Source organism: Homo sapiens, chromosome 15 (genome assembly GCF_000001405.40).
Source record: "Homo sapiens chromosome 15, GRCh38.p14 Primary Assembly".
NCBI lineage: Eukaryota > Metazoa > Chordata > Mammalia > Primates > Hominidae > Homo > Homo sapiens.
Genome location: NC_000015.10, coordinates 32,747,572 through 33,276,874, shown reverse-complemented (window position 1 = coordinate 33,276,874; position 529,303 = coordinate 32,747,572). Strand labels below are relative to the sequence as shown.

Here is a 529,303-nt window from a genome sequence, read left to right as displayed (position 1 = left end):
CAATTATGAGCAAGAAAAGCAAAGCTAGAAGTGTCACACATCCTAATTTCAAAATATCTTACAAAGCTACGGTAATCAAAACAGTATAGTACTGATGTGAAAGCAGACATATAGACCAATGGAACAGAATAGAAAGCCCAGAAATAAACTCACATATATGTGGTTAGTTAATCTTTGACATGGGTGTTAAGAATACCCAATGAGTAAAGGATAGTCTCTTCAATAAATGGTACTGGAAAACTGGATATCCCAAAGCAAAAGAATAAAATTTGAGAGAGAGGTGGAGCAAGATGGCAGAATAGAAGTTTCCACCGATTATTGCCCCCTCAAGGACACCAATTTAACAACTATATAGAAAAAAAACACCTGTATAAGAATGAAAAATCAGTGAACAATCATAGTACTTGGTTTTAACTTCATATTGCTGAAAGACTCACTGAAAAGATAGAAAAAAACAGTCCTGAATTGCCAACAAAACTCCTCCCCACCCCCTGCAGTGGCAGAATGGTGTGAAGAACAGAGAATGTCTGGGCACTGGGGGAGGGAGAACACAGTAATTGTGAGGCATTGAACTCAGTACTGTCCTGTTAGAGCAGAAAGGAAAACTGGACTGAACTCAGCTGATGCCTGCCCACCAAAGGAGCATTTACACCAGCACTAGCCAGGGGAAATCGCCAATCCCAGCAGTCTGAACTTGAGTTCCTGCAAACCTCGCCACTGTGTGCTACAGAGCTCTGTATCGCTAAATGAACTTAAAATGCAGTCTAAGCCATAACGACTGCAACTCTTAGGTGAATCCTAGTGCTGAACTAGGCACAGAAACAGTGGCCTGGGAGGGGACATGTACCATACTGAGACACCAGCCAGGGCGGCTAAGGGTGTGCTGGCATCATCCCTCCCTTAACTCCAAGCTGCACAGCTTCTGGCTCCAAAAGAGACCTCCTTCTTCCACTTGAAGAGAGGAGAGGGAAGAGTGGCAAGGACTTTGTCTTGCATCTTGGATACCAGCTTAACTACAGCAGAATAAAACACTGGCCAGAGTCATGAGGCCCCCATTCCAGGCCCTAGCTTCCAGATGACATTTCTAGACACACCCTAAGTCAGAGGGTAACTGCTACCCTTCCATCCACCTGGGGAGAGGAGAGGAGAAGGAAGAGTGGAAAGGACTTTGTCTTGCATCTCAGATATCAGTTCAGCCACAACAGGATAGGGCATGGGTGAGAAGCTTAAGGCCCCCTTTTCAGTCCTAGCTCATGGACAGTTCTAGGCACATCCTAGGCCAAAAGGGAACCTGCTCCCTTGAAGGGAAGAACCCCGTCCTGGCGGCATTCATCACCTTTTAACCAAAGAGCTCTTAGGTTCTGTATAACCAGCAGCAATACCTAGCTAATAAGTCAAGGACCTTGGGCAAGATACTGAGCCTTGCTGGCTTCAGGTGAGACTCAGCACATTCCCAGATGTGGTGGCTTTGGTCAAGGCTCCTTCCATTTGAGAAAAGCAGAGGGAAAAGTAAAGGGGACTTTGTCTTGCATCTTAAGTACCAGCTCAGCCATAGGAATGTAGAGCACAAAATGGGCTCTTGGCATCCTCAGTTCTAGGACTCGGCTCTTGGACAGCATTCTTGGACCTGCCCTGGGTCAGAGGGGAGCCTGCTGGAAGGGTGAGTCCCAGGTCAGGCAGCATTCAGCACAAGCTGATTGAAAAGTCCTTGGCCTTAAGGGAACATCAGCAGTAATCTCACAGTATTTCCTGTGGGCCTGTGGTGGCAGTGGCCATGGGTAAGGCTCCTCTACTTTTGGAAAGTGGAGGAAAGAGTGGATTGTGTCTTGTGGTTTGAGTGACAACTCAGCCACAGTACAGTAGAACACCAGGTGGACTTCTAGTGGTTTTGACTGTAGTCCCTGGCTGCTGGACAGCATCTACTGACCTACCCAGGGCCCAGGGGAACTCACCACCCTGAAGGGAAAGACCCGGCTCTGGCTGGCTTTGCTACCTGTTGATCATAAAACCCCAGGGCCTTGAATGAACATAAGCAGTAGCCAGGGAGTGGTTACAGCAGGACTTGGGCAAGACCCAGTGCTGTGCTGCCTTCCAGTATGATGCAGCACAGTCAGAGTAGTGGTGGCCACAGGGGTGCTTGTGTCACTTCATCCCTAGCTTCGGGTGGCTCAGGACACAGAGGGAGACTTTGTTTGGAAGAAAGTAAGGGAAGAGAGCAAGAGCCTCTGCCTGGTAATCCAGAGAATTCTCCTGGATCATGTCCAAGACCATCAAGGTGGTACCTCTATGAGTCTGGAAGAATCACAGCACTAGCGAGCTTGGGGTTCCCCCTAAAACAGCTACAGCTTAGAACACAACAGTCAAGTCCCTTCAAACACCTGGAAGACCTTTCCAAGAAGGACGGGCACAAACAAGTCCAGACTGTGAAGACCAAAATAAATAACTAATTCTTCAATGTCCAGATGCTGAAGAACATCTACAAGTATCAACACAATCCAGGAAAACATGACCTCACCAAATGAACTAAATAAGGCACCAGGGACCAATCCTGGAGAAACAGAGATGTGTGATCTTTCAGAAAGATAATTCAAAATAGCTGTATTGAGGAAACTCAAAGAAATTCAAGATAACACAAAGAAGGAATTCAGAAGACAAATTTAACAAGGAGATTAAAATAATTAAAAAGAATCAAGGGGAAAATCTGGAGCTGAAAAACTCAATTGGCATACTGAAGAATGCATCAGAGTCCTTTAGTGGCAGAATTGATCAAGCAGAAGAAAGAAGTAGTGAGCTTGAAGGCAGCCTATTTGAAAATACAGTCAGAGGAGACATAAGAAAGAATAAAAAACCATGAATCACACCTACAGTATCTAGAAAATAGCCTCAAAAGGCAAATCTAAGAGTTATTGGCCTTAAAGAGGAGGTAGATAAAGAGGTAGGATTAGAAAGTTTATTCAAAGGGAAAATAACTGGCCAGGCATGGTGGCTTACGCCTGCAATCCTAGCACTTTGGGAGGCCAAGGCATTTGGATCACTTGAGGTCAGGAGTTCAAGACCAGCCTGGCCAACATGGTGAAACCCCATCTCTACTAAAAATACAAAAATTAGCTTAGCGTGGTGGCGTGTTTCCATAATCCCAGCTACTTGGGAGGCTGAGGCATGAGAATCGCTTGACCCCAGGAGGAGGAAGTTGCAGAGAGCTGAGATTGCACCACTGCACTCCAGCCTGGGCAACAGAGCAAGACTCCATCAAAACAAATAAACAAACAAACAAAACAAAGGGAAAATAACAGAGAATATACCAAACCTAGAGAAACATATCAATATCCAAGTACAGGAAGGTTATGGAACACATCTTAAACCAAGAAGATTTAACCCAAGAAAGACTACTTCAAGGAATTTAATTAGTAAACTCCAAAAGGTCAAAGATAAAGAAATGAGCCTAAAAGTAGCAAGAGAAAAGAAACAAATCACATACAATGGAGCTCCAATACATCTGGCAGCAGAGTTTTCAGTGGAAACTTTATGGGCCTGGAAAGAGTGGTATGACATATTTAATATGCTGAAGGAGAAAAAACACTTTTAATCTAGAATAGTATGTCCAGTGAAAATATCTTTCAAACATGAAGGAGAATAAAGACTTTCCCAAATGAACAAAGGCTGAGGGATTTCATCAGTACCATACCTGTCCTACAAGAAATGCTAAAGGGAATACTTCAGTCAGCAAGAAAAGAACATTACCGAGCAATAAAAAATCACTGGAAGTTACAAAACACACTGGCAATAGTAAGTACACAGAAAAACACAGAGTATTATAACACTGTAACTGTGGTGTATAAACTATTCTTACCCTAAGTAGAAAGACTAAATAATGAACCAGTCAAAAATAATGACTACAACAACTTTTCAAGACATAATCAGTACAATAAGATATAAATAGAAACAACAAAAAGTTAAAAAGTGGGGGGGATGAAGTTAAGGCATATAGTTATTAGTTTTCTTTTTGCTGGTTTGTGTGCTTATGCAAATAATGCTAAGTTGTTATCACATTAAGACAACAGGTTATAAGATAATCTTTGCAAGCCTCATGGTAACATCAAAGCAAAAAGCATATAAGGGATGCACAAAAAATAAAAAGCAAGAAACTAAATCACATCACCAGAGAAAATCACCTTCACTAGAGGAAGACAGGAGGGAAAGAAAAAAGGAAGAAAAGACCACAAAACAACTAGAAAACAAAGAATAAAATGACAGGAGTAAGTCCTTACTTATCAATAATAACATTGAATGCAAATGGACCAAACTCTGCAATCAAAACACGCAGACCAACTAAATGGATGAAAAAACAAGACCCATTGATTTGTTGCCTGCAAGACACACTTCACCTATGAAGACACACACAGACTGAAAAGAAAGGGATGGAAAAAGATATTCCATGCCAATGGCAACCAAAAAAGAGCAGGAGTCACTATACTTATATCAGACAAAATAGATTTCAAGATAAAAACAACAAGAAGAGACAAAGGTCACTCTATAATGATAAGGGAGTCAATTCAGGAAGAGGGTATAATAATTTTAAATACACATGCACCCGGTCAGGCACAGTGGCTCACACCTTTGTGAGGCACACACTTTGGGAGGCTGAGGTGGGCAAATCACCTGAGGTCAGGAGATCGAGACCAGCCTGGCCAACATGGTGAAAACCCCTCTCTACCAAAAATACAAAAATTAGCTGGGTGTGGTGGCATGTGCCTGTAATCCCAGCTACTTGGGAGGCTGAGAAAGGAGAATCACTTGAACCCAGGAGGTGGAGGTTGCAGTGAGCCAAGATTGCACCACTGCACTCTAGCCTAGGTGACAGAGCAAGACTCCAACTAAAAAAAAAAAAAAATATATATATATATACACACACACACACACACACACACACACATACACACACACACACACATACACACACACACCCAATACTGGAGCACCTGGATATGTAAAGGAACTATTATCAGAGCCAAAAAGAGAGATAGGTCCCAATACAATAATAGCTGGATACTTCAACATCCCCCTTTCAGCATTGGGTAGATTTTCCAGACAGAAAATCAACAAAGAAACATCAGACTTAATCTGCACTATAGACTAAATGGATCTAATAGATATTTACAGAGCATTTCATGTAAGAGCTGCAGAATACATATTCTTTTCCTCAACACATGGATCATTCTCAAGTATAGACCATTTGCGAGGTCACAAGACAGTCTTAAAACATTCAAAAAATTGAAGTAATATCAAGCTTCTTCTCTAGAAAAACTAGAAATCAATGACAAGAGGAATCTTGGAAACTATAAAAAAGAAACATGGAAATTAAGCAATATACTCCTGAATGACCAGTCAATAAAGAAATCAAGAAGGAAATTTAAAAATTTCATGAAACAAATGATAATGGAAGCACAACATACCAAAACTTACGGGATACAGCAGTTCTAAGAGGGAATTTTATCGTTATAAGTGCCTACATCCAAAAAGAGAAAACTTCAAACAAACAACCTAACAATGCATATTAAAAACAAGAAAATCAAGAGCAAACTAAACCCAAAATTAGAAGAAAAGAAATAATAAAGATCAGAGCAGAAGTAAATGAAATTAAAATGAAAAAACAATACAAAAATCAATGAAACAAAAAGTTGGTTTCTTGAAAAGTTAAACAAAATTGACAAACCTTTAGCCAGACTAAGAAAAAAAGAGAGAAGATCCAAATAAATAAAATCAGAAATGAAAAAGGAGACATTACACTGATATTGCAGAAATTCAAATGATTATTAGTGGCTATGATGAGCAACTATATGCCTATAAATTGGAAAATCTAAAAGAAATGAACAAATTCCTAGATACACACAACCTAACCGAGATTTAACCAGGAAGAAATTCAAGCCTAATGAGATCAATAACAGTAACAAGATTGAGGCTTTAATAAAAAGTCTCCCAGTAAAGAAAAGCCTGGGACCTGACAGCTTCACTGCTGAATTCTACCAAGCATTTAAAGAAGAACTAATACCAATCCTATTCAAACTGTTTCAAAAAATAGAGGAGAGGGAAATACTTCCAAACTCATTCTGTGAGACCAGAGTTACCCTGATACCAAAATCAAAGACACATTAAAAATAAATAAATAAAACTAAAGGCCAAGATTTCCGATGAATATTGATACAAAAATCCTCAACAAAATTACTAGCAAACTGAATTCAACAATACATTAAAAAGATCATTTTATCAGGACGAAGTGGGATTTATCCCTGGTATGCAAGGATGCAAGGATGGTCAACATACACAGATCAATCAGTGTGATACATCATATCAACAGAATGAAGGATAAAAACCATATGATCATTTCAATTGATGCTGAAAAAGCATTTGATAAAATTCAAAATCTTTTCATGATAAAACCCCTCAAAAAACTGCAGATAGAAAAAACATACCTCAAAAGCCATATATGACATATGTGGCTATTACGGGAAATTATATACCTATAAATTGGAAAATCTAAAAGAAATGAACAAATTCCCCCATTCAGTATGATACTAGCTGTGGGTCTGTCATATATGGCTTAATATGACAGACCCACAGCTAGTATCATACTGAATGGGGAAAAATGGAAAACCATTCCTCTAAGATCTTGTACACACCAAGGATGCACACCGTCACCACGATTATTCATCATAATACTGAAAGTTCTAGCTAGAGCAATCAGACAAAAGAAAGATATAAAGGGCATCCAAATTGGAAAGGAAGAAGTCAAATTATCCTGGTTTGAAGATGATATGATCTTTTATTTGGAAAAACCTAAAGATTCCACAAGAAAACTATTAGAACTGATAAACAAATTCAGTAAAGTCGCAGGATATAAAATCAACATACAAAAATCAGTAGCATTTCTACAGGCCAACAGTGAACAATGTGAAAAAGAAATTTAAAAAGTAATCCCATTTACAGTAGCCACACATAAAACTAAATACCTAGCAATTAACCAAAGAATTATTAAGTTAATTAGTAAAAGATCTCTCTATAAAGAAAACTATAAAATACTGAAAAGAATACCAAAAAAAAAGGAAAAATATTCCATATTCATGGATTGGAAGAATCAATGTTGTTAAAATGCCTATACTACCCAAAGCAACCTACAGATTCAATGCAATGCCTATCAAAATACCAATAACATTCTTCACAGAAATAAAAAAAAGAATCCTAAAATTTATATGGAACCTCGAAAGACTCAGAATAGCCAAAGCTATCCTAAGTCAAAAGAACAAACTGGAGGAATCACATTACCTGACTTCAAATGATACTAAAGAGCTATAGTTATCAAAATAGCATTGTATTAGTGTAAAAACAGAAATGAGGCCGGGAACAGTGGCTCATGCCTGTAATCCCAGCACTTTGAGAAGCTGAGACGGGCAGTTCACTTGAGATTAGTAGTTCGAGACCAGACTGCCCAACATGGTAAAACCCTATCTCTACCAAAAATAAAAAAAATTAGCCAGGCATGGTGGTACATTCCTGTAGTCCCAGCTACTTGGGAAGCTGGGGCAGGAGGATCACTTGAACCCGGGAGGCAGAGGTTGCAGTGAGCTGAGATCATACCACTGTACTCCAGCCTGGGGAACAGAGCGAGATTCCATAAAAAAAAAAAAAAAAAAAAAAGAACAGCATAGAGAACCCAGAAGCTAATCTACATTCCTACAATGAATTCATTTCAACAAAAGTGCCAAGAACATACACTGGGGAAAAGACAATTTCTTCAATAAATGGTGCTGGAAAAACTGGATATCTCTATGCAGAAAAATGAAACTTAGACCTCTATCTCTCTCTATATATAAAAATAGAATCAAATCAAATGGATTAATGACTTAAATATAAGACCTCAAACTATGAAACTACTACAAGAAAACTTTTGGGAAAATCTCCAGGACATTGATCTGGGCAAACATTTATTGACCAATAGCCCACAAACACAGGCAACCAAAGCAGAAATGGACAAATGCGATCACATCAAGTTAAAAAGCTTCTGCACAGCAAATGATACAACCAACAAAGTGAAGAGATAACCCACAGGATGGGAGAAAACATTTGCAAACTACCCATCCGACAAGGGATTAATAACCAGAATATATAAGGAGCTCGACTCTATAGGAAAACAAATCTAATAATTCTATCAAAAGATGGGCAAAGATTTGAATAGACATTTCTCAAAAGAAGACATATACACTTTGGGAGGCCAGGGTGGGTAAATTACTTGAGATCAGTAGTTCAAAACCAGCCTGGCCAACATGGTGAAACCCTGTCTCCACTAAAAACCTAAAAATTAGCCGGGTGTGGTGGCGCTCACCTGTAATCCCGGCTACTTGGGAGGCTGAGGCAGGAGAATCGCTTGAACCCGGGAGGCAGAGGTTGCAGTGAGCCGAGATCGCAACACTGTACTCCAGGCCTGGGTGACAGAGCAAAACTCCATCTTAAAAAAAATATATATATATATATACGAATGGCAAACAGGGGTATGAAAAAGTGCTCAACATCACTGATCATCAGAGAAATGCAAATCAAAACTACAATGAATATCATCTCACACTAGTTAAAATGGCTTATATCCAAAACACAGGCAATAACAAATGCTGGCAAGGATGTGGAGAAAAGGGAACCCTTGTAAATTGTTGCTGGGAATATAAATTATTAGTACAACCACTTTGGAGAACAGTTTGGAGTTTCCTCAAAAAACTAAAAATTGAGCTACCATATGATCCAGCAATCCCACTGCTGGGTACAGCCCCAAAAGAAAGCAACTCAGTATATTGAAGAGATATCTGCACTTCTGTTTGTTACAACACTGTATACAATAGCTAAGATTTGGGAGCAGCCTAAGTATCCATCAACAGATAAATGAATAAATAAAATGTGATACTTACACACAGCCATAAAAAAGAACGAGATCCTTGCTGGGCGCAGTGGATCATGCCTGTAATCCCAGCACTTTGAAAGGCTAAGGCAGGTGGATCACCTGAGGTCAGGAGTCCAAGATCAGCCTGGCCAACATGGTGAAACCCTGTCTCTACTAAAAATACAAAAATTAGCTGGATGTGGTGGCGGGTGCCTGTAATCCCAGTTATTCAGGAGGCTAAGGCAGGAGAATCGCTTGAACCTGGGAGAAAGAGGTTTGTAGTGAGCGGAGATCATGCCATTGCACTCCAGCCTGGGCAACAGAGTGAGAATCTGTCTCAAAAAAAATAATAAAAAAATAAAAGAATGAGATCCAGTCATTTGCAACAACATGGATGGAACTGGAGATCATTATGTTAAGTGAAATAAGCCAGGCACAGAAAGGCAAACATCGTGTGTTCTCACTTATTTGTGGGATCTAAAAATCAAAACAATTGAACTCATGGACATAGAGAGTAGAAGGATGGTTAAAAGAGGCTAAGAATGGTAGTGCGGGCCTGGCAGGGAGGTGGGGATGGTTAATGGGTACCAAAAAAAAAAATAGAAAGAATGAATAAGACCTACCATTTCACAGCACAATAGGGTGACTATAGCCAATAATAACTTAATTGCACATTTTAAAATAACTTGAAGGATGTAATTGGATTCTTTGTAACATAAAGGATAAATGCTTGAGGGGAGGATAAATTCTTTGTAACATAAAGGATAACTGCGTACCCCAATCTCCATGATGTGCTTATTTCACATTGCATGCCTGTATCAAAACATCTCATATACCCCATAAATATACATACTTACTATGTACCTACAAAAATTAAAAATTAAAAAATTAAAAAGAATGAAATTTGATCCTTATCTTACACTCTACAGAAAAAATAATTCAAAATTCATTAAGGACTTAAGCATTAGACCTAAAACCATACAACTCCTAGAAGAAAACACAGGGAAAAACTCCATGATATTGGCTTTGGCAATGATTTCTTGGAAATGATACCAAAAGCACAGACAACAAAAGCCAAAACAGACAATAGAATTGCATCAAACTAAAAACAATGAACAAACTAAAAAGGCAACCAAAAGAATTGGAGAAAATATTTACAAACCATATATATGATAAAGGGTTAATATACAGTATAGATAAGGAACTCCTACCACTCAATAGTAAAAACAATAAAAAATAAAAAACGTGACTAAAAAATGGACAAAGGAACTGAATAGAAATTTCTCCAAAGAAGACATACCAGTGGCTAATAGGTATAGAGAAAGGTGCTCAAAATCACTAATCATCAAGAAAATACAAAACCACAATGAGGTATCATCTCACCCTAGTTAGGATAGCTATTATAAAAACAAAAACAAAAGAAATAAAAGATAACAAATGCTGGTGAGGAAGTGGAGAAATAGAAACCTTTGTACACTGTTGGTAGGAACATAAATTGGTGCAGCCTCTATGAAAAACAGTATGGAGGTTCCTCAAAAAATTAAAAATTGAACTACCATATGATCCTGCAATCCTACTTCTGGTTGTATATCCAAAGGAATTAAAATCAAGATCTAGAAGAGATACTTGCACTCCTATGTTCACTTCAGCATTATTCACAATAGCCAAGACTTGGAAGTAACCTAAATGTCAATCAACATGAATGGATAAAGAAAATGTGGTATAAACATACAATGGAATTTTTGTTTTTGTTTTGTTTTGTTTTGTTTTTGAGATGGAGTCTCGCTCTGTCACCCAGGCTGGAGTACAGTAGTGCAATCTCAGCTCACTGCAACCTCCGCCTCCTGGGTTCAAGTGATTCTCTTGCTTCAGCCTCCCAAGTAGCTGCGATTACAGGCATGCACCACCACACCCAGCTAATTTTTGTATTTTCAGTAGAGACGGGGTTTCACTGTGTTGGCCAGGCTGGTCTCGAACTCCTGACCTCAGATGATCAGCCCTCCTCGGCCTCCCAAAGTGCTGGGATTACAGGCTTGAGCCACCACGTCTGGCCACAGTGGAATATTATTCAGCCTTATAAAAATGAAGAAATTCTGCTGTTTGCAACAACATGGGTACCTAGAGGACATTATGTTAATTAAAATAATCCAGACAGAGAAGGACAAATGCTACACAAAACCATTTTTATGAGGAATCTAAAATAGACTCATAGAAGCAGAGAATCATAGAAGCAGAGAACTGAATGGTGGTTACCAGCGGCTGTGGGGGCAGGGGATATAGGAAGGTATAAGTCAAAGAGTACAAGGTTTCAATTATGCAAGATGAAATAAGTCCTATAGTTCTACTGCGTGCATTGTAACCATAAACAACAATCCTGTGTTGTACACTTAAAAATTCACTAAGAGAGTAGATCTTATGCTAAGTATTGTTGTCACACACAAACACACATACACATACAATGAGGATCATCATAACAATGAATAAAGAGGGTGGGAGGAAACTTTTGGAGATAATGGATATGTTTATGGCATAGATTGCAGTGATGATTTCACAGTGTATATTTATCATCTCTAAATTTATCAAGTTGTATATATTAAATATGCACAACTTTTTGTATGTCAATCATACCTCAATAAAGTGGGTTTTAAAAGGAAAAAATTTCCCCATGAATTGCCCCCAGTCAGATGAGAGAAAGATAAAAATTATTGCTAGTACTTATAGAGCATTGACCCTGTACCAATCACTGTTGCAATAGTTCTTGAGTGCCTATTTTGTTCCAAGTACTCTTCTACACACAGAAGATATAGAGGTTAAAAAAAAAAAAATACTGACCAGACAAGGTGGCTCACGCCTGTAGTCCCAGAACTTTGGGATGCCGAGGTGGGCGGATCCATCACTTGAGTCCAGGAGCTTGAGACCAGCTTCCGCAACATGGCGAAACCCTGTCTCTGCAAGAATAAATAAATATATAAATAACAATAATTTTAAAAAATACTCGATTTCATGAAACTTCCATTCTCATGTGGGGGCAGTTTTTAAACAAGTAAAATTAATAGTCTATTAGATGGTGATAAATGCTATGGAGAATATGAGGTAGGAAAGGGGAACCAGCTAGAGAGTAGGGTTTTAAACACCACGGTTAGAAAGGCCTTATGGGACTAAAATGACATTTAATAAGCACCATAGGCAATCAGGGCATGAGCCACATGGCAATCTGGAAAAGGGGCAATCTGAGCAGAGAAAGCAGCCAGTGTCAAGGCTCTGAGCAGCCAGAATGGCTGGACTGGAGTGTGGCTATGAGTAAGGAAGAGAATAGAGGAGATGAGGTCAGAAGTTAATGGGTGAAGGGAAGGACCAGTCTGTGTCCGTCCTGGTTTATAAACAAGCTCAACTCAAACAACTTAAGCTTTTATTCTAAAGTCAAATGGGAAACCCCTGGGTGTGGGAAGTAGAAGCGTGACATATTCCTATTTCTTTTCAATAAGATCCCTCTGACTACCGGGTTGAGTGCAGACTGGGGGCCTAAGGTAGATGGAATCCTCTTGTGACACTCCAGGTGAAACGTGATGGTGGCTTGAACCAAGGCAGTAGTGATGGAAGTCATGAGAAGTGACTGGCAAGTTTGAATCTGTTTTGAAAGTAAAGCTCTCAGGACTGCTAACAGATTGGAAGTGACGTTCACAGTTAAGAGGGGCGTCATGGCTGGCCAAACAACTAAAGGATACAGTTACCATTTCCCAGGTTGAGGAAAACTTCAGGGAGAAGCAGGTTGTGGGAAGAAGATCAGGTGTCCAGTTTGGACATTATAAGTTTGAGATGCCTGTTTGATAGAAAAGTGGAGATAACTGTTGGACAGACATGTGTTTGAAAATTGCAGCTGGGCACGGTGGCTCACGCCTGTAATCCCAGCACTTTGGGAGGCCGAGGCGGGCGGATCACGAGGTCAGGAGATCGAGACCATCCTGGCTAACACAGTGAAACCCCGTCTCTACTACAAATACAAAAAAATTAGCGGGGCGTGGTGGCAGGCGCCTGTAGTCCCAGCTACTCAGGAGGCTGAGGCAGGAGAATGGCGTGAACCCGGGAGGCGGAGCTTGCAGTGAGCCGAGATCACGCCACTGCACTCCAGCCTGCGTGACAGAGAGAGACTCCGTCTCAAAAAAAAAAAAAGAAAGAAAATTGCCAGCATGTGAAGTGGAAGAAGATCACCCAGGGAGAGAGGAGTAGGCAGACACAAAAAGAGATCTAAAGATTATCCCCGGGCCACTCTATTATTTAGAGATATGCAGAAGAAGAAAAGCCAGGATATGAAACTGAACATGAGAACCCAGTAAGGTGAAAGGAAAACTAGGAGTGGGAAGTCAAAGTGAAGGAGAAGAGAATGGTTAACCGTGTCAAATGCTGCAGATAGGCCAAGGGTGAGCAGATGCGTTTGGTATTGTGGAAATTATTAATGGCCTCAAGAGTGGCAGTGTTGGTGGAGTGACGGGGATGAAAGCTTGATGGGAATGGTTTCAAGATTGTGAGGGAAGAAGAGAAGTTGGAAATAGAACAGACAATTCTTTCTGCAAGTTGTTCTCTTAAAGGGAAAGAGATAAATGGAGTGGTAGCCAGAGGTGGAATGAGAGTCAAGAGAGGGCATTTTTGTTTTCATTTTTTCCTAATAGGAAGAATTGGAGTTTATATGCTGATGGGAATGATCCATTCGAAAGGGGAAAATGATGAAACAGGAAAGAGAGAAACACTCCTGGTGAGGGGTGCTCATGTAGAAGAAAGGGTAAGGGGCCTAGTGCATGAGTGGAGAGGTGGGCCTTAGGCGGACACATGGACATACATGGTGGCAGGAGGGGGAGCAGAGTACACGGGCACAGACACTCATCACTGAGTTGAGGTGGTGGTGGGAATTTGTGGAAATATGTGTTCTCAGTCAAATATGAAGCAAATCATCATCTGAGAGTGAGGATGGGGCAGGAGGGGTGGGAGGTTTAAAGAAAGAGAAGCACTTGGAGGAGAAAGGAAGATGAATAGGGTAAAGAAATTCAGCCTTGCTCTAAGTGCTTTACACTAATTAATTCACTAATCCTTATGACACCCCTGTGCAGTAGAAACTACTCTCCCAATGTACAAACAAGGAAACAAGCAGATGAAATAAGGATGCCTAGTAAAGCAAGACCTGGGGAGAGGTAGATTCCATCAACCAAGAGTGAAAGCAAAGACTGCATGGTCTATAGACTTGTCTCGAATCCTGAAGACCTTCAAGAGCTGGCTCTTATTTATCCCTATAATTTGCTTTATTTTTCTTAACTCGTTGACTGCATCTCCATTCTATGTAATAAAAAGAGTCTAACTAACACTGTCTCATAAATAAAATTTGAAAATTGGCCCAGCCCTTCCTCTGCTGCTCAGAGGAGATAGCAAGAGGCAGGAGTTCCATCTGCAACTAACAGATCACTTCTGAGCCTGTCTGCCTCTTGGTCTGAATCCAGTTAGATTTCCCACAAGCTGACATACTTCTGGTTCTAGCTCTAGAACTGTTGTATTCCTTAGCATCATGGCACAAAAACGTTGCATAAGAATGACAAGTATGATTTCTTAAAGACTGAGCCCTTTCCTAAGGAATGAAAATGGCTATTTTAATCAAACTAAAGCAAATTGGGATATTTAGCTTGTTGGTTCTTCAAAGTGATCAGGTTTGCATGAACCACTTTTCTGACTCTTAATTTGGGAGACAGTTTCTATGTATAACTAAATTTGCTAATTGATAAAAGTATTTTCTTTATTGCTACTACTTATTATCTTCCTTGGTGCCAGAATTACCATTTTACCTTAGTGTGTTAATATAAATGGTGACAATTAGTGTTGACATTCAGTCTGGTTCCAAATACTTTAATCAAAAATATGTATAACAGTGCACATCTGCCAAGTATTTACTTTATGTACTTATTTATTTATTTATTTATTTATTTATTTACTTATTTATTTTTCTTTTTGAGACAGAGTCTTGCTCTGTTTCCCAGGCTGGAGTGGAATGGCACGATCTCGGCTTACTGCAACCTCCATCTCCCGGGTTCAAGTGATTCTCCTGCCTCAGCCTCCTGAGTAGCTGGGATTACAGGCGCCTGCCACCATGGCCAGCTAATTTTTGTATTTTTAGCAGAGACAGGGTTTCACCATGTTGTTCAGGCTGGGCTCGAATTCCTGACCTCAGGCAATCCACCCACCTCAGCCTCCCAAAGTGTTGGGATTACAGGTGTGAGCCACTGTGCCCAGCCACCAAACATTTATTAAGATAATCTTTCTACCACCTTCCCCATTTCAATCAGCAATTATGACTCTGGCATAAGTCCCTATCAGAAAAGGAAATGTCTAGTTTTCTGTTTTTAGAGGAATATATGAGGAAAGATGGTAGTTTATGGCTTAGTCTAATTAAAAATTGACAGTAAGAGCCGATTCTAGTTTTGAGAGGTTGACTCAAGTCAATCTGAATTTGGTTGGAAAAGCTTTTTCTGTCTCACTTTTGACTAGAGATACAAAATCAGAAGTTTTATAAATAAGACGTGTGTATTAGTCCATTCTCACAATGCTGTAAAGAAGTACCTGAGACTGGGTAATTGATAAAGAAAAGAGGTTAGAAGTTTAATTCGTTCATGGTTCCACAGGCTGTATAGGAAGCATGATGCTGGCAGCTGCTCAGCTTCTGGGAAGGCCTCAGGAAAACTTACAGTCATGACGGAAGGCAAAGGGGAAGCAGGCTCGTCTTACATAGCTGAAACAAGAGCAAGAGAGAGAGGGGGAGGTGCCACACACCTTTAAACAACCAGATCTCGTGAGAACTCCATCACAAGAACAGCACCAAAGGGAGAAATCCACTGCCATGATCCAGTCACCTCCCACCAGGCTCCACCTCCAACATTAGGGTTTATAATTTGAGCTGAGATTTGGGCAGACACACAGATCCAAACCATATCAGCATGCAGACTTGAACTGATATTCCCTTGGAGAAGAATGTTCTTTTGCATGAACTGAAAACCCACATCATTTCTCTTAATTACCGTCTATTTTCTGGATCCCAAGCTAAACTGAAAATAAGGAAATAATATCTCAGAGTTTTACCTGATCCTATTTAGACATAACTGCTCTGAAAGAACACATTTTTCAAATTATAGAGATCCCAGTTACTGATTTTTTTTAAAAGGCCACATTCAAATCAGTTGATCTATATAATGATGTGAAGATACAACCAAAAAACATTGTTATACCAGTAGTCTTATTATATGACATTTATCATGAACAGCAAGATAGATTAAGTACCCACAATTAAAACACTCAATTACTTTACTTTAGAGGTTTAGCTAAAGGGAACTCTGACCATCTTTTTTTCACAAATATTTATTGAATGCCTACTATGTGTCAGTCACTGTACAAATAACTGAGAACTCAAAATTCGGGAGAATGCATGATTGGGGAATATATAGTGCACTTAGAGAAATATGCTGTGTTTGGGGAAAATTCGGTAAGAAATGTCTGTAAGAAATTCTGTAAGAAAAAAAATGCTTACCTGGTAGACTCATTCTGAACGCCAGAATTTTTATTGCATTTGCAATGTTTGGACAGGTTGAATTGATTCTGATAGCTGTCTGTGATAATACTTGAGAGGTTATTTCTAAATTTTGTAAAGTTAATTAAAGGATTGAGAATGCCTGGGCTCACACTGATAACAAGAACAATAACAATAGTTTACCATTCAATTAACTTAAGTATAGCTAAATGATATATTGGTAGAGGTAGATGGAAGTAGAATAAGTAAAAATGCTGTATCATGGTGTTTGGAGATTAACTTCCAATCCTTCTTACTCTTAATTCATGCATTGTTTCTCTTCTGCTCTAGACTCATTTATTCTCTCTCAGGTTCTACTAAGCCTTCCCTGTTACTCCTCCTCCATACTGGTCTGGTCTTAAATAGCTACTTTCTTGTAACAAGGCACCTGTTGCTGAATTCAGAGAATTCTGTTTTTTTTTTCCTTTGCAAATTTACAGATTCAGGTGTTATATAACAGGGCCCCCATCAACTTTATTTCTTAGAAGAATTGCTAAGTAAGTGCGGTGAAATACTTGCCAACATATACTCGTTAACTGGGAATATTTTCTTGATATGCATATTGCTAATGCTTTCTATCTGTCTCTATTCTGAATGTTCCTGAAGCCTCTGTAGCAAGAATAACATATGGGCTGCATCTGAACTGAAAAAGAATTTTCCTATTGCACAAAATTTACAGGTGTCACAATTCTTTTATGACTCGTTAACGTTTAAGCTCACTTGTTTTGGCACCATCAAAATTCTAGGAGTTTATGTCTCAGCGAGTGGTTATACCTTTATAATGGAGGCAAGCCTAAAATGCTGTGAGATTAAAGAAGATGGAGTAATTAATTGCTTGGGGCTGGGAGTTCATGGAAGTCTTCATAGAGGAGGTGAGATATACGCTAAATCTTGATAAGGAGGAATAAACTATCATTAAATTTTATTCAGAAGTTATCTTTAAGTAGTTATAAGTAGTATTTCAAAAGATCCAAGTAGCATTTCCAAAGATCCAAGATAAAACTGTAATAACTGATACAGTACTGTTTCCATGAATACTAATATTTCAACAGGTTGATCCTAAATGCAAAAGTATTTACTGCTAATTAATGCATCTCTATTTGGGGACATTTTGTAGATTGATGGGGATGTATTTTGGCACATTAACTTTAATGTTTATTATTACAGAATGAAGAGAACTTTGTGAAATATTATGCCCTCTTTGAGTAATCTCACACTAATGTAGTTTTTTCTCAAGTTGTCTCTTAGCTAAGATAGTCTTCATTCCATTTGCCCCTTATAATCAAGATTATATTTTTTCCAAATCCTTGACAAACTAATTTCACCAAAAGCTGGAATATCCTTTTGAGTCTTAATTTATCTTAAAATAGAAATGGCAATTTTAAAAAAAAAAAAAGCATAGAGAAGCATTTTAACCTATTTAGGTTAACAAGATTGCATTAAAAGAGTATTTTTCTTTTATACTGAGGCTTAGAAATGGTAATTTACCTAACTTCTTTTATTTTTATGAAAAGTCTTTCATCACTGTTCTGGTTTCCCTCCTAGTCAGTAGAAATGTAGAGGAAATACATTAATTAAATTCTCTAATAAGATTCTGTAGCTATTGGCCCTAAACTCTAGGGAAACCATAAGTCCCTAATTACAACATATCAGTTTCAATTAACTCTTCAAATTATTCCCGAGGTGTACCTGAGAAAATGAAAGAGTTGCTAATAAATTTTAGAAAAGATTGACAGCTCTTTCTATGGCTGTCAGGGGGCCTCTGTGGACCTATGGGAGAAAACCCTAACCTACATTTGGGAAATTTCTCATATGGTAGCTTTTATTTTCCTGGGACAGTTTCTGGACTTAGGTTTTTTGTGTACTGACTTTTGTGGAGTTGGATTGATCTTGGGCATGATGGCTGTGACTGCTTTTGTTGATTTTAGGTCTGTATCAGAGAAGTTCCTGCTGAATGTTTCACATTTTCAAGCCCCAGTTTCAACTAGCTAGAGTTAGGCACTCAGGTTGAGAGCACAGCAGGGCTGGAAGACTGTCACTACAAGTGAGAGAAGCAAGACCAAGACGAGATGTCATCTTCAGTGTGAAGGACTAGCATGGAGGGCAGGAGGTTGAAGGACTCGTCCAGCAAAGCTCTCTAGCCAGTGCTTTGGGCCTGGGATGACAGTCAGGCTTTTTAAGATAGGACCTTTTAGGCATGGCTGCTGTTTCTTGCTTATGAGGTCCAGGAGATGTAAAGAGTCCTGTCTAACTTATTCTGGTCAGGTTCCTTCACTGTACAGTTGTAGTAACTTCAAACTGGAAACTCTTTTTTTTTTTTTTGAGACGGAGTCTCGCTCTGTCGTCCAGGCTGGAGTGCAGTGGCGCCATCTCGGCTCACTGCAAGCTCCGCCTCCCGGGTTCATGCCATTCTCGTGCCTCAGCCTCCCCAGCAGCTGGGACTACAGACGCCCGCCACCATGCCTGGCTAATTTTTGTATTTTTAGTAGAGACGGCGTTTCACCATGTTAGCCAGGATGGTCTCGATCTCCTGACTTTGTGATCCGCCCACCTTGGCCTCCCAAAGTGCTGGGATTACAGGCGTGAGCCACCACGCCCAGCCTGGGAACTCTTTTTAAAAGAAAAAAAAATCTGAAAGAATTTTGAACACTTTGCTCCTGGTTCCTTGCCTCTTCCGCATGTGACACTTAAGGGTTAGGCAGCCTGCTGCTTATCTGCAAGCTATATAACAACAAACCACACGCAAAACTTAGAGGCTTAAACCAAGTACAAACTTTTTCTCCCCACAAACCTACAATTTGGGATGGCTTTGTGGGAACAACTACTATTTTGCTTATAAAGTATTAGCTGGAGCTCTTAGACTGGAGGACCTACCTTCAAGATTTCTCACTCACATAGCTGGGAAGTTGGTACTGGCTATTGCCAGAATGCTTTTTCAGACCCAAGTCTTGATTCCTTTCCATGAGCTACTTGGGCACCCTCAAAGCATGAGTTCCAAGAGAACCAGGCCTCCTTGTATCTGGACACTGGAAGCAAAAGGGCCACATTTTGTGCCACTCACAGAATCTACAAAGCCCTCTCTTCTCCAGAATGCTAACCATTATGAATTTTGTGATAATTATGCCCTTTCTTTTTTTTTGTAAGTTTATCACCTACAAAACTACCCTAAAACAAGGGTTCCTAGCCCCTGGCTGCAGACCAGTGCAGGTCCATAGCCTGTTAGGAACCAGGCTGCACAGCAGGAGGTGAGCGGCTGGAGCGAGCTTTACCGCTTAAGCGAGCTTTACCGCTTGAGCTCCGGCTCCTGTCAGATCAGCGGTGGCATTAGATTCTCATAAGAGTGCAAACCCTACTGTGAACTGCGCATGCGAGGGATCTAGGTTGCACCCTCCTTATTAGAATCTAATGCATGATGATCTGAGGTAGAGCAGTTTCCTCCTGAAACCATTCCCCCACCCTTGCACCCCGTGGAAAAATTGTCTTCCATGAAACCGGTCCCTGGTGCCAAAAAGGTTGGGGACCACTGCACTAAAACATTTTGTTTACTCTATTTTGTACTTTGTATGTCTTGAATTAGAATATGTACATTCTTCTGTGATCTACCTCTTTTGATCAACATTATGATTGAGAGATTCCTGTATGTTATTGACTACGATTATAAATTATTTCTTCTATTGTGTGTCTGTTATTTCTCCATTCTACTGTTTATGGACATTTGGGTTGCTTCCCGTGTTTTGCTATTACTAACAATGCAGAGCAAAAATTATTGTACACTCTCTTCTGGGGTATAAGTGCAAGAGTATTTTCAGGGTACTTTGTATAGAGAGATTGATGTCTTGTAGGACAGGTACAAGTTCTATTTTGCTATTTACAAATTTACAAAAGTGCTTTTGCAAAGTGGTTGTTTTCTCCAAATCGTTTTCCTTGGTTATCATGCCAATTTACATCCCATAGATAGTGTATTAAGATTTCCTGTAGCTTCACATGAATTATGACCTAACATTGTCCACTGAAATTTTCATTTTTTCGAATGAGTCCAACAGATATAAAAGGCAGGACACAGCTAAGTTTTCATTAACACACTCCATTATAGGTAGCATTACAGAGGAAAAATCAGATTTCACAGTTTTCAAAAATTCTGTTATCATTATTTTGATCTTGAACGATCCCATTGTCCTAATAATAATTCTAGAATTCTTATAGATCCCTCCCAGATATTAAGACTACCATGAGAAAAATTGTTTGTCATGATGGGTTAGAAGGATATTTTTCTTTTTTGGTATGAAACCATTCATTATATTTTGATCTTTGATCACAAATTTTACAATTCAACTATTACCTTGTGAACAATGCTCTCTTAATGATATTTTATTATCATATAATTTTATTCCATTAGTTTTGATTGACAACTTAGTCTTAATGTTGTGAAAAGTTATACAACATACAAAATAACTGGATCTCTTTTAAATCTCAAAAGATTTAATTTTTCACATATTTGCATATAAAATAAGGAATGCAAGATCTTTTGAAACACATATTCAATCTACATTTTTATCTTCTTCCAGGTACGCAATCCAGTGATTGAAAATTAATTCACCTTAGTCAGAAGACAGTTAATTCCTGACGCTGCAACAATTTGTCTTGTCAAGATGTGATATTTGCAGAGAACTAGAATAGCATGACAACAAAAACCCTTCTGACTTGTGGGATTTCAAACAAAAAGGTTAAAATTGCATTCTGCAGCTATACAAATTAGCGTAGACCTTCACTACAGCCTCAGGTACTGGAACAAAACTGGAGCAGTTCTCAATAAAATTAAGCTGTTGAGAATAAAAAAGAACTTGAAACAGTAAGTAGGAGTCTTCAATTCTGTTTCTTAAGCTGCTGAAGTTTACAGCTCCCTGCTGCATTATTACAAAGACAAACTGCTAGGTGAAGGAAAAGCTATAGGAAGTCCAAAGGGCTGATTATTTTTATGTATTTGTTTATGTATTTATTGATTGATTTTTTTCTTTATTTTTTTATCTTTTTTTTTTTTTTTTTTTTTTTTTTGGAGACAGAGTCTCTCTCTGTCGCCAAGGCTGGAGTGCAGTGGCATGATCTTGGCTCACTGCAACCTCCTCCTTTGGGGTTCAAGCAATTCTTGTGCCTCAGCCTCCTGAGTAGCTGGGATTACAGGGACCCGCCACCATGCCCAGCTAATTTTTTGTATTTTCAGTAGAGACGGGGATTTCACCATGTTGGCCAGGCTGTTCTGGAACTCCTGAGCTCAGGCAATTCACCCTCCTCAGCCTCCCAAAGGGCTGGGATTACAGGTGTGAGCCACTGCACCTGGCCGGTCTGATCATTTTTAGACTCATCTAAAAGGTCTTTGATACAGATAATATTTTTCTTTTTTCTTTTTTTTTTTTTTTGAGACAGAGTTTCACTCTTGTAGCCCAGGCTGGAGTGCAGTGGCACTGTCTTGGCTCACTGCAACGCCCGCCTCCCAGGTTCAAGTGATTCTTTTGCCTCAGCCTCCCAAGTAGCTGGGACTACAAGAGCACACCACCATGCCTGGCTAATTTTTTTGTTGTTGTTTACTTTTTTTTTTTTTTTTTTGAGACAGAGTCTTGCTCTGTCGCCAAAGCTGGAGTGCAGTGGCATGATCTTGGATCACCGCAACCTCCACCTCCCAGGTTCAAGCAATTATCCTGCCTCAGTCTCCTGAGTAGCTGGGATCACAGGTGTGCACTATGAAGCCCAGCTAATTTTTTTTTTTTAATTTTAGTAGACACAGGGTTTCACCATGTTGGCCAGGCTTGTCTTGAACTCCTGACCTCAGGTGATCTGCCCACCTCGGCCTCCCAAATTGCTGGGATTACAGGCATGAGCCATCGCACCCTGCCGATACCATTCTTTCTATTTGCTAGGATGGCATGAATGAAACTATTTATCAAGAAAGCAGGTGAGCATCTGTGTTTGTATTCACCAGCAAGTGGTTCATATTCATGGATTTTATACTGTATAGAAATGAACTAAGGAAAAAGGACATACTGTCCATACTCTTAAAAGCTTTTATGTATGTAGACCCAGGCTTCAAAATATGTTATATGGCATAGAAAGATCCAGAGTTTACTAACTAGTCATGCATCTGTCCTAGCTTGAGGGCTACTAAAGTTACTTAGGAATTCAAGTATAATTAATCACACATTTATATTCTGCCTATGCCATGGAAAAGGAAAAAAATCCAGTTATGACAGCATTTGCCTATGAATATGAAAACAAAATGCTGTATCACTACAACTGGATCTAATCAGCTGAAACTGTTAAAAGAGAATCATTTGGCTAACTGGCTTTTGACAAAAGTGCAAACCAATTCAGTGAAAGAAGGATAGCCTTTTCAACAACTGGTCCTGCAGCAATTGGACAACCACAGGAAAAAAAAAAAAAAAAAACACTCTACATAAACCTCAAATCTTCCAGAAAAATGAACCCAAAATGGATCATAGATTTAAATGTAAAACAGAAAACTATAAAACTTTTAGAATAAAACATAGGAGAAAATCCTAGGGACCCAGAGCTTTGTGAAGAGACCTAGATATGACACCAAATCCATAAAAGAAAAAAAAAATCTATAAATTGGGCATGAATTATTTTTTAAATTTGCTTTGTGAAAACTCTCTTTGGCACTGAAAAGACAAGCTACAGACTGGAAGAAAATATTTACAAGTCGCACACATGATAAAGTATTCATAGATAGAATGCATAAAGAATTCCCTAAACTCAATAGTATAAAAGCAAACAATACAATTAGAAAATGGGCAAGATACATGAGGAAACTTTCACCAAAAAGGATACACAGATGGCAAATAAGTACATGAAAAGATTAAATTCATTAGATTTTAGGGAAATGCAAATTAAGACCATGATCTGCTATTACTGCAAACCTACTAGAATAGCTAAAATAAAAAATGATGAAACCAAACGCTAGTAAGGATGCAAAGAAATTGGATCCCTTGTACATTTATCTGTGGGTGTGTAAGATGCTACAGCCACTCCAGAAAGTAGTTTGGCAGTTTTGTAAACAATTAAACATATATTTATGATACAACCCAGTAATCACACTCCTGGGCATTTATCCCAGAGACGTGAAAATTTACATCCACACAAAAACTTGTACACAATATTCACAGCGGGTTTATTTGTAATAGCCAAACCTAGAAGCTAGCAAAATGTCCTTCAACAGGTGAATAAACAAACTGTGTTATATCCATACCATAGAATGTTACTCAGCAATAAAAAGGAATAAACTATTGATACATGAAACAACTTGGATGGATTTCAGGGATAAAAAGAGTGGAACAAAAAGCCAATCTCAAAAGATCACACACCATATGATTCCATTTATAGAACATTCTGTAAGTAATAAAATTATAGATATGGGAAATACATTAGTGGCTGCTAGTGTTTAAGGATAGTGGAGGAGAAGAAAGTGAATGTGCCTATAAGGAGGTAGTATGAGGATGATCTCTGTGGTGGTGAAAGAGTTCCGAATCTTCATTGTGGTGGTTGCACAATCTACACTTGTGATAAAATGTCATAGAGGTATCTACACACATTGCACCAATCTCAATTTCCTGGTTTTGATATTGTACTATGGAAATGAAAGGTATTTGAGGAAAACTGTGTAATGAGTACATGGGGCCCCTTGGTGCTATGTTTTCCTATAAACATGTCTAAATAAAAAGTTTAAAAGAGAAAGAGAGGGAGACTATCATCTTTGAGCAATTCACTCTACAAAGATGACAAATGACTAAGACCTTTAAGAGATCCCAGTATGCCAGAGCCCTACTGGATCAAAGTGAAAACACTTTCTTGGCCAGTGAACAAAGACATTTGCCTTAATCTACCTAGTACAAACATGTGAATTCATTTATCCCTATCCAGAGTGCAAACTTTCCATTTTTAATTAGCATAACCCATCCAAATATTTGTTTCTAGCAGTAAACTCCCCCAACTTTTCTCTCTCAGTCAACTACTTAGTAAATTTGTTTACTGGTCCATGTATTTACTGGCAATTAAATCAACTCAAAGCTCACTATGTTGACCACTTAGTGGTCATAGCATATTTGTATCATGACAAAAGATTTGCAGCTTCAGACAGCCTTCATGCCCTATCTAAACATACAGGATTTACAGTTCCAAGTGCTAGGCTGGGTAAACAGTTGGGGAGTATGATTTATAGGTGACAGAGTGAAACTAAGGAAGAGCCCAAGGATGGTGTCCAGGGCAAAAACCAGAATATCTGAAGTAGAGGTGACTGATATGGTTTGGCTGTGTCCCCAACCAGATCTCATTTTGAATTCCCATGTGTTGTTTGAGGGACCTGGTGAGAGATAATTGAATCGTGGGGGGAAGTCTCTTCCATGCTGTTCTCACGATAGTGAATAAGTCTCACAAGATCTGATCATTCTATAAAGAGGAGTTCCCCTGCATGAATTCTCTCTCTTTTTGCCTGCCACCATCCATGTAAGACGTGACTTGCTCCTCCTTGCCTTCCTTCATGATTGTGAGGCCTGCCCAGCCGTGTGGAACTGTAAGTCCAATAAACCTCTTTCTTTTGTAAATTGCCCAGTCTCTGCTATGTCTTTTATCAGCAGTGTGAAAATGGACTAATACAGCGACAGCAAAAAAGTGAGGCCAAGAGGGCTGGACAGAGAAGCAGAAGCCAAAGAAGGATGTGGCAAAGGAAGGAACTACAGCTAGTCAGAACAGAGCGAGAATGATTGACAGAGACATAGCCTGGAGGAATGCCCTGAGGTGATGGATGAAGAGGGACTATTAATGATGCTGAACCAGTTTAGATACCGTTAATATAATAATGATGCCAGCCTGGGCAACATAGTGAGTCTCCATCTCTACAAAAAATACAAAAATGAGCTGGTCATGGTGGCACATGCCTGTAGTCCTGGCTACTTGGGAGGTTGAGGTGGGAGGTTCACTTGTGCCCAGGAGGTCCAAGGTGCAGTGAGTCATGATTGCACCACTGCACTCTATCCTGGGCAACAGGGCAGGACCCTATCTCAAAATAATCATCATCATGATCATCATTTATTGAACATTTATTTTGTGTCAGGCTTTGTGATAAGTCCTTTCTTCAACCTCAAGATAATTGTACGAAGTAGGCACACATCATTTCCATTTTATAAATTGGAAAACCAAGGCTCAAAAGGATTAAATAACTTATCCAAGACTTTACATATGTGAAGTGGTTGAGCCAGTATTCAAAGTCAGTTTGGTCTGATCCCCAATGTGCTTATTCATTACGCTCAACCTCACTCCCCCATCTCATATCTATATCTACAACTATGTCTATACTATGTCTATGTCTAGCTATATCTGGATCTATATTTAACACAAAATAGTGAAAAAATCAGGATCAGGCCAGGTGTGGTGGCTCACACCTATAATCCTAGCACTTTGGGAGGCTGAGGCAGGCAGATTGCTTGAGCTCAGGAGTCTGAGACCAGCCTGGGAAACATGGCAAAACTCCATTTCTACAAGAATTAGCCAGGCATGGTAGTGCACACCTGTGGGCCCAGCTACTCAGGAGGCTGAGGTGGGAGGATGGCTTGAGCCCAGCAGTTGGAGGTTGCAGTGAGCTGAGATCGCACTACTGCACCCCAGCCTGGGCAACAGAGCCAGACTTTGTGTAAAAATAATAATAATAATAATAATAATCATCATCATCATCATCAGGATTCTGCGAATATGAATAAAGTGTGAGGATGGGACTATACACCATGATGTTCAGTACAATCATAAAAATTTGGGGCTTCAAATGTGGCTTTGACTTCTTGGTTGTAAAGTAAGAAAGGGAAATGTGGTCACTTTCAAAGTGCACACTATCTACTTGGAGCAATAAGGTAAGAAGGGTTTATTTTGGGAAGTTTCATCGAAAGGGTGAATTTGTGCAGTGTCTTTAAGAAAAGGAAAATGCAGTTTAGTGGAGGGAAAATGTTCCTCATTAGTGTTTTTCAACCAGAGGTGTCTACTGCTCTGGGACATTTTACAAAGGCTTTCAAATTACATTCGTGTTGACTGTGGATAGGTGTCCTGGGGAACATGGCCCTCTGTTGGGAATGCTGCCATGGTACAATGTGTTGCTGAGAGTGTACTAATGGGAGAGTACAGGTTAGAGTCTCTCAGTTGTGTTGAAAGAAGAAAAGGGTGAAGAATACCTGTTTTAGACAAAAGGAGAAGAACAAGCCATTTGTTAATTCATTTATTCTAAAAATAGCATATGCCATGTGCAGAAGAAAGATGAGATAAAAAAAATAAAACACGTACCATATTAGGGAGAATTAGATGCCGCTCACTGTATGTCAGCCATGGTGTTAGGAGCTTAACATATGTGATTTCATCTAATCAATCACCGCAACTTTGTAAAGTAGAAGTAGTGCTCATTTCACGAGTCAGGAGACTTGTGCTTGGAGAGAGTTTAAGTAATTTGCCCAAGGTCCCTTCTTGAACAATTTCAGGAGTCACCATTCCTGTTGAATTTCCTGTGAACAGTGCCCCTGTAGCCCAACTGAGGAGATACATAAAAATGGTTTTGATTAACACACGCACTTTCAAAGGGTTTGTGGCCTAATTGTGGGATGAAGACCAGTATGCTCATATTCCTAAAAACTATATAAAAATCCCCAAAGAGGCAAAAAGAGGTTAGAGGGAATCATTCTGCCAGGATTGGGGCTGGCATCCAGGAAGCTGTACAAGGTGTCACCAGTGGCAAATCCATATGGGTCTGCAGTAACATCACTTCTTGCCTCCTCAGAAGAAAGAATTCAACCGAGAAGCCATAGGCAGAAGGAGAGGCCGGGGCAAGTTTTAGAGAAGGAAGGGAAGTTTATTAAAAACCTTTACGGGAGGCTGAGGCAGGAGAATGGCGTGAACCCGGGAGGCGGAGCTTGAAGTGAGTCGAGATCTCACCACTGCACTCCAGCCTGGGCGACAGAGCGCGACTCCATCTCTTAAAAATTTAAAAAATTTAAAAACAAAAAGCTTTAGAGGGGAGTTGTGGAGTGTGAAAGAGAAACAAAAAGCTTTAGGGCAGAAATGAAACAAAGTAAAGTACACTCGGAAGAGGGCCAAGCGTGCAACTTGAGAGATCAAGTGCACGGTTTGACCTTTGACTTGAGGTTTCACATGTTGCCATATTTCTGGGGTCTTGCGTCCTGTCTCCGATTTTTCCCTTGGAGTAGGCTGTCCGCATGCGCAGTGGCCTGCTAGCACTTGGGAGGTGAGGTGCGCAGTGTGTTTCCTAGAGTTGTTCATGTGCTCATTCGAGGCATTCTTCCCTTACCAGTCAAATGTTCCTAGGAAGTCATATACCAGTTAAACTCTCCCATTTTGCTTCTTAATGTACATGCTTGAGCCCCCTTGCCCAGCTCCTGAGATCTTACCAGAAAGCGGCTGATCACCAACTTCAGGTGTTTGTATTTATTGGGAGACGGCCTTTCCCTGGCACCGGCTGCAACCAATTATTATTTTAGAGAGGCACTGTAACAACAGCCTGACCATCACCTGATGGTCGCCTCACATTTCTGATTCCTGGTGTGTGTGTGGTGTGTGTGTGTGTGTGTGTGTGTGTGTGTGTGTGTGTGTGTGTGGCAGGAAAGCCCTTTCCGGCTCTGCTCATGTCTTACCAGCTACCTACTGAAACAGAAGCAGCATTTCAGCTAACTGAAAAGGATGGATAAGATTATGGGAGATATTACTGCACGGGAGAGATGTTTTGGGAGAAACAGTAGTGTGTCTTATAAGGACTTTTCAGCAACTTGAGATTGGTACAATTTATCTGGAAAAGGTTAGACTTAAATCATAGAAGAATTCTCTCATTTTGAGCTAAAAAAAAAAGAAAGAAAGAAACAGAAAAGATCATAGGGGAGCAAATTGCGTATACAGGACAGAAATGGACAGACTTGAAGTCCAAGCACACACCTTTATTGATATCTCTTCAATTCTGTATCCTGCCTCATCTTCTTAGTCAACACAGAGAAGAATCCAGGAATGGTTAGTAGAGTGACACTGACGTGTAAAATGCCATCTACTGTTCCGGCAATTTAAGACTTCAAAAAGCGAAGAGGGAATTCCAAAGGAGTAGGCAGTAAAATGGAATCTCTGGACCCTACGCTCCTCTTCCTTCCTGTTCCACCTCCACACACTCCTTCCACCTTTGAAACGTCAGATCCTTTTTTCCCAATGATGGCATTGCCAGTTAAGGGAAAATAAAGAGGCTTGTTTTGCAACTCCAAGAATCTGATTGGGTGAGAATGAGGGCTTGCTTAGCTATTAGATAAGTCTTCTCTCAGGTCCTTCCTGGCTTGCTCTCTGACATCCCTACCTTATAGCTCCTGGATGCATTCAATATAGATGCACACTTTGGATTTGGGGACAGCAATTTGTACACATGCCACACAGAGATCATGGAAGAGAAATGAAAGTGATCACAGGTACCATTAGGCCTAGAGATTTGGAAAAATGAAATATGTTCTATAAAACTGATTACTGCTTTGGAAGAGATTTAAACTGTACCTAGAAATCTGTTTCATAGATCTTATTGCTGCTACAGAAGAGATCTAGACCGTCCTAAAGGGCTGAACTCTGCTCCCACTGTGCCCACAGTGATGCCACAGATGGATTGTTGCTGCCCCACCCGCCCCCCTGCTTACCCTCACCCACCCAACCCACTATGACACACTGGCCGGCCCAGCCAGAGATTATATAATAGGTCCAGCTATGCGTGCTTACTATCAGTAAGGCATTGCCCTTTCTGATAGTTCTGACGTTCAGTTGGAAATCTCTGTTGGGATCAGAAGAAATCTCAACTGGGAAGAGAAGGGTGAGCTCAGAGGGCATCATCATCACACCACATTGCTATGTGTAAAGACCATAGAAAGAAAAGTAAAATCCAGGGAGAGTGGGAAAAAAAAAAAAAAAAGGAGGAGACAGGAGAAGAAATTGAAAAGGAGATTAAAACAAAAGAGCTTAAACAGGAAGGGAAAAGAAGAGAAGATGCAATGTGAAAGGAGAATACAGATTTTGTTCTCTACTTTTCTTAGGTTGGATTTGGTCCTGAACTTGTGTAGTGCGATGATTAGGATATGCTGTGTCTGAGAGCCTGACATGTGTTTCTTCCTTTCAGTAGTTGTATCCTGTTGCCCATGCTGCTGTTTCTGCTGTTGTTTTAGGGTTAACTCCACTTATAATAGAGATTTTTTGAAAGTAGGATGGTAATAAGCTAATAGAAATCAGTCAGCCAACTTTTTGGTACCCTCTAACTCTTCTACTATTTTTTAAAGTTTCTCTGAAGGTTTGGTTAAAAACAAACACTCAGTATATTTGTCAATAGACATACATGAGTACTCTTAGTAACTTGTGACGGGACAAATGTAGGTGAGAAAAGGAAAGTGGAGCCAAAGTGTGGAAAATTTTGAAAACAAAAAGATTCCTGTGCTCCAGTGGGTTTCATTTATGAGATTTTTAAATTAAAATATGATCTGGTTTACTGAAATTTAGCTTGTAAAAAATACTGCAATTGATCATGGGAAGCATGAGAGTGTAGGAGGCTTACGTTTCTTCTTGGCTCTGTGTGGCCTGAACGCAAGGTCTACCTTTTACCTGCTCATTCCTGGGGCAATTACTGCATTGGCTGTTAGGGGCTTTTCCATAACGGATGTTTGTGTTCACATTTTAGGGACGCTATGATGGAAGACGTTGGACAGAATCCACTGGATGATGTGTAAGTATGGGAATAATAAAAGAGTTCAGTAGAGGAAGCTCCACGGGAAGAGTCTCCAGCAATCCAGTAAGGAAGAACTCCACTGTGTGAGAATTTATCTCCTCAAGTCTGAGGAGGCTTCCTAGGGATAAGAAACTTTGGCTTCAGTTCTCTGTTCTTCATCAGAATAATGATGGGATTTTCAAAGATCTCTAGTGTCTCAAACAGCTAATCAGTCTGGCAGGAAAAAGATTCATCACCCTTTTGGCCTCTACTCAGCCCATGTCCCTGCCTGACTAGGTTAGAAGATAGCAAAAGGAGAAGCCTTTCCCTTGCAGGTCTCTAAATGCTTTAGAGGTATCACTTGGATTCTGCATACTTCATCTAAGATATTTTAAAACAAGTGTGTTAAAGTATTCATAGAAAAAATATTTTTTTTGCTTCATGAAAGCTTTGTTTCAGTGGGTTCCATTTATAGTATTTAAAATTAAAATGTGGCTCCACTCCAGGAATTTACTTTATGCAAAATAGTGTAGAAATCAATTTATCATGGAAAACAAAATAAGGCTGGTTAAGCTTATTAACAACAGAAGATAAGAGAATGAGTGAAACTATAGGGGAACGTCTTCTTAGGGCTCCTATGTTTTCCTGTCCTGAGGTTGGTGATAAAGATGATTTTCTGTAGGTAGCAGACGATATAATTACCAGCATTAGAAGCTGTAAAACAGAACCTTGACTGCCTGAATTCAGACCTTGAAAAGGACCTGCAGAAACTGGATATGGAGAATCAGGTTCTCCTTAGAAAGATTAAAGAGAAAGAAGAAACTATTTCAAGGTAAGGCTTTGTGGTTGGTGGGGGAAGGGCCTCCCCGCCCCTGCAGGTCCTTTGGGATACAGGTGGAAGAAAGTTTCACTTATTTGATGGTGAATCTTGACGTTTTATTTAAATCCTAAAGTATGAACTACAGTGCCCTCAAAATACTTCAGGTATAGATTTTTGCATTAAATTTTCACATTAGGTTGACATTTTATCGCCATTGCATTTGGTAGTTACTCTGACTTCCTGAGACTTCGAAAGTAGCTTCTCAAATTGGGGCCCTGGCAGCTTTCTTAGGGGCTGAGCCACACCTGGGTGACTTTATATTTCTCAGCCTGGAAAGAAAGCTGGCCTTGTCACTAGAAGAAGCCAAAGAGGAGGAGGAGTTGAACTATGTCATAGATGAACAGGAGGAATCCCTGAGGGAGCTGGAATTAGAGACAGCAAAGCTGGTAAGGAGGTGTCTAGAAAAGGACCATTGGATGCATTTTGTTTGCATTCTGCTGCTCTCCTTCCCAGGAATTCATCCCATGTTCATTGCTTCTGTGTCTCAAATCATGGCTGTTTAAGAGAGTGTTCTGGGAATGAAGCACTGGGCATGGGGGCCGAAGAGGCTTTTTTCCCAGATCTGCTGTGTGAGCCAGAGTGCACTTTTCCGACTTGATAGACTAATCCCCAGATATTATTCCAGTGGCCTGATGAAGGGGGAGAGATGACGGCAGAGCAACTTTCTTCCCTTGACTTTCTTTTTCCCCACAGGAGAAAAGTAACGCAATCCTAAGCAGGAATGTGGTGGAGGTTCAGAAAAAGGTAAGGGGAGCCCTGGGTTTTTTAGGGTCCCCGAGTCCCTAAGAACATTGTGTCTTCACAAGAGAAAGGCTGGTGGGCTGGGCTGGGAGTATGCAGGAGGGGTCCTAGGCACATTCAGAATGAGAAAAGATATACATAAACGTTAACGGAAAGGCTGTTCTCCACATAGCAAAGCATGCCCTGGAAACAAGCCTCGTTTCTTAGGAATCTTATCAATAAGAGTTATCTTCCAGAACTCTGTAATCACAGAGACTGGAGAAGAAGGAGCAACTGGCAAAGTTTGCATGCTCCCTCTGCACTGCTGCTGCCAATTGTTCTCTGGGCATTACAGATTGTGGTGAGAGGGCTAAAGGGCTTTAGAGGGGGAAAAGACTTATCCCTCCTCCCACTCTGCCCCATTCTCTCTTCCCTTTCTCATTGTCCTCCCCTCCTCACTGTGCACTTTCTTCCATGGGCTGTGGGAACAGAAAAGTCTGTCTAGCCCACATGGAGTCAGGCAGCCTCCACAGAGAGAAGGAGATGCTTTTCTTCCAAGCTTCTATCCAGGGCCCGAATTAGTAACCACCATCTGCAGCCTGGGACCCCAGTCTGCCACTGGCCCAGGTTTTCATGTCTGTGTGCCTTACTTAGTTCATGATTTTTTGAATGGTATTTTAGATTTCAGGGTTATTTACAAATATTGGCCTTGAAGAAGAAACCACAAAGCAGATCCTGGAGGAAATGAAGGTGAGTAGAAAAAACAAACAGATTTTTCTGGGAGATGTGTCAATTCTAGGTCCTGTGAGAAATTGCTCTCAAGGACTACCCTAGGGTATGTACTGGTTATGTCTGTGTACTTATCAGAGATGAGTCACTGTCCTTTATTCTCTGCATGTAATCCCATGGCCTGTGGGGGCATTTATGACATCACTAGTCACACTAGGAGCAGAGATGACTGCAGTGGATCAAAGTGGAGGGAACTGCTCCAGAGTCCCCATCTTCCATCAGTCGATAAAACACATGTTCTGAATGCCCATTGGGACCTGCCCTCCAGAAGCTTATTATTTAAGTGAGGACACACAAATAAGATATTCAATAGGAAGAAAATATTGACTCCCATAGTCATACAGGGATGTGTCATGATCTTCTGATTTCCAACCCATGGCTCAAAGGCCAAAGAAGTTTTTTTAAAATTTATTTTGTTATCTTTTTCCTCTGCTAGAAGATAAACTCATTGAGAACATGAATTGTTGCCTATGTTGTTCATTTGTTTCCCCAGGGCCTAGAACTATGTGCCTGGCACATAGTAGATGCCCAATAAATATATATTGAATGAATGACTACACTGGACACCCAATAGTGGGGAAAACCCCTATTAGGAAGCTCTCTGCATACTTATGTGGTGAGTGTGGCAATTTAACTGAGCCCACTATACAAGAGCTCCACTGTCTTATGTATTTCTCAGAAAAAGAGAAACCAGGTTTCTCTCTCTCTTTTTTTTTTTTTTTTTTTTTTGAGATGGAGTCTCTCTCCATCACCCAGGCTGGAGTGCAGTGGTAAGATCTCGGCTCACTGCAACCTCTGCTTCCCGGGAGTTAAAGCAGTTCTCCTGCCTCAGCCTCCTGAGTAGCTGGGACTACAGGCACACGCCACGATACCTGGCTAATTTTTGTATTTTCAGTAGAGATGGGGTTTTACCACATTGGCCAGAGTTCACCATGTTGGCCAGGGTGGTCTTGAATTCCTGACCTCAAGCAATCTGCCTGCCTTGGTCTCCCAAAGTGCTGGGATTACAGGCGTGAGTCACTACGCCTGGCCCAGGTTTCTCTTTTATTTTCTGTGTGATTCAGGGGACATGCCAGTGCACCCTATGAAATATGAGTGGGAGGAAGAGGCTTGTGAGCTTTGGTCAGTAGGCCTGGAGGAAGGAGGATGGCTGGGTTCACTGAATGGGCACTGGCCTACTGAGGCGTAAATGTCAGCTCTGCCACTTTAAACTTTAACAAGTTACATACTCAACTTCTCTGCGCCTTTGTTTCCTCATTTGTAAAATGGAGAGGGGAGGGGGTAATAACAAGTGCCCACCCTAAATTGTTATCAGATGTCTTCAACATGATAGCCATTAGTGTCATGCCCTCTGCTGGTCTGGATATGGTAATTACCCACTTCCCTTCCATAAAAGAATGCTAGTAACTTTCTGCCGTCACTCATTGTCTTCCACAGGCAAGACTACAGAAGTCAACAGAGTCCTGTGCAAAGCAAGAGGAGGAACTGGCCAAGGCAGAGGCAATGTCTCTTCCACTGAGGGTCTGCCCGGGATAGAATGGGAGAGAATCCCAAGGGTCTTAGAAACAGATCTGCTTGAGGCATAGGAGGGGGAGGTACAAAAACATCTTGCAAATGAATTTCTGATTCTTATGCATTCTTATGCAGCTGAAGGGAAAGAAAACTTCTATTAAAAATACTGCTTTTACCATTTCTTACATCTCTGTGTCAAATACCATTGTTGAATTCCAAACCAAAGTGCCTTGACACGTCCCCTGGTATTTCACATGAGAGGCAGATGACAACTTGGGCAAAATATTTCCTTTGCTTAAAACCAGACCCTGTGCCTAATGATGAGATCACCTCTTTGTGATGTGACTGTTTTTCCTTCAAGTCAGGAGTTGCTAGGTAACCAGCCAAGTGCCAGTGCACCAGGTAGGGCCCCAGGGAGGAGACTGGGCTTGGTTCTGATTTAACTCATGAGGTTTGTTAATTTTCTTTCTTTTTAGATAGAGAGTGACTACCAATCTGTGTCTGACCTCTGTAAGGACCAGGTCTACTACATAAAGGTGCAACCCATGTGGAGGAAAAGTCCGAGTAGAGGCAGAATATCTCCAAGGCCATGGGTTCCTTGGTTTTTCATTAGGCTAGAATGTGTCACTAGGGAAAATGCTCTGTATACAACAGCAACAAGAAGACGGATGTATGTTAAGGATTTACTTTGTGCCAAGTACTGTGCTAAGCACTCAGCCTATAGTATTTTTCTCAATCAATTTGTTCAATAATTCTATGAGCGTGACAGTTATGATCAAGGGGACAATGAGGTTTCAGGAAGTTAGAATGCAGCTAGTAACAGGGAACACAGCTAGTAAACGTCAGAGCTGGGATTTGAATACAAGCAGGGACCTGAATGGGAGGGAGCTCTTTTTGTTCATACACATCCATTCCGGTCACTAATATCTTTGAATTTTTTATTAGAACCCCTCCCCCACTGGTGTGTGCATACTGATGAGTATATTGTTTGGAAAATAATTAGCAGAATGTTTTTATCAATGACATCATGATGAGATATGGAAATTTTCCATTTATGACTTTGTTTATTTTTTAACTTCATGGAAAGAAATACCAGGAAGTTCTGAGGAAGATGAAAGAGGAAAAGGAGACGCTGCTTCTTGAAAAACAAATGTAAGCTTAGAAAAATGGCCTCCCTGACAGACTGCAGTAGCAGTCCGGCAGTCCAGGCGGCCTTTGAAGGGCGGGGTGCTTCTCAGCACAGTGTGTGTCACTGTGTAAATGGCCTCCAACAAGTCATCTCTTTCAGCCTCCGCTCCATGGTTCAGACTGGAAAACCAACAGCATTCAGGCTTTCCTCTTGCCTTCCTCAGCAACTGGTGTTTTAAAAGCCTCTTTTTGGCCAGGCGCGGTGGCTCATGCCTATAATCCCAGCACTTTGAGAGGCCGAGGCGGGTGGATCACCTGAGGTCAGGAGATCGAGACCATCCTGGCCAACATGGTGAAACCCCGTCTCTACTAAAAAAAAACAAAAATGAGCAAGGCATGGTGGCGGCCGCCTGTAATCCTAGCTACTTGGGAGGCTGAGGCATGAGAATCCCTTGAACCCAGGAGGTGGAAGTTGCAGTGAGCCAAGATCAGGCCACTGCACTCCAGCCTAGGCAACAGAGTGAGATTTTGTCTCAAAAAAAAAAAATCTCTTTTTAATGTTCTTCTCTTTGTTGTTGTTATTGTTGTTGTTTGTTTGAGACAGAGTTTCACTCTTGTCGCCCAGGCTGGAGTAGAATGGTCTGATCTCAGTTAACTGCAACCTCCACCTCCCAGGTTCAAGCGATCCTCCTGCCTCAGCCTCCCAAGTAGCTGGGATTACAGGCATGTGCCACTGCGCCCAGCTAATTTTTGTATTTTTAGTAGAGACAGGTTTTCACCATGTTAGCCAGGCTGGTCTCGAACTCCTGATCTCAGGTGATCCACCCGCCTCAGACTCCCAAAGTGCTGGGATTACAGGCGTGAGCCACCGTGCCCGGCCCTAATGTTCTTTTCACATGTCCTCAGAGGCATGCAGTTCCTGAAAATTATCTGGAGCTATGTTCAGAGAGGAAGAAACGTAGTAAAAAGAGGACTAGGGGCCCAGAAATATTCCTTTATGTGTGTGTGCTGTCCCCTTTCCCAGGATGCAGTGGGTCCACCAGACTGACCAGAGGCCCCAGTGATGCCCTTTTATACTTTCTTTCCATAGACTGTATGTCTCAGGACTTGTCACACTTTCCTTTTGATTATTTATACTTTTCAATTGCATTATATAATGTACATAGAGTGCACAAATTTTATATAGCTTGGTGAATTTTTATACATGATAACACCACTGAGATCAAGCTGTGGAACATTCTGAGTTCCCGAAAACCTCCCTGTCCCCTCCTCCCAGTCAATACTCCTGGAAAAGTAACCATTAGCCTGACTTGCATCTCTTTCTTTTTAAAGCATTCTTGAACTTTATATAAATTTAGTATGTTCTTGATTGTGTCTGGCTTTCACTAAGACTCACTCGCATTGCTGCATGATTTGTTCTTTTTCATGGCTGTTATATTCTATTATAGAAATATGGCACAATTTATCTATGCTACTCTTAAGGAACATGTTGCTTATTTCCAGTTTGGAAATTTATAATAAAGCTGCTACAAGTATTCTTGTGCATGTCTTTTGATGGATGTATCCTCTCATTTTTCTTGGGTTAGATACCAAGGAATAGAATTTCTAGGTCACAGAGTATATACATCTTTGGTTTACTAGATAAGCTGAACAATTTTCCAAAGTGCCTGTACCAATATCCCCTCCCATAAAAAATGTACAAGAGTTCTAGCTATTCCTCATCCTTACTTTCACTCAGTATTTATAGCCTTTATGATTTTAGCTATTCTGGCAGAAGGGTGTAGTGATGTATACAATTTTGATTTAAAAAACATTTTATTACTCAATAATGATATTTTATGTGCATTTTATTGCTGATTAATAATGATGTCTTACAGCTTTTCACACAGTTTGGAAATTTGAATGTCCTCTTTTGTGACATGTCTTTCGCCTGCATCTGTGAGATGGTTAGTCTTTTTCTAATTGATTTGTAGGAGTTCCTTATTTTTTTCATAAGATCCTTTGTCAAATGTGTGTATTATAGTCTATTCTGAGGCTTTCCTTTTTTACTTTCTTAATGACATTTTGGATAAACAATAGTTATTAATTTAGAAAAAAATCTAATCTGTGAAATGTGTCAATCCATTCTTTTTTGCTTTCTGCCTTTTAGAGGTCATAAAACTACTCTCTGTGGTTTCCCCTAGAATTTTTTATCATTTACCTTTTACTCAGGTTTACATTCTTTTGGAATTTATTTTCTTTTCTGTGGTGTGAGGTAGAGATTAAAATTTGTGGGGTTTTTTTTCCATATGGATATCCAATTGATCCAGCACAATTTATTGAAGATACTATTCATTTGCAGTGGTGTCTTATTTTATGTCTGGTGACCATATATGTGTGAGTGTTTCTGGATGCTTTATTCTGTACAATTAGTCTCTGTTCCTATCCTTGTGCCAAAACTACACTAATTATTATAGCTTTATAATTAGTATTGATATGGTAGCTTAAATTCTGCACGATTATCTTGGCTTTCTTGGCCCCTTGAATTTCTATATAAATTTTAAAATCGGTTTTTCAACTTCTACCAAAACAAAAACAAAAAACCTTGCTGAGATGTTGATTGGAGTTACATGGAATCTATAGATAAAGTGAGAGGATAATTAGTATCTAAACAATAATTTTCCATGGCCAGGTGCTGTGGCTCATGCCTGTAATGTCAGTGTTTTGGGAGACTGTGGGGCGGGGGAGGTTCTATTGAGGCCAGGAGATCGAGACTAGCCTGGGCAACATAGCAAGACTCTATCTCTACAAAAAATAAAACAAATTATCTGGGCATGGTTGTGTGTGCCTATAGTCCTAGCTACTCAGGAGGCTGAGGCAGGAGGATGGTTTGAGCCCAGGAGGTTGAGGTAAAAGTGAGATATATTGCACCACTGTATTCCAGCCTGGACCACCGAGTGAGATGCTATCTCAAAAAGAATAATAAAAATAAACAATAGTTTCACACACCATGATATCTTTATCCCTTCGTTTATTTAGATATTTAATTTCTCAAAATAACGTTTTACAGTTTTCTGTGTGGTGTTCTTATACACTTTCCATCAGATTTATTCCTAGGTATTTAATATTTTTAATGCAACTGTGAATGCTGTGTTAATTTGATTTTCTTTTTTTATTAATATTAAAAATAAAATAGAGACGGTGGCCAGGTGTGGTGGCTCATGCCTGGAATCCCAGCACTTTGGGAAGCTGAGGCAGGTGGATTACCTGAGGTCAGGAGTTCGAGACCAGCCTGACTAACATGGTGAAACTCTGTCTCTACTAAAAATAAAAAAATAAAAAAAATAAAAAAGCCAGGTGTGGTGGCACATGCCTGTAGTCCCAGCTACTTGGGAGGCTGAGGCAGGAGAATTGCTTGAACCCGGGAGGAGGAGGTTATGCCACTGTACTCCAGCCTGGGTGACAGAGCGAAACTCCATCTCAAAAAATAAAAATAAAATAATAAAATAAAATAGAGACAGGGTCCCACTATGTTGCCCAGGCTGGTCTCAAACTCCTGGGCTTAAGCGATCCTCCCACCTTGGCCTCCCAAAGTGCTAGGATTGCAGGTGTGAGCCAACATGCCAGCCTTGATTTTTTAATTGATTACTGTTAGTGCATAGAAATACAATTGGTTTCTATATATTGAACTTGTATCATTAATCTCACTAAATTCACCTATTCTAAAAATTTCTTTTAGCTTCTCAACTATAAATAATAACAATTGTACTTTTTCCTTTTCAGTCTTTATCTTTTTATTTCTTTTTCTTGCTTTATTGAATTATTTGCAAGCATTTGCAGGCATTATTTGCTGGTATTATTTACAGGCATTTCCATTAATGGACTCAATCCTATTGCATAAAATGAAACTTAGGATAACAAAACAAAATAAAACAAATGAACAAACAATGAACAGAAGGTATTGGCGAGTGAATAAAAGCAAGCAGATTCTGGAAGGGATCTGGCACTTGGAAAAAGAGAATGATGGGCATTATTTCCCCTATTTTTATAGTTTCTAGCCTGAAGAAAGACCAAACTGGGTGTGTAAGATGCACCAGCAGAGAAAACCTATAGTCTTTTTGGACTAACAAAATAGAGAATAAAGAGTTTGAGGCAGCCAAAGATACTGGGGAAAAAGTAGAGAGTCAGACATGGGGAGTTCCTAAATCTGTGTCTAAACTATACCTGAATCTCTGACTGGACTTCCAAACCATGCATGCTCAGGGCAATGTGTGAGCAGCCCAGCTGAGGACATAAGACCACAACTGAAACTTGAGCTGCCACCAAGACACAAACTGCAGTTTGAATCCAACATCAGGGTTATATCCAGCTTAGTTTTCATTGATTGTCTTCTTTTAAAAATGAATCACATTTTCCTGGTTCTTTATAAGTTTAGCAATTATGGATTTTAAATGTTGAGCATTGTGAATGTTAGTAAGAGTCTAGGATATGAATCGTAGATACCGCGTAACTTAGGAAAGCACCTTTCATCAGCCTCTCAGATTATGTTACCTAATTCTTGGCTCTGATCTCTTACCTAGATCCAAAGCCCAGGATGACTCCTCTCAAACAGTGAAACCGGGATCAATTTTGGCAGACACCACCCAAAGAAACATGGCCAGTTTTTCCTATTCCAAACCTGGGTTTTCCTCTATCCCTTCCCTCTCCTAGCTTCTCTCTCTCTCTCTCTCTCTCTCTCTCTCTCTCTCTCTCTCTCTCTCTCCCTCCTCTTTAATAATCCTATAATTAGGAAATAATGAGGTTTAGTTCCTACCCCACACCATGGAAGCTAGGAGGTGGCAGAGCCAGAATTCAAACCCAGGCATCCTGACTCCAGGGTCTCTGCTATTCTGCCTCTCTGTGAACACACGAAAAGCCATAGCTGTGATTTTTCATTGCTTCCCACAGGAGAGGACCACCATTAAGAAACAGGAGAGAAGGTGTTGGTACAAGTAAGCGGAAGAATCTTGCTTTTACCTAGCCTAGACCACATTTCACTCTACACATTACCTGATAAGGGCCAAAAGAACAAGAATAAACACATCATCCACTGATCAGAATACATAAGGCAGCCCCAAATTTCTCCCAACCATTCTTACTTTTCTCAATGCAGAATTATAACACCAGAGTTAAACAGCAGCTATAAATAGCTGGAGAAATGTGTGGCTATTTCTGAGAAATTTGGGATAAAGATGTAGGTTGCATTTAACTTTTAATTTTCATTCTTATGATCCTAGGTATAGCACCTTTCCATTTTTTCAAGTCCTGAGCTTGATTACCTCTGTGATATTCCTTGTTGGGAAAAAAGTTCAGAGTGCATTAATTTTCTTAGTTATCTTCATGCTTAGAAATTTTAGAAAAAAGATCCTTAAACTCTCTGTGCCTTTGCTTTTTTAATTTTTGAAACAAGAATATTGACCCTGAAGAGCTTCAAGTGGCACTTTAATAAAAAGCCCCATTCCCTACTTTCCCCTATCAACTTTGCCTGAAGAAAGCAATTCACCAGCCATTTATGACTGTGAGGTTTGCCTTTCACTGCTTGACCTCGGGCTGTCTTTTTTCTCATGCAAATAATGAACATCTCTTTGCAGGTATTTCCAGTATCTCACCTTCATGGTCTTAGTCTTTATTAGGTTGCTGGCTTATGTGATTTTCCACCTGCAGTACATAAACCCAGATCTTCTCGTGGATGTCCTGCCCCTGGTGCTGAGCAGGGGCACCTTGGAGAGTCTGAGGAAGGTCTCACATCCCTTCCTCACTCTAGCAGTGGAAGAAGCACTACCACACTAGTCTGGGGTGACCTGGGGGCATCACCCCACACCTGAGTGGAGGTGACCGTGGCTGTGGCCCCATGTTGGGGATGGCCAGGAAGGATGTGGAAGCCTTTGACTCAGAGCCGCTACTTGACATCTGAGTTTTTCATTTCATTCTTTCCCTGCTTTCCCTCTGGAATGTCTCTCTTTCAAATAAAGAATATGTTTGACGAGAGTCCACAGTGTTGGTCTGTGAATTTAGTCTGTGAGTCCTGGGACCCCTCACTAGGTATTCACAAGTTCCACCTTTTGCTGTTGAGAAAAGCTGCACTTAAGGCGAGATAACAAAAACTCCCCTCAGGACTTCCATTCTCTGCTCTATATTTTTAAAAACTTAAACCATCGTATACTTACCCTACCTGGGTGTGGTGGCACGCACCTGTAATCCCAGCTACTCGGGAGGCTGAGGAGGGAGTATTGCTTGAACTGGGGAGGCAGAGGTTGCAGTGAGCCGAGATTGCGCCACTGCACTCCAGCCTGGGTGACAGAGTGAGACGTCTCAATAATAATAATAATAATAATAATAATGATAATAGTAATAATAATAATAATGTGTTCATTTGTTAGATTCTCCAGTCTCTTTGTGGTGTACATAAGGGCACTTAAATTAGGAACCACTGGGGTGGATAGAAAGCTTTTCCTCTTCTACTGTTTTAACAACACATTATCTCCCCTACAAGCTTATTTTATTTTATATCATGCTATGTCTTATAAGATTAAGATGTGGAAAAAAACTGATCTTTTTCATTTAAACGGGTGGTTACTCATTCTTAAATGAGAAGAAAAGTATCCTAAAATTCAGGTGCAATTAAAAGCAGCGTATAAAACCAGAAAGTGCTTGAGATACAGCCAAACACAAATGTGTACCTACCTATCCTTCAATCCCAGTTCAAATGTCCTCACTCCCATATGGCTGCCTCTGCCCCCTTCTCACTGAAGACAGCCTCTTTTGCCTTCCAGAAGCTCCTGAAACCTTCTCTGGGCATCCCATACTGCCCTGTCCACTTCTGCCTCACAGTGTCATCACTGGGTGCCTTGACCTTGGGGCTGATGGCCCCTTTATTTCTGTATCATCCCACATGTTCCCTTCACACAGTATGTTCACAAAGTAGGATTTAGCAAAAGAGGGAATGATTCCTTGAGTAATCTGTATTTCTTTCCCTGAGCACTTGGAGGGTCACAATTGGAACCGTGAGCCTAGACCCTGTATTGTGAAAGCTCACACTTTTGCAGGGACAGCCACACGGAGCCTGGATGGTGCAGAGGGAAGGGAAGTAGAAGAATGTGGCACAAAACCCGAGGTCATCTAGCCGGCTGGTGGCATCTCCATGGTTACCAAAGTGGTGGAGATGCCTTTCTTTGCCTGTTTCTTCTGCCTACACATTCCCTACACTCTTACTTTCTAGTGACCTTCTCTCCTTTAGAAACCTTTATTGATGTAGGTTTTAATTGAATTTCACTTGGACAGCATCCGGGCAGAAGAAACACACTGTATGTTTACTTTGGCTGTAGACATGGCCCTGTCTCAGGTTTTCTTTCTGAGGTCTGGGGAAGAAGAGAGTGAATGATCTCAGAACAAGGTATCTATAAAATGAAAAACTGGCCAATATCACCCTCTCGTGGCCAACTGAAAGCCTTTTGCATTTCAAGTGGCTTCACCCAAAGGAGTGATTAACAAATTGAAGCAAGAAAGAGGGATCGGATGTCACCATTGGATAATTTTCTCTATGTGTTCTAATAAGTCCAATTAGTCTTCATTCATCTATTAATTCATTCATTCAACGAATACTTACTGAGCATCTTCCTTGGGCTAGGCAGTGTTCTAAGTGCTGGGATATAGCAATGAACACAACAGACAAAAATCTCTGCTCACATTCTAGTGGATAGAGGCAGACAATAAACACATAATTAAATATGCAAATATTGGATGATGTTAAGTGATATAACAAAGTTCAGCGGGGAAGAGGGAGTGCTGAGGAGAAGCAGTCACAATGTTCATTGAGAGAGTGGCATTATAACAAAGACCAGAATGAGATGAAGGATTCAGCCGGTGGTAGATGAAGAGACAGCAAAGACATGGTCTTGAGGTTGGAGGGTGCCCGTGATGCTGAGGTTCCTTTGCAGATTCCCTGCTCACACTTCTGTAATGGTCCCTTCATTAAAGTCTCTTCATCGGAATCCTCCAAGTTGAATTCTGGTTCTGCTAGGACAGGACCCTGGCTGATACATTGTCCACTGGCCAGAACGTGTCCTAGGCCACAGGGCTTCAGTGGTTGGGTGACTCTAAGACTACAGGTCTATGTGAGAAGAATGGCTGTGGCTGGCCTAGAGAAGTATCCCATTCCCATCCCGTCACACAATTCCTCATCAACTCGTAGAACACTCAGGCTCTCCTCTACCACCTAGCCCTCCCTGCAGACACAACCCTAGACAAACATGGGCCTATCCCAACGTCTAAACCTGGCTAGAAAGCAGCAGCTTGGGCTAATATGGACTAGGTAGCCCCTTACAGTCAGCCATCTAGTGGGGATTTGAAACCTTGAAACTGCTAGAAATTCATGTTGCTGACACACAGTTGCTTTTGCTGCCCCCAGAGAGCCTGCCTCCAATAGGAAGCTGGCTTCAGAAGGGCCTGAATGGCATTCTTAAATCTTGGAAGCAGAAGAGTGATGGCTGCTTCTTTAAAAAATAATAATTTTTTTTTTTTGAGACAAAGCCTTGCTCTGTCACCCAGGCTAAAGTATAGTGGCGTGACCACAGCTCACTGCATCCTCAACCTCCCAGGCCCAAGCAATGCTCCCACCTCAGCCCCCTGTGCTGGGAAGATTGCTTAAGCCCAGGAGTTTGAGACCAGTCTGGGCAACGTAACGGAAACCTGTCTCTATTTTATTTTATTTTATTTTATTTATTTTTGAGATGGAGTCTCACTCTGTTGCCCAGGCTGGAATGCAGTGGCGTGATCTCAGCTCAATGCAACCTCCACCCGCCGAGGGTTCAAGCGATTCTCTTGCCTCAGCCTCCCGAGTAACTGGGACCACAGGCACGTGCCACCATGCCCAGCTAATTCTTTCTGTTTTTTGTAGAGACGGGTCTTCCTGCTGCCCAGGCAGGTCTTGAACTCCTGGCCTTAAATGATCCTCCCACCTCAGCCTCCCAAACTACTGGGATTACAGTCGTGAGCCACCACGCCTGGCCGCCACTGCTTTAACTGAGCAGTGCTGAGCTAGGGATCTGATTTCCAGTCACAGGGAGCTCACCACTCCCAAACTATCCATCTGTTTCTGAAAGGTTTTAACAAAATAATATAAAGCACGTAGCACAAGCAGCATGTAGTGCTATTCAACCAACACAAGCTTTCTTTTCCTTTGCTTTTATCTACTAATTAATCTTAGTGTTATTTTATAAAGTGACACAGAAAAATGACTGCCTCCTTCATATTTTAGTCACTAAAATTGAACAGCCTTCTGTTCTCCAAAATGAACATTCCCAAGTCCTTTCAGTTCATATGGCATAACTTTTAGATTGTGTGTTATCTTATTTATCCTTCCCTGGAACCCTACAGAGCTAAACGGAATACAGTACTATAGATGATGTCTGCCTGGTGAAGTACGGTAGCCCTATTCTCCTTTTATTCTGAACATTATGCCTTTATTAATGCTTTCTAAGATTTTGCTAGCGATTTTGGCAGCTGTTTCACACAAAGATATGGGCTTGGAGTCCACCAAGATTCCTAACCCTTTTGAACATAAATTCTTCTTACTCTACATCTCCTCTGTTTTGTATTTGTAAAGATTTTTAAAACTATGCTACGCACAGGACTTTCCACTTGCTGAGTTAAATTTCATTTTGTTGGTTTGGGTGCTTCATTTTATTTTGTTGCAATGCTTCAAAACCCAGATTCTATGAAGGAATTCATCAGCTCACTTAGTGACCTGGTAGAGTGGAAATTGCTCAAGTTTGGATGCAGAGAGGCTTGGCTGTGACATCTCCTTTGGCCTTGTACTAATTGTTGACCTCAGGCAGCTAGTTAACTCTTCCCTTAAAGTAGTTAATAATATAATACTCTCCCCCAGGGAGAGTGTTACAACAGGGCAATTCTTTCAGTATTCTGAAATGGAATTTCTTTGGGTGTGAAGGCTCAAATTCAATTAAATGAATTAGGCTTCTCTATCTTATTACCTATCTTAAAACGTAATTACCTGTTAACTGTTTTGGACTATCCTTTTTATCATGCTGGAGATCAATTTCCTTAACAGAGAAGGCTGATGTGAAATAGGACTCTTATCTGTCAACATTATAGCCTTTGCTCTAGGAATTGGCCTATCCCTTTCACTTCTTATTCCAAAGTACCTTTTTAAAAAATTCCACTCAATATCTCTTGGCAAGTTCCAGTGTTGTCTGGAAAAAAGCACTGAACAGGAGTCAAGCCTTAGACTCTAGTTTTAGCAATTTTGTTATTTATTTGATTTTATACAAGCCATATACCCTCTCTGGGCCTGGGGTTGACTTCCAGGTGATTTCTAAAATCATTCATGCTGACATTGATTCTATGAACCAGTTCATTTAGGTCCTTGGGTGAGTAAGAACCAACCTCTTCCTAATGTTCTCTAAGACCCCCAGGTTTCAGCCTTCCCAGCAATCTTAGCCTCTTTCCCAGAGGATTCCTCTGGAAGCCTGGAATTGCTTATGCCACTTTTTCTTGTCAAGAGTCTCAGCAGTAGTGTTTCTTAAGAATGAGTTAAGGCCGTGCGTGGTGGCTCACGCCTGTAATCCCAGCACTTTGGGAGACCAAGGCAGGTGGATCACTTGAGGCCAGGAGTTCAAGACCAGCCTGGCCAACATGGTGAAACCCTGTCTCTACTAAAAGTACAAAAATTAGCCAGGATGGTGGTGCATGCCTATAATCCCAGCTACTTGGGAGGCTGAGGCAGGAGAATCGCTTGAACCAGGAGGCAGAGGTTGCAGTGAGCCAAGATCAATCATGCCACTGCACTCCAGCCTGGGCAACAGAATGAGACTCCATCCCCCCTGCCCCCCGAAAAAAAGAGTGAGTTAAGACCTTCCATATAAAGGCTTAGTTTAGTAAATATTTATGGAGTTTCTACTATGTACCAGACACTGCAACGCATGAATGCAGTGCAGTGAAGGGGTGGGGGGGGGGGGGTGGGGAAGAGCAGTTTAAGAATGAGTAAGGAATCATGCCCTCAAAACCTCTTCATTTTGTGGCAGATCCCAGCTCTCAATATCAAGGTTAGAGGTAACTCTGAAGCTTCTCTGAGGTATAAATGCTGACTTAGTAGGGGCCCAGAACTATTGATGCCCACACTTCTTGGTCATCTACTGTATTGCAGACATTGTGTTAGATAGGTCATACGATCTCCATTTCACAGTTAGGAGAGTAGCCTAAAATTATCAATCTGGTAAGCAGCAGAGACAGGACTCATGGGCCACCTCTGGCCTCCCCCAGAACATTTGCCTTTCGTACTCAGGTGTAATAAAGACCTTTGAAGTCAGCAGTATTAACCTACTACTCAGAACCATTGAATCAGTAAGTGTAGTCAGTTATTTTCCATCACTTATTTTCCTGTCTCCTCTGTAATTTGTTCAAAGATAGTATAGGGACCCAAAATCCTTCTATTCATTGTCGTAAATTTTACTTTGGAGCCCAATTATTCTTCTAGTTTAATAATTCCCATTAAAGATTTTAAAAAGCTTTGGATAAATGCTTTATTAAAGCATCACAGGCCATTTATACCTTAGTATGAGTAAAAAATGGAAGGGCTGGGTTCCATAGGGGATCGGGGGGACTTAAAGGAATTATTAGGCCATTGTCTTTTTTATTTTTTGGAGACAGTCTTGCTCTGTCACCTATGCTGGACAGCGGTGATGCAATCTTGGCTCACTACAACCTCCACCTTCTGGGTTCAAGCAATTCTCCTGCCTCAGCCTCCTTAGCAGGTGGGATTACATGGATGTGCCACTACCACAGCTAGCTTTTTTTTTTTTTTAGTGGAGACGGCATTTCAACATGTTGGCCAGGCTGGTCTCTAACTCCTCACCTCAAGTGATCTGCCCGCCTCAGCCTCCAAAAGTGCTGGGATTACAGGCATGAGCCACTGCGCCCAGCCGTCAACTGAAGAAGAGTGAGGGCATTGAATTCAGGGCTAACCAGGAAGCTAAAGTAATCCTTTGAAAGATGACTCCACCAAGAGCAGCCTTGTCTGAGTTGGCTGTCGGGGTAGGCATGTAAGGCTTTATTTCTCACACATAACCATGACCTTCTCAGGCAATAATTTTTAGTATAAAATAACTGGACTTGGGGAATCCCAACCCACTCCAGGGGTGACATTATTCCCTGCAGGTTGCTCTCTTGTAAGGCCCATTTGAAATGTTCATGGTTGATCTTTATCCCACACAACATACATATTTACTGGTTAGGTTTTCATCAGCTCCTTTGAAATCCTTGTCTTTACACTAAGGTCATCACCCTTTGTGTGTGAGTGTCAGCTTAAAAGACCATCAGTTGCCCCCTGAATAAACTGAATGTTTGTGTCTCCCCAAAATTCACATGCTGAGATTAAAATCCCCAATGTGATGGTATCTGGAGGTGGGGCCTTTGGGAGGTAATTGGGTGATGGGGGCAGAAGGATTAGTGCCATTACAAAAGGGACCTCAGGGAGCTCCCTTGCTCCTTCTGCCATGTGAGTACAAAGCAAGAAAATGGTCATCCATGAACCAGAAAGCAGGAAAATCAGAAATCAAATCTTCTGGTACCTTGGTCTTGGACTTTCCAACCTCCAGAACTATGAGAAATTAATTTCTGTTGTTTATAAGCTGCCCAGTCTATGATACTTTGTTATATAGCAGGCCAAACAGATGAAGATATCCCCTCTTGGGGTTCAATGAGTTTGAATCCTGAAGGGTCTGTGGTCTCCAAACTCAAGAGCTTCCAGCTCTGTGGCAGGGCCCATGAACAGGCAGGTCCTTCTCCATTTTCTTGGGCTGTAAAAGCCTTCCTTTCCAGGCTGCTATCCCATGGCTCTCAGCTGGCAAATCTGCCCCAGTGTGGGGTCATCTATCCTTAGCCAGCAGAGGGATGATTTTCCAGTAGTGTAAATAGGGTGATCCCCTGCTTGGAGGTTGGGATTTATTTTTCTTTTGGAGGGTTTTTCAGTAGATTGGTGAAGTCTGAATCTAACTTAAGGATTTTCAGATCCTGAATTTATCAGCCCCACTGAGCAGACACAGAAGAGTGGAGAGAGCTATAGCAGTGTCTTTCAGCAGTTCTTAGGAGTTCAGGGGTGGAAAGATGGGGCGAGGGCGAGGGCTAGGGCCGTGTGGTGGATGGGGAAAGTCTAAGAGAGTCTGATGGGCAAGGAAATAGATTTCCTGGATATGAATCCTTGCCTTTGCTAGAATTTCTCTGCTGAAAATGTAGGTGGTTAGGAGATTTCCTACCTTCCAGGTCAGCTAAACCTGGAACTACATTTACAGTCAACTTTAAACAAAACCCCCTGACAGTTTACACCCTACACAGTCCACAGTCAGTACTGTAGTCTGGAAATAAGAGATGAATCTAAGGTTTGGATGCTGAAAGATTCACCTGTCTCTCCAGGCATGGTCTGAGTATTTCTAATCTAGAGAATTTATAAGTCAACAATGGGCCTGAAATATAGTCTTCCAGTGACTTCTCATGTAATGGAAAACTCATCTTCTCCCCAAGGTTTTATCCTACTGGGAAGATCACCAGTGATCAATCTTAAAAGAGAAAATGTCCATTAGGAATTTTTATGTCCCTTCACCTGCATTACTTTGCTAGGAAAAATAGGCATGAGAGGATTGTATATTTTATTATATAATCCTACTTCAAAAGAGTTTATATTCTATTCACAAGGAAAAAGGAAAGTACTAACAAATGCAAAGAAGCATGAGGGAAGTGTCATCAAGATAATACAAAAAGGCTCAAAGGAAAAAGATGAACAAAAAGGAGCTAATGGGAGAGGTGTCATTTGATACAGGAATTGACCAAGAGATATGATTTCAACTCATGGAGATGGAGGAGGAAGGGCCTTCTAACTGAGGAAAGGTAAAAGACGGAAATTAAAATGTGCCCTCAGGCTTTAAATATCTTAATTGCCTGGGGGAGAGGCTAGAGGTAAATTGATCCTTCGATTATTTGGAGTTCATTATCCCAGCAGAGAAAGTCTTACAGCAGCTTACTTGATTACTAGTTGTTCAAGAAACTTTATTTATTATCCACTTATATCTGGTATGCAAGAAAGAGTTTAAAAGAATCAATAAACTTTGGTCTCCAGTGGATTAGGTATTGACACGACTGCGGAAGAAGAGAAAGTACAAGATAGTCCTGAGGGCTCCCCAAGGGTAAACCTTCTAAATGTTTAAACCTTCAAAACCATTGATTCCCAGAAATACTCAGAACAAAGTGAAGTATTTGCAAGAGAGAGAGAGAGAAAATTTTGTGGGCCTCCGGAAGAGGAATCCTGTTACTTCCTTTATAGCTGATTCTCAACCCTAGTAACACATCAGAATCACCCAGGGACAGTTTAAAATATTCATGCCTGGGCCCCAACTCCAGATATCTTGATTTTATTTAGGGGTATTGGTATCTTTGAAAAGCTCCTCCAGGTGATTCCATCACTAGATAGAACGTCTTGACTGTGAGTTTTCCAGGTTCTTGGCGTATTGAACAAAGAATTGAACAAAATGCACAAACAAAGCAACAAAAGAAGCAACAAAAGACAAAATAAAAGAGTAGAGTAATAAAGGCATAAATTTATTGAAGATGCAAAAGTACGATTAACAGAGTGGGAGCAGACTTGAGCAAGTGGCTCAAGAGCCTCCCTATTGCAATGCTCCCCAGGGTATTTATAAAGCCAAAAGAACTTGGCAATACCCCTAGGTGCCCTCTAGAGGCCTCCAACTGGTGGCAGTCTATGAAAAATTGACCTGAGGCCAATCAGAGTCTGAAGTGGAAACTTCTGTCTTGTTATCACAGGAAGGAGGATGTGGCTTGTATGCTGCCCAATCTTGGCTAGAACTGCCTGCACCTGCTGTTCTTTTGCTTATGCCTTAATCTTTGGTTACCCTAATTCCCTTTTCTCCTGCCTTAATTCCAATGTACAGCCAAGGCTGCAAACCACTGCTCTGAAAGCACTTTTGGTAACCTCCAGACTCCTTATATAAAGACAAGAGAGAACTGGGGAGAGTTATTTCCAAATTGGGAAAATTCCTTCTATGTAGGAAGAAAAAGTGGACCTTAATATGAAGCCACCCTTCCTGATTATTTTTTCATATTTGTAGCTGCTTTGGCATCTTCAGCCTTGAATTCCAACTGGGTCTGTATTTGCTCCTACCTACCTTACATTGATTATAACAGTCTCTTTAATATATTGGGTTCTTCCCACTACGTGGAGAGAATATAGAAATCAGGGTAAAGCTACAAATTGCCCCTTTCCCGACATGGTAGGCTGAATAACAGCCCCCCCAAAGATGTTGTCAGCCCAGGCAGCCATAATAAAATACCATAAACTATCAAATATTTATTTTTCACGGTTCTGGAGATTGGAAATACAAGATCAGGGTGCCAGCAGGGTTGAGTTAAGGTGAGAGCCCTCTTCTGGGTTGCAGGCTGCTAACTTGTATCCTCACACAGAGGAAAGAGCTGGCTGGCTCTCTGGCCTGTTCTTATAAGGGCACTAATCCTCAAGGGCTCTGCCTTCATGAACTAATTACCTCCCCAAAGCCCCACACACAAATACCATCACAGTGAGATTAGAGTCTTAACATAGGAATTTTAGAGGGAACACATTCAGTCCATTGCAAATGTGACAACATAGAATCCAGAACATGTGAATATGTTCCCTCCTGTGGGCCTCTGCAGAGGTGATTAATGATTTTAAGATGGTGAGAGTCCCTTGAATTTTCCAGGTGAGCCCAGTGTGATCACAAAGGGGAAAGGAGAATCGGAGTTTAAGAAGGTATGACAACAGAAGCAGAGATTTGAGTGATACAAGTGCTGGCTTTGAAGAAAGAAGCCAGCCTCTTGGCCATGGACCAAGAAAGGCAGACAGCCTTGAGAAGCTGCTAAATATCTTACACACATTATCTTACTTAATCTTTGCAATGACCCTATTCCCCAGGTCCCTTCATTACCCTCATTTCATGGAGGAAGAGCCAGAGACTCAGAGTTAAGAATTGTTTTCCTGGCCAGGTGCAGTGGCTCACACCTGTAATCCCAGCACTTTGGGAGGCTGAGGTGGGTAGATCACTTGAGGTCAGGAGTTCGAGACAAGCCTGGCCAATATGGTGAAACCCCGTCTCTACCAAAAAATACAAAAATTAGCCAGGCGTGGTGGCGTGTGCCTGTAGTCCCAGCTACTCAGGAGACTGAGGCAGGAGAATCACTTGAACCTGGGAGTTGGAGGTTACAGTGAGCTGAGATCATACCACTGCATTCCAGCCTGGGCAACAAAGTGAGACTCCGTCTCAAAAAAAAAAAAAAAAAAAGTGTGTTTCTAGAAGCTAAAATGCCACTAAGTATAAAATGCAACATTATATGTGCCACTAAGAAAAATGACTGCTAATTAAACTATGATATGTCATCAACAAACATAACACATGCCATTTCTCATTTAAAAACTATAAAATAAATGAAATCCATTTTTCCATGTGATGACTTATATTGCACGGTAGGAAAATCAAATATCAAATTCTTTCAGCCAGGCGCAGTGGCTCACGCCTATAATCCCAGCACTTTGGGAGGCCGAGATGGGCAGATCACCTGAGGTCAGGAGTTTGAGACCAGCCTGGCTAACATGGTGAAACCCTGTCTCTACTAAAATTACAAAAATTATCTGGGTGTGGTGGCTGACGCCTGTAATCCCAGCTACTCAGGAGGCTGAGACAGGAGAATCATTTGAACCCAGCAGGCAGAGTTTGCAGTGAGCCAAGATGATACCACTGTGCTCCAGCCTGGGTGACAGAGTGAGACTCTGCTTCAAACACACACACACACGCACACACACACACACACACACACACACAAATTATTTTAAAAATTGTATTTATTGTAGGTTCACAGGGTACATGTCCAGGTATGTTTCATGGGAATATTGTACAATGGTGGGGTTTAGGCTTCTGTTGAAACCATCATCCAAATAGTGAATATGGTACACAATAGGTAGTTTTTTTTAACTATCGCCCCACTTGCTCCCTCACTCCTTTTGGAGTCTCCAGCATCTATTGTTTTCATCTTTATGTCCATGTGTACCCATTGTTGAGCTCCCACTTAAGAATGCGGCGTTTGATTTTCTGTTTCTACGTTATTCCACTTAGGATAGTGGACTTCATGGACTCAGCTACATCCATGTTGCTGCAAAGAACATGAATTCATTCCTTCCCCCCGCCCTCCCCGCCCCTTGAGATAGGGTATCCCCCTGTTGTTCAGGCTGGAGTGCCGTGGTGCCATCATAGCTCACTGCAATCTCCAACTCCTATGCTCAAGTGATCCTCCCACCTTAGCTTCCCAAGTAGCTGGGACTACAGATGAATGCCTATTTTGTTGTTGTTGTTGTTTGTTTGTTGTTGTTGTTTTAGTAGAGGTGAGGTTTCACCATGTTACCCAGGCTGGTCTTGAACTTCCAGGCTCAAGCAATTCTCCCGATTTGACCTCCCGAAGTGCTTGGATTATAGGTATGAGCCCCCATGCTTAGCCAGAATTCGTTCTTTTTTTTTTTTTTTTTTTTCTTTTTGAGACGGAGTCTTGTTCTGTCACCCAGGCTGAAATACAGTGGCAAGATCTCGGCTCACTGTAACCTCCACCTACCGCATTTAAGTGATTCTCCTGCCTCAGCCTCCCAAGTAGCTGGTATTACAGGTGTTGACCACCTTGCCTGGCTAATTTTTTGTATTTTTAGTAGAGACAGGGTTTTGCCATGTTGCCCAGGCTGGTCTCGAACTCCTGAACTCAGGTCATCTGCCCACCTCAGCCTCCCATAGTGCTGGAATTACAGGCTGACCCACCGTGCCCAGCCCAGAATTCATTATTTTTAATGGCTGCATAGTATTTCATGGTGTGTGTATATGTGTGTATATATATACCAAATTTTCTTTATCCAATCCACCATTGATGGACACTTAGGTTGATTCCATGACTTTGCTATTGTGAACAGTGCCCTGATAAACATATGCATGCAGGCATCTTTTTTGATAAAATGATTTATTTTCCTTTGTGAAGATACCCAGTAGTGGGATTACTGAGTCAAATGGTAGTTCTATTCTTAGTTCTTTGAGAAATCTCCACACTGTTTTCCATGGGGGTTGAACTAATTTACATTCCCACCAACAGTGTACAAGTGTTCTCTTTTCTCTGCATTCTCACCAACATGTGTTAGTTTTTTGACTTTTCAATAATAGTCACTCTGACTGGTGTGAGATGGTAGGTATCTCACTGTGGTTTTATTTTGTATTTCTCTGATGATTAGCTATGTTGAACATTTTTTTGTATGTTTGTTGGACACTTTTTGAGAAGTGTCTGTTCATGTCCTTTACCCACTTTTTAACGGGATTGGTTTTTGCTTTTTGATTTAAGTTTCTTACAGATTCCGGATATTAGTCTTTTGTTAGATGTATAGTTTGCAAGTATTTTCTCCCATTCTGTAGGTTGTCTGTTTACTCTGTTGATAGTTTATTTGCTGTGCAGAAGATCTTTATTGTAACTAAATCCCATTTGCCCATTTATTGTTTTTGTTGCATTTGCCTTTGAGGTCTTAGTCATAAATTCTTTGCCTAGGCCAATGTCCAGAAGAGTTTTTTTCAGATTTCTTCTAGGATTTTTATAGTTTGAGGTCTTACATTTAAGTCTTTAGTCCATTTGGGTTAATTTTTGTATATGCTCACCATATAGGTAGGGGTCCAGTTTTATTCTTCTGCATATGGCTAGTCAGTTTTCCCAGCACTATTTATTGAATAAAGTGTTCTTTCTCCACTGTTCATTTTTGTTGATTGTGAGTTTGTCAAAGATGGCTCTTATTATTTTGAGGTATGTTATTTCAATACCTAGTGTCTTGAGGCTTTTTATCATGAAGGGAAGTTGAATTTTATCAAAAGCTTTTCCTATATCTATTGAGATGATCATATGGTTTTTGTCTTAACTCTGTATATGTGGTGAATCACATTTACTGGTTTGTATATGTTGAACCAGATTTGTGTTCCAGCAATAAAGCCTGCGTGATTATGGTATATTAACTTGTTGATATGCTGCTGGATTCAGTTTGCTGTTATTATTTTGAGGATTTTTGCATCTATGTTCATCAAGGATATTGACCTGTAGTTCCATTTTACATCGTGTCTTTGCTAGATTTTGGGATCAGGATGATACTACTTTCATAGAATGAGTTAGGGAGGAATTCCTCCTCCTTGATTTTTTGGAATAATTTCAGTAAATTGGTACCAGCTTTTCTTTCTGTGTCTGATAGAATGTGGCTGTGAATCCATCTGTCCAGGGCTTTTTTTTTTTTGACTAGTAGATTTTTTTTTTATTACTGATTCAATCTCCCTCCCTTTCTCTCTCTCTCTCTCTCTCTCTCTCTCTCTCTCTCTCTCTCTCTCTCTCTCTCTTTCGTCTTTTTTTGAGACAGGGTCTTACTCTGTTACCCAGGCTGGAGAGCAGTGACACAATCTTGGCTCACTGCAGCCTCAACCTCCTGGGCTCAAGCAATCCTCCCACCTCAGTCAGCCTCCCAAGTAGCTGGGACCGCAGGTGTGCATCACCATGCCTGGCTAATTTTTGCATTTTTTGTAGAGATGGAGTTTCACATGTTGCCCAGGATGGTCTCAAACTCCTGAACTCAAGTAATCCTCCTACCTCGGACTCCCAAAGTGCTGGGATTACAGGGGTGAGCCACTGTGCCTGGACTCTGATTCAATTTTATACCTTGTTTTTGGTCTGTTCAGGATTTCAAGTTTCTTCCTGGTTCAGTGTGAGGTTATGTGTTTCCAGAAATTTACACATTTCCTCTAGATTTTCTAGTTGGTGTGCAAAGAGATGTTCATAGTAGTCTTTGAGGATCTTTTTTATTTTTTTGTCTTACTTTCATTTAGTTCTGTTATGATCTTTGTTTTTTCATTTCTTCTGCTACCTTTGGGTTTGGTTTATTCTTGTTTTTCTAGTTCTTTTAGGTGTGGCATTAGGTTGTTAATTTGGACATTTATATCTTTTTGATGTAGGGATTTAGCACCATAAACTTTCCTCTTAACACTGCTTTCACTGTATCCCAGAGAATCCCAGAGGTATGTTGTGTCTCTCTTTTCACTTACTTCAAACTTTTTTCTTTTTTTTAAATTATTATTATACATTAAGTTCTAGGGTACATGTGTACAATGTGTAGGTTTGTTACATATGTATACATGTGCTATGTTGGTGTGCTACACCCATTAACTCATCATTTACATTAGGTATATCTCCTAATGCTATCCCTACCCCCTACCCCCACCCCACAACAGGCCCTGGTGTGTGATGTTCCCCTTCCTGTGTCCACGTGTTCTCATTATTCAATTCCCACCTATGAGTGAGAGCATGCGGTGTTTGGTTTTCTGTCCTTGTGACAGTTTGCTCAGAATGGTTTCCAGCTTCATCCATGTCCCTACAAAGGACATGAACTCATCCTTTTTTATGGCTGCATAGTATTCCATGGTGTGTATGTGCCACATTTGCTTAATCCAGTCTATCATTGATGGACATTTGGGTTGGTTCCAAGTCTTTGCTATCGTGAATAGTGCCACAATAAACATATATGTGCATGTGTCTTTATAGCAGCATGATTTATAATCCTTTGGGTATATACCCAGTAATGGGATGGCTGGGTCAAATGGTATTTCTAGTTCTAGATCCTTGAGGAATCGCCACACTGTCTTCCACAATGGTTGAAGTAGTTTACGGTCCCTCCAACAGTGTAAAAGTGTTCCTATTTCTTCACATCCTCTCCAGCACCTGTTGTTTCCTGACTTTTTAATGATCGCCATTCTAACTGGCATGAGATGGTATCTCATTGTGGTTTTGATTTGCATTTCTCTGATGGCCAGTGATGATGAGCATTTTTTCATGTGTCTGTTGGCTGCATAAATGTCTTCTTTTGAGAAGTGTCTGTTCATCTCCTTTGCCCACTTTTTGATGGGGTAGTTTGATTTTTTCTTGTAAATTTGTTTAAGTTCTTTGTAGATTCTGGATATTAGCCCTTTGTCAGATGGGTAGATTGCAAAAATTTTCTCCCATTCTGTAGGTTGCCTGTTCACTCTGATGGTAGTTTCTTTTGCTGTGCAGAAGCTCTTTAGCTTAACTAGATCCCATTTGTCTATTTTGGCTTTTGTTGCCATTGCTTTTGGTGTTTTAGCCATGAAGTCCTTGCCCATGCCTATGTCCTGAATGGTATTGCCTAGGTTTTCTTCTGGGGTTTTTATGGTTTTAGGTCTGACATTTAAGTCTTTAATCCATCTTGAATTAATTTCTGTATAAAATTTCTGCCTTAATTTTTTTGTTTACCCAAAAGTTATTCAGAAGCAAGTTGTTTAGTTTCCATGTACTTGAGTGGTCTGAGAGTTCCTTTTTTTGTTTGTTTGTTTTTCAGACGGAGTTTCGCTCTTGTTGCCCAGGCTGGAGTGCAATGGCGCGATCTCAGCTCACCACAATCTCCGCCTCCCGGGTTCCAGTGATTCTCCTGTCTCAGCCTTCCAGGTAGCTGGGATTACAGGCATGCACCACCATGCCTGGCTAATGTTTGGATTTTTCATAGAGACGGATTTCTCCAGCTTGGTCAGACTGGTTTCAAACTCCCGACCTCAGGTGATCCGCCTGCCTCGGCCTCCCAAAGTGCTGGGATTACAGGTGTGAGCCACCACACCCAGCCGAGAGTTCCTCTTATTGATTTCCAATTTTATACCACTGTGGTCTGAGAAGATGCTTGACATGATTTTGGTTGTTTTTAATTTATTGAGATTTGCTTTATGACTCAGCATGTGGTCAATTTTAGAGAATGTTCCACGTGCAAATGAGAAAAATGTGCATTCTGTGGTTATTGAGTGTAGTATTCTGTAGATGTCTATTAAGTCCATTTGGTCAGGAGCCCAATTTAAGTCCAGAATTTCTTTGTTAGTTTTTTGCCTCAATGATCTGTCTACTGCTGTCAGTGGTGTGTTACAGTCCTCCACTACTATTGCATGACCGTCTATCCCCTTTCTTAGGTCTAGTAGTATTTGTTTTATAAATTTGACTGCTCTGATGTTGGGTGCAATTTTTTTTTTTTTTTTTTTGAGACAGAGTCTCGCTCTGTAGCCCAGGCTGGAGTACAGTGGGGTGATCTCAGCTAACTGCAACCTCCGCCTCCCAGGTTCAAGCAATTCTCCTGCCTCAGGCCTCCCAAGTAGATGGGACTACAGGTGCACACAATCACGCCCAACTAATTTTTGTATTTTTAGTAGAGATGAGGTTTCACCATGTTGGCCAGGCTGGTCTTGAACTCCTGACCTCAAGTGATCTACCTGCCTTGGCCTCTAAAAGTGCTGGGATTACAGGCATGAGTCACTGCACCCAGCCGGGTGCATTCATATTTAGGATAGTTAAATTTATTGTTGAATTGAACCATTTATCATTATAAGATGGCCTTCTTTGTCTGTTTTTTTTTTTTTTTTTTTTTTTGAGATGGAGTCTTGCTCTGTCACCCAGGCTGGAGTGCAGTGGCACGATCTTGGCTCACTGCAAGCTCTGCCTCTTGGGTTCATGACATTCTCCTGCCTCAGCCTCCTGAGTAGCTGGGACTACAGGCACCTGCCACCACGGCCGGCTAATATTTTTGTATTTTTAGTAGAGACGGGGTTTCACTGTGTTAGCCAGGATGGCCTCAATCTCCTGACCTCGTGATCCGCCCGCCTTGGCCTCCCAAAGTGCTGGGATTACAGGCGTGAGCCACCGTGCCTGGCCTCTTTGTCTTTTTTTACTGTTGTTTGTTTAAAGTCTAATTTATCTGATACAAGAATAGCAAAGCTGGTCTTTTTTGTTTTCCATTTGCATAACAGATTCTTTTTTTCTATCCTTTTACTTTTAGACTTTGGGTGTCAATGCATGTGAGGCAAGTATCTTGAATGCAGCAGAAGTTTGGGTCTTATTTTTTTTTTAATCCAATTTGCCATTCTATGTCTTTTAAGTGGAGCATTTAGGCTATTTATATTCAAGGTTAATATTGACATGTGATGTTTTGTTCCTGTGATAGTGTTGTTAGCTAGTTGCTTTGTAGTCTCAATTGTGTAATTGCTTTATAGAATCAGTTAACTTTGTATTTACATGTGCTTTTATGGTAGCAAATATTATTCTTTTGTTTCCGTGTTTGGAACTCCTTTAAGCATTTTTTGTAGGTCCCGTCTGCTGGTGATAAATTCCCTTAGCATTTGCTTTTCTAAGAGACTTTATATCCCCTTCATTAAATGAAGTTTAGTTTGGCAGGATCAAATCTCAAATTATTCAAAATACTTCTATTTAATACATGATCTCTTTGTTTGAAGCCCTTAAGGCTGTTCTGTTCTGTACAGTAGCCAATAACAACATGTGGCTAGACCAAAATGAGAAGTGTAGTAGGTATAAAAGCATCAGATTTCAAAGACTTATTGTGATATAAAAGAATGTTAAATATCTCGCTAGGAATTTTCTTTTTAGTTTTGTTCTCCCATTGGGTCAAACACTAATAATTTTTCATTCACTATATGCTGAAGTGTTAATATTTGAGATATGTTAGGTTAAATAATATATACAATCAAAATTAACCTTACTTGTTTTTATTTTTCTGTTTATCTTTTTAATGCAGTTTCTAAGGAATTTAGAGCTACATATGAAGCTTATATTTCTTTTCTTTTTTTTTTTGAGAGACAGAGTCTTGCTCTTTTGCCCAGGCTGGAATGCAGTGGTGTGATCTTGGCTCACTGCAACCTCCGCCTCCCGGATTCAAGCGATTCTCCTGCCTCAGCTTCCCAAGTAGCTGGGACTACAGGTGTGTGCCACTACGCCCAGCTAATTTTTGTATTTTTAGTAGAGACCAGGTTTCACTATATGTTGGCCAGGCTGGTCTTGAACTCCTGACCTCAGATGATCCGCCCACCTCGGCCTCCCAAAGTGCTGGGATTACAGGCATGAGCCACTGTGCCTGGCCGTGTAGCTTATATTTCTGTTGGACACTGCTACCTTAAATCATGTAGGTAATCCACCTATTGGGTAAAACAGTACAATTCTGGACTTACGGAACTATTTTGTGCCTTTCTTCCCAGAGATAAAAGGATGATACTCAAAAATCTACAAACTTATAAGATTTGCCATCTTAACCATTTGAAAGTGTACAATTCAGTGGCATTAAGTACTTTCACAATGTTGTGCAACAATTACCACTATCCATTTCCAGAACTTTTTCATCTTTCCAAACTGAAACTCTGCACCCTTTAAACAATAATTCTTCATTCACCTGTCCACCTCATCTCTACCCAGTCCCTGATAACCACTATTCTATTATCGGTGTCTATGAATTTGAGTATTCTAGGTACCTCACATAAGTGGATTCATACCATATGTGTCCTTTTGAGTCTGGCTTATTTCACTTGGTGTAATGTTTTCAAAGTTCATGTTGTAGTATGGATCAAACTTTTATTCTTTTTTAAGACTAAATGCTATTTCATTGTATAGTTGCCACACTTTGTTTATTCATTCATCTGTAATGAATGGAATGTGTCACTTTGTACTTACTGTGTTGCTTGTAATTGTTTTATTTTTGATGAAAGGATTTAGATTTTACCTATCTCATATTCTTTTATGGTTTGTATTGGAAGGTTTATGGCATAGGACTCTCAATAGATTCTTTTTAGTGAGTTGTGATTCTCAAAGCTATTTACAAGTTGCACCATTTTTAGAAGATCCAGGAGCACCAATTCTCTGCCATAATGTCAATTGATTTTGACAAGGTCAAAGAAACTATGTTTGCAAATGATCTGGCACCAGGTCAAGCATGCAAGACAGTCCTATTGAAATATTGAATTCTCATAATAGAATTTAAGACTAGAAATCCATTGTTATTCTGCTATAATACTTATCTAGTGCCTCCTGCCTATAGTCTTGAGGTAAATAGACATGCTATGTAATTACCTGGCTTTAGTGAGTCTGTGAGTAGCAGGCTAGGAACTGGGAAGTAAAACTCTTTCCTCAGGCAATGTCTCTCTAGTGCCCTCTATTGACAAGGTTTAACAGTCAACCAGCTGTCTTCTTGTCTCTAAAGACAAGAATTTAGATGGTTTATTAAAGATTTAAAATATACATATACATATATATAGATATAGATATAGATATAGATATAGATATATATAGCTAAGATCTTCCCACACAGTGCCACACAGTGTGCTGTGCTGTGCTGTGCTGTGCTGTGTGCTTCGAGGGATTATAAGATTTAGGAGACACTGGCTCTCCCAACCAGCACTCACCCTTTTCCACCCTGCTCTCTCCAGACCTGGAGGTTGGCTTGTATGAAGTGGATAAACAGGGCCCCCTGCTGTCAGTTGAGTTTATCCATGGTGGAGCACAAACACCAGGTAAGAGGGAGGAAGGAGAGTGAGATCAGGGCATTTCTTCTCACGGCCGCTCCCTGCAAGGTTACCACTAGCTGGTTATGTCCCTCAACCTGGGTAGCTCAACCCAGTTCTGCTCCTCTACACCTTTAACCTTTCCCTCCCTTCATCCTTATGACTTAGGTGTGTGGAGAAGAAAGAGATCCACTGGACTGGGTAGTTAGGAGATCTTGGTTGAGTTTTTCCAGGGTGCTTCTGTGGTACAAAGTGTGGGAAGCCTGGTAGAGCAGTGAGTGGACAGTGAAGAGGTGGGGAGGAGTAATCTTGGCTGTGAAAAGGGAAGAATTGAGGAAAGAGTTCCAAAGGGAGTAGTCTGGAGAAAAGGTTTCTATTTTCAGGCTAGGAGTCTTGAGAATGTTTCTATGCTGAGGAGAATTCAAGCATAAGCTGAATGAAAATGAACAGGCAGAGAGTAGATCAAAAGCATGGGGTTGAGGGGGACATTTGATTTGAACAGCTTGGGTTCTTAAGGAAGGGGGTCCTGGTGGGGAAGGGGGACATAGATACACCTTTAAGGGCTGTGTGAATGGGAGTTGATGGAGTTATTTCCTGGGAATCTCGATGCTTTCTGTGAAATACAACACTGGAGCCAAGGAGTTAGAGAAGATAGTGAAGTTTAAGCATCTGAGATGAGTGAGAGGAAGAACTGCCCAAGGACAAGCAAAAGAAAATCATAAATGGTTTAAGGGCTCAGCTGAGTCTGGATATTGTGGATTTCAGTGACCACACATAACAGGACTACTCTCAACAGTGTAGGTGTGGAGAAGTTTCACTGGGATTGGATCATCTTTGTGGGTTTTACCTGGTGTTTGCAGGGGAAGCATATGGAGTTCAGGGTGCTGATAAGAGAACTGACAATGGGACCCAGACTTAGTAATGAAGGAAAGTATCATCAGTAGAGTATTGACAACTTTGGACAAGTGGAAGATAAGGGTCTCGCGAGGGCTTTGTGAGAATTAGTTGTGATGATCAGTGTATAAATTTTGATCAGGAACTGTGGAGGCGTTCCTGCAATTGTATCCTACTTAGAAGCTAACAAGTTAGCCTGCCACAGGATACCAGCAGAAGACATGAGACTTCTGGGGCAGAAACAAAGGACTTTATTACTTGCAGCCAGGGCTTCATGTTCATTTGCACTGGTTCTCTGTCTGCTAAGTCCTAAGGAGGCAACACGAGGCCTGTGATAGATGCTTGCACACACAGTGGGTTGAGTTACAGCAGAGGGACACTAAGCTTGAGGAGTCACTATTTTATGGTAAGTACTGCGTAGTCAGGACAAAAGCCTCCTTCTTCTCCAAGAGCAGCCACTACCTCATCCCTCAAGGTTACTTACTACAGACACAACCTTGAGAAAAGGCCTGGCTTGAGAGTGGTCAGAGCTCAGCATTCATAGCAAGAACATACAGGGATGCTCAGGGCCCATGGCAGATTCTCGCATCCAGTAAGCATAGTATCTGGCAGACAGTTGGTTTCTAACACATATTTGCCATAATTAATGTCATGATGATATTCACGATTATATTGAGTCCTCGTTCAAATTCAAGGGAGATATAGGAAGAAGCCACAGATCCACAGTCAGGAGTATACATATTTTACTAGTGATCAGAGTTTAATGTTAAGCTCCAGCAAAATGAAAACTACACAGTGGTTGATTTATTTGGAGATAAAAGGCAAAGAAAATAAGAACAGGAAGTCTTTGAGTAAATTTGTTATAGAAATTTACTCCTGTTGTTACTGTGTATGTATGAAACCTTAAAATAGAACACGGGATAAGAGGTCTAAAGTGAATCAGTGTAATCATATCTCTATAAACATAATGGATAAATGTGAGGTGCAGAGAAAGAAACATAAATGTGGCTGAGAAGGTTAATCTTACATCATATACCATTCGCCTAAAAATGGAAACAGGGACAACTGGATATAGAAAACTGGAAGAAATATCCGGAATGGGTCCGAAGTCAAGGGAATGAACTACATTATCTTCCCAGACAACTAAAGTAAGATATTTTATGACTTAATTTGAAGGTAAAAATAAAAATACATGAAAACCCAACTTCCAGCTCTTTTCCTTAGATTTTCTGTCCCACACAAAGATGACAGGAATCTTATACATACTATTCTTATAAGCTTGTTTTGTCTGTACTTCTTGTCCTTTACTCTCTAATGTCAAAATCTTTGTGAGATTGAGAAGGTATTTCCAGCCAGAGAAAAGGAGTTTGGCTTATAATTGAATATTTAATGAAACCATTATTCTTTATGTGCTCTGATATTAATCTTAATTGAGAGGCTATTTTCTCAGGCTCTCTGGATGAGAACACTGCTTCTGGAGGGTCCTAGGAAATGCCCCCCCCCTTTTTTTTTTTTGAGACAGAATCTCGCTCTGTCACCCAGGCTGGAGTGCAGTGGCACAATCTCTGCTCACTGCAACTTCCACCTCCGGGGTTCAAGCAATTCTTCTGCCTCAGCCTCCTGAGTAGCTGGGATTACAGGCATGCGCTGCCATGCCTGGCTAATTTTTGCATTTTTAGTAGAGATGGGGTTTTGCTATGTTGCCCAGGCTGGTCTGGAACTCCTGACCTCAGATGATCCGCCTGCCTCTGCCTTCCAAAGTGCTGGAATTACAGGTGTGAGCCACTGCACCCGGCTGCTTTTTTTTTTTTTTTTAACACAATAAGATTATTCCCCCTATATTGCCCACCCCATCCCAAAGAAATATTCAGTGTCTAAGCCCTAGTGCAATCCGTAATTACTGACCTACAGTTCCTGGGTTTTTGGTTTTTCTTTTTCTTTCTTTCTTTCTTTTTGAGACAGAGTTTCGCTCTTGTTGCCCAGACTAGAGTGCAATGGCGCAATCTCGGCTCACAGAAACCTCCACCTCCCGGGTTCAAGCGATTCTCCTGCCTCAGTCTCTCAAGTAGCTGGGATTACAGGCATGTGCCACCACGCCCAGCTAATTTTGTATTTTTAGTAGAAATGCGGTTTCACCATGTTGGTCAGGCTGATGTCGAACTCCTGACCTCAGGTGATCTGCACACCTAGGCTTCCCGAAGTGCTGGGATTACAGGCGTGAGTGAGCCAGCATGCCTGGCCTTTTTTTCTTTCTAGCTAAATTTGAAAAATCATTAAAAATAAAAAAAAAATATTAAGTACAAAAGGAGAAAAGGATTAAGACTAGTTCTACCCAATTGAATTGAATGGTGGCACATCTGTCCTCTTAGGCTTATAATTCTGGGTAGCTGGTTTTTGCTCAAGTGATTTTATTTCAAATTAGTCAGGTGGGTCCATTTTCAGAATTTGGTTTGTGAAGGATTTGGGGCAGCTGAATTAAATTCCAACTGGATTTGCTATAGCTCAGCTGGGCCACTGATTCTTGGTGGTATTGAATCCTCAAGGCCAAGAAGAAAGTTTCACCAGGGTTATTTCCAGGCAGATCCCAGGTTCCTGAAAACCCAAAGATCAGACGCAGAAATTGTCCATGTGTGTGTATATATATATATATATATTTTTTTTTTTTTTTTGAGACGGAGTTTCACTCTTGTTGCCCAAGCTAGAGTGCAATGGTGCGATCTCGGCTCACTGCAACCTCCGCCTCCCAGGTTCAAGCAATTCTCCTGCCTCAGCCTCCCGAGTAGCTGGGATTACAGGCATGCACCACCACGCCCTGCTAATTTTGTATTTTTAGTAGAGACGGGGTTTCTCCATGTTGAGGCTGGTCTCGAACTCCTGACCTCAGGTGATCTGCCCGCCTTGGCTTCCCAAAGTGCTGGGACTACAGGCGTGAGCCACCGCACTTGGCCGTCCTTATATGTTAATATGAGGATGAAGGGAAAGGAAGGAGGGGTGATTTAGATTGTATCAATATAATATTTGCCTAGCAGTAAAAATTTAATAGTGTGACTTTCTAATCTTCCACATACACAGTATAAAAGAGATTCATTTTTAAGAAGTTTCCATGTACTATTACTTTATGTAAATTTGTTTAAGTGATGGCTTTTGAAAATTTATAAACCTCCCCAGCCATTTCGTCTAAGAACTCAATCAGATGGCAAGAAGTTTTGTTAACTAGCTTAATCTCTTTAATTTGCCAAAGATAAGCCAACTGGCTTATGGAGGGAAATTATCGAAAAAGACAAAACAAAAGAAGGCGCCTCCTCTCCATCCCTCATATTTTCCTATATATTTCATACAGTCAAGATAAAATGTCTTAAGTTTCTATCCTTGTTTTGTAGTTTAAATAATCAAGATGAATTAAGTGTAAAATGCTGCCCTAAATCAATGATATGCAAATCTCTGAAATAAAATTTGAAAGTACAGAATTCTAAGGGTGAAGACTAACTTTCTATCAATTCTTCTCCTCTCCCTCTTTCATATTCTAGACTTGTTTAAGATATGGGTATTCAAGTCACACGACCTCTGGCAAGGAGCCAATGAGTCTCTGCCCAGCATGTGAGCCAGATGGCTGAACTAGGGAAGATGATAAATTCAGATGACTTGCAGAGACATCTGGTAACCTCAGGCCCAGCTCCACTCCAGGGGTGAATCTGGCCTTTTAAAGAAAGTCCTTTGAGACATACTATTTAAGCGCTGATGGTACACAATGAATTGTATTTTTGTGAATGATAACACTAGTAATAACAGCTGGCCTGTCAATATTGTGGGAGCAAACACACTCTCCTTTCACTGTAACAGAAAACTAAACCACCTGCTGGCTTGGAGGGGGCAGTACCCTGTAACAAGTGTGGATGGAAGGAAAGATCAGATCTCTGTTAAGTGTGTCTCGTTCTTGCTCCTGTTTTCCCTTATCCACAGGGAATCATAATTCCCTGCTCAGTAGTTAACATTGTCTTCTTCCTGGTTAGGAGCATCCTTATATCTTACATGACTCTAGTATTCAGGCATTAGATGCTTCTGTGTAACTGAGAAGAAAAACAAACAACAACAACAACAAAAACAAGCTGAACATCTTGTCCTAAAGAAGACCTATTGTGAAACCCATCCAAAAATCCAATAAGTAGGAGTGATATCTGCTGGTGAGTGAATTGAGTTATCTGAGGTGAGGCTGAGCTACTAAAGCAGTAAGTACAATAAAAAAGACAGCAGCCTGGAAGGGCTTAATGTGTGTTCTGGTCTTTAAGACGCAGTATTGGCACTGCAGAAAAAAATCAGAAGAACTTTGGCCGAGTAGCCTTTTAGCACTTGTTTGGGGGCAGCTCTGGTGTGGTGGATAAAACTCTGGCCTCAGAAATAAAAGACCTTTGCTCTAGTCTAGGTTCTGTAGCCTTATCTTGAATTTTGTCTCTGAACTTTATAAAGAGTTGGTGTAAGATTAAATGGTACAATAATTTAAAGCCACTCATGATTTTGACCCCACAGGATTATCTGACAATGTCTGGAGACATTTTTGGTCTTCAGTTTGGGTGATGAAAGGTGCTCCTGACATCTAGTGCATAGAAGCCAGAAATGCTGTTACACATTCTACATGCACAGGACCGTGACCCAAAACAATGACTTATTTGGCCTCAAATGTCAATAGTGTTGAGATTTAGAAATCCCAATTTCATCTTCTTGCTTCTGCTTGACTATGAAAGGGAGTCTGATAAATTGGAATGTCTTAGTCCATTTTCTGTTGCTGTAATTAAATACCACAGGCCAGTCCTCAAAGCCAAGAGGAAAGTTTCAGCAGGTTTATCTCCAGGCACATCTGAGGTTCTTAAGAAACCAGAGAATAGTAATTTGTAAAGAATAGAGGTTTATATTGCTCACAGTTGTGAGGCTGAAAAGTCCAAGGTCAGCTGGCTGTGGCATCTGGTGAGGTCTTCTGGCTGCATCACAGTATAGCAGAGTGCATCACATGGTGAGAGGGCAACAACATGTCAGCTCATGTCCCCCTTCCTCTTTTCATCAATCCCCCAGTCCCATCATGGGGACCTGATATAGTCTGGCTCTGTTTCCCCATCTAAATCATCTCTAATTGTAATCCCCTTGTGTCAGGAGGGGACTGGTGGGAGGTGAATGAATCATGGAGGCAGACTTCCCCCTTGCTGTTCTTGTGATAGTAAGTGAGTTCTCACGAGATCTGGTTGTCTGAAAGTGTGTAGCACTTCCCCCTTCTCTCTTCCTGTCTCTCCTGCCACCATTAGAAGAAGGTGCTTCCTTCCCCTTCACCTTCCACCATGACTGTAAGTTTCCTGAGGCTTCCCAGTCATGTTTCCTGTTAAGCCTGAAGAACTGTGAGTCAACTAAACCTCTTTTCTTCATAAGTAACCCATTCTCAGGTAGTTCTTTATAGCAGTTTGTTCTTACACTGCTATACAGAACCCCACCCTGATGACCTTATATGATCCTAATTACCTCCCAAAAGTCCCAAAAGGGTGAGCTTTCTGGGTAGATAGCTGTTTGGAGGAGGAACAGGTAGATAAGGTTGGGGAGCGCAGCTTCAGGTCTTAATCTGGGTCCCTTGTGGTTCTATATGGGCCTGGTTATCAGTTTTTTCTGGCCACAGCTACCAAGTTGGTAGGTGAATAGAATGAGAGGTTATTGTTGTAAAATTTACATAAATACTTGGTACTTACGTCAAAAGACCCCTCTGAATCTCTGGGTTATAGCCATAGCGTTAGATAGTGTAATACATTGGAGTCTTATCCATTTGTTGGATTTACACAGACTCTTTCAGCTTTTTTTTTTTTTGAGACGGAGTCTCGCTCTGTCACCCAGGCTGGAGTGTGGTGGCGCGATCTCAGCTCACTGCAAACTCCACCCCCTGGGTTCATGCCATTCTCCTGCCTCAGCCTCCCGAGTAGCAGGGACTACAGGCATCCACCACCACGCCTGGCTAATTTTTTTGTATTTTTAGTAGAGACAGCGTTTCACCGTGTTGGCCAGGATGGTCTCGATCTCCTGACCTCGTGATCCGCCCGCCTCGGCCTCCCAAAGTGCTGGGATTACAGGCGTGAGCCACTGCGCCCAGCCTTTCAGCTTATTTAAGTAAAGAATTGCTACTTCTTAAAAGCTACGTTTAAATTTAAGATACAAGTTCTTGTCTTGGTTCTGCCACTAGAACTTTGAAAAAACCAATTATCTTTTTTTGGGAACTCATCATCTACATATGATTCCAGATTATGACTTTTATGCATGTACTTAGATGCAATAAAATGAGAAGCAAAGGGACGAAATTATTCAGAAGACTGCCAGTGACAGAACTGAAGAGCTTAATATGGCAAAGAAAGCAGAAATGGAGAGATCAGCAGCCCTTTATGTAGGCATATAATCTTTATATGTCTAATGCTGGGATCACAGAGAGTGTCTGTGGACTATATATGCACTGGCCTTTCATCCTCAATAAATCTCACTTTACCAGCTAGACACACTCACTCACTCACACTCACACACACAGACCATAACCAGTTCTGGTTTTAAAATGGATATATAGGTGTCTTATTATCCAGGATAACAGTGTACCTGATTGGCTATGTGTGAGTGGCATTTTAAAATTATTATTCGAATCATTTAAAATATACCACTACAGCTCCTTAATTTATGGTAATTCTTAATTATTTTTGAATCATAGAATTCTTTGAGAACCTAATAAAAAGCTATGGGTGCCAGGCATGGTGGCTCACATTTGTTATCCCAGTACTTTGGGAGGCTGAGGCAGGTGGATTGCTTGAACCCAGGAGTTCGAGACCAGCCTGGACAACATGGCAAAACCTCATCTCTACAGAAAATACAAAGATTAGCCAGGCATGGTGGCATGAGCCTGTATTCCCAGCTACTTGGGAGGCTGAGGTGGACGGATGGCTTGAGCTTAAGAGGTTGAGGCCTCAGTGAGCCATGATTGCACCACTGCACTCCAGCCTAAGGACACAGGCATAATATTCTACATTATAATTTCAGGAAATTTATAGACATTGCTGAGGGAGAACCTTAAAGGCTCCAAGTCAAAAATTGCTGGAAAATGTACTGTGGGGTGAATACTTTTATCAGGTGAGTAATCCCATAATCAATCCTCTGACATAAGTATGTTTACAGGGGTTGAAACTCAAATGTCTATGGGGTTCAGGTGGGAAATCTAAATGAGTGGCTCAGAAAGGACATAAGGCAATATAACAGGAAGTGGAGGGACTATGGAAACCTGGTGAGCTCATGCTGCTTGCAAAGGTAGCTGCTGCTTAGCTACAACTATCCATTGGCATGTCGACTCAGTATCGCCAGAATTTAGATTTTTTATAGAAAGATAAAAATCTAGGCAGTGGCTCGTGTCTGTAATTCCAGCACTTGGGGAGGCTGAGGTGGGTGGATCACCTGAGGTCAGGAGTTCAAGACCAGCTTGGCCAACATGGCGAAATCCTGTCTGTACTAAAAAATACAAAAATTAGCTGGGCATGGTGGTAGGCACCTGTGATCCTATCTACTTGGGAGGCTGAGGCAGGAGAATCGCTTGAACCTGGGAGGTGGAAGTTGCAGTGACCCAAGATCGTGCTACTGAACTCCAGCCTGGGTGACAGAGCAAGACTCTGTCTCAAAAAAAAAGAGATAAAAATCTAGATTTTATTACATTTCCTGATTTTTAGTAGACCCTGTAAGCAAATAATACATGACTGGCTACCGTTCCCCCTACAATATTTTATTATAAAAATTTTCAAATGTACAGAAAAGAAGAAAAAATATACAATGAGTACCCGTGTCCTTACTACCTACTTTCTGTAGAAAATATTTAGCTATGTTTTCTCTATCAAATATCTATCCATCCCTGTGCCCATCCATCAGTCCATCCTAATTTTTTCAATGTGAGATGTAGACATCAGAACACTTCTGAAGCAGTTCTGGCTGTCAATTTTTGTTCTCCTTTGACACCTATTTTCATTTATCTGTGCATTTGTGTGTGCATGCACGCACTCATGTATATGTTTTAAATGAAGCTGATGTTCAGATTTACACATTGTGGGGTGTGAACTGGTTAGCCAGTAACACTGCTGTGGATAGGACTGATCCCTGATGGTGTTATATAAAAATTGTCATGGGATGCCAGTGAAGTGGATAACAGTGAGAATGCCTTAAGAATTCAGTATCCAGCTGGATGCGGTGACTCACGCCTATAATCCCAGCACTTTGGGAGGCCGAGGCGGGCGGATCACGAGGTCAGGAGTTCGAGACAAGCCTGGCCAATATGGTGAAACCCCGTCTCTACTGAAAACACAAATATTAGCTGGATGTGGTGGTACGTGCCTGTAGTCCCAGCTACTCAGGAGGCTGAGGCAGAAGAATCGCTTGAACCTGGGAGGCGGAGCTTGCAGTGAGCCGAGATCATGCCACTGCACAACAACCTGGGTGACAGAGTGAGACTCCACCTTGGAAAAAAAAAAGAATTCAGAATCCATTTTTAGCCTAGATTCAAATCAGGGAGTTATTCTTTCTGTCTAAGGTTGCAGAATAAAAGCCCTCTCATGGCCACAAAAACAATGCAGAACACTGAATGAAAGGAACACAAAGGGGAAGAACTCAGTAGTCACTGATCAGATAACAGTGTGCAGATTAAGGAGATAGAGAGGGATGCGGGTCTGAAGGGCCACACAATCAGACGAACTGTTATCATGGTAATTAGTGTCAAATATTTCACTGACCATGTTGGAGGAGAGCAAAGTCTCCACTAAATAGCACAATAAATGCACAAAATAAAAGTAAAATTTATATAATCATATGCTAATAGTCTCTTCACGTATTGTGCCAAGCAGATGCTAAGTGCTTTGCCACATTTTGATTTTTTTTTTTTTCTCGACACAGAGTTTCGCTTTTGTTGTCCAGGCTGGAGTGCAGTGGTGCAATCTCGGCTCACTGCAATCTCCACCTCCTGGGTTCAAGCAATTCTCCTGGCTCAGCCTCCTGAGTAGCTGGGATAACACGCGCCCGCCACCACGCCTGGCTAACTTTTTGTATTTTTAGTAGAGACGGGGTTTCACCATGTTGGCCAGGCTGGTCTCGGACTCCTGACCTCAGGTGATCCACTCCCCTTGGCCTCCCAAAATGCTGGGATTACAGGCATGAGCCACCATGCCTGGCCTGAATATTTTCTTTTTTCTTTTCTTTTCTTTTTTTTTTTTCTGAGATGGAGTCTTGCTCTGTCACCCAGGCTGGAGTGCAATGGCGTGATCATGGCTCACTGCAACCTCTGCCTCCCAGGTTCAAGCAATTCTCCCGCCTCAACCTCCCAAGTAGCTGGGATTACAGGCAGCTTTCACCATGCCCGGCTAATTTTTTTGTATTTTTAGTGGAGACAGGGTTTCACCATGTTGGCCAGGCTGGTCTGGAACTCCTGACCTCATGATCTGCCTGCCTCAGCCTCCCAAAGTGCTGCGATTACAGGCATGAGCCACTGTGTCTGACCGGCCTGAATATTTTCTAAAAAAAGAAAATTCAAATTATGAGTTAGGCACAAGTGAGGAAATTGAGGTTTAGAGAGATCTTGTATCTCAAAACTTACACTGTTAGGATGTGGCAGAAGTTAAGACATAAACCCTGGTTTCAAACATATTCTCCTTACCACACAATTATACTGTGAATATTCTAGGACTTTTTAATATTGGAAACAAGAGCCTTGGTAACAAGATAGGACTACGACCAACTACAAAATTTGTGGGTCCTGGTATAAAATGAAAGCGTGAGGCCCCTTGCTCAAAAAAAATTTCAAGATGGCAACATTAAACAAAGTGTGGAGCCCTTCTATGCTCGGGGCCCGTGTGACTGCACAGGTTGCATGCCCCTGAAGCTGGACTTGGATATGCCATTACAACATGGAACTGAGACCCACAGAAGGTCATCTACAGAACATGAGCAGGACAAAAGGGGAGGCCTCTGCGAAGACCACAATAAAGAACATGTGATAGCTCTGCCCGCCTCTTTAGTGAGCTGGACCTGGAAATTTACATAGGAAATATACTGTATGTGTGGTTTGTGGCATACAGATTAGATAGTAAAATGAATGTCAAACTCAATGCTGGTGTGCTTTGTGCTTTCAGTCTTTCTCGACATCATTTCATCAAGTTCTCAAGCTAAATAAACAACTACTTCAGTGGTGTTGCAGCAAGTTCTCTGGGCTGAATCCCTTCTGACCATTGTTGTGAAGATTCTGGTGTCCCAGTGCCTGAAAATAGGTAAACCTCCCTGCCCCACTTCCACACCTCCCCAATGCTCCTCACAGATGCAGCTTTTGCCAGCCTTCTTGTGTGATTTCAGTCCCAGGGGATGTCATTTATACCACATAGGACTTATGCATAAATCTTTGCAACCTGCACACACCCTCAATCACAGTCCTGATTTCTGGTGATCAAAAACCCATTTGTGCATAAGGGACTTAAGGATAGATGGGAGGCCAGTGAGTCTTTCCACCTGATGCATGCAAAGGTACAGAGCTCTGGCTAGGCATAATGTTGAGGCTGTCAAACCTCAGTCCACCTCTCTGCTGCCTCACCTTCCCAATAGTTGCCCCTTTTCCCTTGACATGAAGCCTCCTCATAGGTCCCTAGTTTGGGTCCCACCACTCATTACCTCCTTCATATTGATCCATTTCCTGTCAAGCCCAGATCTGACCCTTTTCTCTCATCTCAAACAGTCTTAGCAGACTTTTCTCTTTCCCTCAGCACTGTACTATGTGATTTGCCAGGAGGAAATGAATCTCATGCATTAATTTGAATTAAGGCTAATGGCTGACACTAATTTGATGAATTGCTCACATATTTTAATGCCTTCATTTAGGGATGAGTAATAAGGGACCATTACATACCTAGGCTGAGCCTTTGCAAGAGATGTTTCCAACAGTGGGACTATTCCACTCACATGAGCAATATTGTACTTATTTCACTGATAAGAAAACTCCTGCTTTCTCTGTGAAGCAAGTGAGAAAACAATGGGTGATAAATATTTGTTCACTGTTAAATGGAAACTTAAATGATACACTTTTTGCTTATCAAATGTTTAATTTATGTGGGCTGGGTGGAGGGGCTTACGCCTGTAATCCCAGCACTTTGAGAGGCCGAGGTGGGCTGACCACCTGAGGTCAGGAGTTTGAGACCAGCCTGGCTAACATGGTGAAACCCCGTCTCTACTAAAAATAACAAAAATTAGCCAGGCATGGTGGTGGGCGCCTGTAATCCCAGCCACTTGGGAGGCTGAGGCAGGAGAATCAGTTGAACCCGGGAGTTGGAGGTTGCAGTGAGCCAAGATTGTCCCATTGTACTCCAGCCTGGGTGACAGAGCAAGACTCCATCTCAAAACAAACAAACAAACCTGCAAGTGTTTAATTTAAAAAAAGATAATGAGTGCTACTGGAAGTGAAGTGAAAGTGACATTCTTATATAGTGCAAGAGTATAAACTGGCACATACTAGAGGAAAATTTGGCAGTTTGATGGCAATGTTAAACTATAATACATGCACATACAGACATGTATACACATATATACATATATGGTATGTATACACATTTATACACATACACATATGCTCATATATACACATAAGTAAAATATCTGGGGCCAGACACAGTGATTCACACCTGTAATCCCAGCTCTTTGGGAGGCCAAGGCAGGAGGCTTACTTCAGGCCAGGAGTTTGAGACCAGCCCGCACAACATAGTGAGACCCTGTCTCAACAAAAAACTAAAAACTTAGTTGGGCGTGGCAGCTGGTAGTTCCCAGCTACATGGGAGGCTGAAACAGGAGGATCACTTGAGCTCAGTTTGAGTGAACTGTGATCGCACCATTGCACTCCAGCCTGGGTGACAGAGTGAGACCTTATCTTTAAAATAAATAAATAAAATATCTGAAGTACAAAGGACATCGATGAAGGCTGACAGTGCCTTTTAAAGATGGTCTGCTCCTGTCTACCTCTCCAGGCTTATGTCTTCTTTCCTTCCAGCTCTTGTTAGTCTATTCACACTGGATTCTCTCAGTTCTTCAACACACCTCATGCTCCCTCCTTCCAGGGAGCTTCTGCATGATAGTCTTTCTACCTGGGTGGCTCTTCAACTCGCTTCTGACTAATTCCTCAGATGTCAGTTTAGGGTTACCTCCTCAGGAAGCCTTCTCAGACTGCTACTCCCTTCTCCCGATCCCCTGAGTCTGGCTAGATTCCTTTAATTTTAATTTTATTTATTTTTTGAGACGGAGTCTCGCTCTGTTGCCCAGGCTGGAGTGCAGTGGCACGATATCAGCTCACTGCACCCTCCGCATCCTGGGTTCAAGCGATTCTCCCTGCCTCAGCCTCCTGAGTAGCTGGCATTACAGGCACCCGCCACCATGCCTGGCTAATTTTTGTATTTTTAGTAGAGGCAGGGTTTCACCATGTTGGCCAGGCTAGTCTCGAACTCCTGACCTAAGATGATCCACCTGCCTCAGCCTCCCAAAGTGCTGGAATTACAGGCGTGAGCCACCGGGCCTAGACTAGATTCCTTTATAATCTGCTTTTAGAGACACATTACCTTCCCTGTGGTGTTTAGCCGAGGAAATGGTGATCCTCTCCTTTGTGAGATTGTATTATCTGCCTCCTTTCATGACTATAAGTTCAAAGAGAGCAGGTTTGTGCTTATCTCTCCATCCCCAGTGCCTTGAAAAGGGCCTGGTAATAATTAGAAGGGGCTCCAGAAATACTTGCTGATTACATAAATGAATAATCAATTTTTATTTTCTCCTTTGTGCTTTCCAGTATTTTTTCAAATTATAATGCTCATGTGATACTTGTATAATTTGTAGAATTGTTTAAAATTTTACTTGTATAATTTGTATAATTGTTTAAAAAGATGTTCAAAAAAAAAAGAAAGGAAAGCTTTTCCTTTCTGTTGGAGGCTGCAGCTGTTCTCTGCAGAGCCTGCTACCTTTGGCTCGGATTCCTCTGACTGCTACGGTTCCAGCTAGTTCATGCTATGGAACATGATTGTGCTGCACTGTCTCAAATTCTGCCCCCTCTGGGGAGATTCTTCCTCAGCATTACCTTTGGGTTGTTCACAAAGCAGGTGACTCAGAAGCCTGCTGTTCTTTGTTTCCTGCCCTCAGGGATGCAGCCTGGTGGCTTTTGTGACTCAGCAAATGACCCGTGGACAAAGCGGCACACCAAGCCCGTCTTGCCAGCTAGTGACAAGTCAGTAGCATTGTACTGAGTACAAGTCCTGCTGCAGTGTCTGAGAATATATCTCTCGGCATGAACCCCTCACATTCTTCTCCTCTCTACTCCCCAATATTCAAGAGAACTATAATCATTATGACTTTTCCTGTTGAGTCAAATCTAAGCCTTTTCAGAAAATCTGAGTGATTTCAAGTTTCAGTTTCAGATTCAAGTTCTTGCTTTCTTTGTACAAAACGACAGCATAAAGGCAATTATGGTTGTAGCTAAGTGAGAGTAATTTCTCCATATGGTGCTTCAGGTGGCATTTAAGATATTTTTAAGACTTCTGTAGGCAAGTTAAAAAAATCCTGTTAGTCTGCAAACATTTCATCAGCCTCCACAACGTTCACCTACGTGTTGCAATGTTTCAAAGATAATTTGTCATTTCAAATCCTTTTTGGAATGAGCTGGGAAATAAATAAGTATGGATGATGCATCAGAGAGAATGAGTCCCTCAATCTGAAGAGGTATTATTCTGGCGGTATGAGGATTTTAATTGCTATTTAAGTTCTGACTTTTCCACGGACTGATCTACCTTTCCCCAGGTTATGAACCCATGTTGAGTGACAATGTAGCAGCATCAAACACTTGTTTTTCTGTATCTGAGATCCCTGGATCTGTTGCAGAGATCGCCATTTTGATGCCATTAAGTATTTTTCAGGGAATTTGGGGGTGAGTAGTAGCTATTCATCGATAGAATATCATCCATATTAGGACAAATGTGGCAGCCGGCAAGTTGCACTTATCCGGGCGTTGAGAGGAAAAGCTGATTACATAGCCCAGGGCAAATGGGGTGGAAACATCTTGGAGATTAGGTTTACTCCCTGTGTCCTACATTTCAGAGGGATGTAATCATTGGTTTCATGTTTAACGTTTTCCACGGATGGCCCTTCCCTCTCATAGATTGTCTTGGGGTTGAAATAAATGCAAAATCTATTTTAGAGAATGTTACATGTGTAAATTTAGCTCAGAGCAAAGAACATTAACATCAGTGGTCCTGTGACTGGTGCTTTGGGATAACTTCATCATTCCCCTTCAGTGACAGAAGGAGAAACTGAGGTCTAGATTGGTTAAGGTGATTTGGGTTGCGCCACATAATTAGTAGGTGGGATTTTGAAATGTTGAGCTCTTTCTAGAAGTGTTTGTTATGCCCTCATTCCTGTGAGAGCAAGGTCTGTCTCTGTGAGGGGGCAAAGTCCATTTCCCTGGGATTGCTCTCTGGAATGCTGTTCATATCACTGCCCCTTTTATCCTCCCACTATTCACTCCTGGTATCGAATCCCATTTTCACTCCGGCTTTTAGCTAGTCTCTCTGACATCCACACGCCAGTTCTAACAAATTCCCTTTCCTTGACATCAGCTCTTAAGTAAAAGAAACTCCTTGCTTCTGACTGGTCACATAATGGGAAGGTGAAACCCTAAAGCCACAGATGATGTCACCTGCCACATCTCATGTCTTTTCTTCGCCCCAGCTTGGAGTCCTTTCAAATGGAGCCGCCAGAATGTATTCTTTCTCTGCATCTTGTTTCTCTGCTTCTTTTTTGATCACTTCTTCTGATTTTCTAGGTCACACACTGAAGTCATCCACCCACCATAGGGAGGGACAGTGATTTAACTAAACAAAGTAGATCACTCCTTATATGCAAGGTATTAGGGGGAATGAAAAGGTAAACCTCAGACAATTCTTTCCTTCAAGTTGCTTTGAATCCAGGGTAGAAAGCAAATATGTCTGCAGCCCTTTATGGGGGCAATGGGGTAAGAGAAGTACAAACAACATGCTACAGAAGCACAGAACTGGAAATGAACTGAAAGGGAATGAGGGAAGGCTTCACGGAGGAAGTGGCATTTGACTTGCAGTTTAATGCTGGAAAGACCTATACATCTTGTTCTTTAAAAGGAAGCACTTACTGGTTGAACTATGACCTCTGGGGCTTTCATTGACTGTAGGTCATAGCAGCAGGACTGGGAAGCTTCAGCTATATTATAGGATACATCTAGGGCAAAGCCTGGCTTAAGCCTCTCTTTCTCCTCTTCTGGTAGTAAAGGGATGGTTTAATCTTTTGAGAGAAGTTACAGTTAGTAATCTGTGGGCAGTAATACTTCTTGCTGTTGGAGGTAATGCTCCTATGTGTGAATATGTGTATTGCAGATGTCCCCATCCCCTCTGCCCGCCTCCTGCTCCTGTCTCTTCTGCCTCTTCTCCACTCCTGTGCAGTCCAGGGTCGGAAGCAAGCCTCTTTGGGCAGAAAGCTGCTGGAGTTATTAAATGCATTTCTCCCAGGTTAAACAGCCCTCAAACTTTAGTGCCTAGGAATCGCTTAGGGGTAGTTTATTAAAATGCAGTTTGAATTCAGGACGTCTGGGGTGAACCTGAGATTTTGCATTTCCAATAAGCAAGTGAGCTCAATTCTGCTGGTCTTCCCACCATACTTGGGTGTGATCTTCACTAACTAATTTTACTAAACATGAACTAAGGGGCAAAGAAAACAGCGTAGGGATTGCTTTGGGAAAAACTCTCTCAACCCACCTTTTTCCTCTGCTCTCACATCATCACAACGAACATCAACACAGAAGCCTTCTGTGACCAAAGGTGTGGGGGTTTTTCTCCCCGACATGAAGCAGTATACACCAGCTGGGTGTCCTCCAATTCAGTTCTGACACTATGTACCTGGAGACAGAGTCAGAGTCCCCAGGTTGAGGACTCAGTCCCACAAGACCACCCTCTCCATGACCCACCAGTTGTAAGTCGGGTTTCCTCCGGAACTTCTGACCAACCAGCTTCAAGCTGGGGTTCCCACGACTCCCTCTCTGGGTTTGATTAATTTGCTAGAGCAGCTCACAGAACTCAGAAACACACTTACCGGTTTATTAAGAAGGATATTTTAAAGAATACAAATAAACAGCCAGATGAAGAAATATATAGGGTGTGGGTCTGCAAGGGTCCCAAGCGTAGGAGCTTCTGTCCCCAGGAGTTGAGCGGTGCCATCCGCCCAGCACATGCGAGTTCTTCTTCACCTTCCTGTCAGCCTCCACAGGTTCAGCTCTCCAAAACCCATCCTCTTGGGTTTTTATGGAAGCTTCATGATGTCACCATTCCTTCCCCCAGTGTATAGGGTGGGATTCTCTGTGGGGAGGTTCTTAAGACCCACAATCAGAAAGGTGGAGAAGATTAGAGTCCTGCCTTGGGGCAGATAAGGAGAGGGCAGGAGAGAGATTCTGTTTCCTGAGGCCTGGCCCTGAGGCCTAACACACACAGCATTATAAAAAAACACCAACAATGGCTACGGGAGTTATGAGCCAGGAACACTGAATGAAAATTATATGTATTAATATACATTAAAATTAATTATATATGTATTATATATATTAAAATATATGTATATAATAACACAGGAATGAATGGGGAATCCCATGAAATCCTATTTACCCCTGGGGACTTCAAACGAGAATGTGTAAATAGTACCTTAAGCCCCAGGTAGGCAAGGACCATTATTTCCGTTTTCTTGGTTCCCTTTGATAAGCAAATTGACCAAATTTAGTAATTTCGAATTCATAGGCATTGTATCATCTACTTCACATGTTCCACAGAGGAATGCATTTCGGTAAGGATTATCAGAGACAGCTTTTTCTCTTAGGCAGGCAGTATGGTATATTGTGAAAATGTGGGCCTTGGCCGGGCTTGGTGGCTCATGCCTGTAATCCCAGCACTTTGGGAGGCTGAGGCGGGCAGATCACTGGGTCAGGAGTTTGAGACCAGCCTGGCCAACATGGTGAAATCCCATCTCTACTAAAAACACAAAAAATTAGCTGGGTAGGGCACCTGTAATCCCAGCTACTCAGGAGGCTGAGGCAGGAGAATCGCTTGAACCCAGGAGGCGGAGGTTGCAGTGAGCCGAGACTGCGCCACTGCACTCCAGCCTGGACAACAGAGACTCCGTCAAAAAAAAAAAAAAAAAAAAGGAAAGAAAGAAAATGTGGGCCTCCAGGTCAGAATGATTTGGGGTCAAGACTTTTTCTTAAACTTGCAACCTCAAGTGAGTCACTATCCTCTCTAGTCCGAGTTTCCTCAGCCTTGAGGTGGTGATAACACCTACCCTGCTGGGTGGTTGTGAAGATTAGTAATTTTGTTGATAAAGTGATCTCTTCAGGTATGGTCCAGATTGAGTGTTCTCAGCTAGGCTGTGCATTTCCATTAGGAAATGGGCTTTATTGAACTGGATATCCCTAGAGTCTAGTACAATAACATATATTAGGCACTTAGTAGCTGTTTATTTTTTCATTTTTTATTTTTTATTTTGAGACAGGATCTAGCTCTGTCACCCAGGCTGCAGTGCGAGGGCTTAAGTGATCCTCCTGCCTCGGCCTCTCGAGTACCTGGGACTACAGGCATGCACCACCACACCCAGCTAATTTTTTAACATTTATTTTTTGTAGAGATAGGGTCTCACTGTGTTGCCCAGTCTGGTCTCAAACTCCTGGGTCCATGCAATCCTCTCGGCCAGTAACTGTTTATTAAGCAAGGATCACATAAATACTCCACTAACAAGCTGGGCATGGTGGCTCACGCCTGTAATCCCAGCACTTTGGGAGGCCGAGGCGGGCAGATTGCTTGAGGTCAGGAGTTCGAGACCAGCCTGGACGACATGGTGAAACCCCATCTCTATTAAAAACACAAAAAATAGCCAGGCATGGTAGTGTATGCCTGTAGTCCCAGCTACTCAGGAGGCTGAGGCAGGAGAATCACTTGAACCTGAGAGACAGAGGTTGTAGTGAGCCGAGATTACACCAGTGTACTCCAGCCTGGGTGACAGAGTGAAATTGTCTCAAACAAAACAAAACAAAACAAAACAAAACAAAACAAAACAAAACTCCACTAACTTGTTAATTAGTGTATACCTTTGTATTGATCTATAACCTTTAACTTATTTATATTTTGTCTTTATTAATAGCCTCTTTGGGAAAATATTTTTCTTCTCCTTTCTCTTTAAAACACCTCCTACTCCCTCCCCCTACCAAGCTTAGAGCAAGTACATATTTCCAGGTTTGATTAAAGGCCAGAGTAGGATTTAGGAATTTCTTCAGAACACTGTTGAAACAATGCTGGAATATGACTTTGGATTAACATCCTTTTACCTTTCTAGGACTCAGCTCACACGACCATGATATTATTTTGTGGGTGGACTTTAAAAGATTTCTACATCAATTAAAACCTAGTTTGACTTAAGCCCTGCAAAATTTTACTTCCTTCCCAACAATAGGAAATCACAGCTCCCTTCTATGAGCAAAGTTGACTTGCAATTGCTCCTAACACATGTCAGAGGTGACACTTCACTCTTAAAGGTGCTTCTGAGGCTGCGGTTTCAAGAAGTCAGTAGTGTGAAAACTGGATCCCTATATGACAATTTTCAGGTAAAAAGAAAAAAGCATCAAGGAATTAAGAGTCGTACTGAGGGCTTCTTATTCTTCTAACTGATGATGATGATTTTTAGACAGGAGATATACGGACCTCGTATTGACTCTACTCCTAACTACGAACATGACCCAAGGACAATTACTTGAACTTTGGGAACCTCAGTTTTCTTATCTATAAGTGGAATTTACAAGGGGAAGATATGAGGATTGAAGGAGATAATGTATATGAAGTGCCTATGGAGCCGGGCACAGCACTTCACAACTGTAATCTCGGCATTTTGGGAGGCTGAGAAGGGAAGATCGCTTGAGCTTAGGAGTTTGAGACCAGCTTGGGCAATATGGTGAAACCCTGTCCCTACAAATAAAAAATTAAAAAATTAGCTGGACATGGTGGTGCCCGCCTGTAGTCCCAGGTACTTTGGAGGCTGAGTTGGGAGGATGGCTTTAGCCCACGGGGTTGAGGCTGCAGTGAGCCAAGATCGCACCACTGCACCCCAGCCTGGGTGACAGAGTGAGACCGTGTGTTAAAAAAACAAATAAATAAAGGGCCTATCAGTGTTTGGCTAATATTGTGATTAAGAATAAATCAGAGTTCCAATAAACTATTATTTCTAGAAAAAAAATAGTGAAAAAAATCACCTTAAAAATACCTTCCAAATTTTTTTCCCATTTACTTATTTGAAAACAGAATCTATTCAGGACAAAATTCTATCTTCAAGTACCAAATGGGTGATACAGTTCGCATTTATCCAAAAGCAGATTAAAGACAATGCCTTTTCTTGCCTACCTACTTGGAAAAGATCTCAGTGTCACTCAAATCACATTCCAAATCTCAACGACATTAAGGCCTCAAATCCTCTTAGGAAAGGTTTGAAGGTAGTTCATTTCAGTAATGATTAGACACTTGGGGACAAAACAGTACCTTGGCATCAAGGTCTGTACTGATTCACCAGCACAGAAATAGCAGTAACAAGATCTTCAACTCTGAGGTGTTCAAATAAGCAGACAAACTCCCTCGTGAGGCCCAGGCCTCTTGACATCCGGACTCAGTCTTTCTTTCTCAGATCGCCAAGGGTCTGGCCCATTTCTCAGCCTAAACCTATTTTGCGTTTAATTCAAACCAGTCAAAGTAACTTAACCGCCAGCAGTTAAAAAGCTACTAGGAGGAAGCGTAGGCAGGAGATGGGAGAGGAAAAGGCTCCTGTCAGGGTTTGGGCTTATGTGTGGATTCTTGAATTCTCCTTCTTTGTTCCTTTTAGCACTTACGATCAAGAACGGCTAGGCTGAGGGGGCAGGGGGGCCAGGCCACTGGAGCGAAACGGCCTCTCCGGATCTGGAGGCGTGGGAACCTCGGGAATAGTGGGGAGTTCCAGACCAGTTCCCTTCCCCCATCTGAACAAGTCCAGAGCGTGCGCCTTGAGAGGCGCTCGGAAACAGGGAAGCTGGGGACACGTAGCGAGAGACTGGTTGTCGCCCTGGCTGTCCGTCTTAGACCTAGCTTAGCGACCACCGCCTTCAATCCCTCAGCCCGGATCAGACGGTGCCAAAAGACAGCACTGCTTCCCAGCCTGGCCCAACGGCTCGGCTGCTGATTGGGCACCGCCGCCTCCCGCCCCGCCTCCCCTGCCACCTCGGGCGCCGCTGCACGTTTCCACTGGTCTTCAGCCCTGCCGATCAGTTTACTGCTCACCTCCCCCAAACAGCTCGTCAGGCCGGCGCGTGCTAGGAAGGCGGGGCCTGTGGCCTGTGGGGCGGAGCCTCGGTGGAGGTCGGCGCAGCTGCCCCTTTGGGCTTTGGCTCTGGACTGGAGCGCAGCATCCTTCGAGGCTGCAGCCGCCACGGCTGTTGCCGTAAGCAATCCTCCTGCCTCAGCCTCCCGAGTAGCTGGGACTCGGGACCAGCCTCCCGAGTATTGGTCAGGTAAAGAGAGTCTTGTCTGTTCTGCTGGCCATCTGCCCGTCTCTTCTTCCCGACCAAAGGCTGCCTGCTCCGCCTTCCCCCGTGGCTTTCAGGGTTCTTGGAATGAGGCATCAAGTCTATTTACCCCGCCAGCTTATCTTCCTCCCCTTCTGTGTCGGTTCCTCCAGCTCCCCCACCAAGCTGCTCCCAAGTACGTTGGTGGGCCCTCCGGGTCATCCCAACGCTCCTCACTACAGAACTCCTGTCGTTGACTCTCAGGTCCCAGCCCCCTTGACCCGCCAGTGCAGTCTCATTCCCAGCTTGGCACAGGAAAGGTGGAGGGCGGGAGGGCGGGAGGGCGGGGGACGGAGAGATGCAGAGCTTTTTTTTTTTTTTTTTTTTTTTTTTGAAGCTGGATGTGTTTAGCGCAGAGGGGGAGCACCACAATGGGATTGCATTGGGAACAGAAGCAGCTTCATGACTATGGTTGGCAATGACTAGAAAGGTATCTGTTGCTGCTTTTTGCTTGTGTTTATAGATGACATTTACCATCACCGTTTTCTTCTTCTTTCATCATCATCATCATCACCATTGCCACTACCACCACCTCCAAGGCCACTACCACCACAGCATCTCTGTTCCTCCATCAGAGCTCTTCAAGTTCTGTAAAGGCAGATTCTCTAAAGGCATGTAAGTGCTGACGGATCCCCCAACCCCCTCCCCCACCACCAAATAACGAACAGTGCTCTTGCCCCCTGAGGCCAGAGCCAAGCCCTCATTTAACTCAAGAACAAGTAGCTGGGAGCAGAGTGTGAGCTGGGAGGATTTTCCTTATCCTCATTTGCAATTGAGATTGCCAAAGAAAACCCTTTATTTTAATCATCCACATTTCTGCTTGCTGTCTCCTGGAGAGTTCCATGTTAGCACTCACACACTCCGAATGGGCTGAATGCAGAGCCTGAACCTGTGATATATATGGGGAGTGGCAGTCACTGAGAGGTGAATGTCCAGACCCAATCCTTTAAGAAGACCAGGTGGAGTAGCAGACAACCTGACTTTCTGCTACAGTAGCTCCAGCTGTACTAAAGCATGTTTACTATTCATGTTTGCATATGGGACATGTGCCATCATCTGCTATGCCCCCTTGCGTGTGTATTGGCAGGGGGGCGGAGGGGCGCATCTAAATTCCTAGGAGAGAGAATTATATTCTGTTCTCTACACCAGGTAGCATCTTATAGGCACACCAATGGGATTCAACAGCCGTTGCTTAGCTGTTTCTAGGGCTTACTGCAAATCTCTTGGATCACAGACTTATTAACCCTTTTTTGGGAGGGAAAACAGTATAGCTGAGAATTGCATACCAGATTAACTGTCGTTGTGGAAGATGTTGCTTCCACAATGAATCAATGAGGTCTCGGGTCTTCTTGATCAGATATCTAAACACTAGTCTCCTTTCTCTCAACTGTGTTACAGTCCAGGAGCAGGACCAATGAATAGTTAGACATATTGCAGGAACAAAGAAGCAATGGCCTCAATGGAGGGAAACAATGGAGAAGAGTAGTGAGACAGTATATTGTAATGGCTAAACTCATAAACCTGTCAGACATAGGTTCAAATCCTGGACCAGCCACTGACTAGCTCAGTGATTTTTGCAAGTTGCTTGCCTCTTTAATTTTAATTTCTCGTCTGTAAAATAGGGATAATACTACCTGTCTCTTAGGAGAAGGTGTGAGGATTAAACGAGATAATATAGGTAAAATACTCAGTAGTTTCTGGCACATAAGTGGGGAATTTATAGTAACTGCTATTAATAATACTAGTCAAGAAGGATAATAAAGGCCAGTCTCGTTCCTAAAAATTATGCATTTTTTTCCATTGTCTTTATCCTTTTTAGGTGTCAGAGCTGATGCAAATGGGGTATGGTAGTCTTCAGGTTCCTTATAGCACTACATCTTAGAGGGGTGCCACTATTGAAGCCACCTGTGTTTGGACAGGCATTTCTCTCACCAGCCTTCACAAGTACTTAGCCGATTCTTAGTTGAGATACGTTAAAGATGCAGCTTTAGAGAAGATTTCCAGGCCTCTGGCCCTATTCTAGACTGCTTCTTTCTCACTGAGTGTTCAATGCATTGACTGTGATTGATGAAGCCTTTGTCACAGGCTTAACCCTGCCTAGACCAAATGCTTTGGCCAAGGGAATGGGGTCCCATAGGACCTATGATTGTCTAAGGGTAGGTCTCATATCCTGGTCATCCTCCCTTTCCAGACATAAAATTGGTGGAGCTGTTCCCAGAGGAAGAGGAATGGGGACAGACTGGAACTTGATGTGATGATGGTAAATATCCTTGATAGAAAATTGAGAAATGCTTCTCTCCTATCTCATATACCATGCCTCAAAGTCTAGTTTTACGTTAAAGTTTTGGATTCATGCACACCATCCCAAGCTGTGGTGTGCTTTAGATGATCTTGCCTTTAATGGTTTTCTTATTAAAACTTTATTCGTATCAGTGTAAAAGTTCATAATGGATATTTCATATCTTGCAGTGATGCTACTGGTTGGTAGTATGACCACGTTTAGGGGCTATTCATAATCTCTTTTTGGGACCTGGTTTTAAGAGTAGCTATTATTTTTAGATGTACATAGTCTCTGTCTTAAATATCAGCTTAATTCTCAACAGGTCCCAGCCTGTGTTGACAGAATTACAGCTGTTAATCTGATTTGCCTGATCTTGCAGAGACGCTAAACCATGGGAATTGTATTCTCCTGCAGCAAATATAAGCTTGCACCAACAGGCTGGCACTGTGAAGGAACTGAAGCATCTCTGTATTTAGTGTCTGTGCTGAAGTGCTGACAAAGCATCAACCCCATGCTCTGCAAAATAGTAATTACTAAAGCGGGGAGATGTAAAGAAGGAAACAAACCTCTTTACCTTGTCAGCGCATAAAAGCAAGGGTCTGAGAAATGGAGCATTCCCTCTCACTTATGTTTCTCAAGTTCCCTGGCTAAAAGTAAACAATCTCCCAGAGTAACCTGGATTTCTGTGCTTATCTACGCTTTCAGCAAATACTGCCTTAGTGCATGTTTGAGGATGAGGGAGAGAGAAGAGAGTTGGTCCTCCTTGTGGACATCCTTACCTCCCCACTGGCCTGAAATGACCATGATCTCTGTAATGCATCTCTCTAGGAAGCAGACTACTAGTTAAGTTTTTTTTTCTTTAACCAACACACCTCCTATTTCCTTAACTTGATACTGACTTGTTTTATGTTCCATCTTATTCGAACTATGCCTATCTCTTCCTTCTAAAGTGTCATAGGTCACTGCTAATGATGAACACCTTTCAAATGAAACGCTTTTTTACTGTGGTCTTCCACGTGACAGGCTATTGGGCAAAATATTTTGGAGGTAGCCAGGACTTTTTTTTTTTTTTTGAGATGGAGTCTCGCTCTGTTGCCCAGGCTGGAGTGCAGTGGCACGGTCTCAACACACTGCAAGCTCCGCCTCCCGGGTTCACGCCATTCTCCTGCTTCAGCCTCCTGAATAGCTGGGTCTACAGGTGCCCACCACCACGCCTGGCTAATTTTTTGTATTTTTAGTAGAGATGGGGTTTCACCGTGTTAGCCAGGATGGTCTTGATCTCCTGACCTTGTGATCTGCCTGCCTCGGCCTTCCAAAGTGCTGGGATTACAGGCGTGAGTTACCACGTCCGGCCAGCCAGGACTTTTTAACGTTCATGTTTGTCATCAGGATCTGGGCATTAATGGAGAAGTAGCAGGGACCGCCAGAATGCTGACTGGGAGGATAGACAAGGCTGTAAAAGTGGGGCAGGAGACACCTTTATGATGCTGCTGCCAGGATACTAGTACTCACACCCCTGCCACAGGCCTTCCAGTATGAGTGCTCTAGTTCATGTTTTTGTTAAAGAAGCTCAGAGAACATGATACGATCTGAAGACTAGTAGTCTAGAAATGCGTCAGACAGCAGTGCTTGTTGTTAAACACTCCTTTAGCCATAGTTGCCCTGTTTTTCCATTTTTCCCCCACGTGAGTATCTATCCACATTCATCTAGGCCTAGGTGCTTTCTCCAATGATGTCCTCCGTGAAACATAAGGAAAAATATGGACCTCTCAAAGAGAAAGAGAACTGTCTACTTATTAGGAGAAGCCCTCCCTGGTGATTCACTCACCATAGTAATTTTGGGAAACCTCATGGTTTCCAAAACCTTAATATTTGCACAAATGAAATTCAAATGAAATTGAATGAATGCCATCTTTTGAGCAGCACACAGGTGACTGTAGCACTGTCTCATGTTCTCTAAAATCTCTTCTTTAGAGTTTCAAGAACTCTTTTCAGTCTCTTCTCAGTAGAGAAGATAATACTTCTAAGTATTAAAGAGCAGGTTTTTTGCTCTTTGCTATTGTAAGGATTGCTGAGCCAGAATGGAGAAAGTATTTGGGAAGAATTGCTGCCACAGTGTTTAATGGTCTTCCTCCTCTGTGAGAATTACAACTGAGCAAACATTGTTATGTTTAAATGTGTTCAGTCCCCAAGAGGCAGTGAGTAAAATCTTTGTTACCATTTTCAAAGTGTGCATTGCTGCTTTGATCTCTTCACTGACCGAAAGCACATCCCTATGGTCTCAGCCCTGTGCGTCCTAATAAAGCTGATTTCTCACCGTTACACCAGGGAGTCCATGTAGTTTGTTGATGCTCTATTCTGAGAAAAATGTCCTCAAAGTCTATTCCAAGGGCAAGACTCAAGTGAGCATGAGTTGTATGTTTTCTCTGTGTCCATCCTTGGCTTAATACAGAAGACTTAAATTCCTTTCTTTGGTTATGTAATCTGCTGGTTCCTCTGTGAAGTAGGTAAATGATGCTGTACCTCTCCTACAGATGAGGAAATCAAGGATCATAGAGATTAATGTGTTTGCTTACGGGGCCGGCTCTCAATGGAATCTGGATAGTATGTACCTGCTAGGCTTGCATTCTATTTTCTATCTGTGCTCTAGTAAGCCTAAGCCACAGAGAACGTTCCTGGCTTTATCATGTTTTAAACTTACAAAGCAGGATAAACCATAAATAAAGTTCAGTATGCTGGGTATGAATATAGTGAAAAGCAAGAGTTGCTTTTTTAGGCATTAGAATTATTCTCCTTTCTCTTTTTAGATGAAGGCAGCCACTTCAGAAAATTTTCTAAGCCTAGCTCATATTTGGAGAGCTTTGCAAATAATTTTTTAAAAGCCCACAGTTCTGCAGAAAATGGATTTCATCTACAGAATTGGCATCAGTCCTGTCCTTGTTTGCCAATGTCCCCATCTCTCTTTATTTCTATTTCTATTGTAGCATCCTCTACCTTCTACTTACAGGAGACTAGCCGGGCTTTCCCTCTTTCCTACCCATCCAACCCCAAGTAAATATGAATAAAACATATCACACATAATGGAGGTACTGGCCTTGTGTTAAGATCACCCTCTGATTTATTTTCAACTGGTCCTAATTTTAACCTCCGAAAACAATTTAATTCTAATTTTCACGATATTTGAAGAACTGAAACTCCATGATACCACACCATCTTAAGGAAGACTGTGGTAGGTTGAAACAAAAAAACCTTAAAGTTTTTTCAAGCAGCAAGCAACAGTAACTCTTATGCCCAAATTTTCTCTTGTTAAGTGACAAGATATTTTTCTAGTTATACAGTGGAGAAAACTGAGATGGGAGATTAAAAGTGACTTGCCCAAGGTCACACACGGTCAGTGGCACAGCCAAGAATAGATCCAGGTCACCTGACTCCCTGGGCTTTGTTCATTACATCACTCAACTTCTCTTTAGGAAGTAACAGCCCTGCAGCCTACGAAAATGAAGGCAGTCAACTCTCAGACTCAGTTTCTAGGTCTTGACTTTTTTTTTTTCTTCATCTTTTGTTAAAATGTATCAATAGCTGCCACATTGCAGCACCATTAGCTAAATTCAGGAACTTAACAGAATTTATTAAGAAAAACAAAATTCTGATATCATAGTCACAAACTTGGCAAATGATAAAGCAAAAGGGAGACACAGCTGAAGACTCCAAAGTAGTTGTGCAGGGACCTTCTGCCTGAACCACATCTAAGAAGGAAGAAACACACAGAAGAGAGGAAAGGGAGATATAGTCTAAGACTATGTATAGAAAGGTATGACATGGACCCAGGGCAACAGCTTCAGGAACACTAAGGTCATGAATAACAAGAGGATTTGAAAAAAATGCTAACTCGACTTTTTTTTTGAGACAAAGTCTCCCTCTGTCGCCCAGGCTGGAGTGCAGCAGCATGATCTTGGCTCAACGCAACCTCTGCCTCCTGGGTTCAAGCAATTCTCCTGCCTCAGCTTCCTGAGTAGCTGGGATCACAGGCGTGCGCCACCACACCTGGCTGATTTTTTTTTTTTGCATTTTTAGTAGAGACAGGGTTTCACCATCTTGGCCAGGCTGGTCTCGAACTCCTGACCTTGTGATCTGCCCGCCTCGGCCTCCCAAAGTGCTGGGATTACAGGCATGAGCCACCGTGCCCGGCCAAAGTTGACTTTTTAAAAAGAGGGCTTTTAGCATTTCAATCAGTGCATGATGTACAAATCCAGCTGCTTGAAAAAGATGGGCCAAATTCACAGAGAGCAAGGAAGCAGAACTACTCAATTTTCATTTTACTCCTGTCATTTTCATTCAAGCCTTGCAGATAAGAGTCTCCATCTACAAAGACAGGTATATGAAAATTATCTCTTTATTTTTTAGAAACCATGTTCATTTCTATTTCAAGCCTTTTCTTTCTGGAAAAGTGGAAAACTTAACCTCAGTCCTTCTCAGTATTATACCACCCCCCAGAGTTGTGTCAAGGCTCCAGGGGACTGACAGTGCCACGGCATGGGAAGAGGGACCTTCTGGTCATTGAGGCATCAGAATGCATGGGTTACTCTGTAGCACCCAGTAATTCTGCTCTCCCAGCTCTCTCAGTTGTAGTCATCTGTGGCTGTGTCCCATTGGAGCTTGACCCACAGAATTCTTTTGTTGACATTTCCTATGGTTCCTACTTACCTAGATATAGCACGCAGGGCTCTAGGGTCTTGTGACCTCTCTGGGGACACTGCCAGGAAGTAGGGCCTGGGTGTCCTTCCTCCAGCATCCACAAGCCTCTTGCCTTCCTTTCCCAACAGCCCTGGGGAGATAATTCTTTTTTCAGGGTTCTTCAGGACTCTTTGTGTTGATAAATCTCACTCCTTTTTACATGCTTCAAGAAATTCCCTGTGTTCTAAGAGTTTAGAATTTTGAGAAACACAATCTAGGAATAATCACAGGCTATTTATCTTTTTCTCCTTACCACATACCTCTCCTGATGCAATGAATTCCAATTCTAATACCTGCCTTAGTGGGGGTTAAGCAAAGGGGAAAATACAAGGAGAAATAAAAGTAAACATAGATTAATATCAATGTTTCTGAATATTACTTTTTTTAGAAGTACAGCAATTGGGGATGTCTGCCTTGTTCATATCTACTTTCTTTTCTCTGGGAATGACCCCAATATATAGGTGTGGGGTCCCTGTAGACATGACTCTGTTCCTGGGCAGGACTAGTTAAACCAGGGATCTGGAAATCTGATCCAAGGTGGGCCAGATGGAATGTCTTCCCAAAACTGGAGTTTTGGGTTGAAGGACTGCATTGACTAAGAGTCACTGGAGTTAAGTCGCAGTAAGAGAAGTGCTCCAGGGAGATACCTGTGAGCCTGATGCAGGAGGCCACTGGAAGCCTCTGCTTTCTCTTCTTCCAACTCTTGGCCTTTCTACTCTTTCTCTGATTTTATGAAACTGCCCATGAATTTCATGAGATTCAATATGCTTCTCTTTTTGCTTAAGGTAGCCAAAATCAGTTTCATTTGCTCGCAACCAAGAGAAACTTAAGAATGGTCTTCAAATTTGCAAAGAAAGAAAAACATGATGAAGAGGAAACTGAAACTTAAGATAGGTGAAGAGATAGTAAGATAGAATCTGGCTATTTAAGATGTGTTTTTCTAATAATTTAAAGTGACAGTTGCAAGAACTGTATTTGTGATCCTGGCAAAACTTTCACTTTTATTTATTTTTTTTTTTGAGGAACATTTAAAACTGTCAGCACTGTTTTGTAGCAGGGTCACTGATAAACTAGAGAACAGTCAGAAATATGTAGGATTTTCGAGGCTAAACACTTTTCTATTTGAGGGCTTGCTGAAGGGCCTGGGATGGTTTACTCAGCATGAGAAAGTGTCTCAGGAAACATGATTGGTGGTCAGGTGTTTAAAGGGCCATTGGGCAGGAAAGGAGTTGGATATACTCACTGCAGCTCTGGAAGTGAGAAAAAAGCACCAATGAAAATAAATGAATGGAAATAGATTTTGACTTAGAAAAGGAGAGGTTTTTTTTTTTTTTTACATTTAGAGCTGTCTGGAAGGCCATGAGGCTTCCTTTTGGGGCACAGAACTCTTTGCAATAGAAGAGCTCAAGGTGAGACTGGAGAACCATTCACAAAGGTTGCATTGAAGGAGAGGGCCCAGCCTTGGGAAGGAGGTGGGATGAGATGAATAATGTCTAAGTTTTCTTTAAATCTAAGATTCCATCATTTTCCCTATGACTATTATTAACTTGTAGACTAGAAATTCCAACCTGCATTTTTATAGAATTCAATAGGCATGAAAGCATTTCATGAATATAATTTATAAAAAACTTCTTCCTGACTAGGCACAGGGGCTCATGCCTATAATCCCAGCTCTTTGGGAGGCCGAGGTGAGAGGATCACCTGAGGTCAGGAGTTCGAGACCAGCCTGGCCAACATGGTGAAACCCTGTCTCTACTAAAAATACAAAATTAGCTGGGTGTGGTGGCACGTGCCTGTAATCCCAGCTAACTGGGAGGCTGAGGCAGGAGAATCGCTTGAACCTGGAAGGCAGAGGTTGCAGTGAGCCAAGATCATGCCACTGCACTCCAGCCTGGGCAACAAGAGTGAAACTCTGTGTAAAAAAAAAAAAAAAAAAAAAATTCTTACTTTATTAAAAAAAAATTACTACAAATTTTCATTGAAATAAGACTTCTCTAAAAAGTAAAGGAAACAAAAATTTACTTTCTATTCTCTAAATTGGAATTAACGGTAATTAAAATTTTCACAGGCAGTGTTTTACTCAAATAGAAAACACCTTCTATAATATTAATATAATAATACAAAACCCAGAGAATACTGAATTTCTACAGGAAACAATAGATTCCTTGAATTATTTTAAGGAACCAATAGGACTACCAACTTTTCTCCCAAACTTTTCCCAAATAAATGAAAAAAGATATTGCCATGGCACCTAAACAGGTGGCTCAGGTATTTTATTGACAACCTCCAAAACATTACGACTATGCAACTGTTGTGTATTTTAAATTATTATTCTTAACTTGGGGTTGAGAACTGGATTACTCTAGTTTGTCACTTACCACAGCAAGCAGATGCTAACCTTCAATAATCATGCTTTAAACAAGAAGGACAAGGAAATCCACTTAGTTTGAAAATCCTGAACTTAATGACCCCATTAGACATAGTCTGGTATCGTGAAGCTTTTCATAATCTCTCTTCATGTAAAAACCTTTAACAATATAAGCACACATATAACGTAGCATATTCATCAGCTCTTCATTTACTTAAGTGGATTACATTTATAAAGAGCATTCAAAAGAATACAGTCTTTTCCGCTTTGTAAACTGGATTCTCAAGTAATTTTAAGGATACGATTTGCAACATAAGTAAAAAAAGGTCTAAATTATAGCTGGGCGCGGTGGTTCTTACCTGTAATCCCAGCATTTTGGGAGGCCGAGGTGGGCAGATCACTTGAGGTCAGGAGTTTGAGACCAGCCTGGCCAACATGGCGTAAACCCATCTCTACTAAAAATATGAAAATTAGCTGAGTGTGGTGGCGCCCGCCTGTAATCCCAGCTGCTTGAGAGGCTGAGGCACAAGAATTGCTTGAACCCGGGAGGCGGAGGTTGCAGTGAGCTGAGACTGTGCCACTGCATTTCAGCCTGGGTGAAGAAGGAGTGCGATTCTGTCTCAGGGAAAAAAAAAAAAGAAAAAAAAAAGATCTAAATTAAAAGGGAAGAAATTTACTTATGGATGTACAGTCTGATATAAATTTTTTAAAATCATTTTTGAAATGTGGAAAAGAAGAAAATAACAATGATCTATATTCCTACCAGGAAGAATTAACTATATCTTGCCATATTTTTTCTTTAGAAAGAGTAGGAAATACTTTTTTAAAAAATGATGTATGTTGGTTTCAAGAATTCATATAAGGCATTACGTTACAAAGATAAATTTTAAAAATCTCAAATACTATCATTCCAATTGTTAACCTTAGGTAATATCATTTCAGACAGCTGTCTGTCTGTCTCTCTATGAATCTACCTGCATGGATGTTTAGGTAGAAATGCTTTTATAAAAATGAATAGAGATGCTGTTTATAACGAAAACAATACATTAGTTTTTCTTGAATTTCAAGCAATAAAAAGAAACTGAATTGAAACTAAAAGAATGGTGAAACCAATAAGTTTACCTTATTTCAAGATATATCCTTGAGATACATATATTTTTTAAAAGTTTCTCTGGCCAAAAAAAAATCATGAAGTTAAAGTCATTGTGATTATATTGCTGTTTTTATAAATTAGTGTCTTCTTTAGACAGTATCAGTTGACTTTCTTTCTTGAAAGAGTAACACTTTTGAAACATCCTCCCCACCCTTTCTCCCCACCTCCTGAGTATTAGATGTGTTATTATTTCTATATTATTCAGGTTATAACATTCCATTTTGTCCTGAGAATATTTTGAAAGTTATTTAGTAGTAACTCTATGCTTAAATGAATTTAGTGCATACAACCTCTGGGTATGCTATTTTTGTACTTTGCTTTCAATTCTTCCTACTGTTTGATAAATGTCAACCCACCAATTTGAAACAGTCATTCATAATCCCCACTACTTTGGGTGTATGAAATTATGTAACCCATTATTACTAATTCACTGAAATGTTATTGAGTGTCTACTCGGTGCTAGGCATGATTAAACTATAGAAATTCGATGTTGAGTAACACACAGTCTCTGTCCTCAAGAAGTAAGAGCAATCAACATATATTAAATTTCTCATGTGTTAGCTCCATGAGAGACATTTTGGTATTTCTCTATCCTCAGTGTCCATCGTAAGGACTGGCATTCCACAGGCCCTCAAATAATACTTGTTTAATTGAATGAGCATTTATGTGCCACTTACTGTGGTAAGTGCATTAAAAGTTCTATCTAATTTTATCTTGACAACAACCTATTAGGTAGGCATTTGTTTTCTCCATTTTATAAATGAGGAAGCTGAGTCTCAGTAAGTAATATCCTAAAGTTATACAACAGGGTTTGATTGTAAGTCATTCTCTTTTCATGACAGCAGGCCTTGGTCATTTATGGTGGAAGTAATAGAGGAAAGAGGCACGTGAGCTGCTGATTATAACACAGTGGTGTAAGTCATAGGACAGTGTATTTAAGGTCTAGAGGGGAAGAGGCTGCTTGGTATTGAATCTTCATTCTATCATTTATTAGTTTTCTGACACTGAGCAAGCCCCTTCGCTGCTCTAAGCCCCAGTTTCCTGTCTGTAAAAAGTGGTTAACAATGGGGAAATTAAATGAAATAATTCAGGCAAAATGTTTATCATAATCCCTGCCACAAGTGCTCAAGTAATAGTAGCTGTTAATGCTATTTTTACAGAGTGCTTTAGATGCTCAAAAAAAGGAATAAATTTTTTTCCTCCTGGATTTCCAGGGTGGGTGACATTTGTGGTTGGGCTCTGTTGAACACATAGGAATTCATCCAGTGAGAGGTAGATGGCGCCTGGGCAGAAAGAGAAGCATGAAACCTGGAAGGAGAGATCCCGCTGAGATGCATGGTATCTGCATCACCCTATGTAACTCCTAACACTTCCTTCCTTCACTTGTATACTTCGAGGGTGTCCAAACAGGAGTATCTGTGTTTAGAGAGGCTGACTTGAAAATAGACCATTTTATCTGACTGGACCATCTTCCCACTGAGTAGGTGAATTAGTCAGTGTCTGTACAGAGCTGAAGAAATGTGAGGTGATAGGGCAGGTTGAGGGCGATTAGTCAAGGAGGCCAGGGGCCATTCCAGGCCAGCTTAAGAGCAATGGATGGCCCTAAAAATGAGCCTACAGCCTGCCTGAGATTCTAGAACAGTGTTTCTCAAACATTTTTTTCATTATCCCTGCTTTATGCATGAGAAGAGTAAGATTTTCACCCATTTCTAAGAACCCACTTGAATGAGCCAGACTTCAGAGGACCTCTCAGGTAAGTTGCTTTCTTAGCTGACCCTAGACTTGAAGGCTCCTGCTGCTGTTACAAAAAGCCACTTTTTATTATGCTTTCAGTTGTACTTCCAATGATTCCAGCTAGAAAAATAATCTTGCCTACTACACTAACCTCCCGACTGGCTTCTCTCTGCTTCCAGATGTACCCTTTCACAATCTATTTTCCATAGAGCAGTCTGAGTGACCTTTTAAGAATATAATCACGGGCCGGGTATGGTGGCTTATGCCTGTAATCCCAGCACTTTGGGAGGCCGAGGCAGGTAGATCACCTGAGGTCAGGAGTTCGAGAGCAGCCTGGCTAACATGGTGAAACCCTGTCTCTACTAAAAATACAAAAAATTAGCCAGGCATGGTGGCAGGCATCTGTAATCCCAGCTACTCAGGAGGCTGAGGAAGGAGAATCGCTTTAACCTGAGAGGCAGAGGTTGCAGTGAGCTGAGATCACGCCATTGCACTCCAGCCTGAGCAACGAGAGGGAAACTCCATCTCAAAAAAAAAAAAAAAAAAGAAAGAAAAAAGAAAAGAAAAGAATATAATCAGATCTTGTCTCTCCGCAATGCAAAACTCTCCAATAACTTTCCATTGAACTTAGAATAAAATTTGGACTCTATATCACAGCCCCGAAAGCCTCCCTGATCTGACTCCTACCTGTTGCTCTAATCTCATCTGATACCATCCTGTGTGCTGGGGAAGGTGCTTCCACGTGCAGTAAGAAAGCCATCGGGCAGAAAGTCACAGGTGTTTGCAGCGAGCAGCTTTTGTGTGTGGAGGTCATGTCAAGAGTATATGGTGGGCGCCAACAGCAGTGGCTGCAGCTCCCAAAGGGCATGGAAGAGGATTTGTCTGCTCGGAAGAGGCAGGAGAGACATCTCAGAAAAAGTGACAGTTATGGAGCTACTATATGAAAACAGTTTAGGAGTAAAATGATCTGAAAAATTTTTAGAAGTAAAACTATGTGAAAGAGAGATGGGTATCATATTCCATGCAGGAGGAACATCATGCAAGGAACCCTTATAGCAGAAGGGAGTGGCCTCATGTGAGCCCCCAAAAGGAAACTGGCTGTGATGTGATGCAAAAATTAAGCTGGAAAAATCAACAGGGGCCTGACCACACGGAGCCTTTCAGGCCATGATAAGGGCTAAAATCTGCCTTAAGAGCAGGAGAGGCCGGGCATGGTGGCTCATGCCTGTAATCCCAGCACTTTGGGAGGCCAAGGGTGATGGATCACTTGAGGTCAGGAGTTCAAGACAAGCCTGGACAACATGGTGAAGCCCCCTCTTTACTAAAAGTACCAAAATTAGCTGAGCGTGGTAGCACTTGGCCTGTAATCCCAGCTACTCAGGAGGCTGAGGCCGATGAATGGCTGAAACCCTGGAGGGGGAGGTTGCAGTGAGCCGTGATCATACCACTGCACTTCAGTCTGGGCAACCAGAGTGAGACTCTGTCTTAAAAAAAAAAAAAAAAAAAAAAGGCAGCAGGAGAGCCTCTGAAGGGATCTGGCTGTGTGTGACTAGCTGAGGCACGATGTGGCCAGATTTGTTTTAAATGATTGTTCTCATTGCAGTGTGAACACTAAGTAGATGAGCATACGCAGGCTTACAAGGATACAGGATGGCCAACTGGTACTGGCTTGCCTGCAACTTTGCTGGTTTCAGCACTGAAATGTCTGAATCCTGGAAACTCTTCAATCATAAGCAACCCAGCATGGTTGGTTACCCTATGCTAGGCAGTAGTTTAGGTGGGAGATTAGGGTTATCTCACGGAAGAGGCAGGATCGTCTGTTCCCTAGACTTACTCCAGAAGACCTTAAAGGGTCAGCATTGTGATCCCCAATTTCTGAAAGCCCCTTCAAATTAGCCACCTAATATATATAAGAAACACAGTAACACATACACACCTAATGTGCAAATTACTTCAGGTGAGCCTTGATTTTTTTTTTTTTTTTTACACAGGCCTGGTGGCATCACGTTTTTCACATCTCCGCATCTGGACCCTGCCCAAGCGAAGGCTGATCTAGGTAAGAAGGTGGACTAAATCATGGCAGCAGCTTCTGTTCACTGACACGCTGTGCTCTGGCCCTGGGCTCCTGTGCAATGTTTTCACCCACAGGGTTCTGATTCCTGCCTTGTTTTTCCTCCCACATTGTTATGTTAATTCCACTAAAGCTGCTCTTTGCCCATGCTGTACTACAGAGCAGATTAGTAAATTCCAGTTGTCCCCTAAATAAAGTAAGTATTTACGCTCCTGATTTCAAAGCTGCCTCCCAGCTCCTTACTTATCTAAGGCTTCCTACTTTTTTCTAGTCACTCAAGGCAGAAGACTTTTCTTACCAATCAATCAAAAAGAAGCAAGGAAGGAATGCTACTATTTCTATTCCTATTAAAAATAGCTAACTGGGCCCATTATGTGCCAGGCACTATTTTAAACACTTTCCATATATATTTGTTAATATTTGTATTAATAAGTGATTCACTCAATGGACAGATTTTTATTGATCACCCATGATTTTCTAGTTAATCTCTGAAACATAGGACATGGCAGTGAACAAAACTCTTTTCATGACAGTTACATTCTATAGTTGTAGGGGAGACAGAATGTAACCAATAGAAATATAATGTGGCAGATGACAAGTTCCATGGAGACAGATGCCTCAGGGAAAGGGACTCAACAGTGACGGTGGCCGTAGGCACTATTTTAAATTGGGTGACCAAGGAAGCCTTTCTAATGAGGCATCATTTGAGCAGATATCTAAAGGTACCCCCAGATTGAGTCATAAAGATTCTGGGGCAGTTCAGGCAAAAGGAAGAGCAAAAATATATTTTTTTCAGTTTATGTTAGAATCCTGAAATCATACCTTTCATTTTTCTATCAGGGATGGATCAACATTTCATAGATCCATTTTTTTCCCTTGTTTAGTCTCTGAGAGCATTAAAAAATTTTTTCTTTACTTTTCACATTTCCTACTGCCATTTAAATTTGATTTTTAATGGAAAGTTTGGTATCAATTTATTCTGTTATTCTCCTATTGAATTTTTATACTTTTCATATTTTTCTCTCCTTGATATATGTTCTAATGGTGGAAAGCCAATTTTGTTCCTAATTATGATTTTATTGTCTACTTTAATTGTTGTGTTTATTGGAAAGTAAAGATCAAGCTGTCATTAATCATTATTGCTGGCTACAAATAATAATATGCTTGGATTTTCAGGCAGAGACGCAGGTTGGATTTGTATCTTTAGATAATTACATTTTAATCCACTATTTACTGAATATGTGTCATGTTTTATGTACTGAAGGGAATACAAAGATGGTGACAATGACAGTCTTCCCTTTAGAGAGGCTTTAATCAAATAGGAACAATACATTGCAAAAGGTTCATTGCCAATAGAAGGCAGGGTGTATTGGGATTCTATTCTTGAATAATGAGGATCTGAAGCACATAATAGTAGCAATTACTTATATAGTACTTACTATGTACCAGTCACTGTATTCTGAATGCCAGTGTATCTATCAGGTATTGACTAACTTTAGGGATTAGAAATTAAGGCTCACAAAGATTACTTAACTATGTAATGTGCTAAGTGGAAGAGCTGGGATTTTAACCGAGGCAGTATAGTCCTAAAGCTGTGCTAGGGGTTAAGGAGGGAGGGAAACCCTTGCCTTCAAGACTATGAGGAATAGGCCTCAAGGAAACCAAAAGTGTAAGTTCATGGGCATGGTTAGGATTGGACAAAACAATCTAACAGAGGTAGCTAAACAGACTTGAGACCGAGAGCAGGATATGGAGACATCATAAACCATTGAGACTGGCAGATAAAAGCCCAAGACAGTCTCAAGTTGAAAATTTTTGCCTTTATACACAGGCCAGGAGGGAGTGATTAAAGGCACCTCCTCAGATGGTACATGTTAAGTGCAAATAGCGTTTGGATCAAAGCAGAAAGAAAAACCTTGGAAGTGCTGGAGTGAAGCGGTGACTGTGTCCTGGGTCTCATTTAAGCTAACAGTGAATGTTCTTCTAGAATAGAAGTGGAAATAACATGCATTGATTAGTTCATTCATTTTTCATTCATTTAAATTTTTTTACATTCAGTGCTGTTACTTATTTTTGACACTTCATTTGCTTTTTTTCTAGTTTTCATATTCCTGATGAAGGATTGGCTTCTTCCTGCCCGTACCCGCCTCATATTTACATTTCTTTTCTTTTTTGAGACAGAGTTTCGCTCTCGTTGCCCACGCTGGAGTCCAATGGCAAAATCTCGGCTCACTGTAACCTCTGCCTCCTGGGTTCAAGCAATTCTCCTGCCTCAGCCTCCCAAGTAGCTGGGATTACAGGCATGCACCACCATGCCTGGCTAATTTTTTTTGTATTTTTAATAGAGACAGGGTTTCACCATGTTGGTCTGGCTGGTCTCGAACTCCTGACCTCATGTGATCCATGCGCTTCAGCCTCCCAGAGTGCTGGGATTACAGGCATGAACCACTGCACCCAGCCTTCTCATATCTAAATTTCTTACACCATTTCCTTTGCCTGTTTTCACCCCTTACTGTCTTGTGGTATCTCTTTTGGCTCTGGAAATCTGGGTTCTGATCCTATTTGTGCGCTGAATTTACTGTCTACCTAGAAAAGTAATTTGGTGAGTGGGTTTCATTTCTTTGCAGGGGGGACTATGGAATTGCACTGTAAGTAGGGAGAACAAAAGGCCTTTTTACAGATGAGGACACTGAGGTGCAATGAGGTTAAGTGACTTGCACAAGAGTACTGTTAGTAATTGGCAAAGCTGGACTTGAGTCCAAGCCTTCTGACACTGCTTTTTTCTTAGTTTGCCCTGCCCTGGTAGAAACCATCTCAGGTGAAGACTGATCAGTCTTAGACCAGTTGTACATGGTGTGAGTGCTCCATATTCTATGACCTAAAGAAGAGGAATTAGTAAATGAGTAGGCCTGTTTTCTGAATAAGACCTATTGTCCCCAATCAGTCCTGTAAGGAATTTCAAGAGCCAGGGCTCTGGGTCAAAGCACCTGGGTTCAAATTGCAGCTCAGCAGCTTACTAGCTGTGTGACCCTGGACAAGTTACCCTCCTGTGCCTCAGCTTCTTCCTTGTAAATGGAGATAATAATAGTACCTACTTCACAGGCTTTTCTGTAAAAATCAATGTGTTAAAACAGGTAAAGCCCTTGGAAGAGTGGCCAGTACGTGGTGAGTGATCACTAAGCAGCAGTAATTATCTTAATTATTTAAAGGCATAGACTGTTCCTTCATCTTTTGCTTGAGAACCAAAGCATAGAAACACTCTTGATGTTCTTAAGCAGTGTCTTAGCTGCAGGTAGAAGCATTAGGACTTTGCCATCTGCGAAGACCCCTGACCATATTAATACTTCTATTTAAGTGAAGCTGGATTCCTTTAATTGACTTCACAACCTATCATTCTCCACCGACAGGGTGACCCTGAAAATGATAATCTTCCTGTGAAGGCTAACATATATAGTCAAGAATGAAATGATTTATATCTAGTCATATTTTTAGAGTGAATTGAGTGAATTTTTATAGGGACAGGAAAGAGAAAGTATTACAAGTGAGAAGAAAGGAAATATAAAGAGGCTGGTTAGAGGTGCTTAAAGACAAATTATCCATGTGAAATAGTGTGGAGGAAAATGTCTGACAAGTAGTGGGAACTCCAGGAATGATTTTTTTTTTTTTTTTTTTTTTTGGAGACAGGGTCTCACTCTGTCGCCCAGGCTGGAGTGCAGTGGCGTGATCTTGTCTCACTGCAACCTTTGCCTCCCGGGTTCAAGCAATTCTCCTGTCTCAGCCTCCCAAGTAGCTGGGACTATAGGTGCCTGCCAACAAGCCTGGCTAATTTTTGCATTTTTAGTAGAGACAGGGTTTTACTATCTTGGCCAGGCTGGTCTCGAACTCCTGACCTTGTGATCTGCCTGCCTTGGCCTCCCAAAGTGCTGGAATTACAGGCATGTGCTACTATGCCCAGCTAACTTTTGTATTTTTAGAAGAGACAGGGTTTCACCATGTTGGCCAGGCTGGTCTTGAACTCCTGACCTCTTGATCCACCCTCCTCGGCCTCCCAAAGTGCTGGGATTATAGGCATGAGACACTGCACCTAGGGGGCCTCAGGAATGATTTTTAAAAGGAAAATGTACCATTTGCTTTGGGGCCCTCTAACCGACTATTTCTCTCAAACTTTCTTCAGCAAAATTCACATGTCTCACGTCTTTACATATTGATCTTGCTACAATATTCGGATAAATTGCTTATTTAAATAAAATTATGTATGTGAGGTTCCTTAAGAAAGTATGAGGCATTATGGAATTTTGAGGCATTGTAGCCTCAGTTCAACTTTGACAATAATAAAAAATATTTGACTGGGGCAGAACCCTTTATTTGAAGGGAACAATATATGGGTGAGAATTTCTTGGATGATTTTGGCATCCATGTGAAAAGTTCTTCTAAGTGTGTGTGTGGGATGGGAAGAGTGCTGTTTTTCAGTTTTCTCTGCTTTAATGGGCACTAAATTTTGACTTCACTGAGGCCATACCTAGCAGTTGTCAGGCCAGAAAATATATAGCCCACACTGTGTAAAGTGTTCTAAGCTTAGTTTTTGAAGATTCATTTCTTTATTTAAAAGCAAAGGAAATGGGAAGAGATATAGAGAAATAGGGGCTCCCTACCTTCTTGAATTTCTTTCAAAATAGAGGTAGTGAAAGAAGAAAATAGATGGTAAAACTTAGAAGAGTGAGGAGGTTTTCTTCCAGAATGTCAATTCTTTCCCTTGAAATAACCTAGGAAGTCTCCATAATTGAAATCCTAGCTCTTAAAGAATAATTCCTTCAGGTTGGGCATGGTGGCTTACGCCTGTAATCCTAGCACTTTGGGAGGCCAAGGCAGGCGGGTCACTTGAGCCTAGGAATTTGACCCCAGCCTGGGCAACATGGCAAAACCCTGGCTGTAAAAAACAAGAACAAAAACAAACAAACAAAAACAACCAACCAACCAAACAAAAAACAAATCAGCTGAGCATTGTGGTATGCCCCTGTAGTCCCAGCTACTTGGGAGCCTGAGGTGGGAGGATTGCTTGAGCCTCGGATGTCAAGGCTGCAGTGAGCCATAATCATGCCACTGCACTCCACCTTCCAGCCTGGGTGAGACCCTGTCTAAAAAAAAAAAAATCGTTTCCTCCTCTGAAAGGAAACTAGTTTTACTATTTAAAGCAGATGTGATAAGAAAAATTCTTTCTAAAAGTTCTCAGTGTAACAAATTCCCTATCTAGCCCTGTGGGTTGGCACCCAGATTTGAAAAAGAAATCCTGATGTAATTGAAGAATTGCACTTGGCTTGTTGGAAACACTAAAGTGTGAAATGCGGAAAGATTTCTGATTGTCCCGCTATTCTATAAGTCTAAATATGGGTTACACAGGGATCTTGTCGTTGGTAATATTCACAGTATGGGAGCTGGCAACATGGAAAACTACATCATATATGCTGAATATGATCCTATGCTCTCAAGAATATAATGGCTAGTATTGGGGCTAGAAACACTTGATTGATCCCTTAAGTATCAGTGGATCAAATTATGTGTGCTAAGGAATTGTCTAATTAACTGAATCAAAAAAATGTTGATGATTGGGGTCTACTTTGTATTTGAAACGAAAAATTTATGATTTGGAGTATTATGGAATACAGCTTAAGAGAGCAAACATTCTTTGCCTTTTCAAGAAGATTGTATAACATAATGTACACAAAATACTGGCTCAGAATGGAAGCGGTTCTGAAGGCCAACTCATCCAAGCATATGCTCTTTCACACAGAAGTAAAATCAATCGGATCTAGTAATGGATTGGAATCTGAGAGGGGGAGGTATTAAGAAGGACTTACAGGTCTGTGGAAACAGAATTTCCTTAGAATTTCTGTCAATTAGTCATCAACATGCACTTGAAAATGTTCAATGATAGCAAACCTTCCAAAGAAACCCATTTCATTTGGATGTTTTTGCTTTTCTTTTCTTTTCTTTGGGAAAAGAAAATGATATTTTTCATTGAGCTTCTTCTTTTTTATATCCTTTTCTGTGTCACTTACTCCTTCTTCATCCTCTATAAGCTTAATAACCCAGAAATTGTTGTTTATAGGTTCCAGTGAGGCCACATTAATAATAATAATACATATTATATTGAACCTTAGTTCTTTCCTGTTTACATAGGATTTAATTGACCTCTTAAAAGCTCCTTCGGTTATTTCCTGAAGTTTCTTTCTTTCTTTCTTTCTTTTTTAATTTTTTATTTGAGACAGAGGCTTGCTGCCCAGGCTGGAGTGCAGTGGCGCAATTTCGGCTCACTGCAACCTCCACCTCCTGGGTTCAAGCGATTCTCCTGCCTCAGCCTCCCAAGTAGTTGGGATAACAGGCACCTGCCACCACGCCTGGCTAATTTTTGTATTTTTAGTAGAGACAGGGTTTCACCATGTTGTCCAGGCTGATCTGGAACTCCTGACCTCAGGTGATCCGCCCGCCTTGGCCTCCCAATGTGCTGGGATTACAGGCGTGAGCCACCGTGCCCGGCCTATTTCCTGAAGTTTCATTTGTGCTCACCAATTGGACCAATCATATTTTCCTCTATCCTCCTCCTCACAGCATCTTGTTCTGGCCTCTGGTGCCCTGCATTAAAATGGTGCTATGCTGGTTACAGCAGACTTTTCCAATGACCATTTTGAGTTCTTAGGGAATGAAGTAGATGGGGCATGGGGGAGAATGGTCCCTTCTCTAACACCAAGCATGCTTTCTCACCTGGGCCCTGAAGCAGCACTGCTTGGTTTCGTGGTCTCATAAAGTTTTTTACAAACACTAAGAAAAAGAAACTTCTACCTTCTTTCTTCTGTCTGAGCCAGATACTGTTTTTCTTCATTGTCTTTATCTTTCTCTCTCACCTCATCCACCTTACTGACAACTTTCCCTCTTTCCCCAGGTTCTTGTAACCAATTATGTCCTCCTCCTTGTACTTCCAATCTCAAAACTGTCTCCCTGCCTATCTAGTTGTGTAATAAACCTATAAAGGATTCCTTATTCATCAGTTTCACAAAGAAGTAGACTGGATATCTCAGATTGGGGTCAGGCACAGGGGTCACCATGATATACAACAACTTTATTATGAGGTTCTTCAGCTGCTCCGTCATTGTTCTGTGGGTTATATGGTATTGCCCTTGTATTAGAAAACCTCTGGCAAGATCAATCTTGTGCTTACTGCATGCTTTCTAACAGTTGCCTCCCTCTCACTCCCTTCCCTATTCTCTTCTTCCTAAAGTCACATTCTTTGATTCATTATCCTTCATATTTTCTGCAACATTACTGAAATCCTGTGCTTTCTCTTTTCTTTTTTTCTATTTTTAAAAACACTTTCTGATAAGCTAGAATATTGACAGTCTTTAATCTCTACTCAGTGTGCTATACTTAGAGGACTATTGACTTTGGGACTACATTGACCTTGTGTTGAAGCCCAACTCTGCCACTTCCTTCTCGTGAACCTCTTGTGAATCCATTTATGATCCATAAAGTGAAGGTAACAACCTTATGAGGCAGAAGTTACATTGCCGGGGTTAAAGGAGCTGAAAAATAAAGAATTTCCAACTCTGTGTCAAACCACATAACCAGTGTCAGTATCCTACACTTCTTCCCCTTTCTGTCCCATCCCTTGGTGATTAAGTTGCTCCTCCCTGTGCAGATGGCTGTACCCATCACTCATGAAGAGCCACATAACACTCTCACCGCATGTGTGGTACCTTTTTTCGTCTTGCTATTCCTCCTCCAGATAACTGAGTATACCAATGGTCTCTGCTTAACTTTATCATGGAACCTCCATTTAGTATGTGGGTTGATCATTGAAACAAAAGTCCACCCATTCCACCTCTTAGTACTTTAGTAATTACATCAAATTTTCATTAATACCATAAAATCCATAAGTGTCTTAAATAGAAAACACATTTCTTTCTTTTCTTTTTTTTTTTTTGAGACGGAGTCTCGCTCTGCCACCCAGTCTGGAGTGCAGTGGCGCGATCTCGGCTCACTGCAAGCTCCGCCTTCCAGGTTCACGCCATTGTCCTGCCTCAGCCTCCGGAGTAGCTGGGACCACAGGCGCCCGCCACCACGCCCGGCTAATTTTTGTATTTTTAGTAGAGACGGGGTTTCACCGTGTCAGCCAGGATGATCTCAATCTCCTGACCTCGTGATCCACCCGCCTTGGCCTCCCAAAGTGCTGGGATTACAGGCGTGAGCCACCGCGCCCGGCCAAAAACACATTTCTTTAATTCGAATCATTGTGTTTGAAATACTATTCATGGCTGTACATTATAATGGCGTTTAGTGATATGTACACACAGTTGTATAAGTGATCACATTTCTAATTGCATTTGTGAATAGCATTTTACATATTTTCTTTGAAACATCTTAGATTGAGCAAGAACTAACTGTAGCTGCAGTAATGAGATTTTGGGTCTGGGAAGGAAATTAAGACTGAAGAAAAGAAATAGGGAAATGTTGTATCCTACCTCCCAACATTAAGATTTAAAAAAAAACCCATAGTTCATTTTTCCTCCATTAATAATTAAATTCCAAGAACCATTGCTGGAATTAAATTTCCATGCCCTGAAGTTACTTATATTATAAATGTTGGCATTTCCTGAAACATTTAATGTTCCAAAACAAGTTTTTTTAATCGACATATAATATTTGTACTTATTTATAGGATACATGGTGACATTTTGTTACATACATAGAATGTGTAATGATTAAGTCAGGATATTTATGACAGCTGTCTCCTTGAGCAATTACCATTTCTACATGCTGGGAACATTTCAGATCTTCTCTTCTAGCTATTTGGAATATACAATATGTTGCTGTTAACTATAGTTACTCTACTGTCGCCCATCAGAACTTGTTTCTTCTATTTGTATGTTTGTACCCATTAACCTACCCCTTTTCATTCCCCTCTCTCCACATCCCCTTCTCAGTCTCTGGAAACTATAATTCTGCTCTCTACTTACATGATATCAATTTTTTAGCTCCCACATATGACTGAAAACATGCGATACTTGTCTTTCTGTGCCTGGCTTATTTAATGACCTCCAGTTCTATCCATGTTGTTGCAAATGACATGATTTCATTATTTTTATGGCCAGATAGTATTTCATTGTGTATATACCACATTTTCTTTATCCACTCATCCGTTTATACACACAGGTTGATTCCATATCTTTTGCTATGCAGTAAACATGAGGGTGCAGGTATCCCTTTTTTATACTGATTTTCTTTATATTGGTTTCCTTTCCTTTGGATAAATACCTAGTAGTGGGATTGGAATTGCTAGATCATATGGTAGTTTCTTTTTTTGAGATATCTTCATCCATAATGACTATACTAATTTGCATTTCCACCAACAGTGTATGAGTTCCCTTTTCTCTGCATTCTCAGTAGCATCTGTTATTTTTTTGTCTGCTATTAGCCATTATAACTGAGTTAAAATGATATCTCATTGTGGTTTTGATTTGCATTTCCCTGATTAGTGACATCAAACATTTTTTCATATACCTGTTGGGCGTTTGTATGTCTTTTGAGAAATATTCTTGTCCTTTGCCCATTTTTCAACGGGTTTTTTTTTTTTTTATTGTTGAGTTGTTTGAGTTCCCTGTATATTCTGTATGTTTGTTTCTTGTCAGATGAAAAGTTTACAAATATTTCTCCCATTCAACAGGCTGTGTCTTCACTCTGCTTTGCTGTGCAGAAGCTTCCTAGTTTAACATAGTCCCATTTGTCTATTTTTGGTTTTGTTGCCTGTGCTTTTGAGGTCTTAGCCATAAAATCTTTGCCTAGTCCATAGTTCTGAAGTGTTTCCCTTATGTTTTCCACTACTAGTTTCATGTCTTACGTTTAATTCTTTAATCCATCTTGAGTTGATTTTTTGTTTATGTCAAGAGATATAGCAAGTCTAGTTTATTTCTTCTACAGATGGATGTCCAGTTTTCCCAGCACTGTATATTGAAGGGGGTGTCCTTTCCCTGATGTATGTTCTTGGTGCCCTTGTCAAAAATCAGTTGATTGTAAATATATGAATTTATTTCTGGGTTCTCCATTCAGTTCTATTGGTCCACAAAACATGGTTTTTAGAAGAAAGACTTGATATAAATTTATTTGGCTTAAATAAATGCAGCTAAATGCGTCTTTCTTCTGATGGTATTGGGCTTTTTGAGAAGGATATTCTTGGTAATCCTGACCTCTTAATCTCTGCAGAATCATCCAACTGGAAAAGTGATTTGTTATGCAAGTATGTATCTACTTTAGAAAATATTACTTAATCTGATGACAAAAGAATAAATAATATGCTCAATAGTGGCCTCATCTGGTTCACAGATTTATTTTGCAATTTATGCTGACTGCAACTTTTTGGAAAAGGCTATTACCAAAAAAAAAAAAAAAAAAAAGGAAAAGAAAAAAAAAAGGCTTTTTATAAAAAGCTGGATCTCCGGGCCCAGCGCCTTCTCATTACAGACCTATTTGCTATACTTATTATATATTTGCTTTTATTTCAAAGTGTCTTTGAAATTTGCCGTAAACAATGTAAAATCTTCCTGATGTTAGAACTGTGTTCAGAGTTCTTTAATTCCCAGAAATTCCCTGGTATTTTTGGAAGAGGAAGAAACTTACCCTTCTTCCCATTAGGAATCTCAACAGTAGCCATTTGTCTCAAAATTCCGTTTGAATTTTTTTATTGCGTATATTTATTCCTTCAATCAAATTTGAAGTTTTAGCAATGTCAAATTCAGAAATTGTTTTTATTAAACTGTTTTATGTTTTCAAAGGATTTTTATTTATGTGTTTTGAGGATGTGTTTTGAATCCTAGGAGCATAGTAGATTTCTAGAAGCAGCGTGAGGCCGCTATAGCAAGTTATCTAGGGCAACAAAGCTTTGGCTTTTTTATTAGTTTCATAAATGTATATTTATATTCCCCTTTATTCTTTTCAAGCCAGTCATTCTAATAAGTAATGTCCTTTTTATGTTTTTGCCTTTCTATTGAGCTCAATTAACAGACTGTTGAGAATGAATTTGTGGAATCATCTGGAAATGCTTCTAAACTTGTATGTAAATGGTGTGAAAGAACTATCGTGACATCTCCAACTGCAGGAATTGTGGATATGAGATTTTTGTATAAAGTATCGAAATTGTGAGTGGCAATCAAATGGGGAGTTCCCAGAGCAGCTCAGTTTATTAAGAGGAAGCTGTGTATTGTTCATCCCAAGGCGGCACCACTTTTTATGCTAAGCCCTTTGGGTCAGACTGTGGCTGCTGTGACCTAGAGGATCTCGTCTTAGCACTTGTGACTGAGACTTTAATTATTTTAAATTCCAATATCAAGGAATAGCGGCTAGTTAGATCTGGTTTAGATATTACCTTTAGAACCTGCAGCCTTGTGCCAAAGTTGGGGTTGGTTTAAATGCTTGAGCAGATACCAACTGTCCACAGCCACAGCCAACCTCCTAATCACAAAGAGGACCACGTCAAACTTTGACACTTTGACCCTTTTTAGTATATCCCCTGTGGCAGAAACTGAAATTCAGTCACAATTCTTTTACTTGACTTGAGGCAAACTTAATGGTGATGTCCAGTTTTAACCTTTGTCACTCTCTCTGGGGTATTGTGGGACAAGTTCTTCTCTAGGCTCTGACAGAAACCTTAAACCATGAGCACTAACATACTTTCAGGACAAAGAGGAATTCCTAACAGGAATTTTGCAAACATTATGTGTTTTTTGTCCTTGCTTCTAGATGGATTAATTTATATTCTGATCAAGGGGCACATAGATCATAGTGTTAATTGCTTAATAAACACAATCTGTTAACCATATTTTTCTGAAGAGAAGCAAAATAATCCTTATATTAGAGGCCCCCTGATGGCCTCCCATAACAGATTCATTATTTCTCCCTGAAGTTTTAAGAAATGCAGTATTTTGTCACTTTTACTCAGAGAGACTTTTAAAATAGTCCTGGATTCAAGTTCCAATTCTGTGACTGAATAACTCTGTGACTTCGGACAAGTTACTTAACCTCCCTAAGCTTACATGATTTCTCATGGGTAAAATGGAAGAATTATTAGTACCCACTCATAGGACTATGAGAATTACAGTTGGCCCATGAATAACACGGGTTTGATCTTAGTGGATCCATTTTTACGTGAATTTTTTTCAATAAAAGTTATACCAAGTGTGCCTGTCTCTCCTCCCTCCCTTCTCCTTCACTTCTTCTGCCTCTGTCGTCCCTGAGACAGCAAGACCCCTCCTCTTCCTTCTCCTCCTCAGCCTACTGAATGTGAAGACAATAAGGATAAAGACCTTTAGGATTATCCACTTCCACTTAATAAAGAATAAATATGTTTTCCCTTCCTTGTGATTTTCTTAATGACATCTTCTTTTCTCTAGCTTACTTTATTAGAAGAATACAGCATCTAATACATATAACATACAAATATGTGTTAATCAACTGTTTATGTTATCAGTAAGACTTATGGTCAACAGTAGGCTATTAACAGTAAAGCTTTTGGGGAACCAAAAGTTATACATACATTTTTGACTGTGCAGGCAGGGAGTCAGCACCCCAACCCCTGCTTTGGTCAAAGGTCAACTGTAAATGAATGAGGCATGGTGTACATTTAGCCAAAGGCCTAGCACTGGTTAAGACCTCATGAAATGTTGGCTGTATTAGTCTGTTGTCATACTGCTAATAAATACATACCCCAGGCTGGGTAATTTATAAGGGAAAAAAGTTTAATGGACTCACAGTTCCACACGGCTGGGGAGGCTTCACAATCATGGTGAAGGCAAAGGAGAAGTAAAGGCACATCTTACATGGTAGCAGGCAACAGACCTTGTACAGGGGAACTTCCATTTATAAAACCATCAGATCTCATGAGACTTACTCATTACCATGAGAACAGTATTGGGAAAACCGCCACCATGATTCAGTTATCCCCACCTGGCCTGCCCATGACACGTGGGGATTATTACAATTCAAGGTGAGATTTGGGTGGGGACACAGCCAAACCATATCATTGGCTAATGTCATCTCTCTCCTCTCCTCTTTCTTTCTCCTTCTTAACCAAGTATGAATCTACTCATTTCATTACCTCACCTAAATATTTAATTTTTACTAGATTTTTACTGCTTGTCCACAAATTGCTATCTTCCTGCCCCTTGATTAGTCTACTAAGAAACACATGAGCTTGGCATACAGCAGTGGTGAGTCCAGTTGCCCTTGTTGGATTGGGATACATGCCTCCAACTCATGGCCCAGTGCTTCCCTTGCTGGGTTACACAGCCCTTTCTACCCTGGGTAGATCTTTCTGTTTAAGCAGTCTATATATATGGTCACTGGTATTTTACGAAGTGCATTTCAAAATAACTAACTCTTAGGATGGATTTCGTGAAATAACGCTGGATTAAGATGAAGAGGGCCTTCCTTGATCCTCATGGTAAACAGAAGAGTTTGTAAAACTCTAATACCAGTATCTCTCCCTGAACAACAGCAACAAAGCAAAAAGGAAGCAAACACACCTGTGAAACTGTTGCCTATATGATCTCTTGTAGGATTCTGAGTATTTGATGGGATATGAATTTTTTCTTAGAAGGTATCTACTTCAAGATTTAATAAAATTATATTTAAATGAGAAATCTTTACAAAGTAGTGGCTTTGAGTCCACTTGCTTCACTGCATATAGTACTATATTGTATTTTAAGTCCTATCCAGCAATACATTTTTAAAATCCTATCCCGCAATACATTTTTAAATTTTGGGCTTTTTAAAAATGGCACTTTGTTTCATTGGTCTTTCTTTAAAAAAAAAAAAAGAAAAAGAAAAAGTGAGTGCCAGTGGTACTAGGGTAGTGGAAACAGCAGCATACGGAGAGTCCAGAAACCTGGATTTGAGTCCAGTTCCATTGCTCACTAGTTGTTTGACCAGGGGCAAGTCGCTTTGAAATTTCTTGTCTCCTTTAGCCTCCTTGGGTATACAGTGACAATAACCGCATCTGCTATGTCTGCCTCACATGATGGTGGTTTGGCTCAAATGGAAGTTCAAACCAAAGAACTTCTTTTGTGGACGTTTTAAACAGATGTCATATTACTGTGATTTATAAAAAGATTTCCAGTATTTTATAAAATCGAAACACACATAATGTGAGATAATTAAAATAGGTTTTCCTTCCATGTTACTAGGTTTATAAATGAACAGACATTTTAACAACAACAACCAAAAAATAGGTTTTCTGTCAACAGATGTGGCTATCAGGGAAGTGGGAGAGATGGCAGATCAGCTTTGTCTTGGAGAGCCCCCATGGTCCCCACCTTCCTCCTTGAGAGCTGTACTGTGTGGCAGACCTTTAAAAATGAGAGTACCATCAAAGCACCCTGCCTGCATCCTCAATCCTCTATAAAATGGGGTTACAATCGTCTCTTTGCAGTTGCCTGTTAAAAAGAAAAACCGGCCAGGTGCGGTGGCTCACACCTGTAATCCCAGCACTTTGGGAGGCCGAGGCAGGCGGATCATCAGGTAAGAAGATTGAGACCATCCTGGCTAACACAGTGAAACCCCGTCTCTACTAAAAATACAAAAAAATTAGCCGGGCGTGGTGGCGGGCGCCTGTATTCCCAGCTACTCGGGAGGCTGAGGCAAGAGAATGGCGTGAACCCGGGAGGCGGAGCTTGCAGTGAGCCGAGATCGCGCCACTGCACTCCAGCCTGGGTGACAGAGCGAGACTCCGTCTCAAAAAAAAGAAAGAAAAACCTACTTAAACCCCTTGTGCTCTCTAATTGGAAAGCCATTGTTCAAGAGCAGCTTCCTTAATCAGAAAATGCAAATTTGATGTAACATATGCAACCATTGTTCCTGATATAAAGTTCTCATAAAAGCAAACTCCACAGAATGTGTTCACATATCTAAAAAAGATACTCCCGATATTTGAAAAGGAAGCTCTCTTTGTCTTACTAACTACAAAGTAAAATGTACTAAGCCCACCTTTAGCGAGATGCTGTGCTGTCACCATTGTTGGTAAAGCCTTAAATGTTCAACGAGTAGGAATCTCCTATCTACAGATTCTTTTTTTAAATCAGGCGGTGGGTACAAAAACATAGTTAGATAGAATTCATAAGAACTAGTATTTGATTGTACAACAGGGTGATTACAGTCAACAATAATTTGTTGTACATTTAAAAATAACTAAAACAGTATAGCTGGAATGTTTGTAATGCAAAGAAATGATAAATGTTTGAGGTGATGGATACCCCATTTACCCTGATGTGATTATTATGCACTATATGCCTGTATCAGAATATTTCATGTACCCCATAAGTATATATACCTACTATGTACCCATAAAAATTAAAAATTAAATCAGGGGGAAAGGGCTTATTTCCTAAGCATACTCATACATCTCCTGTAGATGATGATGTTAGCCAGATAGTGATGTAAAACCAGTGATGTGTTGAGGATCTCAATATCTAATTTTCATGGAAATCATGTGGAAAGCTAATACTCATTTTTCTTTATGTAATTAAGCTTTGAAAAGGTAAGGGAGAGGCAAAGAAAGAATTCCTCGACGTCTTTGAGAGAATCTTCAATGCGCACACCTTGTTAACATATCTGGGTATCTGTGTGGGTTGGTTTGTAGGTCAAAAAATGAACAGCAATGAAAAAACGTACACAAAAAGGAGCCCTTTTTTTCCCTTTAATAACCAGCTGTGACTTTGGCCAGAAACTCGTCCTCTAAAATAGTTATATTGGCTGAAATTTGTCCTCTACATTTTTGTAGAGATTTGCCCATATGTTAAAATAAGACATAGCTTATGCTGGTGGTCTCACAGTCAAATCATAGTTTCACAGGAAAGAATTTTGCCTCCGAAACTCTAGTTTAGTGCTTTCCTTCTTGTGACATTGTTAGAATGCAAAGAAAATCATAAATTTACAGACTTTTTGAAGAAAACAAAAATCATTGAGAAAATAAGTAAACTCTCTCAATTTCAGTGCTATCTCATAATAATCTTTTTTCCTTAGTCTTTGAGTAGGAAACCATCCTCCTTCTTGTCAAGGCTGATTCCTCCCCATGTGTCCTTGAGCCCATGTCTTCTTCCTCTGGTGCCTTTTTTCCCATGTTTCATACCATTTTTCACTGTATCATCAATATCTCCTTCCTTGCTACTTCCTTCTTTTCAAACTGAAAACATACTTCTGTTTTCCATGTCTCAAAAAAAACAAAAACAGGCCAGGCGCAGTGGCTTACGCCTGTAATCCCAGCAATTTGGGAGGCTGAGGTGGGAGGATCACCTGAGGTCAGGAGTTCGAGACCAGCCTGGACAACATGAGGAAACCCCATCTCTACCAAAAATACAAAAATTTGTTGAGCATGATGGCGGCTGCCTGTAATCCCAGCTACTTGGGAGGCTGAGGCAGGAGAATCACTTGAACCCAGGAGGTGGAGGTTGCAGTGAGCCAAGATCTCACCACTGTACTCCAGCCTCGGCAACAAGAGTGAAACTCCGTCTCAAAAACAAAACAAAACAAAACAAAACAAAACAAAACAAAACAGCCAGGCATGGTAGCTCACGCCTGTAATCCCAGCACTTTGGGAGGCCGAGATGAGCAGATCACCTGAGGTCAGGAGTTCAAGACTAGCCTGACCAACATGGAGAAACCCCCTCTCTACTAAAAATACAAAATTAGCCGGGCATGGTGGTGCGTGCCTGTAATCCCAGCTACTCGGGAGGCTGAGGCAGGAGAATCGCTTGAATCCAGAAGGCAGAGGTTGCGGTGAGCCGAGATTGTGCCATTGCGCTCCAGCCTGGGCAACGAGAGCGAAACTCAGTCTCAAAAAAAAAAAAAGAAAAGACAAGACAAGAAACCAAAATAGCAAATACCGGTACAGGTTATTACTCATATTTTTCTTGTCTTAACCACTAGCATTCTCACTTACTCTTTGTAATATAATTAGTTTGGTGTTCTCTCACTCTACTAAAGTTGCTACCTAAAACTGTCTGTAACATATCTTTTTTTTGAAGCAGTGTCTCACTCTGTCACCCAGGCTGGAGTGGAGTACAGTGGCGTGATCTCGGCTCACTGCAACCTCCACCTCCCGGGTTCAAGCGATTCTCCCACCTTAGTTTCCTAGGTAGCTGGTACTACAGGTGCCAGCTAATTAGCCACACCAAGCTAGTTTTTGTATTTTTAGTAGGGATGGGGTTTCACTATGTTGACCAGGCTGGTCTCAATCTCCTGACCTCAGGTGATCTGCCTGCCTTGGCCTCCCAAAGTGCTGGGATTACAGGCGTGAGCCACCACGCCCGGCCTGTAACACTTTAATTTGTTTCTTTCTTGACCTCTTTGCAGAATTTGATGTTGTCCCCAGCTCCTCATTCTTGACTCCCTGTCTGTTCTCTTTCTACTCCAATCTGTTCTGACATTACTTTTGACTTAATCTTTAAGAGTAGTGCTGAACATACTGCTTCCCTGGTCAAAAATCATCCATGGCTTCATGAGTCATTTGTCTATGAAGATAGCGTTAATATCCTACCAACCTGATTAAAATCCTTGTTTTCTCAGTCCTGTATTACGTTTCTTCCTCTTGGAAGTTCATTTTCTTAATCTCTACCTGTCCAAGGCCCATATTTTAATGAGGGGCTATTTTAAAATGCTTTCTTCTGCCTGAAGTGTTATTCTGATTCTACAAACATGATGTTGACTCTCCTTTTTTTTTTTAACTCCTCTGATTTGTTCTTTGATACCTTATAGGTCTCTTTCTGCTGTGTATTGTAGTAATTTTGTTATTATTCCTACGTTCTTACTCCTACAGTGTGGAGGTTGTTTAAAGAAAAACCCCTCAGTGGCTCACCCCTGTAATCCCAGCACTTTGGGAGGCTAAGGTGGGCAGATCACTTGAGCTCGGGAGTTTGAGACCAGGCTGCACAACATGGCAAAACCCTGTCTCTACAAAATATACAAAAATTATCTGGGCATGATGGCATGTACCTGTTTTCCCAGCTACTTGGAGGAGCTGAGGTAGGAGAATTGCCTGGGCCCAGAAGCTGGAGGTTGCAGTGAGCTGAGATCACGCCACTGCACTGCAGCGTGGGTGACAGAGCGAGACCCTATCTCAGAAAGAAGAAAAACAAAAAGGAAAGCAAAGAGAAGAAAAACTCCATGGAAAGAAGAAGAGCCATTAACCTATTGCAGAACTTCCTTTTTTTTTTTTTCTTTTTTGTTTTTTGAGACGGAGTCTTGCTCTGTCACCCAGGCTGGAGTGCAGTGGCACGATCTCGTCTCATTGCAAGCTCCACCTCCCGGGTTCACGCCATTCTCCTGCCTCAGCCTCCTGAGTAGCTGGGACTACAGGTGCTCGCCACCACACCTGGCTAATATTTTGTATTTTTAGTGGAGACGGGGTTTCACCGTGTTGGCCAGGGTGGTCTCGATCTCCTGACCTTGTGATCCGCCCGCCTCAGCCTCCCAAAGTGCTGGGATTACAGGCGTGAGCCACTGCGCCCAGCCTTCCTTTGTTTTTTTAATCTACTCTTTGAAAAAGCTGCACTCCATCCCAGGGTGGATGGAAAGGAGAAAGGCAGGCAATAACTTGTCCAAAATCACACAGGAGAGGCAGAATTCAAAGCCATCTAGGACTAAATGAGCAAGGGGAGGGGGCAGTAATGGTACTCAGAGAAAGCAGCTGCAGCTGGAGGAGAACTACCCCAGAGGAGCGTGGTCTTCATTAGAGGGCACGCCTACTACCAAACTATAGCCCAGGAGATAGGGAGTCAGGGGATAAAGGTCCCGAGCCCTCTTCCATCTGCCCTCCAATCTGTTACTGTTTCCCAATGGCTAAATCTAGTAGAAGCCACAGGGCAAGGAAACTTGTTGATTGAGTTCATAAAAGTCAGTCTCTTGGTCTTAGGAGGGTGTGAAAGGTAGAGTGTGAATTTGACTGAACTAATAAAAATTTTCCAGTTTAGAAATGGAATACAGGTAATCTGTCTTAGCCGTGTTGGGCTCAGATGGAGTCACAGGGAAAGACTGTGCCAATGACTAGGCAAAGAAAGCTTTGCATTGGCCTTTTAAGGCCAAAATCAATTAGGATGTCTGCCGTCAGCAGACAGAATGACGACAACTAATTCTTGAATCTTATTTTTAGCATTGGTGAAATATGCTATGAACAATAGATAGCATCTACTAAAAGGCAATCATTTCTCATTAGGATGAGGCAGAACAGATATTTCCATTTGGGGTAGAGTGAGGTAATCTACTTGTTTATTGGAAAAAGAATCAAGGGAGAAATCACTGCTGCAATGTTGTCATAGACAGAATGCCAGCCTGGAGCCTGTCAGAGGAAATAGAAGACACGAAGACTCCCTGGGAAGCAAAGTGCTTTTACCTTGAACATAACCAGAGCAGGTCACTTCACAGGCCAAATTAAGATGTATAATTTAGTGTGTGCCTCTGCAGAGCCGCTGCATTTGAGTCCAAGTAGAATGAGGCAATGCTGTTTGAAATAGTCCTGTGAACTCAGCATGGAATTGCAATGCCAGTGTATTTAACCCCAATGCACAGTGATTTCCTGTCCTTTTGCTTTTTTTCTCTTAGGACTTACTGCTCTTTTTCCTCTGGTTTCTTGGATGAAAAATATGTGTGATGATTCCATACTGCATTCTGACTTTCTAATGGGTTGTCACAGAGAAGAGTTTGCCCTGGTCTAAAGCCTTCTTCTGACATGGAACACTCTAGAGGGTTGAGGTTGAAGTTCATTTGCTCAGGGAAGATCCTTTTTTGTTGAAACAACCAGCTAGTCAACCTGGTTTGGCTCAGTCCTCCAGTTCCAATGAGCCTCCTGTGGGTTGTGGTTTTCATGTCAGTTCCATTTTCAAAGCTTTTGCAGTGTTCCATCCCATGTATGTGCCACCCAGTGGCCAGCCTAGGCCCTGGGAAGTTGTCTTATCTCTTCATTTTTTTTCAAAGCCCTTCGTATGGTGTTTAAGTTCAGATCCACAATCCACAGGCTGGGGTTAATTCAGGTATCCATGAACAACTTTATGGGTCACTTTCTAAGATCCTTCTCCATAATCTTTCCCATACTTCTGGGCTCTCTGAGGCTCTGATTTCAGTCCTCTAACTAGAAATCTAGGACTACTAACCCTCCAACTCTTTGGCTGCAAACTTCCTGCAACTCTGCCCACACCCGAAATCAACGAGAGGCAGAACAGAGTGAGAGAAAAAGAAATAGGGTTTTCCCCCATACATCTTGGGACTACAGTTCCTCTAATCATAGAGAAATGTTCTCCTCCCTCAGAGTTTTAGGTGCCAACAAGAAAACTTCTTTCTATTCTTGATTCTGAATTACAGGACTCCTCCTATATCTTCCTCTGTTTGTGCTGATATTCACTGCCATGTTTCAGGCACATTTGAGTCCAGGCTTAGGGGCTACTGAAGGACAAAGTTGAGAAAGTTAGCTGCTTTACAGTTGGTTGATACTTCAAAGCCTGGTCTTCCTCATCAACCTGCTTGTTACCATTTACTTTTAGAGTGTTCAAATAGCTGCTCCATGCATTTTATATTGGTGTTTTTTTTCTGTTACATTCAGTGGGAGAGCTAGGATAGAGTGCACTTACTTTATCTTACATGGAATTGAAACACCTTATATACTGTATGATTCCTTCTAAATGTGTTAACTTTAGCCTAAATCTCATTCTCTATCCCTTTGCATCTAGCAGTGTTGTGGACATATTTGTTTGATTATTCCCCGATACATCAAATTCAATATTTCCACAACTGAATTCATCTTCTTCCCCTGAAGCCTATTCCTCTTCGTGCATTTATCTTTGTGAATGGCACCACAATCTACCCAGTCACCTACATCTGAAATCATGAAACCAAATTCTTTCCTGTCACGCATATCCAATTAACCACCAGACCCTTTCAATTCTATCTTTTTATTTAATTTTTACTTATTTATTTAGAGACAGAGTCTCACTCTTTCACCCACGCTGGAGTGCAGTGGCACAATCTCGGCTCACTGCAGCCTAGATCTCCTGGGTTGAAGCAATTCTTATGCCTTAGCCACCCAAATAACTGGGATTACGGGCATGTGCCACCATGCCTGTCTAATTTTTTCTGTATTTTTAGTAGAGATGGGGTTTTACCATGTTGGTCAGGCTGGTCTTGAACTCAAGTGATCCACCCACCTCAGGCTCCCAAAGTGCTGGGATTATAGTCATGAGGCACCATGCCTGGCCTGAAATCTATCTTTTAAAATTGACCATCTCTTCTCCATCACATTGCTACTGCTTTGGTTTTGGCTATCGCTTCTTTCTGGAATACTGAAAGACCTTTCTAAGTGATTTATACCACTAGTCTTACCCCCTACTTGTCTACTCTCTACTTTACTTCTGAAGTAATCTTTTTATAACAAGTATAAGTAAGTAGCTTAGGATTCTTCATTGGCTCCTATGGATCCTGGGATAGTGAAACTCCTTAGTCTAGTTCAGTACAAAGTTTCTTACAACATACTGCTTCCCAGGGCCCAGAACAAAGGAACTGTAGTCCCAAGATCATGAGACAAACTCCCATTTCTTTTTTCTTCCTCTGTTCTGCTCCTCTTTGGTTCCGGACATGTGCACCACAAGTGTGGTAAGAGCATTCTGTATGGAAGTTTCTGGGTGGATGAGGCAATAGTGTAAAGTTCTTTTTTTTTTTCTTTTTTTTTATAATAGTAGCTTTATGCCTTGCATTGTGGCTTTATTGCTATAAAATCCAATGTTATAATTTTCTAAACCTTGACTTGAGTTTCCCAACTGTGACTAACATATAGAGTTCTAACCATGACATTTTCTCCATTTACATAACCAAGACTTATAAAGACCAGGGGAAAAAAGTACTTAATCCTGTAAACAGGCACTACATGTCTGTAATTCTCATAAAGGATATAGCCTTTATGTCAGTCCTTCTCTTCTTTTATTTCTAAATTAGAATCTTCATTGAGTTTTTACTGCCTATACCAGCTGTAGTGAACTCCTGGTGCCCTTTTTCTAGATTTTATTGTTTAAGGGATGACCTTAGGGAGCAGCACTTTACCTGATCAGACATGTTGAAGCTCTCCAATGAGTGTGGTTTTTGTTTCTTTCTTTTTCTTTTTTTTTTTTTTTTTGAAAGACAGGGTCTTGCTCTGTCACTTAGGCTGGAGTACAGTGGTGCAGTGGCGCAATCTCAGTCCACTGCAGCTTCAACCTCCCAGGCAATCCCCTTGCCTCAGCCTCACTAGCAGCTGGGAGTACAGGCTTGCACCACATTCCCAGCTAATTTTCTCTTTTTTTGTGGAAACAAGCTTTCACTATGTTCCCCAGACTGGTCTCAAATTCCTGAGCTCAAGCAACCTCCCGCCTTGGCCTCCCAACGTGCTGGGATTACAGGGGTGAGCTGCTGCGCCTGGCCTCCGTGAGCGTTAAAATAGCAAGATGTGAGACATTGTTAAGAAATTATGTAACACCAAGTTAACAAAAAAACAAAAAACAGAAAACAACAAAAAAAACTCCTCTATTCAAATTAGATGGAAAACCAGTTTGTTAGTAGAAGGCAGTAGGTGAAGAGCAACATGACCTATGAAGCAATGTAGTGAGAGAGATCTGGGTTTGAAACTTGCATATTCTGAGCCATATTCCCTTAGACAAATTCCTTTATCTCTGAATTTCAGTTTCCTCATCTGTAAAATGGAGATGTACTGATTCCATGAGATAACAAAATGAAAATATAAGTGTATATGTGCTCAGTATATACAAATTCCCTCTCTTAGGGAATAGAATACGCAGTCATATTCCTATTTGAAATTACAGCATAAACTGTGACTTTGAACAGATTCTGAATTTTTTTTTTTTTTTTTTGAGATGGAGTCTCACTCTGTCACCAGGCTGGAGTGCAGTGGCGCGATGTCAGCTCACTGCAACCTTGGCCTCCTGGGTTCAAGGGATTCTCGTGCCTCGGCCTCCTGAGTAGCTAGGATTATAGGCATGCACCACCACACACAGCTAATTTTTGTATTTTTAGTAGAGACGGGGTTTACCATGTTGGCCAGGCTGGTGTCGATCTCCTGACCTGGTGATCTGCCCACCTCGGCCTCCCAAAGTGCTGGGATTACAGGCGTGAGCCACCATACCCAGCCAATTCTGAAAATTTTTAACACTCCTCCCCCAACATCACACACTACTCCTAATCCATGGGAATTGAGGAGATGAGAACAGCTAGAGGAAAATGATGCTTGAAGAGAGAGGAGAGCATTCTATTTTTCCAAAACTCAGCATAGCTCATCTGCTGCTTCCCTTCAGTTTGTCTGAGAATTCATTAATTGAACTCCTAATGCTTAGTGCTCAGCGGATATTGACAGCTTTGCAATTGCTTTTATTACTGATTATTATAAATTACACAATAAGAGACTACCTCCTAAGTGAGTTCTTGGACACATGCAGCGAGTTTTTACCAATAATTATTAAGTATCCCTACACATGTGCATCTTTAGAAAATGCTAGCAATAAGCATTTTAGAAAAGTTTTAAAAATACGGCCGGGAGCAGTGGCTCACACCTATAATCCCAGCACTCTGAGAAGCTGAAGTGGGAGGATCGCTTGAGTCCAAGATTTCCAGACCACCCTGGGAAACATGGCAAAAGGCTGTTTCTACAAAAAAAAAAAATACAAAAAAACTAGCTGGGTGGTGGTGGCACGTGCCTGTAGTCCCACCTATTCGGGAGGCTGAGGCAGGAGGATCACTTGAGCCTAGGATGTTGAGACGGCAGTGAGCCATGTTTGCACCACTGTACTCCAGCCTAAGCGACAGAGCAAGAACCCATCTAAAAAAAAAAAAAAAAAAAAAAAAAACTACTTGAGTGAGAACAGCCCCATATACAATTGTGAAAGAGGCAAGGCCTCTCCTGGTCTCCTGGCATTCTGGTTTGACCAGATATCTGCAATTTTCATAACTGTCATTTTATCACTCTCTTCCTCAAGGAGTTACTTTTACCAGACTCTTCCTCCTTTCTCTCTTCCTTCACTCAAAATATACTTTTATGTAGCTTTTTTGCTATTTAGAAGCAGTTAGAAAAAACCTGAGGAAAATAATTCACTAAAGATATCAAGGGCTAATGAATAGTTATTGTGTTATCATTCCCAGGGTGTGGGCGGTGCTTGTTTTAAGCAAGGAAGGCTTGAAGACTGGGCAATAGCTTAAGAAACTAGAAATATAGAGTTTGTGTGTGGGGATGGTAGCCACAGAGACATTTCTGAGGTCCCTCATATCACACAAGGAAGCAGCCACCTTCACTAATTATGTGACATTTCAGCCGTTTCTGTGGTGACATCATTGAAAAATCTGTACAGGGCCAGCCGTTCCTTATAGATTTTTTGCTGTTCCTCTGTCATTCCATTTGGCTTCGAATAGACAACAGGAAGGAAAAAAGAAGGCAATACAACAACAAAAAATAAATAAAAAAGAAAACAGCAAAACTTGATTAAGACTTGAGTTATTTAAATTTTAAACTTTTACATTGAAATTTTTACTGTTGACACCAAATTTGGGGCCTAAGATCTTTCCTCACATTGTGTTTTAAGTTGAATCGATAATTTGAGCTCAGATCTTGAAGGTGGTTTTTAGAGGGTAAAAAGGCTTGATCGATCTACCTTTGCAAAGTAATATTCCAAATATGAGTTATGAAAATGGCTGTGTTTTCTAAGGATCTCAAAGCCCCCTAGATAAGGACTTCTGGGAGTTATGATAGCTCTATTTTACAGAAGAACATAAACCAAGGTCTAGAGAAGTTGAGAGACCTGATCCAGGCTGCACAGTGAGTCCCCATGTAGGGAAAGGGAACTTTTGTCCTGGGGGTGAAATGAGAGGACTTTCCCATCTCTCAGTTATACAAAAGTTCTACTGATCAGGAGTAGGGTGGGAGTGAGGAAGAGATTGAAATCTGGCTGTTGTCTGATTCCTTGAGTTGTTGAGGTCAGCCACAGAGGAAGGATAAGTCATGGTTATGCTTTGATTTTATGTTGGTGTGTGATTTATGCACTCTGTTAGACAAGCTGCTTTCTTCCCCTGTTCCTCTAACAGGCAGTCTCATTGCTGGAGATGACTGTCAGCTGCTTTCTCTGCATAGCCACCATCACATGCCTCACCACTGGAGCCTGGGAAGCCTGACCACAAACCGGCATCTCCAAGGCATGAATAATTAGGTAGGCATAATGGAAGGCACTCATTGTACCCTCCAATTGCATAAGCCCATTACGGAACTCTGCTACATCAGCTTCTGTCTTCCAAAGGGGGAAGTCAGAGGATTTTCATACAAGGGCACTGTAACTCTAGACAGATCCAATAAAGGTTTTCATAACTGCTACCAAGTCAGGGAGGAGTCAGACATCATCAGCCTCAGCCAGGAGCCGGACGAACATCCAGGCGACATATTTTTCAAGCAGACTCCCACGAAAGACATTCTAACTGAGCTGTACAAACTCACAACAGAGAGGGAGAGACTGCTAACCAATCTCCTGAGCTCAGACCACATCCTGGGGATCACGATGGGGAACCAGGAGGGGAAGCTGCAAGAGCTGTCCGTGAGCCTGGCCCCCGAGGATGACTGTTTCCAGAGTGCTGGTGACTGGCAGGGAGAGCTCCCCGTGGGCCCTCTCAATAAGAGGAGCACCCACGGGAACAAAAAGCCTCGGAGGTCTAGTGGAAGGAGAGAGAGCTTTGGGGCCCTTCCACAGAAGAGGACCAAAAGAAAAGGGCGTGGAGGCCGAGAATCAGCTCCTCTGATGGGCAAGGACAAGATCTGTTCCAGCCACTCCCTTCCTCTTTCTAGAACAAGGCCTAACCTTTGGGTACTAGAGGAGAAAGGAAATCTGCTCCCGAATGGGGCACTTGCCTGCTCCCTGCAGAGGAGAGAGAGCTGCCCCCCAGATATTCCCAAGACGCCAGACACAGACCTTGGCTTTGGGAGCTTTGAGACGGCTTTCAAGGACACTGGGCTTGGAAGAGAAGTGCTGCCCCCTGACTGCAGCTCCACAGAGGCAGGAGGGGATGGCATTCGGAGGCCGCCGAGCGGGCTGGAGCATCAGCAAACAGGTTTGTCTGAAAGTCACCAGGACCCTGAGAAGCATCCAGAGGCAGAAAAGGATGAGATGGAGAAGCCGGCTAAGCGGACTTGCAAGCAGAAACCTGTCTCCAAAGTGGTGGCCAAAGTTCAGGACCTGTCCTCCCAGGTACAAAGAGTAGTTAAAACGCATTCTAAGGGTAAGGAGACGATTGCCATTCGCCCAGCAGCCCACGCTGAGTTTGTACCCAAAGCCGACTTGCTCACCCTCCCGGGAGCTGAGGCTGGGGCTCATGGCTCCAGGCGGCAGGGCAAGGAGCGGCAAGGGGATAGGTCATCGCAGTCGCCAGCCGGGGAAACAGCCTCCATTTCTAGTGTGTCGGCCAGTGCCGAGGGGGCCGTGAACAAGGTCCCCCTGAAGGTGATAGAGAGTGAGAAGTTAGATGAAGCCCCTGAGGGGAAAAGACTGGGCTTCCCTGTCCACACGAGTGTCCCTCACACTCGCCCAGAAACGAGAAACAAGAGGAGAGCCGGGTTGCCCCTTGGTGGCCACAAGTCCTTGTTTCTGGATCTGCCCCACAAAGTAGGTCCTGACTCCTCACAACCCAGAGGTGATAAGAAGAAGCCATCCCCACCAGCACCGGCAGCTCTTGGCAAGGTGTTTAATAATTCAGCCTCGCAGTCCAGCACACACAAACAGACGTCACCTGTTCCCTCGCCTCTGTCTCCAAGGCTCCCCAGCCCTCAGCAGCATCACAGGATCCTCCGGCTCCCTGCATTGCCTGGTGAGAGGGAAGCTGCTCTTAATGACTCTCCTTGTAGAAAGAGCCGTGTCTTCTCTGGGTGCGTCTCTGCTGACACCTTGGAGCCACCATCCTCTGCAAAGGTCACGGAGACCAAAGGAGCCAGCCCGGCCTTCCTCAGAGCAGGCCAACCTCGGTTGGTGCCTGGGGAAACTTTGGAAAAGAGCTTGGGGCCAGGGAAGACCACAGCTGAGCCCCAGCACCAGTCACCTCCAGGTTAGTCTCTGTTTAAGATGCTTTGAATCTATTCTTGGCTGATTGGGGAACTATCAGTCTGCCTGTGCTACTTAGAAACTGACTGATTAACAATGGACCAAAATTCCTAGGCCTATTACTTCACTTTGTAGCAAGAAAACGGGGAGTGGAACAGCGGGGTGTGGAGATGATTAGGATGGTTTTGACCTAGTGGTTCAGAGGTATAGTTGCTTCCAGGACTTTGTGAATGTCTTTTATTTCTTTCTTTTTTTTTTTTTTTGGCATCCTCTAAAGTTACTTCTGTGGTTGCGTAACAGTGACTCTCAAAGGAAAACAGGAACAGGCAGAGAGAAGTGGTAACTTGTCCCTGCCTTTGATGGTAACACTGGGTAATTGGCCTCTTGACCTAAATTCTGCCATTCATGCTGCTGGAGTCATTCTAGGGATTCTCTAAGCAGAAGTGCAAAAGTACGCTGTGTCTTCACTTATGTCTGTAGTTAGAGGTTTTTGTTTGTTTGTTTTTAGTAATCATCTCGATAAGTGCTATTATTTTATGACAAAAACTTTTGTGTTTTAACAGAACAGGAAGGAATTCAGTCTAATTTGAAGAAACTTGGTTCAAAGTTTTCTTTTTTTACAGTTTTTAAATTTCCCAAATAAGCACAAATTGACTTTATTCCGTAGGTATCTTTTACTTATGGGTTGTTACTGTTACTGGTATAGCATCATTTCTTATGTAAAAGGTGCTAAAGAGCTCATTTGACTTACATACTTAATGTGATTTAAAATGTTACATGAAAATAATTTTGTGGATTCAATAGGACCAAAAAAGACTGTGTAAAAGAAGCACTGCTCTGGTATTCATTACATTTTCTAGGCTGTTGTGGCCAGAATCTCAGGGTTTTATATGCCATTGTGCAGGTTATGTGTTCTTTTTCAGAGCTCCTCTAACAGCATGTGGGCAATGCTTTTTCTAGGGAATAGCTCCTAATATGATAGACAGTCTCTTACAGGTTAGAGCAAACATCAAGTGCAATTTTTGAGATAAAAAATATCTATCTAGGGAAGAGGAGCTTCAAAGCTTTTTGGTCATTTTGAACTTGTGAAATTTTATAAATCTCTCTAGATCATTGATCCAGGGGGTAGAGCTTTAAAAATGTGGTAAATGCTTTTCATCTTGTTTTTTGCAATAAATCTTGTTTTGATAAGATTTTCTACTTTCATAACCAATATGCTTCACCAGGAAAGTCACAGAATCGTAGATTTTATATCATGTATTGCAGAACCCTAGTGATGAAAATTCTTTCTCCTGTCGGATGCTGAGGACTTAGAAACACTTGACAAGGAAACTCTCTGAGATTATTAAGAGAGAGATTTCTGGAGGCAAGAGTGTAGAATATCTTAGCTGCCTTAACTCCAAAAACTGCAGAAACTGTGCATTAAATACATTGCTCTTTAGTAAATCCTCTTTTTCCTCAATGTAGGATTATCTTATTATTTTGCCCTTTTTCTATTTGAAAAATATCATAAAAGCTCCAGTGTATCTGGATCAAGGCAGGCACACAGAGCACATTCAGTTTCTGTTGGAGACTGACCGTGAGCCCACTGAGTGACAAGGTGAATGGATGATCACATGTTCCTTTGGCCTCTCCGTGCAATCACTCAACATTCCCTTTACTTTGGCCTCAGCCTTCCATTGGGATCTTCAGCAGCACTTTCAGGAACCAGTCATAAGAACTGTAAGCATCTCCTGTGCTTCTAACCTTATAAAAGAAGAAGCTGGAAAAGGGAAGGAGAGTAGAAGTGGGTAAGAGCTTTTTTTGATATGGGTAACTTCTCTACTGTGGAGACTTCCTATAGGGCCTCCAGCCATTACCTCCTATTGGCCCTACTTTGAAAGGCATGAGGGAGGGAGTTCCCCAGATAGTACCTTTGATTTGTATCCTCTGTCTAGTTCCCTTTTCTCTCTTGATTTTCCCTTTCCTGTCGCTGTGAGTCCTCTTTATATTCTGAACCCTTCAGTGACTCCCTGCAGCTGGGAAGCCCATACAGGGAGAAGTTTCCTGCTTCCAGCTACCTTTGTCTTTCACTTCATTTCTCTTCCCACCTAAACCCAGAAGAGGGCTCAGAGAGTTGCCAGCAGTCCAGAAAGAGGGGTGAATAATTCATTTACCATCACACTACAGTGTCCCTTTATCTGAACCCAACTCCCACCTTTCTCCCAGGTTAGCTATTAACCAGATTAAGTTTATGGTCTGTGGACATTTATTTCCTGTGGAAATAACATCTAGGTATTTTTATTGAAGTGATGTCATTAAGATTATTGAAAGCTCTCATTAACTGCTTAAGAAAGAGATTAAGTCTGGCAAAAGTAATCAGATCTGTTTCCAGTTGGAAGACTCTTCAATGTTAGAGGCAAGTAGTAATTCCCAGGAACCAGTGAAACCCGCTTATCCTTGTTACAAGACTAAGCAGTTAAAGCTGACATTACCATTCATGCAGGATGTAGCATAAGGATGTCACAGAGGCCAGCGATGCACCTTCTGTTGGGTTTGTAATTTCTTAACTTCTCATTTCAAGGATGATGCATGGGAATCTCCATTATCACCACATAGTGGTGATAAAATAGAGAATATACTAACAAGAACTGGTAGTCAGGTTTTTCTTCTCCTGCCTCCTCCCACCACCAACCTGGAGATTGGTTTTATAGTATTTTATTTGGCGGGTGGAGACTGATGTGGAATGTTCCCAAGCCTTTGTGGAGTATGGTCTTCCCCCAAACCTTGAGGAACTCTAGTTGTGCTAGCCTGCAAAGCAGTGTCCTTGGAGCTTGGTGCTAGGATTCCTTTCTGTTTTGCTTGCTTTCATTTACCTTTGATTCAAAGTAAACCCTTTTAGTGCCAGAAGAATCACAGGGAGCTTGGCTCACCATACTTGGGAAATGCCCAATCTTTAGTATGCTCTTGAGTAATCCTGTGGTTGTTTTCCTTTGACTGAAGTCACTGATGTGGTGATGGAAGCATATGCTCCAGGCATAGTTCTTCCTGATATTGAGAACTGAGAATCTCTTGATCAATTCTTGTGCCCATGAAAATATGTAATTAATGTCAACTTATTAAGAGTTAAGAGGCATACATGAAATAAATTTTATTTACATGTGTAAACCCCTAATACTACTGTCAAAGCTTTGATTGTCTCTGTGGATATACATTATGGGAAGTAAATATAAACTCTTCCCATATTAATATTAAGGTTTGATGCAATTCCAATAAAATTGTAAAGAAGCGTCACGACATTAATAGACATATGCAGCCATTTAAGGTTACTACAGAAAGTATGTAGTACAAAGAAAATTATCTAAAATTAATGGAGGGAAAATAGGACTCAAAAATTGCATCAGCCATATTCTACCCATATAAAACAAATACAGGAATTAAGTTGACATAAAGTATGTTGCTATGCACTTTTGAGAAAGTAATAGGATCCCAATTAAAACTCTGTGTAACTATGACCTGGCAATCCCACTTTTAGGAATTTAGCTTACATAAATATATGTACCAATAAGAAATTAGGCATAAGGATGTTTATTGCAGCATTGTCTGTAGTGGCAAAAAATAGCTAGAAAAAATTTGAATGTTCATCATTAGAGAAATGGTTAAATAAATGATTGTGCATTTATGCTCTGTAATATTATGAGGCTGTTCAGAGTACTGATCTAGATTTGTATCTATTTGAGTTATAAAATAATACATAAAATGCTCTCAGGTTTTGTAAAACAACTATCACCCCTCCCAATATATAAATATATATGTTTGGTACAGGTTCGAATATCATGGAGATGAGTGTGGAAGAACACTGGCCAGGCTGTTAACATTCCTTATTGAGGGTCAAGGCAGTGGAGGTGGGGAATGAAGTGAAAGAGAAAGATGCGGAAAAATTGGAGAAAGGCATTAATTTTATTTCTCTTTACATATTTTTATATTGTTTCTCTGGTTGTAGTGAATATGTTACTTTTATGATTCTTCAAGAGTGATTTAACTACTTTTATTTTTTAAGAAAAAAACAAATTCACCACCTAGAGTGCTTGTGTGTGGGGTCGGGGGTGGGGAGTACAATTATAGCTAAAGTACACTTTTCTATGTTTTCCCCATGTCCTTTGAGGCAAGAATTTTAGCATTGAGAATATATCATTGTTACAAGGGGAAATGTAGGTTGTTAGAGACCTGTAAAAGCCATGCTCAAAAAGCACTAGTCCAGGAGGTAGGGATAGGATGAGGATAGAGCATAATCCAGAAACCAACGGAAGAAAGCAATTCAGAGAGGCCCCTGGATTACTCACAGTCCTGAGAGGAAACAGATACCTGCAAGGCTGAAGGCGCAAGGGAAGGCGTGCGTGGTCACTGGAGCCCAGACAGGGGAGATTAATGGAGGGGACCCTCTGTCAGGAACAGTGGTTTCTGGTAGAGACACCCAGCGGAGAGGAAGCTGTGGGGATAAATATCCTGGCCTCACCCTCCTCTGGACCACTTCCTGTAAACCTCCTCTAACTGAACCAACCAGAAAGCAGAGTGTAAAGGAGCCAAGCCAGGGGCTGTGGTCTACGGGGTCAGCCTTCCAGGGCCAAGAGCAGGTTGAGAAAAATGGGGAGTGGATCTGGAGGAGCCAATGGGAGTCTGGATGAGGGGGATGAATTATGCCATAAAGAACAGGAAAATACTGTTGCTTCTAACCCTCTTTGAGGGAGTTACTTCGGTAGAATGACGTCTATGAGTAGATTATAAGAGGCTGAAGGTAGGTGATAAGGAAGTGGAAGTAGTGGCTACAGTTTTTTCCCTCCGATTTATTAGTGAATGGATGTGAAAGATGGGATGGAATTTTAAATGAGCAACAGGGGAAAGAAGAATGTGTGTTTATGTGGTATATGGGTATATGTTTTGTTATAGAACAGTGGTAATCTTAATACTTAAATGATTATTACAGTGTTTTATTTCTTTCTCATGTGACCTTTCTCCTCTAAATTTGATTAGGTTGACCATCTTTTTATTGTTAAAAGTTCATACAAAGAGAAAGTGAATTAGAAGTCCTGGTAATATGATTTTTAGTCCATGGATTCAGAAACAATATTTTTTTTTTCAAAAAACAACACACAAAGCTCTTAAAATTTAACAGTGTTTGAGATCCCATTGTGCCTGCTTGCTTTTTGTGTAAAGCATAAAGAGAATTTTAAAGAGTGCCTTTTCCAATGATCTCAAATAAGAATAGCTCATTGGCATGTGAAATACGAAATAAATGTTCTACTAATGAACAATTTGTATTTTAAGGTCAGTTTCTGTATAAAATAAATGAGTATTTTTCTCATTTGTTTTGCTTTTTAAAGGGGAATGTGATTTAAAGGCCAGGACCATGGCCAGAATCTGATGTTTTAAAATCTCAAGCCAGCTCTATGCCTGTGCATTTTTCCCCAGATTAAGATTGAATTATGCTTTGAGGATAACACCTTCCACTGGATTGCTTTTCACTTGTCTCTATTTTTGGATTCAGAGTACAAGATATAAAGCAAGGGTGGCAGTCTGTGGCCTTTGGCTATATGCACAGCCTTCCGAAATAATTCCAAAGATGTGTAGAAATAGCAGAATAACACCATGATTAAAAGTAACAGCCACTGATAAATGTAAAAGAGAAAACTATTTTTAAAATAAATAGATATTAAATTTTAGAGAATAATTCATTGGATATATTTGTTAACTCAACACTCTGCCTCATGTCATTATTGGTTGGGACATGAGAAAAAGACAACCTTTTCGGGTTGTAATTGGATTACAAGTATTATATCAAACTGATAAAGCAGAGTACTGAATATTGAAAGCGTATGTTTTGTTTTATTTCTTTTTTTTTTTTTTTTTGAGACGGAGTCTCGCTCTTGTTTCCCAGGCTAGAGTACAGTGGCGTGATCTTGGCTCACTGCAACCTCCGCCTCCCAGGTTCAAGGAATTCTCCTTCCTCAGCCTCCCAGCTAGCTGGGATTACAGGTGTGCATCTGGCTAGTTTTTGTATTTTTAGTAGGGATGGGATTTCACCACGTTGGCCAGGCTCGTCTTGAACTCCTGACCTCGTGATCTGCCCGCCTCGACCTTCCAAAGTTCTGGGATTACAGGGGTGAGCCACGGCCTGTTTTGTTTTATTTCTTAGGGAATCCTGAGAAAGCACTTTTTGAAAACAGCAGATACCACTGCGGCCCCACCCCCTTCCTCTTGATAGCTGTGAGCAGATAAATGACTGTGGTGCCGATCTCACTGTATTTGCTTTCTGATCACTTACAGGGATAGTGACTTCTGTTAGATAATTTTGAAATTGGAATCAGACCATATCTAATGTATCTTTGTGGCCCCTGGGCTGTGATATTAGGTCATACCATCCCCTTGGAGTTCCTCTGTGTGCCCCGGCAGCTCAGCCTCCTATCATGGCATGTTCTGGAGTTTCTTCCCTCTCATAGAAGGTTCTAGGAATTTTTTTTTCACAGTCATGGATTGTTCCAGTACATTGAAACAAGGCTCAGAGCCTTATAGGAAAGAACTTGAAATCAGGTCAGAATTGGAATTCAGAGATGTATGGGATACAGACGGATTTGAGGGGTCCTGGAACGATGTTGGATAATAGGGAGGAACAACAAACTACTGAAGGAAAAGTACCAAGAGAGAACACTTCTGGGCCAGAATGTCTTGGACAAACATTTCCTCATCCTCCTGGGAGGGCCCCTACACTTGAGGAAGAAGGAGCTTTGGCAAAAAGAAATGAAAGAACTTTATCATCAGAAGCCCAACAGTTTTGCAGTATTGAAGAGCTGTTCAAGAGAGGTAGGGACTTCCTCTCTTGAGGACTGGGTTTCACGCTAAGCAAGTGAGTGAGGACTTCAAACGCTGAGATTCAGATTTTTGTATTAGTAATTCATGGTATAGTCCCAGTTACTCGGGAGGCTGAAGCCCGAGAATCTCTTGATCCCGGGAGAAGTATGTTACAGTGAGCCGAGATTGCACCACTGAACTCCAGCCTGGGTGACAAAGAGAGACTCCATTTCAAAAAAAAAAAAAAAATTCATGGTAATACGGTTTTATTCACAATAAAGTCACAAATCAGTTCATTCAGATTTCACGTATTTTTTCTAAAACGTTCAAGTCTTTAGTTTCAGTTTTGTGTTTAGAGGGAGAACTCAGAAGTGCTCCTGTGACTGAGTAAAGCTGTTGGTTTCCAGGTGAGCCCAGAGGAATTGTGGAGAGTAAATAAGGTGTGCAGCTTGGGCCTCAGCTATGTTCTCCCTAGGATTCAGACTTGTCTGGGCATGTCTGGATAATTTGACAGTCATGCCCGTCCAGAGTCTTCTGCTTGAGGGCTGGGATGATCATCACAGGACAAAGCTCATCTTAAGGAAAGCAAGAATTTGAGCCACATCCGAGGGTAGCGGCTACCACGGGGAGGGACAACACTGAAAATAGCATGACGTATGTTCTCCAGATTTTCTGTTGCGCCAGCCCCATGGATTCATGCCTGGAGATAGGGAGAGAGGACTGCCATAAAAAAAGCAGTGTGAAAATTTAAAGAGTAATGTTACTAAAATTTCTTTAGGACATTGAAAGCAAATTCTGCATAACAGGATGTACAGACTTGGGGAAGCAGTGTCCCTATTGGAGGTGCTATGGAAGCACGGTGTGAAAGGGCATAATGAACTAGATTTTATCCAGTGTGGTTTTATTGATGGTAGAATGAATGAGATTTTGTCTTATCCCAAGGAGAAGCGGGAGAGGTAGGCAGTTGTGCCTTGGGCAACACATCTGGCACCTTTGACTACAGCAGCCCTGGTGCCCATTTTGGAAGCATCAAGAGGCACCTTGTGCAGCCGAAGCAAGAGATGAAAGCAGTGATGAGGAGGAAGGATTACATCCACGAGCACACATGATTTCTAGAATGATTCAGGGGAAATTGGTGTGGGGGAGAGGGAAGCACCAAAATCGGTAGAGTCAGTGAAATACCGATTTTTTAGCTTGTTATTACTCCCCTGATTGCAGTTGCTGGAAGGAATTATGTCAAATTTCATAGCGGTTTTTTGAGAATCAAATGAAATAATATCAATGAAAATAGTTCATAAAGCACTTTTTAAAATTAGCTTTATTATAATTACACATCATTGCTGGTTCATAGGGGCAGAAAGGATTTTAAAATCCCACTCCTTTTGGTATTTTCCAATGATGAAATGATGCTACAAAGAATAGCTCACAATGAGTTGTTTATTCGATGTGGATTTGCTGATTTGTTCTTGATTAAAGCTGCTACATTTGCTGCTTGTTTTTTAAGGCACTTACTTATATAGCATCTTTATCGATATTTTATTGTTTTGTGTAGGTTAATATTGGATTTCTCTTTTTTTTTTTTTTTTTTTCAGACGGAGTCTAGCTCTGTCGCCCAGGCTGGAGTGCAGTGGCGCAATCTCGGCTCACTGCAAGTTCCGCCTCCCGGGTTCATGCCATTCTCCTGCCTCAGCCTCCCGAGTAGCCTGGGACTACAGGCACCTGCCACCACGCCCGGCTAATTTTTTGTATTTTTACTGGAGATGGGGGTTTCACCGTGTTAGCCAGGATGGTCTTGATCTCCTGACCTCATGATCCGCCCACCTCGGCCTCCCAAAGTGCTGGGATTACAGGAGTGAGCCACCATGCCCGGCCTAATATTGGATTTCTACCTAATTTGCATTAATAAAAAAACTTGAGGGCAGAGATCGTATAGGATACCTCTGAGGTACTCCCCACAGTGTCTAGCTTCAAACTGGCTCACTCGGTAGCCTTTGAATTAAATCAGGGTTTTAAAATTTTCTAAATTAAATCAAGTCAGAAAGGAATTGGAATGGTATGTCTGACTACTAATGTCATTTCAGTGTGAAATCTTAAAGGATGAAAGAGCAAAAGAAAAGAAAAACAAAGGTCCCCTTTCTTCCTCCCAATCATTTCTGAATCACGTGAAGTCACATTTTCTCTCTTCAAAGTGTTCTCAATTTCTGCATCTAATAGTAATTTTGTCCCTACTGATTTCCATATCATATTTCTATCAAGGCGATAGGTTTTGGACCTCAAGACATATTATCTGCCTCTCATCTGTATTTTTATAATATTAACTCAGCGATTCTTCTGTGATAAAGAACTTAATCTTTAGCTCTTATCAAGCTTTTGAATGTAGGACCTTATCTTTTACTTTGGATGCATGCTTTGCAGTTTCATAAACAGTAAATTAATAGGTACTGATTCTTTTAAGAAAATTATGATTGTTGACTTTAATTAAAAACAACCTTCCAACTTACAGTGATAAGGCAGTGGCTGCAAGCGACAAATTGTCCTTAGGAGTAATCAGACAGGATGATTGGGAATTCCTGCAGCTGACATGCCACCCAGCAGAGTAAAATGGGTTTGCCTTGCTTTGTTCTTGGTGTCCCATCTTCATTTGGAACCTGTTTCTGCTAGTGATAGAACACTTCAAAATGGAAACAGATGTCTCTTTATTTTTGGTTTTTAAAAAAATCTCTCCTCAAAGATAGCAATGGTATCACATTCATCATTGTATACCTGGGTCAGTTACTGAAACTGACCAATGACATATACTCAGTAAGTGTTCTATTGAATGAATGAATAAATGGATGGATTAATGATGAGATAACTTAGTCTGAAAACTGGTAACAGGGACACATTTTTCACATTTTTCCTATGTTAAACAATGAAACTGGTTTCATGTCATATCATGTGATTATTATCAATGTTAGATGCTGTTACCCTATTTTGCTAGAAAATGCTTTTTTTATTTTTAACTAACCTTGAAACTATTCATCTCTGCATGGGTTTGGGAATCTAAATGTACTCAGAGATGTGAGTAGAATTAAATGGAACTTGGGTACTCAAAGTCAAACCTTTGGGGAACAAAGAAACTGATCTTTTAAATGGAATAACTTTACAACATATGATTGGCTTTACCAGAACAGACAGCTTTACATTTTTAAATGAGATTTAACTTCATTGTAAAATCCAGTTACTGAGGGGCAGTCAAGTGATCAAACTTGAAACAGAAACCAGAGGCGGTTTAATGTTTCATGTACTTCACTGGTCACAGATTAACCATGTTGCATTATCCATGATCAAAGGACAGCACGTCTGAACCAAGGTACATTTTATAGCCCAACACATTGGTGAACTAGAAGGCCAGGCAGGGACCTGTAACTCTTGTAGGCTGTGATTCAGGGAGTTCTGCAAGGCTCACCAGCTGGGTGCCTAATGCCCACCATGGAAGTTTCCCTTCTGTGTAAGCACTGTTGCTAGAAAACTTGTGTATAATGCAAATGTAAGTTGAGGTCATGTGATTGGTTTCCAAAAGCTATGTACAAAACTCACTGTAAGTCATTATATTAATATGCTGAAAAAATTCCTGCTATTAATATTACCTAGCAGAGCAAGATCTTTACAGATGGGTTATGGGATGGGTTTCTGAGAGTGGAAGTAGAAGTCAGGGTATCATTGGCATGCCACAAGCCTCATCGCTGCTCTCTGCCCTCATGGGATTTTCTTTTTAAAAGCTTTTTGGCATCCTGTATCAAATTTAGAGAAAAATTGAAACAGCGAGAGGTGTTAGGTGACAGAATCACAGCTTGTTAAATTTTCCTAAGTTAAATGGAACAAGATTAAACTCAAGAGGATAATGGAAAAATCCTGCATTGAGATTAAACTATCCACTTACAGGTAAAGGACATCAGGGACCTCAGTTTCTGTTTTAGCTGACAGCATATTGATTTTGAGCCAGTTGGGTAATGTATAGCTGTTGAGAACAAAAAGTCAGGCTACATTAGAAATAGATATTCATATCAAGGGAGAAAATGTGCTTCTGTACTTTATAGAGTCTGATGAATCTGGAGTTGTTGGTATAGTTATAGGTACATATTTGAAGGGCATTATTGACAGATTAGATTACGTGTTGGTGACCAGAATGGAAACATATCTGAAAATTATTTCATGGGGAAAAGAGTTATACTAAACAGCGTAGCCCATGTATCACAATGTCAAAGTGATACATGAGCAAGTTGGTATAGTGTATGCTGTGTGCGCCACCCAGATCCCCCTTGCAAGACTAACACCCTGTTCTCTCCGCTGCTGGGAGCATTGCCAGCCAAAGGCTTACAGCTGAGTGCCTCCCCAGGAACTGCCCTCTCCAAATGGGAGCTACCTCTGCCATTTTGAGGTTCCATCTGAAGTGTCATTTGCAGAGGGCAGTTCCTGGGGAGGTACTCAGCTGCAAGGGGGGAGGTACTCCCAAGATTACACCTTCTTCTCAAGCGCAGGCCTGACCAATGACTTATCTGTGTGTGAGAGTACGGAAGCTCAGCACCATTGCCTTTTGTAGGGCAGTTCTGAAGGGCCATCCCAGTCTCCATGCTCCCTACATTATCACCTGAGGCCTCTGTCAAAATTGCATCTTCTCCAATCCTGCTTCCCTCACTTTCCCATAGGTATTGCTCCAAAGAGCACTCTCCACTAAACCTTCTGCATGGAATCTCTTTTCAGGGTCTATTTTCCAGGGGATCCTACCCGTGATGGGTGACGTTATGTTACCCATAACAGCTCCCATTATTTGTAATGGGAGAGGATAAATTATTTGATGAATGATGCTAGGACAATTAGTTATCCCTATGGGGAAAAAAAACAGTTGGATGTACCTTATGCCATGCACAAAAATCTATTTCAGGTGGATTTTGAACTGAAATGTGAAAAGGAAAACTTAACAGCTTTTAGAAGAAAATATGGAAGGATTAGGAAAGGGTTTCTTAAAGGCACAAAACATAATGAAGATTACTGGTGAATTTGTCTATATTTAAATAATATAAAATTAAAATTAAAGGAAAAGCATTTGACTATGACAGATGATATCATTTAACAAAGTAAGAAGAAAAGCTGGGAGGAGATATTTGTAGCTATTATGACTGATAATTAGCATCCAACATTTGTAAAGAAATCATATCAATTAATAAAAGAAAGGCAAACTACCCAGGAGGAAAAAAATGAGCAAAGGAGATAGTCAATTCACTTATAAGAAAGTTTGAATGATGAATTCAGTATATAAGAATATACTTAGCCTCACAAGTAATTAGGAATATGACAATTAAAATAAGATCCTAGTTTATACATATTAGATTGGAAAATATTTTTTCAAATTTATATTCTACCTTTCTTTTCTTCCCCTTCCTTTTGCTTCCTTCCTTTACTTCTGTGCCTTTGCACATGCTGTTTCCACGATAAACTTCTCATCTGTCAAGACCTAGCACACATGTCATTTTTTCCATAAAGCTCTCCAACTTCTCTGGTTAGAGTTAAGCATTTCGTTTTTTATATTCCAGATATTGCTTTGTGCTTCTTCCATCTTAAAGCACTTTACATTGTTGTAATTATTTGTTTACATGTGAGTCTGACACTAGATCACCAGCTCCTGGGTGGCAGGAATCATATGTTTCTCTGTGTGCACGTGGCCTTGATCGTAGTGTCTGATACCTGAGTCGTGAATCAACATCGGATGGGGGAATCTGTCGTTCCTTGCCCCAGTGGCTCTTCCATTAGAGCAGACCCCTTCAAAACAGGATCTGAACTTCAGATGCTCTGTAATGGTTGCTTTGTTTTCTTTTTTGATGTACCACTAAAATTAGTTCAAGGGTAACTTTATTTTTGAAGAGTTCTTAATTGTTCATCACCTGCAGTGCAGCATATGGTTGAATGTGTTTCCCGCTCTCAATTTAATTAAAGGGGATAAACGGATAAGCTGTGTGTGTGTGTGTGTGTGTGTGTGTGTGTGTGTGTGTGTGTTTAACCATAGGTGGAAAGTTGCATAGGGACAAAATAAATTTTATTTGTCTTTGTTGTTAATTGCTTTTCTTTCAGGGATATTGCTGCTTAGTGGCATCATCAGGATTTATTTTTAATCCTAAAAAAGTGAAATAAATATACTTTGCCTAGAGAGAGAAAATATGTTAATATATTTTAAAAAATAAAATATCTCTCCCTCAGGAAATTTAAATTTTTGGAAACATACACCCTAAAGACATTTGAAATTTTTCATATCTTTTTTAAAAAAGTCAGTGGCAGTTCTACACACTCCACATAGGAGTATATGATTTAGTTGGTATTTGTCGCCTCTTAAAATGATAATTAAATAGTAAAGATGAAAAGGATCCCTTGGCTCTGTGTCTTCATGTTATAGATGATTAAAATGAGGTTCCATCTGAAGTACTGTAACTGTCTATTGGTGGAATATGCCGGATCTTCTGACTTGAATTTTGATGCTCTCCTTTCTTCCACATTCTGTTCCTACTACCAATTTAAAGGGAACACGAAGCTTATTTGGATCTTTAGTGACATTGAGTTTCAATAACAACAGCTACTTAGGTATTTATTTGTTTATTTATTTAGAGACAGAAGTCTCGCTCTGTCGCCCTGGCTGGAGTGCAGTGGCGTGATCTCAGCTCACTGCAACCTCCACCTCCCGGATTCAAGTGATTCTCCTGCCTCAGCCTCCTGAGTAGTTGGGATTATAGGTGTGTCTACACCGGCTAATTTTTTGTATTTTTAGTAGAGACGGGGTTTCACTGTGTTAGCCTGGATAGTCTGGATCTCCTGACCTTGTGATCCGCCCGCCTCGGCCTCCCAAAGTGCTGAGATTACAGGCGTGCGCCACCGTGCCCGGCCAACAACAGCTATTTAGGTATTTATTTTGGAACCCTTGAAACTTCCTCAATAAGCAATTGCCTGGTGGCTTCATAAACTTTATAATAGATTTTCATTAGCACCTGAATTCAAGGGGATACACAACTCCATTTCAGTGCAATGTAATTATTAGACTCATAGTCAATATGGATTAAGAGGTGAAGTTCTCGAAAATACATTAAACGTCTACTTTTTCATTAATTAAGTTATGATAGTCTGTTACGTGTCATAATCTTACATAATTATTAAAATATCATTAGTAATATCCCCAGACTGGAAAATTGTGGGCTTGGTATGGCCAGTGTGCCTCTCATCCTCTCCTAGTCCTCCATTCACCAGAAGAGATTAGACGAACCTACTCATCATTACTTCATGAAGAACTTCTCCAGGGTCTTGAAATACAAGGAGATTTTGAGGTTAGGTCAGAGATAGTGAAGGGCCAGAGCAGACTTTGGAAGGATGCTGCTCCTAGCCTCTGCCCTGAACCCTTTGTTTTCCTCTCCCACTACTATGGCCACCATCTCTTCATGCTGGGAGGGACATAGCATGATGATGTGAACCGATATCTGAGCCAGATTGGAGCCCTAAATCATAGCTCTCATACTTAGAAGAACCCTGTGTTTTAGAATAATCAGAGCTTTGTTTCAAAGCTGTGTACCTGGTTTAATGAAGACAGCAATAGTATCCTCACTTCCAGGAGGAGTCAGGTTATCTAGTAACCCATGAAAATACAAAGTTTGCTAGGATAATTCAAGCCTCTGTATGCCCACATTGAGAGGTTAGACAAGAGGAAGGTGGCAGTATCTCGCTGGGAACGTTGAGGGACGTGCCAGACTGTCCTTGGGGAGAGATGTCAGAGGAGGAGATGATGGGAATATAGGGACACCTGCATAGGCCACATTGCATTAGCAAAAGGGAAGAAAAATGAAACTGAATGAAGCTAGTGAGGATAAGGAGCAACAGCTGCAGAGCCCAGGAGCCAAGAGTCGGTGATACATTTCACCTACTCATCTTTAGGTTACTCGATAGAAATCTGATTCCCTCAAGTACAGGCAGTCAATGATAGTGTTCCTGCTGACAGAGCATTTCCTGGAGGCCTTTTCCAATGTTTATTTTATCTGCTCATGTGCCTTCATCACTTTCGTTGTCCTGTGTCATAGCAGGCAGTTGTGCTTATGGATACTGGTTAACAAATAGCAGTAACAGCAACAGCAGTCCTTTATTCTTGTGTACCAGATACTGACTTGGACAGTTGACAAATATTGTATTGAAGCCAAACCATAATCTACACAATAGTTATTATTATCTCCATCTTACAGAGGAAGCAATGGAAAGTCAGAGAAGTGAAGTACGTGGCCCATGTCACCCAGCTAATAAGAGGCAGAACCCAGAGTCACACCAGGTCTGGCCGACTGCAGCTGCAGTCCCTCATCTCTTCATGACTGTGCCTTGTAACAGGGGATGAGTTGAAAACCTGGAACACAGCAGAAGGGCAATTTGTTGGGCAAGCTGTATGGTGGTGGGTTCTTTAAGAAACCGCAGTACCTGATGCTCCCCTCTTAGCTCTGATGTCTGTAATCATGTAGAGAAGCCATACCCCAGTGTAAAGAAATGTGCAAGCATTTTACATAGTATGTTGAAAGGAAATACATTGTCCGGTGGTGGTAGGAAAAGTAATTTCTTGTATGGAATCTGAATAAAAATCAGAATCCTCTCCTGGGAAGAAATGTGGACACTTCTTTGGTGATATCATTAAACATTATCCTCTGAGCTCATTAATCTGGGGCTCTACTGATCAGTCATGTCTTACTCTTTGGGATTAGTTTGGAATCATACAGATTTCCTTTTTCCTCTTAGAAATATATATAGCTACCCTTCTCATTCAAGGTAGGCAGAGGGAACTCTGGAATGCTTCTAAAACTCCTACCCTGGCCTCTTAAGTAGAAGAGGCAAATGTAGAAGAGGTGCTTTGCTACTGAGTGCAGGCAACAGTGAAGGTCCCATGGCAACAGGGAATGGGGAAAGGCAAGGGTGGCATGGGCTGAAAGCCAGCTGTGAATAAGAACCACCAATTTCAGTGACATCTGTGGGTACACACTTCATTGCTTACCCAGAACTTTTACATACATTGTTATCAGATTCTCTTAAAAATCCCTGTTTGGGGAGGGTATGTTTTTCTGTCTTTTTTTTTTTTTTTTTTTTTTTTTTTGAGACGGGGTCTTGCTCTGTCGCCCAGGCTGGAGTGCAGTGTTGTGATTTTGGCTCACTGCAACCTCTGCCTCCCGGGTTCAAGCGATTCTTCTGCTTCAGCCTCCCAGGTAGCTGGGACTACAGGCTCCCGCCACCACGCCTGGCTAACTTTTGTATTTTTAGTAGAGACAGGGTTTCACCATGTTGGCCAGGCTGGTTTCGAACTCCTGATCTCAGGTGATCTGCCTGCGTTGGCCTCCCAAAGTGCTGGGATTACAGGCGTGAGCCACCATGCCTGGCATGTTTCTGTCTACTTTAAAAAATTATTTATTTGGTTATGTTCTACCTCATTCCAGAAATCATTTAAGGGACTTGCATTCAATATAGCAGATAAAAATACCTTTAAAACAGGTGATAGAAATTAAAGAGAAAACATTGTTTTTAGGGTTATATTGACCAGCACAAATTTATCTTGACTGATGACACATTTCAGAGCCAAACCCTGTAGAGCCATTACCACGATCCTTGCTTCTGTTTTTAGGAGGAAATAACTAAAACATGGTTCATCAAAAAAAACCACTTGCTTAGACATTTTCACCCTGAAATCTGTTATAAAATTAGGAAGTGGGAGTTTAAGAACTATTCCATAGTCCTATTTGAAGCTCTTCCCAAACACGTCTGTCTCTGTGTTTATGGTTATACGTCTTTCTTGTCTACGTGGGTAGACTGTATATATGCATAAAAATGTGTGTTTTTCATATTCTCCCATGAAATTTAAACCTCTCCAAGACATATACTTTTGTGCAATTTTTAACAGTCCTGTCCCTGAAGCAGATAATGACATCTCTCTTTGAGTGAGGATGGAGCTAAGACTCAGAGAGGGTACCTTGCTAAGTAAACAGCAGAGGGACAACATTGATGTTAAATCCTGTGTCCTCCCTTTGTACCACATTGTGATGTCATGGGGATAATTTCAGTGGCCATGAAGCCATCTGCTCTGAACTTAAGTAGTGAACACAGCTCCATCATTCTGATTATTTATATTTATATCTACAAAAGCATTCAAAACATTTTTTATTCAACAAATATTTATTGAATCCCTATCATATATTCATCATTGTTCTAAGTATAGTAGACAGAGCAGTAGGCAAAACAGAAAAAAGCAAAGCTAATTCCTGTCCTCATGGAGCTCACACTCATTCTAGAAGGGTGAAGACCAAAACATAATCAGCCAATTGTATACTCTATGTACAGCAGGGCATGTGGGTGATGGGAAAAGACATTCCATGGTTTTTTTGGTTCATAGAATAGAACAGTTAGTATTGGTACGCAATGCACGATAAGAATTCTATCCAGTGTTAAGTAGTATATTTTAAGAACATTGCATAACCTTGGGGAAGTAACCTAACTGATTCCACTAGCATTCCAACAGAGAGAGTCCCATCTTACACAGTCCTTGCCAGCCAAGCTCTCGGTTTCTCCAGCTTCACTAACCTCTGGCACGAGGCCTCCTTGTTCCTGAGGGAACTGCTTTTCTCATATTTCAGAAGGACAGTGCATACTTGTGTCAAGCTGAAAGGGATCTTTCCTACTTGATGCCAGCGAGAAGCAGTGCCAGGGAAGACAGACTGACAGAGCAGACATTCTCCTCCCTAACTGGGTTATTCTGTGCTGTGCTGTGCAGTGGCTTATCTTATTTTGAGATCTTCCTGCTGTTGTCCAGTTTGTACCAACATTGCAAAATCAATATTCTCTTTATTTCTAAGGGCACATTTTTACAAAACAGGACTTCAGAAAAAGGGTGAGATGATAAAGACTCTCAAAAGGTTACACTGGCCTTTTGAAAAAATAATTTATGTAGAGAACCTTCTAGCGCAAGATCCTCAAATAGTTGTATATTTAACATCTAAAGTGCAAGTCAAACATTTTGTGTGAATTTTGACACTTAAAAAACATTCCTTGGGAGACCAAAAAAAGCGGGGCTTTGGAAGATAATATGAAGGGAGAAACTCAAAAAGCAAAATATTTCCCATGTATAGGCTACCTTTATTTTAGCTGTGAAACATTGTAACTCAAAATGTTTTCCTACTTATTTATTTATTTTTGAGACGGAGTCTCACTCTGTCACCCAGGCTGGAGTGCAGTGGCACGATCTTGGCTCACTGCAACCTCCACCTTCCAGGTTCAAGCGATTCTCCTGCTTCAGCCTCTTGAGTAGCTGGGATTACAGGCATAAGCCACCACGCCTGGCTAAATTTTGTACTTTTAGTAGAGATGGGGTTTTGCCATGTTCGCCAGGCTGGTCTTGAACATCTGACCTCAGGTAATCTGCCCACCTTGGCCTCCCAAAGTGCTGGGATTATAGGCGTGAGCCACCGCACCTGGCCTTCCATTTTTAAATTTTTCAGAAAAAGTGAGATAGCTGAATGTCAGAGAGCTTAAGCAACTTGTAGGATCATAGTTCTTTTCTTTCTTCTCCTTTCGGTGCTCTCCACTTGACTTTGTGGCCCACAGCCCAAACGTTGGTTGTGAGGCTACCCCAATCGACTACTGTTTCCCCTAATGTCTAGCGGATCTAGAACTCCCATAGTGCAGCAGCCAGGTGCAAGGTGAGGTGATGAGGCAGCTAGAGAACTTGTTTTGAAACTGCATTTACATGCCAAACACACACTTTTTATTTAGATGGTTGTTCACTGGGTAATTTGGGGTGAGGTGAGGTGGAACTGTTACCTCAGCATCCTCCCCCACAACTGCCTCCTGAGACATCCCTGGGCCATCCAGTGGCATCCTTGCCACAGTTTTGTCTCTTTATTTAATTGTTATGTTATTTTCTATAATCCCACTTAAAATTGTAAATTGGCTGGGTGTAGTGGCTCACACTTGTAATCCCAGCTCTTTAAGAGGCCGAGACAGGAAGATCACTTGAGCCCAGGAGTTTGAGACCAGCCCGACCAGCATGGCAAAACCCTATCTCTACAGAAAATACAAAAAATTAGCTGGGCATGTGTTGTGTGCCTGTAGTCCCAGCTACTTGGGAGACTGAGGTGGGAGATCACCTGAGGGAGTTCAAGGCTGCAGTGAGCGATGACTGTGCCACTGCACTCCAGCCTGGGAGAGTGAGACCTTTCCTCAAAATAAATAAATAAAAAATAAAATGAGATGTAGAATTAATTATCTAATTTTGTAATTTATTAGGTCTACTTATCATTTTATAGATGGCTGGCATGGCTTATAAAAGCTTTGTGGTTTGATCTTAGTATCCTGGACTAATGTTTCATCTATAGCACAGGTTGGAAGTCGGCACACCTAATTGTGCTTTTCTGAACTCTGAGCAAATAGTTTGATATATTTGCCCTTAGTTACATTTATTATAAAACGGGTAGAAACGTTAATGTTCCTTCCATTGTCCCAAAGATGTATCAACATGCCCCTGTGGCTTTAGGATCCTTTGAAGAAAGCATTCATACTTACAGTTATCATTAGCCACAATTACAGAAACTGTGGGGTTGAGAAGGTCATCTAGCCTCATCTCTATTTCTAAGCCAGAGTTCCAGAGAGTGACTTTCCTTAGGTCAAGTAGCTAATGGGCACCAGAGCCAGAATTAGGAAACAGGTCTCTAGCACTCCAGTTAATGCTCTTTCTTCTACAGTTTCTATGGCCCTGTTCGTACTCTTTGGCCCAGCCATTTACAGAGAACCATAGATCTGTGTTCATATTGTGAGAGGTTCCTTAGAGACCAGAAGACTGATCTCTGAGAAGCTCAGGGACTGTGTCTTGCTCAGAGTCGCAGAGGCTGTAGGTGCTGGAACTGGGACTAGAGACCAAGTCCCTGACTCCCAGCGCACTGTTCTTTCAACCACACACTCTCCTTCTTTGTTGATGGCTGTGCCTTGGGAGGGTTCTAACTCATAACCTAAAGATCCCCATGAACTCAGTTGCATAATCCCCTCTTCCTTGTGAGTTAACTGTTGAGGGACACACAGTTCTATGTAGTGATGGTGCCTGATGTGGGAGGCAAAGAGATGCAGTGCTTGGCCCCCTATCCCTGTTATAAGTCTGTGACTTGGGGCACTTCTGTAGGCCTGGGTTTTACAAAGCGAGGGCAGTTAATTAGGCATTCCTTTCTGTTCCAGAATTCTGTGGTCCTTTCCCAGGCATGTATGTTTCTTCATGTTTTGTCCAGTAGAGGGGGGTGTGTGCTCACAGACTAACAACCCCTCTGGACTTCTCCAGGTTGGATTATTGTGGAGACATCTTGAAGATGTGGTCAAAGAGGTACAGGTCCAGGCAGGCATGTGCATGGGAGGAGCTAGAGACAGTGATGGAAGAGTTCAAGTGGCTGTGCTGTCTGAAATTACAAAAGGAAATTAAAGGTGTTCCTAGGAAACAAATCACCAAGGCCCCCGAAGTTCTTTTAGGTTTATGTCTCACCAAGAAGAATAATAGGCTGGAAAGCTGCAGGTTTGGATGTTCCTGTTGCAATTCTTCCCTCCGCTCTTAGGTGTGGTGAGTATCCTGGGTATAATACATGCATATAATATTAATACTGCAAACGACCTGGCACTTTTCTGTGACTTACAGAGCTCTAAATCAGCTCTGGTCTGAGGCTCCTTTTCCAAATGACATGATGTGGGCTACATTGGAAAGAAATATAGTATTCCTTACAGGAGCCAGTTGCACACAGGCAGCTTCTTTATGCCTGAAGCCTACGTGCTGAGTTCTGAGAAAGACTAGCTGATTCTTTCATCTTGAAAGTGATAGACTACAGTAGTACAAGAGAGCGGGAATGAGAAGTGTGGTTATAGAGAAGCTGAAGCTGTTGAGTAGTTTTGGAGAAGTGCTGATTTATTGAAAATATTCAGCTGCTTATATTTGGTATTATTAGAATTGAGACAAGCATATTACAGCCAGGAAAGAAGGAAGAGGGGGAAGGGGAGACAAGCTGAGGACTTAGAGAGTGAGTAATGGGAATAAAGAAAGGAGGGAAAAGAAAATTCTTGACTTTCTTCCAAGCCAGCTGTGGAAGATGTTATTTTAGATCCTTTGCCTAACTGGTCTGAATGATTGCCCCAGGTGGAAAGGAAGGCAAAGGTCATTTCGGGGCACTTCCTGGGACTTGACTGCCTTTATCTTGTTCTTGTTCTCTCCTTCTTGTAGAGAGGGTCAAAGCAGGTGTGGAAAAATAATGATCCGTGCTATTCAGACTAGTATCTTTCTTTGGGGATCTTAAAATGCTTTTATCACATCTACTTAAACAGCATTTAATAGCATGGTAGAGATGTTTCACTCACTTGAGGCTGCATTGCCCTCAGAGGCCACTTACCTAGTAAGTGTTGACTACACCTTTGTACTGCACTTTTCCAGGGCTCAGACCTCCCCTCCCCATCAGTTTCCTGATGGCCTATCCTCATGGCTGCTCGGGCTGGTTGCTTTGAGGAGGTGGCCTACAGTGATATTATCTCTCTGCATGAAACTCACAGTGGGGTAGTTGTATTTTTGAAGGATATTTCCTGCAGCAAGCACTTGGTGTTGCATATTATTACGTTCACAGTTTGTGAGAGATCATGAAGAATATGCAGTGGTCTGGGCCACACTGACACACAGTGAGAAAGTATATCAATGACTAGTTATGATTAGAGATCGTTTTCAACACTTGTTTCCATCTTCAGCTGACATTTACTTGTTCAGAAAGAGAGCCATAAAAGTCAATAAAAATAATAACCATGCACATCTGCACATCCTGATTTTAATACAGCTTTTTTTTTTTTTTTTTTTTTGAGATGGAGTCTCACTCTGTCACCCAGGCTGGAGTGCAGTGGAGCGATCTCAGCTCACTGCAGCCTCTGCCTCCTGGGTTCAAGTGATTCTTCCGCCTCAGCCTCCCGAGTAGCTGGGATTACAGGTGTCCACCACCACACCTAGCTAATTTTTTGTATTTGTATTTTTTGTAATTTTTTGTATTTGGCCAGGCTGGTCTCAAATTCCTGACCTCAGGTGATCCACCTGCCTCGGCCCCCCAAAGTGCTGGGATTACAGGCATGAGCCACCGCACCCGGCCTAATACAGCTTTTTACAGTTTACAGTGCTCTTTCATAGACATTATTCTATCTGATTCTCCTACCAACTCTATGACAACCATCACAAGTATTGTTTGCTCTACAGATGTAGAAACTGAAGCCTAGAATTGAAGTAACCTTGGCTAAAGAAACACAGCTAGTAAGAAATAGAACCAAATCTCCCATCTAGTTTTTCTCAGTACAAGTTTTAAAAATTATAACAGCCCAAAAATAAAATAAATAAAATTAAATCAAAACATCTTAATAGACAAGCAAATGTAAGTGTTTTGACTCTGAAACGAATACAGACTCTAATAATATTCAGTGTGGTATTACATACATACTGGAGACTCAAATTATTTTTAAAACTAATACATAAAAACTGCTCCAAACCCTAAAACTCTGAAATTATCACTTAATGATTTGGGCTTTTGAAAATGCATATACCTATTAACAAAATTGCCTTATATCACAGCATTTTCTTGTCATCAAAATTGCTTAAAATTAATTTTAATGTTTGCACATACTCCAGTGGATGAAATCACCTTAATTTTTTAAACCTCCTTATCTCATTCTTAGGTTGCTGATCTTTGCTATAATAAACTACAGTGCAGCCCACAACTTGTCTCAATCTCTGTTGATATTTCTACATTGTTTCATAAAACTGATTCTTAACCTTAAGCATTTGAAAAATTGTCTATATATTTAGTTTTGAAGTGTGTATATTTATGTATATACATGTAGGGCAATATTTTGAGTTCTGTACAGTCTTCTGAACACAACGAATTTCTCCTCAATGACATAAATAGTTATAATAAATAATGAAAATAGAAAGAAAATGCTAGCAGGGCAATCTTAACTGGCATAAGAGGAAGGTTTTCTGAATTTGCAGGAACTTGGATCAAGAATGAAAAAATAGGCTGGGTGCTGTGGCTCATGCCTATAATCCCAGTACTTTGGAAGGCCAAGGCAGGTGGATCACGAGGTCAGGTGGATCACGAGGTGGATCACCAAGGCAGGTGGATCACGATGGATGAGACCATCCTGGCCAACATGGTGAAACCCCGTCTCTACTAAAGTACAAAAAAAATTGGCTGGGCATGTTGGCGTGTGCCTGTAGTCCCAGCTACTTGGGAGGCTGAGGTAGGGGAATGGCTTGAACCTGGGAGGTGGAGGTTGCAGTGAGCCGAGATTGTGCCACTGCACTCCAGCCTGGGCGACAGAACGAGACTCTGTCTCAAAAAAAAAAAAAAAAAAAAAAATTGCTAGTCAACTCTTTTCTGGTCAGAGGTGTGAGCCATGGAGGCAGTCTGGTTATCTTACAAAATGTCTCAGACTTGGAGTAAAGCCCTGGGTCCATATCTTGGCTCTGCCAGTGATCAGCTGTGTGACCTGAGCCACCCTCAGATTCAGTCTCCTCATCTGTAGGATTGGGGTGACACCCACGACAGTGGATGGTTGTGAGACTCATAAGGTCATGCTTATGGAGGTGTCTGGGATGGCATGCATGCCAGGAAGTGGGCATCAGCATATACCAGTTTAACCTGTCAGTTGAAAGGTATGTTAGAAATAGAAGTATTTCAACTTACCCATGTGCAGGTACTGAGAAAGCTCTCAAAGATACCCAGATTTCAACAGTGTTTTGGTAATCTTACCACGGTTATTTATACACATTGCTACACCAGCCTCAGATTTATTTCAGCTCAGTTAAGTTTAGTGATTTACCTCATTTGGAAAAGAAGTATGGCATACTATATTATTTATATTTAAAGCACATATTTATAATCTGAAATTTCTAGATTTCACTGAGTGGTTTCAATTCCTGTCCCCAAATTCTGGTAGCTAACTGCATTGTGGTATTACTTAATTGCTGTTTTCTCCGAGTTACATTGAGCTTTAAAATATTGAGAGGTGAAGCCAGCTGGGCTTCTGGGTTTTGTGGGGACTTGGAGAACTTTTCTGCCTAGCTAGAGGATTGTAAATGCACCAATCAGTGCTCTGTGTCTAGCTAGAGGATTGTAAATGCACCAATCAGCATTCTGTAAAAATGGACCAATCAGCACTCTGTAAAATGGACCAATCAGCACTCTGTAAAATGGACCAATCAGCACTCTGTAAAATGGACCAATAAGCAGGGCATGGGTGGGGCCAAATAAGGGAATAAAAGCTGGCCACGCACGCAGGCCTCTGCAGTCTGCTCCGGTTGTCTTCCGCATTGCGGAGGCTTTGTTATTTTGCTCGTGACAGTAAATCTTGCTGCTGCTCACCGTTTGGGTCCATACCACTTTTAAGGGCTTTAAAATTCACCACATCACCTTTAAGAGCTGTCACACTTACCGTGAGGGTCCGCGGGTTTATTCGTGAAGTCAGTGAGACTACAAACTCACCGGAGCATCCGGACGCACCGTCTTTAAGAGCTGTAACACTTGCCGCAAAGGTCCGCGGGTATGTTTGTGAAGTTAGACCACGAACGCATCGGAAGCAAGAAACTCCGGACTCGGTATGTGTTTACTTAACATATCACGCTGTTTCATTCTCAGTGTAATGACTCTGAGAACTTGCATGAGGCTTTTTATAAATGGACCTTGCAATGTCATAGGAATAAAAATTCTTTTAGGAGGTAGAAAGAATGATTTTGTTGATGAACAAATGGCGGGCAGTTGGAGTTCGGAGAGAGGCTGGTGAATCCTTGAGATCGTCAAGGATCAGGCCCGGAATCAGACCCCGTTGATGGTCGGGCCTAGTCAGCAGCCATGTTCAAATTCCCAACTGTTGCGCTTCTAATTATTGCTCTCTGAGGGTGTTGGAAATTATGGTCTTTGGTTGCTCGTAAGTCTGCTTTTTGCTTTTTTTCCCGGGAGCAATTTGTTTGCTTGCTTTATTTCTCCATCCTACTTCTGTTACACTCTCTACTGCTCCCATCACCATGGTGTCTCCTCTCCCTTCTTCTGGCCTCATTCTTGGTTTTCTTCTCCCATCTTTTTTGTCCTTTCTGTCACCTGACCTGTGTCGTGTCTGGGCATTCTGCTATGATTTGTCTATTTTCCCCTTCCCCCGTTGCCCTTCTGTTACCTTCCTTTCCCCTTTCTTTCCTTTCTCCTGTCCTGTTGCTGCCTCTTCTTCTATTTCCATCTGTCTCCATTTGTTGTAGAATAAAGAGAGGCATAAGATTCCTCGGAAACAGCACTGTCTCACTTCTCTCTTACCAACAGAATTTTTCAGGGAGACTGAGGAATGAGATCTTGGATGTGTGGCAAGATGTAGTTCTCTACAGACACTGCAAGTGGATGTGGCATTGGTTTCCCCTATCATTACAATATAACCTGCCTGAAACCACAGGTTCAGCATAGCTTACGTCCAAAGAGGGTTTCACAGCCCCAAGTGGAAGCTTCAGTTGGAATGGTGCTGAGTTTGATTGGAAAATACTTGTGTTTTAACTTCTGTCTTGGTTGACTAGCTTTAGGATGCTTACAGACTGGTTTCTGTTTTAAAAGGTTCACTGTTTAAAAACTTTATTCAGGTTGAGTTTAATGGAAAGTTACACTTGGGTTTCATTTAGTAAGTAATAGTTACCTATTTTTAGTGTTTTATTTACAGTTAGATGTAGGTTCACTCATTAACTCAAGGAAATAGTTGTTCTGGTCCATCCTTTGAGACTGGTAAAGTGGGTGGTCTGTGTATGAACAGAGTCAAGTTATTTAGAGGGATTTAGGGTCCAGGTTGAATGTGGAGGAGCATTAACCATGACGTTACTTATTTGACGGATTCTTGTTGTGAAGAATAAGGAGGGAGATCTGTGGTTAGGTAGTGATGATCCGACCAGTTGATTTTTCTTGAGATTATATTTTTGAGGAGAAACAGATCTGGCCTGACCTCCTCTCTGTTTGAGAGAATGTAACATGGGAAGTCTGCTACTGCTTGTTAACAGGATGCTATCTCGTTCATCACTCCCCCAACCAGCTCCTGATACAGTGCCTGGAAAACAGCAGAAAGCTTAATATGTCTTTTTGCAACATGCATCTTGCAGTTTTCTCAAACTCCCACATGTAGTCATGACAGCATCTTGCAAGCCTCTCCACAGAGTCAGCCAACCACAGTTCTTTGTCAGGAGTCACCTTACGTTTAATCAAGATGAAACGTTTATCCCACTTTGCAGTTATACAGCCACAGTTATTTATGGGTATCAGTTTTCCTTCCCAAAGTTTCAGAGCCAGAAGACTCGCCAGGAAGGCGGATCGAAAAGAGTTCGGGTTTCATGGCCCTGCAAACTGGCTGTTCCAGTAATCTGTCTTCCCTCCTTTCCCGAGTTTCTGCTCCAGCCTGCCTGTAGCGTAGATTGCTCTTTTATTGCCTTCGCTTCCTGTCTGCTGAGTTGGTCCCATTCTGGGCATGCTGCCAGGATTTGCAACTTAACACTTCCGCCCATTTCCTGCTGCTTCCTTTCTTCTTTCTGGTCTATTGAAGAATGGGCAGAAGTGCTAAGAACTTCAGCTAAATCTATGGAGTTTTTCAGTGAGTTTTGGAGGTACTCAGCGAATAAGAGGAGTAGATGTAGAGTTGGTCTGTCTTGAAAAAATTTTGGACGTTATGGGATCCACTCTGCCCTCTGCACCCACCTTCTCCTCTCACCCTCCAGAAGCTCTGGGCCTCCAGGCTCCTTTTGGTGCACACTGCGTGCTGCTCTGCTGGACTGCCTGCCCACAGTGACCTTCTGCCTCCTCTCTATTAGACTGTTGCCCATCCATGAGGGCCTGGTGCCGTACCTGCCTCACAGTGGTGTTTCCTTGATCTTTCCACCCATCTTCCTTCTCTGAAGTCTAGGAAAACTCTCTGTCTTTAGGTGGTGCTTAATAACACACCATGTCTCTAATGAGGATGTATGCTCCTCATGACCGGGGATAAACTCATTTAGTCAGCAGCTGTGGCAGCCACAGCTGCAAAAGCGTAACATTTACACAGTGCTTTATCACCTGCAAAGCCCTTTCATCCACCTTATCTGTTTTTCACAACTGCACTGTGAGTTTGGTATTACTGTTATCTCATGTGTAGATTTAGAAGCCACTTTCCTAACTTAGTGACTTACTGCACAAAAAAGCCTTCAACCGTGAATTGTTAGAGATGGTTTTTAGAAAGAAATTTGGCACTTTTCAATAGGCTATAGCCAATCAGTCATGCTTGAGAAGTTAAACATTTAGAGATTTAGTATTACTGATGAAGCACATTCTTGATGAACTACATGAAAATAGGAAGGGCTCAGTCACTAAAACAGTGGGAGTTTTTACCAAAATTTCACCATACAAAGTTGGCCATTTAACAGACTTCATTCTTAATTTTTTTTTTTTTTTGAGACACCTGACTAATTTTTGTATTTTAGTAGAGACGAGGTTTCACCATGTTGACCAGGCTAGTCTTGAATTCCTGACCTCAAGTGATCTGCCCGCCTTGGCCTTCCGAAGTGCTGGGATTACAGGTGTGAGACACCATGCCCCACCTATTCTGAATTTTTTTAAGCTGTAATTTAGATATCCAAATTTGAGAAGGGTTCATTTGAAGACCAGACATAACTAATTTGTATAACCCCATTAGATATTTCCTTTAAATAATCTTCTACACATATTGTCTTAGTGCACTGGTACATCTAGGAAGAGTCTACCTTTCTTCAACTAGAACTAACCTTCAAGACTGAATTTTAAAAGGAAACTATTTTCCTAAATGATGATTGCTAACATTTCTTGACGGCTTACTATGCATCAGAAGCTTTCTATGTATTATCTCTAAACTTTACAAGAGTCTTTGAGAGAGGTTATTTCCTCCATTTTATGGAAGACAAAAATTAGGTGACCTTCTTAAGCTGAGTAAGTGATTCACAGTAAGTGATGGATCAGGGATTCAAACTCTGCATTCTACCGCATCATTTGGCCTCCCTAGATGTAATGTTCTAAGGCATTATGTTATTTCACAGAGAGGGGCTGGTGGAAAAACTCAGTCGCTTTAAATTGTTTAAGCATTCCATGATAGAGTAGACATGGATGCGAGAAGGGATTTTATACATTCCAGGAATATAACTTCATTTGAATTGCCTCTGATTTCAAAGAAATCAAAACCTCAGTGGAGGGGAGTGGCACATAGTATCTTTAACATTTGCCCTTGTGCCAAACAAGGCTCTATGATTTGTTTCCCGTTCCAAATTAAAAAAAAAAATGCAGAAAAATGAAAAGCATTTTTTTCATCTAGTATTGAATTGATCCCATGCAAAAAAGAAAACAAAATCCAAAATTAAGGAGCACAAAGGAGTGCTATTTAGTGTCTGATTTGTGAGATTTCCTCCCTCTCCTTCCAGACTTTGTGGATCAGTTTCTGAAAATGAAAGGAATAATCTCAGATATTTTTATTGAAAAGAACACAGATTATTAGATACCAAATACATTCTAGAAGATTAATGCAATATTTGTATATGCTGATGGTGAAGACCAAGGGCTTTCCTACTCCGATGACTCAACCCTGGCTACACATTAGGATCACTTTGGGAGAGCTTTAAAGCAATCCCAATGCTCAGTCCCAAGCAGTAATTTAAGAAGGTCATGCAGCTGCCGCCTCTGCTGAATGGCAGGGCCATGGGAAGCTTTACTGATAAAGGCACAAAATGGCAAGGGGGGTGAAATGTACAGAGGGTCCTACTCATTGATCAGAAGTAGCCCGGAGAGGCTATAACAGCACAGCAAGACGCTGACCAGACCCCCTTCTCACTTTTATGTCTCAGAACTTTTCTACAGTGAATGTCAATGTGTTTTTTTCCTCCACATAACATCTGTTTCCTTTTTGTCTTTAACATCACCTCACTTTTCTTTTGAAAAGCCACGTCTCACCCTTTGCACTCTGCATGGTTAGGATGAAGCTGATCTATTGGATCTAGAGATGATCCTCAACCCAGGACTGAATGATAATTCACGTCACCTGGTCACTGTGATCTGTTTATGGACGGGCACATTTTCTAAGTTATACTCTAGAGAGTAGTTCCCCAGTCCTTTGCTGGAATAGTTGGGACACTGTCTTAGTAGCTATGGTTACTGAGCTGGAAGAATCTAATTGTGAAGTTGTAATGATTATCTTTGATACCATGAGGGGAGAACAGAATCGAGAGATGTAGAGAGATTCCTTATATCATTTGAGCTCCATGCCTGTAATCCTGGACTTTTTGGTTATATGAACAAATTCTATTCTGCCTAAGCCAGTTTAGTTGGATTTCTGCCACTTGTAATACAAGAAGTTCTAACTAAGAAACTTTACGTAGTGGAGCCAAAAGGCCAAATGGAGGAAGCAATGTGCTGATGTTGGAGTGAGGAATTCATGGAAGGGACGTTCATGTCTTGGAAAACTTAATCTGTGTTAAAACATGCATTCTATAAAATAGCTAGCTGTTTGATCAACAACCCTCACTATATAACCTGTACCCCCATACCATATGTTAGACTTAATTTTTCCTCAATATTCTTGGTTTTAGGGTGAAATAGATTCTAGGCCTTGTATTTATCTTTTGAGGACATATTTATTACTTAATATGCTATGATACTACTTTGGGGAACTATTGCCACAGATAGTGAGTCTTAGCTTAGTGCCATGTATTCATTCAACAAACATTGTTTGAACCAAGTCTGTATACTATATAGTGCAGTAGGCTTTGAATGCCAGATTCAGGAGTATTTACCTAATTCAGTAGATGGTGAAAAGCTATGGAAGGCCTTTGAGCAAAGGAGTGACATGACCCCAGTTTTGATTTGGAAAGATTAAGCAGCAGAGTGGACAGAAATAAGTTAGAAAAAGGAAGGCCAGTTGGTGATCCCCAGTTGATGGGGACTTGAATTGGGCCTGGAAATAAGTGGATGGATGTGAAAACATTGCGCAAATAGATCCACAAGGCTTGACGATATGACGTTGAAAGAAAGGCATTCTAGATGATTCTACAATTTGGGCTTTAGTTATAAGGATGTGGAGATGCTGTAAACCTATTTAGTTGTGTGAACATGGTCAGATTACTTAACCTCTCTCGGCCTGTCTTTTTATTTGTGACATTAATTACCTAGCAGGATATTGTTAGGCCATGTATATATAAAGCATTTAGCTCACTGCCTGGCACATAGTACATGCTGCATAGATGTTGGTTTGCTTTATCAAGATTGGATAGCCTATACTATGTCAATCTCTTTCTATTCCTATATATAAGAAATATTCCAGTTCCCTCTTCTTTCAGATTATGTAACAGAATAATGGCAGCAATCTGTTGCCGTGGTCAATCTTTGTTGACACACATCATTAGCTTTTTGAAGGAGCAAACCTGGAGTAGGATAGGCCAGCATGTGCCAATTTAGTGTTCCTAGATTTGACACAAACTCCAAGTTTTCTCTCTCACATTGTACCTGTCACTAGTGGCCATTAGATTTTATTACTGCTGCATTAGCTAGTGGTACTGTTTAGAAGGTGATGTCAGAATATTGGCCTGGTTGTTTATCCTGTTGCATTTTAAATACTTGGGACATCTAGAAGGTATACATGAAATGTACTGTGGGCTGAGCAGTAAAAGGATGAGCCAATGTGTACTGTCTAAAGCCAATACTAATTTTATAAAACCTACTCTGACCTACCTTACTTTCCCACCAGGCATGTACTTTTTGGGAGAAAATTGTTTAATACATGCCTGGGTTAAAAAATTTTCTTCTTTTAAAGCACAATTACATGGTTACTTGAATTTGCGGAACACAACAACGTTTTACGGAGTAGAAACACAAAATTGGAATATGACAAGAATAAATAAGACTTAGCTTATTCACTTTTTTTGGTGACTATAGGTCAGAGTTTTCAATCTTTTAGGTTTCACCTAAGAACATTGCACTTAATTCCGTGGACAAGGGATAATTTGTTTCACTGTGTAGTTAACTGTAAAAGTTCCCAGGCCCTTTCCTGCACTTCCAGAGTAGTATTCTTTATTTGTCTGTTCTTTGTCTATTGGCCTGACTGTATTGTGCTCCTTGAAAGTAGAGATCGTGTCCTCTTCATATTGTTTGCTTGCAGTACACTTTTGGTAAATGAATAAATGAATTAATTGGTAACACAATGAGAGAGACCTAATTAAGTTCTAGATTTTTCTTATTGTGGCTCTAAGTCTACTGCTTTCTTTTTGTTTTCAAATTCCTAAAATTCAAACAAACAGAAAAACAAAAATTTGGCCGGGTGTGGTGGCTCACGCCTATAATCCTAGCACTTTGGGAGGCTGAGGCAGGCGGATCACTTGAGGGGTCAGGAGATTGAGACCATCCTGGCCAACATGGTGAAATCTTGTCTCTACTAAACATACAAAAAGAAGCTGGGCATGGTGGCTGACACCTGTAATCCCAGCTACTCAGGAGGCTGAGGCACGAGAATCAGTTGAACCCGGGAGGTGGAGGTTGCAGTGAGCCAAGATTGCGCCACTGCACTCTACCCTGGCGACAGAGCAAGACTATCTAAAAAACAAAACAAACAAAACAAAACCAACTTGTCAACTATGTACTTTACTGGGAAATGGTGTAATAGACAAATGATTTCTACCTTTGTATCATATAGAACTACATGTAATACTGGAAATGAGGGAATGAGTTTCTCCCTTTGTGCTCTCAATTTATAGACAGTCCAGAACATTGTAAACAATATTGACACTGGCATTGAATGTGACCCTGAATCCGCCATGTGGTCTGAGGGAGCAGAGGTACAAAGTAATTGGTCATTGTGGTATTGAAACTCAGAATCAGGCATATGATGAAGTTTTATTTGCAGAATACTTTTTGTTTCAAGACACAGGACCCACTGCTCTATTGATAAAAGGCAAGAGTTTAATTTTTTGTTGTTGTTGATCTAAGTCCTTGGAGAAAGTAGACTGTAAATCATAGATGGGGTATTGTATACTCTTGTTACAACATCATCTAGCCAACCTTTCATCTGTCCCATGTGGAAGGTTCTCCAGTTTACATTTTTGGGTTATATGAATGAAGGCAGAGTACTATCCTATAATTAAGACTAAAACCTCTATCAAGAAGCAATGGGAGGAAAAGAGGTGAATTTACTTTGCATCCAAGATGATGGGCTTACTGTACTATAAGTAGTTCAGTGTATAGTGCAACAGGTATATTTTCAGAAGAAAGAGTCCTGGAGAGCTTGTAAAAAAATGGAAAGTAGATTCAAAAGAAATACTTTTAAAAATACATAAACATGCAAGAATGTTCATAGGATTAAAAAAACCAAATGTGCAGTAAAAGGGTAATAGGTAGAATAAATTTTTCCATATCTTATATATATGTCTGTAAAATGGGTATGTAGTCACTTAAAAGAATGATGTAGATATATATGAACTGACACACCAATGATCCAGGAATACCAGAACACGAAAAGACAACAAAAGCTGCCGAACAGTATCTTGGTATCACTACGTGTGTGTTCGTATATCCCCACATAAAAAAATAGTAATCTCTGGGGTTGGCGACATGAGGTTTTCTCATTTTTTGGATTATACAATTCCTTGTTGCTGGAATGTCCACCAATAAACATGCACTAGATGGCTAACTTTGAACATGTCTTCCCTGCCGGTGTGTAGGAAAAGTGCAGTAGCTAACCACTCTGTAAACACTATGGGCACAACTGGTAACCTAATCCATTGACCTGGAAGATGATGATGGCCCTTGGAAAGGGTCAGCAAGGAGAATAAAGTGACTGGAGTTAGCACATCTGCTATCTTTAGCAGGGTGTGCCAAGTTTTGTAAACAAATTATTTTGTAATTGCCTTATGTTTAATGTTCTTCAAAGCCGTAGAGCAAAAGAACAGATTATTTCTGAGAAGTGAAAAACAATTTTCATTTCACTATGCTGCTCTCCATTGGTCACTTGGGTATGTCCTTGGAAATAGATGTCAGAGTCCTGAATCAAACTGTGCCTTTAACTAACATTGTAACCTCAAATTGAGTCATTTAATTGCTAATCTCTTAGTTTCCCCACCTGTTAAAATTGATAATAATAATCCTTACCATCGCATTCCTGAATGAGGTGTTGTGACGCTTAATAAGATCATGTTTGCAAAACGCTTTGAGCTCTTTAGATAGAAGACACAATATAAACACAAAGTCTCATTAAGATAATTATACAGTGATTTTTCATAGTTTACATGCAAGGCTAAACCTAGTGATGGGGAGGTCATTTTATGAGAGCAAAGAAGAAGACTGGCTTTCAAAATCTGAAAATGAAATTCCTAACACATTTTAAAGACGAATATAGTACAAACAGTTTTTAGAATATGAGAGCTTAGTTTTGAGAGATGATTCAAAAAAATGAAAAAATTTTTGGAAGTTTTGTGTTTAACTGAAAACATCTTTTGTAAAACAGAGTGATCACTTCTATCCCTTGAAAGAGAAAGAAAATAAAAGCAAGCTCTTCAAGAATAGTGCTGGTTTTTTACAGAAAGTTTTATCATTAATAGGGCTATAAAGTGGCGAAACCTGTCTGGCCCACTGAGCGTACGGACGGTGGACTCATTAATGCTTGGCAGAGTCTCCTCCTGGGTGGCACTGTAGCAGTTGCTCTTGCGATGGAGCAGGGGAGGCACATCCCCCACATTCTCCTTCCTCCCAGGCTGTCCTGAGAATCTATCATGTTTACCACAGGCTCCCCACCCTTTGGCACCATGGGTGCCTGCTACCACTGTAGCCCAAGATATGGACAGTCCATTTCAGTTCCCAGGATTTGGAAGTGCCGGCACAGGAGGTCGGTAACCCCAGAGGAAGGTAAGCTTGAAAACAGAAGCCTGTTCTCTGGGTTGCAGGTGGAGAGAGAAGGGTGTTCATTGAACATAGAGATGAATCTAACTAGATCATCAGAATAGAAGTTTCTCTCTACTTAGTGTTTTTAGCTTTCTAGTTTTTATGGGCTGAACTATGAAGAATTCTAGCTGAAAAGTCATTGTTTTGTCGCATAAGTTGATTCAGATGTCCTCCAGTTGATACCTGCAGGGGTGCTGATCTCCAATTTTTTAAATTATACCATCTGAATATTAGCATTTTCATTCAATTATGTTGAACAAAACTAAGAATTTATGTGTCTAATTTTTTTTTTTTTTGTAAAGGAAGGTTTACGGCCAATCTTTTTTTATAGACATTATTTTCTTCATAAAGACTTTGGAGTATGAATGTGACTAGAAATTGTTTGAAATTTAAAGATTTTATACCATTCTTTAAAGATAGGTTGATGTAATAAAATGCTGTATCAATATCAAGAAATACTTAATCTAGATTATTTAACCAAAATAGGTGAAAATATTTGTATCTAATATTTCATATGGAAATTGTTTAAATCATGCTTTTTGTATTTAATATTTAATATGAGCATTATTAGGATGTGAGAGGAAGAGATTTTCTGATTTCTTGTTTCCTACAGGAACTGTCCCTCATTCCTGTCAAACAAGTTTCACTTGATTCTTATCAACAAGTTTATACTGAAATTAGAAAAATTACCTAGGAAAAATAAATTATGTAAAGGTAATTAATTTCAGCATTAAGGGAGAAATTGACATTTTTTACTTTCCTATTTCTCTGTTTGCTGGTGCTTATTTGAAGCCATGATCTCCATTTTTCTGGTTTGTTCTAATCATTTAGATGGACTTCTTAGTATGCCCCTGAGAATTTTTGTGTTTGGACAATCATCAACTGTTCCAAGGGTACCAAATGGACTGGATGTTAAACTATAAGGAAAGTTATTAATATAACAAATGAGAAAATCTCTTACGATATAATTGCTTGGTTGGAACTAGCAACTAAAACAGAAAAAGCTAGTTTCCCATGGAGGATGTTAGGCAGTGAATTATATAAGTTTAGGTTTGCAAACTACATTTTGTGGTGTATTGGCATTCCATAGAGATACATGCACATGTATTTACATTTTCTCAGAATTCATGTGATTTCTTCTTGTGGAAAGTCAGAAGCAGTTTTAGAAAATTTTTGCAAATTCACAACACACTATATCATTATTTTGATGCAAAAGTCTTTGCAAATTAACAACAATTTTCTTTCTAGGAACACGAAAAACAGTATTATTTCTCTTCCGTACTGCCACTCCATCACCCATAACCTAAACTAGATGAAGAACAGGCATTTGAATGCGAGGTCAATCTGAACTTTATTCTTAGTTCAAACACTAATTTGCTACATGGTCCTGAGTATGCTTCATAACCATTGTTTGCTCTAGTGGTTCTTCCTTTGAGGCAATATTAATCTTTGTGTTCCTTCTGTCTCATCAAGAGAGTACAAATGTTGTTTGCTAGATAATAGTTAATCTCTAGTAAATGTGGGTGAAGCACAGTTCAGAAATTAATGTTTATTTATTGGAATCACTGCAAAACATTTGTTAAATATCTCATTCCACGTATCTATAAATTTTGATCCCTGAAGTGGACTCCGTAAGTTTATTGAGGTGCAAGGAGCAAACATTCAGCTTAATCCGTAGTTCAGATTTTCCAAAAGCATATTAAGGTTAAATTACTTGTGTGGGGAAAAAGATGTTCAAGAGCATATGCCAGTTAAATAAGAAAACGCCGAGAAATGAATGCTACCTTGTCAATCTCTCAGCCCCTGTGTATTTCTCAGAATGCCAGTAATCAAAATGCAGCTATGGTTTCGATGCTTTCAAGATTTTAGATTACTCTTAAGGAGATGTGGAATTTCTGCATTGTCTTCTTTATGGCAGGACATTACAAATACTTTCGTTGTTATTGCCAGAATCTGAGGGCGTATAACTTCCAGCAGTGGCACCCTGGATTTGTTTTCTCTCTCTCTCTTTTGGAGTAGGGGTTGGGGACTCCGTGAGAGTTGTTAGAGGGGAGTAATTTCTCCAAACTAGATCCTCCATTGTTCTTAAGCTCTCACTATGTAAGTGATTTACCTGGATCTGAGGCTAACTTTATTTCAAATAGGATATTTCTCAGTCTCTGCAGGATCGTCCATAGCTCCTCTGAAATTTGGGTCAGTGCCACACTTAATTGGTTGTGGTAATGATAGGAATAGTGGTAGTGTTGTATTGGTGGAAACAATAGTAATAATAAGCATTTATTGAGTGCTGTAAAACGTGTTTCAAGTACTTCGTTTTCTTTAATCCTCAACAAACTTTCGAAAGATCTCTGTTATTTCCATTTTCTCTATGAAGGACCTGCCCAAAGTCAGATGGATAGTAACCTTCCTGAATTCAAGGCCTATACTTTGTCGACTATTTCTCATGAGGGAAAAAAAAGCCATATCTAGTATTATTTGTTTTCGCATCTTATAATCATGTTTGGGCTTCAATATGAATTTCCTCTCTACAACTGCTTTATCACAGGCAGTTTTGCTGGAAGAGGCTGGAATGGAGTGCCAAATAATGAGCAGAAATAATTTAAGCCTGGGAGGTGTTAAAAAATTAAAAAAAAAACTTTCGACAAACTAAATTTAACAGAATTTAATTGAGCAAAGAACGATTCTTGAATCAGCCCCCAGAACAAGAATAGGCTTAGAATGACTTCAGGGCTGCCGCATGGTCGGATAACATTTATAGACAGAAAACGGAAATGAGGCATAGAAACAGCTGGATTGGCTACAGCTGGGCGTTTGCCTTATTTGAACACGGTTTGAACAGTTGGCTGCCTCGGATTTGTTGCAACTTGGCTGCTGTGATTTTCCAAAGCTTGTCCTTGGATGAAGCACAGATTAATGTGAACCAAGGATACTTTAAAAGAGTTTTATAAACAGGTATAAAGGAAAGTAGAACATTATGCTTCCTAGACTAGGTCAATCCCAGTGAAAAAGTTAGTCTACGTTTACATCTTTTTTCTGTATAAATGGGGATTTAAGTAACTACTAATAAGGCTAAGGAAAACCATAGTACTATCCAAATGCCAGGGACATAGCTAAAACTCAGGAATGTCTTTTTATAGTTGGATCTCTATAGTCTTTCTGGATATACCTTTAAGGTGAGTGATTACAGTCCCCATTCACCCTAAGAAAATTCTTTAATTCAGCCCAGCCCAAAGCTACCTGAGAAACTTACTATTATTGCAAGCAGGTGTGTGAGAGAATCTAGTTGAAATGAATAATGATGCAAATGGATTTGCTGGTTGGAGTAAAGGTGGTGGAGAATTCCTCTCATTGGAAGCTGCTAAGGTTAATAAAATCTCATGACCACAAAGAGTTAAGAGTCAAGCCATAAGGTGGAAAGGGAACTTCTAAGTGGTAACTGAAAGTCTGGCCAGAAATAGCAACATGGGAGCGGAGCATAGGTTTAGGGATATGAGAGGCAGGAAGGGTGAGGAAGAACAGGTTTAGAGGAAACAGGCAAGAATTTCCAGACAATTACCTGATGCAGGTGCTGTGCACAGCTGGATTTCAGGTGCTCAGTGTATTGTGGTTGTGGAAGAATTATTTGAATGTAAAAGATAGGAGAGGTGGGGGAGGGTGTATGTGAGGGAGGCTGGCAAGACAGCAAGTTTGTGTGTGTGCGTGTGTGTGTGGGGGGGGGGGGCTTAAGGATGAAATCCAGTTTCCTTAGCAAGGCTGTACACAAGGACCTCAACCTGAGCCTTGCCTACCTCTTTCATAAGCAACCCACATACCAGTCCGTTGAAAATATGCCATCTTCTTACACATACATTCTTTTATGTGTACATGTTTCTTCTGATTTGACTCGTTAGATTTTATTCATCCTTCAAGTATTATTTCCCATGAGAAGTGTCCCATTGTGACTCCTAGCCTCCCACCCTCCTTATAGGACAGCCTTAGGCAACTCTGCTCTTTATTTCTTAAGTACTCTCCTTTTAACACTTAAATTCTAAGAATTTATTTAGTTCTTCATTTTCCCCATGGGAGACTGGACTCCTTGAAGGCAAGGGCCTTGTCTTAGTTATCTTTGTATCATATGATTCCGTGCCTGGCATAGTGGGTGCTTAATCAGCATTTTGACTGATTGATAGATGAAGTCTTGAGGACTCTATAAAATCAATACATGGATCATATATTGAATGAAGGATCAGTGCAGGTCAGTTTATCTTCTGAGGCCTGCCCAGCCACCAGACCCCTAAACTTTTCAGTTAGCTGGCTGGACAGTAACGTAGAGATGCTTGCATCTTTTCAAACATGGATAGGCAAAATAAGGGAGGGGAAAAAAGTTAATTTCCAGAAGTCAAAGATCTTAAATTTTATCAGCTAAAGTAGGATTATTTCTATTCCTTTAATGATAGTTCTGTAGTTGTTTTGGGGCATTTGGGTCATGCTACCTGTCAGGTGATGAGAAATATGGAGTTTATAGTTTAGGAGACATTACAGCAGTTGTGACTATTTACCCACAGGCTCTCTCCAAAAGAAGGTGCATTGTTGGTCATGTGGCAGGGGAAGGAAATCCTAAGTGCTTTTGTCATGAGACGAGGAGAGACTCGCGTTTGCGTGGTGTTCTTGGGTACACAAACAAGCGACTGGATGATTCAAATGATTGGATCGACAATGACTTGTTTCTGAAACGGAACAGATGTGACAGACAGGCTTCCGGAATCCACTGGCCACACATTCCATGTTCAACACTTATGCAGATTCTTTGCAAAATATTCATATTTTTATCATTTCTGCATATATTTATGTTTAGGTCTAAATGTTCAGGCAGCCAGAGGCCAATTATTTCTTCTTATGTCACTGTCCAGAAGTTAGGCTTTTAGGATGCTATACTTTAGAGTCCTGAGCTGCTTCATTCCTCGTCCTTGGACAAGCAAGGACTTGTAGAAATAATAACCCATAGGCCTGGCCTAGGAGGCCATGTGGTGCCTCCTGTCCAATCTTGCAGCACATTGAGATATAAAGGGCAGGCACTAGCAGTAGTGTCCTATAGGACCTTGACGGCAGAACAGGCTCAGAGGGAAACCGGGCTGACAATTCTGAACAGAGCTGCTCCAAGAGAAGGTGTTGGGTAGGAAACCAGCTTACAAGATCTTGGAGAACTGCCAAGGGGAGGAGGCTTGACTTGGACCTTAGATAACTGAGCCTAGAGCAATTCCTGAGCTAAGGAGCAGGTAGGTGGCTAAGGATCTGGTTTCCCACACTTGTGGGTGAAAACATCGTTAAGGCTAATTAAAGGAACAGTAGAAGCAGTTTCCAGTCAGGGTTTCATTGTTAAAGAAGGCTCTGTTTTGAAGTGTGCTGGTACCTCAGGGGCCTCAGCTGTAAGACCGTCTGGAAGGAGTCACAGATGAAAGAACTGACGTGGCCATGGAAGCTGGCTCTGAGGTGGAGCACCAGGAATCCAATGCACAGTGTTCAACGTGGGGCCCCTGTCTAGAAGGGGGAGAAGTAACAGAAGGTGGGTGGTGGTACTATTTAAATTGGGGTATGAGGTGGGCTGTAGAGGAAGGTGCCTCCGTATACTGACACTGGATGATTTTTGTGTTTTCTGTAGGAGCGCAGGTATTGACTAAAGATGGGGGAGCAGGGTCGTACTTCATGGAGGAGCAAACTGTTGTTGGAAAAAAGAGGCTGCATAATTGTCTATATCGTACCCTATGTTCACATCTATGTTACATAAACAGTATAAGACAACAACAAAAATTTTGTAAAGAAAGAAAGGCTGGAATGAAATCACTGAACTATTAATTGAAAAAAATAAGCTTATATAGTTTAAAACAATAGATAATTCAAATTTTGTAGTGGACCTACGTTACAAATACATGGCAACACTCATCCTGTTTAATTACTTCACTGAAGTTGTTTGAATTCATGTCAAGGAGCCCACTGACCTTTAGGTAAGAATATGTCAGAAAGTGAGCAACCCCCTAACAAATGATCACACAGTACACAGGTCAAGCTTTGGCCACAAAGCATCCAAATTACACCAATAAATGCAGATATTTGAAACAGCATATTGAGAGGTAGATATGCCTTGGGGGTGTTAAACACTTTGGTTGTACTTTAGATATAAGTATTTTGTTCTTTTGTTCCGCCACACTGAGGCATTGTGAAGAAAATAGAGAAGACACTGTTGTCAAAGCACCTAACAGCGAAGGTTCTCTTAGACTTTCCCTGCCTTCCCCTTTGTCCCAGTACACCAGGACTGCCTAGGGCAGCTGTAACCTGGAGGCTTAACCTTTCTGACGATATAAACCCAGTAGCTGTGTAGGCCTTGACATTTGGATAACTCTGCTGCAAATGCCCTTCATTTCTTGCCATTTACCCACACCACTTCCTAGCAACCCACATTTCCCATGTGATCTCTAGCAGAACAGGGAAAATATCCTAAAATTCTGTTGATTGGGCAGCCGTGACTGTTATCACGTACTCAACAAGTAGTGGTGAAAAAATACACCAGATGTACAAGTAGAATATAGGCCAGTCAGTTGATGAGCTGGAATTTTTGTAACCACCTTCTTGCCTCTAATATCTTTGGAGTGTTTTTATGATAGGGGTTAAACTAAGCACTAGTGCCTGAAATTCTTTGCTGCAGGTACCGAATGCTCTTAGGTTCGGCATCTCTAGGGAACCTTTTAATTTCATTGCATAGTTGTGCTTAGTACTTGTTTAATGGAGCAATAACAGTTCCTCTTTTCTTAATTAAAAGAATTATGTAAGAAAACTAGTACAGAACAACAAAATCTTCTATAATCCAACCACCTCAACTCTTCATAGAGATAGGTGTTTTTAAATAACAAAGGTCATGGAAACAAAATTATATAAAAATATTTTGTTTTATGCACTGCCACCTAACATTATTTCAAACTTCTAATGTTTATATACCATCTCTTTAATTATACCTTTATAATTTTAAGGGGTAACATTTTATCATGTAGATGACTATGGTACTAAATCCATTATTAGACATTTAAATTGTTTCCAAGTTGAAACCAATAAAAATGCTGTGGTTAAAATCTTTATTTATATAGCTTTTTGTTTTCATAGACATGAAATTGTAAAAAGATACAAAAACTTTGTTAACACTACAGTTCTTTCCAAAAAATTACAGTAAAATGTGATACAACCAATTCATATAAAATGGTAACTTGAGTCTTTTTAAAAACAGCTTTATTAAGATATAATACACATGCCATATAATTCACTCATTTAAAATGTACAATTCAGTGGTTTCTAATATATTCAGTTGTACAACCATCATCAAAATCAACTTTATAACATTTTCATCACCTCCCCCAAAACCCCCATACCATCAGAAGTCACTCACCATTTTCCCACAACCCCGTCCAGCCCAAGTTATCACTGAGCTTCTTTCTGCCTCCGTAGATTTGCCTGTTCTGGAAATTTCATGTAAGTGGTATCATGCAATATTGTGGTCTTTGTGACTGGCCACATCTACTTAGCATGTTTTTGAGATTTTTTTATAGGCAAAAGATACTCCTTCATATGGATATAGCACATTTTGTTTATCCATTCATAAGTAGACAAACATTTGAGTTATTTCCACCTTTTGGCTATTATGCGTAATGCTACGAACATTTGTGTACAAGTTTTTGTGTGGACATGTGCTTTTATATTTCTTGGATTTATTTCTAGGAGTGAAATTGCTGAGTTGTATTCTAATTCTTGATTTAACCTTTTGAGGAAATGCCAAGACTGTTTTCTGGAGCTGCTGTACCATTTTAGGCTCCCACCAGCAATCTTGTGAGAGTCCCAACTTCTTCACAGCCTCATGAACACTTGTTGTTATCTGCCTTTTTAATTATAGCCATCCCAGTGAAGTGGTATCCTACTGAGGTTTCGATTTGCATTTCAAAGGATCCTTTAAGTTTTTTTATTTTTTAAATTAACTTGTGTAGGGTTGAAAGCATTTTACAATGTACATTTTAAAAATCAGTGTGATTTATAGAGGGCATGTGCAAAGCACCATGGAAAACACACAAATGAATCATCTCATAGATTGTGAGGGAAATGGAAATATGCCATGAGAAATGAATGTAAGGTCAGGAATAGCATACCATAAAAATGTAAAACTAACATTTGAATGGCAGTTTATAATTCCATAGCACTTTTTCACATGTGTTAACTCATTTACTCGGAATAATTATCATAATTGCTGTACAAAGGCATCTTGAAAAATGTAAAGGAGTTGTTTTTAGAACTTCTTTAAGGTTAGTAAAAATATACTGCATGCCAAGACATTAAAAATTGTTTTAATGTGGGAAAATTTTAATGGACTAAAAATACTGACAAGTTGTTCTTATTTTTGTTTTAATAACAGAGAAAATGGCTAAAGGAATAGCAAAATAGTTTTAATTGGGATTTAATATTGCATTTTTAAATAAAAGACTGTTAGTCATCAAAATGCTTTAATGATCTGTGTTTATATAAATTTAATCTGAATATAATCAAATATTAAAAAGAAAAAGAAGCGTCAATGTGAGGGGCGGGGGGACGTGTTTTACTGATATTATTTGAGATGCATGACAGAATAGCTATTCTCAAAAAATGCTCTCCTTGGTTAATACAGAATTTTACCTTTTTGTTACAAAACTATTATATGGCCATTATAGAAAAATATAGAAGATTCATAAGGATACGAAAAAAACCTTCCATTATCACCACCCATAGAAAAATTACTGCTAAAATTTACATTTATTTCCAGTCTTTTTACTGTACTTTAAAAAATTTCCTGAACTTGATACATAACCTTTTGGTTCCACATGTTATAAGCATTTCCTGTGTTTTTTAACTTTTCATAAATATTGTTTCAGTTATTGTGAACAATTCTGCAAAGAGAATAGACCATCTATGTATTATTTACCTAATTCTGGACACTTTACTTGCTTATGGTTTTTTAGTGTCCTAATAATCTGACAGGTATTTTTGCATAGAATGTTTGCATTTTAGAGAATTTGTTTATGGTAGATTCCTAGGAGAAGCGTTATATTGTCAAAAGTATGACAATTATCAGTTATTTTAATATTTATTACCAAATTGTTTCTCCAAATTTTATTCAATATACTTTTTGCCTGAAGAGTATTCGTGCACTTACCCATTTATGTATTCAATAAATATTTAATGGGAACTTGCTGTGTCCAGTTGCTAGGTGAAGTGCTGGTGCTAACTTAAACATCCATGGGCACTGTCTTACTTTTTTAGGTTTTTAAGGTTTTAGACTTCCTGATTTACAGTGAAATGTTCTTTGAGCTTGCATTTTTTTTTTTTAACTTTCATTTTAGATTTGGGGATACATGTAAAGATTTGTTACATAGGTAAACGTGTCATGGGGGGTTGTTGTACATATTATTTCATCACCCAGGTATTAGGCCCAGTATCGAATATTGTTTCTGTTTCTCTCCCTCCTCTCATGCTCCCCCATTAAGTATGCCCCAGTATTTGTTTCCTTCTTTGTGTTCATAAGTTCTTACCATGTAGCTCTTGCTTATAAGTGAGAACACGCAGTATTTGATTTTCTGTTCCTGCCTTAGTTTGCTAAGGATAGTAGCCTCCAGCTCCATCCATGTTCCCACAAAAGACATGATTTCATTCTTTTTTATGGCTGTGTAGTATTCCATGGTGTTATATATACCACATTTTCTTTATCCAATCTGTCATCGATTGACATTAGGTTGATTCCCTGTCTTTGCTATTGTGAATAGTGCTCGCATTTCATTTGGCTTGCAATTCTTTTAGCTATTACTAATGGTGTTTAAAATTTCCCCATACTCATTGGTTGTTTATTTTTATTTTCCCTTTGGCCATTTATCTATTAATGTTTTGACAAAAGTAAGGAAACTATAGTGGATTTCTATGTTGTTTTTGTACAGGAACCTCAAAAACCTTACTTGCATTTTAGAACAAAGACATTCGTTAATTTAATAAAATATTTTAGTTTGTTACTAAACCAAGTATCCATCTTTGTCTTGAATAGAGTCTAGCACACTCTAGACCAAGTATGTTTTATGCCTTCCTTGCTTTTGGGAGAAGAAATAGGTTATAAATGGTAAAGTTATGACAAGTTTGCTAGGTTGTTTAGTTTATTCTTGGGTTAATTGTAGGCATGGGGACATTTTTAGTATTAGACTGGATAACTCCTTCTCTGTCCTGGTAACTGATTGATTGTCTGAAGGATTCATATTGGGAGGCAGAGTGGTAATCAATATTGTAGGCTGAGGTCACTGACAGAGGCCAAAGACAACAATGTGTGAAATTTAGGATGAATTGCTTTTTGGGTTTTATCTGGATTTACTAAGACAGGGGAGTTGTTTGGGCAAATGTTGCCTCTTGAAGGTCTCTTTGAAGTGACCATCTAATGAATCAAGGAAAAGGCAATTAAATCCCTCTTGGTGAGAACATCAAAAGAGGAATAGGATATAGTTACACATCAGGAGCCAAGGGCTATCAGTTGACCTTTCTTAAGAGTGGGGAGAGGAATTTGAATGATTGGGTAGTTTTCATTATATAGTAGCCTTTTAAAAAATCCTTTAACTTTCTTCTTTTTTTCTCTTTAAGTTCAGTTTCTCCAGGCCTCTTGTTGTTTAATAGCAGAGTTAGAGAATTATGTTATCTACCTTGCAATCTAATAACTTAAGCTGTTTTTTCTTGGAGGGCAAGGAGAGTAAAATAATACTATTTTGAATGTATTTTCTCTTCTTATGTGCCATTATCTCCTTTCCCTACTCATGGGAGTAAGAGACATGTAGATAGAAGATTCACACCCACTGATTGTTGCAGCATGTCCTTTAGCTTTATGTTTTTCCCCCTCCATCAAAACTTTTACCAAAGCAGTGTTTAGTTGTCTGATTGAGTTTCATATCTTTTCTTTTTTCTAGTTAAGCCAATGAAGATGCCAGTAAGAACTGCCAAAAAATGAGTAGGCAAGAAAACAGAGAGGGCTTAGTCAAAGGATGGTAAAAACATGACACACACACACCCCACCACCATCCATCCTGTGCCAGGGAAGGCATTGCTCTCCCAGAGAAATCACGAGACTCTTTCTTACTGGAGCTGAACCTGGCACAGAATTCTTGCCAGTGTTGAATTCTAGTCCCTCACTCCCAATAACACGGCATCCAAACTGAAACCTTTGTTATTTTCATGATAGAAGATCTGCAAACACACCTCTGTGGCTTCCAGAGTTAACTGTAATAAATAAGGGGCCAGCATGAAAAATAAAAAATATACTAGCATTTACATTTTATTTAAATGTCTTCAAAGAGGGATCATCATAGTACCACCTATATACAGAAGAAAACCAGATCTGATATCTTGCATTGCTAGAGTTGATTTTGAGACTCATTCATTATTTAGTTTCAGGTAATGATAAGTACGATGGGTAAAATACTAGAGAGCTTGTTGGCAAAAAGGCAGTGACAAGAAAGCCTTTCTGCTCGAAGGATATTTGAGCATGAACTTGAACTTGAGTGATGTGAAGAAATCAGCCATTTAACAGCCTGGGGAACATCTTAGCCAAGAAAACACCAGTGTAAATGCCAAAGGCAGGAATGAGGTTGGTGTCATTACAAAACAGCAAGAAGGTGAGGGTGGCTGGAATGAAGTAAGGGAGAGGTTAGGAGATGGGGAGAAAGTGATAGGCGGGGATCAAGTCCAGTGATGTTCTTTAAGGCCAGGGATTTGCATTTTATTTTAACTATGATGGGAAGCCACTGGAGGATTTTGATCTGAGGAATGGTGTGACATTTTTAAAAGATCGTTGGCATGCTTTGTGGAGAGTATTGTGTCTAGGCACGAGTGGAAGAAGGAAGAAGAGCTGGGAGATTTTTTCCACTTGCCCAGATGAGAGAGGTAGTGGCGTAGACTGAGGTGGTAATGATGTGTGAAGTGATCAGATTTGGGATACTGTTTGGTGGTAGAGCAAACAGGTCTTGCTTATAAAATTTAGGCAGAATGTGAGGGAAAGAGAGGACTCAAGGATGAAGCAGGTTTTAATCTTAGAAACTGAGAGCTATTTAATTAGGTGGGAAAGACTGGGGGAAGAACAAAGTTAGAAGGAAAATAAAGAGTTTGGAATGAGTATTAGCCAAGCAATGAGTAGAGTACTTGGGTGCCTGTATGAGATAGGGCGAGAGCTTATGGCCAGATACATTAATTTGGAAGTCACTAGAGCTGAGATGATATTTAAAACTGAGACTGAATGAGATGACAGATGGAGTGAATGAAGACAGAGAAGATTCTGCACATATCTTTGGGGTGCTGAAACATTTAGAGCAGTGCTTCTCAACTAGGGGCGATTTCAGAGATTTTAGTTGGCCAAGGGATTGGGGAGGGGATGCTACTATTAACTAGTGAGTAGAGGTCAAGGGATGCTGCTGAACATCCTATTGTACAGTGCAAAGGTCATCCTCCCACAGAAAACAGTTATCTGGCCCAAAATTTCAATGGTGCTGAGATTTAGAACACTGATTTAGAAGGATGAGGAGCCAGCAAGGCAACTGAAGAGTGAACAGTGAACTCAGGAGAACTTGGATGGAAAGAGTGTTTTCTGAAAAGGAACTTCAAGAAAAAGTATGCATTCAACCCTGCTGGATGCTCCTGAGAAGTTCCATGAGATGATGAAAATTTGGGGATATATCAGAATGACTCAAAATTCCTCTAAAAGCTAATAGATTTAAATGATGTTTATACACTTTTGTAGAATCATGTACACATTGAAGAAAGCTGACTTTAAAAAAAAGGCCACAGAGACAATGCCAAATGAAATTTTGGCATTCTCGTTGCTTAGCGTTTTGTGTCTGTGTGTGTGTGCGTGCGTGTGTGTGTGTGTGTGTGTGGATTCTGGTTAGCTGTAATCAAAATAGGAATTTATTTACAGAACATTATGGTATGTTAAGAAGCAAGGAAAAATTGAATAGTAATATTGGGCCAGGTGGCAACCAGGAAGTACTGAGAATCCCATAAGCAAAAGTTCCTGGATATTTTCTGCCATTTATAAGATTCAGATCCAGCGACTCCAGATCAGGTTGAGACATGGCTGCTCAGAGCCTCCCCTTATGTACTGGGAGCAGTTCCGAGAGAAGGCAGAACAATCATGGGATGGACAGCCATTCTAAGGGGTACTTTCCAGCTTTCACCCCTTCATGCTACACATCAAAGAGCAGCAGACTCAGCTCTACCAGGCATAACTGCAAACCCTTTCTCACTAATAGGAGACAGTACAAGCTCAGACAGTAATGAGATCTGGAGTGATGCCATAGGCACCCTGTTCTTTGAGTCGTTGCTGAGAAGTTTTTTTTTTCTTGTCCTATTACAACATTTTATAACCTTATGAATCAATGGATACTTTTATTGTAAATAATATATCCCAGTAGTGAGACCAAAAAAAAGTGAAGAAAAGGAAAAGTAGATATTTATTGAAAGAGAAAACAGGAAGTAATTAATCTTTAGATATCCAAACAGTACATAAGAAAATACAGTTTTAGTCAAGATTCCCTATTTTTCCGCCTGATCTCAAAGCCATATAGTCTGTAAACCTTTCCCCAGTCATTACCCATTTCAAGTCAGCCTTGCCTTTAGGCAGCATTTCAGCTGGTCTGGATTCTTTGGTGAAGACAACCGTTTATTTCTGAGAAGTCTGAACCATTGACAGTCCATCTAGATAATATTATGGGAGTCTTCTGCTAAATTATCCTCTAGATTCCTCTGATACCCCACCAAATCCCCTACAATCCTATTTTTAATAGGGTAAATTATGCTAGCTATTAATTGCAACCCCTACCCTTTTATTGTCCGTTTTATTTTTTTCTTGACAGGAGGATCTCAAAGTGGCCCAAGGAAAGTCTTTGTTTCTAATTCTGAGGGATGACCCCTGCTCCCCAGTTCTGACCAGTGGGGACATAGCTCCATTTAGTAATGAAACATCCAGAGCACAGAGAGCACCTGTCTTAGAATCATTACAGCCAGGGGAAAAAAATGTTTAATATTAACCCTTTGGTTGCTCATTCCCTCTTTGAAGACAGTGAGAGAGATTGTGTCAGACCAGAGCATGTACTATGTAGTGAGATAGCTCCCCAGCTTGCAAAGTGCCACATCCCAGGGCATCTCCACCACCTCTCAGAGCTCTTGGAGAGGGAGAGGGTCATTCTATCTTTTGCTTATTGCTTATCACAGAAATCACCACCAATTAGATTCAGCTTTTTGCTCTTTCTTTGGATGGTGCAAATATTAAGACTGAAATTAGCATTGTTTTTAACATAGAAATGATATATTTTAATTTCTGCAAAGCAAGTAGTGTCAAATCCCTTTAGTAAAGTAATACCTTTACAAATTTATATCAAATTATCTCATTTTTCCTTTACTCTTTTTTCTTTTTCAGTTAATTCACACAATCCTTGGCTCCATGGAAAATCACAAAACTATTTGAGAATTACATTAGGTGGAAAACATTGCTTCAGGAATACATACGTATTACTAGCTTCCCTAGTAATTTTATTTTCATTTCCTTTAGCTGATTGAGTTCTCAGTGACTGGCGCTATCTTAGGTTCATCTCATGTTTCAGTTGTGCTGAGTGAGTCCTCTGTTGTATCATTTTCCCCAACCACATACCAGGGTGGTTGTGGCTTTCAAACTTCCTGCATCTCTATCAGTAATACATATAATTGTCATTTCAAATAAAAAGAAAATAAATTATTTGGTGCTTCTATTCCTTAGCAACAAGTCACTGTTGTGACTCATTTTAAATTGTAAATCGTGAAAATTTGGCAAGAAAGTCCACTTACATATTTATAAGTAAAATTTAAGCCCAAAGTAAAAACATGACTCCTGAAATACTTGTCAGCACCATACAGTTCAGTCTAATGCTCTTTGTTGTTTTGAAGCCATTATTGACAAATTTGTGCATCTTATCATTTCTTACCAATGTGAGTCTCAAAAGTTTCTATTTTATCATTTGGTGAAGTCGTTTTAGGGAATGTTTATCATGCACTTGACTGTATTGATAAAAGTTTTTTTCAGCTGACAAATATATGATGAACTCAATTTTATTCTTAGTACAGATTTTGTTAACTTTAAGGATCAGTTCCTTCCTGAAAATTTTGCCGATGAAGTTAATTTTCTTTTAGTAAATTGATTTTTCTTCTGACTTGCATTTTAAATTGGAGCTGTATTTTCTGGTAGGATTATGCCCCCAAGGCATGGTAAAATAACATTTGAAATTACCTCAGGGGGAAGAAAAGGGCAATTTTCAGATAGTGATAAGATGCTAAAAACAGGTTCCTAAATTAAAGATGATTTGGGTTAATTTTAAGCTTGACCAAATAAATTCAAGGTGTAATAGAATAGAAACCATGATAACTTTGCTGAACAAAACATTCTGAAAAGACCCTGGCACCTTAAATACTCTTCTACATAACAAAATGAAGCTCATTTTGGTGGATTAGGGTTTTTGTTTTTCTCCTTTGGTATATTTTAGTTTGAAGGGAGGATGAGAAACAACATTTCAAATATTTCACAATGGATAAAATTAGAGAACACATTTGTTGAACCATTCATTGGAACTCGAAAGTGAATCCTTTGGAGAAATGGAGCTCTGTCTCATTCTACCTTTTTGCCCTCTACAGGGTCTAATTCAGCACTGAGCAGAGAGTAATAATTCTAACAGCCAGTGTTTATGTACTATAGGTGCCAGGCACTGCTCTGAGTCCATTGTATAATATTAACTCTTTAATCTTTATAGTAACTCCAGAAGGTGAGAACCATTATTTCCCCCTTTCACAGAGGAGACTGGGACATAGAGAGGTTAAACAAATTGCCAAGGTCTCTTGGCTAGTAAGAGGTTGGAGCTGAGATTTAAACCAAAACTGTTCTGCTACAGAGTCTATGCTAAGCTCAATAGTAAGTGTTCATTAGGACTGATAAAAAAGAGTAGATCTTATCACCTGAAAAACCTGGATGTTCTGAACATAAAACTGTTCATGTAATGTATATTCAACAATTATTGTATTCAACAGATATTATTATATATCTACTAAACACAGGCACTGTGTCAGATGCTGGAGTGCCTGGTACTGGAGAAGGCAAGTAAGGTTCTGCCCCATTAAGCCTTTTCCTGCATCCTAAAGACAAATAAAAAATAAATTAAAGACATTCTATGGAGGAAAAATCAGATTGCCATGAAAATAACCACTGGAGACATCTATTTTAAACAGGAATATCAGAGAAGGCCTAATTAGTTCCATGGTTTGAAAATTTGCTAAAAGTACATTTCTTTACACTGAATACCCATATGAGAAAGTTTTATTATAAATTTTCATCTTGTGGAAATGAAATAAAACCAATGTCAGTCAATGTTTCCATAATCTGTCTCCCAACTTTAGGAGGTTTATGAAAGGATTAAAAAGCAGAAAGACATCATTTCCTTTGTGTTTGCTCATGAGTCATATATAACCCACGAGGCAAACTCCATGGGCTTTTCCTGCCATTGTGGTCTCCATAATACCCAATATCATTTAAATTTATGGTGGAATCTTTGCTTGTCAAGAAGAAAGAGAAGACAGGGAGAAGGAGGGAGAGAGGAAAAGAAGAAAGAATGAGGAAGGATGGAGAGAAGAAATCTGGTCATTTAGGGGTGACTTAAGACTGGGTTCACCTTCTACCTGATGGAACACTAGCTTCCATTTACTTAAATTTAGTTTTATGAGAATAGTCTAGCTTTGGAGTTTGAAAGAAAACTTTTATCTTTCTGCTCCCCAATGTTTTACTCCTCTATTTACATCCCTCCCTAGCACATCTTCTCATTTCAACAATAGCTCCTTCTTTCATTGAAAATTAAGGGGGAAATTATGTCTTTGAATTTGAGTATGAATGCTTCTGGAACTTGCTCAGTAATACTTACAAAGACACAGGTCCTGATATAGGGGAAAACCTCTGAAGACTCAGCTTTATGGTAAAGCAGATACACATAAAATAAATTAGCACATAACGGAGCGTCACATGCTGTAGTATCATACATGTACAGAGTACACCCAAAAGAATAGAAAAGGGGAGATAAACTTAGTTTGGAAGACACAAGTAAACTTGGTAGAGGAATTGAAATTTAAGGAGGGTGCTGAAGGATGGGTAGCACTTGTCTTTCAGATACTGGTATACAGTCAGTCCAAATAAAGTGAATAGACAAGGAAGTGTATTATGAGGAATGGAAAGCAGCCCAGTACAGCTGGAAGCCGGGATACCTATGTGGGGTTATAGATGGGGATTCAGAAGAATATGTGAAAGCCAAGCATAAATGGTCTCCCTATCCAACCAAAGAATTTGGGTTCTATTCTGTATGCAACAAGAAGTTGTTGAAGGTCTATGAGAAGGGAAATGTCATAATCATAGGACCGATGGGATAGGATTTAAAACAATGACATAAAGTCTCTTGTTGTTAGATCTCATGCTGCCAAAGAATGGCAGGTAAAAATAGCTGTATTTTTGGTTTAAAATAGAATTTATTTTGTGCTTCAGACTGGGATTTGAGTTAGGGGGCAGGGATTACCATGAAGAATTACAGCAAGCTTGTCCAACTCCTATCCCAGGGCAGCTTTGAATGTGACCCAATACAAATTCATAAACTTTGCTTAAAACATTTTTTGTGATTTTTTTTTTTCTTAAGCTCATCAGCTATTGTTAGTGTTAGTGTATCTTACATGTGGCTAAAGACAATTTTTCTTCCAATGTGGCCCAGGGAAGCCAAAAGATTAGACACCCCTAGATTACAGGATTATGTAGGTAAGTATAGTTTGAAATTAGAATACCATTAACTGAATTTACCAAATCGCCAACCTCCTCCAGTATACTCAACTTGCACATCTTGAAATAATACATCATTGGCAGATAGTCAGTGCCAGATTTGGCTCGACATGCAGCTTCAATTTACAGATGATTTTCAGTGTCTTACCATCCTTTGGTGGTTAAGGCTTGTTCAAATCCATTTTCTACCTTTTTACTTATTTTTATTGTTTTCTGATTATAAAATTAATAGTTGCTTCATTTTCTAAATGAAATTTAGAAAGTCCATTGAAAAAACGGTAGAAAGTACAGAAAAATATAAAGAAGAAACTTGTTGCTAACATTTTGATCTCTTTTATGTGTTTAAAATCAGGGTAAGAATTGTATTTCATACTTGATGTCATATTGTGAACATTTTCTTATGTATTACATATTCTTTGGAAACATGATTTTAAATAATTATATAATATTCCACAGTAATGACTATATCACAATCGATGGTGTTTTGTTTCCCACTTTTTTCTGTCATAGATTATATTTTGGTGGATACCTTGTATATTTGTAATAGATCTCAAATAACAACGATGATGATTCTTTATGATTAGCTTCCATTTACTTAAATTCACAGAAGGATAGATTCACACAAGTGGATTTTTATTGGTTAAAGGATATGAATATGTTTAATATTTTAGAACAGGGGTTTGAAAACTTCTTCTGTAAAACCAAATAGTAAATATTTTTGACTTTGTGGGCCGTAAGACCTCTGTTGCTGCAACTGCTTCTCTTCCTCTTTTTCCCTCTCCCCATCTTGACCCCTCCCCTCCTCCTCCCTTTCCTCCTTTAAAAATGTAAAAATGTACAAAACAGGCAGTAGGCTGTATTTGGCCTTCGGGCATAGGTGTCAACCCCCGTTTCAGATATTGCCAAATATCTTTTCAAAGTTGTAGACCAATTTACTCCTTTACCAGAAACCTTTGAGTGTATTTGTTTCACAATAGCTTCCCTGTGTTATCTTAATATTGATATGAGGACATTCATTTATTGAGGCATTCATATACTATATTATTTTTCCAAATGTGCAGTTTTATATTTCCTACCTTTTTTTTTTTTTTTTTTTACTGTGAAAGTTTAAGACTCTAGGCTCAGTTCAAAATATTCTATTCTACCAAAAAGATTCATTTCGTTAGGCACTAAAACTAAATAAATGTGTCTCTAATGTATAAGAAACTAAAATGGCCAAGAAGCACTCTCAGCTTCCTGTTGAGTGGAATGATGGCTAAGTTCCCTACTGGAAGCATTCCTCTTTTGGACACGAAGACCTCCAAACCCACCAAGCCCAAAGTTGCAATGACAGGAAGCAAAAGTTATGCAAATGATTTATTAGGTATAATAGTAAAAAGGGCCAGTCTCACCTCCTCTTTTGAGTCCCACAGCTGTGTATTCTGGGAGAAAGACATGTGCTGGAGAAATTGCAGAGATTTATGCTACCTCAAAGCTTGGAAAAATGCAGAAATGGTAACTCATACCATATTCCCACTTAAATTCCTTTTTGTTTAGTGAGAAAACTAGATGACTTTTAGAGAATGACTGGATTATTGGAAACATAAATGGGGATGCCAATTGCAGGTGCTGTTTCAGATATGGTATCCCTACCAAATATATCAACACAGCTCCTTAAATCTAATATGCATTTATTGATTTACAAATGCTTTATTTTCATATCAATTCATCCTGGAAAGAACGGCACTGTACCATCACTGTCTTCTTTTAGGGTTATGACAATTTTCCTATTCTCTTTCATGATACATTCTGAAAGGAGTTTGCTGATCTTGATAGCTCTCAAAAGATTATACTGGCACATCACATTGCTGCTATTATTCTAATTGAGCATGGTGAGCATCATGTAGCAATCACCCTAGATGCCTTAGTGATACATACAGAAGTGCTAGAAGGTAGGAAATAAACATGATTCCTGATGCCAATTATTGTGTCAGTCAGAGTCCTGACACACAGTACACTCGAAAGAGTTTATTGATAGATTGACTTATTTGAGACAGGGTCTCAGTCTGCCACCCAGGTTGAAGTGCAATGGCACGATCTTGCCTCACTGCAGCCTCAACCTTCCAGGCTCAAGCAGTCCTCCCACCTCAGCCTCCAGAGTAGCTGAGACTACAGGTGCGCGCCACCCCACCTGGCTAACTTTTTGTAGATTGGGTCTTTTTTTTGTAGATGGAGTTTTGTAGATGGGGTTTCACCATGTTGCCCAGGCTGGTCTTGAACTCCTGGGCTCAAGCAGTCCACCAGCCTCAGCTTCCCAAAGTGTTAGGATTACAGGCATGAGCCACCACGCCTGGGCTATTCAAGAGAGTTTAAAATGAAAATAACTGAAGAGATTGTGTGGAGATTGAAGGGCCCCAGAAAACAAGCATGGGCTTGTGAGCTTCCGAGGAACTAGCAACAGTAGAAAGCCCTTACCAACCTTAGGCCTGAAGGGGAAAGGGAGGAGAGAGTATTACAGGAACCTGGCAAGAACTAGAGGCAGGGAAAAGGGCCACGTAGTAAGAGCTGTGGTGGTAGAAGAAAGTAGCCATCTCCAAAATCTTGATTCAGCAGGTATGCAGTGACACAACCTCATCCTCCTGTTACTCTTTTACCTGCTCTTTATGTTAGAAATTCTCCTCCGCTGTCTCATAATCATTGGTTGTCTACCTGCGTGAGGTGTGGGTACTAAAAAGCTAACTGAAAGCCCTGAGTGCCTGTGTAAGAATACTGGATTTGAACATCACTGTAGGGTGATCAGGCCTGGCTGTTGATTGAGGAACCTCCTGTGTCATTGTCTCCCAGTTCTTTCTCTTGAGCTGGTCATGTTTCTCTCAGAATAATGTTGTAGTGTGTGCCTAGTTTTAGAGAAGACAAGTGTTCTGGAAGCCTAGAGAGGGGGAGGTGGGAGCTCAGGCCTCAGCATTCAGCATTCAGGAAGCATGTGGTCACTGAATCCACTTTGCTATGAGTTAATCATGCATCAGTTATGCCTGACATCTCCCCCAGTCCGGAGGAGAAATGCCATCAGCCCTATTGGGGGAGGACAGTCACTCAGCATGAAGTAAGGCTATCAGTTTCTCTCTGATTATTGAATTAGCTGTGTTCCAAATATTTTCTAATTTCCTTTGTGATTCTTCTTTGACCTATGAGTTATTTTGAAGTGTATGGTCTCATTTCCAAGTTTTTGGGATTTTCCGAATAATTTTCTGTTATCAGTACCTAATTTAATTCCATTGTAGCCAATGAATATATTTCATATGATTTTGATCCTTTTAAATTCATTGAGACTTGTTTTGTGGCCCAGTGTGCGGTCTATTTTGATAAATTCCATATGTACTTGCAAAAATACATATTCTACAGTTACTGTGAATGGAGTGTGTTATAAATGTGAGGTAAAATTGATGGGTAATGTTTAGTTTTTCTATATCTGTACTGATTTTCTGTCAAGCTGTTGTAATTACTAAGAAAGGAATATTGACATCTCCAAATATGTGTCTATTTATGTAATTATTTCAGTTCTGATAGTTTTGCTTCATGTATTTTGAAGTTCTGTTATTAATGCGAGGTACAAATAATGAAAATGTAGGCATGTTATGTCTTTTTGATGAAGTGACTCTTTTATCATTATGGAAGTTCTCTGTTTATCTCTCTGTCTGCCCTCCTCCCCACTATTTTTCCCTAAGGTGGTTTCGACACTTTAAAGTTCTCTTTCCACTGTCTTTTGGGCTGCATGTTCTGAGAAGTCTAGTGATTCTTTAGTTTTCTATACATAATATTTTTTCCTTGTCCACTTTTATAATTGTCTTTTTATCACTGATTTTCCAGTTTATTTATTGTAGTTTTCTTTGTATTTATCCTGCTGGGGAGTCATTGAGCTACTGTGATCTGTGGGTTAATAATTTTCTTCAAATTTGGAAAATTGAAGCCAATACTTCTTTAAGTATTTTTCTGCTCCTTTTAGCCCATCTCTCTCTCTCTCTCTTTTTTTTTTTTTTAAGACAGGGTCTCACTCTGTCATCCAGGCTGTAGTGCAGTGGTGTGATCTTGGCTCACTGCAGCCTCAACCTCCCAGGCTCAAGTAACAAGTGATCCTCCCACCTCAGCCTCCCAAGTAGCTGGCACCACAGGCGCAGGCCACCAGGCTTGGCTGATTTTTGTATTTTTTTTAGTAGAGATGGGGTTTTGCCATGTCACCAAGGCTGGTCTTGAACTCGTGAGCTTAAGTGATCCACCCACCTCGGCCTCCCAAAGTGCTGGGATTACAGGCATGAGCCGCTGTGCCCGGCTACCTATGCTTTCTACTGAGGTGATTTCTGGACTGAAAAAAATTACCAGAGCCCCAGTGACCTATGGGACATTATCAACCAGTCTGAAGTATGTGTAAATAAAAATGGGGCAGCGAGGCGAGTTGGTGCATGCCTGTAATCCCAGCACTTTGGAAAGCCAAGGCTGGCGGATTGCTTTAGCCTAGGGGTTCGATACTAGCCTGGGCAAAATGGTAAAACCAAAATCCAAAGATACAAAAATAAATAGCTGGGCATGGTGGTGCATGTGGTCCCAGCTACTTGGGAGGCTGAGGTGGGAAGATCACTTGTCACCTGAGCCCGGGAGGTCAAGGCTGCAGTGATCCAGGATCGCACCACAGCACTCCAGCCTAGATGATATAGTGAGACCCTGTCTAAGAAAAAAAAAAAAGTAGATTTGTTGGGAGAGAAAGTGATAAATCCGGTGCTGGAGTAAAGTACAGGACTCCTTCTCAGTACTAATGACTGGTGGAGGAAGGGAGATAGGAAAACTCTGGTGCCTAAGACACTCAGGCAAAAGGTGGCGATTTACGAATCTGGATGTGTTATAGAGGCCATTTCTTAGCAGCTCTGATGAAGAGTTCATCACTTTAATTCCAGATCATTGGGCAATCAAGGTAATATCCAGACTTTTCTGGTTAGAAGGGCAAAGGTTATTGACAGACGACTAGACCAGCCTTATTGGCTCTAGTGCTGGCAACAATATTGTGTAAAGATAATTGTTAGACCAAACACCTGGGATGGAGCTAAGGCAAAGGTGGGAACTAAGATTATACAGCTGTTTTTCTCAGAATTTTATATCACAAAAACTTCTGTCAGCCATCAGGGATCAGCTTGTTTCTTCCTTTTGATGATAGGAATGAAATAAAGAATGTCCTTTCATTCTCACTATGTTGCAAGGACACTCAGAGCCATATTGTATTTTCAGTCTCTTAATTGTATTGTGTATGCTCAATCACATTTAATAGTAAATGTGCCTTCTTTTTTTTTTTTTGGTATTTACCTTGTTACGTATATTCCTTTTTGTGAGTTTGCTAGGATCATTTCTTTTTGGAAAGGAAGTTTTTAAAAAAATCATTTATTATATATTTCATAATCCAGGGCTTAGTATTTTGTAATTTTTTCTCTACTTTACTTCCTTAGCTATTAAGACAACCAGTAATTACATCATATGTCTTCAAGAGTTGGATTTCCCACTGGTGCAACCATCCTCATAATAATTGGAATAATGTGACATAAAAGGGAAAATGTTATTCAAATTTACTTGTAATGAATGCCATATGACTTTTTTTTGCATTCTTATTCTTCAATAATATTTTTGGGGCCAGGCACAATGACTTATGCCTGTAATCGCAACACTTTGAGAGGCCAAGGTGGTAGGATCACTTGAGGCAACACAGCAAGAGTCTATCTCTACAAAAAAAAATTAAAAACTAGCCTTGTGTGGTGGTGCACACCTGTTGTCCCAGCTACTTGGGAGGCCGAGGCAGGAGGATTGCTGAGCACAGGAGGCCAAGGCTACAGTGAGTTGTAATCATACCACTGCACTCCAGCCTGGGTGACACAGTGAGACTCCATCTCAAAAATATATATACATGTTTTTTGTTAACAAGCAAGTATATTCTTTCTTTTTTCTTTTTGTTTTTTTTGAGACAGTCTTACTCTGTTGCCCAGGCTGGAGTGCAGTGGCACAATCTCGGCTCACTGCAACCTCTGCCTCCCGGGTTCAAGCAATTCTTGTGCCTCAGCCTTCCAAGTAGCTGGGATTACAGGCACCACCCACCACACCCAGTTACTTTTTGTATTTTCAGTAGAGATGGGGTTTTGCCATGTTGGCCAGGCTGGTCTCAAACTCCTGACCTCTAGTGATCTGCCCACCTCAGCTTCCCAAAGTGCTGGAATTACAGGGGTGGGCCACTGCACCCGGTCATATTCTTTATAACCAAACATACTAAAATTTTTTGATCACTTAAGTATTTGAAGTACTAACATCTAATGTTTTGAGCATTTATTATCTGGGAGTAGACGGAGGCTTTTAATGTCTCAGTGAATCCTACAATCTCCTAAATTTGTTCTTTCCTTGATCTTTTCTGCATCAGGACTTACCTAGGTGCTCTATCCATTGTTAGCATCATCTGTGCCCCTGTTTTTCAAGTGTTAAAATATCCAGTGTAACTATGGCCACACATAAGTTTCCTAGTCTGAGTAATACACATCCCTCAACTAGTATTCTTCACAGGAGAAAACCGTGGAAGGAGGTTAATAAAATAATCAAAGAGATATTTATATACTTCCTTAAAATGCTATTTCATTTAAAGGCATGACTATAAATAGTTCCATTCATGGCTCTAGGCTCCTATGTTTGACTTTCTGGGAAGGAGTATCATAGGGTATCTATGAACGACCCTGAGGAGCTGTTGTTTCCAGAGATGATCAGCCACTTACTTGGAGCTGTTGCATTTGATGACGTGAATTCTATTTTTGGAACATGAACAGATTTAGGATCTGCTGCACTGCAGTGCAACTGAATTCTTATAAGCTTTATTGTTATTCTCCTTATCTTCTCTGACAAAAGAAAAATAGCCTTTCACATGACTGTGTGATGTTGGATATGCCCTCATTGTATATAGAGTTCTTTACTTAAAACAGGAAATTACTTGCTTCTCCCATCAAATCTATCTATCCCCCAGCCCAGGAAAAGTCTTCTGAAAGAAAATAATTGTGAGCCTAGTTCAATATCAGACATATTCTTATTATCTTCATTTTATTGATGAGGGAAAAAGACTCAGGGAGTTTTGGTAACTTCACCAAGGTCAAATAATTAGTAAAGGTCACAGCCAGGAATTTAGCCCACATGTTAAAGCCCTGTACCCACGCTCTTAACTTGTTCACGTCTGCTTCTCTCTTAGCCCTCAATATTCTCATCTGGAGACTGGCAATAATATCTTTCTCTAAATAGCATAAAGAACTTAGATTTTAGTTCTGCCTTTGCTGCTAGCTGGGCATGTTGGAAATACTGCAATCTTCATGGGTTTTGGTTCTCTCAACTATAAAATGAGCATGTAGGTGGGGAGATATACAAGATTCTTTCCAACTGTAAATTTGTTTTATTTTATTTGAATTTAAGCATGATTTTAGAAATGCAAACTACATTGCAGTTGCCTGATGGCTATGGATGCTTTCCTCATCAATGTTCAGACTTACAGAGCTTGCTCCCCACTCTCTGCTACTTTTTGATTTGCCATCAGCCTTTCTCTGCCTGGCCACACCTTCCGCCTGTCCATCTTTGCTCATTCATCATTTCTCTCCCCACATACTTCCCAGTGAGGAGTTAGAGGCTGGGGTGGATAGATACCACACCTTCTCAGAATTGTATCTACCTAGGTGGTTTGGTGACATTGTGTCATTTAACACTGCTGAGAATGAAAATGGGGGCAGTTGCATTAGTGAGCATTGATCTCTAATTGACAGATACCAGCCATGAGACTATACTTTTGCCACAGCTCTGTCTTCTTAGATACAGACATGAGTGATTACACACACAGCCACACATCCACTCCACAAGCACTTAGCAGTGTCACTTTCCATTAGCTGTACATCTAGATTGCTGTCTTTCTTGCTGGTAAGTACACGTTTGAATAACATAATGGAAGATATGTCTACCTGTACATATCAGTTCTGATATTCACGGCTGAGAAAACTTTACCTCTTAGGGTTTATTTTATGTAGTGCCTTGGGCACTACAACACAGGAGCTAAAACTGAGGAGAGTTTTAAGCTTAGGGTTTTTGTTTTTTCTCTCCTCTTTCTGGATGCATAACCACTTCGTCATTGCTGTCAAGTGAGGGCTTGGTATGATGGGAGAATTAGAGGAAACAGCTTAAAAGGCACTGTAATTTTGTCCCTTAGGGACTTTTGTCCAGATCTGCTGGTTATATAGTATGTTCACAGACTTCCTTTAGGAAATTGGTATATTTTTATATGTATATTCTTAGACGATTAAAGACAATATCTGGTAAATAACTTTTTAATAAAATGTAGTTTGTGCATGAATCTTGGTATGAATGAGTAAATGGGTGTGCCATGAGTTTTTCACTTGATTTTTCAGATCCTTGCAGTGCATTGAATAATTTTTTTCAGTACAAGTTACAAAACAAAAACACTGTTGTGTTTAAGCCCTCAGCTGAAAAGGTTTAATGTCTTTAATAATTACAGTGCTTCTAGTGGGAGCAGACATGATAGTGTATGAGGCAACTATTTCAACAAATAGGCCTCAAATCTCAGTGGCTTATAATAAATATGTATTGTTTTTACGTACTGGCCTGGGAGTTGGCTAAGGTTCACTCGATTGGGCCTGGGTTTGACTGAGCTTGGCTCCAGGCTTGCAGGACTGTGCCTGGGACAGATGTTCCACGTCTCATTCGAAGCTCCCGAGGACCATGTTCGTCTCATGGTGAGGGCAGAAGCACAGGGCGGGGCATGAAAACACACCGTGCGTCTTACAGCCTTAATTGGCACACTGTCACATTGTTTACATTCAGATGGCCAAAGGAAGTCACGTGGCAGGGGAAATAGACCAGAAAAGGCCGTGGGTGCGTGATCATATTGCAGGGAGGGAGTGAAACAGTGGGAACAATAATCCAATGTACCCCTGCTAGACAGACTGATTCTATTTTGGAAAGATGAGCTGTGGACACTGCCTCCTGTTTTAAATGGCATATTATTACCTTTGCATTCTGTCTGCTTCTGTTGTTTTGATAATTGACAGCAAAACCTCAGTCTGATGTTGTAGGTTAGCATCAGGAAGTGCAGCTCATCATGTGAATGGCTTTGAAAAGCACAGACTTTCAAAGTGGTTCCAAGGTAAGTCACCCTACCTTTACTGTGACTGTGCTGTACGTTGTATTAACCGTGGTCAGCTGTACAGATAACCTGTGTGTGTATGTGTGATCGATCAAACTGTTGAAATGTCTTTGAGGAACAAAATAACTAATACTGAGTACAAAACAGGTTTGTAGTATGCACATGAAAAGGAAAGACATGTTTAAACTGATAAGACTGATTCAGTTTTTCACAAAATATTCTCTAAAGATCTAACACCCCCAAATCTATTTGTGTCGGAAAATTAAATGACAGTTGACTGTTTTGACAGAATATATTTATCTAATTTCAGATGATTTTTTTCTCTTTTTATTAAATTTATTCAGCTGGAGAGACTAGCTTGGGTATTACCCATTTTAATAAATACAGACGTGCTTTATTTTTGACTGAAAAAAAGTTGTTTGTATTACTAAAACTCTCCATTCCCAAATTATTTTATAAATACATTGTGGTCGTCAGAATGTTGACTTTGTCATTTGTCCTAACCTACTTTGTCAGACTTTTGAGAATAATGGTTTTATGTTACTTATTTCAGTTTTATGTTACTTATGGTCCTTTTCTGTCCAAATGATTCTTGCCAAAATTATTATGCATCATGGTTTTACCTTGCATGTTTCCTTCATAGGGATATTGTCTGGTTAAACCTTAGGTATCAGAAATTAACTCTTTAAAACTAAAACCATTTCCAGAAAGAAGATAACTTTCACCTTGACATTGTTTTTGCTCTGCGTAGAGAGTGAATTGGATTGCACACCTCACCTCATTAATGCAGTATTGGATAGCCACTGCAGGTGTGTGAGGGGTTTGCATGTGTGTTTGCATAAATATGCATGCATGTGTGTTTCAAGGACCCCAAATCCTTGTTGTTATGGGAATGTTTCACTCTCTTGTACCTAAATGATGAACTTACACTCACCAGACAATGTGCCTCTGATGATACAAATGTCTTACCTCAGGTGTTGTACATTGTGTTTTGTGATACATATTATATATGTTATGTTTTATATTGTTTTATTATTCTGTGCAAACTTTACCCAAAGCCAGCAGCTACTTCAAAAGAAAAATGAAAGGTGGAGGGATTTAAAATGAGGGATGTGATTAGTAACCAAAACATCTTGGAAGATGAGGTAGTACAGTGAGAGTATACTGTAAATTTTAAAAAATTTATGCCAAAGGTGAATAGAAATAGTCCAGGAGGAGGATGAGCCATATAAATAGAAGTCAAAGGAGGTCTGAGCTTTAATTTCTTCATCTGTTAAAATATAAGCAGTACTATCTTCCTCAGAGTCAACATGAGCATAAAGCAAAGGTGCTAAGCAGAGTGCCTTCTCCCTGAGGTTCCTTTAGGCATTAGTTCATTCCTATGTCTTGAGACTAGAAGTGGGTCACTCTAAAGCATGTGAGACCCTAAATGAAAGGCCAGAAGACTGTCTGTAGACAGTGGGTAGCAAGGGGATTGAGTGGAAAGGCACTTTGTTCTAAGGGATCTGACCGAGATGAAGGAAGAGCCTGGGTATACTCTTCTAGACAACTGTGTCTGCAGGGGGAACATAGACTGGGGAAGCCCTGGACTCTCATTTTTCTCAGTGGTTGCAGAAAGGTGTTTTGTGGACAGCCTGCTAGAGGGCAACTATAGACACACTGTGACCTGCATCATTCTGAAGTGTGATTGAAAACTAATAAACCAAACAGGCAAACAACAGCCAAACCTTAGCTGTTTTCAAATTTTCTTCCTTCTAAAATGCTACTCTAATATAAGCATGCTATCTCGCAGTTCCTTTCTGAGCTGACTTTTACTCTCAGCTCTAGTTTCGTGTAAGTCAGGTTTCAGCATGGTAGAAGCCATTGGTTGGCTTTGGGTGACTGCCAAATAGACTCTTACAGGGATTATGTGTAATAAACACTCTGTCGTATATTCAACAGTGATCTCTATTGCAAAATACACTGAGCCTAAACCTTTAACTTCTGCCTAGTGGCTTAAAATTTTGCCAAGGTTGCTTACCAGGAATTAAAAGAGGACTAGGAACTTGAGTGCTGTATGAAACATTAGAAGTGTCCAGTACAACATTAAGTGGCTTGCGACATGTTTAGCAGATGTCCCTTTAAATGGATTCTGTGGTCAAATAAGTTTGGAAAACCCTATTATATAGAATTAGGTTTTCTGTACTAAAGGGCATCCCAAGGTCTTTAATATGCTAACATGAATCATGATTCTTTAAGAGATACAGTATGTAGCTTTTCTCACACTTACTTGACCGTAAAATCCTTTTGTTATAGAACACATATTGCCATCTTAAGAATAGAATGTCAGGCAGAGGCCATAGTGTGGTCATTAAAAGCACGGCCCTCTATTGTTTAACTGCCTGGGTTCAAGTCCTAGCTTAACCATTTACTGATTTTATGATTTTGAGCAAATTGCTTAACTTCTTTGTACTTCAGTTTCCCCATTTAAAATGAGAACACTAATGATACCTAACTATATGTTGTCATAAAAATTGAACAGAACTAAAAACAGTGTCTGGCACATAGTTAATGATTATCATCCTATGGCAAACCTAAACTTGCCTATAGTTTAGGTTAGAATAAGCTAGACTAATACCTTTGATTCTAGAGATGACAAAAGCGAATCCAAAATGGGTTTCTCATGCACTACTCACTCGTTCAACAAACTGTCCAAGTCCGGTATGCACCATGCATAATGATTCTGTTCCCAGAAATGAAGATGAACAAGGCACAGTTCCTGCCCTGGAGAACACACACATTAGTGACTTGGCTCAGATGACGCTGTTTAGGAACTGTAGGAAAGCCAGCAGGCCAGACCTCCTGACTTCTGTCCCCTAGCTCCTCTGATTTCATGCTGAGATAGAATGACCCATGCAACCTGTAAGCAAGAATATGGGGCATAGAGTACAGCCAATAGACTTGGGGGATGAGGGCGTATGTTGTAAATTTTTGTTGGTGTGATCTAGAAATTGTCGGGAGAAATACTTTTAAAGGAAAGCAGTCTCTTAAAAATATAACTTAGAAAGCAAAGTAAGAGCTAGCATAGAGAAGTCTATGTAGGAGTTCCCCAAATATGGCTTTATTTATTTATTTATTTGGCTGCCATGTCACTGATGGCCTTCTCTGTGTTTGTTTAGGTATCTCCTCTGAGGGCTTTCCCTGGGACGGCTTCAATGAGCAGACACCTAAAGACCTTCCCAACAGAGATGGAGGCGCGTGGGTTCTGGGCTACAGAGCGGGACCAGCCTGTCCATTTTTGCTTCATGAGGAAAGGGAGAAGTCAAACAGGAGCGAATTGTACTTGGATCTCCATGTAAGTAGAAATCTTGGTGATTGTGCTGTGGTTCTTTGTGGTCAACAGAGGCTCATTTAATATGTATTTAATGTAAATTGTGTATATAAAGCTGCATTTAATGTATGGATCATTGTTTAAAAAAAATCAGTGGGCTGCAGAAAATGAAGATGCATCTTGGTGATCTGAAATTTGTACACTAGAAAGTAACTAGCAACTTGTCTGGAAGTGACTGTGTTTGTCATTTAACCTGAGTGTTCTCAGAGCGCTCTGTTCATTAGCTTTGCAGCCTAGATCTCTCATTGTGGGAGTACCCACTGGTTGCTAGTCACTTCTTAATATCCTTTTACTAAAAATTTGTCAATAACATATGTAAAGCCAACTGATATGCTCTGGATTCTCAAGTGAAATCCGAATACCCTGCCTTCCTTCCATATTCATGAACCTTTCTCTCCAGCTGCTCAAATAACAGGTGACTAGGTTGGCAGAAAATCTGCAGAATATAGGATAATGCATTTAAAAAACATAACCACCTCCCTTCTCTTTTTTAAAGTTTTTGTTCACTTTTAATAACCTCTGCAGTTTTTTTTAAATTTTTTAAATTTTTTTAATTTCAATAGGTTTTTGGCGAACAGGTGGTGTTTGGTTACATGAATAAGTTCTTTAGTGGGGATTACTGAGATTTTGGTGCACCCATCATGTAAGCAGTGTACACTGTACCCAGTGTGTAGTCTTTATCCTTCGCTTCCCCCAACCCTTTCCCTCAAGTCCCCAAAGTCCATTGTATCATTCTGATGCCTTTGCGTCCTCATAGCTTAGCTCCCACTTATGAGTGAGAACATAGAATGTTTGGTTTTCCATTCCTGAGTTACTTTACTTAGAATAATAGTCTCCGATTTTACCCAGTTTGCTGCAAATGGCGTTATTTCATTCCTTTCTATGGCTTAGTATTCCATGGTATATGTATATATGTGTGTGTATGTATATGTATATATGTATATATATGTGTATATGTATATATGTAAATATATACCACATTTTATTTATCCACTCATTGTGATTGATGGGGATTTGGGCTGGTTCTATAGTTTTGCAATTGCAAATTGTGCTAATAAACATGCATGTGCAAGTATCTTTTTCGTATAATGACTTCTTTTCCTCTGGGTAGATACCCAGTAGTTGGATTGCTGCATCAAATGATGGATCTACTTTTAGTTCAGAAAAACATAGCCTTCCCTGTTTTCTTTTTGTTGTTGTTGTTGTTCTGTTTTTTTGAGATGGAGTCTTGCTCTGTTGCTCAGGCTGGAGTGCAGTGGCACGATCTTGGCTCATTGCAACCTCTGCCTCCCGGGTTCAAGCGGTCCTCCCACCTCAGCCTCCTGAGAAGCTGGGCTTACAGGCGTGAGCTACCACACCCAGCTAATTTTTGTATTTTTAGTAGAGATGGGGTTTCACCATGTTGGCCAGGCTGTTCTCGAACTCTTGACCTCAAAAATGTTCCCTGCCTCAGCCTCCCAAAGTGCTGGATTACAGGCGTGAGCCACCACATCCAGCTACCTTCTCCTTTCTTATTCATTCTTGTTTTCATTGACACAGAAGTATTGACTCCTCCTTAGAAAGCACTGGGCTGGGGTTCACCTACTTCCACATTTAGATGGCCTGGTAGGATTGACCAGATTATTGTGATTCTCTGCAATCCCTCTTTACCCATCCAGTTTCCTGTCACAGATGAGGTGAGCACCACAAATCTAAGGAGCACTTTTTCTTTTTTTAGCCATTAACTTTAATGCCTGTTGACAACCTTGTGTTCTCCGGCTCATTACTTTCAGACCTGGAACCATGTTTTTGACGAGTGTGGGTTAAGTCTGTGATGTTCACATGGGTGGCAATCAAAGAGCAGGAGAACCCTGTATTTTTCATAACCATAAAACCATGGTCACTGTATGTCATTTTAGAACAGCATTCAACATTCCAGATATTACAAAAGGAGGTTTAGAAATGAAGCTGAAAGATGAGAAAGCTGCAGTCCTGCAGGAGATGACATGAGAATTAGTAAAGTTTTTGGTTTTGTTCCCATATATAAAGTTGTGCGTCTTTAGAGATGCTTAAAGTAGGAAGTGTAACAGTGACATCTGTTGGTCAATTACTTTAAGTTGCATTTGCCGCAAACAGCAGGCCTACAGTGTAAAAGTGCTGAAGTAGATTTTGAAAAGCTACTTTCTTTTTCTTCTGTGTTTTTAAAAAATACTGTGTTTATGTGTTTTTTAAAATTGGCTAAACTGTGTATTTCTGGTTTTCCTTTTCCTCTGTAAATTAAATGATTACTTAATTTTTTACAATTATAAAAATCCTACACAATCCTTATAGAAAATTTGAAATACATAGTTACAGTGAAAAAAAAACCTCATAATCTTAGCAGCTGAGACGACTGTACAATTTGATAAATTTTTTTTTGTATTTTTTCACTAAGTATGGTTTGTTTTTCAATGAGAGATTTTTTTTAAACATAAAAGCATGCCAGATTTTATAACCTCGTCTTGTTTTTGCTTTTTTTTTTTTTTTTTAATTTGAGATGGAGTCTTGCTCTGTCGCTCAGGCTGGAGCGCAGTGGCATAATCTTGGCTCACTGCAACCTCCGCCTCCTGGGTTTAAGCGATTCTCCTGCCTCAGCCTCCTGAGTAGCTGGGACTACAGGCGCATGCCACCACGCCCAGCTAATTTTTTGTATTTTCAGTAGAAACGGGGTTTCACTGTGTTAGCCAGGATGGTCTGGATCTCCTGGCCTCATGATCCGCCTGCCTCAGCCTCTCAAAGTGCTGGGATTACAGGCGTGAGCCACCGCACCTGGTCTCCTCCTCTCTCTTTCAAACAATTACTCTTAAACTGCTTATCCAGGCTGTTGCAAGCTCGTTACAGATGTGTTTTAAGTGATGAATATTCCATGAAATGATATGCCAAAATTTATTTAATTATTTCTCTGTTATTGGATATTGAAGTTGTTTCCAGTTTTGGAATAGGACCACTATTTAGAAATAAAATAGCGTGACTACAAATACAATTTTTCCTATACCCTTTCCCCCCATTATTTAGGACTATTTCCTTATGATAAAATTCTAGGAGGTGGATTCTTTTCTATAAGTATTTTTAGGTTTTTTGATATTTATCACTAGATGAAAAATGTCTATTTCCTGAACTAGCCTTTTATGGGCTTTATATATTTATATATTACATATATGATATATAAATTATGCATATGTATATATGTATAATTTTAATATATGTATAAATACATGTGATATATATATTTGTATATATAAATACTGTGTAATTAAACAGTATATATTAGTATGTTGCTTAGTTTTTCATTAATCAGAATTATAAAACTAAAATAGTTTTTTTAGATTATTTTCTGAATCAACAGTTTTTATAGTTTGGGCCCTGTGTTTCCTTCCTCACCTCAAGCCCTTCTCCCCTCTTTGGACAGTGTGATTTGACTCCTATATGTTTAAATATTGATATTCTAGGTAAGGTTTCTATCTGAAAGGATTCTACTTATTTAGAACAAATGTGTATCCTATAAAAGACTACAAATTGGGGCAGTGTATACTGCTTGGGTGATGGGTGCAAATCTCATAAATCACCACTAAAGAACTTAACTCATGTAACCAAACAGCACCTGTTTCCCAATAGCTTACAGAAATCAAAAAGTAAAAAAAGAAGAAAAAAATAGCCTGCTGTTAATGACTAGCAGCTCACAAAAACCCCTTTCCTCTGGTGGGCTTTGGACTCTAAGCAATATATTGATCAGCCTGAGACATTGGACCAGCACTGCCGTGCTTCCAGTTTTAAACCTGACTTGCAGCGTCACAATCAGGATGTTAACTTTCTTAAGCCTTTTTCTGTGGCTACACTGACTCTCATTAGTACGTGATGAAAGGTAAAACATCTCATACTTGAAATAATTGGTGGGAGTTGGCATCCGTGAGTCAGGATGGACACTGGTGTTAAGGCTACAGCTGTTACTAAGTCCCCTCATTTAGCTGGGCATTCATCTTTTAGTTACTAAACTATGAGAAGACTCAGGGGTTCCTTGGGGAATGGCAGGAGGTGGGGTTGGTGTAGGACAAGCACTAGGAAGACTCTGGGGGCATCTATTTAACAAACTAAATGAAAACAAACAAACAAACAAAACCTCCTTTACCTTCACAACACTTCTGACATTCTGAGACCCAAGTGTACGTGTTTTTCATAACAAGCAATTCCCCAATTGCCTGTAGACACCAACTAGATGTCCCACAATTCAATTGACACGATCTACTTGGAACTGTAGCCACATCCCACAAGTTAAGGATTCGGTCCCACAAAACTGCCACACCTCAGATGCCAGTCACAAGTAGTGGGTTCCCAGGTTACCCATAACTTCTGTCCAACTTGGATACAAATAGGTTCCTATGACCCCCTCTTCGGGTTCAGTAATTTGCTAGGATAACTTGTACAACCCAAGGAAACAATTTACTGACTATTACTGTTACCAGATAGGGGTCTTGATCCAGACCCCAAGAAAGGGTTCTTGGACCTTACACAAGAGAGAATTTGGGGCAAGTCCATAAAGTAAAAGCAGGTTTACTAAGAAAGTAAAGGAATAAAAGAATAGCTACTCCATAGGCAGAGCACAGTGGTGTGGGCTGCTTGACTGAATATACCTGTAGTTATTTCTTAATTGTATGCTAAATAAGGGGTGAATTATTCATGAGTTTTCCAGGAAAGGGGCAGGGATTTCCTGGAATTGAGGGTCCCTCCCCTTTTTAGACCATATAAGCAAACTTCCCAACATGACCATGGCATTTGCAAACTGTCATGGCACTGTTGGGAGTGTCTTTTAGCATGCTGATGCGTTATAATTAGCATGTAATGAGCCGTGAGGATGACCAGAGGTCACTTTTGTAGCCATCTTGGTTTTGGTGGGTTTTGGCTGGCTTCTTTATGACATCCTGTATCAGCAGGGTCTTTGTGACCTGTATCTTGTGGTAACCTTCTTTTTTATCCTGTGACTAAGAATGCCTAATCTACTAGGAATGCAGCCCAGCAGGTCTCAGCCTTATTTTACCCATCCCCTATTCAAGATGAAGTCGCTGTGGTTCAAACGTCTCTGACATTACCAATTTATTACAAAGGATATTTTTAAAGGATACAAATGAATAGCCAGATCAAGAGATACATAGGGTGAGGTCTGGAAGGGTCCAGAGCACAAGAGCGTCTGTCCCTGTGGAGACAGAACTTCTTTGGGTAGGGTTTTTATGCAGATTTCATTACATTGGTGATTAGCTCAACCTTTAGCCTCTCTACCCTCCTGGAGGTGAGTTGTTGGGACGCAAAATGCCAACCCTAATCACAAGGTTCCCTTGGCAACCAGCCTCCCATCCTCTAAAAGTCACCTCATTAACATAAGTTCAAGTGTAGTTGAAAGGGGCTTGTTCTGAATAACAAAAGATGCCCCTTTCACCAATATTGTTTCTGAGCTGTTTCAGAAGCTGAGGACAAAAAACAAATATTACAACTTCTATATATATTTGAATATATTTGAGTATATCCAAATATTATTACTACTTCTATGGCTCTTATCACTTAAGAAGTTACGAGGGTTTTAGAAGTTCTGTCCAGGACCCAGATGAAGACGAAATATACAGTGTATTTCTCATTATATCAGTATATCACACAACTGGTACTTTGGTGTAGATGCTAGACTGCTGTGTAGGGAAGCTCTGTTTGGGTAATTATCCTGCAAATCCTGGTCAAGCAAATTCTGTAGACTATTATGGGCAAACTACAAAGCTCTGGAAAGACTGAACCCAAAGCTCTGTCAGCTCCACTTTTGGGCCATGAAGTTTCCAAATATTGTATGGGACATGCCTATATTACAAAATTTTTTGGTTTTTTTTAATCTAAAATTCATATTTAACTGGGTATCCTATATTTTATTAACTAACTCTATCACTCCTAGATATTACTTTTGAAACAAGATCCAAATGTGTGAATTGCCCTTGGGTAGCATCTATCAGTCACCCCGGAGCGCCCATTTAGGACATGAATATTAAGAAGTTAGCCTGAAGAGTCAGTTTTTTATGTTCCACTGAACTAGGAGCTACCATTAGCCATGCATCTCAGGTCCTAGGGCACTTTCAACCAGATTTATCAAAGGCAACTGAATATAGTCAGAGACTAGAGAAGCACTGGGGCCTAAATTCTTATAACAAGTGCAGTTTCCTGAAGATACCATTGGAGAGGAATGCTCACCATGGAGAATAGTTTGTAATGTGTCTATAAACAAAGACATGGGTGGGTAGAAAAGACCCTAAAAAGAGGTATGGCCTGAAATTGAAAACAAAGATATGAAAAGCAGGAAACAGGTAAGTAGTCATTAGGATTATATCCTGGTGGCAGTACTCTCTGGAAATAAGATTTTGCATGCCAGCTTTTAAAACACTTTGGGAGGCCGAGGCAGGTGGATCACCTGAGGTCGGGAGTTGGAGACCAGCCTGACCAACATGATGAAACCCCGTCTCTACTGAAAACACAAAAATTAGCCGACCGTGGCGGTGGGCGCCTGTAATCCCAGATGCTCGGGAGGCTGAGGCAGAAGAATCGCTTGAACTGGGAGGCAGAGGTGACAGAGCGAGACTCTGTCTTACACACACACACACACACACACACACACACACACACACATTGTTTTCCAGCCTGGGTGACAAAGCGAGACTCCGTCTTACACACACACACACACACACACACACACACACACCCCTGAACTCTTCTTGTTGATTCTGGTTTCCAAGGCTCATCACAATCCCCTTCTCACCTGTGAGGCCCTGCATACTTTTTACTGAATTAGCTTAATTGTCTGGGGAAGACAAAGCATCCCGTTCCAAGTAATTGTATCTTATGAACCTGGATGTAATTACCAAGGCTCCTCCCAAGCTTGACTGTCTAAACGGTAATAAGAACCTCCATGTCTTACCGATCACTTCCTAAAGGCCAGACCCTGCCCTTAGAGGTGTTAGTATACATACTGTACAAATCAGCAAGGGCACGGGCAGGATTTAAACCCAGATCTGAGTCTAGACTCAAGTACTTAAATGTTAAGTCCTTCTACCGCTCCACTACTTCTGGACTTGTTTTCTTTTGTTTTTAGTTTAAGAACAAAAGACATTCATTTAATGGATGGGGATTAGCTCCTATAATCAGTGAGAAGGATTGGGATCCAGGCTCAGAATTAGACAGCTAGAACTACAACCAGAATTACAACACAGAACTCATCCAGTAAAAATTCTGCAGCTACTAATATGGGACACTAGATTCCTCAGGCATGCACCAGGTATCCTGGGTCTTTCAAATTAATGGTGATTGAGGTGATGGATATCCTAATTACTTTTAATTATTACATATTGTATTCAAGTATCAAAATATCACACGTACCCCAAAATACGTATATCAATTTTTTAACATTTAAAAAATAATGGTGAAATATTGTTGGAAATGTTACAAATGCAGGTTCAACCGTTTGCTGCCTGCCAAACCAGTTAGCAAGGTGGGGGTATGGTAGAAGAGTGACTGTACTGTAAACCAAAGCTAGCCGTGGAGAAAACGGTCCAGGCTCTTGTCTTAATGGAACCACTTCAAGTTTCCAAGCGAAATGCAAGGGTTTAAGAAGCGGAAGTTTTGCCGTGGAGTACCCTCCGTGCAGGGGGTGAGGCAGTGTACATCTGTGTGACTTGTCCGAGTGGCTTGAGTTATTGCCACATCTGGTAAATGGGCCTGCATCATCTCATCATCTTGGGCTCAACTGCAGCCTTGAAGCAAGCTCCGGGTGGGGGAGATTTCCACAGGTCCTTGTATTGTTTCAAGATTTAGTCTCTGGAATTTTTTTTTTTTTTTGAGACGGAGTTTTGCTTTTGTTGCCCAGGCTGGAGTGCAATGGCGCGATCTCAGCTCACCGCAACCTCCGCCTCTTGGGTTCAATCTATTCTCATGCCTCAGCTTCCCGAGTAGCTGGGATTACAGGCATGCGCCACCATGCCCGGCTAATTTTAGTATTACTAGTAGAGACGGGGTTTCACCATGTTGGTCAGGCTGGTCTTGAACTCCCAACCTCAGGTGATCCGCCCACCTCAGCCTCCCAAAGTGCTGGGATTACAGGCACCCGCCATTATGCCCGGCTAATTTTTGTATTTTTGTAGAGATGGAGTTTCACTACATTGGCCAGGCTGGTCTTGAACTCCTGACGTCAGGTGATCCGTCCGCCTTGGCCTCACAAAGTTCTGGGATTACAGGCATTAGCCACTGCACCTGGCCAGTCTCTGGAACTTTTAAGCAGACATATAATTAAATGCACTAGCAGTGTGAGGGGGTGTCTAGTGGTTAACACAAAGAAAAAGAAAAAAAGAATAAAACCTTTAAAATGTAGGCACTCAGTTACGGGAACACCAGCAGATTTCAGTCCTTCCACCTTCCTTCACTCCTAAATAACAAACTCCACAGCGTAAATTAGATTCAACATCAGTAAATGCACAGATTGCTCTCTGTTGTGTCTTTGCTTACATGGAGAGGGCCGCATTTTTGTATTGTTTCCATGGAAGCCAATGAAAGAGTCTACCCCTTAAAGCTACAGGCCATAGGAATGGCTTAACCAAATCATTAGGATATTCGTGACAATGTGACTTGTTCTTGCAAGTGGAGTGAATTTAGAAATATCAGAGTAGCTTGTTTCCTGATGGAGGGTGTTCATTTGTGTATGTTGTGAGTACATGTCAGTGTGTATGTGTAAGAGAAAAAGAATGAGAGACAGATCATGTGTCTGTTGCTTATAAGTGATCAAGAAATTATCCAGATGAAAAGAACAATTCAAAGGGATGAACTGATCAATTTGGAAAAATCATTGTTTTTTACAAATTCCTCATCGCTTTAAGTCATGATAAAGCAGTTGAAAAAAAAAGTAATCTGATTTACTTCCTAATTCACATGCAAGTTAACCAGTTATCTCTCAAATTAGTACAAATCTGGAAATTGATGTGAAGGATGGTTATCATGTTTAAATAGAATTTCTATTTTCTGCTGATCACAAATTCTTAAAGCAGTTCTCACACTTCTCTACAAATTGAAAGATAATGGCAAATCTGCTAACAGCTCAGCTTTCTTTTTTTGAGACGGAGTCTCGCTCTGTCACCGAGGCTGGAGTGCAGTGGCATGATCTCAGCTCACTCCAACCTCTGCCTCCCAGGTTCAAGTGATTCTCCTGCCTCAGCCTCCCAAGTAGCTGGGATTACAGGCAGGTGCCACCATGCCCAGCTGGTTTTTGTATTTTCAGTAGAGACAGGGTTTCACCATGTTGGCCAGGTTGGTGTTGAACTCCTGATCTCAGGTGATCCTCCCTCCCTCAGCCTTCCTGCGTGCTGGGATTATAGGCATGAGCCACTGTGCCCAGCCTCAGCTTTCTTTATAAAATAAAAAGAATAAAAAGCTTGGCTAAATTATTGCATCACCTTAATGCTTAATGGAACTGTGAAATTTGCTTTTCTTTGATCTTGATAACACACATTCTTATTTCTTCGTCTCCTATTCTGATGAGAAATACATAGCTGTTCATATACAATTTGGACTTTTGAGGGTATATACAGAGAAAACTCTGTATTATACTTCCAAAGCCAGAGAGATCACAGAATAGAACTGAATTTTATATAAAATGATGAGGAATTTTTCTAGGAATTGTATATAAGTGAATTGAAATATTGCCACTAAAATACTTTATTTTCTCTAAAATTCACATGATTGTTTTTGGCCCCCTTTGGATGTGTTCCAATTTCTTACCCTCATTTTTCTGTCTCAAAAGCTTAAGGTTCTGTCTGCATTCACTAAACTTAGAGTGCTGTGAGCCTCACATGGTATCTTCCAACCCTGGTCTCTTGCTACGTACGTCATTTATACTCCATGTGTGTCTTTCAAAAAAGCATTTTTTTCCTCTCTCTCTCCAGGATGAAGGTGGGAATTTGTGGTTAAAATTACAACCCATATGAGCTATTTAGAATTTGAAATGCAGTAGCCTTTGCATACTGACTGTTTGTGAACACTCCTATGTTAACATAAAGTTCTGGTTTTTATGGCCCAGTTGTTTTTTTTTTTTTGTTGCCTTTTGGATTTTACAGATTTTAGTTAAGCAATTCCAATTTATTAGTATCATTATTTCTAAATTGCATTAAGGATTGCAGCTACAAGTGTCTCACATAGGAACATCATAAACTTCCTTCTCCAGCTATAGAAAGTATGTGACTTTGATTCTAGGAACTGTTACAGCATTTCTTCAGAATATTTCATGAGGCTTTTTAAAGTATTGAACATGACAGTAGTCCTATATATACTTGTTTTATTTAAATATCCAATTAAAATGATGTACCACATGGAGGCAATAGTGAATACATTTCAAAACCATGGAAAAATGGTTCCTCCCCACCACCTGCACATGCTCCATAATAATGATGGTCACATTTATTTAGCTCCTGTGGGGAATCAAGCAAGCACTTGGTTAAGAATATTAGCACATTTAATTCTTGAACTATTCTATGAGTTAAGTATTATTTTTCCCATTTTACGCGTGGATGCTATCTTAGAGACGTTAAAGAACCTGCCTCAAGTGACAAAAAGCTAGTGTGTGACTAGTAATATCTCATGCTAAACCCCAATATGTCCCTTTTCAAAGACATAGCCTTATTGCCTCTACTTTTTCTCTGCTCTCTGTTTAAGAATTGGTGTTCCTATTTCTCCACATCCTCTCCAGCACCTGTTGTTTCCTAACTTTTTAATGATCGCCATTCTAACTGGTGTGAGATGGTATCTCATTGTGGTTTAGATTTGCATTTTTCTGATGGCCAGTGATGATGAGCATTTTTTCATGTGTCTTTTGGCTGCATAAATATCTTCTTTTGAGAAGTGTCTGTTCATATCCTTTGCCCACTTTTTGATGTTTTTTTTTTTTTTTGTAAATTTGTTTGAGTTCTTTGTAGATTCTGGATATTAGCCCTTTGTCAGATGAGTAGGTTGCAAAAATTTTCTCCCATGCAGCCATAAAAAATGATGAATTCATGGCCTTTGTAGAGACATGGATGAAGCTGGAAACCATCATTCTCAGCAAACTGTTGCAAGGAGAAAAAAACCAAACACTGCATGTTCCCACTCATGGATGGGAATTGAACAGTGAGAACACATGGACATAGGAAGGGGAACATCACACACCGGGGCCTGTTGTGGAGTCAGGGGAAGGGGGAGGGATAGCATTATGAGATATACCTAAGGTAAATGACGAGTTATTGGGTACAGCACACCAACGTGGCACATGTATACATATGTAACAAACCTGCATGTTGTGCACATGTTCCCTAGAACTTAAAGTATAATAAAAAAAATATATATATATATATTAAAAAAAAAAAAAAGGATGGGCCGGGCGCAGTGGCTCACACTTGTAATCCCAGTGCTTTAGGAGGCCAAGGCAGGTGGATCGCTTGAGCCCAGGAGTTTGAAACCAGCCTGAGCAACATAGAGAAACCCTATCTCTAGAAAACAAAACAAAACAAAAATTAGCCAGGCATGGTGGCATGCACGTGTGGTCCCAGCTACTCGGGGCTGAGGCAGGAAGATGGCTTGCGCCCTGGGAGGCAGATGTTGTGGTGAACTGAGATTGCCCCCACTGCACTCCAGCCTAGGCGACAGAGCAAGACTCTGTCTCAAAAAAATTGGATCATAGCTGTGGCAATGCCTGACTTACCTTCTCCTTTGCAATTTTAGTGCATTGACATTTGTTTCAACAGTTTTCTTTTTAAATGTCTGAATTAATCATGTGGGTATTAGGATCAAAGAATCATTGCTGATTCAGGATTCATTTGTGACCTTTCTACCCTCTGTAAACCTCTAATTTCAGTAGCCATTTGGTTCTGAGTAACCAGCAGATCTATTTTGCCTCCCTTCCTATGTTTAGTAGGAAAGAAAACTGTTATAAAATACCGTAGTTTTTTTTATTTATTGTCATGAAAAGAAACATTTAGAATCAGATGGATCCAGTGCAAATGCTGGCTTTATTGCAGAAAGTTTCATTGGACAGTAATAATCTGTCAAATGCAATTAATGACATCTTTCTCATAGAGTTATGGAGAGGGTGAGGCTGCAAGAAAACTTGCATAAAGAACCGAGCATGGTGCCTACTTGGAACAGCATGCATGCTCCTCCCATCCATCTTCATTTTCTTTTGGGTAAATCCCCACCTTCCCTAGATTTTCTTTTGTCCCCTTTAAAAATATTTTGAAATGATACCTGGATCTTTGGAGTTCGAACTAATATTCTCAAGATAACTTTTACTTTAAAAAAATTAAGGAAAAGAAAAAGTTATAGCAGTAGCCATGAAGTGCCTCGCTTTACTGCATGAGAAGAAGGGAATATAGGCAACAGGCATAAGTAGTCTAATAAATTCCAGGTCTTCATCTTTTATCAGGAGCAACTTAGTCACAATGAAATGCTTTCACCATAGACTCCATGCCTTCTGCTGTCATTAGCCATATGGAACAGCAATATTATGCCTTCACTTTGGGAAAGCTCAAAGCTCTTCTGAAACACATCCCAGGAAATTCTGTACTTTAAAGACTGCTACCCACCAACCCTCATCCCCCTGCCCCCCAGCTTCAGAAGTCACAGCCTTTCTCTCCCCTTTTACATTATTTTACTTTGTCATCAATATTAAATCCATTTCTAGAGGACCTTTGACACTGGTTGGTGGAACAACCCAGTCTTAGAAATATTTGAGAGTAGGATTCTAGCCAGTAATGTAATAACTATTTCAAAGTTGATTTTCATGTCTGTAATCTTTTATTTCATTTGTAATGAAGCAGCACTTTTGAAGTCTAATGAATTGACCCCAAACCAAAAATAAATGAATAAATAAAATGGCTGGTGCTCTGCTATGGAGGACCCAGGCTTGCTCATTGTCTCAGAAGAGTCCTTCCCCAAAGAAGGGAAAATGTCAGTGCTAAGGCACCTAGTCTCATTTTCAGCATGCTTTTTCTCATGAGAAAAGGATGGAAGAAACCCCAAATTCATGGATTTTTTTTTTCTCTCAAATAACTGAGTTGGTTTAAAAATCATGTTGGAGCTTGGGAAACAAAATAAAGAACAGGGCAAACTTTGTCACCTTATGCAGTGGCCACTTGAGAAAACTTTATTCTCTTCTCAAGTGACACAGATGGAAGAATCCAATCCAGAAAACACTGGCCCTGCAACACCCAAAGGGATCCCTTGGAAGAATTTTCTTTGGAGCTCAGTTTCCTTGTGGCATGGTTGCGGCTGGGGCATGCGGAGGTGTGTTGTATGTAGTCCTTCTGCCCAAGTGCATATATCAGAGGGAGTTGGGAGAAGAAAACTTCCTGCTTGGGCTGTTAGTTCATCAGTAAATACTTGTTTTATAATGAGAATGCTAAAAACATCTGTTAGATGATGGTTGGTGTCCCTAAGGAAGCTGTTCCTTTCCTGGGAAAACATATCCTACTTACTGCAGGTTATTAATGAGGGCCAAACACATAATAGTGTATGCCGCGTAACAATTCATGAAGTGTAGGTACTGTTCTTACCAGTTTCCAGGTGAGGGAGCTGCAGCACAGGGAGCTTATATATAACTTGCCCCAGGGTAAGTCTCTTGTAGGAGTGGAGCATGGTGTGAGCCCAGGACTCAAGGTCTGTTCTTTTTTTTTTTTTTTTTTTTTTTTTTTGAGATGGAATCTTGCTCAGTTGCCCAGGCTGGAGTGCAGTAGTGCCATCTCGGCTCACTGCAACCTCCACCTCCCAGGTTCAAGCGATTCTCCTGCCTCAGCCTCCCGAGTAGCTGGGACTACAGGCGCACACCACCACCACGCCTGGCTAATTTTTTTGAATTTTTAGTAGAGACGGAGTTCCACCATCTTGACCAGGCTGGTCTTGAACTCTTGGCCTCAAGTGATCCGCCTGCCTCAGCCTCCCAAAGTGCTAGGATTACAGGCGTGAGCCACTGCACCCGGCTGAGGTCCTGTTCTTAACTATGCACACTGCCCGTGTTCCTTGGTCATCACAAGATTACATACCCACTGCTGTCTTCCTTTGTTCAAGCTTCACAAGATGTCCCAGCCTTTCTCCTTTCCTTTTAGATTCTTCTAGTTTGTTATCTATATTCAATCCATTTCTACAGAAGCTTTGATACTGCCCAGTGGAACCAGTCTTATAAATATTTTACTCTTAAGACTTTTCAACAGAGAAAAAAGCCCTTAATCACAGTCCTTGCAAGAGGCAGGTGCTGCCTGTTTTCTTTTTAACCAATTAGTGAAAACAGCTGCAGGCTTTTGATGGGATGACCCAGAGAGGCTGTTGTAAGCGTTGCATTGGCAGAGGAACGCCACAGCATGAAGGCAGGGAAAGTGCTACAAAACTAGATGTGTAAGGGTATCTCTGGCTTTTTCTTTTGTTTGGCTTTATATTCCTGTGAATTAGGTAGAAGCAAGGTGTTGTCTCCATTTCAAAGATGTGGAAAATGAGTATAACGAAGATGCTGATCAGGAAGAAGGTAAGATCCCACAGCATAGCAGCAGGGTGATGTGATGTGGGTGAACAGGAGATGGGATGCCTTTTTCCCCATCTGGGTGCTGCACTTGAGCAGTATGAACTGGTGCCAGTTGTTCCGCTTCCCTTGACCTCAAATGCCTTCATCTTTAAAACAAAAGGTCAAGCCAGGCCGGAGGCAGTGGCTCATGCCTGTAGCCCCAGTACACTGGGGGGCCGAGGTGGGCAGATTACTTGAAGCCAGGAGTTTGAGACCAGCCTGGGTAACATGGTGAAACCCCGTCTCTAGAAAAAATACAAAAATTAGTCGGTCGTGGTGACACGCAACTATAATCCCAGGTGCTCAGGAGGCTGAGGTGGGAGAATCATTTGAGCAAGGGGAGGTGAAGGCTGCCTGAGCAGTGATTGTGCCACTGTACTTCAGCCTGGGTAACGCAGTGAGACCCTGTCTCAAAAAAAAAAAAAAAACAAGCTAGGTAAATTTCTACTATTTCTAAGGTCCCATTCAACCTTACAACAACTGGATTCTACCCAAATTATTCCATAATCTTGTACTCCTTTTATATGACCCCTCATTTTACAGACATTTTTTTGACTCCTTATGATGTTATAATTTCCTCAGCTCTCCCCTCTTGTTCAAGATGCCGTTTGTTGAATTAAAACACGCTTCCTGAACCAAGAAACCAGGATTTCACCCATTAACCTACCCATATCTTTATTCAGAACTTACTTATTTTTCCCAGTACATTGCTCTTAACTTTTTTTCACCTGCAGAAATAGTTTCCTCACTCTTATTTACCCTTACTAAGTTTAACTACACTTTCTACTTTTTGTTTCAAACGGTTTTCGCATGAAGCTATTTGAACTACTTTGGGAAGCTAGAAGCAATTTGTCATTAAAATCAGGCCCAGAACTTGAAATAAGTTGGACAAGGAGAATCATGACAAGTAGCCTAACAGTGAGATGCGATCCTGTTTGCTTTACTTTCACGTTGCCTTTCTGAAGTCTGATGAGAATGTGGGGGTGAATTATCCAAACTGAGTAATAGCGAGAAGTGCTACAAAGAGTAAGGGGGCCCTTAGAGAAGTTTCTTTCAGTGTCCAGTTTTCGCAAAACGATATTTAAAAATTTTTATTGCTGATCTCCTAATATTAGGAAAGTCAAGGAGCTAGGCTCTACTGCCTATAGGAGATAATGTGCCTTTTATTGCAATTGTTCTTATCTCACTAGGTATACACTTACTAGACTGATGTTCTGTTTTTGTTTTTTTTTTTTTTTGAGATGGAGTCTTGTTCTGTTGCCCAGGCTGGAGTGCAGGGGGTGCATCTCGGCTCACTGCAGCCTCCACCTCATGGGTTCAAGTGATTCTCCTCCCTCAGCCTCCCAAGTAGATGGGATTACAGGTGCCCACCACCATGCCTGGCTAATTTTTATATTTTTAGTAGAGACAGGATTTCGCCATGTTGGCCAGGCTAGTCTTGAACTCCTGACCTCAGGTAATCCACCTGCCTTGGCTTCCCAAAGTGCTGGGATTACAGGCGTGAGCTACTGTGCCCAGCCTAGACTGATGTTCTTTTTGCCATGGGGTACAATTGGCTCCACCTTCAATCTGTGTACAGCTGAGAGGACAGTGAGATGGGAGAAATGAAGAATTCACTGCTAGTAAATTCTCCACAAATACTATGCTCACATTTTTAAGTAGCTAGGTACTGATTGTTTTTAACAGAGTTATAACAGAATATCACGTAGGTCAAATGCTACCTATTTCTCATGTATCCTTTGACTTAGAGTTGTCCCTCCATCTACTTGGAAGATTGATCACCCATATACCCAAATCCTCTCATACCCAAGTCCCACAGGAGGCTCTGGGAATCCACTTACAGGAAAAGTTGAAAAGTCAACCCTTCATATGTGCAGGTTTCACATCTCATGAAGACTGCATTTTCCATCTTCTTTTGGTTGAAAACATATTGTATAGGTGAACCCATACAGTTCAAACGTGGGTTGTCTGAGGTGGATCATTTTTAATCTGGCACAGATTATTTTTTGTAGATTTTTCCCCAAGTTACTCAAAAGAAAAGAATGGTCATCCTCAGTATAAGGTTGTTTTTTTGTTTGTTTGTTTGTTTTGGTGAAGATCATTTTTGCACAGATGTGGCAGTTAGAGAGTTTGTCTTGAGGTTAAGACAAGACAAAAGAGAATCAGTTGAGGTAGGTTGTAAAGGATGAAAGCCTTCGCTTCTGCTGGTTTTGTGTAATAGGTGCTTATTTCAGCACATAGATACTGAGATAATGTCCAAGAGAAGTGATTACTATCCTCCCTGAAAATGTTAAAGCTTTAAAGAGATTCATTTTTCAAGACCAATTTAGATTGAATTTGTAGGTTGCTTATTTGAATATTACAATCTGAAACACTCTCATTCCCTGAGTGACCAGCAGTGGTAACATTTTTTATGGTCATGAGAACCAGTGGCTTGAAAGAGTCCGTGTTAAAAGATCTCTTTGAATCTTACTCGTGCTCCTGTTACTCGTGTTCATATTTAAATGGTCACTGCTGGCTTTCATTCAAAATTGTTTCAGGTCTAGCTATTACTATTAGACTGAACCTGGGGGATAAAGTCCTTGGTTACAGTCTGTAAACAAGAGTCTCCTCTTTCTAAATAGAGATCTCCAACTAAACTACACATTTCATGGAGGTGGAAGGCAGGGCTATCTTCATTCTTATGTCCTCACAGCCTCATTCATTGTTGGTGCTCATTTATGACATTGGATGAAGAAGTCTTCTTAATAGAAGTCATGCTTCATAAATGAAGGAGAATGGTAGGGGCAAACTGGAAAACCTTGATGTGTTTGAGCCCAGAGGATTCCGTGTCTCTTCTGTGTTAGATAGATAGGCCAGCTAGGTTTACTGGAATTTTTGCTTGATTTTTCTTTCCTCTCTCTCCATTTTTTCCTAAGAAAACTTGTAGATTTTTCCCCAAGTTATGCAAAAGAAAAGAACAGTCATCCTCAGTATAAGGTTGTTGTTTTTTGTTTGTTTGTTTGTTTTTGGTGATGTTTGTCTTCTGTGTCATTTAAGAGGATAAAGTATACTTCACATCCCAGTTAAAGACCACCAATGAACTGGGCTGAAACCTTTGCACCTCGCTGTGTGTGGTCTTCTATTCGGGAAGGAAGTGGAGCCTCTGGGCTTTCGAAGAGTGGTTGAGAGTGTGGATGCTGGAGCCTGCCTGCATGGATTCACATTATACTTCCACCATCCACTGTTTCTGTGGACTGGCAAGACTTTTAATCTTCTGTGCCTCGGTTCTCTAGCAGGAAAAAGAGAATAATAATAATAACAACTCATAATATGGTTGTTATCTGTATTAAGTGAGTTAATATGTGTGGAGCACCTAAAATTGTGCTTGGCACATGGTCAACCCTCAAATCTTAGATGATGTTATTCCCCACTTACTAGCTGTGTTAAGTTTGGCAAGTTACCTTCTCTCAGCTATGGTTGCTTACCTTTAAAAATGGGCCTAATAATACCTTACTTACCTAGAGCCAAGGGGATGAAATCAGATAATCTCCTGGGACCAAAGACTTGACCCACTTCCCATGAAATTGTGTTGGCATCTATGAGTATTGAGGGGATACTGAAACCTTATAATTCTGCTCCATGCCATGGTGCAGAAGGGCCAGTAGCCCCTTCCAGCATCTGTTCCATTTTGCCCAAATCTATAGAGGGGCCTGGAAGCTTATTCCAGAAATCAATAATTAGTTATGTCTGAGAAATTGAGTCTTTTCAGTTCATAAAAAAAAAAAAAAAAAAGACCAAATACGTGCCCTCTCCCACTGCCCCCTGCCATATTAGAATTGGATGATCTGCATTGCTCGTAAGAAGACTGATCTTAGGCCGGGCGCGGTGGCTCATGCCTGTAATCCTAGCACTTTGGGAGGCCGAGGCGGGCGGATCACCTGAGGCCACGAGTTCGAGACCAGCCTGACCAACATGGAGAAACCTTGTCTCTACTAAAAATACAAAATTAGCCGGGTGTGCTAGCGCATTCCTGTAATTCCAGCTACTCAGGAGGCCGAGGCAGAAGAATCACTTGAACCCGGGAGGCGGGGGTTGTGGTGAGCGGAGATTGCACCATTCCACTCCAGCCTGGGCAAGAAGAGCGAAACTCGGTCTCAAAAAAAAAAAAAAAAAAAAAAAAAAAAAGAGAAAGACTGATCTTATGATCTGTTGTGATCATTTCTTCTTTCTACAATCTTGAAGAAGCAGATGTCTGATTTTAATCAATGGGTATTTCCTCTAGACAAGAATCTTGTTCTTAGACTTAAAAGACACCATTGAATTTTTCTGCAGTGTCCTGGTGGCTTTTTGATTAAGTGCCTCAGTTAATAATTCCCAAAAATACTATGATCAGGAGCAAACAGAGAAGTACCTGTTTAAAACACAAGATCAAATCAAGATTTAGAAAGTGTTTTACTTACCCTTAGTGGTTGATGGGATGCAATGATGCGTTTTTATTTGTGTGAGCGTTCCTTTTGAATACATTGCTAGAAATGTATTTTTGCAATCAGAATTTCTCAGTATTGATGCTTAGATTGTTTTTAGTACTGAAGAACATGGCTCAAGTTATCAATGTGTGACATGCAGCCACCCACTCCTGCAGATAAAGCAAGACTGTCATTTTCCTTATGGCTACCATTTCCATTTTGCAGAAGGAATTACTGTTTGTGTTTAACACTTGACCACAATCTTCTTGGACCTTTGCTCAAACAGAGATGGCAATTACTGTTCAGCCAGTTTGACTTGCCTCTCCAACCAGAACAGTGTCCTGTCCATCCCAGGCACTCACTGCATGCCTGCTTAGTGGGACTGGATTTGGAAAACACTTGAGGCCTTCAGGTAGATAGGGAGCTGTCCCAAGAGGCAGCTATGCAGCTAGGAAACAGGGCTGCAATTTTTACCCCCATCCTTTGTTGCCAGTTTCCCAGCATATAAATAGAGTGGTAGAAACTACACTGGGCTGATGTTTGGAGGTTGTTTTGTCTGTCCTGTTTTTGTTGAGGCAAATTGGGTCTGTGATAGAGATCTGACTGATAGAGACTTTTCAGATGTTTTGCCCTTTAGGAGAACGTGGATCCTTGGGGATCTTCAAATTGTTTTGTCTAATAGGGCAGGTTGTGTGTTACACTGTGTCATGCCAGGTTTCATTTAGTTGGCTGGGACACCAAAGGGGGAGAGGCGTGTCCTGCTGCTGCCAGGATTTCTAAGGCAGCCAGGAAGTCACAGCTGCTGAGCAGAAAGAAGCCTGCGGTTGGCACAGGGAGTGTAGAGGGTAATCATTCCTGCGGAGCCTGGGCTGTTTACTCTGCCACCCTGTTGCTGGTGGACACTGGGTGTGGTGGGTGTGCTTGCCTAATACCTGTTTGTAGAGCACTGAGACAGCTAGGGCAGAGCTAAAACAGCAGTCATCTGAAACCAGTCGTGTGGGTTATCCCTCACGGGCTTTAGGAGCTAAAATCTGCATTCCAGATGAAACCTGCAGGGAAGCGGAAGAAAGCACTTAAAAAAAGCTTCAAGGGCAGTAAATTAACTGCTTTGAGAGTTCTAGGCACTTTTGAGATGATCTATTGCTTTCTTTAATTTGTTTCCTTGATTGCGGCTTCGTAAGTGGCTGCTGATCTGGGTGTACTGCTAGTTTTTTGGCCTGGATGCCCCAGGCCTCTCTGATCATAATCCAGATGAAAAAGAAGGCCTGTGTCAGAAGTATTTCAGTTGTTTTCTGCTGATTTACTTCTGATTCCCTTAGGCTGCTCTGGGCAGTGGCTAAGTGCCCTCAGTATCAGCTTGCCGGCTCAGCACTTTCAGAAGCCTTCACTTGCTCACCAATGAGGAAGTTGAATGCCACCAGGAGAACCGCCGGCCTGGGGCGGAGCTCCTCGTGAAGTCCTGGGTTGGGATTACAGGGCAGGCTGACTTTCCCTATGACAAAAAGGCTTTTGTCCCCGGGAATAAATACGGAAGTTTCAGAAGAGCAGCCTCCCTGGTCCGTGTGTAGTAAGGTGCGCAGCCTCGGCTGCTTCTGGGCATAGACTCCACAGATTTTTCACAGTTGCCCTGGAACACATCATCGCACAAACCGGAAGGAGGGCACTGTGACCCGAAAGAGACCAAGTGTGTTTGCTGTGCGGCTGACAGCCTGACTCCCGGGTCCTGTTGCTCTCTGTCCTGTAAATTAAGAGCAGATGGAGTGGATAAACTGAGAGCGCAGGAGAAGGTAACACAAGTCAGAACTTCCACCAAGGGCATTACTGAGACATGGAGAACGTTGATAATTCTCTGGATGGCAGTGATGTGTCAGAACCAGCAAAACCAGAAGCCGGACTTGAAGTGGCTCAGTCGATCCTGAGTAAGTTCTCTATGAAATCCCTATTTGGGTTTACGAGTAAATTAGAATCTGTGAATCCAGAAGAGGAAGATGCTGTGCTGAAAGCATTCCATAGTTTAGACGTGAATCCCACATCTCAGCAGGATGATTCCAGCAATGGCTTGGATCCACAGGAAGCAGGGTCTCGGGTTTCACCTGACCTCGGAAATGATGAGAAAATTGCAAGCGTGGAGACAGAATCAGAGGGAAGTCAGAGAAAAGAAGCAGGGACATCTCTCCTTGCTCAAGAGCTGCTTCCACTGTCTACTTTGAAAGGGACAAAAGACGATGTCATTTGTGTTCGTGGGACCCTGGTGCACACCACCAGTGATTCTGACTCTGATGATGGTGGCCAGGAGCCAGAGGAGGGAAGCAGCACCAATGGCCCAAAGTCCCCTAGTGGTGTTTTATCTGAGCCATCTCAGGAGTCCAAAGAAAACCCAGGAGGTTTCAGGGAAAATACTGTCACTGGGGAAATGAATGGTGCAGAGCTCTGTGCAGAAGATCCTCAAAGGATTCCACCTGAGATGAGCAGCAAACTGGAAGCTGGCAACGGTGGTCTTCAGACAGAGCGTCGCCCCAGCCAGGACCAGGTGGGAGAAGAAGGGTCCCAAGACCTACCTGCAGTAACAAACCAGAATTCGAGTGTTGGTATCACTGAGAGTGCCTCTTCTAAAAAAGAAGTCTCTGGAGAGAAGTCATTCCAACTTCCAGCTTTTTTCAGTGGGCTTCGTGTGCTGAAGAAGGGGGCTACCGCTGAGGGAGGAGAGACCATCACGGAAATTAAACCAAAGGATGGGGACTTAGCTTTGCTCAAATTGACGCAGCCTGTGCAGAAGTCCTTAGTGCAGGCAGGGCTGCAGACAGTGAAGAGTGAGAAGAAAGCAACTGATCCGAAGGCCACTCCCACTCTCCTGGAGCAGCTCTCTCTGCTGCTCAACATTGACATGCCCAAAACTGAACCGAAGGGAGCAGACCCTGAGTCGCCCAGGAGAGAAGAGATGGGCTGCAATGCTGACCAAGAGAGCCAGAGCGGCCCTGGAGTACCACAAACCCAGGGTGGTGAGGTCAAGCCAAAGTCGCCAGAGACAGCCCTGGAGGCTTTTAAAGCCCTATTCATCCGGCCCCCCAGAAAGGGGACCACAGCTGACACCTCTGAGCTGGAAGCTCTCAAGCGCAAGATGAGACATGAGAAGGAGTCGCTAAGAGCTGTGTTTGAACGGTCCAATTCTAAGCCAGCGGATGGCCCCTCTGATTCCAAAAGTGTATGTAGAATTGGGTTTTGCATTTTAACATAAAATATGGTGCTGCTGTATTTCTTTCCAGGTTTCCTCCCAAAGTGAATCCTAGTTGCCTGTTAGTGATTCTTTTAGTTGAAAAAGGATTATAGTCAAATTATATTGTCCTGTAAGGAGTATGGAGTTAACCAGAAGTGCTTTTCATGCGTCCTGATTTTTATCTGGAATATTGCAAGAGGGATATACACAAAGATGTGCAGGTAGGAAAGGGTAACTGTCACCGTGAATTTAAACGTTGATGGTAAACGCACTTATAAAACTAGGTAGCATGAGGAAATGATGCAAGATGGCAGTATAGCCCAGGTTTACAGGGTTTCCTCACCCCTTAATTATACCTCCGCAGAAAGTCTATCGTTCCTTTGAAAGTCTGCCATTTGACAAAATATGTGTTTGTGGTGTGATTAGAGTGTTCCACATTGGTTGGAAGGCTTCCAGATTTAGAGCACTGGATTTAGAATGAGACCTGGGTTTTTATTCTAATTCTGCCATTTACTGGCTGGGTAACCTTGATAATCTCCAAGCCTCAATCTCCTCATGTGCAAAATGAGGAAAATAAAATGGTTATATGGTTGTTATGAGAATTAAACAAAGGCAGTGCATGGGAAGCATCTAATTAATAGATGCTGTTATTACTCAAAGAAAACTAACTCAGGTAATTTATAAAGATGAGCAAGTACCTGTCCAGTAGATCTTAAACGATCAGAAGAACAATAAATAGAATTTCTTGCTTAATATCAATTCAGTGTATGACTATCATTCCTCCTATATATTTAAAATATTCAGTTAAAATGTTAAAAATGAAAGTCTTTGGCAGAATTTCTCAGACTGCAGTTAAAAAACCAAGCACAATATAACATTCTCCTAGTTGTAAAAATCAACACATATAAAAATGACTGGAATATGAAGGCAAATCTCATTCATTCGTTTATAGGAATAAAAGGAAATTAGCAGTGTGGAATGTTTGAAAAAGGGTGTCTTGGTCTACCACTGATGTTCTTGAAATTAGTCTTTGTGTTAAATAATCCTGGAGTCCCGGGATACATTGGTAAACATTCCCATAAATGCACATCAGTGTAGTACATTTATGTCTGTACCTTCAGGTCAAAGTATATTTGTGCTTTTTCAAATAATTATATAATAAAAATAATCTTTTAAGGGTTGTGTGATATATACTTAGCCTTGAGGTTTTTTTGTTGTTGTAGTTTTAAATTTTCACCTCAACTGATCACGTTACACTTCTGGAAAAGGGTCACACTATAGTGAGATATCTGAATTATAGTGAATGAGAGCAATGTGCAACTAGCCATTAAAATTAACTTCAGAATTAGGTTTAGCATGTCATTTTTCAGGAATTAATCGGCTCTGACTACATTCCACTTACTATTTGCCTGCTCTTTCAACAGCCTGACCACAGCCTGACTGAGCAGGATGACAGGACTCCTGGCAGACTTCAAGCTGTCTGGCCACCCCCAAAGACAAAAGACACAGAAGAAAAAGTGGGACTGAAGTACACTGAAGCAGGTAATGTGAAAGGAAGCTAGGGACCCGGGAATGAATCTCTTCCTGCAATGGCTTTTAGTTCTAGCTTAGTTGACTCTCAGAATTTGGGGTTTTATTTCATTATAAAATGTAATGCTGAAGGGTTTCTTTTTGGTTTTGCTGTTAAAGTGAACCTTTGCACACTTATTGTTAACGAGCCTCTGAAAGATGAAAGATGAATGCAGTGGAATGAATGAAAGGGGGAATGTGTGTGAAGTAGGAGAACCTTGGGGGACCTGATGGAGAAGGTAGATTGCAAATCCCTCAGGAAGCCGGTGGTTGGTCCTCATACAATTTTGTGAGCTGGCAGTGTTGCTAGAAGAGGCAGAGTATGGTTCTCTAGAGCTGTAATCTGATTTGTTGTTTGTCTTCGAGTAATGCTTTTGAGATAAAGGAACCTTGTGCAGAGTGAATGTACAGATACCGTATCAGTTACTCGTTCACTTTTGTGAGACAAAGCTTTATTTAATGCATGGCCAACTTTAAAGCAACCTAACTCTCTGGAAACCTGCCTAGGAACTTTACTTGAATTTATTTAAATGAAATGGGAATCTAGATATGGTTACTATTTAAGTGGAAGTTTCACGTGAACTGTAAAATGACACCAAAGCATTAGAGGATGGGTATGTAAGATATTAAGAATTGCATGTGTGTGTATATATCCATGAAACCTCTCTGCCTTCTTCCTGATATTTGGAGATTACCTATACGTGGCTTATATTTGTTGTTTTTATTAGGTGTATGTGTGCATTGAGGTCTATCTATCTATCTGGTTATAGAAAAATAACTTCTTTCCATTCCTGTTCATTGATAGACATGAACAGATCAAAGTTGGGTGGTTCAGTAGGTTTTTCCATAATATCAAATTACTCCAGTGATTGAGAACACACTGGCAGTTGAATCTTGAGATGATTTCTAGCTTTCATTTACACAGTTTCTGCAGGGCATTGGTTACTTCATAGCATTTTCTTTCTGTGGTGTTTGACTTACAGGATGAAAACTCATATCCTTAATGAAAATATGTATAGCAATTTAAGTCTTCTTTCCCACATTTGATTTTCCAAAAATCATAATTGTGTAAGAATGAACAGCATAAGGGTGGAAAATGATTGTTTCATCTGAGCAGAGCAATTCAGACACAGCAGTAAAGAAAGCATAAGGATGTTCTAGGTAATTGAAGCATAGAAGTAGCATAGGGCTAAACTTCTGTTTAACCCAAACTTGAATGGAAAATTTCCTAAACCACATTAGATCACTTTTTTCCTTTTGCTTTGTTTAGTCCAAACGCACTTAACTTTATTTTCTCTAGGGTAATTACATATATGACTGTATCAATGAGGGTCGTACTAATCAGGAATCAGGTGGCACTCAAATGGAGTGATTTGAGGAGAGTTTATTAGAGACCTTTCACAGAGGTACAGACGGGGTTTAGAAAAAGCAGTAAGAGAGCGCTACTCTGGGGCCAGTACCAAGGAGAAGCTTTTACCACACCCAAGCCTGAAGGGGCAAGAGTAGAAGTCGCTATCGAAAACTAGAACTTAAGAGGGAGGCTGAGTGGTGTGGAGGCAGCTGCTGGGCAGGACCCGCAGCCCTCAGCAGGGAGGTGCCGCCGGTCCATAGTGACATGCCAGGCTGGGAACTGAGGGCACACAACCTGATCTCTTCTCATCCCACTCTCTGGTCCCTCATCGTCATTCCCATTGGCCAAACCCAAAGAGAAGTCAGCAGACTGGGAGCCACTTGAGGCTATCATTTCAGGCCTGTCACCGGGGCCCAGAAAGGGCACAGACCTGGAGAAGCACGTAGAAGATCCCCTGCACAGTTATGGTACCACCATGGGCGCCCAGCAGGCCCTGGGCAGAGAGACTTCTAAAGCCCTCCTGGAGAAGAATCTGCACAGACATGCTGGTGTTGTCATACCACACGACACGGGAGTTTAGTACAAGGGCACAAAGACAAGCTTCTGTTATTATCATCCTGTGGGAGGGTTATATTTTCTAGTATAATCAGTTCATAGAAAATATACAGCTATTATTCGAGGCTTGCTCTGTAGAAAACTACTTCATTTTAATGTGAGGGATTTGTTTACTGATCTCAGAAAATCTCTCATAAGGTTTTAAATGTTCCCCAAATAAAGTAAAATTTGAAGATATCCAGAAAAATCATGAAGCAAAAGAAACTTTCTATGATTCTATTTCAGAGAAACTGTTGTCACTTTTGAAACTAGGCCTATGAATTTAATGTGGAAAAATAAAAATAGAATTTGAATCATTATAGACTACTGTTCTTTTCCGATTATTATTATTACTATTTTTTTGAGATGGAGTCTCACTCTGTCGCCCAGGCTGGAGTGCAGTGGCACCATCTTGGCTCACTGCAAGCTCCACCTCCCAGGTTCACGCCATTCTCCTGCCTCAGCCTCCCGAGTAGCTGGGACTACAGGCGCCCGCCACCATGCCCGACTATTTTTTTTGCATTTTTAGTAGAGACGGGGTTTCACCGTGTTGGCCAGGATGGTCTCGATCTCTTGACCTCGTGATCCCCCCGCCTCGACCTCCCAAAGTGCTGGGATTACAGGTGTGAGCCACCGTGCCTGGCCTACTGTTATTTAAACTCTTTAAATGAGTTTTACTAATTATAAAAATTTGAGTTATACATGATGTATTATAAATAACTACTGTAAGTCTTTGTCTATAAGTATTTTATCTTAGGATAAATGCTTATAGGTAGAATTGCTATACATAAGAGTATATGCCTTTTTAAGGTTTCTGATGTATATTACCATATTGCCATAGTTGTTTTTTCTTACTAAATACCTATCCCTAAAAATTACCATTTTTGAAACTGTTATTTTACTTTTTATCATTTGTTTTTAATTTTACTGTGTTGTCTGATGTGTGGAAGTTTTAAATATTTACATAATCAAATCTGTCCTTTCATTATATAATTTCTGATAATTCTTTTAGCTTAAAAGACTTTCTCTGATCTAAGTTTACCAATGTTTTCACGTTTCTTAAAGGGTTTCTTTCTACTTTTTTTCTCTCTTTCTGTCACTCCATTTCATATGAAAAATTTAATTTGGTATACAGTCAGAGGTAGAGATCGAAGACAACTTTTTTTTCTAAATTGCTAATTAATTCCATACCAGACTTTTGGAATAATTATTTCCTCTATATTGTTTAGGACTGTTGGGGGCCTTCTATTGTCTTTGATATGTTTGTATATTATACTATATCTTATTGTAGCATTACAATACATCTCAGAATCTGGCGGTTCCATTTCTTTTGCATACTTTTAAAAATGTTTTTGGATTTCCTTATATATTCATTCTTCTAGAAAAACTTAAAATTTTTATTGGAATTGTATTAGTTTATAAATCAATGTGAGGTAGGAATGATAATGTTTAGTAACTTCACGAGGAGCGTGTCTTATAAAACTATTCAAAGTTTCTTGACATTCAGCAAATTAAATGTATGGTATTTATTTACATATAAATATATATTTGTATATATGTATATATCTTGTATTTTTTCCTAAATATCTTCCCTGGCATATGTTTTAAAAGATAAATACATGATATGGATTTGCTTCTTGTGATTTATTTTTCTTAGAAATCTAATGTGCTCCTAAGCCTCTAGTGACTCGAGCATGCTAGCTTTATTGCAGGTGATTTTCTCCCCAGGGACAGGGCTTGACTGGGTGAAGGACACATTTGGACTGACCTGTGGTACCTTCCCTCAGTTTTACTGTGGTTAGTGATTCTTCATATTTTTAGATTCCTTTAAAATCTAGCAATGATAGAAAGCACAGAAGAAAACATGACACCGAATTTAACATGTATTTTAGGTCCTCTACCCCACCCCACAGCCATCTGTGGGCACTTGGAAGTTCAGAGGGAGAACCTGTTCCGAACACTCAACCGAAAGCTGGGCTTCGTTTCGCCTCCATCTCCTATGTTGTATTATGAAGGGCTACCTGAAATTTCTCATTATTAAGACATTTAAAAAATACATTGTCATGATGTACATCTCAAAATCCTCAGGGGAAGTGAGGTTAATGTTTTCGGAATTAAAATGATAACATTTAGGGAACTGTCAGTGACTGAATTACTCACAGAATGAGAAAGAAAAAAGTTTGAAGAAAAACACTCGTGCTTTCTGAGTTGAATTGTGCATATGTGGTTTCTCTCTCAATGTGCATCTGGAAAAGCTTTTCTCTCTACCTGAAGCATCTCAGAGCTGGCCTGGGGCTGGGGAATGGCAGATGTACTGCCCTGCTGAGTGTGAGGACCATAGCTTTTGTAGAGAAGAGAACTTAGCATAATACATTGTAGTTATTGAAAGTAAGCAAATTGTCAAGACATGTGGCCTCTCCAGCAGACACATCTTTCCTCAGAACCTAGGAGCAATTTAGAAACATCCCTATTTAGAGTATTTTAAATTAAATAGAGAAATAAACCATTCCTCAATTTAATAAAGATCCACCTATTTTCTGGTTTGTTTCTCATTTTAATTTACGTCATTATAAAATGAGAGCTATTTGCCACCCTTCCTGATAAGTCAGGTATCCTTGCTTTATCAGTCAAAGAGAGTTATAAACACCTTGTACTACTTTATTGGCCTACTATAATTTGAGTTTTAATTTCTGCATTCATAGCTAACAGGCTGCGTTAGTCAGCAATGGATTTTCCTTTAAAGTTATGTGTCCAGACAAATTATCTTAATTTTCTCTTTCACCGTCTGGGGAATGGGTTTGTGCATTGTACTATCTTTCATAGACCCCTGTAGCCTGCTATCATCACTTGCATGGAGTTGATTGGATTGTGATAGCCTAGAAATTGGAAGCTGTACAGACTAAAGACCAGAAAAGTCTTGCAGTTTGTGGGTGCAGAAAAAGGTTTACTGGGAAACTAGAGGTGAAGTGTATTGTGCTAAGCTTCCACTTAGTATATGTACACAGCTGGGAGCTCTAGAGGAGACTGACTCTCCCAACATAAATGGGAACTAAAGCTTGGCTTTTAGGAGAGGAATCAAAAGTGCGGACTGGAGACTCAAGAATCACATATTGTGTTCAAGGAGATACTAGTAAAGATCTTTGGCTCAGGAGAGTAGAAGCAAGAGATTAAAATATAGAGTCTCAGTTTTTAGAATATAAAAACTGAGAGCTGCAAACATCTTAGGTCATTTAGTTTAACTTACTCATTTTACAGATGACAGTAGTGAGATTATGAATTGCTGAAAGATACACATAACTTATTAATACTCTGTTGATAAATTATGTGTAATAATTATGAGTTGGAATTATAATTTGGAGATAAAGATAGTCTAAAATTGAAGAGTGATGGATTAAAATTTTTTTAAATCTTTTTGCCAATGTACCAGTATCTAAAGATCCAACAAGGAAAATACATGGGATCAGAAGCATTTTTTGTGGGAACGTAAATTAGTACGGCCATTATGGAAAATTATATGGAAGTTCCTGAAAAAACTAAAAATAGAACTACAAAATGACCGAGTAATCACACTTCTGGGCATATATCCAAAGGAACTGAAACCAATATGTAAAAGATAGAACTGCACTCCCATGTTCATTGTAGAACTATTCACAATAGCCAAGACATTAAATCAGTGTAAGTATTCATCAGTGGGTGAATGGATAAATAAACTATGTTATATATATACAATGGAATACCAATCAGCCTTAAAAGGGTGGGGGGAATTCTCTCAGTTGTGCCAATGTGGATGTATCAGGAGGACCTTATGCTATGTGAAATAAGCCAGGCACAAGAAAGACAAATGTTGCATGCTCTTACTTATATGTGGAATCTAATAAAGTTGAACTCATGGAAGTAGAGAATAAAATGATGGTTATCAGAGGCTGGGGATGTGAGACGGAGGGAATGGAGAGTTGTTGATCAAAGGGCACAACATTTTAGATAAACAGGAGAAATAGATTTTGTGATCTGTTGCACAGCAGTGTGATTATAGTAAAAAATAATGTATTCTGTATTTCAAAATAAGAATAAATTTCAAATGTCTCACCATAACAAATGATACGCAAGAAAGGTGATGCATGTGTTAATTAGCTTAATTTAATCATACCACATGGTATGCCTGTATCAAAACACCGCATCATCTACCCCGTAAAGGTATACAACTATGATTTGTCAATAAAAAATTATGCAGGTTATTACAAATTACGGGATCTGAAGTGAGTGGACCTGAACAATAAAGTAGAGCATATGAGGCCATCCTGGCTCACTGGACTCATCTGCAAAAACTCACTTGGTTGTTTCACGCTGTTCTTTTGATTCCTCAAATAGGAATCAAAGAAGGGAGTGAATGGTATTTTTTACGCTATGAAGCATAAGCAATTTCAAGCAAATAAAAATGCTTCTAGGCTGTGGATTCTTGGAAAGTTAAGGTGAGGTTCATTCAACTACCGTTCATTGAGCCACAGTTTGTGTAGTAAAATGCATGGTGTACATGTAAATGGTTTTGGGAGGTACATGAGCAAACATTTTTATTTTAACAGTTGTTATTTCAGTGGTTTTACTGGGTTTTAGAGAAAATAAAACCAGTGCATTCAGTCTACTTTGAGTCCTCTTTTGGGAAGATTAGAATGAGGTCGATACTCCATATTCCACACCACATTTTTACAAACATTTTTCAGTCGTCGTCTTTCTCATAATTTCTATCCAGGTGGCTTCATTTTTCTTCTGTTCTGCAAATCTCCATCTATTGCCAGCCACCAAGTGTTCTTTCTCCAGATCATCCACCAAGCGACCTCTCCACCATCCTGGCTTCAGCCTCCTCCACCAGCAGCCCCGCCGCACCTTTCCACCAGCACCCCCATCACACCTTTCCACCACCAGCCCCACCACACCTTTCCACCACCAGCCCGCCACGCCTTTCCACTACCAGCCCCGCCACGCCTTTCCACCACCAGCCCCATCATACTTTTCACTTGCAGTTTAGTTCCTTCCGCTCAGTCTGCTTTCATGTGCTTATAGCCATCAACTAGCTCAGCAAATAGAGCACACTCTTTCAGATCCCCTCTCCATAGAAACCAGATGGGAAATTGTAAATAACAATTTTTTCTTCTTTTGTAGAACAAATTATTTCTGAGAAATAACTAAACCCAAAGTTGCAATAGGTAAACTCGGAAGCACTTTTCCCCCCAAGATAAAGGGAAGCACTTGATGAAGGGGTGAGAACATGAGATGAGAAAGGTAGAAAATGATTTCAGAGGGAAAGGAAAGTAGGACCGGGAAAGTCCTGAAGAAATAATTAAGTTTGACATTACTTTTACTGCAGGGGTTCATGGGTTTGAGCATCAACTAAACTTGAGTTCGAAGCTTGGCTCTGTCATGTGCCAGCTGTGACATGTGGCAAGATAATTTACTTGTTTGGATTTTCATCCTTGTCTCTAAAAAGGAGGGTAATGATAATTTTAAACAATTATTGTAGAGATAAGACAATATATATGAAGTTCAACTGCAGCACCACTGACTTTCTTTTTTTAAACCAGTTTTTATAGAAGAATAACAAAAATAGAGAAAAGTACACAAGAGTATATAGCTCTGAGTTATAGCAAAGTGAACACACCCAGGTAACCACTATGTAGATCAATAAATAGTACATCTTTAGCACAACAGAAGGTTCCTTCTTGCCCCCTTCCAATTGCTACAATTTCCCTTTCCGTCAAAGAAAACCACTATCCTAACTTCTAATACTATAGGTTAGTTTTATCTGCTTTTCTTAAGATGGAGTCTCGCTCTGTCACCCAGGCTGGAGTACAGTGGTGCCATCTCAGCTCACTGCAACCACTGCTTCTGTGTTCAACCCATTCTTCTGCCTCAGCCTCCCGAGTAGCTGAGATTACAAGTGTGTGCCACCGTGCCTGGCTAATTTATTTGTATTTCTAGTAGAGATGGGGTTTTGCCATGTTGGCCAGGCTGGTCTTGAATTCCTGACCTCCAGTGATCGCCTGCCTCAGCCTCCCAAAGCGCTGGGATTACAGGTGTGAGCCACTGTGCCCGGCCTAGTTTCATCTGCTTTTGAACTTAATATAAATTAACTCATTTTGTGTCTGGCTTCTTTCTGTTAACGTTATGCTTGTGAGAATCATATATGTTGCTACATGTACCTGTAGTTCATTTATTTTCATTCCCCTATAGTATTCCATTGTATGAATATATTGCAACATATTTATCCAGTTCTAATGCTGGTGGACACTGATGTTGTTCAAAGTTTGTGGCTGTTACAGTGCTAAATCAAGTTAAGCCTAAGGCTGCCTCTTTATGTATTTTAAGTTCAACCTTAAGGTTTCTATGTACATAGTGAACTGTAACCCAAATGGAGGTGTAAACAGACTGTAGCCTACTCTTGTGGCAGTCACTGAGTTTTGGCCAATCAAAGGGGGCCTACTGTTCAAACTGTGTTTAAAATAAGGGAAACACTGAGCTGTAACCAATCTGGCTGTTTCTGTACCTCACTTTGGTTTTCTGTATGTCATTTTCCTTTTTCTGACTATAAATCTTCTGTGCCACATGGCTGCACTGGGGTCTCTCAGCCTGCTTTGGCCCAGGAGACTGCCTGATTCTCGAATTGTCCTTTGCTCAATTAAACTTTGTTAAACTTAATTTGGCTAAGGTTTTTCTTTTAATGGCAAACATTACTCTGAACACCCTTGGACATGCCTTTTGGTAAATACAGGGAGACATTTCTTTTGGGTGTATACCTGGAAATAGAATTGCTGGTAATAGGGCATATCTGGATTCTATGTCAGCAGATGATGCTAAACAGTGTTTCAAAGGGATTTTTATCAGTTTATACATCCACCAGCAGCATATGACAGTGCTGGTTACTCCGCATTCTTGTCATTTGGTGTGTTTGGTTTTTCTAATTTGAGCTCATTCTGGTTTTAATTGGTGTTTCCTTGATCACCAGCCAGGCTGAGCACTTTTTCATGGCCATTGCATATCCTCGTGGGTGCCTGTCTGAGTCACTTAATTTTAATGAATTGTCTCTCTTTCTCATATTAATTTGTAGAGAAGTTATTTTTATATGCTGGATTTGAGCTCTTTGGTTAAGTGTGTTGCAAGTGTTTTTTCTCTCTCTTAATAGTGGTTTTTGATTAGGATAAATTCTCAGTTTTACTCTAATGAATCTGGTTTTATTGGTTAGGGCATTTTGAGCCTTCTTATTTTTCTAAGCCAATCATGAAAATACATATATTTTAATTATCTTTAAAAATTATTAGTGCTCTTCATTTGTCATTTAGACCTGCAATATTCTGGGCGTTGATTTTTTTGTTTGTTTTTTTTTGTCTATGAGTTGAAGTACAGTCAAATTTGTTTTTCTGTCCAAATTACCCAGAATTGTTTATTGAAAAGCCTACCTTCACCTTCTGGGCTGTATTCTGTTCCACTGTTCTGTAGCTTTGTCTAGCCTTGTACCAGTTTCACACTGTCTTAATGACTGTGTAAACACAAAACCTGACAACATGTACCCACGGTGATCAGGGTACAGCTTGCTTTTATACATTTGAGGGAGATGTAATACATTAATCGATAGATGTAAGGTTTTCATTGGTTCAATCTGGAAGGGTAGGACAACTCGAAGGGGTGGGGGGACTTCCAGGTCATAGGTAGGTTTAAACATATTTTGATTGGCAATTGGTTGAAAGAGTTACTATTATCAGTAGAGAGGAGTGTCTGGGTTAAGATAAGGGGTTGTGGAGACCAAGGTTTTATCATGCAGTTGAAGCCTCCAGATAGCAGGCTTCAGAGAGAATAGATTATAGATGTTTATCAGACTTAAGGTCTATATTGATATTAATGCTGCAGGGGTATAATGAGGCATTGTCCAATCCCCACTTCCCATCATGGCCTGAACTAGTTGTTCAGGTTAAATTTTTGAGTGCTGTGGCTGAGGAGAGAGTCCATTCAGATGGTTGCAGGGGTTGGAGGGCTTCAAATTTTATTTTTGGTTTACAACTATAACTCTGTAATCAGTTATGATACCCTGCTAGAATGTGTCCTTGTTCCTTGGTTACTCTCAGCTCTTTGTATTTCCATGTAAGATACAAGTAGCTAGAACTGATCTATGAATAATTAGGCAATATAGAGTTTTAAATAACTGAGACATAAAAGCTTTCACCAAAAACTGTTGGAAAGAATTTCAGCCTGCATTTTCCGGAAGCTGTGATTGGCTTTATGTCTGCCTCATGGTGGGATCCCTCATTTCTTCAACTCCTTTTTGATGTTTGCAAAGTGTTTAGTTTTCTTTCTCTCTACCTAATCTATTGCGACCATTTCATGTAGAAGAGGAGGGAAAGGGTAATTGGGTTTGATAAACAGATTGCTCTTGCTTCTCAGTATGAAATAGTATAGATGGATGCAACATTGTTAAGATCATGCCTTTCTTTTCTTACAGGAACCAGTTTTTACATCCTGAAAGTTTTTTTGCGGAAGGGCACCTTTACTTGATCCAAACCCATGTAAAAATGAAATGATGCCATAGTCATAGTTGAGGACTTAATAAATATAAGAATATTTAGATGAAAAAAATCTAACCTTTTAATTTACAGGATTGTAGAAATACTCTTAAAGAACATCTTGGTGAGATGGTGGAGTGTAAGCAGAAATGTATATTTAGTTGTACAGTAGGAAATATATTTTTGGTCTTTGTCTCTATTTCCAGGCACAGATCTCCTAAAACCCTTTGAATTTCCTGAGAAATAGGAGTAATATGTGGATTTTTTATTATTCAATGAGCCCATTTCAACTGTACTTGAGTTTATGCAAATGAGATGACTCCTGGTAAGGCCCCTAGAAAGTTTCAGGATGGGGGTTGGACACCGGAAGGTTCACATCTTCGTTAGAGGGTTGGATTTTTTAGCACCTCCTCAACTCTCAGGGAGAGGAGAGGCACTGGAGATTGAGTTCATTCACCAGTGTCCAGTGATTTACTTACTCAATCATGCCTACGTAGTGAAATCTACATTAAAAACTCCGAAAGAAAGAAAAGAAAAGGAAAAAAGAAAACAAAGAAAGGAAAGAACGCTAAACCATAGCATCTGGAGAGTTTCTGAGTTAACGAACACATCCTCACGTTGGAAAAGTAGCATGCCTCAGCTCCACAGGGGCAGAGACTCCCTTTACTGGAGACCCTTCTGGACTTCACCTATACCTCTCCATTTGGCAGCTCATTTGTATTCTTTATAATACATTATAACAATACAGACAGCATTTTTTTTTTAGGTCTGTGAGTCTTTTCCAGGAAATTATCAAACTTGAGATGGGGAGTATTGTGGGAACACCGAAGTTTGTAGCCAAGTTAGTCAGATGTATGGATATTCTGAGGACCCAGTACTTGCTATTGGCCTCCAAAATGAGGGCAGTCTTGTTGAAGCAGGATTCTTCTTGGCCCCTTTCCCGAACTTGCAGCAGGGGCACCCCGTCTACTCGGCATGCTGCACTCAGCCCCTTGTGGGAGTGAGCACATGAGTGAACGAGTGCAGGGTTTGGCTGGCAGCTCCAAGTGCCAACATAGGAGCAACTTCTGTGCAGTGCCCATTGCCAGACCAGGCATGTTACCTCAAGGGGAATGTGGCAATGCCCAGGCAGGGGTGCCTGCGACCCCAAAGCCCCAGAGGGAATGTTAGTGTGCTAATTAGTTTTTTTAGTTCTGCTGTCTGCAGCCGGGTGGATGGTGGTGTGTTAGCAGCCCAGTCAGCAGTTGGCTGGCGTCCACCAGTGAGGGCAAAGGCCTAGTTCTACAGCCTTTCAGAGTACCTGCACTCAGTGGGTCCCAAGCTCTTGTCCAGCGTTCAAGAAGAATGAGGTCACACTGACGATTGAAGGGTGATGAGAGTGGAGGATTTTATTGAACAATGGAACAACTTTCAGCAGAGAAGGGACTGTGGGGAGTGGGGGATGATCCCACACCCCCACAGTCAGGTGGTTTCTCTGCCTGTGGTTGGGTCTGGGGCATTTTATGGACTCACAATGGGTAGTGCATGCTGATTGGTTTGTGAATATGCAAAAAAGGTTAAAGTAAAGACACCACTCAAAGGTGGGCATGACAGTGTAGAAAACCAATTAGAAAAGGGTAGGTGTATATAAAATAGGGGAAGGGTGGGGATCAATCAGAGGAAAACGCATCAAATGGGAAGATAAGTTCTCAGTCTGGTCCAAGGATTTAACTTACAGCTTGGCTTTCAGGCTTTAAACTGTCTTTAGCTTTGAGGTGGGGTTTCACCAGGGATCCACCCTTATCTGCCTAGGTATTTGGCTGCCTCCTGTCACTATCATTGTGGGGCTGAGCCTGTAAACCTGGAGTCTGATGCTAACTCTGGTGTCAGAATTGAATTGAATTGAATTGAATTGTAGGACACCCAGTTGACATCAGAGAATTGGTGTTGCTATTGGAGAATTGGTTGGTGTCAGAAAAAGACATCAGACAGGTGAAGTAACTGTTTTCCTTTTTGTGTATTTGTTTAAGTCTTTGATTCCATGCACGTGTATTTGCATGGTTGTGTCCATGCTGAACCCAGCATTTTTATCGAGTTCCTTTTTATCCTATCAATGTTTTCCATGTTTTTTCTGTAGTCTTCCTAGTAACCATTTTTAGTGGCTACATGCTGATGATAATTTTAATAAAATATTTTAAATCAAGTATTTTCAGACATTTCAGTTGGGAAACTAGAATCTCAAGGCTAAGACACCAGCATAGTTATGTATAGTATTCATGTGTTCTTTGAACTGGAAGGAACCTTGGAGAATATCAGGTTTAGCTCTCTCCTTATTACAGAGAAATAGATGTCCAGAAAGGTTATCACATTTGCTAATTAGTGATAGTGTTAGCATCGGCCTCAATTCTTTCCTCCTCAGAAGAAAGAATTTGACCAAGGGACATAAGGCAGCAGAGTGAGAGACGAAGGCAAGTTTTAGAGCAGGAGTGAAAGTTGATTAAAAAACTTTAGAGCTGGAACAAAAGGAAGTAAAATACACTTAGAACAGGGCCAAGTGGGTTACTTGAGAGATCAAGTGCAGTGTTTGACCTTTGACTTGGGGTTTTATATGTTGGTATGCTTCCGGGGTCTTGCGTCCTTCTCCCCGGATTCCTCCCTTGGAGTGGGCTATCAGCATGTGCAGTGGCCTGCCAGCACTTGGGAGGGGCTGCATGTACAGTGTGTTTATTGGAGTTGTACACGTGCTCACTTGAGGCATTTTTCCCTAACCAGTCAAGCGTTTCTAGAGGAAGGTCATATACCAGCTAAAAACTCTGCTGTTTTGCCTCTTCATGCCCATGCTTGAGCCCACTCACCCAACTCCTGAGATCTTACTAGGAAGCTGCTGATCACCAGTTTCAGGTGTTTATATCTATTGGGAGACTGCCTTTCTCTGGCACCAGGTGTGACCAATTATTAGAGCGGCACTGTCACAACCACCTATCACCTGATGGTTGCCCGACATCCTGGTGGTGGCAGGGGACCCTCTCCTGCCCTGCTCATGTCTGACTAGCTACCTACTGTAACAACAGAACCAGGACTAGAAAGTTGGTCTTCTGACTTCCAGTTTAGTTTTTTCTTTCCATTTTTAATGTGGCCCCCATTTCTTTCAGCCCAGCCATAATTCACCTTAACCTTTCCCAGACTGTTTTATTCAATTCTGATTAAAGAGGACACATCTGATTCTCAGGAAGGATAGAAGGAAGCAGTGTAAAAAATCCAAGGAACATACCCTGGAATGATCATACCTAATTCAGAGAATGGTATATATATAGAGGAAAAAGCAAAAATCATCCTTCACTCTATATCCCCCGATCCCTCTGCCTTCTTAAAGGGGGGGTCCTTGTGAACAGTTACTTACATTGCTTCTCACACACTTGTATATGCACTCATGAATACGTATACACTGAGTGGCACATCACAAAATATTTCCACACAAGTGGGGTCATACTATAAAATCTGTTCTAAGATGAGCTGCTTTTTACCATATACTGAAACCTTTCTATGTCAGTGCATACAGGGCACTCTCCCTCTTCCTCATTATTTTAATGGCTGCATAGTATTCCATACAGTAGTAATTTATAGACCTATGCCTGTAGTAATGAACCTTTTGATTGCTCAGAATCTTTCACTGTTTGCAAATAATGCTGTCATTAAATTCTTGTATATTTGGTTTATGCATACCTGTGAGTACCTTGATAGGACTGAAGTGGAATTGTTGTGTCCTGGCCCATTACTTGGTAGATACTACACAGTTGGCCTCTCAGAATATTAAACCAAAGAAAGAATGCCCATTACTCATACTTCACCAGCATTTATTTAATTTATGCCTATGTAATGGGTTAAAAATCACACACTGTTTTTTAAATTTGTATTTTTCTGATATAAGTGGTGTTGGACATCTTTTCATTTATTGACCAGTTGGATTTCTTATGAGCTTCCTGGTGTTCTTGGTCCTTTTGAAAATGAGGTTCTTAGTCATTTTTCTTACTGATTTGAAGAAGCTTTCTATGTATTAAAAAAAAAATCCTTTTATCATTGTATGTATTGGAATCTTAGGCTCTAACTTGCCATGACTCTTCTTTCATGGTGTCTTTCATTATACAAAAGTTTTATGTAGTGAAATCTGGTCTAAAGGAAGCATTTTCCAACCTAAAGTTTAACAATATGTATACAGATGCTTCTTGACTTACAATAGGGTTATGTTCTGATAAACATAAGTTGAGAATATTGTAAGTCAAAATACACGTTATACGCCTAACCTACTGAACATCACCTTAGCCAAGCCTACCTTAAATATGCTCAGAACACACTTTAGCCAACAGTTGGGCAGAATCATTGAACACAAAGCCTATTTTGTAATAAAGTGTTGAATATCTAATATAATTTGTTGAATACTGTACCAGAAGTGAAAAATAGAATGGTTATATTGGTTGTGTTAAAAGAAAAAACTTCAGCTGAATTAAATTTAAAGGAGTTTAATTGAACAATAAACAATTCGTGAATTGAGCAGCCCCTAGAATCATGGCAGAATCAGGGAGACTCCAGTGCAGCCATGTGGTGGAACAACAATTATAGACAGCAAAAGGAAAGTGACGTACAGAAAACATAAGTGAAGTACAGAAGCAACGGGATTAATTAGAGCTTAGTGTTTGCCTTATTTGAACACGATTTGGACAGTTGGCTACATTTTATTGGCTAAAACTCAGTGATTGGCACAGGTGTTGGCTGAGGTCAGTTTACATCTCCACTTGTTATAGTTCACGATGTATAGAAAAACCTGTAGGCTGAACTTAAATATGTAAGAAGGTAGCTTTAGACTAAACTTGATTTAACAATTCCCCTCTTTTGGTCATTTTCTCAATTTTGAGAGATTGACCAAAACTTTAGTCATTACTATCACTATCACCATCATAAATTACTAATTTGGTCTTGAAACCCCCTGGAAACAGAACTGTGAGTTTTGCAAAGGTAGGAACAAGGACTTGAGTAGAGGGTATCCCCTTATGTTGGAACATCTTGTTTTTAGGAGAACAAACCTGGTCTGTTCTGGTCTAGGAGCTATGTGTTTCCTTAAAGTCTCAGTTTGATAATGTCACATTTACCACAAGTGACTTCATTTTTGTTTGGTTTTGTCTGTTGGGGCCTAATGCATGAGCTAAGTCCAAAACAAGGGCCTCCCATAATTTTGTTTAAAAAAAATTCCCCCTTTCTGGTTAGGTTCTCACTTAGGTTACAATGTGACCAAAACTTAGGGCCTTAGCACCAAGTTTTGACACACAAAATGATGGTAACTGGCCAATAGGTTCACACAGAGAATTTTTTACAAGATTAATTTTTCACAAACCTTCCACAACTTGTTGAAACCTTTAGCTTTATCTTACCTAATTTAAAACAATCCTTTAACCGTCTAAATTTAGGAAAGAAAATCCACATTTTGATGACTTCTTTTAATCTTTTACTAAAAGCACCTTTTACTTTCCTGATACAGTTTGGCTGTGTCCTCACCCAAATCTTATCTTGAATTCCCATGTGTTGTGGGAGGGACCTGGTGGGAGATAGTTGAATCATGGGGGCAGGTCCTTCCCATGCTCTTCTCATAATAGTAAGTCTCATGAAATCTGATGGTTTTATAAGTGGAAGTTTCCCTGCACAAACTCTCTCTTTGCCTGCCGCCATCCATGTGAGATGTGACTTGCTCCTCCTTGCCTTTTGTCATGATTGTGAGGCCTTCTCAGCCATGTGGAACTGTAAGTCCATTAAACTGTTGGTTTTTTTTTTTTTTTTTTGGTAAATTGCCCAGTCTCGAGTGTATCTTTATCAGCAGCATGAAAACAGACTAATGTATTTCTTTACGCACCTTGCATGTAAAACTTTTTTTTTAGTAGTCTCAATTACATGATATAATGGTAACTGTTAGAAACTTTTACTTTTAGTGCATAAATATCCTTTCATGAATCCTTTCACAACTTACAAAGACCATCTACAACATGCCTGGACTTTCTGAATTGTCCTAAACATCAGTCTTATTAAATAACCAGTTATTTTACTTTAGGACAAGATTTTACCATACAAGATTCTTTCTTATATATAATCTCATTTCTTTATAACTTCTTTGCATAGCTAAGGGATATGGCTAATTCCACATGTCCCCAGGCCTTATGTAGAATCTTATGCTCCAAAATAGGTTAACTGAACAATTTTCAAAAGCTGAAGAAGCAGTTTATGACCTTAAAGCATTTAACAAACCTAATATCTGACCTGCATAATTTAGACCACGTTTACATTTTGAAGACATTTTTATTTTACCCATAATCTTTAAAACTTTTTATTTCCCAAAGATTACCAAAGCTACAGGAACTAAAAGGCATTACAGTTTTTAATTTTTTCAAAATATTTGATTTAAGCACTTATTTTTCTTTAAGCAAATTAGAGCTCTTTTATGTAAAGATTACACACGCGCACATATATATATAACTACTCAGACAGAAGAAGATCCAATAGTTGTAAGATTTTTCATTTACTAGTTTCTAAGTTTTTTTTTAATTGGATTACTTGCTTTAGGATGGAGTCCTTGGAGGAATAGGGCCAGGAAAGTATGCAGTTTCTACAGCCTAATATAATAAGCAGGCACAGCTGGAAGGCAAAACAGATCTTCAGAAATTAAGGGTCCCATCTTTATACCAGAACCTGCATTTCAAAAAGAGGGAGTCAGCCCATCTCCCATGGGAGTCTTCAAAGTCATTTCCTGATACCCTTGATAACTCAAAATCATCAGCTAACACCATGCAAAACCGAAGAAAACCTTAGATTTCGAGAGGGATCTATTTGCTTTTAATTTCTGAGGCTTTATGAGGAAAACAGAGGTTTTTCCCAAAACAGGGTCTGTGGTGCTTCCTCTGCTTTTCCCAAGGTGTCCCAGGCTGTTAGAACTTGAGTATTTGCTTTAATTAAGCTGACTTTTAAATATAGCACTGTTTATAAAAGTTTTTTTAAATATCTTATTACTCAACTTTAGGCACACAAAGTGGCCAATATTTCTCGCTTTTAAACTTTGCCAAAAGTAACCTCACAGGTGAAAACAAGAAGCCTGAACTAAGGTTATGACTTAACCACAAGTCTATGAGGTACTTTCAAAGAGGTGGCAAACAGTTTTTATAAAATCTAGAATCTTCAAAGGTAACTAAGAGAAAGGAAGATATAAGAAGGGAAGCTAGAAGATGCTCATGGTGGGGGAAAAGAATCAGCAAATGGTAAAGGCCACACAGACATTAACCAGAAAGTACTCATTTCCTAAGCCAGACCGCCATTGTAAAATGTCAGAGACCAAAAGAAAATACTGCCATGTGGTTACAAGATCAAGTTCCCAAGGACATAAAACAAAATGGAGATCTCATCCAGTTTTTTGCTTGTTTCAGGGAACTGCAGCAAAGTTTGTTACTGACCAGTTTGCCAGACTGGCTTGAACAGCGGGTTTATGAGGTTCTAAGCCCATGTTTTATCCTACGGTATTCTTCCTTATGATAGAACCGTGCAGAAAGACACACAAACCACACCAGATTGGCTACAGCTTGACTAGCCTCAGAAATCATTTTTTCCATTAATCAAAAGTTTACAGGGGATAAACAGTGATTTTTACCATTCATTCAACCAGTTTGCACAGAGAGAGAGACCAGAAGTCTGACTTGTAAGAAATTCTTATCGTTTTTGCCAGTATGTCAGGTTTCTGGGTTCTCTTTCCCTAAGAGAGCCCAGCAACCCTGTTTGCCATACCATAGCTCTGGGGTCCATCCTGCATCACAAAGAAAAATTATGAAACCACAGGCAAGCAACATCCTCAATTTTGCAAGTTGCTGACCAAGGGGTTGCATAGAGTAACCAAATTAGCATTTTTCTTTCTGGCCAGAGCAAAATACTTGTGACAAAACATAGACATTAGCCATTCTGCTTAGCACGCAGTATCAAACTGGCAAGTGTCAAACTTCTCCCCAGATGGGTCCTGTCATTTCTAAATCTTTTTAGAAGCTTCTGCATATTAATAGGCATCCCTAGATGAGACTAATTTGGGAACCCTCATTTTCAAATGCACTTCAGTGCATTGTTCATTCAGAACATTGCACTGTGAGTTATCTTTATTAACATTTTGCCATTTCTGTAAGACTCGCTGCTTCCCAGGCCTAATGTGTAAGCTGGAAGGAACTCAGTTTTCCAGATATTAAGGATCCCAATTTTCTTTTTTTGACATGAGGACATTTTTATTCGAATGATTTCTCTAGAGATTGATATTTTCACAAGTATAGAACTAATATATATTTATATGTGATATAATATACATTTTATATAACAGTAATAATAAATTAAAATCTTAGCTAATACCATTTCAGCAAGGCAAGAACAATATCCATGAATCTTTTATTATTTCATAATTAAATGCCAGATCAAGAAAATCAGTGAAAAATGAGCCTTAAGCCTGATGGCTCACGCCTGTAATCCCAGCACTTTGGGATGCCAAGGCAGGCAGAAGGGATCCCGTTTTTATTTGAAATATTGGCTTTGTTTTCAGGTTCCCTTGATTAATTTAGCCAATGATTTTTTTTCCTACCTACATGTGCACGAAAAATGAAACAAAGGGTTAGAACACAAAAATCCCTGTGAATTTTCAAAAGCCAAACTTTTCAACCCCTGCAGTATTACCATTTACTACCAGTTTCTTTCTGACCCAGTGAGTTGTACAGGGCCTCTAACTGGATCCAAGCCAGTTAATTACCAGATCAGATTCAATCCTGGACCCAGTCCAGTTTCTGTCACGGCTTCCAAATCCAGTTTGGAACAGAAATTTGCATGAAGAAACTTGGATAGCTCAAAACATAAGTCCATGGAGCTCTGAAATCCAAGAGGCAACTTACTGCAATCCCCAGCCCCTCTGAGAGATCAAAGGAGACAAGTGGGTCCAGCAGATACAATTACAGGATTTTTGGGATATTTCTTAACAGCCAGAAACCTCTGTGGCCAGGGGTGCTTTTGCCTGAGTTTTGCTCTGGACTGCAGGTCCCACTCAGCCTGGCAGGCTGCCCTCGGGAGGTGCTACTGGCCTGGACTCCATGCCTACCAAGGGCAAGTGGAGTGGCATAGGGTGTGTAAACAAGTGAGCATGGGGTCCAGCCACTGCCCACAGCCAGGCATGCTGGCTGCAGCGGGATGGGCAGCTCCAGGTGCGAGCATGGGTGCTGACTCCCTGCGAGGCTATGGCTGGACTATGTACCACAAGCAGCTTCCACGGCTGGCATCAGGGAATGCGGTGGCACCTGGAATCTTGGGAGAAGCCAGAAACTGCAGAGCCCCAAAGCAGGTGTCACAGCCCTGGCTTGGGGAGCTCCTAGGTCTGGGCTCCCTGAAGGGTGGCAGCTCTTTTCTCTCCTCCTTGTCACCCACAATGTGGCAAGCAAGGGGCATGTTTCAGCCCTGTTTGTGTTACAGCTCTTTCAGCCCTGCCATTTGGCAGGTCCCAAGTTCTTGTCTCACAACAGGAAGAATGAGGTATATGGACAAGTGGAGGGGGGAGCAAGGTGTAGAGGAGCTTTATTGAACAATAGAGCAGCTCAGAGGAGACCTACAGTGGGTAGCTCCTCTGTACAGCTGGTCATCCTGTCGTCTTTTCAGCTCTCAGCAGAGAGAAGACCCTTGGGTGTGTAGCTCCTGCAGCTGGTCATCTCATCATCCCCTTTCAGCTCTCAGTAGAGAGGTGACCCTGGGGTGGGTAGCTCCTCTCTGCAGCTGGTCATCCTCTCATCCCTTTTCAGCTCTCAGCAGAGAGGAGATCCTGGGGTGAGTAGTTCCTCTCCGCAGGCAGGTCATCCTGTCATCTTCTCAGCTCTCACAGAGAGGAGACCCTTTGGTGGGTAGTTTCTCTCCACAGATGGTTGTCCTGTTGTCCCTTTTTGAGTCTGGCTGAGTCTGGGATTTTATGGGCTTCGGAGGAGAGGAAATACATGCTGATTGGTCCATGGGTGGCCATAGGTGGGCCTGGAAAAAGCATCATAAGTTCCCACTGTGCTCTGTGGGACTGGCAGCCCAACCTCCAGGCTTCAGACCTTCCCCAGCTTGAAGGTGGGGCCTCACTAGGGACCTACCCCTTTTCACCCAGGAACCTGTCTGCCTCTTGCCACTGTTCATGGAACCTAGAGTGTTTGTGCCAAGGGGCACCTGCAGGCCAATGCTAAGCTGCCCTCAGCCCCTCCTCAGCCTCCATCCCATGCTCATTGGTGCCCAAAGTCTTGAGGGCACCAAGGCCCCAGGGGGCTGGCATGTCAGCACTGCCCTGAATGTGTAGATACCCAACTAGGTTATGACAATGCCTGGGCTTGGTCTCAACTGTGCACTGAGATTAGAGCAGGTGCCAGAATAGGGGAGAGGCTGGGCAGTGGGAGCAGGCACCTTTGAGCCTGTAGGGAAAGGGGGACTTCCTGGGTCCCTGAGAGTGCAGAGATGCCCAGGTCCACAGCCATGGCTTGGGCAGCTGCAGCTGCACCCAGGAGGGCGGGGCTTTTGTCTGCTTCTGGCCCTCAAGAGCATGGGGATGCCTGGTTCCACAGCCATGGCTGGGCAGCTGCAGCTGTGCCCTGCCAACTTAGAAGGGGTGGGGCTTCTGCCTGTTCCTGGCTCCCACTGGCTGCATGGAGCATGTAGCCCTGGCCATGCCTCCCCAACTGCAGCCAGCATCATGGCAGTGGCCGCTCCATATAGGCCGCCGCTGCCATCAGTACCTTGCTTGTTTACACAGTACTCCTGGGTGCCACTTTTTATCCCACTTCTGACACCATCTGTTAAAAAAACTTCAGCCAAATTAAAGTTAAAGGAGTTTAATTGAGCAATGAACAATTCGTGAATCAGGGAGTCCCCAGAATCACAGCAGATTTAGAGAGATTCTTGCGCAGCCACATGGTGGAACAAGAGTTATAGACGGCAAAAGGCAAGTGATGTACAGGAAATGGAAGTGAGACACAGGAACAACTGGGTTGGTTACAGCTCGGCATTTGTCTTATTTGAACACAGAACAGTTGGCTACATTTGACTGGCCAAAATTCAGTGATTGGCACAGGTGTGGGCTACAGTCGGTTTACACCTCCATTTGTTATAGTTCATGATGTATAGAAAAACATTTAAGACATGAAAACGTAAGGAGGAGGCAGCTTTAGGCTAAAGTTGATTTAACAGTTGTTGACTTTCGTGATCCTGTGATTGGGCACCATGGCTCGCTGCTCAGCTTCTCAAAAGGGTATTGTACTACATAGCGCTAACCAGGGAAGAGATCAAAATTCAAAGTACAGTTTCTACCAATGCCTACCATTTTCGCACCATTGTAAACCTGAAAAATCATCATAAGTCAAACCATTTTGAGTCAGGGACTGTCTGTATTTAAATATACACGCATATGTTTAGATTTCGCTTCCATTATTTGTTTTTGTGTTATGGATAAGGATATGTTAAGGGGTAGCAGTGTGTTATAATGATTGGGGAGCTGGGGCTATGGAATCCCATGACATGGAATCAAATTTTAGGCTTCAGCAGCTACTGGCTGTGTGACTCTGGGCAAATTAATTCCCTTTTGTGCCTCAGGGATGTGTTTTGTTTAAAAAAAAAAAGTTGGGGGGTTCTTTTCTGTATTTAATGATATAGTTCTGGCTCCTTGTGAAACCAAAGTAATGTAAGCTGTTATTATCAGTTTTGTTTTTCCCAAATTGTTCACCAGTTGCCCCAACACCATTTACTAAATCCTTCACTCTTGCTCTGAGACTGTGTAGTACCAACACTCTTGTTTATAAATCACTTTTATATGCTGATCTGTGTATAGACCTTTTATCATTTTTGGCTGATGTATTTCTCTAAACATTGTGCCAAATCTGTGTTTTTGTAATTAATGTAGTTTTAAAGTTATTTAAATATCTGATCATTCAGATTACCTCAATTTGTTTTTTTCCTCTAAATTTTGTTTGGATGCTTAGGCACTTACACTCTTGTATATGAGCTTTAAGGTCATTTTCTCAAGAGCTATGAAATGATCCTATTGTAATTTTTACTGGAATTCTATTAAATTTATAGATCAATATAAGGAAACCTTATAATGCTGTCTTCCCATCCAGGAGCATAACTTGCCTCTGCAAGATTTCTTTTATGACCTTCAGTAAACTTGTACCATTTTCTTCTTATAGCTTTTGCACACTTAGATTTATTTCTGGATATTTGATTGTAAATGGGATTTTTCTCATTATTTTTTCTCATTGGTTTTATTTATATACCAAAGCAATTGATTTTTATGTTTCTATTAATTCTGACTTTATGCTCTTATTAGTTCTAGCTTTTCAATGGAGAGCATTGGATTTTTTTTAGGTAGACATCATGACAATTTATGTTTTATTTTTTAATTTTTATTGTGGTAAAATATACATAACATGAAGTTTACTATCTTAATGATTTAAAATTTATTTTTAGCTGTGGTGAAAAAAAACACTGTGAAATTTACTATCTTTCCCATTTTTAATTGCATAGTTCAGTAGTGTATGTTCATATTGTTGTACAATGGTTCTCCAGAATTTTTCATTTTGCAAAACTGACACTATGTGCATTAAACAACTGCCACTTCCATCTTCCCTCATTTATATTTCTGCCAATCATGCACAAGGGTTCTAATTTTTTCATATCCTTGACAACACTTATTTACCGTTTTTTTTTAATAGCCGTTTTAATGGGTATGAGATGATGTGGTTTTGATTTTCATTCCTCTAATGATTAGTAAGGTTGAGCATCTTTTCATTTGCTTATTAGCCATTTGTATGTCTTCTTGGAAGAAAGGTCTATTGAAGTCCTTTGCCTATTTTTTAATCAGATTGTAAACATTAGAAAATAAAACACAAATTGTTAACTATTTTTTTCCAGTCTTTTTTTTTTTTGTTTACTGGTGAGGAACGTCGAAAGAAAGCTGAAAAAGAAGTGAATAGTAACTATTTTTTTCCAGTCTTTTTTTTTTTTTTTTAACTGGTGAGGAACGTCAAAAGAAAGCTGAACAAGAAGTGAATAGTAGACATTATTGTGTTACTCCTGATTTTAAAGGTTTCCTTCTGATATTTTCCAGTTAGGTGTTACGGGTTGAAGATTTCTGGTTAATACTCTTCTATCATAGACCTAGGCTTCAAAGTATTCTTCACGAAAAGTAGTTTGAATTTAATTATTTAATTACTGGTATATTTGAAATGACCATGTGACTCATGTGATTTTTTTTTTTCAATCTGTTTAGTGATTTATATTTTAGATTTATTAGAACCACCTCTGCATTCTTGACATGAGTTTTATTTGGTCATGATGAAATGCTGAATTTGACTTGCTGATTTTTCTGGCCATTTTAAATAAGGAAAAGCCTTAGCCCAAAATAATCAACCTTTTGAATTCAAGATAAGGCGAACTAAAGGAAACTGGAGACATTTTCTGTATTTTAAGTACCAAAGTATCCAGTGACTCTGTAGTAGAGCACTAGATTTGTTAAAATAGAAACAATAACAAATGGTTTTCAGATCTGTCCTCTGTGCTAATCTCTGAAGTTATTTTAATGTGAAGACTCCTTCATTGTACCACTATTCAAGATAAGTAGAAGTGAACTTCGATAAAAAAGATGCTATTGTATGTTGAGCTACATAGCATGGCTAGGATGACTCCTGGGGGATTTCCCTTGATTTTGTTAGAGCACATATTCTATCTGGTGGTGTAATCTTAGACATTGCAAGTAAATGGCTGTGACATCAGAGTCACCATTGCTCCCAGATCATATCTAACTCTTATTTAGTAATACCTAGCATATTATTAGTGTCTAATTCATTGGTGCTGTTATTAATTCCACTGTTATAAATAATAATCATTTATGTAGCAAATATTTACTAAGCATCTACTAGGTTCTGCTAAGTTTGACAGGTACTTGGAATCAAGCACTTAATGGTTTTTTTCTGTTTTGTTGTTTTTGCCACTGTGAAGGTGGGTTAGGTGACAGAGAGTAGGGTTGGGAGAGGTGGAATGTTTACAAATACACAAATAAGTTCAATCAAACATTCTAGGTGCGGTTATAGAAAGAGTGATTAGCATATAGTGGAACACAAAGGAGACTGTCATCAGTCCTACATAAGTAATTAGGACAGGCTTCCGGAGCTGACTTGGGGAGACAATAGTTTGAGTAAGTCAGATAGAGGCAGGGTAGAGCAAACATGCAGAGCAAAGACAGAGTAGCACTTGTTTTTAGTTTATTATGAATGATATACATGAGACAAAGCAAATGATACACAAGGGCATTATGCCTGTAGATTGGGATGGTGCCACGTCTTCCATGGGGAGGGAGATTATGGCATGCCATGCTGAGCACTTTGGACTGTAGACAGCTGGGGGAGCCACTGAAAGGTTTTAGGCAAGGGAATAACACTGTAAGACTCCTCTAGAAATACCAAGGATGGATATGAGTCTGGGAGGAAGGTGAGTGGCGGCAGTGGGGAAGTAGGAAGGCCAGTTTGGGGTTTCTAATAGTAGTCCAGAGGAGAGATGATAGAGGCAACCAATGACTTCTATTTTCTTATGAACAGATACATTCAAAATCTTTATTATTCATGACACCGAGTGGTAATGGAATCAGAGATAATAAAAATCAGTAGATATTCTTGGTTTCATTTTAGGTGATGGCTCATACCTCTTTTCTTGCTAAGCCTATTGTCAGGGCTATTAAAAGAACAGAAGGAGATAATTTGAATTTACACTAATTTATTTGCCTGGCCTGGGGCAGATGTAGGGCTTAAAAGTGATATATAGTAGTCTTTATTATTTTTATAGTTTATCCAGTGCTTGGGTAAAATATACATTCAGCTCTAGGTCAATTTTCCAGCAGAACGTTTCATAAAACCAGCTGTCTAATAACAATTTACATAAAAAATAAGTTTCCTCAATAACCTATTATGTTTTTAACAAGTAATTATCATATTTGCTACACTTAGACAAAATCACCCACTGCTATTCTACCAGGGTCTCTGTGATGAGCCACACATACTTTCTAAGGGCATTGACTGCTCCAATCTAGCCAACAAATTAATATCTCATACCTGTCAACCTTGGTAAATAATTATCTCTGTTCCTTTATCTTTCGAATTCTACCCACCCTTCCCTCAGTTCCAGTTTTGCTTCCTTTATAAAGGCTTTGGCTATCTCACTTTCCCATTACCTTTTCTGAATTTTTTGACAATCAGATAATGACTATGATAGCTCTTTTATTGAATTTTTATTTAAATCTTACTATATTGTTTAACATCGTGTGTGTTTGTTTTATCCCCCAATTCAGTTTTTCTCAGTCTTCAGTGGGGAAACAAAAATAATCTGGGGAGCCTGTTTTAATTCAGATATCTGGAGGGAGTCTGTGAATCTGCCTTTTTAACAAGATACCCACACATTTTGTATATAGGAGGGTGCTACATTAGAAGTCTTCAAAGTGGGGGACACAGAAGGAAACTCCAAAGAAAATCGTGGAACCCTGGATAATTTTGAGCAAATTCTTTTCCAGATCCTCAGCTTCCATTAGTACTCTTTAGTTTAAATGGAACTTCCATCCAATTTCCAACAACAGGTGAAAGTCTCACCCATTCCAAATGAGTCTATGATACTTTGCTCAAGTGTAAAGACTCCCAGGGACTTAAAGTAAGGATAATTCCAAATAATTTATCTGGGAAGCCTTCTTTATTAAAATACAAAACACGCCTGTTTTATGTTGACTAATTATTAAATCTTACGTGTTGTTTTCATAGGTTAGATGCAATAAAAATTATAACTCAGTCCAGAAGTAAACCTAAAATTAAAATTCTTTTGATGACAGGACATTTTAACAACTTATTTACTATTTGCATCCCACAGAAATAATGACAGGGTGATTAATAGAAAATATTCAAGCATAAAACTGTGTTACTTTTCAATGAATTCCATGGAAAAAAATAAAATTGAAACGTTTGAAGGGATGAAAAAGAACCATGTAAAACTTCTGAATGTTAACTCCAAATTAGGTCACACCATTTTTAAACACAGAAGATGCAGGGCGGCAAATCAGTGTTCTTAGATTCAATTAGCTACATTTAAAAGAGGGATGTAATAGTTTATTTATTTTTTATTTTATTTTACTGTTTGAGGCGGAGTCTCACTCTGTCGCCCAGGCTGGAGTGCAGTGGTGCGATCTCGGCTCACTGCTACCTCTTCCTCCTGGATAGAAGCGATTCTCCTGCCTCAGCCTCCCCAGTAGCTGGGATTACAGGCATGCACCACTGCTCCTGGCTAATTTTTGTATAATATTTTTAGTAGAGATGGGGTTTTACCGTGTTGGCCAGGCTGGCCTCAAACTCCTGACACCAAGTGATCTGCCTGCCTTGGCCTCCCAAGGTATGGTTATAGGCGTGAGCCACCACACCCAACCATAATAGTTTTATTTTAAGGTATCAGTATTCATAAACTCAGAATTTATTCTTTGCAGCTTTTTAGACTGAAAATTAAAAGTTTTGGATGTCAACTTAAAAATATGCATGTTATTTTTCAGAAAAATCTTAGTAAGTGTTTAAGCAAAAGAGTTTGAAGAACACCGTTCTAGTTTATACTTTGAAAAATACTGTATCCGAATCACCTGTGACAATGTTAAAAATGTAGATTCCTGGAATGTGCATGATTACAGCTGACATTTATTGAGTCAGTTCTGTGTGGCAAAGCAAGTGAAAGTGGCTGGCTCCTTTCTACAAAAGTGTCAATGCTGTTTATCTTTCCCCAGGTCATGGCAAATTTTCTTTCACTGTGGCTTGCTGCCTGGTTTTCAGTGGTTATAACCAGAGCCTAAGGTTACAAAGGACACAGCCAGTTCCCTCATATATGAGCCTGCTCCAACAACTCCCTTCCCACTAACTTGCCTTCTCTCGCCACCCCACCCCTCCACCTGTGGAGTCAGCCCCAGTCTATACAGGCTCTCCGACAAAATTTTGTATTCCTTCCCCAAATCTCTCACCTTATTTTCCCCTCCTCACCCAAACTCAGATCAGCTGTAGAGTATTTGAAGGAATGAGGCTGTGCAGGAGACTGGGAACTGTAAGCATCTCTACCAGGGACAAAAAAATTCTGTCCTGTTGTGATGTACCTGGAAAACCGTCCAGTGTGTTTGTCTGAGGTCCTAGCAGATCATCTCAAACTCTGGGACTGGCCTGAGTCAGCAAGAAAGAACTGTGAGTTCTGTTAATTTATTTTATTTGATAATTTATAATAAGGATCAGAAATTGAGGAAGTCATAACTGAAGAGTTCCAGGTCAATTTTGAAATCAGATGTGAATCACTGATAAAGGTGTATAGGAAAAAAGAACAAAAGGAAATATAGCAGAATGCTAAGTGTCTTAGAAGGGTGGATTCTCCTTTGTCTCCTAAATTCTATAGAGTATGCTCTCATTGCTTTTATAATTTAAAAATATTTGCCAAATGAATTTATTTCTAAGAGAAAGGATACTAGGCACTCAAATGGTACAAATGGATATTCTGGCACTTGCACTGTGAGTATTTTCATGTTTCGTTGATGATAATACAAGCAATACTGAACGTTGTGTTTTTCATCTGCCAAGCCCTTGGAAATGAGCTAAATGCTCTACATGGATTAAATAATTAAATTTTAATACTTATTATAACCCTGTGAAGTAGGTAATTATCCATATTTTGCTGATAAAGATATTGTAGCTTAGAGAAATTTTAAACTCTACTTGGTCTGCAAAGCTAGTAAAGAGAGGAGTCAATACTATTTGAACCCTGGAAGTTAGCTCCAGAACCAATATTGTGTACCATTAAACTGACAGAAATCTCAGCTCTCATTGGGAGCCATGCTAATTTCTTTCAGCATAAATATAGGGACATTTCTAAGTACTTGAATGAGGATTCACTTTGGAATGAACAGAAATAAGTAAATATTAAATATACAGTGATAATTAATGTATAAAACCTTATAGCATGGTATTCCTACATGGAATTATGTGTGAAGGAAGTATGTCATATAGTAGGCACTCATCAAATAATTTTATTTCAAGTGTATACATTTATTAAGAAGTATTGCTTGAGTATCTCCTACACACCAGGCTCTCTTCTAGGCATTTGAATTACATCACTGTATCAAAGCAGAAAAACGGTTCTGCCCTTAAGGACACAATAAAGAAATGTAGTGTCTTAGCATGTTTTAGCCTGTTGTATGTCGCTTATAACAGGATACCTGACTCTGAGTAATTCATAAAGAAAAGAGATTTATTCCATGCAGTTATGGAGGCTGAGAAGTTCAAGATCAAGGTACCCCATCTGGTAAGAGCCTTCTTGCTGAGGAGTCCCGAGGTGGTGTGGGGTATGGTGAAGGGGCTGAGTGTGCTAACATGCAAACACAGGTCTCTCTTCCTCTTCTTATAAAGCCACCAGCTTCCCTCCTATGACAGTCCATTAACCCACTAACCCATTAATCCGTGAATAAATTAATCTATTCATGAGGTCAGGGCTGTCTGATCGAATCACCTCTTAAAGGCCCTGCCTCTCAAAATATTGCCACATTGTGGGCTATGTTTTAACATGAGTTTTGGAGGGGGCAGTGAAATCATAGCACATAGTAAATACATTGTGTAGTATATTAGATGGGGATAGATGCTATGGAAAAGAAAAGAGGCTGCAGGGGATTGAGATTGTGATAGCAGGGCTGGTTGCAGTTTTAAATAGGATGGTTAGGGCAGGCAGGCCTCACTGAGAAGTTGACATTTGAGCAACCAAATAAGAAAAGAGGGAGAGGTAAGGGAATGTAGGAAAAGGGAACAGCCAGTGCAAAGGCTGTGAGTACAGATTGGGAGTGCTGTGGTGTACATGACTGGAGCAGTAAAGCAGTTAGCTAGGAGAACAGCTCCCAGAAGCAGTGCAGAGCCAGATGTTCTTTATCTGGGATCTAAGGACCTCTAAGGCATCCGTAGACAGAATTCAGGGGTCTATCGAATGTAGATAGGAAAAAAATCATTTTTTATTTTAATCGTAGCTAACTAAAATTTAGCATTTTCCTCCATCATGAATATAGATAGACTATGACTTTGTCAGCAATAGGAAATCACAGATACTGTCACATCACGTTATAGTTGTTGTGGATATCTTAAAATATGTTTAGAGCCATTTCAAAATTATGTTAGGTTTTACACCTGCCACTAGATCCTGTTATTTAATGTGATAATAAAGGAGTACATATGTATGTGTATCACAATTAAAAATATGTTGACACCTGAATTGGTTCTCTCTGTAACCTGTTGTAATTTATTTTGTAAATTTAAAACACGTTTTTCTGAGAAAGGGGTCCGTAGGTTTTGCCATCTGTCAAAAGGAATCCATGGTGCAAACAGAGTAAGGAACCCTTGATTTAGAACATTATAGGATATTGTTTGAGATTGGCTTTTGTGTTGGGTGAAATGGGGAGCTGTTAGAGAATGTTGAGCAGAGGCATGATGTGATCTTCCTAGTATTTGCAAAGACTCCCTCTGGCTGCTTTGTTGAACTGGAGATTGAGGGCACAGGGGGTGTGGAGGGTAAGTAGGCCCAGGAAAGCAATTACAAGGAAATCATTATGGTAATACAGGCAAGAGATTATATTTGCACAGGAGGTGGTGGCTTGGACTGTAGTTGTAGTGATGGAGGTAGTAAAAAAAAAATCAGATTCTGGATTTTTGAGGCAGAACCATCAGGATTTCCTGATCTGTTGGAGGTCAGGGAGAAGAGTAAGGGATGACATCAGGGGTTTTATTTGTTTTGAGACAAGGTCTCTCTCTGTTGCCCAGGCTAGAGTGCAGTGGTGCAATCACAGCTCACTGCAGCCTAGGCCTGCTGGGCTCAAGCAGTCCTTCTGCCTCAGCTTCCTTAGTAGCTGGGACTACAGGCGCATGACACTATGCCAAGCTAATTTTTTTTTTACTTTTAGTAGAAATAAGGTCTTCTATGTTGCCCAGGCTGGTCTCAAACTCCTAGGCTCAAGCAGTCTTCCTGGAACCCTTGGCCTCCCAAAGTGCTGGGACGTCAGGGTATTTGACCTGAGCAATAGAAGCATGGAATTGCCATGGACTGGAGAAGATGACCGTGGGTGGAGCATGTTTAGGGGGAAGATTAGGCATCATTTCTGATATGTTAAACTTGAGATGTCAATTTGACATGTATGAGGAAGTGTTGAGCAGACATTTGGATTTATGAGTGTGGCATTGGGAAACGGAGCTCTGAGCTCTAGATGTATATTGGGGAGTCATTTGTACATGTAAAACTGGTGTTTAAAACTTTGAGACTGGATGAGATGGTGAACGTAGAGGAGAAGAAGAACCAGGACTGACCCAGGGGACCTGCAACAGAAAGAGACTGAGATGAAGAGGAGAAATGAGAAAGCCTCCAGTGAGGCAGGAGGAGAACTAAGAGACTACGGAGCTCTGAATGCTACGTGAGGAAAGTGTATCAGAGAGGGAGTGTGCCGCGTGATAGAGCAAATGAAGTAAGGAGTGAGAATTAACCATTGAATTTGGAAGCCTGGACAATACTGTGATCTTCTCAATGAAAGAGTATTGGAGGTGTCGGGATAAAAGTTTAATTTGGAGTGGGTTTAAAAGAGAATGATAATTGGAGACAGTATGTAGGTGACTTTGAGAGATTTTGCTACAAAGGAACAAAAAAAAAAAACCATGAGGTAGCTGGTGGGACAAATACGATCAAATGAAAGATTTCATTTTGTTTTAATTAAGGTGGAAAAAATAAAGACATTTTTGTATGCCAGAAAGAAGGTTCTGGTAGAGAGGGAAAATTTGATGTAGGAAGAGGGAAGACCTAGAGTGATACTTTCAAGAAAGTAAGAGGGATAAGAGCTTCTGTACTAAGAAAGGGGTTGGGTTTGATAGGAAAGTGGACAACCACCTCTAGTAATAGGTCCAAGGACAGGGACTGTGGTAGGCGGGAGGATGTGCAAGTTCTTCAGTTTCATCAGTGAAGTTGGAAGCAAAGTTATCAGTTAAGAGCGAAGATGAGCCAGGCGTGGTGGCTCACGCCTGTAATCCCAGCACTTTGGGAGGCTGAGGTGGGCGGATCACAAGGTCAGGAGATCAAGACTATCCTGGCTAACACGGTGAAACCCCGTCTCTACTAAAAATACAAAAAATTAGCCGCGTGTGGTGGCGGGCACCTGTAGTCCCAGCTACTCGGGAGGCTGAGGCAGGAGAATGGCGTGAACCCAGGAGGCAGAGCTTGCAGTGAGCCGAGATCGTACCACTGCACTCCATCCTGGGCGACAGAGCGAGACTCCATTTAAAAACAAAAAACAAACGAAAACGAAACAGTAATAGTAAAACAGCAGCTAGCCATATGTAATACTGCATGCCTATATGCCAGGCACTTCTCTAAGCGTTGAACAAATACTTAATAACTCTAAACCTCACAATGACCTTGCGAAGTAGGAATCACCATTATTCCCATATATAGATGAAGAAACAAGACACAGTAGTAAAATAACCCCCCCAGGTCCCACTGCTTGTAAATGGTAGCTAGGATTTGAACCAGGCCTTCTGGGTATGGAATCGGTTGTCTTAATTGTGTGGCTTTACTGCGTCAGCTCTGTGACTCCATCTACAGTAGTCATGATCTGTCTGTAAAGTGAAATCAACTCATCAATGCTTGATTGGAACCGAGGGTTATGCTCATAAACCTGGAATACTTTGTATAAGTTATTTTAATTGTGCAAATAACACCAGAGATGGTCCTCTACATATGATGGTTTGACTTAATGATTTTTTGACTTTACAATCAGTTTATCAGGACATAACCCCAATGTAAGTTGAGGAGTATCTGTAGTTTTCTGTAGAAAAATTAGAAAATACAAGGGCATACACACAAACAGAAGAAAATAATTCACTTAACTTTTTAATAACTATGGAGTATTACAAGATTAATGGATAATATTTAAGAAATTCAATGTTTTTGAACCTTTAAGCTAATATTTATTTTTGCTATTGAAATAACATTGTAATGAATACTTGCATCTACATCTTTGAACATATTCCAGAATTTATTGGAGGGGGATTCAACGAATGAGTCATTAAAACCATGATGTACTCGTTTAGTGTTGCATGCCAGCTACCAAATCAACCTCCCAAAAGGTAGTCTGCTTTTCTCTTTCCTAACTAATGACCCTAAGTGTCCTACAAGTGGAATACTATGGTTAAAACCTCCATGGATTAGAGAAAGTAAGTCAGGTAAAATGCTTAGCACAATTCCTGGTTCGTAGAACACATACGATAACTGTTAATATTAGCAACAGTTCTAGCAGTAGTAATTATTATTTTTGTTGTTAATGATTGTAACACTTCATGATTACATTTATTGATTTTTAGACAACATCGGGTTTCATGACATAAAAATGTGAAAACATTTTGGAAACAAGTAGACAAAAAATTGATACATTACTGCTTTATCAATATTTATTTGTTTACCAACAAGGTTGAACATTTGTTCATATATTTATAGGACATAGAAACTTGATGACTGTGACTTCCTATTTCTGTGACATCTGTTACCACAGTAACTAATGCAGTCAGTGGGAATATGTGAATTTCATGAGCCTGGCCCTCCAGCTTGCCAGTCGTGAGAGCCAGAGGGAATGGAGCAGCCTGAGGCTGTATCACCTGATGGCTGGATGCATCTGGCTGCTTATTCAGCTGTGGCTCCTTTATTTGGGACAGCTGTGAACGCGGCTCCAGGAGTTGCCTTCATGAAATGAAGCATATGATGACAACTGGAAGAAGAGGACGAGTACATATTGCTAAAGGTTTAATGGGGATAGTAATGGCCAAGTGGAAAAAAACCTGTGGGTGGGGATGAATTGGTGCTGACTGGTCATGCCACGAGGTCTGTATTTCAGGAAACCACTAATTGGGGCAGCTCCTCTGGAGAGGACTGGGCCTGAGTCAGATCTGCCCTGTGGATTGCAAGTCCTCTGTGAAGTTTGTGCTCTCAGGTGCATCAGAAGCAGACCCTCTCCACAGTGCTGGCTCCTCCTGATGGTAGAAAGCTTAGGCTTGTGTATCATGATGGTTTTTTGTCTTCCTCGATGGACATTTATTGAGTTTGGATAGTATGCTGTGGACATTAAGAGTATATAGATTCTGGAGTTAGGCTTCCTGGGTTCGAATCCTGGCTGTATTTCTTATTACCTGTGTAAGCTTGGGCAACCATTTAAGCTGTTTGTGCCTTGATCTTTTTTACTTCTAACACGGATGTGGTAATAATAATAATAATAATTCCCACACAGGGAGTTGAACAATGAGAACACATGGACACAGGGAGGGGAACATTGCACACCAGGGCCTGTCGGGGGGTGGGGTGGGGAGCTAGGGGAGGGACAGCATTAGGAGAAATACCCAATGTAGATGACCGGTTCATGGGTGCAGCAAACCACCATGGCACGTGTATACCTATGTAATAAACCTGCACATTCTGTACATGTGTTCCAGAACTTAAAGTATATTAATAAAAAAACTCCCACATAAGGTTTATATAGATTATTTGAGTTTATATATTTTATCTAATGTATAATACACATTTTCTACACCTGAAATTAGGATGTGTTTTACAATGGGCATTTTACAATTATAACTAACAGCAGTTTTACTTTCTTTTCGGTATGTAAATACTGATGCATCTTAGAATCAGTGGTGTTCTTGTATATGAAGAAATAGGGCATTTGTAAACATTAAAACATGGTTTGGCAATATAAAATTCTATTTTAGTGTTATCATTTGTTTGGTTTTGTGACTGAAACCAGATCCTAATGTCCCCATTAAACCAATAAGGCATATTTATTGCAAGCCGCTTATCCTTGTATTGTGAGAGCTCTTAACACAAAACTTCAGTAAGTCAGAACGTAGATCCACAGAGTGACGTGATTTTTCAGTTCTTTGGGGATTCAGGAATACATTATGTGACTTTCAAGATGAACTTTTCCGGTCACATTCATCTCTTGACCTACCAGGTCTCTGGTCTCTATTTTCTTTTAATGAACACTGGGATAACCCATTCCAAATTCCGGCCTCTCCTCACTTCCAGTGGTGATTCTTTTCCATTTCAGTCAGCTAATACTATCTGCATCTACATTCTGGCTCTTATATTTACTTAACACAGTTTTAGTTTTTTGTTTGTTTATTTTTGAGACGGAGTCTTGCTCTGTCGCCCAGGCTGGAGTGCAGTGGTGCAATCTCAGCTGGCTGCAAGCTTTGCCTCCCGGGTTCACGCCATTCTCCTGCCTCGGCCTCCCGAGTAGCTGGGACTACAGGTACCCGCCACCACGCCCAGCTATTTTTTTTGTATTTTTAGTAGAGACGGGGTTTCACCCTGTTAGCCAGGATGGTCTTGATCTCTTGACCTCATGATCTGCCTGCCTCGGTCTCCGAAAGTGCTGGGATTACAGGCGTGAGCCACCGCACCTGGCCTTTGAAAAGATAAATTATAACATTCCTGTTTCTACCTACCAACTTCTATCATTCTGGCTTTTTCCCACAGTTCTCCCAAACCACAGATCCCTTCTTCCTCAGGGGCTTAACTCCAGACATCTTTTTCTCTGTGTCTGTCAGCTCTTGCTGTCTTCACTTCCTTCTCTGAGACACTGAGATTCTTTAATGCTGCATTCTCGGTGATATCTTTGATTTCTTTACCCCATTGCCTTCTATAGCAGCCATGTGGTAAACCCTAGTCTTGAGAGATCCAAACGTTTGGCTCTTCCTACCCTTGTCTGGACTACAAAAGCTATTGAGGAAAACTAATACAACTGTCAAGGTTCTGCCACTGTGTGGATTTGTGGTTTCTAGTTACAAACAGGTCCTCCATCCCTAGCGTGTGTTCCTAGTCTACACGCGACTCTCAACAGCTGCTATTTCAAGTATTTTCCATCTCCCTCAGAACATCTAGTTCTCTCTCTCTCTCCCTTTACCCTGAGCATTTGACCTCATTTAAAAGCCATAAAGAGGCTTCAGAGTATGGTAGAAAATATATTAGAAAGGTCAGGAGACCTGTGCTCTGCTGAACAGCCATGTGATTTTTTTTTTCCTTGTGTGTTCATAAAATGTGTTTCCACCTGCATATGGAGCTGAGATTCTCTATGCTATAAATCGAATGAGTCAGTTTATTTGGGTATTCATTTCTTAGTTTCTTTATGTATTTTGAGGAAGGGGGTTAGTCTAAGTGACCTCTGAGACTCTGTCCTTAAGATTCTGATTTTTATGGTATTATTTAAGTGTATTTCTTCAAATCAGCTTCAATTTGCAGATAGATATTACTTCTGACAATGTCATTTCTTAGGTGAAACATTCTTACTTGTCACAGAAACCAGGAAGTTGTGTTCTTTTTGTGGTGGCAAATTTATCTGTTTTCTATTTTATTATTTTCAAACTAGTGAAAATGACTTGTTGTTTGGACTAGCGTCGGATCAATAGGAGGGAGGGAGCATTTGAAGAAACTTAAGAAGTATTTTGTTTCTGTATTAGAGTTAATCAAGAGTTTGCCTTGAGCCTCAGACTGGGGCATCTGGGGAAGAAGAATGTGTTTTCTGACCAGGTTCTACCCCAGAGATTGGATAGGGCACGTGGCCAGCAGCCCCTTGAGGTTTGCTACCAGATGAAACCGAACATTTCTATGAAATGAGCTGATATCCTTCACATGCTGCCCAGATGGTGCATTTCAAAAATGATCTCACAGATTATCTTGAGTTTTGCCAGTAAAGTGGGATTTCCAAAAGTATCTTGCCTTTTTAAAAATTTTTATTTATTTATTTATTTTTATTTTTATTTTTATTTTTTCCTCTGTAGTTCTTTATATGTTTTTTCCAGCATTTGAGCATTATTTCCAGTTGCTAGAATTTCAGGGCAACTTGTGTAGGGTAAGGAAGAACCCAGTTCCTTTATATTAGCTCTTGGCTCACTGCAAAGTTCACTTTTGTGGCCTTATCAACTTGGATAGCAGAGAGCTTGGAGTGAGAGTCAAATGTAGGAGCTTACTTTTTATAATCTATATACACGTGTCACTTTCTGGCCTTCCCCAGGTGTCACTGTTTGGGGATAACTTACAAATGCAGTTCTTGACTTTGGATGTCTATCAGAGTCACCTGGAAAGCTTTTAAAAATTCCAGCTCCTAACACGCATCTCATGCCAATTAAGTCTATGTCTAGGGCTGGAATCCAGACATAAGTAAATTTTAAACCTCCCCAGGTGATTGTAATATGTAGTCAATGTTTAAAGCCACTGGAATAAACGCTTTATGGGGGTAGGGATTAAATAGGCTGGCTCATGGAGAAATTTTGACTTGCCCAAGTGAGCTGGTTGCTTCTCCAGTTCATCTTTTCTCATTTTGATGCTAGTAACACTGTAGCGGGATCACAGGTGGTGAGATGTGGATGACTGATTTTCAGAAGCCTGTTAGTACAACCTTTGAGCAGCAACTGTATTTTGGCTGTGAATCAGTGTGTGCTTTTCTTCATATGCTCTTGTCTGTCATATTTCTAACCCTCTACAAGAAGGGACAACAGGTGCTGTGTATGTATATTCGTGTGTGTGTGTTGTCTCCATTTCATTTGTTCTTTTATTGTTTATCCCGTTCACTTTGAACACTAGATCGTTTCTCACTGTATCAGTTATGAGAAAGTCGGTTATCAGGAAAGATCAGATTACTTGGGGGAAAAACAAAGCTAAAACTACTACCATAAAGCAACAACAAAACCCCAGAAGATTTGAAAAGGGCACGTTAAACTGAAATGTCTAAAACTAGTGTTTCTGGCTGTCCGTGATTCTAGTTGGCTCTGTTTCCACCTGTGTGCAAATGTAGTCCCCAATTTCTTTAAATTCCTGGCCCATTGCATACAGTTCTCACTAAGAATACTTAAGAGTTCCTAGAGTTGCCAGATAAAACACAAGATGTGAACTGAGTGAATGAGTAATTACTTAGTATATTTCAAATATTGAATGGGACACACTTATACTAAAAAATTATCTGTTATTATTCTGAAGTTTACATTTAACTGAGCACCCTGTACTTTTATTTTCTAAATTAAAATAGAAAATAGGTATAGCTCATATCTCCTGGCACCCTGTGGAGGTATGGGCTAGGCTTCTGGACTAGAAGACCAGAGTGCTGTCCGTATTTTCTGGCCTGTGTACTCTTGATGTGAGCTTACCTCTTCCCATATTTCTATAGGAAGCTGTTTCTTAGTTTTCTATTCCAAACTTTTGCATTAAAAAAAAAATATGTCTGTTAGGCTTTCTTGTCTTTAGTGTTAGGATTGAGAGATGCAGATTTAAAAACAGCACCCCCACACTCCACACAAATTCAGATCTTAAATTTTGAATGGTAGGAGCAATGCAAAATAGGACCTTATTCTTAGAGGCAGTAAGCCCAGTGACAGCTGCAATATGTTACATATTTTGGAGTACTTTTCCACCACGTGGGAAATGCAAGTGTCCTGTCTCCCTTAGAAACCTGGGCAGGTAGCCTGGCCTCCTGGGTACTTGTCTGGCCTGGTTTACTAGAAAATTCCACTCTCTGTCGAGTTAAATCTGGCTGACTTTCACCTGCCTCTTAAGAGACTGACCTTCACCTCTCTCTCCTGAGGTTCATTTTGTCAGCTTTAAATAAAAGGCTCTGTCAGTTACTGAGTCAAAGCACAAGCTAAGGACAGAGATTCTTCTACCATTTTCAGTCAAGTCAACCAATGCTTATATATGCATTATATAATCATGATATAAAATCATATATGTATTATATGAGGAATATGCTTTTTCTTACAAGTACTTTATATATTGTTTGAGTGTACATTCTGTTTGAGGTAGGCAATTTTTTCCTCACTGATTATAAGGCTAAACCTAGTCTTATAAACAGAAGTGTGTGTGTGTGTGTGTGTGTGTGTGTGAAAATTTGGACGTATCCTCTAATGTTTATAAAGAAGGATCCTGAATAATTTCAAACAAATAGAATAAAGTAGAGTTAGTATTTATATATTAACCATCTATACTTAAGCTTTTTATCATATTTTCTTTAGATTTTTAAAACCAGTGTTGAGGCCCCTTTTGTTACCTCCCTTTATTCAATTTCTCTGCCTCTTTCCCCAGAGATGATTAACTCTCCCAGCATTCATGTGTGGCTACCACCATGCAGAACTCTGTGGGTTGCTGTTTACAATCAACCTCTGTGTGTGTGTGTGTGTGTGTGTGTGTGTGTGTGTGTATGCCTAAGCAATATATAGCATGGGTTTTTTAAACCCCATTCAGATGCTGTCACAGTGTAAGTTTTGAGAGCCATATCATTGTAAACATTACCAGTTTTATCTCTTCTTTTCCAATTCTTACATCTCTTTTCTTAGCACATTATCTCACGCCTCTAGTTTAATGTAGGAAAATGTGGGTAATGGTGTGCATTTTAAATCGTGCCTCCTGAAGTTTTCCCGTTACTTTCAAAGTTTGTTGAAAGTTCTTGAAAGATATTCTGAATCTGATTCTCTTCTATTCTAACTTAGCTAAGAAGATTTTTTTCTTTTTAAAATCAAAGAATGATGTGGAGCCTTATCTGTGTCATTCTGTATCATTTTGAGATTTTGAGATACAATAGGTTTTCTCCATTAGTATGTTAATGTGAGATACCACTGATAAATTTTCAGATAATATATAGTTCCTACATTCTTAGAACAAACGCCGCATAATTGCTTTGTTGGTTGGTTGGGTTTCACAAATTGCTGAAATAGATTTGTTAATTTTAGGTTTTTAAAGTTTCTTTTAATTGTTTTTAGCTTATCATTTTATTGTGGATTTTAATTTAATTGCATTATAGAAAGCATTACTTTTGCATGGCCTGTGTGACAGTATTTGAAGAATTTTTGAAAGGTTTTCTTTGTGAATCATCAATTTTTTGCAAATATGTCAGTGATATATTTTGAAAATATATGTTCCTGAAAAAGATACATGTTGATTTGTTGGTTCTGGGGTATATATAATCAAGATTGTTGATTGTGTCAGTCATTATGTTTTTATTTGCTTGATCTATTTCTGGTAGAGGGATATTTCATATCATTTTGATTAATTTTGTTATTGAATTTCTCTCAGCTTCTTTTGCTTCATAGATTTTAAGTGTATTATGTTAGTTGTGTTCAACTTCATGATTATACTCACTACTTAACTTAGGAAATAAAACATTACAAATATATTTGAAGCCTTCTATATGCCCTACCCCAGCCACTTGGGTAAAATTGTTATTAATCCCATGTTTTATACTTATAACAATAATGTATAAAGTCTCAAAACAGTGGATAGTATGGTTTTTATGTATTTCATGAGTCTACAAAATGGCTTCCACTATGTATTTTTTGGCAGCTTTTTCTCTCAAAATAATGTTTGTTAGATTTATCTGCATTCGTATGTATAGCTCTATTTCATTCATGTTAATATCTGCATAATATCACTCTGAGTGAATGTACATCTTAATTGCTTGTCTGTAGTGCTGGTGATGGAAATTTAAGTTTATTCCTATTTTTCACTGTTAGAAACAATGGTTCCATAGTGTTCTTTTTAATATTTGTATTAATGTGTAAATGCTTCACTAGAGGATGAACATTAGAGTAGAATTTCTGATTTTACTTATGTGCGCCTTTACATTTGGTAGATATTGTCAAAATGTTCTCTAAAGTGATTGTTGCAGTTAATGCTCCCATCAACAATGTGTGGAATTCTAATGCATTCTCACCAGCAGTTAGTATTAGCAGACTAATTAATATTTTTAAATCTGGGCCAGGCGTGGTGGCTCACACCTGTAATCCCAGCACTTTGGGAGGCCGAGGTGGGCGGATTGCGAGGTCAGGAAATCGAGACCATCCTGGCTAACACGGTGAAACCCCGTCTCTACTAAAAATACAAAAAATTAGCCAGGCGTGGTGGCGGACGCCTGTAGTCCTGGCTACTCAGGACGCTGAGGCAGGAGAATGGCATGAACCCAGTAGGCGGAGCTTGCAGTGAGCCGAGATCACGTCACTGCACTCCAGCCTGGGCGACAGAGCGAGACTCCACATCTCAAAAAAAAAAAAAAAAAAAAAAAAAAAAAAAAAAAAAAATCTGATAGGTGTGAAATAGTATTCCCTGTAGTTTTAATTTGCGCTGTCCTGAGGACAAGTGAGATTGTGTCTTTTTGTATGTTTATATGTTTATTAGCCATTTGGAGTTTATCTTCCATAAATTTACTGTCCTTTTGTTCATTTTTCTAATGGTTGCTATCCTTTTTATTTATTTATAGGATTTCTTTATTCTGGATGCTAACATTTTATTGGTTATATGCTTTGCAAATGTCTTCTCCATTTATGTGGCTTATCAGTTTCTCCTGCCATCTTTCAACAGACACGATTCTGGTATATTTTAATATAGCTGAATCACTAAAAGTGATTCTTGTGAATGGTTTTGAAGTATGAATATTTTTCTTAAATGTGGCTTTAAAAAAATAGTCTATCCCTCCCCCACAAATTTCAATGCAACCTCAAATCACGTATTATGTTTCCATATGTTGCTTGGCTTTATTTATATGCTTCCTTTTGTACTCTATTTTTTGGTATTTTTTTCTATCACTGTGTCAATGCCAGGGTCTCTTCAGTATTTGCTCTTTCCTATTATCCTTTCTTGCACCATGCTGCACTTTCAATTAATTATTCAGTATCTTTTACTCACAAACTCCTTCCTTGACTGTACCTGAGTTTATTAAGCTTTTGCACCTTTTATTTCAATGTCTGTTGAGTATTTTGTTTCTAATATATCAGAATTTTACAATCACCTACTATTGTTTCTTGTCTCTTAGTGTGTTGCTACTATCATTATTGTTTATGATGATTATTATTCTTGCCTTTATTTTGGTAAGGATTCTAAACATTACTAAAATATTTTCATATGTTTAAGATTTAAATTTGCATTGGGTGATGTCATGTTTCAATTGTTGATTGTGTTATCTATCTCGATGCTTAGGTTTCTTCTTATGTTTTGAAAGTTTGGCTTGAAGGCTCGTGATCTATAGGATGATTTTTTTTTTAAGTTTCCCCCTCCCCTTCCCCTTTACCCTTATTTGTTTTGCAGTTGTCTTACCAGGTAAGACCCCCAGACTAAGTCGCTCTTATAATAGCGTATTGGGTTCACTAGCCTGAGGTGGTATGTGAATGTTGCAGATTTAGTCGGCTGGTGACAGGGATAGATGGATTTGAGGTTTGGTCTTTTTTTTCTTTTTTTTTTTTTTTTTTGGGTGGGGGAGGGGGATCAGGGTCTTGCTCTGTCACCCAGGCTGGAGTGCAGTGGTGCGATCATAGCTCACTTCCACCTAGAACTTCTGGCCTCAGGAGATCCTCCCACCCTCTGCCACCCAAAACACAGGGATTACAGGCTGGAGCCACTGTGCCCCAGCCAAGACCCCCAGGCAGCAGTTGACAACCTCTTCCAACTTCCCTTTCCCATCTGGGAACTACAGCTGTGTCTCAGTCCCTTTTTCTAGGCAACAAGTCTGGGCCTGGCTTCCTGCCCCACGTTAGTGCTGTCAGTCCCTGTTACTCTGCAGTAACTTGACTCCAGGATGTCCTGCCTGCCCTGCCTGCCAGAGGAACTGGGGCACAGCAGGCCAGAGCTTCAGGCCTGAAGTGCCACTTACTGGTTTGTCCCATTTCTATTTCTGAAATACGTAATTCTGCTTTGGTACTTGTCTGTGTCTTTTACTTGCTTTATGTTATAATTTTCATTGTTACATAGGCTTAGGAGGGAGCTAAAAAATGTGAACCTTTAACAACTGGAGGTCTGTTGGGACACTTTTAACTTTTTTAGTAACATCAGATTGGAAGTTCCTCTTATTTGTTCTGATATTTCTCAGCTAGTTACCATATCCATACTAGTCCACTTTTCAAATCAAGGAAAAGTGGTTGTTTCAGTTTGGCTCATCCTTGTCTCTCCCCAGCCTCCCCTCCATACCCAATCCTTCAAGTCTTGCTGTGGCACTTGATAGCAAACTTCGAGTTTCAGTATGAAGTACAATTGACCATCTGTATTCTCGGATTCTGCATTTGCAAATCCAACTAGCCTCAGATTGGAAACATTTGGGAAAAAAATACCAAAACATCATACAAATAAAAAAGATAAGTATTTACATAGCATTGACGTTGTATTAGGTATTTATTATAAGTAATCTAGAGGTGATTTAGTAGGATATGCATAGGTTATACACAAATGCTACACCATTTATATATAAGGACTCACGGATTTTAGTATCCTCAGGTCCTGGAACCAATCCCTCCCACCAAGGGATGACTTTATTGTGACTGCCACCTAGTGACAGGAGTTGGTTACTTTCAATTGTAGTTGAAATTTTATTCTAGTTAAGTGTGTGCCTTTTCTAGAAGATTTGTTTTGTGGCCATTATTTAACTGTTGTTGACTATGATTTTTAAAAACCACATAGGTAGAAAGGAGATTGTAAGTTTTAGGGACCATATATTCATGGAATTTTAAACTGCTTAGCACCTCTATTATGATAGAACATAAAACAAGGGTAACAGAAAAGAACAGGGTAGAAGGCAGGTTATCCCAGGATTGGCAGCTAGAATTGGACTTAATGACAGTTTTCTCCATGGTAAGGTGTCCATCAAATGGTCTCAGGCCTTGAATACATACCTTTTCAATACAGGTAAAAGTCAGAGATATAGCCACGAATTTCCTGACTTTTTGTACCTCTTTTATATCATCATCCCAGAACATAAAGACTCAATATCTGTCCTGAACTAATTTTTTGAGTATTAAACAATATAAGCCTATTCATGTCTCCCATTTTATCCTCTTTCCTTAAACCTTTTTCTCTGTGTGTGTGTGTGTGTATGCATAGAGAGAGAGAGAAGTTGGTGAGACTCCACCCCAGTTGCTGGAAGCATCCAAAATGCTATGAGTCTCTAAATTGTTAACTTGACTGAAAACTTACCAAGTGTATTCATCAGCTATTGCTGTAATAATGCTGTGTAACAAACCATGCTAAAATTCAGCAGCTTTCGGTAACAAGCATTTGTTAGCATAGGTGTAAAGGTCAACTAAGGTTCAGCTGAGCTGGTTTGGGCTTTTTCAGGCTGTTCTTGACTGCTGACTGTGGCTAGGGTTTAAGTCTGCACCATGTATCTTTCTCTGGGACCCAGGCTGAGTGAGTTGTAGCCACCCAGAATATGTTTTAATTACATGAAATAGCAGGAGTACCGGAGGCAAGTCAAACTATGCAATTAAATTTAAATCCCTCCTTACATCACGTCAGCTTATATTCCACTAGCCAAAACAAGTCATATGGCCAAGGCTTAAAGCCATAGGAAGTATTCTCCATTGCCCAAAAAGAAAGAGGTGAAAGCAGATTAAATATTTGTTAAAGTTCCAGTCGTTCACATTAACATATATAAAATGATCAAATGAAATACAATAAAGTCTTTTAAGAAAACACAGGCTTAAAGGGCTAATACTGGAATATAAATGCCAAAAGTTCTTAGATATTTCAAAGATGCACATCCTGAAAGCCTTTTAAGGTTGGAAATGTGTGCTGTTTCTTTTATATACACAATGCTTAGTTCAGTGCCTGGCACACGGAGACACTGAGCACATGCATGAAAGAGGCTAACTAAGCATAGTGTCTTTTTTTTTTTTTTTTTTGAGACGGAGTTTCGCTCTTGTCTCCCAGGCTGGAGTGCAATGGCGTGACCTCAACTCTCCACCTCCTGGGTTCAAGCAGTTCTCCTGCTTCAGCCTCCTGAGTAGCCAGGATTACAGGCACCTGCCACCACGCCCGGCTACTTTTTGTATTTTAGTAGAGACGGGGTTTCACCATGTTGGTCAGGCTGGTCTGGAGCTCTTGACCTCCAGTCATCCACCCACCTCGGCCTCCCCAAATGCTGGGATTACAGGCATGAGCCACCGCGCCTGGCCACATAGTCTTATAGTGACCGAATCTGGTGGGGGGGTTGGGGGGGTCGGTTTCCCAAGCAGTCAGTTCTGTAGTGGACACTAGCAGCTGGGTATTCCCCAATTCAATAGTGACACTGTTTACCTGGCGATAGTATTTGATACCACAAGTTGAGGGCTCCGTCCTGCAAGACTGCCCCCCTTTCGGATGCCAGTGACAAGTCTGAGCTTCCAGACCTTCTGACTGACCAACTTCAAGTAGGGGTTCTCACAACCCCCAGCCTCTTTAGATTTGGTTACTTTGCTGGAGTTGCTCACAGAGCTCAGGGAAACACATTTCCTGGTTTACTAGAAAGCATAGTGAGAGGTGACAGCATGCTGGCAGCCCTCGCTCGCTCTCGGTGCCTCCTCGGCCTTGGCGCCCATTCTGGCCACACTTGAGCCCTTCAGCCCACCACTGCACCCGTGGGAGCCCTTCTCTGGGCTGGCTGAGGCCGGAGCCGGCTCCCTCCGCTTGCGGGGAGGTGTGGAGGGAGAGGCACGGACGGGAACCAGGGCTGCACGCGGTGCTTGCGGGCCAGCTAGAGGTCCGAGTGGGCATGGGCTTGGCGGGCCCCGCACTCCGAGTGGCCTGCCGGCCCTGCCGCGGGCAGTGAGGGGCTTAGCACTCAGGCAAGCAGCTGCGGAGGGTGCGCCGGGTCTCCCAGCAGTGCTGGCCCACTGGTGCTGCGCTCGATTTGTCCCCGGGGCTTAGCTGCCTCCTTGCAGGGCAGGGCTCGGGACCTCCAGCTCGCCATGCCTGAGTTTCGCACCGCCCCGGGCTTCTGCGCTGCCAGAGCCTCCCCGACAAGCGCCGCCCCCTACTCCAGGGCGCCCGGTCCCATCGACCGCCCAAGGGCTGAGGAGTCGCACGGCGTGGGACTGGCAGGCAGCTCCACCTGCGGCCCCGGTGCAGGATCCACTGGGTGAAGCCAGCTGGGCTCCTGAGTCTGGTGGGGTCTTGGAGAATCTTTATGTCTGGCTAAGGGATTGTGAATGCACCAATTGGCACTCTGTATCTAGCTCAAGGTTTGTAAATGCACCAATCAGCACTCTGTGTCCCGCTCAGGGTTTGTAAATACACCAATGGACACTCTGTATCTAGCTAATCTAGTGGGGAGGTGGAGAACTTTTGTGTCTAGCTCAGGGATTGTGAATGCACCAATCAGCACCCTGTCAAAACAGACCAATCAGCTCTCTGTAAAACAGACCAATCAGCTCTCTGTAAAATGGACCAATGAGCAGGATGTGGGTGGGGCCAGGTAAGAGAATAAAAGCAGGCTGCCGGAGCCAGCAGTGGTAACCCGCTCAGGTCCTCTTCCGCATGGTGGAAGCTTTGTTCTTTAACTCTGCAATAAATCTTGCTGCTGCTCACTCCTTTGGGCCCACATTGTCTTTATGAGCTGTAACACTCACCAGGAAGGTCTGCAGCTTCACTCCTGAGCCAGTGAGACTACGAACCCACCGGAGGATCGAACAACTCCAGACGTGCTGCCTTAAGAGCTGTAACACTCAACCGCGAAGGTATGCAGATTCACTGAAGCCAGCGAGACCACCAGCCCACCAGAAGGGAGAAACTCCGAACACATCCGAACATCAGAGGGAACAAACTCCGGACACGCCACCTTTAAGAACCGTAACAGTCATGGCAAGGGTCCGCAGCTTCATTCTTGAAGTCAGTGAGACCAAGAACACACCAATTCCGGACACAATGGTACAAAGGATACAGATGAAGAGATGCATAGGACAAGGTACGGGGGAAGGGCCGTAGAGCTTACATTTCTTCTTGGGCGCACCACCCTCTGGGAACCTTTTCGTGTTCAGCTGTCCAGAAGGTTTCTGAACCCAGTCCTCTTGGGTTCTCACGGAAGCTCTATTATGTACGCATGGGTGATGAAATCATTGGCCATTGGTGAGCGACTCAACCTTCAGCTCCTCTGCCCTCCCCATAGGTTGGGAGGTGGAACTGAAAGTCCCAACCCTCTAATCATGTCTTGGTCTTTCAGGTGTCCTGCCCCCATCCTGAAGCTACCTAAAGGCTTCCAGTTATTGGTCGATCATTAAGATTAAAAAAAAGACATCACTTTGGAAAGTGTAAGGATTTTAGAAATTGTCAGGAAGTGGGGTCAAGGGCCAAATACATATTTTGCAGTATCACACACACTAATCTCATGCACAAGGGCTCTGCCTTCATGACCTGATCACCTCCCAAAGGCTCCATCTCCTAGTACCATCACCTTAAGGGGGTAGGATTTTAACATATAAATTTTTTTTTTTTTTTTTCTTGAGAGGTAGTGTCGCTCTGTTGCCCAGGCTGGAGTGCAGTGGTGTGATCTCGGCTCACTGCAACCTCCACCTCCTGGGTTCAAGTGATTCTCCTACCTCTGCCCCCCGAGTAGCTGGGATTACAGGTGCGAGCCACCACACCCAGCAAATTTTTGTATTTTTGGTAGAGACTAGGTTTTGCCATGTTGGCCAGGCTGGTCTGGAACTCCTGACCTCAGGAAATCCGTCCGCCTCAGTCTCCCAAAGTGCTGGGATTACGGGCGTGAGCCACTGCACCCAGCCCATCATATGGATTTTAGTAGGACACAAACATTCAAACCATAGCGGTAAGAAACTAGTGGCTTGGAGAATTAGAAGTTTCCCCCCATCTTTTGATACTGACATTTTTATATTTTTGCCTAAAGAAATTCTTATGTGTTGAATGAGGAAAGGTTGACAGTTACAATTCCTAAATTCATGGGATTTCTCCCAGTTATTGTCCAATATTTTATTTTTCTGATATAGAAATTAGGCTCCTTTCTGTAAGTTATTGAACAACATAGTAGGTTGACTCACTGATAATTCACTTCTTTTTTGAAAAAAAAAATCAACTATTTTTAGAGTAGTTTTAGGTTGATAGAAAAATTGAGCGGAAAGTAGAGTTCCCTCTCACCGTCTACTGCGCCCACATACCACACTTTCCCTTAGTATTAGCATTCTCCATTGGAGTGGTACATTTGTTACAGTTGACCCAATACATTATTATTAACTAAAGTCCACAGTTTACATTAGAATTGGCTCTGTACTGAAGATGGATTTTGAATAATGTATGACCCGTATCAACTATTATAGTAGCATACAGAGTAGTTGCACTGTCCTAAAAACCCCCTGTCGCTCCACTGATTCCTCCCTCCTCCCAAGGCCTTGGCAACCACTTTTTTTTTTTTAAATTATGCTTTAAGTTCTAGGGTACGGCCTCATCCTTTTTGAAGAGGCAGGGTGAACCCCAGCCACCCCAAATTTGATTGAGATGCCAATATTGATGACCGCAGATGCATTATGTGTTTGCACACACACAAGGGCATGAAAAGATTTATTATTCACATAAGGAGACCTCTGGGGAAAGCGAGACAGGCCTCTCAAGCTGGTCCAAAAATGACTTGCAAGAGAAAGTGTAGAAAACTGGCTTGGGGTTTTTATGGCGTTCAACAGACAGTACTGGGCTATGGCTTCTGCGGGCAGTGGTCTGTGTGGTTCACATCTCCTGCGTCAAAGCCTTTACTATCAGATCGCCCAGGTGTGTGGGACACCGGGGAAGAAGGAGGGGTGAGGCTTAAAAACTGTCAGGAGTCAATCATCAAACAGTGGAGTTAGATCTCTTCCTGTGCTTTTGCTGACGTGTGTGCTGGTTGAAGGCCCGCTGACAAAAGGTGTTGGATCAACATTACAGGTAACAGCCTCTCACCAGCTGCTAGCCTGAGACACCCAGTTAAAAAGCTCTGCTGGCAGCTGTTGACTACTTTCTCTTTACTTCACTGCCTTTGAATCTACCTCCACTGTTTCTGACAGACACAAAACCGGTTATGCTTTCTTCAAACTGCACAGTTACTAAGGACTGCATTGTTTATAAGCATCTGGAAGGGAAACAGAGGACTCGCAGGGCCCCAAGACCAGGCTGCACACTTTGGTTTCATAAGCTTATTAAATATGAAAGCTCACATTTGATTTTTATTCTTAGATTTTGGAATAAATGACTTGTGACTCTGCCTTACATGAACTGTGACCATTTTTGTCAATGTTAGAAATGGTCAGAGAAGCTTTGTGCATTCACTCACGGATGAGTTTGTTTGAATTTGTATTTATCTGTCAGTGATTAGCATATTTTTTCAAATGTCATCCTTTATGCACCAGCTTCTTGAAATTTGATACATATTTATACTATTTTTACTATTATTTAATTTGTTATTTTAATGAATTTACTGTTTTTGCTTAAATAAGCCTTATTAAAGCAGTGGTTCTCAAACTTTGCTGTGCATTATAATCACTTGGTAGGCTTGGTAAAGTAGCCTCAGAGATTCCAAGTCAATAAATCCACCGTAGAGGAAAGAATTTGCATTTCTAAGATGTTCCAGGTGATGCTGATGCTCCTGGTCCAGGGACCAAACTCCGATCAACACTATCTGGGAAGCATTATCAGTGAAATCACGGGTTTTATGTGTGTGTTTGATAATTTTTCCCTAATGCACATTAAAACATTTAACTGTCAAAATAAAAAGTTCAGATACCTACAAAAAATGACCTTGCCGGTGTGTGTGCTAAGTTTTGGAAGCACTGATTGAGTATCGTCCAAGTATAATTCAGAGGAATGATTTTTTTTTTTAAGTCACATATGTACTTGAAAATACAACAATGTGAGGTAGTGGGTAAAGGCCAGTGAGAGGCACAGGCCGGACATATCAGGATCCGCGGGTAGGAGTAGATCCATGTTTCCTACTCAGTGGAGAATTCAGAAAGTTTCTACTTCCTAACTGTACATAATCCAGTTTTGCCCATGTCATGTGCGTGTGTGATGCGGTGGAGGCTTGGATATATGTGTAAGAAAGAGCGCATAAATGAAAATCAGATTTAACCAGAAACTAGTAACTACAGGCCCTGAAATTCCCTTAGAAAAGACAGACGAATCATAATCACAGAACTTGTCGGTGCCAGCCATTGAAATTCACACCATTCACTCTGACCCCTGGCTCTTCAAACCTCCCTGTGATTAAAATTAGCATTCCCCTTTTACAGAATTATGAAAAAAGTTACCCCAAGTTTACGAGTGATTCTGGTAATAGGATAAAGCAAGCAACTTTGAAGTTTACAGAGGCTTGGGGTTTTGTTTGCATCTGCTGCTTATGTAACCAAAAGAACGGCAAGAACGAAAACAAGGGAATAAACAAAAACTCTGCAGAGCCAGCACACGTTCTTTGGGTCTGAATGATATTATTGGCACTTAACTAGCATGTGGTTTTAGGAAAGCTGTTCAACCTGAGGCGTTTTCTCATCTGTAAAGTAAGTCTCGATATGATAGGGTCTACCTTTTCAATTTGATGTGAGGATGGCAGGAGTTAATCTGTGTAAAGTGCTTAGAACTATTCCTGAAAAATAACCCTCAATAATGTTATCCGTACCCATATGTAATTAGGTAAACTCATTTAGTAAGTGATGGACTTCAGCAGTGGTTACTGCATGCCTTCTGTGTTTGTGGAATCATCTGTAATTCTGCTCTTCACAAATTGGAGGGCACAAACTTTGTAATGACACCTGGCAGGAAGGATGTTTTGTTATTGTGAACTGATCAAAAAGGAAGGTTTGTGCAACATAAAGGGAAGGAACCAATTAGCTAAATACTAGACTAAGAAAGCTTTATTTGTACAGAGAAAGTTCTTTCATTTTTTTTTCCTCCAAAATGTTGAATCCTGCCAGTTAGGAGCCTTACTCCTTTCTCTGTCTTTCATGGACTACATTATTGTTTTCAAAAAGACGTTCTTTAGACTTGTTTCTTGTGGAATAGATTATTTAAATTGATTTATTAACTTCCATTAGGGGCTAATGTGACTTCAAATGAGTCTGCCCTTTTCAACCCTGATGTAGAATTCCTGTTCCTCCTTTTCACACACTTATAAGGTCCCAGAGCTACTGAATACCAATGCTAGGGTCAAGTTCTCTTTTTAACAAATACACACATCCTTGGTCTTGAGTTGACACCTCTGCCTCCCCATCCTCACACTCAGGCATCTGCAAGCCTCAAGAAGCATCTGGGGGCAGGGGGCTGCCACTAACAAGACACATTTGGAAAGCACTAACTTAGTTTTGACTCATGGACATTATTCTGTAACCTTTATATTCTCTTACTACTCTCTTGTGAACTCTCAAAGTGAGCATTCACCAATGCCAGTAGTAAAGGCATTAGCTTCCTCCTTCTACATGCTGCCCAGGGATTCTGTCATCCTTGTTGGGATGGGAGTGTGTTTCCTGCCACCCGTCACACTGGGACTCTTGGTAAAAATATTTGTTAAAGGAGGAGATGAATCATGCTTTCCTAGATGTTAGCTTTGCAGTAGTCTCCTTCATCGGTTTGTTAATGAATTAGTCATAGCGATATCTGTCACACCCATATAGGTACAATTTACACAAAATGAATCATTGCAAAATATAGTCTGTATAATTTCTATTTAGAATGTAGATGCTATTCTCAAAGGACATCAATTTCACAAGAAGCTTGGTTTAAGTAGCTTTCCTTTGACTACTTTGTAGAAGCTTGGAATTGGTTAGGGTTTGGATATTTATCATGACATGGGTTAGGACTCAACATTTACACAAGATTTAAACTTACTAAGTCACTTTCTGCTTCTTATTTTATGAATTCAGATGTTCTGTTTTGCCTATATTGATATTTGAGGAAACGAATGTAACCAGTTTTCAAAAGAGAAGTATTTTTTCTTTCATTTAATGTTAGATATGCATAAAGATAATTTCGTAAAAAATATCCAATTTAAAGAATAATTTTTCATTTAACACCCATATAACATCTCCTTGCTCAATCACAACCCAACTTGGTTCATCTTCTCCTGGAAACCACCATTCTTCTTAGTTTTGTTAATATTATTGCTTGCTAGTCTTTCTTTTTTTAAAAATAAAAGACACATTTATTCAGCTTCATGATCAGACTATTACATTTAGCAATTGATAGCATGGGTGCAGACAAACCACTGTATTAAAACCCTTGGCTGGAATGCTTTATACTTTCCACAGAACAGAAATTAAAATAACCTGTTATATAACTAATCACAAATATGGTCCTTAACTCTTTTGCCCATACACGGGAGTATTGTATAAAACATGTCTTCTTTGTAGCAGCTAGGCCCTGTGCCACCACTGTGCTTTGCTGAGTTCACAAACCTGTTGCAACCTATAGCTTCCCTGTCACTTCTCTGGCTCTACTCTCCTACTAAGCTTTGTTTCCTGGCAGTAATTAAAATCTTCTGCCAGTGCCATAGCTAGTGCTACCCCTATAGCCTCCTTGGTTTTGTGGTTTGGCAAAGTACTGGCTTCCACCATCATAGGAACCAGAGCTTTTGCCTCCAAAGTTTTTTCCCTTCATGGATCAAAAATTTGAAGACCGGTGGTTTTAATTGCCAAAATCATTGTAGCTTCCACCACCTCCAGTGTTGCTCCCATCATTACCAAATTCATTATAGCCACCCCCACTGCTACCATATCCTCCACCACCACAGCTGCCACTAAAGCCACCATGACCACTGAAGTTTTCTCCATAACCAAAGATGTCGTTCCCACCAAAACCACCTCCATGGCCACCACGAAAGTTTCCAGAACTACTATGTCCTCTTTGGCTGGATGAAGCACTAGCCATCTCTTGCTTTGACAGGGCTTTCCTACCTTCACAGTTGTGGTCATTTGCAGTGTGGTATTTCTGAACGACAGTCTTATCCACAGAGTCATGGTTGTCAAAGGTTACAAAGGCAAAGCCCCTTTTCTTGCCACTGCCTCGGTCAGTCATGATTTCAATCACTTCCATTTTTCCATACTGTTGAAAATAATCTCTTAGGTGATGTTCTTCTGTGTCTTCTTTAATGCCAGCAACAAATGTCTTTTTCACAGTTGAGTGGGCACCTGGTCTTTGAGAATCTTCTTAGACAGCTCTCTTTGGTTCCACAACTCTTCATCCACCTTGTGTGGCCTTGCATTCATGGCTGCATCTGCCTCCTCCACGGTGGCATATGAGACAAACCCAAAGCCTCTGGAATACCTGGTGTTTGGATCTCATTACCACACAGTTCTTGAGCGTTCCCCATTGCTCAAAATGATTCCTCAGGCACTTATCGGTGGTTTCAAAGCCCAACCCTCTGATGAGGAGCTTCCACAGCTGTTCAGGCCCTTTGAGGGACTCTGATGTGCAGACATGACAGCAGTGGGAAGAGAGACAATGCTTCCTTTGGTGCTGTCCACTGACAGGTTGCTTTTCTTCATAGTTTTGTTACTTATGTATGCCTAAGGTTAGGATTGTTGGTTAAGAAAGCATTAATATCTTTAACTTTATTAGAAAATATCATTGTTCATAGTGATTATACCAGTTTGCACTCCTGCTGTAAGTGAAGTGTATGGAAGTTTCCATTGTTCTGCATCTTCACCAAGGCTCTGTTGTCAGACCTTAAATATTCCTGATTACTAATAAGGAGCACCTTTTAACATAGTTATTATTTGTATATCATCTTTTTAGAGCGCCTGTTGATGCTTTTTGCTCATTTTTCACATGGGCTTCATTTTCTATAGTTTTGTAGGATGCATTTATATATTTACACTAGATCTTGATTGATGGTGTTGCAAGTATATTCTCCCACTCTGTAGGGAATGTTATCTCTATTGATGATAGATTGATCTATTGTCAATCTGTTTCTCTATGGTATATTTTAAGAAAAATAAGTTCTTAATTTTAATGTAGTCAAATTTATCAGGTTTTTTCCTCTATATATATTGCTTTGTGAATATTAAGAAATCTTTTTTCTATCCTGAGGCTGTAAAATACTATGCTATAAGATAAATTTTATAAGATAATTATTATAAAATATTTACAATTTTGCTTTTTACAGTTTAGCACTTAATTGACTTCTAATAGATTATAGTATAAGGTTAGGATCCAGTTTTGTCTTTTTCCATAAGAAAGGAACAGAATATTTTTTTCCCAGCCAATAGTTATTGAAAAGATCATTCTTTGTGTAACTAATGATCTTCAGTGCTATTTCTATCATATATCAAGTGACCCTATAAATCATGGTATCTTTCTGGACTGTCTATTCTATCTTATTAGCCTATTTGTTAATCCCTGTGTCTGTACCATGCCATGTTAATTACATTGTAAGAATTAAAAATAATTCTCATTAGGAGGTAAGGTAAGTTGTCTTAACTTAGTCTATATTTTCATGCATTCCTTGGCTCTTATTGGCATTTTGCACTTTCATGCTTCCACATGCATTTTAGAATGGGCTCCTTATATTCAAACAAAACAAAACTCAAATTTTGAAGGAATCAGTTTGGGAAGACTCACACCTTTACAATATGAAGTCTTATAAATCAGAAACATGGCTTGCCCACTTGTCTTTCTGCGTTTATTTTTTTTTTTTTAGTAAAATATGTCAATAAAATGTTACTATTTTCTTATATGAGGTCTTTACATATTTCTGTTGAGTTTTTTCTGGGTATTTTGTATTTTTAGAAGTACTGTAAGTGTTATGCTTTTCTTTTTTAAACTGCTACTATGAGGATTTTTGTATATTTTTGTTGATAATACCAAGCAACTCTGCTAAACATGCATATTCTAATATTTTATCAGTTGGATCTTTTAGATTTTTCTAGATGTATGAACATAGAGAATAATACCTTCCTTTTTCTCTTTATAATCTATGTAGATTTTGTGTCTTTTTTCTCATCCATTACATCTGCTAGTAGCAGTAGAAAAATGATGAATATCAACAATAGTAGCAGGTATTGTTGTGTTATGCTGAATCTTACAGGGAAAATATTTACCAATATAATATTTAATGTCAGATTTAAAACAAATTAACATCCTTTTTTTGGTGTACTTTTTCTTGAACTTAATGTGTATGGATTCATGTAACAACCACCATAATCAGGACAGAGAATAATATCTAATATCATTATCCCTAAAATTCCTTTGCTTGCTGCCACTTTGCAGTCAACCCCCTCCCCAAACCCCCATCTCTAACCTCTGGCAACTACTATTCTGATCTGTTCTTCATCCCTCTAGATTGTCTTTTCTAGATGTCATATAAATGCTATTGAACAGTGGTTGGCCTTCTGAGACTGACTTCTTTCACTCTGCATAGTGCCTTTAAGATTCTTCATGTTGGCCAGGCACTTTGAGAAGCCGAGGGGGGTGAATCACCTGAGGTCAGGAGTTTGAAACCAGCCTGGCCAACATAGTAAAACCCTGTCTCTACTAAAAATACAAAAATTAGCTGGGCATGGTGGTGGGCTGTAATCCCAGCTACTCTGGAGGCTGAGGCAGAAGAATCGCTTGAACTTGGGAGGTGGAGGTTCCAGTGAGCCAAGATCGTGCCATTGCACTTTAGCCTGGGAAACGAGTGAAACTCCATCTCAAAAAAAACAAACAAAAAAAAGATTCCTCCATGTTGATGCATATATTCGTCTTTATTGCTGAGTAGTATTCCATCATATGGACATACTATCATTTGTTTATGCATTCACCCATTAAATGAAGCATGTTTACTGGCTTTGAAAATTATTCTACTTCCTTGATCAAGCTACTTAATGTCTCTATGCATTAGTATCTTCATCAGTAATGGAGACAATAATGGTACCTACATCATAGGGTTATTGTGGAGATGAAATGAGTTGATAAAGTAAGACTTAGAATAATGCCTGATATATAGTAAGTAGTCAGCAAATGAAATCCTTTATTATTGTTTTCAATATTAGCAAAGATTTTGAGATAGAAAATAATTTGACAAGTTCAAGGAATGGCAAGAAAGCCAGTGTACGGTGGAGTATGATGAACAAGGGGAAGGAGTGGTATGAAATGATAGGGAGAGATATGTAGGAACCAGGACATGGAGGTCTTTATGGGCTGCAACAGAGAGCTCTGATTTCACTCTAATTGCGTGAAAAACCAAGGATGAGATGATCTGGTTCATGTCTATGTAGATCACTCAGTCTGCTTTGATGAGCATCAGTTACAGTGGTGCTAAAAGTAGAAGCAGGCACCCTACCAGAAGTATACTGCTTTAATCTAGTGGAGATGGTGGTAACTTGGATTATCGTGGTGCTGGTGGGGATAATGACAAGTGGTCACTACCAGACCATTCGAGGTATGATTTGGATTTAGAACCCACAGAACTTTCTGATGGATTCACAGCTCAGTGGAGCACCTTCCCCACAACAGTAGAGGTCTATCTAGCCGTAATTATCAGCAGCAACACTACTTTTCTGGCGTGGCTTTGCCAATGATTTCCTTCTTCCATTTTTAAATTAAAACACAAACTTTCATGCCTGATTTAGGAAATCTACTTGGAGAAATAGCCTGGCTTTCACACATATTTCAATGAGGTCAAACTGCTTCTTGCTTACTCATACTCATGACCCCAAACACATTTGTAAAATAATTGGCTTATCTCACAAAAATGTGTGCTCATAGCATTTTTGTCTTGTGGTTCTCTGCAGCCTGTATAGTTCCATGACCCCACACACCTAGAATTTCTGCTGGAAATAAAGTTGTCTTGACAGCTGCATGCTTCGCCAGCAGAATGATAGTTTTAGTGGTTGGCTGGAGTTCTTACGTACACTTGGGACTTATTGTTGAAATAAACATTATTAGACTCATATTAAAATTGGACCAGAAATTTATTTTTGTCCTTTCAGCCTCAGTTCACCCTAGAATCTCTCATCCAAATGACAAATAGTATTGACTTTCTGAGATAAAGATTAAAATCAGCCCTGGGTGCTTACTTAGCCTTGCATTCAAATGGAGATTTTTTTTTTCTTTTTTGAAACAGAGTTAAAAATAGAGTGCTCTGATCTCACATAGAAAGTTTTCGTTTGTTTCCTGCCCTGTCTGCTCTTAAGATGTCTGTATTTGTCCTCTGTGGGGACTTAATTTCCAACTCCTTAAATACAAACTCCTGACCTAGTGTTTATCTGGAACACACTCATCATCCCTTTTTTTTTCTTTTAACCCTATCCCATCTGCTTAATTTGTGTCTTTTCGTAATTCAGCGTTTGCTAAAAGGAAGGAATTTACCTTTTACCCTGAACTACTTGTCCTATCTTTCTGTAATTTTTAACATCTCTTGTAAGGTTGATGTCAAATTGTGGCATTTATTTTAGTCAGTTTATTTCTAAGAGGACCAGTAGATAAATTTTGTGCTTAATTTTGTACTTCTTTATAATTGGCCTCTTTTTTGATTTTACAGAATACCAAGCTGCTATTTTACACTTGAAGAGGGAGCACAAAGAAGAAATTGAAAACCTGCAGGTATGCCTCTTTGATGCTACTGAACGGGTTCTATAGAACTGATACTTGGTTTTCTCCTATGCTGAAGTAAATATTCCTCTTAAGTTGAAGTGTTAAACTAGACAGCATCGCATCTTGCAGCTGCCAGTAGGCACTGTGTCTATACAGGGAATGAAAAGTCTTGGATTCTGTTTTTAATAGAATTCAATTTCTAATTTTAAAAAATACCATAAATGCATTTGATTGGATTGGAAAATGATTATTTTATTTTTAAAGCAGAAGAGAAGATGGAATAGACTTCTGCTGTTATATAAAATATAGTAGAAGTTTTTTTTTCTAGGTACGATGGAAGTTATTTTTGTTCAGCTTCCTCTTGTTCGGGTGTTCATGTCTGTATGTTTCTTAGCACATCCCTGCAATATGATGTGATGCAGATTACAAAATTTAAGGAAGGAGCCCTAGGAGGTGGAGGAGGAGGAGTTCTGAGCCCTTCCGTATCCTCAGAGAGTGCTGGGAAATTGTTGACCTGATCCTCCCTTGTGAAGCCCGGAATGACTGAGGGATCATTTCCCTTGTGCTGCCATCTAGTTGACTTTCCCTGTATTTGGCATTTGCTTGTAGTGCCTGTGGCAGAAAGTTCAGAATCTTAACTTCAAATAACTGGATACTGAATCAGGCACTGAGACTTGTTTACTGATGGCTGCAGTAACCCCCTGCTTCAGGAGAGAATGACAGCAAAATTTCAGTAACATTTTTTCCTCATTTAATGTTAACTCATGACTGCTAATTTAATCAATCTGTGGATCAGACATTTCTTTTCTAAAAATTTGTTAGTTTGCGAATAGAAATTGTATATATACGGTATATGACATGTTTTGAAATATGTATATATTGTGGAGTAACTAAATTGAGCTAATTAATATATACTTTGTCTCACATACATTGCCTCACATATTTATCATTTATATGCGGTGAGAACACGAAAACTCTGCTCTTTTAGAAATTTTAAAGTATACAATAACATGGTTATGAACTATAGTCACCATGTTGTACAGAAGATCATCTTGAATTTATTTCTCACATCTAACTGAAATTTGTCTCCTTTCATCAACATCTCCCTAATCCTTCCCCACTTTTCACCCCTCTCTGCCCCTAGCCCCTGGTAACCACCATTCTACTCCCTGTTCCTGCGAGTTCGACTTTTTTAGATTTCTCACATAAATGAGGTCATGCCATGTCTTTCTGTGCTTGGCATATTTCACGTAACATAATGTTCTCTAGGTTCATCCATATTGTAGCAAATGACAGGATTATTTTTTTCTTTTTAAAGACTAGAGTATTCCATTTTGTGTATAAACCACATTTTTTTTAACCATTTGTCCATTGATGGACACTCAACGTTGATTCCATATCTTGGCTTTTGTGAATAACGCTGCAGTCAACATGAGAGTGTAGATATCTCTTCAACATACTGACTTCATTTCCTTTAAATATATACCCAGTAGTGGGATTTCTAGGTCATATGGTAATTCTAGTTTTAATTTTTTTGAAGAGCCTCCACACTGTTTTCTACAAACTAGTTTACATTCCTACCAACAGTGTGCATGGGTTCTCTTTTTCCATATCCTCACCAATACTTGTAATCTTTTGTCTTTTTTTGGCAATAGCGATTCTAACAGTTGTGAAGTGATATCTCATCGTGGTTTTAGTTTGCATTTCCCTGATGATTAGTGATGTTGGAGCATTTTTTTCATATATTGGTTGACCCTTTTGTATGTCTTCTTTTGAGAAATGTATTTTCAGATTATTTGCTCATTTTTAAATCAGGCTGTTTGTTTTCTTGCCTTTGAATTCCTTAAATATTTTTTGTATATTAACCCCTTATCAGATATATGAAAACATCCTTCTTTTCAATGAATGATAATGTGCTTTTAAAAATAACTGAGTCGGTGTATTGGATTATATGTTATGTTATTGCAAGTAGCAGAAAATTATTCGATAAGTAGTATGGTGTATGAATTCAAGCCCTACCCATCCAGCAGAGTTTAAATAGTTAGGGAGAGAAAATGAGTCAATTTCACAAAGAAACAAAAAAGTGGAAAAGTACCTCTGTCTCCTAGAAGAAAAGGAGAGGAGGGAGGCCCTTATCTCCCTTGTTACAAAGGGAGACCTCTCTTTCTTTTTCTTTGTTCTGATGTGAAAAAAGATTGTCAGCTGCCTCAGAGGAACTGAAATTGGTAGGGGATAATTTAAGACACAGATTCCTAAAGAGGGCAGGAACAGAAGTGATTCTGTAAGCAGAAGTTGTGTTAACAGCCAAGTTGTAACAGTTAACCCTAGCTTTCCACAAACTGTAGACCAGCCTGGCGAGGGCTTTGACAGTGGAATAATATTCTTGGTAACAGAAGATGCTTACAGTTTTTTAATTCTTGCTGTGTGCTAGGTATTGTTCTAAGCACATTATCTCATTCTGTCTCTGCAAAAGTCTTATGATCTTATATATCTCAAACTAAGAAAAGATTGGAGATGGAAAAGAGGAGTATATGGAAGAAGGAAAGTATATTGTGATCATGATCTGCACTTAAAATACAGGTTAGACTAAGGTGTGATTAACAGTAGTAAAGATTAAAAATGTTCCAAACTATACTTTAGATTTTTAAAAACCATCTGTAAAAAAATCATCTGCTCTTTTGATGATACTAGTACACTTAAACAACTGTTGTTGCCCCACATTTATGATGTTTACCTAATTGCTAAAGCCATGGCCACCATGGCTCACTATTGCCATCTGGGTGGTACATCCAATTTATACACTTAGCTGTAGTTTTTTTTTTTTAATATTATTATTATACTTTAAGTTTTAGGGTACATATGCACAACGTGCAGGTTTGTTACATATGTATACATGTGCCATGTTGTTGTGCTGCACTCATTAACTCATCATTTAGCATTAGGTATATCTCCTAATGCTATCCCTCCCCGCTACCCCCACCCCACAACAGTCCCTGGTGTGTGATGTTCCCGTTCCTGTGTCCACGTGTTCTCATTGTTCAAGTCCCACCTATGAGTGAGAACATACGGTGTTTGGTTTTTTTGTCCTTGCGATAGTTTGCTGAGAATGATGGTTTCCAGCTTCATCCATGTCCCTACAAAGGACATGAACTCATCATTTTTTATGGCTGCATAGTATTCCATGGTGTATATGTGCCACATTTTCTTAATTCAGTCTATCATTGATGGACATTTGGGTTGGTTCCAAGTTTTTGCTATTGTGAATAGTGCCACAATAAACATAGGTGTGCATGTGTCTTTATAGCAGCATGATTTATAATCCTTTGGGTATGTACCCAGTAATGGGATGGCTGGGTCAAATGGTATTTCTAGTTCTAGATCCCTGAGGAATCGCCACACTGACTTCCACAATGGTTGAACTGGTTTACAGTCCCACCAACAGTGTAAAAGTGTTCCTATTTCTTCACATCCTCTCCAGCACCTGTTGTTTCCTGACTTTAATGATCGCCATTCTAACTGATGTGAGATAGTATCTCATTGTGGTTCTGCTTTGCATTTCTCTGATGGCCAGTGATGGTGAGCATTTTTTCATGTGTCTGTTGGCTGCATAAATGTCTTCTTTTGAGAAGTGTCTGTTCATATCCTTCGCCTACTTTTTGATGGGGTTGTTTTTTTCTTGTAAATTTGTTTGAGTTCACTGTAGATTCTGGATATTAGCCCTTTGTCAGATGAGTAGGTTGCAAAAATTTTCTCCCATTCTGTAGGTTGCCTGTTCACTCTGATGGTGGTTTCTTTTGCTTTGCAGAAGCTCTTTAGTTTAATTAGATCCCATTTGTCAATTTTGGTTTTGTTGCCATTGCTTTTGGTGTTTTAGACATGAAGTCCTTGCCCATGCCTATGTCCTGAATGGTATTGCCTAGGTTTTCTTCTAGGGTTTTTATGGTTTTAGGTCTAACATGTAAGTCTTTAATCCATTTTGAATTAATTTTTGTATAAGGTGTAAGGAAGGGATCCAGTTTCAGCTTTGTACGTATGGCTAGCCAGTTTTCCCAGCACCATTTATTAAATAGGGATTCCTTTCCCCATTGCTTGTTTTTGTTAGGTTTGTCAAAGATCAGATAGTTGTAGATATGCGGCATTATTTCTGAGGGCTCTGTTCTGTTCCATTGATCTATATCTCTGTTTTGGTACCAGAACCATGCTGTTTTGGTTACTGTAGCCTTGTAGTGTAGTTTGAAGTCAGGTAGTGTGATGCCTCCAGCTTTGTTCTTTTGGCTTAGGATTGACTTGGCAATGCGGGCTCTTTTTTGGTTCCATGTGAACTTTAAAGTAGTTTTTTCCAATTCTGTGAAGAAAGTCATTGGTAGCTTGATGGGGATGGCATTGAATCTATAAATTACCTTGGGCAGTATGGCCATTTTCACGATATTGATTCTTACCCATGAGCATAGAATGTTCTTCCATTTGTTTGTATCCTCTTTTATTTCATTGAGCAGTGGTTTGTAGTTCTCCTTGAAGAGGTCCTTCACATTCCTTGTAAGTTGGATTCCCAGGTATTTTATTCCCTTTGAAGCAATTGTGAATGGGAGTTCACTCATGATTTGGCTCTCTGTCTGTTATTGGTGTATAAGAATGCTTGTGATTTTTGCACATTGATTTTGTATCCTGAGACTTTGCTGAAGTTGCTTATCAGCTTAAGGAGATTTTGGGCTGAGACAATGGGGTTTTCTAGATACACAATCACGTCATCTGCAAACAGGGACAATTTGACTTTCTCTTTTCCTATTGAATGCCCTTTATTTCCTTCTCCTGTCTAATTGCCCTGGCCAGAACTTCCAACACTTTGTTGAATGGGAGTGGTGAGAGAGGGCATCCCTGTCTTGTACCAGTTTTTAAAGGGAATGCTTCCAGTTTTTGTCCACTCAGTATGATATTGATAGATAGCTCTTACTATTTTGAGATACGTCCCATCAATACCTAATTTATTGAGAGCTTTCAGCATGAAGTGTTGTTGAATTTTGTCAAAGGCCTTTTCTGCATCTATTGAGATAATCATGTGGTTTTTGTCTTTGGTTCTGTTTATATGCTGGATTGTGTTTATTGATTTTCGTATGTTGAACACTTAGCTGTAGTTTTAAACTATTCTAGCAGTCACAGATGGACAACCCTCAGTAGGAAACCAGCAACCCTCTTCTCTAATCTGACCCAAAGAAGTGTTTCATTTGGCAAACACAGTGTTTTAAAGATTGAACTAGGAATAAATATTTTAAAATATGGAGATTTTTATATAAAACCTGGATTTCTAGCTGCTGCTTTAAAACTTGGAGAAGCTGGCACCAAAGGACTTATTTTCTTGTATGACTTCAACCTGCTGGGGCTAAGTCGCAGGCATTCACTTCCACCAGGATGCATGACCTCTCATTTGCCAGGGTGCTCTCTGGGCCACTTTACCTGCCTGATTAATTACCCCTGTACTCTGGGTGATACTGAAAATAAAATGAGACAACTGGTTTGGCATCAATACAATAAAAAATAGATGCTGTTCGTAAAACGAACAGACAAAAACCCACCCTAGCTGTACTTGTGAGTACTCACTGAATATCACCCCTACCTGTTTTGTTTCACTAAGTAGTGGACTCATCTTTTGTCACAGACCTAGTGGAAGATAGTGAGTGGGAAAAATATGTTGATGCTTTACATGTGATTTCCATTGGCAGCTATCATTGTTAGATTTTCTTTCTCCATATACAAGTTATGGAGAATTCAGATATGTTTCCAGACTTCTTCAACATGCCTTTCTAGAATAAGAAGGGTTTCATGCTTTTAAAGTACAAAAGAAAAAGTGACTCATTCTGTCACCATGTACAAGAATTGATAAGTATCACATTTAGGTCTTTTTGGAATGTTTTCATAGAATTTAAAGAAAACAGCATGATTCAATAAGCAGAGAACCTAAATAAGCAGAGAACTTTCCATTTTGTTTTAACCATACACTTGAAGGGAAATCACTTAATTGTTCAGTTTCCCCCACCAGCAAAATGCAAGCCCTATCACCTAAAATATTTGGATTGGACAGTTGATTATTTTACCCTGTAGTTCCATGGGCAGTAAGTGGGGGAGCTTAGGGTTTTTATTCCATGTGTGCTCTGCAGCCAGCATTCGTTGAGTGGTGCAGTATGGAAAGGGCACAAGGCTGCTCCTGCTACTAGCTTATCAAAAGGTGTAGCATGCTGCATGCGCGCACCACCGCAGTCCAGCCTGAGCGAGGGAGTGAGACTTTGTATCAAAAAAGAAGAGGAGGAGGAGGAGGAGGGGGAAGGGGGAGGCGGAAGGGGAGGGGGAGGAGGAGGAAAGTCCAATGTCCCAAATATGTCCTCAACCAAAAAAAAAAGCACAAAGACCACTCTAAACTCGAGGAGGAGGGAGGAGGAGGAGGATGGGGGGAGGTGGGGGGGGAAGTGGGAGGAGGAGGAGGATGAGGGGGGACGCACTTGGACAAAACTGAAGAATTATGTTGTGGATATTATAAATGACATAAAACAGTGAAGTCATGGGAAATGACCTGCAACCACCCTCCCGCTGGAGATTTGAATGGCAAAATCATCCAAGTACTTACTTTAAGTAAAGGTGTATAAACATGTGTACCAGAAATTGATTCATTTAAATAATCAATAAATCTTTGCTTTTGAACTATAAGGGGAAGGTAAATGTAAATTGCTACACTTTTTTTTTTCTTTTTGAGACGGAGTCTTACTCTTGTTACCCAAGCTAGATTGAAATGCTGTGATCTCGGCTCACTGCAACCTCCGCCTCCCAGATTTAAGCGGTTCTCTTGCCTCAGCCTCTTGAGTAGCTGGAATTACAAGCATGTGCTACCACATCCAGCTAATTTTTGTATTTTTAGTTGAGACAGGGTTTGGCCATGTTGGCCAGGCTGATCTTGAACTCCTGACCACAAGTGATCCACCCGTCTCGGCCTCCCAAAGTGCTGGGATTACAGGCATGAGCCACTGTGCCTGGCCGTGGATTTATTCTTTAAGGGTGACTTGTCTGTGATCTTCCTGCTGTACTTGTGCCTGTGTGCTTTATATCAGGGTGGTCTAAACTAGCTTTTCCCAAGACAGAATCCACTGAACAGTGATACTTTGAAATGCCTCTTGACAAAATGTTTTCATGGTCAAATATATTTGAGAAATATCTATTGCTGTGTTTGAGCTTTACCACGTACAGGGAAGAACTATAAAGAGAATGCTGTATAGCTTATTTCCAACATAATCCTTTTTCTTCAAGAAACCCATTGTTTGGGATACTACCCTAATTGATTAATATAATCTTATTTTCTCAATGTATAATCCACTTCCTGAGTTCTGGTTGCATCCTTTATTTATTATTTTATCTTGTTTTTGTAAAGATGGAGTTTCTCCATGTTGCCCAGGCTGGTCTCGAACTCTTGGGCACGAGCCATCTGCCCACCTCAGCCTCTCTCTCCAAATGTTGGGGTTACAGGTGTCAGCCACTATGCTCAGCCCTAAATTCCTATTTACACCGCCTCCTTTTTTTTTTTTTTTTTTCCTGAGATGGAGTCTGGCTCTGTCGCCCAGGCTGGAGTGCAGTGGCAGGATCTCGGCTCACTGCAAGCTCTGCCTCCCAGGTTCACGCCATTCTCCTGCCTCAGCCTCCCGAGTAGCTGGGACTACAGGCGGCCGCCACTGCACCCAGCTAATTTTTTGTATGTTTAGTAGAGACGGGATTTCACCGTGTTAGCCGGCATAGTCTTGATCTCCTGACCTCATGATCCACCCACCTCTGCCTCCCAAAGTGCTGGGATTACAGGCGTGAGCCATCACGTCCAGCCACTGCCTCCCGTTTTTAACCTTTTAGTTACTCGTGGAAGTTCTCCTTCCTAGTCAGCAGGTCTCTAGTCCATCTACTTGCCTCTGTGGAGCAATGTGTTTAGGTTTTCAGTTACACTCTGAATGTAGTCCTCTAATCTTCCAGTGTCTTCTCAGATGTGTCACTCTGTGAAGGGATGCAGCTCTGGAAAGGTAAGTGAAACTCTGTAGGATACCCAAATCTTTATGACAAAAGGGAAGCCTGAGCATGGGATTAGTAGGACTTCTTTGGATCTCTACTTCTTCAATTTTGAAAGGGGAAGAAAGAAAAGTACATGCCCTTTGTCTGGCTTGTGAGGAGCTGGTAGCTTAAGAATATCGTTTTTGACCAACACCTTAAGCAGTTTGAAAGTAGAGGACTTGGAAACGACAGATTGTTGTATCTGTTTTTAACTAATGTTCTTTGGGTTGTGGGATGCAAGACAAAGAACCAGCCAATAGTGACATTTCCTTTACGGGAATCTTTTTCGTTTACCCCATTTATCACATGCATATTTCCTAATTGAGGGGAAACTTCACTGAGCGATGGCCTCTGGCAGGCCCCCTGCTCATTGTGCAATGCAGTCACATTTCTAGTTTGGTAACTCCCACTGCAAAATGATCCAGGGATCAATGCCAAACTGAAAATTAACTTACATTGTACCTTTTTGTCCCCAAGAGAATGAAATGGTATGCTGGCCTCCATTAAGACTTGTAGACTTCCTCATTTTACTGTGGCCAACACATTCCACTCATCCATTTCTAATAGTTTACACATTGCTGTTGAAACAGAATTGAGTGCAGACTCTATTTGAGCTGATACAACGAAATTTATAAAGGCATAAATCCCAAGCCTGTTCCATTTTTTTGTATTCTTCATTATCAACACAATACATTTAAATCTCTTAATTCCCAGATAATACTGTGAGGGAAAGGGAATAATTTGTAGGCCAATAAACAAAACTTTCACAAGTATGAAATGTGATGATTTCATAAAACCCTTATGGTATTCCCCTAAGTGCTGATATTAGTGTAATTCATTACTGAGATGCCAAAAAGGAAAAAATAGACAATATTGAGAAATATGTTAATTCATCATTTTAGTGTGACTGTGAAATGTTGTGAGGTTACTAGATTTACTGGTTTACTAGTGTTGAGATTCCTCTTGGGCGACTGGCTACCTAGAATCCGGTAGGTACATTTGGACTTGAATTTTCATGGAAAAGGAGCCCTTTGTCTCAGCCTTCAAGATACTGTCTTGCCTTCAGACAATTCAGATATAGAAGGAGGCTGTTGTAGAATGTTGATTGCTCATTTGTATCATGGGGGCCAATGATGGTTTTAGACATTTCCTTCATGCACCATCAGCCTTCAATCATTTCTGCTGAGTCTTAACCCCTGAACATGAGTCAATACAGGTGGACCAAGACAGTTTTCTTTTTATTGCAAAAGTTTTTTGACTTTAGGTGACGGGCTACTGCTGGAACCGGTGAGTTTCTGCGTGTTGGCCATTGCTTTTGACTCTTCATGAAATGGGAGAAAGCATGGTAGAGCACCACGGGGAGTGTTTCCTTCTCTCCAGACTTGTCCTGCCTCACTCAATAATTCTGTAAATTCTATACAATCACACATCACTCTTAAATATTAGGTTCTTCAGCTGTAAAGTAAAAGCATTGGAGTAGCTGGCGTAAGTTTCCTTCTAGCTTCAAAGTTCTATCATTTCTGGCCTGGGAAAAGAGTGGGCCCCTGCATCTGTCCCAACTCAATCCAAAGTCCTAGGAGATTTTCTTTTCCCATGTTACCTAGATCAGTGCTAGGCAACTAGCTGAAATTGAATAAATAGTTGTTAATTGATCTGACTGGACATTGCTGGAAATTTTTTCATGACTCACAGTATTTAGGTAGAAGGCTATTTGGGGGGTAGCATTAGGAAAGCTGCAGAATTCTTAAATTTGTGATACCATCAAATACAGCCCAGAGACGTTTATTCATTGAGCACAATAACATTTAAAAACTTCCTTTGAATAATTTTCAAATAAAGCATGGATGCTCTAGTTGCCAAAGTACTGCCCCACACTTACTATCATCTTATAGCCAGTCTCCTCTACTTATGTTGATTGCCTGGAGCCTGTAGACATCTGAGATTGTGACTTCTGGTACAGAGGATAAAGAGGCTGAGTAACATTTATTTTTTTCATGAACATACGAATACAAAGCAGAATTCCTTGAGCTTTTAGATATTTATGGACATTTACATTTGTGTCTTTTCTTTTCCCTTTTCTTTCCCTCTTGCCCTTTCCCTTTCTTCCTCTCTTCTGTCCTTTCCTGAAAGGGCTATTGAAGGAATTGAAAGGGCAGCAGCTTTGGAAGTGTAAGTGAAAGATGAGCTCTTAGTGTAAAAAATTGGGTATGGTCTGTGTTCTAGAACATTTTCAGGAAGGCATGGTAAGAGATTGTGTTGACATGAGAGATTAAATGCTGAGCACCCCATGCTTTTTGACTTAATTGGAGATGTTTATAATCCTGGCTACTGAGAAGGAAGCACCAGCTCTGTGCCAGGTACCATGCTCAGTGCTTCACGTAGATAATTTCGAACTACCTGAGACCCAGCGGAGTCAAGTGCAATCCTGAGCTTTCACAGCTGGTCAGTAGAATGGCTAGATTCATCAACCAGGTCTGCCTGGTTTCTAAATTTGATATGTATTCACTGCCTAGTATAATGATTTTTTAAGTTTTAATTTTTTCTCTCGTCCTGTGTCAAAGACCTGTACAAGGTAGGAATAAAGGATGATCTGCACAAGTTCCCCATGTGATTAAAAAAAAAAAAAAAGACGGTGATATTTCTGTAGTGTTAGGAAAGAAAAATAAACAATAGAGTTCTTTTATTTCACTGGTTTCAGAAATAAGGTGTTCTGTTCTCTCTACTGAGGTACGGAAGAAAGGAGCAGGTGGGAAATTTCTCTTTCCAGCTTTATTTCTCATAGCTGGTCCTGAGCCCAGTTTGAGGAAGTGCCTCTAATACTTGTCACCATAATCTTGATGTTTGCCTGTATTTATCTTAGAGATTTGAAACCTGAATCTCATAGAAGTTAATTTCCAAGATTGTAAATTGGGTAAGAAAATACTGTGGCTAGACTTCTATGCAGCTTGCCAGCTCCTTACTTCTTCGTTACGATTTTTGTAATTTGAACATCGGGGCTCAGCTGTTCTTTAACTTTAATCTTCTCCAGTATAGTCCCTGATACCCAACACTGCTGATTCCTTAACAGGCCTATGGGGTGATTCAGCTGTGTTCTCTATGCTGCCACCTCCTTGTATGGTGTGTTCATGTGTGATAAATGGTACTAGTTGCTGCTTCTAACAACTCCAACCTCATAGACTTTGGAATTCATAGTGTGAATTTATTGTGTGTTTGTGTGTATACGCGCGTAACATTATGTGTGCTTTGACCATTTCACTGCAATTTGTTGTAGCTTCCTCTGTGTCCTGGAGGAATAACAATAATAATATTTGGTACTTAATTGAGCATTTACTATGTGCCAGTCTTTATATATAAGGAGTGAATGAGCTATTACACCATTATGAGGTGGCCCTCTTACCCTGTACACTGAACTGCCTCTGGAAGATCTTAAAGGTCCTTGCCTAGTGAGAATATTCCTGATGTGACTTTGATTCTGGATTGACCTTTGCCTCTGATCTATCTTTGGGTGGATATTTGTCCTTAGGAGTGATGGCCCTTAGAATCAGAACATGCTGAAGCATAAACTCATATAATGAAGTCAAGTGACCATTCATTAAACAAAATGCAATGTAACCCTAGGTAGGATAGTGGGATAGAAAAACAGGTGTGTAATCCTCCCTGAGTTTGAATCCTGTTTGTGCTGTCTACTAGATGTGTGGTCTTGAAGAAATTATTTAAACCTTTCTGAGCTTCAGCTTCTCACCTTTAAAGTGGGTGTGACAATGTTGTAACTTGGTCATTTTGACTGATTACAACTGTTGGGATAGCTTAGGTGGGACTGGGCCACAATGGCATGTGGTAGATGACCTATCTATCATAACTATTGTGTTTATTATGAGCAGCAGCATGTTTAGTTTACTCTAAGTCTGTGGCTGTCAAAGTGTATTTTTGGATGGTAAAGTTTGTTCCATATAAGCTATGTGCCGAGGTAAAAGAAACATTCTGTATTTACTGTTATATCTAATTCTCCAATGAGCATTGCTTTTCATATGTTATAAAAGTATGATGTGCTCATTTCCATTATTGCCTCTTCCTAGGAAATATTACTGTTGCCATAGTTTTATGAAGGAAACATCTGAATATGTATAAGCAGCCTAAGAGTTAAAACACAGATCTGGGGAACGGTTCTGAGTAAGATAATTGCGTGTTAAAATTGTTTTTGCTGTAAAGACAAATTTTCTAAACTATAATTTCATGTACATAACTTGGCTTCTTACACTTTATCTCTCTCATGATTGGTAAACACCAATTGAGCACGTGTCAAATACAAGAGATGTGCTAGAGATAAAACATCATTTAGTAATGATGGTAATAATGATGATAATAACAGATAACATTTGTTGCATATTGCTATATGCCAGACACTACACTTAGCATTTACCATGGATTATTTTATTTAATCCTCATATAGGTTCCGTACTCAGAGGATTTACTATTTATTTGGGAAAACAGAATTTATACCATAAAGGCTAAATAACACTCAGCTTACACTGAGGACCTAATATTACGCAGAGACTAATGGAGGGAGAGACTTTTTGAGTGTTAACATTTTAAAATTATCAACTTTTTATAGAAGTTGCTGATGTTAGGTCTCAGATCTCAACTAAGATTCTTTCCAAGACTTAGATTTTCTGATTGTGGCAATTTCATACACTATCTTGGAAAGCTGTTACAGGTGTCTATGTAATACACTTCTACTTGTTTTGATACAATATATGGCATGACCTATATCTCCTGCAAATTGGTATAATAAACATAATTTGAAGTATTATTAAGAAATGTGTTTTGCATATATACATATATATATATATGCTTCTGTGTGATAGGCTGAGTATTTTACAATTACTTTAGGAGTCATTCCACAATCTCACCACTGGAGGTCAGTTTGACCCTTTTTCTCTTAACTTTCTAGATACATTTTCTTTTGATGATTGAAACACATTCCAGTTTTATACTAAGAGTTTTTGCTTTAAACACATGAAAACTCATTGTTAGTTTATTTTACAGAAAAACATGCACAGCAAAGTGCACATAAGTCCATACTCATAGGCAGTGCTTAATGTACTTACAGAGACAGTACATGCTATGTTTATGGCTGTAAATAGGTACATTCTATATAACAAATGACAAAGGACCACCTTAAAATAATGCTTTATGAACTTGATCATCCGTTTCATCTAAGAATGGAATCATCAAAAGGAAATAGAGGTCTTTCTCAATCATTCAATATGTATTGATTGAGTGCTTCCTGGATGCCAGGCACTGTGCTAGGTGCTCGAGGGAGCAGGACAGATAATAGGCCCCACTCTCTTGGAGCTTGTAGTCCATTCAGAGAAACAGATATTGATAAAATAACCAGCCAATAAATATAATGTGATGAGTGCTGTGGAGCTGCTCTGATGGGGTCTAATTAAGATCCATGGGTCCAGACAAGGATACTCTTAGGAACTGACCTTTAAGCAGAGGTTTGAAGAGTGAAGAGAAGCTTGGCTTGTTTGGAGAGAACTGCAGGGAAGCTTTGTGTGGCCAAAGCACAGGAAAAACAGGAGAGAGGTGGGAAATGTAGCTCTGGAGTAGGATTTTTTCAACCTTTTTATACTACAACCCAGAATAAGCAATGTAATTTATATCGAGACCCAGGTTACGTGTGTGTGTGTGTCTGTGTGTGTGTGTGTGTGAGAGAGAGAGAGAGAGAGAGGAATGAGTTCTATTCAACAATTTATTGCATGTAACATACTCGGATATATTCAACTCTTACTAAATATGCTCTGGATAAAGCACAAATTGATATGTTAATATGCTATCTCACTGATCGATGATGGCCTATGGGTTGAAAACAGTGCGGTGGAGAAAGGCAAGAGGCAAGATTCTGGAAGGGTCTTGTACATCTTTTTAAGGTTTCCCAATTTCATCTTCAGAACAGTTAGAATCTACTGACTAATTCTGAGCAGAGGAATATGTGACATGAGGAGATTTGCATTTCCAAAAGACCCCCCCCACCCCGCCCCCGGCTGCTGTTGCAGAGGACAAGTTGAGGAGGGCAGAGAGGATGTGGAGAGGACAGCAGGGAGTACTGCAGCTGTCCAAGTCAGAGATTGTAGTGGCTCTAAGACAGGGTCAAGAGAGAATTTACGCTCTCTGACAACAAGCATTACCTTTCTACCGGTGCTGAGGGTTGCTTCTGCTGAAACTGGAACCATGAAAACTGTCATTGTTGCTTGTCTGTAAATGTGTACAGCTTGATTCTCCCTCTGGAACATGGTAAATATACAATAAATAATTCTTGAATGAATTAATAGGGAGGAAGAAGGTGCTGACAACACACTACCCTTTTGAGCATGAAATGAGAAAGCTCTTGTTAACTGGATACACTTCTCTTATCTTAATTTGATATACACACCACCAGAACAATTACTTGTCTCTGTAGACAGGGGGCAGTTTCTTGTACTGTCTTTGAAAGCTGCAGTAGGTGTCTGTATAACACAGTTCTGTTTGTTTTGTTTTAAAACTATATATGGCATGACCCTTATCTATGGCAAATAGATCCTTTAGACATAATTTAAAGGATTAACTGAGAAAACATAGAACAATGATAATTTTCAAATTTGCTAAATGAAGTTTATAAGTTGAACTGCATTAAATTGCTGATATTTGACCTATTTGACTTATAAAGCAGCAATTTTATATGGCTTAATGTAATATATTCATACCAAATGGCAAGGAAGTGAATGTGTATTGGAATGATATTTCTCTGAATGAATCGTATTCTGAAATGTTCACTGGGGCCTCAGCAGGTGTTAAGAGACTGCAGCTGAAAATGTCACAAGGCATTGTCCCTAGGAGAATGAAGCATCCCTTACATGGTGACTCTTTTCCAATTAGAATTGTTGAAGTATCACATGACCCTTATGTCCTGTGTCACTTACAGAACAATCTTGGCGAGAAATGTTTCATCTTTCAGGCAATCCATGAAAAATAAAGTTAGTGAAAACTGTTAAATTAGTATTACTTGGTCTAGTGAATAGGCTAAATATACATTGATCTCTCTGAGCCCAAACTGATATTTTACTCCGTAAAAATGAACGATTTTTATGACCCACTATTGATTGTTATGGTCTTTATAACATAGATTTAATAAAATTGTCTTCTTATTCCCTCATAGACCCTTTATAGTAAAAATTTCATGTCTTAGGAGTTATAGGAATATGATATTGCACATACACACAGGAAAATGATTAGGATATTAGAAGAAAGTGAATTAAACATCTAAGTTATATTTACTGCATGTCTTTTTGTTAAACATATGTCTTATCGAACATTTTCTTTATTTCTCCCACAGATACCAGTCCTTTTTCTTAAGTTTGTAAACTAAGATATGATCTATAATCTGCCATTGATGAATAAATTGGGCATCTTTTGATATTTCTAATTTATTTTCAGTTAGTCCTGAGGGAAATTTATAAACACTAAATCACACCAGTTTTTCTACTTCATACTTATACTATTGTTCTCAACCACATCATCCTCTAACCATCTTAAGTAATGAAAATCTGTGATTATTATAATGAGAAGAGGGTTTTCTTTTTGATACTTTATTTTCAGCATGCAAAACTAACATTGATTCCCGTTTTGATGGATACAATACAGGACCATTATTTTTCTGTAAAATTCCAACGTTCTAGAAAAGTGGCTCAGTCTTGAAACTGGATTGCCAAAACCAAATGGAAACTCCTTTCCTTTTGCTATAAAACAATGGTGGATGGGCTCAAAAACAAGGAGGGGAGAAAACAAGATTGCATTACAAATCTGGCAACATCAGCTACACTAGTAAAATCAAATCCAATGTTGTTTTATGACTCTGAATTTATGTGAGTACGCAGGATCAAAGGGCTTGAATCCCCCTGGACTACAAGGTCTATAGTTCATGGTAAAAACTCATCAAAAAGAACATTTTAGTCGTTTAAACTTTTCATTTTAATCAGCCACAGTAATAAAAGAGCCTTTAGGTGTCCAAAAATATTTTGCAAGATCAAGAGGTTGTTCTCTTGTTCGTAGAAGCAGCTCTCTTATTGGATCCATATAATGCCTGTGGCCTTTGAGTGTCAAAGGGCCACTGCCTCCACATTGTTTGCCCTTGTGGGATGGTTTCTTTTGGTTCTTCTAACTGTGCATTATGTGATAATAAATTACGGTGTCTGACGGAAGGACCATAAAATTTTCACACCATTTATCAAGCGATTTTAGCCATTTAAAGTTAGGTGTCTGACAGCAAGCCAAGTCGTTTGTAATGTTTAGATAGAAACAGTCTACTGCCTGCATCTTGACCAGCATCAAGAGACAGCCCTGCAGAGGAGAAAGAACACGAGGCTGCAGCAGAAGACTCAGCTTTGAATCACAGCCCTGATGCTCCCTAGATTGTGATTTTCGATGGTCCAGAATTTGGGGCTCCTACCTTCACCACAGTGTTGTTTAGATCATGTAGGGTAATATTTGTCAAGTTACTATGCAGCATATGAGAATCAATATGCAGTAGATGTAGATGGTGCAGGAAACAGCCTGAGCAGTCCAGCATTTCCAGCAAGAGATCTAAATAGGTAAAGCAGGGAGCTGGCCAGAAGGAATAAGTTGATGAGAAAGTATTCCTGAGAATGTAGAAGACAGCGAAATCAGGGACCCAGGAGATTCTGGGAAGAAAGAGGTGGCATTTCTTCTGAAACCGAGAGAAAATAAAGAATGAGGGCCTTTGTCTATGGGCTATAAATGCCTTTATTTCTTTGCTTGGTTGTTAGGTTTGGCCTTATGCATAGGAAAAGAAAGGCAGGTGGCTGGTGTTTCTTCACCTGTTCTCTTTGATATCATCTACTGCTGCTTCTGCTCTTTTCTCGTTTGGTTGCTGCTATGGTTTGGCTGTGTCCCCGCCCAAATCTCGAATTGCAGTTCCCATAATCCGTACGTGTCATGGGAGGAACCTGGTGGGAGGTAATTAAATCATGGGAGCAGTTACCCCATGCTATTCTCGTGAGAGTGAGTAAGTTATCACAAGATCTGATGGTTTTGTAAGGGGCTTCTCCCTTTGCTTGACTCTCATTCTTCTCCTTCCTGCCACCATGTGAAGAAGGACATGTTTGCTTCCCCTTCCACCACGACTGTAAGTTTCCTGAGGCCTCCACAGGCATGTGTAACTGTGAGTCGGTTAAACCTCTTTCCTTATAATTACCCAGTCTGGGGCAGTTCTTTACAGCAGTGTGAGGACAGACTAATACAGTTGTTCTTTTAGCAGGTGCTTTCCCCCATTTCTAGTAATAAATTCAGCTATCCTTTACATTAGAAATCCTTTCTCTTGACCATACTGTTGCTTTGACCTTCCATTCCTTCTCTCACTGGCAAAATTCTTAAACATTAATGACTTGTAGCAAATTATCTTACCACTTGAATTCCGTTCCAACTCTACTGAAACAGATGAAGTAATTGTCCTGTGCTACTTGTCTCCTATCTGTCTTTCTTTCTTTGCTCTGATCCTGGAGAGTCAGTGTTGACATCCTCGAACTCCTCCCTCAACATCTGGGACAGCGAATTCTGCAGTTTTTTTCTTCTTCCTCACGGTGTGCTTCTCTATCTTCTTTGCTGCCCTCCCAGTGTTGCCTCTGCAGCACGCCAAATTGTGGCTGGTTAGTCACCTGACCTTTTATATTTTGTCTCTTGGAGATTTCCCTTATTGCCACAAGCTTATCTCTGTGTAAGTGCTTTTCAGACCTATTTATTTGAATTCAAACTTCTTCCTGAGTTACAGATAAGTTTTTGTGGAAAGCTACACTGGGAAATATTTTTAGTATCTCAAATTTAAAATTCCCAAAACCAGAGCATCCAAAAAGTTTTATAAGCCCACCATAGAAAGGGATCTTTATTTTCATCTACTTGTCTCCTTCTGAATCCTCCTCCTCTTCCCCTCCCAATGTAAACATGACAAAAAGCAATCTGCTTTCTTAGCTACCCTGTATATGTACGGTGTCATGGTTCTCCTAAAACTAAAAGTCTAGGCCAAAAACCTCAGATGCATCCTTGACAACTCCTGCACCCTCTGCTTCACATCTAGTTGATTACCAAATTATGTTAATCTGGGCTCTGTGGTTTCATATATACTCACTGCTTGGCATCCTGTTCCCATCATCCTAACATAGGCCTTGAGCATAGCTTGCGTGTATTCAGCCCACCTTATCGATTATTTAGGTTGTTGCCCGTCTCTTAAAACACCTCTGGTGGCTCACTACTGTCTGTCAAGTTAAGTTCAAAGTCTTGAGCATGGTATTTAAGACCCTCCAATTTATCTTGGCTTTCTTTCTTTTGGTGGGGGGCGGGTGAAGGGGCTAAACTGCACTTGACTACAAAGGGTGGGGAATTATTATGGTTTTCTCTTCCGCTATTTCCCTACACTTTCCCTCCAGCATGCTTTTATCTTTCACTTGGATTTCTCACAATCATCATTTTACCTTTGCCAATTCTTTGTGCCCTGCAAGGGTTCCTCATCATACATGAAACCATCTCTAATTCCCTAAGGCTTCCTCCTCGGAAATTTTGAATTGACTTAGGCACTTAGCAGACTAGTTCTCACATTATAATTATGAAAGCAGAGGTACCTCCACCTACCTTCCATCCCCAGTGTCATGTACATGACGGACATAAACTTTCACTAAACAACAAACAGTTGAATCTGCCATCACAGTAATGCATTAGTCTATAAATTAATCACTGGTTGGTCTTCCTTTCTTCCCCTATAGTGGAAACTGGATGTAAACCAAAGTGATTTCACAGGTAATATTTTTCAAACTCAGAGACAAAGGAAAACTGTAGTGGAAAAACTGTGTTTCCAGAAGGTTTTTTAAAAGATATTTTTGACAGTTTATGACTTTCTGCTGGGAGAATGACATTTACTGTTTCTGACTGTCTTAAATGTGCATTTATCAGATGTTGTGCGTTTAGACAACATTTGCATGATGATTTGCGTTAGCTTAAGTGGAAGCAACATAGACTTACTTGAATTTGTGATATTTTGGAAACCTGTTCATTTTATAGATGGGGAGCTAAAGGGTAAAAGAGTTGGTCTTAGAATCTAGCTTAATGGTTCTCAACTTTCTCAATACATTAAAGGGAGGTGACATGATCACAACAACAACGGGGTTTATTGTAGCCAAGGAAGTTGGCCACCCTGTAAGATTCACCGTCTGGTTACTTCTAGTTAGCAACAAGAGGGCTCAAGACCACGCAGGCAGGAAACTGATAGAAGCACCATGACTGAAAGTCGAGCCTCTTCCCAGTCCATTGCCCCATCATTTATGCCATGTGGAAATTGCTCTGCCAAAGATAAAGTGTTGACTACAGTCTAAGTGATGGGCAGAAAAACCATCACTCAACTCATAATGGTGAGTTGTACTGAGAATATGCTGTCTTAGGTTTAAAGTAGCATATTTAAGAGCAGAATCTTCAGATGACACAAACTCAAACACGCTTCTGTTACGAATGTATAAATCAGTTGGAGGAAAGTAAGGCCACCTCTTTCAAATACTTTGCTCAATTTCAAATTTATTGTTTTTTAAGATTAAAAGGTTGTAAAATACTTCCTCTTCCCCAACGCTTTATCTCTGCAAGGTTAAGAATTGTATTGAGGGTTTACAAATAGGAGCTTGGTAGATTATTTTCTAATTCTCAGATGATTTTTTTCTGATTTGTGAGCTATGGGTCAGTGTCCAGATTGACTATGTCCTACTGTGACCTAGAATCAAACATTGGAGTCCAACAGCATCACTCACTCCCTGCTTATTAGCAACCTAATTACCTAAAAAAAGAAAAAAAAAAAAAAAAAAAAACTGGAGAGACAGGCTGCCAGCTGTCAGGAATACCTTTTAACATTTTTTTCTCCTAAACCTGCAACGAGGCACTACCCAAAGCAAAGAACTTTAAAACACCAGTACTGAGAAACTGTGACTGTTGCTAGAGGATTTTGCATAGCAAACCCAAAAAACCATCTTTTGAAACTAAATTATACTCAACGACAGAAAGACATGTTTCCCCTTTTATGAGCTCCAAGTTTTAGTACTGGCCTGTTAAGTGTTTCTTCATAGGTAAATATTCGGATTTAATTCTATGCTTTTATTCTTACCTGTGTTACACTGATGTGAAAATCTGAAAAATACATGAGACAAATATAAAAAAGTGATTCAGAAGAAAGTAGGCATTTGTTTTTATACTTGGCAACTGCAGTTGAGAAGGGGGTGTATTTTATCAAAGTAAATTTCAACTGAGAAGAATGATCTTCATGCCAATCTTTATAAAAATCAAAGTTTTTTTCTTTCAAACACCTCAGTCCTCCTAATCAGTTTCATATGTTGTGTTAGTGTTATGTTCAAGGACAGGCAGTCAGAAAGCCTTCTGCTCTGATGTGCAGTCGGGGGAAAGGTGATGGTCTAACGTTGAAATTCCTAGTGATCTAAATATTTAGAGTGTGAAGTAGTTTGTAATTATTCGGAGTACATGACTGGCATGGATACTTGAGCCAGTTCATTTTTTCATAAAGGGTACATGGCACCAAACAAGCATGTCATCTCTTGTAACTGACAAATACATTCCACAAAACAGCAACATGTCAATGGTATGAAACGCTACAGCGGTCATGTGGTTTCATGTGGATGTTATACAGCTGACCTTGTATCATTAACCTTTATGGTTAGGTATTAACCTTTGAAACACTTAAGAAAAAATGATGTATGAGTTTTAAGGTTATCCTGTCTCTGCCTTTTCACATTATTAATATGGGCAGCTAATAACATTTAAAATAGAAAAATTGCCTGGGAGAAAAAAATGTAGCCATCTATAACCCTCAGTCAAACTAAAATTGAAGTGACATTTCAAGTTTGAATAGGATAGTTAAATGTTTATTTTGAAAATATTTCATAAATTATAGTCCATGTTTGATCAGTTAGGAAATAAGTCAGATTTAAATTCATACCTTCCAATTACTAGAGAAAACCTGAAATACGTAATTCTTATAACAATTATTCTTTCAAAAAGCACAAATTATGGAGATGAATATCAATCAAAAGTAATATAGTATAATCTAAGGTGGGGGAGGAAAAGAATGTGGTTTGTCTATATTCCAGGAGAAGAGAATCAAGTCAAAATGAGATCTGATCTTTTCCAAGTTATTCTGTCTTCATCTTAGTAGAGTGTAATTCCACATGCATCTTGATGTTCCAAGTATCATTAAACATCTAGTAATCAGAACAAATGTTCTGCCAAATTCCGTTTATTATTTTAACTGGTTAAGGCATTGAGCACTCTAGATTTATACATGTATAATTAAAATTTCTATTAAAAAATAAACCTAGATGGGAGATTTACATTTTTCTTAATCTATGTTTACACAAAGAAGAGATCTGTTTTTAAATATTACATCAGATCTTTGTGAATTCAAATAAATCAGTGTGACACTTTGCCAAAACTATTTGTAAAAATGATGGGTATTGATGCCCTGTGGTCAGGGAATCTTCTCTGTGGGGTTTTAGAATTTGCTTGTTACTCAAAAATACCCTTATTCCGGTTCTCACTGTTGTTTTCAAGCATATAAGCTTAGCCTCAACGGATACACTTTATCATTTGTACACTGTCAGCCCTTATATGTCCTCAATTGCAAGTATTCCACATGAAACAAGTGCAGCTCCAGAAACTTCTGCCTCTTCCTGGATAGATCCATAACTGGATATTTTTGGTAAGCTTAATTGCCTGTATACAGGAACTCAAAAAGAGCCTTGCCACCACAAAGAATAAATCTATAACCCCTATTATCGTGGGTGCTGTTTCAAGGCTCTTTTTGTTGCTCAGCGTATTTTCATGACCCCTCTTCCCATCATCTTGTTGTCTCTCAGTGAAAAATAACTCCTAACATTTGGATGCACATGGACGAAAACACCTGCATTGGCCCCTTAATGTTATTGAAGTGGGAATATATTTAGAACTATAAAAATTCTTACCAATTAAAATGTGATGTGCATTCACAGTTATGGCAATATTAATATCTTTATTTTGACCCATTTGAGATCAATTGATCGACTGTCATCTGGGCCCTGTCCATATTGTAAGATAAGTCAGTTGGGAGGGGCACTAAACAAAACAAACTTCCATGTCTGTGTGGAGATAGACCTGTCAATTTGGACTTAAGAGTGCCAGATTTGTTGAAAAGAATGTAGTCACAGTCAGCTATGCACTTAGCAGCTGTGACCTGGCTGAGGAATAATTGCAGTAATCATACAAATCAGTTTTTATCATGTATGTAACAGGCTGTTCATGGGCACTACTTAATATTACAGTTCCTTCTTCCTTGGTTTTCTTTTGCTAACAGAACCCAGTAGTCGTGGGCACTATAGCTTTAAGGATTTCTAACAGTCAACTAGGATATTGGAAGAATTCATTCATTCAGTGACCCCTGCTACAGTGATACATCAGTGAACAAAAAATAAAAACATGAGTCCCCATAAAGTTGACATATTTAAAAGATGGAAGGAGGAAGAGACGTTAGCACAGCAGGCAGGATAATCTCAAAGGGAGGAAGAGGACCAGGAATTTGTACTATCAGAGAATCCAAGAGGCTGTTCTCAAGATAAGCTGTGCAGAGTTCCAAAGGAGAATGAGGAAAAAATCCACCAAATTGGGTAGTTTAGGAAGCTGTTAGTTATCTATGTGAGCATTTTTAGCAAATGGTGGCAACCTAAACCAGCCTTTGGAGAAATTACACAGAGCGTATGGTAAAGATAAAAAGATAATAAGTAACTGCTAATCCTTTCGCGCAACATTTGTTAATGAATACAATGGGGGATTTTATTCTGAAGAAGGGATAGAGTTAAGGCAAATGTTTTGCCCTTCTTTTTTTTTTTTTTTTTTTTTTGGTGATGGATGAACAAACAGAGAAAAGGAGACCTTAAGCACTTTTTTAGGTAGGGGTGAAAGAAGACCTACGTATCAATAAATATGTTAAAAAATTGCTTGCAAAAAATGTCAACAAAACTTCAGTGTGTCTTGTACACAAGTGATTTCCTAGTTTTTATTGGATGATGCAATGAAGGTTACATTCTCATGACATATGGATCCTGCTTAATGCAATTTGTGTAGAAAAAAATGTTGAATTTCACTTAGCCACAATGTGTTCACGCTTTTCTCTAAGGCCACCACCATCTAAACAAACATATAAACCATACGTAGATGTAAGGGTTGTGCTCATAGCTTCTGATTGATAATGTACTATAATCCCAAATAGTTGCTGTTAGTTGTATCCAATATGATATTAATCCTTCATTGTTACTCAGAGTGTTTTTATATTTGTTGTGAAGTTTCTTCTGAGTTTCTTTCTCTCCCCATGAAAAATATATCAAGAAGCAAGGTGGGTATTATCATCCTCATTTTACAGAGTAGGAACCTGAGGGAGAATTTGCAGCTTACTATATTGATGGAATAATAGCCCTTATCTGTCTTGGAGACCCTTTTAAGTATAGGAGGAAACTGTGCTAATTGCACTGTGGGACAGACTATCTGTTTGATAGGTGGTGTTCTTTAAAACTAAGAAAAAATATTAATCTATTGCATAAAAGAAAATAAAAAACCCAAAGTAGTCCTTTAAGCTAAACCTAATCCTTGCATTGGAGGCTGGCTTAAGAAAAACAAAACTTAAAAAAAAATCTTCAAGCTGGCTTGAGAATAGAAGATAGTAGTAGGTCTTTTTTTCTTATAAAAGCAGAAACTTTTTTTGTTTGGAAGCATTTATGGATGAAATATGAAAAAAATCACACTCATCATAAGTATAATGCGGTAGAAAACAGGCTGTAGAGACAGGGGAAGAAATGAGACATCACGGTGTTAAATGGAACATAACATTGTGCCTAACACTTTGAGCTTTTAAATGTCATTCACCCCCTTGCCTGGCCATGTTCCCACGTAGCTGCAATGTAAGAATGATACTGAATGTGGCAGTACCATCTTAGAGGATTACTACTGATCCTGTCTTAGCGCTGAATTCACCTCGACAGAGAAACCTCTAAAAGATGGGTCATAGTAGTGCAAAATGCTGTAGTGTTGATGAAAGAGGTTAAACTTTTACCTCAAGAAATTTGAACACTTGAGTCTCTTTAAGACGTGAGTAATGCTTTAGATACTTTTCGGACTCATTTTACTCTACTTTCTGTGATAATGTCTTTTTTCAACAGAGAGAGATTTTGTTGCAGACAGAATCTTGCTGTGGAAGCCCAACTTTTATGTAACATTATATTAGTGTTCACTTATTTTACAATTTTTAATTCATCTAACATATATGTTTCACTTATAATATCAATCTTTAAGAGGTTTTTTCGATGAGATATAATTTTACATGTAATAAAAAAATTGCTGTTCTAAGTGTACCATCTGAGGTTTCACCAAAAATGTGCAGTCATGTAAACATACTACAATCAGGATGTAGAACATTTCCATTACCGTAAACAATTTCCCTGTGTCCATTGGAAGACAACCCCTCTTCTGATCTCAGGCTCCTGGCATCCATTGATGTTTTCTATCAGTACAGTTTTGATTTTACCAGAACGTCATATCCATAGAACCATGCAATATATAGTCTGTTGAGTCAGCTCCTTTCACTTAACAGAGTGCATTTGAGACTCATCCATATTGTTGGCATCTACCTGAAATCCATTTCTTTTTACTTCTGAGTAGGATTCTACTTGGTGCACTTTCCGCAGTTTTATTTTTTCACCAGTTGAAGAACGTTTGGGTGGCTTCTAATTTTGGGCAATGTATTCATCAGGGTTTTCCGGAGAAACATAAGTAATAGGATGTGTGCGTCTATGTGTGCGTGTATACGTAAAATATATAGATATATATTAATGTGAATATTTTAAAATGTATATGAAGAGATTTATTATGAAGAATTGGCTTACATGATGATGGACGCTGATAAGTTCCAAAATCTGCAGGGTAAACTGGAGATCTAGGAGGGCCGACAGTATAGCTGTGGTCTGTGTCTAGAGGCCTGAGATTCAGGAGGGCTGGGGGTGTAGTTCCTGTGCAAAACCTGGCAGACTCAAGACCCAAGAAGAGTTCAGGTGTAAAGACAGGAAAGTCTTTATGTCCCAGTTCGAAGGCCACTGGGCAGGAGGAATTTTTTCTTAGTAGTGGGAGAGTCAGTCTTTTCGTTCTATTGAGGCCTGTAACAGATTGCATGAGGCCCACCTACATTAGGGAGGGCAATCTGCTTTACCCAGCCTCCAGATTTAAATGTTAATCTCATCCAAAACACCTTCACAGACACATCCAGAATAATGTTTGGCCAAATAACTGGGCACCCTGGGGGTCAGTCAAGTTGATACATAAAGTTAACCATCACAGGCTATTATTGATAAAGCTACCAAAAACATTAGTATATGGATTTTCATATTAACCTATGTTTTTGTTTCACTTGGGCAAATGTGTAGGAGTGGGATCGATAGTTGATATGGAAAGTGTGTGTTTAACTTTATAAGAAATGGCCAAACTGCTTTCCAAAGTGACTGTACCACTGTCCATTCCCATCAGCAATCTGAGAGTTCTAGTTGTTCCACATTCTCACTAGCATTTGGTATTGTCAGGTTGGTCTGTTTTCTTCTCTCACTCCTCCCTCTCCTCCCTCCTCCTAATAGGCGTGCAGTGATATCTTATGTGGTTTTAATTTGTGTCTTCCTGTTGAGATGACTAGTGATGTTGAACATCTTTTTATGTGCTTATTTGCTATTCGTATATCTCTCTTGGTAGATTATCTGTTCAGATCTTTTACCTATTTTTGGAGCGTGGAGGGAATTTTTTTTTCCTTATTTTTGTTTTAACTGAATTCTCTCTATGCTCTGGAAACAAGTCCTGTGTCCGTTATTTGTTTTCCAACATTTTTTCCCTGTGTGGCTTAGAGACTTGCAACAAACAGAAAATTTTAATTGTGAAAGGGTCTGTCTAATTGATCAGTTTTTAAATGGATCATGCTGTTTTAAAAATGAATTTTTTAGTTGACAACAATTGTATATGTTCATTGTGTGCAATATTGTGTTTTGATATGTGTATACGTTGTGGAATGCCTAAATCAAGCTAAGTAACATATCCTAAATGAATCATGCTTTTGCTGTCCTGTGCTAAATGAATCATGTTTTTGATGGCATATGTAAGAACTCTGCCTAATCCAAGGTCCTAAGTATATTCTTCTGTGTTTTCATTAAGATGCTTTTTTGAGGACAACAAAGTTGACTGAAAAGTTGACTCAAAGGCTGTTGAGTCTTATGTTAGCACAGAATGTAATAATAATAATAATAATAATTATTATTATTATTATTATTATTATTTGAGATGGAGTCTTGCTCTGTTGCCCAGGCTGGAGTGCAGTGGCGCGATCTCGGCTCACTGCAGGCTCCGCCTCCTGGGTTCACACCATTCTCCTGCCTCAGCCTCCCGAGTAGCTGGGACTACAAGTGCCTGCCACCGGCTGGGACTACAAGTGCCTGCCACCGCGCCGGCTAATTTTTTTCGTATTTTTAGTAGAGACGCAGTTTCACCTTATTAACCAGGATGGTCTCAATCTCCTGACCTCATGATCCACCCGCCTCCGCCTCCCAAAGTGCTGGGATTACAGGCGTGAGCCACCGCACCCAGTCAGAATTTAATTAATTTGAATGTAATATTTTAGTTACAGAAAATCTTAAAAATCACATTTTACAAAATAGTTACAAATGGAAACATTTTTTGAAAAAAAATTTCCTTTTAAAATCCCAGGGTTTGAATAGAATTGAATAAAATAAAAGAGCTCTAAAATTAAACATGAATTATAAGAAATGTATTTCATTCTTTTTTGAGACACAGTTTCACTCTGCTGCCCAGGCTGGGGTGCAGTGGCACGATCTCTGCTTACTGCAACCTCCGCTTCCCGGGTTCAAGCAATTTCCATGCATCAGCCTCCTGGGTAGCTGGGGTTACAAGCACGCATCACCACGCCCGGCTAATTTTTTGTGTGTTACTAGTAGAGATGGGGTTTTGCCATTGGCCAGGCTGATCTTGAACTCCTAACCTCAGATCCGCCTTCCTTGGCCTCCCAAAGTGTATATGCATGAGTCTGAATTTTAAAAGAAGAAAAAAGAAAAGGAAGGAAAATAGACCAGTTATAATTTTCCCTAATCAATGAAACCATTTTAGAGACATAGATTCAGGAAATCAGAGAAAATTTGGTATTCCAAAGACTGAAATAAAACAAAACAAAACAGAAAATGGTTAACCAAGTACCCCAGTAGTAGATCTGCTGATGGTATATAAATGTGTAAAATTTTTGGCATAATACTGTACAGTTTTAAAAATCACAATATTTAAGATTAAATGTTCTTTTAATATAGTGTGAAAACTGAGTTTACAGAACTGAAGCACCTCTTTGGATCCCTAGAAAACCTGGTTTGTAAAGAAAATAAAACCCAGATATATAAAGCAAGTTTAAGGTTACATAGCAGCCTTATGCAGAGCTAAAGCCAAGTGCTGTGACCCTATTTTAGGTTTTTGTTTTTTTTTTTTTCAAACTGACCTAGACACTCAAATTCTAGCAGAAAATATTTCTCTTTGGGTCCATTTCTTAAGGAATTAAGATTATATTCAATTTTGTGATCCCTTTCTGGCATCTTATGTCTTGTATAACGAGTGTGCCTTTTGGCTAGGGTGAGCAATTTTTGGAAATTTAAAACACTTCCCCTCCTAGCTTCTTTTAGAGGAGGCATCCTAAGCCAGAACCCAAATCATAAAGAAAGACAAGCAAACCCTCTTTGTTTGTTTGCCCTGTCGATTTGCCTATAACGTAAAACCCATTCAATGGCAGATTTCTCAAGTGACTAATCCCTGGTAAAACTCAAAGTGGCAAGGAGAAGGTGATTGTGATCCATGCATGCATCATCGGTCATTTGTTTAAGTAATGAAAGTGGAAAGCCAAATACCTCCTTGCTTACTTGCAAAAATTAATTCAGGGAGGTTGGTTTATGCATGGTTGGGCTTGGAGTAGCATTCTGCTCATGGGATACAGTGAACACAAATGACTTTGGTATGCTTTTGCTGGATGAATCAAATGCATTTGATGGTAGGTCCTGGGTTTTCTTCAGTTGTCAAGGAAAAAGTTATGTCTGAATAATAATAGTAAAAATAATAGCACTGTAAAACTCACACCAGCTCAGTTGTCCTGGAAATTCATCATAACTTACAAATATATTACTGTTTCTACCTAGAATGTGAGCTTCTGAAAGTATGAATGGTTTCTTTTTTTTTTTTTTTTTTTTTTTTGAGACAGAGTCTTGCTCTGTTGCGCAGGCTGCAGTGCAATGGCACAATCTCCGCTCACTACAAGCTCCGCCTCCCGGGTTCACGCTGTTATCTTGCCTCAGCCTCCCAAGTAGCTGGGACTACAGGCACCCACCACCACGCCCGGCTAATTTTTTGTATTTTTTAGTAGAGACGGGGTTTCACCATGTTAGCCAGGATGGTCTCGATCTCCTGACCTCGTGATCTGCCCACCTCAGCCTCCGAAAGTGCTGGGATTACAGGTGTGAACCACCATGCCGGGCGAATGGTTTCTTATTTTCCACAGGATCTGGTACTTTGCAGATGCTCATCAAAGCTTGTTTGAGTATTGGCTGGTAGGGAGGCCATCTTTGTTGTGATGAAAACCTGTTTGCATTCTACCAGGTTTATACAGCACCACTATGAAGAGTAAGCTCATAGCAGAAGATGTATCACCAACCACTCCTCTGAGCCCCTTCTTGCTCCCAGAGAGCTGTATCATTTGTAAAGTTGCGGGAACTATTTTTCTAGTCAGTACTCCTAGAGTCTTATGTATAAGTTTCATCTTTTACACCAGAAAGAACTCAACAGCTGGCCCCTTTTTATATCAACTGACTCCATTTGATAATTCTATATAATTGACCTAATATCATTTTTTCATTTCCTACCGAATTCCAATTTAAGACATGTACTAAATGTTGGGAGTATGTAAGGCAAACCTGACTGAGGAATCCGCATCATGGTTTTCAAAATGATACTGTTGTGCAGGTGGACATTGGCCATGGGATAGTATCCGTTTATAGACAAGTGTGTGAGGCATCTAGAGGGAAATATTAAAATGATTAATTAATTGGAGAACCCCAGTTTGTCACAGTGTATTAAGGACCTGGGTTTATCATCTGTTTCTTCTAAGCTTGCATATACTCTAGAATGTGTAATGCCTCATTGGACTGGCTGCAGCTTCAGTAGTGATAATAATAATACAACATAAAATTGCAAGTTCTCTCTTTTAATAGAGAAGGAATTAGTATGTTGGCTCATTGCCTAAAATGTGCAGTCTTAGTTTTGCTCATTGGGTTTAGAACTACTTTTTGGAAAAATAGAGTCTGAAAGTCATTTCCATGGATATATATCCATTTTGTGACTTATATTTTGGATATTAATAATTTAGAAATAAAATATTACTGAAGTTCCCCGATGAGTAATAATGCCTTTTATTTCATAAAATGCACTCTGGCTACAATTTTGTTTTGTGTCTCAAGTATAAACCTCAGTGCAGATTTCAAACATCTGTTTTACTTTCCTGCTACTTCCTTGGATGACTATCCATGGTTATATTTGCTGATTTTAAAGGTGTATTCCTTAAAACTTGTAATTAACTATCACCTTTCAAAATTAATGAATAGGCTGGGTGCAGTGACTCACACCTGTAATCCCAGCACTTTGGGAGGCTGAGGCAGGGGATCACGAGGTCAAGAGATTGAGACCATCCTGGCCAACATGGTGAAACCCTGTCTCTACTAAGAATAAAAAAATCAGCAGGGCGTGGGGGCATGCATCTGTAGTCCCAGCTTCTTGGGAGGCTGAGGCAGGAGAATCACTTAAACGTGGGAGGCGGAGGTTGCAGTGAGCCGAGATTGTGCCATGCACTCCAGCCTGGTTACAGAGACTCTGTCTCAGAAAAAAAAAAAAAAAGAATAATTGTATCTAAATTGCATACTTATCACTGGTTTTCAGAGTACCTTCTTGAATCTGATTTTGTGTGAACATTTGCATTCATAATGAGGCTTGGGACTATCTGTTTATATTGCTTAGATAATACCATGCTTTAAGCTCTTATGAAGCTTTTATGAATAGAGATGTGTTCAAAGAAGCTTTGAAACAAAGTGATACGAGAGTCTTGGGTGTGGAAATTACTAATGTTTTAGAACTACAGGAAATCTTAATGACTAAGTATTTTAAACCTCTCATTTCAGACATATATAAAATGAGGCTTAGAGGAAATTTGAAAATTGGCTAAGAGCAAGTAACTAATGATTGAGATAACCAGGAATAGAACTCAAGTCTTTGAACCCAATGCTTTTTCCACCTGAGAGCCAAGAAACTTCAAATCAATTATTTACTTAATCATTCCATATCTTTTTCAGGAGGATGGAGGGCAAATATTTTGAGGAAAGCATCTGTGACTAGAAAGTATCTTTTTTTGTGTATTGGCATACTGACTTCCTAAAATATATTGCATGGGAAGGATTATTAATCATTGAGGATCAGTGATAAGGTGGATAGTAGATTTAGTCTATCTCTTATTGGCGATTTACTTAATTCCTCATTGCTTCTCTTTCTTCATCTGGAAAACAGCCACAATACCAGTATTCTCACAGATTGTTGTTATAATTATATGCATTGATGTAATGCAAATGCATTGTAAGAGGTGGAATGTAGTTTTACTAATTAATTATTATGAGTTAGTATTACTGGATATCAATTTAGGGAGTCATCTGATATTCAAAATATTAAGGCAGAAAGAGCATAAATTTTTATATCAGCCAGGATTGAAATCCCCTTGTTACTATTTTTCAGCTGTGGGATCTTATACAGATTAACGTCCCCCAGAATGTCTGCCTTGCAGAGTCACAAGGATGAAGGCTAGCATAGTGCCTGGAACACTCACGCCATGTTGGTTTGGATTCTCTTCTTGTGTTTCTCGAGCATCAGCATGGCAGGTGATTACTTGAGGTCAGCACCATTTTTACACAGGTGTACTCTCCAGCATTGCATTCATTGGGTTTTACTCGGAGTCAGCTTCATATCAATTACTCTTTACCCCTTCTTTTCCTGCCCTGTTTCTCTATTTCTTTATCCCTCCCAGCAAGTTCTAATTACAGAAATGTGTCAAATGTGCCTCATGTTTCTAAGTGTCCTTGACATGGCCTTTTGGTTGTAACTTGATGTGCTTACATTTCTGATAAGGACAAAAAAATTATAATAGTTAATTAAAACCAGCTTTTGTTAATTTATGGGTTCTCATCAAACCCAATGCCATTCTCTTCATTAATAGAAACTTTTGTTTTTACAGTGGCTAGTATAAGCCAATTAACTAAGGGATTATTGAAGTCTCTGGACAGCCTTCAAAAAGAAAACAGAAGAAACTCGTATGCATGTCCAAAGCCATAGAATCGCCATCTCCTTGCCTTACCTAAGCATTCTGTAAGAACTGAATCCCATTCCTTCGAGGCATTTTGTGCTCACAAGCCTCACTTTCCTTTCCTTTCTTCTGCTCACGCTGCACTTTTCAGAGGTGACAAAGCTTTGTTGAGCCTCCATGCAGCCCCCAGGAACTGCCTAGCTTTCCCCAGCCTAGGGATGTAGAATTTGGAAGAGTCCCTGGAAAAGACTGACTGACTTAAGTTGTACAGCAGATAACCTGATTTTTTATTGGCCCTGGCAGCACCACCTAGAGAGAATGTTTTTAACAACAAAATGCTAACGGATGATTTTTCCACAGTGCTTGGCACCAACACGATGTCTTTCATCAGTAGGCGCTTTTCCACCTTCTTTTTGACAGACATGCTTGTGGGGACCAGACAAGCAAAAGTCTCCTCTGTTGCTTGGGTTTTAGTACAGTGTGTTCCTTCGATGATATCTCTGAGCAGTGGTAATGGGGAGGATATTAAAAAATAATGAGGATTTGGTAGGGGAAGGGAGAACCATCCCCAAAGGAGGCCTGGGGAAGTTGCTAGAGTCCAATTCCTAATCAGATTAGAATCACAAATGTGGTTCATTTCTACCGGGTGGTTTATGATATGTATGGGAATAGCCTTTGAGCTGACTGTGAAGAGAATTCTTATCTACGTTAAGTATTTTGAATTATTAAAACTAACATGATCAACATCAACTTTTAGAAATACCTTCATTAAAAAAAAAATTTGGATGTTTTATGAGTTTTCTAGTCCAAAAGCGGAGCAAGTAACAGAAAAGAGATCAGAAGAGTGTTTAGTATGTCTGCTCTAGTTTCAGTATTAGTCTGTAAGTAATGTCTAACAGTTGACAACTAACAGGTCTTAAGAGTTTGCTGTGTATGGGAATAGCAAAGAGAAAAGGATCTTTATCTCTCCTTAAATTTTTTTGGAGTTTCACTTATAAATGGATGGGTAATGCAGAGGCATGAAGAAGTCTTAATATTTAACACTAAAGAAATCAATAAGCATTTGTGGATGGCTAACTAGGCAAGCAGTGTGTGATGCTCTGGAGGTTCAAATATGATTAAATTGTGGTCCCCAACTGCCTGGAGTTTTTAGATTTGCAAAGAAGATAAACAGAAATGAGTATAATGCAACATGAACCTAGAATGTTCTTTGGAAACAAAAAGGAATACTTTTGTCAAGCAGAATTAAGAAAAGTTTAAGCCAGAAGATTCAGTTGAGCTTGATTTCATTTTTTTCAGGGCTTTCACCAGGCGAAAATGGATAAAAGGTTCTCTAAGTAGATGAAACAGCATGTGTGAAAGAGTGAAGATATGAGTGTTGGTTATCTGTAGTGGTATAGCATAGGAAAAGAGCAGGGAAATATCTGGGAAAGTAGGCAGAGGCCAAGTTTTGAAGAGCCATGAGTATCATGGAAAGAATTTAGGCTTGTCTGCTGTGTAGAATAACTATTCTCAATCTAGACAATGAAGGAACATTCCCTTTATTGGGCAATCACAATTAGGAAAGGGACTTTACCAAATAACACATTACTTTGGAGATTCTGAAATGACCTAAGTGAAAGTCATTGCCAAAAGAACCCATTGATATTGTGTTGTTTTACTATCTCAGCTGTGTTAGAGCAGAATACGGATTAAGAACAGTTGTTGTTGATTTCACCTCTGGCTCCCATTGGAATCTCTTGCAGTGCTTTAAAGACACCTGTGCAAAGGCATCATCTCAGATTGATTAAATGAGGGTCTGTGGGGATGGGCCTGAGCACCAGTGTCATCCACAAAACTCTCCAGGTGATTCTAATGGGAGCAGGGCTTGAGAACCACTTTATTAGAAAGGTAAAAATTGTGCCACTAGGAAAAAAGGGGTAATCAAAACAGGATGGTTTAATTGGCATTGTCCTCTCAAAGCTAGTAAGTTTGAATCTTTCTTATTAAGAGATGGACATATATTATAACAGACTATTGCAGGTGAGAAGAGGATGTGATTAAAAATGAAAGCAATTGAAGCAAACAAATTAAGAGTAAAGGAAGGTAGGTAAAACTTAAAGACTGGAAAGATATCAAACCTCAGCACCTGTCTCTTTTCAAATGATGTATTGGGGTCAAATCAGCAGATTTTTAGCAGGAAGAGTGAGAGAGGGGAAATCTTGAGACTTTCTTTATATGTCCTAAAGAACATTGGTCTAAAAATAAATGGAGGGTTTATAATTGGATACTGCTTACAAGCACATGTTCAATGTATAAGTAAAGTTAACAGGATATAAAGGCATTTTGTTTCCTTGACCTGGCATTATCTGTAGTTTCCTTTGTAAGGGACTGGTTTTGACACTTCCTGAAGATTCCCAGGATCCTGGGCAAAGATTGGGAGTACATGATTATCTAACAGAACGTTCTACTCTGTATTAGAATCACCAAATCATTACCAGTCTTTCTAGCTGTGTATCTGGATAAAGGAGGGGGAACAGCACATAATATCCAGGTACAAAGTGAAGTGGTACTAACAGGAAATAAAATTAAAAATAGTGTTTAAAGATTAGCTTTCCCAAAACTTCCATGCATGGTATGCATGAACTTGAGATGCTTCATTTGTAATAGAGTCAGACACAATTTGAAATAATTGGTATGATATGGACAGACAGAGAATGAATGAGGTGCTTATTACTTTAATCACTTTGAGTTGCTCTGCCACACTGAGGTCATGAACACAACCAAGACAAAATTGTAATGATCAAGAGAGATTATGAAACAGGAAAGGTCAAAGACAAGTGTTTTTTTGGGGGGGGTGAGGGGCAGAGAGAGGCAATTAAATTTTAGTGATCCAGAAAGATTTCTTACTATCATTGCAGCATATTGGTGTATGGTACATGGAAATTCATTGTTTTCCTTCTTATTTGGTCATTCTCCATATCAGTGAATACAGTATGTGAGGAACCCATTCATGGAGTCTGTGCCTGGTAATCTGCCCCCTACCTTGAGTGTTTGCAACAGAGGAAGGGTATTGGAAGAGGACAGTATTTGCAAAGACCCAGATGCATGAAAGAGCATGGACCTGTTTAGGAAACTGGAATCCAGGGCATATCTGGGGAAGGGACAAAAGCCAATAGTGGAGAAGTTGGTCAGAAAACAGATCAGAAGAGCTGTTGATGTGTGTGTGCTAAAAAGTTCATGTTAGTCTGCAAGTAAAGCTAATTATTGAAGAGATTTTAAGGACTAGGGATCTGCATTTATTTATTTATTTTTTCAAAATCTTCTTGGAACCAAAGTGGTTGAATTTGAGTCAAGAAAATGCTCATTGCCTTTGTCCAGTGAAAGATTGAGGTGGTGGGGGTGACAAGAGAAATCAATAACACTTGACAAATAGCATGTTGAGGATGAGAGAGAGCAAGAAATTCAGCATGACATCAGGTTTCTGGATGTGCTGACTGGAGGCGATGAGGCATTAATAGTGAGGAGGAATTTCAGAGGAGGAACACATTGGGGTTCGGCAACAATGAGTTCACTTTCCAACCTGTTGGATCTGAGGCAGCTGGTTAAATATTTAAGTAGATTAATCCAGAGGATACTTGGAAATATGATCTCAAGGTACCAAGTTTGAAGGTACTCACCTGGTGTCATTTATATGAGTATATGAGATCATCTAGAAAGATTGTATAGTGTGATAAGGAAAAAAATGGCAAGGAAGATGCCAAGAGAACCACACTTAAGGATGAATGAGTCTACAGATTGACTAGGGACAGCAAAGAAGTAGGAGGAGAACAAAAGGAGAGAGGTGGAATCGAGTTCAGGGAAGCAGAATTTCAATGCTTGTGCAACAGTCAACTCTTAACAAATGTGGCAGAGAGGTCAAAATCACTGAAAAGTGCTGATTGAATGCAACAGTCAAATCATGGAGTTTCAATAGGATGGGGGAGATGAAAGCCAGTAATTGGGTGAAAGTGAATGAATGACAAAAATAAAGCATGGGTCAAGTGCTTTTTTCAAAAAAGTTCTGCTGCGAAGGAAAAGAGGTAGGGTTGGAAAGTGCCATAGCTAAAGGAATTTAAGAAGGATTTTGGTATGTCTATTTTTGCTTTAGAAGCATAGAGCATGTAGACAGTAGAGGGCATGGGGCTGGGAAGCGTACCCAGAGCCAAGAGCAAGCTAATGGGGCCACTGGGCTCTGATCTGCCAGGCATTAGAGAGAGAATAATAATGACGGCAAACTGAAATAGCACTTACTATGCTGCAAACACTCTTCTGTATTTTCTTTTACGTATATTAATTTGCCTCCCTGGCATATCCGCTCTGTCAGGTACATTTTATTATCCCCATTTAGCTTACAAAAAAAACTGAGGTACAGAGAGGTGAACTTAACTGCCCGATTTGTGTTCTGCCCACTACACTAAACAAATGCCTTACCTCAGAGCTGCTAAAATGATATATAGCTTTACATGTCAGCTTCAACAGATTTAGAAGATCGTTGACAGAGTGGTAGAAAGAAGAGGAGGTGGGGCCAGGGCTTTTGCTCTAGATACAAGATTTCATCTTGGGGAGTTTATAATCTGATAGGGGAGGCAGAAACTCAATAAGTTCACCAAAAATATTTCCCTTATTAGGGAAAGTTTCACCATGCAGTATGTCTTTGAAACTCTTTCATATCATTAAGAAGTTGAGGATTGAGTAAAATTACTGCTTCTTGAATATTTGATTCTTAATCTTGAAAGAAGGTTTAGTTGAGAATAACAGCTGAGAGTTAGTTTGTTGTGACAGAACCGAACTAGTCATTAGAATGAAATTAAAATGTGGGTAATTCAGGGTGGTAATCAGGGCTAAGATGTGGGTGGAAGTGGACAGGAAAGAGAGAGAGAAATGAAGATGGAAATGATACGATGTTGAAACAAAGATTATCTCGATCTCACAGTTGAGTGAAGCTCGAAATTACTTAGGTAATCGGTAGTAGAACTCACAAAAGGCTAGGTAAACTTTGGTATTTGCAGTACTTTGCTTATCCTGATTTTGAGCTTTTCCTAGGTTTATGCCTGTCCCTCTACAAAGGTAGCATTGTCTGAAAATTTTAAAAAATAATTAGGAATTTGTTAGTCTCTTGCTCTGCTATTAGCATTAGCATTAGCAACAGAAACTAACAGTAAGATTTATCCAAACGTTTCTGTGTTCCAGGCATAATGCCTACTATTTTATATGAAGTATCTCATTTTACTTTTATAAAAGTCCTAGAGATGGCTATTATTTATACTTTACACTTGAAGATACTCAGGCTTAGGGACACAGCGTTCCCTGTCTGAGGTCATAGAACTCGCAAGTGCCTAAGCCAAGACGTGAACCAGGTGGTGTGAGTCCAAACTCGGCACTCAGCGCTCTGCACTGCACGAGAAATAGACGGTGTCCAGAGCTAGCCCCTTCCCTCAGAGTTGGCTCAGACCGTGTCCACATATGAGAAGATGAGCCTTCGAAAAACTTCGCCTTTCAGTTCTCCTGACTATAGCCCTTTAGGGGTTTGCTCTTGAGAATGAATATTAGAGAAAAGTTGAACCTAGTAAAAAATAGTTAAAAGTTATCTTTTTTTTTTTTAACACCAGACAAATGGTAGATCTCTTCATAATTCAATCTGCTGAACTATGCAAACATCATAGTATAAAAGTTATCTCAATGAAGGTAGATGAGCTTCCTGTGTGTATACCTTTCCCTCCAAGGCTGTTAAAATATTTCTTTACTTTTTCAATGCAAAAGGGAGCTGTACTTGTGCATGCTTTAGGTGTTCTAGATATTTGTGCTGAAATTATAGTGAAGAGAGTCTTGATAAGGGAGGCTCTTGGGACAGTGACAATGACAGTGAATATAACTATCCCAGTGATTTTTATCCATCCATTGCTGCTGAGGTATGTACTTCCTGGGCTACCTGCTGGGATACAGATAGAAAGACAATACTGTCACCAGTTTCATCTTGTGGAGTTTATAATCTCATGGGGGAGGCAGAAATTAAATAAATTGACAAAAAATATTTAATTACTGTTAAACTGGATTTTGAAAACTCTAATAAAATTCTAAATTTGCTTTCCAATTAACTGTAATAGGATGAATAGCTTTGAATGCTGAGGAACGGGCTGGTTAATGACTGCGAGTACACTAGCTCTGTGCTAATAAGTGTACAATTACAGACTCAGTGCATTAAAATAACTGAGGCAATAAGCATTAAAAAGGCTACTACTGTCTTATATACTTTAAAGTGCTGTGTAAATAGAAGAAAATGGCATACTATAATATCTTCATTATTTATGTTCTCTGTTCCTTATTTATTGCTATATTATGAAACAGACACAAATACTGATCTTGGGCTGCTTTTATAAGGAAACTTTAAAAAAGTAAGTTATCGTGGCTTCTTCCCTTGCTTTCTGTGTCTGCTGTATTGTCCTGGAAACTCAGTGAAAGAGACATTCTGGAAGACTGGGAGAACAGCTCTAAGCCAGAGGAGCTCTAAACCTATTTTTTTCTTTATAGTTTTCTTTTTTGAAACCAACCCGAAAAGTTGTAAAACAGATAGATATTCAAGCATGTCCAAAACTTTATTAAAAGTTTTGTGTTTGATATGCAAATTGGGTAAGAGTTCTTAAGTAATAGATGTACTTTAAGCCTTAATCCATGAAAATTATCTCCCGTGAGCTCAGGCTGGTTGAAATTGTGCTTTGACTCCTGCCTGTTTAGGTCCCTGGAAAATTCAGAGTGCAATTTACACCTTTATGGATTCTTAAAAGAATGTCTCTGTATTTCCCTGCATTTATGTGGGCCATGCTACAGTGGCACCATGATGGTATTATTGAGTTTCTAAATTCTTAAGTTTGTTCTTAATAAACTCATTACTTTCTTTCCCTCTGAATTTTCCTATAGGCACAGTTTGAACTTCGGGCATTTCATATCCGGGGCGAGCATGCAATGATAACAGCGAGACTAGAAGAAACCATTGAAAATCTGAAACACGAGCTAGAACACAGATGGCGAGGGGGTTGTGAAGAGAGGAAAGATGTGTGCATTTCCACCGATGATGACTGCCCTCCAAAGACCTTCAGAAATGTGTGCGTCCAGACAGACAGAGAGACCTTCCTCAAGCCCTGTGAAAGTGAAAGCAAGACAACCAGAAGTAATCAATTAGTACCCAAAAAGCTGAATATCTCCTCTTTAAGCCAGCTCTCACCCCCAAATGACCACAAAGACATCCATGCAGCACTCCAGCCAATGGAGGGCATGGCATCAAATCAGCAGAAGGCATTGCCTCCGCCTCCCGCATCCATCCCTCCCCCTCCGCCCCTCCCCTCAGGACTTGGATCTTTGTCTCCCGCACCTCCAATGCCACCTGTGAGTGCTGGGCCACCGCTACCACCTCCGCCTCCTCCACCGCCACCTCTACCTCCACCTTCAAGTGCTGGACCTCCACCACCCCCACCCCCACCCCCACTTCCTAACTCCCCTGCCCCACCCAACCCTGGAGGGCCTCCTCCTGCTCCACCACCCCCAGGACTTGCACCCCCACCTCCCCCTGGACTCTTCTTTGGACTTGGCTCTTCTTCCAGTCAATGTCCTCGAAAACCAGCCATCGAGCCCAGTTGTCCCATGAAGCCTTTATATTGGACTAGGATACAAATAAGTGATAGGAGGTAAGTTCTCCCCTATCCCATTCTCAGCATGTGAATTCCTAGGATTTGGCCCAAGTGATATTTTATTCTTACCGGGTCAATATCTCCATAGTGTAGCACCCATTATCAAGTGTGATACAGTGAATGCTTGGATAAACAATGTTGGGATGTTTGGGGAGATTGTCTGTCTCCATCAGGGCCTCTCTGTATTCTCTGAAGATGCTGGGAGAAACCATGTGTTTCAGTGTCAGATTTTTTTCCAAGGCAAATGTTCCATTTTACAGACTAGACAAGAGTCCGGATCTAAGCCAAAGCTTTCCCCAACATCACTACAATTGATTAGTAATCATAAAGAATTGAACCTGATTTCCATACTGTAGGTTCACTGAGGATTTTTAGAATTCTTTTTACTGTCTTGTTTTTAAATACTATAATCAACCCTATAATCTAGATATTTAACAGAAATGGGTGTTCTTCAGTTTTTATTAAAAGAATGAGACATGGCTAAGTTATTAGTTCTTTAGATCAGAGGAGAGTCTTAAAATACAAACTCTCTCTGCTTGAACTCTGTTTCTTTTAACTGCTAAGTACTCTCACATCTTCCTTTATGTCTTGATGCCCTTCAGAGAAAGTGTCAGTATGTGGATAGCTGAAAGCATCTTCCATTTGTATAGATTGTTAAGCTGGGTTTGTAAAGCAGCAAGATATAGTTGCTTGGAAACATCCATTCAAACAGATTTGAGTGTGATTTGTTCTGCCTTATTTCTGAGCCTGGAAGGAGGACAGTGAAAGAGATCTTAAGTTGTCTCTTGACCACTTTCTCCTTTAAAGTTTGTTTGTAAAGGACAGCAAATATAGGACACATTTTACAGCTTTTCCCAAGTCATGTGGTAATGCATTCTTCAATTTATATAACACTTTGCTTAGGCAAGGCAGGATATGAAACAAAATAACACACAACTCACAATGATAAAACAACCAGAAATCCCTGTGGAGGAGTGGGGAATACCCTAAAACTAAGCATATGTGCTTCATATTTTCCCCTTTCCTCTCACCAAAAAATAAGGGCCAAGAGTTTGTTTTTGGAACATCCTGATACTTCTTTTTTACAAAATTCAATTATACTTTGTAATTTCCCAAATGAATGGTTCATAAAAAAGTGAGATGATCCTGTAATAGCTTCTGCCATTAACTAAAGTACTAGTATTCCCTTTTTCCCAATAAAGACTCAGACATTTCCTAAAAAATCATTTCCCAGAATATTTATTTTGAGTCATGTTTCCGTATTAGTGTTCTCAAATTAGTGCACAGCCATTCCAGGGCAATAGCTCCCACCTGTAAGCCCTGGACGAGTGTGTCCGACAGCACGGGGAGCTGTTCCACACCTGTGTCCCACTAGCCTGCCTTCACTTCCTTCCCTGAGAGACTTCATGAGCAACAGGTAACTGTGGACCACAGCAGCCATCAAAGAGTCCCACTGGGAGATGTGGGCCCTTCACCCACGACCACGGGAAAGCTGGAGACAATCATTGTCTACATTGTTTCCTCCTCATTTAGTTGGCCGTTTTGAGAAGAAAAGCAATTGAATACTGAAGGTCTCACTGGTTTCATCATAAATCTAGGGCTTTACTTTTGAGCAAAATGAAAAGTAGATGAATAGGACATCAAGAGAGCCCTGCTTGGTGCGCATTTGAACCTGAAACATAACACGGGGGGCTGCCCCTCTATGATGTGTTAAGACTGCAACACGGGCACTTCCTGGTGGTACCACATATTCAAGTTCTTTTATTATGGGTCCCTCCAACTTTTTGTACCTATTAGCACTACTGCTTTTAAATGAAAATGACTCAAAGAGCCTGTGGAGTATTTGCTTAGGAGCAAAAGTGCAATTATTTGGGATACCTTCTCATAAAGGAGGCAAAATCATATTTTAATATTTTGTGCAACTAGAGGATTAAGTAGTTTATATAATGATTGCATCATAAATGTTGGTCTTGCTCTTCTGGGAAGCCAGAAACAAAATGTGAATTTTCAGCATTATGTGTACACTGCCTCTCATCTACCTAAATTGCTTTTGACTCCTGGTATGAACTGATTTTTTTTCTTTTGACGTTTTGCCTTCTTGGGTGTCTCTTTCGTGATTTCTAGAATAAGCAAGAGACACTTAAGGAAAAATAAATCCTCATCTAACTACCTTTTCAGCTTCTTAGTAAGTTTCTCATTTTCCTCCTCCTCTTTCTCTCTCTCTCCCCCTGCCTTCCTTTTGAGCTAGAATTGTATGTTCAGTGGTCAGTTGACCACCATGGCAGGTCATTCGTTGGGAAGCACGTCCTTATTATTGCCCTACCAAATGCTGGCTGTCCCAAAATCACTGAGAGGCAGTGTTCCAAAATTCTTTCATTCAGTATTGGAAATACCTTTCCCATAGAAATAGTGTTGTAAATGGTGATCAGGTGCTTAAACTGATCACGGTTGACTCCCAAAGCCAATTTACTCCAGAATATAAGTGAATTATAATACTAGTTACACTGGCCTGACCTCAGAGTCCGTGGGGCTAGAGCCAAGCAGGTGCAGGAAGTGGGGATGGGGCTGAGCAGTTGGCCTGACACTCTGCATCACTTCACTCTAGACGTCACCCCTTAGCTGCCCAGAACCTTCCCAAGGCCCAGACCAGTGGCCCTTAACATGCCGCATGCTCACTCCAGAATTCCCAGCTGACTTCCTTCTTCAAGATCCTACTTCTCCCCCGTCTCCCCCAGCACCACAGAGATAAGCACTTAACATCCGTGGTGCTTATGCTTCAAGTTGAAGTTAAGTGAGTAGCAGAGGGGTATGGCTGAGAGAGGAACACATACATGGATGTACTTCACTGGAAATGTTCTAGCCCTTGGGTTGGGTAATGGTTTCCCAGGTGTTCATTCTATTGTTATACTTTATAACTTCCATATGTCATACTATTACATGGTTCAACTATTGGCGAAATCATAATTTAAAAAATAAAAAGTAGAGGAGAGAAGAGGTGAATGTGGCCAAAACCAAAATGTCATATATCATGGGAAAGGCAGATCTATTGCAAAGTGTGAACACGCAGACCTGAGGAGCCAGGGCTGCCAACTGTTTTAAATACCAAAATCACCTGTAGTATTACAAAATTCTGTGGACCATTCCATGTAATAATAGTTATCTTTTTAGTTTTCATTGAGAAAATAGGTATGGAAATAAAGCTATATACTTTTAGATGTTATGGATTGTAACATATACCTATGTTTGATAAACAATAAGTATATAGATGAAATTTGTGGGCATTGATAGTATTTATTATTATTATTATTTTTGAGATGGACTCTTGTTCTGTTACCCAGGCTGGAGTGCAGTGGCACAATCTCAGTTCATCGCAACCTCTGCCTCCCGGGTTCAAGCAATTCTCCTGCCTCAGCCTCCCAAGTAGCTAGGATTACAGGCACCCACCACCACGCCCAGCTAATTTTTTGTATTTTTTAGTAGAGATGGGGTTTCACCATGTTGGCCAGGCTGGTCTTGAACTCCTGACCCCAAGTGATCTGCCCACCTCAGCCTCCCAAAGTGCTTGGATTACAGGTGTGAGCTACCATGCCTGACCAGTAAACATTAATAGTGTTTGAAATTAAGATAAGAAAGTAAACATTTGGGAGATGTGTTCTGACTGAGGGAACCCTGAGGAGTGACCACTGGAGTCAGCTCACGGAGGCTGTTCTGTTACGCCTGATTCTCAAGAGCTTTTCTTCCCTTCAAAACTAGGGTGCCCCTGTTTCTGGAAGATGAAACAGCCCAGTTTCCCTATGGCTACTTTAGATGATATCCCATGAGGTGCAATGGAGGAGGTTTTTGGTTGGTTTTTGTTGTTAGTATTGTTTAGGGGACTGAGATACTATGAATCATGTATTTTAAAATAGGCACAGCCTGTTTACATATTAAGGACGCTGCACTGAGTTTACCTGCATGAATCCTAAAAACTGTATTTAAAAGTAGTTGAAAAAGTCCAAAGAGGAGGCAGGTCTTTACTTCGGTACTCCATTTTCAGTCTCCTTCAGAATTAGCCTGTCACAGTCTCAAATTGGTTATCTTCTCAGCCTTTATATGATGCCCATTTTTACACATCATGGAAATGCCACAGGCTGAGGGAGGAGCAGCTTGGGTGCCCCCAGGAATCCGAATCCCAGGATTTCTAGTCCTAAGGAGTTTCTGTAGAGCTCTATCTTTGATCGTAGCTAATGACAATTACTTTTTTGGAAATACGTCTGTGTGTGTTTTAATGTTCTATAGTATATTTTGACTTTAACAAATGCGTAACATAAAAAGCTTTTCTCCAAGCATTATTAGAGTTTTATGTGTTTTTTTAGAAAAATGAAATTAAAAAATGGATTAGAGAAAGATTTCATTGTATTACATTCCTTCCTGTTTTGGTTCTTATGGTTAACTTGTCATTTTCTCTTTTAAGCCAAAATGCTACACCAACCTTATGGGACTCCTTAGAAGAACCTGACATTCGGGACCCCAGTGAATTTGAGTATTTATTCTCCAAAGACACAACTCAACAGAAGAAAAAACCTCTGTCAGAGACTTATGAGAAGAAAAACAAGGTCAAAAAGGTACTGAGTGATTATGGCAAAGCTGTAATTATATATTATACAGGGAAATGGTATATATGTGTGTGTGTGTGTGTGTGTGTGTGTGTGTGTATCGTATATACACACACACACATACCTATACATATATGTGTGTGTATCATAGGAATTTATTACATATTCTGTGTGTGTGTGTGTGTGTGTGTGATTCATAGGAATTCATTACATGCTGTTGGTGCTTTCCCTGGTTTCATGAAATGTTTCAGAAGGTTTTGAGTGGCAGATGGCAAAGGGAGCCAATAGTTCATGAAATCTGTGCCTGCTATTTTGGCCATATCTTCTGAATTTTCAAAATTTAATCTGGACTTTTTCAGCCATTAATTCTGTTGAAATAAAAATAAAATTTAATTTGTAGTTAGTGAAAGTAGTCTACAGGTTATATGGAAAATAGGTTTTATTTATAAATTCATTCATTTAACAAGTATTTCCTAGGGGTTTACCATGCTAGGCATTTGTTCCAGGCCTGCAGTATCCAGTATGGTAACGTGGCTATTAAATAATGAAATTAAATAAAATAATTTAGTTCTTTAATTGGACTAACCACCTTCTTTTTTTTTTCTTCTTCTTATTTATTTATTATACTTTAAGTTTTAGGGTACATGTGCACAATGTGCAGGTTAGTTACATATGTATACATGTGCCATGCTGGTGCGCTGCACCCACTAACGCGTCATCTAGCATTAGGTATATCTCCCAGTGCTTTCCCTCCCCCCACCCCCCCGACCCCACAACAGTCCCCAGAGTGTGATGTTCCCCTTCCTGTGTCCACGTGTTCTCATTGTTCAGTATCCACCTATGAGTGAGAATATGCGGTGTTTGGTTTTTTGTTCTTGTGATAGTTTACTGAGAATGATGATTTCCAATTTCATCCATGTCCCTACAAAGGACGTGAACTCATCATTTTTTATGGCTGCATAGTATTCCATGGTGTATATGTGCCACATTTTCTTAATCCAGTCTATCATTGTTGGGCATTTGGGTTGGTTCCAAGTCTTTGCTATTGTGAATAATGCCACAATAAACATACGTGTGCATGTGTCTTTATAGCAGCATGATTTATAGTCCTTTGGGTATATACCCAGTAATGGGATGGCTGGGTCAAATGGTATTTCTAGTTCTAGATCCCTGAGGAATCGCCACACTGACTTCCACAATGGTTGAACTAGTTTACAGTCCCACCAACAGTGTAAAAGTGTTCCTATTTCTCCACATGCTCTCCAGCACCTGTTGTTTCCTGACTTTTTAATGATTGCCATTCTAACTGGTTTGAGATGGTATCTCATTGTGGTTTTGATTTGCATTTCTCTGATGGCCAGTGATGGTGAGCATTTTTTCATGTGTTTTTTGGCTGCATAAATGTCTTCTTTTGAGAAGTGTCTGTTCATGTCCTTCGCCCACTTTTTGATGGGGTTGTTTGTTTTTTTCTTGTAAATTTGTTTGAGTTTATTGTAGATTCTGGATATTAGCCCTTTGTCAGATGAGTAGGTTGCAAAAATTTTCTCCCATTTTGTAGGTTGCCTGTTCACTCTAATGGTAGTTTGTTTTGCTGTGCAGAAGCTCTTTAGTTTAATTAGATCCCATTTGTCAATTTTGTCTTTTGTTGCCATTGCTTTTGGTGTTTTAGACATGAAGTCGTTGCCCATGCCTATGTCCTGAATGGTAATGCCTAGGTTTTCTTCTAGGGTTTTTATGGTTTTAGGTCTAACGTTTAAGTCTTTAATCCATCTTGAATTGATCTTTGTATAAAGTGTAAGGAAGGGATCCAGTTTCAGCTTTCTACATATGGCTAGCCAGTTTTCGACTTTCCAATTTTGTTCTTATGCCTAGTGGCTGCTGTATTGGATAGCATAGATGTAAAACATTTCCATTGTATAAAAAGCTCTGTTGGACAGCACTGTCTTAAGCATTGGTATGTGTTGAGGGCAAAAAATAAAAGTAAAATAATAATAATAATAATAATAATAAATCCTTGCCCTGTGGAGCTTATATTAACAAACACTAAACATAAACCCTGTCAATCACATAGTAGTGCAGGGGAAGGAGGGTCGACTTTAGTAGGGTGGGGGTGAGGTCTGCAATTTTAAATGGGGTGTTCAGGGTAGACCTCATTATGACGGTGGCTTCTGAGTAGTGACTCAAGGACTCAAAAACTTGAGAGGCACCAGCTTTCTGTAAGAGAATGAGTTTAGGACTGTCAGGCAGTCAGAGACAACCATGAGGACGAATCACACCTCTGCCACACATTGACTGTGAGATCTGAGGCAACGGTACTAGGTCCTTTCACTCTCTGTGTCTGGGTCCCTGCACCATAGCCTGAGATGATATCTGCTCATAATGTTCTCTAAGTAATTATTCAATGGGGTAATCCATGTATCAGGCTCAGCATAGTGCCTGGCTCACTGTCAGTGCTCAACATATGACAGCTGCTCTTGTTTTTGCTACTGTTACTACTACGGCTACCATTTCCCTGTTTTAGTGGGTTTTTGTTTGGTTGGTTAGTTTTTCTTATTTTTAATAGTAGCAGAAATGGTGTTGAGGAAAAAGTATAGTACTCTGTGTTGCTATTGACTTGCTATGTGAGCTTGGGCTGGTTGTCTTCCTTGTCGTATTTTCCCTTCTCTATAAAAAAGGATTACAGGCCGGGTACGGTGGCTCATGCCTATAATCCTAGCACTTTGGGAGGCTGAGGTGGGTGAATCAGCTGAGGTCAGGAGTTCGACACCAGCCTGGCCAATTTCGGGAAACCCCGTCTCTACTAAAAACACAAATATTAGCCAGGTGTGGTGGCGGGCGCCTGTAATCTCAGCTACTCGGGAGGCTGAGGCAGGAGAATCGCTTTAACCCAGGAGGCAGAGGTTGCAGTGAGCTGAGATTGCCGCATTGCACCCCAGCCTGGGCAACAAGAGCAAAACTCCGTCTAAAAAAAAAAAAAAAGATGAACAATATCTGAATCTACCTGACCCACCAGTATGTTGTGAAATTCACATCTAAGCAGGTTTGAGGCAGTGTTTTGAAAAGTATGTAATATTGAATGATACCATCAACCCTGCCTTTTTTTTTTTTTTTTTTTTTTTTGAGACGGAGTCTCACTCTTGTCATCTAGGTGGGAGTGCAATGGTGTGATCTCGGCTCACTGCAACCTCTGCCTCTGGGGTTCAAGCAATTCTCCTGCTTCAGCCTCCCGAGTAGCTAGGATTACAGGCATGCACCACCATGCCCGGCTAATTTTGTATTTTTAGTAGAGACAGGTTTTCACCAAGTTGGCCAGGTTGGTCTCGAACTTCTGACCTCAGGTGATCTGCCCACCTCACCCTCCCAAAATGCTGGGATTACAGGCGTGAGCCACCGTGCCAGGCTACGTTTCCTTGTTAAATTACATCATGGGGTTCATCATCAGTTCATTTCTCAAGTAATGTAATGATTATGAAATTAGCTGCAAATTACAGGGGAAAAAAGGAAAATGTCTGAATTCAGTTTTCTGTTAATCAAATCAGATTTTCCCACTGACTTCAATTACGGATAAAAATCATGATCAAAATGTTTCTCAAGGTCACTGTAATTGTGTTGTCTTGAGAAAAATATCCAAAGAAGTATTAAAGGAAAATTTTAAAAGGCTATATTGCATGGAACAATTTGAATTTTTCTAATAAATTGGCTCTGTGACCCCACCCAAATATCATGTCAAATTGTACCCACGTGTCTAGGAGGGACCTGGTGGGAGGCGATTAAATCATGGGGGTGGATTTCCCTTTCTGTTCTCCTGATAGTGAGTGAGTTCTCACGAGATTTGGTTGTTCCATAAGTTTCTGGTGCCGCTCTCACCCCACCCTCTCTCTCCTGCTGCCATGTTGGTAGTATCTTTATAGCAGTGCGAAAATGGATTAATACAAATAGTAAGTTCCAGACAAATCCGGGCAAAAAAAGGTCAGCTGATTTACATAGAATGTATTCCCATGCAATTAGATTCATATGAGATGGAGGTAAGCCTGCTTTGTAGCCAGGCTGGCTTTTTAAATGCCATCTATAGAAGCAGAAGACTTGTTTCTACCTGAATGGCAAAAGGAAAATCTGTATATTCCAAAGCCAACTTCAGTTTGCCTCTTTCAGGAAGGCTTGCCTGAACTCACCAGAATCTCCTCTGAATGCTTTCTTATGCAGGATCGTATTAAATTTACTTTTGTTCTTTATTGCTTCTTAGATTGCTATTACTCTTTTTGTTTCTCTCCAGATGCTTGAAAACATGTTGTTTACTCATAGAACTATTCACTTCTGTTTTGGTGAATGAATATTTGTTTTTAAACATCAAAGCATTTGGTCATTTATTATTTCTTTTCTTATAATAGTTTGCCTGTTCAACAAAGGAGTTTAAGGCAGTTAGTACTTGATAACATTTATTTTGTTTCTCTGTCTGAGGGGGAAAATAACACTTCATTTAAACTCTTTAAGTTTTCTGAACAGGGTGGTTGCCATTGCCCCATGGAATCCGTGCACTTGTGTAGTGCTTGCTTTTCTCTGTAAGTGGAGGCAAAAAATTGGGTCTACTGAGCTTTGTGGTAATATGCAGCTTAGAGTTTTCAGTGAGCTTTGTGTCCTACCTTAGAGCTGAGGTTTTAAGTTTTAAAGAAAATAGCAAGCTGAATTGATGCCAGAAAACTCCAAACCTGCCTCCTATAATCTTTGCTCCATGCCTGTGGCCAGATTTCCAACATCAAGATGGATCCCTTGGTCTCTTCTGAGAGTCAGATGTTTGTTTTCTTTCCTCTTGAAAATGAAAGTGGTTTTAGAGGTGGTGAGCAGCTGAGGAGTTTCAGCATTGAAGGCCAACTCCTTCAGCTGGATCATGGAATGGTTCCCATATGAGAAGACCAGGAGGATACTTGCCAGATAGGTCTTTTTATAATGACTGAACAAGAGAAAGTGCTGGGTACATTACTGGATTTCAAAATCCAGAATTCTGAATCTTGGCTATAGGGCTTCAGCCAGCATTGAAACGTGAATATGAATGTCTTTTTTTTTTTTTTTTTTTTGAGACAGTGTTTCACTGTTGTCGCCCAGGCTGGAGTGCAATGGTGTGATCTCGGCTCACTGCAACCCCCACCACCCAGGTTCAAGCCGATTGTCCTGCCTCAGCCTCCCAAGTAGCTACGATTACAGGCACCCACCATCACGCCCAGCTAATTTTTATATTTTTAGTAGAGACGGGCTTTCACCACATTGTCCAGGCCAGTCTCAAACTCCTGACCTCAGGTGATCCACCTGCCTTGGCCTCCCAAAGTGCTGGGATTACAGGCGTGAGCCACTGCACCCAGCCATGAATATCCCTTAAATAGAGCTGGTCTTCATCCCTCAGCACATTTCACGTTTGTATTTCAGAAGTAATGGACAGAATGATCAAGAGTCTGTGGAACTCAGATACTAATTTCTAGCTTCAACTACTAAAATAGTATTTAAATTTCATATCACTGGCACTTGTTTAAGCATGTATGTATGTATGTATGTATGTATGTATGTATGTATGTATATCTTCTCAAACTAGGCAGGGATCCTGTTCTGTAATATCATGTAGTCTAGGAATTAGAAGAAATCTTACCCATCATCTTATTTCTCTCATATGGCACATAAGAAACTAAGACCGAGAAAGATAAAGTGACTTGTAGGGGTTTGTACACTTTTAACTGGGAAGACATTGATGATGATGAACACTTGTTCATCAGCATGTGTCTGCATTTCCCCTTTATTTAAATGGTAACTTGCCACCTTGGTGATAGTATCAACTTTTATTCGGGTGATTTATTTGAAGTTTATGAATGAGAGTAGCCATTATTAAAAACATCAACAAAATATAGCCACACTTCTGCATATCCAAAGTATTTCCTACATTGTGTAATTATCCATGGTTTTCTTCAGAGTCTTCCAATAGGAAGCCAAATCTTTGAGTAAAAAGATGTGCTTTCTATGTAACTCCAGCAAAAGGCATATATAGATTTGGAGCTGGTGTTTTTCTTTGACCTTATCAATTCCATTTAAAATATTAGCTATAATAAAATAAATTTATTACTAATTATTACAAATTTATATTGCATACTTAGATAGGTGCCATTCTCATTTGTGATACTAGACCACTCTGCCACGACAAACATGGCAGTAACCAAATTAAGAACCAGAGCTCAAGATACCAGCTGTCAATGGAACCACCACCACTTGCTACTATCTCTTATTTTTTTCTTTCGTAACATTCAGAAAAAGTCATTTAACCTTCTCACACTGATTTCTTCTCTACGAAATTGGGAATAACACCCCCTTAATATGGTTATTATAAGTATAATATGAAATTATAAGAGTACGTTAAGTATTCTTTGCATTAATCTCTTAGTTTATGAACTAATGTGAAAGCTTTGGAAAGAAATTCTTAAACATCTTTGATTCCCAAGGTTTTTAAGGTCTTAAAGCATTAATGTGTCAATTCCTAAAACTATTTGCAAATGGGAATCTCTAGATTATTCTTGTTTGTTGATATTCATGGAAGTATCCCACAACTTCCGTTAGTGATACATTCGGACATCTAGTAGTACATATCGTGTTTGTATAGTCTCTTTTCACTGAAAGATAAAGAGTTTCCCCTGTCAATATGTCATATTTACACTGTCTCTAAGTGACATTTGTTCCTGAGCAAGGTAGGTCAGCACCTTGACAAGGAGCCAGAAATCCACCTTCATTGTCTGTGATTCTTTCTCCTGGTTCCTGTAAAAAAAAAAAAAAAAAAAAAAAAAAAGAACTGCTCTGATAAACTTTCCAATTGTGTTTTAAACTTGCCCAACGACATTCTGAAAATCAGCATGATCTGCCAATATTCCTCCTTTTTTGAGATGCCATGATCTGACTAAATTATAAATCATCTCTGTTTGTTTCCTCTTCTGTAAGATATGTAAAAGGATTCCTCTCTCCCCGTCTCCCTCTCTGTCTCTGTCTTTTTAATAGATATTTCTTAAGAATTAATGAGATAATGGCTATTCCCCAAACACTTTGGGGGAAGGGGGTTGTGATGGTTCAGCAGATACTAGTCTGTTGAAATTTTGTGGTGCCAAAAGCCTTCAGCATTGATTGTAATTTGGTCACTTTGGCAAGGATCATAGCTGTAATTCTCAAATCCCAGACTTTATGTCTCAGTTTATTGGGGAGGGGAGAAGGGTGGAAGAAGAACATTGTTTGGAAGCCTGAACATAAATTTATAGGGTTTTCATAACCTATTGCTTTCCAAGTTTATATTATTTCAGCTTTGGTGTACAAAGATAATTTCTCTGGGCTCCCTCGGTGTAAGGAATGTGCGTTAGTTTTTTTATATGAGGGTGGTGATAGGTTTGTCTACCCCTTTACGTTTTTCACGTGTTGACAACTGAGCAATGGGGTTAGGGATTATCATCTATAGAAGTGAGTGAAATAACTTGCCCATGTGTTGATTGTACTAATATATGACCTGGGGGCCTAAACTAGCGCTCTGTCCCGATTTCTTGAGTGATATCTGGAATGATCAGGGCTTTCCTGTTCTTCAGTTTAAGGACTCCTGACTGGCCGCATTTACTGAAAGGAAACAGGAGCTCCATGACAGGCACCAGTTTACAAAAATTCCACCTTGTAAATTTTATTTGGAAATGAGACAGCCCCAGAAGTTGTACGTTTATTTTATTTGCTTATTTTTTTAAAAAAAAAAAAGAGTGGTTAGGACTTGTCAAATATGAATATCAATGATTCTTTCAGAATGCTGCATCTGAGTATTATTCTTGGAGTTCAACCATGTTTCTCTTGTTGGCTGTTCAACAGTAACTTGATCTGGATTTGTGTCTCCAGCCAGCTGCATTTAGGATGCTCTTTTCCTACCCCACACCACAAGAGGGCACCTTAGAATGCTGAGATACAAAGATAAAAGTTGCATGGATCCTAGAACCCCCAGAACAGGAACCTGGAAGAGAGTAACTGCCCCCAGCTCTCTCTTTAGTCTTCTCATATCTCTATTGTGGACCATGAGGCCAAATTTCACAGCAAATTACCCACACAGAGTATTGGGAGTCAATTGCATATTAGAAAGACTTGAAGGTATTAGCAGAAAAAAAATCATTAGTAGCCATGGTTCCAGTGCTTAGAATGAATGATTGCAGTATAAAAATATATGGAATATTAGAGTTAGCGTCTTTGGGACTGATTCTGGAATTCCTTTCTCACCACACACACAGACACGTGCGCGCACGCACACACACACACACACGCACACGCACACACATCTTTAAAATCTTCCATATCGGAAGAGAGTGAAAAGCAAAAGTTTATTTGAATATAGATTTGGGGTTATCTGTTTGGAAAACACAAAAAAGTACAGGATATGCTATGAGAGAACCATTCTAAATATTTATGCTTTAAAAAATATTTATCTTCTCGTTGAGGGAAGTTTTGAAGTCTCGCCTATATTTTCCCAAATCTCATTCATTTATCCTCAATCCAGGCCATTTTCTGAGATTCTGTTACGGGGTTGGAGCTAGACAACAGGATGAGGCTGAGCGCCTGTGCTTGGGACCTTGATGGTGATAGTGAGTCCTCTGGCCTTCAGTTCCAAGCTAGAAGTATGTGAAGATGTAACAAGAATAGGGAAAGATCATATATGTATACTTCGGTTGCAAGTCCAGGTCACATGGATGCTTTTGAAGGTGAACTTGTAAGTGCTTTGCAAAATACACACATCTCCCATGTATGTGATAGTCAGAACAGCCCCTGCACATGCCCTCACAGGCACATGCTTAATATGAACAGAGAAGTCTCAATGACCTTGGATTTATTTGATGTCATTCAAGTGGAGATTAAAAAATAAAGATATCACTAGTAGTGCCACTGCTAAATGAGGAATTTTGGTTAAGTGCCTGTCATATATTAACTAATTTGATCAAAAACCCAGTGAGACGGTTCCTATTATTGTTCCTGTTTTATACATGAGAAAACTGGAGTTTAGAGGGGTTGGGCAACTTGCGTAGTACCACATAGTTCTAAAGAGCAAAGGAATGTTTCCAGCAACAACCCCACAGCTTATTTTTTTGTTTGTTTTGAGACAAAAAGTCTCACTCTGTTGCCTAGTCACTGCAACCTCCACCTCTCAGGTTCATCAAGCAATTCTCATGCCTCAGCCTCCAGAGTAGCTGGGACTACAGGCACACCTACCATGCCTGGCTAATTTTTGTATTTTTAGTAGAGATGGGGTTTCACCATGTTGGCCAGGCTAGTCTCCAACTACTGACCTCAAGTGATCCGCCCACCTTGACCTCCCAAAGTGCTGGGATTACAGGCGTGAGCCTCCGTGCCCAGCCTTGTGTTGTTAATTACTTGATAAATGGGCATTCGTCTGCATTTAACTGCAAGTTCTGACTTTAAATTCACTTGGCCAAGACTGAATTTTATTTTTTGGTCATTGTATAGTGAAAAAAGTGCCCAGCTTTGGTGTCAGTAAACATAATTTCTAATTCTGACTCTGACCCTAACCAAATATCGAATCCCGAACAAGTCCTTTAAATTCTCCGATCTCAGGTTTCTCATCTGTCAAAAGATAAACTTTAATTATATGAATTCCAAGGATCTGGTCATGACTTCTTTGCAGATGAAGACACTCAAGATCTGCCAACTTTCATTTTATTTTTAGAAGGCAGATAGATGAGGGTATTACACATTGAGCAATATCTTAGCGCTCAGATCCAGGCCTAATCAGATGGATAGAGCTGTCTCAAACCATCAGTAGCATATTGTATGAGCCATAGGTACATGGGGGTTCAGGAAATAATTGTTCTGATTTTAATAATCCCCCAAATGTAAGGTATATATATTGGAGAGTTATTTTTAAACAAACCAAGTTTTTTATGTAGTGGGGGTATTGAAGTACTGGAAATATGATAGAGAAAACTGCAGTGGAAATTAGCAGCCAGAGATCTCGTCTTGAAGGTAACTATTAGTTGTTGTAGTTGTTGTATGTCCAGTCATGTAACCCCTCTGACCTTAACTTCTATACCTAACATGGCATCTGGAGTGAAAATTTGCAAATATGCTTTCCAGATGCAAAATCTCAGAACTTAGCTGAATGTGGATACGTTCCCACATACATTTTTAAACTGAGTGTGTGTAAGATTGAAACAGTGAATTTAGATTTTTACCTAGTCAATGAGCGGCATGGGATATACTGCAAACCAGACTCAAACCACAATGTTCCCACCTTCCGGTATACAGTATTCTCTCTTTGCAGTTGTCCTTACATAACAGAAATGCATTTGGCGGCAGCAGCCAGTGGTGGAACTGGCCAGCCCCCGTTGTGCTGGGGTGGCCCTCCACCATTTTTTCCTCCGTCTCCTAGCAGAGTTTCCACGGTCGAGAGGCCTGGAGCTCAGGTTACACCAGACAAAACTGTCCACTTACTTCCTAGGATAGTCTGGCTGGACCCCAGTGCTATGGCCACACTTCCAATTTTTGATAAAATACTTTTGACCCAGAGCTTCATTTCATTTAGACCTGACCTGATTTCCCTCCAGCTGAGGCTAATTTGCATGGCTGTAAACACGGACCTTACAAAGCTCACCAACTGTGATAAAAGCAAAGGAAACCTGAGACCATTGGAAATTCAAAAATCTGCCTTCTGTATCCCAGCCTGACTCTGAGTTATGCCTCAGCCCAGGAGGCTTCCTGTGTGCAGCAGCTAAAAAAATGTTATTCTGATTGATCTGATTAGGGCAGCAAGGTTAGCCATGGTCAATTTACAAAGACAGTATGAGAAGAAATCATGTGTGTCGTCATGTTATGGGTCAGCGAGGCCCCTGCCAGAAGTTACGAAAAGCCACAGCTCTGCCAGGACCATTATCAGATCTCCTAGGTGGGGTACAAACGGGATTGGAGGTTTAGGGGGCCCCTCCAGTGGAGTGAATGACAAAAGGGATTGGACTCTGAAGAGCGGGTGAATCAAATCATGCTCGCTCGCTTCCAGCTGGATTTCTTAGCCGCCAAGCCCCTTACATGTGAGTGGGAGAGCCTGGGAGTTCCCCAGTACAGTGTGGGGAGGACTGCCTTTAGCTTCTCACTGCAAGGGAAAGAAGAGGGTGGAAAAGCTAATTTGACACGGACGTGAGACTCTACGTTGACCCACAGAAGCAGCCAGATGGAACCTATTGGGCATTTTGATCCCTCCCTTCGCCACAAGAGTAGTTTAATTGGGATCTGGCTCCAGGCCCTTATTACTAAATAACCTGAGTTTTCGTGTTTTCATTTTCATTAATTAACTTTCATGCTAGGTGCCTTATTAGTCGCATTAGGCATTTTGCATGTCCAAAATATCTTAGGAGGTGAGAAGGAGGTCTTTAAAAATAGTACAGAGCTGCAAGTACCAGGGGGTTAATTCATGGCCGCCTAATTATCACATCACTTTTTACTCTCTTGTGGACTCTGTTGTACAACTTCCTTAGTTTAAAATATGCACAAAACCCAGCTTTAAACTTTGTTTTCAAACGGTTATTACATTCATATTGACTCTAAAGATTTTGGAGCCTTCACCTTGGGTGTGGTTTGCTTCCTTCCTGTCCAATTCGGGAACATAAATGTTCCTTGCAACACTGGGATAAGACACATTAATTAACAAAGAAAGATTTATATAAAATGAGGCCAACTGAAAGCTATACTGCTTGAGCTGGGGCTCATTATAAATAGATCACTCTGTATATAATCATCTTACTAATGGAAAAAATGAGACGTTGAGATGGTTGCTTGGAGAAGAATGTGATTCAGAATGTAGCAGTAAAACGCCTAAAGCATACTTTGTTTAGAATGCTTTAGTAAGACATTGGAGAGGCTTGGCCATGATGATGTTTTTGTTGTATATACATATACTCTTGGGGTGTGGAGGTATCTGAAAAACTTAGCCCTATAAAACCCAGCCATTCAGTTGCCACTGCAGGAAAGGATGAGCCTCTGAGGCTGAAGGTGCATGGAAAAGGAGGTAGAACTCACAGACCTGCACAGAGAGTTCATACCTATGAATTCAAGATCAAGCTGAGATCTGGGCGTTTGCCTCAGAGCCATAGGAAGCCAGTGACAAGGCTGTAGCAGAGGGCTGAGCTCCAGTTTCTGACCAGCTGCCTTCTCTAGCATGCCCAGTGTGGTGAGAGTCACCACTAGACTAAGTATGGAAGGTGGTAGTGTGGTAGGGCAGCAGGGGCTTCTTGAACCCCACAGGCCTGGCTGAGTCATCATTCATGGGGCAAGTCCCTTCATCTTTCTAAGGCCCCTTCGTACAGTTTTCTCATCTGTAAAGAAAGAGTAATATTAATGTCTGCTTCAAAGGTGGTTGTGAAAATTAAAATGTAGTATGTGAAATGTTTGGCCTGGGGCTTGGCACATCAATGGTGCTTTCACTATGCTATTACCACCATCATTGCCACCATGAGAACTGGGAATAAGAATAATGAAACATCCTCCAGTGTCATCCCAAAGGAAAGCAAGAGGTTGAATTTTAACCAGAAGCCTCATCTCTCATTCACTTATGGTTCCTGGACCCCAGGGGCTGCTAGTTACAATCCATTTCCCCTATTTGTGTGTGCGTGGATGTGTGTGTGTGTGTGTGTGTGTGTGTGTGTGTCCCACTGGGGCGCAGCTATGCAGTTAAAGCAAATGAATTTTAGCCAGATTCTCAGAGATGAATTCCTTCAGTGTGTACCAAGAAAAAACCACCCAATGCAAGGAAAAGTTTAAAATGTATCTCCATTTTCTAGTTCTATTTGTATTTTGCTTTCATGGTAACCTGTGTTTGTGATACAATTTTAAGAATGCCAGCTATTGGCAGGTAACATAATATCACCTTTTTAAATCTTTGGAGAGCATGATAGTCTATAAATAAATAAACATATGTAGAATGACCGATTTTGGTAATGTGAGGCTCTTAAAATATGAAGTTATTTTAGGTTGGTTTCTTTATTAACAAATAGACTGCATTAACTTTCATACAGTACTTGATTAAATTTTATCAACATAATGCATGAATAGAATTTAAAAAGTCAAGCAATATTAAGACTTTAAAAAAAAAAGCAAAAGTTCTCCAAATCTCAATAAAATTTCAAGGAATTTTTCATACAGATCACATCTGCTGATCAAAATGAAATTAAGTTAGGAATCGTGTCAATAACAAAAAGATAACTAACAGTATTGAAAACTACATTTTTTAAACTTTTAAGTCCAGGGGTACACGTGCAGGTTTTTACATAGATAAAGTTGTGTCATGGGGGTTTGTTGCATAGATTATTTCGTCACCCAGGTATTAAGCCTAGTACCCATTGGTTATTTTTCCTGATACTCAACCTCCTCCCACCCTCCACCTTCTAATAGGCCCCAGTGTATGTTGCTCTCCTCTGTGTGTCCATGTGTTCTCATCATTTAACTCCCACTTACAAGTGAAAAAATGTAGTATGTGGTTTTCTGTTCCTATGTTAGTTTACTAAGGAGTATGGCCCCCAGCTCCATCCATGTGCCTGCAAAGTCATGATCTCATTTTATTTTATGGCTGCATGGTATTCCATAGTGTATATGTACCACATTTTTTAAAATCCAGTCTGTCATTGATGGGCATCTATAGGTTGATTCCATGTCTTTGCTATTGTGAATGGTGTTTTAATGAACATACATGTGCATATGTCTTTATAACAGAATGACTTATACTCCTTTGGGTGTATACCCAGTAACAGGATTGCTGGGTCTAATGGCAGTTCTGTCTGTAGGTCTTTGAGGAATTGCCACATTGTCTTTCACAATAGTTGAACTAATTTACTCTCCCACCAACAGTGTAAAAGCATTCCTTTTTCTCCACAGCTTTGCCAGCATGTTATTTTTTGACTTTTTAATAATAGCCATTCTGACTGGTGTAAGATGGTATCTCATTGTGGTTTTGATTTGCATTTTTCTCTAATGGCCAGTGAAGTTGAGCTTTTTAATATATATATATATATATATATATATGTGTATATATATATATATGTGTATATATATATATATGTGTATATATATATGTGTATGTGTATATATATGTGTGTGTATATATATGTGTGTATATATATATATATATATATATATGCTTTTTGGCCTCATGCATGTCTTTTTTTGAAAAGTGTCTGTTCATGTCCTTTGCCCACTTTTTAATGGGGTTGTTTTTTTCTTGTACATTTGTTTCAGTTCCTTACAGATGCTAGATATTCAACCTTTGTCAAATGCATAGTTTGCAAAGTTTTTCTCCCATTCTGTAGGTTGTCTGTTCACTCTGTTGATAGTTTCTTTTGCTGTGTAGGAGCTCTTTAGTTTAATTACATCCCGTTTGTTAATTTTTGCTTTTGTTGTAATTGCTTTTGGCATCTTCATCATGAAATATTTGCCTGTGCCTGTGTCCTGAATGGTATTGCCTAGGTTGTCTTCTAGAGTTTTTATAGTTTTGGGTTTTACATTTAAATGTTTAATCCATCTTGAATTCATTTTTGTATATGGTGTAAGGAAAAAGGGGTCACTTTCAGTCTTCTCCATATGGCTAGCCAGTTATCCTAGGACCATTTATTGAATAGGGAATTCTTTCTCTATTGCTTGTTTTTGTCAAGTTTGTCAAAGGTCAGATAGTTGTAGGTGTGCCGTCTTATTGGTGGCAGTGAATAGGTTCTCTGTTCTGTTCACTTGGTCTATGTGTTTGTTCTTGTATTAGTACCATGCTCTTTTGGTTACTGTAGCCTTGTAGTATAGTTTGAAGTCAGGTAGTGTGATGCCTCCAGCTTTGTTCTTTTTGCTTAGGGTTGCCTTGGCTATTCGGGCTCTTTTTTGGTACCATATGAATTTTAAAATGGAAAAACTTCCTTATTTTTAAAAATACATGATCACACCCATAAATAAATTGAGTTAAGAAAGTAATTATAATGGAATTTTAAAAACACTTAGCAAAAAACAAAAATACTGATAAGACTCATAGGATGTAGCTGAAATGTATAGTCATGAGTATTTATATTAGAAAAGCAAAAGATAGATCAAAAATCAGTTAAGTGCCTTAAATCAATAACTAGAAAAATACAAAAAAATCAAAGAAATTAAAAGGAAATATTAGGTTGAACAGCAGGAAAAAGCCATTTTTACAGGTTAAATATGTCAAATATTTGCAATTTTCTGTGGTTTAACCTAATACATTTTAAAAGATGAGAATGGAATTTTTTAAGTTAATAGAGAACATCAATTAAAGACAAAAGTTTCTTCTTTGAAAAAAAAGAATAACATTCAAAAACTTTTTGCAAGATTGAGCAAAACAAGCATAAGTAATATTAAGGAAGTAAAAGTGAATGTAACTACAGATGCAATAGAAATGTATAATACAATACCATGAACAAATTTTTGCCAATAAATGAAAATAATATGAAATAATTTTGTAGAAGACTGTGAATGATCAAAACAGTCAAGAAGTAGATCACCTGAATGGTTCCGTAAATATTAAGGTTAATTAAATTAGTAGTTTAAAATCGTCACACAAAATGCGAGGTCCAGCTTATTTTATTACACTAAGCATGTCTTTCTTACACAAAATATTAGATAATAGAAAATAATATTAAACTCAAGACTAGTATATATAATCTTGATAGCACAACCAGACAAGGGCAGAAGTAAAAGAAACTACAGGACAATTTCTCTCATAAATATAGATATGAAGATCTTAACCAGAATATTAGCAAATGAAATCCAGAAATATATAAAAAAATGTTTGATAATTAACTGATTTATTCCAGACTGGCAAATTTGATTCAAAATTAGTAAATGCTTTTTATAAATAATTAAAATGTTAATAGATTAAAGGGGGAACTATATAATTGAAAGATGATGGCAAAATATTTGATTAAATATGATTATGATTTATAATGAAATTTTGTAACTAAGATTGTAAGGGAATAGCTTTAGCCTCAAAAAGAGTGTCCACGAAGCAGGCATGTGACAAGGGCATATTTGGTGAAAATTTGAAAGCTTTCTTTTTGAGATCAGTACGAAATAGGAATATGATACACATTTCTACATCCTTTATTTAATCTAAGCAAGTGTAATAAGGCAAAGAAATCAAATAAAATATATTGGAAAGGAAGAAATGAAACGATGAATTGTGATTTTTCAGCATAGAAAATCTGTATTGACAAATTTAAAAAATGAGAGAATAGAGTAAACCTAGTAGATATGAGATCAGTACCACAATAATCAATTGCATTTTTATACACTATTAAGTTGGAAAATAAAGATACCATTAGAGGGACATAAAATAAGAATAAATCTAAGCAAATATGGTCGAGTCAGTGTAGAAAATTATTCAACTTTATTGAAAGCATTAAAATAGACCTAAATAAAAAGAGAGACATAATTCTCTTCATGAATGGGAAAGCCAATATTATAAAGATGTTAATTTTTCCCAAATTTCTAGTTTCAAAGTCATTTCAATCAAAATCTAAGAATTACTTGGAATTTAACAAGCTTATTCTAAAAATTTGCATGCAAGAACAAATGTTCAAAAAACAACTCCAAAAAAGGAAAACTAAGTGGGAGATATTCTACCTCATATAAAGGAAAATAAGGTAATAAGAGCTAGTAGAGTGGCTATAGTATGGCAGTAATTGTCACAGGAAAAACTAAATAAATAAATAATGAGTGAAAAGAATTGAGAGCTCAGAAGCAAATCTATGCATATATGGAAACTAATACATGACAAATGTGGTATCTCAGATCAGTGGGCAAAATTGACTATGAATAAAAGTATTTTAAAAATTGAATATATATGGCAAAAAAAGGAAAATGGATCCCTACCTCACTTCATGAATAAAAGACAATGCCAGATGTAACAATGAGAAAGGAAACATTTAATAATTTTTGAAAATAATATAGGAGCCTATCTTTTGGCCTTATACGGAAAAGACATGGAAAGCACAAAACAAATAATGAAATGTGACTACATTAAAATAAAATCATTGACATGAACTCTTGCTCATCAAGACACCTTGAAGAGTATAAAAAGATAGGCCACATGCTTGAAGACATTTGTAATACATATAGCTCAATAAGAATTGTTATCCAAAATGTTTGTGGAATTCTTACCAATCAGTAATAAAAAGAAACTATGCTACCTGATTGTAGTAGATGGAATTACAGATCATGCACCTAGTTGCTCCATATGCAGACTTTGAAACAATTCATTTCTATTTAGCTTCTTAACCATTCCTGTCTCCACCAACGCAGGATGCCTCTTACTCGTGTATGTCTGGCATTCTACCTCCCACAGCTATACCTAGGAATTTACCAGTCCTCCAACTTCACATTTTCTGTTTTAAAACTTAAAGGGCTCCCCTAGTTTTATGGAAGATAGATTTTATTTTTCAAATCATTAGGTCTCATAATTTTGGGCTAATTTTTTAGGAGAAGAGGAAGTCGAAAGGCCTTTACCACCCCAAATTCCAAGTGAATTTGATTCTCATATCTTAAAGGCTATTCCCTTGTTGCAATATGACTAATTAGGAATGTACATCTTTGCTGGAATAATTATTTCAAGGGAGAGGCCACAGGACTAGAAGTCAGGCATCTAGGCATCTCTGGGCAAATCATCTACCATGTGTGTTACACCCTTGTTGATCTAAGAGAACCTCTGGGTGCATATGCTCATGGTTCCAGTCAAGATGGGTGTAGACGCTCACTCTTCATGGATGGCAGTGGGTAGGTTTTTTCAGTCACTATGTTATGCCATTCACCTGAAAGCCTGAATGATAGTGTATGATACGCACTTGCTTCCCGTGATAGCTGTGCTATGAGAGTAAGAAGGAGGATAAGACTAATTACGGGGGAAATGTGCTGGGACATAACACCGCAAACCCTAACAAAATCTTGCAGCAGTTCTAAAATATCTACTAAAATACAGTAATATTTCATCTTTCTCTTTTTACCAACATTTCGTGGAATATTTATTTTATATTCATGGAAGGAACTCAGTGAACCTGTTGGAAGCAATATGGCACTTACATATCAGCAGCTGTTAGCCAGAAAATTAACAGAGTGGAGTGACTTGGGTTGTAAGTAGTGTACATTATGGCAATGGCGGCAAATGAAGACTATGCGAGAAGTTGTCTGCAAAAGGAAAATGTGAGGTGCCCTAAGTATCTTTAAAGGAAGAAGTGTTTCCCTTGGAGTTCTGTCTCAGATTTTGCCTTCCAGTGGCTTGAGGCACTGCAGCTAGGGGTGCTCACTCTTGCTGGCTCTTCACCTCTACACAGGAGTGGGAAAGAGCCAGGTAATTTGCATCGTGGATACCCTCTAAATCAAAGGCCATCCATCATTTCTGATATCTTGAATGCAATGATTATCATATCAAAGACATATGATGACATTGAAGATAATAACTTTTCTGTTGCCCATTATCTCTAACCAGCTTGGCGTAATTATTAGCATGTGTTCTTTCCAAAAGCCTAACACTCTAACATGTTGGAAAGAAAAAGCCCTATTTAAGCCACCAAAGATATACGTGTGTGAGACTGGGTTGAAGTTTTTATTATTAGATGAGAAATTATATAGACAAGACAGGAAGTCCAAAGGTCATGCAAACTTTGTTATTTAGAGGTTTTAGGAGGGCACTATGGCTGTCTGTATACTTGGGATTGGCTTTCTATGAGAAAGTTACTTCCAATACTTCCTAAATGAGTACAATAGCTTTAGTAAAGGACTCCGTGGAGATTGATATTCTGAAAGGGGCTCATGGGAAAAACCTCTGGAAATCAGGGATTATAGAAACATACATATATCTATGTATTGGCACCGTGCTAAGTGCCAATGATCAGTAACAAAATAATACATTTATTTAGAGTCACTTCACCCCTCAAAATGTCCATGGACCAGCAGCAACATAATCACCTAGAAGATTATTAGAAATATAAAAATATCAGCCCCTGTATTAGTTTCCTAGGGCTAATTTAACAAACTGTCACCAACTGTTGACTTGAAACAACAAAAATTTATTGTCTCATAATTCTAGAGTCTAGAAGTCTAAAATCAAAGCTGTTCGCAGGGCCAAGCTTTGGTAGCTCTGGTTCTGTCTGAAGGCAGTGAATGCACTGATGTCTCTTGGTCTTTTCTTCCCGCAAGACTCCATGATCAATAGGAAAAAGCATGTGATTTTGTTTGGGGGTTTGTCTTCTACATTACACAAAATCAGAAATCTGCCCACAGCCCTACCCTCCCCCCTCCAACCCATCACACCCCCACACTGTCATAGCCTTCACCTGCTGTGGCCTCCGCATTAGCCTTCTGAGTGGAATTCATCAGCCTGAAAAACAAGAAAAGGGTTTTTCTGTCTCGTCAGGATGGGGATGGGGTGCCAAATACGTTCTCAGACTCAAGACAGGGTGACAATTTGCCTTTTCACATTTCTTGGTGAAGAGCCTAGATCCTTAAAGTAAACTTCATCCAAGCAATTTTATGTGTCCCCAAAAATAAGGCCATGGAAGAGATTCAGACCTAACAGTTTGACTAAACAGTGAAGCTTAGTTTTCCTTGAAACATTTAATGAGACAGATTATCAGCTGTATGTGGAAAGCTTATTTTAATGTCATTATCAGGCCAGTTGACAGAGGCTTCTTCCCAGAGGCCTACCAGGCCATACTGGCCATTAGCAGCAAGAGCTGTTTTGCACCACGTCGGATGACATTGCATAATATGGCACTACACAGCCAGCCAACCAGCTCTTCTGGGTGTGATGGCAGAGTGGCAGGGGATGGAGCAGGGAAGAAGAAGGGGACCAAGGAAACTGAATCAGCATTGTACTCCTGGGCACCTGCCAAGTAACAATTGCATATTTCCAAAGAAGCGGTTATTCTCCCGTAAGAGAGAAAGCAAGATGGCTGTGGTCCTGCCCTTCCCCTTCCCCAGGCACTCCCTTCTGGCACTGGCTGGGAGGAATCATTGCTTACCTGTCCCATTTGTAGTCACTGCCATATTAGAAATCGTAGGGAGGGGACTAGAATAGCCACAGCTATAAAAGGATTCTGCCAGTTGGTTCCCCCATGATTTTTTTCTGTGCATAAGGCCTGTATCCATAGGCTACCATACCTCATTGCCTTGCATCGTTTTGCATCACTTCTTGGAATTTCTTTCCATTGCGAAACTCTCACTCTGTTTTCCCAATTAGATGTCTATTACTTAGAAGATTTTTTGATTTGGATGGCAGTTAAATGAGAATAAAAATTAAACCTAAGGCCTTCTTAATATTCTCTCTCATCTCACAAAGATACTGCTCTCTAATGCAGCTAAAGTTTAGACCCTATACTAATTTATAATTTGGAGGTATTCAAACTAAAGTATCAGTGCAATCATCAGAGCCTGTAGCCCTTGAATAAGTGAAACAATTTCTGCATCTCTAACATAGGATTCTACGTGTCTTCCAACCCACTCCACAAGAATGTCTTAAAGAGAAACATAACAGTCATTATGAAGGTACCTTTATCTATTTGGAAGCCCATGACTTAGAAGTGGGATGACTGTTACTAAGACAAGCTGACTTGTCATCAGTAGCATATCTACTTTTTACCAACCAGCCTCTTAATGTCCATAGTTTGGCCAGGTGGTGGAATTCAGCGAGTATTGATGTGAAGCATAAGCAAGAGATAACACTAGTTTGATGGCACAAAAATAGAAGTTGTATTTTTTAGAATTGTACTTGGGAGAATCAGATTGTCTAATTTATGTGAATTCTCCACGCTGTTGTTCAATCTTACCAAGAAAGGCCAGATCATTTACACACTTGTTCTATATAGCTGACCGTGTACCCTATGTGGATATTTGGTATACAGGTCGAGTATCCCTTATCTGAAATGGTTGAGACCAGAAACGTTTCAGATTTCAAATTTTCCAGTTGAGCATTCCAAATCTGAAAATCCAAGACCTGAAATACCCCACTGAGCATTTTCCTTGAGCACTGTACCAGCGCTGAAAAAGTTCTGGATTTTGAAATACTTCGTATTTTGGAGTTCTTGAGTTTTGAATTTGGGATGCTCGACCTGTATATCATTGTCATGAAAGTAAATGTCTACTCATATATATATGGTTTCTACATTTATTTGTTTGTTTTTGGTGGGGTGAAATAGTTGATTCAGACAGGAAAAGCAGCAACTTTCACATGCCCTTAGTTCCCTGAAGTGCCAGCAGCTATTCATTGGTGATAGCACATGTGGCTGTATTTGAAAAAACTCTCTGCTTATTTGCCAGGCTCTAGGATAAAACTGACTGTGCTGGAGATGGAAACCCTGTGACTGGAACTGAGTATGTTCAAATGTGAAACTTAAGCCAAAGAGCAAAATATGCACTCGATCTGGTATAGGTATGAATGTGTTTGGTGTCTAGCAAAGGTGTAGATGTAGAAATTAATCATCTTCCTTTCAGACAGGGAAGGCTCCATGGAAGAAGAGGGCTTCTGTGTTTCTCTTAATTTTGTAGCTATGCCAAACTCACTTGGCTGAGCAGACTTCCAGCACTTGTGGTCTATTCAGAACCATTTATTTTTATTTTTGGCCCTGTCTGCCAAGCTCAGGCAGAAAGCCGAAGATATACAGTGTACAGATTTTCTGTAGATGTAAAAATCCCACTGGACCTGACAAGAATTCTTTCTCAGCCTGTCTGGCAGAACTTTTCTAGCTGAGGTTGAAGGTATGATTTTCCCAGTGTAGCAAATCTGTCTTCCCATTTTTGTCTTAATTCTTATTCACAGAGGCAGGCTTTAAAAAAATTCACATATGTGAGGAATAATAATAATTTGTCTATACTGGCTTAATGTACAGGTTTAGACAGTGTGGGCCTGCCTTTCCCACTCTGGAAGGCATTGGGAGAGTCCCTTAGGCGATGTAATAGTACGCACGTGTGACATGCCCTAATCCTGGCATGTGGCAGGGGTCTGGAAAGGCTTTGCCTTAAACTAGGCATGTCTAATAGGGTTTAACGCAACCTGTGAATTTGCCCCTGCACAAGGTCAGCTTGTAGGTCAGTGGAATGCTGCACAAATTGCATTCTCCTCCAGACTGTAATTATACCTAGGAGAAAGCCATGTGCTGCCAAGTTCAGCTGACTCTAGATAGGGCGGAGATAAAGTGAGGGCTTGCTAACGTCCCTCAAAAACTGATTTTTAACAATCTGATATAAAACATCTCTTGTTTAAAAAAAAATGGTGATCTTGAGGTTTCTGAAGGAGCTTAGTGTAGGGGATGGTGACCAGCTGTTTCCTACCTTCCCTGAGAGCAGAAAAAGATGGTTCAAAATGGGAGCATGAGGAATTTGAGCCAAACATCAGGTAAAATAGTTCACTGCCAAAAGTCTCTTAATACTAGAAAATGACTTGGAGGATTATTACACATCAGGTAATATGCATATGAGGACAAAGAAGAATGAAAAGTGAGTATGATAAGGGATCATAGACTAGGAGTGGAATGAACAGTTTAATTTGTATTTACAATTAGCTGAAGTAGTGCTCTGTTGTATTGTTTGAGAGAAAATGGCTATAAATGTGTGCATTATCTAAATGTAACCTTTATAATGAAGTGTGCACATTCTTGTAAAGTAAGGTCTATACTTACATACGTGGACTTCTGGGCCAACCCAAAGGCAGAGGGATAAATTAGATGAAATTTGTAGGTTTCTTCAGTGCTAAGTGTTAAATGACTCCAAAATCCAATTCAACCAGAGTAACATTGGATAAGCAAAATCTTACAAATACTTACACTCTCCAGTAAATGTTTTCTGAACTATCTTTCCTGAACAGCCTGTAGTAGCCACTTTTCCCCCCAAGAACCTACATGGAATAAAATCAAGTTGGGAGCTTAAAGCATAAATTCTATCTACTGGCTTCACGTAAACATGGAAAATAATTATTTTGACATTCATATTATTGGTTCCTGCAGCTTGATTTTTTTCGCAGGCTGCTTTTTATGTTACGTGGGGATAAGGCACTAACCTGTGGGCCGGGGCTTTTGGGGAACCTTTCCTTTGTTATTTACCTAAGGCAAGCTAACTAACTCCTTTTAATATGATGAAGCTGGATGCTAATACAGTCAGGAATCCCACTAACGTCTAACAATCAAATGTGATAAACTGACCTCATGGTTTTGTGAAAGCCTCTGCTGCTATTGGGTCTTAATGCCCGGAAGAACCTTTACCCTAGTGGCCATGAAGAATGGTAAGAGTCCTTTCTGTTTGGACACCCAGACCATGAGTTACAGTGTCTTTTGGGGTTCATGTTCTGCAGAGCCTATCATCTCTCAAGACTCTGATGGAGAGGTTTTATAAAAGTGAGATCTGGATTTTTGTTTCGGAAAAAAAGGCACTGGATGTAACATTCTTTTGGGAATGTGTTTGAGTTACGTGGATAAAGATTGTGCTAGAAACAGCCACCTTTTTCAAACTCCCTTTTTAAATAAGAGTCTTGGCATTTTCAAGGATCGTATACCTGAGAATAATTACAAACTCTTTTAAGTTACTGATCTTATGAGTAGCTCCTGTATCCGTTATTTATATATGTTTGCCCTCTTTAAACTAGTCTTTGAACTCCATTGAACAGACACACACACACACACACACACACACACACACACACACACAATTTTTATTTTGTTTGCAGTAGACATGGGAATTTGCGTATTGTGAGGACCGTTGAATTGGACTGTCTGCCTTTCAGCGTTGATACAATGACGAGCAAGGGCAGGCCTAGAAATAGAAGGCTGAAGGCTGGTCTCCTGACTTTTCTCTGAATAACTGGTTTACTACATCATGATGTTGATCCCATTCCACAGCTGGCCAAGAGGTCATTCATGAAAGCTCAGCAGGCAAAGGTTGAAAACTAGAGGGAAGGACTGTTGTAGTTTATGGCTATAGTTCTCAGTTTTTGTATTTCTACTTAGATTGTGATATTGTTGGGAACCTCTTCCTTAGGCCAAACAACTGAAAAATTGTCAAAATAGCACAGAATGCTAATAGCAAACAGAAGCTTAAGGAGTGGGTTGGTGCTTAATAATTAGGTTTTTGAGTTAATTATCAGTTTCTTATAACTTTTGTATTTGAAATCTGTGCTTATGTAAATATATATATTAAATTTCCTACCATAAAAAGAGCAGAATATTAAGTATCTGATAATTTCAGGCAATTTATGATTCTAAAAATTTCCCAGATTATCACTATGATCACCAGTCCACAGCGTTCAGTAAATAAATATATAGATATGGAAGGTGTGATTCGTTGAATTTGATTTCTTTCAAGCACAGTATAAGAGATGTCAATGGATTTGGGAGACTAAATACCCAATATTAGTTTATCTTCATATAGTTTTTCTCTTCCAAGGGGAATTTTTGAAATTCACTTTTTCTGTCTAAAAGTTAGCTTACTAATAATGAATATAATCCAACAAAAGAAAAGCTAGGGAAATTTTCAGTTAATAGATGGTTCAACATAAATTACGTTCTGGTTATTTGAAACTTAACAATGATTCTAAAAAAGCATTCAGAAAGCGAAGTAGTAATATTGGTTGATAACAAATTAAAAAAAAAATCTTTGTCATGTTCCACATCTTTGTTATCACTTTTTCTTGTTCTCTTCATCAGTTTTCTTCACTCTTGTCTTTTTTTCCCCTTAATATTTTCTTCCTCACTACTCTGCAATAAATTCTTCGGTAATGGGTATATATCTGGGTAAGGAGGTTGTAAGATTTGATAATGAACATAAAAAATGAATTACCGTAAAAATTCGGTTAGCTGTGCTTCTTGCTTTAATGCCCCAGCAGTGAGATAGCTATACATACTTTACAGGACTCTTGAGCCTGAAGTATTGTTATCACTCTGGAAAGTCCACAGGGGGCCACTAAAGGAATAAAGGTTTACAGTATTGCAATACTCACTGCCCCCAGTGCACAACTGTCCATTTGGATTGGCTAATGTGCAGAGGAACACAATACCAGTGCTTAGTGGAGATGTAGTAACAGGTCGTTCTATTCCCTCTTCCCTTTGAAAATGACTTTTATGTACAGCAGGCTCTTTGTAAATCTTTTTTCGTCTTATTTAGCTAAGCCCTTATTTAAGTGTATTTGTATTGTACCAGCCTAGTAGATCTAGTAATTGGAAAATATAGCAAAAACAATATAAAGACAATTCATAAGATGTGACTAATAAAAATCATTAAAAATGCAAAATAAAATCATGAAAACACATTTCACCTGTTTTTCAGCCAACAGTTTTAAAATTGGTAATACCTAAAGTGGGTGTGGGAACAGAAAAACAGTTGCTCTCAAATACTTGGCAGGGTAAGTCTAATAAGAAACAATTCTGAAATATTTATCAAATTTTCAAATGGGCATATTATTTGAATGATTTCTATGAGTCCTATGAAAATACAAACTTGCATGACTAAGGATCTCTCTGCCTGCTTGTTCGTTGTAGCATTCTTAACAATTGACAAAATTTGGAACATTTCTTCAGACAGAGTCTTTGCTCTGTCACCCAGGCTGGCGAGCAGTGGCTTGATCTTGGCTCACTGCAACTTCCACCTCCTGGGTTCAAGCAATTCTCATGCCTCAGCCTCCCGAGGAGCTGGGATTACGGGAGTGTGCCACCACACCCACCTAATTTTTGTATTTTTAGTAGAGATGGGGTTTCATCATGTTGACCAGGCTGGTCCCGAACTCCTGGCCTCAAGTGATCCACCCACCTCGACCTCTCAAGTTGCTGGGATTACAGGTGTGAGCCACAGCTTGCCTGGCCAAAATTTGGATGATTTCTAATTGTCCTTTAGTAGGGGAATACTTAAATGATGTGATGTTTTTAGAAATGGCTCTGCCTGCACTGACAAGGAAGTTGTCAGTAATGTGTTTCTACGTGAAAAAAACACGCTACACAGTGAAAAAAAAAAGTGCAACAAAATGTATACTTTTTCTCTCCTATAGTCTTCAAGTTTCTTTTTTCCTCCTGTCTACTTCCAATACATTCTCCTCACACCCTGCTAGCCCAATTTCTAACCAATCTCAGAAAGATCTAAGTGTATATCAAAGTCTTGGGTTGTACTGAACCATTTCTATGTGTGTTCACAAGTCTAATGTGTTATTGTCCTCCATTTGTTTCCTTTCAGTTATTTTGCATATCTTAAGGAAGATCTTTTAAAATATATGTTTCTTCTACTCTTTTTCTCGTTACTCTTCCTTCATTTCTAATTCTTTTCCTTGTAGTTTGTTTGGTACTGTCCTCCAATTATGAAGGAGAGGCCAGCCCCCTTTCAGCGAAGCCTGACTCAGTCTCAGATCAGTCTGCTCTTACTCTCACTACCAACATGTCCATATGAGCCACTTTGTGACTGGGAGCATATTTGGTGGAACCCAGCCACTTTTGTCTTCTCTCTCTATCCATGGATGACATAGCATTTGCCTCTCAGAAACTAAAAGTGGGAAAGGGGGAGGTAATGTCATCAAGATGGTGGAATAGAAAATACCGGATCCTTGTTGCCCCATGGAGATGCCAATTTAATAATACACGGGCCAGTTCCCTTTGTGAGAAATTCAGAAATCAGTTAAGAGGCTCCTAAACCCCAGGTGAGCATGAAACCAGTTGTATTGAAGCTAATAGGAAAATTCATGGCACTCACTCATCTGACTCCCTTTCTGGCACAATACATTGATTTAGAGAAAACTACCTCCTGGCTTCTCCTTTGGGAGGGAGAGAGAAGACTGGATCTTATGTCTAATGTTCAGACTTTTGGGGAGGTACTTTGAAGACTGGTTTCTGTTGTGTGTGAATCTAAGAGCTAACAGGGAAAGATGCCAGGTTGGGAACCACTGAGAAGAAAGATGATGATATGAATTAGTATGCATTCAGTGCAATTGCCCCTCACCCTTGCTCAGGGCAGAGTAAGTGAGAGTAAACCTCCAAATCCTGGCTTCTCCTTGGAGAAGGAAAAAGTCGGAGCATCCGTCCAATGCTCTGGCTTTTCAGAGGGCCGCCCAAGAGACTGATTTCTGTCTTGCCCGACTTGGAGTGCTGATGGGACACAGCATACTCTAGATGCCTGGAGACTGCTGAGAACAAAAAGCTAGGTGGCCTGCAGTACAGTAGACAGAGGCCAATACAGCTCAGCAGCTTCTCCCACATGGACTGCAGGGGAAAGAAGAGTGGAGCTTGTGTCTAGTGTTTCACCTTTTCACAGTGTTGTCCAAGGAACTGTTTTTTCTTCTTCCTCTGCTTCCTCCTCCTCTTGCTCTTCTTCATCTTCACCCATCTTCTTTTCTTCTTCTTCTCCTTCCTTCCTTTCCTTCTTTCTTCTCCTTCCTTCCTTCTTTCTCCTCCTCCTTCTCCTCTTCCTCCCACTCCCCCTCCTCTTTTCTCCTTTCTCCTTTTCCTTCTTTGACTCTGTGTGTTCATGGGACTTGACATACTCTAGATGTTTGGGGGCAGATGAGAACAAAAAGGAGCTGGACAGCTTATACCTCCAGAGAAACTGCAGTACCATAGACAGACACTAGAGAGAGCAGGGATTATGAGCTCCTGAAAAACCAAAATCCCTCTAATTGGGAATTCACATACGTAAGTCCAGAGAATATTTATCCACAGAAAAAGGCTTGAAAATCCCCCAGAGACACTAGCTGGGCTGATTGGCAAAGGTCTTTCACTGTATGAAATCAGTCTGTAAAGAATGAGAATGGTGACTTCTTTTTCACATCCCAACACAAAGTAACAAAGCACACAAAGAAACAGGGGAGCATGGACCAACCAGTGGAACAAAAGAAATCAAACCAATCCTAAAGACACAGATGTATATGAATTACTTGACAAATAATTCAAAATAAATGTCATAAAGATGTTCAGTGAGCTCAGGAAAAAGATACATGAACAAAATGACAGTATCAACAAAGAAATAGAAAATATTATGAAGAACCAAACAAATATTGGGGCTAAAGAATACAATAACCAAATTTAAAAGCTCACTAGTGGGGTTCAGTAGCAGACTTAATGAAGCAGAAGGAGGAATCAGATAAAGAGAGGTCGTTTGAAATGATCCATTTAGAGGAGCAAAAAGAAAAAAACGAAGAGGAGGCTAGGTGCCGGTGGCTCACGCCTGTAATCCCAGCACTTTGGGAGGCTGAGGTGGGCAGATCACGAGGTCAGGAGTTCAAGACCAGCATGCCCAACGTGGTGAAACCTCATCTCTACTAAAAGAACAAAAATTAGCTGTGTGGGGTGGCGCACGCCTGTAATCCCAGCTATTCAGCAGGCTGAGGCAGGCGAATCGCTTGAATCTGGGAGGCAGAGGTTACAGTGAGCCAAGATCACGCCATTGCACTCCAGCCTGGGTGACAGAGCAAGACTCCGTCTCAAAAAAAAAAAAGAGTAAAGAAAGTCTAAGGGATGTATGGAACACCGTCAAGCAGATCAATAGACACATTGTGACAGTTACAGAAGGAGAAGGTAGGAAGGGAGGAAAGTATATTGGAAGAAATAATGGTCAGATATCTGGCGGAAGAAATAAACATTCAGATTGAAGAATCCCGATGGATCCCGATTACAAGAACTCAAAAGACCACACTGAGCACATTATAATCAAACTGTCAAAAGTTAAAGACAAAAAAGAGAATTTTGAAAGCAGGAGGTGAAAAGCAACTCATATAAGGGCACCCCAACAAGACTATCAGAAGATTTCTCAGCATGAACTTGCAGACCAGAAGGATATAGGGTAATATATTCAAAGCAATGAAAGAAAATTACCAAGTAAGAAAACTATATCTAGAAAAACTGTCTATCGGCTGGGTGCAGTGGCTCACGCCTGTAATCCCAGCACTTTGGAAGGGTAAGGCAGGTGACTCACAAGGTCAGGAGTTTGAGACCAGCCTTCCCAACATGGTGAAACCCCATCTCTACTAAAAATACAAAAAATTAGCCAGGCATGGTGGTGCGTGCCTGTAATCTCAGGTACTCAGGAGGCTGAGGGAGGAGAATCGCTTGAACTCAGGAGGCAGAGGTTGCAGTGAGTGGAGATCATGCCATTGCACTCTGTCTGGGCGACAGAGCAAGACTGTGTCTCAAAAAAAAAAAAAGAAAAAGAAAAATTGTCTTTTGGCCAGATACAGTGGCTCATGCCTGTAATTCTAGCCCTTTGAGAGGCCGAGGCGGGTGGATCACCTGAGGTCAGGAGTTTGAGACCAGCCTGGCCCACATGGTGAAACCCCACCTATATTAAAAATACAAAAATTAGCCCAGCATGGCAGGGGACGCCTATAATCTCAGCTACTTGGGAGGCTGAGGCAGGAGAATCGCTTGAACCTGGGAGGTGGAGGTTGCAGTGAGCCAAGATTGCGCCATTGCACTCCAGCCTGGGTGACAGAGTGAGACTCAGTCCTCCCCACCCAAAAAAAAAAAAAAAAAAGGAAAAAAATTGTCTTTCAGAAACAAAAGAGAAATAGATGTTCGTAGATAAATAAAAGTGTAGGGTGTTCATGACCACTAGACTTACAAGAAATGATACAGGAAAGCCTTTAAAGTTGAAATGAAAAGGGCATGACATAGCAACACAAAAGCATATGAAAGCGCAAAGCTTGTAGATAAAGGTATATATACAGATAAATACAGAATACTATAATGATGCGGATAAATCACTTTTAACTCTGGTATAGAATTTATGTCTGCCAGATATTAAAAACAAATATAATTATAAAAATACGTTAATGGATACACAATAGAAAAAATATAATTTGTTATATCAATTACATGAAGTGTGGGAGTGGAGAAGTAAGAGTAGAATTTGTATATGTGATTGAAATTAGCTTAAAATAGATTATTATACCTATAAAATGTTTTATGTAAGTCTCATAGTAACAACAAAGAAAATGCCTATAGGAGATACAACAACAAAAAGAAAAGAATCAAAGCAAGTCACTGTAAGAAACAAAACACAAAAGTCATCAATATAGAAAAAGACAAAACTACAAAAGCTACAAAACAATGAACAAATTAGCAATAATAAGTTCTTGCCTCTCAGTAATTACTTTAAATGCAAATAGAGAAAATTTCTCAGTCAAAAGACATAAAATTGCTAAATGGATAAAAAAAGATGGAACTATATGCTGTCTATAATAGTCATTTTAGACTCAAGGACACAGGCTGAAAGTGAAAAGGGATGGAAAAAGATATTCCAAGAGTTAATTTAAAAAAACCAACAACTGACATCCTTAGCTAAACTAAAAACAATCCAAAAGACAGCAGGGTGGCCATAGTTAGAATTTAAGTCAAAAACTCTAACAAAAGAAAAAGAAGGACACTATTTAATGATAAAAGGGTCAATTCACCAGGAAGATATAACAGTTATATGTGCACCCAACGTACAAGCCAAATATATGAAGCAAATTTTTACAGAACTAAAGGGAGAAATACACAGCAACACAGCAATGGGAGATTTCAATAACCCACTTTTGATAAATGATGTAACAAGATAGATAAACAATAAGGAAACAGAGGACTTGAGCAACACTATATACCAAATGGACATAATGGAAATAGACCATTCCACCCAACAGGAATTGGGTTTTGAAACACATTCTTCTCAAGTGCACATTCTCCAGGATAAGTCACACGTTATGTCAGAAAACAAGCCTTAACAAATTTTTAAAAATTGGAATTATACCATGTATCTTTTCTGACCACAATGGCATGAAACTAGAAATAATAGCAGGAAGAAAACTGGAAACATTATACATACAGGGAAATTAAACAGCACACTTTTGAACAACCAGTGGGTCAAAGAAGAAACCAAAAGGGAAATTGGAAAATATCTTGTGACAAACAGAAACAAAAATACAACATACCAAAACATATGGGATGCAATAAAAGCAGTACTAAGAGTAAGGTTTTAGGGTGAACACCTATGTTTAAAAAGATTTCAAATAAACAACCTGACTCTACACTTCATGGAACTAGAAAAAGAAGGATAAACTAAGCCCAAAGTTAGTAAAAGAAATGAAATAAGGATTTCAGCAGAAAAAAAGCAAAATAGAGTATAGAAAAACAATAGGAAAATAGTCAACACAACCGAGTTGGTTTTTTGAAAAGATAAACAAAATGGACAAATCATTAGCTAAATTAAGGAGAAAAAGAAAACACAAGTATATACAAAATGAGAGAGAAGACATTACAACCGATGCCACAGAACTGGAAGGATTATAAGAACCTACTATGAACAATTACATGCCAAAAAATTGGATAACCTAGGAGAAATAGATCAATTCCTAGAAATGTACAACCTAGCAGGACTGAATCATGATGAAGTGGAAAATCTGAACAGACCTGTAACAAGTAAGGAGATTGAATTAGAAATCAAAAACCTCCAGAGAAAAGCCCAGAACCAGATGGCTTCAGTGGAGAATTCTACCAAACATTTAAAGAATAATTAACAGGGAAGCAGTGCTTCTCAAACTCTTCCAAAAAATTGAAGAGGTCACCCTTCCAAATTCATTTTATGAGAACAGCATTACTCTGATACCAAAGCCAAAGACATTACAAGAAAAGAAAACTACAGGTCATTAGCTCTTACAAATATAGATGTTAAAATTCTCAACAAAGTACTAGTAAACTTAATTGTCTCACTCTGTTTCCTAGGCTGGAGTGCAGTGGCACAATATCAGCTCACTGCAACCTTGGCCTCCCGGGTTCAAGTGATTTTCCTGCCTCAGCCTCCCAAGTAGCTGGGACTACCAGGCACGTGCCTCCATGCACAGCTAATTTTTTGTATTTTTAGTAGAGACGGGGTTTCACCATGTTGGCCAGGCTGGTCTCTAACTCCTGACCTCAAGTGATCCGCCTACCTCGGCCTCCCAAAGTGCTGGGATTACAGGCATGAGCCACTGCACCTGGCCCAGTAAACATAATTTAATAGCACATTAAAAGGATCATATACCATCACCAAGTGTCAATTATCTCTCAAATGCAAGGAAGGTTCAACATATGAATATTTATCAATATGATATATTACATTAAAAGAACAAATGATAAAAATATTTTGATAGATGCAGAAAAAGCATTTGAAAAAACTCAACACTGTTTTCTGATAAAAACTCATCAAACTGGGAATAGAAGGAAATTACCTAAAGAAGGAAATATTCTTTAGAAGGAATAGAAAGAAATAAAGACCATATGCTAAAAGTTCAAAGCTAATATTATAATCAAGGTTGAAAAACCAAAAGCATTTCCACTAAGATCAGCAACAAGACAAGGATGCTCATTCATGCTACTTTATTCAACATAGTGCTGAAAGTCATAGAGACATTAATCAAGAGAGAGAAATAAAAGGCATCAAAGTTGGAAATGAAATAGTAAGATTATCTGTGTTCACAGATATGATCTTATATGTAGAAAACCCTAAGGATTCCCCCAAAAAAGCAAACTGTGAAGAACTATGAAAAACATTCAGCAAACTTACAGGATTCCAAATCAACAAACAAAAATTCGTTGTGTTCTTATAACACAAAAATATTAACTACCTGGAAGGGAAATTAAGAAAACAATTTCATTTAAAGTAACATCCAAAAAAATGAAATACTTAGGAATAAACTGAAGAGGGTAAAAGACTAGTACAGACTAGTTTTGAAAACTATAAAACATTGCTTAAAAAAATTTAGGAAGACACAAATAACTGTAAAGACATCTCATGTTTATGGATTGAAAGAATTAATATTATTGAATGTCTGTATTCCCCCAAAGCAACATACAGATTCAGTGCAGTTCCTCTTAAAATCCCAGTGGCTGCTTTGCAGAAATAGGAAAAAACAATCCTAAAATTTGTATGGAACCACAGAAGACCCTGAGTAGCCAAAACCACCATGAGAAAGAACAAATCTAGGGAACTCACACTTTCTGAATTCAAAACAAATTGCCAAGCTGCAGTAATCAAAACAGTATGGTACTGGCATAAAGACAGACATTATAGGCCAATAGAACAGAATAGAGAACCCAGAAATAAACCCAAGCATATACAGGCAAATGTTCTTTGACAAGGGTGCCAAGACTGTACAATGTGGAAAGGATAGTCTCTCCAACAGATAGTGCTAGGAGAACTGGCTATCCACACACAAAAGAATGAAATTGGACCCTTATCTTGGAACATATACAAAAATCAACTCAAAATAGATTAGAAACTTAAATGTGAGACTTGAAACTATAAAACTTTTTTAAAAAATAGGGAAAAGTCCTCTAAAATTGATTTTGGCAGTTGTTTCCTGGATATAGCATGAAAAGCATAGACCGCCCCCCCCCAAAAAAAGCAAAAATAACAGATGCACAAAGGGGACTATGTTAAATGAAAAAGCTTCTGCTCAGCAAAGGAAACAATCAACGGAGTAAAAAGACAACTTACAGAATGGGAAAAAATATTTGCAAACCATATGTCTGATAAAAATGGGCTAAAGACTTATCCAAACATTTCTCCAAAAAAGGTATACAAATGGCCAATATGTATAAGGAAAAGATGCTCAACATCACTAATCACCAGGGAAATGCAATTCAAAATCACAATGAGATAACCCCTCACACGTGTCAGAATGGCCACTGTCAAAAAAAAAAAAACTGAAAAATACCAAGTTTTTTTGAGGATGTAGACAAAGTGGGACCTTTGTACACTGTTGGTGGAAATGTAAAATGGTGTAGTCACTATGGAAAACAGTATGAAGTTCTTTAAAAATTTAAAAATAGACCAGGGACGGTGGCTCACGCCTGTAATCCCAGCATTTGGGGAGGCCAAGGCGAGCAGATCATGAGGTCAGGAGATAGAGACCATTCTGGCTAACACGGTGAAACCCCGTCTACTAAAAATGCAAAAAATTAGCCGGGCGTGGTGGCAGGCACCTGTAATCCCAGCTACTTGGGAGGCTGAGGCAGGAGAATGGTGTGAACCCGGGAGGCAGAGCTTGCAGTGAGGCGAGATCAAGCCTCTGCACTCCAGCCTAGATGACAGAACGAGACTCCAGCTCAAAAAAAAAAAAAAAAAAAAAAAAAATTTAAAAATAGAACTACCATATGATCCATTAATCTTTCTTCTGGATATTTATCCAAAAGAATTGAAGTCACTGTATTGAAAAGATATTCCCATGTTGCAGCATTCACAATAGCAAAGAGATGGAGACAACCTAAATGTCCATTGATGGGCAAATGGGTAAAGAAAACGTGGTGTGTACATACAGTGGAATATTACTTGACCACAAAAAAAAAAAAAGGAAATCTTGTCATTTGCTACAACATGGATTGGCCTGAGGACATTATGCTAAGTGAAAATAATCTAGTCACAAAAAGATAAATGCTGCATGATTCCACTTATATGAGGTATCCGTGGTGGTCAAACTCAAAGGAATGGAAAGTAGAATGGTGGTTCCCAGGGGCTGGAACAACGGCGAATTGGAAATCTGCTATTCTGTGGGTATAAAATTTCTGTTACGCAAGGTGAAAAAGTTCTAGAAATCTGCTGTATAACATTGTGCTTGTGGTTAATAATGTACTATACATTTAAATTTTTGTTAATAGGATACATTTCATGTTGTGCACTTTTCATAAAAATAAAGAGAAATTAGTGTTAAGCCTTCAAAGCCATGGGAGAAAAAAAAGACGAAGAGACTAAGAGGATTTAGGACATATCATTCTGTGCGCATTGTGTCCCTACCATTGTAGTTGGTTTTGAGAAACCTGGTGGTATTTCACAAGAGTGGCTACATGGAAACATAGAAGGATCTTTTTGAAAATTTACTTAAAAGTAGACAGAGAATTTGGTTCAGGTAGGGAAGAGAATACAAAATGCTCCAACTTCACCACTGCTTAGCTGCCCCCAGCCCCTTTGTAGGAAATCAGCATCAGATTTCCAAACAAAAACGTTTTAAGGCATTAGTCCCAGTAAAGGTAACACTCAGCAAATACCTGGTTGTGCCAAGTCATTCGACAAAATTCCAAGCATGGCTTATGGTGATAACATCCTTTCCACAGTTAAGTCTGGTTGTATAATGGGGTGAGGGGTAGATTTGCCTCATTTTACTCAGGGACAGACAGAATCAATATCTTTCTTGCTCTTTTACTCTCTCGTGATTTCTCTCCTGCTTTCTTTTAATTAGCTAACAGAGAAATGTGCATTTGTACATTACCTTTCTTGTAGGCAGAGTATTACTGGTAGTTTTCAGAGCCCTAACTGGATAGCTTGGTGCGTGTTCATTTGAAGAAACTTTTGCAACCCAGCTGTGATCTTGTCATAAATTTGATCCTGTTCCTGTGTCCTTGTCATTGATGTGTATGCCATGGTTGTGGTTGTATCAGTCACCATCCTGGACACTTAAGAATAAATCTAGTCAATTCCCAAAACGTTTCTCTTTTTGAATTTGCACTCCAGTTAGTTTAGGTGATGCTTTTATTTGCCTTTTTGACTCTACAGCAAACTTCTTACGACTTGATCTGTCTCAGTCACCTCCGCATCCCCAGAATACAAAGCAATGCCAGGCACATGTAACGTGTACAGTAAATATTTTTTGAATGGGTGCATGGCTAAATTGACTTTTCTTAATTTTTTTATTAGATGAAGAAATCATTTGACTTTAAATTTGGGTTCTCTAAGAAAAAGCCAGAAATTGCATTTTTAAGGAAGATATTGTATTATGCTTAATTGCCTTTTTTTTTTGCTTTTCCTTTCATATAAAAAATTACTGAGTACCTTCTCTATTTCTGTTTAAAACTCCTAAAATTCTGTATGCCTCAAGAATCTTTCTAAGGCGAATATTGACATGCTTAAACATATTGACTGAAAAATGAGATTTTTTTCCTTTACATCTTGATTAATACTTAGTATTTACTATCTTTTAGGTCTAATCGTTATATGAAAGTAGCCATTCTGAACAGGTAAAGGAAAAAAATATCTGGCAATAATTGATTCAAGATCGATTAATCAACAGGTAGTTAGACAATTAGGCAGTTAGATCATCTTTATTGGAACAAACTATTGTTGTCCCTTACTTTTCAACCAGCAAGCAACTCAGCTATTACAGTAATAATACAAATGTAGATGTTTGTTACTGTTTAGTCTTGTCTTCACAGTAGTTTGGCAATTCTGTAAGTACCTAGGTGGGAAGGAAAGCACAGCTGTTCAGCCTAGTTTGTATTTTAACCAGCAAAGCACATTAAAAACATTTGTAAGATTTGTGTTTTGTGGGTGCTTCTCTTTTATTTTTGTAGCCCTGCCACATGAGAGGAAAGAGAGTTTTTTTCCCTTAGTGGCAGCTTCGTGATATGTTACCAGGGAGCTGATTTGGTTTACTAGTTGTAGAGAAACACAAAACTATGTAGACTTCTCCATGGAATATTCATAAAGGTTGAAATAACTGGCAATGAGGTATGTGGAGTTTCTATGAAGATTGTAAAAATACATAGTATTATAAAAAATAATTTTAAGGCCAAGTGTGGTGGCTCACACCTATAATCCCAATAATTTGGGAGACCAAGGTGGGAGGATGGCTTGGGCCCAGGAGTGTAAGAGCAGCATTGGCAATATAGTGAGACCTCACCTCTACAAAACATCAAAAAAATAAAAATTAGCCAAGCATGGTGGCCTGCACCTATAGTGCTTGCTACTCGTGAGGGTGCAAGGATCCCTTGAGCCCAGGAGTTCAAAATTACAGTGAGCTGTGATTGCGTCACTCTACTCCAGCCTGTGTGACGGCGCTGGATACTATCTCAAAAATTAATTGATTAATTTAAAACTAGAGCTTTGTGTGCAAGGTATTATATTGTTTATATTAATAATAACAAATAGGAAGTAACCTCTCTGAAACAGAAAATCTTTAAATAAATATATGTCAAGAACTATATTAAGTGCTTTTCATATAGTCATTTAATTTCTAAAATAAATGTATAGGCCAGGTGCAATGACTAATGCCTGTAACCCCAGCACTTTGGAAGGCTGAAATGGAAGAATCACTTGAATTTAGGGTTTGGGATCAGATCAGCCTGGGCAATGAAGTTTTTATGGAGACCTTGTCTCTATAAAAAAATTTAAAAATTAGCTGGGTGTGGTGGCGCCTGCCTGTGATCCCAGCTACTCTGAAGGCTGAGGCAGGAGAATCACTTAAACCCAGGAGGTCAAGGCTGAGACAAACTCTGATCACACCACTGCACTCCAGCCTAGGTGACAGAGCTAGACCTTCTCTCAAAATAAAATATAGACTAAATATAGTCAGCCCTTCATGATGAGGAAATCAATTCATAGAGGTTATCACTTTACCAAGGCCATATCACTGGTGGCTGACTCAGCTGTTCATGCTTTTTCCCCTAAATCACTCAGAAGATGACATTACTAAAAAGATTGGAGGCTATGAAGTGACTTCACCAGTAGCAACATGAAAATATTCCAGTGATAAGTGAAAAAGATGGATACCACATTCTGTACATCTTGATGCTGGTATAACTTTGTACTTGAGTAAAATGATCACAGTAACATATAAAGATTTAGCGTTTGTATTAGGCTGATGGAATTTTGTGTGTTTGTTTTGTAAAACGTCTGTCATTGTGTAAGATGTCTATAATTGTGCATAAGTTACTTCCCAATTAAGTATTATTTAAAGAGTGCATGCAGCATCAATTTAGTTCATCAATCAGTGTATCTAAAAAAATTTAATGTTTTTGGTGTGCGTCCTGAAAGACTGCATGGTCATTTGAGCTTGTATTCTTTTTTTTTTTTTTCTAATTTTAGATCATCAAATTGTTGGATGGAAAACGATCTCAAACTGTGGGAATCTTGATATCTAGTTTACATTTAGAAATGAAGGATATCCAACAGGGTAAGTCTTTTCTATCACTTTTGTTTTACTTTTTCCATTTTTTAAAAAACATTTCATTCTGAAGAATGTCAAACACATACAAAGTTAGAATGCCCTAATGAATCCTATATACCCAATACTCAGCTACAGAACCATCAACTCACTCTTGTTTTATCTGAAAATGCCCCCCTCTCACCAAGTAGGTTATGAAGCAAATTTCAGATGCTTTATAAGTCATCTGTTAAAAATGTTAGTACTATTGCTAAAAAATAAGGATACTTTATTTATTTATTTGTTTTACAGGTGGGGTTTTGCCATGTTGCCCAGGCTGGTCTCAAACTCCTGGGCTCATGCAATCTGCCCACCTTGGCCTCCCAAAGTACTGAGATTACAGGCATGAGCCACTGCGCCCGGCCCAGGGGTACTTTTCCAAACAATACTCCACCCAGTGCCATTATCCTTCCTTCAAAGACATTAATCGTAGTTACTCAGTATCATCACATAAGTGGTTCTAATGTCCCTGTTGTTTGTATACTCATTAATTCATCCATTCATTTATAGTTAGTTTAAATGAGGATCCAGACAAATTCCATGCATTGCCTTTGACGTGTCTCTCAAGTTTATTTTAATCTAGAAGTTTCTACCCTCCATTTTTTCCCCTTTTGTAATTTACTTGTTGAAGAAACCAGGTCACTTGTCTTGTAGACTTCCCCACATTTTAGGTTTTGCTGATGATGCTGCTATGTTTTTATTTATCATGTTCCCCTGTCCCCTGTTTTCTATAAACTGTCTGATCTAGAGACTTAATCTGAGTGGAAGAATACATCATAGATGCTATTATGTTTTCTATCAAGAAGTGCATAATATTTAGTTATCTGTGATGTTAGTGAGCACTTATTATCTTTGCCTGGATTTATTATTTCAATAGAAGTTTTCAAAATAATGATGTACTAATTCCATCATTTCTTCTTTATTAGCTGGAATACTTCTAGGGAGGAATACTTTCCTTCATTTGGTTACGTCATTGTTTCTTCATCCTTTCGTTTTCAAAATGTTGTTATTTCTATTTGGTTATCTTTGGCTCAATTTTAGATAAAAGACATTTAAAGAGAAGAGATTTTGTGTGCACATATTTTTTATTAGTATCTAGAAAAGTAGACCAGAACACATGATACCTTTTCAAAATCTGTGTCTCGCATGAAAACAATACTCCCCTTTCTCACTAATTAATTAAATGTAAATCTTTGGGGGTTTTTTTGGTTTTTGGTTTGGTTTGTTTTGAGACGGAGTTTTGCTCTTATTGCCCAGGCTGGAGTGCAGTGGCGTGATCTCGGCTCACCGCAACCTCTGCCTCCCGGATTCAAGTGATTCTCCTGCCTCAGCCTCCCAAGTACCTGGGATTACAGGCATACGCCATAACATACAGCTAATTTTTTAAGTAGAGATGGGGCTTCTCCATGTTGGTCAGACTGGTCTCGAACTCCTGACCTCAGATCATCCACCCGCCTTGGCCTCCCAAAGTGCTGGGATTACAGGCGTGAGCCACTATGCCCAGCAAATGTAAATCTTTATATTGACATTTCACTTATATTTGCTGAGTGATAATACAATCTCTTAGATGGTTTCAGTAGAATTTAGTATGAGTTTCACAGTGGAAACATCTGACACCACACGGCCCTTTAGGTTTCAGTTCATGTTGTTTAGTTGTTTGACTTTGCTACTCAGCAGAATACCCATAGGTCCTGACCTACAAGACACTTAAGTTACTTTCACATCACCTGCTACTTTTCCATTCAAGGGAGCATTGTTAGGGACTTAAAATTTCGCTACATTACAAAAATTAAAAATTCCACAAAAAACTAAAACATCTTAAATGATAATCACAGAGCATTCAGATAAGCTGTATCGTATTTAAGCTCATTAACAGAGCTGAATACATAAGTGTGAATATGAAACCTCAGATACAGTGAGTTTGGCAGAGGGTGGCTAAATAGGCCTGTCATTGAAATTAGAATGGGATTCTTCAGGGACTTTAGAAGAATCTCAAGTTAGATCTTCCAGAAGAATTGAGTTTCTGAAAAATTCACATCAGAAGAATGTGATGTTAGAGCAGAGGGAAAAAAAGAAAAACAAAAACAAATGTTTTCAGGGGAGTTTATAGTCTTTTGGTAAAGGACTGACTGTTTTGAAGCAGTTATTGAAGTTAGGGATTCTTCAGGTATCACAGAACGGTCTTGACAGTGGTCTCCATGAGCCTGGTGAAACTCAAGTGTGCTTGATTTCATCACCATGATGTGTAACGCTGTGGATGTGAGTTTTCACAATGTCCATATAACCTTAGACTATATTCCGTTTGTTTTAAGCATGTCCTACTGCAGTGCGTCAGATTTCCCCATGGATAGAAGTCATTCCAGCCATGTGATAGTCCAGTTACCAGCTCAGGACTGTAAACTTTCCCATGGCATTCTAGCCTTATTAGATTGAATGTTTACTGTGAGTTTGAAAAGATATTTGTCGATCCAGACCTTTTCCAATGTTATACTCTAGATAAGAACATGCTTCTGTGAAGCGTACGTGAACTTTCATTTCAGCGTCCGAATGTTGACTGTAGCATCACAGACTTCTAGTCCTTGTGGGAACTTTATTGTTCGTTTTCCTTCCTCAAGCACCTCTGTGATCCACCACAAAGTTGGCTCCTAAGTTCTAAAAAATCATCTCCATTCCATTTCTTCGTTTAGTAATGCATTCCAGATGAATATGGCGCTATAACTGGAGGTTAGTTTTCCTTTGGAGTCATTGACTGACACTGGCATCTGAAGGTCATTAGGAGCCCAGGCTGTATCAGTTATATTTCATTCTGAATTTGTGTGTGGAATGTACTTGGCCTTGTGTTGTCACCCTGGTGAAAGGACTCCCTGTGCTGATGTTGGCCTAAAAAGTTTATTTTAATGTGAGAGGGGCTATGGTTAGATATGACTGGAGGAGGCCAGCTGGCCGCCTGGCAAGATCTCACAGCCGACCAGCCCTGGTGAAATGACAATTCAGAGGGTGTTCTTCAGCCCTGTGGTCGTATATTCACCTTTAGCCATGCACAAAGCCCAGAGGGATTAACTCATACTTTCCAAACTCACAAGAAGCTGATGTATAAACCAGCAAGCCAGTATATTCACTTAGAGGAGAGTATTCCTTCTTACAACAACAACAAAAAAAATTGTCACATTTATTGATTGTTTTCTCCACATCATTTGCCTCTACCTGCCATTTTCCCCATTAAAATGTCATTTCCATCACTCTGTTTCGGCATATGCATAATAAGCACACGGTAAATATCTTTTTGAATGCAAAGAAACAGGCATAAACAGGTTTAGAGACAAAATACAGTACGTGATTCTTGGAAAACTCTACCATTAAGTTGATAGGAATAGAAGTACTTACAGGCCTTCTGGATAGCTTCAGGCATTCCAATTTTCCAAATGGCAATGACATTTCAATTTTTCTGAGATTGCAGCTTTGTCACCTTGATAACAGTTTTGTGTGTTTCAGTCTGCAATTGTCTCCCACAAATAGATCATGTGGCTTTTACTGGTTTGGCTGTTGAAGAGCAATCTTCTCTTCTTCTTTTGTAAGAGGAGCACTTCTCTGTGCTCTCCTTAACACAGCCTACACTCTCCATTCAGGAAGAGTTTTGCTTCTCTATACCTTAACATCTGACAGGTAACAAGGAGCAGGGCTAGTGTTCATTCCTTTATGCATTTCTTTGCCAGGAATTTCTATGGTGATTAAGCATTGTTTGCAAATAACTGGGCTAATGTGTCATGCATAAAAGTCATATATTCAAGTGTTCGTTGAATTTAATTCAATTTTTAAAAAATACAGACTTAATCTTAAACTAGATAGGATCAGAATGCCATGTATTCTATTCCAGTGCACTTGGACAAAACTGCCTGCTTGCCTGCCTTCTTTCCTTCCATAAAACTGTATAGAGTGCCAGCTCCGCATCAGGTGTCATGACTACAACAGCACATAAGATCAGGCTCTAACATCCTCAGGCACACCCAGGATGGTGGGAGAGATGTAAAGCAGCCCAACATTATAGTAGAATTGGCTATGAAATAACAGAGCAGTATCTTGACTCTTCCTGTAAAAGTTAAGATTAAGTCTGAGAGGATGAAATAGTGGTCATCACACAGAGATGGAGCTTTTCCAATTGAGGAAAGAGCATGAAACAAAACGTGAAAAACAGACATGTAATCCCTGACTTCGGGAGGCCAAGGCAGGTGGATTGCTTGAGCCCAGGAGTTCGAGACCAACCTGGCCAACATGGCGAAACCCCATCTCTACAAAAAACACAAAAATTAGCCAGGCATGGTGGTGGCACAAACTTGTAATCCCAGCTACTTGGGAGGCTGAGGTGGGAGAATTGCTTGAGCGTAGGAGGTGGAGGTTGCCGAGATCACGCCACTGTACTCCAGCCTGGGCAACAGAGCAAGACTCTTATCTCGAAAAAAAAAAAAAGAAAAAAAAGACACAGCTGGAGTATATAGATTGTATATATGAATGTGGGTTGTTTTAAGGTAGAAGGCAAGAAACACAAGCAGCATCCAGACCAGGAAGATCATGAATAGCATCACAAGAAATGTTTATATTATTGCATCAGTAATGGGGACAAGAAATCTAAGAAGGGCCATGTTGTGATCTGATTTTGAATGCAGCAATATCTATCACACTGTTCATGGAAGACTGGCCTCTAATGTTTTCCATGCTTGGCCAAAACATAGATCTCTTATTTCACTTTGTCCCACCTGCATCTCATCTCACTGCACTCTAGCCAACTACAGTGGTCTTTGATTTCTTACAGAGGCCAAGTACTTTTCTTACTCTTTGTCATTGCATGCACAACACATTTTGAATGAACAGTTCTGCACGCTCCCTCTGTTTGAAACGCTTTTCCACCCCACTCTCTATGTAGCTAGGTGTTTTTCTTTAGGTTTCAGCTTAAATGTCACCTCCTAGGAGAGCCTGCCTAGGTCCTCCCACCCTAATACAGGTCATCCTAATTTAATACTCTTATTTCCTTCACAGCAACTAATATTTTATTTGTTCATCTACTTATGTTTTTATTTACATCTACCACGAGAATATAAGCTCTGAGAAGGAGACTGCTCACTGATGTATCCCCAGCACCTTGCACCTGTGTCTGGCACCCAGGTGATGATCATGAAGTGCCTGTTGAATGAATAAAGAAAAATAGGACTGAAGGTGGAGAAATCCTTTAGAAGGGATTGTGTTTGTTCAGATGATAAATGACAAAGGTCAGAACTGAAGCTATGTCTATAGAAATGTAGAGAAGAGACCACGTATGAGGGATATTTGGAGAGAGAATTGCTACGGTTGCTCACATCAGATGCAAGGAGTAATACAGAAGACTTTTGGCTGTACCTTGGGTTTCTGGCTTCAGCAGGAATGTGTATAATGGTGCCCCAAGCCAGAAACTGAAAACACAGGTGCAGACGCAGGGCTTGAAGCATAAAGGTAAATTCTGTTTTGGATGATTTGAGTGTGAGATGAGTGGAAACATCTCAGCTAAAGTGTTCGGTGAGCATCTAAAAATCTACCTTTGTGCTAGTGGTAAGCGGATAGGGCTAGGTTAGACATAACATACTCCCAAAAGTAACCTTTATCCCTTTATTTCTACCCAAGATAGTGTTTGATGTCTTGTAAAAGAAAGCCAAATCCATATGCTGGCTGAAGTGAAAACACTGAATCACTAAAGGAAAAGCCTTGGTTGTAGAGGAAGAATGGTTTCAGGAGGGTGACCATAATACCAAAAGCACTTGCATTTGGTCCAGGAGAGACTCTGAATAAGTAATCTACTTACTGCTGGTTTTCCATCTGCTAGATAGGATGACTTATATTTAAAAGCATTTGGCATCCTTGGTCACAGTGACTGCCTACATGATTGCAAATTAGTGTTTTCATTCCATGTTAGTGAGTTCCTCTTATTCTTGTCCCAGGGGAGATAGAAAATTGCTGTTGACTATTCTTGATATAAACGTTCATATGCATTGCAACAGACTAGATGCCAGAAACCTCCTGGCATTCATTTGGAATTTCCCATACACGCAGAATTAATATTTATAATATTTAAATAACATCAAGATAAAACATCCTTTATTTAGTTCTTACTAGTTCAGAACGTCAGTTTGAGAGATCAGCTGCAACATTGGCTTTCTTTCTGTTTGGGAATCTCAGTTCAAAGTGTACAAAAGGGATGTCAGCTATGTGCTCAGAGTCTAAAACCCAGGTCTGAGAATGCCCGCTGGACCTTGTTTCCTTTTGCCTTAATAATTGCCAGAAATCTTTGTCAAAGTTTATGCAAGTTGTCTAAAACGTAATGAATTTGACCAGGCATCTGAAATCCAACATAACTTATCTAGGACTTTCCTGAGGAACAATCTCAGTCTAGCCTAGAAGAGTGTCTACTCAAAAGGCTTTTGGTCTTCAGAATTTTTTTATCGTGCACCCCAACAGTAAAAAGTTTGAGTGCATGTTTCTCAAGGTCTATTTTCTAAAATATAAGTGTAGGACATAACTAATATGCATGTTATAAAATATATGCAAAAAATATGAATTAAAATAAGATTAGTAATATTTTTAAATGTCTTGCTAATTTTGATGGCTTTGGGTTCTTATGAGCCTGATATCTCAAGGCTCAATATGCGATTACAATGAGTCTCATTATTAACAGTAATGAAGTTAAACCCACATTTTAAGTAGCCTTAGTGATAAATTCTGTTTATGGGGATCAACTTCTTGGCGGGTGCCATTTGGCTATCCTTGTTTTTACCCACTTCCATAACTGATGAAGAGTTTGTACTAGCAACCAAAGTGTCTGCTCTACCATTTTCCTATTGTTGATGGATTATCTTAAATCTGGGGTTTCACTGCAGGAGGCTTTTGAAGCCAACTTGTTTATTTTGTGAAGTTTAGTTAAAACCAGATTTTAGAATAAGAAAACTTCATTTAATACCCCCCCCATCACAATATGTTGAAAGCAAAGGAACAAGTGAGCATGCCACGTCTGAAAGAGTTTATCCACCAAAAGTGCCATGTGACCCTGACCTGCTGACATACAGACTAAATAAATGGGCAGTTTCAATTAACTTATTAAATATAGGTAGAGCTAAATTTTTTAAAATGTTAGATAAATATAAGTAGTCACTCTAATATTTTCCTTTCCTTTTCCACCTTTTCCTCCTTCCTGCTGTGTCTAAAACACCTAAGCAGCGGGGCTCCCACCTACCCTTTCTAAACCATTCTGCATTCCTTCACTCGCAGAGCTGAGTCCAGAAAGCAGAGGGTGGCATTTCTTTGTACTTTACCTTCAGGCAACTGGCTGAGACCATCCAATCTGCCTGGAATGTAATTTTGGCTTAAAAGAACCAGAACTAATGGACGAACAGAAGCAGCTTAACCCAAACTGTTTCTCATTCCACTGCCCTCTGGAGAATAGAGGGGATATAGAAGGGGAAGTTTTGTGAATTCTATGCCCTGTGCCCTTCTTTGAGGTTTGAACCATGGACAATCTTAATTGCGCCTGTAAAAGGAGACCTTGGGCAACTTGAGGCATAGTACATGCCTGGACTTAGGAGACAATTTGGATTTTTGCTTTATGAGATTGAGTGATTTTGAAGTTTTGTAATAGATTAGATAAGTATCCCTTTTGCGATTGTCCATTTCTTCCACCACCCAGGCAGCTCCTGTTCACTGTGTGTTTTATACTTGTCTCTTACTCCATCAGAGCCCAGGTTAACATGACACAATAGCAGGCATTTAGCAATTTAGATAAGATTATAAACTATACTATAGTCTCTTGATTTTTTTTTTATCTGTTTGGATGCAACTTTTGTTTGTGTTTCTTCGTGTGCTGTGTGCCTTAGTTTTCCTTGTTAGTCAGTTTTGGCATGCAGTGTAAAATTACAATTATTGTTATATACTCAAGAAAATTAGACTTTATGTTACTAGAGATTTTATTTTCTTCTTATTTAAGGTAAGGTATTTTCAAGTTCCAGGTTTCTTTTTTTTTTAAAGAAATTCTGTCTGCTGTGCCTTAGCTGCAATATTGATTATTTTTGAAGAACTGCAAATAGTTTGTAACAAAGATTAAAGCTTAATCATTTCATTGCATATGTTGCAATAGCGTATTAGAAGTGAACCATGTATTAGCATGAATTAAATAATGGTGGAACTATGAATGTATATACTAAATAAATGAAATTTTCATAACATGGGCTGTATGTGCTTCCCACTCTGGGATTGCTGATCAATGTAAAAAGCATATGATGCCATTTAGAGACCCTGGTTTCTTTGTAGCCTTTTGTGGGTAGTTTGTTCTTAATTGGTTAATTCATTGAAACTTTTTTTAGATGGTAAGGATTTTAAGTGGAATGATTATTTATAGCCTGACATCTATGAAAATGAAGTACAATCTTTGTCCAGTAAATTACCACTGCCTTGGAGGATAGTTGGGGTGGTTGTCGAATTGAGCTTGGGAAACCAAGCAGTGTGACTTTGTGCCTTAGTTTCATCATCTGTAAAACTAGAAACAACAAACGCACCCGCCTCATATGATTAAATACAAAACACTTAGAACAATGCCTGGTACAGAGGAAGCTGCCAATAAATTCTATCAGTTATTAAGTATTAATCCCCAATAAAGTCTGCCTGCTGTCCTCACCCTGTGGTGGAGTGGACAGAGATTCTTTTAAGCTGCTACTTAATTGGTGCCCTTAAGCGTCTCATTTGGATACTTGCATAGAGTGAGGATTTGTGCATATCTGGGTTTGCACAGGTAGGCCTGGTGCTTATTGGAGGTGGAACCTAGTGTCCAGTAGGAGAAACACAAGGTATAGGTTGTAGGAGAACTATGACCATTTTGAAGAGGCTTGTTACAGAGCTCTTCAGCGGGAGCAGATCTGTACGGTCCCCTGGCCTTGCCTCCGAGTGGTCCTTCCACGCTCCACACCCCTCTCTACTGGCTCCCCTTCTTTCCACTTCTTGCAGTTTTTTTCATAGACTTGGTGTTTGCTCTCAAGGATGACCTCATTGTTGGGAGGGAAAACTGTGGGAAGATGTTTCTGCCTTCCCTTTCCTCAACTCTCAGATTGTACTACTGCCTCTTCCCATGAACCCCATGTTATCGTTGCCTTTGTAGAGGTCACGGAGTAGGTTTGTCAGAGTTTTGTGGGATATAGGTGACATGAGAGTTTCAAAAAACCAAGTCCTTCTATATTTCTTTCCCTGCTCTGTTCTCTTTCTCTTACTGATTGAATTTCTGTCGAGTTCTGAAAAATACCAGTATTTTGGGCAAAGCAGCTAAGTTTTATTTTGGCTGTTGCAGAGTTAACATTGTAAACAAAATAATTTCTGCTAATAGAGTCAAGTAATCCTATCAAACTTTGCTTTCCTGGGCTGGACCAGACTATATCTAGTCCATTTGCAAAACATTATTACATACCCGCTTTGTGCAAGAGGCTTACATCAGTCACTTAAGGAAATAAAAAGAAGAATAAAACAGGCTACGTACAAATCATTCTCAAAACCACCGTCAGCCGAAACCTGGTGAGCCAACCCAACCCTACCTACCTGTGGCATCTCCCACACTTCGGATGACCAGATTTACTTTGGCTAATCTTAACAGACTATACAAGGTATGCCTTTCTCACCACCGTGTCCCATGCTTCTTGCTCAGAGGTGCTCCCTCAGTCAAAGAGAACAACTCCCTTAAATAACTCTGCCTGTCTTTTTACTCATTAGAAGCCCTTCGAACAGCAAGTGCATTCTTTGTTTATATGGGCATGGTACACTTGGAGAGAGAAGTGTTCAGGGTTGAAAAATGGCTGGAGAGCTGAGAGAATCCTGCATGTTCTTTCTACTTAACCCTGGTCTTGTGAAAAGCCATCTCTTACCCGGAGGGGGAATTTTCCCTGTTGTATGAGACCCTGACCCCTTGCATGTGCCCTAAAGCAGGCACATAGTTTTTATGTGTGCCTGTTAGTTTGAATTTGTGATACTGATCTGCTTTTTGTCCCTGCTGACGGTTATTATATCTTAATGGGCGAAACACTACTCTAATGATCCTTGTGTATATAATTCTTGTGGTACAGAGCAGGCACCAGAGGACCACATAAAAATGTTTGCCTCAATTTCCCTGCAAAAAAGAAGCCCAGAAACCAGACTTGACCAAGTAACAGATTTTTAAAGGTAAAGGAATCTAATAAAATTACCAGCTTTTCACAGCGTGTGTCTACTTCCTTTTGACATATTGTGAGGTGTAGGTGAAATATTCTAACCGAACTGACAGTGTGAGTGGGACAACTAAGGAGGGAAGGAGATAAAAGTAAAAACCACCAGCAGTGATTGATATTGCAGTAGCAATGAGCTGTTGGGGTCTCCCCTTTGTGGACTTGACACTTCACCTTTCTGACACCATCTGCAGGAGTGTTAGTATAATGAGACCTATACAGATGGAAACAAAAGTAGGATTACTTGGAATTACTGTATCAGAGCTTTGAGGCTTGCTGTAAAATTGCATAGGCTTGTATTTGTTGGTTCAGTTTATGAGCGGTGTGCCTGTGTGCACACACATGCGTGGAAGAGACAGAGACAGAAAGTGAGTGTTTTCAAAGTATAAAATGGAGGGAGCGATCTGATCTTGGGTGACGCCGAAAATAGTTTAGTTGAAGACTGACTTCTTTCCACATTGTGATCATTATGATTACAAATTAGTTAACTAATTAATTGGGCTTATGTAATGGCTAATAAGTTTAATGGTAAGTGCTTGCAAGAATGACTTAATCGGAGAGCATTCATTGATTCTCTAATACGTTGTTCCAGTATTTTGAGAATAGAATTATCAGGTGTGGATTCTGGCTCTCTAGGAACCTAAACTATATTTGGTGACTAAGACATGGGATTATGTACATGTAAGGCAGTTCTCTTAGGCATCCTAGGACTTGGTAGGCCTTTTTATTTTTCAGACTTCTGGCTGATACCCTAACCTTCCCAGGCCAATATTATTAGAAATAATACAACTAATTTAATCTCCATAAGTTCTAGGCTCAGTATCAATCTCTTGATATTGCTTCTGCTACCTCTGAATTTTCTTTTACTTTTTAGATTTTATTTTTAAGATCCTTCCGTGGAAGAGGAGAAACTTCAGTGGAATACTTGGCATTGGCCCTAAGTTCATCTGTTTATCTACTTCTTTTACCTGTCCTTTCCTCTCTACTCCATTCCTTTCCCAGTCCCTGGGGGACAGATCAGTAGTCATGCTCACCTCTTAGACTCCTCTGCCTGTTTCTGGGGGGATGGTACAAAGCTCTTCCCCTAAACCTAGGCTCAAAGCCTCAGAGTGGTTTCAGGCTAAGTCCCCAGAGCTAGTTAGCAATGTCACTATAATAGTGCTCTGTAGTGTCTTTCTTTTTTGCCCTATCCTTTCTGTCCACACTATTCAAGTTTTTGCTACCTCTTGCCCATTACAATAGATTCTAAATTAGTCTTTTCAAATTTTGACTTTTTGTGTGTGTAATATAATTTTGTCCAATTTACTCCTCCATTCATAACTGCTCAACAGCTCTCTCCTGTATAACAAGTGTATTACAGGTTCATCGTGGCATTCAAAATTCTACAAGGTTTTACCCCAAACTATGTTTGGAGTGTATCTTTCTAGTCCCTTTAATTAAGTCTCTCTTCAAACCAAAATTGAACTACCTGCCATTGCCTAAACATTTTGTGAGCCTATTATCTGCTGCTTCTAGCTGGAATGTTTTGTATCCTTCCAGTTTACGTTCACTGGCACGTATTGCATACTTACAAATTGTCATTGCATGGATGAATTTAGCTTAATTATTGGTGATTAATAGATTAGTGTTTTCAGTGTCTGCCTAAAGCAATATAATAGTTGAACTTTTACTCAACATTTTTCCTAAGGAGATACAGCTATTTAAAACTTTTTTGAATAAGGAAAGATATTTTCCTTATTCATTCCCTAATAATGAGAAAACTCATCTTTGAAGTTAATTATTTTTGTTAGGGAGTATTCAGGCAAGCGGTATAATCTACACCGAGTGTGTGAGTTGGGGGCACAATTATGTAACTGCTGGCCAAACCTTGATTTTTGGACAGGGTCAAATTGGGAAGAAGCAAACAACCATGATTCAGATACATGCCTTATAAGGCTGTGCCCCTTTAGAGGCTCTCTGGTTTCTTTTTAAGACCCTATGTTCTCTTTGTCAAGAAGCTTTTCCTCCCATCAGCAGGACTCAGTCTTCAGGAGTCGTATGGTATAATTATACCCACAAACATCTATGTTATACATGCTACACCCCTGGTACCATGCTGGGAGACAGTTATCAAGATGCTTAAGAAATCAACTGCTGACTGCAAGGCTTTCACAGTCTACTGGGAGAAGGAAACAGTTATGCAACATACCACAGATTCTTAAAGTATACCATCTTCACCTTATGTAAAATATGAGAGAGGTACCATGGCAGAGGAAAAGATTGAGGACTTAATGATGTGAGGGTCAAAGGATGTCCTTCCAGGGCTTTGACCTCTGTGCCATGGAGAGATGAAGAAAGGGAGGAAGCCATGGCATGTTCAGGAATGGGGAAGGACACAGGGTGACTGGAACCCATGGTGCATGGAGAACATGGTAGGAGATGAGTTTGGAAGTGTAATTGAGGCGAGGCAGGGAATGAGCTTAACAACCAGGCCAAGGAGTTTAGACTTCGCCGAGTGTTTAAAGGAAGATATTGGAGGTATGTTAAGCATCACAGTAAAATTTTGAAATCCATGTTTTTAAAAAGTAACCTTGGTACAATGAAGGATGGATTGATGAGAAATATTGAAATTATAGATAAAAATATGATAATACAGACTTGGAGGTACCTGGCATTTCCCTTAAGACACTTGATCCATTATTTTTTGTAATTAGAGTTCTGTGTCATAGACCTTTCCTGTTAATAATGCTTTCTGAAGTTGGGTCTTGAGTGGGGTTTTAAAGGACTGGAAGGGTTTCCTAGTAACCGCGATCAGAAACACCTAAGAATTCGGGAAGGTTGCATTTACAGCACAAATCACTCAGTAGTTGTAGTTTTCTTTCTCTAACTCTTTCCAGATGTTAAAGGGGATAAGGCATTAACAAGCATTAAAACACATTTACAATGTATATATTTGAAATCATGATAGTAATAGCTCATATATACCATTTTGGGCTTATACCATGTTCTACGTGCTATGCTAAGCATATATCTTACCTCACTTAATATTTTCACTAAGTGGTATTAGAGCTGTTTTATAGATATGCTGAAGCTCAGAAAATTTAACATGTCAGGATCACACAATGAGTAAATTTTGCTCTGTCCATGATAGTCACCTTGATTTTTTTTTTTCTATACCTTGAATGTGTTCCTTCAGAAAAAGAAACTTGTCTTTGCAGTTACCTCTCCCTGGGACGTTATTCTCCAAGATAGCCACAAAACTGATCTCTGCAGGTCTTCTCTTAAATGTCACCTCCCAAAGAAGCCTTCCTTGAGCCTTCTGTCTAATGTTGTACATTTCTCTGTTTTACTTTCTTCATAGTAAATTGTTATCTGAAATTATGTATTTACTTGTTTATTTTCTGTCCCCAGACTGGGATATAAATTTCATGAGATTAATTAAGTACTTTGCACTTCTAACTTAAAAATCCACAGTATTTAGAACAGATCCTGTACACATCCAACAAATACTTATTCAAGGGCTGGATGGAGGAATGAATGAATCCATGTCTTCAGAGCCCATGGTTGTTCTCAGTCCCAACCTCTCTGGGTGTTATTTTTCTGCTACTGAACACACTGGAAGGGGCACAGCTGACAATACCATCTGAGGAACTGTGTGCCTGGGCCCCAGACTGATTAACTTTTAAAAACTGAGTATTTACTTACTAGGAAAAGAAACTCACAGGTCATTCTCTTTCTCATTAGTTAAGATTATTTGATTATATCTAAGCTTGTAATATATAGTTACCCAGGATGCATGATTAGTTAACATGTAAACATTTTTGGTAGATTATTGTTTAGAATTTGACCTTTTCTTATGCGCTCATGTTGGTTGATTTTTGTGAGAGAATACTGAGATTTACATAAAATAGACATTGTTTCTGGCTATTTTGGTTTTCAACGCACTAGACATTTAAAAATGCCTGTTGTGTCTGACAAATTAGTGGATTTATGTGATCTCCACACACAAAATAACAGTCTTGAGAGGACAAATCCTTTCTTTCTGTCCTTAAACTGCATTTTTCTTTACTGGTTTCACATTGGCCTTTGTGGATGTGTGATGTTCCTTTGTCTTGGTGGAATCTGAGGTGACTTACTTTGACTCTAGCATATTAACCTCCTCTTTTCTCTCTGTTCCATGTATCTAGGAATAGCTTGCTGATTAACCCCTAAGTTTGAGAAGGTGGCCTGCAAAGGAATTTTAAGTACATTTCTTGCTGTTCTGTGAGGTTCCATGATCTTAGCTCAGTTAATTTTAGCTTTGTTAAAATTGTATGAAAGGGTTCATGTGATTCTAAACCACAGAAGAAGCAAAATACCTCAAAAACAACCTGCCCCTTACCTTGGTCCCCACCTTCCCAAAAACCATGGTGTAATGCAAATGAACAGAATAAATAGTTGACGAGCAAAATTTTAAGGCATTCTAAGTATCACTGGTTGGTTTAATAAAATTAATTAGCCTGCCACGGAGAAAATTTACTAGCGTGCTGGTTAATTTCACAATGTAAAGTCAGGGAAGGGAGGTAGGGTTGAGGGAACAAACCTTATTAGTTTTGAATAATTATTTAAAGATGTGGACCTGCTTATTTCAAACACTTCGATAGCCAAATCCATTAAGGATTTTAAGTCTCAATTTTTGCATCCCAGTATCTATGGGAAGGTACCTCTCTAGATGAAATCATAAGCATATTAGTTAACGGCTAAATTAATCTTAAATAATACAGAACAAGTAGAATCCTAATAAAGCCATGGGAATGAGAGCCTGCCTGAAGACTGGCTCATGGGAGGTTTCCATAATCTTAATTTGCTATTGATGCAATTATTGTTTTTTCTTGTCTTTTTAATCCAAACAAGATGTTGGCAGTGGCCACGGAAAGGTGCCTGAAATCACATGCCTGAATTCATTTAATTTGCCAACATTGTCTTTTTTCTCTCTTTCTTTCTGGTAATGGGCAAGAGTCAGTTCTGGTGCATTAGGTACTAAATCTCTTCAATTACCATCGGGAAGAAAGATTTAAAATTGTGCTTCAAACCTACAAACTGATTTAGTTTTAAAGCACAAACACTTCTCCTGTGGAGCCTAAATTAAACTGCAGAAAGGACTCAGAGCCTGAGGAATTAAACAAGGCAGAGCCAAGGCTCAGGCCAATGATAGGAACCATTTTGGTTTCTTTCATTTGAGACCCCTGGTGCGAAAGGAAGGGGAGCAGAGAGGCACAGCTTGTGTAAGAAAACGCAATACTCTGTTAATTGCTTGGAAGCTGGATGTGGAGTAAACATTGGTGCAGGGGACCTAATCAAATCCCTTATCCTCTTTTCTTTTTGGGTGCTTGGCAGCCATTTTCAATGTGGATGACTCCGTGGTTGATCTGGAGACCCTGGCAGCCTTATATGAAAACGTGAGTGTCAAAGACTTACAGAGCTAGTATTTCCATATTTATCTTCTACCTGAGAAATGACTGAGCTGTTCATGTTCTTTGGTAGTAAGGGTTTTGACGTGGCCTGGAAGAGATTAAGGCATAGAAACACAAGCTTGAATGGGAGTGGATGTGAGAAGCACTAGATTCCTGACTCCCACTGTGGTATCTGGGCTAGCAGATCTCATTGCACACTTGCAAGGCAGGGCATCTCAGGTGGACACCATTTACGTGCCCTGGAACCCAGTCCTGTCACTTGCTGGCCAAGTGAATGAAGGTAAGCTGCCTACTGAAATGATAGCGTGCACTGGTGTCTACTTCTGAAGAATGGGACTGCTAATACCAGCTTGGATGATTACTCTTAGTCCAAATGAGTTGATGATATTGAATGTGGGAAGGTGTGTAGAATGGTAGGTATGTGTTTTGGATTTAGAATGAGACAGTCTTAGGTTTGAGGTCCAGCTGTGTCTACCATTGCCTGCTAAGTGACCTTGGGCTAGTTACTTAAACTTCTTAATCCCGTTGTGATCATCAGTATAGCGGGGATTATAGTAGGCTCTGATTTTTTTTTTTTAGTCAAATGAGGATTTAATATATGTAGCAGTAGCAATGTATTTTGAAAGTCAACAGGACTGTACACATATAAGGTTTTTGATTTGGGTTTTAAGTGGACATAACCAGCAGAATTGTCAGGCTCTCTTGAGAAGACAACACAGGAGAGTCAGAATTCCCATGATTGTTCATTGTTTTGGTTCACTGACTGTTAGGCTACAAAAACATAGATTGAACCACATTCTCTTAAGTAATGGTATTTCCCAGGAAGCTGTCTAGGGCTCTATAGTGTACTGTGGTCACCAGTTCAAAAGATGATTCGTTTCATATTTATGTCCCCTGGGACCTTAAGTTTCTTACAGAAGATTTCCATAGTCTAATAGTCTAGGCTTGGTGGCATCACCAATTCCTTGCTCATTTTCACATCTTTATATGTATCAGGAGCTACTTAGTACAAGTGGGTCGGAACTTCTCACGTTTCCACTAGTAAAGCTTTCGTTAATAAACCAGAAAGTACACAAATACCAGGCCATTGGGAGCTAATTATGCACTTGAATACTTGGAGGTCAGCAAGGTATAGAGGCAGAAAGAGGGAGTTCCAAGTCTGAAGCTCTTTAACAGTTGCTTAGTACAAGCCTCAGTGGAATAATCTGTAAAATGAGGATACAGTGGTTCATGTTAAAGAACTTTGTCAAAGGCAGTACCTTCCAGATGCTTTGTGTTGTTACCATGAGCTCAGGACTAAGCACATGGTTGCCGCTTGTTAGCTCACAGTAGAGATAAGCTTCATTCAACTGAAATAGTTGGATAAATTGAGAAAGTAAGTGACTCAATGCCAAAATAAGTGGTACAGACAATGAGTGCTTACGAAATTTGGAAAAAGGGACGTTGTTGACTAGAAATGAAAGAGCTGCGAGTTCATATAATTTAGGGCTGTTCTAAGAGTAAGGAAACAAATTCTAAGAACAATATTCCCCCAGCCTCCTTACAGAGGAAGAGATGGGGGATTCAAAAGTAGAGCTCAAATAGCTGTACTTCTGTGTCCAGCTGCGTGTACTTGTTAGGTCCATTTGCATTGAATCTCAAACTTGAGCATGCATCAGAATCACCCAGTGGGCTTGCATCCCCCCACCCCCACCCACACCCCAAGTTCTTGTGTCTAGGGTGGGCCAATAATTTGCATTTCTGACAAGTGACAGGTGATGTTGTTGATGCTGCTAGTCTAGGAACCACACTTCGAGACTTTGAGACCCACTGCCATAGCCAGAGTCTCACTTCCCTTTTTTTTTTTTTTTTTTTTGGTTTTGTTTTCTATTTTGATACAGAGAGCCCAAGAGGATGAGCTGGTTAAAATAAGAAAGTATTACGAGACATCCAAAGAAGAAGAACTGAAGCTGCTGGATAAACCTGAGCAGTAAGGATACTTAACATTTTTCTGTTAGGCCAAAAGGAGAACTGCAATTTCTGTCTTCTTGTCTCCCAGCTCAGAATAACCAAATCTAAATGTGCAGCCAGCTAAATCACAACACCGTCATTCCTGTGACCTGTTGCATGCAGCAGGATGACCCTGCTGCCGGGAAAAGCAGCGCTGAGATTTGTGCTGTTGGATACAGTGTGTCTCACCCCCCTCCCCCACCCCAAGAGACTCCCCTTTCTTTTTCTAGCAACTTGTTAATTCCTCCTAGACTAAACAATTTGACCAAAAGGGTAACTGAGGAAGGAAGAAGGCATTGTTCTGTTTAAGGTTCTCTTGATGAAGTTAAAAAGATGATATCAGAGTCACAGAATTCAAGTTTATTTTCCTAAAGGTCATATCCAGTAAGTGCAGCCTGAATGTGCTAGCTTTTCCCCAAACTTCTCCACCTGCTCTGCCCAAATGTGGCTTTTTCTCACCCTCACTCTGTACATGCTTGTTTTTCTCTCCAGTCACTATCTATGGCTGCTTGCTCTGTTGTTTGTGATGCCGTTCCATAGGCTTTGAAGACCCAGAACTCCGGGGTGTAACTGAGTGACTCTTGGGGTCTCGAAGCCATAGATAAGCTCCCGGGGCTCTGCAGCCCCACGACCCTGCCCAGCTTTCCAGGGCTTAGGACTCTGTGAGACTGTAAAATGGGTTCAGAGGACCTGTGTCCTCTGACACAGGTTCAGAGGGCCTCTTTTGCCTGTTGCTACCTTGAATTTTTTTTGTCCAGTTCAGGCCAACCCTCTCAATCTAGAGATGAGGCAAGTGTAGAAAATGAAGCAGAAATGGAGCTATCAGATCAGGGTTACCAGTCAGCCCTAGAAACTTCCAAGGTTCTCCGGCTTGCACTGGAGTTCCATGCCTTGTCCCTTGGGTCCTCTAGAAACGGGTCCCCAACCCCTGGGCCACAGACTGGTACCAGCCCATGGCCTGTTAGGAACCAGGCCACACAGCAGGAGGTGAGTGAGAGACAAGCCGGCATTACCACCTGAGCTCCGCCTCCTGTCAGATCAGCAGCAGCATCAGATTCTCATAGGAGCACAAACCCTATTGTGAACTGCGCATGTGAGCGATCCAGGTTGCACGCTCCTTATGAGAATCTAATGATTATCTGTCACTGTCTCCCATCACCCCCAGATGGGACCATCTAGTTGCAGGAAGCTAGAGGGACCATCAGGGCTCCCACTAATCCTAGATTATGGTGAGTTGTATAATTATATCATTGTATGTTACAATGTAATAATAATGGAAATAAAGTGCACAATAAATGTAATGTGCTTGAATCATCTTGAAACCATCCCACCTCCAACCCCAACCCCTGGCCTGTGGAAAAATTGTCTTCCTCGAAACCGGTCCCTGTGCTAAAAAGGTTGGGCACAGCTGCTCTAGAATACCTCAGTCCCCATGGATGCCTGGACATTTAGACTCAGGAAAACATCTTAAATGGCTGAGGATGGGAGTTGGGAAGAGAATTCTGGGTTTACTCAGTTGACGACAAACCTACATGATGGTTCTGGGAACCTTGGATGACTTGCTCTCACATGGAGCATGGTCCAGGATCCCCCCTCAAAGTAGGTTTCTAAAGCCTAGGAATATTGTGAATCAAGTCAAGTGAGGTTCCCTTGCTGTCTTGTTCCACTGACTTGAGACACCTTCCTTACCAATCCCTACCCTCAACTGATCCTATAGTTTATTTCCAAGTCATATTTCCTATTATAACAAATGAATCCCTCTTACGGTGCTAATGACTGAAAGTAAAGTGATTAATAATGGGCTGTTTCAACACTGAAAAGGCCATTTGGTTGTATTGGGGCACAGTGGGCATATCAAAGCACTTGGGTAGTGCTGGTTATACCAAGTTACACAGTAATATTCTCCTCTAAGCCTGGAGTTGGCAAACCTTTCCTGTAAAGGACTAGATAGTAAGTCTTTTAGGCTTTGTGGCTTACGGGATGTTACAAATATTCAAGTCAGCCATTGCTGTGCCAAAGCAACCACAGGCAGTATATAAACAAATGGGTATCGCTGTGCCCCAATGACATTTTACTTATGAACACTGAAATTTGAATTTCATGTCATTTTTACATGTCATAAAATGTTGTCCTTCTGTTGACTCTTTTTTCAACAATTTAGAAACGTAAACATCGTTCTTTTAATTCATGGGCCATACAAAAACAAGTGGTGGCCTGGTTTTGGCCTGTGGGCTGCAATTTGCCAACCCCTTAACCACCGAGCAGCCCTTGTTCTAAGCTATGGGAATGGCTGATCCGGTGAAATGAACAGGCAGGGAGAGATCATGCGTTTCTGCTACTGTCCTAATTATTGTTCTAATTGCCGGGACTTAGATAATGGTAGCAGGTAATTAACACACAACTTACTCTTGTTTTCTCTACTGATGATCTAGATAGAAAAGCATTTTTAATGTTTATAAATGGTCATTGTAATGGCTTCGTGAACACGCAAACCCAGCAAAAAGGACTGTCATGCTGTGCTGGTGAGGTGACTTGCCTGGGCTCAGTTGCGGGAGGGTGAGGCACGGATAGATGGGGGCCTTCAGACCTGGGTGCATTTCACCTTTGCTACCAACCTCCTGCACAAACCAGCATTTGTTTGATTTATGCCACTCTGATTCTCTGGCAACTTATTTGCCATTAACTCCAAGTGAGTCGACTATAAGCATGTTTTACATACTGGAAAATATGAATCATTTATAGTTTTAACGTTGCAGTTTCCTAAGAGCCCTGTGGTGCCCAGTCCTATAAATCAGAGCATGGAGAGGCTGGCCTCATCACTCACCTCATCAACTCTCTTACACTCCAGTGCCAGATTTAGAAAGCCATTGCCCACAGAGGTGTCATCTGTTTGGGACCAGGCTGTCTGAGAACCACTCCCTCTAGGGATGGCCGTTGACTCTTATGCTGCCGGGTAATGGTTGTGAGGTGAGGCTCTACTGGGTTTGATTAGGCCTGGTACACACTTCTCATGGCCTAGGGTGAGAACACTATACACAGTCTATTGTGATTTTCATGAAGGTCCACAGCTGCCTTGGGGCCCCCACACAGTAGACTCTGTTAGTGTAATCCTCCATCGAAGAATGCAGGTTGCAACATTCAGTTATGCTATGTGTATCGCCTATGTGCACATACACCTTAGGTGATACCATTCAGAAATTTAGGGATAATAAATCAAATGTTAGTCTCTTAAAAACATGAGCCACATTGCTTCATTCCACCCGTCAGCTGAGTTGCTGCTGTAGATGTGTAACCCAAATAATGTGAGACACAGAACGTCTTTCATATATTAGAAGCTGAAGTTGCAGTCCTTCCTAGAAGTATTAGCCTACATTGGAGAAAGAAGGGAAGGATCCCTCATTTGTGGCTTCTTTTGGGAATATTTAGTCTTCTTTCTTACTGAACCTAGAATGTAAAGTTAGACTAGCCCAAAAGGAACTCAATCCATAAATATTCAGAAGTACCAAGGCCCAGTGTCCAAGATCCCATGCTTGGGAATATTTAAGAGAGTTACTGTGTTTGCTCTTGTGGGTAGAGGATAAAACAGTAATGGGGCAGGGCAGGGGAAGAGAAGCTATTTGTCAGATGCTTGCTTCACAGCCTTCAAAGTAACCCATACCTCTGGTAGCTTAGCAGATAAATAAGAGAGGAGCTATGGTGCTCCTTGCATGGCTGTTTTTGGATGGCAAGGGTCATAAAACTCTATTTTTTTCCTCCAAATTTGCTTCTTTATTATTTTGTATTTTCGCTATACCCAATATCCACGCCAAAACTGCAAAGTCATCCTGGACTCTTCACAACATCTCTTAGGAGTAGGTTGCTCTGGGTCTTGTTACCTTAGCAGCTTCCTCATCCATTTGCCCCTCTCCATTCACACTGCAAGCCCCTCTTACCTTTCCTCTTGGAAGATTACAGCTGTGGTCTAGGAGGTCTCCCAGCCTCAAATTTCCTCTCCCATCCAATCAGCTGAGCTGCTGCCATGGAGATTTTCTACAACAAAAAGCAGAAACTGTCACCTTCCTGTTTAGAACCCTTCATTCGTTCAGAAGTTTAAACCCTGTATTTTAGAATACAGAACACAATTTTAGCATCTGCCTTCTACTCACTTCCCCCACAGATACCATTCAGCCTATCTGGGCTCTCCCGGCAGTTTCTCACATGTTGTGCGTGAGCATCACAGGGCTCCGGGGACCCTAGCTGACAATGTTCCCCCCATGACACTTGAGTGTCCTGCATTTGCTTTCCTAGCTCCTCTTCTGGATCCATCACCGAGAGCACTCATTCACACTCCACAGTAATTGTTGGTTTACTTCTCAGATTATCAAGATGGGACTGTAGATTAAGCTCTGTTCTCAGATCTTCGCATGGTCCCTGACACACTGTAAATGCCTCATACATTCCTAAAGGACAGACTGACATTCTTGGTGACTGATCTTCTAGTATGAATTTTCAAGTCTTTCCAAAAGTAATGTAAAATTATGATCTTTTCTCCCCCCTCCAACTCTTCGTATGGGTTGCAGACCCTTCTGCTTAAAGAGGACATTGGAACATTTAAGATTCTTTAAGAGCTTTTCCAGTGCAAGCCCTAACCCCAGAAAGGCTTTAATCCTAGAGAGCCTTGCAATTCTATCCTACCCTTTCTTGCGTAACATACATTGATAAGACTATGGTCTTGTCGCCTCATATTGGTCCTATGCTTCCTCTTTTGAGATTAGTTATAGGTAACTATTCATTCAGCATTTTCTGCTTTTCATCTAAGTCCTTTTTGGTGAGCCGAGGCATTGATCTGTATATTTTCCCAGGTGGTGTCTGTAACTGCTTCGCTCACTGTGATAGGAAGTGTACATGCTCTGGGAACTTGGGTCCTGAATGACGCCTCATGGGTCACATTTAGAAGGGGAGAAATGCAGGGCCCTTCTTTCAGAATAGCTCAGCATCTGAATAAATACGTCTTCCCCAGACTCATTACAGGATCAAATGCTGTCAGTCTTGTGAGCTTTTTGCTTCTTATGTATTTATAAAGACTGATGATACCCCTGATTTCAGTCATGATAAATGAATAAATTGTTTAATATTCATTAAGAAGTAATTTACACAGAGTTTAACTTTTTCATCTTGTCCTAATGCAGAATTCCTATGAATTTCTACTTTTATACTTCATCAGATAATTTTCATAATAATGGGTTATTGAACTTTAAAACAAGATTGTGTTTTCTCTTATGGATATTCCTTGCTTTCATTAAATGTCATCTAAAAAAAGATTGTGGATTATGACCTAGTCGTGGAATAAATACGAAATCAATTGATGTTAGAAATTAATTAAAACCCAAATCTCCCTAAAGGTAGAGGCAGCACAGGGTGTATAAGCAAAGAAAATATCTTTCGGTATAGAAAGAAGTAGGCTTCAGCTTTGTTCCTATGTAAAACCATTTTTGGTGAGAGATGGCAAAATTCCTTGGTAATGACGTTATGAGTTGACCAAGACTTTCAGAAATATCAGTTAATCATCATCTCAACACCAAAATGAAATAAATGGCTGTTAGTAGATTTTCTCCTTTTCTGAATTCATGTCCAACTGTTTCCACCCATTTTCATTTATACCCCTTCCTCTGGTGGTTGGCCTGGAGAGTATGTCGCTCTTTCCAACTTAGTTTTGCAAAGGGAACAAGTGCCCAACCACTCAGACAGTGAGCTACTGTGTGTAGGTCAGTACTCACCTTTAGCTTTTAAGATCTGTCTTGCCACATTTTTAAGGAAACTTTAGGTTGTCTACTTAATGAGTGCCTGCTTTGTTCTAAATACTGAGTTGTAAACTATGTCTATGTGTGTAAGTTAATGTGAAAAAGTAAACAAATATCTGGAGAATGTGATCATTATAGACCATTATGTAACTCACTGAGCAAAAATAGTAGCAATATCACTTTAGTAAGAGATTTTTTTTTAAATCACTTGTCTGTAGACATTTGCCTCAAGTCTTCAGTTTGCTTAGCCTGTATAAATACACCTTTAGAGAATGCTGCATTATGAGGGAGTTTATTGCATAATTTTTCTCGTGTGTTAAAGACTGGGGCTTTCCATTTGGGTTTAGTCTCTTGTTTGGGCAGCAGGAGATAGATAACTTGTTTAGTATACTTGTGTTAACTTTCTGTTCCCGAAGGAATTTCTATACCATGCATTTATTCATCATGCTAGAACTCCTTTAAAAAACAGCCCTGTTGTCAACAATGGAAACCATGCCCTTGGAATTCCTTGAGTCTACCTATGTGACACCTTTTATAATTGTTGAGATTGTTAGGTAAGGAATGTTCCCAAAGTGGGTCTTTTTCAGCTGTCTTTTTATTTTCCTTGTGATTATATGTGAAGGTAGATGACACATTTTCTTTTTTACAGATTTTTACATGAGTTAGCCCAGATTCCTAATTTTGCTGAACGTGCCCAGTGCATAATCTTCAGATCTGTCTTTTCTGAGGGTATCACCTCCTTGCACAGAAAGGTAGAGATCATCACGCGAGCTTCTAAGGTATGTTTACTGTCTAATTTAAAAGATAGCCTTGCTCTGAAGAGTAAAGAAGAAAGTGGGAGAGACCACTTTAATGCCATTATAGAAACCTTTTTGGACTCAGATTGTATGTTTTTCTAAGTGTAAATTTGATGATTATCTTGCCCGTGTGTGTGTGTATGAGAGAGAGGGAGAGAAAAGGAGATGCAGATGGATGAAGAGGGAGAAGGAGGGAAAAAAATGACACTTTTACAGATTCCTTCTAAAAAATTCTGAGTATCTTCCAAAGTACATACTGGCCACTAAAAACCAATCTAAATAGCATGGTCTGTTTCTTATTTTACAATTTGGATTGCAGAAGAGATTTTGCTTGAGATCCATACATTTGATCATCTGAAATGTGTCAACCTAATAAGAGGATCCTAGAGACTTGATAAGTGAAATAAATGACTGACAGTGAGTCATTGGCAAAGAAATATTTGTTGGCTTTACTACACTGGTGTTCATTATAAGGTTAAATTCTAGCACCTGCCTTTTTCTCACAGTTGACCCATGCTCTTAAGGACACGTTATTCTTCTCCACAAATACTGTAGTACTTTGTTCCTTATTTGGAGAAATGATTTTTTTTCCTCTAAGATATGAGATATTTCAGTAGAGAATAAATATTACTGAAATATAATTATACACGCACTAATAATACCTGAAAGGCAGGAGCAGAAAAAGAAGTCTGCCTGGAGCTGAATTTTTTTTCTTTCTTTCTTTCTTTCTTTTTTTTTGAGACGGAGTCTCATTCTTCTTGCCCAGGCTGGAGTGCAGTAGCGTGATCTCGGCTCATTGCAACCTCTGCCTCAAGGGCTCAAGCGATTCTCCTGCCTCAGCCTCCCAGGTAGCTGGGATTACAGGTGCCTGCCATCACGCCCAGCTAGTTTTTGTATTTTTAGTAGAGATGGGGTTTTACCATGTTGGCCAGGCTGGTCTTGAACTCCAGACCTCAGGCAATCCACCTGCCTCGGCCTCCCAACGTGCTGGGATTACAGGCGTGAGCCACCGTGCCCAGCCATTACTTTTTTTACCCTGAAATAAAGGGGGATAAAATGTGAATTAAGACCATAAAGAAAAAAAATTTCAATTGGAAAATTGTACTTGAAGTAAAAAATAAATAAAAGGACAAACAAATGAGACAGGGAGACAAAGAAAATCCTAAGCAGCTTGAAATTGTAAAAGTTAATAGACAATACAACAAGCACTTAATAAAGTAAGTTTAATAAATTTATTAAAGATGGCCTACAGCCTTAAAATGCATTATTGTAGTTTAGCTCTGAAAATTATATCCGGGGATAAAGAAGAACATACTTCTTCTGTATCTGCTCTGCATTTAACTGTATTGGTTATCTAGATAAATAGTCCTGAAATACATCCTCAAAAGGTAAACCCCTTTCTACCTAGAAGTCATCAAAGGTTAAGCCTTACTATATATACCAACTCCCTTTTTACAACTTCTACTTTAAAATAAGTATTAAAAATTAAACTGGCTCAAATGAAAATATAAAACCAATAGTTAATCCTCATGTATTAAAACATGCACTGTTTATAATTAATTTGAGTGGGTAGAAAATAATGGCTGTTAATGTGTTTGTAAAGACACTCATGGCTTAGTAAAGTGTGTTTTTCATTTCAGCAACTGTTAATTCTGTTGGTACCAAGCCTCCCGACAGCCTATTGAGTACACAGTCGATATTTGTTACTGAATGAACATGGGTGCATTTGGAGTTCAGCTCCGTAATAACTGGTGTTTGCCATCACAGGACTTGCTGCACGTGAAGAGCGTGAAGGATATTTTAGCTCTCATCTTGGCTTTTGGAAATTATATGAATGGAGGAAATAGGACTCGGGGACAAGCCGATGGATATAGCTTAGAAATTCTGCCCAAACTCAAGGATGTCAAAAGTCGGGTATTTATTTTTCATAATAAGTTCCCATGATCTGCCATTATTTTCTTTCTTTACCTTTAATTTTAAAAAACGTATTCCAGATTGTTCCATTTATCTCTATCCTCCCCTTAACAACATTTATATTAGAGCATGCATTTTTTTGTTTGCTTTCTTTTCACTTTCGAATAAAGAGTTTTGTTTGGTTTTTTTTTTTCACGTTAGACTTTATTTTCAATTACTCAATTCCCATCTTCGTGTGCTCTGACATACACAATCAGGTATTGAACTGCTACTCAGTGAGAGAACAAAACAGATAGCATACAGTACCAGGATCCTGCAAAGGCTGGAGGCTGTTTGAGTTTAGTGTTGGCTACTAGTAGTTTACTCATTCCTGAATGGCAGAGCAATGTTGAATCACCAATTTTTTGCCACAACAATTGGGCTGGGGTCTACTGTCAAGCTCTCTGAGCCTGATTATCACTTGGCTCCACACCCCTGTGGCGCTACCTCTTTAGAAACAATCAGCCCATAGCTAGGCGTCCCATGGGGGGCAGGGGGGTGCAGGGAGGGGAAACACACAGGCAAATTAGAATTAGGCCCCAGTGAGCAGGACACAAAGGCTGCCTTGTGGGAGGGCCTGCTCCCCACTGGCCTCCCGGGGTCATAAAGTGGTGTGGTGCTCCTTTTAAGCTGGCCTGGATTGTTTTTCACACCATTAAGAACGCACATTTTTTGAAAGACGGGCAGGGAGGGTGCTTTTCTGTTCTAGGCCCTGGTTCCCTTTAGCATTCCCCGCACCTCCTGTCTTGGCTGTGTGCCAGAAAATACAAGGACACAACTTTTTTGTTTGTTTTAGCCATTATTTCAGAAGTTTTATGGATTATCTGTTTGTTTTTCCCCACAAAGGATAGTACAGTGTCATTTCTTTATGTAGCCAGCATAATAAATGGATGGGATAAAGCAGAGGAAGGAAAACCTTGCCAGCATCGAAGAGAAAGCCAGTTTTCACGAATTAGAAATTTCTCAACTGAGATTTCACCTCTCAACCGTGTAACATGACAGTCTCATGGGAATGATTTTCATGTACATTTCTCTTTTAAACCTAGGATAATGGGATTAATCTGGTGGACTACGTTGTTAAGTATTACCTGCGTTACTATGATCAGGTAAGAAATGGTATTACGTGGAAAAGTTTCACCTCTTACTCATTGTTGACATTCATAAGTTGGATGATGGATAGATGGATGAACGAACTGCAAGCCCAACATAGAATATGAGAGCTCTCCAGCGTGGTTTACAGATGAGCACACTGAAACCAAGAGAGTTTAGTTGACTTATGAAGAGAAGCATTATTCAGTGGTGTAAATCTACTGAGTCTCAATCGACTATAACACAGCTTCAGAGAGACCCCTAGCTGCCTCAGTGCTTTATGGCCAGATTGTGAGGTTCTCTGTGAAATCTAGATCCGCTCAGTAATTGGTTATAATTGAAACTGTATTCTGATGATGCAAAGCAAAATTTAGGAAAGTAAGACTCAGTAATACCCAATATTTTATCAGTAATGAATCTATGAACAGACTGAAGATGTAGAATTTGAAAAATCCATCTTTTCTGCTTAGAGGGCATTTGCAATTAGAAATAAACATTTCTGTGTGAGTCCATCTGAGCAGAATTTTCTATTTTATTCCTTCTTGTTAAATTGAGAACAAGGAGTTGTAATTTTGAGAAGAAAAAGGTATTGTTGTAAGATGTTAAGAAATATAGCAATCGATATGAATAGTAAAAGTCTCAAAGTAAATGCTGTCAGGACTTCTGCTTAACCATCCATGTAAGCATAATTGTTCCTAAGCATCGAGGGAAGAATAGTAGAGATCTCAGGGCCTTTCAATAGGCCTGCAGTTTCATCCAGAAGACAAGTGAGGCACTGATGAACTCCATAATACTTTCTTCTACCCTCCTGGTGGGCTTATCTAACTATTTTCAATATACCTACAGCCAGGCTCATCGTTTCCCCGCCCCCCAAACTTTTCCCTGATTTCTGTTAAGAATATCGTAGTTTTTGATAGTTTTTGGCTATTAAGGCATGAAACCTTGTCCTTCTCTGGCTACTCTCTGTCCTTCCACTGAGTTGTTTCTGATGTCCTTCCCTGTTTTGTTTTTTGTTTTGTTTTCCTGCCGACCCCAGCTTACCCAGGTTTTAAGACCACTCACTTGGAGAATTTCACTTGCTTTCCAGCTCAGCTCTCTATTTCGAGGTTCTACCACTCTAAGCCATCCCACACCCTCTTTACACAGCTCTGATCCTATTGCTTTTCTACTCAAAACAGAAGTGGCTCCCCATTTTCAAGTGAATTAGGACTCTACGAATTTAATTCCAATCTTTTACAACCTTGCTTTTATTACTTTCCCTCTACACGTATTCTGTGATCCAACTCAAGACCTGATGTTTTCCACACACACCCTGTGCTTTCTTACTAATGTGTTTTTACTTCTGATGTTCTCCCTCACTGAAAGTATCTTTGTCTCTAGCCTTTTTATAAAACTTCCTTTTTTTCTCATTACTCCTCTCTGGAAATAATAAATTTAAAGATTTTTTGGGAAAAAGTCTCCCAGTAACATTACCAATATATGTGTTACAGACTTAACCAGACAAGTACAGACCTTTGTGAATACATTCACGTAATTTTACTGAAAGCCATAAAAATTTAAAAACAGACTGAAGAAAAGAAAAACCCAATTTTAAAAATTGGGTAATGGGCTTGAATAGACATTTCTCCAAATAAGACAAACAAATAGCCAACAGGTGCCAACATCACTAATCATCCAGGGAAATGCAAATCAAAACCACAGTGAGATAGCCCATCATGCCTTTTAGGATGGCTGTTAATAAAAACTAAAACCAAAACCCTACCACATGGAAAATAGCAAGTGTTGACAAGGATGTAGAAAAAATGGAACCAGTTAGCACCATCAGTGGGAATATAAAATGGTGGAGCTGCTATGGAAAACAGTAGGGAGTTTCTTCAAAAAATTAAAAATAGAACTACCATATGATCAGACAATCTCACTTCTGGGTATTTATCCAAAAGAATTGAAACCAGGATCTCAAAGAGACATTTTCCCTCTCATATTCATTGAAACATTGTTCACAATCGCTAAGATTTGGAAACAAATCTAAATGTCTGTCAATAGATGAATAGGTAAAGAAAATGCGTATATGTACTAGGGAATATTATTCAACCATAAAGAAGAAATAAATTCTGTCGTATGCTGCAACATGGGGTCAGCCTTGAAGGTATTATGCTAAGTCAATATAATCCAGTCACAGAAGGGCAAATACTGCATGATTCCACTTAAATAAGTATCTAAAGTAGTCAAACTGAAAGGAACAGAAAGTAGAATGAATGATGCGGGAATGGGGAAATGGAGAATTGAGGATACGGCGTTTCAGTCACGTAAGATGAAGAAGTTCTAGAGATCTGTACAATAATACACATGGCTAACAATACTATACTGTACACTTAAAAATTTAAGAGAACAGATATCATGTTATAGGGGGTTTTTTTTGTTTGTTTTTTACCACAGTAAGGAGTGGCATTATGTCCTCTGTTGGAAGTACCAGTCAAAATTCTAATCAATCTTAGAAGTTTACAAAATAATTTTAAATATTATGTATAAAAATAATTAGACAAAAATTTGACCAGGATTTAAAAATGAAGAGAGAATCATTCATTTATATATTCTAATATATTATAGAGCTATAATAATTAAAAGTGTAGAATGATAGACTAACATCACAAAACTTAAGAACATGAAAAGGAAATCTCAGAAATGGATCTAAATAAATATGTGTCAAGTATGTGATAAAAGAGAAATTTCAAGTAATTGGTAAGAGGAAGAAATTGAATTATCTCCTAGATCTCATACCAGAGACCAGAGCAAAGTTTTAAAGAACAGAAGAGATAAATGTAGAAATAAATGAAAAATAAAATCAATAAGACATGACAAAAGTGTAGGTAAATAGTTTACTGATTTTGAAGTAGCAAAATCCTTTCGAAGTGTTCAGTCTAAGACACAAACCATAAAAGGTGAGAATGATGACTTTCAATGCATAAAACTAAAAAACTTCAATTCCTAATTAAAATTTTAAAATACTGTAGTATCTCAAAAATGACTTAAAACTAAATTCAAAATAATGTACTGGTAAAATGTTTACAACATAATAGACAATGAACTCGAGAATTAACAAGAAAAAAAACTTTCTTCCTTATTTTTAAAAAATGGCAAAATATATCACAGGCAATTTACAAAAGACATATAGAAGACATAAATTGCCAACTAGATATATAGAATTAGCACTGTAAATTGATCAAACCTTTCTCAGGACTGTCATGTATGGTAAATCAATATATTCTCTGTTTAAGGTCTCTAAGTCAAATGGGACTCATATTTAGCCTGCCGTTGATTCACCAAATTATACATCCTATAAAGGGCACACTTTAAAAAATTCACATAAAGATGCCATGTGCTTGTCAAGCTGTTTGCCCATAAAGCTGTTCCTACCTACAGGAACACATTTTCCTAATTTATACATGTATGCTTTATGGGCAAGCAAGGTTGTGTTTTTGTTTTTTTTTTTCCTTCCTCTTTTTGTTTCCCTTTTTTCCCACATTTTTTCATTTTTTCCTTTTTTCTTCATGTCAGACAGGTAATGTGTCCATATCTTAACAAGGTTCAATGGTGGCGCATCTCACACATGCATACGAACACCCAATCCATCACACTCATGAATCTCAGGATCATAAGCAAGGTTTTCAACCTTTCTGTATCAACAGCCCTAGAAATACGTGTAACCTTTTAAGAAATTTCTACCCTAAGAAAACAACTAAGGATTTAATGACTATTTACTTATAATAGCTTATGATAGCAAAATATTGGAAAAATTTTGGTAGGTGTACAATGATGGAGACCAAGGTCAAATAAATTATACTAGAGTCACACACTGGAATAATATACTCTTATGGAGAGTGTATAGGAGAGAATATAGTGGTATTAGAAAATAATTTTGATCTGCTTTTAATTTACAAGCAGTGTTTCAAAATAACATATAGTATAATACCAAATATGTAGTAGATAAATATAAATACACAGAATAACCTGAAAAAAATACATTAAAATGTTTCTGAATATTAGGATTGTAAGCGTTTTTTTTTTTTTAACTGTCTTCTCTCTTTCCATTACTAAACATAATGAACATGTATCACTTTTGTAAACAGGAAAAAAGATGTAGTGAAAAATAACTTAGTCTAATCTTACATGGCCCTTTTTTGAGGTCGTTATTAACATCCTGATCTTTGAAGGAAGGCTTTGAAGCCTGAGAAGTACTTTGTTTGAATCTTTCTCAAGATGCATCTTATTCTGCCTTGTATGTATATATGAGGAATTACCTATTATCTTGGCATTGGTTTTTGAGGTTCAGAATTCATTGTTGTCTCTCTTTTTTTTTTTTTTTAATTGAGATGGAGTCTCGCTCTGTCACCCAGGCTGCAGTGCAGTGGTGCAATCTTGGCTCACTGCAACCTCCGCCACCCAGGTTCAAGCAATTCTCGTGCCTCAGCCTTCCAAGTAGCTGGGACTACAGGTGTGCACCACCACACCTAATTTTTTTTGTATTTTTAGCAGAAACGGGGTTTCACTATGTTGGCCAGGCTGGTCTCGAACTCCTGACCTCAAGTGATCCACCCGCCTTGGCCTCCCAAAGTGCTGAGATTACAGGCATGAGCCACCATACCTGGCCATTGTCTCTTTTTTACTGCCTGTAATACAGGTGTCTGATAAAACTTGCTGAACTGGATATAATGTTAATATTCACAAACGTGTAATAAGTGGCATCTGTAAAGAACTAGATATGAGGAGATGAGAGCTGTTTTCTGGTGGAGTGAGGAAGGCATGTTTAGCTTCAGGAAATTAAGAAGCAGCAGCGGGCACATAAGCACATACCCTAGGTTTTGACAGCAGGTACTAGTGTGGCAGAAGAATTATCCTGAAGAATCTTTGAGGGTGACATTTCTAACCCTAGGTTGGCATGGGCAGATTTATTGGTAGTACCTACCCCAACCAAGTCAAATGCATTGTGTGGGAAGGCTGAAATATGCCTGTGGAATATAGTTGTGGTTGAAAAGAGCTGAACCCAGTGGAATCAACTTCACAGAGGAAAATCTTACAATGAGAACAGTTTCAAACATGGGATGGCCCAGTCTAGGAAAAATAAGCCCACAGTAGTGTGGTGCTCTTCTGGCTTTTACTGTGCAAAATGCATTTCACTCAACAAGAGGGTAGAATTATGTGATTTATGAAACTGGCCCTTTCCTCTAGGAGCCTAAGTGATGACTTTTTTGGTTAGTGGTGATGAGCAATTAGCTAAAGAAAGATGACTCCTGCTCCCTGCTTCCTTATTCTCATGCCTGGTTTTTGGTCCAAGTCTTGGTCTGTGAAATTTAAAGAAACCCATGTAGAGTCATGCCTTTTTAACTCTAATTAAGCAGCTTTCATAAGAGCTGCTACCAGCCTGATACACTCAGCAACATTTCCTTTTTTCTAGCGCGCGCACGAGCGCGCACACACACACACGCAATCAAAACCAGGACTGAATCTGATAAAGTTTTGGAAAATGGAAAGAGATACTATGCCTGAGTTCTTCCAGCATAGATTAGCATGGAGCTTTGTAGTGAGGATCTTAGATGTTGTTCCATCTTGGCACTCAGATGAGAGTACTGCTTCCATTTTAAAGTAGTAAAATAAGTATATGAAGATGGGGGAAAAAAGTACATTGTGTCTGATAAAATGAAGAAAACTACTGTATCCTAGTATCCCTAACAAAGCTAATGGCCTTAAAGAGGAAGGGTCAAGAGGATTCCTGAAACTACAAGAAAACATAGTGATAAATTAGATGTCTCCTGCTAAAGGTACATACATCTCAGAACCATGTTTTACAAGCCCTCTGTAGTAGTGCCCATCAACCAAAAATAAAGCTTATTGATATGCCAGATGTTGTTTACCATACCAAGAACAAGACACAGTTTCTGCCTCTGAGGTGTTTAGAGTCTAGTGGGGAAGATGTACAAGATAACATGGCAATTTAAAAATTAATGGTGATACATAAACTAGAAAACCTAGAAGAGATGGATAAATTGCTGGAAAAATACAATCCTCCTAGCTTAAATCAGGAAGAATTAGATACCGTGAACAGACCAGTAACAAGCAGCAAGAATTAAATGATAATTTTAAAATTACCAACAAAAAAAAAGGTCCAGGACCAGATGGATTTACAGCAGAATTCTACCAGACATTCAAAGGAGAATTGATAACAATCCTTTTGACACTATTCCACAAGATAGAGAAAGAGGGAAGCCTCCCTAATTTATTTTATGAAGCAAGCGTCACCCTAATACCAAAATCAGGAAAGGACATAACCAAAAACGAAAACTACAGACCGATATCCTTGTTGAACATAGATGGTAAAATCCTTAACAAAATACTAGCTAACTGCATCCAACAACATATCAAAAAGATAATCCACCAGGATCAAGTGGGTTTCATACCAGGGATGCAGGGATGGTTTTAACATACGCAAGTTAATAAATGTGATAACACCACATAAACAGAATTAAGAACAGAAATCACATGATCATATCAATAGATGCAGAAAAAGAATTCAACAAAATCCAGCATTCCTTTATGATTAAAACTCTCAGCAAAATTTGCATACAGGGGACATATCTCAATGTAATAAAAGCCATCTATGACAAACCCCCAGCCAACATAATATTGAATGGGGAAAAGTTGAAGGCATTCCCTCTGAGAACTGGAACAAGACAAGGATGCCCACTCTCGCCACTCCTCTTCAACATAGTACTGGAAGTCCTAGCCAGAGCAATCAGACAAGAGAAAGAAAGGAAGGGCATCCAAATCAGTAAAGAGGAGTTCAAACTGTCACTGTTTGCTGATGATATGATTGTTTACCTTGAAAACCCTAAAGACTCCTCCAGAAAGCGCCTATAACTGATAAAATAATTAGCAAAGTTTCAGGATACAAGATTAATGTACACAAATTAGTAGCTCTTCTGTACACCGACAGTGACCAAGCAGAGAATCAAATCAAGAACTCAACCTCTTTTACAATAGCTGCAAATATATACATATATATATATGTGTGTATAGTAATATACCTAAGGAGTCAAAAGACCTCCACAAGGAAAACTACAAAATATTGCTGAAAGAAACCGTAGACAACACAAACAAATGGAAACCTATCCCATGCTCATGGATGGGTAGTATCAATATTGTGAAAAGGTAGAATTAATATTGTGAAAATGACCATACTGCCCAAAGCAATCTACAAATTCAGTGCAGTCTCCATCAAAATACCACCATCATTCTTAACAGAATTAGAAAAAAACAACTCTAGGCTGGACACGGTGGCTCACGCCTGTAATCCCAGTTGGAATGCCGAGGCAGATCAAGAGGTCAGGCGATTGAGACCATCCTGGCTAACATGGTGAAACCCCGTCTCTACTAAAAATAAATTAGCTGGGCGTGGTGGCGGGTGCCTGTGGTCCCAGCTGCTTGGGAGGCTGAGGCAGGAGAATGGCGTGAACCCGGGAGGTAGAGCCTGCAATGAGCCAACATCGCATCACTGCACTCCAGCCTGGGCGACAGAGCGAGACTCCGTCTCAAGAAAAAGAACTCTAAAACTCATACGGAACCATAAAAGAACCCACGTGGCGGGAGCCAAGACTAAGCAGAAGAGAAATTTGGAGGCATCACACTACCTGATTTCAAACTATACTATAAGGCCATAGTCAGTCACCAAAACAACGTGGTACTGGTATAAAAATAGGCACATAGACCAATGGAACAGAACAGAAAACCCAGAAATAAACCCAAATACTTACAGCCAACTGATCTTCAACAAAGCAAACAAAAATATAAAGTGGGAAAAGGACACCCTTTTCAACAAATGGTGCTGGGATAATTGGCTAGCCACATGTAGGAGAATGAAACTGGATCCTCATCTCTCACCTTACACAAAAATCAACTCAATGGATTAAGGACTTAAATCTAAGACTTCAAACTATAAAAATTCTAGAAGATAACATTGGAAAAACCCTTCTAGATGTTGGCTTAGGCAAGGATTTCATGACCAAGAACCCACAAGCAAATGCAATAAAAACAAAGATAAGTAGTTGGGACTTAGTTAAACCAAAGAGCTTTGGTACCTCAAAAGGGGCAACCTAAGAGTAGAAGAAAATCTTTACAATCTATACATCTGACAAAGGACTAGTATCCAGAATCTACAGTGAACTCAAATCAGTAAGAAAAGAACAATCTCATCAAAAAGTCGGCGAAGTACATGAATGGACAGTTCCCAAAAGAAGATATACAAATGGCCAACAAACATGAAAAAATGCTCAACATCACTAATGATCAGGGAAATGCAAATCAAAACCACAATGCGATACTGCCTTATTCCTGCAAGAATGGCCATAATCAAAAAATCAGAAAACAGATGTTGGCATGGATGCCATGATCAGGGAACAGTTCTACACTGCAGGTGGGAATGTAAACTTGTACAGTCAGTATGGAAAACAGTGTGGAGACTCCTTAAAGAACTGAAAGTAGAGCTGTCATTTGATCTAGCAATCCCACTACTGGGTATCTATCCAGAGGAAAAGAAGTCATTATATGAAAAAGATACTTGCACGTGCATGTTTATAGCAGCACAGTTCACAATTGCAAAATCATGGAACCAACCCAAATGCCCATCAGTCAAAGAGTGATTAAAGAAACTGATATATATATATACAATCGAATACTACTCAGCCATAAAAAGGAATGAATTAACAGCATTTTCGGCGACCCGGATGAGATTGGAGAATATTATTCTAAGTGGAGTAACTCAGGAATGGAAAACCAAACATCGTATGTTCTCACTGATATGTGGTAGCTAAGCTATGAGGATGCAAAGGCATAGGAATGATACAATGGACTGTGGGAACTTGGGGATAAGAGTGGGAGGGGGATGAGGGATAAAATACTACAAAGAGGGTGCAGTGTATATTTCTTGGGCGATAGGGGAACCAAAATTTCACAAATCACCACTAAAGAACTTACTCATGTAACCAAATACCACCTCTACCCCAATAACTTATGGGAAAAAAATTAATGGTGATAAATGCTGTGATAATGTAAGCGTCATAGGCCTTTGGAGAACAGGGGAGAAACACCCACGTGCTGGAGGTTAGGGGAAATCTTTAAGGAAGGACGTTTGTTTTAAGACTTAAAGGATGAGTATGAACAAGGAAGTGTAAGGAGGCACTAGGGAAGGGTCGGAAAGGGACCATTTTATAGACAAAGGCCTAGAAGCAAGAGATTGTGGTCTGTTATTTCATGAAGGTCTAGAGGGAGTTGGAGATAGGGGGAAGGTAAAAATGAGGCCAGAGATGTAGACAGAGGCCAGATCATAAAGTGCCTTGTAAAGCAGTTTTAGAGTTTGGAATTAGTCCTAATGGCAGTAGGGAAGATGGAATGTGAAGGAAAGCTGGCAAAGTAGCCTGTGCAGAGAGAGGAATAATTGAAGACGGCCTAAGACATGCAAGATACAAAGCTTACGTTAAACAACTCAGGGAGAAAGCTAGCTAGACTGGAAAAGATATTTGAGGCTCATGTGCCTGAAGCTTTTGTCCTTCAAGATGTTTCTCAGCTGAGAATTCTCCATTAGCTATAGCAGTGGAGCTTGTTAAAACTATACTTCACCCTGCCCTCGGTCTCCTAAGATAAGCCAGACAACATTTGCAAAAGCTTTTCAAATATATGAAGAATTTTGGGGAAGCCAAGGCTGGAGGATCGCTTGAGCCCAGGAGTTAGAGACCAGCCTAGGCAACATGGTGAGACCCCCGTCTCTACAAAAAATTAAAAATTAGCTGGGTATGGTGGCACGTACCTGTGGTCCCAGCTAATAGGCTGAACTAGAAGGATCGCTTGGACCTGGAAGGTCAAGGCTGCAGTGAACCGTGATTGTGTCAGTGCACTCAAGCCTGGGTGACAAAGCAAGGCCCTATCTCCAAAAAAAAAAAAAAAAAACCTGTGTATATGTGTAGATACACCCATATACAAAGAATCTGATCATGCATGCACACAGAAGAGCTTTAAGCCACAGAGAAAGGTGAGGAAAGGTGATGGGAGGGTGATTGTATCTTCCATTGCAGTGCCTTCTTATCCAGCACCTTCTGATTCACACCCATTGGTATGCCCCAAAGATGACTTGTCTAATTGCTAGCATGTGTAAATCAAATGGGGACTTCAAATGTAAGTACTTTCATGTGTTCCCCTCTTCCATTTTTCATGGGAGTGGAGTGTCCAAGATCAGGACGACCTGACAATTTTCTCTTTGATTCATGAGGCAAAATAGAACCTGGCCCATGCCATAGCCGACCTCATTGCCAATAAGTCCAAAAAGAGATTGTGAAAGACAAGAAAGCACTTCAAAGTCACAAGTCCAAATTTAGGAATAGCAGAGGAGCATTGCTATGATTCTTACTCAGACATCCAATAAAAAAGCTTTTTTTTTTCTCATTGATGCTTTGGAATTTCAACTGAAAGTGACAATTGGGAAGTATAATGTACTTTTGTTTACCATATCTCTTAGGAAGCTGGAACAGAAAAGAGTGTTTTCCCCTTGCCGGAACCACAGGATTTCTTTCTGGCCTCCCAAGTCAAGTTTGAAGACCTCATAAAAGATTTGAGAAAACTGAAGAGGCAACTAGAAGGTAATAGGAACTGTTCTGCTATTATGATAATAGCTAAGATTACTTTTAAAAAATGTTTTAAGAGGATTATTTAGGTCTGGTTCATAGAGTGGGATTGGTGCAGAGTTCAGCAATGGTACACTACAGCTTTCAGGAAACTTTCCTTCTCTACACAGTGTGTAGAGGCACTGTATTTTCAAATTCTTCTCTTTTATTAGTGTTGATCATTTGTTTCTTATATCCATATCTCGTTATATCTACATTTTCTAACATTTAGTAGTTATAACATTATTAATGATAATAGCAGTAACCATTTACTAGATGCTTACTGTTGTCTCATATAACAATCTTAATAAGCTGGAACTACACTAAACCCATTTTACAGATGAGAAAAATGAGGCTTAGAGAAGTTAAGTTCACACAGCCAGTAATAGACAGATTTACTGAGCTCTAATCAAGTCTAATCAAGTCTGTCTAATTAGAACTCACATTTTCTAGTTTCTAGTTTCTAGAACTTACACATTAGCTAGTTTACTCTGCTGCTTTAAATATATATGTATATCATACATATCGTACACATACACACATGTTCCTGTATGTTTGGTTTATATATGAGTCTAATAATGATGGTAAGGCCCACAGTAAACATTCCATTTTAGTTTAATTTACATTTTTAATTAGTCAAAAGAAAATGCTGAAAGCCCCTTTTTGGCTTTTTTAAAAGGTGAAAATATGTCTCACTTGGGCAGGAATTTTCCTTTGGCATTTCTAGAGTCTCGTGTTTTTACTGTGGAGACATCTCCTTGTCCAAGAATATAAATACTTGCCTTGGAGCTTGTATAACTCCAATTGAAGAGCTCTGCGGAGGATTTAGAGAGCGTGTTAATGTGGAAATGGAGCCCAGAGTGCCAGAAGCAGAGCTTGAGGAAATGAAGGGCTTCAACCAGGAATATTTTAAGACCAAGACATAAAGTAAACATTTTTAAAATGTTTATTGTGAAAGAGTACTCAGAAACCTAAGTCTGAGGCTGAGAACAGCTTGGAAATGGAAGTAAAGTGGGAAAGATCTGCTCCCGGTGGCAAAGAGAGCCATTTATTTTTACTTTGGGCATAAAACTTACATGGAAAGGATAATGGTTACAGGTGAATATTTTTATCTTGTATATTATTTTTAAAGGAACGTGGGTTTTTTTTCTCCCATTGATGTGGTTGAATGAATTCAAACAAATGGATGCTTCCTTTAGAAATGCGATATGTGAACTTGCGGTCGTTATTTTCTGTCTCCTGAAGAATTGGCGGTTGTATCCTTGTTGAAGTTGAGGAGCTTGATTAATATTGTAATAAAGCGTAGTAAGCTACCAGCTAGCATTTTTGTCTGTCCCTCTCCACTGGTAGAATTAGGGCCCAGGCTGGTCCTCAGTGTGGCAGCAAGAGTTAGCAATGGCAGGGGAGCTTGTTTGCTCCACGGCTGTTCCTGAATGCCCATTCCCTCTTGTCTCTTGGCCCCTTGTGAAACCCTTGGCCTGACCTCTCCTATAGTCTTTGAGCCGAAACCTGATCCCTGTTTGATCTTTTCCCTTCTCCTTCCAGGGGCTGCCTCACTTTGACGTCCCTGTACGTTTGATGATAAATAGCAAGAGGATAAGAGGAGTGAACTGGGAGGCGAGCAGAGAGACAAGGGTTCCCCCATAGCGCCTCACTTTGGTACACCTTCTTTTGTCTAGGGAGGCTCTGAATTGTCGTTCCGGATCTCTCAGTACTCAACTGACACTTTCCTCAGCCGATTTTAGGAAAATACAAGAGCTTTTGAAGCAGGTAGAGCGGCCTTAGGAAAGAAAACTGAACATTGTCTCAGTTACTTTTCTTCTTTGTACCAGGCTTCACCAAAACACATGAAGTACCACAAAGGCAAATGAGGAAATGACTCCCCCCACCTCACACACATGGAATATTTAAACAAAAATGCCCTGCTAATCTTTAGAGATGCCAGTGTTTTCAACACATGAAAGGTACCCAGTAAATATTTAAAGAAAATACACACCGTAGGTTCTCTAATGAATTTCTTTTTCTTCTAAATACCATCTGGCAAGATGGCCAGAATCGTGGCGGTCCGTTTCATCTTAACGTTTCCATTCAGGTTTCACCTCCTTTTCCATAAGGCCTTGGTGTGAGCTGAGATTGAATGTTTAATTGAAGAGGACATAATTTTCACACATACAGCAAAGATTTGATGAGGCTTTGAGGTTTATTGTAGCCATTAAAGTGTCGTAGCTGCTGGCAAAATCCCAGAAAATGTCTAAAGCTAAACCAGATGTGATTAGCAAATTTCAAGAAGTATCAGGCCCTAGATCTCCAGGCAGGCAGAGTCTTTTAAAAAAAAAAAAAAATAGTATTAACACACCTTAACCTAATGTGAATTAACCTATGGTTATTGGTCATACTAATGTCACTGATTTAAGTAGAAGTTGTCATTAAGCATCTTTCAGAGAGGCAAGAACTTTGAATGGCATTTTTATGCAGGTAAACGTAGCATGGAATTGATAATAGTATCAACTGCAACTTATTGTGTCATTATTATCTATCAAGTGCTTTATCTATATCACCTCTTTTAATTCTGCAGTGACCTTGTGAGGCAGATACTATTTTTGACTTCTCACAAGATAAGAAAGCTGAAGTTTGTGGTGCTCAAGTAATTTGCCAGTGTTTCAGAGGTGATGATCTAGTCAAGTTTTGAAACTAGATACGACTTCTAAGGCATGTGTTCAATACATATCACGCCTGTGACCCAGAAGTCACCACATCTGATTGGAGATCAGACAGAAAGTTTTGGCATTCAAAATGTGAAGCCTCATGAAGAAAAAAATTAGAGTTACTGAACATATATACACAAGCATGCACACGTGTGCACACACTCCCAAAACCACACATGTAGACTGTCAGATCAGATAGAGTCACAGGAAGGAACTTGCTTTGGGTTGGAATTGGAAAGGGGAAGAAGTCCAGGTAGATGGATTGTCAAATAGACATACAAATAGGCACATTACATAGGACTAAGATCAGGCTTTGAGTTCAGATGTGTATGTTTTACTGGTTCAGTGAAAGTAACAGCTTGTCAAGTAGCATAATCGTAGAAAGTATTCACTTTCTCACCTGTAAAATGGGACAGTTATAGGACCTGCATCATAGGAAATAATGTCTGCACAGTTTCTTAGTGAGGGCAGCTTCAATAAAGCTGATTAAGGGCATGTACCTTTCACTGGAAAGTGCACAGCCTGTATAATCAGCCGGTGTTGCTGAGAGGCCAGCTGGCTATGTTTGTGGAGTATCTAATTCACAGAGCACTTGTGCTTGCTTCTCTACATTGTAAAGAGAGAACCAAGTTCTTGGTGCTTGGGAACATGTTCCATATTTTGTTTATTGTTCTACATCCCTTAACAAGACAATAATTTCAATTTCCCTGATACTGTGAAGTTGTAAGCAATAATTGAGAAAACACAAACAATGGCAATAGTTACTTTCATTCTCCCTCTTTGTCCTTGCTGGCTGGAACTCTCAGGGTGTTCTTACCCACCCATATGTGGTAGGCAGAATAATGCCCCCCAAGGATGTCCAAACCCTAATCCCTAGAATCTGTGAACATGTTGCCTTACATGGCAAAAAGGGACTTTGCTGATGTTGACATGGGGAGATTATCCTGGACCGTCCAAGTGGGCCTAATCTAATCACATGAATCTTTAAAGTCAGTCTTTAAACGCTGAGGACTTTCCCTGGCTATGATCAGAGGGAGATATAACGACGTAAGAATGATCAGAGAGATGTAATGTCGCTGGCTTTGAAGATGGAGGAAGTGGGCCGTGAGCCAAGGAATGTGGGAAGCCTCTAGAAGTGGAAAAGGCAAGGAACAGATTCTCCCTAGAGCCTCTAAAAGGGAGTACAGCCCTGTCAGCACCTTGAGTTTAGCCTGTGAGTCCCATGTCAGACTTCTAACATATAGAACTAAAAGGTGATATATTTCTGGTGTTTTAAGCCTCCTAAGTTTGTGCTAATTTATTATAGTAGCAATCAGAAACTAATACACCAAGGAGTGGACTCTTCTTTCTGATTGCACCAGTTAATACCAGAGACAGACACACACACATACACAAACACACACATGCGCGTGCAGCATTGCTGAAACTATAGATGTAGGATTCGTCAAATAGTAGCACCTAAAAATATTACCTGAAATGTGAACTGGAACTGTTGTTCTCTGAAAGAGTCTATGATCAAATAAACCTGGACATGCTCTGTACGAAAATCATATCCTAGGGATTCAAAGCACATGAGCTTATTAAAGCCTCTGGGAAGTTCTGTAGTTAAAAAAAAGTTTAATGCTGTTTAAAACAGCATTTCCTAACTTAAAGCATGAAACATTGGCTTGCTTTCTTTTCCCTTTCATTGTCTACTTAGTAATATTTTTACAGAGCATAAGTTGTGTAAAAGGTACTTTAAGAAGAAAGGATATTGATTGTACTAGCAACACGGTTGTTGGTGAAATGATATTACTGGGTCCTGCCTGCAGGAGTCAGGATCTCTAGTAACGTAGGGGAGGGCAGGTCTGACTTAGCAGAAACAAGGCCACATGTCATTACTTACCGCTTGATCTCATTCTTTTTTTTTTTTTTTTTTTTTTTTTTTTTTTTTGAGATAGGTTCTTGCTCTATTGCCCAGGCTTGAGAGTAACAGCACAATCATGGCTCACTGAAACCTCAATATTCTGAGCTCCAGCAATCCTCCTACCTCAGCCTCCTAAGCAGCTGGGACTACAGATGTATACCACCACGCCCAGCTAATTTTGTAAATTGTATTTTTTGTACAGACAGGGTCTCACTGTGTTGCCTAGGCTAGTCTCAAATTTCCTGGGCTCAAGCGATCCTCCGGCCTTGGCCTCCCATAGTGCCAGGATTACAGGCATGAGCCACCACTGGACCTGATCTTACCCTTGATCAGTTTTGTTTTCATTTTCATTTGGGGTTATGTGTGATGTCCTTTTCTCTTCCTATTACTGCAGTTGATCAAGAGTTGACTATGAGTAGGAGGGAGGAATGCTAAGAACTGGTTGCTAATCTAATGGATATTCAACTTTGTGTTACTGTGGGAGGGGAAACGGTTCCTCTGTCCCTGCTCTTCAGCAGCTTTTAATGCAAGTTTGCCTCGTCACCATCCTCTTTGATTCTGGCTTCTTACAGCCATGCTGGCTCTTGTTCTGTCAGGAATCAATGTATCTGTCCACTCCGATGAAAGTGTGGCCCTTGCCTGAGTCAGTCAGTGCTATTGGGCCCCAAAGAGAATTTAAGAAAGTGTTTCCTGTTGATATTATCTTAGGAAGCAAAATGGTTCTTCCTTACTCTTAGGGTTGTCAAATTTATTAAATAAAATTCAGGAGGCCCAATACTTTTCTTTCAGGGTTTTTTTTTAAATGTAAGTGTATCTCAAATATTGCATGGTACACACTTACACTAAAAAATTTTTTCTTATCTGAAATTCTAATTTAACTTGGTGTACTGTTTTTTATCTGGCATGTCTGTAGAGAATCTAAAAGCAATAATAAAGTCAACTAGAAGTCAGTTCGTTTTTTATTATCATTATGCACTAGCAATTCTAAACAATGGCAGCAATAAAATTCTCCTCCCTACCAGTGTAGACAGTGGACAAAGGGTCTATAAATGTGGTTAAGGGTGTGGCGTGTGTCCATTTCCACCATCACTAATGACAACACTTACCATTTAATGAGCACTTAATACCAGCAAATTTGCTTACATCATTTCTATTTCTTAAAACTCCTTCAAAGTAAGTGTTATTACCTGTGTTGTTACAGTAAGGAAGTGGAAGTTACTTTGCTACTACTGGCAAAGCTGAAATTTGAAACAGGTTTATCTGTGCCGTACTTTGTTCCTTTACAGTTTGCAGGCTCACCCTAAAAGCACAAAAAATGTGATCCAGAATGATAAAGTTTGAAGAATAAGCCCCACTTCGTTCTGTGGCTCATCTTCTAAAGGGACTACAGATAAAAATTGGATTGAATTCAGGCTTTCTCTTGTCTCTACATACAACCACTCAACCAGTCTGCCTATTGTAGTCTCTCTCCTTCCACCTCCTGCCTGTCAATATTTTTCAGTTTCTCTGACTCCCTCTCTGTCTCTCTGACATTGACCTAGCCTCTGTTTTATTCCTTCGTGACCCAAAAGAAAGCATACTAGTCTGATGTGGCTAACTGAACTAATAGCAGAGGACTAAAGGGCCATCCCTGGGCAACCTGCAAGGTTTTGTTATCTCTTCCATGTGTGGAAGTTAGATGTATTGGGCTCCTGATGTAGATGAGAAGGTAAGGGAATTTTCCAGAACTTGTCAAGTCACATAAGAGGGTGAGCTATGCTTCCTGTGCTCAAGACCAGCCCTGACCCTGCAAAACGAATGACCTCTGCCACCTGGTGTCTTCAAGTGGCTTTCCCTCCATGAGAGTTTAAATGCTTCTTGTAAGAGGAAAAAAGACAAAAATTAGATCTTGTCATGAGGGTGAAAATTTTCTTTAATTACTAATTAAAACATGGCCCATAAACAACAATATGGTTCTAGTAAGGGGGAAAAGTCACTTTGGAAACCTTTTGGAGGACTTTGGTGGAAACGTCATTGATTGAACACTCATCAAGGACTGAACACTCATGGAATTTCAGTTCCTTTTGAAAATTTCTAGAACGATAGTAGAATTCTTTAAAAGCATCAATTTTAAAGCATAGAGAGAACCACAAAATTTTGGAAACTCAAAAACAGATGTATACATGATAAATGAATTAATCAAACAAGAAAGCTGAATTCTAATCCAGGAGTGATAGGAGGTGAGAAGCAATCCAACTTTTACTATAAGACTTACATGTACCACAAGTTTGTGCATATTTATACAAACATGCAGAAAGTCATACATATTTGTACATAAATTAATACAGTCATTTAAAATGTCTAAAAATGTTGGATGAGTTCCTAATTTTAAAAGGCCTAAAAAGTTTTAATGTTTTAATAATAGTATAAATCTGTTTTACTCCCCCGTATTTGATTAATATACAAAATATACAAAAAATATGCAAAAACAAAAAACCCCACAATGAAATGAAGCTTTGTGAATGGCAGTTAAGTTTCAATGGCATAGGCTGGGGTGTTGACAATAGCACTGAACTAGGATTTAGGAGACAAAAGTTTAAAGTTAATTCTGCCACTTACCATGTGATATTTGACTAATATGGGGGAAGTAAAACAGATTTATACTATTACTAGAACATTTCAGAATACTTAGGACAAAAAGAAAAGCTCACCCCCTTCTAGGAGTAGGTGGGATGTGGGGATGGATTACACACACAGTCAGGAAACAGAATGACTTCAGACTTTTCAGTAGCATTACTAAAAGCTACAAATGCATCAGGATTCTGAAGAAAAATTATTCCCAGTCCAGAACCTTATATCCACCAAACTATTAGTCAAATATGAGGACAGATTAAAAACATTTTGAGACATGCAATTTCTCAAAATACTTATCTCCCATACAGTTATCTTCAGGATGCTACTAAAGAAAGTGCTGTCCCATTAAAGAGGAAGACATAGGTCACAGGAAATAAAAATTCAGTGGAGAAGGAAGGTGAATGGAGCCTCCAGCACAGAGAAAAAGCCCAGGATGGCAGCCAGACATTGAAAGAAAACATTTCAGATTTGATTAAGTCAAAAGCATCATGGAGAAGGTTCTTAAGGAATACACAATTAATACATCTAATATATCTGAACGTTTGGACAAGAGATTTTATACAACTAGTAACAAGTGTGAGGTTCATTTAACGTTAAGCTCATAGAAAACAAACTAAATCAGAAAAAAAAATTCTGAGAGCAAGTGTGAGAGAAAGAGGAAATGTGCGGGAAATGTGGAATAATCAGAGTTTCCATATATCAGCTGGGACTGCGAGTTGTTTTTGCAAAGTCATAATAATGTCAACACCAAACGCTAGTCTAACCAAGTCATGGTACCGTGTGCTATATTGGGGTGATGGAAGTGAAGAGGCGGGAGTGAAGGAAAGAACTACATCATTTATAGTTGATAAAGAGAAAAATAAAAAAAAAACAATAGAAGCTTGTTAGAGACATACTACTAAGCACCAAATAATCACATAAAATTGGTAAAAGAGGTAGCCTCTGAGGAGGAAGAATTGAGGAAATGGTGGGGTGGAGATGGGGGACTGCTGTTCTTAAAGTGCATAGAATGTACTGATTCTTTAAACTGCGTGCACGTATAACTTTGACAAATACATAAAAACAAAAAATCCCACAATGAAACAAAGCATTTGTGAATTTGTTAAGTTTCAATGACAGAGGCTGGTGTGTTGAAAATAGTACTGAACTGAGATTTAGGAGATGTAAGTTTAAAGTTAATTCTGCCTCTTATCACATGATAAACCATGCACTTTGCCACATCACTTAGCCTCTGTGACTCTCAACTGAAAAAAAAAATGGAGCCGATCATACTTCTGGATTCTGCCCAACACAAAGGGATATTGAAAGGGTCAGATGAGGCGATGCCTGAGGAAGTACCTCAGGAGGTGTGAGGTAGTACTTAAATTCCTGAGAGGCCTTGCAGTCTGCACTTTACTCAATGGATGCTGGTGTGTTCTAGAAGGGAGAGCAGGGTATTGATCATTAGGACAGGTCTGGCTAATTTATCACCTTTTGGGAAGCTCCAGAAGACATGACTTGAATGATTATTGACCATGTCTAATTTATTAGCTCTTTCCTCCTTCACAGCCCATTTGTCCACAGCAGTAGTTTACTAAGTCTGAGCTCTGGTACGAGACTGGATACATTAGCCAGAGTCCTGACCATGTTGCCATGGTGTTAAAAATATTTAGTTTTGCAAGCAAAGTTTTAGAAATAATAAAAAAAACTTTGATATGATTTATTTTTGTAAAATGATTTCAACAAAACAGACCTAAGGAACTGGGATAAGTATTTCAGAAAAGCAGTGGGTGTAAAATGTGGATCGGCATGGTGACTTTTGATGCAAAGCATTCAATTAATTGAGCATGGTGACTAAAGGTCACACATTTCCCAAATGAAATGCCTTCAAAGACAAGTTGTACAGAAAGGAGAGAGGAAACTGAAACTTGATTCATCCGTTTAATTAATGGAAGAAGTTTGTGTTTTCCTTTGAAGCTGTGATTGTGACATTTCTAGGTGGGAAGGATGAGTTATGTTGTCCTGGTTTCCTCCTCTCAGTTTGCACCCTCTATTTCTACCCTCTATTTTATAAAAACACGTGGTTAATAGAATGTGTTTTGTTGAGTTTTTTTCTTTGACAAGAAACATAAAATATTGAAATAAAAGCTGCAATCATAGAAAAGTCTGGGTCAGAAGTCCTGAATTCAAATCCTTGCTTCACAAGCTTTGTAACCCTTGGCAAATCATTTCATCCCTGACATTTCAGTATCCTCATATAAAAATGAGTGTAAGGCTACCTGCTCCACTGATTGTTTAAGAGGATTTACTGGGATCCCACAAAGGAAATCCCTTTTCATAGCATATGCCAAATGTGTCATACTTTTCCTTGATTCCTTTTGTGCTCTCATGTCTGACAGCTAGTCCTGTTGACTCTTAACTTCAAAAAGTGTCTGGAATCAATTCATTGCTCTCCATCTCCACACCTACTGCTTTTGTAATCCAAGCTACCACCTTCTCACCTGGCCCATATCAAGCAGGTTTCTCTGCTTCCACTCTTGGTCTTCCTTTGTCTCCACCTGCCGCATAGGTCACAGCACTCTGTTATTTCATCTTCATTCCTCTTGGAATCAAATCCAACCTCATACTCATGCCGTACAAACTGATTTAACCACTTCTGCCTTTCCAGTCTTCTCTCACACCACTCACCCCTCCTGCCCACTAAACTCCAGCCACACGGGCCTTCTTTGTGTTCCAACACGATGTACTTGTTCCTGCTCTAGGATCATTGCAGTAGTGGGTCCCTCTCCTAGAAAGCCCTTCTGCCAGATAGGCCCATGCTCTGAGCCTTCCTTGCCCACCCACTCTTCAGGAGGCACTTTGAATAGGCACTGTCTATTACAGCCTTCGTTTTTCATATTACTTTCACATATTCATATTTCATATTATTTTCTATTTATTTGTTTGTAAATTTTCTCTTCCTCCACCAGCTTCATGAAGGCAGATATATGACCTTTTTTATGTTTATATTTACTGTGCTGGTCAGCACTTTCCACGTATTTGTTGTCAATATTTGGTAAATGGGTGAATGAATGAGCAAATGAACAATGGAAGAAATGACTCAACTTCAGATAATCGCTGACTCTGCTATTAGTGAGAAATTAGATCACTTCCTTATGGCCAAAGATGTCAGATAAGCATCCGTGAGTAGAATCTTTTAGAGGGACAGATTTTAAAGCTGTCTGAAGAGAAAACTGATGGCCTTGAGCAGTAGTGGGTTCCTCACCCACTGCTTGCTGGAAGATTGTATTATGTGGGTGGGTAGAGGAGGTACCATTAGACAAGTAGTTTGCTAGATGATTTTGAAGGTATATTCCAACTCCTGAATTTCTGAGATGATTATTCTTACTATGCTATTTCAGTGCATTCTATAATTCTCCTTGTTCATGAAGGGTTACTGTATTGAATTCCTCCCTAGACTGACTTAATTAGAACAACTGAAAAATCCTAGGAATTCTGACCATTTGCAAGACTTTTTTTTAAAAAGTCAACTTTCAAATTATATCAGGCTTGCATCTCAGGTATTCTCTTTGTAAATGACTCTGAACAATCTCTTGAATTAATTCATGCCTCAAAAATTCTTGTGTTGATACCATCTATCCTTTTTTTTTTTTTTCCTGAGACAGAATATTGTTCTGCCACCCAGGCTGGAGTGCAGTGGCACAATCTCGGCTCACTGCAACTTCCGCCTCCCGGGTTCAAACGATTCTCCTGCCTCAGCCTGCAAAGTAGCTGGGACTACAGGCACCCGCCAGCATGCCCAGCTAATTTTTTGTATTTTTAGTAGATACTGGTTTTCATCATATTGGCCAAGCTGGTTTCAGACTCCTGACTTCAGGTGATCCACCTGCCTTGGCATCCCAAAGTGCTGGGATTACAGGCATGAGCCACCATGCCCAGCCGATACCATCTGTCTTTATAGAGCAGAGCGCTTATCCAGTGTGGTAGGTTAATGGAAAAAAATTGGCCAAAATTGGGAATCATGGAAAATGACACTTGTATCCCTTAACACTTTAACTTACAACAAATTAAATGTTGTATCCTTTGTCTGTATTCTGATGCAGGGATGAAGCTTTTACTTGAATTATGAATCTGTCGAATGCAGTCCTATAGGTCTTCCCTACATACTCCATAATGACAGCATCTGTAATTTCCCTACTGTATTTTTAAAGTTCAGTAAAGACTCTTGCAAATATCACCATAGAATCTTTCTAGATATTTATAATTGTTCTCAATCTTTTAAAACTGTGTTTCCCACACTTTTTAAACAATACACTTTAATTTTTATTTTGGAATAATTTTTAAATTGCAGAAAAGTTGCAAAGAGTAGAGAGTTCTCATATAGCTCTTCTCAGTTACTTTCCCCATTCTTGGCATCTCACACTGCTGTGATCCATTTGTTAAAACTGAGAAACTGGCAATGATACATTTAGATTGACTGAATGCTAGTTTTTATATGGATTTCACTGGTTTTTCCATTTTTGTCCCCTTTCTGTTCCAGGACCTAATCCTGACTACCACATTGCATTTAGTTGCCATGTTTCCCCAGTTTCCCCTGGCCTTCTATACCTACATTTAACAGCAATATTTTAGCTTCTTTCATTAAAACTTATAGAAATAGTACCTTTTGACAGTCATATATCTGGTTTACCATCAAGTCATTAAATTACATAATTTCAATAAAAAGAACAACAGGAATAAACAGGTTTAGAAACAACACAAGTGCTTTTGATCAGGATTCTGCTCGATAGCTGGAAGACTGAATCAAGTATGAGGACTGGAAAATAGCATTAATTTGGCAAGTTCATTAACAAAGTATCCTTGATATTTCCTGTTTTTTTGGTTTTTTAAAGGTACTCTTGTAATTATAATGGTGATACTTTACCTGCCTATGGTGCTTCATCCTCCCAAGTGAGTAGGGCAGGCATATGCAGCTTGGAAAACAGAGTCTTCGAGATAGGAAGCAGCATGGCCGGGATCACCCAGCCAGGCACAGAACTCAGGTCCTTGACTGCCAAGCCAGCGCCCAAGCTACCATACCATGAGCTTGTATTGGGTCAAAACATTTTCTTTACAGAAATAGAGTAGTGGATAGTTTTGTGAATATCAAAATACTTTTTCTGCCTAAGTAAGTTGTATATCTTTGACTCTGTGGAAGATTCACAATCCACAGAGAGATTCTTCTCATGTCAGTCAACCAAATGAGTGAAGTTAGAGGGAGACCTCCTTAGCCCCTGCAAAGGGGACTGGAGTTTTTGCCAATATCCTTATCTCTCGTAGATTCTTTCCCAGATAGCTCAACCTCAGCGTGGCTCCTAGGTGGATAGGGGCCATGAACTGTGACTCTACCTTTTAATACTCCTGGAAAGATCACAGACCTACCAGGAAATTGACAGCCCTGGTTCCAGTCTCTGCCATGCCACTTACTAACCTAACCACCTGGTAGGCCTTTTCCCCATTTGAAATGACAGGATCCCAGTGGTGGCACTTGGTGATTTTTTTAGCTTTTATTAATTCCTTACAGTTGACAAAGCATTCACATAGGTGTCCCATAGTTTTTTCTAGAACTTTCCTGTAGATGGTGAAAGTAGGAGGTGGCATATTATAAGGGCAGGGGGTCTGTTACCCCTGGATTCAGATCCTGACTCAGCTACTTACTGTCTGTGTGACTTTACTAATACTCACCAAAAAGGGGACAATAGCAGGAAAACTTTCATAGGGTAAGATGAGATAACACATAAAGCAGGCTGAGGGCTAAGACACCCTTGGCCATTTAAGGGCCATTTGCTTTTGATTATACAGTTTGAAAATTTGTTGTTGTTTTCAAGGAATTACTGAGTGAGAGATAAATGGCAATATGTCCAAGTCAGCATGGAGGACCAGGACCCGCTGGACCAGAAACTTTTCCTCTGCCATAGTAAACAGAAAGGGGAAACGCCCAAGGAACATTTATAATGGCTAATGTACTAACAGTGCTAATTTGGTTGTGTTTTTAAACCTTTTCTGGACCATTTTGATGGTCTTTAAAAAGTGTCATCAAATCTCCGGGTATCAAAGAAAAAACTACAGAATACGAGACAGATCTTGTTTGACCTTTTCAATCAATTAATTTGTTCAGCAAATATTTATTCTTAGCACTGAGTTCACTGCGAATTTTAAATAAACTCACTGAAAGATCAAGTCCTTTATAAACACATTTTAAGGGTAAGTTTTATCCCCATTTTCTAGGGGAGAGATTTATTCCTACTTCTGATTTCTCTTCTGCTCAGGAACAGGAATCTGACTGTACCTGAGAACAGAGATAATACTTGTCAGTCTGTTAGAGGGTAAACAGAGGGAAGGTATATAGAATTTTCCCTCCAGCTGTTCTGAAGATTCATAAAAACATCTGCAAAGCCCTTCCTGACTGTGATCCTGAAGAGAATCAACTAATACTTGCCACCTTGGTTTCAAGGCATTATATACCTTGGAATTACAAACATCTAATTTTTTTTTCAATCCATGACATACCTTTTCCTAACTCCACCAAATCCCAAAGTTGAGTGTTTAAGCTGGGCTTGATATTCGCTATATATAGCTAATATAGGCCGGGCTTGGTGGCTCACACCTGTAATCCCAGCACTTTGGGAGGCCGAGGCAGGCAGATCACGAGGTCAGGAGTTTGAGACCAGCCTGACCAACATAGCGAAATCCCGTCTCTACTAAAAGTACAAAAAATTAGCTGGGCGTGGTGGCAGGCACCTGTAATCCAAGCTACTCAGGAGGCTAAGGCAGGAGAATCGCTTGAACCCAGGAGGCAGAGGTCACAGTGAGCCGAGATCGCGCCATTGCACTGCAGCCTGGTGACTGACAGTGCAAGACTCTGTATCAAAAAAAAAAAAAAAAAAACAACTAAAATAAAATTGTGAATCATAACCAATGGCGTATTCATTAATGAAATGGAGTAAAAATAAAAAGGCGGCTAATCTAGGAATAATTGAATGATGGAGCGGTTTTGCTGAGTCATATTACATATACCTGACTCATCCCAAAGACAGAGACAAATTCCTTGCGCTCCCCAGGCCAACAGGAGATAGCTTGGAGGGGCCTCCATGACTTTAAGTTTTATCACCTAGTCTTATTAACATCAGGGCTGAAGATGTTAGAGAGTTTAATAGGCATTTCAGAATCTGTGACACCTAGCCTCTCAGTGGATACTATTTATTTGTCATTTCAGCCGTCTTGTTCTTCTCAACATCAGCCCTGCCCAGAACTCCCCCTCTCCTCTAGCAGTCCCCCATCCTTCCTCAGATGCTTACACACACTCACTTTACGTATAACCACGTAATAGCCTCCTGTTAAAGGCTCCAGCAGCTCATCATCTCTAGCCTGACAGGCCCTAGGATGCAGACTACCAGGGGCTGCTGGACCAGAAACTGTCCCTGCGCCATAACTCAAGAGAGAGGTAGGATCAATGACAGATTTACAGGAGAGCACAGTTTTAAATAGCTGAGATCAGTGTCTGGAGGCTTCCCGTTAATACCACTAACGGCGTCCAGCAAGCGAGACTATTGGCCACTTTGTTACCCACTCTAAACTGTTTCTGATATTCAACTCTATTTTCAAACACATCCTAAGAAATCCCTACTCCCCCAAAATTGACAATGCAGCCTTCTTTATATGAAACCTTGTTTATAGGCCACAATTCTCCCGACAGATTTACAAGTGTCTGTGGAGTTTTAAAAGACGATTGCTTAACAGGCATTAAGTGAGACACATAGGACTGTGTAAATATTTTAGCTGGAATAGGATTTTTTTAAATGTCTGAGCCAAATATTGCATTAAATCTGAAGACAGTGGCAAACTGATTAGCAGTGGCTGCCAGCTCCATGCTTTGCCAGTGATTCTGGAGCCAAGACTAGATACCAGAATTCATCCACCAGATTAGGTTGTGTGTTTTAAAAATAACTTTCCATCCTTTTTTTTTTCCCTCTCTTCTCTTTATGCCTTTCTGTCATTTCTCCTTTATTCCCTCATGGTTCATTTAGATGTAAACACTTTCCAGAGTAGAAAATTACAGTTAATGTGACTAACCAGCGAGGGCTGAAACGGGAACATGGGCTCAGAGGTCAGAGAAACCGTGGAAGACTTGCAGCTGTCCTGGTGGAGCAATGTGGGGACAGGTTGCTTTTTACTAATAGGCCTTGTGTATCTTAATCACTGGCCTCTTTGTAGCCAGCTGTTGCACTGCTGGAAGGGGACTAGTCCTAAGACCAGCATTGCTGTAATACCTCTTCCTCTTACTGATTTCCTTGATTCATAAAGAGGCTCAGGCCTGTGGCCTTCAAGACGTGTATGTGTGAGAGAATCCTCAATTCTAGTAAAAATTGCCACAAAATATGCATTTTGACTTCAGAGGACATATTTAGTATTTAAGCATTCCTATAGGAGTACTATTTTCCTGATTAGAGCAGTGGATAAGATGTGTTGCTATAATTTTGGGAGGAGTGAGGCGTTCTAGCTAACAACTTTGCTCTGCCTTTGCTGACTTTTAACCATTGTCTTGCACTAATGATACCTGTATGCTTCTTGAAGTACTATTCAATGGGAGTGCCCCAAAATATAGGCTCTATATGTTCTTCACAAATGACTTGAATTGCAATCGTATGTCCAAATGATTACTTGATATTGTTGATTGGAAAGTCTGAGCATTTAAAATTTTGTGTGCTCATAATTATATAAATGTATATTACAAAACTCTGAGTGTTTGATGTAAGTTTGCTGTACACTTCCCCCAAGTTCAGACAGCTTTGCTAGTGCTGACAGTAGCATAATTTACATTCCAATTAAACGTGACACATTAGGGCCTTTCAAAAAAAAAAAAAAGAGCTACTTTCATGCACAGGCCTCAAACCTAGTTTTATGCTGTGATTAATCCCCAATTTCTATATCAACTCTCATATATCACCAGTTATGGTCTTGTGTTTGAGTAAATTACTTCAGTGGATGGATGGTCCTCTTACTGTTTTCCATTCCAGAGTTTTGCACTTCCAATGTGATGACCGTAGTCCCTACATGACAGTGACAGGCACCGTTCTAGCTTGCATGGAGCCAGCCACCTCTGCAGAGTGGTACAGAAAATGGTTTTATTTCCAAAATCTCTCCCCTTCATCTCTCCCATTGTGGTACAACCCATTTTGTACCAAAAACAGTTTGACCACTAATATCAAGAATTCTACAAAGGTTTTTCCTTTTTACCTATAATTTCATTTCTTGTATCTTTTATCTTTGTATCTTGTATCTTTAGGTCATTTCCTAAAGAAATGACCCTCAACCTAGAATAAGTTTGTATGGACACAGATGTGGCTCAAGCCTGACTCCCCATGAGAATAAGGTAGAAAGGATTTCACTATCCAACTACAGGAGAATTAAGTGAGCTATGGCATGCCTACCTGATGAAATTTTATATGGCTGTTAAACATGCTTGTGGAGTTTGTGAAATAACAGGAGAATGTGTGCATGATATGTTAATAGAAAGAATCAAAATACAAAAAAATTCTTTATCAAATATAAGTAAGGCAACCCCCATAAAATGATGGAGGGGCAAGGAGCGCGATACCGAGGCCCAGACCCTGAAAGAGAAAGTATGCAAGTCTTAGATGGTGACTGTGTTTTGGTCATGGTGTCATGACCGATTTGTTTTTTCTGCTGTTTTAAAAATGTTTTTCAAATGTCTTTGTGTGTATATGTTACCTTCCTAATACTTTTTAGAAGTTAGTCGCTGCTCTCCTCCCGAAGATGAGTTCCCTTCCCCTTCAGAGGCCCGGTACCTCCATGCCTGGGCTGCCTGCCTAGGACCCCTGCCACACAGTCCACCTCGATGCCAGAGCTTGCAGTATGTGCCTTTTTCTTCCATGTTAACACAACTTTCCTACCTATTGTTTTTGAAATCCCCTACCTCCTAAACCAATCTTAGAAATACATTTCTACTAAAGCATTAAATTATTCTTGACAATGTTTTCTTTTTCAACGAATACATATGCATTTCTAATGAAATTTCTGGAGTTACCATCTTTAATTCAAGGGAAGGCTTCTCATGGTGGCGATTTTTGTGGGGACCAGTGAAAGGGATGTTTTTGAATAAATGTTTGAATCGCTTAACACCCTATAAATCAAATCATGCCCAATCCATCTATATTTAGGCCTCGTCATGGGTAGGTGATTAATGAATATGTTTCATGCTAATGTCTCGCAGACCGAGGCTGCGTCCGTAACCACATAATCATCACAGTGGAAATTCTGACTCAGCTGTGACGTTTGGTAGGCGGGACCTTTGAATGGTGCTTTAGACAATTCCGTGCAAAGGCTGTAGTCAGTGGCCCAGCTTTGCAAGTCTTTCCAAAAGTCCTAAAGCGCACTAGCATGTCCTCACTTGGCCCTGTCACCTCTGCTTAAATTTTTTCATGGAGAATACTCACTCCCAATCATGGTACATTAAGGTGAATTTGATCTTGGGCAGCCTCCCTCAGTGGAGTGAATCAGAATCATGGGATTCCCCTGGACTCCAGCTTCCTGGTGGGTTTATTTTTATGGAACATTCCTCTGGAGAAAGAGGCAGCCGCTCTGTAAAGGGCTAGACCTCTTCTGCACGTGATCAAAGTAGCCCTAGAGAATATCTTCTTGTATGGAATGATTTTTATGACATGATGGCTTTGGGAGTTTTCTTGAAAAATTAAAGGAAGAATCTTTCTAAGGAGTCCTACTACCATGAAAGGAAACTATCAAAAACATCCCAGGCAGATAAGAACTAAATCAGTTTTAAAGTCACCAAGAAAACAACACTTCCATGGCCTCATTTGATCTTTAGCACTTGACCAGGAAAACTAGAGCTATCTTTTAGGCTTAATTCCAACGACTTCCCCATTTTGGCGTTCTTTCTGTAGCTTAACTTCTTAAACAAGTGGCTACAGAATCTTTCTCCATTTACCTCACGCCTCTCCAAGCTGGCTTTTTCCCCGCACCCCCAACTTCCCTGGAACTGCTTTTGAGATTACAAGTGACCTCTGTGTCACTAGAATCAGTGTTATTTCTCTGTCTTCATCTCACTTGATCCTTCTGCACAGAGCTGACTGCTCTTTCTTTCCTGCAATTCTGTTTTCTTCTCAGGTCATGTAACTCCAGACCTTCACTTTCCTACTGACCAGCTCTTCTCTGTTCATTGCTGGCCTCTCCTCCACTGTGCACATGCCCCAGGGTTTGTCCTGCAACACCTTCTCTTCCTTGGCTGTATTCTCCCCATGGCAATTCATATTTTGCTATCACTTTAAATACCAATTTTATACCAATGACTTCCTGGCATGTGTGTCTACTCCAGCCATGAGTCCCAGACTGCAGACTTTTATATATACTTGAGTGTCTAATTCACATTTCAAACTTAATGTGCTCTAAATAACACCTTTGATTTTCCACCTCGAGCTTGCTCATGACTCCCTCCCTTACTCTGATTAAATCTCTAGTCAAATAGCTTCACAGTGAGACTTTTCCTAACTACTTTAAGTAAAATTGCAAGCCCCTTATGTCTGTGACACTTTTCCTAACCAGGCTGGTCACCAGCCTTTTCACCGTTCACCTGAGTGTGTAACCTGGGATACCTTTGGGGCCCAGAAGCTTTTCTCCCCTACGCACACTCTTTCCTTTACACCAAAATCTGAATGCAGAACACCAGTGATCTGAGGAGAGAAGGTCCCACAGCTCCAGACATGCTACACCACTTAACTCATTCAAATGGCCCGTGCGTTCTCATCATGTATTACTTTTATTCATGACATTTCACCTTAATTCTCTTTCCTCACTGTGGTTGAGGGCTAGCTCCTCCTTGACCTTTGCAGTTCAACTCATAAGTTTTCTCTCCTGGAGAGCCTTTCCTGGCTACTAACTCCTGGCCCAGTCTGAAATAGAGGCCTATACCCAGCGTTCCATCACACCACACTATATCACAATTTGTTCATTTCCTTGTTTCTCATTGTTGCTAGACTGTGAATGTTTTTTAGAGGAGAAATGACCAGTAGGTCTCATTAAATATTTGTCCCCAACATTTAGCTCAGTGGCATACAGCAGATACTTGGTAAGTATTTTGAATGTATGAATGTTTATGGAACCCGGACAGGGATTTAAAAAAAAATGTGTATCTCGTATCTGAATGAGTGAATGTGAGTGAAAGTGGGTGAATGAGTGAATGTCAGTGTACTTGTGTCTTCTCCAGCCCCTGCCTCCATCTACATGTATTATACAAATGAAGAGAGATGTTTTTCACGTGTCGGTGTATGTGCATATGTCTGTGTCTACATATACATACATACAGTCATGTGTCACTTAACAACTGGGATATGTTCTGAGAAATGTGTCGTTAGGCAATATCATCATTGTGCAAACATCATAGAGTGTACTTACACAAACATAGATGGTGTAGCCTACTTCACACCTAAGCTAGATGGTATAGCCTATGGCGTCTACGCTACAAATCTGCACAGGTTTCTATACTGTTACAGTCCCCAACATTATTCAGTAGAATACTGAATATAGTTAACAGTATATTACAGTACTACTGGCTGTACTATACTGTAACTGTATTCAGTATTCTGCTGAATACTGTAGGCAATTATAACACAATGGTAAGCATTTGTGTATCTAAACAAAGGAAAGGTAATGCCTTGCTCTACAGTGTTACAAAGGCTACATCATCACCGGACTATCAGAATTTTTCAGCTTCATTATAATTTTATGGCACCATTGTTTTATATGTGGTCCATTATTGACAGAAGCATCATTCTGAGGTACATGAGTGTACATGTACTACAGCCAAATTCTGTCAAGACACTAATATCCATACTGCACATGTGTAAGTTTCTCCCCTTTAACTGGTAGTTTATTCATTTATTTAGCAAATACCCATGGAACAGCTTTCACTAGATAGACATTACAGTAGATGCTGGAGATTTAACAGTAAGAAAAATACAGTTTCTGCCTAATGAGGGAGACAATCCAATAATCATGAAAAGGGGAAAGGTATACAGTGCTATGACTTTGTAACAGAGGGTCTCTCATCACAGAATGGAAGGTGGAAAAGAAATCCTGATGGCCGGGCGCGGTGGCTCACGCCTGTAATCCCAGCACTTTGGGAGGCCGAGGCGGGCAGATCACGAGGTCAGGAGATTGAGACCATCCCGGCTAACATGGTGAAACCCCGTCTCTACTAAAAATACAAAAAATTAGCCTTTGCACAGGGAGCGGGGGGCAGGGGGCTGAGGCAGGAGAATGGCGTGAACCCATGAGGCGGAGCTTGCAGTGAGCCGAGGAGATCACACGACTGCACTCCAGCCTGGGTGAAAGAGCGAGACTCCGTCTCAAAAAAAAAAAACCTGATGAGACTTCTGAGCTGAGGTCGTAATGATGACTAAGCACTGACTAGGTCCTGGTTACTAGGAAGTGAAGGAGAGTGGCATAGCAGGAGAACACCATAATGGGAAGAAGTGAGCATGTTTGAGGAATGGAAAGAAGGGCCACTGTGGCAGGGAGAGCAGGGTGAGGCTGGGAAGGCAGGCAAGACGTAGCGCATGGAGGGCCTTGCAGGCCAGCTTGAGGGATTGAAGACAACCTCTCAGAGTAATAGAGGTGCCTGCAGGTTTAAGCAGGGGACTGGCATAATGAGATTTTATAAAGGTCACTTTGACTCAGGTATGGAGAACAAATCAGAGAGAGGCAGGGTGGATATGGGAAGAACAGTTAGGCTGAGACTATAGCAGCCTGGTGAAGAGTAATGAATTCAGGAGTTCCGTAGGAGGTGAAACTGTGGGCTAGCTGTGTAAACTTGGGAGACACATCCCAGATATGGTTACTGAAATGTTTACCTGGATGACATTGTCTAGACAGAGAGCATAGCATGGGAGGAGGAGCAGCCTTATGCCAAACCCTAGAGAACTTTAACGTTTAATGACTCTGTATAGGAAGATGAGGCTGCATAGGAAACAGGGCAGGCAGAAGTAGGAGGAAAGCCCACAATGGGGAACACAGACGCTAAGGGACAAAGTGTTTTACAAAGGAGAAGTAGTCAAGATGCAGAATCCTGCTGGGTTGTCAGCGAAGGAGATACAAAATGAGGACACTGCCCACAGGATGGGTTAATTAGTGACTTCAGAGTGCTTTCTCAGTGTCACAATGGGGAGGAAGTAAATTTCAGTGGGTCATGAAACAAGAAATAGGAAAAAGTGAGTATTGCAAATTTTAAAAGACAGTTGGACTGGGAAAATGATTAGACTGTAACATGATTTGTTTATTAAACACACAAACATTAGGAATGTCAGTTATTCAAAGAGTTTGTGAGGTTGCTGTTATTGTTTAGCTCTTCTTGGAAACAAAGAATAAAGCCGCGTACAGTATGTTATCTAGCCAGCCTTTCTACTGTTTGATTATTTAAAATAGCTGAAGAATATTTTGGCTAGCGTTTTACTATTCAGCATACAAAATGCTTTTTTTTCACATGTTTATTTAGTCCTCACAAGATTTTATGTATCAAGAAACTAAGAGTCAGATATTAAATAACTTTTCCAGCCAAATAGAGTGTATGAAAAACTAAGAATAAATGCATCTTTAAATCAAGAGTAGTTCAAAGGGGAAATTTTTTTTCTTTTTTCTTTTTTTTTATTATACTTTAAGTTCTAGGGTACATGTGCACAACGTGCAGGTTTGTTACATATGTATAGATTTGTCATGTTGGTGTGCTGTACCCATTAACTCGTCATTTACATTAGGTATATCTCCTAATGCTATCCCTCCCCACTCCCGCCACCCCACAACAGGCCCCGTTGTGTGATGTTCCTCAAAGGGGAAATTTTTCTAATGTACCAATTGTTGGTGTATATGTGTAAATATATATACATAGCTGTATGCCACAATTAAGAATGTGCGAAAGCTATTGTTTTAATTTTCCAAAAGTTAGCACTTTTAATTTAAATGCTTTACTTGTATTTCTATTATTGAGTTCAGTTATTTTTAGTAGGTATTTTATTTTATTTTATTTTTTTTTTTTTTTTTGAGGTGGAGTTTCACTCTTGTTGCCCAGGCTGGAGTGCAATGGCATGATCTCAGCTTACCACAACTTCCGCCTCCCAGGTTCAGGTGATTCTCCTGCCTCAGCCTCCTGAGTAGCTGGGATTACAGGCATGCGCCACCACGCCTGGCTAATTTTGTATTTTTAGTAGAGACAGGGTTTCTCCATGTTGATTAGGCTGGTCTCGAACTCCCAACCTCAGGTGATCTGCCCGCCTTGTCCTCCCAAAGTGCTGGGATCACAGGCGTGAGCCACCTTGCCCGGCCAGGTCTTTTATTTTAATAACGTTTGTTGCTACTTTTTGAAGATTGACTAATATGTTTAATTTCTCAATTACATGTGCATCTCAAACTCATTTCCCACTTTTGATTCCTAGTTTAGTAATATTGTAAGTATTATAATGAAGACATAGTTGCACCTAAGATTTTTAAAATTATTTACCTTATATAAAGAAGTACAGATGAGGCATTCTTCATTTATCTGTTCATTATAGTTCCAGTTTAAGGCTGACTTTCTAATTAGCTTTAGGCAGCTTTATTAAGATGAAATCACATTCCACATAATTCACCCATTTAAAGTGTACAATCTGATGACTTTTGGTGTATTCACAAAGTTGTACAACCATTGCCACAATCAATTTTTTGAAATTTTTATTACTCCAAAAGGAAAACTTTTCTCCCTTACCCCCTTAGCTGTCACCTCTCTCTCTCTCCCTCTTTCTCTCCTAGTCCTCAGCCACTACTAATCCGCTTTGTCTCTATAGATTTGCCTACTGGGACATTTCATGTGAGTAGAATCATAGGATATGTGGTCTCTTGTGATTGGCTTTTCTTACTTAGCATAATGTTTTCAACGTTCTTCTATGTAGTAGTATGTACTTGTACTTCATTTGTTTTAATGGCCAAATATTTCATTCTGTGTATAAAGTATATTTTATTTATCCATTTATCAGACGATGGATGGGCATTTGGATTGTTTCTACTTCTTGGAGTATACTAAAGCTCTATTCACTAAGTACAATGTTCTAATTAGCTTTTGAGGCATAGACACTATGTATGTGTAGATATAAAAAGGCACTTGTTTGTCTATAAAAAGGCACTTGTTTGTCTAAGTCCATGTATGTAGCTACATTATTCTGAGATAATATTTTGACCTGGGTTCCATGTGTCTAAAGCCTGTGTTTTAACTTGAATGGACAACTGGGAATTCGGAGTTTTTTGACCACTTTAAATATAGTGTCTTGCCTTTGGATGAATAGAGTCATTAGGAGGAAAAATTTGCATATGATGTCAGGTGAATCCCCAAACCAAGGTTAAAGAAGGAAAACACCTTTGGTTACATATAGATTTTCCACATATGGGTCATTAATGCACAGTTGTCTGATTTGAGCTGAGAAATGTGGGCTTTGAAGGGCTATTTAGTAGAAAATGGGTGTAGCAGTCCCTTTCAAAATCTAACTTATGTCGGTGTCTCCTTGAATAGATTTCCCCTTTGCCCTCTCCTAGTTATCCTCACCCTGTGATTTCCAGTAATACCACTCCCTACTCTTAACCCTGCCAAGATTTAAAATACTCCTGCTGTGTAGCATCAGACCTCAAGAACATGAAATAGGTACTTTTTATTGCAGGCTTCTGTCATTTGTTTTTGGCTTAAATCAACTTGAAACCTCCCTTTGTGTGGCCTTTTCTATATGGCCTTATAAAAAAGTGTGTACAGTAGATAGCCACAAAATAGTACCTTCTCATTTGTGCCAAGCTTTAATAAGCAAATGAAAAAATATCTAATATTTTATTAATTGTAAGTATGATTTTCCCCTTTCATAGAAGTCCATGCATTGCTGCTAGCCAAAATAAAATATTACTGTTCTAACTTTAGTATTTTATTACATTGCATTTCATGTAATTCCTTAGTCAGTTTAAGGCCAATGCCATAAGAAGAAAATTGTGCAAGTTAAGCTAATATTGAGATTCTGAGTTCTGAATTTGTTTTTACATTTGTTTTGATAAAAGTGTGTTTGGGGGCAGGAAGCTAAAAGGACATTCACTTTTTCTAACCACGTCCTCCCACCCCACCACCAGGAAGTGCACTAGACGGTCCTGTTCTTACTAAAGGGATTAAAGTAGAAAAGATGAACATGGAAGGAAATAACTCGTAGGTTTGCCTGCAGTTCAAGTTACTAGAAACAATAATTACTGCGTGCCATACCCATTAAGAAATCTTAGTTGGTGACCCATTCACTATAATGTCTGAGGGCAGAGAATTTAGTCTGTTTCTTTTGCTGATGGAACCCCAATATCTGACACAATTTATGGCACGTAGTAGGTGCTCAGTAGACATGTGTTGAATTGATGTGTTTATTTATTTTATTTTATTTATTTATTTATTTTGAGATGGAGTCTCGCTCTGTCGCCCAGGCTGGAGTGCAGTGGCACAATCTCGGCTCACTGCAAGCTCCGCCTCCCGGGTTCACGCCATTCTCCTGCCTCAGCCTCCCGAGTTGGGACTACAGGTGCCCGCCACCACGCCCAGCTAATTTTTTGTATTTTTAGTAGAGATGGGGTTTCACCGTGTTAGGCAGGATGGTCTCCTGACCTCGTGATCCGCCCGCCTCGGCCTCCCAAAGTGCTGGGATTACAGGCGTGAGCCACCGCGCCTAGCCGAACTGATGTATTTATTGAATGGATTCCTGTATGATAAACTCCTTAACCAAGCATTCTAGGCTTTTGATCTCTGGCTTCACTTTATGTCTCTCATCTAAGCCCCATTGATATAATACAAGAATTTGCTTTAGTAAAAAAATTCCATATGTTGCTGCAGCCATTTTCTATGGCGGTCCTTTGAGCAGGGAGCTTGTGAACAGGACATGGATCTTGTAAAAGTGAGGAAGAGGCAGAACTGGCGCAGGACTGTGGAAGGGTGGGGTAAGACTTAGGTAACCAGACAGGGAAGAAGAGAGAACTCTGGAAAAGCAGATAGCCTGATAAACCTTTCCTTTCCTCTAAAACTGTATTCTGACTTAACTAAGCCCACAGGTCCTTCAGCTCATACAAAAAGAAACAAGTTTCATATCTTCATACCAATTGCCCACATACATTTGATTTACAAAGCAATTAAACGTATTTGATTTTGATGAATTATATCTGGGTCTTACTGCTACATTTTTCTAACCTGCCTAGGCTTTTTAAGTGGCTTAATAAGCTTTATTCCCTTGTTCTTAGGGGTGAAAAACAAAAAACAGATAATTCTGACCTTAACAGCCTAATATCTGAAATATTAAAATAGTCTAGGCCATATCTTTCCTTTCACTAAAATACTCCACCAGTGTTTAACCTGTAAGTGAAAATATTCTCCATGTAGTCTCAGTTATTTCACTATGTATTGGTTTTTAATATTTCATCTCTGTCTCACAGTGATCACTTAGTAGTAACTAACTTCGGAAATTAATATATTTTTAATTGCCAAAAAATTGTGTAAAGAGAAAAATAACAGAAAGAGAACCTGGGGTGACTTTGGCTTTTAACTGGAGCTCCTGGCACAGCCCACGCCTGAGGCAACCTTGGTGGTCTAGCAATATCGTATGCGAGTCTTCCGGTTGAACAGTGAAGGACATTTGTGGATCTGTCCATGACCTCTCTCCTTTATGCACTGCCAGTCTCCGGTGTCATCATTAATTAGCCTTCAGGTCTCCCATTTGTCTGCTAGAAAGCATCTCGGATAAGCCAAGTCAATAAATTGGAGCAGGCAAGCTGCCTGGCCTCCGGGGCGCGTGGCTCTGTGGGGACCGTCGGAGGGCAGCCCTCTCCTTTGATCATGTGGGGAAGTTTAATTCTTACAGGCCACGTGGGAATCCCAGCCCGTGGGGCTGCAGAGAGGGCCTTGGAGCACAGCAGTGGAGCTGCTCTCGTTTGTACTGGTTTCAGTTTCTAATTTCAAAACCGCGAAGCTCAGAGGCCTAGGGGAATTGTTTCCCATTTTGCTTCGTCTTTCCCCAAGACTTCGCCTGCATTCTTCAGTGAATTCTCACAATGGGTGGTGGAACTTCAGCACGGGAATGAAAATCATTATCCCTATGTTCTAAACAGGAGATTTGCACCGTGGCATATTTCCGTAAATACAGTGCCCAGCATCTGTAGCAAATAATCCCCAGCCATGACTCTCTTGCTGTTCTGACCTTGACATGTTTCCCAACCAATTTTAGTCAAACATAAAAATAACAAATAATATTTATGAGCCTGCTTGTGAGTGCCAGGCATTCTGCAAATCACTATGTATGTATTATCTTAAATATCATATCATGCCTGTGTTGCGGGAGGTCCCCATTTTGCAGATGAGAAAAACAAGCCACAGCCCACCTGAGTCCTAGTGGGTCTCAATCCAAGCACAAGCTCTTTACCACCCCCATGATATGGCCTCATAAAATTGGAGCAATTTGATGGGCACCGCATGGGCTCTGTCACCACATCTAGCACAAAGGGAGAGCTGCAGCGATCAACCCTGTGAATTCAGGCAAAAGAGAAAGTATTGCTTTTGTAATTGGGGAAACAAGCTCTGCCTTCAGCTTTGCTTTCACCAGGGAGAAGTAACCTTGAAGGAGTTATTGTCAGGCGTTCGATTATATCCTATTAGTAAATTGCAGGCATGTTTTATACTACGTTCATGAAAAACAATTCTATATAAATGAAATTGTTGGAATTTGAATATAGTAGAGGGTTAATTAAATAATTTAAGGAACTCCTCCCAATTTATATTGTGGGAAATCCTAGCTTTTCTTTAACTGTATTCTCAGAATCATAGCTGGAAATAATCAGGAAAGTTTATGTGGCCACAAATGTTCATTGAGAAATGCTGATTCCTTAAAACAGATGTCTTTCCTGCTTCCCTGCCTACCTTGAGAACTACCCAATCAGGATAATCATCTTTGTTACCTTTGTTACCTTGCTTATGACTCATGGGATGAGGTGGTGGACATTTCTGGGGGTCTTTAAAATACACTCAAACCTTAGATCATCTTGGGACACCTCACCATGTTTGAGGAGTACAGAGACACAGAGACGGTGACCCCTTGGTGCAGGGGAAGGGCAAGCAAGTCACATTGCATCTCTGGAAAGCCCACTTGGAGTCTGGGTCAACATTGCTAATATGTATGTATATATATTTTTTAGACAGGAGACAGGGTCTCACCCTGTGAGACTAGGCTGGAGTGCAGAGGTGTGGTCATGGCTTATTGCAGTGTCGACCTCCCTGGGTTCAGGTGATCCTCTCACCTCTGCCTTCTGAATACCTGGGACCACAGGTGCACACCCCCATGCCCAGCCAGTATTTGTATTTTTTGTAGAAACAGGGTTTCACCACTTTGGCCAAGCTTGTCTCAAATTCCTGGGCTCAAGTGATCCACCTGCCTTGGCCTCCCAAAGTGCTGGTATTAGAGGCACGAGCCACTGTGCCAAGCCAACATTGCTAATTTTATTTAAACTTTCCTACACGTGAGAATCTAGTTAAGATGAAGAAACCTTTTTTCTTCATCTACTTTTCCCTTTCTTCCTTTCTTTCTTTCCTTTCCCCTTCCTTCCTTCTTTCCTTCCTCCCTCCCTTCCTACCTCTTCCTCTCTCCTTTCTTTCCTTCCTTCCTTCCTTCCTCCCTTTTCTTTTTTCCTTTTCCTTCCTTCCTTCCTCTTTTTCTTTCTCTCTTTGTCTCTCTCTTCCTTCTTTCCTCCCTCCCTCCTGCCTTGCCTTGCCTTTGCCTTTGCCTTTCTTTCCTCCTTTCATTCTTTCATTCTTTCTTTCCTTTCTTGTCTGTCTGTCTCACTCTATCACCCAGGCCAGAGTACAATGGTATGACACTGCAGCCTCGAACTCCTGGGCAGAAAAAACCCTCCCAGATCAGCCTCCCATGTAGCTGGGTCTACAGGCATGCACCATCATGCCTGGATAACTTAAAAAATTTTTTTTGAGAGACAAGGTCTCACTGTGTTGCCAGACTGGTCTTGAACTCCTGGCCTCAAGTGATCCTCCCACCAAGGCCTCTCAAAGCACTGGGATTACAGGTGCGAACCACGACATTCAGCCAAGATAAGGAAATCTGATGCTTTCGCCAGATACATGGAGCTCTCTAGAGAAGTTTGGGGAGAAGTAAATGAATCCTGCATGATGACTTCTCAGGGATTAATGTATGGACTTTTACATAAATATTAAAGGTAAAACATAAACACTGTGCAGACGGTGATAGATATGTTTGAAAGATGCAAAAACATTGGATTGAAAAATGCTTTGTGGCAATGTTGGCATCTCAGAGAAGCTTTTTAGGATGAACAGGACTTTGTCAGATATTGTTGAAAGAATGTATGGCATGAGAGCAGAGCAGAGAACCACATGAATGAAGACATGGAACTGGGAATGCCGAATAATGTAACTGGAAAACATTGAACAGCTTTGGTTTGGTTAGTCAAATACATGTGGGAAATAGAGCTGAAATATGCCATAATGGAAAAGGCCTTAAATAATCCAAGTCCCCGAAGTTTGAATTTAGTTGAATTTGTGATGAGAACCCATTAATAGTTTTATCTTCTTTTGTACCTTTCCCCCTTTGTTTTCAGGGGACAAGATTGCCTTACAATTTATAGAGACTAGAGAAAACTTAAGCATCAAATTTAACTCTTGATCTCCTCTGTCTCTTAAAAAAACATAATCCAACAAGATACTTCCCCACTATTCTCTATCTCAGCAAATGGCACTTCCAGCAACCCATTGCCCACTCCTTTACCCTTCCATCTGCTTCAACCCTACCTTGACTGAATCAGCAAGACCTATTTGTTACACCTGCAAAATATATCCCAGCTCTATCTACTCTCTCGCTCCTTGGACACTACTCTAGCGCAAAGTGTCCTATTTTGAGAAAAGAATGGTAGTGGGAAGGATATACTTACCATTTGGCCACAGATCCATCTATTTCAAAAGAGGTGAAGGGTAATCTCATAATAGCAGAGAAGCTATAAAGTAGTTATTGTAGAGAGGACAAAAAGGCTTACAAAGAAAGGAAAAAAATGTGGAAAAAATGAATGTTTTAAATGATTATTTGACTGGATTTATAGAATTTGTTCTAGTTGTTTCAAGGTAAGATTTGTATTTTTTCAATAAGATAAGTCATTTAAAAAATTAGTCTTTGCCTCCCAACGGACAGGATTTCCTAGATAGCCTTGGAATGGTTGTCAGAATAGCTAATAGCAGATATTCTAGATAGCTCTATAAAAACTCTTTAAGAAACAATGTCAATAGATAGAGCTTGAATTTCGGTACCCCTGTCCTGTGACCTAGCATCCCTGTATCATGAGAAATCCCTAGATACCTCTGAAAATGTAGGTGATTCTGACCTTGACTCAGAAAATGACAAAGGGTTCCCTCAAATTGTACTTTCATTTTCAGCACCGTTTTGTAGTCCCCAGGGTTGTCTAGGATTTCTGCAATCTAGTTGGCAATATTGCAAATGAAAAGTGTCAGATAACTAATTTCAGAGAACATTTAAGTGGTGTCTTTTGCATTTTCTCTATTTCTGAACTGACATGTTTATTGCTTTGCCTGCAGTATACGTTCTGAGATGCTAGTTTTAAATATGCCAAATTATTGGATAGGAATTTCCCAATGTAAATAAAGATCTCCTTCCCAACCTCCTTCTTCCAAAATACCTTACCTGTGTGTTTATAAATTGCTCCAAGATCTGTAGTATATGTTTCTCTATTTTGTGAACCCCAGGTGGCATGATATCTTTATGGTGAAATCCAGTGCTTTATTAATAGGCTTTTGGACAAGAACATATCTAATTTCCAGCCATGGTCAACAGATGAAAGTGATCTTGACTCAGCTCTAGCTTTGTAGAAACGAAGCCTTTCTTTTCCCAGTGCATGCTGTAACTGGCACAAACACATAGGAACCTTGGGGAGATGCCTCTTGGCTGGGTTAACTGCCTTTTGTGATGGTGAACTATGATTTACTGTGGCTTCCCTGTAGACAAATCGTAACTATCCAATAAGGTAGGTCATTTTTAAAAAGTCAAGTCACCTCAGACCTGATTATCAAAAAGTACTCTATTACAAATTTTAGATAGTCTATCTGAAGTAAATTATGTAAAATTATTTCCCTTGTGTTAGTAGAGGATTAAAAGGAAGGGTAGGTGAACGGGAAGCATGAAGAACTGACAGGGTCCTCCCCGACCTGGTCTTAGTTCTCATGTTGGGATGCGTGTGTCACCCTGGCCAATCACTAGGTTGGTAGTTCTAGACAACTTGGGTGCCTGAGAATTTCTGCAATATATTTTTCAAGCTCTACTTTTGGAGTGTGAATCTGAGGAGGGCTGAGGCCCTTAATTTCGTGAGACTAATCCTCAAGTAGTTTTTGCCTCTCTTTATCTTTGGGAGAACACAAGCAGAATACTTTACCTATCCCAGGTCAGAGACTTTTCTGGATCTCTAGAAGAAAAATGGAAGGATTGTACATTGCCCTGTTCCTCAAGAGTGGTGTAGAATGAACTAATTATTTTTGTTGGTTTGTTTATTATTTCTGGGTTTTGTTCCCCCTGCCCCCCAATCCTGGAATTTGGACCAACAGTGGTTGACAAGGAGTGTGCACAATTGATAGCCAAGTGCATAGCACAGTACCTGGCCCATAGCAGGAGCTCAGCAAATCTGTGTTCCTAAGTCTAATTCTAAATTTCTCTTCACAGCAAGTGAGAAACAGATGGTGGTGGTGTGCAAGGAGTCCCCAAAGGAGTATCTCCAGCCTTTCAAGGACAAACTAGAGGAGTTCTTCCAAAAAGGTAGGAAGCTTTGTCAGCCGCACATACACGTGGCCCTGAAACATCCTTCATTCCATGAATCTTTCTCTGAGGCCCACGGCCCCTGGCATCCTGGCTGACCACAGGCAGCTCTGGTGATTTCATTAGCCCATCTTTCCATGGTGGTTACATACTCACGGTAGATAAAGTTGTCCTGTAGCTTTCATATCACCTTTCAAATCCAGTTTAATATTTTAAATTCTTGAATGTTACTCTGGCTTTTGTAAATTCTCTGAGGACAAACTTTTTTGTCTCTTCATGGGGCTCAAGGAATTCCTTAGCCCGTGTTTACTGACAAATGACATACATGTAAGGCAGATGTGGTCATGCATTTCACATTTGTGGTCAACCTGGACAGGTGGATGGTGATCACCCTCCTGGTTTTATGAGTGTAGCAACTTGGAAACTTGTGTTATATTTTCCATTCCTTTTCAGATAGGAAAATTAGGGCCAAGTGAATGTCACCCATCAATCACTTGCTACCTATCAGCCCTCTGGGGGTTAGTCAGTGAAAGTGATGTGCTGGTATGCATGAGACTCCACACTTTCTTTGAAATCTTAACAGATTTCCTTCCTTCACAGTTTTGGCATGAGTAGGGAACTTCTGTTTATCAGGGTTAGTGAACATGGAAGTATCATGTCTTTTAGATAATTCCTATTCTAATTTCTCAAATTTAACTTAAGATGTAAAACAAAAATAAGTGTGGGGTTGTTGCAGGCAGCTTTTTTCCCTGCTGGAAAGCTAGAGGAAACACACATAGGAGCCTTTGGGGGATATCTCAACATGCTTTTTCTATTACTGAGTAAGGCCACTTGTTACCACACCATCAACAAAAGACTGTTAAGCAGGGTGAATGCATAAAGTGTGGCCAAACCAGCTTGAGAATCAGCAGGGAAATTCTCAGTCTATGAGTCAGAGGAACTCCATTCCAGCTGCTGTTCCCTTGGTGCAGAGACCATTGCTCCCTTCTCCATGATGAAAGGTTGTCTGTATTGAAGTAGGAGAAGTCAGATTTCTCTCTCAGCCATTACAGAACCTCATATATGATGGAAGAAATGCTGTCAGACAAAGTACCATCTTGAGAGCAAAGATACCAATACTTGTGTGCTATGTGACTATAGGAGATGGATTTTATAAGTGACTTATCAAAAAATGCATTGCTGTATAATTATACTGTGTAAATATAACCTAAGTAGCCTGAAGAAAACCATGAACTACTTCCCTTTGCTGACCCCAGTTAATAGTATCTGCTTTTTACATATGCAGAATTAACTTGAAATGAGGCTCATTTGTACTTGGATTCCATCTTTATTTTTAATTGCTATTCTATTTCTAGAAAATTTTGCCATGTGCATGTCAGGGTACTATTTACCTGCATGCTGTAATGCTCTTAGAATCCTGCGTCTGCAAAGCAGCCAGCTTATATTGTGAATTTTATTCTTTTTGTTGAAAAGACATAAATATGAATAGATTTAAAACCTTGAGAATCTTCTTTGGTACCTTGGAAAAGCAATTTGCAAATCCCCATTTGGGATAATGTGTTAGCCTCTTCTCTACTAGGGCTCCCAAGACAATTCTGGTCTATTCAGAGAAAGGGAATTTATATGAGGGAAACTGGATCTTATGACAGGGAAGTAAAGGTATGGCCATAGGAAGCTGTTCTAAGAAAGTCCTAAAACAGTGGTTCTCAACTCTCTTGCATACTAGAATCACTTAGGAGATTTTTTAAAATCTTGATACCCGGGCCCAACTCTAGACCCATCATCAGCATCTCTCAGGGTGGGGCCAGGCATCAGATTTTCTTTCTTTTTTCTTTTTTTTTTTTTTTTTTTTTTTTTACTCTCCACGTAATTCCAGTGTGGAACCCAGATAGCCAGTACTCTCTAGCTTAGTTCACCTTTTAATGTGTATTCAAAGATTTATTCTGAGCCTGCTATAGGTTAGGCTCTATGTTAGAGACCAAGAGTACTAAGATTAATTGTATACTCCTACACTCTGTCCCAAGGAATATCTTAATGGGAAAAGATCTATAATTGAATACAACGAGCTCTTTTTTTTGTTTGTTTTTTGTTTTTTTTTTTGAGGTGGAGTTTTACCCTCATTGCCCAGGCTGGAGTGCAGTGGTGCGATCTCGGCTCACTGCAACCTCCACCTCCCGGGTTCAAGCAATTCTTCTGCCTCAGCCTCCCAGGTAGCTGGGATTACAGGCGCCCACCACCACACCCGGCCAATTTTTTGTATTTTTAGTAGACATGGGGTTTCACTATGTTGGCCAGGCTGGTCTCGAACTCCTGACCTCAGGCGATCCACCCGCCTCGGCCTCCCAAAGTGCTGGGATTACAGGCGTGAGCCACTGTGCCCGGCCAATCAGCTCCTGACTTACAGATGAGGTAAAAGTGACAATCAGCTCATCAGCTCCTACTTTACAGATGAGGTAAAAGTAACATTAGGAATAACATCAAATCATGCTTAAGACAAAACCAGCCAAAATATGACACAGATTGAATTTGAAGGAAACATTACCATTCTATTAAAAAAGTTAAGAATATAAAAATATATATACTATTGTAGGAATCTTAAACATTCCCAATACCGTATGGTAGAAAAGTCTACTGTTGAAATAGCTTGTTACAATTATTTCATTACTTAACTCATTTTGTCAAAACAGTCTAGAATTGTGCTGTTCGATGTGGCAAGCACTAGCCACATGTGGCTTTTGAGAAGCTGAAATGTGGCTAATCCAAACTGAGATGTCTTATGAGGGTAAAACACGGGGTTTTGAAAACTCAGCAGAAAAAACATGTCAAATATTTTATTGCTGATTTTTTTTACTGATTGCATGGTAAAGTGATAACATTTTAGATATGTTAAATAAATAAAACGATTAATATTCATTTATAGGTAAGTTAATAAATATGTTAATAACCTGACAAAATATATTAGCTAAATTATATTTCTTCTACTTCTTGAGTGTGGCTACTAGAAAATCTAAATTGTATTAGTGGTTCACATTCTATTTCTATCAGAAAGTGCTAGTCTAGAGGCATGTTCCGTAGGCTTTCCTCAGCTCATTCCTACACTCTCTTCTCATTGTCGCCCTGCCTTCTCAGCTTGAATCCTAAGTTACTGGAATGCAGAGTTTCACAAGCTAGCCCCCTGCCCACTCTGGGCCTGGCCCTTGTTTGGCTCTCAAGTGGGGCTACGTAACCAAAGGAGGTGACAGCATGCTACTTGGTCAGGCTGTTACCTCTACATTTCTGAAATGTATGGTTTAGGGTTTGTGGTTAAGAAATACATTATAGTTCACAGCAGTATGCTATGATGTAGGGGCTGGGTTTTTGCCAAATTGCAGTATATACAAATGGAGTATCTCCTCTCTACTGTGTAGAGTTCCAAATAGTACTTCATTTATTGCGTAGATATTTCACTGATTCGTAGAAAATGTAGGATTTTCCATTTGCCACAGATAGGCACTATTCACCATAGATAATCAAATTTCTATGACAATTGTCATACAGTTTATAGTATTTCATCTAATACGCTATTTATTGTAAGAAATACCATTATTACATGTACTACAAAAAAAGAAAAATTACTGCCATAAGCCACAACATGTAGACTCTTAAGATGTACCCCAATATCAGAGGCTCTAAAACGTGAAAATTCTATCAATTTTGGAGTTGGTGTAATGTGGTACTATAATTAGGCATATAGAATCAGAGAGGAAGAATGCCCAACACTTTTAGGTAAGACTTTCAGCAAAGAAGATATTTTTGTTTAGAGTTGAAAAAACAAAATAATAATGATGGCAATGATAATGTTAATATTTACTGAGTGCTTCTATCTGCTAAATACCATGGGGAACAAATCACCTTTTTACTTAGTCACCATGACAGTCCTTTGAAGTGAGTACTGTTACCGCCCTGCTATACAGATGAGGAAATTGAGGATTAGAAATTCTCAGCAGACAGGCTACAAAGGGCATTCCAGGCAGAGGAAAACACTGCAAGTCTCAGAAGGATGAAAGACATGATGTGTTTGGGAAATGGCAAGCAACTTGGTGTGGCTAGATCACAAGGCAAATGAGAAGAACACAAGACCAAAACGGTGATAAGAGTCACAATATGACTTGCTAAAGAATCTGAACTTTGTCTGACAGGCCGCAGATAATATTGAAAAATAATGTGTACAGGAGTGACATGATCATGTTGGATTTGTTTGCATTGTTTTGGTTTGTGCAATTATTTTGCAGGGGGTATATCTCTTTGCTTTTTGTTGTGGCTGAGAAATATGTTAGTTATAACTAACAGTAATATAAAAAAATATTGGACAAGTAACAGACTAATTAAGAACTTGAGCAAAAGCAATGGCAAAGCCGAGGTAGGAGGATCACTTGAGGCCAGGAGTTTGAAACCAGCCTGGGCAACAAAGTGAGACCCCATCTCTCCAAAAATTAGTTGAAAGTGGTGGCGCCTGTAGTCTCAGCTACTTGGGAGGCTGAGGTGGGAGGATTGCTTGAGCCCAAGAGTTCAAGGCTACAGTGAACTATCATTCTCCGTACTCCAGCCTTAGCAACAGAGCAAGACGCTGTCTCAAAAACAAACAAACAAAGCAATGGCAGTAAAAATAAGAAGGAAAAGACATAATTGTAAACAGTAAAGGGCTGTTTTAGGCATTACAGGACAGGTTAATAAATTGGATGTACAAAATGAAACAGAGGAGAATAGGGTAACTCCTTTTTCTTGCTTGGATAACTGGTTGGATACTGATAAGACTAGATTTGAGATGGAAGACAGTGAGGTCAACTTTAGACAGGTTAACTTTGTACATGTGAGACGCGCAGGTAGAGATGCTGGGCTCATGGGAGAGAGCTAGATGAGACAAAGGTTCAAGTCATAGGAATGAATGAGATAGCCCAAAGAAAAGAGTGTAGAATGAGGCGATACCTGAAGTATCAGAGTATCTGAGCACAGGATATCATATAACAAATGTAACTGAGAAAAGATACTTCTGTACTTCTACAGCACAGCTTATACAGAGTGTTTTGCAAGAAAGCTAATTCTCTATTAGGAGTCTTATCACTTATAAAGTTTTAAGCAATTGTGTTCTGTATGCCTGAGAAGTCACGTGCGTTGTGACTCAGGATTATTTTTATATCAGCTGCAATTCAGCTCTAACAATCATGATGATTTAATTTTTCTTCTGTAAATCATATCCTGTTGCCACACTCAGATGGAGATGATGCGTTTATCCTTATGTCTTTTTCATTCTTCCCTTCTCAGAATGTCCTTATATAGTGTTATTTGACAAAACTGTGGTACTTTTTCTTAATTTCATTTTCTGAGAAGAATTGAATGTAATTTTAATGGCACCACTTGGCGGGGTTGCAAACTCCATGATATCCATGCCTTTTTTCTTACGTGTCTTTTTTCTTTTCCACACTAGGCTCTTGTTGAAGCTGGTTTATAGCTCAGTTCAGAATAACCTTGTGCAGGCATTTTGTGAGCTCCTGCTTTCCCACCCTCAGATCAAACATGGTCATAATGATATGGCCTTCAAAACTGTGATGCTCACATTAAAAGTTCCCATAAACATGGCAGGGATCCTATAATTAAAAGAAGGCACAGAGCAACTGATTAGATCCCAGGTATAGATCTTGTAGGTGGTCTTTTCATGCTGTTAAATTGGTCATTTGTATTTATAGCTTTGGCAGGGAGGGCTGGAACCTAAACTAGCTCTAATCCCAGCACTCTCCCACACTTGGCCTTATCTCATTCTCCGTTAATTTCGCTTGGCATCCATGAATGGAGCCAAATTCTGAATGATTCTGCATGAACCATTCTAGCCCTAGTCTATGAAACTATTTTCTAAGTTCCTTTGACCAGCTGAGATTAGAGATACTGTTTTTTTTGTTTTGTTTTGTTTTGTCTTGTTTTTTGAGACAGAGTCTTGCTCTGTCACCCAGGCTGTAGTGCAGTGGCGCGATCTTGGCTCACTGCAAGCTCTGCCTCCCGGGTTCACGCCATTCTCCTGCCTCAGCCTCCAAGTAGCTGGGACTACAGGCACCTGCCACCACGCCTGGCTAGATTAGAGATATTCTTAATATCAAAAATTGTTTTAGTTTACCTATGTAACAAACCTTCACATGTACCCCCAAACCTAAAATAAAAGTTAAAAAAAAGAACTATTTTCTAGTAAAAAATAGATAAATTTACCAGGTTTAAAATAAACAAAAGCAGTAATTCTGATTTTCAACATTGAATGCAAAAGGAATTATATAAATAGATGGGTATTCCATGACAGCTGGGACTGTGTCTGTTTTGTCCTGTTCACTCACTTGTCCCAACATCATATAGGCTCAGCCTGTCCCATGATAGGTGTTAATAAGTGTTTGTTGAATTTATGAACAAACAGCTTGAATTGTGTAATGTACCTAGAGGCTATTTTTTCCTCCTCCTTGGGTTTTCTGTTTAAATCCTTTCAGAATTGCTGAATCATCCCAGAATCTGAAGAGGTACATTTTTGGTCGATAATACATTTCTGTGGTCAGACCTCCTGGATATAGAATCATCTTTCTATGTTGGGCATATGCACGTAATCTATTCTTAGTAAATACTTTGGTCAGATTAGATTGACAAAGGCCATACTTAAATCTCTAAGTTGCAAAATAAGAGCAGGTTATTACATAATCTCTTCACTTCAACCCCCAGAAATAAAGAAACAAAACTATCTGAATCACCATATTCAACCACTAAGGTTACAGAGATCAGGAAAGGTCAGTAATCTGAACAATGTAACCTGTGAGGGAAATAATTCTGACGTCCTTTACAAAGCTTGTGGAAAGAAGAAGTATGGCTAGAGAACATGAACTCTGCCTGAGCCAAAATGGGTTCTTGTGTACTCCACTGCTACTCAAGAAAATACCGACAGGCGTGGTTCCAAAGATCATTAAATGGCCAAGAATTAAGATAATCTCTTGTGACTTCCGGATCACTTAAGTAACAGAACAGTAATCCTTGGAAGATGAAGAAAGCTATTTGGCTAGGCGCAGTGGCTTAAGCCTGTAATCCCTGCACTTTGGGAGGCCAAGGCAGGCGGATCACCTGAGGTCAGGAGTTTGAGACCAGCCTGGCCAACATGGCGAAACCCCATCTCTACTAAAAATACAAAAATTAGCCGGACATGGTGGTGTGCGCCTGTAATCCCAGCTGCTCTGGAGGCTGAGACAGGAGAATCGCTTGAACCCAGGAAGCAAAGGTTGCAGTGAGCTGAGATCATACCACTGCACTGCAGCCTGGGCCACAGTGAGACTCCTCCAAAAAAAAAATAAAGAAAAGAAAGCTATTTTATCACAGGTCTATTAGGTAGGCTTTTATCTAAAAGGGCTAGAGGGGATTTTTTTTCCCAGAAATTCCTGCAAAGAGCGTATGTTTTCCCCCGAAGTCGGTTTCTAATGACTATCCAGTAATGGAGTTGTGAAATTATGGTATTTCCATACATTGGAATACTAAGCATCTTTTTTAAAAAAAAAGTCTGTATGTATTGACCTGGAGGATCCCTAATGTATATGTTTAAGTGGATAAAAGCAAGGGTCAGAAGAGTAGTTATGTTATTATTAGGTATATTATTTTATCATTCAGATAAAAATGAAGCAAAAAATGAATACTACCTAACAGTGAGAACAAATAAGAATTAACCTAAGACTGGCCGGGCGCGGTGGCTCACGCCTATAATCACAGCACTTTGGGAGGCCGAGGCGGGCAGATCACGAGGTCAGGAGACCGAGACCATCCTGGCTAACACGATGAAACCCCGTGTCTACTAAAAATACAAAAAAAAAAAAAATTAGCTGAGCGTGGTGACAAGCGCCTGTAGTCCCAGCTACTCAACAGGCTGAGGCAGGAGAATGGCATGAACCCGGGAGGCAGAGCTTGCAGTGAGCCGAGATTGCGCCACTGCACTCCAGCATGGGTGACAGAGTGAGACTCTGTCTCTGAAAAAAAAAAAAAAAAAAAAAACAAAAGAGAACTAACCCAAGACTGATATTCAGCTGGTCCTCACCATAACACCCATACAGGTTGCCTGTTCTGCTAGTTAGTACCTATGTTATTGTTAAATATTTAGACTATTACTCCTAAAACTAATCAAACAGGTTCATTGCTGCAGCAGGTAGAAAATAGGCAGATGAGGTTCATAGGCGTATGCAGATTTGTTATAAATTTGGGTGTTTTAACCAGTGAGTACCTCTTAAAATAGTAAACAAATTTTTTTTGAAAAACAATTTTCTATAGTACTTCGCACTTCACATTTTTCCCTAAGATTCTGCTTCCTATTCATTGCTTCTCCATCATTATACCAACTGGGGTCCCTTAGCCACCTGAACCTAGAATTGGAAACCAAATGGTCTTACTCACAGTCTCATTACTTTCATTGGGTGCTGAACTGGACAACTTAAAAGGAAATCTGAAGGTCCCTTATCAAGCAAGATCTATGAGCTAGTACCTTGGTTTGTTTCCTATGGCTGCCTTCTTCAACATCGCTCTAGATGGCTCTATCTAATGGAAGCCTCCCAGTCAATGAGAAAATGCAAGGAAATGTTTAAAGGCATTGAGAGCTCAAGACAGTCTAATACACACACACGTGTGCACGCACACACACGTGCACACACATGAACCTGCTGGAACCCCTCCGTTCTTTCTCCTTGACTTGGATTGACTTCACTTATTTTGCTCATGCTTCCATCATCACTTCAGTTTCAGGCGTCACACTTTTGTGATGTTATTATTAGGTATGTAACATGAACCCTAATTTACATTATGGTCAAGAAGAGGCCTCTAATATGTAGGGTGTTTTACCTGTTCCTCATATTTTTTTTCTTATTGCCATAATCCTGTTCTTTATTTCATTTGGGCTCTTCATTACACAGGTGCTTCAATGTACACTTTTATGAATATGCCAAAATGAGAGAGTAAAGATCTTCTCTCAGATTACCCCGACACAGACCATCCTTTAAACCTAATCACAAACATAGAACCAAATCTCAGTCATTTATATCTTGAGATCATTGTCAGGATCTGACCTCTTCCGTGGGTATTTGCATTTTAGGCCTTAACTCTAATTTTTTTGTTTGTTTGTTTTTTTGAGATGGAGTCTCGCTTTGTCACCCAGGCTGGAGTGCAGTGGCGCGATCTCAGCTCACTGCACGCTCCGCCTCCCAGGTTCATGCCATTCTTCTGCCTTAGCCTCCCGAGTAGCTGGGACTACAGGTGCCCGCCACTACGCCTGGCTAAGTTTTTGTAATTTTTAGTAGAGACGGGGTTTCACTGCGTTAGCCAGGATGGTCTCGATCTCCTGACCTTGTGATCCGCCCACCTCGGCCTCCTAGAGTGCTGGGATTACAGGCATGAGCCACCACGCCCGGCCTTAACTCTTAGTTTTTTAAAGAGTTTGTCTCCTGTTTTTCTGGAACTCCTGACCTCAAGTGATCCACCCACCCCAGCCTCCCAAAGTGCTGGGATTACAGGCACGAGCCACCACGCCCAGCCTTGTCTTCTGTTTTTAAACACTGTCTCAGAACTACATGCTAGTGGAAGAGAGATGGTAGTGGTTGGGTTTGGAGGTAAGATATTATTTGTCAGATAAGTATCATTAACTCTTACAGGGTCTTTCCTAGAGCAGCAGCAGATATTTACACACACACACACACATACACACACACACACCCCTACATCTTTTCAACGTTATGGAACCAGTTTATTTGCTTGCTTTGGTAGAACAGGGGACTATACCTTAAACTGATTTTTACAACTTTGAGTAGGCCCTCAACCATGTAAGAATTGAAGTATTACTAAGGACAACCTCATGATGGTGTTATTGGGTAATCTCCTCATTTCCCTTTCATCATGGCAGAATCCAAGATAGTTTGATGAGACTCTGGAGCTGCAATTGCATTAACCTCTTTCTGATGATTGGAAATGTCCCCAGGTAGAAGTAGAGGATGGAGCCAAGTCAGTCAGGCTCTTTCTTTCTATGTATAGCCCCTTGTGAATTCACCCTTTTCACATTTCATTAGTTTGTTTTGGAAAAACTAGGAGGACATGAACTCATCCTTTTTTATGGTTGCATAGTATTCCATGGTATATATGTACCACATTTTCTTTATCCAGTCTATCATCAATGGGCATTTGGGTTGGTTCCAAGTCTTTGCTATCGTAAATAGTGCTGCAATAAACATACGTGTGCATGCATCTCTATAGCAGAATGATTTATAATCCTTTGGGTATATACCAGTAATGGGATTGCTGGGTCAAATGGCATTTATGGTTCTAGATCCTTGAGGAATCGCCACACTGTCTTCCACAATGGTTGAACTAATTTACATTCCCACCAACAGTGTAAAAGCATTCCTGTTTCTCTGCAGCCTCACCAGCATCTATTGTTTCTTGACTTTTTAATCGCCATTCTGACTGGTGGGAGATGGTATCTCATTGTGGTTTTGATTTGCATTTCTCTAATGATCAGTGATGTTGAACTTTTTTTCATGTTTGTTGGCCGCATAAATGTCTTGAGAAGTGTTTGTTCATCTCCTTTGCCCACTTTTTGATGGGGTTGTTTCTTGTAAATTTAAGTTCCTTATAGATTCTGGATACTAGGCCTTTGTCATATGGGTAGATTGCAAAAATTTTCTCCCATTCTGTAGGTTGCCTGTTCACTCTGATGCTAGTTTCTTTTGTTGTGCAGAAGCTGTTTAGTTTAATTAGATTAAGCAATACTTTTTTCTACATACATACAACTTTTATTATTTTAGTAAGAATACTTAGCATGAATTCTACCCTCTTTAACAAATTCTTAAGTGTGCAATACAGTCTTATTAACGATAGGCACAATAAAATGTTGTGTTTTTAAGTGATCTGAATGTAGTGAGAGAGCTTTGTGCTTGAAGTCAGAAGACCTAGGTTTGAACACTGGGTTCACCACTTAACCTTTCTATGTGATTTTGCAAAGGATTTTAAGTTCTTGGGGCCTTTTTTTTTTTCTTGTCTGTAAAATGGGAATAGTAATATCTAGTACACAGTGTCATTATGAAGATGAAATTAGATAACATACATGGGAAACCACCATATAAACTATAAAGCTTTAATAAATACAATGTGTTACATTTAAGGCATTCTTATTGTCCCACTTTGACCCTCTGTGAGAAACACCAATATACTGAAAATTTCCTTCCTGAATTGTTAGTTCTGGTGTGTGTGTTGGGGGGTGATTGGGGAGCATGCTATACTTGACTTCAACAGGTGCATAGCACTTCATTTAATTTTGCAGCAATCCTTTGAAACTGATTTTTTTCATTCCTAACTTTCCAGATAAGAAAACTGAGTCTGAGGGTCTTGGTAACTTACTCAGGGTCAGGGTGAGCTCAATCCCAGCGTTGTTACTGTGCCATCCTACTAACTTAGAGAACCACTTGGTTTCTTTTGAGTCCCAGGACCCTAGGGGTAAATAGAAATAAGCATATTTGTTTCATCATCTAAAGGAGAAAAGTATCAGAATAGTAGATTTGCCTTAACCTTGGGTAACAGCTTAACCTCAAAGATTCCTTTTCTGAGGTCTTAATAGAGGTCCTCTTTTACCTTTCCCAACAATAACAACAAAGTTTCCATTGTAATTAGTAAAGAATTGCAGTGACAAGTATTTAAGTATTTTATGGAATCAGTATTGAGCTCTGCATCTTGCATAATGGTTGTTCTCATGATAAATTGCCTCACGTAATTATTGGCCTAGCCACCACTTTCTCTTTGGATTCTTGACAACTATGGCAAGGTTTTCATCAGTGATTGATCAAAGATGCTATCACAAGACTTCTCTTTGATTTATACAGTTATTGTCTTCTTCATAATGAAAGAGCTTAACACCTGTATTGCCTTCTGGGAGTTATTGTGCATAATACATGTTATATAATACATAGTTTCGCAGACAATGTCCAATTCTGGAAAGATCTTTTCATTCCTTCAAATAATACGGGTATGTTTCTTCTGCTGAGTTCATTTGGCCTTAAATGAGTTGTGGCAGCTCTAGTAGGAACGCAGGACTAATGTATGTGGAGCAGTTAGCTCAGAACCTGGCACTATGTATATCAGCCGCTGCTGTTGTTACGTGATTTTGTCAAATCTTATCAGATGCTTCAGACAGTGGGTCTCAGAAAGTTAATCACAGAAATTTTACTTACCCAATGGTGCGAATAGCAGTGGTTCCAAGTTCAAGTGGCAAATAATTATTTACTACAGAGGACGGCCATAATTTTAGAAGGAAAGTTATGTGCATCTTTTTCATCTCTTCTAAAAATAAGCCAGAAGCAATGAATATAAGCTGGATTTCTGTTAAGACCAGACACTTTATTTTTGTTATATGTATAATTTGAAGATAGTCATGTGTATAATTAGAATAAAAGGTAAGTAGAATTAGCATAAGTTTAAAAGGTACCAGATATGCATGGAACTTTTATAAGGGATTATATTTTTCACAATTAAAATATTTTACATATTTTAAAGTATAATTATTTCTATAATTACATCTTGATGATATAAGGGATGTACATAATTCCATTTAAGAGGGCAGGTCTGATAGATCACACTTCATGGCTACCAAAATCAACAATATTACCACCTAGTGGCTGCTGAATTGAACTGCAAACACATGATCCTTGGGATCCACAAAGACCCTGTCTCAATAGCTAAAAATGATGGAAAAAGATAGTGAACGCCACTATAATTAACAACTTTAATGGGCCTTGATAACTGTTAATCACTGTAACACCCCAGCTCTGCTTTCAAACAGATTGGGAGAATAATGAGAATTTGCTTTTCCATTTATTGAGAAACTGAGCCTTGAAAAAGTCGTGAGCTGAGGCTAGAGAATGTGATTATTTAATTCCTTAATCCTTTTATTAATCTTCTGAATTGAGAAGTAGATCTACCTTTCCCTCCCAGTTTTTTTATTTAAATTTTGATTTATTTATAACATTTTTCAGTGAAAATTAAAAATGTGTATTTGAGTAGATCAGAACTGTTTTAAACAGAGATAAACTGGTCTTCTCGTTAAGGAAATATGCGATGTTAGTTAGTTCATGTGCTTTTATAAATTTAGCAAAACCTGAGTGCTCAACATTTAGAAGTGAAGTGCCAGTCCTGATAGCTCATCCTTACTCCATCTCAGAGTCAGGCATTGAGACCTTTGCTATTTACTACTTCCCCTTTCATCTTAGCATCCACCAACTTGTTGACATTCAAATTATTCATTGAAATAACCAAACCGTCTGCCCACTGAGCTCATTGCACCATCCCATTTCCTTGCTGAAATAAATAAAATGTGGCGTGAGTAATTGTAATATAGTAATTCTAGGGGAGCATAATATATTCAAGTAAGTAATGTAGAAAGCCACTAAAAAGTCTATTTGAAATTGCTCTTCTTCCCAGGAGGGCACTGTTCTCTCTTTAATATATTCTCTTTGGCTTCACGATTCTAGGATTAAGCCTAATTGCTAACATAATATATGTGCGTGATCGTTGCTTTCTTTAACTTAAGCTTCCTCTGGCATTGGTTTCTAGTTTGTAGTCATGACTGTGGCATTAATTGTAATTGGTCTGAGCTTCATGTGAAATAGGTTCCAGCGTGTTGACAGCAATTAATGGAGCTCCATAGTCCTGGGTAAGATTCAAGGGGTGGGTTTTGCATCTCTTTCAAATTGTTTTCTCATTGTTTCTGTTGTAGTCTCCTGGGAGACTATAATAAACAGGCTGGCTTTAGAATTGCACAAATCTGAGTTCAAATCTCTCCCCTACCTTTCTTTCTTTTTTTTTTTTTCTCTTTTTGAGACAGAGTTTCGCTCTTGTTGCCCAGGCTAGAGTGCAATGGTGTGATCTCGGCTCACCACAACCTCTGCTTCCTGAGTTCAAGCGATTCTCCTGGCTCAGCCTCCCAAGTAGCTGGGATTACAGGCATGTGCCACCATGCCCGGCTAATTTCTTGTATTTTTAGTAGAGACAGGGTTTCTCCATGTTGGCCAGGATGGCCCCGATCTCCCGACCTCAGGTGATCTGCCCGCCTTGGCCTCCCAAAGTGTTAGGATTACAGGTGTGAGCCACCATGCCTGGCCCTCTCCCCTACCTTTCTGAGCTTGGGAAGCTTACTTCCTCAAAAAAAAAAAAAAAAGCTGAGGTTCCCTCATCTCAAAGACAGAGGTAGTAATACCACCACCATAAGGTTATTGTGCCCATCAAACTTGCTAAAAAATGTCAGCCGTTTGACTATGGGTCTTTCTTTCATACTAGTACAGATAAACTTTTTCAAACTTTTACGTATTATTAGTTTAGGGCTTTCTGTGTTCTAGGCACTGTGCTGCATGTTATGAATACAATGATGAGCAAAAGGAACACAGTCTTTGCCTCTGGAACTTATATTTGCCAGTGGATATTTTATAATTATAGCCGATTGGTAATAGGAATCCACAGTGCATAACCAACCATCTCAAAACTTAGTAGGCTACAACAATGTATGCCTATCTCTCACAGTTTAATGAGTTGATTAGACTTAACTGGCTAGTTCTTGCTTCAGGTCTCCTGTGAAGTTGGAGTTAGATTATGGCTGGAATTGAAATCATCTGTAGGCTGCAGAGCCTCGGCTCGGGTGGATGGAGGGTGGGGCTTGGCTGGGCATCTCTGAGAGCCCGTGCAGTCACTCCACATGGCTTGCGCTTTCTCATAGCATGGTGGTCTCGCAGTAGTTAGCCTTCTTACATAGTTACTGGCTTTTTCCTGAGCAAATGTTCCAAGGAAAAGAAATTAGAAATTTCCTATCCTCTCAAACACTGGGAATGAAACATCACGTCACTGTTGTTCAGAGAAGTCACAGTCCAGTCCAGTTTTAAGGGAGTGAATAGACGCCACCGTTCAACTAGAGAACAGCACAAACATGCAGGGAAGGAAAGAGCTGATGATGGACATCTTGGAGACAAGCTACCACGGTGTCCTAATTGATCGTTCCTCAGATTTGTGTCTCTCGATATCTGGACTCTTAACTAGTGGGCTTTTTTACTTGACTTAGTCCATCAAGATTTATAAAACTGACCATTTGTGCTTGCCCTAGGAAAATGGATTGTATAATCTTTAAGTGTGAGATAAATAGCAAAATACATATCTGTTCTGGTTCTCGTAACTCCTTCAGGATGGATGGTATTTCCAGGAAACAGGATTTTCTCATTCTCCTGAATCACTCTCTGTGTTACTACACAGAAGGAAATATACAGCTTCATAAATACTAGCCTCACGAACCCAGTTCCACAAAGCGATTCACATGTTACATGCCTACTGAAACACACAAGAACCATCACATCAGCCAGAATATATTTCCTAGGACTTTAATATAAAGTCCCATTTGCTGCAGTTTTCTACTCCGCTTCTTCTGAGATGGAGTGATGGAATGTGTAGAAATAGTTAAAAGCCATTTCTAAATCAACATTGAAAATATTTTTTTCAATTAGTTTATCTACCAATGTTATGTTCCCAAAAATATAGATAAGAAACCAGAATCTGGAATTTATATTAAAGTTCATGAGTTTTGATTACATGTTCCAGGTGGATCAATCTGAAATACAAGCCTTACTTTAAAATAATGGAATGATTCCCTTGGATATATGAGACTTCTTCTCCAGGGACACACTACATATACTCTGAGATTAAAACACTGTGTGTTTTGTCTCTCTATATTTCTCAAACATATTAAATGGACAATATCCAAGAGGCATCTAAGAAGGAATAAGCTAGAAAAGTAGCCTGTATTGTTTCCCACGAACTGTGATGATCCAACCCAAGATCAATGAGCTGTCAGAAAAAGTGGGGGAGAAGTTCCAAGCAAAAATATCTAAAGTAATAGCCAAGGGGATAAAGAAAACCACTGGCTGGATAAACGGTGATAAATGCTGGTGGTTTGTTTGTTTTTAAATTTTGTTTCTGTCTGTAAGTCCCTCTTTCTGTGTAATACAAACTCTTGTACTGTGTGACACTCCTGTGTCTATCTTTCAAAGACTGGGGAGGGTGGAATGAGCAATTATCTGTTCTTCTTTAAACAACGATTCTCCCACTGTTTAGAATTTAAACAGTGTGTGCACATTTTCTTTTCGGTATTTCAGTTGTCCACAGTTACAGTCCACTCAATGTTCTGTACAAATGGGGCATGATGACCCACTGGCACAGCTTCCTCTCATGTTTGTACCATTTCCATACCCTCCCCTCCCTCCTGGACACCTGTGCTAATCATCCAAGGACTGCCTCCCACCCACACGACTGCCTGTCCTCATCTTTGCCTCCTTGGCACTGAACGAAATAGCCAAGCTTCTGAGATCCCTGGAACTTGCCTGTGTGTGGAATCCCACATGCTCTAAAATGCCTTTCACACAGCTACTCTGTTTTTGAAGCAAAGTGATTTTAGTCATTTGTACGCAGTTATGTGCAGAGATGAGAGGTTTTGGGCATGCTGTTAGGTCCTCGGTAGTATCTTGAATGTGCTGATACCGGGTGATTACAATCTTCTAGTAGTGAGAAGGGAAAAATAGAGCTGCGTGGAGCTAGATATTCAAATAATATCATATCATGGCTCCTCCTGGGAATATGATCATCCTTGAAGTGACTTAGTCCTCACTCCTCTCCAGAAAAAAAGCCATTTCTTCCTCCAGCTTTCTCTGCCCTCTCACCACCACAGCCCCTTTGGTCTGGTTAAATCTGAGCCACACAGATGCTCACTAAGGGCTAAAACAACAGTGGCAAGAGGAGGCCAAGTTAATGGGTGAGCAGCACCCTAGACTGGGAGTGCTGAGTTTCGCCCACAGACCTCAAGCTGCCCCCAGCCCATTCTGCTTTGGATTTCAGGGCTGCAGCTCTCCTCCCGGGGAGGATTCATCACTTCTTAGGTTTGTTCAACGCTAGTTTCTTATGTTGCCAATATGTGGCTCTGCAAATAAATGCTCACAGGGAAAAATCGGAAATTGGTCTTATTGACTTAGCGGTGTAGATCTCCCTCCCATCAAGTATACAGTTCTTCAGTGTACCTGTAGTTAGTTCTGGATAATTATAAGCAAATTAACAAGGATTTTTTACATTGTTGTTCCCCATTTCATGACTAAGTTGCTGCCATTAGCACCATACCTGTGAGCTAAGCAGTGGGGAGGTTGATTTTTTTTTTTTCAAGCCTAATCTTATTTTGAGGAGAAATCGGTTCTCAAGAGAATCTTCTCTCTCAATCCTACTTCCAGGACACTGATGGGTGCAAGCCATTATTGATTTCCACAGTCTGTCAAGAGTATAAATGAGAAGTCTGAGTCTCTTGTCTCAAGAAGCCAAGCTTCTGATGTAGGCAGATAAAAGAAACTATGTTTGGAGTAGCTTATCATCATTAACAACCATAAGCATTTCCTGGCTAATGGCTCTTCACATGTAAAGTGCCCTGCTGTGGAATCCGGGGGCTTCAGGTCCCTGGTGCTCAAGTTGTTTACAGTCCAGTCTACGAGACAAGCAGAACACTAAAATGGGAACTAGTGTAGCAAATGCCAAGCATCCAGTGAAGTCTGAAAGGGCTAGAAGTTCACCTGAACACAGTTGTCCTTGCTGCCAACGCCTGAAGGGTGGGTTGGTGCTGACGCTCCGTGGTTGAGACTTTTACGTGAATGGTTCAAAATGTCCTGTCCTCAGGGAGAGGGGTTCCAGTTCTGCTGGGAGTGGGTGGGCAGGGTGCAGAAAGCGGTAGACCCGAAGCTGCCTGTGAGAAGCCAGCCGCTGGAACCCATCTTTGCTTGGCTTGCTGGTCCTTGGCTTTGATCTGGGGGCACTTTCTCATGAGAGTTCTTCCTAGTCCTCCTCTGTCCCATGTGACAGGCTCCTCCCAGTTTGGTCCCGTTTCAAGGGAAATGAACTGTTTGTCCAGTCACCATCTCTGGGCTGTGTAAACAAGCAGATGGGCAATTAGTGGCTGTGTCAGGGCCTTGGACTGCTGCTGTGCTTGCACAAATGGAGACTCATCACTCATCTTTTGGACTATCGTCGTGCAAGCATGAGATAATGGGGACTGCTGGGCTCTCGAGATTTCTTCATGTTGTTTAGATTTCAGTCTTCGTGTCACAATCCTATTGTTCAAGCGTTCTGGCAACAGCCACTGTCATTCAGCTCATTTGGGAGAAAAAATAATAATTTGGATTCTGTTGCCTTGATTTTTTTCTCATTAAACCATTTTTTAATGAGCAGGAAGTAGGACCAAGGCATAGAGATCTGTAGGGTAATATCTTTCCTTAATTAGCCAAATGCTGACAACAGAGGTCACCCAGTTGCAGGAGATTTTTGCCCTCCCGCTTTAAGCGGGGCTTTAAGCGGGCATGTGTGTTGTACACACAGGCTGGAGGCCAGGAGAGGACAGAGCCTGCAGTCAGGTCACTCGTAACCCCACGGCTGCTGCTGTTTGTGTTTACTTGAGCATTCACTGCGCCTGCTATGTTTTCCTCTTGGATCCAGAATGCCAAGAGGGTCCCTTCAATCTGCCATTTATCTCCTCTTGAGATGCACAGAAATCGGGCACCAGTTGCTCAGTCTCCAGACTGTTCTCAGCATCAGACAATGGCCCTGTGTTTCCTTTGCTCTTTTTCCATACATTGGCCTCACCTCTCCGATTTTTTTTCTTTCTCCCCTTCCGCTTTTAATTTTTTCTCTCTTACCTCGGTTTGAGCGTCTGCCTTCTTTCATAGCTTTCTGTTTTCTCTCAGCATCTCCTCCACCCCCTTATGTTTTCAGTTTCTTGTGACTCGCTCTCCAGATTCCTTCATATTCAGGAATCACTGTCTTTGCCCAACATTGTTGTGAACGTGCCGGCCTTTTATTGTGGTTGTTCATCCCTTTCCCTCTTGCCTTCATTGCTCCCCGAGCCCTCCACCTCAGCCTCCTAAAACCTTTGAAGTTCTTCAGACTGGAAGTGTCTCTGGATCATGCTACATAAATGAGGCAATAGCACTTGGGATCCATTCAGCATGAGGACTGTGGAAATGATAGTCTTTCTCCCATTTTGCCCTAGGATGGGCATCTGTTGATGGGCAAGGAATTAACAGAGAGCACATCCCATTCTCTGTGACCAATCACTACTATTCTTTTTCAGTTGTTCATTCAGCATTTATAAGTTATCTACTATATGTGAGACTCTGAGGAAAAAAAGAAGAATCAGACACTATTCCAGTCTAAAAGACCCTATATATCTGACGCAAAATCTTACTCCACCTTTCAGGAGCATTAGATATAGCTGATCAAATGATGGATTGAAAACTCCTTCTTGCTTTAGGTCCTAACCCTCTTTTGTCTTCTCTCTACTTCATGGGCATTCCTCAATCTCCTAAGCTGGTTCTTCATCTTCCCAATCTCTAAACACAAGAGGGCTTCAGGACTCAGTCCATGAACCCCTTGCCTTATCACTGGGGTTGCTGAGGTGCATAGAACCTTGAGACTTTCTGATGGATCAAGCATATAATAAAGAGACTGAGGGAGACAAGAGAAGTCACTGTCGCCAGAGTTAGATTCACTGCCACCGCCACCCCCAGGAGCCGCCAGAACCCTTATGTCGCCACCACCACCCAGATCCCTGCACCATGACATCAGAGAAGACCTTCAGGCCACACCACACCTTTGAACAAAGAGTAGAAGTTTGACTTCTCCGAGAGCAGCATCCACCCAAAATCTTGGTAGTAACAGAACGATACAAGGCTGAGAAGCAGCTTCCCGTCCTGGATAAAGCAATGTTCCTTGTACTGGACCACATCAACCTGAGTGAGCTCATCAAGATCATTAGAAGGTCCTTCCAGCTCAGTGCTAATCAAGCCTTCCTCCTGGCGGTGAACAGACACAGCATTGTAGCAGAGTGAGAAGGATGAAGATGGATTCCTGTACATGGTCTGTGTCTCCCAGGAGACAATTGGAATGAAATTGTCAGTGTAAAACTGAAAAAAAAAAAATGCATCTATTTTAGAATTTTTAAACCTTTACCAAGGAAAAAATAAAGGAATGTTACCCACTGAGATCGATCAGTTCATCTAATCACAGATCGTCAAACAGTAGTGTTCCCACCTAGGAGTGTCAGGAAGTTGTGTTTGTATTTGAAGCAGAAAACTGGGCTCCAAGTGAGCACGTTCAGCTTTGGAAACTATGTTATTTAACATAGGCTAGCTTGTTTTCAGATTTTAAAAGTTTAAAAAGAAAATACTTTGCATTCTAAAAAAAAAGAGAGAGACTGAGGGAGATGTATGCTCAAGCAATGGGTGTATCCTCTTGTTCTTCACCAAACAAGGGGAAAGTTTTACATTCATTTACATTCATTTTACAAGTTTGTAAGACATATACAGCTTAGGGAGAAAAATATGAAGGCCTCGGTTCTGGGGAGAAAGCATGCGGGCATTTGTAGTACTGAGACTAAAAGTAAGGGGAGAAAGAGTTGCTGAGGTAAAGCTAAGTTAGAATATGAATTATTGCTACTATAAATGACACTAAATAGAACCTGTGAAAAAGGAGAAAATGTGAACTATACTATCCTCCTAAATAAAAGTAAATTATGATACCAAAAGCTTTTAAAAGTTTTGCCATTCCCAAACCGCCATGCAGTTGGCTTTGTGACTTTGGACATTCTCAGAGGGAAGGCATCACCTTTTAGAGTTTGTGAATTTGAATGAGTTTGGGTTTGTTTGGAAGCAGAGCTACATCAGAAATCTAGTCCCTTTCTTCCTAAAAGCACAAGGCTGCTAGTGAGCAGCCTTGTAATCCCAGCTGTGAGCAGTCGCTCACACCTGTAATCTCAGGACTTTGGGAGGCTAAAGTGGGAGGATCACCTGAGGCCAGGAGTTCAAGACGAGCCTGGGCAACATAGGGAGGCCACATCCTACAAAAAATTTTAAAAACTGGCTGGGCCATGATAGCATGCATCTGTAGTCCCAGGTACAGAGAGGCTGAGGTGGGAGGAACACTTGAGCCCAGAAGATTGAGGCTGCAGCGAGCCATGATCATGCCACTGCACTCCGGCCTGGGTAACAGAGTGAGAACCTGTCTCAAAAAAATAATAATAATAAAATAAAAACAGAAAAAGAAGAACAGTGTGAAAGATAATGCATGAAAAGCTCTTTCTTTCTTATTTTCATGACTTTACAAGCTTCACTTTCTGCCTTCCCATTTTGTACCACACAGACATTTACCACTGGGAATCTTCCTTGTCTGTGTCCCAAGGTTATCTGAACACCAAAGTTACACTTAAGAAGGAAAGGTTGTCAACTCAGGAGGATTGAAATAGAATTCCCTTGGAATCACCCCATAACATCTATTTGAAAACAAACCCTTCCAAACCATCACATCATGGAAATCACAGTCCATGGTGAGAAAACTGCCAAGTTTTTGAGGTTGCAACTTAGAACACACACCAAAAAAGTGTGTCTTCATCTCCAAGCATCTTTGGTTTGGAAATTGGGATAATAGGGCATCTGATCAGGCTTCCTCAAAGAATATCCAGTATTTTCCCGGCTTCCGGCAGCAGAAACCTGGTTGGTGGTCTAAGCCAGGAAGAAAAAGATATTTCACTTTGGAAGAGGAAAATAATTCTAAGTTTATTTTTTTAGAGCCACGATTTAGAAAAAATAATAAAATAAGAGATGCCTCTTATTTAAAATCAGTTTTCATTGTATCTGAATAGTCTGCTTTCCCTTGTTCATGAGTATCTGTGATTACGTGGTCAGGCCTGACACGTATCCCAGCTAGGCTGGGTGACATCCCTGTGTCCTGCCCTCTCCTCCAGCTCTTCCTCATGGGCCTGCTCACTAGCAGCCTTGTGCTTTTAGGTAGAAAGGGACTGGATTTTCTGATGTTGCTCTGCTTCCAAACAAACCCAAACTAATTTAAATTCACAAACTCTAACAAAGGTGATGCCTTCCCTCTGAGAGTATCCAAAGCCACAAAGCCAAACTGCAATGGCAGTTTCAGAACAGCAAGACTTTTAAAAGCTTTGGTGTCATAATGTTATCATTTTGAAGGGTTCACCTGAATAAAAGCCTTAGATTTCTCTGTGTGGTGAATATGAAGCACCCATTCTAAAATTAACCAAGGTGATCAGAGGGAACTAGGGCTTCTCCCCTTTAAACAGTGATTCTGTTTTCAAGATCAGTGGAAATAAGAAAAAGATGGAAAACTATTTGTTCAAAGAAAGGTACTACCTAGATTACCTTTATTTTCTCACTTCTTGCTGCTGCTGCCTTGTCTTAGGGAAAAATTGCTGAAAATAATAACGGTGGGAGTAAGAGAAGGCTAAAAGGGAGATGAGTTTCAGCCACATTTGGAGAAAGGAAGAATTAGATGAACAGAGCTTGGATGATGGCAGTCGGTTTCTTTGTTTGGAGGAACTATTAATAGTCTTGATTTAGCCCTTGAGCTCCTGTTTTCTGTCTTTTGTTTGTGTTTTATCTGTCTGATTTTTTCCTCCTTGAGGCAGCTTGAAATGTGAAAGGGCAAGGGAACAGAGCTAACGTAGGGTGGAAACATGGTTATATGTAATTAAGGTCTTACTTCCTCAATTTGCTACTACTGAAGCCCAAGGGAGACCAAGTTCTGTTCCACACACCATGTGAGAGGAAGAGGTTGACTAAGATGAGCTAGGCAGTTTTATCAGCTTGTTGGTCAAGGGATGTAGGATCCTGAGATGGATTCAATATTTTGGTTGATATTAACAGAAATATAATTTTTAATTTTTTTCCAAAGAACCAGACAGAAGTTTAAGAAAAGAGTTTACCATCCAAGAATTTAATTTGCTTTTCATCAGAGTATGACAAAACAGGCATGCTAGGGTCCAGCCTCAACTAACCTGAGTTGGTGAAAGGAAACAGAACTGAATTGGAAATAAATGCCAGGAGGTTCTGAGAATCAGAAAAAATGATGAGAAGGGTCAGGGTGAAGATGACAAAGGGCGATGGTTCTCAAAATCCTGCTGCAGTGTGAGAAGTAGCTGCCTTTTAGTGTAAGGTCTGGGCTTATGGAGGAACCCAAGAGAGTAAGAATGGAGTCAGCAAATTCATATTTAAATGAATATGCCCACATTCCTTTGCCCTATTGATTCCAGAAGTTGAAATTGTGGCCTTTAATGTGTTTAAGCCCTTAGATCATTTGCTAAGAGTTCAGGGGGAAAAAAGCAGCTGGTTCATCTCTGGTATTTTCAGATGGGTTTTCTTTACAGAAGTTACTCATAAGTGGTATTTTCAATGGAGACCTTCAGAAAAAAGATGCTTGGATATCTCATCAGGTTTCAGAGAAGTGTTCAGACTTGTTAACCCTTTTAACTCAGCTAAATGTCCATTAAACCATAAAACAAAGTCCATTACACTTTTGGGCCGGGGACTTGAGTGACTGACTCACTCACCCTGGGATGTTGCTCATCTCCTGTATGGACTAATATTGGGGCTTATTAGATCATGGGGGTCAGAAGGCTCACTTCCTCTGTGCTTGGATGCTGGGGCTGTTTTGATGCTAGTTGGCTTTCTGTGGGTCTTCTCCCTTATCAGTAGAGGATACACCCCACTTCTCCAGATGAGTCCCTTATAAAACAGCTGCTGCTTCATAAGACATTCCCTTAACCCAAGCCCTTTCCTCCCTATCAGTTACACTAATTGAAGATCAAAACCATTTCCCCCCACCTCCCATTACGTATTTTCTACTTATCCTCTAAGAAAAGAATTACAGGTTAGGATTACTCTAGAAGTGGTAGCTGTCAGTAGAGGAATGACATCCTAAAATATGACCATTAGAGACAAGAAGAAATTAGAAAGCTAGCATGCAGTGGGCATTTAATAAACAGCTGCTGGGAGTGGTGGCGGTGGAGAAGAGCAGAGCAGAGGAGGAGGGGAGAAAGGAGGAGTTGTAAAGTGGGAAAAAGGAGCTAACACTTTAGAAGGACAAAATGGCGGCAAAAAAGTCTGTCCCTTGGTTTTCTCCCATTGACAAATCTAAGACTGATGATGTCTACCCTACTTCCTACCTCTCACAAAACAACATTAGAAGGCAACATATTTAGGTAACCCGGGGTCATAAAGGAGAGTTGAAATAGAAGCTTCAGCAAATAACCCCCGTATCATCAGGCCTTGGATTATCAGCAATTCCAAGCACTACCTGAGTCTCCATCTCAAAAAGCTCTTCCTTCTGCTGGCTGGAGTGCAGTGGCGCGATCTCAGCTCACTGCAACCTCCACCTCCCGGGTTCAAGCGATTCCCCTGCCTCAGTCTCCCAAGTAGCTGGGATTACAGGCACTCACCACCATGTCTGGCTAATTTTTTGTATTTTAGTAGAGACAGGGTTTCACCATGTTGGCCAAGATGATCTTGATCTCCTGACTTCATGATCTGCCCGCCTCGGCCTCCCAAAGTGCTGGGATTACAGGTGTGAGCCACCGCACCCAGCCCCCTCTGCCTTGAAAATACTCACAGCATCATCTCAACAGCCAATACACTGAAACCCCTCTCCACACTGAAGCACAGTTGTCTGTGAAGAAAAATTAGGGAAGCCATAGAGGAACAATAGCTCCTTTGCAAATTACAGCTTCATCAGAAGGAAAGTTGAGGCAGGCATATAGTATTTTATTTTATACACCACAAACAGACAACCCCTAGACTTGGAATTCAGAATTAACAAAAGCATTAAATCCATCGGGCTTTGAGAAGGGTCAATGTTTTTTCATATGTCTTCCCTGCTACCATTATTTGCATAACAAATCGCTGCAAAATGCATTCATGTCAGATGTTGGAAATAAACTCTTTGGGGTATAGCTATTTTTAAACAACCCATAGTTATACGGGTGTTTTTAAAACATTCAAAGCCTGAGTTTATGTTTCAAATCATAAGTGATCACAGGAACTCTATATTGTTGGTCTGGTGCTGACCTACAGAACAGAGTCTGAAGTCCCTCAGAAATGATGATGTTTTAAAGAGTTACAAAAGTTCACATTGGCTGTAGATTAAAGCCCTGTATTTCTAGGCAGGTACACAGAAATCCCTGGTGCCAGTTTCTACCTCCACTTTGGAGAGCATTGAACTTTCTTTGCAAATATTCAAAATACTTCCCCACCAGAAGATTTTACTTACTGACACCGGGAACAGGCATCCCCACCCACATTCTTCATCCTTAAGAATCAGAAGTTAGAAAAAAAAAAAAAAAGGCTGCATTCTTTGAGATTATTTGCATGAGTGGATTATTTGTGTCAGTCTCTGAGAGATTATCTTCATAGTCTCTAGTCTACTTGTCCAAGCTTACTATTCCCACAAAAGATTTTTCCTGTGGTCTAGGGAGTCTCATGATTGCCTCCCTGGACCTATGCAATACCAACCTCCCCACCCCACACACACTTTCCTCCCCTGCAGCCTCTGCAAAGCCCTGGCTCCTGGGGCTCCTTGAGCTTGGACTGCCAGCTCCACTTCCCGTGTTCTAGGCAAGCAGCAAATACCCTTCAAAACTGCCATCAAGCCCCACCTGTTTTATAAAAACTTCCCAAGCTTCCATGATATGTGCGTTATATTATTAGCAACGGTATTAGCCAGGTGCCTGTATTCCCAGCTACTCGGGAGGCTGAAGCAGGAGAATCACTTGAATCCAGGAGGTGGAGGTTGCAGTAGCCGAGATCATACCACTGCACTCCAGCCTGGTTGACACAGCGAAACCCTGTCTCAAAAAAAAAAAGTAAAAATAATATTAGCTAACATTTATTTAATACTCTCAGCCAAGTTTGATACTAAGTAATATCTCATTTCTCATTGAATAAAAAAACCCTTGAGGAAAGCACTATTATTATCTCCATTTTACAAAGGAGGAAATTGAACTCAGATGGGCTGGATCTATGTGACTTAAAGGAGGACCTCAATCAGGACAGGTTAAGAATCCAGCATGGGGGTTTGGTGCCTTGGACTAGAGTGGTTGAGTAAGTGGCGGGAGATTATAGTGGTGGGGGGTGTTTGGAGGATACAAACCACTAGACTTTTTGGTGGCTTGGATCCTGCCCTCCCGATCTGAAAGGTTACATTTCATCCCGTCTTTAGATGTCATTTGCACTACTTGAACACTCCCCAGGGCCCTCGCTGCTCCTACCCCTAATTGATTTCCACCTTTCTTCATATGTGAGTTCACATGATGACGTCTCCTCGGACAGGGAGGGCTTTTCTTACATATACTCCTGGGAAAATTAGGTTTCTACTCAATAATATAACTGCCCCTCTTTCTGTTACCTCTGTGGCACTTCTTTCAATTTTTAAATATTTGAGAAATTACTTAGCTGATACGAGAGGGAAGATGTCTATTTCACACTTTATTTATAGTATCCTCTTTACTTACCATGCAGTGGTACTCAGTGAAATACAGGTTGAAGCTGTCCAAAAAAGGAAAGAATTTAAAGGAGTTCCTCCTCATTTAGATCATAAATGGAATGGAATTCCTTCATAAAAGCAAATTCATCTAGAGGTGAAAACAGGACTCAAAAAGGAAAATTAAACTATTTCAACCACTATCTCACCAAAAGAACAACTCCAAAAATGTGATCTGGAGGGAAAAACAATCAAACTAATGAAGAAGAGAAGACAATGAGTCAGGAGTGACTATCCCTTACAATAGGGGTGATTATTTTTAAAAATCTGTCTTTATCTAATGGTCAGTGGCACTCAGTTATATGGCCAGACACAAGAATTAGAAGATTTTAATCTCCTGTCATTTGTTATTTCATATCCAATAACTTCATTTACTTTTTTTTTTTTACTTTATTTTTGGTCTTTGGCCTTCCAGATCCCCCAAATTTTGGATAGCCTGAATGTGGGATGATCCTGTATTCAGAGAAGTGAATTTCCCTTCACTAGTCCATTTGCTTTTAAAAATAAAGAAGACATTAAAATGAGTTGCAGATATAAGTAATCCTTATTTAGTTATTTTGCTTTCTCAACCAGCATAAGGTCTCTACATAAGGACAAAATTTGGATTCAGTACCTCCTAACTCTGCCACGTGGGAGAAATGTGTCCCCCCTCATTTCTGTGTGGGTATTTGTCTAAATCTTGTCTCCCTTCCCACTACTGAGGTCTCACAACTTGAAGAGTTCTATCTAGATATAGAACATGGTTATATATGCTGGTAACAAAATAGTTGTAACTATTTTCCTCACTCACGAATCTTACCCTTTAAACAGGTAAAAGAGTGATTTACATGGATTGGCAGGAGTCAGAGAATCCTTATTGCTTTTGTAAGCTGAGACAATATGCCCAGTCCATACCAACACCAAATAAGGTATCTTGGAATGTGATTGCATCCATATGCTTTCAGCTCATGCAATATAGGCACAGAGAACCAATTTTAGGAAACTGGCCTCAAAGGAAGGCACGGGCTCTTGATTAGATTCCCACCATTCTACTCCAGCAGCCACATATAGAGCCCTTAATATTAATTTTAATGTAAGTTGGAGGAAATTTTCCAATCTTTGAAAACTATCTTTCACCCCCCTCTCCTGGGGGCCTGTGTTATTCACCAGCTAGAAACACTAGCAGCTGGAAGCAGAAGATGGCTTGTCTAGTCCTCCTGGATGCATGCATTTAAAGAGCTGTAAGGTTGACAGAACTTTCGCCGGAGCGCATGTTTTTAACTTAGTAGGAATAATAGCTTGGTCTCATAAACTGTTGTGCCATCTTAGATTATATATTGCATGGCAAATTTTTGTTATTGGGTATTTGTCTAGTTACATCAATATTAACTAGAGTAGACCTTGAGAAAGCAGAGAAGGAAATTTTGCTTCATTTGGGCTGGAGTTTTGCTATCCAGTTTCTGAGTTCTTGCACATTGCATTTTGAGTCTGTGACCAAATGACCTGCCTCTTGCTCCAAGTAAACAAATACTGACATTCTTGCCATCCACCAGTGTCTTTCCTCTAGGGGATGACAAAACATTCGATGTGTAGCAAATATACATAGGTGCCAGCAGATAAAGAGTTTTGCCTTAGGTCATCTACCAGGAAATATTATATTTTACCTACCTATCTCCCTGTTCACTGGGAGGAATTCTGAAATCCTTAAGTAAAAGACGTTGAAACTACTAACGTGTTCCTTTGTTGTATCAATATTTCTAGTAGTCGGAATGTATGCTTTCTATTCCCAGTAATTTTATTAGGTTACTAAAAAAATATGATTTGGTTAAGAGGGAACATGAGCCAAGTGGTAGGGCTAAATCCCTTCTTCTGTCTGAGTCGTGACAATATTTTAACCGCAAATGTTTATCTTTCATCCTCAGGGGAGATGAGTAGCCTCTTTTTTGAATCATCCTCTGCAGAGTGCAGTAGATGCAAAGCAGTACTATTATCCAAATTGTTAGCTCTTACAGCCAAGCTAGAGTCTATTCACTGTTACAAAAACCCAGTGAGAAAAAAAAAAAACATGCTAAATGATAAAGAATTACAAAATCACATTTCAATTAGCTCCATTAATTTGGAAAATGGAATTTCCCTTTGTACGACTTGGAGTAATCAAAATTTACCAAATTAAGAAGAAATTCTGACATTCTGCACTACAGAAAGGATGAACCATATTGGGCTTACCATTCTGCATCCTAATTTTTAATATCTATTGATGTTGATACATATGGATCTAATTACTTTGTCTCTTTTTGAAACAGAGTCTTGCTCTGTTGCCCAGGCTGGAGTGCAGTGGTGCAATCTGGGCTCACTGCAACCTCCGCCTCCTGAGTTCAAACGATTCTCCTGCTTCAGCCTCCCACGTAGCTGGGATTACAGGTACCTGCTACCATGCCGGCTAATTTTTGTATTTCACCATGTTGGTCAGGCTGGTTTCAAACTCCCAACCTCAAGTGATCCACCTGCCTTGGCCTTCCAAAGTGCTGGGATTACAGGCATGAGCCACCACACCCAGCCTGGGTCCGATTCCTTTTAACCACTATACATTATTCAGTTGTGTGAATAAACCATGTTTTTCTTTATCCATACCTCTTTCACTTCATGTTCTTAAGTTAGTCACATCATTCTGGACCTCTGCTATAAAGGAGAGCCAGCAATCTGTATGTCCTTTTTTTTTTTTTCTTGAGACGGAGTCTTGCTCTGTCACCCAGGCTGGAGTGCAGTGGCGCAATCTCCGCTCACTGCAAGCTCCACCTCCTGGACTCACGCCATTCTCCTGCCTCAGCCTCCCGAGTAGCTGGGACTACAGGTGCCCGCCACCACGCCAGGCTAATTTCTTTTTGTATTTTTAGTAGCGACGGATGTTAGCCAGGATGGTCTCGATCTCCTGACCTGATGATCCACCTGTCTCGGCCTCCCAGAGTGCTGGGATTACAGGCATGAGCCACCGCGTCCGGCCTGTATGTCCTTTCTTCATTGGGTCGTTAAAAAGATGAACAAGACAATAATGTGAAATGATTATAACTCTTTTGTTAGAAAGTGGTACAAACATGAAAACTAATGCTATTTTCTTATATGTTATGATTTTCATCTAGAACGACAAGATTCCTTGATCATTCTTTGTTTTATTTAAGTGAATAGTAGGTAATAATCCATTTGTGAAAGTGATGGGAATGTAAAATTAGACAAATGTGATTAGCTGGGCCTTACCGCCACAAACTCTGCTCAAGATAATGCTGCCGAGACCCAAAGACAATCATTTTGTTGCTCATAAATGACAGTTTAAGCTGGTGAGTGGCTGAGGTCCAGCATTCTCCTTGGTTCCTAGATGGACGGTAAAGCTGCTTGGACCATAATTTTCCATCTTTCTTCTTGGAAAGAGTGACTGGAGGCCACTCAGTAAAGTGAACCTTGGAAATAAGACTTCTGTCTCACACAACCTGTTCATGAAAGGGAGCTATAAAAATAAACGCATATTCAGAGCCTAATGGAGACGTGGCAACAGGCCTGAGGACATGCCATCCCTGAATCCCCTCCTCTGATTCTCCTGTAGTTCTACTTAGTTTCAGAACAAGATGAATGCATCAGTTGTAGGCAAACATCAGTTGTGTGTGTTTTCTCAGCTTGTTTATTTAGAAAGTAGTTGAAGGAGATAAGAATGAGTAGCTTTGGAAAGAGCCAGCGCTAGGAAAACTGGGAAGGACATAAGAGAATAGCATTTCCACAGCTAAGATGCTATCTGGAAGCCGCCTGGAATATTGTAATGATAGTGTGAGATCATGTAGTGTTCTAATAGAAGGTGGGTCTCTCTTCGTTCCTACATACAAACTCCAAAGCAAACTCCTAGGTGGGTATGACTTAAGAATGGAGCAAAGCATTAGCATTAAATGGCAAGAAGTCTGGATTAAACATAGATGAAGAGAGACTCCCTTGTTGTTCTCACTACTTTCCTGGTTTCTCATTAAATTGGTCTGCGCTTCCCTGGGGTCCTTTGATTCTGTTTTTGCCCTCTTTTCACTAAATCTTCCTTTAATTTCCTTTGGTTTGATCTGATGACATTAGCCCTTTCCATCAGTTTCTGAGCATACCCTTTTGGCTTGTTTCCTCTTTCTCCTTAAATCTCAGGGCAGCGTTTTTCCCCCAGGGAATTCGATCTCAGTGTCTTTCAACACCTTCACTGTTGGCCTGTAGCCTCTCAGGCTGCGCTAAGCAGGGCCCTGGAGAGTCTTCCACTCTCCCTGGAGAGCTGCTTCTCTATGGGCTGTGGGACACTTGACCTCACGTGTCTCCCCACCACCCTTGTGAAAGAAGCAGCCATTAGGCCCTCTTGACATGTGTGGGAAGCACTATTCTGAGAAACACTCTAGGGACCCCACTGCTAAGTCAGTGATAGATTTTGACATCCAGAGGGAGGGTCAGCTCCCTTGAGTCTCACTTTGAGTGATTTCTAACTACTATTTCCATCATTCGAGTTTTGTTATCCAAACAGCCTTATCCAAAATGTGCTGTTATTACTACCAGTGTCATTGTTGTTTGACCTCTCAAAACTACTTATTCTAAACAACATCTCGCACACTGATTTTATATGTCAGGTCTAATACAATTTGGGGAAAAGGTTACTGAGTACCTAATCTTAACCATTCATTCTTTATGAATAGGCCCACAGTGTGTCAGATATTGTGCCGAGCAAAGATAAGAGACGGTCTCCCGGCTTAAAGATCTCACAACGTAGTCAGGAGAGCCAATCCTAAACAGACAACTGTATAATAGGGGAATGGCAATGAAAAGGGTAATAGAGAAAATTTCTTCAGCCCATTTTTGAGAGTCAGCAGTGTGTCAGGTACTGTGCCAGGCATAGTTTATATAGTCATGAACAGGACAGATAAACTTATAATTAGCAAGCGCAAGAGACAAAAGAGCAAATAAGTAACCCATTGTATAATTACAAATTGTGGAAAGTTTAGGTTTGGCTGAAGAGGGCTGGTATTAAGAAACCTACTTTAAAAGAGTAGGGAGAGTAGAACAGTGATGACATTTAAGTCTGGGAAGGAGCCAGTTATAGGAAGCATAGAAGAAAAACACATCGTACGCAGAAAGAACACCATGATTGGCAGCCCTGAGGCAGCTGAGAGCTTGGCATACTGAGAGATTAAGATGGGCGAATACAACTAGAACTAGGGCAGACCACCTAGGCAGGGCCCTGAAGATCATGAGACGGAATTTGGATTTTATTCTACAGGAAGCCTTAAAAGAATTTGTAAAATGAAAGTAACCTGACTACATTCATGTTTTAAAAGATTATTCTGGTTGCTGTGTAGACAAATAAATGCACAGAGGCAAAAGTAGATAAGGAAGTTACTGAAGTAGCTCAGGTGAAAAATGAGCATCTTGGACCAGGCTGGTGGAAATTGAGATGGAAAAGTATGGATGAATTCAAGACTATGTTTTCGAAGTAGAAAAGACAGGAATTGGATTTAAACGTAGGAGTTGTACAAAAGGAGGAGCCAAATCCCAGGTTTTGATCATCTTAGTGAATGTCGATGCTATTTACTGAGGTGACTCAGACAAGGAAAGGAACAAATTTGTGTTATGGTAGACAATTCAGGGAATAATTGGAATTCCTGGACAGCTATTCATGTCAGGATGTTCAGCAGAGCAGGGGAAATGCAAATCTGATGTTGAGAATGTAGTTTGGAGTTGATGATAGAGATTTGAGATTCATCGGCAGAACGAGAGTAGCTGAATTTATAGCTAATTATAAAACAGAGGGCTGGGGCACGGTGGCTCACACCTGTAGTCCCAGCTACTCAGGAGGCTGAGGTGGGAGGATCACTTGAGCCTAGGAATTGGAGGCTCCAGTGAGCCTTGATTGCACCACTGTGCTCCAGCCTAGGTGACAGAGTGAGACCTTGTCTCTTAAAAGATAGAAAAGAGTCTAGAGAGCGGGCCTTGGAGCCTGAATATATTTAAGAGGGAGAAGAAGAGCCAGTGGCGGGAACAGAGCAAGTGATCAGAATGGGTGAGATAATTGACCAATGTTGAACATGACCCTACCTGACTTGCCACTGATAAGCATTTTTTCCTTGCAAATAAAATTTAAAAATACTGTTTCTGAAAATGTTCAAAAAACTCTAAAGCATTACCTATGTGTAATCTGTCAAATTCATGTGGATATCTATCCACTCTGTGAGGTAAGCACGCACTAAGAGGACCATGTAAGAATCTGAGCCTCTGAAAACCAGTGTTGGGCTCCACGCTCCAGCCCAGGCAGACTTGGCTTTCATGGTATGAAGGAAATGGGACGTGTTGCTTTTTAAATAGTACTCACAGTTATTAAATAACATGATTAATAATAACGTGACCAAAGATTTTTAAAAATTCCTTTCCCACCTTTCCCCTCTCACGGGGGGTACATTACACTATCTGTTGCTGGTGGCATTGCTGCCATCCCCAAGTCCATGTTTCAACTGTGTGTGGCTTCCAGCACTTCAGTGAAATCTTATTTAATCACACATGCCATTTTATAGACCTGTAAAGAAGGGAGCACATGGCTTTTGGCAGGGGCACACTGTTCCAATGTGGTCTTCCCTATGTTTGCAGTAGGATGTTACAGCTCCAGGCTCCATGCCTTCCACCTTGTGAGTTCGCAGAAGCCTGTTCTGTGAAGAATACTTTTCGAATATGAAAGTTACCCACGAAGCATTCTGGACCAGGGGTGTGACTAAACCTCCAGCATGAGTTGGAATAGTAGCTTTCAGGGGCTTTGTTTCCACATAGTGCCTTTAAAATTGGTATTTTAAAAATGGTTATGATTGTACCACCATGTCCTTATTTATGATAATAGTAAAATTGCTACTTTAGCATTTTGTTGGTTTACAAATCTTTAAAAATGCTCAAAACATGTAAGAACTGTCATAGAATGTATGTGAGAGGAAACTTAAAACTTTGAGTTTTGAAATTTAAGCAGTTTTCTTGGAATAACGGCATTTGTGAGAATTTTCTCATTCTGCAGAGATGACCTCTTTGGGCCCACCTTGGTGTAGGCAATAACGATAGAAACTCTCGGCCGGGCGCAGTGGCTCACACCTGTAATCCCAGCACTTTGGGAGGCCAAGGTGGGCGGATCACGAGGTCAGGAGATCGAGACCTTCCTGGCTAACACCGTGAAACCCTGTCTCTACTAAAAATACAAAAAGAAATTAACTGGGCATGGTGGTGGGTGCCTGTAGTCCCAGCTACTCGGGAGGCTGAAGCAGGAGAATGGTGTGAACCCAGGAGGCAGAGCTTGCAGTGAGCCGAGATTGAGCCACTGCACTCCAGCCTGGGTGATAGAGCAAGACTCTGTCTCAAAAAAAAAAAAAAAAAAAAAAAAAAACAGTAGAAACTCTCTGTCTTTGAGACAGACCATGAATGGGGGCTCGTGGGTAGGAGAGAAAGGGCGCAGTGCCTTGGGTAGCTCAGGATATGAGTGAGTACCCTGCCCCATGGAACATTCTGCCCTCCTCTGTTCTCCCCAAGATAGAGTAGCTGCAGCATATTGTCCTACTCTTGTACCCAATGGTGAGACTCAACTAGCAAGATTGGTTCCGTGTCCAGAATCAACAACAGAGGAAAGCCAAGAAACTCAACAAACAGGAGAATTTACACCTGAAAAAACATGCTTGTAGGCAGAACAGATATTCAGAACATGTGTGTTTTATAATCTCAGAGAACTATAAGATACAGACACCTTCATAAAAAAGAATCCAGTAGAGAATATAGAAATTAAAATTTGAGTTGATGAAATATTTTTAAAAGAGAGTAAGAAATACTCAAATAATGCAACATTACTTCCCAGAAATGAAAATACATTGCATCTCTTATTGAAAGAGCCAACAGAGGCAATGAAAAATAAATGTACACATATGTGCACCCTTAATTCTTTATAATGAACCTTGAGAAATCAAGGCTTTAGAAAAATGCTGAGAGACAAGAAGCTTCTGAGCAGCAACACTGGATGCAGGAAAAAAAAATGGAGTAATAAGTGTAAAGTTCTGAGGGGAAAAATATCAGAACCTAGAATTCTAAATTTAACCAAACTGTCATTAAAGTAAATGAGAAAAGTAAATTCTTTTGAGAAACGCAGAGCCTAGAAAGATTACTAATCGTAGATCATCTTTTTTGTTTGTTTGTTTGTTTGTGACAGACTCTCACTCTGTCACCCAGGCCTGGAGTGCAGTGCTGCAATCTCGGCTCACTGCAACCTCCACCTCCTGGGTTCACGTGATTCTCCTGCCTCAGCTTCCTGAGTAGCTGCAATTACAGGTGCATGCCACCACACCTGGCTAATTTTTGTATTTTTAGTAGAGGCGGGGTTTCACCATGTTGGCCAGGCTGGTCTCGAACTCCTGATCTCAGGTGATTCACCTGCCTTGGCCTCCCAAAGTGCTGGGATTACAGGTATCTCACAGATCTTCTCTTGAAGTTGTACTTCTTCAAGTTGAAAATGAATCTAGGAAGAAGTGGAGTAGCAAAAGGTATAATGAGCAAAGACATTTATAAAATAATGGTTAAAGCATTACTAATAAAATGTAAAGCATTTGTGTTTGATAATGTGGAAATAAAATTGCAGGTGATATCAAAATGGGATGAGGCATTGGATGTGACCGTAGAATTTAGGAGGAGAATGAAAGGAAAAGCAAGCCTCCCTTATATTGTTCCAGGTTAGGGTATTGAGATATAATAAGCTGTAGATAACCTTAAAATCACAGGTATAATGGGTGTTAAGATTTAAGTATTAGCCGGATGTGGTGGCTCATGCCTGTAATCCCAGCACTTTGGGAGGCTGAGGCAGGTGGATCATGAGGTCAGGAGTTCAAGAACAGCCTGGCCAAGATGGTGAAACCCCATCTCTACTAAAAATACAAAAATTAGCTGGGCATGGTGGCGGGCGCCTGTAGTCCCAGCTACTTGGGAGGCTGGGGCAGAGAATTGCTTGAACCCGGGAGGTAGAGGTTGCAGTGAGCCGAGATTGTGCCACTGCCCTCCAGCCTGGGGTGACAGAGCAAGACTCCATCTCAAAAAAAAAAAAAAAAAAAAGATTTAAATATTTATTAGTCAAAAAGTTAGAATTTATCATGTTCAAACCAGTAAAGGAAAAATGAAGCAAAGACAGTTTGGTGAATCCAACAAAAGTTAGGAAAAGGTGAAAAAGTAAATAGCCAGCAAGCTTGGTGAAGAAAAGTACAAAATAAATATGAGGATTAATCTAAATATATTCATAATCAAAATAAACACGAATGGACCAACTTTACCCAGGCAGCTGAAAGGAAAAAGAAATGACTCATTTAAACCTGAGAGAGGACAAGACAATCTGCCATTATTTGGATACTCTGATTATCTCTTAGAAAATCTGATTATCTCTTAGAAAATTGTATCTTAGAAAATCTGTGACATTTGAACAGTGTTTATCCATCTCCAACAACAACAACAAAACTGCCTCACACAATTTCAAATAATAATCTAAAGGACAAAAGCAAAACCAAAAATATAGACAGTATTAAAATACGAGACCTCTTTATTACCTTGGGAGTAGACGAGACCTTCTTGCAAATGATTTAATCAGCAAAAGACATGAAGAGTATTTATGAATTTGACTGTTTCAGATTTAAATTTAAAAATGATAAACGTTGTAAACAAAGTTAATAGACAAGCAAAAGCATGGGAAAATATATTTGCAAAATATTTAACCAAGGGTTGGTACCAAAATCTATGTAATTTGCAGAATTTTAAAAGTTTGACAAAACAATTATCAGCCCTTCGTAGTATTAAATTATACTATCATTGTGGAGGACTGACAGTCTCAAATAAATTAAAACTATGTCTACCTGATAACACTAACAAATCTACTTCTCTATGTCTGTCTTAGAGAAACCTTGCATGTTTGCACAGGGACACTCAGAAGTTCTGGAAGGATACTCCCAAAATGATAACAGTACTTGAGTTGTAGAAGATAACTATATATATATATGTGTTGGGGGAGACAGAGGGTGTGATGCAGAGGGCTATCAGGGGGACTTTATCTGTAATGTTTTATATTTTTATAAGGAGAATGCATATAACCTAAATTAGTTAAGGATTAATTTTGCAAAATATTTAAGAGTGGAAGTTTTATTTTCAGTTTCATAATAGAATTAAAGCCTCTCTCTTTGCAGTTAAAAGAAAAAGTGGCCTGTCTGTTAACGCAAAGTTTCAGGTTGAGCCCGCTTTTTATGTAATCATGAATCTCTGTTACTCAGTTCACTTTTTATAGTAGAGGGAGTTTTTAGATGAGAAGTTTATATACACCCTTCACGTTGTAATCATGAATCTTTGTTACTCAGTTGACTTTTTACAATACAGGGAGTTTTTAGATGAGAAGTTTATATACACCCTTCAGGTTGTATTGATGGATTTTGGTTGGAAGTCGTCTGCGTTTATCTTTAGGCATATCAGTTTTAAATGTTTAAATATCTGTAATTATTTTGTTTAACACTGATGTAGCTGGACTTATTATTCAGTCCACCATTTGAGATGGCAAAATCTTAAAAATACATCAAAGGCAGATTATTCTTGCCAGTCCTGTTTCAAGTATGCGAAAAATGGTAGGTAATACATTTACATTTTTAATTTCATTATATAAATGACATTAAACTAACCATAAAATAATTGCCAATAATAACAGCATTGTTTCACTGAGCTTCTATACATGACTGTGAGTCATTTTTCCTCGTCAAAATGAGAAGTGGTTTTTTTTCTTTCTTTTTTATAAAGTTAGATCCTAAATGCCCAACTTTTGACCATATTTTTCTTCTGCTTTGGAATTTTTTTCCTATCAGTCATTATATTTCTTTAGGAAACGTCTTTAAATTTTTTTGTGGGAAGGAACAAAGCTAGCAAAGAAACAGATGTGTCCCATATAAAATATGCAATAAATCTTGTCCCACAAATTCTTTGCTCTGAACTTTCTGACAGAAACTGTCAAATATCCACTTTAATTCAGGTATAAAATGTTCACTCCATGTCATGGCGCCAACCACCATATGCCAGAATAAAGTTAGTGACCAGCCATAAAAACAGCAGCATAAGCACCTTTGAAACGGTACAAGTCATCGTGGGTGAGAACGACCCATATAAATCCATAGGGAATTAATCTTGGCTTTGCTACTATCCTGCTGGGCATTTACAACAAGCTTCTACTCCCACACAGCAGAAGTAGTAATACTTTTTAAAAGGAGAGAGAAAATAAGAGAGCCGTATGTCCACCTAATAAGCTTGTTGGTTGGGGGGAAGGGGGTTGCATGGATCAGAAAGCAGTAGGTTTTCCTCCCCCTCCTCGGAGCTCTGGAATCCCCTTGAAGAGGCAGAGCTCAGCCTCAGTTGAACATGTGGGGTTCTTCTTCAGCTCGCCTTGCCTGCCTTCGCAGATCATGTGAAACCAATCTCCCTGAAGTGCAATCACAAGGAATGACTTCAGCTTCATAAATCATTGTTATCATCCCACAGGAGGAGGTAATGCTATGGTTTTTCTCCAGTAAAACATTTCAAGCCTCTGGTTTCATGAGCCTTTTTTTTTTTTTTTACTTTCTGAAATCAGCTTCGTGCCACTTGTACAATTAGCTTCAGGCTCCTGCGTACAGGAGATGGTGGCACTTCTCCAGTTTGCATAATATTTGAACATTTTACCCTCTCAGATTTCGAGGGAGATCTGTTTCCTACTGAATGCGTGCTTGTGTGTGTGGCTTGTCATATACACAGAGGCTTCACATTTGCTTCCAAGAATATACTGATCCTCAATATTTTTTGCATTAAGGGTATTTTCTTTATACTATATTTTTCAAATACAGAATAAGTAGTATATATTAGGTTTAAGCACAGGATAAAGAAATCTCAACTTACTTTGCAGTATTAGACACTATTTTAAAATGCACTGGTAGCCATGTAAAACATTTCTCTAAGGCGCAAAAATAGGAAGACTAAAGGGTGAAGCAATGGATGATTTCCAAGTTAAATCAAAAGATAAAAATCTGCCTTAATTCTATTTGGTAATATTTTAATAATCCTTCATAAACACTTCTTTCCTACAAGATCTCGTTTAGGAAGAACTGTCAAAAAATTATTCTGAAATGCTTTCATGAGTTTCTAGAAAATGTTTTGTTTGAATAGGTTCCATACTCACTTTGAAATAAAGGCTAATTTTTCAACAATTATTTTTAATAATTGTAAATTTAAATATAAATTCATTATAAAAGTATTCATTTAGAAGTTGACCTATACCTATACCTTTATGTTAAATAAAATGCAAGGGAAAAAATGAAAAAGCAAGAAAGGACATTACATTCAATATAATTTCAACTATATAACTAAAGCACAAATGAGTGTGTGATTATAAATATATACATTTATGAAATGAATCAGCATATTAATAGTGGCCATTGCTCAGAGAAAGTCTTATGCACTGCTTTTATTTTCTTATTTATATCTTTCTCAAATGTTCTACAATGAGGATTTATTACTTGTAAAATCTGGGGAAAATACAAAGGTTTGATAAAAAGCAGGGAAAAAGTGACCCACTGTAACATTCATTCTTATTGAATGTATTGTTAAATTGTTACCATATCAATGTGATTATTCAATGTTTGTACAAATTTTTCTTCAACAAAAGCTTTTTCTCTGAGGATGACAGTTATGATTGAAAGGTGACTCTGGAGGATTCCACCTGGAATTCTGATAAATTCACTGTCAGCACTTTCACCTTGACTTAGAAGCAGTGTGGTCACTTTAAAAACCAAGCCTCATTTCTTTATTTCCTTTTACTGGCTCTGATAATGATTGCTTCTGCTAATGGTTCATCTACTGGTGGAACAGATCAAATGTTCTTTAATGTGGAAAATATCTTCTGCAGCATCTTCTTTGGGAATCCCAGTTCTCTCAGCATTTTCTTTTCCTGCAAATATCACCCAAGAGACAGATTATGACCTTCATCACACCTAGATACTTGGTAACATCAGAGCTCTTGAAGTCATCGTGTTAATTCTTGGGTACCATTTCTAGTGGACCCGTTTTAAACCTCCAGCTATGACAAACCCTTGACCAAGTGAAATAAAAATGGGTTAAAAAGTAATTTGATGTTGTAAGCAATAGCCAATATTAGGGAAATTAGACTTTTGTCGGGTTCTGTGGCCATGTAAATTCAGTTTCCTAAGTACATTTAGCCTTTGCCAGGGTTTTAAAAGAAGATTGATTTAAGGATAGCAATGGCTATTTCATGATTATTTACAGGACGTTCTGGTAGTCTATTCATTTTTATGACTAAACATCTGAACAATTATTTTTCTAGAGGGAGAGCTTCAGCTATTTAACAAATGTGTTAAGCTACACAGATGTCAGAGGTTTCGTGTAAATAGATCTAGAACAAGAAATTTCCTTTGTCAAGGTATGATGCTGTATATTGTAAATCATGTATAAGTATGGCTTCTTTCTTCTCTTAGTTTTTCTTTAGTTAACGTCAGTCTTAAGCCATTAAAATCTCTGACCATGCCTAATAGCTTTTTATCTGAATTTTACTCTTTATAATGTGATTGAAACTATTCTTAATATTGGATGTCCTTCTGAACAATTTGTAAAAAATATGTAGAATGGTTACTTTATAGAGATTGTAGAATTTCATGTTGCCTGTGAGTATAAGGTGTGAATAAAGGACTTTAATGTGGGTGACTGCCCAATGAAATTTAACTTATCCGTGACAATGGTTGTTTTTCTGTTACGACTTATTTCTCTATTGTTCCACTGTAGTAATATGACAGTTTTACAGTTTTTCAGCAGGAACCTATAAAGAATCACAGTGTGGCCTAGTGAAAACTAGTCGGGAGTCAGGGGACAGCTTCTTTCTTTTTTGCCCAAAACTATTTGTATGACCTTAGGCAGGTCACTCGCTTTCAAAGTGCTCTGCAGCTGCCTCCAAACAGCATCTGTTGTTTCTTTTTCTGATTATATTAAATGAGCCCCTTTCTTCAAAAAGCAACTAAAAACAAATGAAAAACAAAAATCCTCTTAACCAGAGAGGCAGAAATAGCAACCATAATATTTTGGTATGTTACCTTCTGACTCTTTTATGGATTCAATATTTTGATAACTATATATATAATGTGTGTGATATACCTTTTGACGTAACTTTAGGCACATCATGCCACTGCTTTATATTCTTTATTTATAATTTTGTCATAGCATTTTCCCGTGATATTTTTTGCAAGCACGTTTTGTGGTATGTGGGTCTAGGAAGTGTGCTTTAATCCTTGGGAGCTTACTGTAGGGATACACGTATTACTAAGGAGAAACAGGGTGCTGAAATTCCCCAGAGAAGTTTCACAGGAACCCAAGAAAGGCTGCACAAGCAAATGTCACTGGATTACAAAGAATTATAGTGATGGTAGTCATTATCATAATCGGTATTTACTTAACTAATGTGCCAGGTGCCATGGCCGAGCACCTTACAAACATCTCTTTTAATTACTACAGCTGTCGAATGTAGGCTCTATCATTACTTTCATTTATAGATGAGAAAACTGAGTCTTAGCCACATTAAACAACTGACCCAGTGTCAATAGTTAGAAAGTAATGGAGCACTTGGAAGCTTCGGCTCCACTGTTAATCCACAGTGTAGAACCTAAGAATTTAGTATCATAGCACCTGGCATACTGAGTATTCAGTGAATGTTCATCACCATCATTACCACCACCACCACCAATCTGACTGTGCTAGGCCATTGTATTAGACTACTTTATAAGCATTAGGTTGACTGTCCTTGGATCTTAGTTGTAGCTATGGCTGGTGAAGGGAAGGGGACACACTCCAGTACGTGATTCCGTTATTGGAAAATCCACTATCTATTCAGTCTCCTATTATTGTTTAACTTAGCTTGTTTTTAAACTATAGCATGAGGGGTTTATATGAGGTAATTTCTTAAGTTTTGTATAGCTCCATAGTTTTCAAGTGTAAGGTTTCATTTTATCTAGTGTACATATGGACAAGTTAAAGTCTGAAGAATGAAGTATTGGCCCTAAATATCATAGATAATCATCAGAGGCAGTTATGGGAAACCCAAAGAAGCTAGTTGGAGAACTTTTTCTTCCATTAAAAAAAATTAACATGAGGTGCTTTCTTTCTTTAGATTTGCTGAATATCTAGTACTAAAATGCTATGAGGTTAAAAAAATGAGAGTTGCTTTTGAAGAACACTACTTTAAAGAAGAAATAAAAATAAACATGCAGGCCGGGCGCGATGGCTCACGCCTGTAATCCCAGCACTTTGGGAGGCTGAGGCGGGCAGATCACGAGGTCAGGAGATCGAGACCATCCTGGCTAACACGGGGAAACCCCATCTCTACTAAAAATACAAAAAATTAGCCGGGCGTGGTGGCGGGCACCTGTAGTCCCAGCTACTCGGGAGGCTGAGGCGGGAGAATGGGATGAACCCGGGAGGCGGAGCTTGCAGTGAGCCGAGATCGCACCACTGCACTCCAGTCTGGGCGACAGAGCGAGACTCTGTCTCAAAAATAATAATAATAATAATAAAATAAAATAAACATGCAGCCTATTACCACTTTGCTCATGAACCTGCTACAAATTCACACTTTTGTGGACATTCTCACCAATTAATAAAGCAACAAGTTACCGATTTATAAATACTAGGTTTATAGTCTCAAGTGCTAAGCATTTGAATACAAAGTTTGAAAGAAAAAGGCCGTAGTCCATGCCTTTCAGAAACTATACACCTTCAGACTAGTGCTAATGTTAAGATGAGACAGAGTTGTCTGGGAAAGAAGAGCTTCCTCCAAATTAGAATACCTGCAATTTATCACCAAATGGTTATCCAGAGCCTTGTGATTGTAAACCCCATTGCTTTTGAAATTTCACTAAGGTTCTTGATGAAACAAAATGCAAGAAGCCTTCTTTTAAAAATTTAGCTTCTTTGCAATTCCTAATATTTCCTAAATGGTGTCTGCTGTCTGAATGATGAGGCTATAGAGTTTAGTTTCCCTACATGACACCTGAAATACTTCTAAAGTATTGTATAAGGTCAGACCCTTCCCGTTGGAAATGAGATGGCTGGGAGACAAGGTAGACATTACAAGGAAACAGGATTTATGTATAATTATTTTTTAATTACAAGGAAATAGATTTATGTATAATTATCCCTTAAGTGAAAATTATATTTTATAAATATGCTTGTTTAGAAATATCTGTGAAAAATAACTAAGGAAAAGCATTTTACAAAAGACATCTGTCACTTCTATTAATGGTGATAAGTTAAAGACATATATGGGTCTAGAAGATGGTATAACTTGGAGAATTTCAGGCCCTGTTTGAGAATGTGACCACCTGACTCCCATTAATGTTAATGAGTCTCTCACCAGATCATTCTGAAATTGTACCCCCACGGTCTGTTTTAAAGCATCAAGAGTCAGGAAATTTAGCGTGAAAGCTGAAATTCCATCTTGGAACTTTCTCTCTGATGTATCTATTCCTATGGAAGATGTGTAGTACAGTGCAGCTTCAAAATACCACCTCGGTGTTTGGGAATCCTGGAGAAAAATGCTGCCCCTTGGGAAGCAGCAGGGAGCGTTGGAAAATGTAGATTATTAGTCACATTATTAGCCAAAATTATTAAATTATTAGTCAAAAGGCCTGGATTCTGTGACTATTAGTGTAATCCAAATAGTCGCTTCATCTACTTGGGTATCCATTTTCTCCACGTTGAGATTAAATAGTTGGGCTAAGTTATAGCAAGGTTAAGGTTATACTGTCTTATCAACTTCATCAAGGAATTGCATCTGTATCACTCGAAGCCAAGATGTTTCTGCATACAGGTAGTTGTGCAGCATTGAGGGACTTCACTGGACTACACAGAAGCAGAGGAACAAAAGTAGTAGAATATCAGCCACAAATCAAATGATTGCCTTTAAGAAGAATGAACAAAATCCTTCATAAAGTCTGAAGGCCAAGTGTTTTGTCAGTATTGTAAATGGTTGAAAGACTTACCTTGGGGCAAAGCATCTCATCTCTAGTGAAAATATATTGGGAAAAAAAAAGTGAGTTTACTTCTGAAAAAGTGTGGGTAAATATACTTCATTTAGATCCCAATTATACTTGTGTCCGATTACCTCCTAGAACTGTGACTTGATAAAATGTTTACTTTTGCAGTAGTTACTATTGATCACAGACTAGATGTATAATGTGGTTAAGTGTTTGAGATTATGGTCATCCCTCAGTATCCGTGGAGGATTGGTTCCAGGACCCTTATGGATATTAAACTCTACAGATGCTCAAGTCTCTCATATAGAATGGTGTCGTAATTGCTATAACCTACACCCATTCTTTAAATCATCTCTAGATTACTTATGATACCTAATACAATGTAAATGCTATATAACTAGTTGTTAGACTGTGTTGTTTAGGGAATGACAAGGAAAAAAAAAGCGTGTATATGTTCAGCACAGACACAACCATCCATTTTTTCCCCAAATGTTTTCAGTCTGCAGTTGGTGGAATCCATAACCCACAGATACAGAGGGCCAACTGTATATTGTGATCTCTGAAATTGTACCTGTCACCTATACAAATTATTATTACAGTCACCAGAGAATATAAATGAATACATGACACCTGAAATATTTCTATTGTAGAAGGTCTGACCCTTTCTATTGTATGCAAACAGCACTTTGTAATTCATGTTGTTATACCAATAAGATATTTTACGAATATCATCGTACTAGATTTAGAGATACAGGCTGAGAATCTCTAATCTGAAAATCCAAAATGCAAAATGCTCCAAAATCTGAAACTTTTTGAGCACTGACATGACATGAATAAACTGTCTGTTGCGCACCTGCGTTTTGACAAGACCCATCACTTGACTTTATGTGACGGTCTCGGCCAAAATGCAGGAGCACAATAGACAGTTTTTTCAGTGTCCTTGAGGGAAGAATAAAATTACCTTCAAGCTCTATGTATAAAGTATATATGAAACATAAATGAATTTCATCTTTAGACTTGGGTCCCATCCCCAATGTATTACATTATGTATATGCAAGTATCCCAAAATGTGGGGGACAAAAATTGAAATTGGAAACAATTCTGGCCTCAGGCATTTCAGATAAGGAGTACTCAGCCTGTATAAAAGTGTAAATGACTTAATATTATAAGTCACTTGTAAGTTTGATTGCCTCAGGACTCACATTTTCAACTATGTGTAAGGGAATTAAGTCGTACTGCCCTATCTCTGCCATTGTGTGTAATGAGTTGGCATTGTCCTAGACATTTAGAATGTTCCCGGTGATGTGTATATGGGGAAACTGAGAAAATAGCTTCTCAAATCCTTTTCTGTGTTCTGCAGTTCAGATGAAGGACCCTGGTTGAGAACAGCCCCAGGTGCCCAAGTTAGGTGATACCATTTCGTGGTTTTGTTTGTTTGTTTGTTTGTTTGTTTGTTTGTTTAGTGTCCATAAAATACTCCAATTCACTTAAGGGGCAACTAGAAATGGCAGATTAAAATGGTGAAAAAGGCTGGGTGTGGTGGCTCATGCTTGTAATCCCAGCACTTTTGAGAGGCTGAGGTGGGTGGATCACTTGAGGTCAGGAGTTTCAGACCAGCCTGGCCAACATGGCGAAACTACAAAAATTAGCCAGGCATGGTGGCATGTGCCTGTAATCCCAGCTACTCAGAAGGCTGAGGCAGGAGAATCGCTTGAACCCAGGAGGCGGAGGTTGCAGTGAGCCGAGATCGCACCACTGCACTCCAGCCTGAGTGACAGAGCGAGACTCCGTCTCAAAAAAAAAAAAAGCAAATAAAATGATGAAAAAGACAAGGTCTGCAAAGTCTGACTGGAAATAAGAGGATCCAGGATAGCACATCAGCCTGGGAGGTAGACTAGATGACCATTTGAAGACTCCTTTTAACTGGATTTTTTTTTTTTATTTTATGACTCTGAAGACCTCTTCAGAGTGTAGTGACACAATGTCCTTTACTTGGTACTTTCACCAAAAGCCTAGTTTCCTAGTCCACTTTAGCCTTAGGCAAGTGACCTGGAAATCCTACACCCTACACTAGGAACCTTGACAGCATGTCTTTATACAACCTCATAACACTTTACACAGAAAATCTCACAGGTGGCCCTCTACTCTTCAACTTTACCATCCAGCTTAGACACTTGCTCTGACAGACCAGAAATGATCACTCTTCTAATTTCACCACAACCAGGAAAACTAATAACTTAGGAAGACCAGCAAGGATATCGTCCTCCATGGGCAAGCATACCAGAAGGAAAAATGTAAGGGTAAGAACTCTGCATCACAAACTGGTTCCAAATATCTGTTGTTTTCTTCTCTCAAATGTTAAAAGGCCATCCCTTTCCGATGTCAGCGTGCTGTGCCTCTGTTGGTGTAAAGCATTTGTTTCTCCTGGAAAGTGCACAACGGGGATTTTCTAAGAAATGGAAAACGATTGCCACACTCACATCAGACGGATCCCACGTGAAGCAGAGCGCAGTCCCTTTGTTTCCTCGTTAGCATCACCCGGCTCCCATATTTGTAGAGCTGTAATAAAAACAACTTCTTAACTGTGCGTCCTGTTGGTTTATACCAACCATGTCAGGTCCATAAACCATGGTATATTAAAGTGTAATAGACTGTGTAAAGAATACTAGGAAGATACTCCAACCCTTATCCCTTCCCCTTATTTCACAATTTACTGCCTCCCAGATGGGCATCCATAAATAGGACTTAATTGCGTTTGGCATAAAAGCCCCACTTTCTTTAAAGAGTGGCCTCCTCCTTCAGCCACTCTCATTGTATGAATGCCACCCTCTTGAGAATAAAAACTTCGGTTATTTGGGTACATTTAAATGGTGAATGTTCTTAGTCTGAATATTTTATGGAAATATCATTTTATTTATAAAAACTTTCTCTTTTTCAAAGTTAACTGTGGAAAATAGTATATTTTAAAGACTCAATCTGATACAGACGAAACTGGAGGGTTAATGCTATTTGTGCCTCCCTATAGTGTTAGTGCTGTTTGTGCCTGTGTTAATGTATCAGTCTAAAAGCAGGACATAGGATGGGCATAGTAATCTCTTGCTTTTCAGTTCTACTCTACTCTTCACTATTTTGTTGCAAACAAAAGATGGAAGATTAGAAATTTCTGTGCCAAAAAACAGGCACTTAATGAGTAGGGACTGTGTTCTGCTAACATGGGTTCTTCTGTTGTGTACTTTTCCATCTGTCAAATAAGTACACAAGGCTGGGCACGGTGGCTCACGCCTGTAATCCCAGCACTTTGGGAGGCTGAGGCAGATGGATCACTTGAGGTCAGGAGTTTGAGACCAGCCTGGCCAACATGGTGAAACCCTGTCTCTACTAAAGATACAAAAATTAGCCAGCCATGGTGCGTGCCTATAATCCCAGCTACTTGGGAGGCTGAGGCTGGAGAATCACTTGAACCCGGGAGATGGAGGTTGCAGTGAGCTGAGATTGCATCACGGCACTCCAGCCTGGGTGAAAGAACAAGACCCTGTCTCAAAAGAAAAAAAAAAATAAGTATTTGAGTACCTGCTAGGTAATAGTTGAGAGAAAAACTCTGAAAACAGATTTTGGTTGCAACTCTGAAAGGAGCACAGAGTCCAGTGGGAAAAGCCAGCTGCAAGCCAGTGACCTTGACATAGCATTCTGTGTGCTGTGATAAGGAATTGTGGGGAGATAGTGTGTTTGGATCTCCACAGAAAGAACGGCTCACCACATTATGGGGGAGAGGCATGGAGGGCCCCTCAGAGGAGATTTTCAAGCTTGGTTTTCAAAGAAAGAGAAGACATTCAAACAGAAGGGTAGGAGAAGGGAGAAGGGCAAGGAAGAGAAGGCATTAGAAACAGAAGGAGCAAAGTGCCCAAAAATAAAGACACCATGCAGCAAGTTAAGTCCAGAGACCAGCCATGAGTCCCACGCAGCAGGAGCTCTGGGGATGATAGTATGGGGATGGCAGGAGGCAGGTGTGAGGGGCACACTGTGAACTGCAAATGCACTTTGTCTTCAGAGGGGGAACCAGTGAGAACATTAAGCAGAAAAGGGGCATAGTTCACTTTGCCTTCTAAAATGGCAGTTTTGGTGGCAACAAAGAGAATTGAATTTACTGTGCAATGAGGGGAACCTGTTACAGGTCACCATATAGAGCCTAGAGGTTAAGGAAGGAATCTTAGCTCTCAGAAAACTTAACCTCTCAAAAAAAGACTCCTGTATCATTGTCTTTTATTTGGTATTGGGGAAGTGATCCAGTTAATCAGGTCAAAGATTACAGAACTCCATGGTCATTAAGGGGAAAAAACAGGTGAGAGTAATCATTAAGTACCTCTCCCCTCACATCCACCCCCATGACTCCCAGTTATTTGTTAAATTATAAATAAGTTTTTCTCTTTCTCCTGAGGATGAAATAAAACAAAATGAGCTGAAACAGCAAATAAAATGACTTTAGGTCAGACATAGGGAACCACCCTTTTGTAGAAAAGCCTTTTACAGGCCATGCTAAGGACATCAGCTCAGTGAGTGAAATGAAAAAAAAAAAAACACTAAAGTTTTGAGCATAAATGATAACAACCAAAATTCTTGTCTACTGAAAGCAGTTATGAACATTCTAAAGAAAGCATGTTGTGTGCAATTTTGTGATAACCATGCCAAAAAGTCAGAAAGCTAGAGTAGTGACTACTAGCATTTGCTTCTAGCCAATAGACAATAAATGGCTGCCATTCTGGAATGCCCATCATATGTCAGTCACTAGATTAATCTCACACGTTCAGTATATCTCATAGTCACAAGCACTTTGCAAGGTAGATCTTATTATTCCCATTTTACGGATAAGGCTCAGTGGAGTTAAGTGATTTTCTGACGATCACCCAGTTAATAAGTATCAGAGCAGAAATTAAACCCAGGTCCACCTGGTGCAAAACCCAAGCTCTTTCCTCTATGCTACACTTCATTTAACTCTGGCAAAACAGCCAACCCACTGGAAGCTTGAACCCCCAGCAGCCATGGCATGACGTTGAACTGTCAAAGACCTGACTGCAAAGACTGGCTGCAACTATGTGGGAGGGTAGGTATCATCATCTCCATTTGACAGAGCAGGAGACTGAAACACAGGACACTGTGATTGGCTCATGACACTCAGGTGACACAGCTAGGGTTAAAGCTTGGCAGTTAGTTATCATGAGTTCTGATTTGCATTCCTTGGGCCCATAGCCATGGAATAGAAAGCCATTTCTGCTTCACTTGGTAGGCTGTGGAACTATGAACTTCAGAATTGTTCTTGTGGAGCAATTGTATGATATATAGTTCCCGTATTGAAAAGCTAGAACTAGAACGTTGGAACACCGGGATTCTTATACTTGGCCCACAGTGACCTTATTTGTTGATGGTATTAGAATTTGAGTTTGTGACTCCAGTCTTTAAACATGGTTCTTCCAGGTCATGTATTTGTGTTTTGCTTAGAGCATCTTGAAGACTTAAAATGTGTAATGGCCTGGTTTAAAATTTTACACATTCAAGTAGGAGAAATATTTCATGCTGTTAGAGCTTCCAAGTCACACCATAAAGGTAGATGCCTTTTGTATCTGTACAAGGGCAAAATTAGGGAACATTTAAATCTCTAATTTCTTCTCATTTTCCTGAAGGCCCTTTTCCCTAAACCCTCAGAGTTTTCTGCAGTGTGCATTGGCTCTTAATAATACCTCTTTTTACATTTAGACTCTGTTTCTCCAAATCACCATATTCACAGAGGTATTGCAAAATCTTACCTGATGCTCAATTCAGTTTGAATAGGGTATTTCTTGTCACTAAATTCATATACAGTTATGGCTTGGCCACACTCTGCTTAGCACACACAGCTTGGAAGTAGCCAGTTAGAAACCATCTGCTGAGAGAGCAGAGCTGGTCCAAGAAGATCACTCGGGCCTCAGAGGAATTTTTCCTCCTGTTTGGCTATGCACATAACTTAAAATCACTGGAGAAGAACAGATCACTAGTTTGTTTCACATTTTGGGGAACTTGATAACCTAGGAGAGACACAGGTCATTTCTCAGTATCTGATTGGCTAAGTACCAGACTAATTCACAGAAATTCCTGCCAAGAGTATGGGGGGACATCAGACAGCAAAAGATGGCCCTGGCCATGGCTTCCGTCTGCCTAAAATGATGCACTTATGAAAGCTGAATCATTTTAATATAAAACAAAATAAGTTTTACTAGTTGAAATATACTACATTTAGAGATAATGGTATACAACATTAGCCTCTCAATCTTCTTTAGCTTATGTTCATATTCTAAATATAAAGTTTTTTCAGGAAAGCCAGTATATCTCTTTTTAAGCAAGCTTTATCCAATATATGCATTTTTAAGCTAAAATGATTGCTTTAACATATAGCCAGTTTTCTACAATTAAGGCTACAGCAGAAAGCAAGCCAGGTGAAGCTGCTGCCCTCCTAGAGCTTACATTCAGTTGTTGCATGATAAACACATGAGGAAAGGAATAGTCTGTTAGGTAGATAGAGGCTGTGGGAAGGCTATGGAAGGAAGGTAGGGGTAGAGGGTGTGTGTGGAGGGGTAGTAGGAAGATGATGAGTGGCAAGGGATGGTCTTTTATTTACGGAAGCTGGAGAAGGAGATACTTCTGCTGAGACCTCAATGCAGTGAGGGAGCCCATCGTGCAGACTGTGGTCAGGGTGTCCCAGAGAGGAGGAACAGCAAGTGCAAAGATCCTCCAATGTGCACGCTCAGTGCGCTCAAGCCAGAGGCAGCTGCCAGCGAAGCTGGAAAGGAAGGGGTGTGGGAAAGAGGAGGTAATGCCACCAAACAGCCAGGGAGCCGACTTAAGTGCAGGGCCTTCTAGAGCATTTTGAAGACTGTAGATACTATGTCAAGGCTGATGGCAAGACAAGCCATTGGAAGGTTTTGAGCAGGGGAGCCTTTACATTTTAAAATCAATGAGGAAGATTATGGTAATGTAGTATTAATACCTGCCATGGCCTATATTGAGCACACATTATGTGCTAAGCACTCTGCATGTATTATCTCATTAAATCTTTACAGCAGCTGTATGATAATGGTCACTATGGCTGTTCTCATGGGACAGATGAGGCAATAACTAAGCATTTGGTCTTAACTAACTTGCCAAAGTCATACAGATAGTAAGTGGTAGGGCCAGGTTTAATAAAAGGGTGATGTTTCAAAATCCCTTATCTTTCATGAAGTATCACAGCATAGATCCTAGATACGAGACTTACTTATTTTCGTTCATTTTACATCATTGTAGCCCTAAATTAAAGGAATCTGAAGGCTTATGTTACATAATAACATGTTACATAATAACATAACAACTTATGTTGTAGCTTATGTTAACAACTTTCCTATTTTTCTGGATATTTTAAAGTGTGAGAGTGGTATTTTCATATATAATAATATATCTTCTGATTGTAGAGAAGGATATATAAAAGAACCACCCCAAAATGAAACCTCTTGATAATCCTATAGAAAGAACATAGGTTCTTAACCTGTGGATTCAGAATTGTATCTTAGTATCACTGATTTTCTTAGTAACCTTATGAAAACATTATTCTGACAAGAGTCCATGGGCTTCCCTAGACTGCCAAAAGGGCCTGTGGGTGTGGAGGCAGTATGCGGCAAGATTCCCATGACTCTGAGCAGCACTGCTGCAAATGCTACTGGATTTATAATGTTTAGAGTAAGGGGGAACATGATGAGACGTGCAAGAGGGACCACATGTCGTGATCTACCCAAGATTTCCCTAATTTATGTCTTTGCCTAGGTGTAATTATTAACATTACTCTCAAAAGTATCCCAGAGGAAACAATAAATTATTTGGCCACTATTAGCTATGTCTGTTATCAAGACTTCATGACTAAAACACCAAAAGCAATGGCAACAAAAGCCAAAATAGATAAATGGGATCTAATTAAACTAAAGAGCTTCTGCACAGCAGAAGAAACTGTCATCAGAGTGAACAGGCAACCTACAGAATGGGAGAAAATTTTTGCAATCTACCCATCTGACAAAGGGCTAATATCCAGAATCCACAAAGAAAAACAAATTTACAAGAAAAAAACAACCCCATCGAAAAGTGGGCAAAGGATATGAACAGACACTTCTCAAAAGAAGACATTTATGCAGCCAATAGACACATGAAAAAATGCTCATCATCACTGGTCATCAGAGAAATGCAAATCAAAACCACAATGACACACCATCTCACTCCAGTTAGAATGGCGATCACTAAAAAGTCAGGAAACAACAGATGCTGGAGAAGGTGTGGAGAAATAGGAACGCTTTTACACTGTTGGGAGTGTAAATTAGTTCAACCATTGTGGAAGACAGTGTGGTGATTCCTCAAGGATCTAGAACTAGAAATACCATTTGACCCAGTGATCCCATTACTGGATATATACCCAAAGGATTATAAATCATGCTACTATAAAGATATATGCACATGTATATTTATTGTGGCACTATTCACAATAGCAAAGACTTGGAACCAAGCCAAATGTCCATCAATGAGAGACTGGATTAAGAAAATGTGGCACATATACACCATGGAATACTATGCAGTCATAAAAAAGGGTAAGTTCATGCCCTTTGCAGGGACACGGATGAAGCCAGAAACTATCATTCTCAGCAAACTATCACAAGGACAGAAAACCAAACACTGCATGTTCTCACTCATAGGTGGGAGTTGAACAGTGAGAACAGATGGACACAGGGTGGGGAACATCACACACTGGGGCCTGTTGGGGGGTGGGGGGCTGGGGGAGGGATAGTATTAGAAATACCTAATGTAAATGACGAGTCGATGGGTGCAGCAAACCAACATGGCACATGTATACATATGTAACAAACCTGCACGTAGTGCACATGTACCCTAGAACTTAGTATAATTTAAAAAAAAAAAAAGCAGTGGTAGCAAATAAAGCAAATTGAGTGTTATTGCCAGGACATGTGTTACAGGCTACCCCCCCCCCCCCCCCCCGAATTCAGACCTCCTGTGGTAATGAATGGGTGTAATTGAAGCTGTAAGATTACGCAAAGGAGACAACAGAAGAAAAAATTTTTAATCATGATTTATCTTTTACAGCCAAAAAAGAGCATAAGATGGAAGAAAGTCACTTGGAGAATGCACAGAAAAGGTAAGCAGCTCTGATTTGGCCCCAGTTCTTTCTTTGACTAGCCATTCTTTTGTATTATTATTATGAAGTGCATTCATTTTGCTATGCAGTTCTATCTCCAAAACATTTTTACTTCCCCAACTGAAACTTTATACCCTTTAAACACAAATTCCCCATTCCCCACTCCCCTGTCCCTAGGCAACCACCGTTCTACTTTCTGTCTCTGTGACTTCGACTACTTTAGCTACCTCATGCAATTGGGGTCATCCAGTATTTGTCCTTGTGTGACTGACTTCTTTCCTGTAGCATAAGGTTTGACTAGCCCTACTTTCGGCCCCATGTGTTAAGACTATGCATCCATAAGCAATAAGCTTCACTTGGAAGCTGGAGTGAAAGCACTGTAGCAGGACTTAGGAATATTTTTCCTCAGGAAGTGAGGAATCATCCAGAAGTGACTCACCTGCCTCACATGCGTGTCATGACACTATTCTGCCTGTTTGCCTGTCCTGCATTGCTCTGCTCCTGAACCGCTTGATGGAAGTCAGGGACAGTTTGATCCTTCCTGGCATTACAACTAGATCAAACTAATTATTGCAGACACCCAAGAGACTTATTATGTCTTTCCTCAGCTTCTAGAGGAGGATATTATAAACAAGGGGCAGGTAGGGAGAAGGGGCTGTCCATATGTTCAGGTGGGGAGAAGGGGCTGTCCATATGCCCATACAGCGTATGGACAATTTCCCCCAGAAGTTGGGGAACACCTCAGAGATCTTCTGTTCAGATTCATGTCACCCACTTCAGGCATCTTCTTGCTCGCTCACTCTCTCAATAGATATCACATGGGAACCATTCACTCCACCCAGTGGAACCTAATCATCAGCAGTTCTCATCCCTTAGGGCTTTTTCCTTTTTGTTAGTTGACCAGGTTAGTCAGTGTGGCTCTCCCTCCCTCATAGAAGAGTGAGTGGCAATAGACAGCGGTATTCTCATATTTAGGGCTGAAATTTGAGATACATTTTGCTGGTACGAATTCTAAAAGTACTGGTAAATTAGATGACAGGTAGAGGTAGGAGACAGCATCTAAGGACAAATGAGCTTTACAAATGTGTGAGAGGAACAGTTACCCAGTTAGGAATTTAAATGCAAATAAACAGATTGTAGAAATTAACCATTTTCCTCCTGTCTAGCCACAATTTCCGAGACTTCTGAAATCCCATAGACGGTGCCATCTGCCCTGCTTTCACAGGTGCCAACATCTTGCCCTGCTTCCCACTGTAATTACCAATAAGATTAAAATGCTGGTGAAAGCAAGGTGAAGGCAAGTCTTGCACTTTGCTAAGTACAGACATATTCTCAAATCGTGCTTATCATCCTATCATAATAATCATTCAAAACTGAGATAATTCCATGGCTATGTTTTTAGGAGTTTGTGTCTCTCTATTGACCTTATTCCTATGTTAAGCTTCCCTTCACAATGCATAAAACTAGCACGTCTGTGTTATAGAAACATCCAGCACATAAGAGATTATCAACAAGGGCACGTTGGTGTCAGGCCAAACAGAAATTCAGCTTCTGGGGCGGATGTCAAATTTCTAATACTTTTTCAGGATTCTTGCTGAAGGAAAAGGGGGCCCAGCGTGGAGGGGCCGAAACTGCTGCCGTGCATTAGCTCTGTGGAGGGGAGTCATAAATTCTGGTTGTCAGCGTTTTCCGTGGCTTTGTGGTGAAGGTAGTCTAGCTTTCATGTCATACATGAAATATGTTAGATCCCATCTTTAATGTAGAAACCACAGTTGTTTGGTTATACTCTTTAAGGAGGTTGTGGTCAGTGTTGCAATATTTGTGTGAGATTAGTGAATTCTTATGTTTTATTCTCAAGAGAAACAATTTACTCTGAGGCTAAGGCATATTTGCTTTTCCTAAGCAGTTTCTGAAGGCATGCATGTAAGACAATAAGTGGATGTGTTCCGCTCTGGATCTCAGGACTGTAAAAGTAAAACAGTTCACTTCGCTACAGGCTCTTTGATGTAATCATTGTCTGTACTTTAAAAATGTTTGGCTGAATTAAAAAGATACAAATCAGACAGGGAATTATAGCAGAGAGAAAAGGGGTCAGGGACTAGTTTGCATGAAATGAAAAAGTTATATAAAACCAAACATAGGATTAGAAATCAATCTTCTAAAATTTGAGAGCCATTTTAGAGCTATCTGCTAACAAATAGAAATTTCAAATCGCATGATTGACCTTTGTTTCCTGTATATTAGAGAAAATTCTCCTGGTTGTTAAATATCAACAATTTTCTTGTCCAAATTGCAAAAGATTTTCAGTGGTCAATCTCTGTGAATCAAAACTGAATTTAAAATGGAGTTTTGTCTAGGAAAGACAACAGTCTAGGCCTTATCAAACCATTGCAGGTTCATATTCTAGCTTTTAGCATTTTCTTAAACAGTGGAATAACAATGAAATCAAATAAGGCACACTGGTTTTGTTTGTTTGTTTGTTTTTTGAGACGGAGTCTCATTCTGTCGCCCAGGCTGGATTGCAGTGGCGCAGTCTGGGCTCACTGCAAGCTCTGCCTCCCAGGTTCACGCCATTCTCCTGCCTCAGCTTCCTGAGTGGCTGGGCCTGCAGGTGCCTACCACCACGCCTGAATAATTTTTTTTTGTTTGTTTGTTTTTGTTTTTTTGTTTTTGTTTTTAGTAGAGATGGGGTTTCAGCATGTTAGCCAGGATGGTCTCGATCTCCTGACCTCGTGATGCACCCGCCTCGGCCTCCCAAAGTGCTAGGATTACAGGCGTGAGCCACTGTGCCCGGCCAAATAAGGCACATTCTTGAAGCGACTTTATCTTTGTCTAAGCTGCTGAGTGCCAAAGCCAGGCCATCCTCTGGGAGTCTGTGTACTTTGGTTCTTCTGAAGAGGTTCACTTGCTTTCTTAGTTTCCAAAACACATAAGAAAAAAAAGGCTGAAATTTAGTATTTTTTTTAGTGTTTCTCCCCCTTTCAGGGAGAGTAAGCAAGCAGTACCTCACAAATCCCCAGGGAGAGAGGCAAGGAGGGCAATGGTTAGCTTCAGTTTAGAGTTGGGAAAATCGAGGCCCACAGGAGGATGATGTGTTTTTCTCAGGCTGTGCAACAACCACCAAATCACTCTTGACATTCTCTGAAACTGCACCAGGATTTGCAATATGTTGATCTCACAATCTAGACTCCAGGTGATGCCAGAGGTGTCAGGTGTTCCATGAAGCACAATAACTGGACTTCACTATATTTTGCTGGAAAATCAGAAGATAAGTTGTCCCTCTAAATACTAGAAATGAAAGACTTTCCCTTCCCCATGAATGCTCAAATAAATATGTATCTGTATAGAAGGTAAGCATAAGAAAGAGAAAAAATAATCACATGCCCTCCCTGGGGTAATGCATGTTATGTGTGATACAGAGGAGGACACCTGTGTCTAAAGTAGAAAAGGGTGGGGTAGAACGACTATTTTGTCTCTTAAATGCCTGTGTTATTGAGCATGAGCAACAGAAAGATAAAGCAGACAGAGCATTTCACAGAAAATCAGGGGACCTGAATTCCAGGCCCAACCCTACCAGGGAATAATGCCACACAGTCTTTCCAGGTCTCTGTTTTGTCACCTATAAAATGATAATTTGGGCAAGTCATCCTGTAAATTCCTTCCCATTCTAAAGTCCTGTGACTTTGTAGGAAATGAATGGCCTGTTCCTATAGGTTATATAACTCTCTACTTATGTATTCCCATGCTATAGTCAAAATAATTTTCATTTGAGTGAAATAAAGTTACATGCTATAGAGTGTACATTTGGTTTTACCAGTGTTTGGACTGCCATGGAAATAAGGGTTATGTCTGGGGCAAGAGTGGACATTGCCACATTCTTCCCTTCCCGGTTTTTCTCAACATTATGTATGTTTGGAATTATAATAGAGTCCCTTAAGAGATTACTGCAGTTATTGCCTTTCTCCACTTACACATTTCCAGTCTTTTAATAACTGGGAGCCAAAATTCCCTGACCAGTAGTTTTAATTTGCATTAAAAACAGATTTATTCTTTACAGAAGCACAAAGAATTTATGGGACTCAGAGCTGCAGCTCCAGCTTGGATCTCGCCTAATCGTACCCATGGAATCAATTAACAGTTCATCTGTGAAATGTGATAAAATCTTATGAGATACATATTGCCCAATAACCGAGAATGAGATGAAAGTATGCTCCATAATAGTAACGGAGCTTCAGGGTTTTACAATCGCCATTGAATAGAGTTCCATTAGAAAATCAGTATTCAGGATGGCCACACACAAAAAAAAAACCACTGTGTCTGAACAGATGATAGAGCATTGAGTAATAAACCTGGCCAGCCATTCCTGCTTTGATTAGTTTCCAACACCCTAGAAAAGGGGGTCATTTATTTAAGTGTTCTTGCTCATGGCAAATGAGCTTGTGAGGCTTGGGGTAGGTGGGGGTGAGGGGGAAAGATTGAGTTCAAAGCTGTAAATTGCTGCAAAGCTAGTGCCTCCAAGAAGGGCTGCTTGGGAGGCCCAGGTAGTCTGGTGTGCAGTGAGCCTTGCTGGGATAGGTCTTACTGATATCTGGGAATCCACTCTGGAAAATTGGGATTCTTTACTGACCAGACTGGAGATCATTTTTCCAAGATCAGAAATGGTTTTTCATCCAAAACTTGCTATGCCTACAACTGTATCTGTTTTTGTACATCAGTGGTTTGTATTCTTGTATCATATTAAGCTTTAAAAGGTAGCCCTCCTGAAGATCATATCATCTACATCTCTTATTTTACCCTTGAGAAAATTGAGAGTCAAAGATGCTGAGTGATTGACCCAAGATTACAAAGCCAGTATATGCCCGAAAAAGGATAGAATGGATTTTCTTGCTTTTTTGTGAAACATTTGACAGATTAATTATTCCCAATGAGCTATCGAACTGACCGCTGCTAATGCTGCAGTCAGTGTGTCATCCACCTTGCATGTAATCACTAAACATAAAATGAAGAGCAGGGAAGAGACGGGGATTTGAGATGAAGAACAAACTCGAGACGTTTTACCTACACACCCCCAGAAATTATACATGCTGATTTTATACAGATAAGATGTGCCCAGGAGCATCCCAATCAAGTTCCATTTTTTGGCAAATCAGTTTGAGCAAATAGATTTTCTGAGGTTTACAATAAACTTCAGTAACTATGAGCCCCCAGCTTCTGTGTTACAAAATAAACACAAGAGAAACTGCCCCCAGCATCCCCCCTCTAATGGATTTTAGTGTTGGCAATTTCTCACCTCTACCTCATTCCATTTTCCCCCCTACCTGTTGCAGTTTTGAAACAACAGTACGATATTTTGGGATGAAGCCAAAGTCTGGTGAGAAGGAGATCACACCCAGCTACGTGTTTATGGTGTGGTATGAGTTCTGCAGTGACTTCAAGACAATTTGGAAACGGGAGAGTAAAAACATATCTAAAGAAAGGTAAGGTTCAAAAAAAGATTTTAATGCCTCCTTCAGGAGCCTAGGAAACTGCACTCTTAAACCTATCAAAGTGTGTCTATTTCACACCTGTCGATGTTTTCTTTCGGATGAAGTGGTCATAGGGGAAGGACTTTTTGCCTCAGGGATCGTAGGGAAATTCGGGGAAAGCTTGCTGTCCACACAGGCAGATATGCTCACATGATCTGATAAGTTACACTTTCTTAACCCCTTCCAATTACTAGCTAGTAAATGAAAGGAGGGTTGTGCTAATTTGCAACAGATTGCTTCTCTGTGTATTTTCATGTTGGCCCAGGCTAAATGAGGCAGCCTTGCTGTCGCAGACAGTATAGACAAATAAAAGTGAATGCTTTTCCCATTAATATACTGAACTTGCATCAAAGGAAAATCTCTGTGACTCAGGCCACACTTCACACAGCGTGGAAGCCCCGCATTGGATTTACAGCGCCACTTCTGACTCCCTGTATCCTGCTGCGGACATCAAACTGCGTGCCGCTCAGCCTCGTTGCAGCCCCCGATTTTATTAGCTGGGGGTAGAAGAAAAACCTCAACTCTGAATATAGACGGGGTGTGTGTGTGTGTGTGTGTGTGTGTGTGTGTGTGTGTGCGTTTTCCTTAGAGAGATTGAATTTGCCCCTATTTATCAGAAAAAAGCATTTCTGCCTGATCATTTTTGTGATTGGGTTGCCACTGTTATGGAAGGGGTGTCATGGATTTAAATTTCAAACAGGTCTTACTACTACTCCTGTGGAACAGATGTATAAGAATGGCATTCAAAACAGAGTGGAAGGAGACAAAAAATTCCTCAGCGTAAGGAAAATGATATATTTCATTATAGCATCTACCTTTTACTAACCTGTGAGGCCTGACATTCCATAATTCAGTATTTTTATTCTTCACTTTGTAATCAAAGAAAAGATATATACATAATATATTTCTAGACACATCACAACCTACCCTAATATATTTCACCTTAAAACACTAGTAAGAGGAGCAAAATTGTGAGATTTTTGACCTAGTATTAGTCTCTAAGTATTTTCTCAGGGAGCTAAAAAAAGAGAAAGGCCTTCTTTCTTTCCAAGGAAGTTAAAGATGTGTTTATCAACACATCTTCCCATCAGTACTTCTTTGGGAACATGGGAATTAAACTGAATATATCCATTATATAGATAAAACTGAAGCAGAGAAAAGTACCATTGTTGAGAAAATAGGTCGTTGATAATAACATGAAAAAAAATCCTAAAAATCTTGGCACCCAACCCATAGTTCTTGCCCTGCCATCACTTATTTAGCCCTTTAAAGTAAGCTAAAATAAGTTTCTGTGGAATCAATTCTCATACGAAAATACTATTCTTAAAACAGCATAGGAGCTGGCCAGTCTGCCCTCCAGGTCCATACACCTTGAGGCTGGGACATCCCACAGTGGGCCTGGAATGTACAGCTTTTGCTTAAGAATTTTTACACCTCAGATTTTGAGCACAGTCCTTAGTATATTTGTCCTTGGGGCCCTAAAAATGGTCTAAAACAAACAAAAGACCAACAGAGAAGGCAATTAATTGCTTTATATGTTAATGATCTTCTGTTGAAATAACTGTATTCCACATTAAAGAGTGTTCTGTATCATAGAAGTTAGATCAAAGAAATTGTGAGTCTGTCATAGAGGTGGTATCCAGAAGTCCTTCAAAATGACAGTATCTCTGATTCCCAGCCACGGGCGTTTGTGGCATTGCTTCCTGGGTGCAGCTGTTGAATTGCCTGCTTCACACTCTGTAAACCAACCCCTTTACAGGGTCATGACCTCACAAGACCCTTTTTGGTTCTTCTCATTTCGCAGTTTCAGGGGACCCTTCATTCCAGCCATGCTCTGTGAGGATGGATCACCAAGGTTTCTACCCTAAAACAACATCTCTGAAAGTTGATGATGGCTAATAAGATATTTCTGGAGGCAGCAGCATGGTTAGGAAAATCTGTGTGTTAAGAAATATTAGCACATTATGTATATTACTCCTCAACCATTTAAACAAACTGCTTGATATCCAGGGTTTTCTTAAAATCCTAAAGTGAGAACTTTGTTAAAGTGTTCTCTGTCTGCTAAAGATTTTAGCTTCTTTCCTGTTAGAATCACACATTCATTATGGTAAAATAAGCAAATTAACTGGAATTTTTCTATTAAATGAGGAACACTATAATTGCTTTGTTTTGACATCTATTTAATGATATTTGATATTATAGTTTCAATTATACTTTCCCCAGAAACCGAATATATCCCAACAACACTAAACATCAGGAGACAACATAACATCATTAACAAGGGCATCCTAAAAAATAAAATTCATAACCAAAATAAAAACCTGATGATGTGTAATTATAAAGAAAAAAACTAGTTTGGGATCTCATCAGAAAAATTCAACTCACTTAATTTTTAAATATATTGGAAGGCCAACTAAGTGCTCAAAATCATTGGAAAAATTAAGAATCAGTACTAGCATTTTCAAAGGGACAGGTTTCATGGAAAACACTGTTTTGTTTAAATTCTACTTCCAAATGAAATGGAAGTGTTGAAAACTACTTAGGCCACTGGAGGTTAATTTTAGGTGGTGGTGAATATTTACTTTTCCTGCTTAGGTAGTTTTCATGAGTACACATTAGTTTGATACAAAATTGAGATGAATGCATCTTCATAACAAGATAACAGCTTCCCCTCATAAAATCCAGAATAATCTGTAACATACAAATGACCACATAAAAATGTCCTAAGTTCTTGTGCCTTGTGAGTGAACAATAATCTTATTAAACTGGTGTCAGGGCACAACTCTGTGGTTCGGCAGAAGGAACAATATTTCACTGGGGAATATGGTTTACCTGGAGATTAACTATATCTTTGGAAGAGTAATCTACTGTGTCGTGGTATATTAATGGCTTTCAATTTTCCTTGGCATTCAAGCCAATCTTAAGCAAAAGAGCAAACTTCTGAGCCCAGGCACAAATCCAAAAGCGCCACTTTCTAGACGTGCAGTCTGTGACCCACTCAGTCATCGTGCTGCCCCTGGTATCAGGACTCATCTTTCAGTGAAGCATCCCAGTCCCTTCTCTTATCCCTTCTGAATATGTGCAGTGCTGAGCAGTGTAAAAAAAGACCTGGAGACAGAGAGCTGAAAACAGGCATTTTTACCCTTCACCCTGCCACCCCCCCACCCCCATTAATTGGCTATGTGATCTTGGGCCAGTCACTTATTCACTGGGAACCCGATTGTCACATCTGTAAAATGTATGTATCAGGATGAAGCAGGAATTAAATGGTGACTATGAGCTCTTCTAGCTCAAAATCTCTATGAATCTAGAAACTGCGGTTCTAATTTTCTGAGGAGCTGTGTGTTTCCCTTCTGCCATAGTGCCCCTCACCTTTGCTCTTGAGCTATAGGTACTATATTGGAAGATATTTCAAGCAAGGACTTGCAGGTGAGTTGGGAGAGAGATTAGGTGCCAGAAAGAATTTTCATTGCCCTCTTGAAATCGGTAAACATCTATAGCTACCTTGCCTCACCTGAACCCCCAGTTCTTCTCATAAAATACTAATGTTGGCCTTTGTTTTGTTTTCTTTTGAGTCATTCAGGCTAGAGTGCCATGACGCAATCATAGCTTACTGCAGCCTTGACCTCCTGGGCTCAAGCAATCCTCCTGCCTTAGCCTACTGAGTAGCTGGGACTACAGGTGTGCATCACCATACCTAGCTAATTTTATTTTTTTATTTTTGTAGAGACGGTGTCTCACTATGTTGCCCAGGCTGGTCTCAAACTCCTGGGCTCAAACAATCCTCCTGCCTTGGCCTCCCAAAGTGCTGGGATTACAGGCATGAGCCACCACGCCTGATCCTAATGTTGTTCTTGAAGATCACGTTTTTTTATGGAGCATGTACACAAAACGTTTTTTTCTCTGCTCATCTGTATCCAACATTGCATTTACGATGTATCATAATCCAAGGTTTATTTTATCCTCAGAAGCAACTTTGCCTCACTTTTACCTTTTAATGCACTTTTGTATTTGTACCTCATGATATCCAAACATTCAATGAATTTTTGGTACACATGTTTCTTCCACCTGTTAAATCAATAGATTATCCAAGTATATGCATAACTGCAAGTAGGTAACCTAATTTTTGCTGATACCTTTATTGGCTATTCTTTACTCTTTTTTATTTTTTATTTTTTATTTTTTTTGGCTGCTGAATTATTCTGGGTGATAGGACCCTTACTTACAAAACATTCCACCATTTAGGATATCCTAAGACTGCCCCCACATATGCCCGCGCATGCACACGAAGCACTGCCTCCCACAAAATGAGCTTTGAATTTGCAAAAGGTACAGAAGGCCTACGGGAGTCATGACTCCAGGAATAAAGTCTGGGCATATAATTCACCCTGAGCCAAAGCAAACTTTAAAAGTGCCATTTAAAAACCCCATAATGGGTAAGTAATGAGTGAATTAGAAGTTTGGTGAATTTTATGTGAAATGAAAATAAGAAATTTCACTACACACATAGCTATAATTTACACCATAGGGGAATGGATAGTTATCTTGTTTTTTTCTTTTGGGGGCGAGGGGGCTGTTTTTTTTATTACCCAGCCACCTACCAATAGGGTTTTTGTTTTAAGTCTATTACTTGCTGCTGTTATGGGTGATTATGGAACTGCTGTACCCTTTACAGAAGATAGTTCAAAGCTGTTGTGAGGCTATCCTGAAAGCTGTTCTCAGAGCTCCCTACTGCTCAGGTCACTTTAGGACCAAGAGCTGGGGACTTAGAGATGCTGTCACTCAATCCACAAGCCACTGACTGCAGTGTAGACACTACAGGAATTCTTTTCTTTACATGATAAACTTACTCCTAGAAAAAGCTCCATAAATAAAATTGTTATTTATTGAATTCTGCTTTCCTACTGACATACATACATGATAATTTCAGTAACTTGTAACATGTTAACTTTCTTTTCCTTGCCCTGTGTTATGTAGTTAAATGACTTGTATTCATTTAACCACTAAAGAGCTGCTTATTTTTAAAAATCCCTTAATAATACAATCACCCCCTAATTAATTGTCAAAACTTTGAATTTTCCTAAATCACATTTGAAAATGGTTCTGTGCAAATACACAAACAGTAAATGCCCCAAGACCTAACTGATAAACAACATTGTCATAATCACAAAGAACAGCCGGGCGTAGTGGCTCATGCCTGTAATCCCAGCACTTTGGGAGGCGGAGGTGGGTGGATGACCTGAGGTCAGGCGTTCAAGATCAGCCTGGCCAACATGGTGAAACCTCATCTCTACTAAAAAATACAAAACTTGGCTGGGTGTGGTGGTGCACACCTGTAATCCCAGCTACTCGGGAGGCTGAGGCAGGAAAATTACTTAAGCCTGGGAGGCGAAGGTTGCAGTGAGCCGAGATCGCGCCACTGCACTCCAGCCTGGGCAACAGAGTGAGACTGTCTTTAAAAAAAAAAGAAAAGAAAAAAAGAAATCACAAATAATAAAAACTGCTTATTCCCCAAGCAATAAATTTAAAACTACATCTGCAAAATTAAAAATATGCCATGAATAAGGAGAGAGGATAAACTAAAAAACTGTAAGAATTATAGGATCATTGGTTTAAAAAACTATACACACCTCTTGGCCCTCTCTCTGAAAGCATCATTCCGTCTCCTTTTCCCTTCTAACTTCTTTTAAAAGAATGATTTACGTTCATTTCCTTATTTCCTTTTTCGTACCACACACTCCTTCCTGTCTCAGTAAGGATAACGTCTTGGCTGCCATAACAGAGGCCAAAATAACTGTTGCTTAAACAAAGGAAAAATCAATTTTCCTCATGTATAACAATCTGAATGCAAGGAGTTTGGATGTCAGGAACCCAGTTTTCTTCTCTTTTGTGGTTGCCGTCCTTAAGGTAAGGTCCTTATTCCCAACGTGTAAGGGGGCACACGTCAGGTCTACTGCTACCATTGCTGCTGAGTTCCTGCCAGTGGGAAGGGGACTGCACAACCTTTCCTTTTAATATTAAATAGCATGAGCTGGAAGGTGCACACATCACTTCCACTTTATCCCATTGGACAGAACTTAGTCTCATGGCCATACACAAGGGAGACCAGGAAATGTAGGCTTAGCTGGGAGCCATGTCCCTGCTAAAGACTCATGGTTTCCTTTACTAAAGGAAGCAGGAGAACTGCATATTGAGATTGTTACTAGACTGTGTCACATTTCCTAACTGAAATCAGATGACTCCTTCTAACTAATTCTTTGCCACTGCTAGTTTTTTTGGGTTTTTTTTGTTTGTTTGTTTTATTTTGTTTTGAGACAGAGTCTTGCTCTGTCGCCCAGGCTGGAGTGCAGTGGCGCGATTTCGGCTCACTACAAGCTCCACCTTCCGGGTTCATGCCATTCTCCTGCCTCAGCCTCCCAAGTAGCTGGGACTACAGGCGTCTGCCACCACGCCCGGCTAATTTTTTTTTTTTTTTTTTTTGGTAGAGACTGGGTTTCACTGTGTTAGCCAGGATGGTCTCAATCTCCTGACCTCGTGATCTGCCCGCCTCGGCCTCCCAAAGTGTGCCACTGCTAGTTTTTGACACCAATGGTAGTTTCCTCCATCTCGAAATGCCTCGTTGCTCTGATAATATATTGGGTCTCTCTGCGAAGGTGACTACTCCCCTTCTTCATCTCCCTCCTTAGTTCCTCTGTTTCTTCTGTTCCTTAAGTGTGGGCCTTCCCCAAGGTAAATCTCAGTGTTCCTCTTTTCTGCTCTATTCTCTGTTTTGTTAGTCCCAACTATTTTCACAGCTTCACCTATCACCTCATTGCCAAGGCCTCCCAAGTTTTAGACCTACATTTCCTACTGCACATTAAACTGTATACCCAGCCTTCATCTGCAATTCAATATGTCTCGGTTGGAAATTATTCCATCTCAACTAAGGCCTATTCCTCTTAGGCTCCCTAACTTTCAATTGCAACACTATCCTCCTCCTATTAGCAAAAGGCAGGCTGGAATGAGAATTATTTTTACTGCTACAAGATTTATTTTTCATCTATTTCTGACTCTTTATAGTTTTGCCCCCTTAATGGTGATTGTTCTTTACCCTGTATTTGAGGTGTCTCTGCTCTGATTCAGGACTCTATCATCTCTCACTTGGATTATTGAAACATCCTTCTAACTCTTCTCTCTGCCTAGAGGTTTTCTATTTCCTCTTGAAGTGTCCCTGAATATTGCATCCAATTATCTTTCCAAAACAGAATTTAGATCATAGTTATCTCTTTAAACATATTCTGTGGTTTTCCATTGCTCATGAAATAAAGGAAAGATAATTAGCCATGGATGGTACTTTAATTTATTAATGTATTAAGTTGTCACAACAGCCCTGAAGGAAAAAAAAAAAAGGTTTATTGCTATTTCACAGCTAAGCATGAGAGAGTAAATGAATTTTCAATGTCATAGTTTCATTAATAAACAGAATGAGGATAAGAACCTAGGTCTTTTTTTTTTTTTTTACACTAAAGCTTGAGTTCTTTCAAGAACTTCATATTCTCTCCCAAATTATAGCATGGCCCTCTGAGAACCTGCCCTAAACTCACTCTTTAGCCTCATTTCCTATAGCCTCATCCCTCCCTGCACCTACTATGACCACTCACTGTCTCACACCTGCACTTTCTTTCCTTGTGTTCTCACTGGATAATTTCTTCATACCGCATTCCCCCCATTATTTCCTGCTGATCAAAATAGAGTCGTCTTTCAAGGGCTGCCTCCAGAAACCAGGTTCTGTAGAAATGTTCTGAAATCTCCCTTAATAAAAGAATTAGCTTTTCCTGTGGGCTCTGACAGCATTTTCTTCTTACGATCCTTTAGTATTTAATTCATTCCAACTTGTTATTTTAGCAGTTTATGTGTATCTTTCCACTTCTAGGACACAAGCCTGTTCTTTGCTGTGTCTTGTATGGTGCATTCTCCAGCGCACAGCTGGATATTGAAAGAGCATTGAAGATCTTGGCTGGTGTAAGAGTTTGGAGGAAGAAATGATCCAAAGGAAATGTGGAAGCTACAGGGAGCTTTGAGAAGACACTTAGCCATAATCAGGACCACCCTAAGCAGATAGTTTTAGAGGAGATTCAGAAGCCAGTAGGGCAGTGTTAGAGATCAGCAGCTCCCAAACCTGGCAGATCTCCCAAGTCACCTGGAGGTCATTGTAAAAATGTAAACAGATCCACTGAATCAGAATACCAGAGTGTAGAGTCTAGAAATCTGTGGTTTTAGAAACTCCCCACAGAGATGGCAGAGCAAGAACACATTTTGTGTTTAGTTTCCTTAATAAATGCCTTGGCTTCACCATCCTCTTGTTTACATGTACCAGGTAGGCTTTGGAGATCAGAGATTGACACCTTCCTAGTGATCCTTCAGCCAAGTTTAGAAACTCCTGGGCTCAGGTGATCTTGCAGTTCTCTTCCAACCCTGACTTCCTGTGATTTTAAGTAGAAAATGAGCTGGGCATTGACAGCAGATGAATTTGGCTACATAGACATAAAGAGGCGGACCTGGGTGACTGAACATGCGTTTGGAGGAATCATGCAGTGTTATTCCTGGGATCAGCCTAACTGCCTTCTTTTCTGTGCTTCCTCCTTTGAGTGCTTGGTCTACTCCAGTCTCTTGTGTATTTGCACATTCCTATAATATAAATTTGCAGCACTTAATTTAAACACGTAGAATCGTGTCACTTAACTAGCGGGATACATTGTGAGAAACGCATTGTTAGGTGATTTCATCATTGTGCGAACATTATAGAGTGTACTTACACAAACCTAGATGGTGTAGCCTACTTCACACCTAGGCTGTATGGCATAACCTAGTGTTCTTAGGCTGCAAACCTGTACGGCAGGTTACTGTACTGAATATAATTGTAACACAATGGTATTTGTGTATCTAAACATATCTAAACACAGAAAAGGTACAGTAAAAATACAGTATAAAAGATAGAAAATGGTACACCTGTGTAGGGCGCTTAACCATGAATGGAGGTTGCAGGATTGGAAATTGCTCTGGGTGAGTCAGTGAGTCAGTGGTGGGTGAATCTGAAGGCCTAGAATATTACTGTACCCTTCTGTAGATGTTATAAACACTGTACATTTAGGCTACACTAAATTTATTTTTATAATAAAGTAGTTGTGCCACAACATTATGGTGGCTATGACTTCACTAGGCAATAGGAATTTTTGAGCTCCATTATAACCTTATGGGACCACCATCATATATGAGGTCTGTCTTTGACCGAAATGTCATTATGCAGTGTGTGACTCTACTTTAAAACTACTATAATATTTACATAATGGTATAATCTAAAAATATTATGTCTCAAGTGATATACAGACTATGAAACTATTCTGGAAAAATTTATTGATCACATACGGTGTCCTTCATGAAGCTTTCTCCAATCTGTGTGAGCTATCGTATCTCCAGAATTTTGGGGGTTTACTGTATCTTCAGTTTTGTCATTTAATGATTTGGTTTTTTATTCATTTGGTTATAGGCACTTTCTCTTTTAGATAAATCATAGGCCCCTAGAAGATAATTACAATGTCTTGTACCACTTTGTTTTCTCTGTAGCACCTTGTTTTTCCATATATATAGTAGATGCTGAGTTAGTATTTGTTGAACAAATAAATAATCATTGTGTTTCCTTTTGCCATGTTGAAATTGATTGCAAGATTTGCTGTCTGCTGCTGATAGATGAAAAATCTTGTTTATTTGGGTTTTGGTGGTAGAAGTCCCTAAATGTATCCCATATGGGTTGCTTTTGCCCAAGAATCTAAAATCTTAATAGCTTTGTTAAAGAGAATAGACATGTTCAGAACAAGAAAGATTAGTTAATGGAATAAAACAATCGCCAGCTCTGTTCTTGACTGTATTACTTTCAGTTTGTTTAGAAAAAAAGAAGGAAGTGGAGATCCTTTGGATTCATGGCTATGCCAAGCCTCAAACCTCTTTGGAGCTCAAATCAAAACCTTAGAGAGCATCTGTCCGCACTCCATTTCCCTAGCTTGGCAGAGAACAATGGAAACCTAAAGTATGTCTCCTTCATTCAGCCTAGAATATTTCTAAATTACTTATCTGTGGGACTCCTGACAGCTCCTGCCTTGGGCAGAGATGCAACAGGGGGCTGCCTGGGTAGAATGATTTGAGGGGCGCCAGAGAGACTCCTTACTCCAGACAATCTTCCCTGTTTCCTCACCCTTTTGTTCCAGTCACCCATGCAAACAGGCTCTCAGTGCTAGTTTTTGGTGAGACTCAGTAGGTGGTAGAGGTTTCAAAACCAAAAGGGGGAGCTTGCATCTGCTAGCACATGCATGTCTTCATTATCGGGATTGGAAATGTCTTCCAAAGACTAATGCATTTCAATTAAATTTGCAAATTTATGACACAGGGCTGATTTCAGTTTTCAAACTGTCTCCCAGACTACTCTCCCTAAATGAGGAAATGAATGCGATGCTGTTACCTTTCACTCTGCACCTAAATCGCCGGGTCGGCTCTGGGTGTTATGTCTACTAAGTGCAGAGTGATTGGCTTTAACTGATCATGCATTCCAGGGCAAGTCCAGGGCTCCCCAACTTCAACTCCCCTGTGTCCTGGGGGAGAAGCTCTGCAAACGGAAGAGGACTTTGTTCTGCAATTAATCACTTGAAGTCAAAGTATGTTTGGGTATACAAGTGATAGCTCACAAAAACTATGAAGTGGCTGATCTGTGTAGCTGGTGAAATGCATGCAGTCTCTAAGAGAAGTTTTTTACTTTTAAATAGGAAAATATCTTAGGAATAGAGTAGGGAAAATTGTCAGATTTAGATTTGACAAAGTACACAATTGGACAAAGTAGAAGTGATATGCTAATTTATCATGGAATAACTTTTTTTTTTTAAGAGACAAGGTCTCATTCTTTTGCCCAGGCTAGAATGCAGTGGTGTCATCATAGTAACCTCCAATTCCTGGGATCAAGTGATCCTCCTGCCTCAGCCTCCTGACTAGTTAGGACTACAGACACACATCATCATGCCCAACTCATTTTTTAAAAAGCATTTTTTAGTTGAGAGGGTCTTGCTGTGTTGCCCAGGCTGGCCTTGAACTCCTAGCCTCAAGCAGTCCTGCCTCAGCCTCCCAAAGCACTGGAATTACAGGTGTGAGCCACCATGCCCAACTGGAATAACTTTTAAAGGCTAAATTCTGGTGTGTTAGGAGCTAAGCCTAAGATTACTTTCTGCTGGTATTCTTACTTTCCTGCTGGTCTGTTTTATCATGGCTGCTAGTGAAACTGACCTGGGAGGCACAGGAGGTGGTCGGTGCCAGAGCGGTCAGGGCCGAAGGTCAGACTCTGAAGAGAAAATGAGCATGGAAGAGTGTGTCTGTCTAAGTATGTGGCCTTGTTGGCCTGCCTGGGATAAATGAACTTGGGGTTACCCATTCTTTCTTACTGTTTATGGCTCTTTTCTCTTAGTTTTATTTTTCTACCCTTTGGAAACATTCCACATAGCCTAGTCAATGATGTTTTCATCAGCTGCTGCAGCAAGGAAAAAATTTCCCTTTAAATTGAGAAATTAATGAGTTTGTTGTTGTTTTTTTCTTACAGTAGGGAGTGACTTTACTTATTTCATTGACTTTTATAGCAGTTAACCTCGTGCGATAGTTATGTCAGGAATTCAGAAATGCCTCGTGAGTGACTGTTGTCAAGATGGATAGAAATGAGAGTGGTCCTCACAGCCCTGGTCAGGTCTCTACGATCTCACTTATTTAGAATCAAAGTTGGACATTAGCCCGTTTTCGCCTGGAGAAACAATTTCGCTCTGGGAACTGGGGGCTGTACCTTGTATAGACTCGAGTAGTATCAAAAGACCTGAACAAACTATATAGAGTGGACAGAGCCTTACTTCTGATGTTCAGGCCACCAGGCAGTGGTTGGAGGGATGGCTGGACACAGCCATATCCCTCTGAAAGCATATTTAAAACAGCCCTTATGGCGTTAATACCATCTATGTTTCAGGTAAGCCTAATGAGAAAAAGATCAAAACGTTGCCCTCAATCTTCTCTATTCAAAATGCCATAAACCATGTGATATTGAGCTTTCTGAGGCAAGGAAGCCATTTCCCTGATGCCCCAAAGTCTATATGTTATTCCTTGTGCCTTGGCCTGATGTGACTTAGTTCAAAGCTGCAAGGAGATCATGGCAAAGGAGTGAATATTCACTCCTTTTTGTATTTCATCCTTGAAGCTCTATATACCCCTTTTCTGACTTTTTCTTCTGAAGGGAGACCATAAGAGTGTCATTATTTGCTCATAGAAGCTGTCCCTGATAATGACTGGTAGAGCAAAGCTATATTGGGTAGTCAGACTGGTGAGTCATTTATTTTACAGGTGTGATCTACAGTGAGGGCCAATACCTTTTTTATACCACGGAAACCTTATTCACCATTCCAAAGGACCATAGGCCAGAATTGACTGAGCCAGTGGTAAAAATGTGTTTTTTGCATGTTCCTTTGTTTATCATGTTCGTCCATGTATTTCTGAACAGTCATGAGAATGAAGAGCTCTTGCATTTATTAGAGAGATTCTGAACTCCTGTCTTTACATTTAGGGTAAGTCCAGTGGTGCAGCAGCTTGGACCTTCAGTTTTTATCATCCTACTTTTTAGGGAACGTGGACATTTCCTGTGGCATGCTGACTTAAAGGCACATTACCTGTTGGCACACAGAGCATACCGTATCCATTTTTTAGACCATTTTTATCTTCTTTCTTTAGCAACGAGTGATATTAAAATCTTTTTTTAAAGAGATTCATATTATAGCTGGTCAGATCTCATGTGTTTCCCAAGATGCCTTTCATGAACCATATTCCCTCAATGTGTCTCTTTTCTTTGCCTTTGTCTGCCAATATTTCCAAAGCCATTAACTTTTAATGGCTTGGATCAAGAAACATACATGATCTGAGTCGAGCGGTGATTAATTTTAGTCACACTGTACTAGGTAGCTGGTAGGGCTTTCTTTTTAAAGCTAGTAGCATTAGAGGCCAAAAGTTTATTCCTCTGCTCCTGAAGTCACTTCTTGGTCCTGTTGTCTACAATACAAAAGCAAGTAATGTATTAACAAAAATGCCCTGATAGTATTACCAGATTGTATTTTCTGTACTGACTGAAATGAACCAATCATATTATTTAGGAGAATTTCTAACATATCACCCATAGGTGTTTAAAAGATAACGCTAATTTTCAGGGGCCAGTTACCTATTTTTAAACACTAAAATTAATTCCATAGGTTAGAGTGTAAACCCAAACCTGAACCATGATTTGAGACCTGTTGTGTCCAGACGCCAGTCATCAGCCTAAATTCCTTTTTTTCATTATAAATATAACTTAGCCTTTGTCTGGGCTTGATGGCTTACACCTGTAATCCTAATACTTTGGGAGGCTGAGGCAGGTGGATTGCTTGAGTTCAGGAGTTTGAGACCAGCCTGGGCAACATGGTGAAACCTCATCTCTACAAAAAAAAAAAAAAAAAAATATATATATATATATATACACACACACACACACACACACACACACACACACACACACGTACGTATACACACACACACACACACCCCTAGCATCATACTTAAGAGTTACTCAAAAGTTAACAGGTTGACAGTCTTGTTACAGTTCACACAGATACGTTGAATGGGAAAGAAAGGAAACGAGGATGAGCAGATGAACCCCCCTCCAAAAAAAGTTAATTGCAGTCACAGAATTAAGTTGGGAGAAGCCATAGGCAAGGTGTAATAAGATAGCTCTATTTAATTTTCATTCTGAAGCTATTAAAAGCAAAGGAGGCAAATAGACATTGGAAAGTTGCATAGGGCAGAAATCAGGGAACTCAAGCAAAATTCCAGAAAAGACCATAAATAAAATGAATCATAATGAAATGTGAGGCAATCTCTGCCTTTATGAGAGGGAAATAAATGGGTGCCCCACTTATTTCCACAGTCTGGTTCATCTGGATCTGTCCCCACTGTGCCTGTCTGTATTTGCCAGACACTGGTGATCTCACAGGCTTAGAACTTACCTGGAAAGTAATAAGCAGAAGAGAGTGGGAAAGCTGGCCATGTTGTGATTTTTGTAGATTTGATGTTTTACTGGAGCCCAAAATCTGAAATCTTGTGGTTATGGCTGTCAGAAGAATCATCCCCTTGGTCTTCTTAAATCAGTTGTCTACCTCTAAGATATTCATAGACAGTTCTTTAGGAAGAAGCTTTCTGTTGGCTTCTGTTGTCTTTCTCCTGAAGAGGAAGGTTTGTTTTGTTTTGTTTTGTTTTGTTTTGTTTTTCCCCCTAGGAGCTTCAAAAAGTTCTGTTAAAAAAAAAAAAGCAGACCTCTTTTTGTCTAAAAACATACATAAATCATCAATGTATAAAACAAAGTAAAGCTTTTCTAACTGAAGCAGAGCTTGCCAACATTGGCATCTGGAGGATCCCCTAATTCTGCCTCTTCTCCCTGAAACACCTTTGCTGAAGGTTAAAGCTCTTTGAAAAATAGTTTACAAACACTGCTCCAAACTATTGGATTTTCCAATAGTGAAAAGGAGTGTAAAGCAGCCTGAACACTCTTATCTGCCCCATTTCCTCCATATCTCATTTATCTCTTGATTGGCTGGTGTGCTCAATCCCTGTGGTCAAAAATAAAAGCACTTCTGTTATTACAAACTTCATAATGATTTCAGTATCTTCTGCCTTGTACAACACAAACCAGTGAAATACTGAATGTCAAAAGAATAAAGACTTGGTACTTCCTCAGTCTCACAGATGGCTAGATTCTGAAAATTGACTTGATTTAGCTGCAGCTGTATGCCTCTAACCTGTAGAAAGCCCACAGTATGCCCATAGGCTTTCCCAAAAGATGAGGCTATAACAGTGGGGAGCCTAAATCTCTAAATGGAAAGCCACGCCACTTCAACTATTTTTTTTTTTTTTTTTTTTTTTTTTTTTTTTTTTTTTTTGAAACAGAGTCTCGCTCTGTCGCCCAGGCTGGAGTGCAGTGGCACAATCTCAGCTCACTGCAAGCTCCCCCGACCCCGGGTTCACGCCATTCTCCTGCCTCAGCCTCCTGAGTAGCTGGGACTACAGGCGCCCACCACCACATCTGGCTAATTTTTTGTATTTTTAGTCGAGATGGGGATTCACTGTGTTAGCCAGGATGGTTTCGATCTGACTTCATGATCCACTCACCTCGGCCTCCCAAAGTGCTGGGATTACAGGCGTGAGCCACCACACCCGGCCAGGTTACAGTCAACTTCTACAGAGTCAAGACTAGGCAAGAACATCAGAGGACATGACTCACTTTCCCATCTTACACTTGTGTCTTTCCTCAGTAGTCTTTGGCAGCACTTGGTATTTACTGGGGCTCCCAATAACTCCTTAGGGAGCATATGCATGATAATGAGAAAGAGGAAAAGATAAAGTTTTCAAAAATTTTACTGAGACGTTTATCAATTGAGAATATATATTTTCTTTCTCTGATATGTTTGTTTGTTTCCTATATTTCCAAATTCTTTTGTAAGGATTGCCATATAACCTTTATTTTTTTTTGTTTTTATCAATTCAGGAGGTACATGGATTTGTGCAGGTTTGTTACACGGATGTATTTCATAGTGGCAGGGTTTGGGCTTCTACTGTATCCATCACCTGAAGAGTGAACCTTGTACCCAGTAGATTATTTGTTGACCCTCACTGTCTTCCCCACTCTCCCCACCCCCAGCGTCTGTTATTTCCCTCTATATGTCCATGTGTAACCACTGTTTAGCTCCCACTTATAAGTGAGACCATGCAGTATTTGATTTTCTCTTTCTGAGTTATTTCACTTAGGATAATGATCTGCAGCTCCATCTATGTTGCTGCAATGGACGTGATTTCATTCTTTTTATGACTGCATAGTATTTCATGGTGTATGTGATCCACATTTTCTTTGTCCAGTCATCTACTGATGGACATTAGAGCCAACATTTAGGCCAGAAACAAAAACAAGTCCACAAACAATGAGGAGGTTGAGCGTGTATGCAGCTAGAAACTGTCTAACCAGCAAATTTTCTTTGATTAAATGCAAAAAGCCCTTACCTCCTAAGTGGGAGAAATAAATTCCAGACTTGGGACAAAGTCACATAACCTCACTGAGTCTTAGTCTCCTTGTGGGCAAAGTAATGTGGATACTTTTAAGTATCTTGGAATCTATACATAAGATGACACGTGTAAATATTTAGCACATTTGGGTGGCCTTGAGTATCTTTTCTTTTTCCTTGTTTAAGACTTAATCAGCTAATCAGTAACTGGAACTACACTTCTAAATGTTTTTATAGTTTTTTCCCAAGGATAAATGCAAAAAGCAATCATTTTATAACTATTTACTAAACATTTAAATTGTTTAAGTCAGAAAAACAAAAGTTATCAATGCATGTCATTTGTCACGTAGATACTAAGAACTGACTTGAGCATGGTACAGTGCTGGGTAAAGGAACAAGGAGAGGTCCCAAATATGGATAAATCCTGCTCGTTGTCCCTAAGTCATTCCAATGGTTTAAGAAAAATAAGACACCTACTCAGTTCTAAGATGAAATGCCTTAAGTACCTTAAGAGAGGCACAAAGTGCTTTGTCATTTAAGAAAAGAGCAATTACTTCTGGCTAAGAGAGATGAAGGAAGCTTTCATGACTTTGACACTTAAGCTGTAAATAGAAGAATGGGAAGAATTTGCATGCATGGAAATGACTCAGACCGTCATTGAGGGAACAGTAAAAGCAAGATGCAAAGGTGAGAAAAAGCCATGTACAAAGAATGTAAGTCGTTTGGGTGGGTCATGGAACACGTGGAGTGAGGTGAAGGAAAAGATGCTTGATCAGTAATCACATATAGTATTTTCTTTAATTTTTATAGCAACAATGTTATTAGGTGTGGTATTATTCACACTTTAAAGAGATGAGGAAATTGAGGTTTGGGGGTTACATGACTTATCCAAGGATACTCAGCTAATTAAACCAGCATACTACGAATACAACAACAGATCTGGGTCTGAAAAGGTAAGATAAGTAAACTGGGTTTATAGCAGGGAGATTGTATTGCCAGTCCAAAAGCATAAGATTTTGAATCCTATGATACAGTCCAGGAATTGGCAGACTACAGCCTATGAGCCGGATCTGGCCCACTACCAGTATTTGTCAATAAAATCTATCAGAACATAGCATAGCCCGGTCGTTGATGCATTTTTCAGATGGCTGCTTTCCCACTGCAACAGTAGAATTAATTTATTGTCCAGTGCACAAGTAAGAATGTTGAATTCATTGTAACTAACGTGTGCATGTGGGCAGGGAGATGGGATTACTAAATGTGTGTTTTAAGCAAATTGTATAACATTAGCTAAATAAAGAGCTAAGCTACTCAGCCACTTACAGATGCCAACAAGTATGTGATTAATATTAAGTAAGATATTTTTATTTGAAGCATGGAAGAAAAAGCATATTTTTTAAATGTCTGAGTTGATAGATCTTTAAGTATTTACTATTTTGAAGATTTTTTGAAGAAATTTTAAAAATAAAAATATAAAAGATAGCATATCACACCCATATTCCCACTACCTAGAATTATAACTATTAACATGCATCATATATTCTTTAAGATTTTAAGTTTAAAAATGAAGTATTACAGATAAAATGAAATTCTACTTGGCATATTATTGCCAGTGTCATTCTCTTCCCAGATCTTTCTAGCAATAACCTCTATCATGAAATTATTGAGTATCTTTCTAGTCTATTTTGAATACTTTCATATGTGTGTATCCATATATAAATACAGATAGATGTCTGTATGTATGGGTTCAATTTAAAATTATACGCACAGTGTAGCATACTGCATGCAAAGTAACAATAGCAGCTTACATTTATTCTGCTATTACCGCCTGCCTGGAGCTGTACTGCTGATACAGGACCCCACCGGTTACCCAAAGCTAGCCTTTGGGTCAGGGGTTTCCTCACTATAGTCCCTTCTGTGGTTGCCAGAAAGATGTTACAGGAAAGTGGTCCCAATCCAGACCCCAAAAGAGGGTTCTTGGATCTCACACAAGAAAGGATACAGGGTGAGTCTGTAGAGTACAGGGAAAGCAAGTTTATCAGGAAAGTAAAGGAATAAAAGAATGGCTACTCCATAGGCAGAACAGCCTTGAGAGCTGCTGGCTGCCCACTTTTATGGTTATTTTTTGATGACATGCTAAATAAGGGATAGATTATTCATGCCTCCCTTTTTTAAGACCATACAGGGTAACTTCCTGACTATTGCCATGACATTTGTAAACTGTCTTGGCACTAATGGGAGTGTAGCAGTGAGGACGACCAGAGGTCACTAGGTGGCCATCTTGGTTTTGGAGAGTTTGGGTCAGCTTCTTTACTGCAACCTATTTTATCAGCAAGGTCTTTATGACCTGTATCTTGTGCTGACCTCATGTCTCTTCCTGTGTCTTACAATGCCTTAGTCATCTGGAAATGCAGCCCAAAAGGTTCCAGCCTCATTTTACCCAGCTTCTATTGAAGATGGAGTTGCTCTGGTTCACATGCTTCTGATACTGTCTCAGTCCTCTTATTGATCCTATGTAGCATGCACTATTACTGTCATGTTTTTTAGGAAATAAGGCACACAGAGAGTTCCCTTGTGCAGGGTCACACAGTTAATAAGTGATAGGGCTGAGAATTAATTCTGCAATCAGGCTTTGGAGCCTGAGCTCTTGACCATCATCACAGATGGACTATTCACTGTATCACTGCAGGATTCTTCACTCTCAGTATCATGCCTCTGATTCCTGTGATTTTTGAATTTGTAGATCTAGTTCATTCCTTCTCACTGTTATACCCTATTCTGTTGAATGAATACAGTACATAAGCAGCATTGCACATTGCATGGTGGTTAAGACCTATGAAATGGGAATAGTAGAAGTTCCTATCTCACAGAGTTGTGAAAATTAAGTTTAATTCAAATACAGTAGGTAGAACAGCACCTGGTACAGATTAAGTACCCAATAAATGTTAGTTGTTATTTGCTATTCTCATATATCACCCTGTTGAACCTATTCATTAGGTTGTCTGTAGTTTTTCTTGATTGCATATATTGCCACAGTGAAAGCTCTGTGTCTGTTTATAATTCTTTTTGGTATCTCCCTACAAGAAAACTTGATGGCTCGTAGAGTGTACATGCTTTCAGTTTTACTTGATATTGCCAAACCCAACTAGACCAATTTCTTCTCCTTAGTGCACTGTGTGGCACTTCCCATTCCCCTGCATCCTCACAAACAGTTAATATTGTCTAATTGTTTACATTTGCCAACCTGATGGGTAAGAAATACTATCATGCTGAATTAATGAATTTTTAATAAGTTGTATTGAGATAGAATTTACATATCATAAAATTCACCCTTTTAAAGTGTACAATTCCATACACATTAGTATCACTTCACTACACAGTGGTTTTTAGTATGTTCACAAGGGTCTACAACCATTACCTCTATCTGATTTTAGAGGAAATCTTTGACTGGTTAGCAATAACTCCCCATTTTCCCCAGCATGGGGAAACCCATAGTTTTGCTAACCTACTTTCTGTATGGATTTGCCTGTTCTGAACATTTCATATAAATAGAGTCATGTGTTTTTGTGATTGGCTTCTTTCACTTAGCACAATGTTTTTGAGGTACATCCATGTTGTAGCATGTATCAGCAAATTCATTCCTTTTTATGGCTCAGTAGTATTCCATTGTATGGATATACCACATTTAATTTTTCCATCAGGTGATGGAAATTTGGTTGCTTCTACTCTTGATTACTATAAATAGTGGTTCTATAAACATTCATATGCAAATTTTTATATAGACATCTTTTCAATTTTCTTAGTTATAGATATATTTATGTACCTAGCAGTAGAATTGCTGGGTCATATGGTAATTCTGTGCTTAACGTTTTGGAAAACGGCCAAACTGTTTTCCAAAGCAACTGTGTAATTCTACAATCACATCAACAGTGTATAAGGGTTCCAGTTTCTTCACATCTTCATCTCTAGTACTTGTTACTGTCTTCCTTTCTGATTCTAGCCGTCCTAGTGGATGTGAAGTGGTATCCCATTGTGGTTTTGATTTGCATTTTCTGATGACTAATGATGTTGAGCATCTTTTTACGTGCTTATTGACCATGTGTATGTCAGCTTTGGAGAAATGTCTATTCAAATCCCTTGTCCATTTTTAGAGGAGGGGGTATAATTTGTCTTCTTATTTGAATTGTAAGAGTTCTTTCTGTGTTCCAGACACAAGTTTCTATCAGGTATATGATTTAAAAATATTTTTCCCATTCTGGAGGTGGAGGTTGCAGTGAGCTGAGATCGCATCACTGCACTCCAGCCTGAGCAACAGAGCAAGACTCTGTCTCAAAAAAATATATATATATATAAAATATATATTTCTATATTATACATATATGTATTATATAATATATAAATAAATGTATTATATAATATATAAATAAATGTATTATATAATATATAAATAAATGTATTATATAATATATAATAAATGTATTATATATTATACATAATATATAATAAATGTATTATATATTATACATAATATATAATAAATGTATTATATATTATACATAATATATAATAAATGTATTATATATTATACATAATATATAATAAATGTATTATATATTATACATAATATATAATAAATGTATTATATATTATACATAATATATAATAAATGTATTATATATTATACATAATATATAATGTATTATATATTATACATAATATATAATGTATTATATATTATACATAATATATAATGTATTATATATTATACATAATATATAATTAATGTATTATATATTATACATAATATATAAATAAATGTATTATATTATACATAATATATAAATGTATTATACATAGTATATAAATGTATTATACATAATATATAAGTAAATGTATTATATATTATACGTAATATATAAGTAAATGTGTTATATGTTATACGTAATATATAAATGTGTTATGTTATACGTAATATATAAATGTGTTATGTTATACGTAATATATAAATGTGTTATGTTATACGTAATATATAAAGTGTTATATGTTATACGTAATATATAAAGTGTTATATGTTATACGTAATATATAAATGTTATGTTATACGTAATATATAAATGTGTTATATGTTATACGTAATATATAAATATAATATATAAATATACGTAATATATAAATATAATATATAAATATATTTTTTGAATGGAAAAAAACCTACAGAATGAAAAATACATATATTTATATTTTCCCATTCCGTAGGTTATCTTTTTTCCCATTCTATAGGTTATCACATCTTAATTGATGTGAATTCGTGAATTTTAGTATTTGTAGTTTCACATTTCCTCAGAACTTCATTCTTCAAAATCATCTCATTATCTGCTAAGTGGATCACAAGCCGGATAACACTGAAGTAAATAATGCTCTGTGCACATAGTACTCCATCCATCAGAAACTACCACATTGTTCACAAAAACAGGCTTCAGCTGGTGAAGAAAATTAAATTTTGATAAAGCAGAGAAGCCTTCACACCTAATTAGGATTTGAATTTAATAACAAGCATTGAAAAAACATTTCAGTATTTTCAAATTGCTGATGGATTAATTCAAAAGCATTTGGGTTTATGTTTAACCTGCCTTAACTCTTTTCTTCTTTCCTTTTCCCTCTTCCTTTCTTTTCCCTCTCTCCCCTGTCTTTTCCCTATTTCTATTTCAGATTGAAAATGGCTCAGGAATCAGTCAGCAAGTTGACTTCAGAGAAGAAAGTGGAGACAAAGAAAATCAATCCCACTGCTAGCCTGGTGAGATATATTTTTCAACATAATCTAACGATTGTCATGAAAATTGAGGTGCGCCCAGGAAGGGCTAAAGCTCAGAGATGAAACATAGTATCCAGATTCTCAGTTCCCATCCCAGAGTAGCATATGGTTAAAAAAAAAAAAAAAAAAGTATGTGTGGGTGGAGGTACAAAACATAGCTTTATATGTTTTTCCTGTAAACTCAACATAGGTCATTTCTGATAAACCAAATTTAGTCACTTACCATTTCACATCCTTCCACACCCTACCCGCAGTACAGTCACCCTTATCTCAAAGTATCTTTTTCTCAAAATGTTTAAATATATTCATTCTCTTCAGTTCCTTTTCCCCATTAAAGAAAGAGGCAGGGATTCTCCTATTTTGATAGTTGGAAAATTTGAAGTGCAGAAAGATACAGCCTACCCAGGGTCACTTAGCAAGTGGATAACAAAAGCCAGGACCAGATTCTGGGTCTCCTGACATCTCTCCCTATGCTGGAAACCAGCAGTCTCCCCAGCCTTCCTATATGTGAGATTGCGTTGTCCTCCAAAGTCCAGTTTTCAGTAGAGATCACAATGAATCTCCACCTAGGTGTTACGGACAATAGTCAGAATAGCTACATGGTTAGGATCCCAGGATGCCGAGAATGAAATGGCCTGGGTTCAGATCACAGCTCTGCCACTTAAATAGTTGTAAAACCTTAGTGAAGTTACTTTGTTTCTTTCTCTTCCATGAAAAGAACATACTACTTTTTTTTTGGGGTTATTTTGAGAAAACTGAGAAAAGACATGTAAAATGCCTAACACATAATAAGAGCTCAATAAATATTAGTTGTTTTCCTTGTTGCTGTGAATTTCAGCTGCTTTGGTTGACCCTGCAATGGGGAATGGCAATGAGTGGGAAGTGGAAGTATCACCCTCCTCTCTCGGATTTTTCAAACTCTGTCCTCTCTGGGCCCTGATGTCCAACAACTACTTACTTTATCCTTTTAGATTATTAGTACCTTTTTGCTGGATGCTTCAAATCCTTTGAAAATATAAATGGGTTCTAAGTTACAAAGTGAGATTATTTCTGTTGATTGACCATAATGTTTCTCCCAACAACCCCATGAGCAGCTAAATGAATGTTGCATGAGGTTGATGAATGAGAAATGGAGAAGTCCGGGCTATACTTTTTGGTCGGGGAAAGCCATGGTTGAGCACATGGCCCCTACCTAACCGGACATGTCCTTTGTACCCGTTTGATGGTATATTTATGACATTCATTTGTATGACTTTCAGTGGCAGTCGGCTGAACCCTGATTTTTGTCTTCTTCCTTCATGAGCCTCTCCCTCTTCCTCAGACCTTTTATTTGGGCCTCTATCCAGACTTTTACAGCCAAGCTTGTTCCCCCAAGGCAGAGAGAATGGGGTCAGCCATATAGACAAAAGGGAAACAGTGGGTTTACGACCTCCCCTGTGAGCAAGCTCCCAGTTGTGATCCTGGGCTTGTTGGGGCTGCTTATTTTATTGTCTGTGTGGGTGGGTGGGTGGAAATCAGGGAAGAGCTTGTAAACTGATTCCTGATTCAATTTCGCAAGTTAGGGATGGGGTCCAAATTTAGGATGGGTGTCGAAAAATCATCAACTTAAGTTTATATCTAGGCCAATTTAGTAATTCACTGCAACATCATATCTCATAGCTCATAAGCAGCTAAGGATCCATTCTCAAAGGCTTCTCTCTGCATCTGCTCATTCCAAAAGAGTATACTTCTCCCTTTTCCATTTTAGCCTTCTATTTACCCTCCTCCCAGAGCAGGCACACCATCCTTACCATACTGATATGTGTGCTTCCCTAGTGTCACAGATACCATGGGGGTCCATGTTTCTGTGTAGTGTGCTCCTGTGTATTCTTACGTCTTCCCAGCAGATGTCCATGTCCTTCCCTTTAGAAGGCAGTCTCTGAGGAGGAAGCTCGGAGAATGAAGAGCATAACATCCATGGCAAATCGGGAACTTCTGCCATTCTGCAGAGACTAAATCTGGTCATCTCCCATTTTGCATGGCTTTTGTTGAGTTCTGCCAAGTTGATCATTGGAAATAGTAATTTTTTTTTTCATATCTTCTTGGGCATTCTCTAATTCCATCAATGAGCCAAAGGTAGGGACGGAAGGGGTCCTTGAGTAACACTACAAAGTTAGGGTCTTTGTCACAAAAGAAGAGAACAGAAAAGACCACCCTGGCATGGTAAAGGCCCGTGTTTTAGATGGATGTAGTTGGTAGATTGGCTGGTTATTGATTTCTTGTTTGTTTTTCTGGGGAGTAAGGGTGATAGGTAGGGAGGGGCAGATAACTAAGAGCTTAGGGAAAGCAGTAGAGGTACTCTCATTTCTAGGCCATTTGGCACAATTCCGGAAACTCAGCATTCTAGACCAAAATTTGAGAAATGTATCAAAACTTGAGAAAGATGAAAGAAAATGATACATTCATTTTTTTTTCCTTAACAGAAAGAAAGACTGCGTCAGAAGGAAGCCAGTGTGACCACTAACTAAGATGAAGACACATGGAAATGATGGCACTGGAGGTGGAGGACCTTGCACGCATACTCTTTGTGACCACAGGGTTGCAGGACGTTCTTGAAAGATGTGTCACTAAATGTTTGTTTTTGCTCATCTCTTTCTGAGGTCATCTGCAGAGAGTGCCCCATGCCTTCTTTAAGAAGTCCCTCATTAAGCCGCAGGAACAATGGAAAACTATTTAAGGGAACATTGCAGAAATATTTGATGACTGTTTCTTGTGGAAGCCCAAAGTCCACTCTAAGAGCAGAAGAAATACCAAAATGTTTCCAAAATTTTTTTAAAAGCTGAGATTTCCAGCTTTATAACCAAAGCTTGATATATGTCACATTGTCACAGAAGAGAGAAAAGATCATTGAGGACAGTTGCCTTGGGAGAGTTCAAGTCTTTGTCGTTACACACTGCTGTTTTGATTATTGGTCTTAGTTTTGATCCTGTTGCAGCAAAATCCTGCAGCATCTTTCTCTCCAATAATGTTGCAACTCACCAAAACTATTCTTGAAGAGGTCCAAGAACATGTATTATCCAGACTAAAAAAATGATTTTTTGTTGTTATGGTTTACGTGATGAAAAGGAGAAAAAACAGAATCATACCTGGGTGGAGAGAGGGAGACAAATAGCCATAAACTTCATCCTGGAGAACAAGTTACCATGCAAGGAGTTGACATCAGTTGTTAAGTGAGGCCCATTCTTGTTTTTACATCGGTCCTTTGTGGTTTTTCTGGGCCAGCAGAGATTCTGCACCCCAACTCCCAGGAGAAAATGTAATACCTGAGCAAGCACAGCCTTGGGTGTGCTTGGACAAGAGACCCAGCGGCAGAGCACCTTTTACATTTTGGACCGTTCATGAATGGGCAATGTTGTGTTGATACGCAGCCGAGTTCTACGTTATGTGCTGTGACTGTGCAGCTGGACGACCCCCATCCCCAGGAGGCAGTTTCCAGACAGGAGAGCAAATGCAACTCACAGCACCTGCTCATGACCTTGGCTGATAGGCATGTGAAGTAGGATGAAGCAGGACTCTTTAATGTCAAAAAAACTGAAGGGCAGAAAAAAGGTTCCTTACATCAAAATGAAAGTAATTACATTAATAGAAAACTTCCAAGTGGAATATTGTTCACAGGCAGCTCTTTCTGACCCTGGCTCTTGAGTCACATAAGGAAACCACCTTTGACCTCTCTGACACTTTTGTCTTTAAGCCACGTCTCTGAAATCTTGTGAGGGGTGAAGAAAGAGGACTGGAGATGAATGGACAATATGATCAAAGACTCATTTTTAGGCCTTGAAGAGGCCGAGCTTTCTCCCCCCAATTGGTGGAGGACAGTCCAGAGATGAGCAGAAATCTTAAATTCCTTCCTGATCCAGCCTCCACATGTGGCCTGCCCCTTGCCCCAGCATCTTTCCAGAACCCCTGGACTTGCCAGGTGCCTGAGCATCTTCCCAGGATATGCCTGCCAGCCAGCAGCCCCTCAGGAATGCTTCTATAATAGATCCAGTAATGAAAGCAGCACCATATCCTAATCTAATGTCAGCTTCGAGAATGAAGACTGCAGTCAGGATCAAATCAAGTCACAGAAGCCATATTCATGCAGGTGCTAACCGCCTTTTCTACTGGTGCAACTGAAAGGAATATGGTAACATGGTTGGATTTTTAAAATTCACAATGAAGGAACGAGACAAGCAAAACAGAAAAGCCGAGAAGGAACATGCATGACTAAAAAGGCTTGAAGTTGCTTGTGAGCAAGAAGCTTTTTATGCTGCTTTCTTACATAGTTTCTCTTCATTTTCACTTAACTCTGAAGACAACCAAAAGAACGGATCAATTAAAAACTGATTCCACTTATAACCATTGTATGCTCCTTCTAGTGTTATCATGCACAAGAAAAGTGCCAGTTTTACCCATGCCATATAATTCAGCTCTTTTGAGTTATGTGGGGCCAGCAGAAGTCTCAATCCTTATAGGCTTGATGGTGAGAGCAGCGGGAGGTTTGAGGTGTACTCATTGCAGTCCACTTTGGTCTGTAAGTAGGATGCTTACGAGAAATCAGTGAAGGTAAGCAGGGCTGCCACTGTGGCCACGTAACCCTTCAGGAACCAGTGCTGAAGAATAATGAGTGAGAACACTTAATTTGAGAGTTAGACAAATACAGCCCACTTTGGATTTCATCCTAGTGAACAGACTAAAACTTTGCAGTAAAATACCTATTTCTACAAAGCAAGGTTTGCCTGCCTCGGTTGGGGAAACCTAGTGGTTTTGTCACACTAGTCGATGTATGATGTTAGTGTTGTAAGACACCATGGCAGAATCTTCATTATTCTCACCTATTCTGAACCCTGCATCATGTATCTGGGATGCCCCCTCCCAAGTCCACCAATGTACCACGTTGCTGACACAGCCTTCATTTTTAACTCAAATTGATGCTCAGTAAAGGTCAATGACAATTTGTTCAAGGAAGTTCATCTAAAATAATCTGGAGGCCTTGAAAATGATCCCTCTAAAATGCTGTTGAGCTTGTGTTCAGTGTAGCAGGAGGATCTGAACTTTTCCTGGAGAGGAGGTGATCGGGATGCCATTTGGCAGCTTAAGCACATCCTGCCAGCAGGCTTTAAGTGGCTGTTCTAGGCATAGCCCTCCCTGAACTAGAAAGGAGAGTAACCAGTTTGCTATGCTGCATCTAACCAGACACACCTGACTTAGTAGTAACTCTAAGAACCCTTAACTTACAAACAACTTTGTCTCCTCTTAGACAATATTCATTAAATCTGAGGACACAGTTTGACAGTAGTTCAGATTCTTGCATGAGCAATTGACAGCATCAGAGCACACAATATCATAAGTTACATAAATTACACAAAGTACATCATAAATTACACTACAGACACGTTAGGTAAAAAGCATCAGGCCCGGGCCGGGCGTGGTGGCTCATGCCTATAATCCCAGCACTTTGGGAGGCCAAGCGGGGGCGGATCACGAGGTCAGGAGATTGAGACCATCCTGGCTAACACGGTGAAACCCCATCTCTACTAAAAATACAAAAAATTAGCCGGGCGTGGTGGTGGGCGCCTGTAGTCCCAGCTACTCGGGAGGCTGAGGCAGGAGAATGGCGTGAACCCAGGAGGTGGAGCTTGCAGCTAGCCGAGATAGCACCACTGCACTCCAGCCTGGGCGACAGTGAGACTCCGTTTCAAAAAAAAAAGCATCAGGCCCATGAAGTATCAAAAACCAGGTTAGGAGGTGTGCTGTATGGCTTTTATCTCAATAAGTGGCAGCTTACTGGGGAAAAAGAAATAAGAAAAAGTGTGGCCAAGCAGAAGTGGATGTTTATGATGACGGTGGGGGCCCAGAGGTCATAGGTGATGGTCCTACTGCCCAACAGTTGCCTTTTGAATCCTTATGTTGATGATGGTGTCTTTCTACACACTCACTGCAACTACTCAGGAATTATAAAGATTTTCTGAAATCTGAGAAGTGGAATAAGGAAACCCAGTGGAGCTATTACACTTTTAAATGTTCTAGCCAAAACAAATTGCCAGTATGGTTGAGGAATTGAATATCAGATGGCATGCAGTCTCCCCTCCCCTCCCCTATCAAGGACAGTAGAAGCTGCAAACCTCTTCTCAGCCTCCTTCAGGCACCTCCTGTTTTCATAAGCACCATGAAGAATGGTGTTTCCTAAATGAAAAGTTCAGATACTGCTGGTAAAGAAACTGGAAAAACTGAAGGAAGGAATAAAATATGTTGGTGGTATTAACACCTCCAGTAAGATAAGTCATTGGTACGGTTTTTCTAAGGGCCGCAGTGAGATGTAGCAGAAGAAATATGTTTATTTTGGGCAAAGATTTGCTTATTGGCCTGGGATTGCACATTTTCTCTATGATGTTTGCAACAGAGAAATTTTCATTTTAATGATACTCTTCCTTTCTTGAAAGTTACATGTCCTCATTTCTGTTTCTGCTTCTCCCTTGGCCAGTGTCATTGATGCAGATCATTGCATACAACAGCACAGCAAATTGCGCCAAGTCAGTGTGTGAATGGGAATTAGCAATGCACGCTTGCAGGCTCTTTTTCCAGGAACCAGGCTGTAACATTGACCGGGGAACCTCTTCATTCCCTGACATACTAAATTGGTCAATTTTGTAGTACTCATCTCCATCCACAAAAACAACAAAGATAAAATCAATTTGGAGCTTTATATGACAAAAAGGAAGAAGTCCAAAAATATATAGCCTTCCCCCCTCCCACATATCTGATCCAAATATTAAATATCTGATTTTATAAAACAGTTTAAATTGTCTTTTTAAATTGCTAACAAGCATCAGTTATATTTGAGCTTCATTTTTCTTTTATCCTGTCTGTCCTAATAAAAACAAAAATGGCCAAAAAGTGGAGAGGAAAGAAAAAGCTTCCACTTTTTAAAATTTGTTTTGTATTAGTTATTTTACCTTTAGGGACCCTACAACTGAAGAGAGTGGAGAGAATAAAGAAGTGAACTTTCATTCATGTCTGCTACTTTGACCTCATAAAGAAATCTGCAACACAGATGAAACCAGTCTGTGTGGCCAAGCTGATGGGATTTGAAAAGAGTGGATAATTTTTAGCCTTTCCAAAATGCAAATAACTTGGATATATTTCCATTTTCCAGCTATAGAGAGAAACAATCCAGCTGCCTGGAAACTGTTATTAGTATAGAAGTGGCTTAAAGAAAAGCATCTTCAAATACTTGACTTAGCATATCTTTCTTCTTTAGACTTACATAATGATATTCATCTCTCCATTAGCAATTGAATCCAGGCATAACCGGGCTCAGTTACACAGCTTGTCTGTGACTGGGAAGCCCATTTTGTGTCATTTCTGCACACCTGTCCGCTGTTGACACCTTATTAGAGGCACTGCATTTTGGTTTCACAATTCTTCATCTCCCTTCCCAAGGAATGGGCAATCTACTGAACTTCCAGATCAATGCTTTGTTGGAAAGTGATGAATTTAAGAGAGTTTTAACATGTCAAATTTGAAGCCAATTCAGTATCCTTATTTGTTCCAAGACTCTTAACCAATACTGTGATATAAAGTTAGGATTTGGGAAACGTGTAGTTAACAACTTGGAAACATGAAGATATTAAAATGGCAGCTGGCTAACTGTCTCTTAAGCCACTATGCAATTTCTACCAATGGAGAGATTAGGGAAGCAAATTAAGCCTCATTCAGTAGGTCTGCTGTCTGGTGGAACTTACGGAACTCATTTCCTCCTCTATCCCCAGCCCTTCTCCTAACTATGGTGATAACCAGGGCCATAGAAGACCTTTTCTCTCTTACCTTTCTCTGATAGGATCGTGTCCTTCAGTCAAGAGCTCATGTGAACTCCAGACTTTATATTACATCTCTGAAGTTCTTGATGTGGGGAAGATTGACTTTTATTCCATTTTTATATGAAGGTGTTAGATATAGCCATCAATTTATTTTTCTACATTCCCTCTACGCTTATGTAATTTTCTATTTTTAAATCTTCTCTTAAATATACTGAGAATCTCTAGTCTCCTTTTCTAAAGGCTGATCCAACTACACTTGTGGGCTATTTTTCCAAGCTTTGTGTGAAACTTGATGACATTGGGCCAGCAAAATGCAAAGAAGACTATAGTTTCAGGCAGAAAATCACGTCCAAAGAATTTGGCATGGATTAAACAACCTCTACCACACTATAGCTCTCACATAGGCTGAACATTTTCCTAAATTCTACCTGTGCAGACACTGAGGGGCTCTCTACCTTTGAAACTATGAGAACGTCTTAAATTAATATGAATATTTCTCTCCATGTATAGTGTGAGCTGCCAATGCATTATCTTAATACATCAAGAAGGAAATCAGATTTCAGGCACACATTAGCAATTGTTTGTTAATGTCCTTGGCAAACGTGTACCTGCTTTCCTTCATTGTTCTCTTCAGGGGCTTTCTTCCACTTTCCTCTTATGAAACGAATGTGTTTTTGACTGTTAACTGGGTTCGCTTTCCAGATCTGTCTTTCCCAAATGAAAGGTTAGTCCCATAGACCACTGGCTATTCAGGGAAATTACTCTCTACCTCCCCATGACATGGATGATAAGTGTTGAGGGATGAACACTCTGGAAACTCTTAGCATGGATTTTGAATTCCAGATTTCTTTATAGGAGATGTATAAAAAGGAGTTTATAGCATACAAAAATTATACTGCTCTTCCCAGTAAGGGACTAAAAGGACATTTGAAATCTTTACATTTTAGATGTTTTTGTGAATTATAAATATCTCCTTTTTCCTCGCTTCATGCTAACTTGTCTCTAGATAAAATCTTATTTCTTCATACATTGGACCACAAGGCATAAAGAAGGTAGCTCAGCGCCACTGAGATTGTGTTCTGCATAATATTTGGAAGGCTTCCATTTCCATTGAAAACAAATCCATGAGTGAGAGGGAAAGTCTAGTATCAATTCTTCTGTTTGCTCGCAATGACACAAATAGGTTTTGGGGATCTACCTAAGGGATAGGTCTACTCCAAAATTATTAAATTTATAATTGTGCAATTCTGTAATTTCCCAAGGCATAAGTAATATGACCCTACTGTCAGCTAGATGTCTTATCTTCAAAGAGAGTATGCATTAATAAAAAGAACTTCCCTTTAAAGAACCAATCTAAAATACTAAAAAGGCAGAAACTTTTAAAATTAGAAATTGGATAATTTTTAAGAATCTTTAGAGAAAACATTGGTTTATCATAGTCTTTTTCTTTCATTGAGTTTTCATTTAGACTAGCATGGCAAGCAGGGTGGCCTTGGACTTTGATTTAGGGGATCGTGCTTTGGCCTGGAAAATAAGCACTGGCCTGCATGCCTAGAACCTGAGTGAAGGCAGTCAACATCCTAGTATGAATCAGACCTAGCAGAAATGTAAATTATTTCAAGTACTTCAGGGTTTAGTTTTCTTAGTGACACCCTGGACCCTGGATGCTGCTTTCTAAAGTGCACCTGATCCATGCAGTTTTATGTCTTCATATAACTGGTATCTTGTGAGTTTGCAAGCAATGGGATGAGCAAGAAAAAAAGGACGCATGGAGGAGAAAAATTTGAACGAGGCTAGTGCAATGTTTTGCTGATAGATTACATTGTTAGGGAGCTGGTGATTTTTTGCCATGGTCGTATCGTGGACAGCTTTTCCGTGGAAATTCAAGGCATCTGTATTAGGCAAATGTGAGTGCCCTTGATCTTGTATTGATCAGTGCCAATGTACTGGGAAAGCAGGTACCCCAGTGAAACTGGTCTGTGCTTGGTTTAACAGCTCCAACAATTTCAGATCCATGGGGCTGCTTGACCATAGACCCTGTTTACTCCATGCCTGTTCAAAAGTCATTTTGACTTCTAGCTTTGTTTCACTTTCTTCTTTCAATACTTCTGTTTCCTCGTCCTTTTCCTTCATATTCCATGGCTATTTCTTTCCTACTTTACAGTTTCCCCCAGACCCAGATTTTTTCACACCTCTGCATCATAGACAACTGAGTAGCTCCCTTGGCCCCTCCTCCATCCTCTCACACCCTGTGCTCCGTTCCTCAGCCGTTTGGACAGGGAGCTCCGCTGTCACCAAGGAGCCCATGTGAGACACACTGCTGTGACTGCCTCTTGTTAATGTCAGCATCACCTCATCACTTAAGCAAAAAGGAAAATCCATAAAAGAGATGGAAAATACGTCTCTTTTTATTTTATTTTAAGAAGATTGGGCGGGGTGGGGGGGGGGTTCTTATTCTAGGCCTTCTCAATTTCTCATAGATTTTACCTTAAACTAATTAAGGCCATTCTCTTGATAAATTTGTACATCAGACCGGGTCACCAGCTATGATGCAGAACGCCAGATTTTTGAATCTCAAGTAACTTTCTGTGGTGCTGGACAAATTGACTTAATTCTGTGCAGGCAAACACTTTGAATCATAAGGATTTTTATTGCCGCTCCATTCTTACTACTATTCATGATTCAAACATCTACCCCTGTTCTGAATCAGGATGTTGACACTTCTTGGTTATTTTCAGATGAACAGTAACTGCTACACTCTTGAAAGCACTTAAAAGTGCAAGCATGTCCTAAATAGCCATTTAACCTGGTAAAACATAGGCTTTTCTGTTTAATTAAGTATTAGACCAGTCTGTAGATATAATCTGAAAAGATTGTAGGCAGTAATGAAGACAGTTGGGGAAAGGAGAAGGCCCTTTAAAGACATGAAACCTTACACGCTCTTGGGATATTTTTAAGCATAATAAGCTCATTGGATTCAGGTATTTTTCCCTTTGCATTTTTAAAAATACGTATTTCTAATTTGTTTGCATATTTAATTTTGTCAAAGCTGAGAAATGCTCATGAGTTGAATTTATAAATGTCATTTGCAACCAAATGAAGTATTTATTTTTAAAAAGAGAGTGAAGGAACCAACACTGATTTGTACATAATAAAAATGTGTGTATTATATATATATATTTTTTCCTCCTTGACAGTACTTGGTCACAATATCAAGTGTATTTTTGTACATAATATATATTGATTAGAAAAACGTCAATTGTCTATTCAAAAAATTCTATCTCTGTGATAGATTATATTTATCCTAATCTGTTGATACCTCTGTTAATTTGTTTTAAGAGAATTATATTTTTTGGAATTTACAGAGAATTGCATTCATGGCTTTCAATTGTAAATATGCTAAGGGTATTTTAATAAATCTTGGTTTCATGTCCATCTGGTGTGCAATGCAGATTTGTTTTCAGGAGGCATGTAAAGCAATATCCCAGTAGTACTGTAATGTGGAGAACACCAGTCATTTCTAACTTGCGTTACCACTCGGGTACACTATTCTGAGCTGCAAGAGCTGAGTCTGAGGAAGTCTATCGTTGGTATTTCCGTTTTTCTCCCATTTGTCCCCTATCAACTGTGGGCAACTTGGCCAGACATTCAAGGCTAACAACCAACAGACAAAACCAGCCAGGCATTGTCTCAACAAGGCTTACCCAAAAGCAACACTTCCTGAATATACATTGCCCAAGGGACGGGGCACAAAGAGATTGGTGACTTCAGGCTATAGGTTGAAAATAATAAACTGGAGAAACAGAATAGAAACATAATTGTATGGATTCTTTTACTAAGCACAAGGTACACATTCTTTTCAAGGAATAATATGAAGCATGCAGGTATTTTATAAACATAAAACACTTTAAGCAAAACAGTCTTCTATTTAAATACAAATGTAATTGTGCTTTTTAGTTAATTCATTTCTTTGGTGTTCCTGAATGCCGTACGCTACAGTTCTAGATATTTGCTGCAATATACCCTATTATGTATAGCAATGTTTAATGAACATACATAGTTATTATCTAGGAAGACATTTCACCACTACAAAATCTTCTAAATCATAGTCAGTGAGCTGCAAAAATCTTTGGACATTGGAGAAAATATCTCAGTAAAACTTCTGAAGTTCAAGGGAATTGCTAAAAATCACACTTACTGTTGGTGAACACTTCAAGACTAGAACCCAGATTTCTTGACACTAAGGCCAAAGCCCTTCCAACTGATGGATTCATTCATCAAATTAGACCGCTCTCTCCTTCAAAATACTCTATCATGGAGAAATATTCTAGAACTATTCTTTGAAAAGAAGAATCCAAAGGCCGCTAACATTTTTGAGAAACATTATTAGGTTTGTGTTCTGAATTACAACACCTATGTGAGGGTAGAGGCCTGGATGTCATAAGGACCCAGGAAAAAATACCAGCACACCATAGGAAGAATCTCATCTCTGGTCTAACCAAGATTTACCCTCCCTTGCTTAGCTAATGAGTATACATCTTTGCCTAGTCTTTAAATAGTCTATGAAGCTGATGGTCCAACTAACATCTGTTTTAGTACGTTTTGTGTTCCTGTAACAGAATACCTGAGAATGGGCAATTTATAAACAGAAATGCATTGTCTAACAATTCTAGAGTCTGAGAAGTCCAATATCATGGTGCCAGCATCTGGCAAGGACCTTCTTGGTGCATCATCAGACGGCAGAAGTCAGGCCACAGAGGCAAGGGGGGGCCTAGCTTTTTTCATACAGCATTAATCCCACCCATCAAAGTGGAGCCCTCATAGCCTCATCACCTCTTAAAGGTCCCATATCTTAATACTGTTACAACGGCAATTAAACTTTAACATGAGTTTTAGAAGGGACAAACATTCAAACCATAGCACAGGTTATAAATCCCTGAGGCTAAATATTCTCCCCCAGATCGGCTGCCCACTTTCACCTTGCTGTGATTGTCATTATGGAAATAAAAGACTTTAAAGTTCTCCACTGGCCCTTCATGCACATTAGATGCCACTGAATCCAAATCTTCTGAAGGTAATGTTTGCTTCATGCCCATCATTGTGCAATGATAAATTGTAGGAGAAAATATATTAGTTATTAATTGCTGTATAACAAAATACCCCAAAATTTAGTGTATTAAAGCAACAATATTACTTCTCTTGGCTTTTGTTGATCAAGAATTTGAGAAAGGCTCAGCTGGGCTGTTATCACTTGGAGTGTCTCATAAGGTTGTAGTGATATGTTCATTAACATATCTGTCATCTAAAAAATTATTAATATGAGCCTGTCATCATCTGAAAACTGTATGGCTTGAGTGGGACTGGAAGATGCCCATTCTAGTTAGCTGACTCAGCTGGCAAGTTGGTGCTGGCTCTAAGCTGGAAGCCTCAGTTCCTCTCCACATGGGCGTCTTGAGTGGTCCAAAGTGAAACATGTAATGTGCTTTCTGACCAAAGCTCAGAAGCTACACCCAGTCACTTTCATATTGAGCTATTTATAAATGATCTGTGCAGACTGGGGAAGTGGGGAACTAGACTCTGCCTCTTGATGGAAGAATGTCAATGCCACATTGTAAGAGCATGTAAGATGGGATGTATATTGGTGAGACCATCTTTGGAAAATACAATCTGTTACAGCAGCTTGCCCTGTTTTTTCTCTCTAGTCTTTCTCCTCCTTCCCTTGTTCTAATTTTTGTCCTAAATCTAGGTTTTAGATTTCTTTTTCAAATTTTTTCCTACTTTTCCCCAAATCTTCCCTCCCTCAATCTGCATATTGGAGCACAGACATGTTTGTCTTGCCTCTCTGGAATAGAGGCACTCTTTTTTTTTTTTTTTTTTTTTTGAGACAGAGTCTCGCTCTGTCTCCCAGGCTGGAGTGCAGTGGCGCGATCTCGGCCCACTGCAAGCTCCGCCTCCCGGGTTCACGCCATTCTCCTGCCTCAACCTCCTGAGTAGCTGGGACTACAGGCGCCCGCCACCACGCCCAGCTAATTTTTTCTATTTTTTAGTGGAGACGGGGTTTCATCATGTTAGCCAGGATGGTCTCGATCTCCTGACTTCGTGATCTGCCTGCCTCAGCCTCCAAAAGGGCTGGGATTACAGGTGTGAACCACCACGCCTGGCCTGGAACGGCTGTATTTACCCAATATCTGTACCCCCATTGTATCTAGGATGTAACTAGCTTGCTTTTGATTTTACAGGCTCATAAGCAGAATAGACTTGCCTTGTCTCAGATGAGACTTTGGACTGTGGACTTTTGGATTAATGCCGAAATGAGTTAAGACTTTGGGGGACTGTTGGGAGGGCATGACTGGTTTTTAAATGTGAGGACATGAGATTTGGAGGGGCCAGGAGTGGAATAATATGGTTTGGCTGCGTCTCCACCCAAATCTCAACTTGAATTATGTCTCCCAGAATTCACACGTGTTGTGGGAGGGACCCAGGGAGAGGTAACTGAATCACGGGGGCCGGTCTTTCCCGTGCTATTCTCATGATAGTGAGTAAGTCTCACGAAATCTGGTGGGTTTATCAGGGGTTTCTGCTTTTGGATCTTCCTCCTTTTTCTCTTGCTGCCACCATGTAAACAGTGCCTTTCACCTCCCGCCGTGATTCTGAGGCCGCACCAGCCATGTGGAAATGTAAGGTATGTCTCAGTCTCAGGTATGTCTTTATCAGCAGCGTGAAAATGGGCTAATACAGTAGGTCTTGCAAGGAAGAGCCTCTGAGGTGGCAAAGCCTTCAGTGGTAGATACCAAGTTTTTATTACAAGTGACTGCAAGACTGTGTCAGTTAAGATGGCTGTTTGAAGCTCCTGAAGGCTTAATTTTTTTTATGGTCACAGAGTCCTCTGGTGAAAACTGATAGTGGAAGAGTGTGCTTGTTTGTGAACTTATCTGGTTGGATGCAATCTTCATTTCTTTATATGTTTATTAAACAAAACATGTTATCCTTATTGGCAAAGTGCCCTATGAAATATAAAGTAAAGTCTTTTTCTAAGATGGAGTTAGTTATGTCCGAGGTGCTCTACACAAACAGCCAATACTGTTTTTCCTGGGACCATCCCCTTTTGAACTTCACAATTGGAAATTACTGTCTCATTTCCTGAACCCAAACCTTGCCACTCGATTACTTAGTCTGCATGTGAGTTGATTCATTCTGGCCTTTCCCGTTCCTCTAGGGGTGAGATATTCTTTCAGTTCTAGTTAGCCCACAACAGTACTTTATTTATTCACTTGGACTTTTTGCATTTCAATTTCCACATCTGTTTAGACCAGAAGATTTTTAAGCTCTGTAAGCAGCTATTGTAGAAAGCACCGTATGAGCTCCTGTCTTCAAGACCTACAATATACCAAAGAGGAAACACACCACTAATAAAAACGAATGGGCATTTACACTAAACACATTCTATTTGGGAAGAGGCCATTGACACTTAGAGCTGAAGACTGGCTCTTTAGACATTTCTCTTGAAGAACGGCAAAAAAGAGAAAGCCTATTCCAAGCAGCATAATGACCCATGTGGGAAGCAGACAGTAAATACGGAAGCCCTATAACCACATTTGCAGATAAATCAAAGGATATGGCAGGGTGTTGTCCAGGCAGCAGTAATGTGTGTATGTAGATTCATCCTATGTTGAGGCATGGTAGGTAATATGGGTCTCCTCACTGAGAGCAACAAGAAAGACAATTTTTAAAAATTTACTTGAAAGACTTTACAAAGTAAAAATTACTGAACTAAGATTTGAGAGAAGATCAAAGAGATAAAGATGACATTTGGCATTGCTTTCCACCCAGGGATTCTAAAAAAGATTACTGAGCGGCTGGGAAACTTTGATGTGTTAGAGGTACAAAAGTGAGATCAGGCACCATTATGTTTAAACCTGATAAAATCACCTTGTTTTGGGTTAAGGGAGTGGTTCTCAAGTACCAGGGACATTTGGCAATGTCTAGAGACATCTTTGATAGTCAGGACTGGGAAGGGATGCTGTTAGCATCTAGTGGGGAGAGGCCAGGGAAACTCCTAAACTTCCTACAAGGCATAGGACATCCCTTCCACAATAAACAATTATCAGACAGAAATTTCAATAGTCCTGAAATAAGGCGATACCAGATGGCTAGTGCTCTCAAGTGCCTGGAACAACAGCAGCACAATCCTTTCTGGAGGTATATAATGTCATCCTACATCTGTACAAACAAACCAATTTTTCAAATAAAATTTCTGTCACACAAGGATAAACCAGCATACAAGGAAACAACAATCATGAATGAGAATTAGTAGGAAACATGCTCAATAGAACAAAACATGCACAGGCTTGACATATTGAAGCTATCAGCTTGCAATGTTCAGGGAGAAAAAATGAAAAGATTGGAAATTTTGGCAAAGAACTGAAAACCATGAAAAGATTACAGGGCAAATTTGGGAGAAAGAAAAATTCTAGAACCAAAAAAATGCAGTAATCCCAATTAAGAATGCCCAGGATGGGCCAGGCACGGTGGCTCACGCCTGTAATTCCAGCACTTTGGGAGGCCGAGGCGGGCGGATCACGAGGTCAGGAGATCGAGACCATCCTGGCTAACACGGTGAAACCCCATCTCTACTAAAAATACAAAAAAATTAGCCGGGCGTGTTGGCAGGCATCTGTAATCCCAGCTGTTGGGGAGGCTGAGGCAGGAGAATGGCATGAACCCAGGAGGCAGAGCTTGCAGTGAGCCGAGATTGCGCCACTGCGCTCCAGACTGGGTGACAGAGCGAGACTCCATCTCAAAAAAAAAAAAAAAATGCCCAGGATAGGTGTTACAGCAAATTAGAAATAAAGTAATAGAGAATTGGTAAACTGAAAAGCAGGTCTGAAGAAACAATCTAAAATGAAACTCAAAAGAGATGAAACATTGAACAGAAGGTAAGAAATGTAGAGGATACAGTGAGAACAGAAGTAGTAAAGCTATATTAGCAGGGTTGATGGCAAAATGTTCCAAAACTAAAGCAAAGCATCAGCCAACAGATTCAGGAAGCTGCCGGAAACCCAAGCAGTATAAAGGAAAAGAAATTCACTCCTAGATGCATCTTAATTAAACTTCAGGAAAACAGAAACAAAAATAAAATCTTAAAGGCATCCAGGGAAAAAAAGACATTAAAATCAAAGAGTTGTTATACAGGTTGAGCATCCCTAATCTGAAATGCTCCAAAATCTGAAACTTTTGATCACTGATATGATGTTATATGTGGAAAATTCCACACCACCTCATGTGATGGGTTGTAGTCAAAATGCAGACGCACAACCTCAGTTTATTCAGGATTTCCAAGGGAAAACAGACCCTCCAGCCATTTAAAAATAGCCATGCAGCAGAATGCCTCCTCATTCCTGGAGGACCCACTTCCTCGTCTCTCAACTGCTTCTAATGTTTCTTCTCATCTAGAAAGGTAAAATTCAGTGTATAGTAACCTTTTCATCGAAACACACATCAAAAGTAGAGATTGAAAACTTGCCGTTCTTTGTGGTTGCTATTGTTTAAAAACTGATACAGGTATTCTGGTGACGCTACTGTGCTGCTTAGTTACCCTGAACATTATTTTTTCACTGGATTCATGGTACCTCCTAGTTTTTACTGTTGGGTACTTGTGTGAGTAAGTGTAAGAAAATGATTGCTTCTCAGTTGCATATAAATTCAGTCAGTAAAGATGGTGATGCCAAACAATGACAGATTGTCCATACAGGTGGCTGAAATAATGGCACCTGTGCTTTCTGATGGTTCAGTGTAAATAAACTTTGTTTCATGCACAAAATTATTAAAATATATACAATTACCTTCAGGCTATGTGTTTAAGGTATATATAAAACAAATGAATTTCACATTTAGACTTGGGTCTCATCCCCAAGATATCTCATTATATATGTGCAAATATTCCAAAATCCAAAAACATTTGAAATCTGAAAAACTTGTAGTCCCAAGTATTTTGGATAAGAAAAACTCAACTTATAGTAGGATGGTAGATTTAAACTCATATTTGTAATTATGTTAAAAGTAAATAAATTATATACCCCAATTAAAAGACAAATTCTGTGAGAATGGATTTCTTGGGAAGACCAAAAATCTTTACAGCTACTGATGGGATATACAAAGATTCAGAAAGGGTGAGAGTGAAAGGATAAAAAGTGTATAAATATACCATTTAAAGTTACAAAAACTAGATCATTAGCTGATTTCTCAAGTGAAAGCATGAAATTCAGAAGATAATTATATGATTTATTCAGTGTTCAAATGACACACACACAAAAGAGAAAATTTGTCACCTGAAGCCCTGCCCTAAATTGATATAGCTACATTAATATTCACTAAAGTATACTTTAAGAAAAAAAGCATTACATTAATAGGAACACTTCACATTAAGAAAAGGCTTCACTTACTCGGAAGATAAAACAATTTCATTTTTTATTTATGTAATGGCATAGTCTCTGAATATTTAATAGAAAAATAGAATTATAAGGAGAAACAGAAAAAGCCACCCAACACTGTGGGAGTAACTGACAGGTCACACGGAGAGAAATTAGAAGGAAGTAGGATCATGAACACCATGATTAATAAATCGACCTAATCTACATATATAGAACACAACACTCAACAACTCTTTAAGCACATACAAATGTTTACAAAAATTGACTATGTGTTAGATCGTAAGGCAAGTCTCAACGAATTTAAAATAACTGAAACTATAAAATATGTTCTGTGAAAGCAAAGCAATTAAAATGGAGATAAATAGCTTTTTAAACTAGAAAATTTCTACATTTATAAACAGTAAGAAACGTTCTTCTAAATGACCAGTGGGTAAAAAGAAATCGCAATGAAAATTTAAAAATATTTTGAGCTGAGAGATAATATTTTTCGTGGAAAAACTTGCGTAATAGAGCAAAATCAGTGTTTAGCAGGGAAGTTATAATCTTAAGTGTATAATTACAAAACAAGACAAAATATTAATCTCAAGAAATTAGGCATGCTATAACAAAACTACCTTAGGGGGAAAAAAGAAATTAGACAAATAACAACATGTAGAATCAAAAGAAAGGGAAGAATGAAATAATTAAAGTAGAAAACAGAATTAACACCAAAAGATGATTTTTTAAAGTCTAATAAAGTTTTTAAACCGTTGGCAAGACTAAGTCAAATGAGAGCATGAGAACGAATATCAGAAAGCAGGAACAGAAGACACCAAAAAAAATGGAAAAATATTTCATGTTCATAAAAGGGAAGAATTAATATTGTTGAAATGTCCAGACTACCCAAAGCAATCTACAGATTCAGTGAAATTCCTATCAAAATACCAATGACATTCTTCAGAGAAATAGAAAAAACAATCCTAAAATTTATACAAAACCACAAAAGACCCAGAATAGCCATAGCTATCCTAAGCAAAAAGAATAAAACTGGAGGAATATATTACCTGACTTCAAATTATACTAGAGAGCTATAGTAACCAAAACAGCATGGTACTGGCATATAAACAGACACATGAACAGTGGAACAGAATAGAGAACCCAGAAACAAATCCACACACCTACAGTGAACTCATTTTTGACAAAGGTGCCAGGATCATACACTAGGGAAAAGATAGTCTCTTCAATAAATGGTGCTGGAAAAACTGGATATCCGTAAGCAAAAGAAGCAAACTAGACCCCCATCTCCTACTACATACAAAAATCAAATCAAAATTAATGAAAGATTTAAATCTAAGGCCTCATACCATGAAACTATTACAAGAAAACTTTTGGGAAAATCTTCAGGACATTGGTCTGGGCAAAGACTTCTTGAGAATTATCCCACAAGCACAGGCAACCAAAACAAACATGGGTAAGTGAATCACATCAAGTTAAAAAGCTTCTGCCCAGCAAAGGATACAACCAACAAAGTGAAGAAACAACCCACAGGATGAGAGAAAATATTTGCAAACTACTTCTCTGACAAGGGATTAATAACCAGAATATACGAGGAGCTCAAACAACTGTATAGGAAAAAATATAATAATCTGATCCAAAAATGGGCAAATTGAACAGACATTTCTCAAAGGAAGACATACAAATGGCAAACAGGCGTATGAAAAAGGTGCTCAACATCACTGATTATCAGAGAAATGCAAATCTAAACTACAATGAGCTATTATCTCACCCAAGTTAAAATGGCTTATATCCAAAAGACAGGCAATAACAAACGCTGGCGAGGATGTGGAGAAAAGGAAACACTTGTACACTGTTGTTGGGAATGTAAATTAGTAAAACCACTGTGGAGAACAGTTTGCAAGTTCTTTAAAAAACTAAAAATTGAGCTGCTATATGACCCAGCAACCCCACTGTTGAGTATATACCGAAAAGAAAGTAAACCAGTTTTGTTGAAGGTTTGTCTTCACTCTAGTGTTTGCTGCAGCACTGTCAGCCCTGTTTACAATAGCTAAGATTTAGAAACAACCTAATTGTCTATCAATAGATGAAGGGATAAAGAAAATGTGGTACATATACATGATGGAATACTATTCAGCTATACAAAAGGACAAGATCCAGTCATTTGCAACAACATGAATGGAATGGAGATCATTATTCCAAGTGAAATATGCCAGGCACAGAAAGACAAATATCACATGTTCTCACTTATTTGTGGGATCTAAAAATGAAATCAGTTGAACTCCTGGACATAGAGAGTAGAAGGATGGTTACCAGAGGCTCTAAGGGTAGTGTGGGGCCAGGAGGTGGGGAGGGGGTGAAGGTGGGAATGGTTCAAACAAACAAACAAAAAAAGAAATCAGGGTGAAAGAAGGGACCCATGGAACATCACTATAGAGCCTGTAGAAGATTAAAAAGATGATTTTAAAAACCTTTAACCCAACATATTTTAAAATTTAGATGAAATCGAAACATTCTTCTAAAAATATTCAATTCACCAAAACTAACAAAAAAATAGAATATCTGAATCTTTCTAAAATTATTAAACATAATCAAACTAAACCCAAAGCTTTCACTTAAAAAATTCATCAATCATTTAAGGAAGAGATTACATGAAACTTACACAAACTCTTCTCGAGAATAAAAAAGAAAGATGATCAAATAATCTTGATAATAAAATTTGATAAAGGCACATAACAAAGGAAAATTACAGGTGATTCTCAGTCATAAGCTTAGATCCAAAAATCCTAAACAAAATATTAGCAACCTGGGTTCAACTAATATATAAAAAGATGATATACCATGATTAAATTGGCTTTATAATTCCAGGAACTCAATGGTTTTGTTTAATATTGAGAAATCAAGCAATTTAATTCACCATGGTAACAGAGTAAAGAGGAAAAATTATCATCTCAATTGATGCTCCCCAAAAACATCGGATAAAATGCATCATGAATTAATAATGGAAAAATACTTTTACCAAACTAGAATAAATGCATCTGATAAATATGTATTCATAAAACAACCTAATTGAGCATTATGTTGAATGATGAAATACTGAAAGCTTCTCTTTGAGATTGAGAACAAGAGAAGAATGCTGCTATTATTATCTCTAATCACTGTTATGTTGAATGAAGATCCTAATCAGTGCAATAATCTAAGAGAAAAGATTAAAGTTGTAGAAATTAGAAAGGAAAAAATAAAACTTATTCACAGATAATATTGTATGCACACAAAATTTGAAATAATCTATAGACAAAGTGTTAGAATTAATAAGCACATAAGAGAGGTTTTGAATATAAGATAAACTATATAGTATATAAACACACACACATATATATATCTCAACAACCAACCACAAAATGTTTAAGTGCCATTTGGAATCACATATGAAGTATACACATGACTTCTACATAGAAAATTATAAATCACTATTGTGAGCAATTAAAAACCTAAACAAATAGAGGGATATAAGCATATTTATACATTGAGTATGTAGGATGTGTCTTAGTCAATTTGGGCTACTATAAGAAATTACCATAGGCTGGGTGTGGTGGCTCATGCCTATAATCCCAGCACTTTGGGAGGCCATGGCAGGTGGATTGTTTGAGCCCAGGAGTTCGAGACCAGTGTGGGCAACATGGTGAAACCCCATCTCTACAAAAAATACAAAAATTAGCTAGGCATGGTGGTGTGCACCTGTGGTCCCAGCTACTCAGGAGGCTGAGGTGAGAGGATCGCTTGAGCCTAGGAGGCAGAGGTTGCAGTAAGCCGTGATCAAACCACTGCACTCCAGCCTGGGTGACAGAGTGAGAGCCTGTCTCCAAAAAAAAGAAAGAAAGAAAAAAATTACCAAAAATGGTTTCTTAGTCTCTTTTGTGTTGCTATAATGGAATACCTGAGGCTGAGTGATTTATTTTTTAAAAAGGCTTATTTGTCTCATTGTTCTACAGGCTGTACAAGAAGCATGGCACCAGCACCTGCATCTGGCGAGAGCCTCAGGCTGTTTCCACTTATGGTGGAAGGTGAAGGGGAGAGGAAGGAAGCAAGAGGGAGAAGGGGAAGGTGCCAGGATTTTTTTTTTTTTTTTTTTTTTTGAGACAGAGTCTCACTCTGTCTCCCAGGCTGGAGTGCGGTGGTGTGATCTCGGCTCACTGCAACTCTGCCTCCCGGGTTCCAGCGATTCTCCTGCCTCAGTCTCCCTCCTGGGCTGGGACTACAGGCGGGTGCCACCACGCCCGGCTAATTTTTGTATTTTTTAGTAGAGACTAGGTTTCACCATATTGGTCAGGCTGGTCTTGAACTCCTGACCTCGTGATCCGCCTGCCTCAGCCTCCTAAACTGCTGGGATTACAGGCGTGAGCCACTGCGCCTGGCAGGTGCCAGGATCTTTTTAACAACCAGCTCTTGTGGGAACTATTAGAGCGAGAACTCACCCAGAAGGAGGGCATTAATCTACTCATGAAGGATCCATCCACATGACCCAAACACCTCCCATTAGGCCCCACCTCCTACATTGGGGATCAAATTTCAACATGATGTTTGGAAGGAACAAATATCCAAATTATATCAGATGGGGAGGCTTAAACAATAAATATTTATTTCTCACAGTTTCTGGAGTCTGGAAGTCCAAGATCAGGGAGGGGACCAGCATAGTCAGGTTCTGGTAAGGACCCTCTTTCAGGGTGCAGACAACTGACTTCTCATATTCTCAGATGGTGAAAGTACGGTGAAAGAGCTATCTGATGTATCTTTTATAAAGGCACTTACCCCATTGATGAGGGCTTCATTCTCATGACCTAATTCCCTCCCAAATCACCTTCTAAAACCATCATATTGGGGATTAGAATTTCAGCATGTGAATTTTGGGGGGCCATAAACATTCAGTCCATTTCAGGATGTTAATTCGCCCCCCAACTAATAAATAGATTCGATGCAGTTGCATATTAAAATCCCAGCAAATATCATTGTAAAACTTGACAAGCTGATTCTAATATCTGAATGTAATTGCAAAGTGTCAAGAGTAGCCAAGATGATCTTGAAGAAGAGAACAAGTTTGTCAGAAATGTGTTCTACCAGATATCATGATTTTTTTGAAACTATATAACTACTATAACAGTGTGAATTTGGTACAAGGATAGACAAATAGAATACAATAAAGACTCCCCAAACAGACCTATATATAACTATACGATCTATTACACAAATGCCACTCTAGAGAAATGCAGAAAAGCTGTTGCAATGAATAGTTCTGGGATAATGGTACATTTATATAAGAAAAAACTTGACCTCTAGCTAATATGTACGTGCAAGTATCAGTTTCCAGGTGCTTTGTAGGTCTACATGTGAAAGCAAAGGAATCAAGTTTTTTAAAGACTGTATTCATGATTTGTGAAAGGAAAATATTTTTAATTAGGACACAAAAAGTTACCAACCATAAAATTGGATAAATTTTACTACATTAAAAGTAAGAACTTCTCTCCTATTAAGGTAAAGACTGGGAGAAGCTATTTGCTACATGGTTCTGATAAAGAACTGTCATCAGAATGTATAAAGAACTCATAAATTAATAAGAAAAGACCCCAACTAATAAAAGAATCAGCAAGAAACTACACAAAAGGAGATAGCCAAATGGCCAATAAATTTTTGGAAAGATACTCAACCTCATTACTGATCAGGGAAGACCATATAAAAATCACAATGAGATTAGCCAGGCACGATGGCGGGTACCTGTAATCCCAGCTACTCGGGAGGCTGAGGCGGAAGAATTGCTTGAATCCAGGAGGCGGAGGTTGCAGTGCGCTGAGATTGTGCCATTGCACTCCAGCCTAGGCGACAGAGACTCCGTCTCCAAAAAAAAAAAAAAAAAAATCACAATGAGATTATTAGTGTGATTTAATACACACCCACTGGAATGGTTGAAATTGAAAGAACCAACAACATCCAGCGTTGGTGAAAATGTGGCACAAGAAAATCCTCTGATGCTGTTGGAGGGAGTGTAAATTGAGACAATGACTTTGGAAAACACTTGGCATTATCCATAAAGCTGAGCAAACACACACCTTATAACCTAGCAAAATTCCACTCACAGGTAAAATGCTCAATGGGAGCAGATGCACTTTGGTGCGGAGATACACATACAACAATTTTTATAACAACCTTATTCATAATAGCCAAAACTAGAAATCTCTCAAATTTCCATCAAAAATAGAATATATTTTTAAAATTATGATATACTCACAGATGAAAATGTTATACAGGAATGAGACAAGTGCAAATAACAAATGGTTGAATCTCACCAACAAGGTTGACACACAAGATAATATGCCATGCAATTCCATTTACAGAAAATTCTGACAGGTAAACTATAATGTGCAGATATGCATACCGAGGTGATAAAACAATACAGAAGAGCAAAAAAGGGACCCGTGAAAGTTAGGATAATGGGTATTTGTGAGGGAGAAGGAGATGTGATTGGGTAGGAGCATGACTGGGTACATAATTGGACAGGCCCAGTGCAAAATGAATATATAAGATTCCTTGTTCATAAATTATTAGGAATTTTAAAACAGTTTCAGTAGAACACTAACCAAGGTGTGAGGTCTGCTAAGCACAGGATCCTGTCTCATGTCCATGAAGCCCTCCTGGCTCAGTACACTCAAAGGACCTCCACCGTGCTGGCGATGTTACAAAAGTCTTTGAAAATAATTCAATAAGCTCTGCTTCATTTTGTGTCTTTTTCTGTATATATATGATAAAGCATGATAAAGAAAGGACATTTTTTAAAGGACCAAAACAAAACAAAATACAGGAGCCATATTTTATTCCAATCCAAGGAGTTTTGGAGGCTAATGCAGATCAAATTATGCGGGGAAAAAAAAGAAGGAAGAAAGGAAGGAATGAAGGAAGGAAGGAGAGAGAGAGAGAAAAAAGAAAGAAAGAGAGGAAGGAGGGAAGGAATGAAGGAAGGAAAGAAAGAAAAAGATCCTAGGGCATTGGAAGGTTGGGGTACTGTCATAGCTCTCATTTATGACTTTAGGCAAGTCGCTTGACCTTTTAGAATCTTGGTTTCTCAATCTGCCAAATGTACATTCACCTCCCTACTTCACAAAGTTATAAGAATCAAATTATATCAGTAGCACTTTAGAAAGAACAAATGTCATACCCTATAAGATAGTGGCACTGGAGAATTCTATATGCTTTAAACTTCATGTTTATATATCCCTATGCTATGTACACCAGATGATTTCAATTTACAGTGGTGTCTCCTGGTTACCTTCTTCATGTTTTGCTTTGGGCTAGGTCAAGGGATGGCAATTGAATTTCCAGGCCCCTTTGCAACCTCATGCGCATTTGAATTCCAGGATTGAAAGGCCAGACCCACATAAATTTGTTACTACGGCCATCTCTCCTGCACACAGAGTCTAAAGTAACATCCTGCTTCCTGCACACAGCACTGACACCACTCATTTCCATCTGGGTGATTGGGAGTCAGCGGGACAGCCTGTGTATTTGAACTAAGAAATCATGCTCATTCTCAGGAAGTGAATAAAAAGAGGGATTCTGGTCCTTTAGGATAAAATCCTGTAGTCCCCTGTACAATTCTTTCTCAGGCCCAAAGTTACATAAGTAATTTTGATCATGTAGTCAGAACCTGTATGGCATTCATTCCACATATTGAAAGTCTTCATTCAGATAGGATGAATTTTTCTGAAAAGCAGAAAAATATAGAGAAGAAGCAGGTAACCCCCAGGTCTGAAAGGACACCTTGAAACAGTCATTTTAAGAGACCTCTATTCAAAACATGAGCAAATCCAGCCACATCTGCACTTCCACCACTGTGTGTGAGTATATCTCCATGTAGAGTTGTTCAGATAGATTGTTGCAGGTGCTGACTTCACAGATCTTTTTTAAGTGCTTTTGCTACCATATTGTCTGTAATACCCTTGGGTATACAGATTGGGTCTTATAGTTTCTTCATATTTCTTCAAAACCTCTAGGGGAGTCCTTTGTGAGCACTAAGAAAATATCCTAGGGAGACTTGAGTGTCAGTGCAGTGAGGGTCTGTGTTTCCTCCCAAATTTATACCCACTTCAGACTATTATTTAGGCTTCTGAAGAGCCTCTCTTGGGAGCCATCCCCATCAGACTTAAAAGCTTCAGCTGTGGCCATAGTTTATATTTTAGAACCATAAAGTGGAAAGAAATGCTTTATGGCCTAATACCTGATATCCAAGGAATTGATTGAAAACTGACTGGAAAATCTGATAGATGTGTTGACACAAAGGGGCACACCGAACTCTGCTTTCATGCTGCAAAGGTGAGCTGCACCACTGGCACAGAAAAAAATAAAATCAGCCTTTGCTGTTTGTTTTTTCAGTCCTCACCTCAATGACTGCTTTCATGGCTTGTCTTTCCACTAGAAGTTCATAGGGGATTCCTGAGGAGAAGAATCAGAATTGTGCTGTAATGGCAGCATGTGTTTGCAAACGCTTCTTACAGACAAAACCTCTGGTCCTCATAGTACACAGGTGGAGAGGCAGAGTGTAGAGTGAGTCTTACTAAGTGGACAGAAGGAGGGAAGAGGCGGGGCACAGTGGCTCACGCCTGTAATCCCAACACTTTGGGAGGCCAAGATGGGCGGATCACCTGAGGTCAGGAGTTCGAGACCAGCCTGGCCGACATGGTGAAACCCTAACTATACAACTAAAAATACAAAAATTAGCCAGGTGTGGTGACAAGCGCCTGTAATCCCAGCTACTCGGGAGGCTGAGGCAGGAGAATCTCCTGAACCCAGGAAGTGGAGTTTGCAGTGAGCTGAGATCGCGCCACTGCACTCCAGCCTGGGTGAGAAGAACAAAACTACGTCTCAAAAAAAAAAGAGAGAGAGAGAGAGATAGAAGATGTCAGGAGATCTGAGTCACAGTATTGCCTTTGTCTCCAACCAGTCACAAGGCTTTCCAGTACTCGTGGACCCCTTGGGCTCGGCTTCTTCATCCTAAAGTATGAAGGACAGTGCTGCCCTGGCTCCCTTACAGTGCGGTTATTTGGCTCCAATAACATTCTGTTTGTAGAAGGACTTTTTAATTTAATAGAATGTTAGGCCAATCTGAGTTTACCTACTCTTCCAGAAGAGAAAATAGATGAAGAGAAGCCATGATTTACTCAAGGTCACATAGCTGCAGTGAAAACATGATGTATTGAGACTTGAACCCTTTCTCCTGCTACGGAACTGGTGTTCTCTAGAGCAGGCTCACATCTTGGGGCAATTGTCCGTGGTTTGATCCACTTGAGGGCAAAATCGTGGCCAAATGTTTTTACAGATTCAGTTGAATGCCTCATCAGTAGTATTCACTGAAGATTAATTAAAGGAGACTGGCACAGTGGCTCATACCCTTAATCCCAGCACTTTGGGAGAGCGAGGCAAGTGGATCGCTTGAGGCCAAGAGTTCGAGACCAGCCTAGCCAACATGGTGAAACCCCCATCTCTACTAAAAATACACAAATTAGCTGGGCGTAGTGGTGTGCACCTGTAATCCCAGCTACTCAGGAGGCTCAGGCAGGAGAATTGCTTGAACCCTGGAGATTGAGGTTGCCGTGAGCTGAGATCACACCATTGCACTCTAGACTGGGTGACAGAGTAAGACTCTGTTGCAGACAAAAAAAGGAGATTTCCAAATGCCATTTACCTTCTGTCAATGGGATGAGATTGGGTTCAGATATTTGCATCTTCACCATCAACAGAATGAATGAAATCAAACTCTTGGCCTCGTCATCTGATTGCCCGACACAGGCTGCATCAACAAGGACAGGAATAAAACTTTAACTGGGATGAAAGTCATAGAGGACTTAGAGAAGGAAGACATTCTGATTTGGTGTATTTCATTTAAATCAGATTCTTCTGCTTTACTGCTTTGCTAATAGGGTTGTTCTGCGAGGATTTTTTTTCACATATCTGGCTGGGACTTGGAGCGGGAAACTTCATTTTGAAGAACTGGAAAAAAAAAATCCTGCCCCCAAGTAAGCCAACTTTGTTTCCTTACAGAGAAATGTGCATGAGACTTTGCCTAGCACTTCTCATAAGCTACTGGTATTTTTTTGGCTTCCATTGAACCATCCCAGTTGCCTATATATAGCCCTGTCTTGTGTAAAGAATTTAAAAAGCATTAGAATGCAGAAATCAAAGAGACAATAAATTTAAAACCAATCTTATTGTCTGCAGCCTAAAGTGTTATTCAGATCAAAGGGGAGGGGACATCTGGCTTCTGGCTTGCTACAAAAGGCAGATCATGTTACCTACCAATTGCTGAATTCATCCACTCTCATTTTTGGTGTCTAGAGAACATGGCTTTTTCAGCTCCCACTTGAGGCATATTGGGTGAATCAGCCAAACCTCCCGACACTCTCAAAAAGAAACAAGCTCTACAGGATCACATAAAAATGTACTGATGAGTTTGTTCCTGTGCCTCTTTGGTCATCTGTGAGTGCTTCAAGAACCCAAAGCCACGGCCATGTTGTCGTCACATGGCCCCGTCCACTGACCCCTCCTGTATAGGCCCATCCCCCAAAGCTAGAACTTTCTGGTTTGCAAAGCTAACTTAGTTGAGGAGACACATCCGTGTTAGATTATTTGACTCTGTTTTTGCCCAAATCACAATGTGAGACTGAGTCACCAAATACGTAGTTGAAAACTTGTGTGCTTCCTTTCTCCCATTTTGGTTATAAAAACATAGATTTGTCTTACCATACATTTTTTTCTAATGGAAGCTTTGAAAGCAAGGTCAATTGTGCTCTTCGACTAGGAATTTGCTTAATGTCTGTATAAATTGTATACATGGCTGGGCACGGTGGCTCACACCTGTAGTCCTGGCCCTTTGGAAGGCCAAGATGGGCGGATCACCTGAGGTCAGGAGTTCGAGACCAAACTGGCCAACATGGTGAAACC

General features: G+C 39.9%; 1 protein-coding gene, 4 long non-coding RNA genes, 2 other non-coding genes and 3 pseudogenes across 26 annotated transcripts, besides 15 other annotated features; 3 read left to right on the top strand and 7 right to left on the bottom strand.

The window, feature by feature from the left end:
* The first annotated feature begins 29,319 nt into the window (after positions 1 to 29,319).
* On the top strand, positions 29,320 to 40,399 carry TMCO5B (transmembrane and coiled-coil domains 5B (pseudogene); annotated as a pseudogene). The gene is made up of 9 exons (NR_046005.1): positions 29,320 to 29,406; positions 30,262 to 30,306; positions 30,971 to 31,120; positions 31,862 to 31,912; positions 32,570 to 32,638; positions 34,115 to 34,272; positions 35,277 to 35,341; positions 39,877 to 39,952; positions 40,244 to 40,399. The product of NR_046005.1 is annotated as a transmembrane and coiled-coil domains 5B (pseudogene) (transcript).
* Positions 38,481 to 38,650: a silencer, noted in NCBI's record as "fragment chr15:33530426-33530595 (GRCh37/hg19 assembly coordinates)". NCBI's record gives its function as "represses an EF-1alpha promoter that drives an FKBP-Casp9 reporter gene in an ReSE screen in K562 erythroleukemia cells {active_cell/tissue: K562}" and the evidence as "EXISTENCE:reporter gene assay evidence [ECO:0000049][PMID:32094911]".
* Positions 50,098 to 50,147: an enhancer, noted in NCBI's record as "active region_9169". NCBI's record gives its function as "activates an Ori minimal core promoter by ATAC-STARR-seq in GM12878 lymphoblastoid cells {active_cell/tissue: GM12878}" and the evidence as "EXISTENCE:reporter gene assay evidence [ECO:0000049][PMID:35858748]".
* Positions 72,327 to 81,964, bottom strand: LOC105370759 (uncharacterized). Of its 2 annotated transcripts, none has more exons than XR_932090.3 (3): positions 81,300 to 81,964; positions 77,493 to 77,633; positions 72,327 to 72,693 (listed from the first exon to the last, which is right to left on the bottom strand). It is a non-coding gene; the product is annotated as an uncharacterized LOC105370759 (long non-coding RNA). The 2 variants fall into 2 exon arrangements; XR_001751475.2 differs by lacking the exon at positions 72,327 to 72,693 and adding an exon at positions 76,880 to 77,022.
* Positions 74,812 to 75,131: an enhancer, noted in NCBI's record as "active region_9168". NCBI's record gives its function as "activates an Ori minimal core promoter by ATAC-STARR-seq in GM12878 lymphoblastoid cells {active_cell/tissue: GM12878}" and the evidence as "EXISTENCE:reporter gene assay evidence [ECO:0000049][PMID:35858748]".
* Positions 81,843 to 82,182: a silencer, noted in NCBI's record as "fragment chr15:33486894-33487233 (GRCh37/hg19 assembly coordinates)". NCBI's record gives its function as "represses an EF-1alpha promoter that drives an FKBP-Casp9 reporter gene in an ReSE screen in HepG2 liver carcinoma cells {active_cell/tissue: HepG2}" and the evidence as "EXISTENCE:reporter gene assay evidence [ECO:0000049][PMID:32094911]".
* Positions 81,859 to 82,068: a silencer, noted in NCBI's record as "silent region_6270". NCBI's record gives its function as "represses an Ori minimal core promoter by ATAC-STARR-seq in GM12878 lymphoblastoid cells {active_cell/tissue: GM12878}" and the evidence as "EXISTENCE:reporter gene assay evidence [ECO:0000049][PMID:35858748]".
* FMN1 (formin 1) lies at positions 82,161 to 511,331 on the top strand. Of its 17 annotated transcripts, none has more exons than NM_001277313.2 (21): positions 82,161 to 82,297; positions 82,815 to 82,966; positions 96,613 to 96,677; positions 121,830 to 123,827; positions 187,901 to 188,076; positions 211,801 to 211,918; positions 268,800 to 268,861; positions 307,398 to 308,161; positions 312,618 to 312,768; positions 350,614 to 350,701; positions 366,340 to 366,401; positions 368,297 to 368,385; positions 374,835 to 374,964; positions 376,750 to 376,896; positions 377,982 to 378,041; positions 388,583 to 388,703; positions 419,768 to 419,860; positions 472,543 to 472,594; positions 477,922 to 478,071; positions 499,956 to 500,040; positions 502,521 to 511,331. In NM_001277313.2, the coding sequence occupies exons 4-21, from the start codon at positions 121,961 to 121,963 to the stop codon at positions 502,563 to 502,565; spliced, it is 4,260 nt and encodes a 1,419-aa protein (NP_001264242.1). In that variant the 5' UTR covers positions 82,161 to 82,297; positions 82,815 to 82,966; positions 96,613 to 96,677; positions 121,830 to 121,960; the 3' UTR covers positions 502,566 to 511,331. The 17 variants fall into 17 exon arrangements, with proteins under 17 accessions (NP_001264242.1, XP_011519811.1, NP_001264243.1 ...); XM_011521504.4 differs by lacking the exon at positions 82,161 to 82,297 and adding an exon at positions 84,543 to 84,611 and having other exon boundaries at positions 82,896 to 82,966; XM_011521509.4 differs by lacking the exon at positions 121,830 to 123,827.
* Positions 88,082 to 88,141: a silencer, noted in NCBI's record as "silent region_6269". NCBI's record gives its function as "represses an Ori minimal core promoter by ATAC-STARR-seq in GM12878 lymphoblastoid cells {active_cell/tissue: GM12878}" and the evidence as "EXISTENCE:reporter gene assay evidence [ECO:0000049][PMID:35858748]".
* Positions 113,649 to 113,698: an enhancer, noted in NCBI's record as "active region_9167". NCBI's record gives its function as "activates an Ori minimal core promoter by ATAC-STARR-seq in GM12878 lymphoblastoid cells {active_cell/tissue: GM12878}" and the evidence as "EXISTENCE:reporter gene assay evidence [ECO:0000049][PMID:35858748]".
* Positions 130,356 to 131,555: an enhancer, noted in NCBI's record as "MED14-independent group 3 enhancer chr15:33437521-33438720 (GRCh37/hg19 assembly coordinates)". NCBI's record gives its function as "activates an origin of replication core promoter dependent on BRD2, BRD4, P300/CBP and CDK7 cofactors, and independent of MED14, by STARR-seq in HCT116 cells {active_cell/tissue: HCT116}" and the evidence as "EXISTENCE:reporter gene assay evidence [ECO:0000049][PMID:35650434]".
* Positions 200,156 to 209,977, bottom strand: LOC124903459 (uncharacterized). Its single transcript, XR_007064574.1, has 2 exons — positions 207,157 to 209,977; positions 200,156 to 205,985 (listed from the first exon to the last, which is right to left on the bottom strand). It is a non-coding gene; the product is annotated as an uncharacterized LOC124903459 (long non-coding RNA).
* Positions 208,985 to 209,808: an enhancer, noted in NCBI's record as "H3K27ac-H3K4me1 hESC enhancer chr15:33359268-33360091 (GRCh37/hg19 assembly coordinates)". NCBI's record gives its function as "activates a minimal SCP1, AML or CMV promoter by ChIP-STARR-seq in naive H9 embryonic stem cells {active_cell/tissue: H9 hESC(naive)}" and the evidence as "EXISTENCE:reporter gene assay evidence [ECO:0000049][PMID:30033119]".
* On the bottom strand, positions 263,610 to 264,807 carry HNRNPA1P71 (heterogeneous nuclear ribonucleoprotein A1 pseudogene 71; annotated as a pseudogene).
* Positions 306,084 to 306,148, bottom strand: LOC124900367 (small nucleolar RNA SNORD77). Its single transcript, XR_007064818.1, has one exon. It is a non-coding gene; the product is annotated as a small nucleolar RNA SNORD77 (small nucleolar RNA).
* LOC124903460 (uncharacterized) lies at positions 348,836 to 354,251 on the bottom strand. Its single transcript, XR_007064575.1, has 2 exons — positions 354,116 to 354,251; positions 348,836 to 348,985 (listed from the first exon to the last, which is right to left on the bottom strand). It is a non-coding gene; the product is annotated as an uncharacterized LOC124903460 (long non-coding RNA).
* Positions 357,751 to 358,319: an enhancer, noted in NCBI's record as "NANOG hESC enhancer chr15:33210757-33211325 (GRCh37/hg19 assembly coordinates)". NCBI's record gives its function as "activates a minimal SCP1, AML or CMV promoter by ChIP-STARR-seq in naive H9 embryonic stem cells {active_cell/tissue: H9 hESC(naive)}" and the evidence as "EXISTENCE:reporter gene assay evidence [ECO:0000049][PMID:30033119]".
* Positions 376,884 to 377,413: an enhancer, noted in NCBI's record as "OCT4-NANOG hESC enhancer chr15:33191663-33192192 (GRCh37/hg19 assembly coordinates)". NCBI's record gives its function as "activates a minimal SCP1, AML or CMV promoter by ChIP-STARR-seq in naive and primed H9 embryonic stem cells {active_cell/tissue: H9 hESC(naive and primed)}" and the evidence as "EXISTENCE:reporter gene assay evidence [ECO:0000049][PMID:30033119]".
* Positions 377,414 to 377,943: an enhancer, noted in NCBI's record as "OCT4-NANOG hESC enhancer chr15:33191133-33191662 (GRCh37/hg19 assembly coordinates)". NCBI's record gives its function as "activates a minimal SCP1, AML or CMV promoter by ChIP-STARR-seq in naive and primed H9 embryonic stem cells {active_cell/tissue: H9 hESC(naive and primed)}" and the evidence as "EXISTENCE:reporter gene assay evidence [ECO:0000049][PMID:30033119]".
* LOC124903606 (small nucleolar RNA U13) lies at positions 381,574 to 381,675 on the bottom strand. Its single transcript, XR_007064832.1, has one exon. It is a non-coding gene; the product is annotated as a small nucleolar RNA U13 (small nucleolar RNA).
* Positions 419,197 to 420,095: an enhancer, noted in NCBI's record as "H3K27ac hESC enhancer chr15:33148981-33149879 (GRCh37/hg19 assembly coordinates)". NCBI's record gives its function as "activates a minimal SCP1, AML or CMV promoter by ChIP-STARR-seq in primed H9 embryonic stem cells {active_cell/tissue: H9 hESC(primed)}" and the evidence as "EXISTENCE:reporter gene assay evidence [ECO:0000049][PMID:30033119]".
* Positions 439,549 to 439,974, top strand: LOC107984761 (microtubule-associated proteins 1A/1B light chain 3 beta 2-like; annotated as a pseudogene).
* On the bottom strand, positions 455,886 to 492,397 carry LOC107984089 (uncharacterized). Of its 2 annotated transcripts, none has more exons than XR_002957769.2 (3): positions 492,201 to 492,397; positions 465,879 to 465,957; positions 455,886 to 459,311 (listed from the first exon to the last, which is right to left on the bottom strand). It is a non-coding gene; the product is annotated as an uncharacterized LOC107984089 (long non-coding RNA). The 2 variants fall into 2 exon arrangements; XR_002957770.2 differs by lacking the exon at positions 455,886 to 459,311 and adding an exon at positions 462,939 to 463,264.
* Positions 494,554 to 495,117: an enhancer, noted in NCBI's record as "OCT4-NANOG hESC enhancer chr15:33073959-33074522 (GRCh37/hg19 assembly coordinates)". NCBI's record gives its function as "activates a minimal SCP1, AML or CMV promoter by ChIP-STARR-seq in naive and primed H9 embryonic stem cells {active_cell/tissue: H9 hESC(naive and primed)}" and the evidence as "EXISTENCE:reporter gene assay evidence [ECO:0000049][PMID:30033119]".
* Positions 502,108 to 503,307: an enhancer, noted in NCBI's record as "P300/CBP strongly-dependent group 1 enhancer chr15:33065769-33066968 (GRCh37/hg19 assembly coordinates)". NCBI's record gives its function as "activates an origin of replication core promoter dependent on BRD2, BRD4, P300/CBP, MED14 and CDK7 cofactors, with strong dependence on P300/CBP, by STARR-seq in HCT116 cells {active_cell/tissue: HCT116}" and the evidence as "EXISTENCE:reporter gene assay evidence [ECO:0000049][PMID:35650434]".

Coding starts and splice junctions, on each gene's coding strand:
- FMN1 (NM_001277313.2), top strand. CDS start 121,961: ATGGAAGGCACTCATTGTACCCTCCAATTGCATAAGCCCATTACGGAA. Junction 268,862..307,397: donor AAGAAATTGAAAACCTGCAG/GTATGCCTCTTT, acceptor ATTTTCCTATAG/GCACAGTTTGAACTTCGGGC. Junction 376,897..377,981: donor TCAAGGATGTCAAAAGTCGG/GTATTTATTTTT, acceptor TTTTAAACCTAG/GATAATGGGATTAATCTGGT.